Source organism: Bufo bufo, chromosome 2 (assembly GCF_905171765.1).
Source record: "Bufo bufo chromosome 2, aBufBuf1.1, whole genome shotgun sequence".
Classification (NCBI taxonomy): Eukaryota; Metazoa; Chordata; class Amphibia; order Anura; family Bufonidae; genus Bufo; species Bufo bufo.
The window spans coordinates 158,226,300-158,803,015 of NC_053390.1; the positions used below are offsets into that span (position 1 = coordinate 158,226,300).

Consider the following 576,716-nt stretch of genomic DNA (forward strand, 5'->3'; position numbering starts at 1 on the left):
AAGCAAAGTCTTTTCTTAACCCTAAAGTTTTTATCACCTGGTCCAGGTGTGACCTGACCCAATTGCATTGGCTCATCACCAGACACGAGCTCAAGTGTCTCTTTACCCAGAGTGTCAAAAGAGACCGCTTCCGTGTATAAAACGTCCCAAGCGAGAGGAACTTTAGATCTCTCCCTCAGGCATCTATCAATACGCACCGCCAGAGACATGGCCACCACCAATGACTTTGGATTTGCGTGAAATGCCAAGGCGTCCTTCAGGTTCTCAGACAGTCCTTGACATGACAAAAAGTGTAATAGCAAGCAATCAAAAAGTCATATGCACCCCAAAATAGTGCCAATCAAACCATCATTTCATCCAGCAAAAATGCTATCCTACCTAAGACAATTGCCCAAAAACTGAAAAAACTATGGCTCTCAAAATATGGAGACACTGAAACATGATTTTTTTTGTTTCAAAAATGAAATTATTGTGTAAAACTTAAATAAATAAAAAAGTAGACATATTAGGTATTGCCGCGTCTGTAACCACCTGCTCTATAAAAATACCACATGACCTAACCCCTCAGATGAACAACGTAAAAAATAAAAAAATAATTTTTTTTTTCACCTTTCATCACACAAAGTGTAATAGCAAGCAATCAAAAGGTCATACGCACCCCAAAATCATACCAATTAAACCGTCATCTCATCCTGCAAAAAATGAGACCCTGCCTAAGACAATCGCCCAAAAACTTAAAAAAAACAATGGCTCTCAGAATATGGAGACAATAAAACAGGATTTTCTTTGAATAGAAAAATGATGTTATTGTGTAAAACATACAGTTGCAAGAAAAAGTATGTGAACCCTTTGGAATGATATGGATTTCTGCACAAATTTGCAGTGAAATCTGCCTTCCAAAAACCATATGGCGTTCCTTTCCTTCTGCGCCGTGCCGTGTGCCCGTACAGCAGTTTATGACCACATAGGGTCACATTTTTGGGTGGTTTCTATTATGTAAGCCTCACAAAGTGACTTCAGACCTGAACTGTTCCTTAAAAAGTGGGTTTTGGAAATTTTCTGAAAAATTTCAAGATTTGCTTCTAAAATTCTAAAGTCCCCAAAAAATAAAATGGCATTCACAAAATTATCCAAACATGAAGTAGACATATTAGAAATGCAAAGTAATTAACATTTTTGGAGGTATTACTATCTATTATAAAAGTAGAGAAATTGAAATTTGCTTTTAAACTTCCTAGGGTACTTTCACACTTGCGGCAGGACGGATCTGACAGGCAGTTCACCCTGTCGGATCCGTCCTTCCGCTATTTCGCCGTGCCGTCGCTCCGTCCCCATTGAGTATAATGTGGACGGGGCGGAGCTCCGGCGCAGCACGGCAGTTCGCGGTGAGAGGCCGCCGAACTAAAAAGTCGGACATGCAGGACTTTTAGTTTGGCGGCCTTTCGCCATGCACTGCTGTGCTGCGCCGGAGCTCCGCCCCCGTCGCCATTATAGTCAATGGGGACGGAGCGGCGGTCTGGCGAAATAGCGGAAGGACGGATCCGACAGTGTGAACAGCCTGTCGGATCCGTCCTGCCGCAAGTGTGTAAAAAGCCTAAGCCTTCTAACGTCCCCAAAAAATAAAATGGCATTCACAAAATGATCCAAACTTAAAGTAGACATATGGGGAATGTAAAGTGATAACTATTTTTGGAGTTATTACTATCTATTATAAAAGTAGGGAAATTGAAATTTGCTAATTTTTTGTAAATGTGGTATTTTTTTTATAAATAAAAATGAAATATTTTGACTCAATTTTACCACTGTCATGAAGTACAATACGTGACGAGAAAACAGTCTTAGAATGGCCTGGATAAGTAAAAGCGTTTTAAAGTTATTACCACAGAAAGTGACACATGTCAGAATTGTTAAAAATGGCCTGGTCCTGAAAGGGTTAAACTTGAAACCGGACTTGGCTTCGGTTCCGACTAGTCCGTACAGTATTATACTGAAGTTTAGAACAAAGCGTTTCGGATGAAACATGTGAAGCTCGCTTCGCTCAACACTAGTGCTGAAGGTTGCTGATCCCTGTGACTGAACATAAAATTAAAATATATTTAAACAAAAGGTGATAATACTGTTTATGACACATTTGTCACATCACGTGAAAATAACGCAATAACGAAGAAAACTATTTGCTGTTTTCCAGTATTACATTTATCCGTATGTCATGTAGGTGCCTACAGGGGACACCCTCTCATACAACAGGATAAGTAGCCGGGCCTGACGGTACCGCATCATTGTTTACTGGCAACTTAGGGGAATTGCCTATGAACTCCCATAGCCACCCAAGTCACGATACACACATCCCAGACAAGCTATGTGAGCGCACACAGCAGCGGTACCGCAGCACAGCACGGAGCCCGCAGGAAGCAGGAAAATAACGCGCATCCCGCAGCAGCCGCCGTGGTCACATGACCCAGCCCATTCCATCCCTTCCTCGCTGGACTCTGAATGACTTCCTCCGCGCGTTCTGATTGGCTGTCGGGGCTCCGGTCTCCTCCTCTATCCCGTGTCTCCATTGGCTGGCGCCGTGACGCTGTGGTTCGGTGACGCGCTGCCTGTCGGGATCCCTGTTGTCGGTGTTGGCGGAGGTTCCAGGCGGTGTACTGGGCTGCAGGTACCGGAAGGCTCTGGGCGGTGGGCTAAGGAGGTGGGAAGTGCTCCTGCAGGATGCCGGTGGGGCGTGGAGGGAGGTGCCGGGAATACGGCGGTGTGTGTGGAGAAGCTGGAGTCAGCGGCCCGGCACAGGGATGCAGTGCAGGCTGTGATGTCCTGTAATGTATGCCCGGTGTGCCAGTCCTCTGCCACCCCCCCCGTACATTCTGGGTACAGAAGGAAAGGACGTTCTTCACTTTGTATCAGTCTGTAAAGCTGGCACCATAGTGGCAGGGGCACCCACACATCTGTCATTGGGGTGCGGTCAGTGACCCAGGGTAAACCATTGCAGGCACAAGACTCCATATACTTTGTGGGGGACGACTGATGTGAATGAGGCACCCCTGTAGGTGCTGTATGGGCGCGAGCTCCTGCCATGTACTTCAGTACCGGACTAGACCCAGGACGCTCACACCGCTTATGTTTCACATGGATTTTGGGTGTAAAAATCTGCGTCTCAATCCTTCCAATGGGATCAAAATCCGTAATTATAAGGGACATGTCCACGTGCACACGTGGCACGTGGATGAGCTTTATTGAATGGGGAAAATCCGTGGTTGGACAAACTACGACTTCCAGGGTCAGCCTAGGATCGCTGCTGTGGGTTCCATGGCAGATACTGGTTGGGTTTCTCAACCTGTGTGAACGCACCCTTACGTTATCTCGGGTGCTGATATTGGGAGTGTGTGTCCTGTATTTTACAACTATTTCTCCATCCACACACACTGGCGTCGTCATTTTCACAGGTCCACGGAGTGCTGTCCGCATCTTTTGCGGCCCCTTTTAAGTGAATGGGTCCGCATCCAAGCCGCAAAAACTTCTTCTCGGATGCGGACCAAAACAACGGTCGTGTGCATGAGGCCTAATTCTGCATGTCCGCTGACGAGTGGTGCAGCCAGCATAAAAGAGGCCATCTGGTATACGACATTGCTAATGCTGCACTTCATGACTTCAGTCATCTTATAAAACGTGATAGACATCGAGTGTTACCCCCTCTCAAGTGTGAACGATATCTCAAAATATTAGACTCCCTAGTAGTGGAAATTAAAGGGGCTGTCTCACTTCAGCAAGCGGCATTTATCATGTAGAAGAAGTTATACAAGGTACTTACTAATGTATTGTGATTGTCCATATTGCTTCCTTTGCTGGCTGGATTCATTTTTCCGTCACATTATACACTGCTCGTTTCCATGGTTACGACCACCCTGCTATCCAGCATCGGTGGCCGTGATAGCACACTATAGAAAAAAGCACTGGCCTCCCTGGTGGCTGGGACCATAGGAATGCACATAGGCTAAGCGCTTTTTCCTTTAGTGCGCAAGCACAACCACTGATGCTGGATTGAAAGGTGGTCGTAACCATGGAAACGAAAAGTGTGTAATGTGATGGAAAAAATGAGTCTAGGCAATATAGATAATAACCATTAATAAGTGCCTTGTATTAAAGGGGTTGTCCTGGTTTGGTGCTTCTTTTCACTAACAGCCTACATATATGTGGGTTCTACCTTTTTATTTCTTTATTCTGATGCCCCCATTCCTTGGACTGGATTTGCGGACCGGAAGTGTTATTTTTTGATCAGCTGGTGACGTACCGGGCTCCTTACTGGTGTGCTAAGCCTCGTCTTCTGCTTAGCAAAGAGCCCGGTGACGTCACCGGCACAGACTGGCGTTCTGGACCGCTCAAGGAGGCTGTTTTGTAGAAGGGAACTGGCATTGCTAGAGGACGCCCCTCTGTGCCGGTTACGTCACCGGGCACAGAGGGGTGTTATTCTGGGCTGAAGGAGGTTGATTGGAGGCAGGGAAGCATAGTGCACGCCTCGCATGTGCTGTGGTCGCGCCTCGCATGTGCTGTGGTCGCGCCTCGCATGTGCTGTGGTCGCGCCTCGCATGTGCTGTGGTCGCGCCTCGCATGTGCTGTGGTCGCGCCTCGCATGTGCTGTGGTCGCGCCTCGCATGGTTGGGATTGAGACGTCAATCAAGTCGCACGGCCTTGCGGGACCCATAAGGCGGTGCAGCAGGAAATGACATAGAAGGAGCGCTGCAATGTAAACAATACCTACAGAAGCTTCGGATGCCTGTAGGAGTGAAAAAAACCCTGTGAACATTCAGGGGGACCTTACAGATACATTTAACGGTGAATACTAATGTTAGTTAAAAAGACTTTGGTCCCAGACAACCCCTTTAACTTTCTCTACATGATAAATACCTTTTACTGAGGTGAGAACCGCGGTAGTGGAAAGGATAGATCCTGTTGTGGGAGGTTTCCTAGAAGAACAAGCACAACCTTCATTGAGGATCACCGTCTCATCCTGCATCAAGATTGTCAGATAGAAATTTGCTGAATTTCAGAATACCGCTGGCTGTACATCGCAACACTCTGCCGCCCGCAAACCGTGCTGCTGTATGAGAGAGCGCAGTGTACTGTGGAGGTGATCCCTGCATGTAAATGCAGCACTTCACCCCCACTGAACGAGCAGCCATTTGTCGGGAAGGAACTATTACTTTCCGAGAATTGCCCACCCCTCGCCCCATGTAAACCCACCATAAGTTGCTGCCTGCAGATTATACTGCATTTTTAAAGTGACATGTTCCTCTTATTATGGGGTCTCTTGGGTTTTCATCATTTCTGTATTGCTCCCATCAGATATGATGACATTTCCAACAGAGATATGACTAAGCCCATGTTCATAGTGTCAGATTTATGAAACGGAGCAATACATTTTTTCAGTTGGACGGTTGGACCCCCAATGGTGATACTTTCATCATCTATACTGTGGATAGGTGATTAATGTTTGTGGGCCAACCACTTTAAAGGGAGTCATTCACCAACTATGACCATTACAGACCACTCAGATCAGGTTCTCCATTGCTTTCCCCAGATTACTATGGTACCTTTCATATTGCAGTCCATCGCCAATTTGCTCCTAAAAACACTTTTATACCATATGGTATTTAGGTTCTGAAGATGCCCAGGGGCATCCAGCGCTACAGATTATAGACCGCTGAAGAAGGCCCTGACAGGCCTAAACGTCCGGTTGCCATATTGATTTGTACATGCCTGCCTTATACACCCTGTAATTGCACTGGATCATGATGATCATATGATGATATAAGATTAAAACATAACCTAACAGCGAAGAAAAATACTGTGTGCTGCAATTTTCTACTACTTGATTACGACTAGCAAGTCCTTGCTGGCACCAGAAATAACGGTAGTGCGGTACTCCAAATTTAACAGACAGCCAGGGAGAAAAAACCTCCCTGGCTGTGACGCTCTCCGATGCGGTTGGACAGCGCTACAGCTAGGGGAGAAGGAGACGCCCACAGAGAAAGACTGCGTCCCCTCCCCATTGCTCCGATGCTCAGTATGTACATACTGTGCTGGGAAAATACCGGGGGGCACAGCACGGTGTAGAAGCGCTATTTTAACAAAACAGGCAGGGTGGCATCATCAGCAAGTACCTCGCAAGTACAGGTACTTATCTCAATTAATAAAATCCAGTGAAAGGTCCTCTTTAAGTCTGGGTTCAGAGCAAAGGGACCTTAAGCCACATTCTTATCAGTAAGATAAGAATTGAGATATACCGTAATGAGTGTTTAGGAGGTCAGAGCCGTCAGCTGAACTGTCTGACAGAAAGAGTAAAAATACAGAGCCCGCTACTTGAGAATCTCAAGGCTGTACAGAAAAAAGGGATCAAAATTTTTTATAAAAGCCAATTGAAAAAATGATTTTAAGCTCAAAATGAGTCCAATGAAATAATAAAAAAAATCCCTCTCCCCAATGGTGTACATAGCCTTTAAATAAAGTGAAGCTACTGTGCAAATAGTATTGATAAAAATTCGAGTATGGAGCGCATCTCTGAGGTAAGTATATAAAATACAGCACCCCAGTATTAAAATCCTTAAGCTTTATTTGTGGTTCATGTTAAAAATCCATACAATTCAAGACTTTTTGCTTACACGTTTCAAGCCGTATCCGCTAAGCCGCGAGAGACGTGCTTGAAATGCGCACACAGAAAGCGTTGATCTGTATGGATTTTTAACATAAACCAAATAAAGCTTAACAATTTTAAAGGATTTGAAAAAACCCAGCTGCTTTCTTGGTAATTCTTAGTATAATTGCTCAGCTCCATCGACGTAAATGGGGCTCAGCCGCAGTACCACAAACTAACTGTGGAAGAAAGCAGCCATGTTTTTCTGATACTTATTGGAGTGCTGAATGTTAAATACTTACCATGGGGATTCTATATCAATCTTCAGGATCCAGAAGTGTCAGAGCCCCCTTCTTCTGGTCGCAGTATGCATGACTCCAGGTGAGCTGTATCTCCACACTGGTCTATGTGTGGGGCATGTGCCAATGAACTGACATCAGCTCTCACTTAGTTATCTCTATTTTATATTGACCATCTGTATATAGGCTGCATAATGCCTGTGATAGGAGTGGTGTGACTGGGGTTGTCTCCTCACAACAGGGCCTTCTTCTACTGAAGCCAGCCTGGTAAGTAAGGTGGTGGTCTCCGTACAATACCACAGCCTGAGGCTTTAATATTATTTACTTACAGTGACCTTCCCGGGGCCAGAGGTACTTAATATTCCTGCTTTACACAGTTTGTCTACTCTTTGATACTGGTGGCATATCGCTAGGGTATGGCAACAGTGTCAGATAAGTGTGAAGCCCACATCTGGGACCTGCACTTATGTCCAGAACGGGACCCCCAGAGTGAGGGAACATGAAAATAGCCGAGCCATTCCTTGGCCTTTGAACGTCTGGATGGATGACCAGCTGATTGGGGACTTGCCACTGCCGAGGCCAGTGAATGTCTGTAGTGGCGCATGTGACCCCATCCAGACGTTTACAGGCCTGGTACTAGAAGGAGCATTCAACGGCCCCTTTGTGTAGGGATGTAGGAATGGGGAGTGGATGACTGTAATTGTTTCTTTAGGTACCACACTGTCTTTTCCAGATTTAAAATGGGCCTTTAAAGGCTATTTACACCTTCGGAGGAGCAGTTTTTTAATGATTGCATTTTAATAATTTTGGGCTAAAAATAATTTTTTCAATTGGTCTCTATTAAAAAAATTATTGAGTCGTTCTTTCACAAGTGGTTAACTGTTTTTTTCTAACTGTGTGAATTGTACTTTTTACTTTCACTTTGTGCCGGTCATCTAATAACCCTGATGTCTAATTTACTAACGGGTCATAAACACGTATTTAAGCCACACTCTTAGGGCTCATTCAGATGACTGTGTGTAATTTGCAGTCCCGCAAAACATAGATAAAGGCTGTGTGCGTTTCGCATTTTATGAACAAGAATAGGACATGCTCTATCTTTTTTGCGGGGCCATAGAATCGAAGGGATGCAGACAGCACATAGTGTGCTGTCCATATCTTTTGCAGCCCCATTGAATTAATGGGTTGATATCCGAACTGCAAAAAATGCGGATTGGATGCGGACCCAATACGTGCTCGTGTGCATGAGCCTTAACAGATGGACACATAAATGCGGTTGTGAGAATAAGCCCTTAGGCCTCATTCACATTTCTGTTTTTCACTGATATGTGCTGTCCACTGAAAATTACCCAATGTACTCATTGATTTCATTGTGTCTGTTCACACATCAGTATTTTTTTTTTTACTGACCATTGAAGTCTAAGGGTCCATGCAAATCACAGACGCAACACGGATGACATACGTGGTGTGTCCTTTTTTCACTGAAGACTAAGGCCCCTTGCAGATGAGCGTGTCCGGATTAGGTCCGGTGCATTGCGGCAAACCCGCGCAAGTAGGTATGCAATTGCAGTCAGTTTTGACTGTGATTGTGTTCCGTTGTTCAGTTTTTATCGCGTGTGTGCAATGCGTTTTGCACGCGCGTGATAAAAAACTGACTGTGGTACCCAGACCCGAACTTCATAACAGAAGTTCAAGGTTGTGTAGATTGTATTATTTCCCCTTATAACATGGTTATAAGGGAAAATAATAGCATTCTGAATACAGAATGCATAGTAAAATAGGGCTGGAGGGGTTAAAAAAAAATTATAATAATTTAACTCACCTTAATCCACTTGTTCGCGCAGCCGCAATCTCTTCTGTCTTGTTCTGTGAGGAAAAGGACCTTTGATGACGTCACTACGCTCATCACATGGTCAGTCACATGATCCATCACCATGGTGATGGATCATGTGACAGACCATGTGATGAACGTAGTGACGTCATCAAAGGTCCTATTCCTCACAGAACAAGACAGAAGAGATTGCGGCTGCGCGAACAAGTGGATTAAGGTGAGTTCAATTATTATAATTTTTTTTTTTAACCCCTCCAGCCCTATTTTACTATGCATTCTGTATTCAGAATGCTATTATTTTCCCTTATAACCATGTTATAAGGGAAAATAATAATGATCGGGTCCCCATCCCGATCATCACCTAGCAACCGTGCGTGAAAATCGCACCGCATCCGCACTTGCTTGCGGATGCTTGCGATTTCCACGCAACCCTATTCATTTCTATGGGGCCTGCGTTACGTGAAAAACGCACAAAGAGGAGCATGCTGCGATTTTCACGCAACACACAAGTGATGCGTGAAAATCAGCGCTAGTGTGCACAGCCCTATAGAAATGAATGGGTCCGGATTCAGTGCGGGTGCAATGCGTTCACCTCACACATTGCACGCGCGCGGAAATCTCGCCCGTGTGAAAGGGGCCTAATAGGAGATGCTCTGGAAGTAAATTTTCGGCTGAGAAACGTCCTTGGATTACGGATGACACACGGTGGATAAAAACGTACATACGGTCCAAACACTGTTCCTTCACAGATATCTTCACGGATGAAACAAGGACACTTTTTTCATGGACTTGAAAATGACACGGAAATGTGGACGAGGCCTTATTAGTAAGATAAGAATTGAGCTATAATGAGTGTTTATAAGGTCAGAGATAAAGAGCCCATCAGCTGAGCTGCCTGATGTAACAAAGTGCAAATTCAGAGCCCTCTACAGGGCTGCACATAGAAAGGGACTCCAAATTATTAATAAAGACCAATTGAAAAAAAGATTTTTGGCTCAAAATGAGTACAATGCAATAATAAAAACAAAATTGCCCCGAAGGCTGTACATAGCCTTTAAAGCTGGAATGTCCTATTCTACAGATAATGTGATTGGCTGGATAATGCATTTCTCTGGTAAAACACCCGTCCATGAGCTGATCACACTGGGGATGAGTAGAGGCGATCAGCAGACCCTTGTATTGAGTGACCGTCTAGTCGCTCCTCTGCACTACAGTGTGGCGTGTACTGTACTACTGCCTGCCTGCGCCTTTGTACTGTACTGAGCACGTTCTGTATTTATATGAATTGTCTGATTATTTTTTTGTCCGGATTTTTGCTTCTTTTGGGTTCACATTTCAGTGACTACACAATTGCTTTTCTAGGGAGTTATGGCCTGAAGTAACATGGTTGATGCATACCAGAAACTTGGACAAAAGTCGCAGTTTGCACAAACATATGCAATTTTCTTTCCATTTTACACCTCTCTCGGCTCTTTTTTGCAAAGTGGGTAGTGCCTCTCTGGGAGGGCTGTGGCCTTTCACTGCCAGACAAATTTACTATAAAATATACCTGGGCCTCTTCATAATTTTGATGTATCTTACAAGGGGTGTATTTCTTAGGCCTCATGCACACGACAGTATTTTTTCACGGTCCGCAAAACAGGGTTTCGTTGTTCCGTGATCCGTTTCCGTTTTTTTTCCTTGTGTCTTCCTTGATTTTTGGAGGATCACCAGACATGAAAAGTGAAAAAAAAATGTGTCAAGTTTGCCTTGAAAATAATAGGAAAAAAACGGACACGGATCACTGACGCGGATGACAATCTTGTGTGCCTCCGTGTTTTTTCACGGACCCATTGACTTGAATGGGTCCGCGAACCGTTGTCCATGAAAAAAATAGGACAGGTCCTATTTTTTTGATGGACTGGAAACACGGATCACGGACGCGGATGACAAATGGTGCATTTTGCCGAGTTTTCAACGGACCCATTGAAAGTCAATGGGTCCGCAGAAAATGACGGAAAACGGCACAACGGACACGGAACCCAATAACGGTCGTGTGCATGAGGCCTTATTCAGAGGGGTGTTGATAGATTTCGCCCACAGTATTTTCAAGTTACAGTGGTCGTCCTGGAGAAATTTAGAGGGATTGTCCATCAGTTACATTTTAAATATTAATATTTAGAGCACGGTTTACAATTGTAATAATTTGTTAAAATTGCTCCTCTGTCTATGTATTGCTGCTGACTGTTTTATTGCGCCCCTGCTGTTCTTCTCTTTTTAGAACTTCCTCCTAATGTGTGCGTCGCTGGTGAGAAGACACTACTTCTCGTGCACTGATTCTTACAGAATCATTCTGTGGACAGTTTACACAGGGTCCAGGCTGTGAGACTGTGCTACAGAGCATGCGCGACCACTAGTAGCAGACACACTAGGTGGACGTTCTGAGAGGAAATCAAATGAACTTCAGGAGGTGCCGTAACATCATGTTTTGTGTGATCTAAAAGAGAAATGTCAGGTTTAGCCCTTTAATATTGAAATTTGAGGGAGGCTGCAATAAAATTAATAATAAAGTGTTGTGCTGTTCTAAGGGTACTTTCACACTTGCGGCAGAGGATTCGGACAGGCAGTTCCGTCGCCGGAAATGCCTGCCGGATCCGGCAATCTGGACGCAAGCTGATGGCATTTGTCAGACGGATCCGGATCCGTCTGACAAATGCATTGCAATACTGGATCCGTCTCTCCAGTGTCATCCGGAAAAACGGATCCGGTATAAATTTTTTCTTGCATTTTTAAAGGTCTGTGCATGCGCAGACCATAAAGCCGTATCCATTTTGCCGAAACACTTAATTCCAGATCCGGCACTAATACACTTCAATGTAAATTAATGCCGGATCCGGCATTCCGGCAAGTCATCAGTATTTTTGGCTGGAGAGAAAACTGCAGCATGCTGCGGTATTTTCTCCGTCCAAAAAACGTCAGAGGGACTGAACTGATGCATCCTGAACGGAATGCTCTCCATTCAGAATGCATTAGGATAAGGCCTCATGCACACGACCGTGGTGTGTTTTGCGGTCCGCAAAACACGGATGGCGTCCGTATGCGTTCCGCAATTTGCGGACTAGAATAGGACATGTTATATTTTTTTAGCGGGGCCATTGACTGGAGCAACGGATGCTTTTGCGGCCCCATTGAAGTGAATGGGTCCTCATCCGAGCCGCCAAAACAGCGGCTCGGATGCGGACCAAAACAACGGCTGTGTGCATGAGGCCTAAAACTGATCAGTTCTTTTCCGGCATTGAGCCCCTGTGACGGAACTCAATACCGGAAAACAAAAACGCTAGTGTGAAAGTACCCGAAGTGACTGAGATCATTGTAACTGAGGAGGGAGATGCTGTCGTTTCAAGGCATGTGCAGTATGTTGTCTTGCATTCCACACACATCTTGTAAGGTCCAGCAGGAATCGTCTGAGGTTGACACTGTGCATACTGCATGAACAGCAGGTAGCAGGCATTATGTTTGAGCCTGTCAGCAGATTCATGCTGTCCTGACTACAGGTAGCCTGAAATACTGACGGGCTCCTTCCCTCCAGCATTTCCCAGCAAAAACTAAGGGGAGATCAGTTTTTTGTGCCCCAAATCTGTGTGCTACTGGCACGAGATGATGGACACATCTTCACCATTTTTCTGGTGCAGATATTGTCCCACGTGTATCTCTCCGGCCCACTTTTTAATAAGCGGAGAGGATGTCAGGAAAAGGGATAAGTCATACATTTTGGTACAAATTGGGGCTTGCTCCAAAATTTGCAACATTTTACACCAGGATGTAGAACCTTAAAGGGTCACTGAACTTTCACAGAACTTCTGATATGTCAAGGCATCATATCGAAGGTTTTCATCTCTGTGGGGTCTGAGTGCTGGGACCCCCACCGATGGTAAGAACGAGGAGAGAGAAGCGCTTGCATAGCCGCTGTCTCTCCTTACTGGAGGAGACGAAGTGGCACGGACTCAATAGAAAGTCTGAGGGTCTATCTCGCTTCTGTTAGACCCCCACTGATTAAAACCTCTGCTATGTGGCTTTGCCATGTCAAAAGTTTTGTGAAAGCTCATTGACCCTTTAGAGAGGCTTATCCTCTGCCCACAGTATAGGGAATGAAGGTGTGAAGGAAAACTGGCTTACCTGCCTGTAGCAACCAATCAGATTCCACCTTTCATTTTCCAAAGGAGCTCTGAAAAATAAAAGGTGGAATCTGATTTGGGCTTTGGGCAACTAAAGCCAGTTGTCCTTTACTCCAGTTTTGATAAATCTCCCCCAAAGTGTCTGACCGGGGTCTGACCACTGGAGTCCCAGCAGATCACGAGAATGAGGGCCCTGTGTCATGCACGCCACCGCTCCATTCAAGTCTTTGGGACTGCTGGAGGCAGCCGAGCACTTGGCAGTCCCATAGAACTGAATTCTATGTCGCTTTACTGGCGTAAAAAAGTTACACATTTTAGTTCAAGGATGTTTTGCTCCAAAATTTGTGACGTTCCTCCAGATTGCTTGTACTTGCTGTCTCCAGTAGTCCCATAGAGTTGAATGGCGCGGCAGCACACGTTCCATTCAGCTTTGTAACGTAAAGGTTTGTCCGTACAAGCGGCCGCAGGGATCAGACAACTTCATACATGAAGCTAACATAGTTTATAAGGCTGAAAAAAGACATCTGTCCATCCAGTTCGGCCTGTCATCCTGCAAGTTGATCCAGAGGAAGGCAAAAAAAAAACTGTGAGGTAGAAGCCAATTTTCCTCACTTTAGGGGAAAAAAATTCCTTCCCGACTCCAATCAGGCAATCGGAAAAACTCCCTGGATCAACGACCCCTCTCTAGTAGCTATAGCCTGTAATATTATTACGCTCCAGAAATACATCCAGGCCCCTCTTGAATTCCTTTATTGTACTTAGTTCGCCGACGAACACATGCGATCTGCCATCTTTATTCCCAAGTCCGACATGCGGTCACTGGGAACAGGCAGTTCCGAGAACAGCCTGATGAAGGCTGTTCTCGGAACTGCCTGCTCCTGGTGACCGCATGTGTTTCGGAGCGGCTCGCGGCGCAGGCACAGTTAAGGACTTACCTCTGCATCGCCGGACTTGGGAAGAAAGATGGCAGATCGCATGTGTTCGTCGGCGAACACTGCGAACTGGCCATCACTGATTGTACTCACCATCACCACCTCCTCAGGCAGAGAGTTCCATAGTCTCACTGCTCTTACCGTAAAGAATCCTCTTCTATGTTTGTGTAAGCAGTAGAAAGAGTGAAGTGCTTATGCCGCTGTACAGAACACTGGTGAGACCTCACTTGCAGTATTGTGCTCAGTACTGGAGGCCATATCTCCAGAAGGATATTGATACTTTGGAGAGAGTTCAGAGAAGAGCTACTAAACTAGTACATGGATTGCAGGATAAAACTTACCAGGAAAGATTAAAGGACCTTAACATGTATAGCTTGGAAGAAAGACGAGACAGAGGGGATATGATAGAAACTTTTAAATACATAAAGGGAATCAACTCGGTAAAGGAAGAGAGCATATTTAAAAGAAGAAAAACTGCTACAAGAGGACACAGTTTTAAATTAGAGGGGCAAAGGTTTAAAAGTAATATAAGGAAGTATTACTTTACTGAAAGAGTAGTGGATGCATGGAATAGCCTTCCTGCAGAAGTGGTAGCTGCAAATGCAGTGAAGGAGTTTAAGCATGCATGGGATAGGCATAAGGCCATCCTTCATATAAGATAGGGCCAGGGGCTATCCATAGTATTTAGTATATTGGGCAGACTAGATGGGCCAAATGGTTCTTATCTGCCGACACATTCTATGTTTCTATGTGTACAAACCTTCTTTCCTCCAGACGCAGAGGATGTTCCCTCATCACAGTCAGTCCTGGGGATAAATAGATGATGGGAGAGATCTCTGTACTGACCCCTGATATATTTATACATAGTAATTAGATCTCCACTCAGTCGTCTTTTTTCTAAAGTGAATAACCCTAAGGCCTCATGCACACGACGGTTGTTGTGTTCCGTTCCACAAAATGGGGTTCCATGATCCGTTTCCGTTTTTGTTTCTGTGTGTCTTCCTTGATTTTTGGAGGACCACCAGACATAAAGGAAAGTAAAAAAATAAGTCTAAGACAGGTTTGCCATGCAAATGATAGGAAAAAAACGGACGCGGATGACAATCTTGTGTGCCTCCACGTTTTCTTTTAGCGGTCCCATTGACTTGAATGGGTCCGCGAACCGTTTTCCGTGAAAATAATAGGACAGGTTATATTTTTTTGACGGACTGGAACCACGGATCACGGACGCGGATGGCAAACGGTGCATTAGCCGAGTTTTTAACGGACCCATTGAAACTCAATGGGTCCGCAGAAAATCACGAAAAACGGCACAACGGACACGGAATAAAACAACGGTCGTGTGCATGAGACCTAATGTTGATAATCTTTCAGGGTACTGTAGTTGCCCCATTCCAGTTATTACTTTAGTTGCCCTCCTCTGAACCCTCTCCAGCTCTGCTATATCTGCCTTGTTCACAGGAGCCCAGAACTGTACACAGTACTCCATGTGTGGTCTGACTAGTGATTTGTAAAGTGGTAGGACTATGTTCTCATCACGGGCATCTATGCCCCTTTGATGCTCATAGCGATGTACATTCCGTACATTCAATACTTGTCCCGCTGCTTTAGCTTCATGCGCCAAGTCTGTCCTGGAGCCTACAGAAAGTGAAAGCCGGTGGGTTATTCACAGGACTTTATAGTAGTTTTCCCATTGTAATCTGCCGGCTGATGAAACAACCTCTTTACATTTCCATATGACTAAGGCTGCGTTCACACGGGCGAGATTTCCGCAAGCAAGTGCGGATGCGGTGCGATTTTCACGCACGGTTGCTAGGTGACTGTCTATACACTGTATTATTTTCCCTTATAACATGGTTATAAGGGAAAATAATAGCATTCTGAATACAGAATGCTTAGTAGGTGATCAATTGAGGGTTAAAAAATAAAAAAAATTAACTCACCTTGTCCTCTTGTTCGCGTAGTTCTCCCGGTCTTTAGTTCTTTAAAAAGATGAACTATGGGCTAAAGGACCTTTGGTGACGTCAGATCACATGCTCCAATCACAGGGTCCGTGCTGTGGATGCAGATGGCCGTGTGATGCAACTGGAGGCAGAACCGGCTCATCTAGCTTTTATGTGATTGTCATCAGTCATGTAACTCCAAAGCCTTGACATGGGTCCTGAGACTGTGTTTAGCACAGGGCACATATTTTAGGCCAGGGGTACATGGCGACGTGTTGCTGAAAAGTCGCACAATGCTATTTTATAGTGATACTCCATGGTGTTGCACTGTGACATACTGCGACAAGACAGTTGAAAAAAATCTATCCAAGTTAGATTTTTGTGCGTCTGTTGCCTCTCAGTCGCAGTTACAATGGTGTATGTTTTGTGTATGTTGAACGTATGACAAAAACCCACCCTCACGTGCCCGATTCAGCACTTCTGTTATTTTCGCACTACATGCGTGTGGCGCAGCGTGTGCGCGTGGCGCAGCGTGTGCGCGTGGCGCCGCGTGTGTGCGGGGTGCGCGTGGCGCCGCGTGTGTGCGGGGTGCGCGTGGCGCCGCGTGTGTGCGGGGTGCGCGTGGCGCCGCGTGTGTGATGATCACACTACATACATTAAATGCTGCTGTCGCCGTTTTCTGCTGTAGTCTTGAGCTCCACTGCTGCCATATTTGTCAGGGTCCTTGGGCAGCACGCCTGGCATTCCTTACTATAGCAATCCCAGAAGCTAGCCCCTCCTCCTTCCAGCTCCCGCCAGCTTATCCCGCTGCAGGGCATTGAATCGCTCTGGAAGCCCACCCAAACCAACCAGTACCAAAGCTATTTGCTGTACAGAGCTTTGCTATTGGTTATTTCCGGCACAGGCAGGGAAAAGTCCAAGGCATGTTGGTACATCTGAACAGGCGTCTGAGTACAGGCGTTATCGCAACCTCTGGGGTCAGAATTTAAATGTGTACTCCATGCCACAATGCTGACAGAATTCACTCCCGTTTTTCCAGAGACCCATGTGAATAGTGTATAATAGTATACAACCCAGAACATCTAGAATGGTGTTCTCAGTATTAGTAGGCAGCCAAGGACATATTTGGCACATTTATTAAGGCACTTGTGACTGTTAGGTGTAAAATAGTCGCCGGCCGTGCAACAATATTTACTTGGCCGGTTTTATGGTGTGTCTAGGGGCATGTTGGGATCGGGACTCCAGCCCTGGCAAATTTACTAACATTTACCCCAGGCGCAACGACTACCGCAGATGCGCCTAATTTATGAAGAGGAGAACACCTTGTGATAAATTAGACGAATCTAAAGGCAGCGCAAGGGGGAACTAAGACTGGCGTAAAATGCCAGTCTTAGTAAATGTGCCCCATTGGCATCAGTATACTCAGTATGTAGTATTCAGTTTACTACTTTTATAGACGGTGGCGGAGATAAATCAAAACTGGTGTGAAGGAAAATTGGCTTAGTTGCCCATAGCAACCAGTTAGATTCCACCTTCTATTTTTCAGAGCTCCTTTGGAAAATGAAAGGTGGAGTTTGATTGGTTTCTATGGACAACTAGGCCAGTTTTCCTTTACACCAGTTTTGATAAATCTCCCCCATTGGTTCTGTGTCTGTTTCGTCAGTGCTACAATAGTAATGGTATGATAGTATAGTAATAGTAGCCTTGAGCGCATGCTATGAGGAAATAGATCATGTGAAAGGTTAAATGTTAATGTTTCATGGCTTCACTTGGTTTCTGTCGGATGATGTGAGGAAGAACAAGCGCTTGTTTTGTGTCTACATACAGCTTGTGTTGTGGGAGAAATAGTGAGGCCTGACGCTGCAGCCTCCTTTTTCCTGCTTCAGGTCTAGTTGTGTGTGAATGGCTTCTGAATAGATTTCTGTTGACAAAGACTATGAGATCAGCTCGTTGGAATGGTAGTTACAGTAATTTACAGTAGATGTGCTCTGCGACATGAGCGTCCTTTAGAAAACTACGCAGTTGAGTCACATTATTATGACCACCAGCTAATATCCAGAGTGGCTCTTTCACACTTGCGTTGTCCGGATCCGTCGTGCACTCCATTTGCCGGAGGTGCCCGCCGGATCCGTAACACCGCAAGTGAACTGAAAGCATTTGAAGACGGATCCGTCTTCAAAATGCGTTCAGTGTTACTATGGCAGCCAGGACGCTATTAAAGTCCTGGTTGCCATAGTAGTAGTTGGGAGCGGGGGAGCAGTATACTTACCGTCCGTGCGGCTCCCGGGGCGCTCCAGAATGACGTCAGAGCGCCCCATGCGCATGGATGACGTGATCCATGCGATCATGTCATCCATGCACGTGGGCCGCCCTGACGTCACTCTGAAGCGCCCCGGGAGCCGCACGGACGGTAAGTATACTGCTCCCCCGCTCCCCACTACACTTTACCATGGCAAACAGGACTTTAGCGTCCTGGCAGCCATGGTAACCATTCAGAAAAAGCTAAACGTCGGATCCGGTAATGCGCCGAAACGACGTTTAGCTTAAGGCCGGATCTGGATTAATGCCTTTCAATGGGCATTAATTCCGGATCCGGCCTTGCGGCAAGTGTTCAGGATTTTTGGCCGGAGCAAAAAGCGCAGCATGCTGCGGTATTTTCTCCGGCCAAAAAACGTTCTGGTCCGGAACTGAAGACATCCTTATGCATCCTGAACGGATTTCTCTCCATTCAGAATGCATTAGGATAATCCTGATCAGGATTCTTCCGGCATAGAGCCCCGACGACGGAACTCTATGCCGGAACAGAACAACGCAAGTGTGAAAGAGCCCTTACCGCAATGTACAGCACTGACAGCAGCTGGATGGGCTAGGAGTGACTCGGTAAGGTCCTGGTAGGTTGTTCCAGGTATCTGGAGCTATGCTGACTGCAGTGCATCCCACAGCTGCCGGAGGGGTGCGTGGGGGAGGATCCATAGAGCAAACATGACTATCGAGGTGGTCCCAATTGGGTTCAAGTTATTTAGTGGGCCAGGGTAGTACTTGAAGTCTTGGTCATGCTCTTCTAAGGGTACTTTTGGCAGAGGATTCCGTCGCCGGAACTGCCTGCCAGATCTGGCAATCCGGACGAAAACTGATGGCATTTGTCAGACAGATCCGGATGCGGATCCGTCTGACAAATGCATTAAAATACCGGATCCGTCTCTCCGATGTCATCCGGAAAAATGGATTCGGTATTAATGTTTTTTTGCGTTTTTAAAGGTCTGTGCATGCGCAGACCGGAAAATAGGATCTGTTTTGCCGGAACACTTAATTCCGGATCCGGCACTAATACACTTCAATGTAAATTAATGCCGGATCCGGCATGCCAGCAAGTGTTCAGTATTTTCTCCGTCCAAAAAACGTAAGAGGGACTGAACTGATGCATCCTGAACGGATTGCTCTCCATTCAGAATGCATTAGGATAAAACTGATCAGTTCTTTTCCGGTATTGAGCTCCTGTGACAAAACTCAATACCGGAAAACAAAAACGCTAGTGTGAAAGTACCCTAACCCAGTGTTTCCCAACCAGTGTGCCTCCAGCTGTTGCAAAACTACAACTCCCAGCATGCCCACACAGCCAAAGGCTGTCCGGGCATGCTGGGAGTTGTAGTTTTGCAACAGCTGGAGGCACAGTGGTTGGGAAACACTGCCCTAACCAATGTTGAACATTTCTAGCCATGTGACATGTCTCATTGTCTTCCTGGAAGATCCCATCCACCCCAGAGAAGACAACCAGCATGTATGGGTGTACGTGATCTGTAAGGATGGATTCATACCCAAATCAGCTGAGAGTGCCCTCCACGTGGATGAGTGGGCCCAGAAAATGCCATGAAGACATTCCCTAGACCATAACGCTGCCACCACCAGCTTGTGTTCTTCCAGCAATGGGTGCAGGGTGTTTGTTTTCTGACTTTTCTCACCTGATACACCATTGTCTTTCCGTTCGATGAAGCAGAACACATGACTCATCTGAGAAGACAACCCTTTGCCAATCAGCAGAGGTCCAATTTAGGGCTGAAACGATTACTCGATTGAATCGAGTTATTCGACACAAAAAAATCCTCGATGCTAATTTTTTGCATCGAAGATTCGTTTGTGTCACGTGACCACGGAGCAGGAGTGGAGCGCTTGCTATTACTCCCACTCTGTGGTCTTCCGCTGGCCCGCAATACTCACCTTTCCAGCAGGGGGCCTCCGGACACTCCACAGCACATCCATGGTCCCGCGCTGCACTGACCTCCTGACGTACGCACGCCGTGACATGACGCGCTGTTTGACATCAGACGCAGCGCGGAACGATGGGAGTGTCGGCGGCGCCCCTGTTGGAAAGGTAAGTTGGTGCGATTAAGGCCAATGACGCTGTGCACTCCGGGTGTCAGGAGGAGCAGGGGGGGGGAGATGACTTCACAAGGGGGAGAGCTGCTGGCACAAGGGGGGGAGGGAGAGCTGCTGGCACAAGGGGGGGAGGGAGAGCTGCTGGCACAAGGGGGGGAGGAGAGCTGCTGGCACAAGGGGGGGAGGGAGAGCTGCTGGCACAAGGGGGGAGGGAGAGCTGCTGGCACAAGGGGGGAGGGAGAGCTGCTGGCACAAGGGGGGAGGGAGAGCTGCTGGCACAAGGGGGAAAGAGCTGATGGCTCTGGGGTGGGGGAGTGGAGCTGATGGCACTGGGGGAACGGAGCTGATGGCACTGGGGATAATGGCACTGGGGGGGAACTGAAGCACTTGGGCTGATTACACAGGGGGGGCGAAGGGTGTTGGGGGTCTGAGTTTTTATAAAGGAAAACAGTCTATTAATTTTTTTTTTTTTCTTATTAGAATACTCGACCATAACGGAATTCTATGACGGAATGCACCATGGAAGCCTATGAGAGGCATTACATATTGCATTCCGTCATAATAGAAGTCTGTGGCCAGCATAGACTTCTATTATGATGGAATGCCTCTTATAGGCTTCCGTAGTGCATGTCGCCATAGAATTCCGTTATGGTCCGTGGTAGCGCAATCAGTAACGGGATTCTTCGATAACCCGAACGCCAAGCTTGAAAACACAAGTTTGCTCATCACTAGTCATGACAGCAACGAGGGATATGTGATCAGACAGCCTATCACACGCCTTATATACCCACCAAGCCAGCTCACCACACGTGAGCTTCATGAGCTACACACTGCCGACGTCAAAAGTAGGAAGTGGTCATAATAATGTGACTCGACCATGACGATATATACCCTATAACATGGTATAAACCCCGCCAGTTATCACACTCAACACCTGACATTAAAGGGGTTTTGCTCACTTTGCAGGTGCAAGAAATGACAAGGCCGTCCATGTGTACCACTTACTCGTGGTCTTGTTTAAACCTTTTGTGCCTTAAAGAGGACCTTTCACTTGTAAAAACAATGTGAACTAAGTATGCTGACATATAGAGCGGCGCCTGGGGATCTCACTGCACTTACTATTATCCCCGGGCGCCGCTCCGTTCTCCCGTTATGCCCTCCGGTATCTTCGCTCAGTAAGTTATAGTAGGCGGTGTCTTCCCTTGTCCTGTGGGCGTCTCCTTCTCCTAGGCTGCAGCGCTGGCCAATCGCAGCGCACAGCTCACAGCCTGGGAGAAAAAAACCTCCCAGGCTGTGAGCTGTGCGCTGCGATTGGCCAGCGCTGCAGCCTAGGACAAGGAGACGCCCACAGGACAAGGGAAGACACCGCCTACTATAACTTAAAGAGCAAATGTACCAGAGGGCATAACGGGAGAACGGAGCGGCGCCCGGGGATAATAGTAAGTGCAGTGAGATCCCCGGGCGCCGCTCTATATATCAGCATACTTAGTTCACATTGTTTTTACAAGTGAAAGGTCCTCTTTAATAAAGTCTAAACAATATTAACATCTTTACCGTGCCTGCTTTTGTCACTATTTTTTTGGGAGGGACCAGACAAATGTCTGTAATAAAGTATGTGATGAGCATGTCATAATTTTTAGGCCTCTTGCCCATGACCGTAGTTTTTATTTCTACAGGTCCTCCAAAAAAAAATACAAAAAAAACGGGCGGCACACGGGTGTTATCTGTCTGCATCTGTGCGGCCGGCCGCAATTAAAGAACATGTCCTATTCTTGTCTGTTTTGCGGACAAAAATATGCTTCTTTATAGGGAGTCCTGTGAAAATTGCGGCATGCACGCATCTGTATTTTCTGGATCCGCACAAGTCCTAACTTGTGTTTTTTTTTTTCATGGAATTTATTACATTATCCATGTGAAATAGGGGTCATCCAGAGGTACAATGTGGACCTCTGAAATTTTCTGAACATTGTTTTATGGAGCCATGTAGCACACTGATTAGAGATGAGCGGATAACGGAAACGGGATGGAACTGTTATGCAGGCCATAGACTTCTATTATGACGGAATGAATAACTGAATGCCTCTAAAGGCATAGAATTGCCTTATGGTCTGCGGTAAAGGAATCCATAATGCAATTCTGCTTTTATCACCAAACGACGCGTGAACGAATTTCATAACATGAAATTTGCTCCTCTCTAACACTGATGATAGTCGGCCATGTACATAAGCCTTATACAATCGGTGCGCGCTGTGTATTTCTTCTGAGGACGCCAGTACGTTATCACTGCAGAAGACTGGTCTTCTTTGTAAATGTCAGCCTTGATCTGTTTTTTCCACACATGCATCTCTCATCAGTTCCTTGTGTTGTGTGTAGCCTGCAGCAAGGCTTAGTGAGCGGATGTTACTGACACTTGCATTCCTCTCTCTGCAGAAAGGACTACAATACAAACAGGATTTGTGTCCAGCAGTCTGAAGTTCCTCCTCGGCCCAGACATCAGCTTAAGCATGCAAGGCAATGAATGAACTCGGTACGTTATGTAGCTAATAGCATAACCTTCCAGGCCGTCTATGTTGCCTCTTCCATTGCTTTCAAAGTGTGTGTCCTAGAAATGCAGGAATAAATTGGCAGCTGGGTATTACTATTACCAAAGGGACGTGTCCCTCCGGAGTGTGCACCTGTCAGCGCCGATTGGACTGCGTCCCCAATTGGTAACACAAAGTTTGTCAATTTACTCTTACATTTCTAAGAGGAATAACGGGGGACGGAACAGTAGCTCTCAAATTGTTATTTGACTGAAAATACAGTTATTTACAGGAGAGCTGTGGACTCTTAAATGCACATGCAGTAATTTTGCAGAATGTTATGGGTGTTAAAGGGGTATTCCCATCTTGCTAAATCAGCCTGAGCTGCAGTAACAGCAGAATTCACTTCCTGGTTTGAGGCTTCTAAAGCTGGGCGGCCTTAGGCAGCTAGAGTGAAGGCTGGCCCCGCCTCCTTATGACATAACACTGAGATCTGAGTCCTGCGTGCTCGTTCATGTGGATAGTATGATAGTATTGTCCCCAGCGTCCCTGATGGCCATTGTCATTGGGGCCAATGTCATTTAGTGCAGGGACCCTGGGCACAATGTCATTTAGTGCAGGGACGCTGGGCACAATGTCATTTAGTGCAGGGACGCTGGGCACAATGTCATTTAGTGCAGGGACGCTGGGCACAATGTCATTTAGTGCAGGGACGCTGGGCACAATGTCATTTAGTGCAGGGACGCTGGGCACAATGTCATTTAGTGCAGGGACGCTGTCTGTGCACCTCCTCGGTACTGCCGCTCGCTCCTATGGGCACGTCCTCTCTCCGCCACTCGCCTGGAAGACCGGCGCCGCATACAGAGCATGCGCTGTTCTGTATCAGACGCGGCAGAGAAGAAATTAGATCAGCGCATGCACGGCTAGCGTGCACGTTCCTGTGAGAATGGCTGGCCGCCTGGGTGAACATTTAGTGCGGTCTGCGCAAGCGCGGCCCATAGATGCGGCCATGGAGCGGTGACTGTATCTATGGGTTTCCAAATATAAACAATGCTGTAAGAGGGAAGGAATTTTTCAGAAAGGCTGCATTATAAATAATAGAACCTAATTGCAAAAATAGTCTATGGCACTAGGGGAATTTTTTTTAGATATGATCTTAAAGATGGGAATACCCCTTTAATTTAATTTGGACAACTTAAGATGACATTACCCAGAAGGGAAGGATGCTATTGTCAACATACTGGAAAAGGAACGGAGGAAGCAGTCTGAAAAGAACTGTCACCACTCCTGACATGTATTTTGTAGTAACTACTTGCGTTCCCAATGAAATAACAACTCTGGGTCATCTTTTATGTTTCTGCTGTTCCTCTATTATTCCTACCATACATTTTTTTATAAATTGACACCTGGTTATTACCATTCCACTTGCCAAAGGGGTGTATTCCTACACAGTCTACCATTATCAGCATTAAATAAACTATGTCAGACTGTGTTGGGACCCCCCTCCCCCCTCCCCCAGGGTTGCCAACCAGAATTTTTCTTTTTTCTGGACGCTGGACAGCCAACATTTTTTATGGACAAATTAGAAAAACATAATTAATGAAAAAGATTATAAGTAATACATGTCTAAGAACTCATTACCAGCATTTACTGTGAGCTGTAAAGTGATGTTATTTACCACCAAAATAATCTAGTCAAGAACCATCAGCCTCAAAAAAATCACGGACACATATATTTTTTTCATGGACACAGGATAAAAGTAGCCTTTTTTTACGCACTGTCCTGAAATTTCTGGATAGTTGGCAACCCTGCTCCTCCCCATATTTGCTTATTTTTTGCAGGACAAGATGCACTTTCTAATGGCACTATTTACGGTTGCATACAGTGTCGTGGAAAGCGGGGAAAAAAATTACAAATGGAATGAAATTGGAAAAAAGAAACAAAAAATTGCAAATAGGCCATTCAGACTTTTTATATTTTAATAGTACGGGCGTTTTTTGCACCTGGCAATACCTATGATGTGTATTTTTTTATGTTATTTTTTTTTACTTTGGGGAAGGTGATTAGAATTTTTTTTTATTCATAAAAACATTTTTGTTACACTTATTTTTATAGTTCCCATAGGGAACTATAACAAGCAATCATTGAATAGCTTTCTCATAGACTCATTAGCATAGACTCATTAGCATTAAATGCCCGACCGCCAAGGTATTTTTTACGTGGGGCAGTCGGGAAGGGGTTAATCTGTATAATAATGTGCACGTCCACCTACTGAATCGCACATGCTCAATTAACTTCCACCTGCCAACTTTACTGTTAGAAGCTGTGACAGTTAGGCTAGGTCTACACGACAAATAGGGCGCAACATTTGTCGCGCGACATTTTGTTGCACCAATGTCGCGCGACAATTTTTATAATGGCAGTCTATGGTGTCGCACTGCAACATGCAACATGCTGCGACTGCGACGCAACAGTCGCAGAAAAATCCATCTCAATGGATTTTCTGCGACTGTTGTGTCGCAGTCGCAGCATGTTGCATGTTGCAGTGCGACACCATAGACTGCCATTATAAAAATTGTCGCGCGACATTGGTGCAACAAAATGTCGCGCGACAAATGTTGCGCCCTATTTGTCGTGTAGACCTAGCCTTATAGAGAAAGAGCTGAGCTGTGCGAGTTGTAGCAGAAAGGACACACCCTGAGCTAGCAGAGTAATGAATAGGCGGAACTCTGGATCCATGTGAGTTTCAAGGCTTGTTCTTGTACCTGACAATGTGTCCATTATTAAAGGGGTTATCCAATTTCAAGAACTTCCCCACATGTGCCGGGCCCCTCACCGGTAATATACTTACCCCGCTCCCGGCTTCGCTCCTGGTCCCAGCACCACCGCTGCTGCTTCTCCCTGCACACGGATGAAAATATCCGGTGTCGGGGAGGGAGCAGCCAATGGCAGGCGGGGACAGGGACGAGCCTCCCTAGCATCACGGGTGCGATTGGCTGCTTCCCCCAAACATCGGATGTTTTCATCCGTGTGCAGGGAGAAGCAGCAGCAGCTTCATAGCTTTTAACAGTAGAGTTGGCAGGTGGAAGTTGAAGAATGTAATTGAGCATGTGCGATCACCTCAGTAGGTGTAGTCGTCAGTCGGAGACTTCCCGTGGTCGTCAGTCGGAGACTTCCCGTGGTCGTCAGTCGGATTGCTTTTGTTATTTGCAAACCATAAGGCTAAAATACGGTTGGTTTCAGACCTGACTTGTTCTGATGTATCACGGCCTATGGGATGTCACACAAGTCAGGTGGGGCGTCTTAAGGGACCCATCCAGAATGACTTTTCCAGCACCACATCTGTGCCTCCTTACTGGTAGTTTCCATGTGGTGCTTGCTGTCTTCAAGCTTCTGTTTTAGGTAATTCAGCAATCAGTAAGACATATAGGGACATAATCATAAAACTAATTGTCTGAAAGGTTTTCTGGCCTCCGTTAGACTTCTCCTTTGCAGTTTAAGGCTAGGGCCGCACGTGACAGCTTTTACAGCTAGGATCGCTCAGTAGTGGTGTTCCCATAGAAATGACAGTCACAAGAAATCCAGCCGTGTCACAGTGTAGGCCTAGCGTAATAGTCCACAATATTTGCCTATTAGGTCCCCTTGAGGCTATATTAAAGGGAACCATTTTGTGTATAGAGCTGAGGACATGGGTTGCTAGATCGCCGCTAGCACATCTGCAATACCCAGTTCCCATAGCTCTGTGTGCTTTTATTGTGTAAAAAAACTGATTTGAAACATATGCAAATTAACCTGAGATGAGTCCTGTCCCTGAGATGAGTCCAGCGTGAAGGAGCCCAGCACCGCCCCGCATCCTCAGAATCTCCTCCTTGCTCCCCGACGTCAGAAAGCTAGAGCGCCGTAATCTCGCGATGCGCGAGCTAGCGCATGCGCAGTTCCTTGCCTGAGGCTGATGCCAGCACCGGGAAGGAACACTATGAGGACAGTGCGCATTTGCTAGCTCGCGCATCGCAAGATTACGGTGCTCTAGCTTTCTGATGTTGGGGAGCAAGGAGGAGATTCTGAGGATGCGGGGCGGTGCTGGGCATCTTCACACTGGACGAATCTCAGGGACAGGACTCATCTCAGGTTAATTTGCATATGTTTCAAATCAGTTTTTTTACACAATAAAAGCACACAGAGCTATGGGGACTGGGTATTGCGGATGTGCTAGCGGCGATCTAGCAACCCATGTCCTCAGCTCTATACACAAAATCCAGGTGACAGGTTCTCTTTAAACGATATTAAAAGGGTTTTCCGGTCTCCTGTTATTGATGACGTATTCTCAGGATTGGTCATCAGTATGCAACCGGTGGGGGTCCGACACCCCGCACCCCCATTGATCAGCTGTTCTCACTTTCGGTCCACAGGGGACCGAAGCTGCAGGGATGGGACCCTCAGCACTGGAAAGGAGCGCTAGTTAACAGGTCAGTACTCCTTTACTTTCTCTTTTAGGATAAGCCGTTAAGGGGCCATAACTGAAATTTCTGTGGTGGCCTGACAACCCCATTTAAGGGAAATAACTGTCGTGAACTAAAGTATTTTATGAAGTCATGATTTTTCTTTACTTTCAAACAGGCAAGTGGCATAAATCAAGAGAGAGTTTCTAGATAAGTGGATTTAGACGTGGACTCAAATCCAGCTGCTGTGAAGTAGTGAAATGTAAGTTGACTTTGGTTTCTCTTTCACTTACGTTGCATTTAGAGAAATATTGCGTTAATGCTTTCTTCATACACATTTGATTTGGCTTTCCTTCATTGTAAAAACCGCAAGAAGCGCATGATTTCTTTTAATGGTGTTTTTACTTCATTTTTATGGCATCTTGTTTTGTAAAAAAAAAAGTATTATTATATGCCTTTTTTACAGTTTTATTTGTTTATCTATGCATTATTAAAATGGGAAATATGTACCCCCTCTAATGTCACTTATTCTGTAGATGTCTATAAAAAATAGTCATTTGGAAAAAAAAAAAAAAGTGTAAAAGTCTCATAAAAAATATGCATCTAGGAGTGAAGCCTACACACCAATAATGGAAATATTTTCACCCGTGTTTTGTCTCGCAATCACTGACCAAACGCTGACACTGTGAGAGCGGCTTAAGGCCTCATGCACACGACCGTTGTGTGCATCCGCGGCCGTTGTTCCGTTTTCCGTTTTTTTTCGCGGACCCATTGACTATCAATGGGTCTGTGGAAAAATCGGAAAATGCACCGTTTGGCTTCCGCTTCCGTGATCCGTTTTTCCAGTCCGTGAAAAAAATATGACCTGTCCTATTTTTTTCACGGACCCATTCAAGTCAATGGGTCCGTGAAAAATCACGGATGCACACAAGATAGTCGTCCGTGATCCGTGTCCGTTTTTCCTATCATTTTCAATGCAAACTTGACTTATTTTTTTTTTTCACTTTTCATGTCCGTGGATCCTCCAAAAATCAAGGAAGACCCACGGAAGAAAAAACGGTCACGGAACAACGGAAATCCGTTTTGCGGACCGCAAAAAAAAAACGGTCGTGTGCATGAGGCCTAAGACCTAGTTCACACTTCATGATTTGGTCAGTGATTGTGAGCCCAAACCAGGAGAGCCGCCTACACAGACATAATGCGCAACTATTCTCTGTTCTTGCCTTGAAAAAACGGCAAAAGCCAGAGAAGTCAACAAAAACACCAGTCGAAAACTGTTTGAAACCAGATTTATTATATTTTCTTTTTGTTTAGTAATTTTTAGTATGTGTTAACATCTAAAATCTTCTTGTAGTATGTGTACCAAATACATACGTCCAGATTTGCTTTAGTTGATCATTATGAAACAGAAATCTTGCTTAAATATTGAACCACAAAAACCATGCTTAGCAGCTCAATTTCTCTTCCATGAAGCGAAACAAACGCAAAAGCTACAAAACCTTGAAGAACAGAATGTGCCTAAAACTCCTGTTTTATCTTAAATGGGTTTTCTGGGACTAACATATTGATGACCTATCCATTGATGAGATGTGCAACAAGTTCTCTAATAGAAGATATCCAGGCAGGCTGTTAGATAGGACGAGGGCCAGGATCTCCTCTGCTGACAGTGTCCCCACTTTTCAAGCTTCTCCTAGGAGAATGAATATGGGACGCATCCCGTTTGTATCCACCTATGGCAATCAAAGTGCTGATATAGCAAAGATTTTGAGAAGGGAATGGCACATTTTGCACAGGGGTCTCCCTACAATAAGTGAATTTGACAAACCGCCATTGATGGCATACAAACGGGGTACTAATCTGCACAAAAAACTGATTCAGACTGACACGTGTGATGTTAATAGAGGGGGCCAGACGTATTTGAAGCCCAGAAAGACTGGGAATTTCCCTTGTTTGGGTTGCTGTAATTGTGGGAACATGTTGAAGGGCAATACTTTTGTTCACCCATACAGTGGCAAGAGATTCAATATTGCAGAATATTACACGTGCCGGTCTAGGTTTGTCATCTACATGATCGTTTGCCCCTGTAGTCTGATCTACGTGGGAGAGAGGACCATGGAGATTAGGGAGCGTATCAACAAACACAAAAGCACTATAAGGAAAAAAATTATGGATAAGCCGGTGGCTAAACATTTTGTTGATTGTGGACACTCTGTCAGCCAACTGGGTTTCCGGGTCATCGATTCTGTCCAGGTCCCTAAGAGAGGAGGGGATAGGGAGCGCATGTTGAGGACAACCCCAGGGACTTAACATTGAACTCAATGTTAACAGTGTAGATAGGTAGAATATTTTCATTTATTATTGTTCGATTCGATATATAATGTTTTTATATGATACTCTAAGATATATGTTTCACTAGCTCCACAGTATATGCCGACACTCATTGCCTCATCCATTGCCCTCTTTTTTGTCCCTAAGCCAAGGTTCAGTGACAATTAGATTGTCGTTGATTTACCCATTTACTATTAGGTGGATCTAGGACCTTTTTGCCGGTCATGTAACGATCACATGGGCTGATGATGCGCTCTACATGTATGAGCGCTCATTGGTTGTGGGCGCTGTAGTCACAGAGTGAGGTGAGGCCGCATTGCGGATGTTTGTGACGGCGGCCCGTCCTTATTGAAACGTGATGATGTCACGGACACGCGCAGCAGGTCTGTTGAGATGCCGACTTTGGGAATCGACATGACTGAGGTATGTGGATGAGTCTCAATGATGTGCAGGTACACGGAACTTTTATTATTTATCATTAGTCTGATTGGAGCTCAGACCATTTTAATTATAACACATGTGCTGATGAGATTGACCTTTTAGCTTATTGGCTACACTATGCCACATGGGTGGCCACTCTGGTGTATATATGACTGTTCACTCTTTTGTATCTGTATACTTGATAAAGGCTATTGCATAGCCGAAACGTCATATCCTTTTGTGTGTGCACTCTTGGTTCCCAATAAATAGTCACACCGAACATGCTGCCGTGAACCTTTTTTACTTTTTACCATTGCCTATGGGACTGCTGTGGATCGGTGGTCCTATCACGGCTGGTGGATTCCGGATTGGTCGTGAGGTCCATTTGTGCTGCACTGCAACTTTCTTCTATCGCTATCCATAGGATAGATCATTGATATGAGATTGGTGGGGCTCCAACACTATGCACCACCACTGACCAGCTATTAGTGGCTGCTACAAGTTGCGGTAGTAACCGGTGTATGGAGACAGAACACCATAGCGCCATACACCATGCCGTTTTTGGGTCCTGAAGCTGATGTTCCTATTTAAGTAAATGGGAGCAAGAGATCGGCCAATACACAGGGTATGGAGCTGTGGTGTTTCATCTCCTAAAGCTGCCACTGACAGCTGATTAGGGAGAGTGCCAGGTATCAGACACCCACTGTATAGATAGGTCATTATTATGTTCGTCCAAGAAAACCCCCTTTAAAGAGTTTGTCCAGGATGAGAAAAAATAGGTTAGGGAATTGTTGACTCCGCTACTTATAACCCATTAACGTGTATGTACACCGGACATCTGGGGTTTAAACATGGCGCTTGCTCAGAAGCTGAGTGGCCGCCATAGCCACCAGGTTCCTGATGTTTTACACAGGTATTGTCTGTGATTGGCGTAACGGCCCTTAAGGATTTTTAACCCCTCAGGTGCTGTGGTCATTTGAGACCACAGCATCTGAGCGTTCTTTCTTCGTAGCACACTGGAATAGCTAAGATTGAGGGAGCCATTTGGTTGCAGGGCTCCATAGGAACAGAATGAATCTTCTATAGACTGCAGTGGTAATTAATTACAGTCTATGGGAGAAGTGTTAAAGTCCCCTGGGGGGGACTTGAAATAAGTGTAAAAAGGAAAAAAAACGTTTTTAAAAATATCTAGAGAAAATAAAATATAAAAATTTAAAATCCCCTATTTCCACATATTAACCCCATCAGGACCCTGCCATTTTTCACCTTAAAGGGGTTGTCCGGGATTGGGAACATTGCTCTAATAGTACAAGTGTGGCATACACATTACATACAAGCATGTAGTACCTTTGACACAGATTTCTGCAGCCCCGCTTTCATCTTTGAAATTCTTGGCCGGAAGTTAGGCTTTATGCACACGACCGTGCTGTGTTTTGCGGTCTGCAAACCACGGATCCGCAAAAAGCGGAAGCCGCCCGTGTGCCTTCCGCAAAACGGACAAGAATAGGACATGCTATATTTTTTGCAGCGGGGCCTCAGAACGGAGCAACGGATGGGGACAGCACATGGAGTGCTGTCCGCATCTTTTGCGGCCCCATTAAAGTGAATGGGTCCGCATCCTAGCCGCAGAAACTGCGGCTTGGATGCGGACCATAACTACTGTCGTGTGCATGAGGCCTTACTGGTTTCTTCTCCACATTGACGTACGGGGTCTCTTGCAGGCAAGCAAAGCTTCCTCTTCCGCTGCTCAGGGAGCCCGGTGACGTCACTGGCAGCATACGTAATTTATGCAGAGTGGACGGAGGGGCGGTAACTCAGCTGGCCGACATCCTGCCAAGCCCCGCCCCCTGGATATCCCGCTAAGCCCTACCCCTCCAGTCTGGTTTAGAATGCTTTAGAATGAATGGGGGTGAATATTGATGAGGGGGCGGAGTTACAGTGGTGCAGAGAGACAGCTGTAACCACCTGATGCTGCGCTGCCCCAGGACCCACAGGGCAGTGCAGCCGGAAGTTAGGGAAAGATAAACAGATATATAAACAATGAGTGGGGGACTGTTTGAGCCACATAGAAGTGGCGAAAATAGCTGAAAATATATATGGAGGCACCTTTATTTTTATGTACATTGTGAGTAAACGTGTTTTTTTTTTTTTTTTTGTTTTTTTTAAACATTTGGTCCCGGACAACCCCTTTAAGGACCAGGCAATTTTTTTCAAATTTGACAATGCTTTTACTTATCCAGGCCATTCTGAGATTGTTTTGTCGTCACATATTGTACTTCAAATTGAGTAAAAAAATATATATTTTAATTTATAAAAAGATGCCATATTGACCAAAAATTTGGAAAAATTAGCACATTTCCAAATTTCTATTTCTCTACTATTATAATAGATAGTAATACCTCCAAAAATAGTTACTACTTTACATTCCCAATATGTCTACTTCATGTTTGGATAGTTTTGTGAATGCCATTTTATTTTTTGGGGACGTTAGAAGGCTTATAAGTTTAGAAGCAAATCTTGAAATTTTTCTGAAAATTTCCAAAACCCACTTTTAAGGACCAGTTCAGGTCTGAAGTCACTTTGTGAGGCTTACATAATAGAAACCACCCAAAAATGAACCCATTTTAGAAACTACAACCCTCAAGGTATTTAGAACTGATTTAAAAAACTTTAACCCTTTAGGTGTTCCACAAGAATTGATGGAAAATAGAGATGACATTTCTGAATTTCACTTTTTTGCAGATTTTCTATTTGAATCCTTTTTTTTCCACTAACAAAGCAAGGATTTACAGCCAAACAAAACTCAATATTTATTGCCCTGAATCTGTAGTTTACAGAAACACCCCATATATGGTTGCTAACTGCTGTACAGGCACACGGTATTGCGCAGAAGGAAAGGAATGCCATATGGTTTTTGGAAGGCAGATTTCACTGGGATAATTTTAAGCTGCCATGTCACATTTGAAGACCCCCTGATGCACCCCTAGAGTGGAAACTCCAAAAAAGTGACCCCATTTTAGAAAGTACACCCCTCAAGGTATATAAAACTGATTTTACAAACTTTAACCCTTTAGGTGTTCCACAAGAATTATTGGAAAATGGAGATGAAATGTAAGAATTTCACTTTTTTGGCAGATTTTCTATTTTAATCAATTTTTTTCCAGTAACAAAGCAAGGGTTAACAGCCAAACAAAACTCAATATTTATTGCCCTGATTCTGTAGTTTACAGAAACACCCCCTATGTGGTCATAAACTGCTGTCCGGGCACACGGCATTGCGCAGAAAGGAATGCCATACGGTTTTTAGGAGGCAGATTTTGCTGGAATGGTTTTTTGACCCCATGTCCCATTTGAAGCCCACCTGATGCACCCCTAGAGTAGAAACTCCAAAAAAAAAAGTGACCCCATTTTGGAAACTACGGGTTAAGGTGGCATTTTTGTTGGTACTATTTTAGGGTACATATGATTTTTGGTTGTTCTATATTATACTTTTTGTGAGGTAAAGTAGCAAAAAATAGCTGTTTTGGCACTGTTTTTATTTTTTGTTATTTACAACGTTCATCTGACAGGTTAGATCATGTTGTATTTTTATAGAGCAGGTTGTTATGGACGCGACAATACCAAATATGACTTTTTTTGCTTGCTTGTTTGTTTCAGTTTTACATAATAAAGCATTTTTGAAAATCAATGACTTTTTAGTGTCTCAACGTTCTGAAAGTCTAGTTTATTTTGAATTTTTTTGGGCGACTGTCTTATGTATGGGCTAATTTTTTTTTCAGGATGAGATGACTGTTTGGTACTATTTTAGGGTGTATATGACTTTTTGATCGCTTGCTATTACACCTTTTGTGATGTGAGGTGACCAAAAATTGCTTTTTTGACACTTTTTTTTTTTTTTACGGTGTTCACCTGTGGGTCATGTGATATTTTTATAGATACCTAATATGTCTCCTTTTTTTTATTTATGTAGGTTTTACACAATGATATCATTTTTGAAACAGAAAAAAACTCATGTTTTAGCATCTCCATAGTTTGAGAGCCATATTTTTATTTTTTTTGTTTTTGGGCGATTGTCTTAGGGTGTCATTTTTTGCGGGATGAGGTGACGGTTAGATTGGTGGGCATTCGCCTTTTTGATTGCTTGGTGTTGCACTTTAAGTGATGTAAGGTGACCAAAAATTTTTTTTAGCACAATTTTTATTATTATTTTTTGGACTGTGTTCATTTGAGGGGTTAGGTAATGTTATATTTTTATAGAGCTGGTCGATATGGACACGGCGATACCTAATTTGTCTACTTTTCTTTTTTCCCCTATATTTTTTAAAAAAAAATTAAAACTTTATTTTAGGAAAATAATTTTTTTTTTTTTTTTTTTTTAAACTTTTTTTCACACTTTTTTTTCACACTTTTTTTTGTCCCACTCTGGGACTTCAACTTTTGGGGGTCTGATCCCGTTTACAATGCATCACAATACTTCTCTATTGTGATGCATTGGCTGTAAGTGTATTACAGACTATAATACACTTACAGCCTGTTTGCCTGTGAGATCCAGGGGGCTGAATCTCACAGGCTGTCACGGAATGCATCCACGATGCCTAAGGAAGGCATCAGGATGTCTTCCCTGCCATCGGGTCCCTGTCACTGCAGCACGGGGACCCGATGGAAGCTCCGATCCCCGCACAGACATCGCATGTGCCGCGGTCAGCGCTGACCGCAGCACATCAAGGGTTAATGCGCCGGCATCGGTGATTTCACCGATGCCGCCGCATGCAGCAGGGGTCCGGCTATCAGTGACTGCCGGACCCCTGCCGCGATTCGGGCGGGCGCATCTCCTGCACCCGCCCGATCACAGTGCCGTACATGTACGGCGCTGGTCCTCTACGGAGTAAAAATAAATAGAAAATAAAGTTTGCAGGTATTGCCACATCCCAAAATGCCTGTTCTGTTAAAATATAAAAATATTTATCGTAACGGGGGAAAAAACAAAACAAAAGGGCCAATTTGCCATTTTTCATCCCTTCACCTCCCCCAAAAAATTGAATAAAAACTCATCAAATTGGTATCAATAAAAACGAAAGATCGCCCTGCAAAAAATGACTGGTTCTCACCTCTCCATATGTGTAACTATAAAGTTATTCTGGTCAGAATATAGTGAAGAAAATAATATTTTTTTTTAGGTAATTGTACTGACCCTGAGAATAAAGGTTACAGGTCAGTTTTAGCGCATAGGGAACACCATAGAAAAAGAAACCTGTAAACCTGTGGCAGAATTGCATTTTTCTTTTGAATTCCACCCCATTTGGATTTTTCCCCCAGCTTTCCACTATATTTAATGCAATATTAAATGGTGCCTTGAGAAGGTATGAGTGTGCCACTTGACTATTCTCGGTGCTCTCATAGGAATGAAAGGAGGTCGACCGCACATGCGCAGTGCGCCCTCTAGGACTTTCCTGGCTCCGTTCTAAGTATAGGTGCTGGTCCCAGAGTTGGGACCCACAGCTATCAGACATTAGGGACATATCCTAGCGATATGCCCCAGTGTCTGAGATGGGAATAACCATTTAAGTCCTTTTAAGTTATATATACAAATCATGGCACCACTGCAAAGCATGTTATTGCCACTGTGCATGCATCCTGACTTCTTAAAGCTTATTACACTTCTCTTTGCCAAACACATTGATGTGCAGTCAAATGGGGAAGGCTGTGTGATCATTAGGCCTCATGCACATGGCAATACATGGCATAATATGCCCAACCTGCAAAACTATTACCATGCATACCATCAAATAACAAAAATACACTTGACTAGAGAGTGGAGGTAAATGGCCAAGGCCTGATTTATTAAACAAATACCAAATACAACTTAATTAAACTTTAAAGAGCCTAGTCATAAACTCAGACTCCAATACCATAAATAAATAAATATATATATATATATATATATATATATATATATATATATATATATAATCTGAGTCCATCCCATCACGGGACGACTATCATTACTTCACCCAACATCAGGCCATGGCCCCAACTATTTACCATATATAAGGGCGGGCGGGAGGGGCACGAAGAATCCGGCTCCACAGGCAGGTTCAGTTCAAAGACAAGCCCAGCCTGCGGAGCACGGATAATTATAGCCCTCCAAACATTCCAATAAGCCAATCAGATGTCATCTCCAGGGTTCCGCTAATCTTCCCCGAAACCCTGGGACAACATAGGCTAAAATCCCAGCCAATTGCAGGACACTCACTGGGCAGAAATATTCTTCTGCCCAGAGATCCCACAAGAGCGGGAAACCCTTTTCCCTCCAAAACTACCTCCCAGAATAACCATCTTGTCACCAGGCAGATAATCCCACAGGGCATACAGCCATCAGGCAAATGCCAGTATGGCCATGTGTCCCCCTCCATAATGTCCGAGGTCCCTTCATGACAGTGAAAAATGGCCGTATGACAGCCGTCACACGGCCATTTTTAGCACCAATGAAAGTCTATGGGGCTATTCACATGGCCGTTCTTTTAATGGCCAGTGAACAGCTTCTGTCCAAAAAGAGGACGTCCTATTTTTGGCCGTTTCCACGGCCAGATGGACCCCATTGAAATCAATAGGACCGCTTTTAACTGCCGCTTAGACAGGAGTGCACCTGTCTAACAGGCGTTAACAACGGGAACACTTTAACAATATGGCCATTTAGGGGTTAAAGAAAACCCAAAAACCTTATCTTATCAACTTGCTCGAGCTACAGCAGTCTCTTCTCTCTCCACTGAGCAGGACCTACTGAAGGCCCTGCAATATGCGTGATGACGTGGGAGCACGCGGTGACATCATCGTGCACATTGTAGGTCCTTTAGCAGGTCCTGTTTATTGAAGAGAAAAGAGACTACTGAAGCGCGAGCAAGTGGGTGAGGGAGGGTTTTTATTTTTTGGTCAAATTAACAAAAAAAAAAATATATATATATATATATATATATATATATATATATATATATATATATAAAAAATAATGGGGGCCACTATGGGGGCATTATTTACATTAGGGGCATTATTAAAGCTGGGGGCAGTAAAAAAAAATCCTATACTATGGGAGACAATATTTTACACGTGGGTCTACATGGGGCATTATTAAAGCTGGAGGCAGTAAAAAAATAAATAAAAAAATCCTACACTATGGGGACAATATTTTAGCTGGGAGCCTACCATTCTATGAAGAACGGACACACGGCCAGTAAATGGATGCACACAGTGATGCAGAATGACCATGAAAACCTGACAGTGTGTCTGGTTTTAACTGACATTTTTTTCTCTGTCGCGGGCATGTAGCCTTTAACTACTTACTTCATCTGACAAAAAGCTAATCCTCCGAGAATCTGAAACCTCACCCATCAACACTTCTGGCTTGTTATTATTACATGTCAAAAGTTTTATGCAAAAGCAATGATACTTTAAACAATATTTTAACTGTTCTGTTGCACTGGCTTATTTGCTTTGCATGTAAATAAGTTACCGTATATCATTCTCTGGTATATTTCTTCGCTTACACACTTGTCTGTACATATGTAGCTTTTGTGATGGTGCAGTAAACATACAATGCATTCAGAAAGTCTTTTAGACCTTTTCACATTTTGTTACGGTGTCTTGTGTTAAAAGAAAAAATAATAATAATTATCTATCTGCATTCAGTAGCCCAAAATGAAAAGTGAAAACTAAAATTTGCATGGACTTAAGTATTCAGACCCTTTGCTATGACATGTGACTTCTAGCTCTGGGGGCCTATTTCTCTTGATCATCTTGGAGACATTCTACACTTTGAACTCTACCTGTGGTAAATTCAGTTGGCTGGACATGATTTGGTAAGATACAGCCCTGTCGATATAAGGTCTCTCAGCTGACAAATTATATCAGAGAAAAAACCAACCCATGATGAGGAATTGGAACTGCCTGTAGAGCTTAGGCTACTTTCACACCTGCGTTTGGTGCGGATCCGTCTGGTATCTGCACAGACGGATCCGCACCTATAATGCAAACGCTTGGATCCGTTCAGAACGGATCCGTTTGCATTATCATGAACAAAAAAAAAAAAAAAAAAAAAAATTATTATTATTATTTTTTTTTTTTTTTGTTCATGATAATGCAAACGGATCCGTTCAGACTTTACATTGAAAGTCAATGGGAGACGGATCCGTTTGAAAATTGAGCCATACTGTGTCAACTTCAAACGGATCCGTCCCCATTGACTTACATTGTAAGTCTGGACGGATCCGTTCGCCTCCGCACGGCCAGGCGGACACCCGAACGCTGCAAGCAGCGTTCAGGTGTCCGTCTGCTGAGCGGAGCGGAGGACAAACGCTGCCAGACTGATGCATTCTGAGCGGATCCGCCTCCACTCAGAATGCATTAGGACTGGACGGATCCGTTCGGGGCCGCTTGTGAGACTCTTCAAACGGAACTCACAAGCGGAGCCCCGAACGCTAGTGTGAAAGTAGCCTTAGATGCAGCATTGTGTGGAGGCACAGATCAGGAGAAGGGTACAAAAACTTTCTGCTACACTGAAAGTTATCAAGAGCACAGTGGCCTCTATAATTCTTTTAATGGAATAAGTTTGGAACAACCTGGACTCTTCCTAGGACTGGCTGTCCCACCAAACTAAGTACTTGGGGGAGAAACTTCCAGAAGGTCAACCATCTCTGCAGCAATCTCCCAATCTGGACTTTATGGCATAGTGGTCAGAAAGGAGCCTCTCCTCAGTCAAGCCCTGGAGTTTGCAAAAAGCACCTAGAGGACCCTTAGATAATGAGAAATGATTCTGTGGTCTGAAATCAAGCTTGAACGTTATGGCCTCAATTCTATGTGTTATGTTTGGTGGAAACCAGGTACTGCTCAGTACTATCTCTACAGTGAAGCATGGTGGTGGCAGCATCATGCGGTGGGGAATTTTTTTAACGACTGGTTAAATTAAGAGAAGGCTGAATAGGGCAAAATACAGAGATATTCTTAAAGGGGTTCTTCACTTCGCTTTAACTAATCTATCCTCTGGATAGATCATCAGCTTCTGATCGGTGGGGGTCCGACACCAGGGACTCCCGCTGATCAGCTGTTTGAGAAGGCAGCGGCGCTCCAGGAGCGCCGCTGCCTTCTCACTGTTTACCGCTGGCCCAGTGACGTTGCGACTAGTATCAAGTAGCGTGGGCGGGGCTAAGCTCTGTTCACTTGAATGGAGCTTAGCCCCGCCCACACTAGTTGATACTAGTCATGACGTCAGTGGGCCGGCGGTAAACAGTGAGAAGGCCTCGGCGCTCCTGGAGCGCCGCTGCCTTCTCAAACAGCTGATCGGCGGGACCCCCGCCGATCAGAAGCTGATGATCTATCCAGAGAAACCCCTTTAATGAAAACCTAATCCAGAATGCCATGGACCTCAGACTGGACCAACCTCCGTGGAAGGGGTCAAATTCCTAAACCCTGAAACGCGTTTGGTACGAACCTCCATGATTGGATTACAGACACATACTTTCGATCAATTCAGGAGGAGCAGGATTTATTATTCGACAGATCTGATAACGTCAGCCGCATTAGATCTTTGCTGTACAAGGGAAACCTGCACTTCCAGCGAACCTACGCGGACTTCCGGTGTTGGCGTGGGATCTTCTGAAGATCAACAACCCTCGAGACCGGAGCACCGATACACACAGAAGGCGCATCGAGTCGAGGGTAGGCGTTTCCATTGAAGCCCTCTGGGTAAGATCGATGTGTCTGCAACAGTAAGCGATCGCTCTTCGAAATATACAGCGGGACGCCGCTCTGAATATAACCAACGCTGACTTGCACCTTAGATTGGAGCCCAGTTGATACAAGTAATAACAGGAAATTAACTGTGTATACCTAGAGCATTTTGTATTTTTGGTGCTAGACACCAGCCCAACTTTGATTCCATTGATGGACTAATACTGTGTATATTTTTTTATATATTTTTTATTTATTTAAATTTTTATTCCTATTTTTATCTGTATTGTTGTTCTAGTATGCCTTAATACCATCACTAATGCTGCTACTTAATCAGCTGGGAATAATTATATTTTTGTTATATTATCAATAAGTTTTATACTTACCATTATCCACTGTTCTCATTGCTATTGAGAGTGCCCCACTGTTATCCACTATTATTTTCTCTTCTTTCAGATTGGGTGATATGTTAGTGGGTGCACCTCACGTTGTTCCCTAGTCACTCTTGTGCGTCATATCCCTGTTATTCATCCATGAGCTGTTGAGTGCAGAATGATATGGAAAAACTAGATTTTTTACATTTTAGCATAATGCCTGTGAAACGTGTGAAAAAATGAAAGGGTCTGAAATGTTAGTTTGTCCATAATGTATTGGAGATACTCTAAGTACAGTACATAAGACCCATAGTCGGGCAGGAATTCGCAGCATTAGTCATTATAATGCTGTGAGTAGGGTCAGAGGAGCAGTGTTTGGCCCAGGAAATGCGGCTGTGACATGGAATGAGTTTCCCGGACTTAACACGCTTGTGAGATTCTGGCCTCACGTTCACTCCTCAGTTTGGCTTAGAAATCGACGTTAGATCCTCAAATTGCAGCCCCAGGAGTTGTCAATGTCTGGCAGCTGTTGAACTACACAGCACAGGCAGGGATGGGTCAAGGATACAGTTGAGCGATTTGGGGTTATCAGGGGTCAATTTCAGGATAGTGGTCTGAAAACTGCAGAAGCTTCAGGGACATTGAGGGGCTCATATCTGAGTCTAATGAGGGGTCAGGCACAAGTCTAGGTAATGGGGGGGGGGGGGGGGGGGGGGCGGCGGCGCACTGCACTGCACCACCAATGAATGTAATTAAAAAGAGGACCTTTCGTGGGTCCAAAGAATATGAACTTAGTAGCAGGCTGCATAGAGCGGCGCCCAGGGATCTAAGTGCACTTGCTGTGGCCCCCGGTATTTTCAATATTCAGAGCAAGGAGGAGGAGACGCCAGTGTCTCTCCTTCTCCCGGACAGCAGCGCTGTCCAATCACAGCGCAGAGCTCTGAGCCAGGGAGGTTTTTTTTTTCTCCCTGGGTCTGAGCGCTGTGCTCTGATTGGACAGCGCTGCTGTCCGGGAGAAGGAGAGACACTGGCGTCTCCTCCTTGCTCTGAATATTGAAAATACCGGGGGCCACAGCAAGTGCACTTAGATCCCTGGGCGCCGCTCTATGCAGCCTGCTACTAATTCTTTGGACCCACGAAAGGTCCTCTTTAACTCCTTTATACAATTGTCTGCAGCGATATCACAGACCCGGCACCCGGCCTCAATAACAGGGGATGCGATCTGTGGCACCTGAATGAGGGTTTAATTGCCGCGGATCGCATGCCCTGTTATTGAGGCTGGGTGCCGGGTCTGTGATACCGCTGCCTATACTTATGTTTTACATTCATCGGTTGCGCAGTGGCGAAGGCTACTCCCCTCCTCCTCCCCTACTATCTCCCCATTGGTGGTAGTGGCGGCCGCGTCACAGTGGAGAGGGAGGGACTCCTTCCTTCTCCACTCACTGTGCTGTGCTACTCAAGAGAACTTAGGCTGCACAGGATCGCGGCAGTACAGTCGCAAATGGCGACAAGACTAAAAAGTCTTGTCGCCATCTGCAAATTTTAAGGCGCATTGGCGACCGTTTTGGTCGCCATCTGGAGCCCAGCATACAGTAGATCACTATCAGTCAATGGGGGGGCGGGGAGGTTTTGCGTTCAGAAAAAGCAGAGCTTTAAATGCATAAATTACAACTTTTTCTAATCTTTCCTCACAAAACTACCGGTATATATCAATCTGCTCAGCTCGTCCTGCTCTATAACATGGTGTTTGCAGATTGCTCTCCATTTAGTGGTTACAAAAGATCTGTAGAGACTGTTATACTTCAAATAAAGCACAAGGGCCACCACAACCAGGGAGCAAAGGAGGCCATATAATAAGGCACCAATACTATGCAGCGGGGATGCCATGTACAGCTTCTTGCTTGAGGCCCTATGTACATGATCCTATCCATTAATCAGAAAATTATAATGAATAAATCACCTTCAGGTTTTACTATTAATTTTCTTGAAATTTCCCATTTCTGAATGCACTGTCTATCTAGAACATTTCTTCATTTCTTTTACAACACCGCTAATTCTTCCCTTGACATTGATGATCCTGTGGGGGCATAATGTTGACATGTACATGCTGGTGGAAAGTAGGACATATCTTTACATCTGACAGTCTCCACACTTCATCAGTTTAGTGTCCTAACAGTTTCTGGTGTCATTATGTGGCTTCCACACTAGACATGTCCTCTGGTATAAATTTCAGTGTTCGTGCAAACATTGATTGTATATTGATAGAGCCCGGTATGTCAGATGGGTTAGGGAACTCCCTACATGGCCACCACTTCTGTGCCTTAACACCACGGTGGAACCCTGGTTCCTGTGGAATTCTTACTTTATTATCTACCTCAAAGAAACCTGGTTGGTTTAGAAACTGATGCAGCGTATCTATATCTCATGTTGCTGGTCTACATGTTCTAGGGATGGGTGATGAGGTGGTGACTAACGCATGATTTGAATTGGAAATATGGATTACTATTTTTAGAAATGTGTTAGCCGTGTTCTGCTACCTGCTTTCTGTCTCTACATGTGGGTGAAATTCTACATGTCTTACTATTTTCAGATATAAGGGTCCATTCACACGTCCGTATGTGTGTTTTGCGGATCCGCAAAACATGGACACCGGCAATGTTCTTTCCGCATTTTGCGGACCGCACATCGCTGGCACTCTCATAGAAAATGCCTTTACGCACAAGAATAGGCAGGGTAGATTTGATTTAAATTACGATTTAAATCACGATGTAAATCACTAGACAGTAAGGCTTGATTTAAATCATAGTTTTCTACATAAAGACTAATTCTTGCTGGTATACCGTATTTTTCGCCCTATAAGACGCACCGGCCTATAAGACGCACCTAGGTTTTTGAGGAGGAAAATAAGAAAAAAATATTTTTTACCAAAAGGTGTGCTTTTGGTGGGTTTTGAATGAATGGTGGTCTGTGCATGACACTATTATGGGGGATCTGTGGATGACGCACTGTCATATGGGGGATCTGTGGATGACGCACTGTCATATGGGGGATCTGTGGATGACGCACTGTCATATGGGGGACCTGTGGATGGCGCTGTTATGGGGACCTGTGGATGGCGCTGTTATGGGGACCTGTGGATGGCGCTGTTATGGGGATCTGTGGATGGCGCTGTTATGGGGGATCTGTGGATGGCGCTGTTATGGGGGATCTGTGGATGGCGCTGTTATGGGGGATCTGTGGATGGCGCTGTTATGGGGGATCTGTGGATGGCGCTGTTATGGGGGATCTGTGGATGGCGCTGTTATGGGGGATCTGTGGATGGCACTGTTATGGGGGATCTGTGGATGGAAATGTTATGGGGGGGATCTGTGGATGACACTGCTATGTCATCCACAGATCCCCCTCATAACAGTGTACTCCAAAATACACCGGCCCTTTGCTTTCCGAATTATTTAGAAGCATGATTCCTTATCCTGTTATTAAGTTTAACTAACGCTGCGCTCTCCCATGTTCCCATGTCTTCCCTGTATCCCCACAGCACTTACGAACACTCTTCCATAGCAGGCAGAGCGGACTGCAGCAGTAACGTCACTCACTGACGTCGAGCGCCTGCTTTATTCATAAAGTGGCCAGAACAGGCGCTCGACGTCAGTGAGTGATGTTACTGGTGCCGTCCGCTCTGCCTGCTATGGAAGAGTGTTCGTAAGTGCTGTGGGAATACAGGGGGGACATGGGAACATGGGAGAGCGCAGCGTTAGTTAAACTTAATAACCGGATAAGGAATCATGTTTTTAAATACTGCGGTGAGCGGCGGGGCCCGGTGTAAGAGTACAGTGACTACACCGGGTCCCGCCCCTAGTTACGGACTCCAGCCCCTCCTCTCTCCCGGCTCATACATAGCAGTCTGCGATGCTGCAGCGTCGCAGACTGCGATGTAAAATGGAAGCATTCGCCCCATAAGACGCAGGGGCATTTCCCCCCCACTTTTGGGGGGGGAAAAAGTGCGTCTTATGGGGCGAAAAATACGGTAACTTATAATATGCAAGTAGATGAAGATTTTTAGATTAACAACTTTTCCTATTAGTTTGATTTACGTTGATTCTGCATTCATAGGTTTGTAGAAGTTGGGATTAAGGTATTTTTTTCTCAACTCTGTTCATGTTATAACATTTTTGCTGTGAAGAAGAGGCATGTGATCTCTGCTGAGTCAAATTCAGTTTTGAGAACTGCAAAAGTAAACCAAGCATCTGTGATAATATCTTGTAGGCAGAGAAACTGCCCAATAATCTTACAAAAACCTCTGGAAGAGCATGACATTGTGAATGGATTAATGGAATTTATTTACCAAAAAATTACACTTATAGAAACATAGAATGTGTCGGCAGATAAGAACCATTTGGCCCATCTAGTCTGCCCAATATACTGAATACTATGAATAGCCCCTGGCCCTATCTTATATGAAGGATGGCCTTATGCCTATCCCATGCATGCTTAAACTCCTCCACTGTATTTGCAGCTACCACTTCTGCAGGAAGGCTATTCCATGCATCCACTACTCTCTCAGTAAAGTAATACTTCCTGATATTACTTTTAAACCTTTGCCCCTCTAATTTAAAACTATGTCCTCTTGTAGCAGTTTTTCTTCTTTTAAATATTCTCTCCTCTTTTACCTTGTCGATTCCCTTTATGTATTTGAAAGTTTCTCTCATCTCCCCTCTGTCTTGTCTTTCTTCCAAGCTATACATGTTAAGGTCCTTAGATCTTTCCTGGTAAGTTTTATCCTGCAATCCATGGACCAGTTTAGTAGCTCTTCTCTGAACGCTCTCCAAAGTATCGATATCCTTCTGGAGATATGGTCTCCAGTACTGAGCACAATACTCCAAATGAGGTCTCACTAGTGCTCTGTAGAGCGGCATGAGCACCTCCCTCTGTCTACTGGTAATGCCTCTCCCTATACACCCAAGCATTCTGCTAGCATTTCCTGCTGCTCTATGACATTGTCTGCCTACCTTTAAGTCTTCTGAAATAATGACCCCCTAAATCCCTTTCCTCAGATACTGAGGTTAGGACTGTATCACTGATTTTATATTAATCTCTTGGGTTTTTACGCCCCAGGTGCATTATCTTGCATTTATCAACATTAAATTTTAGTTGCCAGATTTTTGACCATTCCTCTAGTTTTCCTAAATCCTTTTCCATTTGGTGTATCCCTCCAGGAACATTAACCCTGTTACAAATCTTTGTGTCATCAGCTAAAAGACACACCTTACCATCGAGGCCTTCTGCAATTTCGCTGATAAAGATATTAAACAATATGGGTCCCAGAACAGATCCCTGAGGTACCCCACTGGTAACAAGACCTTGGTCTGAATATACTCCATTGACTACAACCCTCTGTTGCCTGTCCCTCAGCCACTGCCTAATCCATTCAACAATATGGGAGTCCACGTACAGCCTTATTCTACATAATTAAAAAACTAATCTTTATTTCATGATGGAATAACCTTTGGATGGTAATATATTTTCCTCAAAAAGCATTTTATATAAAAAAATCTGATTTTAAATAAAAAAAATCTGATTTAAATTAAAAAAAATCTGATTTAAATAAAAAAAAAATCCGATTTAAATAAAAAAAATCCGATTGAAATAAAAAAAATTCAGATTTATTTAACCTCTTAAGGACACATGACGTACTGGTACGTCATGAGTTGTTCCGATCACTGCCGCCCGGCCGGCAGTGATTGGAACAAGGTGCCTGCTCAAATCATTGAGCAGGCACCTAGGCTAAATGCGTGACCCCCGTGACCCCCGTGACCCCCCCATGTTGGCGATCGCAACAAACCGCAGGTCAATTCAGACCTGCGGTTTGATGCGCTTTTTGCAGTTTCTGATCCCCGCGGTCCCTGACCGCGAAGATCAGAAACTTTATAATGTCCAAAATATATCTGTTTCCCCCCCCCTGCACCCCTGAGTAATTTTAGCCCCGTGGGAGGTGCAGGGGGAGGGTTGCGGGCGGTGCGGGAGGCGGGCCGTGCGGCAGGCGGGATCGCGATCCCCCGCCCGCCTCCCCTTGAATGATCGTTGGTGGTTAGTGGGTATACCAGGGTGCCAGCACTTTGCTGGCACCCTGGTATAAACGGCTGACATCTGCGATGCGATGTCAGCCGTTTGACCCTTTCCATACAGCGGTTCGTACGGACCGCTGTATGGAAAAAGTTAACAGTAAGAGGGAGAGAGCTCCCAGACAGCCCCCCGACAGATCCCCTCCTTACCCTTCCCCGTCTGCGAAGTTCTGAGCAGACGGGGAAGGTTCCCATGGCAACAGGACGCCGTCCTGCTGTCCATGGTGCTGAACAGATCTGTGCTAAAAGGCAGAGATCTGTTCAGACAAAGTGTAAGTAAAATACAGTACAGTACAATATATATTATACTGTACTGTATTATACAGACATCAGACCCACTGGATCTTCAAGAACAAAAAAAGTAAAAATCAACAAACACATTTATCACTGATTAAAAATGCAAAAAATAAAATTACCTACACATGTTTGGTATCGCCGCGTCCGTAACGACCTGATCTATAAAACGGTCATGTTACTTTACCCGAACGGTGAACGCCATAAAAATAAAAAATAAAAAACTATGATGAAATTGAAATTTTGCCCACCTTACTTCCCAAAAAAAGGTAATAAAAGTGATCAAAAAAGTCGCATGTACGCCAAAATTGTAACAATCAAACCGTCATCTCATCCCACAAAAATCATACCCTACCCAAGATAATCGCCCCAAAACTGAAAAAACTATGGCTCTTAGACTATGGAAACACTAAAACATGTTTTTTTTTGTTTCAAAAATGAAATCCTTGTGTAAAACTTACATAAATTAAAAAAAAGTATACATATTAGGTATTGCCGCGTCCGTATCGACGGCTCTATAAAAATATCACATGATCTAACCCCTCAGATGACCACCGTAAAAAATTGAAAAAAAAAACGGTGTAAAAAAAGCAATTTTTTGTCATCTTACGTCACAAAAAGTGTAATAGCAAGCGATCAAAAAGTCATATGCACCCCAAAATAGTGCTAATCAAGCAGTCATCTCATCCCGCAACAAATGAGACCCTACTTAAGATAATCGCCCAAAAACTGAAAAAACTATGGCTCTTAGGGCTCTTTCACACTTGCGTTCTTGTCTTCCGGCATAGAGTTCCGTCGTCGGGGCTCTATGCCGGAAGAATCCTGATCAGGATTATCCTAATGCATTCTGAATGGAGAGAAATCCGTTCAGGATGCATCAGGATGCATCAGGATGTCTTCAGTTCCGGAACGGAACGTTTTTTGGCCGGAGAAAATACCGCAGCATGCTGCGCTTTTTGCTTCGGCCAAAAATCCGGAACACTTGCCGCAAGGCCGGATCCGGAATTAATGCCCATTGAAAGGCATTGATCCGGATCCGGCCTTAAGCTAAACGTCGTTTCGGCGCATTGCCGGAGCCGACATTTAGCTTTTTCAGAGTGGTTACCATGGCTGCCAAGACGCTAAAGTCCTGGCAGCCATGGTAAAGTGTAGCGGGTAGCGGGGGAGCAGTGTACTTACCGTTCGTGCGGCTCCCCGGGCGCTCCAGAGTGACGTCAGGGCGCCCCAAGCGCATGGATCATGTGATCACATGGATCACGTCATCCATGCGCATGGGGCGCTCTGACGTCACTCTGGAGCGCCCCGGGAGCCGCACGGACTGTAAGTATACTGCTCCCCCGCTCCCCGCTCCTACTATGGCAACCAGGACTTTAATAGCGTCCTGGGTGCCATAGTAACACTGAACGCATTTGGAAGACGGTTCCGTCTTCAAATGCTTTCAGTACACTTGCGTTTTTCCGGATCCGGCGTGTAATTCCGGCAAGTGGAGTACACGCCGGATCCGGACAACGCAAGTGTGAAAGAGGCCTTAGACTATGGAGACACTAAAACATTTTCTTTGTTTTCAAAATGAAATCATTGTGTAAAACGTACATAAAAAAAAAAAGCATACATATTAGGTATCGCCGCGTCCGTGACAACCTGCTCTATAAAATTACCACATGATCTAACCTGTCAGATGAATGTTGTAAATAACAAAAAAAAATAAAAATGCCAAAAAAGCTATTTTTTGTTACCTTGCCTCACAAAAAGTGTAATATAGAGCAACCAAAAATCATATGTACCCTAAACTAGTACCAACAATATTGCCACCCTATCCCGTAGTTTCCACAATGGGGTCACTTTTTTGGAGTTTCTACTCTAGGGGTGCATCAGGGGGGCTTCAAATGGGACATGGTGTCAAAAAAACCAGTCCAGCAAAATCTGCCTTCTAAAAACCGTATGGCATTCCCTTCCTTCTGCGCCCTGCCGTGTGCCCGTACAGTAGTTTACGGCCACATATGGGGTGTTTCTGTAAACTACAGAATCAGGGCCATAAATATTGAGTTTGGTTTGGCTGTTAACCCTTGCTTTGTAACTGGAAAAAAAATATTAAAATGGAAAATCTGCCAAAAAAGTGAAATTTTGAAATTGTATCTCTATTTTCCATTAAATCTTGTGCAAACACCTAAAGGGTTAACAAAGTTTGTAAAATCAGTTTTGAATACCTTGAGGGGTGTAGTTTCTTAGATGGGGTCACTTTTATGGAGTTTCTACCAGGGCTGTGGAGTCGGTAGATAAATGTTCCGACTCCGACTCCTCAGTTTTATGTACTTCCGACTCCCCGACTCCGACTCCTCTGTATTAATATGCGAATGTATTTTATACATTCCTTGAGGGAAAGAAACGCAACCTACCACAGGACTACTGGCTGGGAAGTTGCTTTCTCCTTTGTGTGCTTATCTGCTGCTGAAGATAGGGCAGTGGGAGGATCCAGGAAGGGGCATTTATTCTAAAACATGATTTTCCTAGGAGAATCCCATAGTCATGTTTAAAGTTTAAGCTAACAATCGGAGTTTACAAGTTTTTATAGCCTTAGCTAAATGACAGCAGTTTTTCCAATGGTTTACAGCTTCAGTCTTGAACTATTGGCCCTCCATTCCCTTCACTTATACAAGTGTCTCACTCTCTAGTCCTGCAAAAAACATATTTATTTAATCCCTTATCAGTGAGAGGCTAGGTTACACATGGACGCTGCGTTCCCTGTAAAAGCAGAACACAACACTATGGAAAGTATAAGTATTGCAGCTCCTAATTGTGCGTTGCGTGCCATATAGTGAAGCACATGAAAAGCATGCTTCTTCACGGTCACTTAACGTGTTCGTTTTGCGGTTACGTGAGGCACTGCATGCATTGGTCTTTATTCTTACAGTAGAGAAGTCATTAATTATAACTTTTTGTGAATTGGGACATTTAAACTTGCTTTTTTTTTTTATTCCAATCTAAATTTAGTAGGAGTAGGAGTCGGAGTCGGTGCATTGTTTGCCGACTCTGACTCCAGGTACCCAAAATTTCCCTCGACTCCGACTCCTCGACTCCGACTCCGACTCCACAGCCCTGGTTTCTACTCCAGGGGTGCATCAGGGGGGCTTCTAATGGGACATGGTGTAAATAAACCAGTCCAGCAAAATCTGTCTTCCAAAAACCAAACGGCGCACCTTTCCCTCTACGCCTTACTGTGTGCCCGTACAGTAGTTTACAGCCACATATTGGGTGTTTATGTAAACGGCAGAGTCAGGGCAATAAAGATACAGTCTTGTTTGGCTGTTAACCCTTGCTTTGTTAGTGGAAAAAATGGGTTAAAATGGAAAATTAGGCAAAAAAATGAAATTCTCAAACTCTTGTGCAACACCTAAAGGGTTAACGAAGTTTGTAAAATCAGTTTTGAATACCTTGAGGGGTGTAGTTTCTTAGATGGGGTCATTTTTGGGTGGTTTCTATTATGTAAGCCTCGCAAAGTGACTACAGACCTGAACTGGTCCCTAAAAATTGAGTTTTTGTAAATTTCAGAATAATTTCAAGATTTGCTTCTAAACTTCTAAGCCTTATAACATCCCCAAAAAATTAAATATCATTCCCAAAACATTTCAAACATGAAATTTTTGGGGGTATTACTATGTATTACAGAAGTAGAGAAACTGAAACTTTGAAATTTGCAAATTTTTCCAATTTTTGGGTAAATTAGGTATTATTTTGTGCAAAAAAATTTATTTTTTTGACTTCATTTTACCAGTGTCATGAAGTACAATATGTGACGAAAAAACTATCTCAGAACGGCCTGGATAAGTCAAAGCGTTTTAAAGTTATCAGCACTTAAAGTGACACTGGTCAGATTTTCAAAAAATGGCCTGGTCCTTAAGGTGAAATAAGGCTGTGTCCCTATGGGGTTAAAAAAAATATTTTTTAAATCATAGATTTTTATCCACCCTGAGAATAGGAATTGTTCTATTTTTTTGCGGATCCGCAAATGCGGATGAGAACAGCACATTCCGGCCCCATTGAAAATGAATGGGTCCGCACCTGTTTCGCAAAATTGCGCAACGGATGCGGACCTATATTGTGGACGTGTGAATGGACCCTTAGTTAACATGTTCTTCGTAGTGAAGGAAATGTTCAGATGTATAGGTTTTTTCAAACTGCAGTGTCCTCCTTTAGTTGACCTCGGTAGTGCCATCAGTTCTGTATATGTATAAGAATGTGTAATGCCACAGCACAGGCGGCATTTGTCTCCGACTGTGTATTTGGTGGCTGGTTGAATTCTCACGTCTGTGTGCAGATTTAGAGCGCTGGGAAGTTACAGAACTGGACTTGTTTCAGCAATAAACAGTACAACCTAGGAGTCGCCCACACTTATATGGGAGGGAGTGAGGTTACTGTTCAGTGCAGTTTGGATTTGTGCAATTACCAGCGTTGGGCGTGCTTCTCTGGTGATATGTATTGTATAGAAGGATCAGTGCAAACCAAGTGGAGGAGGCAAGGCAAAGTATATTCAATGGTTACAGCACACTTGTGGCCAATGGTGGAAATCGGGCCATGAAAGTAGGCATTTTGGGGACGTTCCAGTTGGTCCAAGGGATGGGGTTTAAAGGGCATCTGTCAGCAGATTTGTCCCTATGACATTGGCTGACCTGTTACATGTGCACTTGGCAGCTGAAGGCATCTTTGTTGGTCCCATGTTCATATGTGTCCACATTGCTGAGCAAGATGAAGTTTTAATACATGCAAATGAGCCTTAGGAGCAATGGGGGCGTTGCCTTTACACCTAGAGGCTCTGTTCTAGGTGTAAAGCAGAGCCTCTAGGTGTAAAGGCAACTAGAGCAGAGCCTCTATTTATCTGAATGTTGAGTCTACCTCTCTCCTGTGTGGACTAAATATGAGTAAAACCCTTCTAGTTCTAGCACATTGTGACTCCGAGGTTTGGTTTTCTTTCAGACGCCCGAGCATGTGCTGACCAAAAGAAACTTCTCCGTCAAGACCAGACCCTCTAAGTGCCTTGGTGAAGATGGGGTTTGGCATGGATCTTAAATTTTCGCATGATGCTTTGCTAAAGCTTCAAGATTGGGAGCTGCGCCTCCTGGAAACTGTGAAAAAGTTTATGGCTTTGAGAATTAAAAGCGACAAGGATTATGCCTCTACTCTACAAAATCTTTGCAATCAAGTTGATAAGGAAAGTGCTCCTCAGCTTGACTACATCAGCAGTGTATCCAAGGTAAGACTGGGTTTTGATAGTGATCCAAATTCAGTTCATTGAAACCGCATGGGGGCCAGGTCTTGTGGCTTTGTCAGCAGATCTAAGTATATAAATACTTTCTGGAGTTTGACTTCTTGGATATTTAATGAGTAGGTAGCATATGACCTACCTTTTTCAGATCGAAGATGAGGCACGTTCGATGTTGGTGGGTATAAGGCAAGCTGTTTTAAGGATGGCCATACACATTTGACTAATTGTTTCAGCGTGATCATTTGACCATCTAGAGCAGGGTTTCTCAACTCCGGTCCTCGGGACCCACCTACCAGTCAGGATTTGAGAATATCCCACAGAATGAATACCTGTGTTAAGTCCTGATTCATGGACACTAATTATATCACCTGCTCAATACTAAGGAAATCCCTGAAAACATGACTGGTAGGTGGGTCCCGAGGACCGGAGTTGAGAAACCCTGATCTAGAGTGTATTAGATGTTCAGCCATTACACGTTGAGGCGGAAGAATCAGGTGTGTCGAGTTTCAGTATGTAAAATCCTTTGTTCTCATTGGAGGTAACTTGCCAACAGAGTTGTCTGGCAGCAACTTATTCACCCTCCCACTGAGAACACGTGCCCGCTTGTCCAAACTTATCATGTATGGAGAAAGCGGAAGGAGTAGCTGCCTGCTGAACAAGTGGTAAGACAGCTGCTGATGGTGTATTTCCACTTTAAAGGGTAACTTAAAGGGGTTGTCCAAGATCAAAAATTATTTTTTAAAAACAGTTTACTCACTATTACTAGCCGAGTCAAGGTTCCCCAGATGTATTTAGGTCGTTTTTACACTGCTGCATGGCTCCTACGGTCCCCAACAGATTGTTGACATAGTTGTTTATCTGTGCGATCACTTCCTGCCGCACTGCACTGTGGGTCCCAGCGCAGCACGGCATCTCCCACTTTCTACAGTCTAACATCTCGTCCCTGCACCCGCCCCCCTCATATCGTCCACTCCTCCATCTATCCGCCCCCTTATAGAAAGCTGCATGACCGGTGACGTCCCCGGACTGGAGGGGCGTGGCTTAGCGCTATGTCAGCCAGCCTTGTTACCGCCCCTTCTTCAACTCTGCATAATTACTTAGCGCTAAGCCACGCCCCTCCAGTCCGGTGACGTCAACGGCAGCCTAAGTAATTATGCAGAGTTGAAGAAGGGGCGGTAACAAGGCTGGCCGACATAGCGCTAAGCCACGCCCCTCCAGTCACCGGCAGCCTATGTCGGCCAGCCTTGTTACTGCCCCTTCTTCAACTCTGCATAATTACTTAGGCTGCCGGTGACGTCACCGGGCTCCCTGAGCAGCCGGAAGAAGAGGCTGCGATCGCCTGCAAGGGACCCGGTACGTCACCGGGTCTAAGAAAACAATGATTTCATATATGAAAACTGGGCTTCAAAAATTTTATTCAAGGGTAGGACATGCATGTATGTAATATGTATGTCACTATAGTACTATTGCAACCATGTCCCCAATCCCGGACAACCCCTTTAAGTTTTGTTGAAAAAATTAAGGTGCAGAAGATCTGCTCAGAGAGCTCTGCCCCTTTGTTTTTCACCGGCTCAGCTCAGGTTTTCGAGTGTGTGGTGTACAGTCCCCATATATTTTCTATGGATTTGTACTACACACTCTTGAAAAGCTGAGCAAAGTCAATGAAAGCTTAGGGGGCACAGTTCTCTGAGCAGCACTTCTGCACCTTCATTTTTTCCAAAAAACTACTGCGTAAGTGCAACCACCCAACATTCAGCTCCAACATGAATGGTAACCCATTTTAGGCCTCTTGCGCACAACTGTGGGTCCGCCATCCCCGTGTTGCGGACAGCAAACGGTACGGACCCATTGGCTTTAATGGGTCCGTGACCTGCAGGATGTGGAGAAACAGAGGACATGTACCGTCTTTTGCAGTGCAGAGGCGCAGACCTGGAAGCCCACTCAAGGACTTCTGTGTGTTTCTGCGGGCTTCCGGGTCCGTGCCTCCGTGCTGCAAAAGATAGTACTTGCCCTATCTTTCCCCGCATCTTGCAGATCGTGGACCCATTGAAGTCAGTGGGTCCACATCGAGATGCGGAGTGCACACGGCCAGTGCCTGTGTTTTGTAGACCTTGGATTAGGGCTCTTTCACACAAGCGGATGCCGTGCGTGGAATCCGCTGCGTGAAAGACAGCCAAGCCCCGCTCTGGACAGCAGAGACACGGAGCATTAACATGATTGATAATGCTCCTTGACTCTCTCTTTTTAATACAAAATCACAGTGACAACTTTATCTCACTGTGCTTTTGTAGTAAAAAGGTGACAGAGAGGCACGGAGCATTATCAGTCATGGTAATGCTCCGTGTCTTTGCTGTCCAGAGCGGGGCTTGGCTGTCTTTCACGCAGCAGATTCCATGCACAGCATCCGCTTGTGTGAAAGAGCCCTTACTCTGTGAACATACCCCATAAAAACCAGGGTTTAGCCAGCTTTAATTTCTGGTGCCATGTTCTTATATCTAATACCGCTTACTAACTAATGACTTTTCATGACTGGTGGTTTTAGGTTTTGTGCAGAAGTTTACATCTTATTATATTTCATGAATTAATTAATTTTTACATTATTGGTACTCCATACAGCAAAATGAATAAGATTTGTGTGCTCCTTACGTTTTGCTGTAGAAAGATCAGCCCATTGGGGCACTATGTACTGCAGCCCCCTCTAGCACTCCGTTCTGGCTCATAGATTGGCGGTCACCACCATTGGCGTTTGTTTTCTTCTTAACTTGTAGTCATGGCTGCACATGGTTCAGCAGACAGAGCAGTTGAGTAAGATCATGAAAAGTCATGCAGAAGAGCTCAACACAGGACCGCTTCACCGCCTCAATGTCATGATCAAAGACAAGCAGCAAGTGAAAAAGAGCTACAACAGCATCCACCAGCAGATCGAGGCCGAGTTGTACAAGGTATGCTCTTGGAATGAGGTCTTGCTCTCTTTTTTAATCTTCCTGAAGACTGGTCCGTTTTTTTTTAAATTAGGTGTTTGATAAAATGTGAGAAATGTGTAAAAAGGTGGGAAAACAAAAAGCCAAATAAAATTCATTAAGGTACAAATAGTACATGGACGGAGTATGAGGGTTGAGCTGCAGATTATATAAGCCATTGGCTATTTATAATGTCTCATTTAGTTCATGGAAATATGTCTGGCAGGGTAATGACCTTCCTGCAGGTCCTGTGCAGCTTATTAGTCACTTCTGCAAAATGTTTTGCTTCCCTAATTTATCAAGGCAATTAATAAAAATAATATATAAGCAAAAGTATTAGATATTTTTTTTATTTAATTTTTTAAGATTTCTTACGTTTTCTTTCAATAATTTTTTTGTTGATGATACCCTTGTGGGAAATGTATATTTTGTTTGTAATGTGCAGGCTGTTGCTGATGTCAGAAGTGGAATTTGCATGCTACTATGAAACAGTAAATGCATAGGGAAGCTGATTAACCCATAGCATACCAGGGCTGTTGATGTACGGTGCTGCAGACCGTGACCTAAGTCCCAGCGGCGTACATGTCCTGCGCTCTGATATCAGGCTGGCGAAGGAGCTTCGTCTACTCGATTGATGACAAGGACCCGACTGTTAGTGACAGCCGGACCCCTACTGTATGCGCCAGCATCGATGAAAACACAAATGCCGGCACATTAACTCTTTACATTCATCTGTCAAATCTGACAGGTTTTGCAGAGGGAGGGGACACCGTCCTTGACCCCATCGACCTCCCGTGCTGCGGTGACAGGGGGCCGATGACTGCTTTGGCCTTCCGGTATCTTACACAAGCATCGTAGCTGGCTAGCTACAGAAGCCTATGAGACCCAGCTCGCAGGCTGGGTCTCGTAGGCACACTGTCAGTGTGATGCTGACAGTTAATACAATACAATACACAAGGGTTCCCAGACTTATCAAACGTGGCTGAGCCACGTTTCTACCAATGCATTGATATTGTTTGTCCTGTACTGGTTTAGGCATCCTTTCCTTCTGTCCCTGTCGTGTCTGTGTATATGTTTCCTTGTGTTCTTGTCCTCTTTTGGGGTGGGGGTCTGATTGTATGCGAATTGTGATACCTTATTGACGGACTGCCTTATGTTTGGTATGTACGCAACGACTCTCTGTATTTTCATACTGCTATGTCATTGAACTGGTATGTTATCTTGGCTTGTGGTTGTATGCCTTTGCACTAACTTTTTGCCCTTAATAAAGAGATTGAACACAATGTATTGTAATGCATTGTAGAGGGGATCAGACCCCCCAAAATTTGAAGTCTCATAGTGGGACAAAAATAAAAAGTAAAAAGTAAAGTGTAATAAAAAAAAAATCTATTTCCCATAATCAAGTAATTAAGTCACTTAAAGTTGTAAAAAATTGAAAAAATAAAATAGACATATTAGGTCTGTAACAACTGGCTCTATAAAAATATCACATGATCTATCCCTTCAGGTGAACGCCATAAAAAAAAAACTGTGCCGACATTTTTTTGGGGTCATCTTGTCTCACAAAAAGCATAATATCAAGCAATCAAAAAATACTATGAACCTCAAAAGGGTACCAAGGAAAATGTCACCTCATCCTGCAAAAAATGAGCCCCCACACAAGACGGCAAACAATAATTTAAAAAAAAAATGGCGTTGCAAAAACATGATTTTGTTTTAAAAAATGCTTTATGTAAAGGTGGTGGAACATGAAGAAACTAAAATTGGTATCTCTGTAATCGTACTGACCAGCAGAATAAAAATAACATGTCCTTGCCGAACGGTGCATGCCGCAATAACAAAACCCTAAAAGCAGTTTAGCCTGCTTCCCAAAAAGTGAAAAAAAATTTGACCAGAAAGCTTTATGTACCCCAAAATAGAACCAGTGATGATGACAAGTCATCCCACAAAAAATAAGCTCTCACACAGCTCCGTCGAGAGAATCATAAACATATGGTTGTCAGAAAATGCCTTTACTGGTCCCTAGAGGCTGTTCAATAGCAACATGGCGCCCATTTAAAGGGGTTATCCGAGTTTTGGAAGAAAAAAAAAACCTTATAAAACTCATCAGGACATACATAAACATTAGGTAAGCTTGATTTCTTAAGAGAAAACCCATACTTACACCTTTGCATGGTGCTGTTATTATTGCTTTGTTTACATGCTGCAGCAAAGCTGTGGGGGCGTGTAACAATGGCTGAGCTCTGCCTCATGCAGATTTGTGGGCGTGAATAATCTGACCTTCCCCGCCCCCTGCTCTGCATTTTGCATAAAAAAACTGTCACCTGATCATCTCCTAGCTCACACAGGCAGAAGATCTTCCTGTCACATTGCGGATACACAGATATATATGTATCTAAGCTATATGACAGCCGTATGTATCTAAGCTATATGACAGCTGTATGTATCTAAGTTATATGACAGCTGTATGTATCTAAGCTATATGACAGCTATATGTATCTAAGCTATATGACAGCTATATGTATCTAAGCTATATGACAGCTATATGTATCTAAGCTATATGACAGCTATATGTATCTAAGCTATATGACAGCTATATGTATCTAAGCTGTACGACAGCTATATGTATCTAAGCTGTACGACAGCTATATGTATAAGCTGTACGACAGCTATATGTATCTAAGCTGTACGACAGCTATATGTATCTAAGCTGTACGACAGCTTTATGTATCTAAGCTGTACGACAGCTATATGTATCTAAGCTGTACGACAGCTATATGTATCTAAGCTGTACGACAGCTATATGTATCTAAGCTGTACGACAGCTATATGTATCTAAGCTGTACGACAGCTATATGTATCTAAGCTGTACGACAGCTATATGTATCTAAGCTGTACGACAGCTATATGTATCTAAGCTGTACGACAGCTATATGTATCTAAGCTGTACGACAGCTATATGTATCTAAGCTGTACGACAGCTATATGTATCTAAGCTGTACGACAGCTATATGTATCTAAGCTGTACGACAGCTATATGTATCTAAGCTGTACGACAGCTATATGTATCTAAGCTGTACGACAGCTATATGTATCTAAGCTGTACGACAGCTATATGTATCTAAGCTGTACGACAGCTATATGTATCTAAGCTGTACGACAGCTATATGTATCTAAGCTGTACGACAGCTATATGTATCTAAGGCTACTTTCACACTAGCGTTCTGCTGTCCGCTCGTGAGCTCCGTTTGAAGGGGCTCACGAGCGGAGCAGAACGCTTCCGTCCAGCCCTGATGCAATCTGAATGGATGCGGATCCGCTCAGACTGCATCAGTCTGGCGGCGTTCAGCCTCCGCTCCGCTCGCCTCCGCACGGCCAGGCGGACAGCTGAACGCTGCTTGCAGCGTTCGGGTGTCCGCCTGGCCGTGCGGAGGCGTGCGGATCCGTCCAGACTTACAATGTAAGTCAATGGGAACGGATCCGCTTGAAGATGACACCATATGGCTCAATCTTCAAGCGGATCCGTCCCCCTTTGACTTTACATTGAAAGTCTGAACGGATCCGCTCAGGCTACTTTCGCACTTAGAAATTTTTCTAAGTTATTAATGCAGACGGATCCGTACTGAACGGAGCCTCCGTCTGCATTATTATGATCGGATCCGTTCAGAACGGATCCGATCAAGCGCAAGTGTGAAAGTAGCCTTAGCTGTACGACAGCTATATGTATCTAAGCTGTACGACAGCTATATGTATCTAAGCTGTACAACACCTACTGTAGGTGTCATATAGCTTAGATACGATCACAGGAAGGGATCGGACACACCATTGAATCTTTCTGCGCGGCTGCCGTCACTGGTAAGGATCGCGCATGCACGATCCCTCACAGGAGTCGCAGCAGCCAGAGGAGAGAGAGGGGGGCGGGCACACAAAGCTTTGACATTTCGTGTACAGAGCCAGGGAGAAGCCTGTACACGAGACGCCACCAGCGGAGCCTGGTGGATGTCGTCAGGGCTCACGTGACCTGCATCGGCCGTGCAGAAACACGGCAGAATAAATAATATGAGTAAATTACAAATGTATTTTTAATAATGTTATAAGCCACCATAACATATATAGATATAACTCAGACAACCCCTTTAATGAATCCATTAAAATCTTTCCCTTCTGAATGTATGCAGCGTCCCCATACAGCAGTTTAAGCCCCCATTTATGTCATTTCAGCACCCAGTAGAACCCCTGTAACAATTTAAAGGGCATGGTGTGTCTCAGATTGCACAAGCTGGGCGCAACATATCGGGCACTAAAATGCCATATCTTTGCCTGTAAGACTTGCAATTTTAATTTTGCACGGTCCCCTGCGCATTAATGTCTACAAAACTCCTCTCCTCAATAAATACCTTGAGAGGTGTAGTTTCCGATAAAGGGTCACTTCTCAGGGGGTCCATTTATTATTTCACCCCAGAGTCTCTACAGTTGTCAGCACAATTCACCTCAATTGCACATCGGGCTCTTTTACTCCTGAACCCTATGGTATGTCTAGGCAAAAGATTAGGGCCACATGTAGGGTGTTTCTAAAATCGGGAAGCCTGGCATAATGATAAGAGGGTTCACTTTTCACACTGGCACCACAATGGGCACAACATATTGGGTAGTAAAATGGCTTTATCTGTGTAATAATTGCAGTTTTCACTTTGCACCATCTGCTGTGAATTGATTTTTGCAAAACACTTGTGCGGTCAAAATGCTCACGACATCCCTTGGTACCTGCACAGAGTCACTATCCAATCAGTGCTGCCATTTTCAGACTGTGTAGGTACCCACCCCCCCCTCCCCCAACTGGTTACCTCCCCTCTGTACCCTTACTGCAGACTGCTAGCAATTCATTCATAACTTCTAGTGGAAATAATAGAGGAATGGGACAACATGGAGCCATAAGAATAGATGCTCTAGAATTTTTATTACATGGGGAATGCATGAAGCTATTAAAACAGGCATGTCTGAAGAGATGAAAGGTCCTCTTTAAAGGGAGTCTGTCACCTCCATATGGCCATATACAGTGCTTATATATAGCACACCTATACATGAAAGTTATGGTACCTTGCTTCATTCTAAGGTCCGGCCGAGATCCCGCGACTGTGCACTTCCTCGCCGGGCTGGTCGCCGGAGCATGCGCAGTAGTTAAAGCGATGCAGTGCCAACAATGGGCATCGCAGTGCGCATGCTCCGGCCCGGCGAGGCAGTGCACAGTCGCGGGATCTCGGCCGGATCTTAGGATGACGCAAGGGAATAGGAGGGCGGGCATATGCAGAGGCTGGGGCGGGGGAACAATGAAAAAAGGCAGGGCAGCCTGGGCACCAACACAGTGAACGCCGCCCCTGGGCACTTGCGAGTGCTCATTTGCATATCAATCAAAGTTCGTTTTTCCAGCTTCTGCAAGTCTAAAGACAAAGGTACCATAACTTTCATGTAAAGGTGTGCTATAGGGCAATGTAAGCACTGTATATGGCCATATGGAGGTGACAGACTCTCTTTAAAGGGGTTATGCGACACTAACAAATGCTCCCCCATATGCTGGGTCCCTCACACGGATTCTACTTACCTGGCTCCCCGCTCCTGCGCCGCTTCTGGTCCCCGCTCCTGTGCCGCTTCTGGTCCCCGCACTACCGCAGCTGCTTACCGCTCCTGTGCCCCACACTACTGCAGCTGCTTCTTCCCATGCGCAGATGAAAACATCCGGTGGATGTGGAGCAGCCAATGGCAGGCGTGGATGGGGGCAAGCCTCCCTAGCGTCACCCGCGATACTAGGAAGGCTCCCCCCTGTCACCGCTTGCTATTGGCTGCTCTCCCCTGGGACCAGGAGTGACGCGGGGAGCCAGGTAATTAGAATTAGTGTGAGGTGCCCGGGCATATGGTGGAGCATTTGTTACTGTCGGATAACCCCTTTAAGGCTGTATTAGACAGCCCGATTCTGCCAGGAAGGAAGCGTTCCTTTTTGGCAATCGCCTGCTCGCAAGCGGTGGAGACAGCTGCTATTACATGCAGTGATCGCCTCCTCAGCATAGGGAGGAGTGATCGTTATACCATTGTTCGTCCCCATGCTGTCCAGTTGTTTGCCCGCAGCAGATTGTGATTAGACACCACTATCTGCCGCTGGCAAACAATTTTAAACCAGTCAAAAGATTTGGATTGAACGTGTGTTTGCTTGTTCATCGGGCAATCAGCGCCAGTATTACAGTGCAAGATCATCGCTAACGAGCCTTCATACAAACGCTTGTTAGCGATGATTGGCACTAGAATTGTCTAAAATCTTATAAAATGTCATTAATGTTCCTTTCCCCCCCTGTTTATTTTAGGTAACAAAAACCGAATTAGAAAAACTGAAGTTGAGTTACAGGCAGCTAACAAAAGAAGTGAATTCAGCAAAGGAAAAATTTAAAGAAGCAGTGACAAAAGGTAATTTTAATGATTTAGAACATTTTGCTAAACAGGAATAGAATATACACACACCTATACATATTCTTAAGTCCAACTGCCTTGTTTTTTTTCTCCCTATAAGACGCACCTAGGAGGAAACTAAGAGAAAGTCCCAATCAGTCTTCCAATGTTAATCAGACCTCAGAACAGACCTTTCATGTTAATAAGACCCCCAATGACACCTCAGATCGGACTCCAAATGTTAAGACCACCAATCAGACTTCAGATCAGACCCCATGTTAATAAGACCTCTGTTCAGTCCTCAGATCAGACCCCCAATGTTGAGACCCCCAGTCAGACCTCTGATGAGATCGGCAAGTTAAGAAGACCCCTTTTCAGACACTCAGATCAGACAAAAGCAATAAATCAAGTTACCTCTCCTGCTCCTCATGCCAACGCTCTGGGGATTCAGCTCCTGCTTTTTCAGCTGTGCGTGAGGTCACAGTGCGACGACATCCTTATGCTGTGCACAGTCACAGCGAGTGGCCGAGGATCAGGAAGCGGTGAGTACAGAGCCAGGGGAGTGCTGCATTCACTGCTTCCTGGTCCTCCTGTACTAATAAGTGCTTCCATAATGGAAGCGCTTATTAACATTCGTCACATGAGACGAAAAAAGTGTGTGTTATAGGACGAAAAATACGGTACTTTATTTAGTGAAGTTCTGACCCCTGATCAACTGTATGCCAGGTGCCAGCAACACTTATCAGTGTGAAAATAGCAGGGCTGTAAACACATATATTTAGGGTACACATAGTTATATACTGCACAGTATGTGAGGGACAAGTGAGGGCAGCAGCTAGAAGCCCTGAAAGAGCCTGCTGGATCTCTCTGCGTTCCGGCATTGCTGTCCAGCCCAATTATCTTTAATGGGGACCAGCGGAGATGGGGCTGCAACATGGCAAATATGCCACAGTTTAGTCTGGCCAATTCGCAGCATGTTTACCGGTTTCTGGCTGGAACTCTGCCGATCCCCAGTATATTTAACCCTTTCTACCCCGGGCCAGTTTTCGCCCTCCTGGTCAGGCCATTTTCCCATATCATCACCATGACGGCCACAAGGAGATTGACCCATGACCTCTGTGGGGGCAGGAAACAGAGAAGAGGTTAAATTGCCCCCTCCCACCACCACACCTCAGTGTTCCTGTCCCCACTGTGGCCAGGGTCAGAGAAGAGTCTCCCTGCGGACGGCAGGGAGATGAAGATAGGAAATAGTCTCCTTTTTTATTTTTCTTTGTCTCCAGGAGGGTCTGAGGACGGTCTCCTGGTTACCTGAAGCTCATCGGAGCTCCCCCAGTCCGCCGGCGGCCGCGTGCTTATGCTGGGCTGGGGGATATCGGGAGGTCTCGCTCCGGCTGGTCTGGAGCCTGCTCCCGGGCCACAATCTCCTCCTCCTCCTCCCCTGTGGGTCGGGCTGGTGCGGCCGGCGTGTGCGCACGCCGACGTCAGTGACGTCACTTCCGGGTTCGGTCATGTGACGCAACCCGGAAGTAAAGCGCAGGAGGCTGAGCAGTTTGAATAAAAGGCGGGACGGCCATGGGAACGCCGATCTGAGGTCTGTGAGTACTGCAATTGCTTTGCTTGGAATATGTCAGGTCCTGAGATACAAACTGTTATGGAGCTTGATGCCCCCTCTCTGCCTCCTGTAAGTATCCCTCTGGGGGTCCGCTTTTCTTATAGCACTGTATTTTTACTAGGCCTATTTCTGATGCCTCTATTCCATATCTATTTCAGGCTAAAGAGGCGCAAAAAAAGTTTAATAAACCTCCTCGCTGCATCTCTTGTGCTAAAAGACTGCCTGAGGGATATGGAAAGAAGCTGTGTAAAGCATGTATTTCTGATGTGGTCCAGCAGGAACAGTCGTCCCTTATGGAGAATATCAGATCTGCGGTTCAGGAAGAAATTAGGGCCGCTAGAGTTGCTCAGTCTGATCCCCAGGACGAGCCCTCTCGCAAGCGTCCGCGTTCTAGGATCATTACCTCTGGATCCGAGGATGCCGACGATAAAGCCTCCACTTCCATCCAGTGGGAGGATGATCTCTCTCTCTCTGAAGGAGAAATATACGAAAATAATAAGAAATTTTATTTTTCCTCTGAAGAGATGAGTGACTTATTAAAGGCAGTCAGAACAACAATGGGGATTGAGGAAACCCCTAGGTCCTTATCCATTCAGGACGAAATGTTCGGGGGACTCAAGGTGAAAAAATCCAGGGTCTTCCCCATAAACGAACACATTAGACAAATGATTCTGGAGGAATGGTCAGAACCAGAAAAACGTTTGGGGATTTCCAAAGAATTAAAAAATCGACTGTTGTTCGACCCCTCTCAGTCTAAGTTGTTCGACGAGACCCCTAAAATAGATGTGCAGGTGGCGAAGGTTAATAAAAAAACTGCCCTGCCGTTTGAGGATGCCGCCCAATTGAAAGACGCTATGGAGCGGAAGGCAGATGCCCTTTTAAGGAAAGCTTGGGAGGCCTCCATGTTTAACATCAAGACCAACATCGCAGCAACGTCTGTCGCCAGGTCTATGTACTTATGGTTAGGAGAGCTTGAGAACCACCTAAGCAGTAAGACCTCCAGGGAAGAAATCTTGCAGTCCATCCCGCTACTTAAATCAGCTACGGGGTTCCTGGCAGATGCATCGGCTGAGTCTATTAGATTCTGCGCTAAGGAGGCAGGGCTTTCCAATGCAGCTCGTCGGGCTTTGTGGATGAAGTCTTGGTCGGGCGATAGAGTTTCTAAACAGAAGTTAATATCTATCCCCTTTTCAGGAGAATATGTATTCGGGCCGGTCCTAGACGAAATTCTTGAGAAAGCGGCCGACAAAAAGAAGGGATTCCCTGAGGAAAGGTCCTTTTAGAAAGAACCAGTCCTTTCGGTCTTACGGTGGACAAAACAAGTCTGTTAGAGGGAAAGGCAAGTCAGGCCGCTGGTCTTATCCCAAAGGGGGTAGAGGGAGAGGCTTCCTTCTCAAGCCCCAATCCAAATTCGAGGACAAACAATGACGCCATTGTAGGGGGGAGACTGAAGGATTTCCTGGGTCCATGGTCTCTAACATCAAGAGATCCCTGGGCCTTGGATATCATTCGGCAAGGTTACAGGATCGAGTTCACCTCTCTCCCCCTCCAAGATTCGTCGTCACAAAGATGCCTACCAGATTCTCCAACCTAAATATTTTTCAAGGAGTCCAGGACTTGGTGAAGAAGGGTGCAGTAATCCCAGTTCCTGCGTCTCAAAGAGGTCAAGGGTACTATTCAACCCTATTCTTAGTAAGGAAAAAGGAAGGAGACTTCCGGACCATCATAAACTTGAAACAACTGAACAAGTTTATTCTTTACAGGAAGTTCAAGATGGAGTCTCTCAGATCCATAGTACCATTGATAAAGCTAGGGGCATTTATGTGCTCAGTCGACCTGAAGGACGCCTATCTGCACGTCCCCATTCACCCAGATCACCAGAGGTTTCTAAGATTTGCTATCCTAGATCCTTCCAATCGGATTCGTCATTTCCAATTTATAGCACTACCCTTCGGGATTTCAGCCGCTCCAAGGCTTTTCACCAAATTAGTGATAGAGATGATAGCCCCACTCAGACAGGAAGGGTTAAATATAGTGCCATATCTGGACGACTTTCTAATTATAGCAGACTCAGAAGAACTCCTGCTATCGGACTTGGAAATATTTCTGTCCCGCCTGTCTCAACTAGGATGGATAGTGAACGAATCCAAGTCAATGTTGGTTCCATCCGAGAAGGTGAGGTTCCTGGGAGTTACTCTGGACTCCGTAACTCAGTCAACCTTCCTTCCACAGAGCAAGGTCCAGTCCCTGATAAACAAGGTGAGGCACTTCCAACGCCGGAAAGGATGTTCAGTGAGGGAAGCAATGAGCCTACTCGGCCTCCTAACCTCCTGTATACCTTCTGTCGAGTGGGCACAAGCTCACTGCCGAGTGATACAGAACTGGCTACTGTCCCACTAGAACAAGAAGGGCTCTCTGGACTCCAAACTTCCAATTCCAGGATCAGTAAAGAGCTCTCTCTCATGGTGGATGAAGGAGAAGAATCTTTCCCAGGGAGTCCCATGGATCAAATCGCCCTCAATTACCATCTTCACGGATGCCAGCCAATCCGGTTGGGGAGCGAAAATCGACAAAGCCTATTTCCAGGGGACGTGGAAGCATCTGATATCTGCCCTATCCTCAAATTTCAGGGAGCTGTATGCGGTAAGAGAAGCTCTACTCTCCGCCAGACAGTTGATAGGAAATCAGCATGTGAAAGTCCTATCGGACAATGTGACCATGGTCTCCTACTTGAAACACCAGGGAGGTACTCGATCAAGGAAACTCCAGAGTATCTCAGAGGAAATTTTCTTCTTTGCAGAGAAAGAACTAAAATCCATCTCAGCAATGCACCTGAAGGGGTCCCAGAATCTAGAAGCGGACTTTTTGAGCAGACAAGTGGTAGATCATACAGAGTGGGCACTGAATCCAGAGGTCTTCAATATGCTAACCCAGAGATGGGGGCTTCCTACAATAGACCTGTTCGCATCAAGGAGAAATACGAAAGTTCAAACATTCTGCTCCCTAAATGCAGGAGATCATCCCTGGAGGATAGATGCTTTCTCCCTAAAATGGTGCTGGGATCTAGGGTACGCATTCCCTCCGTTGCCTCTCATCCCAAGGGTCATTCAGAAGATTCAGGAGGGGAGAACCACAGTAATATTGATCGCCCCGTTCTGGCCGAAGAGAAGTTGGTTCGCTCCTCTATTGAAACTAGCAATAGACGAACCAGTGAGACTCCCACTCAGAGGGGACATCCTATACCAGGGTCCTTTGCTGCATCCTCATCCGGAGTTCCTGAAGCTCACGGCTTGGATCCTGAGGTCTCCCTCTTAAGGTCTCAGGGCCTGTCAGACAAAGTTATAGCCACCCTGAGATGTTCCAGAAAAAAAGTAACTTCCGCAATATACTTGAAGATCTGGAAAAGGTTCTGTTCATGGTCGGGCGAAGAGAATCCAAATTTTGTAGGGCCTAATATCCAGAAAATTCTGGAATTTCTACAGAAAGGTCTGGACATGGGCCTCTCTCCATCCACCTTAAAAGTTCAGATTTCGGCATTAAGCGCTTTCTTTGACGCCGACCTGGCAGACCATAGATGGGTCAAACGATTCATACGAGCTGCCCGCAGACTTAGACCCACGCTAAGATCCCGCGGCCCAACCTGGGACTTAAATTTAGTTCTTAACAACCTTATGTGTTCCCCATTTGAGCCATTGGAGAGTTGTTCAATTAAATTGCTTTCCTTCAAAACTGCTTTCCTTATAGCAATTACCTCTGCCAAGAGACTGGGAGAAATTCAAGCTCTCTCCATTAGGGAACCATACCTTACCATCACTGAGGATAAGATTGTGCTTAAACTAGACCCAGGTTTCCTGCCAAAGGTAGCCTCAGACCGCAACAGAGGCCAAGAGATCTTCCTTCCATCCTTTTTCAACAATCCCAAGGATCAGGAGGAAGAGAAATTTCATTTCCTTGATGTTAGGCGTACAGTCCTTAGATACTTAGAAGCCACTAGGGACTTCAGGAAGTCTGACAGCCTGCTTGTCCAATTTGCTGGAAAGAATAAAGGATCCAAGGTCTCAAAATCCTCCATTGCAAGATGGATTAAAGACACTATTACCCTTTGCTATAAGAATCAGAATCTGGATCCTCCTTCCAATATTAGAGCTCACTCTACCAGAGCTGTCTCCACTACTTTTGCTGAAAGAGCAGGGACCTCCCTGGATGATATATGCAGGGTCGCCTCCTGGTCTAGTATTCACACATTTGTGAAACATTACCGTTTGGATTTATCTGGAACCTCTGGCCTCTCCTTTGGTCGGAAGGTTCTCCAAGCGGTTGCCCCCACCCTTAAAAAATAATTTTATAACTCTCCTTGTGGCCGTCATGGTGATGATATGGGAAAACCGGAATTAGACTTACCGGTAATTTAGTTTCCATGAAATCACCATGACGGCCCATATATTCCCTCCCTTTCTTTTAAGTTCTTTTCACCGGTATTTTCTGGTATGATGTAATACTGGGAAATACTAAGACACTTCTGGCACTTGATATCTTTGGAACACTGAGGTGTGGTGGTGGGAGGGGGCAATTTAACCTCTTCTCTGTTTCCTGCCCCCACAGAGGTCATGGGTCAATCTCCTTGTGGCCGTCATGGTGATTTCATGGAAACTGAATTACCGGTAAGTCTAATTCCGGTTTTTTTGCAAATCTGACATGCGACACTTTGTGGCAATAACTTTGGAACACTTTTACTTATCCAAGCCATTCTGAGATTTTCTCGTGACACATTGTACTTCATGACAGTCATAAATTTGAGTCTATATAATTCACCTTTATTTATAGAAAAATCCCAAATTTACCAAAAATGTTGAAAAACCTCAATTTTCTAAATTTCAAATTCTCTGCTTTAAAAACAGAAAGCTATACCTCATATTTATTACTTAATATTCCCCATATGTCTACATTATGATGGCATCATTTTGTAAATGTCATTTTATTTTTTTAGGATGTTACAGAACTAGAAATTTTGATGCAAGTTTTAGATTTTCCTGAAAGTTTAAAAAAAACATTTTTTGAAAGGACCAATTCAGTTAAGTCCCTTTTACAAATTTTTATCATAGAAATTGCCAATAAATGATCCCATTTCAGAAACTACACCACTCAAGTTATTCAAAACTGATTTTACAAACTTTGTTAACCTTTTGGGTGTTTCACAAGAATTAAATGAATATGGAGATGGAAAATCAAAAGTTACCGTATTTTTCGCCCTATTAGACGCACCTGCACATAAGACGCACCTAGGTTTTTTGAGGAGGAAAATAGGAAAAAAAATATTTTAAACCAAAAGGTGTGCTTTTGGTGGGTTTTGAACTAATGGTGGTCTGTGGATGACACTATTATGGGGATCTGTTGAGGACACTGTTATGGGGGATCTGTTGAGGACACTGTTATGGGGGATCTGTGGGTGACACTGTTATGGGGGATCTGTGGGTGACACTGTTATGGGGGATCTGTGGGTGACACTGTTATGGGGGATCTGTGGGTGACACTGTTATGGGGGATCTGTGGGTGACACTGTTATGGGGGATCTGTGGGTGACACTGTTAAGGGGGATCTGTGGGTGACACTGTTATGAGGGATCTGTGCGTGACACTGTTATGGGGGATCTGTGGGTGACACATACTGTATATAGCATCTTATGCTATGTGTCATGCACAGATCCCTTCCATAACAGTGTGCCTGTAGTGTGAATTACCCCCAATACAGGGGGTGGGGGTTGCATCTGGTTTTATAATGACAGCGGGACCCGTGCAGTGACTGTATTGTACTACACAGGGCCCGCTCACTGTATATAATCATATCTGTAATTGTAGGCATTGTTAATGTATAAAAATTCTGGGTAATCAGCGCTTGTATTACGGTACTTACAAGCGCTCGGTAGCAGAGAGGAGGGAGGATCATCACGCCATGTTAGCCACAATCCAGGCTGAAGCTTGATAAAGGGCACCATATCAGGGCCCGAAACGTTGCACTAGCCATAAATGCAATTGTATGTACTACTGTACGAATAAAGCCTAAATAGCAACTTCATCTGGTGTGCTGTCTCCGCCATTTTTTGTGGCAAATTATAGAGAGGAGGGAGGAGGCCGGGAGGACGGGCGCTGGCAGCGTGAGTCACTATGTCATGCGCCCACGCCGCCTGCTTCATTCATAAAGTGGGCGGTGCAGGCGCATGATGTAGTGACTCACGCTGCCAGCGCCCGTCCTCCCGGCCTGCCTCCTCCCTTCTCTCTGCTTGTAAGTACCGTAATACAGGCGCTGATTACCCAGAATTTTTATACATTAACAATGCCTACAATTACAGATACGATTATATACAGTGAGCGGGGCCCGTGTAGTAGAATATAGTCACTGCACGTGCCCCGCTGTCATTATAAAACCAGATGCCGGCCCCCAGCCCCTCCTACACCCACGTGGCGGATCATTGAAAATTCGGCAAGATGCAGCATTCGCCCCATAAGACGCACTGCTATTTCTCCACACTTTTGGGGGGGGGGGGGGGGGGGGGGCTGGGGGCTGAGTGCATCTTATAGGGCGAAAAATACGGTAGCTTTTTTGGCAGATTTTCAATTTTTATATTTATTTTCCTATAACACAGCAAGAGTTAACAGCTAAACAAAAGTCAATATTTATTACCCTGATTCTGCAGTTTATCAGCAACCACCTGATGCACCACTACAGTAAAAAATCCAAAAAGTTACCCCATTCTGGAAACTACACCCCTCAAGGAATCTATCAAGGAATGTAGTGAGCACTTTGGCCCCAAGGGTATTTCATAGAATTAGGAAACACTTGACTGTGAAAATGAAAAATGACAGTTTTTTCTAGAAAAAATGACTTTACGCCCAAACTTTTCACTTTCACAAGGGGTTAAAGGAAAAAATGCACGCCAGTATGTGTTCCTCATTTTCTCCCTTTTCAGTATCCACCCCATATGTGCTTGTAGCCTGCTGTATGGATGCACAGCAGGCAAATAGCTAAATGTGAATTTGGCTGGCCCAAATTGGCAGACATGGATTTTAGGCGTCATGTCGCATTTAAAAAATAAAAAAAATTCCTGAGGTCCCCAGAAATGAAAAACCTCAAGAAATGACCCCATTTTGGAAAGGGCACCCCCTACGAACATTTTAAGTGGTGGAAAGGTTACTTTTCAGCAAACAGGTTTCTCACAGAAGGCAGAAACACTTGTTAAAGGGCTTCTGTCACCCCCCCATTGTGCAATTTTCATTAGCCGACATTAGCTATTTGCTAATGTCAGCTGAGTGCAATCATACATGTCCTACCTTTGTCTGTGGCTTATTTCTTGTAAAAATCATACTTTTATCATATGCAAATTTCTTCACTACCAGCAAGTTGGGCGTGTACTTGCTGGTAGCCGACGCATCTGCCGCTTCTAGACACGCCCCATCTCCTCTTGATAGACAGGGCCAGCGAGCGCTCTCCTCCTCCCATTGGCCCTGTCTGCTGCTGAATTCTCGCGCCGTAACGTTCTTCGACCGGCGCAGGCGTACTGAGTGAAGGACGCGCGCTTGCCTGCTCCATCCTCAGTGCGGCTGCGCCGATTACGTCACACTACACCCGGAAGAGAAGACTGCCGATTATCGCTGATGCGGCAGTCTTCTCTTCCGGGTGTAGTGTGACGTAATCGGCGCAGGTGCACTGAGGAAGGAGCTGGCAAGCGCGCGTCCTTCACTTGGTACACCCAGGGCCGTCTTTAATATTGATTGGACCCTGGGCAAAAATTTACTTGGGCCCCCTGGATCCTGCTTTCCCACACCTTAGCAGGCAATCACGCAGTATGCAGTATAGCACCCCACACTATACAGTACCCCGCAGTATAGCAGCCCACAGTATACAACACCTCACAGTATACAGTAGAGCAGTATAGCACCTCACCATATACAGCACCCCAAACTATACACGATACAGCACCCCACACTATACAGCCCCCCACACTATACAGTACAGGAGTATAACACTCCACAATATACTATACCCACAGTATACAGTATACAGCCCCCCCACAGTATACAGTACAGCAGTATAGTACTCCACAGTATACAGCCCCCCACAGTATACAGTACAGCAGTATAGCACTCCACAATATACAGCACCCACAGTATACAGTATACAGCCCCCCACAGTATACAGTACAGCAGTATAGCACTCCACAATATACAGCACCCACAGTATACAACCCCCCACAGTATACAGCACCCACAGTATACAGCCCCCCACAGTATACAGTACAGCAGTATAGCACTCCACAATATACAGCACCCACAGTATACAGTCCCCCACAGTATACAGGCCCCCACACTATACAGCACCCCACTATACAGTAGTTTACAGTATATTAGCATAACAGCCCCTGTCACCTTTTTCTGATGTAATCTTCACAAAAAAAGCTCCACAGTTAAGGCAAACTTCTACAGCAAAACTCCTGGTAGAAAGGACCTTGATGACCTCATAGTCATGTGACCAGTAATATTGCTAGGTTACTGATCACGTGGTGATGATGTCATCTAAGGTCCTAGAGAACCACAGCTCTCACAGTAAGCTGACTGGAGTGCCGGCAGGCATGGCAGCACCCCCTGTGTAGCGGACAGCCTGACAACCGGGGCAGTGGCTAGCAGGGCTCAAGAGGCAGCTGCCTTGGGCCCCCCAGGAGCAACTGGGCCCGGGGCAGCTGCCCCTTTTGCCCCTTGTTAAAGACTGCCCTGGGTACACCTGCGCTGATCGAGGAACGTTATGGCGCAGGAACAGGAATTCAGCAGCAGACGGGGCCAGCGGGAGGAGGAGAGCGCTCGCTGGCCCTGTCTATCAAGAGGAGATGGGGTGTGTCTAGATGCGGCGGCTACCAGCAAGTACACGCCCAACTTGCTGGTAGTGAAGAAATTTGCATATGATAAAAGTATGATTTTTACAAGAAATAAGCCACAGACAAAGGTAGGACATGTATGATTGCACTCAGCTGACATTAGCAAATGGCTAATGTCGGCTAATGAAAATTGCACAATGGGGGGTGACAGAAGCCCTTTAAAGGATTTCAAAGCACACATTGGTGAAAATGAAAAATTACTAGCAGACCCCAATTCTTCACTTTCACAAGGGGTAAAGGAGAAAATGCACCCCAGTATGGGTTCCCCATTTTCTCCCCATTCAGGAAACACCCCATATGTGCTTGTAGCCTGCTGTATGGGCGCACAGCAGTCAAACCGCTAAATGTGAATTTGGCTGTCCTGAATTGGCAGACATGAATTTTAGGTGCCATGTCGCATTTAAAAAATAAAAATAAAATTCCTGAGGTCCCCAGAAATGAAAAACCTCATTAAGTGACCCCATTTTGGAAAGGGCACCCCCGTATGAACATTTTAAGTGGTGGAAAGGTTACTTTTCAGCAAACAGGTATTTCACAGAAATGAATATGTATTGGTTGGTGAAAAGTGGATATGCAAGCAGTGTGGACAAAATTAGAGATATTAGGTGGTAAAACTACAGGGAGCATCAAGGATGAGTGGTAGATTCTAAAACACTCCTTCATGCACAGGCTAGGTTTTTCAGGGCAGGTTTCGCAGTGGTAAATGGTGTCCTTCCTAACCCCCCTTTTTGTACACACTCTGCATCTTTTTTGGGTCCTTCCCTTTCTTGCTGTCTGGGGGACTTTACATTTCGTGGTTCTCGTACAAAACAGCCACTGTAACTTATAGAAATACTGGGGCCCTATTCTGCTTGGTTTGGAAGAATTAAGGCCTTGATAACTATTTTTTGAAAGTGAAGAAATGTTCCTTTGTATCCTCTAGACTTAAGTAGCACGTACGCATAGTAAGTCCCACACTAGTTTCCCACTAACTCCTAGGACGCGGGGGCATTCTGGGGGTTCAATTTGGGAGTCTTTCCCTCCCTCATACCTTGCTCGCTTACTGGGCAGGTACTGGTGGAATCTTACCTTCCCCTTGAAATGTACCAGGAACTCATCTATACAGATATTTTGTTCTGGGTTGTACACTTGAGCAAACTTGGTGCTGAAGTGGTCAAGAATGGGCCTAATTTAAAAAAAAAGATCAAATGTTTGGTCATTTTGGGGCGGACACTGCATTATCATTATAATGCAAACATTTCAGAATCTACTCGAATCTATTCCAGGCCATGGCATTACTGAATATTTGAGTGTGGTACAAGACATCCACACTCCAATACTGTCTAATTTCATTTTTTTTAATAAGCCCCATATGCAGCACAAGCCCCCAGAAAATTTTAATTTCAGCTGCTGTAACTGGGGTCCAACCAAGGGGTCTTGCGTATGGCGATGTTGGGTTTTGGGTAATAAACTGCTTGGCATATTCCTTATTTTCCGGCGTATAAGACAACTTTCTAACACTAGAAATTCTTTTCAAAAGTCAGGGGTCGTCTTAAATGCCGGGTATACTCAGATCCGATGGTATATTCTAACCCCCAGGCGTTCCCATGGTGACGGGGACGCTTGCCTGGGGGTTAGAATATACAGGGACCCGCCGCTCATAGGAGTATACATTTATTAACTGTAATCCGGAACTTTAACTTTAAATTAACGCTCATCTCTTTACTAGGGTATCTTACTCTCAGCTCCGGCAACAGGCAGTGCGGGTGGCGCTCACTCACTGACGTCACGTGACTGCGCCTAGTCCCACTAGGCGGCGCAGCCGCGTGACGTCAGTGAGTGAGCGCCGCCGCACTGCCTGTTGCCGAAGCTGAGAGTAAGATACCCTAGTAAAGAGATGAGAGTTAATTTAAAGTTAAAGTTACGGATTACAGTTAATAAATGTATACTCCTCTGAGCGTCGGGGAGGGGGATCTGTGGATGGCACTGTTATGGGGAGGGGGATCTGTGGATGGCACTGTTATGGGGAGGGGGATCTGTGGATGGCACTGTTATGGGGAGGGGGATCTGTGGATGGCACATATAGCATAAGATGCTATATAGTGTCATCCACTGATCCCCCTCCCCATAGCAGTGTCATCCACTGATCCCCCTCCCCTTAGCAGTGTCATCCACTGATCCCCCTCCCCTTAGCAGTGTCATCCACTGATCCCCCTCCCCATAGCAGTGTCATCCACTGATCCCCCTCCCCATAGCAGTGTCATCCACTGATCCCCCTCCCCATAGCAGTGTCATCCACTGATCCCCCTCCCCACCACAGTTCCATTCACAGATCCCCCCCTCCTCATAACAGTGCCATCCACAGATCCCAGTCAGTTCCCTGGCCTGGAGAAGATTGTCTTGAAGATAGGGAGGACTGTGCATTCAAGGATAGTCTTATACGGCAAGTATAGCCCAAACCTTATATTTTAAATGGAAAAGTTGGGGGTCGTCTTATGCGCCCAGTCGTCTTATACACCAGAAAATACGGTAAATTTGTTTGGGCCACGATAAAATTTACTAAATCTTTACTGAAAAAAATAAATTTCTGTGAAGCCTATGCAGTCAATTTGGATTCCAGAGTTTCCCACAAACTCTGGAATTTGGGCTGATAATCATCAGGGGGTGAGGTCCATATGGGATCACTCTGGGGGGCTGCCCCAGCTGTTGTTCTGGGGCATCTCCTAGAGGGTCCCTCATCAGCGGATGATGTTGATGAGGGGGTAGAGGAAAGTGCTGTCCTGTTCTCCCTCGCTGGCAGTCTCAGTATCAGAGGCAAGCATGGCGTATGCCTCTTCAGCCGAGTACATTCTCCAGGACATTTTTATTTTTGTGTGTGTAAAGTGTCAGGGAGGTGTATGTAATGATTTCACACGTGAGGGGTCTTGTAATAAATTTCCAATAAGATTTAGGGGAAGAAAAAAAAAAGAAAAAAAAAAAGAAGAAAAAGATAATAAAATGAATATGAAAATTTAGGGGAAAAAAGGAGTCTACTGGAAAAAAATAAAAATGAGCAGAGGTGTGATGAGTAAAGATTACATTACTGATTGGCACTTAGCAGGCGCAGTACAAGCACACACAGATGCACGCAAAAATCTACACTAACACTACCTAAAATTGAGATGGATATATATATATATATATATATATATATATAATATATATATAATCACTAAGTTCGTTTTTTCATAGAAAAAAAAGAACTAAGCTCAAAAGCGACCAGTAAAAAATAAGGTACTGGTTGGTGCTCAGGGCTGCAGAACGCATGCAAGCTGACGTTTGGTACGTCCATGCAGACACTGCAGTATAAAAATTTACTGCAGATACAAAAAAGAACACTGTCTAAAATTTTTTCTTTTTTTATATATATATATATATATATATAGCTCTTAACTATTACTTCTAAAAAAAAAGCAGAGATGGAAAAAATACTTGCACCAAAAAAATTAGCCCAGGTGCTGAACAGTGGATTATGGACTCATCAGCGCTTGGCGTTCACAGCTCGCTCACAAAAAAAGTGGTGCAGAGCAGGAAAAAAAACAAAACAGATAAGTGAAAAAAAAAGTCGCAATTTGTTCGCTTAGCAGACAGGGGGGATAAGGATTAGGTCTTGGGAGGCTTGCACACAGAAACATTTTTGACTTTACTTTTTTCACTTTTTTTTCCCCTGCTCTGCACCGAGTGAAAAAAGTAAAGTGACCAAAAAAAAGTCAAAAATTGTTCGCTGCCTGGGATTAGGGGGGTAGGGACAGGGATTAGGACTTGGGAAGGTGGGGGGTGGATTAGGGATCTGGAACTGCTGCAAAAAATATAAAAAAATCACTGTAGGAGATGTTCCAGATGTTTTTCTTCTTTTCACAGGTAGTAGAAAGCTGTGGTGGTGCACCACAAGTCCCAGCATGCAGATACAGCACAGAGGGGCACAGGTCCACTTTGCATGCATTCTCCAGCTAGAATGGCTGCATGCAAAGGGATTCTTCCGGTTCCCTCTGCTGCTGTAGCGCTGCCATTGGCTGAAGCGTTGTTCCAGACAATCGCAGCGCTGGCAGGGGACCCCAAACACTGGAGTCCCCTGCCTGACCTCGGCGGAGACAGGTGCTGACTAGTTCAGCACATGTCACCTCCACATGACCCCCCCTTCCCTCCCCGGCTTCCCCTGCAGCTCCGTATCGCAGTCGGAGCTGCGATGGGCCGAACTATGTAATCCGGCCAATAGCAGCGATCTGGGGCTGCAGGGTGCGGACATATCTCAACTATATCTCCTCTATTTGTCCCGCCGTAGTAGTACGGCGCTGTTTGGCAAGTCACCTCCCGCAGCGCCGTACTATTACGGTGCTGGTCGGGAAGGGGTTAATGGGGCTGGTGGTTTTCAGGTAATGCTAGATCCAGACATCTACAGCAGGCTGCTCCCTGCCTGAGCAGCCTGCTGGTGCTAAAAGCAGTAGTGTGAAACTAGCCTAAGGAACATTTCGGGACAGGTTTTCTCGTATAAATGTACAAGTTCTCTAAATAAAGTGTATTACAAAAATGTTCCCCATCACTATCCCTACACATTAGGGAAACAAACATGGCACTTTAATACATGTTGCTTACTTTGTCATTGGATTGGTTTTTCCCTTAGTTTTTTAATTCATTGAGTATAAAATTTTTATCTGTAAACTTTATTGTTCTTGTATAGGACAGCATCATTAGCTGGAGAAAGGTAGTCAGTAAATCATAAAAAAAATTGTCCGCTGTAGTGTGGCCACAAGGGACACTGAGTGATAAGGTCCTCCTTCTAAAGTGGCACCAGCATGTCCCTTATGGAAGGACTGTTGAGCTAGGATTCAGCACTCCCAATCTCCAGTTGAGGACTCCAACGGGAACGTGGTGTGCCTTCCATTTTAAACCTCCAAATGATATGCCCTTATTTACCACGGCTAAATGCAGTGTCATCACTTGTATTAGAGTCCTTAGGGTATGTCCACATGGGACTTGCACAATACGGATTCACGTAACCTACAACAAATGGCCAGCAGAATTTTTGCGGTGTTATCATGGCAAAATATTCAACCGAAATTCCACTTCAGAAAATGTGCCTGTGTGACAGTAAGGTTTATATTAAATGAGTAGATCATCCAGGCGATTTTCAGGGGGGAAGCGTTACTTCCTAGCAATCGCCTGCTCGTCAGCGGAGGAGACCACTGCTATTGCATGCAGAAATCTTCTCCACAGTATGGGGAACAGTGATCGCTAATGCCTTCGCTCTTCCCCATACTGAATCATTGTTTGCCTGCAACAGATCGTGGTTAGACGGCACAATCTGCCCCTTGGAAATGATTATTTTTAAACTTGCTGAAACATTCAGATTACCCGAGGAATGAGCAATTGCTCGTTCATTGGATAATCAGCGCCAGTATTACACTGCCAGGAATACAAACGCTTGTTAGCGATGATCTGCACAATTATCTGCCCATCTAATCCCATCTAATATAAGCCTAACCGAAAGGCTCATGCACTTGACTGTCGGATGTTTTGCTTTAGGCAAAACACGGATACCGGCAATGTGCATTCCGCACGAATACCGGCCCTCTTATAAAGCAGTCCTATCCTTGTCCGTAATGCGGACTGTAATAGGACATGATCTATTTTGCAGAACGGCCTTGCAGACATACGGACACAGAATGCACATGGAGTCTTTTACTTTTTTTTTTTTTTTTTTTAAACCCCATTGAAGTGAGTGGTTCCACATATGGGAAAAAAATATGTTTGTACTCACGCGCCCTAATACAGAATCATAGTGCCTCTGGCATTGTTTCCAGAATAATTGAACCTTGATTTCATTTGTACTGAATAGAGACTGATAATGAAAGATTAATTCAAATATATGCACAGTCGAGTCACATTATTATGACCACTTCCTACTTTTAATGTCAGCAGTGCATACAGTAGCTCATGAAGGAAGTCACGTGTGGTGAGCTGGCTTAGTGGGTATAAATAGGATGTTGTAGGCTGTCTGCTCACATATCCCTCCTTGTAGTCATGGGTAAAAGGGGTGATTTATCAGATTTGCAAAAAGGATGATTGACTTTTGGGCAGAGGGAGGCAGTATTTCTGGAACTGCGCGAACTGTGAACTGTGGAAACTGCAGAGCACCATGTGCGACTGATGTGAGAGGGGGACATTGGTTACAAAGGTGTGCGACAGTGGAGCAGCTCGCTGCCAGACGTGTGTCTAAAACAGTTTAGCGAATGCAGACCGATGGTCACTGGACTTCTGCTAATGAAGTTGCACCTGCAGAAAAGGCTTCAATTTTTTAATGGCAGTATCGGAATTGGACCTCCGCTGATTGGCAAAGGGATGCCTTCTCCAATGAGTCACGATCTCTGCTTCATGGAACAGATGGACGTTGGCGTATCAGATGAGAGACCTCAGAGAACAAACACCCTGCAAATGTCCCTGGAAGAACACAAGCTGGTGATGGCAGCATTATGGTCTGGGGAATGTTTTCATGACATTTTCTGGGCCCACTCATCCATTTCAAAGGCACTCTCAACCGACTTGGTTATGAACAGTGATGGTCAGTTCGCAGTGTTCGCCAACGAACACATGCGGGCTGCCATCTTGACTCGCCCATCCGGCGATGCACAGGTAAGCCCTTACCTGTGCCGGGAGCCGGTCGGAAATGAAATGCGGTCACCGGGAGCAGGCAGTTCCGAGAACAGCCGCCGGGGGCCTTCATCAGGCTGTTCTCGGAACTGCCTGCTCTTGGTGACTGCCTTTGATTTCAGACCGGCACAGGTAAGGGCTTACCTGTGCATTGCCGGACGGGTAAGTCAAGATGGCAGCTCGCATGTGTTCGTTGGCGAACACTGCAAACTGACCATCACTGGTTATGAATCCCTTCCTTGCAGATCACGTACACCCATACATGGTGCTTGTCTCCCCTGGGTCGGATGGGATCTTCCAGCAAGACAATGCGACATGTCACCTGGCTAGAAATGTCAGACATTGATTGGAAGAGCATGAACAAGGCTTCCAAGTACTACCCTCACCACCTAATACCCCAGAACCGAATTGACCATCTGTGAGACCACCTCAATTGTCGTGCTCACTCTAGGGATCCTACCACACGCACCCTCCAGCAGTTGTGGGATGCACTGCAGTCATCATGGCTCCAGATACCTGGGACAACCTACCAGGACCTTACTTAGTCACTCCTAGCCCGTCTAGCTGCTGTCAGTGCTGCACACAGTGTTTATTCTGTTATATTAGCTGGTGGTCAGAATAATGTGTAGTAGTTTGCTTACTTTTTTGTGTCTGATTTGTAGTAAATCTCTGATTTAGTAAATTTTTTCAAACTCTGAGCAGCACCAAAGGTATATAAGTACTATGCTGAGCTCTTATCTTCCGGAAATCCTTTTTTTTCCAAAATGGCAGACTTCACCAATGTGACCTTCTCACATGTATCTTTTCATACATCATTTTAAGTGGATTTCCCTTTCGTTATAATAATTACAGTAAAAGAACATTTCACCTGAGGTCGATTGTGCTTCCTGGCAGCTAAAGTTTTTTTCTTCAGTATTTTAGATACCCATAAAGATGTAACACGACAAAATTAATAGCACAGCGCCAGCTATGACAAGTCGAATGGCATGGCTCATATTCCATTTTATTAGGCCTTTAAATTTTAGAGGTGCTTTTTCGTGATTGTGACTATTTCCTTCACATAAAGTGTTTTCTGGCAACGGGATATGTGCAGTAGGGGCTGGCCACAATTTATCTGCTCTCTCCCACTTGAATCAATATTTTAAGACATAAGGGAGATGTTGGCATTGCACAATTTGTGAAAAATAGTTTGAAGCCAATTCTCACTGCAGGCAAAGCAGTTTGTGCTTCGTCAATAGAGAAGACATTTAATTGGGTAAACTGTGTCTGTCTATTTCATGAGAACCATCTGTGTATGACTCTTATACCAATCCTTTGGAATTAGGTGGAATATGGGGTCTGGCTTTTAAAGAATTACTTGCGGTTTTTAAGTGGGCTCTATTGCAACTTAGACCACATCCCTATATGTTGTGTAGACTTTGTCCTTCCCTTATTTCTTGTAGCAATGTAGGGGCACATTTATTGAGACCAGTGTTTTAGACTCCGGTCTTAATAAAGCCCCATAGCTGGCGGTGGATCCACCGAAGTTATGAAGAGGCGCCTGCGTCTCCATATTGTAGCAGCTTGTGCCTGTTGTCTTCATGTTACACTGTCTATTCTCCACCCCAGCAAATATGTATTAACCTCCTGAAAGGTCATTTGTTAACTCCACCAGGACGGGAATGGTTTGTACAGTGCCGCCATTGGTATAGGAGGTGGTCATCAGTTTAAATGCATCATGATATTATATTTTAACTGAACAAGGGCCAATAGACAATCCAAATGTATAGGCTAGATCCAGCGCCCAACTATGAAACATAACTTTTAATGTTACATAATAAAACTATGGTATCTTCAGTATGGAAAATTAAAAGTTCTGTTTTATCGTTGGGCTCTGGATCATATACATTTGGATTGTCTATTCCAATACATTTGATCTGAGGAATGATACATGCTTGCTCTGGCCTGTTGCTTAAATTGACTAAAGGTAACACCAGTAGGGCTTCCCAACATATACCTCTGGTATGTATATGCCACCGCTTAGCCATACATTGGCATACCTCGCCCATTACTTTCCATGAACAAAGGCTCCCAAAAATGTTTACCAGACTGTGCTATTTCATACAGCTGAAAAGAAGGTATACAGGTATGTATCTGTGTTGACAGAAGCCAAAAGGACACTTTTGACCTCCTTCCCCTGAATGGAGCCTATGTTTGACCTTCTGTGTGGACCAGGAGCTTTCTCACAGCATATGGGCGCTGAGTATGGACTAAGGATATAATGTTGTGCATATGGGTTGAAGTGCTGCTTCTTTTTGTGTGTGTATATGTTTACGGCTATACACATTTTTAACTGCAAGTACAATTCTATTACAAAAAGGGCATCTGTCAGCAGATTTCTATCTGTGTAACTGGCTGGCCTGCTATAGCTGAAGGTGTCTGTATACATCCATTCATATGTATGTATACAGCAGTTATTTCTGATGAAGCTTGTGCTGGCATGTTACCCATGAATAGTGTCTTCAATTTCACTATATGACTAAGGGCCCATTCAGACGGCCGTAGTGCTTTGCGGATCCGCAAAACACGGATACCGGGTGTGTGCGTTACACAATTTGCGGACCGCACATGGCCGCGACCATAATAGAAATTGCATATTCTTGTCCGCAAATAGGACATGTTCGATCTTTTCCGCGGAGCCGCGGTACGGAATAACTGATGCTGTCTGCATCTTTTGATGGCCTATAGAAAAGAATGGATACGCAGACCTTGCGCAAAATTTCGGAACGGGTGCGGATCCGTTCATACGGCCGTGTGAATGAGCCCTTTAGAGGAAGCTCTTACTTCCAGGTAAACGTTATTCGTGCCGTGCATTTGATTGTGGACTAAAAATATTATGAAATTGTGCATATGAAATATCGGGATCTGCTCTGTATTTCAGCTGCAGTTGCCATTTTAGTATTTCTGCTAATATTGCTCTGTTCACACTAGTGTCATTGTTTCCATTTATAGCAGATCTGTGAGACAGATTTCAACGAATCCTAAAATATCCCATTGACTTGATGTGGGGTTTGCCAGGTTTATGTTGAGTTTTCAGTATTTTTGTTGGCAAAATACTGGAAAACTTATAGGGGTAGTGCACGAATGGGGGGTTTGGCAACCCTTCCCACTTGGCTGGAAAAGGAAGCTTAGCCGGCTCCCAGCTTCTCCCGGCCTGCGTTGCTCCATTTGGCTTCCTCGGTGAAAACAGTGAATGGCTGCAGGCGATGTCAAACTGGATGTCTTCAGAGAAGGACCCTAGCGGAGCATTGCAGGCCAGGGGGAGAAGGAGTGAGGAGCCAGTGGCGGCAAGCAGGTAAGCTTCCCTTTACAGGTTGGTCCAAGTGGGGGGTTTGCCTCCTCACCCCCCTTCTCCTTTCTTGCACAAACCCTCTAAGAGATGCCCTATAGAAGTGATCAGAGCCTTAAACGGATCACCCTTTTTGGCCAGCCAGGCGAAGGGAAAACATAGTATTAAATGGCTGCTCTTCACATGAGTGAGTCTGCCAGAATGGTAGTTGCTTTAATACAGCGGCATTTCGCTTGGGATTTTCGTGGATGACATACAGAATCCTATAAACAAGGGTTATCTTCATAGGACAGCCCCTTTAAAGCAGTTTTCCGGTCTTTTACTATTGATGACCTATCCTCAGAGTAGGTCATCAGATCGGCGGGGGTCCGACACCCCCGCCGATCAGTTGTATGAGGAGACGGCGTGCGCACATGACGTCTCCCTTCTCTCTTCCTGTCTACTGCTGCTGTCTATAGCAAAGACCATAGATCGCAGCAGCGGACAGGAAGAGGCAAGGGAGATGGTATGCGTGCACTGCACATGCTGTCTCCTCATGCAGCTGATCAGCAGGGGTGTCGGACCCCTGCCGATCTGATATTGATAATCTATCCTGGGGACAACCCCTTTAATGGTAATATAAGACCACCTCTCATCAAATCCAAAGAAATATTTTAACCATAGTTAATATGGACGGCATATCTGCTTCAGATGAAGAATTTTATATTTCCTGACTATAAAACCAATGTTAAAGTTGAGGTTTTTAAATTGGCTTTGTCTCGTATTCAGTCTCGGCATCATTCCTTGTTATCTTTCTCTAAATTGAGCTATACTCAGATATAATATAGATGTGGGTGTTGTTTGGCAGCAGCTTCTCACCCCCTACACATTGTTAAAAAAAATATATCATGCACACTCAACCGATGTCTATATTTATGGTCCGCTTAAGCAGAGTGATCCAATTAAATACTTATGTTGTATTACCTGTTTTGGATCGTCATCAAGGTTTACTCCCATTCTAATACATTTTGTATACTTTTGTGTGACCATCCAAAAGTTCTGAATATTTAAAGGGATTCTGTCACCAGGATTAACGATATGTAGATATTTATATGTGCCCATTAGTCTTCATGCAGTGTTTACAATGATCCCTCTGTTTTTGCTCTGTGTGCCTTATATTCTTATAAAAAGCGATCCTATTCATATGTAAATCACCTCTGTCAGGAGCCCAAGGGGTTGTCCCACGATCTCCTGGATCCCAGCCGCGCCTATCGATCCGGAGCCCAGCACCGCCTACTACTTTATATTCACTGCACTATCCTGACGTCATGTTATCTCTGCGCCGTAGCCTCGCACAGGCGCAGTGGACACTGTAGTCTGCGCCCGTGCGGACTACTGGAACCGGCTTCAACTTGTCCACTGCGCATGCGCACCCCGATCGGACCGGAAAATACTTTCTCTCTCTGCGCAAGTCGGTCAAAATTGTCAAAGGAGCGATTGCTGCCAGAAGAGTCCTCCGCCTAGGAGCGACTTGCGCAGAGTGAGTCTTTTCCGGTCCGATCGGGGTGCGCAGGGAGCCGCCCCTATGCGCAGTGGACAAGATGAAGCCGGTGCCAGTAGTCCGCACGGGGACTACAGTGTCCACTGCGCCTGCGCGAGACTACGGAGCAGAGATTACATGACGTCAGGATAGTGCAGTGAATAAATTAAGTAGTAGGCGGTGCTGGGCTCCGGATCGATGGGCGCGGCTGGGCTCCAGGAGATCGTGGGACAACCCCTTGGGCTCCTGACAGAGGTGATTTACATATGAATAGGATCGCTTTTTATAAGAATATAAGGCACACAGAGCATAAACAGAGGGATCATTGTAAACACTGCATGAAGACTAATGGGCACATATAAATATCTACATATCGTTAATCCTGCTGACAGAATCCCTTTAATAATGCAGTAACCCATCAGGTTGCAATGATTCTGGTTTAGAAGTGTGATTTTAGGAGTAGGACCAGTGGTTGAATCTTGTTGGGTAACGACTTTGTGTCTCTTCTATACAACACAGGTAAAGAGTCAGAAAAAGCCAAGGACCGATATGACAAAGCCACTATGAAACTCCACATGCTCCATAACCAGTACGTGCTTGCCCTGAAAGGAGCCCAGCTTCACCAGGATCAGTATTATGATTCCACTCTCCCTCTTCTACTGGATTCTCTACAGACCATGCAAGAGGAGATGATCAGAGGCCTGTAAGACATCTTGTTATAATCATTTTGGTTTGTGCGAAGGTCTTATGTGGTAGATTTTTTTTATTCAGTTTTGTAAAAAAAGACGACCTGTCACCACAAAATGCAATGCAATCTGACAGCACCATGTTATAGAGCAGGAGGAGCTGAGCAGATGAATGTATAGTTTTGTGGGGAAAGATTCAGTAAAACCTGTAATTTATACATTTACGTGTATATCCTGTGAAAAGCTATCGGTACATGAGGGAGGTGTTATCAGTAGGGATGAGCGAACTTGTGTTTAAAGTTCAGCGGACAAGGCTCGGGTTAGCTAAGAATTCCGTTATGGATTCCGCTGTCACGGACCAAAAGTTATGGTCTGTGGTAGCGGAATCCAGATCAGAGAAAAATAGCTTGTTCTCGAGTTATCAGACTTTAAACTGAACTGACATTCTTTCTGAATTCTGTGATAAATTCATTTTGACATGGAGACGGGCTGTCTGCTCACTGAAGGATCAGAGTACCTTATCCGACATAAGTCTATGGAGAGGTGAGGGAGGAGAAGCAGCAATGAAGGCAGGGCCAGAATCTCCGGTCTCCTTGTAGTCTGTGGGCAGGTATCATTATAGCTAGTCTCCACTCCCCAGCTCAGAGAGGAAGCATGCAATACATGTCATATAATGGTCAGATATGGTGTTATCTCTCATTTATACACATATGGCAGCTTAAAGGGAACCTGTCACTTCAAAAACGCATATAAAACCGCCAGCATTACCTCATAGTAGCCCCCAGTTTGTTGTTAATCATGTGTTTGATCCGGTAATCTGATGCTTCATAGATTCAAAAAACTGTTTTAAGCGCCACCAGCACTTTCTTGCCCGTCAGCTTGAAGTCAAGGGGGCAGCGGCTTCTTTGCTTTAAGTCAAGGTAAGCACACCCCCTAATTGTTCCCTCTTTTGTTAAGAGGGGACGGTTAGGGGACGTGCTTACCTTGACTTGAAGCAAGGAAGCCGCTTAGTCCCTTTTAGATTACGTTCACGCTGCTTTCACAGGCTCCATTCAGTGCTGTTCTTCCCTCCGATGTGAGGAGGGAACCCGAGAGACCTCATTACAAGTCAGTGAGGTTATTTTGACATTTTTTTTAAATAAATGGAAGCCACAATGGTTGTGTGAACAGAGCCGAAGAGAGGTTTGGGGTTTTATGGTTGCCTATTTAACAAGTATCAGTTGACTTATTTTTAGGGTCCATTCACATGTCTGCAAAATGGGTCCGCATCTGTTCTGAAATTTTGCATTTATTTACTATGGGGCCGGAATGTGCTGTCCGCTTCCGCTTTTGTGGATGCCCACTTCCGGATCTGTACTTCCATTACGCAAAAAAATAGAACATGTCCTATTCTTGTCCACAATTGTGGACAAAAAAAAAGGCATTTTCTATGAGAGTGCCGGCGATGTGCGTTCTGCAAAATGCGGAACGCACATTGCCGGTGTCCTGTTTTGCGGATTCGCAAAACACATACGGACGTGTGAATGCACCCTTAGTGTCCTGTTATGGTTGGATATTTTATTTAGTCTTTATTATTGTACTTTCTAGAACATACCGTTTAAGTCGATAACAAACTCTTAACACTTCTTTTTAGTTTTCTACATAACCTTTGTATTTTTCATGGACCTGTTGAAATATGGAAAGGTACAGTGGCGATCAAAATTAGAGAACAGCACACAATTTCCGAAATGTCAAGGTCATGGTGTAGTCCTATGTGAATATATCCTAACATATATAGCAGTATTTTAAGATGATTTCATGAATTTTTATTCTAAAGCACAGAATAAAAATGTAAATGAGATAATTGAAAAAGAACACTGATCGAAATTAGAGAAGACTTTCCGATACCTGCAAGTTTTTGGTGTTAATCTGGCAACTGATGCTAATTAACTTAATGATCTGACAAACCCTATTTAACTGGCAGCCTAACTTTCCAGTTTTCACTGACTTGATGTGAAGTGGTCCAGAGTTTATTTTAGTGATGAAAGCGAGTTTAATTGATTTGGATCTGATGGGAACCATTATGTTCGACAAACTGGGGAAAGACTGAACCCAAAGTGTGTAAAGAAGTCAGTGAAAGGTGGAGGAGGAAGTGTCATGGTTTGGGCAATGTTTTCTGCAGCAGGAGTTGGACCTCTCCTACAGCTACATGGCGGAGTGAATGCAAGTGTGTATCAGAACCTTCTTCAACAACACGTGGTTCCTTCCTTGCGTTCATCACTCAATCAGCCAGCAATTTTCATGCAGGACAATGCCCCATGTCACATAGCAAAACGGGTAAAGCAGTTCCTTGAAACGGAAAACATTGAAACAATGCAATGGCCAGCCCAGAGTCCTGATCTAAACCCAATAGAAAACCTTCACAGAACTGTTGAAGAGACTGGAAGAAGAGTGGACGAAAATCACACCAGAGCAGTGTGAGAGACTAGTGATGTCCTGTGGCCGCAGATGTGCTGAAGTCATTAGAAGCAAGGGCCTGTACACTTCTACTGATTGCTGACTGGTGTAACCTTCAGAAAATTTAGTTAGAATCTTTCTCTGTGCTACAGTCATTGCTGTTCTCTAATTATAATCATCAGGTTTTTTGATAAATAAAGGTTTTATGTTGATATACTTTGGTTATTTTGGAAAACACTGTTCTAATGGCATGGTGCACCCCTTACAAAAGATCCTTCAAATGTTCATAAAGATTCATCAAGTGTTCATAAATTGTTCTCTAATTTTGATCGCCATTGTATATGTAACACTGAATATGTTCTCTGAACTGGACGTGTGGACTAAACTTTTCTTTGTTATTCCAGCAAAGGGATCTTTGATGAATATTGCCAGATTACCAGCCTTGTGTCTGATGAAATTGTGGCTGTGCATAAAGAAATAGAGATTTGCGTCCAAGAAATAAATCCGAGCACCGAGTATGAAAACTTCATTGAGAAACATAAGTAAGTTTCCTGTTTTAATGTCTACACTTTGGGAGGAATTTACCCCCCCCCCCCACTCACACTTGTTTTTTGGTGCCAAAAAGGTGCAAACCCTTTGTTTGCGACTTTTTAAACACCATTGCGACAAAATTTTGGCACAAGTGGTGTTTCTATGACTCCTTTGCCACTTTCTGAAAAGGGGGCATGGCGAGGGCTTGTGAGGGAGCAGGACCAGGACGGTGCTTTTTGTGTCCTGTAGGAAGCGGGTGAACTGTGCAGTAGTTGAGGACAGACAGCTGGTTCTCTGCTTTGATTGGATTTTCATTACTGCTGAGATGCATATCTGCAGAAACCTGCTAGGCCCTGATGCAGTAATTGGAGCAGGAGAAAAAAAGGTAAGTGCATTAAATTGAAAAGGTTCACTTGCTTTAAAGGGAACTTGTTGGGAGCTTGATTCTGCGCGAACAATTTCCGACACCCAGGACCCCTCCCTCCTGATCAGCTGTTCGAGAAGGCAGCGGTGCTCACAATAGCGCCACAACATTCTCGCATTTTTCCCCTAAGCTGAGTGGTGACATGTTCATTGGTCACATGGCCTAGGCGCAGCTCAGCCCCGTAGAACTGAATGGGGCTGAATGCCATACGAAGGACAACCGCTGTACAATGTCTGGCGCTGTGCTTGGTGAGCACGGAGAACACAGCGGTGCTCACAGGAGCACCGGTGCCTTCTCAAACAGCTGATCAGCAGGGGTCCCAGTTGTCAGACCCCCACTGATCAGATTCTGATGACCCCTCCAGAGGATAGGATTATCAGTATTTAAATCTCGTAAAACTCTTTAATACCGTATGATCTCCATATTCCTGCAGTGTCTGCTTGACGTTCCACTCACAACCATTCAGACTCCCACCTACACAGGGATCAGAAAAAGGAACCAGTCAATGAGCAGAGCCTGCTGAGTTTTACTCCATGATTATCCTCTCAGGATTAATACTTGCATATTATTAAGATAACATTACTACAGCAGGCATCCTGTGGTGTGCCTAACCAGTTTCACTGATTCACTGCAATGGGGAAGTTTGCCACATTGTTACTGCATGTAAAAACTGCAGCACTGGGCTTTTGCCTGTGGTATTGCGATGAGATTTTCCATAGAGGCCTTTAAAAAGCTGTGACCGCTATCTAGTAGTCATACACTTTTACACTGCAGTTTTCTTGTTGTGGAAATAGTTCGGTTTGAGAGGTTTTTTTTGGTCTTTTTTGGTCATCCCTTACTCGAAATGTACTTTTCCAATTGTTTGCATACAGTAAAATATAAGGGTAAACCATTTTTAACACAATATTCTACATGTTGCTATTCTCTTTGAACTGTAGTCTCAGTGCAGCAAACATTTGTTTCTGGATATCTGAATTTTAACATGTTCTGTGTTTAATTTCTTTTCATAATAGGTCACCAGAGACCAAGAAAGAGGACATTGAATTTGACTTGTCTTTACTTGAAGAAATTGAAAATCTGCAGGCTAATGAGATCATGTGGAACAGTCTCACGGCAGACAGCTTAAATTCAATGTAAGATATCTTGCTTGTAGAAATGTAAATTTTTTATTTATTTTTTCTATGCAGCTATTTTCCGATGAGCTGCAGTTTCTTTCTTGCATAAGCTCCAGGTAGTCACACCATGTAGTCTACATACCCGGTCAGATGATCACTGTCACGCTTGGAGGTGTTTGCCGTGACACTTTCGCCGCGAATGCTGGTTGCCAGTAGCAACGTCTTGTATTGCTTGCGTGTGTGCTTTCCCTTTTAGGCTGTTGCCCTTCCTTTCTGGTGTGCTCGGGGTTAAGGTGTGAGCAAGGTGGTGCTGGGTGTTGTCTAAGGTCTCTTCATATACTGTTGCTGTGAGATTGAGATCTTTATGTATGCTTTTGTATGAAGGAGCTTGCTCCTTTCTTGGATGTTATCTGAGGGCCCTCCTAGTTTGACATCAATGTCATCTGCGATGTCATCCCCTTGTCTTCTCTTTGTTTCTATACCTTTACTTATCCTCACTTGTTGTTTTGAGTATAGTGTGTGATGTACATGGTGTTTGTTGTTTGTCATTTGGTTTTCCATGTCTGGTCTTTTGGTGTTTGTAGTCCAGCATGGTTGTTTGACATTTCCCCTGTTTGTCTGTACCTCCGGAAGGGGGTCCCTGGGGTTCCCCAGAGGGGTAACTACAACTCTGTTAAGCAGCACTGTCTGGGTCCGCCATGCATCTTGCCGCATGGTGGTCCAGGCAGTTACTACTGCTCTTGTGTTTGGTGTTGGTACTGAGTCCAGATTTGTGTGTTTGGGCTGCAGTAATTTTCACAGGATCCAGTGGGTTGTGGTGCAGACAACTCGTTCCTTTTAGTTGTTGTGGGCAGGTATGTGACGTTGTGGTTCTGTGGTCTGTTGTCATTCTGCCACAAGACACTTACCTGTTGAGTTTGTCCTCTGCTTACTGTCTGCTCCTCTCCTTGCTGTTAGGCCTGCAGAGACTCCTGCTCTTCCGTGTCTTAAAAGAACAGGTTGTCTCTGCCCCTTACCTTACTACCAGGGATCATCAGGGTTAGTAGGGCTCTAGGTTTCCTGGGTAGGAGCCGTCCTACCATCCAGGTCCGCTCATACGGTGAGGAGTAAGGGGCGAGGATTAGGGACGCTATAGGGGGTTACCTTCTCCCTTATCCTTGGTTTCAGGCCTGGTGGTATTCCCTCCTTCCCCCACTCCCCACCGTGACAATCACTTGACACTGAAGAAACCTCATTTACATTGTTTTATCCATTTCTTCTGTTAAAATTATGCTTTTGCTTGGCCAAACAACCACTGCAGCTTTGTGACAATTTGATGTTGAACAGCTTGCACGGAGATAAACGGTGAAAACTTAAAGGGAATGTTTTATAAGAAAATGATCTATTGTTTAGTTCACGTTTTTATGTTAACCATATTTTTTTAAAGAATTTTTGGTGTTTATTTTTTATTTTCCATGTCACTATATTTAAACAAAAAACAAAATCCTGCAGTTTTTGCACTGACCACTAAGCCTAATAATAGGCGCCACTTTTTGGTCTGCGCAGAGCTCTGTACTACAGTTATCTGCTTATCATTACAGACACTATTAGAATGAAAGCTATCACCTGAATATACAGATAACACAGGATCCACTATTCACAATGGTTGGTTGTGAAAGCGTGTCTAATACTTCCTGAACTATGTACAGGTCACAGAGCATGCCTAGAAAACTCTTATATATAAGGGCTCATGCACACAAACGTATTTTCTTTCCGTGTCCGTTCCATTTTTTTTGCGCACCGTATGCAGAACCATTCATTTCAATGGGTCTGCAAAAAAAAAAAAAAGGAAGTTCCTTTGTGTGTATTCTGTTGCCGTGTGTCCATTCCGTAAAAATATAGAAGATGTCCTATTATTGTCTGCATAACAGACAAGCGTACGACTGTTCTGTTAGGGGCCAGCTGTTCCCTTCTGCAAAATACAGAATGCACACGGATGTCATCCGTATGTTTTGCAGAGTGCAAAATATGGTTGTGGTCAAGCACCCTAAGTCAATGAGGTCAGCTCCTGTCCATTGTGTCTGTGGCCCATGTGGCTGCCGTAGACAAATTTTCTTAATACTCAGGAAATTTTACAAATGTGTTAAAATATTAATAAATAAAAAAATCTGCAATCAGAAAATAAAAACTGAATAGAAAAAAAAAATGATGTGTGGTGCTATCTGGTTTTAACTGGCAGAATTTTTTTTTTAAACATTTCTTTTAAGCTGGCTATACAGCTGGCATGTTGTAATGCAACATCCATTTTTCTTGTGGAAATAAGCTGCCGTCTGAAGTGTTTGGCAGCGAGATCCTTGCTTCTCCCCGTTAAGAACATATCCACACTCAGCTGAGCCAAGCGCACATGCTTATGGGGGGTCTCGGAGAGAGGTCAGCCGGACATTTCTGTCCTAGTAAATAATTGTCTCCCCTATGAAATGAGAATGCCAGAGCATCTTTTCTTACAGCTGCGTTTTGCGGTGCTTCTGTTGTTCCTGCTAGAAATGTAAATTTGTATTTGACAACTAGGTGTTAACGTTTTACTTGCCGAAGAGTTGTAACCCTATACATTCTTACACAGTCAGTATCAGACTGTGTAGTGTCGGCCCTATTGACTTGGGCAAGGATTAGCAACCTCCGGCATTATAGCTGTGGTAAAACTACGACTCCCAGCATGCACAGTTTGTCAGATCTCCTGTAGAAGTGAATGGAGCATGCTGGGAGTCGTAGTTTCACAACAGCTGGAGTGCCAGAGGTTGCTGATCCCTGGACTAGGGCATAGTGATCCTCAGTACCCCGTGCCCTTTTATAATGATAGTGTCACGTTCCGGTGTGGGAGGGAAACGCCACACCGAACATAGAAGGGAAATACGGCCTGGGAACTAGGGAAAGGAGATGGACACTTCCTAGTAAAACCCAAATCTAAGTCCTGACTAACTACCAGTATGAACAGACCCCAGGGGTAGGTGAGTTCATACACCGGAATACCTAATGTCCTAACTCACCCTGTAGGACCCTGGTACTAATGTCAGGACTGAGACAACCTGTTCCTCCAAAAGGAAGGACGAACAGGAGTCTCCCGCAGACCTTAATACAAATGACAGGGAAATGCAACACACAAAATAACTCAAACAAAATACAAAAGGGAAAGTAAACGCTTAACTTAAAGTGGCTATGGCAGCACCAGGAACTCAGCCAAGATCCACGCGCCAACTTCAACAGAAGCTATAAACCGCATAGCATAGTGGGAGAAACAGCTCTAAATAGAGAAGGTTAAATGCCCCTAATAGCCACACCTGGGGAAAGAAGATGTGACTAGCACCAGAAACAACACAGACGTCATTTGATCCAAACAGAAAACATGTCCGATCACACCACGTGTTGCCAGTCTCACCGATCTCATGCCACCTGTCGCGGGAACGTCCGTGACAGTACATTTACTGTACCCACCACTGTACATTTTTACCTTTTTTAAGAAGTGATTGCAGTTTCTAACGTCTGGCTTTTACTTTGGATGATGTTATCTGACTGTAAGGCTGGGTTCACACTTGAGCGTATTTGATATGCGCGTTTAACGCGCGTTTTTGTCCATAGTTAACGCGCGTATTACGCGCGTTTGTGTGATTGACAGCAGTGTCCTATGGCCGCAAACGCGCGACAAAAAGCTCTAAAGAAGCTCAAGAACTTTTTTGAGCATAGGGCGTTTTTCAGCGCGTTCAAACGCGCTGTAAAACGCTCAAGTGAGAACCAGGGCCATAGGGAAGCATTGGTTTTCATGTGTTGAGCGTTTTACAGTGCGTTTGAACGCGCTGTAAAATGCTCAAGTGTGAACCCAGCCTAAGATTGAACAGCAGTCGCCTGTAACTCAATTCTCCATAGTGAGGTTTGCATTCAATCCAAATGATGCCACATACGAGATGAGCTTGAGAATTTCAGCCGCCAGGGTTGACCTAGCTAACAGGTGCTTGAAGCTTTTCTTACCTTCTAGAAGTTATTTAGGGACAGCGTCTTGGGACAGAATGAAAATGAAGGTTTATCTTTCTTCAAACGCTCTACTGAAGTGCGACAGGGATGTGACATTTTTGTTCATTTTTAGACACCTTTTACAACCGGAATTCACAAGACCAAATGAAATGTCAGTGTGATTTTTCATTTACATTTTGTATGAAATGTAGAATATAATACTTGTCTTCTTACCCATTTTTCATCTGTTTGATATGGCGTTTTTTCCACATGGATTTTGATGGCCCCCAATTATGAACAGAACCCTCCTCGCACAGTTTATATGCCACAAATTTTGCTACTTTCAATTTTGTAAAACTTTTTTGCAGAAAAACAGAGATGTCAATTCTTGCCGTAGATTTCTGCATGGAAACAGCAGTTGATGTTCGTAGGTGAATAAGCCCCCAATGAACAGAACTTATCTGCAGTGGGATCCATGACATAACAAATTACATCTCCGCAACAGAAATGCGAGGGTCAGCCTCAGACTTCTGCCATGGTTTCTGCTTCAAATTCACCTCTGGAACATCAGGAACTCTTAAGGGCGTGCTCACAAAGCCATGCCTCTACATGCAGATGTGCCCCATTCTGATGGGGATGATCTGTGTGCAGCTTGCTAGGCTTGGGATCACTTTGAAGAATTATCAAGTCAAGTCTTTTATTCCCTCAATGTATATTTCAAATCCTATCCTGATATGTGCCATTGAGAATACTGGGAGGTGGATTTTGGTGGAGAAGTTTCCTGTGCCATATCAGTAGACACATATTATAAATGGCACATGGTCATGGGGACACTGTTTAAGATTCCACTTTCAGGCCCAGAAGCTTTAGATTCTTTCTTTTTAGGTGTGGATTCTAGCAAATCCACTATGTCTGCTCATAGAAAGATTTTTCCTTTTTTACTGGCTTGATTTAAAATATTACATACATACTTCCAATTAAAGCATATCCATAAACCGGTGTACGGACACACTTTGATTTGGTCTAAGGCTACTTTCACACTAGCGTTTTTGCTGGATCCGGCACGGTTCAGCCAAAACGCTTCTGTTACTGATCATACAACCATCTGCATCTGTTATGAACTGATCCGGTTATATTATCTTTAACATTGCCAAGACGGATCCGTCATGAACTCCATTGAAGGTCAATGGGGGACGAATCCGTTTTCTATTGTGTCAGAGAAAATGGATCCGTCCCCATTGACTTGCATTGGGGGTCATGCCGGATCCGTCTTGCTCCGCATCCCAGGACGGAAAGCAAACCGCAGCATGCTGAGGTTTACTCTCCGTATCGGAATGGAATGCATTTTGGATCATTCCGTTCTGTTCAGTTCTGTTTAGTTCTGTTTTGTCCCCATTGACAATGAATGGGGACAAAACGGAAGACCCTATGACAGATCTCAACATCGGAAAATATTAACGTGTCACTGCCAGATCTCTGAGAAGTTCTGACAGACGTTCTTCAGTACCTCTTGCATGATGTTCTTTTGTTTTGGTTTTGTTTTGTCAACTCTCCTCCCTCTCCCAGCTGTCATCTATTAGCAGTCATCGCCTCCCTTTATATCCCCTCCCATACTGCTTCACTTTACGGTTTATACCACTTCCTGGATTGTTCTCACTGCCTGATGCTGCATCTGCTGGTTCCTCAGATAAGTCTATTCCTTTATTTGTGTTTTCCTGTTGGCTTGATTCTAGGTGACCCTGACTCCCTCCGCATTGAGTGCTGGGAGCCGGTGGTCGTGTCCCCTCACTATTATAGGGTTTTCAGGTGTTACTCAGTCTAGGTACGGGGGCATGCAACTTTCTATCAGTGAGATCTTTGCATGGGCTGAGCAGTCAGGGAGAGCTCTAGGGCTTTTGTAGGGCTCACCCATATGTTCCTTAGTTTGGGATCAAGTCAGTTGGATCGTTATTTGTGACTTCTAGTTTTCTGCAGAACCATCCGTGACATAACGCTAGTGTGAAAGTAGCTTAAATTAGCTTTGTGGGTTGTTTACAAGTGGTCTGAGATGGCCTAGAGACCAGACAAATATATAAAATGGCTCTCTGTAACTGGCCGTAGAAGCCCAAAAAAAAGCAACATTTCTAATGAAATTGTAATTAAATTACATAAAATAAATGAAATTCAATAATTAAAAAATAAATGATGCAAAGGTGTCCCTACAATTTATATTAGACGTGTACTTACATGTTTGCTAATTTGTAGGACCCATCGCTTGTTTGTGTTTTGTGAACATCGATATAATGGATTGTTTTATTAGGCAGCAGCACGTCCCGCTTGATCGTATCTTTTGCATCTTAGTGCAAGACCTTGTTAGAATGAAATGTGTTAGCGGCCGCTCTGCCTTACTTAAGACTAAGCAGGATTTATCGTTTTCTATTTAAATGCCACCTTTGTGGACAGAGATTTCATGTTGGGCTCAATTTACTTGTCTTGTGTTGCCCTCTATGTCATCTCAGGAATATATCACAATTTGTTTTCCAGGTTAAAAACCGCATCTGAGGAGCTTGCGCAGACACAGCAGTCACTTACCAGTAAAGAGGAGCTTCTGGCTGAAAAAGAGAGAGAGATGCAAGAATCTTCAGATGCATGTGAAAATAAATCTGAGTAAGTTTTCTGATTATTGTTCAGGGATTGGCGCTGGTTAAAATGAATCTTAAAGGGGGATTCTGCTGATTAACAAGCATTTCTTATTTGCTGTAATGTACTGTAATCTATCATACTTCATCTATGACTCCGTCTGTAGCATTCTCTGCTACCGCCAGTGACGTCATGTCAGTTGCCTTGCAGTGAACTCTTCTCTATGCATCCATGTCCTAGATTGGATGGGGACAAGTTGAGATCCCCAGATTTTCACTTTCCATGCCCTTCTGAGGTGAACATCTGACCATGTGTGTCTGCACAGGCGCAGCATGCTGGACAAAGCAGGGATGGGTGCAGTGACCGTGGATTGTCTATATCGGGCGGTACATGGAAATTAGATGAAACCTACTTTAAAGGGGTTGTGCACTTTATTTATATTGATGACCTATCCTCAGGTCATCAGTATCAGATCAGTGAGGGTCCAACATTTCTGAAACCATATCTGCAGTGTGTTAAGGCATCCTAAGGGTATGTCCACAAATGACTGAAATACTACAGGCTTTCTGAAAATCTGCAGCATTTCTGCTGGAAATCCACATCGGAAAAAAATGCACTTTAAAGTACTTTGGTACAGATTTTGTTGCAGAAATTTGATGCAATTTGATGCAAATTTCATTCCTTGCATTGCAAAGTGTGAAATCCGTGGTCTAAATTGATATGTTGCAGATTTAAAATCTACACCACAGGTCAATTTCCACTGCAGGTTTTTTCCGCAGCATGTGGATAAGGCTACATGCACACGACCGTATTTGTTTTGCGGTCCGCAAAAAAAAACGGATGACATCCCTATGCCATCCGTTTATTTTTTTGCGTATCCATTGTAACAATGCCTTAAATGGAAAAGAATAGGACATGTTTTTTTGAGGGGCTAAGGAACAGACATACTGATGCGGACAGCACACGGTGTGCTGTTCGTGTGCATGTAGCCTAAGAGTTGCTTAAAACTCATTTACTTTGCTGCCCCTGTACAATGCTGCGGACTTACTGCATGAAAATCTTTGATGGCAGATCTGCAGCGTTTCGTGTGTTGACCCACCCTAACCGTTCCTCCCCCTTAATAGAGAGGCTTTTGATGATCCTTTGTAGCATCTCCCCACTGTTGGTTGGGGGTGGGCGGTTGTGTTGACACCTTTTGGAACTACCAGTCATTAATTTGTGATATTATGTTTTTGCGTTGGCTGGTATGGCAGCGTGGGTGACTAAAGGGCCACTTACATTAGGTAATTATAACCCAATCGAACGTTCATTACAATGATCATTCCCAATAACTGTAACAGCGGGGAGGGAGGAGGGGCTGGAGTTCGGGGACTTGCGGCGGGGCCCGGTGCAATCACTGTACTCTTACACCGGGCCCCGCCGCTCACAGCAGTATTTCTAGTAATCTCTACTCTGGTAACAGTAATCCTTAACCTCTTAATAAATTTAACTAAAGTTTCACTTTCTCCTGTATCAGCACTTACTAACAAGTAAGGCAGAGCGGCTGGCAGCGTTAAGTCACTCACTGACGTCGCGCGCCTGCTCCTCCCACTTTATGAATGGAGCAGGTGCGCGACGTCAGTGAGTGACGTAACGCTGCCAGCCGCTCTGCCTGCTCCGGATGCTTGTTAGTAAGTAGCGATACAGGGGAGAGCGCAACTTAAGTTAAATTTATTAAGAGGTTAAGGATTACTGTTAGAGCGGTGTACAGAGAACCGAGTTTTAGGTAGCAAAAAGAGTAGTAAAAATAGAAAATTTAGAGGTATTTTATGTTATTAATTTCCATTATGTTATGCAAGCGGGTGTGGACCTACTACGCCACTGACTGGCTTTACTCTGGAGGGGCATAGCTAAGCAACTACCTGGTCTTCACTAGAGCCTCTGATGGTGAGGATAGGCTTGGGCTGTTAGGTTAGTTGCCAGGTGCTACTCCAGAGCAGTCCCCGAGTCAGTTGTTAATTGCTACATCTTTGGTGACAGCACGATTGTTTCGTACCAACAAAGATTGTTGTTGTTTTTTCTTGTTTGTTCTTCTTCAGACGTGTTCATGTATTATTTGTCTTGCAGACAAATCTGTCTGAAGTTTTGCTAGCCATCTCCTCCAGATTGTATTATATGCATGGTTTGTTGTACTACAAGACTTCTGGAAGTGCTCTTTACATAACTCTAATTTCAGGCTTTCTCTTTTCTTTAGTATTGTGCTGTTGTTAAGTCGAAAGCAGGCTCTGGAAGAGCTAAAGCAGACAGTTCAACACCTGAAATGTGCGGAAACCAAGCTGTCTGCTCAGAAGGATCTACTTGATCATAAAGTTCAAGAGAATGAAGGGAAGGAACCGCCTCCTGTAGTAAATTATGAAGAGGATGCAAGATCGGTAACTTCTATGGTAAGCGGCCTCATTCAATTCAGACTGCTTAACCACTGTAGAACAGTAGACGGGTCGCAGCAGGATGATTTGGGGCACCATACCCATGTGGTTTGTCTACCTAGGTATCAAACAGGTGAAAAGTCATGCAATATCTGAAATGTGTAATACCTAAATATGGAGGTGTTCTGCTACCCTACCAGTATACCATCCATCCCTAAGGAGTATTGGCTGCCTGTGAAGTACTGACTGTGGCCTCATCCTCCTCCTGCCTTGCTCTTTAATTCCTTCAGCACTACCACCGTACATGTATGGCAGAAATGCAGGGTTTAAAGGTGGCGCCCGCTGGAAAACGCAGCAGAATTCCCAGGCTAATAGCAGACACTTAACCCCTTTACTGTAGTCAGCAGGGTTGTGGAGTCGGGGCTATTTTTGGCTGGTTTCGGAAAAAAAGTACCAACTCTGACTCCAGCTTTAGAGAAGAAAAAAATCTCTTCATTTTGTATAATTTAACTTTCTTAGGAACTTTACAATTTTAACAAAATATCTTTATGTTCTATCAATCTAATGTTTTTATTTTATTGTAAGAGATTTTCTTGTGTGGTCACTGCTTTGCCACCAACAGAGAGGAGTAGAGCTGTTGTTCTCTGCTGTCGGGGCTTCCATGAAGGAGGATCTGAGCTTTCAGTGACAGAGATGCCGCTTGCTCTGGACTAGAGTTGTTGCGATATAAAATTTTTGATTCGATTTCGATACCATAAAAAAGTATTGCGATACTCCATACCATTCGATACCACGCGAAAAAATAAACCATAAAAGCCACGTGCACTTTTAAAAAATGCCAAATCGCGCAGTTTTTATTTATTTTTTCTGTTCCGGCGTTCACCGCATAGATTTTTTTTTAATATTTTAATAGTTTGGACTTTTCTGACATGGCTATATGTGATATAAAATATATAAACAATAAATAAATAAACATATGTGAAATTGGGAAAAGAGGTGATCTATACTTAATATTTTGGTGTTTTTTTATTTTTCTTTCTTTTTTTAATTTTTTTTTTACACTTTTTATTTAATAACTATTTCCCCCCTTAGGGGCTAGAACCTGGGATCTTTTAATCCCTTGTCCTATTCACCCTAATAGAGCTCTATCAGGATAAATAGGATCTTGCACACTCCCTGCTGCCCTGTGCTTTGTGCACACAGCAGAAGGGAGCTGACCATGGCAGGAGGCGGGTGCTGGCAGCAGATCATCGGCAGTTAACTGCCGCTGATCGCAGCTCCCTGTCAGAGGCAGGGTGCCGGCTATGCGATTCTGCTGGCGGCACCTGCCTCCTGTATTATATGTTAAAGACGACCTTGTATGTGTCCAGACTTTCAGTAGCAGTCTACACAGAGTGGCGCCTAGAGATGTCCCAGCACTTACTATTATTCCGTTCGCCCACTGTGCCCCATTACGGTCTCCTGCTCCATATGCTAATTACTATTGAAGCAATGGGGAGGAGAAATCAGCTTCTCAAGTGGGCGTTCCTTCTCCCTGGCTGTAGCGCTGTCCAATCGCAGCGCAGGGAAAAGGCACGCCCAGGAGAGAAGCTAATGTCTCCTCCCCATTGCTCCGATAGTAATTAGCATATGGAGCACAGCGGGCGATCGGAGCGGTGCCTAGGAATAATAGTAAGTGCTGGGACATCTATGGGCGCTGCTCTGTGTAGCCTGCTACTGAAAGTCTGGACCTAGGAAAAGTCCTATCATTGGTGGCGCAGTGCGCCCGCCCCTCCTCCGCCCCTCTCTCCTCATTGGCAGCGCGGCACAGGGAGGAGGGAGAGACTGCTTCCTTCTCCCCTGTGCTGCTGACAGTAGCGCGCTCATGTTCTGTGATGCTAGACTACGCAGCCCAGTATCGAAAAAATGGAAATCCCGGTATCGACAAAAGTATAGATTGGGTATCGAAATTTCGATACCCGCAACAACCCTACTCTGGACCTGCTCTTATTGCGCACCGTCACTGACAAGTAAGCTGTATCTCTCTGGCACTGATGGTGCACACACAGATTTTCAGGGTGAGGATGGTGTAGCAGAGCCAAGAGAGGCGTTGTGCCGGGGCACTTAAAGGTGTATTCCCATTTTGAAAAAGTCAGCTAGGCTCTCTCCGGCCTCTTTGTCCCGACCCATTGATGCCATGAGGCCATTGAGATTTATATAAACAGTTTGTAGCTTCTGGGGCTACGCCGTTTGTACAACTCCCATTCAAGTCACTGGGAGTTAACAAATTGCCTAACTCTGCCACTTTGGCTTTATCCAGCCTCCATGTGTCCTCGGGTTGGAACGAAGAGGCCAGAGAGAGCCCTGCGGCCATGTTTTGCAATATGGGAATACCGCTTTAAGTGCCTTATTCACACCTCTTTGACACATCACAGTGGCAATACAAAGCATTTTTTACATAATTCCGGCCATTGACAAGTACAGTAGAGGTCTATATAGTCTCGCTGCTTTCATCCCTATGCTGCCATGTCACCAGTTTGTGTTTTCTGGGTGACACTTTCACTTTGTTATTTGTTCATTTTGTTATTTGTTTAGAAATTGCATTCCATCAAATCTGCTTTGTTATATCTAAGCATCCTGATTATTAATCTAATGGTGAGAAAAAGCCTGATATTGCCATTCTACTACAGGAAATGTATTACTAATTATTGGCCATTTATGAAGGACTCATAAAATAGAGGCTTTGGAGTTGGACCTTTTGGTTTACTGACTCGACAGCCCTGGTTGTCTGTTGTGACTAGAAAGAAAAAAGGGGGTTAGTCAGCACATCCCAATGCGCATGTGCACGTCGCCACGGCTCAAAACATAAATAAAACACATAGTGCAACAGCGCTCCGCAAACCAAATAAAGTACAAAAATGTATTACTGTACATTGCGAATGCTATACTAATTAATTAGAGATGCTTGGCAAATACATTTTGTACAAAAACTGCTGCACGTCAAGGCAATCTCTATTTAGACGGGTACCTAACACTAAATTCACCTGTTGTATGCCATGACAGCGACCATGGAATTCAGAAGGTGTAGGTCCCACATGCATGCTGGGCCCCTTTCGGTTTATATCTCTGTAGTGCCAAAATGGTCTCTATTGAATCCAGGGACTACAAGTTCCAACATGCATGGACCTTTGGTATACTAGGGCATCTGAGGTGTTTTTTACCGGGAGATCTTTGCTCCCAGGCCCCAAACGGATTCTCTGCAATGAGATTGTGGAAGCCGTTCATTTGTGTTAATTGCCTGGGTCTCTGTGAAGAAACCCAGCCTATTACAGCTGTAGTTCTTGTGGAGGCCTGCAGGTGACAGGGCTCTATAAGAAAATAGTGAATCTGTCATACATTGCAGTGTGTGCAGTGTAAGGCAGAAACTATTGCATGTTCAGGTCCCTCAGTGGGGCCTAAAGGGGTTATCTGACCCCTGAAATACCACCCCATATGCCTGGGCCCCTCACACACAATGTGCTTACCTCTCTCCGGCACCCACATCGCTCCCGGTCTCCGCACAGCCTCCGCTGCTTCTCCCCGTGTGCAGATGTGCGTCACCCGCAATGCTAGGGAGGCTCGTCCCCATCACTGTCTGATTTACCGCATAGAGAACGCCATAAAATGAAACCCATAACACTATGTAGCATTTTTCCCCCTTCGCCTATGACAGCACCCATGGAGAGACCGCCTCCTCAGAACAGGAAACAGGAACCAGAAACCGCTTTAAAAGAGGGACCACCCTCTCTACCTCCAGTTCTGTTTCCTGTCCTAAGGGGACAGGAGGAAATTTGGAAACTGCCAAGGATTGCGTAGAGCTGCGGGTGCCCTGTCTGTGTTATAGAGTATTTACCTGTGAGGCGTATTTAGGAGCCGCTGCTGAGTCTGGGCCTCTTTCTCTCTCCTCCCCGCTCCTTCTCGGCCCAGTTTTTTTTTTTCCTTCCTGGATGTCTGTGGCCGTGTCGCATGTCCGGCTGTCGGACCCTCGCCGGTCCTCTCCTTGTCCTCATCAAGGACAAGGAGAGGACCTGCGACAGTGGAGGGAAGCAGCGCTGTAAGCCGGAAGTGGGGGGAGTCGGGTCTGCGCGCCCGTTAGAGAAAAGCCCAGCCAGCTCACTGCCTTGCTGGGTGAAGAAGCGGGCAGTTCCTCCATTGGAAAGATTCAGTGATTAAACATGGAGCAGTTTCAGCGCGCAGAAGCCACTGAAACCACCAATGATACGCGATACCACGGTGGGGTAAGAGCGGGGATCCCTTATGTGCATCCTTATGTGCATGTTGCTGTTTACTCATGGGGGTCATCTTCTATGTCTAGGTGTCTAAGGAGTCTAGAAAGGTCTCCAGATTTAAAGACAAGGGTTGTGCTGTATGTAAAAGAAGCTACCCTCTGCTTGGGCAAAGCCCCTTTGCCAAGCATGTGTGAGCAAGTTAATGGAGAGGTTAAGGAGTCGGTTAGCGCCCTAGTAGCTGCCCTAGCACCTCTGCAGCTGCGTCTAATCCCCCCCTCTAGCGACAGTGATGTGCTTTCTGGATTTGAGGAAGAGGGAGAATGGTTTTCATCAAATGACTCCTCTGATGACTAAGCCGCTGGGAAGTCACTTTTTCATGCAGAGAACATTAATTTCCTAGTAAAAGTAGTAAGAGCTACTATGGGTTTAGATGGCCAGAAGCTGCCACAGTCTGTTCAGGACTCTATGTTTGAAGGTCTGGGCCCTAAAAGATAAAAGGTCTTTGATGTGCATAAGAACATTCAGGCTGTTATTGCTAAATAATGGAAAAAGCCTGATAGGAAGTTTTTTTTATACATTCCTCTGTTAAGCGTAAGTACCCCTTGGGATAGAGCCCCAAAGCTAGATGCCCCGGTTGCTAAAATAGCTAAAAAAGCTGCTCTTCCCTTTGAGGATATGGATTCTCTAAAAGACCCAATGGATAGAAGGGCTGAGATTTATTTAAAGAGAAATTGGGAAGCCTTGGCGGGCGCCTTTTAAACCGGCTATTGCCGCTACTTCGGTAGCTAGATCCCTTAAGGCATGGATGAAGGAGTTGGAGGATCACATTAAACGGGGTACCCCTAGGAAGCAGTTGTTATCCTCATTTCCTACTTTTTATAATGCCCTAGATTTTATGGCCGCTGCTTCGGCTGACTCTCTAAGGTTATCGGCCAGAGCTTCTGTTTTATCTAATTTTGCCCGTAGAGCTATCTGGTTAAAAAGCTGGAACGGGGATGCCAAGTTCAAAGCAAAGCTTTTTGATTCTGTGTCAAGGGGAATTCTTATTTGGCCCAGTCCTCAAAGATCTACTTGAAAAGGTCTCTGATAAGAAAAATGGCTTTCCTTCTACCAGTCAGCAGCCCCCTAAAAAAATCCTTCCTCCCCAGTTTTAACAGAAAGGGTTTCTGGAGAAGAGAGAGGTCTAGGCAGTATGCGGGAGCAGCAAAGAAGTCAAAGGGGTTTCTTTTTTCCGGGGCAGAGGCCTCAAAGAAACAGCCTCAATGACGCCAGGCCTCCAGTTGGGCGGTCGTCATTCTCACTTTTCAAGTCAAGGCAAAAAATCCAACAGCCCATGGATAAATTCGGTTATAAGGGAGGGCTTAAAATTAAAGTTTCAGAAGCTGCCTGCAGAAAGATTTGTGATGACAGATTATCCCTGTTAGCAAAAAGAGTATTGGTGGAGGTTCCAAAGCAGGAAGAGACCAGATCGACTTTTTTTTTCTTGTAAAAAAAAAATAGCCAAATGGTTCTTTTCGTACAATAATAAACTTAGTGTTTGACTCGTTATCTGGTGTACGAAAAAGTTTGGATGGAATCCATCAGGTCAGCAGTGAACTATCTCTTCCCAGACGATTACATGGCCACAGTGAATCTCAGGGATGCATATTATCATGTTCTGATCCATCCCCACCACCAGAAGTTTTTGAGAGAAGCAGTTCACCTAGAGAACAGGATCCTGCATGCTCAATTTCAGGCCCTTCCCTTTGGACTGTCTCAGGCCCCAAGGGTTTTCACGAAGATCATTGCGGAGATGATGGCTCATGTGAGAGAAAAGGACTTGGTGTTCATTCTCTACCTAGACGATTTTCTTCTCCTTGCCCAGTCAGGTCACATCATGGAAGAACAGATTACCTGTTGAGGGAGGTTCTGGACAGGCTAGGCTGGGATATAAATATAGAAAAGTCCAGTTTGCGTCCGAATCAAAAGTGTAGTTTTTTGGGGATGATCCTAGATTCAATATCCCAGAGGTGTCTGTTGCCCTTACACAAAGCTCGGTTAATCACATCAAAAATTCTGAGCCTTCTTTCTCGGCAGGTAGTTTCCCTGAGGGAAGTTTTGTCTGTGCTGGGGCTTATGACTGCATCTATCCGGGGGGTAGAATGGGCCCAGTATTAAGTCCCCTATAGCTTCAGATTCTGGAGGTTTGGGACACGTGTACACTATCTCTGGATGTGAGGTTTCATCTGTCAACCCAGACTTTGATTTCTCTGGAGTGGTGGATGAATCTACAAAATTTACATAAGGGTGTTCCTTGACACAGGAGCCCATGTAGAGTCTCTTCTGCTGCAGGGGACCTGGGACTTCGGTTCTCGAACCCAGTCTCAAAATTTCAGAGAACTGAATGCTATCAGATTAACGTTGACTCAGAGTCTTCCGATCATCAGGGGCAAATATGTCAGAATCTATTCAGACAATATGACAGCAGTAGCCCGTATCAACAAACAGGGTGGTACCAGGTCTCTGAGTCTGATGGCCCCAAGCCACCAGATTTTCAATCTAGCGGAGGATTCTCTCTTATCTCTTTCTGCTGTACATCTAAAAGGGGTAGACAACGTGAAAGCAGATTTCTCAGCTGTCATCCTCTATGCCAAGGCGAATGGTCCCTAGATCATTTTTTTTTTTTTTAAACAAGATCTCTGCTATATGCAGTGTCCCCGAGATAGACCTCTTTGCCACCAGGTCAAACAGAAAGGTGTGTGTGTTTGGGGGTTCTCTTCTTTGTCTCCGAAGGAACAGCTGAGAGCTGTGGACAGTTAGCTCAGTCCTGGAGAAGGGGTCTTCTTTAGGCCTTCCCCCCTCAAAAACTGTTGCCAAGAGTCCTCAAGAAGATCAAGGAAGATTGTGCTACAGTCTGAGTGATAGCCCCCTTTTGGCCAAGGAGGGTTTCGTTTTCAGAGCTCCGATAAATGTCAATTGCCACCCCCTAGGTACTTCCAGTATTCCGGGGACTTCTAGCTCAGGGTCCAATCTTTCACCCACAAGTGGAGAGTCTTCACCTGGCTGTCTGGCTATAGAGAGGGAAATTTTAAAGAGAAGGGGTCTCTCTGATTCAGATTTGCCAATAGACCAGTGGATGTTCTAGAGGCTCCAGATATTCCACTTGTTAGAATTTTTACAGGAAGGTTGGAGGGAAAAACTTAGACCTAGCACTTTAAAGGTGCAGATTCTGGCCTTAAGTGCCTTATTTGAATCTAAATTGACAGTTCATCCCTGGGTTAAGAGGTTCATTACTGCAGTTTCTAAGTTATCCCCAGTTTGTAAGGTTAGTATCCCTCCCTGGGATTTAAATTTAGTTCTTCAGCATTGACTTCAGATCCGTTTGAGCCGATGGGTAGCTTGTCCCCTAAATGCTTTCCCTAAAACTGGCCTTTTTCCTAGCTATTACCTCTGCTAACCGGAGAGTTAGTAAGATTGCTGCTCTTTCCATTGACCAGCCTTACTTAAAAATCTTGGAGGATCGGGTGGTTATTACTCCTGATCCTTCTTTTTTTTACCAAGGTATCTCCCTCTTTTCACCATTCTCAGGAGATAGTTCTACCCTCTTTCTGTGCTTCTCCAAAAAATTTGAAAAAAAAATTAGAGTTCAATTGTTTAGACTTGAGGAGATGTTTAATTCAATATCACGCAGCCCTGGAGGTCCTCCTCCTGTCTGTTGCTTTCTTTTCAGGGTAGGAAGAAGGGCTCTTCTGCATCTTCCTAGACTATTGCTAGATGGATCAGACAAGCTATCTACTTAGCATACTCATCCAAGAAAGCTGTTCCGCCATCAGGGTTCGGGGCTCACGTTACTTGATCAGTCTCTACTTCTTGGGCAGAGAGGTCCTCCACTTCTATAGAGCAGATTTGTAGGGCTGCTACCTGGAGTTCCCCGCATACTTTTTTCAAGCTCTATAGGCTTCAGCTGCCTTCTAATGAAGGCCTGGGTTTAGGCCGTAAGGTACTCAAGGCTGTTGTCCCACCCTAGATTAATGTCGCTTAAATCTCCATGGGTGCTGTCATAGGCGAAGGGAAAAAATTATATTACACATATCGGTAATCTGTTTTCTTTGAGTCTATGACAGCACCCGACTAATTCCCTTCCCAAATAAAAAATAAAATAATACATTTATTATCATATTAGGATGTGTCTTAGTTCTTGGAAACGGACTGGAGGTAGAGGGGGTGGTCCCTCTTAAAGCGGTTTCTGTTTCCTGACCTGAGGAGGAGTCGGTCTCTCCATGGGTGCTGTCATAGGCTTAAAGAAAACCGATTTACCGGTAAATGTAATCTCATTTTTTCCAATTCCACCACATTTGAATTTTTTTTCCAGCTTCCCACTGCATTCTATGCAATATTTAATGGCGGCGTTAGAAAGTACGCCTTGTCCTGCAAAGAAACAAGCCCTCATATGGCTACGTGAATGGAAATATAATAGCTCCAAGAAGGCAGATGGAAGATCGCCCGGTCCTGAAAGGGTTAATGTTTGTGTGTAGCTACGTATAGTAATAATCTCATTTATGAGCAACCAGTAATGCAGCTTTTTAAGATCTACACTTAATAAGTTTTCACAACAAAGTATAATATGGTAATCCCGATAGATCAGTGGTTTTCAGGGAACTGCAGTGTAGGAGAGACCGGACTTGGATGGTTCCACCAGTATTAATAAATCTCACTCATTCTGTAGGAACAAGTCACAGGTTAATGACCCAGTTACATGTGGGTTTGACATGATTGTGATCAAATTGTTGATCATTTCTGAAAATCAGACATATTTGAATGGGCTGATTTCAATACCAGACGCAGCCAATATACAGTCAGGTCCATAAATATTGGGACATGGACACAATTCTAACATTTTTGGCTCTATACGCCACCACAATGGATTTGAAATGAAACTAACAAGATGTGCTTTAACTGCAGACTGTCAGCTTTAATTTGAGGGTATTTACATCCAAATCAGGTGAACAGTGTAGGAATTACAACAGTTTGCATATGTGCCTTCTACTTGTTAAGGGACCAAAAGTAATGGGACATAATAATAATCATAAATCAAATTTTCATTTTTTATTACTTGGTTGCAAATCCTTTGCAGTCAATTACAGCCTTAAGTCTGGACATCACCAGATGCTGGGTTTCATCCCTTGTGATGCTCTGCCAGGCCTCTACTGCAACTGTCTTCAGTTCCTGCTTGTTCTTTGGGCATTTTCCCTTCAGTTTTGTCTTCAGCAAGTGAAATACATGCTCAATCGGATTCAGGTCAGGTGATTGACTTGGTCATTGCATAACATTCCACTTTTTTCCCTTAAAGAACTCTTTGGTTGCTTTTGCAGTATGCTTTGGGTCATTGTCCATCTGCACTGTGAAGCGCCGTCCAATGAGTTCTGAAGCATTTGGCTGAATATGAGCCGATAATATTGCCCGAAACACTTCAGAATTCATCCTGCTGCTTTTGTCAGCAGTCACATCATCAATAAATACAAGAGAACCAGTTCCATTGGCAGCCATACATGCCCACGCCATGACACTACCACCACCATGCTTCACTGATGAGGTGGTATGCTTAGGATCATTAGCAGTTCCTTTCCTTCTCCATACTCTTCTCTTCCCATCACTCTGGTACACGTTGATCTTGGTCTCATCTGTCCATAGGATGTTGTTCCAGAACTGTGTAGGCTTTTTTAGATGTTGTTTGGCAAACTCTAATCTGGCCTTCCTGTTTTTGAGGCTCCCCAATCAATGGTTTGCATCTTGTGGTGAACCCTTTGTATTCACTCTGGTGAAGTCTTCTCTTGATTATTGACTTTGACACACATACACCTATCTCCTGGAGAGTGTTCTTGATCTGGTCAACTGTTGTGAAGGGTGTTTTCTTCACCAAAGAAAGAATTCTTCGGTCATCCACCACAGTTGTTTTCCGTGGTCTTCCGGGTCTTTTGGTGTTGCTGAGCTCACCGGTGCGTTCCTTCTTTTTAAGAATGTTCCAAACAGTTGTTTTGGCCATGCCTAATGTTTTTGCTATCTCTCTGATGGGTTTGTTTTGTTTTTTCAGCCTAATGATGGCTTGCTTCACTAATAGTAACAGCCCTTTGGATCTCAGCTTGATAGTTGACAGCAACAGATTCCAAATGAAAATAGCACACTTGAAATGAACTCTGGACCTTTTATCTGCTCATTGTAATTGGGATAATGAGGGAATAACACACACCTGGCCATGGAACAGCTGAGAAGCCAATTGTCCCATTACTTTTGGTTCCTTAACAAGTGGGAGGCACATATGCATACTGTTGTAATTCCTACACTGTTCACCTGATTTGGATGTAAATACCATCAAAGTAAAGCTGACAGTTTGCAGTTACAGCACATCTTGTTCGTTTCATTTCAAAAATATTGTGGCAGTTTATAGAGCCAAAAATGTTAGAATTGTGTTGATGTCCCAATATTTATGGACCTGACTGTAGTGGAGTTGTCCTTTACTGTAATGTTTCTTGAGATAGGTGGTTGGTGTGAAAAATAAATCAAATTTTTTTTCTACTTCCCAAAATCTATAGGCCCTCCCTATGTCCATGTATAATATATATCTTTTCTGGATGGCCAGTGTAGTTCTGAGGGAAGGTTGTCTCGTCTAGAAAATCTTTTTTTAGACAATTCTGAATTACCAGTTGGCTAATAACAGACCGTCCTCTATTATCCAGAGGAAAGGGATGGTTACATAAAGCATATTGGGGGAGATTTATCAAACTGGTGTAAAAGAAAACTTGCTTAGTTGTCCATAGCAGCAACCAATCAGATTCCACCTTTCATTTTGCAAAGGTGCTCTGAAAATGAAAGGTGGAATCTGATTGGTCGCTATGGACAGCTGAGCAAGTTTTCCTTTACACCAGTGTTGATAAATCTACCGTGTTGCGTCCTACAGCATAATTCTTTAGTCTCTGTTCATACAGATGTTGGTTTGAGCCTCCATTGGCAGACTCGGCAGGTTGGAGGGAAAGAATAGCACTGCATCCAAAAATCAAAATGATGAAAGCCATGACTGAACCTGGCCGACCCTATGATAATCCTTTTTCACATTAGCGAGTTTTCCGTCTGGAGGCGATGTGTATAGTGAACGCATAGCATCCGGACTGAATTCTGACCCGTTGATTTCAGTGTGTCTGTGCGCATGAGCATCCATTTCTCACTGATCATCTCTACGTTCAGGAAAAATTGCAGCATCTTCTATATTGTGCATTTTTCGCGCTGCCCTGACCCCGTAGATGTGAATGAGGCTTGCATGAAAAACAGAAGACAGCCGCATGCAATGAGTTTTTCACGGCTGATAGCTGGGAGATGCTGAATGTTCTTCACGCACATGAAAAACACATCAAAAAAGGATTGCCTTGTAAAAACTGAAACGCTGAACACAATCGCAGACTTAAAGATTTAAGATTAAACGTGTGCAAAACAGTCCGTTTTTCACTGATCAGATCCTGACACAATCAGTATCGCTAGTGTAAAACAAGCCTTAGTCAGTGGGGTCTGTCAGGTACACACAGAATCGATTTGTGTGATGGGTTCATCAGATGAAATGAGTGAAGCCGCAACAGTAGTGGAAACCCAAGCCTTAAAGGGGTTGTCACATGAAGACAAGCGCTGTCCATATAACTTATTACAGCATATGGACATCATAGAGGTGGACCCCCACTCCCGTCTGTTCACCTGAATGGCCAACGTATGATACTATATTTCAGGGACTGCTGCAAGCGAAGTGCTTAGCTGGCAGAGTCTCCCTTCCCCAGCAAAATGATCTGTTTTCTAGGGGTATCTAGAATGGGACAAATGCTGCATTCTGAAAGAGGTCGTCTTTGATGAAACATCCCCTATAAGGCTTAGTTCACACAAGCGTGACGGATTAGGTCCAGATGCGTTCAGGGTGCGTTCAGTGAAACTCACCATTTAGCAAGTTCAGTCAGTTTTGTCTGCGATTGCGTTCAGTTGTTCAGTTTTTTCTGCGAGAGTGCAATACGTTTTGATGCGTTTTTCATGCGCATATAAAAAAAACGGAAGGTTTACAAACGACATCTCTTAACAACCATCAGTGAAAAACGCATTGCATCTGCACTTATCTCCGGATGCAATGCGTTTTTCACTGAAGCCCCATTCACTTCTATGGGGCCAGGGCTGTGTGATAAACGCAGAATATAGAACATGCTGCGTTTTGCACGCAACGCAGAACTGATATGTGAAAAAAAGCTTATGTACACAGACCCATTGAAATGAATGGGTAAGGATTCAGTGCGGGTGCTGTGCGTTCACGTCACCTATCACACCCGTGCGGAAAACTCACTCGTGTGTAAGAGGCCTAATACTCAGCATTCAGCCTCTATGTAGTTGCACAGACTTAATTTACTATTATCTCTGCGCCAAAAATCTGTCAAAAAAAAGTGGTGCAAAGTGACACATCTAGGGTTTCCACAGTTTTTTCCGACGTGCTCAGCAGGAGGGTGGGGATTAGCAGAGAGGACGGGGCCTAAGATGCATCATTTTGCGCTACAATTCGGACATAAAAATCTGTCCATAATCCAAACAATAGTTGGTATAGAGTCAGAGAAAAGTGTCTCTCCCTGCACCACGTTCATCCTCCGCCCCTGTGATATATCTGGTGCAGGTCTACACAGCCTGTCTGAGCTTCCGCCATCTTTGGATTAGTAAATCTGGGCCACTGTGTTTTTATTCAGTTTGGCCCCTGCATTTTATGCCTACCATTTCTCATTAAATTCTTTCAATACTTCTAATGTTTTAGAGATTTAAATTTTAGCTTTTTGGTTTGTTTCAGTATTTGCAAATTGTATAAAAAAGAAATCTTATCTATAAACTCTTATCCTGCCCTTATGAATGATCAGGTCCATAATCTGTGTTGAATTTTTATTATATCATTTCCCATGGTTGTGGTTGAAGTACAGATTCGAGATATCTTAAAGTGCACCACTAGGTGGCGCTCTGTGTCAGGACATAGTTTAGGTTTGCTTTTTTTTGCTAGTATATTTTAGTGTAACATAAAACATTAGGGATGTGATTGTGCCTCGATATTTTAAATTATTTATTTTTCCTTTTGTTCTATATTCCGTACATGAAATAAGCCTTAAATAAAAATGACCGTCCTAAAGTTCTGTTCACATGTAAACTGCACAGCTATACTGCTTTCACTTCTCATTGTTGCTTTTTCAAGGGGGTCACATGAGGAAATGTTATTTTCTATGTATCCAAGTGTTTGTCTTATTACTTATTGCTACAACGGCAAAAAATGGTAACTTAGAATTGTACCTTGATGCCCATCTTACAGAATATGACATTATATTGCCCAATATTATTTGTGAAGTTATGGCTGCGCTCCTCTTGTTTCTGTCTTACCTGGCTAGCCTGGCAGGAATAATCTTTCCTTTTTACCTCTTCACTTGACTTCACTTCCATTTCACCAGGTTATACTGGTTGTAAAAAGAGGAGATTTAAGAAAGAATGGCTTTGAGTGCGGCTGTAGGAATGAAGAATAAAAAAAGCACCTGAAGGAAATAAAATTTACAGGTTTTAATCAACTTAAGATGTTCCCCATCTTATTTCTTCTTTAATGTTTGTCAAGATGGAAACGCTGCCCATAAAATAGTTTCTGTCCCCTTGAATACCATCTCGCTCTGTAGCTTCATGCAGGGGACAGATGCCTGTTTGTGGCTTTTATCTTCTGCACATTTACATGCAGTCACCTTTGCTCTCCTGTCAGCTCTGTGCCAGTAAAATAAAGCGAATCTGTCAAGTCATTGCTGTGGCATTTGTCATCAATTCCAGTCTGTGTTTTATAAGGTTCATTCTTCTATTACTTCTTCCTCTGGTGACATTGAAACTAAAATGTCTCCTCACTTCCAGAGGCCACATCTAGACCTGTAAGTGTTCTTAAACTCATCACAGTCCCGGCAGTTAAAGGTCTGATGGCTGAAGACAACTGATTGAGGCATCATATTTATCTGCAGATTCATGTTTTGAAGATTACTGGTCTTCATAAAGGAAAGTGCAGATATTCCCCATTTTGTTGAATGAAGAATTGGGCTTTGTTCACACTGGTGTCATGGCTTTCATTTGTGCAGGATGAATGGCAGATGAGATCTCTGATATTTATGGCATATGAACAGGATATGACATAAATGTCTGGTAGATGTAGATCCCACCTGTGAGACCTTCACTTGTCTCAAGAACGTTCCAGCTCCCCATACGGACTGGTTCTGCACATTTACTAATGTGTCTGTGCTTAGAATCTGTTTAAAAAGTGGCGCAGTTTGGGGCAGCTAAGGTCTTTTACACTTTTTTACCTTGACAAAAATTGGCGGTTCTTAGTGGTAAAGGGTGGAGCTTTGCATGCAAAAGGGGCAGGGCCTAAGATGCACTGTTTTGCATCAAAATTCTGCCCTAAAATTGTATCTCAAAGTAAGGCTACTTTCGCACCAGCATTTATGCTGGATCCGTCATGGATCAACAAAAACGCTTCCATTCTGATAATACAACCGTCTGCTATGAACTGATAGGGTTGTATTATCTTTAACATACCGAAGACGGATCCGTCATGAACTCCATTGAAAGTCAATAGGGGACGGATCCGTTTTCTGTTGTCAGAAAAAACTCATCTGTCCCCATTGACTTACATTGTGTGTCGGGACAGATCCATCTTGCTCCACACCACATCGTGGACATAAAAACGCTGCTTGCAACATTATTCTGTCCGCGATGGGGACGCAACCAAACGGAACTGAATGCATTCTGGTGCATTCCGTTTCGTTCAGTTTTGTCCCCATTGACAATGAATGGAGACAAAATGGAAGTGTCTATCCCTGCACCACATTTATCATCCAGCCTGAGTCCCTTGATAAATCTGGTGCAGGTCTAGACAGTCTACACCAGGTTTAATCCATTCTACAGGATTAGTAAATTTGGGCCAATGTTTATTTGCTCTACTTCCTGCGAAAGCAAATTCTAGAATTGCTGAAGGTACTCACCAATGCTTAAAGCTCTGAACCCGGACATATCCCCGTTTTCACCCAGGCAGCACATCTGACATTAGCATCAGAGCATTTAATGCTTCCATGCTCTCCTTTGCACTGTGCTAAATCTCTCAGGGCAAATGCTTTTTCTGGAGATCCGGTGACATACAGGTCTCTCCTTGAGTAAACCTAGGCGGAGGCTTCCGCCTAGCAGTGAGCTTGGTGATGTCACCGGCATTAATGGGCGGGCTTTAGTGCTGCCCTAGCCTGTAAAATGGCTAGGGCAGCGCTAAAGTCCGCACATCAGTGCTGGTGATGTCACTGGTAACATTGCTAGGCAGAAGCCTCCGGCCTAGCAGTGAAAAGAATATAAACAAACAGCCTTTGCCCAGCGCAATACAGCATGAAATGCTCCAATGCTCCTATCAGAAGGCCTGCCTGGGTGTAAATGGGGGTTTTGTCGGGGGGTAATAATTCAATTAAGAATTATTAATTATGGTCATAAAAATAATTAACCATAAAAAAATTAAATTTATAAAATTTGTCATAAATTCTTAAAATCATGACCTGGTGAATTGTAGACAACCTAATTGATACAATTCACATCTGAGTCCGACTATTTCCTCAGATAAATAAGTTCTTTTTGACGTGAGATGACGTTAATGATAAAGTGTAGTTTTGCATTATACAATAATACACAGGTATTATAAAAATATGCAGATTTATTGGTTACAAGATTATAAACATATATAAGTAAATAAACACAATGATACATGCAAATGAATATATATAGCGTTAATATGAAGCATTACAAGCTTAACAATACATGTGAGTGGAAATAACTTGGCACATTATAACCAAGCTATTATTAGGTTAGGACATCAAAATATGAACATAAGTTATATACATTACTTCTGTTCAGAGAAAACCTCATGATATCAGGATGGGCATGTCTAATCCTAGACATCAATATGGAATGCTAAATACATTCTGCCCCCCTCTAACTAACTACACATCACATAACTTCAAGATGGGCAAATCCATTCAAGGATATTATTTAGAAGAGACAACTGTATCCTTCCGCCCCATCCGGGACTATTTTAACACATATAACTTTGGTAAGACTATTAAGACAAATAACAGGGATCTAGGATCTTAAACGGAAAGCATTTGAAATAAATCTTTCCTGTGGGAATCCATCACCTAGCTTGGCGAAGAATGTTCTATCAAAAATATATATATATATATATATATATATATATATATATATATATATACAATTATTTAATGCTTTGCTAGATTATGAGTCTAGATTCTTCTGCAGGTAGAATGAAGCCTCACAATATCCTAAGACTACATCTCAATATGGAGATGATCAATTAATTTAATTATTTATTTATTCGCCAATTTAGATGGTATAATTTCACCCACACTATCAAATTAGTCTTAATAAAATGAAATATCATTTTCTGTGTCTCTTACCAAGTCCTAGTAGGAATCTCACTTCTGCTCCTAGGAAAGCTGGGTGGTCCATCATACTGCATCTCACCATGGCTTTCATCTTGATAGACCCCTCTAGAGACTCAACTTCTCTCTTTCCTCTCTTTCTCCTTCTCTCTCTTTCTTTCCAGCTCTCCTTCCTAGTTTGGAACTTTCCAATCATTGTCGGATGGGCGTGACCATTAATAAAAATTGTGACATCATAACCCTATCCAGAATACACTTTTGCTACTCTTGTAATGTCACCTACTGACACATAGGTGGCACTGCCGTATAAGCTATTTGCATCATAGTATAAAGGGTTAACTTATATAAGTCTGAATATACATTTTGACCTTAGAAGCTTTAATTCAAAGCCATAGGGATTAATTCGGACACTTGTAGCAATTAGAGACAGACTTCTAGGCATCTCTTTAAAGTTTCTCACACTTAATTTATGGATCGTAAATGCCCTTGAGATATCAGTACCTCCTCTGTCATACCAAAGATGTGATTAATTGTTACAAAACACACATCTTCACAGACACTCTTCTAATGAGAAATATATACAATATGCTGGATACATGTTGTCTTCGTAACATATAACAACATAATATAAACAAACCTATATATATACATGTCCTACTGATTGTCTTATGCTAAGGACTAACTAAGGCTACTTTCACACTTGCGCTTGATCGGATCCGTTCTGAACGGATCCGATCATATTAATGCAGACGGAGGCTCCGTTCAGTACGGATCCGTCTGCATTAATAACTTAGAAAAATTTCTAAGTGCGAAAGTAGCCTGAGCGGATCCGTTCAGACTTTCAATGTAAAGTCAATGGGGGACGGATCCGCTTGAAGATTGAGCCATATGGTGTCATCTTCAAGCGGATCCGTTCCCATTGACTTACATTGTAAGTCTGGACGGATCCGCACGCCTCCGCACGGCCAGGCGGACACCCGAACGCTGCAAGCAGCGTTCAGCTGTCCGCCTGGCCGTGCGGAGGCGAGCGGAGCGGAGGCTGAACGCCGCCAGACTGATGCAGTCTGAGCGGATCCGCATCCATTCAGACTGCATCAGGGCTGGACGGAAGCGTTCTGCTCCGCTCGTGAGCCCCTTCAAACGGAGCTCACGAGCGGACAGCAGAACGCTAGTGTGAAAGTAGCCTAAGGCTCAATAAATGAATACACACATATTATATATTTTGCTTCATTAATAAATGCCTAATTGTATAGGTAATGATCACCAGCTGCATAGAGCTTATCTTTATCTCCCGTCGTAAATTTAAAAGTAAACAAGGAGGCCTCTTCTCAGACTGGTACATTCATGAGAAATAACACTGAAGAGTATAAACCTTTGTGTGACCTTAATTTGGCCTACTCAAGACATACAAAATTGCAACATAGTCGAGCATGGCTCTTAAAGGCAATGAACATCCATCTTGACAATAATGAATTGGATATAAATGTATTTACCTATGAAAAGGCACAACAGTTTGTCCGGGTTCAGCCCTGAACCTGGACAACCCCTTTAACAGCAATACTTAATATTACTGCCATCCTGCATTCTTCAGATAGAAACACTGGCTCTCTTTAATACCTGTTGCTGCGCTGCAGCCCGCATGTATAAAGCACAGTGCTAGCAGTGTAAAGTACATAAAATGTGGGCCAGCCATTCCTAGCGTACCTTAAAATCAGATATGTTGCCAAAACAAGTATAATAATCACTTAGAGGTTTTCCAAGATTTACATATTGATGCCCTATCCTCAAGATATGACCTCAATATCAGATCGACATGGGTCCGACTCCCGATACCCTGATGATCAGCTGTGCAAAGGAGCTGCAGTGTTGAGTGAGTGCTTAGACCTCTTTCCAGGCCAGTGATGTCACGTTCATCGGTCACGTGGCCTAGGCACAGCTCAGTCCTATTCAAATGGATGGGGTTCAGCTTCAATACCCAGCACAGCCAGTATACAAGGTATGACGCCGTTCTTGGTAAACTGCAAGGAGGTCGCAATGCTCACCGGAGCTCCAGTCAGTGCAATAGCCTCCTAAACTGCTGATCGGTGGGGTGCTGGGATCTCTTATTGTTGACCTGCCAAGTGACTGTACAATTATAGAGGGATGACTGTCAGTCACTGAGCAGGACTGCCCACTGGACTCCTAAGCTCTGAATGAGGAGTTAAGGAGTGGAGTCATAAATCATGTTCTACATTTTTCAAACCAGCACCTGGATCTAAATATTTTTAATTGCATGTAATTAGAAACTTAGTATAGCCAGTGAGCTTTTCAATAAAATTTATCTGTATGGCGCCACCTGCTGTTTGTTCTTTATCTTATTGTTTTTGTCAGTTTCACTGAACTGGTCGAACGTGCTTAGTTTAACTCTTCAGCTGCCACCAGCCCTAGGTTCTGTTACACAGAGAGAGCTGCAGCTTTACTACTATCTGTTAAACATGAGTTCAGCCTTGACGAGTAGCAATGGGAACCACAAAGTCAGTTTTGACATGAAGTGCTGTATATGTTAATATATGGGAAATATCCTGCCCCCAGCATCATCTTCTTGATCAGTAGATTCTTAGTTTAAGTACTGGCATCATTCTGTTCATCTTCTGGTACTGCTGTGAAGGATGATTTCCCATGGCTCTCCTTGCTTTGTCCCTATGATTGTCAGCCTGGTGTCACATCCTTCTGAGGTGTACTCTAGACAGCATGCCCAGACTAGTACTCTGGGTTTTTTTTTTATTCTGGTTTCTCTGCCCAACTTTTCTAGAATATTCAGTTATGACCTGTTTTTCTTTATCTTTTCTTGTAATGTAGGTCTGCCTAAGGGAAATGATGAGCCATTGATCATGTACTCACAGGAATGTACATTCTTCTGTGATTGTTTTCCTTTTTAACGGCTTAATGATGCAGCCGTATTTTTAGTTTTCCATTTTTTTTCATCCCCTCCTTCCATGAGCCATGACTACTTTTATTTTTCCTTCAAATAGATAAGTTGTATTTTAAAACATCACCATTTACTGTAGTATTATAATACATTTTTGTGGGTTGGAGTGGAAAAGAAACAAAAACAGCATTTCCATTGATTGTTTTATGGTATTCGCTGTGTGGTTAAAATGTTAAAGGGGTTGTCCAATTTTCTCGTATTGATATCCTATAGGTCATCAGTATGAGATTGGTGGGGGGTTTGACTCTTGGGATTCCCACCGATGAGCTGTTTGAAGGGACTGCAACGCTCATGGGTGCGCTGCTTCCTCTTCACCTTTTTGATTTTGCAGTGGCAGTGCAGTGTAACTACAACTGCTCGGTCCTATTCAATTGAATGAATTTGTAGTTACACTGCACCACTGCTGCCATGACAATGGCATTGACTGAGTTGGACCCTCACGATCTGATATTGAGGACCCGAGGATAGGTCATCAATATGGAACACCTCAAATGCAGGTCAGTATGATTATGGCAATGTCAAATTTGTATAGTTTCTGTTATGTTTTACTACTACTACTACAATATTTTAATTTTCTTTGTTGCCATAATGAAAACTATAACTTAATATTTTTTTTTATATTGATTAACCCGTGAGTCTTTTGTGGGGATTAGTGTTTTCTGTTGGTAACATTTTGGGGGTAGATGACTTTTTGACCACTCTTTATTCGTTGTTTTTGGGGGTAGGCAAGGTGACTTAAAAACAGCAATTCTGACATGCTTCCCTCCGATTAACCTGTTAGATGTTGTGGGTGATATTGACCATGGCATCTAAGTTGTTAATTGTCTGGCACTGGAGCCGTCTTGAACGTAACACGTGTAGCCCCCAACGCATATAATGTGGGCTAGGGCTGAAACGATTACTCGATTAAATCGAGTAATTCGACACAAAAAAATCCTCGATGCCAATTTTTTGCATCGAAGATTCGTTTGTGTCATGTGACCACGGCGCGGGAGTGAATGGGGGCAGAGCTGATGGCACAATGGGGGCAGAGCTAATGGGGCAGAGCTGATGGCACAATGGGGGCAGAGCTGATGGCACAATGGGGGCAGAGCTGATGGCACAATGGGGGCAGAGCTAAGGGGGCAGAGCTAATGGGGCAGAGCTGATGGCACAATGGGGGCATAGCTAATGGGGCAGAGCTGATGGCACAATGGGGGCAGAGCTGATGGCACAATGGGGGCAGAGCTGATGGCACAATGGGGGCAGAGCTGATGGCACAATGGGGGCAGAGCTGATGGCACAATGGGGGCAGAGCTGATGGCACAATGGGGGCAGAGCTGATGGCACAATGGGGGCAGAGCTGATGGCACAATGGGGGCAGAGCTGATGGCACAATGGGGGCAGAGCTGATGGGACAATGGGGGCAGAGCTTGATGGCACAAGGGGGCTGAGCTGATGGCACTGGGGTGAGGGAGAGCTGATGGCACGGGTGAGGGAGCGCTGATGGCACTGGAGTGAGGGAGCGCTGATGGCACTGGGGTGAGGGAGCGCTGATGGCACTGGGGTGAGGGAGCGCTGATGGCACTGGGATGAGGGAGCGCTGATGGCACTGGGGTGAATGAGCGCTGATGGCACTGGGGTGAGGGAGAGCTGATGGCACTGGGTGGGGAGAGCTGATGGCACTGGGTGGGGAGAGCTGATGGCACTGGGTGGGGAGAGCTGATGGCACTGGGGGATAGTGGAGCTGATGCCACTGGGGCTGATCGCACAGGGGGGAATGAAGCGTGTTGGGGACTAATGGCAGGAGGTCTGAGTTTTTATAAAGGAAAACAGTCTATTATTTTTTTCTTATTAGATTACTCGATTAATCGTAAAAAATAATCGATAGAATACTCGATTACTAAAAATAATCGTTTACTGCAGCCCTAATGTGTGCTCAGATCCTGAGACCGCTCCATGCAGTCCCCTGCAATGTATGCAGTACATTCATGCATGGTGGGAGTCCGGGAGGAGGTTAAAGAGAATGCATCATAAGAAAATTATAGTAATTTAAACAGGTTTTATTGCAAACAGTATTACAAAAATGATGGTGTTTTTTATTTTTTTGTTTGACTTCATAAAGAAATTAAATTACACATCCATTAGAACCCACAGAGTAGACTGCCGTTTCCTGTTTTACATGGATAGGAGGAGTATTGTCCGTTTTATTTTACATGACCAGGGCAGATTTATTTACTTTATAAGCTGGTCAAGAGGTTGGATGTTAACTTTTAAAATTCTGAGGGAGTTCTTTATTGTTGCCCCAACTGGTCAATGTTAGAATGAGTCTTAAGGGATTTGTATTGAATGTCACAGACGTCATTACAGAACAATATGTGAATGGGTTTATTCCACCAGAACCATGGTGGCATCTGCGGCAGTGCCCTCTAATAAAGTGGGGGGTGGTAACACTGGAAACCCTTTTCATTCAGTAAAGCCTACAACTAATCCTCTAACTCTGTGCTGTATTTGGGAAAATGGATTGTATTAAGTATATTATAAAAGCTAAAATGAAGTTTAATCAACAAACTGCATAACTAATCATCTAAAGGGTTGTCCAATCTTGACATTTTATGGCCAAGGGACAAACCATAAATGTCTGATAGGTGCGGGTCCAGTTGGAGTTTTATGACTCCTTAAAAAAAAAAAGCTACAAGCACTATAAAGTAACAAAAAAATATATAATTGGATAACTCTTCTAGTAGGGCAGCTGTAGGTAAATTACTTTTCCTGTGGCTTCCCTACAGAGTAGTATCAGGCTATAGACTGCTGTGTGACAATCTGTACTTTCCAGTTGGAGCTATTTTGCTACCCAGAATTGCAGGTTCGTTCTTCCTGGTGAGTTTTTAGTACGTGCTGTTGATGAGTTTGCAGTTAGACTTATAATATTTTCAAAAGTTGACTGACAATAAGGCAACACTTAGGAAAAACAAGAATGAACTTTTTTCAGATAAGTTAATTATATTTTTCCCTGGTATGTCAAATCAATCAGATCCATGCAAGCATAATGTAATTTCTTCTACAAACCATTTATTATTTAATGCATTTTTCATTTTTAACTTTTTTTTTTATACTGGGCATCTGTCCCTTACATTTTCCTTGATGCCAGTGGCATGTTCTGGTAATATGCAAAAAAGAACAGTTAATGAAAACTGTAGTAAAATGACAGAAGTCAATTCCACACTCTGCAGACATCTGTACTTCAGTATAATAGCATTATAATGAAGTACATGCTGCAGATTTTTTGTAAGCGTAACTTAATACATTACATTTATTATACAGCGATGCCATATGTTTTTTTTGTATAGTATATTTAAGACTTGAGGGGAACATTATTGTCAGCACTGTGACAGAAATATTTTTAACCCTTAGGATACTAGAGGTTTTTGCATTTATAATTTTCTTCCCCATCTTCCTTGAGCCATAACTTTTTTATATTTCCATAGTTGTATGAGGGCTTATTTTTTGCGGGACATGTTATACTTTCTAATGCCACCATTAATTATGGCATACAATGTAGTGGTAAAAAAATTCCAAATAGTTTGGAATTGGAAAAAAACACAATTCCTCCACCGGTTTACGGGTTTTCTTCCCATGGCGTTCCGTTTGCAGCAAAACCGCGTCAGTACGATTACGGCGATACCTCATATGTATAGGTTTTTTATGTCTAAATAGTGTAAAAATAAATTTAAACTTTTATTTTTTTGTAATGATTTTGAAACTTGTATTTAAACCTACAAAGTCTCTTTTTTAATTTTGAACAATCAGGTATTTTTAAAATAACTTTATTACTGTCTATTGCTCATTTCTAATGTTGGCCTGCCACTTGGTGGCCCCAAAAAAAAATTGCAGTTTGAATGCTCTCAGCCTCTTCAGCGATGCTGAGCGCTTTCAAAACAATTAGCAGCATCCTCACTGACCACAGAGGATGCCGGTAACACCCCCGGAAGCACGAGCATCCGTGTTTTTGCGCATTTAGGCATCTAAAGGCTTTAATTACCGCAGTCGGCATTATTGCCAGTCGCGGTAATTAGCTGCAGGTCTCTGCTATTTGAAACAGCAGAGACCTGCCGGCCATGACATCTGCTGCACGAGAGCTAGGGGGCCCATGTTAGCCTATCGCTCCAGTGCTGTACATGTATGTCACTGGTAGCCAAAGGGTTAAACTTTCCTGTGATATACTTTCCTGTTCGGGCTACAATGGTGCGATCTTTGGCACAGCAACGTATGTACAGTACAGACCAAAGGTTTGGGCACACCTTCTCATTAAAAGAGTTTTCTTTATTTTCATGACTATGAAGGCATCAAAACTATGAATTAACACATGTGGAATTATATACATAACAAACAAGTGTGAAACAACTGAAAATATGTCATATTCTAGGTTCTTCAAAGTAGCCACCTTTTGCTTTGATTACTGCTTTGCACACTCTTGGCATTCTCTTGATGAGCTTCAAGAGGTAGTCCCCTGAAATGGTTTTCCAACAGTCTTGAAGGAGTTCCCAGAGATGCTTAGCACTTGTTGGCCCTTTTGCCTTCACTCTGCGGTCCAGCTGACCCCAAACCATCTCGATTGGGTTCAGGTCCGGTGACTGTGGAGGCCAGGTCATCTGGCGCAGCACCCCGTCACTCTCCTTCATGGTCAAATAGCCCTTACTTTCAAAGTTTTCCCAATTTTTCGGCTGACTGACTGACCTTCATTTCTTAAAGAAATGATGGCCACTCGTTTTTCTTTACTTAGCTGCTTTTTTCTTGCCATAATACAAATTCTAACAGTCTATTCAGTAGGATTATCAGCTGTGTATCCACCTGACTTCTCCTCAACGCAACTGATGGTCCCAACCCCATTTATAAGGCAAGAAATCCCACTTATTAAACCTGACAGGGCACACCTGTGAAGTGAAAACCATTTCAGGGGACTACCTCTTGAAGCTCATCAAGAGAATGCCAAGAGTGTGCAAAGCAGTAATCAAAGCAAAAGGTGGCTACTTTGAAGAACCTAGAATATGACATATTTTCAGTTGTTTCACACTTGTTTGTTATGTATATAATTCCACATGTGTTAATTCATAGTCTTGATGCCTTCAATGTGAATCTACAATTTTCATAGTCATGAACATAAAGAAAACTCTTTGAATGAGAAGGTGTATCCAAACTTTTGGTCTGTACTGTATATTAATCTTGTTTACATCCCACCCTGCTCATATTACTGCTTTGTGCTGCTAACACGATCTGACCCCTCGGTTTGGTTTGGCACTCTTCATGTGTTTGTTTGTCATTGCCAACCTATTTTTGTGTGTATTTAATTGCTTTTTATGAACTTTAATAAAGATACATTTTGATATACTTTTGTGTGTTTTGTTACATACAGAGTGCTTGGGGTTTTTCCCCATATAGGTTTTTTTAGGCTACTTTCAACACTGCCCTTTCTGGGTCCGCTTCAGGGCTTTTCTGGGTCCGCTTCTGGATCCGTTTCAGGGCTCTCACTAGTGGCCCAAAACGGATCAGTTCAGCCCCAATGCATTCTGAATGGATAAGGATCTGTTCAGAACGCATCAATTTGGCTGCGTTTGGTCTCCGTTGTGCTTTTGAGGCGGACACTAAAACGCAGCTTGCAGCGTTTTGCTGATCGTCTGACTATGCAGAGCCTAACGGATCCGTCTAGACTTTCAATGTAAGTCAATGGGGACGGATCCGTTTTCACTGACACAATATGGTGCAATTGAAAACGGATCCGTCCCCCATTTGATTTTCCATGTAAGTCAAGACGGATCCGTTTTGACTTAGAGTTTTTTTTGAATGAATAATGCAAACTGATCCAAGCATTTGCATTATCGGTGTGGATCCGTCTGTGCAGATACAAGACGTATCTGCACAGTGTGAAAGTAGCCTTATTTAGGACTCCTTTGTTTCACAATTTTGGACCCTTATTTGGGCCATTTTTCTCTTCATTGTTTCCCCCCCCCCCCCTCTGCCAAGCAGACCAGTTATTGGGAATGAGTAGTTTGTTCCCGATAATTGCCTCTTATCCAATAATTGCATTACCCCACAAAAGTGTATTTCTAATATTAAGCACCAGTAAATAAGCTCATTGGCTTGATAGTTTGTTGGATTCTAATCATGAATGTATGTTTAAGAGGTGACAAGTCTGTTCTGAGAAGTGTAGAATTTCCACGGGTCTGTGCCAGGTTAATCATTCTTGTTTTTGATCTCATCTTCTCCTTCTCCATGGCTTATACTTATTGACTTTCACAGCGTGTGCTTTCTGACTTTAATCTTTTGCTTTTCAATAATGTTGTGACTGTAAAAGAGAGAAAAAAAATTGTATGTACCGTATCAAAATGGTTGTTAAATTGCTCCTCGTACCCCAGAGAAGTATTTTCTTATACACTCATAATAGGAGCTCTTTAAGAACTTTAAATAAGACGCAACATAATTCGATGTCTTATTAGGATGCAATGTAAGTAAGCCAGTATTTCTCTACAAATTCAGAGCTACATAGGAGTTGTTGGCTTCAGTCATGTTTTACCTGCAGTGTAGCATTAGAACGTATGTACACTGAGAATAATTTCCACAAGTTGTGTGGTTTATTACAGTGATGTTCTGCCAAAGCTTTGCACTCCTCCACTAATAGACAGGTCAGGTAGTATGTGACTTGGAACGTTATGGCTTTGCTTCAATGTCCTGTGATATCTTGTGTGGGAATGAAAATTCTGGGCACCTCTACAAAATTATTTCTAAAGCCATAGGCGGGACAATAGCAAGCTCTTCAGTGTTCACCCTTTCTTACCTATAGACATTACAGACATTACACTAAGAAATAATGTATGTCTGGCGGTTCCCCTGTCATGGGCCACACACTAGATGAAAACCGGCATGTTTTTTATAATTTATATCATTTCTATGTGCTTTACATTTTGGAAGCAGAAATTTAGTTGCCCTCAATATGAACCTAGTAAAGCCAGTTCTTCAGATCTGTCTGCTTTCATGCTGTTCTTTGTGGAAAGGGAAGGAGCGCAAAATTTCAATATAGTTATCAGGGAGTTGGAAAATCTTGCAGTTGTGTGATCTTTACCCATTTTCATGTTGTTTATATTGTACAAAAAATTCCTCCTTGTACATGGATAACATGGATGACCTTGTTAACCCCTTCAAGACCAAACCATTTTTCAGCTTAAAGGGTTTCTGTCACCAGAATTAACCCTAATAAATTAGCTGACATTAGCAATGTGCTAATGTCAGTATTCGGCACAGTTAGGAAGCCGGCGAATGCCCTTCACTCACTGCCCCGAATACTGAACGGCACGGCGGAGGCGCGAGATTTACACGGCAGACAGGGCCGGCATTAGGAAACAAACGCTGCCTGGCCCGGTCAATCTAGTGTAGCAGAGCATGGCCAGAGGTGGGAGAACAGAGCCTCTAGGAGCAGGGGCAACGCCCCCCCTTGCACCTAGAGGCTTATTAGCATATTATAAAAGTTATATTTCTGCAGTAACGGGGGCATAGATAAAAGTAGGAATAGGCTAGTTAGGTTCAGCTGACATTAGCACTTCGCTAATGTCAGCTAGTTTAATAGGGTTAATTCTGGTGACAGAAACCCTTTAAGGATCAGGCCATTTTTGGAAATCTGATATTTGTCACTTTATATGGTAATAACTTTGGAACTTTTTACTTGTCGAAGCCATTCTGAGAATTTGAGTTGATATGTTTTATCTGTATTTTACGGACAATTTTTTAAAATTTACAGTTTTTAAAATTTGTATTTCTCTGCTTTTAGAACTGATAGTAATACCTCATAAAATAGTTATTACTTAACATTTCCCATATGTTTACTTTATGTTGGTATTATTTTGTAAATATTTTTTAAAAAAATCGGATATTAGATGGCTTAGAATTTTAGAAGCAATTTTTCAATTTTCAAGAACATTTCCAAAACCTCCCGTTTTAAAGGATCAATTCAGTTATGAAGTCACTTTGAGGGCCTTACATATTGGAAACCACCTATAAATGATCCTGACTTGGAAAATACACCCCTCAAATTCTTTTATTTTTTTTTTTTATTATTTTTTGCTGATTTTCACTTTTTAATCCTTCTTTCCTTTAACACTGCAAGGGCTAACAGCCAAACAGACCTCAATATTTATTACCCTTATTCTGTAATTTAAAGAAACATCCCATATGTGGTCATTAACTGTATGGACACGTCATTTTTTGAGTGTTGTTGTGAGTGCTTTGAAACACATGGCTGTGAAAATGAAAAAAAAAAATAAAAAAAATTTCCCAATATAATTTTGTTTTTGCTCCATATTTGTTATTTTCACAACAGGGAAAAAGCACTTTCTTCTGAGTACGGCAACTCCCCATATGTGGCCGTAAAGTGCCATGTCGCTTTTAAAGCCCCTTGAAGTACCCCAAAGTAGAAACCACCAAAAAGACCCAATTTTGTAAAGCCCCCCCCCCAATAATTTTAAATGAGGTGTAGTGTGCATTTTGGCACAACAAGCATTTAATAGAATTTAGAAAAACTTGGCTGTGAAAATGAAAAATTGCACATTTTACAATAATTTTTTTTTTCATTTTCACAAGAAGTAACAGGGAAAAAAAGCATGGCACAATTTGTTACCCTTTTTCTTCTGAATACGGAAACACCCTATATGTGGTCATAAACTGCTGTATGGGCACAGGCAGGGCTCAGAAGGGAAGGAGAACCATATGGCTTTTTGAGGGCAGATGTCACTGGAATAATTTTTAGGCACATGCCACATTTGTAGAGACTCTGAAGTACCTCTACAGTTGAAATTCCCAAAACATGGGTCTATTTTGGAGCGCCATGTGCATTTGAGGCTTATGTGGTGATTTTTACAGCATTGACCCACAACTGCTGGGCATCTGAAGTTAAATAAAAATAAAAAACAACTAAAAAGCAATTTAGAGTCCACACCCCTCACCGAAAAGATCAATGGGTGTAGTGTGCATTATGACCCAACAAGTGTTTTGCAAAATTAACTCGCAGCAGATGGTGCAAAGTGAAATGCAATTTTTGCCATTTCAGTGCCCATTGTGTTACAATGTGAAAAGCAAGCCCTCTTTATTTTTATGCCGTGCTTTATGGTTTTATAAACACCCTAAATTTACCCTAATCTTTTGCCTGAGCTGTGGAGTAAAAGAACACAATGCACATTTGAGGGCCGATATGGTGATTTATATGAACTAGGTTTACATCATCACCTGTCCAATCTTAGACACCCCCCCCCCCCCCAACCCAATTAAGCCCTCCTTGTTTCTCTGTGTCATCCTTCATGCATAGAATGCTACTGAAAATATTTTTGCCTACTCCCAACATGCCTCATTCACTTCTATGGGAATTCTAAGAACAGCCAAGCAAGTGTACATGCTGGGAGTTATAGTCTTACCACAGCTGTAGTGCCGAAGGTTGCTGATGCTTGGTCTATATGATCTGGGAATGCTATGTTCAGAATCTCCAGTAAATGCTATGAGATGCAGCTTCACACTTTTCTCCCCTTCCTCTTGCTTTTAAGAGGTGACAAGGAGAAACCCATCACAAGCAGTAGGCAGGGGAAACAGGCTGAAGCAGCATTACATAGGAATACAATTAATACATTTGAGACTGAGGTGAGATATAGGAGATAGACATCATATAGAGATAGATGGCCTTTTGGGCAGAAGGTTTGTCAAGTTGTCAATTTCTAACATGTACCTATCATCATTCAGCCCTCTTGCGTTTCAAGGCTTGTGGGGAGCTGTAAAAGTGTGTGTGTCCCCACTAACATGCTGCATTTTTTTTTTTTTTTTTTCATTTTCTTTTTTTTCTTTTCAACTTTTACAATAATGACTTCCAAGGGCACAAAAATATTTCTACGTTTGGTTGAAAGTCAGTTTGCTTTTCATATAGCACTTTAATGGTATCTATGTTTTGAGTTGTCACATCGGGCCAAATATCACTTGTTGAGCAGCATTCCAGGATTTCATCTTAATTATTTTTTAAATATCCCTAATGCCCTAATAATAATTTTTCTAATGTATTTTATTAATGAATTTAGTTTTTTACTAGAGATATTCCCCCCTAAAGGGCAGATTTCCTCCGTGCATTAAATTCTCTTTTCTCCACACCGCTGACTTAAGGACTCTACACTTTAAGAATGGTGCCACATAGAACGGGCAGGAGCACACATTGCTGCTCCTGCCAGTGCCCCCCGAGGTTTACTTAATGCTGGCATAGCACATGAGTAGCCTGTAACAATGTGCTATACCAGGATTAGCGGGCTCCTGCCTGTGCCTGCTTTGCTAGGCTAAAAGCTTACATGCAGAACTTTTAGCTTAGTGAAGCAGGCACAGGCAGGAGCCGTTCAGCTAATCCTGGCATTGCACTTGGTTACAGAGTACCCATGTGCTTTGCCAGCATTTAGTAAACCTTGAGGGCACAGGCAGGAGAAGCAGTGTGTGCTCCTGCCCATACTCCGTTCTCTGCGGCCCCATTGATAAACTAGACTCCGTACTCCTCCGTACACTGCTGAGAAGTCAGCGGTGTGGAGAATAGTAAATTTAATGTGCGCAGGAAATCTGCGCTTTAAGGGGGAATATCTCTAGTAAAAATAGAAAATCCATAAATGAAATACATTAGAAAAATTATTATTAGGGACATTTAAAAAAAATTGTTAAAAGTTTACTCTTTAAGAATCCTTTTCTTAATAGACTTGTAGGATAAACTGTAATTAAATATTTGCGTTCCCTCGTTGACAGTGAGGTGTCGGAGTTATTATTTTTTTTATACTTAAATAGCCATGTAATTGAGTAAAATGCACTTGACCTCCAAATTGATGTCAGCTGCTCTGTTATTGGGACATAGTCTATTAGAATTGACATGCCGAATTGTGTTGAAATAAGTCTGCAGACGAGACCTTTATAATCCTCTACACGAGTAAAGGTGTCCTAGAAGAATGTTTGCAGATCAGGATTTAACTGAAAATTAAACCGTCTATTTGTATGGGAATGGTTTCTTGGCGTATTAACCTCTCTAATATAGCAGGTGCACACCGTGCTCGTCTCTGCCTGCTCCCTGAAGCAGGAGATTACCATGAATTTATGAGACACATTCTGAGTGCGTTTTCAATGCTTCTTGAGACTCCGGCATTATAGGACTTGCGGTGTACTTACCCTGTATGAAGAATTACTGGACAGCGGTTATGAGAAGAATATGCTGAACTTTTTTGTACTTTCCAAGTAAAGCAATATATTTTCTGTTTGTGTGTTAGGAAAGTTCCTTTGCTTTTTCTACTTGGTGGCTTTATTTATTTTTGTATGATGATCATTCTTCATTTTAAGAAATGAGGAAAAGTAATTAGACAATGCATATCTTGATAAGCCATAGTAAATGTTTAGCGAGAATTATATGGAAATTGATTAAAGTACACATAGGTATTTTATTTATTTTTTATTTTTTAGATGGTTTGCAGTTTTTGGTGTTTTTTTTATGGCAATTTCTAAAAAAAAAAAAAAAAAAAAAAAAAAACAGCAACATATGTTACATTGGAGTCTATGGGAAATACTAAACACTGCACACACAAGCATTTTTGTTTTGTAATTTAAAAAGGGTGTGTGGGGGAGGGGGGGGTTATATAATTGCAGCATCCCCACTCAGCACTAATATCTAGTATTATAATGGTAGACAGTTTGTGAACTGTAGTATAGATTAGTAGAGTTCCCAATAAACTCATATATTGGTAATGGAGTTTGTAGCTCCGTCCTCAATTACTGCAAGCATAGACCATCAATACAACAGTATCTTGTTGCGCTCTATAGGTGCTGCTCACCCTCTCCTTAAGTAAAACAGCATACACAGTCTCTTGCCAGCTCTTGCCAGTCTCCACCTGGTAGTCGTGCGCTGATTCTACAGCACTTGTTGGAGGTGGACACTTGATATAAAAGAACACCAATACCACGTTGGGAAAGATCGTGATAAAGGATCACTGAAATACAGGTTACCAAGTGGTAAATAGTCAGGCCAGACACATTTTGGAGCTGACACGCTCCTGGCAAAAATGAATTTTCTGAGTTATAGATAGTGATGACTTATCCTTAGGATAGGTCATCAGTATCAGATTGGTGGATGTCTGACACCTGGTACCAGCATGGGTCAAATGTTTGTGGCAGCTGCTGGCACTAACACAGAGAACGCAGAGTTACGTTTTCTTTGCAGTGGACATGCCGGGGTACTGCAGGTCAGCTCCTATTCACTTGCTTTAATTCAGTGATCTCAAGGAGAGCGCTTGAAAATGTAACACCCATGTTTGTATCAAACATATAAACCTTATAGAAGTGCACAGTAAAACGAGTACAATCACAGCATAGCGAACACGTAATAAAACGTGCAGTACAGAGAAACATAGGAGTATACAGTAGCTATGGAGTTCAAGACAACAGTGACAGGTAGTATGATTAAACACAGAAAGGAATACAGCATTGCTGGTATGCATCAAAGAGACATAGTATTGTACAGGGAGCGTGAGAGAATGACATACAAGCATTCTAGATCTTGTTGAAATATTCTATAGTATCCAAGCGAATAATGGTGAGCTATTCTTAAAGCGTATTAATGTTAGTTCTAGTAAAAACCATGGAAAGGTGAAGGTCAGGATCCACCACTGTGAAGCAATATGGTTTCTTTCTGCTAATAAATTAAGAGTCCATTCACACGTCCGCATGAATGTATCCGCATCTGCGGAACCGGTGCAAACCCATTCATTTTCAATGGGGCCGGAAATGATGTGGACCGCACACAGTGTGCTGTCTGTATTCGCACTTCCGTTACGCGGCCCTGCAAAAAAAAATTGAACATGTCCTATTCTTTTCCGCAGTAGCGGACAGGAATAGGCATTTTCTATTATAGTGCCGACCATGTGCACATGGCCAGTGTCAGTATTTTGCGGACGTGTGCAGGGACCCTTAATCAGTTTAATGCTTTGATGGTTTATAAGCCAATAACCACGTAGCTGGACAGTTAGGGCATGGAAAGCCAGTTATTTCCTCAATTAACAAATCATTTGCGACCTGAAACTTGACGACCACCTAATTTGATACATATTTCCATGATCGCATCATCGACTAAAACGAAGAGGTGACACAGAACCGAAAATCAAAGTGTAGGCTGTCCATTAGGGATGTCTTTGTTAACACTTTATCCTGAACTAATGAGAAGATCACTGAAATGATGTTAGCAGGCCAGAGTCTGCAGGAAGAGTGGAGAGGCACACAATCCAAGTTTCATGTGGTCCAGTGTGAAGTTCCCACAATGTGGTGGTTTGGGTAGTCATGTCATCTGCTGGTGTTGGTCCACTGTGTTATATGAAGTCCAAAGTCAGTGCAGCTGTCTACCAAGAACATTCTAAGAGCTTCATGCTTACCTCTGCTATCAGGATTTGGCACCTGCCCATGCTGCCAAAAGTGCCAGTTCTTTATTTAATAACCATAATCCTAAACCCCATAAAGAATCTATAGAGTATTGTGAAGAGAAGGATGAGAGACACCAGACCCAACAATGCAGATGAGCTGAAGGCTGCTATCAAAGCAACCTGGGCTTCCATAACACCTCAGCAGTGCCGCAGGCTGATCGCCAACATGCCGCGTCGAACTGATGCAGTGATTCATGCAGAAGGAGCTCCAACCAAGTATTGAGTGCATATACTGTACATACTTTTCAGCAAAGATTTCTGTATAACATATTTTTTGAATTGGCTTTTTATAATATTTAAATTTTCTGAGATACTGACTTTTGGGTTTTCCTTAGCTGTAAGATCAATCTGTGTGTAATGAATCTATTAAATATGAGTTTCACATTTTAAATTGAATTACTGAAATAAAATCAACTTTTTGCTATTTTAATTTATTGAGATGCACTTGTAATTAAAGGGGTTGTATCATCTCAGACATTGGGGGCATATCGCTAGGATATACCCCCAATGTCTGATAGGTGTGGGCCCCTCCTCTGGACCCACAACTGTCTTTAGAACAGAGCCCACAAACTGAGGGCCGAAAATAGCTGCAAAGTGAAGGAGGGTGCACCGCACCTCCTTCTCTTTGCGGGGCCCAGTCCAAGGATAGGTGCAGGTCCCAGAGGAGGTCCTAGCGATATACCCCCAATTTCTGAGATGATACAACCCCTTTAACAACGCAAAGCTTATTCAGAATAATGGGCAAAGAAACTCCTAAATAGGACAAATGAGAACAAAAACTTTAAAGCCAAATCTACTTTTGGTAAGCTGTTGGTCATGAGAAAGTGGAAACATAAAAGTTTATAGGCAAGTTGCATTATTTTTCATTGCATAACTATCAAACAGGAGTCAGAAACAGCCAACCTGTCATAATAAATTGTGTAATTATAATTCAGTTTTGCTGCTGGTCTTGAGGTCACATGGAAACGGTACCTAAGCTGGACCTCAGTAATATCATGACCACTACTGCATCATCCATTTGCGAATGGACAACCTTTCAGTGTGGCCTGAATATATAAGCACAGAGCATCCATAAAGCCTAAATGCAGGCCCAATGGAGAGCTCAGCGGTGGGAATGCAGGAGAATTTTAATTGCAAGTACCGCATATTAGACTTTTTTAATGTTTCTGTTTGACCCTACTATGTGGATTATGACTCTTTTCAGAAGTCCCTAGAATTCAATGGGAAAAATACCCTTGCAGGTGTGGGAGACTAATAAGTAATAAATTGCGTAATAATAATTCAGTTTTGCTGGGTCTCACAGGCAGGCTGTCAGTGTATTGGCAAGTCCCACAGTGGACAGGAAAAACAATATTGACCCAAATTTACCTCTAACATGAAGGACAATGTGTCACCAGAAAACATAAAGTGACATGTAGGAATTGCAAAAATAAGCCTGGAAAGGAAGGTGAAAACTGGCCTGGGGTAGAAGGAGTTAATTGAACTCCAGAATTCAGTGGCACACCTCTGTCATATCCCTTATCCTAAGTCTTATTTACATAAACTGTAATTTAAAATTCATACAAATATTTAAAGCTATAATACGATCTCGTGGCATAATGTTAATTATGCCACCAATCAGCTCCTCCGGTGTTTGCTGTCCAAGGATTCAGCAGAACAGGGAAGAATGGTGACAGCTCTCTTCAGTTTAACACTTCATACAGCTAAAACACCGCCGTTATCAGCATTTATCGGTGAAGATGAGCAATACTTTCTCCTTTATGGCGGTACATTTTAATAGCATATGATTTGTCATAATGTATTTTTGCTGACAACCGCTGGCAAAGACACCTGTTAACAAACATTAGCAACAGTTAATGGGTTTTATAGTGTGCGGGGTGTCTTGGCATCCTCTCAATTTCATTAGAGTTATGCTAATATAGTTTAGTTATACATTTAGTAATTCTCTTATTGGTTTGTCTTCTGATTAGATAATTTTCTTCCTCTCTAAAAGAACAGTTCAGACAGCGCATTAAAGACACAAGCCACATTTATAAGATAACTAGCAGAAGGACCTGGCTTAGCACGGGTATATTTAATCTATTTCATTTAATGTTTGTGTGTGTCGTTAAAAGATATTGACAGTATCCACTATAACAGTGACATCTACAGCACCCCACCCCTTAACACCGACCCCTCCCACAGTGCCCCGTCCCTTAAAATAGGACCTCCACAGCAGCCCACCCCCTTAACTTTACAGCAGCCTGCCCCTTTAACAGTGAGTTCCACAGCACCCCACCCCCTTGACAGTGACCTCCACAGGGGCCTGCCCCCTTAAAAGTGACCTCTATGGCACCCGCCCCTTAACACACCATAGGTTACAGTCCCCTTAATTGACCTCCACCATTACCGGCCCACTTAACAGAGACCTCCACATCGACTGCCCCTTTAACAGTGACTGCCACTGTACCCAGCTCCCTTAACTGACTTCCACTGTACCCCGCTCCCTTAACAGTGACCTCCACAGTGCCCGCCCCTTTAACAGTGACCTCCACAACGGCCTGCCCCCTTAACAGTAACATCCACAGCACCTTCCCCTTAAACAGTGACCTCCACAGTGATTTCCACACCTCCCCGTCCGCTTAACAGTGGCCTTTACAGCATTCTGCCCCTTAACACTGACCTCCATAGCGGACCATCCCCTTAATTGTGACCTCTACAGAAGCCTGCCCCTAAGGTGGCCAGAGGTCTGGTTTTAGGCCGGACATTCCGACTTAAAGACTCCCTGTCCTCTGTTCGGCGCAGGGCCTGGACGGACACAGGGATGTCCTTTTGAACAGCTCACTCTCAGACAGCAGCACTGTGCTGTCTGAGCGTAAGCTGCAGGGAGAAAGTTACCCTCCCTTCCACCCCTGTAGCTGACAGAAGTTGATTTTTACCTTCATTTTTTCAATCCCTGTCAGCTGTGGAGTGGGAGGGGGCGTGGCCTAACCAGGTTGGGCGTGGCTTGGTGGGACCTGGGGGAGGGGTTGTTAAGTCCGTCTTTTAAGGCTGGCCTCAATGCCCATTAACTGTGACCTCCACAGCACTCCGCTCCCTTAAGTGTTTTCCACAGCGCCCTGCCCCTTTTAAAGCTGACCTACAGCAGTGAAGAAAAATGGCTCGGTTGTTATGGAAACCTGGAGTAAAACTGTGTGTATGTGGAGACTAAGGGCCTGCGAGCTTTAATTGGCTGATAAGGGACATGTAACCATGTGTATGGCAGTTGGGATATGAGGAGAAAGACCTGCAGGCTTCTATTATCTAATGTAGGTCATGTGATGGGCCATATTTTAATTTTGGGAATATCTCAGGAACGGTACGTGCTAGAGAGCTGATGTACCTGTGTGCCAAATTTCGTGATTGGAAAGGCAGATTCCTTTTAGTGGACATACATACATAGACACACATATACATACATGGAGTTTGTATGTTCTCCCCGTGTTTGCGTGGGTTTCCTCTGGGTACTCCAGTTTCCTCCCACACTCCAAAGACATACTGATAGGGACCTTAGATTGTGAGCCCCATTGAGGACAGTTGGATGCTAATGTCTGTAAAGCGCTGCAGAATATACAGTATTTTTCGCCCCATAAGACGCACTTTCCCCCCCCAGCGATGTATCAGCTGGACAGGGGAGAGAGGAGGGGCCAGTGTCATGCAAATGCGGCGGGGCGGTGCGGTCACTGTACTCCGGCCGCACCGCTCACTCACTTCCTTAATGCCTAAACATTTTATAATAATAGCTTTCATTGAAGTTCCGATCCGATCCCCAGCCCCATCTGTACCTTACTAAATGTCCTGTAGCAGGCAGAGCAGGGCGGCCGGCCGTAACTCACTGACGTCACGTGCCTGCACCGCCTACTTCATTCATAAAGTAGGCGGCGCCGGCACGTGACGTCAGTGAGTTCCGGCCGCCCGCCCTGCTCTGCCTGCTACAGGACATTTAGTAAGTAGTACAGATGGGGCTGGGGATCGGAACTTCAATGAAAGCTATCATTATAAAATGTTTAGGCAATAAAGCAGTGAGTGAGCGGTGGGGCCGGAGTACAGTGACCGCACCGACCCCTCCCACAGGTATATTAGGGCATATGTGGCTGGCACTATTATGGGGTGGGGGATATGTGGTTGGCACTGTTATGGGGGAGGGGGGAATCTGTGGATGCCACTGTTATGGGGGGGGAATCTGTGGATGCCACTGTTATGGGGGGGGAATCTGTGGATGGCACTGTTATGGGGGGGGGAAATCTGTGGATGGCACTGTTATGGGGGGGGGAAATCTGTAGATGGCACTGTTATGGGGGGGGGGGTGATCTGTGGATGGCACTGTTATGGGGTGGGGGATATGTGGATGGCACATATACAGCAGTGCTATCTACAGATCCACCCCCCATAACAGTGCCATCCACAGATCCCCCTCCATAACAGTGCCATCCACAGATCACCCCCCTATAACAGTGCCATCCACAGATCACCCCCCCATAACAGTGCCATCCACAGATCCCCCCCCATAACAGTGCCATCCACAGATCCCCCCCCCATAACAGTGCCATCCACAGATCTCCCCCCCATAACAGTGCCATCCACAGATCAACCCCCATAACAGATCCCCCCCCATAACAGTGCCCATCTCAGATCACCCCCATAACATTGCCATCCACAGATCCCCCCCATAACATTGCCATTCACAGATCCCCCCCCATAACAGTGCCATCCACAGATCCCCCATAGTAGTGTCATGCACAGACAGCCATTAGTTCAAAACCCACCAAAAGCACACCTTTTGGTTAAAAATATATTTTTTTTCTTATTTTCCTCCTCAAAAACCTAGGTGTGTCTTATGGGCCGGTGCGTCTTATAGGGTGAAAAATACAGTAGTAGCGCTATAGAAGTGCATAAAATAAATTAATACACTTAGCTATATATATCAGATCAATTGCTGTTGAGGGTCATGGTGGTGAAATCCTGAGCCAAGAAGCATTATTATCATCAGCACTGCATAGCTGCTCCACTTTGTATGGTGCCATCAGTTTTTTTACCAAACTTTTTTTCTTCATATAAGGGTACATTCACACGACCGTATGTGTTTTGCGGTCCGCAAATCACGGATACCGGCCGTGTGAATGTACCCGGCCCCATGATAGAAATGCCTATTCTTGTCCGTGATTGCGGACAAGAATAGGACATGCTCTATCTTTTTTGCGGGGCCGCGGAACGGATCTACGGATGCGGACAGCACATTGTGTACTGTCCGCATCTTTTGCAGCCCTATCGAAATGAATGGTTCCACACCCGTTCCGCAAAATTGCGGAACGGATGCGGAGCCAAAAATACGGTCGTGTGAATGTACCCTAATTTGATTCACTTTGCATAAAAAAAATGGCACACCTGAAATGGAAAGTGTAAAAAAAAAAACAAAACAAAAAAACTCTAAGAGACTTATTTTTTGGAACATTCTAAAGGGAAATGTGATTGCTTCATTGTGTGGTGCTCCAAGTAGTTCACGTGCCCATGGAAATTATTCTTTATATAATTAAATATGTATTTTTTTTTTCTTATTTTAGGACAAAAAAGAACGGGTGTCAAAGTTTGATACATTACGCCATTCAATAGCTGGGATTATACGATCTCCGAAATCAATGCTTGGATCTTCATCAGTAAGTTAAAAATTTTCACTTTTCTTTTGACAAACATGTAGGACACTTTGGTTATGTTTACTATAAATGTTTGTCAGTGAAAACCCATTTTAAGCTACCGTCCAGTCAGGAGCTCCTAAAAGGTATGTAAGTCAGTATTTGTCGGTATGATTATCTGCTGTTTATTTCTCACATATTGCTGTTCTTTTTTGTATCTTGTCTTCATTAGGGCAGATGTGTGATCTGTGACTAAAGCTTAGCTGCAGTGCCCACAGAGAGTCTGAGGTAGTCTGACACACACCTCTGTGTCATCATTGGTTCAGGCTACTGCTCTCTCCCTTCTCTGATTGGCGGAGTCTCTGATTGGCTCACAGGCTCGCCCCAAAAGTCATTTCATTAAGAGGTGGTTTCTATTACAGAAAGAGCAGAATAATTCTAAAATACAGATTACTAAATCCCCAGATCAGAAAAAGATTATCAGGTAATTGCTGCCCTTGTCCTGAGGTAAATGAGCCTTAGGCCAGCCATATTCATGCATGCCCAACTCTGCTGAACTTGCGTGTGTTCTTAGTAGAAAAAGGGAAGGAAGCTTGTCTCCTTGAGAACAAAAGGAGCTGGCAGTTGAAATCCTACGTTCCTGATCCTTAAAGGGGTTATCCAGCACCTTTTATGTCCCCCAAAATTCCCGGGCACCTCAAAGAGGTTATACCTAAAAGCTGAAAAAAGAACTAATAACCGCTTCTCAGCAAAATGAACATCGCTTCTTAGCGCCAATGTTATGTGTACTGCCCCTATAATGCATGCTATACATGAGGCATTAGTGTACATTTTGATCAAAAGGCATAAGCCCACTCACCATGACAAGGTTGCCTCTCTGAGTGGGTACCTACTCTAAATTTGGTGCGGCACTGTGCAGCGGCCACCGACGCCACGGGACCCAGCAACCATGGGGATGTGAGGACCAGTTCTTTTTTCTCCTTTTAAGTAGATATATGGCCTTCCTTCTTTTATTCCAGTATGAGCACTCCTCCCATTCGGTCCAGGTGATTTTAATTAACAGAAGCCTTCATAAGGGTTTAAATAAACCTACCAGCTCTCAGTTGGAGTTCCTGAGAGCATATGATAAGGTGAGCTTTGACAACCATTCGTTCACATGGTGCTGTACTGCGTGGTGGCCGTTGTCGCTTTAGTGCGGAGCTGGTGGGTGCAACGGTGCTGCTTGGAGGCTGGGTCCTGCTGCCTGCCAGGTCGGCGCCGTGGCGTCAGTGGTTGCCGCACCAAATTTAGAGTTGGTGCCCACTCATAGAGGCAACCTTGACGCGGTCAGTGGGCTTATGCCTTTTGAATAAAAATGTACACTAATGCCTCATGTATAGCATGCATTATAGGGGGCAGTACACTTAATATTGGCACTGAGAAGCAATGTTATTTTCTTGCCCATATTCATTGGGGGACACAGAGACCGTGGGTATAGCTATGTCCTCTAGGAGGCGTTGACACTAGTAAAAGCTGTTAGCTCCTCCCCTGGCAGCTATACTCCCTCCAGCCTGGAGAGAGAGCTCCAGTTTTTTCTAGTGTCAATAGGAGGCAAGACCTCCCTGCTCTGCAGGGATCTCCTGAATGTTTTTTTGTTTCTATTTTTTTCCTTCTTTTTCAGATGGGACAACAGTAGTCGCCTCGCCTCCTTGTTCTCCCAGGGTCGAGTTGCACCAGTGCCGGTCATCCGCACTGCTGCCTCCCCCACAGAAGACAAGGTGGACTAGGGCAGATTTGCTCCCCTGCATCCCGCCAGCCAAGGGGTCACCTAGGTCCGCCAAAGAGAAGACCCTCCCGCCATACCAGACTCCTGCCACTCCGGTGCCAGTTGCTGAGGAGGTGACCCTGCTGGAAAAAGGTACCTTATCAGCCCACTTAGGGAGGGTGAAGAGAAGAGGAGGAAAATAGGTGAGTACGGGACTAGGCGAGTATGTTAACCCCCTCCCTCCCCTTCCTATTAAAGGGTTCTACGGAAAGTCTCCCTCTTTGGCTAGACAAGGGCTTCATTTTTCATTGGCCCAGCTCCAACAGTCTTCCTTCCCTCCCCCTCTGTGATGTTTATATTCGGGCACATAAGGGGGTTAGTGGCCAGCTCCCCGCAGGCGCCATTAGATGATACAGCGGGCTACGTGCACACCGCTTTGGTCCGGTGTGGAGCACGGACGCAGAGTGCCTGCGTAACTAATACTGTCACAGGGGTTGTTTATAACTTCTGCTCCCCTGTGATATTTATCCCTGGAAGCAGGCGCCTAAGTGCGCAACGCTCCAGGAACCTAACGCTAGCTTGGCTCCGGACACCATTAATCTGGCTCTGCCTTCACTCCGACCTGCGCTCCCACATGCGGGCGCATTTATCTACAGTCTGGCGCCATTCAAAAGCGCAACCTGCGCTTACAGCGATCGCTGGTGTGTGGTACGCGCTGGACCTTTTCACCTGCGCATTCCGGTTCGGTCGGCCGCGGTCATACACCGTTGTCCCCACAGCCCTCGGTGCGCCGGTGGTATAGTTGGCCGGGTCCCATAACTTTAGACCCCAGCTTGCGGCCTACTAGCCCACAATTCTTCTCCGGGGAGGGGGGCGGTCTGGCGTGAATTCTTCCCGCCTTGCCTTCCCCTCCCCCTGTAGCTCGCAGAGCCCGCCCTCGGTCCTCAGGCAGTTAACCCTTCCTGGTCAGTTTTCTCCTGAAGCTGACACAGGGTTATATGGGGTTCTGGCTGAGGGGCTTTACTGTTGAGGGATTTATGTCCTCTGCCTCTTGCTCAATTGAGGTGACTGCCGCAATCCAACGGTGTACATACGGACCTTCCCACTCACCCTTCGGGGGTCGTTTGGTTGATAGGCACCACCTGCGCAATCCGACTGTGTACATCCGGACCTTCCCACTCACCCTCTGGGGTCGTTTGGTTGATAGACACCATAAGCGCAATCCGACTGTACAGTCGTGGCCAAAAGCTTTGAGAATTACATAAATATTGGAAAAGTTGCTGCTTAAGTTTTTATAATAGCAATTTGCATATACTCCAGAATGTTATGAAGAGTGATCAGATGAATTGCATAGTCCTTCTTTGCCATGAAAATTAACTTAATCCCAAAAAAACCTTTCCACTGCATTTCATTGCTGTCTTTAAAGGACCTGCTGAGATCATTTCAGTAATCGTCTTGTTAACTCAGGTGAGAATGTTGACGAGCACAAGGCTGGAGATCATTATGTCAGGCTGATTGGGTTAATATGGCAGACTTGACATGTTAAAAGGAGGGTGATGCTTGAAATCATTGTTCTTCCATTGTTAACCATGGTGACCTGCAAAGAAACGCGTGCAGCCATCATTGCGTTGCATAAAAATGGCTTCAAAGGCAAGGATCTTGTGGCTACTAAGATTGCACCTCAATCAACAATTTATAGGATCATCAAGAACTTCAAGGAAAGAGGTTCAATTCTTGTTAAGAAGGCTTCAGGGCGTCCAAGAAAGTCCAGCAAGTGCCAGGATCGTCTCCTAAAGAGGATTCAGCTGCGGGATCGGAGTGCCACCAGTGCAGAGCTTGCTCAGGAATGGCAGCAGGCAGGTGTGAGCGCATCTGCACGCACAGTGAGGCGAAGACTTTTGGAAGATGGCCTGGTGTCAAGAAAGCCAGCAAAGAAGCCACTTCTCTCCAAAAAAAAACATCAGGGACAGATTGATCTTCTGCAGAAAGTATGGTGAATGGACTGCTGAGGACTGGGGCAAAGTCATATTCTCTGATGAAGCCTCTTTCCGATTGTTTGGGGCATCTGGAAAAAGGCTTGTCCGGAAAAGAAAAGGTGAGCGCTACCATCAGTCCTGTGTCATACCAACAGTAAAGCATCCTGAGACCATTCATGTGTGGGGTTGCTTCTCATCCAAGGGAGTGGGCTCACTCACAATTTTGCCCAAAAACACAGCCATGAATAAAGAATGGTACCAAAACACCCTCCAACAGCAACTTCTTCCAACAATCTAACAACAGTTTGGTAAAGAACAATGCATTTTCCAGCACGATGGAGCATCGTGCCATAAGGCAAAAGTGATAACTAAGTGGCTTGACATTTTGGGTCCATGGCCTGAAATTACCCCAGATCTTAATCCCATTGAGAACTTGTGGTCAATCCTCAAGAGGCGAGTGGACAAACAAAAACCCACTAATTCTGACAAACTCCAAGAAGTGATTATGAAAGAATGGGTTGCTATCAGTCAGGAATTGGCCCAGAAGTTGATTGAGAGCATGCCCAGTCGAATTGCAGAGGTCCTGAAAAAGAAGGGCCAACACTGCAAATACTGACTCTTTGCATAAATGTCATGTAATTGTCGATAAAAGCCTTTGAAACGTATGAAGTGCGTGTAATTATATTTCACTACATCACAGAAACAACTAAAACAAAGATCTAAAAGCAGTTTAGCAGCAAACTTTGTGAAAACGAATATTTGTGTCATTCTCAAAACTTTTGGCCACGACTGTACACCCGGACCTTCCCAATCACCCTCAGGGGTTGTTTGGTTGATAGACACCACCTGCGCAATCCGACTGTGTACATCCGGACCTTCCCAATCACCCTCCGGGGTCGTTTGGTTGATAAAGCGCTGCCTGCGCAAATCCAATTGTGTACATCTGGACTTCCCAATCACCCTCAAGGGTCGTTTGGTTAATAAAGCGCTAATTGTGCAATCCAATTGTGTTCATCCGGACCTTCCCAATCACCCTCCGGGGTCGTTCGATTGATGAGCACCTCCTGTGCAATCCAATACTGGACATCTGGACCTTCCCAATCACCCTCCGGGGTCAGTTTGGTTGATAAAGCGCTGCCTGCTCAATCCAATGGTGGATCTCTGGATCTTTCCAATCTCTGGACTTTCCCAATCCACCCTCCGAGGTCGTTTGATTGAAGAACTGCCGGTGCAACCCAATGGAGGACCTCTGAAAATTCCCAATTCACCCTCTGGGGTCTTTTGGTTTATGTGCCTGCGGTGAGTGATCCTCTAGATGTTGCCATTCCACCCCAAGTAATTTGGTTGATGGATTCCACCTGCGCAGTCTTGGCTGCCATGGGCGTATTCTTGTGAGGCAGGATTGCACATAGTGGGCCAGAGCGGGATATATTCCCCCTCGGTCACCTCCACACCCCCACCCTTCCTCCCTAGGGTAACGCTAAGACGCACCCTCCCTCCCTGGAGAGGTTCGGTCTGAAGGGGGGATCAGTGGTTCGGTCTCTGCCGTGATTCCGGTGTCATCTTCCAAGATGGGGTCCGAGGTAGACAGCAGTACTTGTCGTATGCACTACCCCCTTCTTTAGGCGGAGTATTTTCACTACTACTGGATGCAGTACTCCCTTGGTTGTTACCTTCCTCTATTGGGGTCTAACCGCCCTAGCACGGTTTCAGTGCCGGCAGTAGGTGTTTCTCCTTTTATGAGGCGGGGGAACTGTTTTTCCCACTGGGGACAGTACTTATGGTAGACATTAGCCTCTTGCATAGGTGACGCTATGGCATTGTCCTTGGTTCAGGGTTTACTGTATGTATTACCCCTTTACGTAGATGGGGTATACTATGGATACGGGACTCTCCTTATGCCTTGCCCTTTCCCTAAGAGGCTTACTCTCTCTACTTGGATTCAGTTCCTGCTAGATGCATTACTGCATCACCACCTTCATGATGGAGTATTTGCACTACCACTAGTGCAGTGCTTGCCGTAAGCATTACCCCCTTTAAATGGTGGGATAATTGCAACATTGCCCTTTCTACGACTGATCCACTACCGTGGGTAATGAGTACACCTCTTGGATGTTGCACTTTAACTACGCCACGGTTATAGTTGTCTTGGCTTCTTTTACAAGTGGAGCGTAGCGAGTATCGATACACGCTGGTGCCCTGTACTCTTCTTCTCATGGTATTTTGGTGCCGCCAGGGATACTGTGGCAGTTTCCACGTTGTGTCTTGTGCTTGGTGCCGTTTTAGGGGATGAGTATGGCAACCTCTCTCCAATATGGGTCTTCAACAATATGTAGTGCGTACACCATGGCACGCAATGTTGTGATTACGTTTCAGCAAGTCGAGTGTTACACTGACTCTATATTCCCTATCCACCATTTTTGATATGGGAAGTAGTTGTGCTGGCACTCTGGTTTAGCATGGCAGCGTGTTCTCCTCCGCTGATGCAGATTTTTTTACGCTGATACTAGCATTTGCGGTCACTGCAGTGGGTCATTCCCTTAGGTAGGGGTTCTACCCTGACGCTGGCTTGGCGGTTGTTCCGGTCTAACGCCCTTCCCTGGTCAAGTATTTAAGGTTAGCTCTCCTTCCTGAGGCAGTAGGGTACCATAACCTCTACCGGATCACTCTAGTCTGCCCTTTAGCTTGTGCTGGCGGGCGCACTGTGGCTACTACAGTACGGGGGTCCTGGAGTAGCCTTTACATACTCTGGCTCCTCCTACACGGCTCCTCCGTCAGGTGACGAATTCTTCTATCGCTAGATTTGGTGGCGTACGCTGCATGGCCCCCTCCTTAGGCAGAGTGTGGCACCGCCACTATCGTCCGGTGGCTACTTCGGTGTAGTGATAGTCTCAGATGGGGAATGGACTTCGCATTGCCATTTTTTTATTCCAATTTTCTTTTCCTTTTCTGGCTCAGGGTTCACAGCCACTCCGCAAACCTTGGTAGCTCCTACGTTACTACTTCCCTCATCTATGTGGATGCAGGGTATTGGTTCTGTGTTTTTATTCTTCCAAGCCCTGTTCCGGAACGACTGTTGGGCTGTGACTTTTTTTTCCAACTCCTACCCGTTGGTCCTGTGTATACTACCCGTTTCTAAAAATACCTCTCAAGACTTGACTAGTGACTGCCATGTCAGTCCGATGTTGTCATGCCTTTTCACTACACGTTCCGTGACTAGACAACGAGACTCACCACGCCAGGCTGAGCAGGGGGGCTGTCACGACTGTTGATGGAGTTTTGTTTCTGGAACGGAACACCCCTTCTTTTCTTCCTCTTCAAGGCAGGAGTTTTTTTCTCTCGTCTTGGTCTGTTTGAAATTTCCGGTCAAGCAGTGTTGCTACTCTGTTAATACACTGTCGTTGACGGAACTCCACCGCTGGTGATTCTTATATCGTCTCTGCTTTTACCTAGCCAATGTGTTGTTTCCTGGGCACATGCGGTTCCTCCATACCGTCTTCCTTTACCGCCTTGGGATCTGACCTTAGTTCTTTCAGCGCTCTGGAATTCTTCCCTTGAACCCTTGCGGAAGAGGTCTCTCCGACTCCGGTTCTGGAAGGTGTTTTTTTCTTGTGGCTATCACATCCATCAGATGGGTGTCTGGGTTGGGGCGCTCTCTTGCAGAGAACCTCCTGGTTCTAACAGGGATAAGCGGTTCCCCGGCCCGTTCATTCCTTTCTCTGACGGTGGTCTCTGAGTTCCATTTCAATGAAGAATCTGTCCTTCCATCACTCTGTCCCTCCCCTTCACCCCCTAGGGAACGGGAGTTAGATCATTTGGAAGTTGTCAGGGCTCTGACAATTTATTGCTAGCCTCCAGTTCCTTCCGGGGTACGGACTCTCCTTTTTTGTCATCACGGAGGGTCCTCGCAAGGCATTGGCGGCCTCCAGGGGTAATTGCACATCTACATTTGCTTAAGCGTACTGCACCCGGGGCAGGGTCCCGCCCTTCGGTGTCATGGTTCACTCCACCAGAGCGGTGGCGCTCTTGGGCTCGGAGGATTCAAAGTTCGGCCGCGCAGTTGTGCAGGGCGGCTACTGTCCTCCTTGCGCATATTCACAAAGGTTTGCCAGATGCATGCTTATGCTTCGGCAGGCGCCGCCTTTGGACCACTTGGTCTTACAGGCAGCAGTTCTTAGTTATCTGCAGGGGCGCTTACTCCATGGGTCTGTGGTTTTCCCTAACTGTGGACTGCTCTAGGACGTCCCACGGTCTCTGTGTCCCCCAATGAATATGGGCGAGAAAACTAGATTTTTGTAAAACCTTACCTGTAAAATCTCTTTCTCGCTTTTTATTGGGGGACACAGCACCCACCCAATATTGTTGTTCGACCACAGTTGTGGCTGTTACTGGTTAGAACCTGGTTCGGTTCTTGGCATTGTTGCTGTTCCACGTTTTTTCGTTGGTTTAATTGCTTCTCCTACTGCATCTCACAAACTGAAGCGCTCTCTCCAGGCTGGAGGGGGTATAGCTGCCAGGGGAGAAGCAAACAGCTTTTACTAGTGTTAACACCTCCTAGCGGACATAGCTATACCCACGGTCTCTGTGTCCACCAATGAAGAGCGAGAAAGAGATTTTACAGGTAAGTTTTACAAAAATCTTGTTTTTACTGAGAAGCAGTTATTAGATCAAGGCATAGCATGGGGGTGTGCGATCCAGTTCTTTTCTCCTTTTAGATATCAAACAGGTTATACTTACCCTGCTCCCCGGCACCCACGTCGCTCCTGATGCCCGCATGGGCGCCGCTGCATCTCACTGTTGCAGGGATCAAAACATCCGGCAGGGGAGGGGGGTAGCGGGCAGCCAATAGCAGGCTGTGACGGGGACAAGTCTGATGCTAGGGAGGCTCGTTCCCTTCGTGGCCTGCAATTGGCTGCCCTCTTTCACCTGATGTTTTGATCTCCACAACGGGGAGATGCAGCGGCGGCCGTACAGGCATCAGGAGCGATGCGGGTGACGGGGAGAGGGGTAAGTATATAACCTGTTTGAATTGCCCGTCTATTTTGGGGGCCATTATAGGTGTTGGATAACCCCTTTAAATTCCCTGACATCTGCCTTTGGTGGATTCCCTCTGGCTAACAAACATTAGATGATTGGACAGTACTATAATAATAGCTCCACAGTATTAGATCTGGCCATACTGAATAATATGCTGTAATATGGAAACACGATGTTGGTGTTGGGCTTAATTTTGGATGATTTCTAGTAGGGGTGGGCGATATAGACGATATGCAATATAAACGATATAAATTTGGCTAACGATAGAGATTTCGTTTATATCGCCATATTGCAGTAGAACATAGCCTGCGCCGCTCTCAGTACGCACCAGGTTCTCCTGAGTCTGCACAGTGGAGAAGGAAGGAGTCCCTCCCTCCTCACTGTGTGCGGCTGCTGCTGACCACAAATGAGAACAGAATAGGAGGAGGAGGGGAGGGACTGTGGCCAGTGCGCCACCAATGAGAACAGAGAGGAGGAGGGGCAGGTCCTGAGGAGGAGGAGCAGGTCCTGAGGGGTTAATTGCGGTGGATCATGGCACGCAGTAATAGAGGCCAGGTGTGGGATATGGCCGGCACATACAGGCTATGTTTGTATTCAGGCATATTAACTATATTCATTGGTGGTGCAGTGGCCACAGCCCCTCCCTTCTACTCCCCGTCTTCTAAGTATTATATTAATTGCGGCCTCCCCTCCACACGATGAAATCATTGGTGGCAGTGGCCCCAGGGTGGCAGCTTCTGATCGGAGCCCCAGCAGTGTAATCGTGGGGCTCCGATCAGTTACCATGGCAGCCAGGATGCTACTGAAGCCCTGGCTGCCATGGTCAGCTCCCTGCTGCTGTGTGCACTATGCTCAGAGTGTGAAGACCTATTCACCATAATAGAGCTCTATTAGGGTGAATAGGACAAGGGTTCTAGCCCCTAAGGAGGCTAATAGTTATTAAATAAAAAGTAAAAAAAATAAAAAAGTTTAAAACCCCGAAATATAGAATATATTGCGATTATATATCGCATATGCTTAAAATTATATTGCAATATAGATTTTAGGCCATATCGCCCACCCCTAATTTCTAGTCACAGTCCTGACTCCACATGTCCATGGTACAATAGTAACTTATGTTTGCAATATTCCAGTATTCTATACAGCATTTTTTGGCTTCTATTTTTTTTTTTTTAGATCATTCACACAACCGTATCTGTGTTTTTGTGGGCCACAATTTGCTGATCCACAAAACTCGGGTACCGGCCATGTGCATTGCGCATTTTGTGGATTAGAATGTCCTTCTCCATGATAGAAATGCCTATTTTTGAAGAATAGGACGTCTTCTATCTTTTTTGCGGGGCAGTGGAACGGAAGCTCTTATGCGGACAACACATGGTGTGTTGCCTGCATCTTTCGTGGCCCCATTGAAATGAATGGGTCCGCATCCGGTTTGCAAAATTGCAGAATGGATGCGGACAGAAAGACACGATCGTGTGAATGGGCCCTTAACCAGAAATTGCCATTGCCAGATGCTGCATGTTGGCCTGTAGGAAATTATGAAACACCCTATAGACTTTGTAGTGTAGTCTTAAGATGTTTCCTAGCAGTTTTAGCTATTTTTTTTTTTCATTTCAGCATATTCTGGCTATGACTTCTCTGTAGGAAAAAAAAAAGAGTGAAAAAACGCAAGTAAAATGTGTGACTAAAAAATGCCGCTCCCCCCATGGTGTTTTTAACAAGCCAAAAAAAGTGTTGCAGCACCTTTGCACATGGTTGGATATATTAGCATTTGGCTCCTAGCTAATGACTATTTTATGTGCTCTCTGTGAGCGTTCAGCTGTACAGTATGCAAATAAACATAAAACTTTGGCTTTTAAAGATCTGCATGCCTGCATGTGATAGATCTGGATGAAATAGAAATGGCTCAGAGGATGGCATCTGCGCTGTTATTCTGTTTATTTACTCTCCCTCTACCTCTACACAGTATTTTTTATGTTCAAAAGGCAAAGAATCTCTTTTCTTGTAGTTGAAATGGAACCCGTGGGTTGTTTTCAGCCGAACTGAATGAGAGGTGCACAGTGTGAAGTCAGCAATTAGCAGGGAAGCGCTGAAACGAGAAGGGATAAGAAAAGTTATGACATAAAAAAACTATAAACTGTTACTATCTTACAAAGTATTATAGAGATGCTATCACCATACAGGCAGCCATAAAGATTGCTTGTATAATCCTGCATTTCTATAGCCTTAAAGGTATTTTGCCTTAAAGGGAACCTTTCACCGAGATTTTGGGTATAGAACTGGGGACATGGGTTGCTAAATGGCCACTAGCACATCCGCAATACCCAGTCCCCATAGCTCTGTGTGCTTTTTTTGTGTAAAAAAAACAACGATTTGATACATATACAAATTAACCTGAGGAGTCAGAGCTTGAAAATATGACTCTTCTCTGGTCACACAAGTAAGATATGACTCTTTTATGTTAATTTGCATATATATCAAGTTGTTTTTTTTTTACACAATAAAAGCACACAGAGCTATGGGGACTGGGTATTGCGGATGTGCTAGCGGCCATCTAGCAACCCATGTCCTCAGCTCTGTACACAAAATCCCGGTGACAGGTTCCCTTTAATAATGACTTTGGGCACAGCCTGCTCCCTGAAATAGAAGACTCATACTTACCTGGTCCACTCCGCCACTTTCTCTTCTGTCCTGAGAGAGCGGAGGCAGCGAGGACTGGAACAGTGTGGAGTAAATAAGTATGAATCTACTATTTCAGGGGTTAGTGGAAAGTTGTTTAAAAATCAGTATTACTGGAAAACCCCTTTAAATGAAAAATAATTACATGATTCTCACTTGTCATTATGGGGTAGAAATATATGAGCAATAAGGTTCAAAATGGTATTATTATTTGGTTTCTAATCTATCACTTGTTATTAAAGGGACTCTACCTTTAGGACCCTGACATTTTTTCACGTTAAGGACCAGGCCATATTTTGGAAATCTGACATGTCACTTGTGATAATACCTTTGGAATGATTTTACTTATCCAAGCTATTTTGAGATTGTTTTCTCATGACAAATTGTACTTCATGACAATAATAAATTCAAGTTGCTATATTTCACCTTTATTTTTTTTAAAAATCCCAAATTTACAGAAAATTTTGAAAAATTCGCTATGTTCAAAATTTCAATCTCTGCTTTTAAGACAGATAGTGGTACCTCATAAAATAGTCATTGCTTTACATTATCCATATGTTTGCATTATTTTGTAAATGTAATTTTATTTTTTATGGATGTTAGATGGATTGGAATTTTAAATGCAATTTTTAGAGGACCAATTCAGTTATGAAGTCACAATGTGGGGCTTACATAATAGAAATGATTTTCAAAACTTTGTTAACCCTTTAGGTGTTCCGCAAGAATTAAAGGGAAATACAGGAGAAATTTCTAAATTTCACCTCTTATTGCAGATTTTCCATTTTAATTCATTTTCTCTTGTAAGGCATCAATGGTTAACAGCAAAACAAAACTCTATATTATTTATCCTGATTCTGCAGTTTACATAAACACCTCATATGTGGTTGTAAACTGCTGTATCGGAACACAGCAGGGTGCAGGAGGGAAGGAGCAACATGAATTTTGGAGAGCAGATTTCACTGGGCTAATTTTAAGTTGACATGCCCCATGCACCCTTACAGTAGAAACTCCCAAAAAGTGACCCCATTTTGGAAACTACGGGATAAGGTGACTGTTGTTGTTACTATTTTGGGGTACAAATGATTTTTGATCGCTCAATATTACGCTTTTTGTGAGGCAAGGTAACCAAAAAATGGATGTTCCGGCACCATTTTTATTTGTTTGTTTATTTTTTGCAGAGTGTTATTTTTATAAAACAGGTTGTTACAGACGCAACAATACCAAATATGTCTCTTTATTTTTCTGTTAAAGTTTTACATAATAAAGCATTTAAAAAAAATATATATATGTTTTTGTGTCTCCATTTTCTGAAAACCAAACGTTTTTATTTTTGATAGTCTTTGTGTAGGGGCTAGTTTTTTGCAGGAAGAGTTGATGCTTTTATTGGTACCATTTTTCCCCCATTGTTTATAATATTGAATAACGGAACAAAATTATATAGGAGAGAATATTGCTGGTTTATATAAATTAATCCTTTGATTAAATACAATGCATGATTATACAGGATGGGCCATTTATATGGATACACCTTAATAAATGGGAATGGTTGGTGATATTAACTTCCACTTTGTGGCACATTAGTATATGTGAGGGGAGAAACTTTTCAAGATGGGTGGTGACCATAGCGGCCATTTTGAAGTCGGCCATTTTGAATCCAACTTTTGTTTTTTCAATAGGAAGAGGGTCATGTGACACATCAAACTTATTGGGAATTTCACACGAAAAACAATGGTGTGCTTGGTTTTAACGTAACTTTATTCTTTCATGAGTTATTTACAAGTTTCTCTTTGTTTACGGCCATTGACATGTCGCCGAGCATAACACGTGAGGAGCCGATAGAAATTGTGTTGATGTCTGGTGAACGCAGTAACCGGGTCATTGCAGCAGATTTTAATGCAAGACACCCTACGAGACCACCCATCTCCCATGCTACAGTTAGCAAACTGCTTGCTAAGTTTCGTGAAACTGGTTCAGTGTTGGATTTGCCATAATGTGGATGCATGAAATCTGTCTCTAGTGAAGAAACATCAGTGGCTGTCCTAGCTTCATTCAGCAAGAGCCCACAGCGTAGCACTCGCCGCATGTCACTGGAGAGTGGCATTAGTCGAACATCCCTTTGGCGGATATTAGCTACTCACAAATGGCACACTTACAAACTCCAGCTACTGCAGCATCTCAACGAGGATGACCCAGATTGGCGCACTGAATTTGCAGAATGGGCAAAACAAAAATTGCAACAGGACCCTCAGTTTACGCAGAAGATTTTGTTCAGTGATGAGGCAAACTTTTATGTGAATGGTGAAGTTAACAAACAAAACCACCGCTATTGGTCTGACACTAACCCACATTGGATAGATCCCTCCAAGACTGTTGGAACAAAAAAATTGATGGTATGGTGTGGTATATGGGGTACAAAGATAGTGGGGCCATTCTTCATCAATGGAAACCTCAAGGCCACTGGATATGCGAAATTGCTACATGATGATGTGTTTCCCTCTTTATGCACTGAAGCTGGCACGTTCCCTGAGTTTTTCCAGCAAGATGGTGCACCACCACATTATGGGTGTCAGGTCCGAGCATTCCTAGATGTACAGTTTCCTGGAAAGTGGATTGGTCGTCGTGGGCCAGTTGAATGGCCCCCAAGGTCTCCCGATCTGACCCCTTTAGACTTTTATCTTTGGGGTCATCTGAAGGCAATTGTCTATGCTGTGAAGATACGAGATGTGCAGCACCTGAAACTACAGATACTGGAAGCCTGTGCTAGCATTTCTCCTGCGGTGTTGCTATCAGTGTGTGAAGAGTGGGAGAAGAGGGTTGCATTGACAATCCAACACAATGGGCAGCACATTGAACACATTTTATAAGTGGTCAGAAACTTGTAAATAACTCATGAAAGAATAAAGTTACGTTAAAACCAAGCACACCATTGTTTTTCTTGTGAAATTCCCAATAAGTTTGATGTGTCACATGACCCTCTTCCTATTGAAAAAACTAAAGTTGGATTCAAAATGGCCGACTTCAAAATGGCCGCCATGGTCACCACCCATCTTGAGAAGTTTCCCCCCTCACATATACTAATGTGCCACAAACAGGAAGTAAATATCACCAACCATTCCCATTTTATTAAGGTGTATCCATATAAATGGCCCACCCCGTATATTAAATCAATTTAAAAAAAAAATCTCAAAAATATAATATAGAAAAAAAAGTTAAAATGGTTGAGTTGAATACATAGTAACATAGTTTATAAGGCTGAAAAAAGACATCTGTCCATCCAGTTCGGCCTGTTATCCTGCAAGTTGATCCAGAGGAAGGCAGAAAAAAACCTGAGAGGTAGAAGACAATTTTCCCCACTTTAGAGAAATAAAAAATTCCTTCCCGACTCCAATCAGGCAATCAGAATAACTCCCTGAATCAACGACCCCTCTCTAGTAGCTATAGCTTGTAATATTATTACACTCCAGAAATACATCCAGGCCCCTCTTGAATTCCTTTAATGTACTCACCATCACCACCTCCTCAGGCAGAGAGTTCCATAGTCTCACTGCTCTTACAGTAAAGAGTCCTCTTCTATCTTTGTGTGCAAACCTTCTTTCCTCCAGACGCAGAGGATGTCCCCTCGTCACAGTCACAGTCCTGGGGATAAATAGATGATAGGATAGATCTCTGTACTGACCCCTGATATATTTATACATAGTTATTACATCTCCCCTCAGTCGTCTTTTTTCGAACGTGAATAACCCTAATTTTGATAATCTTTTAGGGTACTGTAGTCCGCCCAGTTATTACTTTAGTTGCCCTCCTCTGAACCCTCTCCAGCTCTGCTATGATTGCCTTGTTCACAGGAGCTCAGAACTGTACACAGTACTCCATGTGTGGTCTGACTAGTGATTTGTAAAGTGACAGGACTATGTTCTCATCGTGGGCATCTATGCCCCTTTTGATGCAACCCATTATCTTATTGGCCTTGGCAGCAGCTGCCTGACACTGGTTTTTACAGCTTAGTTTGCGGTTCACTAAAATTCCTAAGTCCTTTTCCATGTCAGTGTTACCCAGTATTTTACCATTTACTATGTACGATTGACTTGCATTATTCCTTCCCATGTGCATAACCTTACATTTGTCAGTGTAAGGCCTCTTTCACACTTGCGTTGTCCGGATCCGGCGTGTACTCCACTTGCCGGAATTACACTCCGGATCCGGAAAAACGCAAGTGTACTGAAAGCATTTGAAGACGGAACCGTCTTCCAAATGCGTTCAGTGTTACTATGGCACCCAGGACGCTATTAAAGTCCTGGTTGCCATAGTAGTAGTGGGGAGCGGGGGAGCGGTATACTTACAGTCCGTGCGGCTCCCCGGGCTCTCCAGAATGACGTCAGAGCGCCCCATGCGCATGGATGACGTGATCCATGTGATCACATGATCCATGCGCTTGGGGCGCCCTGACGTCACTCTGGAGCGCCCGGGGAGCCGCACGGACGGTAAGTACACTGCTCCCCCGCTCCCCGCTACACTTACCATGGCTGTCAGGACTTTAGCGTCCCGGCAGCCATGGTAACTACTCTGAAAAAGCTAAATGTCGGATCCGGCAATGCGCCGAAACGACGTTTAGCTTAAGGCCGGATCCGGATCAATGCCTTTCAATGGGCATTAATTCCGGATCCGGCCTTGCGGCAAGTGTTCCGGATTTTTGGCCGGAGCAAAAAGCGCAGCATGCTGCGGTATTTTCTCCGGCCAAAAAACGTTCCGTTCCGGAACTGAAGACATCCTGATGCATCCTGAACGGATTTCTCTCCATTCAGAATGCATTAGGATAATCCTGATCAGGATTCTTCCGGCATAGAGCCCCGACGACGGAACTCTATGCCGGAACACAACAACGCAGGTGTGAAAGAGCCCTTAAACCTCATCTGCCACTTCTCTGCCCTGTGGTACCCCACTAGCGACAGTGACCTAATCTGAGTGTGTACCAATAACCACCCTCTGTTTTCTATCACTGAGCTAGTTACTTACCCACGTACAGACATTTTCCCCTAGTCCAAGCATTCTTATTTTATGTGCTAACCTTTTATGTGGTACAGTGTCAAATGCTTTGAAGAATCCATTGATTCGCCGCGGTCAAGTGCAGATCTTACCTCCTCATAGAAACTGATTAAAATTATTTTGACATGACCTATCCCTCATGAAGCTATGCTAATATGGCGTTATTTGCTTATTTTCATTGAGGTACTCCAACAGATGCTAAACTTACCGGCCTATAGTTTCCATACTTCCTGCCTCCGACCAGCTAGGGCAGGAAGTATAAATTTGACCCTTCCTCAGTGTCTTCCTCTCCCTCCAGGTGGGAGATGGATCATCCTCATGGCATTGCTATGAGCCTGTTTCTGTTCTAAGGCAGGCAGAGGCGGTAAGAATAAAATCTTTTTTTGATTTTCAATAAGATTTTATGCAAACAACCCAAAAAGCGGAAAACATAAACATTCCCTCCCTCCCCACACCCTGAGTCCCGGGTTCGCGGTTGTAAGAAAGTCCATAGGAGAGGCATCGATGGTGGCTTCATATTACTCCAAGAACCATAGTCCCAGAAGATCTTCAGGATAAGCCATTGCTCGATTTCCCATTGGTTCTTCATTTTCCACATGCAAATCCAGCATCCACGCCAACTATCACCCAGTCGTACCCACAGATCATCATGCGATACCTTCCCATCACCATTCAAAGCAACAAGTCTACTACATTAAACCACAACATTATAATATGATATCCAAAGTGACCATATTTTTTCGAATTTCTTATTACTTCCTTGTTTTTGGTATACGTAACTCTCTAGTCTTACTAGCATATGACTCTTATCCACTAAGTTCTGGATAGCCGGGGGGACAGAGGCAATCCAGTGAAACGCAATTAACTTCCTTGCCTGGTAAAGGATTCTTGTGATCGCTTTTCTAAGCTCAGGGGTAACGGGTATCTTTTTGGTATATCCCAGAATACAGATTGTAGGAGTTACAGTGGGGGAAATAATTATTTGACCCCTCACTGATTTTGTGAGTTTGTCCAATGACAAAGAAATGAAAAGTCTCAGAACAGTATCATTTCAATGGTAGGTTTATTGTAACAGTGGCAGATAGCACATCAAAAGGAAAATCGAAAAAATAACTTTAAATAAAAGATAGCAACTGATTTGCATTTCATTGAGTGAAATAAGTATTTGAACCCCTACCAACCATTAAGAGTTCTGGCTCCCACAGAGTGGTTAGACACTTCTACTCAATTAGTCACCCTCATTAAGGACACCTGTCTTAACTAGTCACCTGTATAAAAGACACCTGTCCACAGAATCAATCAATCAAGCAGACTCCAAACTCTCCAACATGGGAAAGACCAAAGAGCTGTCCAAGGATGTCAGAGACAAAATTGTAGACCTGCACAAGGCTGGAATGGGCTACAAAACCATTAGCAAGAAGCTGGGAGAGAAGGTGACAACTGTTGGTGCGATTGTTCGAAAATGGAAGGAGCACAAAATGACCATCAATCGACCTCGCTCTGGGGCTCCACGCAAGATCTCACCTCGTGGGGTGTCAATGGTTCTGAGAAAGGTGAAAAAGCATCCTAGAACTACACGGGAGGAGTTAGTTAATGACCTCAAATTAGCAGGGACCACAGTCACCAAGAAAACCATTGGAAACACATTACACCGCAATGGATTAAAATCCTGCAGGGCTCGCAAGGTCCCCCTGCTCAGGAAGGCACATGTGCAGGCCCGTCTGAAGTTTGCCAATGAACACCTGAATGATTCAGAGAGTGACTGGGAGAAGGTGCTGTGGTCTGATGAGACCAAAATAGAGCTCTTTGGCATTAACTCAACTCGCTGTGTTTGGAGGAAGAAAAATGCTGCCTATGACCCCCAAAACACCGTCCCCACCGTCAAGCATGGGGGTGGAAACATTTTGCTTTGGGGGTGTTTTTCTGCTAAGGGCACAGGACAACTTATTCGCATAAACGGGAAAATGGACGGAGCCATGTATCGTGAAATCCTGAGCGACAACCTCCTTCCCTCTGCCAGGAAACTGAAAATGGGTCGTGGATGGGTGTTCCAGCACGACAATGACCCAAAACATACAGCAAAGGCAACAAAGGAGTGGCTCAAGAAGAAGCACATTAAGGTCATGGAGTGGCCTAGTCAGTCTCCGGACCTTAATCCAATCGAAAACCTATGGAGGGAGCTCAAGCTCAGAGTTGCACAGAGACAGCCTCGAAACCTTAGGGATTTAGAGATGATCTGCAAAGAGGAGTGGACCAACATTCCTCCTAAAATGTGCGCAAACTTGGTCATCAATTACAAGAAACGTTTGACCTCTGTGCTTGCAAACAAGGGTTTTTCCACCAAGTATTAAGTCTTTTTTTGTTAGAGGGTTCAAATACTTATTTCACTCAATGAAATGCAAATCAGTTGCTATCTTTTATTTAAAGTTATTTTTTCGATTTTCCTTTTGATGTGCTATCTGCCACTGTTACAATAAACCTACCATTGAAATGATACTGTTCTGAGACTTTTCATTTCTTTGTCATTGGAGAAACTTACAAAATCAGTGAGGGGTCAAATAATTATTTCCCCCACTGTAGATCAATAGTTATATCAAACACATTACATATTAAAGAGGACCTTTCACTAGAATAAAACATCTAAACTAACTATACAGACATGTAGAGCGGCGCCCAGGGATCTCCCTGCACTTACTGTTATACCTGGGCACCGCTCCGTTCGTCCGGTATAGCCTCCGGTATCTTCTTAGTTAGGCTCCACCCAGGGGAACCTGCCGGCGTCTCATTCTCCCATGCTGTAGCGCTGGCCAATCGCAGCGCTCAGCTCATAGCCTGAGAGGCTTTTTTTTCTCTTTAAGCTCCCCACATCAGACCAATATCTTCGCAGCCTTGGGCAATTCCACATTAAGTGAATTAAATCTGCATTGTGCGCGCAACATCTAGGTCAAGTATCATCCGTCCTATACCCCATTTTGTGTAAGAGGACTGGAGTTCTGTACACTCTATGTAGTAATAGCAATTGTGAGACTCTGTGGGTCTCACTTACCGCTACCACTGGGAAATCTTCTAATACCTCCTACCACTGTTAAGTCAGTGACATCATGTTGCCATTTGGAATATAGCTGCAGCGGATGGGCCTTGTGTAACGCCTCCATTAAGCTCAGATAGAATGAGGAGTTCACCCCTCTTGTATCCCCCAGGGAGGTAATTGGAGTAATAATCGAATGTGAATCAGCAGGGACTATTTTCTCCTTACGGTCTTCTATTTGTACAGCATGCCGTACCTGAAGGTAGACATCAAATAACGTCTTAGGCAGACCAAACTCTTCCTGTAACATATTAAAGGATTTAAGACAGTTATTCTCATATAGCTGACACATTCGATTAAGACCATAGACGTCCCATAATTTCACATTAGTTACCGTGTTTAGCTCCTTGTACAGGTAGTTAGGCCAGATCGGGGTAAGTTGTGTATACCCTTGGATTCCTACAATCTCTTTAGCTTTCCACCATACTGTGTGTATGGTGCGTAGGATACCATATTGCCTACCCTTGTCATAAAAAACTTGCCCTCCAAAGCTGCCGTTACATTCTTAGTATGGATAAGCTGCTGCACAACTCGCCCAGCAGTGCTCAACTTAACTACCTCTCCCCATCCTCGAAGATGCTGTAATTGGGCCGCTATATAATACATCCGTGGGTCAGGGACACTCAACCCCCCCCTGGGTTTTTGATCTACACAGCACCGCAAGTTTAATTTGGGGTGTTTTTTTTCTTCCAGATGAGGTCTCGGAATTTTGCCTTAATAGAATGAAATATTCTTAAGGGGATCCAGGACGGGGAGTTATGTAAAATGTACAAGAGCTGTGGCATAAGGATCATTTTTAACAAGTTAGTGCGCCCAATAAGTGACAATGGGAGTCTAATCCATACTTGGATCTTCCGTCTGAATTTATCCAATAGCGGTAATAAATTCAAACTGATAAAATCCTGAGGATCTGCCGATACCTGTATACCCAGATACTTAAAGGAGGGTACAATCTGAAAACCCGCAGTAAAACTATGGTCTGTCTGTGTAGTATTTCCCAAAGGCATTAGCATTGACTTTGTCCAATTAATAGTCAAGCCAGATAGACGCCCAAAATCATTAATGATTTGCATAGCTGCTGGTAGAGAGGAGGTCCAGTCATCAAGAAATAACAAAAGGTCGTCCGCATAGAGAGCGACCTTTTCCGTTACTGACCCGCAAGTGATACTCTTCACCGTTTCTGCCTTACGGAGAGCCTCTAGAAAAAGGTTCCACCGCGATTGTGAACAATAGCGGTGAAAGAGGACACCCCTGTCTAGTCCCCATGTGCAGTTCAAAGGAGTCAGAAAGATTGCCATTCACCTGTAATCTAGCAGTAGGGCGTGCATATAGTAACTGGACCCAATTAATAATCCCTGACCCGAATCCCATGGCCTTCAGTACAGTAATGAGGTATCGCCACTCCACACTGTCGAATGCTTTGGCTGCGTCTAGAGACGCGACCGCCGCATCCGACGCATGGATTTGGCCCACCTGAATATTCAGGTACAGTCGTCTAATATTCACCTTCGTTGACATGTCGGGTATGAATCCGGCTTGATCAGAGTGGAAAACAGACTTAATCACAAGGTTCAAATGGTTAGCCAATACCTTCGCCAACAGTTTGATGTCCACCTGCAATAAGGAAATGGGTCGGTAAGATTCTGCCTCTAGGACGTCTTTCCCCGGTTTTGGAATAACCACAATAATGGCCTCATTCATAGAAGCTGGCAGGGCCTTACTGGTGTGAGCCTCCTTAAATACTCCTAACAACTGGGGCAGGAGTACTGAGAAATAGGTTTTATATACTTCAGCTGGCAGTCCATCCCCCCCAGGGGCTTTATTATTGGACATGTCTTGCAGTGCTATTTCCAATTCCATAAGGGAAATGGGGGTGTCCAATTGAGATTGTTGGTCTCGTGTAAGAGCAGGGAAGTCAAACGGGACCAGAAAGTCTTCCATCTGAGCCTCAGAGGCAGTAATTTTTGAGGAGTATAAATTGGAGTAAAAGGAATACATGACCTCTACCACCTGCTCTGGGGAGGTACATATCGACCCTTCTGAATTACGCAGAGCTGGTATAAAGCTGGACTAATGTTGGGCCTTAGTTAAGAGAGCCAACAATTTCCTTGTCTTTTCTCCCTCCTCATAGTACCGCTGTTTTTGAAAAAATCTCCTATTCTGCGCATTCACCAATAATCGATTATTCAGCGACTTTTGGGCCTCTTTCCACTTATTCTCAGAATCTACAGATGGATTTAATATAAACTCAGCTTCAGTTTCCGCTACTTCTTGGGTCAGCCTCCTCACCTTTTCTCTAGTCTCCTTTTTCCTCCCATTAACCCTCGCTATCAGAATACCTTGTAGAAAGGCTTTCAGCGCATCCCAAACAATCATCCCCGAGGCAGTAGGTAAATTAAAAGTGAAAAATTCTGCCAATTGTTGCTTAACATCCACTACATCCACTAGTATATGCAGCCAATTCGGGTTAAATTTCCAACACCTGTCTCCCTGCTGCAAGCGCGGCTGCAAGGTAATAATTGTCAGTAACCGAGAATGATCAGACAACCTCCTAGGGAGGTATAAAACGGCCCATAGTCTAATTTCCTAGCACCAAATCAATTCTAGATAATGAGCCATATGAACTAGAGTGACAAGAATATTGTCGCACATCCGGATTTCTCATTCTCCAGAAGTCAAAAAGCACCGCCTCCTGTATTAAGCGTGTAAAAGGAGTAATACCCTCACTAATCACACTAGAGGCCTGACTGAGCTTGTCTAATTTTTGACATCCCATGTAAACAATTGGAACCAAAGGACGAACACTGGCCGTACCAACAGGTCCCCGCAAAAACTCCCATGACAGGATCTCGGGATCAATAATCAAAACCCGTCAGCACCACCGGGCCCAGCCCCGTAGTTGGCTACCCCGTGAGGGGAGTGGTAGTAAAATACGAAAGTAAACTTTAAACCATGTAACACGGAACAATTCAAATATAATCTGCAATCATTGTGGCCTGTAGAGTCCTTGGACCCACCGCTATCACCCCCTTGGACTATGCAATTTCAATATAATCTCAAACCTAGTCATATTATATAACTTATATGGATCCCTAATATCTTTTGTTAGAAAGGGAGAACAGTGCAATCAAAATGGAAACTCTAGTACATAGCAGCATAAACATTCAGAAACACATTCTCATGCATGCATTCAGTGCAGTATACTCAAGTATTCAACGGCAATCAGAAGAGGATATAATTCAGTCCCCATCTGCCTGTGGTTCCGCCGCGCGTAGTTGTCGCTCATGACGATCCAGCCATCTCATCGCTTCTCTTGGGTCTTCAAAAAATGTGGTAGTCCCAAAGGCAACTACTCTCAATTTTGCCGGATAAAGCATAGAGTAGGACACGAGAACTCGCAGGCGACGTTTTATATCCAGGAATTTCGCCCCCCTTTTCTGGACATCTAGAGAATAGTCAGGAAAGAGTGACACCTTCTGGCCGTTGACAGACATTGCAGATATTTCACAAGCTTTTTTGAGAATAATGTCCCGGTCTTTATAATGGAGTATTTTCATGAGCACTGTTCTGGGTGGGGCACCCGGTGGTAAGGGCCGGGTCGGAACCCGATGCGCTCTTTCTACTGCGAAAAGCGGAGTGAGGGATTCTGTCTTAAATCCAATTTTCAAAGAAATCAGTAGGGTTCGGCCCTTCTACTTTTTCCGGTACTCCCACAATACGCACATTATTTCTGCGTAGACGATTTTCCAAGTCGTCCTGTTTGGCCGCAATAACATCTAGCTTACGGGCATGCTCACTCGTTTCCCATCTGAGAGGTGGTATGGAGTCCTCCAGATCCCGCATGCGGCCTTCTAAAGCAGTGCTACGTTCCACCAACCGTTTCAAATCATGGCGCACTATAGACACGTCCTCTTTAATAGTGCCCACTTGCATTGTAAGAGCGGTTAAGGACTTACTGCATTTAGTGATGGCTCGCAGGACGTCCTTAAGAGTGGGTTCTTCTGGCTCTGGGTCCATCTGAGCTCTGTCTATATAAATTAGCAGGGATTCACTTATGTCAGAGACATGCCTGGGCGCAGCGCCTACAGCAGTATCTTCTTCCTCCGAATCAGTGGGAGGATTGTGCCTGTTGCCACCGCTATTCTTTGCTGGGGTTGAGGCTGCATTACGGGCATACTTGCCCAGCTTAGCTGCTGCTTCCCTCTGAACCTCCCCAGTGCGCTCTCGGCGCCTCAGCGTGTCGGATCCGGCGCCATCTTGGATATCCCTATCTGCGCTTTTGGCTCCTCTCCGGCCGGTCATTTCGCCTCCTGCTGCTGTAACACAGGTACCGAAGCAACCCGGGCACCGTTAGGCAAACTTTGGGGATCCAAATATAATAACTGGGGCGGTTTGTCAGGATAAAATGCAGAGGGAGTGCAGGAGCTCACCGGACCTGCGGCCGCTCACATGCTCGGCTAGCCACGGCCCCCCCAGAGGCAGTAAGAAGAAAAAGTGTGTTATCTGTTTAGTTAGATTGCCGGATACATATAACAAAAAACTCTGCAAAAAGTGTACCACTAATATGGTAAAAGACCTCGTTCCGTCTATTAAGGAGGAACTAAGGGAAGTAATTAGGGAAGAAATTAGATCTGCCATAGCTGAAAATCCTGTAGAAGTCCCTGGGACATCTAGCTCAAAACATAGGGATACTAAAGTGAGTGTCTCCAGCTCGTCATTTGCAGATTCGGATCAGGAATCAGATTCAGAGAATCCGGACTCTTGGTATTCCTCTGGGTCTGATTCAGATTTCAAAAACTTCCTCTTCTCTTGTGAGGACACAAAAGAGTTAGTAAAAGCAGTCAGGGCAACTATGGATCTTTCGGACGAAAAAGTCCATAGGTCCGTCCAGGACCAAATGTTTAGTGGACTGGAACAGAAGAAAAAATGAGTTTTCCTAGTCCACAAAAACATGCAGGAATTAATAAAAAGAGAATGGAAAACTCTGGATAGAAAATGATTTATCCCAAAAACTACAGTATGAGATGTCGCCTTCCTTTTTGTGAAGAGGATGAGGCCCTGCTAACAACCTGCCCTAAAGTTGATGTGTCTCTATCTAAACTAGTTAAAAGGGCAAATGCGCTTCTATTTGAAGACATGGGGACCCTAAAAGACCCTGTGGACAAGAAAGCTGATCAGACCTTAAAAAAGACCTAGCGCTGCTCTATTCAAACCTAATCTTGCTGTCATGTCAGTTTCCAGATCCTTATAGAGGTTGTTATTACAGTTAGAAGATCTCATTAAGGAAGGAGCGTGTTATGACACACTAAAAGACTCCTTCCCTCTGTATTTGAAAGCAGTAGACTTCTTGTCAGACTCTACAGCAGGGTCAGTCAGGATAGCAGCAAAAGCCTCTGGATTAGCAGTAGTGGCAAGAAGAGCCCTTTGGTTGAAATCTTGGTCTGGTGATATCAGTTCCAAGATGTAGTTTACGGTTTTCATGGAAAATTTATGTTTGGCCAAGATTTAGAAACTATTTTATATAAGTCCTTCCCTAGGGATACGAATAAAAGAAAATTTTCCTTTCGAAGAATTAAAAAAGCGGGTTCCTTTCAGGCAAAAAGAGCCACTAGGGAAACACATTGGTCTAAAGGGAAAAATCTGAGAGTGGAAACAGAGGCTTCCTGTTTACCGCAAAAAATACTGAATCTTCCAAACAATGACGCCAGGGTTCAGGTGGGAGGAAGACTGAAGCTTTTCGTAAAAGAATGGGAAAAGATCATAGTAAATCCCTGGATATTAAATATTATTGCAAAAGGTTACGATATTACCTATTCGTCTTCCTCCTCCCTTAAAACGTCTTCAGAGTAACCCCAATTCAAAAATCATCCGTCTTACAAGAAAAATTGGAAGGGGGGATTCAGAATCTATTGGCTCAGAAAGCCATTATCCCGGTTCCTTTCTCACAACAAAGAAAGGGCTATTATTCAACAGTCTTCCTGGTAAAAAAAAAACGGATGGAAAATTCTGACTAATAATAAACCTAAAGAGCCTGAACAGGTTCATAAAATACGACAGATTCAAAATGGAGACAATAAGATCCACAATAAATCTGTTAAAAGAAGAAGATCTAAAAGATGCTTATTATCATGTTCCGGTATGCGAGAAATCTCAGAAATTTCTCTGCATAGCAGTTTTCGTGGGGAAAAAAAAACACATAATTTCCAGTTCCAAGTATTTCCATTTGGAATCACCTCTGCCCCAAGAGTGTTTACCAAAGTAATGCTAGAGGTAGCGGCTCATTTAAGGAGGTGAAACATCCTAATTATTCCCTACTTGGACGATCTGTTAATCGTAGGAAACTCAGAACAGGCACTGGAAAACAATCTGTTCATAACTTGTCAAACCCTTTACCAGGCAGGTTGGTTAATAAACTGGAAAAAATCGAATCCTTGCCCATCGCAGAATTTAACATTTTTAGGGGTCCTTATAGATTCTGCTTGTCAAGAGACCTACAACCCAGAAGGTGATGGGGATTGTTGTGGAAATTTTATTAGGATGTGTTTTTAATATATTATACATTGTCATCATATCTCTCAGTGTCAGGGTAAACCATTGGAGTGGATATCTTCCTGTGGATGTGGAGACGTATCCGCTGGGCGCAGAGGTCTCTGTTGGCTAACTGTCCATGTGCTATGCGCTGGGATGTGGGCCGGGGGAGACTGATGTGCGGCGGAGCAGTGTATTCTTGGCGAATGTATGGACGCCGGCTAGGGCCCCCGCTCAAGGCGCAGATTTTTTGGCTTGGCATGGATGCATTTGTTAAGAGAACAATATATGAAAGGAACGTATGTTTGTTGTCTCTAGTGCGCCTGATCAACCGCTGGAGATAATGACGTTGTCCCTAAAAATAAGCACGCATGAGAATCATAGTAACTTTATTGGGCATTGATCACTGAGCAAGGCTGGATAAAGTTCACTCCAGTGGTAATGGGAGATTATTGTATACATGTGTTTTGTTAGCTGGCTATGTTATTTTATTGTATTGAAGAAGTGATGGTGGTTTCTCATCTTTCTGTATAACATCACTTCTTGTATGTTTGTTACTGTACATGAAGGAAGTAGTCGGGTGACAGGCCTTCCCTTCCTATTGTTACCCCTTTTGTGGCTTATAAAATAAAGAAAAGAGACTGGGCAGGGGAAGTGCTCAACAGAATCTCTACAATGAAACACCTTGTCTGACTCTGGATGAGTGTTACCTTTCATTACGCAAAAAAGCTTGATACACGTGCTTTTAAGCACGGGAGAAATTCTTTGTGGTTGGCGTACTTTGGCGCACTTTTAGCACAGCTTAAATATGTGCGTCTGACACAAGCGAATTTCTACAACAGGATAAGCGGAAAAGTCACGAGATTCCAAAATCAATCTGTATGTACAATCAGGGAGGCAATGAAGCTACTGGGTTCTTTAACTTCGTGCATCCCGGCTGTAAGATGGGCATAGTTCCACACTCGGATTCTACAACAGTCGATATTAGTATGTTGGGACAAAAGTCAGGATTCACTAGAGGGGAAAGTTCAAATCCCCTTACTAGTAAATCAGTCGCTGCAGTGGTGGAAACATTCAGAACATCTGTTGAGAGGAGTTCCATGGAATCCCAAACATCTGATTATAATCACGACAGATGCAAGCCTTTAGGGATGGGGAGCGCACTGCTCTGATCTCTTTTTCCAAGGGAAATGGTCTGACATTCAGAGATCCCTCTCTTCAAATCAGAGGGAGTTGAAGGCGTTTTCTCATTACATAAAAGGAAAAGACGTTCAAGTAAGAACAGACAATACAACAGTAGTTGATTACTTAAATCATCAAGGTGGAACAAGGAGCCTAGCTCTGAGCCAGTTAACAGATTTTTTTTTTTCTTGGGCGGAAGTTCACTTAAGATCCCTGTCAGCTATACATCTAAAAGGGTCCCTAAACATAATGGCGGATTTGTTAAGTAGAACTTCTTTAAGATCAACAGAATGGAGCCTGGAGAAACAGGTTTTTCTCCAAATCACAGAATTATGGGGGCCTCCACAAGTGGATCTATTTGCCTCAGCAGCAAATGCAAAATTAAAAAAGTTATTTTCCCTGAACCCTTTCGACGGGAAAATAGGTGTGGACGCACTATCCCAAAATTGGGATTTTCAACTGGCGTATACCTTTCCCCCTCTTCAACTAATTCCCAGGGTTCTAAAAAAGATCTGACTAGACAGGGCCCATGTTATTCTGATAGCTCCTCTGTGGCTGAAAAAACCATGGTTCCACTTGCTGAAGACATTGTCAGTTCAGTGCCCATGGATCCTTCCTTAGAAACAAGATCTATTGTAACATAATCCTATCTGTCATCCCAAAGTAGAAAGGTTACATCTGGCAGCCTGGAACCTGAAAGGGTGATATTGAAGTCTAGGGGTCTATCAGATGCCATTATCGACACCATTACGGCCAGCAGAAAAGAAGTGACTTCTAAAATTTACGCTAAAGTTTGGAGAAGTTTCTGCAGTTGGTGTGTTCAAGCAAAAATTTATTCTCAGACGTTTTCGGTCAAAACAGTTTTAGGATTCCTGCAATCAGGGTTTGAGAAGGGATTACGTCCAAATACATATTGAGGGTACACATATCTGCGTTAAGTGCTGTATTTGAAGAAAAAATTGCGGATCACCCATGGGTTATCCGTGTCTTCAAAGGGGCAGACAGGTTAAGACCATTCCTAAAACCTACGGTTTCCCCTTGGGACCTCAATTTAGTGCTATCAGGTCTGACAAATGCTCCCTTCGAACCCGTCAGCAGCCTCTCTGAGGTGTTTGTCACTACAGACCTTATTCTTGGTGGCAATTACCTCAGCATGTAGAGTAAGTGAAATTCAAGCTCTAAAAATAGTGGAACCCTTCTGCATCCTGTTTTCAGACAGAATTGTTTTCAGATTGGATAATTCTTTTCTTCCCAAAGCTGTGTCAAATTTTCACAGACAAGAAGAAATTATTGTCCCATAATTTGTTCAAACCCAAAAACTGAAGGGGAATAGAAGTTCCATCTCAGAATCATACAAATCTTTAGAAAATTCTCCACCAAAATGCTATTTGGCACATTCCATAAGATCTGTTTCAGCATCCTAGGCTGAGAGGGCGAGCGCTTTATTAGAACAAATATGCAGGGCAGCAACGTGTTCAAGTCCTAATACATTTATTAAACATTATAGAGTGGATACTAGGGCTAGTCAGGAGCTCGCCTTTGGTAGAATTTATGAGTTATATCTCATGGTATGCCGTCATGGAGGATGAAAGGGAAAAACCAAATTACTTACCGGTAATTCCCTTTTCATGAATCCTCCCCCCTGACTGCATGGATTCCCCTCCTCCCCCGCCAAAAAAAATAAAAAATATATAGATATAGACATATAGGTCTGTAGATGGGTGGAGGGGTGTGTTAGTGTGAATGCAAAAAAATTATGATATATATATATATATATTAATATATGCGATGAAAAAGGGCAGCACTCCAATAGATAAAAATAACTTTATTTACCCATAAGGCTGTAGCGACGTTTCGGCTCTTACACAGGAGCCTTCCTGCTTGAGGAAGGCTCCTGTGTAAGAGCCGAAACGTCGCTACAGCCTTATGGGTAAATAAAGTTATTTTTATTTTTATCTATTGGAGTGCTGCCCTTTTTCATCGCTTATATTTTACTGGATTGGCTTATATCCATACTGGGCCTGCGCACCCCTCATCCATTTTTTCTACTGTGACGGTGCTGCCATCTCTTTTTTTTCATATATATATATATATATATATATATATATATATATATATATATATATAAAAAATCCTTTATATATGAGGAAAAGACTCTAGGGGCTGTCGGTGCAGAAAGACACTGAGGAAGAGCCGAAGGAGGGTCAAATTTATACTTTCTGTCCCTACCTGTTTGGAGGTGGGTCATCTCTCATGGTATGCCGTCATGGAGGATTCATGAAAAGGGAATTAGCTTTTTGAATATTGTCACCACATTTTCTATTCGCCAATCCTATGGCACACTCCCTGTCAGTATTTAGTCCTTAAATATCAGAAAAAAAGGTCTGGCTATGACATTACTTAATTTACAGGATATGGGGGTGTATGCCACCTGGGAATTTGTCTATTTTAATCTTTTTAAGACACCGCTGTATTTCTTCCTGGGTCAGACAGTGCACTTTTAACCTCTTCCCGCAACATCATGTACGTGGGGGAATGTGGTGCCTCACCACATCCCCATGTGCATGTACGTGATCGGGTTTTACTGTCAGCGCAGGGAGCGAAGCACTGAAGGTTCAGTGAAGCCGGCGTGCTGGGGTTGCTAGGAAACCAGTGGCGCCGGCGGAAACTGAATCTGAGCGCTGACCCGCCCGCGATCGCCATGATTGGTCCAATACTGCAGAGGGACCAATCGCAGTGCATTGGGGCAGGTTAGGGAGGGACTATGTTCTTCTCCTTTTCTGATCGTCCCAATTCCTGTCAGGGAAGCTATCAGAGAAGGAGAGAGTGTCGAACGCTGCGTACTTAGTATTACTTACCCAGCAAATTAAACCCTTGTGTGCCGAAAAGCTGCTTCTGTGCCCCAATCAGTGACGCAGACCAGTTATGTGCCTCATCAAGAGCCTGTCGTCTGTCTTCTGTAATCAGTTCTGTGCCTCATCCGCTGCCTCATACATAATTAACCCCTTCAGTACCGATTTGCCACTCTTCTGTGCCTGATTTGCCCCAGTCAGTAACAGATTAATCCTGTCCAGTCCTGTCATCATCACCTTATCCAGACACCTGTCACTACTGTCCGTCCGTTAAGACAACTGTCCGTCCGTCAAGACACCTGTCACTCCAGCCTGTCTGTCAATCACGACACCTTTGACTCCAGTATGTCCCTTCAATAAAGACACCTGTCAGTCCAGTCTGTCCGTCCATCAAGACACCTGTGACTCCAGTCTGTCCGTTCAATAAAGACACCTGTCACACTAGCCTGTCTGTCCGTCAAGTCACCTGTCACACACTCCCAAGTTACATAACATTTAAAAAAAAATAACCGTCAATAGGTGTGCCATCCTTCTGTGTGTATATACTCGTGTCCTGTGCTTGAGTGGCACCATTCTGTAAAATATAAGTCTCTTGTGCCCCATGTGGATTTGTGCCACCTATCACTGTAAAATGATACATTAATTAACCCCTTTTCTGCCCCAGTAAGGATATTGGCACTACTCTGTGCCCCATACTAGACCCCTTGCTCATCGCCTGCCATCTGTGCTACGTGTGGCACCTGTCAATAACTGCCAAGTGACTCGGGGAGTTTTTATCCTATCCTAAAGGATATACAGTATTTTACTCTGCTGTTTTATAAAAAAAAAAGACAAAAAAAATCTACGTTAGTTTACAGTTTAAAATTACTAAACGGCTTTTCACTGCTGAAGAGGCATATGCCGTGCTTTTTGAGGACACTGACTCCAACAGTGGAGATGAAGTGACATTTTTAGTTTCATCTTCCTCAGATGATTCATCTAATGATGAACCCCCTCGTAGGCGTCCTAGGGGTAGTGCGCAGTCGCAGCCCCGTACAAGTGACTCTTCATGGATCCCCGGAGATAACTATGTGTCCCAGGTGCCTGAATTTACAGCCACTCCAGGCATCAATGTAGATAAAACAGGTTTCAGTGAAATTAATTTTTTCCAATTATTCTTCACTGATGACCTAATTAACTTGATGGTGGAACAAACAAATATATATGCAGAGCAATTTATTGCCTCCCATCCAGACAGTTATATCTCAAGGCCCCACAAATGGACCCCTACTAACACGACTGAAATGCAAAGGTTTTGGGGACTTCTCCTAAGCATGGGCATTATAAAAAAAACAACAATACGTTCGTATTGGAACAAAGATATTCTATATCGCACCCCTCTTCACTGTCTTGCCATGCCCCGGGCCCGTTTTGAAGCTCTTCTAAGATTTCTACACTTCAGCAATAATAATGAATGACAAACTCTCTTTAAAATTAGGCCAGTGGTTGACCACTACAATTCCAAATTTGGCCAAGTATATACCCCCCAAAAATGCCTCAGTGGATGAATCATTGGTCCACTTCAAAGGCCGATTACATTTCCGCCAGTACCTGCCCAATTAAAGGGCTAGGTATGGCGTGAAGTTGTATAAGGCCTGTGAAAGTGTATCCGGGTATACATTGCGCTTTCGTATTTACGAGGGAAAAGATTCCAAAATTGAGCCACCCGATTGTCCCCCGGTTCTGGGTATAAGTGGGAAGATAGTATGGGATTTAGTCCACCCCCTGCTTGACCACGGATACCATCTGTATTTGGACAACTTTTACAATAGTGTCCCTCTCCTGAAGTGCCTTGCTGCCAGAGGCATAGGCACATGTGGCACAATTAGAAGGAATCAAAAAGGGCTCCCTAAATCCTTTATAGATCAGACAGTGCGTCGTGGGGAAAGCAGGGCTGTTTGCTCAGAAAATTTGATGCTGTTTAAAATACAAGGACAAACGGGATGTTCTTGTGTTAACTACCAGCCATGCAGATCAGTCCACCCCAACCCAGTCCGAGGATCCACAGAGCAGAACATCAAGCCTGTGTGTATCCAGGATTACAACAAGTTCATGGGTGGAGTGGATCTTTCAGACCAGGTACTACAGCCCTACAGTGCCTTAAGAAAATCTAAGGTGTGGTACAAAAAAATTTGCTGTGTACCTAACCCAAGTGTCACTATATAATGCATTTTGTAATCCACAGAACAGCTTGTTAAAAAAAAATAGATTTTCGGCGTTCAGGAAGGAGAGGGCAGTTTTTCAGCCAGCAGTGCTTCAAGAATAATACATGGACAGCATTTCCCTGGAGTACTCCCCCCCCAATCCCCCCCCCCCCCCCCAGAAAAAAAAAAAAAAGCAACCCCAAAAAAGGTGTCGAGTTTGCTCAGTTAAAGGATTTAGGAAAGACACCACTCACTACTGTCAGACCTGCCCCTCTAAACCGAGTCTCTGCATTGGAGAGTGCTTTCAAGTTTATCACACCTCCACTGATATCCATTAAGTCCATTTCATTAATTTCTTAATTAATCCATGGCAAGACATTTTCAGTTGAGCATTTTTCCATTTGGCAATCCAATAATGGCTCCCCCCAAAAATTTTATTTTTTTTATAAAAAATAAAAACCTTAAAAATTCCCATTATACCCCTAGATTAATACATTGAAAGGTGTCATTTTATTAAATGAGGCATTTCTTCTATTTCATTTTATGTTCTAGCACCCCTAGAGCCTTGTTTTTGCGGTTTTCACTGTTGGGGTGCCTCAGGGTGTCTTCAAATGCGACATGGTGCCTTAAAATTATTCCAGCGAAATCCGCCTTCCAAAAGCCACACAGTGTTCCTCCCATTCTGAGCCCCGCTGTGCCCCCATATAGCACTTTATGACCACATATGGGGTGTTTCTGTAAACTTATGAATCAGGGTAACAAATATTGAGGTTTATTTTGCTGTTAACCCATGCTGGGTTGCAGGAGAAATGGATCTAAATGGAAAAATCTGCAAAAAAAGTGACATTTTAAAAATTCCCCTCCATTTTCCATTAATTCTGGTGGAACACTTAAAGGGTTAACAACGTTTGTAAAATCAGTTTTGAATACCTTGAGGGTGTAGTTTCTAAAATGGGGTCATTTTTGGGTGGTTTCTATTATATATGCCCCACTAAGTGACTTCAGACCTGAACTGGTCCTTAAAAAGGGGGTTTTGGAAATGTTCTAAAAAAAATTAAAATTTGCTTCTAAACTTCTAAGCCTTCTAACGTCCCCAAAAAATAAAATAACATTTACAAAATGATGCAAACATGAAGTAGACATATGGTAAATGTAAAGTAATAACTATTTTGTGAGGTACCACTATCTGTGAGAGAACCAGAGAAATTCAAATTTAGAAAATTGCGAATTGGATTTTTTTTTTTATAAATAAAGGTAAAGCATATTGACTCGAATTTATCACTAACCTGAAGTACAATGTCACGAAAAAACAATCTCAGAATGGCTTGGATAAGTAAAAGTGCTCCAAAGTTATTACCACATAAAGTGAAACTTGTCAGATTTGCAAAATGTGGCTTGGTCATGAAGCTAAAAACTGGCTTGGTCTTGAAGGGGTTACTATAGTAATAGCGCTCAATGTTACAGTTGTGCTGACTTGTGGTGTTCTCTTGGCGTCCCATGTGTGTGGTACGTACAGCTTGGCGGAGATTCTCTATGCACAAACACACTTTGTCTTTGCATTCACCTCCTTATTCGCTCGGCGTCCCTCGTGGCCCCTGTGCTTCTCGGCCTAATGTGCTGTATGACCTGTGCTTGCCCTTCCAGTAGTGTCCTTCAGCCAGATGCGTCTGTCTGTATACTTTGAATGTCTTTTGATTATTATTATTTGCCAAACACGTTTCGGAGCTCACATCCTTGTGCTGTCTGCCTCAGTGCTGTTGAGCCGCAAATTATAGAACATGTGCTATTCTTGTACGTTTTGCCGACAAGAATAGTCATTTTTCCAGTGGGTCCCTCGGAAAGTGTGGGGTGCACATGGAATGCAAAACGAATACGGTTGTGTGAATGCCCCCTTATACAGAGAAGGCTGTCAATCACTGATAGGACCACCCACTTTGGATGCTGAGCTCAAAAAGAGCAGAAATTTAAAGGTATAAATAAAATGACAAGTTTTGCTGAATCTTTTCCCATGAAATGATACATCAAGCTGCTCAGCCCCTGCTATATAACATGCTGCCTGCAGATCGTACTGCATTTCATGGTGAGAGGTGACCCATTGAACGCCTTCACTAGATTTGACGATTCTGTAAGGACGTGCTTCATTTTCTTCTAATCTATTTTTGTATGTGTTTTCTTCCAGTTCTTTGATGTCATTTCCACTAGTGAGAAACCTTTGTCAGAACAAGATTGGTATCATGGTGCGATACCAAGAGTTGAAGCACAAGAGCTATTAAAGCAACAAGGAGACTTCTTGGTCCGAGAAAGTCATGGGAAACCTGGTGAATATGTCCTTTCTGTGTTTTCAGATACACAGCGGAGGCATTTTATCATTCAGTTTGCTGATGTACGTTTGTGAGAAGCTTTTTATTTATAAATCTTTCCCAAATAAGTTCCTCTACCTATGGCCTCGTTAACATTTCCGTGTCCCTTTGTGTAACATCCATCCATGTTGAATCAGTGTATGGTCCGTGTGCCCTTTTTTTGCCCTCTGTGTCAAATCCTTTTTCTGCTGACACTGCTCAGCTGAAAATGTATTTCCTGAGCATCTCCTACCAATAATCCAGAACACTGATGCCATCCAAGTACCATGTTGTGTCAGTGGTTTGGTTTTTGTCCAGATCTCATTGACTTCGGGTACTTTCACACTAGCGTTTTTTCTTTTCCGGTGTTGAGTTCCGTCACAGGGGCTCAATACCGGAAAGAAACTGATCAGTTTTATCCTAATGCATTCTGAATGGAGAGCATTCCGTTCAGTATGCATCGGGATGTCTTCAGTTCAGTCCCTCTTACGTTTTTTGGCTGGAGAAAATATCGCAGCATGCTGCATTTCTCTCTCCGGACAAAAAATCCTGAACACTTGCCGAAATGCCGAATCCAGCATTAATTTCTATTTAAATGTATTAATGCCAGATCCGGTACTAAGTGTTCCGGAAAACCAGATCTGGTTTCCCGATCTGCGCATGCGCAGACCTTTAAAAATGTGAAAAAAAAATAAAATACCGGATCTGTTTTTCCGGATGACAACCAGAAAGACTAATCAGGTATTGCAATGCATTTGTCAGACGGATTCGCATCCGGATTCGTCTCACAAATGCATCTGTTTGCAGCCGGATTACCGGCAGGCAGTTACGGCGATGGAACTGCCTGCTGGAATCCTCTGCCGCAAGTGTGAAAGTACTCTTCAATGGACATGTTTGGTCCACATCATTGACCAGAGTAGTACATGTAATCTTTTATTTTTTTCCCTTACCCACAGTCGGTGGAAAATCACTTAGGCTACTTTCACACTCGCGTTTGGTGCGGATCCGTCATGGATCTGCACAAACGCATCCGTTCAGATAATGCAATCGCATGCATCCGTTCAGAACGGATCCATTTGTATTATCTTTAACATAGGCAAAACTGATCCGTCTTGAACACCATTAAAAGTCAATGGGGGACGGATCCATTTTCTATTGTGTCAGTGAAAACAGATCCGTCCCCATTGACTTACATTGTGTGCCAGTACAGATCAGTTTGTCTCCGTTTCGTCAGACGGACACCAAAACGAGGTAAACTGATGCATTCTGAGCGGATCCTTTTCCATTCAGAATGCATTAAGGGCAAAACTGATCCGTTTTGGACCGCTTGTGAGATCCCTGAACGGATCTCACAAACGGAAACCAAAACGCCAGTGTGAAAGTTGCCTAATGTGTAAACCAACGAATTAAAATCAATAGGTACATGTGCTGTCCACATTCTCCACATCCAGGAAAAACAGAAATCTGAACGAGGCCTATATACTGTAAATGTGTGTGAATTTTGTTTTCTGCAGACATGCTGCCTCCTATTTCTTCATGAGGGTTACCATTTACTTCTAATTAAATATTTTTACCCCCTACCACCAAAAAAACAGCCTGCTTTATTCCTTAACTCATATGGTTGGTAGTAATTGGGTGATGTTCAGACATGTTTCCCTTACACTAAGGCCTCTTGCACATGGCTGTATCAGTTTTTGATGCCCACAAAATGTGGAGACTGCCCGTGTTGACTCCACATTTTGAGAATCTGTACGTCCTCAACATGGACAAGAATAGGACACGTTTAATTTTTTTGAGGGACCATGGAACGGAAATACAGATGTGGACAGCACGCGGTGTGGCGTCTCCATCTTTTGCAGCCCCTTTGAAATGAATAGGTCTGCATCCAATCCACAAAAAATGCCGATCAGATGCGTACCAAAACTACAGTAGTTCATGAGTCCTAAACCTGACAGCTATGGACACATTTTTTTTTCAAGTTTGGTGAGTCTACTGGCGGGAATACCTTTGGCGCAGGAACTACACCGCTTTGTCCATTATGTATTGAATGCAGCTAGTTACTGCAGTGCTGCTCCCACTTCGGAGGCTAACCCTTACAGTACGATGTAAGGTGTGTTGTTTGCCAGTTACAGTTAAGCATATGAAACACAGAGAGGAAATGCACCAACCAGAAATGCTACTGACTATACTGGGAAGTCATAAATGCAGGTATTAGAAGCTGAGACTTTCGCCAATATTTTCCAGTCAGGAAAATATCGGAGCCCAATCATGCACCACGTCACGGTCACTCAGCACGGCAGAGGGACCTAACCGCTGCTCTAACTATGGTGTGAACACGGTCTGGGGGTGATATAATTCAGCTCACAGCGAAGCTTCCACACAAAAGTCCAGCATGAATACTGTGGTAGTACAATGTGAATGAGGCCAGGCTGTGAGCCACACCTATGCCAGACCATGTGATGGAGGTTACCATGGTAACCTCCATCACATGGTCTGGCATAGATGTGGCTCACAGCCTGGCCTCATTCACATTGTACTACCACAGTATTCATGCTGGACTTTTGTGTGGAAGCTTCGCTGTGAGCTGAATTATATCACCCCCAGACCGTGTTCACACCATAGTTAGAGCAGCGGTTAGGACCCTCTGCCATGCTGAGTGACCGTGACGTGGTGCATGATTGGGCTCCGATATTTTCCTGACTGGAAAATATTGGCGAAAGTCTCAGCTTCTAATACCTGCATTTATGACTTCCCAGTATAGTCAGTAGCATTTCTGGTTGGTGCATTTCCTCTCTGTGTTTCATATGTTTATTTGCTACATTCTGTGTAGTTTGCTTCTTGTGGTGCATGTGGACCGCGTCGACATCCTCCATTGTATGCATATTTTGCTGGGGTTAGTCGATTACTGCGGTCCACATGCGGTCGGGCTGCTCCCCCTATAAAAGACACGCCACAGTGTCAGGGGCTGAGCAGCTCCTCCAGAATTGCCACTTCATTTCTGTGTTTCTGTCCAATTACAGTTAAGGACTAGAGTAATGGGAGCAGCGTTGATGTTCTGAGGAGTCTTGCTGTCTGGTCTTCAAGCCCTTAAAAGGGTTTTCCAAGATTTTACTACTGATGACCTTCTAGTTAAGTCATCAGTATCTGATTGGTGGGGGTCCGATCAGCTGTTTGAGAAGACAGCGGTGGTCCTGCTGCTTACCAAGGACAGCTCCATGCATTGTATTGCCGCTGTCCTTAGTATCTCGCTCAGCCCCATTCACTTGAATAGGGCTGAGCTGCGCCTAGGCCATATGACCGATTAACGTGTCCTCACTGGCCTAGGAAAAGTTGAGAGAAGGCTGTGGCGCTACTGTGAGCATTGCTGCCTTCTCAAACAGCTGATTGGCAAGGGTCCTTGTTGTCAGACGTCCACTGATCTGATACTAATGACCTATCCAGAGGATAGGTCATCAGTATTAAAATCTCAGAAAACCACTTTAATTCTAGCTTGATTGGCGTCCCCCCGGTGCCTCCAAGTCTCACAGTCTCCGTTTCCTTTGTCTCCCTGCTCATGCATTGTGCAGGTGTCCTGTGCCCAGCTTCATGACTGCACTGCGCATGCTCGGGGAGTACACCTTGCTGCTTTGCGCAGTAGGCAGTGTTACAGGCAGCGATGCATCTAATCAGTTGGAGTAGACATTTAGTTACCAATCGAGCTGAAAGACAGAGGGTTTGAAGTTTATCCTTTACATAATTCTGAAACTAACAGTTTATACAGAGGCATCTTTAGGAGTCTATTCCTTGTCTGTATAACACGATGCTGGTGGTTTAGGGGCAACTCACAGGCTTATAACCCTATTTTCTGTTAAAATTATAACTTTTATTAGAACTTTTTAAAGTGTAAACCTGCAGAATCCTCACTCCTAAACTATGAGGCCACCAAAAACTGGGAACCAACTATTGTGGCCCTGACATATCTCCCTGATTCTACACTATCCATGTAGAGTAACCACCAGTATGTATATAAGTGCATCTAAAATTTGCTTGTTGGACTTCTGTACTTAAATTGAAACAAGGGGTATACTGGTTCTCTCATAAACCAGTCCTGTTAATTTTATTTGGTGGTTTTTACAGGTTTCCTTTAGCCCTTAAAAGGGTTGTGTCACTTCAGAAAGTGGCATTTATCATGTAGAGAAAGATAATACAAGCCACTTACTAATGTATTGGGATTTGTCCATATTGCTTCTTTCGCTGGCTGGATTCATTTTTCCATTACATTGTACACTGTTCATTTCCATGGTTAAGACAACTCTGCGATCCATCAGTGGTGACAGGCAGTAAAGGTCAGTTCACAGTGTTCGCCAGTGAACACATGCGGGCTGCCATCTTTAGTAAGGGAAGACTCACCCGTCCGGCGATGCACAGGTAAGCCCTTACACGCCGGACGGGTGAGTCTTACCTTACTAAAGATGGCAGCCCGCATGTGTTCGCTGGCGAACACTGCAAACTGACCGTCACTGGGTGGCCGTGCTTGCACACTATAAGAAAAAATTCCGGCATCTTTGGTGGCCGAGACCGTGGGAGCTCACATAGGCTGGTGCTTTTTCCCATAGTGTGAAAGCACGACCACCACTGCTGGAGTGCAGGATGGTCGTAACCATTGAAACGAGCAGTGTATAATGTGATGGAAAAAAGAATGCAGCCAGTGAAGGAAGCAATATGGGCAATCACAATGCATTAGTAAGTGCCTAGTATTAACGTTCTCTAAATGATAAATGTGATTTGCTTAAGTGACACAACCTGTTTAAAAAAAGATTGTCCTGTGCCAGTGTGATGGCAGTCTGGTAGCCTGACATGTAGAAAAGAGGTATTAGTACTTATCTTTGGGGTGAGAAATATAAATGCATGAAAACAGTAACTGCCGTTTGGGTGATGTTTTTTTTTTTTTTTTACCTAAGTTATTGTTCTTTGAAGATCAGTCTTTCATCGATCTTAGGACCAAAGGCTTTGTTGCATTAGTGTCTGTAGAAAAAAAGCTGATGCCTTCAAAGTACTAATGAAAAAATTTATGCCACAAGTAATAAAAGTCACTTTAAAATAAAAGTCACTTTAAAGAAATCCTTGAGACATACCGTACCTAGTACTTTGTTTTCATCAGTGAGAACACTGCCTCTGAATGTTAATGGTGATGAGAACCATGGTGTGTGATATATATATATATATATATATATATATATATATATATAAAAACAAAAGGCTCCTGGGCAGCACCACCAACCAAAAGTGCAGGACTGAGTGCCAGCGGTTGAGGTGGTGGTCCTACCACCTATACATCCAATAAAAATACGATTACCACGGCACTTCCATAAAGTGACATGTGCTTTATTCACCTCACTTCACAGCACTGCTTGAAAAAGGTTCCATGGAGTGAACCGAAACGTTGCGCTTTATTGGTGAATAAAGCATTTATCACTTTATGGAAGTGCCACGGTATTCGTATTTTTATTTTATATATATATATACAGTCATGTGAAAAAATTAGGACACCCTTTGAAAGCATGTGGTTTTTTGTAACATTTTTAATAAATGGTTATTTCATCTCCGTTTCAACAATACAGAGAGATTAAAGTAATCCAACTAAACAAAGAAAACTGAAGAAAAGTCTTTTCAAGATCTTCTGTAAATGTCATTCTACAAAAATGCCTATTCTAACTGAGGAAAAAGATAGGACACCCTCACATGTATTCCCTCTTAAATTGGCTCAGATCTCACACAGGTATATCACACCAGGTGCACATAAATTAGTAGATCGTTACTCTGCATGTTGAATGAGGCTTGCCCTATTTAAACCTCAGACATTTAGTTTGGTGTGCTCCTGACTGTTGAAGTGAGAGTGAGCACCATGGTGAGAGCAAAAGAGCTGTCAGAGGACTTCAGAAAAAAGATTGTAGCAGCCTATGAGTCTGGGAAGGGATTTAAAAAGATCTCAAAAGATTTTGAAATCAGCCATTCCACTGTCCGGAAGATAGTCTACAAGTGGAGGGCTTTCAAAACAACTGCCAACATGCCCAGGACTGGTCGCCCCAGCAAGTTCACCCCAAGAGCAGACCGCAAGATGCTAAAAGAGGTCTCCAAAAACCCTAAAGTGTCATCTCGAGAACTACAGCAGGCTCTGGCTACTGTTGATGTAGAAGTACATGCCTCTACAATCAGAAAGAGACTGTACAAGTTTAACTTGCATGGGAGGTGTGCAAGGAGGAAACCTTTGCTTTCCAAGAAAAACATCGAGGCCAGACTGACATTTGCCAGAGATAAAGTTGACAAAGACCAGGACTTCTGGAATAATGTTCTTTGGACAGATGAGTCCAAAATTGAATTATTTGGACACAACAGCAGAGGACATGTTTGGCGTAAACCAAACACAGCATTCCAAGAAAAGAACCTCATACCAACTGTGAAGCATGGAGGTGGAAGTGTCATGGTTTGGGGCTGCTTTGCTGCAGCAGGACCTGGTCAGCTCACCATCATAGAATCCACGATGAATTCTACTGTGTATCAGAAGGTGCTTGAAGAACATGTGAGACCATCAGTTAGAAAATTAAAGCTGAAGCGGAACTGGACCATGCAACATGACAATGACCCAAAACATACTAGTAAATCAACCAAAGATTGGCTGAAAAAGAAGAAATGGAGAGTCCTGGAATGGCCAAGTCAAAGTCCAGATTTGAATCCCATTGAGATGCTGTGGGGTGACTTGAAAAGGGCTGTACGTGCAAGAAACCCCTCAAACATCTCACAGCTGAAAAAGTTCTGCATTGAGGAGTGGGGTAAAATTTCCTCAGACCGATGTCGAAGACTGGTAGATGGCTACAAGAACCGTCTCACTGCAGTTATTTCAGCCAAAGGAGGTAACACTCGCTATTAGGGGCAAGGGTGTCCTATCTTTTTCCTCAGTTAGAATAGGCATTTTTGTAGAATGACATTTACAGAAGATCTTGAAAAGACTTTTCTTCAGTTTTCTTTGTTTAGTCGGATTACTTTAATCTCTCTGTATTGTTGAAACGGAGATGAAATAACCATTTATTAAAAATGTTACAAAAAACCACATGCTTTCAAAGGGTGTCCTAATTTTTTCACATGACTGTATATGTATGTGTGTGTGTGTGGCAACATCTTCCTTACTACTATGCATGGAAAGATTTGCATTACATGAGCAGTCTAGAGCCCTGATCAGTGTAGATATGAACATATAACAAAATTATTGATTTGTACACTATTAATATTTACTTATGTAGTGCAGGAAAAAATGTCTTTCTGTGGTATACACTGTGAGCTAGAGATGTTACCTACCATAGAGAAGCCTGTCAGTCATACTGGAAGATAGGGAAATGTCTATATCTTATAGACATAATATGTCTTTTAATGCGTCTTTCTCCCTCTAGCAGCTCATTGCTCCTTCCCCTCCCCTCGACATAGAATTATGGGCTGCATATCATATGATCCTTAAGTAAGCTGACAGTGGGCCAGATGGCAGAAATATGCATTATTCTCTAATAAGATATGACACAATTTTTTTTTATTTTTATTAAATTTGCCTTTACTGTTGATTTATGCTGTTTGTTGAAATTACAGTGACCATTTAAAGGGGTTATGCCACGATTGATATAAAAAAAATGAGAATCGGATATCTTATAGTACATGACAATACCTTTCTGACAAAGCTAGAACCTGCCCTATACCTCACATGTGTCCAGAGATCTCCACATTCATTCCTCCACTTACTCTGCTAGATTATCTTCAGTCTGGCAGCTCAGAGGGTGTGTCCTTTATGCTGTATGACAGCTTCTAACAGAACATATGGCAGGTGGCAGTTGAAGATTTAAACTGACCACGTATGACCAGCTCAGTGAGACGGACAAAAAATATAAGGAAACGAGCAAACAGCAGGTGGCGCTACACAGATACATTTTATTGAATAACTTAGTGGCTATACAAAATTATTGATTGCATGCAATTACAAAAGTTTTTAGATTCAGGTGCTGGTTTAAAAAATGTAGACTATGTTTCCTGACACAACCCCTTTTTGTCTTCAGCCATATTGCTGGCAATATTATATAATTTTCATTCGCTTGTATGTATCTGAATATTGAAACATAATAAACACCAGTTTAAAGGGGTAGTCCGTGATTTTTCTGTTAATCGCCTATGGGCCAGGATAGGCTGCTGCTGCCTCTCGCACTGGAGGTCCTCTAACACAGAAGACCCTCTGCTCACTAGATATTGATGGGCTATCCTCGGAATAGGCCATCAGTAGTAAAAGCCTCTAACATGAAGATAAACCTATTTTCACTGCATTTTTTTGACCATAATCTATGATCTGATCTCCCGGTTTGCCTAGTAGACACAACAGGATATAATGCAATATTACAAATCTATTCATCACTAGAAAGAAAGCATATGTGAAAATAGGTGGTCTTTTTCTCTTATTGTCAAATTGTAACATGGATTTTTCTTCTTTCTAAAAGAATTTATATAGGTTTGAAGGGACTGGCTTTCCAACAATTCCACAGCTTATAGAAAATCACTATACTACAAAACAAGTGATAACTAAGAAATCTGGAGTGGTTCTGTTGAATCCCGTCGTTAAGGTATGTAGACGTTTTGCCATGCAATGTCATGTACATTGACTCCTCAAGTACATGTGCTTCGGTAAGGCCTCTTTCACACTTGCGTTGTCCGGATCCGTCATGTACTCCATTTGCCGGAAGTGCCCGCCGGATCCGTAACACCGCAAGTGAACTGAAAGCATTTGAAGACTGATCCGTCTTCAAAATGCGTTCAGTGTTACTATGGCACCCAGGACGCTATTAAGGTCCTGGCTGCCATAGTAGTAGTGGGGAGCGGGGGAGCAGTATACTTACCGTCCGTGCGGCTCCCGGGGCGCTCCAGAATGATGTCAGAGCACCCCATGCGCATGGATGACGTGATCCATGCGACACGTCATCCATGCACGTGGGGCGCCCTGACGTCACTCTGAAGCGCCCCAGGAGCCGCACGGATGGTAAGTATACTGCTCCCCCGCTCCCCACTACACTTTACCATGGCAAACAGGACTTTAGCGTCCCGGCAGCCATAGTAACCATTCAGAAAAAGCTAAACGTCAGATCCGGTAATGCGCCGAAACGACGTTTAGCTTAAGGCCGGATCCGGATTAATGCCTTTCAATGGGCATTAATTCCGGATCCGGCCTTGCGGCAAGTGTTCAGGATTTTTGACCGGAGCAAAAAGCGCAGCATGCTGCGGTATTTTCTCCGGCCAAAAAACGTTCCGGTCCAGAACTGAAGACATCCTGATGCATCCTGAACGGATTTCCCTCCATTCAGAATGCATTAGGATAATCCTGATCAGGATTCTTCCGGCATAGAGCCCCGACGACGGAACTCTATGCCGGAACAGAACAACGCAAGTGTGAAAGAGCCCTAAGGCTGTCAATAGGCAACGGTTTGTGGCCAAACATTTAAAGAATCTCACCAAACTTTAGCATTGCCCAAGCACCGTTTGGAGAGAGGAGAAGCTCTCATTTTAACAAGCTCTTTAGGTAATAAGAAGCAGATTAGTTACCTTTGGCAACTTCTTTGCTTTTCCTTTAAAAAACTTGTGGTAAATCCTGCTCTTTGGCATTGGGATGCATGAAATGTCAGTAAAGAGGCGTAATGGGCATTACAGAAATGTTAGCAGTGACATGCACCGTACTTAGGGTGGGTCTGTCACCTCAATATGCAACCCTATGTGAAGGCTTCATATTGCCGCCACAGGTCGGTACTACTAGGAGCTGAAATGGCAAAAAAGGCTTGTGCCATTTAGGTACTAGGAGTGGATAGGCCACCTTCACATAGGCGTTGTGAACTCCCGCAGTCTGTTGTGGCGGAGGAACCATGCACCACCAGATCCCCATTCACTGTATGCTTTCCAGCATGTATGCCGGCTTTTGGACGGACAGAAATGTCTGTGTGTAGTATTTTTTTGTCTGGCCGTAAGCCAGCATATATGGAACAGACTGCTGGAGTTCGCAGCTCATATGTGAACGTGGCCTTAAAAGCATGTATTCAGGCTGTATTCATGAGTCGAGATCTCCTCCAACCGTTCACACCATGCAGGGTGCTGAGTGACAGACGGCTGTCTACACAAGTACACAGAGGCTCTCTTCTCATAAAAACACTGGGCTCTGGTGGGTAGTTTCAGCGCAGTGTAGTAGCCAAATGCCACAACAATATTTTGTGCTGTTTTGGCTATTAGTGTTATAGATCTGTGGATTTTTAAAGGGTCACTGACTTTTCAAAAGACGTTTGGTATCGAGTTGTATCAAAAATTTTGATTGGTGGGGGTATAACTGCTCAGACCCCCATCAATCTCTAGCCTGCTCTCTCTCCTCGCTGCGTGAGACTGGTTCCACAGAAATCTATGGACCCATCTCAGATCCGTCTTCAGGAGAGAGAGCGCTATGTGCGTGCTTCTGTCCTCTAGGTCTGGGGATCGGTGGGAGTCTCAGCGCTCAGACCCCCACCGATCAAAACTTTTAATAGTGACCCTCTAGCTTCTAGTTTTTGCCAAGCCACACTTGTCTTTCATTTTAAGTCACTCATTTTTAGTGATCTTGATGCAGTGGATTTTTCTAAAACTAGATGCACCAATGTGCACCAGAAATGTGCCAGATTATGCCAATTTCCATTAAATGTTGGCAGATTTTACAAGGTGTAGGTACATTCAAGTTAGTAAATGTGTGTCAATAATATATATCAAACCAAAATTGATCATAACTGCGACTTAAACACTGGTTGGTATGGTGAAGAAAAACTCCCTACCCTGACATTTTCACTTGTGGTTTCCCATTTTTGAGCTTAAAAGGGTTTTTCAGGACTTTAATACTGATGACCTATTCTCTAGGTAGGGCATCAGTATCTGATCCGTGGGGGTCCTCCACCGAACAGCTGTTTGAGTAGACACAGACGCTCCTGTGACCGCTGTGGTCTTCTCGTTGCTCACCAAGCAAAGCGTCGTACATTGCATAGCGACTTTGCTTGGTATCTCGATCGGCACTATTCACTTCCATGCAGCTGTGGTGCTCCTAGGCTACGTGACTGATGAACCGGTCGTCACTGGCCCAGGAAAAGCTGATAGAAGGCTGCGGCACCCAGAGTGCCGGTGCCTTCTCGAACATCTGATCGGTGGGGGTCCCGGGTGTGGGACCCCCACGATCATATACTGATGACCTATTCTGAGGATAGGTCATCAATTATAAACTCCCAGAAAACCCCTTTAATCACTTCTTTTCATGCTGCTTTTTGGCTAAAAATGTATAGTGTATTACTTATTTGATTGACGCGTGTGCCATGCTTTGTTTTTCTTTTTTTCCATTATCTAGAAGTCGCGAGTTCTTTCTATTGTATTGCTTGGGAAGCGGGATAAGATTTGACGGTGCTTTTGTTTGTCTTGGCAATATGCACATTGTACCAATGTTGACTGCACCAGTATTTGCTGAGAGAAACTTTGTCACAAGATAATTTGTCATTTCCTTGATAGAACTGCTTCAGTAGTTATGTTCCTCTTGTTCTCCATCACTGCTATCAGTAGATCAGCATGTTATGACAAATGAGGCCTAAAAGTCTAGTTTTTATGACAGATGGTGTGCATTGATGATTTGATAACTATAAAGCAGTTAGATGCACTAGCAACTGGCTTGTTTTCGGGACATGAGGTTTCATTCCACGTATTTTTTCAAGCTTCTTAAAGAGAATACGTCACCAGTTTATTTTTCTGCAAATTAACCACTTCTTGATGCAATGATTTTTTGCTTTATCATTTTCTACTCCCTGCCTTTATTTATTTCATTCCTTATTACGTTTACATAGACATATGAGAGCTTTTTTCTTTTTGATGGAAATGTACTTTCTAATGGCACCATTTCATTAAAAAAAAAAGCTTTTTTTTTTTTTTACGGTGGTCCCTATGTGGTAAAATGGGCCTGTTCATTTTAATCTGCGGGTCAGTACTATGAGAGCAATACCACATTTGAATAACTTTGAAAAAGATGATTGTAACCGATCTCCTGGCACCCCGACCGGGTACCTCCGTAGATAAATGCTCCCAGTGCCTCCCGAGGACTCCAAGCACTCCGCTCGACACCGATACCACCACAGGAACCAGGAACAGGAACAGCTCTTACAAGAGCTAGGATTAATAGCCAGGGGAGTATACAAGTATAGCAATCCCCACACACATGAGACGAGGCTCTATGTTGAGTGTAAAACAGCAACTCTTTATTGGGGGCTACCCGCCTGTATTCATGCAGGTCCCCATCTGGTGGACACTCCCCTAGGGGACCAGATGGAAGACTGTGACACAGGACAGATATGCAGCAATTCAGGATACACAGACACAATACATCCCCACAATGCATCATGGTTTCCTCCTCTCTGCCCTGGAGACGTCCGAGGAGTAATTAAATTATCTCTCAGGACAAAGGGAAATCGCCAATACACATGTGGGGACAACAGGACAGAAATCACAATTTAAACAAACAATGTCACAACCCTTACAGTAAACACAGACATTTAACATATCCCCAGATAGCTCAAGTCTGAGTGCATATCATTAGGTGAATGGCACTCAGAATACACGAATACAATAAAATTAGCTATCTGGGTACCCTCACATAACATACAATACAATTCCAAAGACAGATGGTTCTGTCACACACCTCATAACCCCACATATCCCCATATGGCTTGGATCTGGGTGCTCAGATGCCACAAACACAGTCAAATCGCCATGGGGTTTAAGTTTTGCATGGGCTGATGAGAGGGACCATAATCCTGGGGCAAGAGGCTGGCAAACAGGCCCCTCCAAAACCCAGTGGCGAGGTTATTTTCGCCACAATGATTTATTTCTTCGCATCCGCCTATTCTGACCCCCATAGCTTTTTTATATATACACCTATGATGGTGTGCGGGCAGAGTGATCTGTAGTTTTATTGATAACGTTTTGGAGTTTGTGTGTGACTTTGATTACTTTTCATTGAATTTTTTATTTATTTTTTTGAAAGGTGAGTTTCTCAAAATATCAGGCAAATTGGCTGTTTAGATTTTTTTCAGTCAGGTCATAAATACTTTTATATTTTAATAGTTCAGGCATTTTGGGACACTGATACCAAAGATCTATATTTTAAGAATTAAATTTTTTTATGCTTTTAAAAACCTTATTTTACATTTTAGCATTTATTTTATAGTCCCTCTTGGCGGTTGTCCAATCACTTCTCCCATAGAGTGCAATAATTTACCATTGCAGCCAATGGAAGAGACTCCTCGTTATCTTATTATTATAGCCCTGCCACTGGCAGGGCTTGATAGGAACTTCGTTGTGGCAGGCCTCACAGAGCCTTCAGAAGAGCTTAGACTGCAATTGCGGCCTAACAGCTCCTGTAATCTCGTAAGTGTGCCATTCGGCCCCAGGAAAAGACTGCTCAGATATTGTGGTCAAAAATAACCACAGGATCTGAGAGGTTAAAAGTCTGTGATCGGAAGTAGCAGAGCAGCCAGAGAAAACCCATGCCAACACGCAGAGCTCCATGGATTTGTTGCCCTGGATCAGATTCAAACCCAAGAAAGGCAACAGAGTGACTGTTCTATAATCCTCAGCATCCTATAGGAAGCTTGGCCAGAGAATTACTAAGGAAATGTATCTTTGCAAATATATCAACCATGAATAATGCTGGATGTGTTGGAAGCTTGTAGCCACTTCAATTTATATATCTAATCATCTTTCCTAATGTAAAAGTTCACACGTAACCTATTTGGCCATTTCTTGGTCCCCCTAAACGGGAGACGGGCATAGATTCATACAGATGTCAGGTACAATGTGCCATTGTCTGATTTTTCCATTTTGCTTTTAATACAACTGAACTCTTCTTTTCTGTGGCAAAGTGTGACATTATTACTATGGAAATGAGAATCCCTTTAAAATATTATGTATACTTCCAAAACTTTTTAGATTGTATGACCTTCATTTGCATTTTTCCCTCAAACATGAGTTCAATTACGGAGAACTTGTGAAGCTGCTTCTAATAAGATGGACTCATTTGCATGCGCTTGTCAATAAGGCTTTAAGATTGAAAGCGCCTTGACAAAGTTGGTCACGTGGCGAGTAATCCCGCGCTCCCTCTAAATATGTGCAGAGCGAGTTGGGAAAATGTGTGCAATTAAGTAATCTCTCTGCAAACCTCTGCGCGATAGAAAATAACAGTTATCAGCAATAAAATTCTTGCACTGACTAACATCTACAGTAATTTGATTTTTGTTTAATTATATGAAGGGAAATTGCCAGGCTGTCTATTTTTGAAGGCTGCCAAAGTGCTAAATGCTTAATTAGGAAAAAAATGTTTACATGTGATTGATCTCTTATAATTTCCTCCCAAAATCAGAATCCTAAGTATCTCCATGGCAGACCGCTAAATAGCAAGGATGGTGAAAATGTATTATTAGTTTTTTATTATTAAAGGGACCTTATTGTAAAGTTCCTTACATGTTCTATCCTTGTCCTAATGTGGAATATAGCAATGTAGTATGGGAGGTAAAGTTTTTTTACAGCTAAATGAATGGTCCGTGTAAATATATATTTAATTCTATTAACTTTATTCCTGTAGGAGTAAATGTTTGGACAAAGTTTTCCTCCCTTCCCTGTCATTATCCGATCCACTACCTGACATACCGTAAGATTTCCCCCTGTGCCATATGGCTTAGTGGTAACTCATGGCTCACACACCTAAAGACTAAGGCTGTGTTCACACCTGCCTTATAGGCTCTATTAGGAGCCTCCGTCGCAGATTCCACACCAGACCAAAAAAGTACTGCATGTCATTATTTAGTCCACTAAAATGAACAGAAAATAGACAGACCCCATTATAGTTAGTGGGGTCTCTTTGGCACCATTGACAACAGTTATGGTCTGCATCCGGCACTGCGTTATTTTGATTATTCTGCTCCTGTAACAGCAACAGAAACCATTAGCGCCAATGTGAACAAGACCTAAGGTGACTAGAAAGAATAAGGCTACTTTCACACCTGCGTTAGGTGCGGATCCGTCTGGTATCTGCACAGACGGATCCGCACCTATAATGCAAACGCTTGTATCTGTTCAGAACGGATCGGTTTGCATTACCATGAAAGTCAATGGGAGGCGGATCCGTTTTCAATTGCACCATATTGTGTCAGTGAAAACGGATCCGTCCCCATTGACTTACATTGTAAGTCAGGACGGATCCGTTTGGCTCCGCATCGTCAGGCAGCGTTTTGGTGTCCATCTCCAGAGCGGAATGGAGGCTGAACTGATGCATTCTGAATGGATCCTTATCCATTCGGAATGCATTGGGGCTAAACTGATCCGTTTTGGGCCGCTTGTGAGCGCCCTGAAACGGATCTCACAAGCAGACCCAGAAACGTCGGTGTGAAAGTAGCCTTAGGCTCCATTCACACGTCCGCAAAATGGGTCTGCATCCGTTCCGCAATTTTGTGGAACGGGTGCGGACCCATTCATTCTCTATGGGGACGGAATGGATGCGGACAGCACACAGTGTGCTGTCTGCATTTGCGGAGCGCGGCCCCGATCCTCGGGTCCGCAGCTCTGCAAAAGATAGAACATGTCCTATTCTTGTCCGCAACTTGACAAGAATAGGCATTTCTATAGGGGTGCCGGGCGGGTGTGTGGCGGATTCGCAATTTGCGGGTCCGCAACACACCACGGACGTGTGAATGGAGCCTAAATTGAACCTATTTTTGGCTTTCCAGTTTAGCTGACTATATATATATATATATATATATATATATATATATATATATATATATATATATATATATATATGTGTGTGTGTGTATAGATATATATATATATATATATATATGTTTTTTATTATTATTATTATTATTATTATTTTTATATATTTTTTTTGTGGGAGGATTTCATATTTTTTTTGACCCATCTAGTTATTTTTTCCTGAGGGATAAATGGCACCAGGGTTGTATACCTATTGAAATAAACAGGCACCCTCAAAAGCTATGTGAGCAGCTAATGTACCTATCCGTTTTTCTTTGTGTGTTTTTATAGAGATCAGAGCTCTTTTACTCTGTTACAGAGCTCTAGATCCCCTGCTCGTCTCTACACAGCCACAAAGTTAGAAGCGGTTTTCTCAGTTCAGCAAATTGCATTCATTTATCATGTAGAGAAAGTTAATACAAGGCACTTACTAATGTATTGTGATTATCCATATTGCCTCCTTTGTCGACTTAATTTGTTTTACTATCACATTATACACTACTCGTTTCCATGGTTACGGCCACCCTGCAAATCCAGCAGCAGTGGTCATGCTTGCACACTATAGGAAAAGGCGCTGGCCTCTCTGGTGGCTGAGATCGTGGAAGCGTGCATAGACACAAATACGCAGTAGCCCCCCGTCCCAACCACCGCGTATCTTGTCCATATTGTCTCCTTTGCTGGCTTGATTTAGTCACATTATACAGTGTTTCCAGGGGATTACAGCCACCGCTGCAGCGCAGATACGAGGTAGTCAGGACGGGAGCTACTGTGTAAGCTTGTCTATATGCGTTCCCACAGTCACGGCCACCAGAGCAGCTGGCGCTTTTTCCTATAGTGTGCAAGCACGACCACCACTGATGGATTGCAGGGTAGTGGTAACCCCAGGACATGAGCAATGTATAATGTAATCTGAGTAATTATTGCCGCATCCGCAGCTCCTCCCCCATCCTCGGCTGTGGAGGTAACTTCCCATTCTATAGAGTAGACCAGAAACCTAGTAAAGTATGCAACGTCAGCAGATGCAGGATTTTCTGAAGAGGCATTTTCAAGTTCCTGATCCATGCAGCTCTAGGGCATGGTCTCCACGTGGTGACCCCAACCTCACCTTCCTGCAGTGTCTAATGGCAACACAAATTTGGTATTACTTTCAAATTTGTTGAGCCACTGGCCACTGCATTGAGGCTGCCCCATGGAGATCCAGCCTAAGGCAAACATCAAGTGTAACTAGAGAAACTCCTTAATAGTGTGCAGTAGTTGATAGTTACTGCTTTCTCTGTAGGCCTGCAAGGGTACCTTCACATGCGTCAAATTGTGTTACTCAAATTTTCTTGGAACTGGTTTGGTGGCGAGCCCCTTTATTTTGAATGGAACAAATTTTCAGTCGCAAAAAATTTCTTCAAAAATATATGCCATGGGCGAATGCACCCAGAGAAGCAAGTAGGCAGATGAGACGGAGTAGCACATGAATGCAGGCTTAGGCCTCATGCACACGACCGTTTTTTTTTTAACGTCCGCAAAAACGGGGTCCGTAGGTCCGTGATCCGTGTCCGTTTTTTCTTCCGTGGGTCTTCCTTGATTTTTGGAGGATCCACGGACATGAAGAAAAAGTCGTTTTGGTGTCCGCCTGGCCGTGCGGAGCCAAACGGATCCGTCCTGTCTTATAATGCAAGTCAATGGGGACGGATCCATTTGACGTTGACACAAAATGGTGCAAATGCAAACGGATCTGTCCCCCATTGACTTTCAATGTAAAGTCAGGAGTTAATATACCATAGGATCTGAGTTTTCTCCAATCCGATGGTATATTTTAACTTGAAGCGTCCCCATCACCATGAGAACGCCTCTATGTTAGAATATACCATCGGATTTGAGTTAGATCGTCAAAACTCAGATCCGACAGTATATTCTAACACAGAGGCGTTCCCATAGTGATGGGGACGCTTCAGGTTAGAATATACTAAGAACTTTGTACATGACTGCCCCCTACTGCCTGGCAGCACCCGATCTCTTACAGGGGGCTGTGATCTGCACAATTAACCCCTCAGGTGCCGCACCAGACCCCCCTCCCCTGTATTTAACTCATTGGTGGCCAGTGCGGCCCCACTCCCTCCCCTGTATTTAACTCATTGGTGGCCAGTGCGGCCCCTCTCGCTCCCCTGTATTTAACTCATTGGTGGCCAGTGCGGCCCCCCTCCCTCCCCAGTATTATATTCATTGGTGGCCAGTGCGGCCTCCCCTCTTCCCACCCCCCCCCCTAATTAAAATCACCCCCCCCATCATTGGTGGCCAGTGCGGCCTCCCCTTCCCCCCCCCCCCAATTAAAATCACCCCCCCATCATTGGTGGCCAGTGCGGCCTCCCCCCCCCCCCCCAAAATAAAATCACCTTCCCCCATCATTGGTGGCAGCGGAGAGTTCCGATCGGAGTCCCAGTTTAATCGCTGGGGCTCCGATCGGTTACCATGGCAGCCAAGACGCTACTGCAGTCCTGGCTGCCATGGTTACTTAGCAATAGAAGCATTATACTTACCTGCGATGTCTGTGACCGGCCGGGCGCTCCTCCTACTGGTAAGTGAAAGGTTTGTGCGGCGCATTGCTTATAGCACAGACCTGTCACTTACCAGTAGGAGGAGCGCCCGGCCGGTCACAGACATTGCAGGTAAGTATAATGCTTCAAAAAATTGCTAAGTAACCATGGCAACCAGGACTGCAGTAGTGTCCTGGTTGCCATGGTTACCGATCGGAGCCCCAGCGATTAAACTGGGACTCCGATCGGAACTCTCCGCTGCCACCAATGATGGGGGAAGGTGATGTTAATTAGGGGGGGGGAGAGGGGAGGCCGCACTGGCCACCAATGATGGGGGGGGGGGTGATTTTGATTGGGGGGGGGGAGAGGGGAGGCCGCACTGGCCACCAATGAGTTAAATACAGGGGAGGGGGGTCTGCCCCCTCCTGCCTGTCAGCACCTGATCTCTTACAGGGGGCTATGATACGCACAATTACTGAGGGGTTAATTGTGCGGATCACAGCCCCCTGTAAGAGATCGGGTGCTGCCAGGCAGCAGGGGGCAGTCATGTACACAGTTCTTAGTATATTCTAACTTGAAGCGTCCCCATCACTATGGGAACGCCTCTGTGTTAGAATATACTGTCGGATTTGAGTTTTCACTAAGTGAAAACTCAGCTCTGAAAAAGCTTTTATGCAGACGGATCTGCGATCCGTCTGTGTGAAAGTAGCCTTTGGCCACGGATCACTGACGCGGATGCCAATCTTGTGTGCATCCGTGTTTTTTCACGGACCCATTGACTTGAATGGGTCCGTGAACCGTTGTCCGTCAAAAAAATAGGACAGGTCTTATTGTTTGGACGGACAGGAAACACGGATCACGGCCGCGGATGAATAACGGTGCATTTTCCGAGTTTTCAACGGACCCATTGAAAGTCGATGGGTTCGCAGAAAATCACGGAAAATGGAACAACGGCCACGGATGCACACAACGGCCGTGTGCATGAGGCCTTAGACTACACCTTGGGTTTGTATATCATGGAGACATATACGTAGGTCTGCGTATGAGCTGTAGCTGTTACTACTCAAGACTATTTGCATGGTTGCTTCATTTTTATTACAGATGCATTAGAGCACAGATAAATATGTTGCACAAGTGCCTATGATTTTTTTTATTTTTTTTTTAAATGTTCTTTCCACAAAGTGTGATGTTGTGAAAGAAGTCTCGAAACATATATCCAATGAGTGATCTTAACTGGAGGATACACTTTCCATTTCCTCCTCACCGTTCTTCCAGTTTTAGAAATAACCTTTTTATGGCATTTTCTTGTCTTGTTTGCATTTTCCGTTTAGCCCCTTCTAACCCAACAGCTTAATGCTTCTTGGTTTCCTCCTTGAAGACATGTTCTTTGTTGTATGTCTCCAGAGTATTGTCTGGACCAAGGTATAAATAGTTTGTGCAGTGTTTAGCATTTCAGTATCACTTTCGTAGGAAAGCTCTTCATCTTTTATAGGTTTTCTCTTTTTATACTGTGCTTAAAACACATTTGTTTGGTTATAGGAAATGTGTTTTACACTTTATTTAGAGCAAATCTGAACAGATGTGATTTTTTTTTCTTCTTATTTAAAATCTGCACCACAGGTACATTTCATAGTAACATAGTACATAAGGCCGAAAAAAGACATTTGTCCATCCAGTTCGGCCTGTCATCCTGCAAGTTGATCCAGAGGAAGGCAAAAAAAAAAACTGTGAGGTAGTAGCCAATTTTCCCCACTTTAGGGGAATAAAAAATTCCTTCCCGACTCCAATCAGGCAATCAGAATAACTCCCTGGATCAACGACCCCTCTCTAGTAGCTATAGCCTGTAATATTATTACACTCCAGAAATACATCCAGGCCCCTCTTGAATTCCTTTATTGTACTCACCATCACCACCTCCTCAGGCAGAGAGTTCCATAGTCTCACTGCTCTTACCATAAAGAATCCTTTTCTATGTTTGTGTACAAACCTTCTTTCCTCCAGACGCAGAGGATGTCCCCTCGTCACAGTCACAGTCCTGGGGATAAATAGATGATGGGATAGATCTCTGTACTGACCCCTGATATATTTATACATATTAATTAGATCTCCCCTCAGTCATCTTTTTTCTAAAGTGAATAACCCTAATTTTGATCATCTTTCAGGGTACTGTAGTTGCCCCATTCCAGTTATTAATTTAGTTGCCCTCCTCTGGACCCTCTCCAGATCTGCTATGTCTGCCTTGTTCACAGGAGCCCAGAACTGTACACAGTACTCCATGTGTGGTCTGACTAGTGATTTGTAAAGTGGTAGAACTATGTTCTTCTCACGGGCATCTATGCCCCTTCTGATGCAACCCATTATCTTATTGGCCTTGGCAGCAGCTGCCTGACACTGGTTTTTGCAGCTTAGTTTGCTGTTTATTAAAATTCCTAGGTCCTTTTCCATGTCAGTGTTACCCAGTGTTTTACCATTTAGTATGTACTGGTGACTTGCATTATTCCTTCCCATGTGCATAACCTTAAATTTGTCCGTGTTAAACCTCATCTGCCACTTATCTGCCCAAGCCTCCAATCTATCCAGATCCCTCTGTAGTAGTATACTGTCCTCTTCAGTGTTAATTACTTTACACAGTTTAGTGTCATCTGCGAAAATTACTATGCAATCCTTCTACAAGATCATTAATAAATATATTGAAGAGAATAGGGCCCAATACTGACCCCTGAGGTACCCCACTAGTGACAGTGACCCAATCTGAGTGTGTACCGTTAATAACCACCCTCTGTTTTCTATCACTCAGCCAGTTACTTATCCACATACAGACATTTTCTCCCAGTCCGAGCATTTCCTCTGTAGAATTCTTTTCTGCAGCGTGTTGATGAAATTAAGTAAAATTTAATTCAATGTGCTGGTACTGTAAAATGCTGTAGGTTTTCCGCACACAGTTCCATCACACATGTATCTAGTACATGTAAACATATCATAAGGGCTCATGCATACGACCATTGTTTCGCAGTCTGCAAATTGTGGTTCTTCAGAACACAGATACTGGCCATGTGCATTCCGTATTTTGCATAACGGAACAGCTGGCACCTGATAGAACAGTACTATCCTTGTCCGTAATGCAGACAATAATAAGATATGTTCTATATTTTTGCGGAACGGGCATGTGGACATACGGACACGGAATGCCGACTGAGTCATTTCCGGTTTTTGTGTGGCCCCATTGAAGTGAATGGTTCCGCATACTCTTTAACCCCTTAATGACTGGGCTCATTTTCACCTTAAGGAACATGCAATTTTTTGCAAATATGACCAGTGTCACTTTATGTATGAATAACTTTAAAACGCTTTTACTTATCCAGGCTATTCTGGGATTGTTTTTTCGTCACATTTTGTACTTCATGACACTGGTAAAATGGAGTAAAACATTTTTTTTTTTTATATTTATAAAAAAAAAATACCAAATTGACCAATTTTTTTTTTTAAATTAGCAAATTTCCAAGTTTCAATTTCTCTACTTCTATAATACATAGTAATACCTCCAAAAATAGTTATTCATTTACATTCCCTATATGTCTTCTTCATGTTTGGATAATTTTGGGAATGCAATTTTATTTTTTGGGGACGTTACAAGGCTTAGAAGTTTAGAAGCAAATCTTGAAATTTTTCAGAAATTTTCCAAAACCCACTTTTTAAGGACCAGTTCAGGTCTGAAGTCACTTTGTGAGGGTCAAATAATAGAATCCACCCAAAAATGACCCCATTTTAGAAACTACACCCCTCAAGGTATTCAAAACTGATTTTACAAACTTTGTTAACCCTTCAGGTGTTCCACAAGAGTTATTGGCAAATGGAGATGAAATTTCAGAATTTAAATTTTTGGGCAAATTTTCCATTTTAATCAATTTTTTTCAGTAACAAAGCAAGGGTTAACAGCCAAAGAAAACTCAATATTTATTGCCCTGATTCATAAGTTTATAGAAACACCCCATATGTGGCCGTAAACTACTGTACGGGCACATGGCAGGGCGCAGAAGGAAAGGAACACTATATGGTTTCTGGAAGGCAGATTTTGCTGGACTGGTTTATTTACACCATGTCCCATTTGAAGCCACCCTGATGCACCCCTAGAGTATTAACTCTAAAAAGGTGACCCCATTTTGGAACTACGGGATAAGATGGCAGTTTTGTTGGGACTATTTTTAGGGTACATATGATTTTTGGTTGCTCTATATTACATTTTTGTGAGGCAAGGTTACAAAAAATAAAAATTCTGAAATTTCATCTCCATCTGCCAATAACTCTTCTGGAACACCTAAATTATTAACAAAGGTTGTAAAATCAGTTTTGAATACTTTGAGGGGTGTAGTTTCTTAGATGGGGTCCATTTTAATAAATGATTTTATGGAGTTTCTACTCTACAGGTGCATTATGGGGGCTTCAAATTGGACATGGTGTCAAAAAACCAGTCCAGCAAAATCTGCCTTCCAAAAACCACATGGCGCTCCTTTCCTTGTGTGCCCTGCCGTTTGGCCATACAGCATTTTACGACCACATACAGATGTACCATGGTTAGCACTCCCGCTGTTAACTCAAATTTCTTAACTCATTTCATTATCTTGAGACAAAAGCCATTGAAAAGCAATTTAAGGTGTTTGCTTAGATTAGATAACCAAACTCAGAAATCTCAGAAAAAAGGAGTGCTAACCATGTGACATCTGTATACCCCATACAGAATCAGGGCAATAAATAAAGAGTTTTGTTTGACTGTTAACCCTTGCTTTGTTACTGGAAAAAATGGATTAAAATAGAATATTTGGCAAAAAATAGCTTTTTGGCACAGTTTTTACTTATTTTATTTTTTTTACATTTTTGTATCTCCATAGTCTGAGAATCATTTTTTTTTTTTTTTTTTTAGCCGATTGTCTTAGGTAGGGGCTCATTTTTTGCGGGATGAGAGGACGGATTTATTGGCACTATTTTGGGGTGCATATGACTTTTTGATCGCTTGCTATTACACTCTTTGTGATGTAAGGTGACAAAAAAGGCTTTTTTTTTTTACAGAGTTTTTATTTTATTTGTTTGACTGTCTTCATCTGAGGGGTTAGGTCATGTGTTATTTTTATAGAGCAGATTCCTACGGACACGGCAATACCTAATATGTCTACTTTTTTTAAATTTATTTAGGTTTTACACTATAATATCCTTTTTTAAACCAAGAAAAAAAAATTTTTTGAGTCAGTTTTTTTTAAAGTTTTTAGCCAATTGTCTTAGGTAGGAGCTCATTTTTTGCGGGATGAGAGGACGGTTTTATTATCACTATTTTGGGGTGCATATGACTTTTTGTTCGCTTTCTATTAGGGGTGGGCGATATAAATTTGTGCCATGATATGGATTTTGTGCATATCGCCGGACCACGATATGACCACGGAGCGGTAGTAAATGATCGCGCTCTCGGCACACACCATGTTCTCCTGAGCCGGCACAGTGGAGAAGGAGGGAGTCCCTCCCTCCCCACTCTGCGTGGCTGCCGCTGGCCACCAATAAGAACAGAGTAGGAGGAGGAGGGGAGGGACTGTGGCCACTGCGCCACCAATGAATGCCTGAATAACAACGTAGCGTTCATGTGTGGGAATGTTCTTCAGTCTCTGCATTGGTGGCAGTGGGCAGTTCCGATCGGAGTCCCAGCAGTGTAATGCTGGGGCTCCGATCGGTTACCATGGCAGCCAGGACTCTACTGAAGTCCTGGCTGCCATGGTATGTTAGTGAGCAGCATTATACTCACGTGCGTCGGGGCCGCCGGGCGCTCCTTCTTCTGTCTGTGCGGCGCATTGCTAATGCTTATAGTATTAGCAATGCGCCGCACAGACCTATGAGAAGAAGGCGCGCCCGGCGGCCACGGCGCACGTGAGTATAATGCTGCTCACTAACATACCATGGCAGCCAGGACTTCAGTAGCGTCCTGGCTGCCATGGTAACCGATCGGAGCCCCAGCATTACACTGCTGGGACTCCGATCGGAACAGCCCACTGCCACCAATGATGGGGGGGGAGATGGACCCTGTGGCCACTGCCACCAATGATTAATACTGGGGAGGGAGGGGGGGTGGGTTTGAGTTACCAGAGGGGGCTGATAAGAGGGAGAGGCTGGGGGGCACATGAGAGGCTGGGGGGCGGATCAGAGGCTGGGGGGCACATGAGAGGCTGGCTGCCATCGTCAGCTCCCTGCTGTTGTGTGCACAAAGCACAGGACAGCAGGGAGAGTGTAAAGTCCTATTCACCCTAATAGAGCTCTATTAGGGTGAATATGACAAGGGTTCTAGCCCTTAAGGAGGCTAAAAGTTATTAAATAAAAAGTAAAAAAAAAAAGTTTAAACACCCCCCTCCAAATATAGAAAACAATATATCGCGATATATATCGCATATCGCACATGCTTAAAATTATATTGCAATATAGATTTTAGGCCATATCGCCCACCCCTACTTTCTATTGTGCTTTCTGTGATGTAAGGTGACAAAAAATGGCTTTTTTTATTTAATTTTTTTGACTGTGTTTTTCTGATCGGCTAGGTTGTGGTATTTTTATAGTTCAGGTTCTTACGGACGCGGCGTCCTTCCATATCCCCCTCCTGTGACACACTCTGCACTTATTTTGGGACCGTCCCTTCTTTCCAGTATGGGGGACCACACTGGGGGCGCCTCCAGTTCCTGAGGTACTCTTTCCCGGTCAGAAACGATCAGGGCCTTGAAGGACTGCCTCATAGAACTGCAGGAACTTCCCTGTGTTGCCAGCGCTCCGGGACAGCACAAAAGAGTTGTACAAGGCAACCTGTACTAAGTAGACCGCAACTTTTTTGTACCATGCCCCAAAATGGAGGGAGGATGTGGAAAAAGGAATAAGAAAGATAGGGATTTCCGCTTCATGTTCATGACACAATACAATGCCAATGCAGGGTTTTTGAAAAATGCGATCAAAAGAAATTGGGCAATACTGAAGAATGACCCAATCCTGGGGAAAGAGATACCTAGGAGGCCAGAGATCATATATAAGAAGGCTCCTAATCTAAACACACGTCTAGTGCACAGCGCAATTTCGACTGTCCCCAAAAAGAGTGACACGCATAAATTCACATGGTGCGGCTTTTGTATAGGCTGCAAAAATTGAATTTTGAAAAAGAGAACGCATCATGTGGGGGTAGTGAAATCCACAGTAAGTGGACAAGAGTTTAATGTGAAGGGGGGTCTGTCCTGTAAGAATGAGGGGGTGATATACGTACTGGAGTGCCCTTGTGGTCTCCAGTACGTGGGAAGAACCCTCAGGAAACTGGAAGTTAGAATGCAGGAGCATATCCGGAATATCAAAAAAGGTCTAACTACACATAGTGTCTCTATGCACTTTAAGGAGCACCATGAAAAGAATCCCAAGGGTCTAAAATTCATGGGAGTGGAATTAGTCAAGCCTCATTGGCGGGGTGGGGATCCAGTTATGCAAATTAATAGAAGAGAGATCGAATGGATATATAAACTAAGTACCCTTCAACCTAAAGGGATGAACATTGAATTCGATCTCAAGCCCTGTTTAGTTTGAATTTACTTTAAATATTGGCATTGTAGTGCGCCGGAGCAGTGAAAGTGTAGAGTAATTGACTGTCCAGTAGGGAAAGGGGGATCGACATGGATGTGTAACTTTATGAATGAAGTGCCTGGAAGTCGGTCATTGGTCGACCTAGCCGTGTTTGTAATACAAGTCCCAGTGGGGGAAGTCAGCATGAAAAAGCTTTATAATTGCGATATTTTGTATGTGGATTTTTGGAATAGGAATAGAATGTGCTTTTATTTGTGTTTTATTTGTAATATGAGCATCTTTGGAGAACTCCTTTTTTTAATTGGATGTGTAATGTAATCAGCAGCTGTGTAACATGGGGGGAAGGGGGTTAAATATCCGCCTACCCTAGGTGTGGTAGATTCTCGCTCCTGACGAAGCTATATGTGAAACCCGGGTCGGGCTGTACGAAAGACTATTGCTGTATTGAGATGCTGAAAAATCATTTTATTTCTGTGAGTATCATGCCCACGACCGTTGTGTGCATCCGTGGCCGTTGTGCCGTTTTCGTTTTTTTTTTTTTAAAGTCAATGGGTCCGTGGAAAAATCGGAAAATGCACAGTTTTGCAGCCGAGACCGTGATGCGTGTATCCTGTCCGTCAAAAAAATATGACCTGTCCTATTTTTTGGACGGACAACGGTTCACGGACCCATTCAAGTCAATGGGTCCATGAAAGAACACGGATGCACACAAGATTGGCATCCGTGATCCGTGGCCGTAGGTTACTTTAATACAGACGGATCCGAAGATCCGTCTGCATAAAAGCTTTTTCAGAGCTGAGTTTTCACTTCGTGAAAACTCAGATCCGACAGTATATTCTAACACAGAGGCGTTCCCATGGTGATGGGGACGCTTCAGGTTAGAATATACTAAAAGAACTGTGTACATGACTGCCCCCTGCTGCCTGGCAGGTGCTGCCAGGCAGCAGGGGTCAGCCCCCCCCTGTAGTTAACACATTGGTGGCCAGTGCGGCCGCCCCCCCTCCCTCTCCTGTAGTCAACTCATTGGTGGCCAGTGGGCCCCCCTCCCTCCCCTGTAGTTAACTCGTTGGTGGCCAGTGGGCCCCCCCTCCCTCCCCTGTAGTTAACTCGTTGGTGGCCAGTGGGCCCCCCCTCCCTCCCCTGTAGTTAACTCGTTGGTGGCCAGTGGGCCCCCCCTCCCTCCCCTGTAGTTAACTCGTTGGTGGCCAGTGGGCCCCCCCTCCCTCCCCTGTAGTTAACTCGTTGGTGGCCAGTGGGCCCCCCCCCTCCCTCCCCTGTAGTTAACTCGTTGGTGGCCAGTGGGCCCCCCCCTCCCTCCCCTGTAGTTAACTCGTTGGTGGCCAGTGGGGCCGGGAGCTCCTCCTACTGGTAAGTGACAGGTCATTAAGCAATGCGCTGCACAGACCTGTCACTTACCAGTAGGATGAGCTCCCGGCCGGACGCAGACATCGCAGCTTGCAGGTAAGTATAATGCTTCTACAAATTGCTAAGTAACCATGGCAACCGGGACTGCAGTAGCGTCCTGGTTGCCATGGTTACCGATTGGAGCCCCAGCGATTAAACTGGGACTTCGATCAGTACTCTCCGCTGCCACCAATGATAGGGGGGAGATTTTAATTAGGAGGGGGAGGGAGGGGAGAGGGCCAACTGGCCACCAACGAGTTAACTACAGGGGAGGGAGGGGGGCCGGCCGCACTGGACAACAAAGAGTTAACTACAGGGGAAGGGGGGGGGCCCACTGGCCACCAATGTGTTAACTACGGGGGGGGGGGGGGGGCTGCCCCATGCTGCCTGCCAGCAGGGGGCAGTCATGTACACAGTTCTTTTAGTATATTCTAACCTGAAGCGTCCCCATCACCATGGTAACGCCTCTGTGTTAGAATATACTGTCAGATTTGAGTTTCACGATCTAACTCATATCCGACAGTATATTCTAACATAGAGGCGTTCCCATGGTGATGGGGATGCTTCAAGTTAAAATATACCATCGGATTGGAGAAAACTCAGATCCTATGGTATATTAACTCCTGATTTTACATTGAAAGTCAATGGGGGACGGATCCGTTTGAAATTGCACCATATTGTGTCAACGTCAAACGGATCCGTCCCCATTGACTTGCATTGTAATTCAGGACGGATCCGTTTGGCTCCGCACGGCCAGGCGGACACCAAAACGACTTTTTTTCATGTCCGTGGATCCTCCAAAAATCAAGGAAGACCCACAGACGAAAAAACGGTCACGGAAAAACGAAACCCGTTTTTGCAGACCGCAAAAAAATACGGTCGTGTGCATGAGGCCTAAAGCAGAATATTTTAACTGTGCCGGAGGCACTATTGTGCGGTTTATGACATCTTGCAGAGGAGCCTACGAAGATCCAGCATAGATATGCTGAGTTTCAATCTGTGTAGAAGTACACTGCGATCCAACTGAAGGGTGTCTGTCTTGGGCCAGATAAAGTGAATACCTGCATTCGTGGAAAAACGCTCTGTGTGAATGAGGAGCAGCGCGGTCCCACTATATTAACATCCTCCCATATACCGATTGTAGTCCACGATACATTCGGACTTGAGGACCATTGCCGCGGTAGCTCGCACAGGGTCAGGGCTGATGCTGTTAGCGTGAATGTTGGACAGTACAAGGACATCCCTCTTGTCCTTATATCTGACCAGCAACAGGCTTCCACTGATAAGGGCACGGGTCTCACCCCTTGGGATAGGTACCTGTAGGGGGTGGGTGGGGAGGCCGCGTTGATTTTTCCGCACTGTCCCACAAGCGGACATGGCTCTGGCGGCGAGGGACTGGAACAAGGGGATACTAGTATAAGAGTTATCCACGTACAGGTGGTAACCTTTATCTAGCAGTGGGTGCATAAGGTCCCACACAAGTTTCCCAGTAACACCTAGAGTGGGGGGGACATTCTGGGGGTTCAATATGGGAATCTCTCCCCTCGTACACACAAAACTTGTAAGTGTACCCTGAGGTACTCTCACAAAGTTTGTACAGCTTCACGCCATACCTCGCCCGCTAAGAGGGAACATACTGGCGGAAAATGAGTGTCTGCTTGAAAGCAATGAAAGATTCATCAACAGCGACATCCCTTCCAGGTACATAGGCCTCCAAATATTTGGCCCTGAAGTGATCGATGACTGGCCTGAGTTTGTACAGGCGGTCATAAGCAGGATCACCTCGGGGGGAGAGAGACACATGCTGAATTACCTGCAGGCATTTCCGAATGGCCTCAAAACGGGAATGTGTGATGGCCATACAGTAGAGTGGGGTCTGGTAGAGGACGTCCCCTCCAGTACTGCCTGACACTGGGTTTTTTGACTAGGCCCATGTCAGCACGAGGCCCCAAAACGTCCTAATCTCGGCTGCACTGACCGGAGTCCAGCCACTGTACCTAGCCAAAAAGGAGCCGGAGTATTGAGCAATGAACTGTTCGTTTGCTCCACCATCAGATTTACAAAGTGGTCAGTGAAAATAAAAATAAAAAAGTCATATTCAGTGAAGCTCACTGTGGGAATCTGGATTCCTGGTTGGCCAACAAAGTCAGGAATCACGGGCTCAAAATCCTCTGGGGTACACCAGACAAGTTCACCGGTAGGGGGCTCAGGTGGACTTATCTGGTGGGCCGGAAAACTAGTACAAGCCCCAGGGCGGCTCATACTAGTGTGGGCCACAGGGTCCATGACATGGGGTCCCCCTGGCGGCATCTCCGCCGCCTTGGGGGATCATCATCATCACTAGATGATGAGGAGGACGCGGATGACAAAAGGAAAGTGGGGTCATCCTCTTCCTCACTGGGGCTCTCTGAGTCGGTGACCAGCAGGGCGTATGCCTCCTCGGCTGAGAATGTCTGGCGTGCCATAGGGGAGTGTGTGTGTGCGTGTGTGTAAAACTTTTAGTGTGCGTGTGTGTGGGGGGAGGGGGATGGGGGTTCACGTTCACTAACCTAAGCCACCCTAAACCTAACAGAAAAAATAAAACGAAATAAAAAATAATGAAACCCTCAAAATAAATAAATGAATAATTCAAACTTGCTGATCAGCGGTGGGGTGGGCGATGCGCTTACAGTGGCCGGACGCTAAGCGTTCCGGCCACAGTCAGCGCACACACTCAAAAAAAAATTTAAATTTGTGTGTGTGTGGGGGCAAGCTGCAGCACCCCTGGGGGGTTTAGGGTCGCACAGCTGAGTGTGCTGTGATCAGGGTAAAGCCCAAAAAAAAATTTTCATAAAACTATCCCTCAGTCTCCCTGCCTAATCTAACCTTTCCCTAAACCTGTCCCTGTGAACTTTTGAGTGCCAGATGGCACTATGGTGGCTCACGTGGGGGTGCTGGACTCCACGGAAGCAGTGTGGAGGAGGAGAGCAGAGCTGGGGGAATTTAACCCCCGCCCGTCCAACCAATATGATGCAATACTGAGAGGTGATGTCACTGCCACTTCTCAGGATCTAAGGATGGTGATTGGTGGTGTATTATCACACCACCGATCATCATCCTATTCCGGGTTATCGGGTCACCGGAGTCCCTAATGACCCGGAAACACAGCAAACAGCAGGTCTGAATTGACCTGCGGTTTGCTGTGATCGCCGATACGGGGATGGGGAGGTGGGGTCTCCGGACCCCCCTCGGCATTGTCACAGAGTTCCTGCTGAATGATTTCAGAAGGCACTCTGTTCCGACCACCGCCTGCCGTGCGGCGGTGATTGGAAATACACTGTGCATACCTGTACGCCCTGTGTCCTTAAGGACTCGGACATCAGGGCGTACCTGTACGCCCTGTGTCCTTAAGAGTTTACGGATATGTCTATACATAGAAATCGGAATGAATGGGGTCACAGTGCAACTCGCATATTTGCAGTGACCTTGACACGTAAATCACAAAAAATCTAGCACTGCCGGATTGTTTTTAAGTCATGTGTTGCAGTCTCGGCATTGAACTGAATGGGTCAGGATTTAGACCAGATGCTATCTGTTTCCAATATGCATCACATCCAGATGGTTAACTTGCCTGTTTGAAACGAGACATAAGTAGTAGGTTTTATTCTGCTGAAATAATAATTTCCTAGGAGATGTTTGCCGGTTGTGAGGCAAGAATAATCAGAAAAAAAACAGGTTGTAGCTTGGCCAGTGATCTTGTGTTCGTTCACTGTGAGCAGGGCAGGAAAATGAAGAAAGTCTAAGGGTACCTATACACAGTGCAGAATACGCACTGTTTTGTGGTAAAAATACAGCATAATACAGTACCAGCAAAGTGAATGAGATTGCACAAAGCTCACATACACTTAGCTTTTTTTCTTAGGTGCAGAAATTGACCTGCTTTGCGTATTTCTAAATCTTCAGCATATCAGATGCTGTTGCATTTTTTAGAGTTCAACATTTTTATTGAAAAATTTTTGTTTAAAGATCAGCAAGGCGTGACATTACATAAACAGATTGGGGTGGACGCAGCCACCAATAAGGTGAATAGTTCCAGTAATAATAATCTTACATTTACTATTGAAGACATGGTTTAACAGTGACATAGGTACATCGTGGATTAGGATCATAACTACTAAAATTAGCAACATATTACCCACACAGTAAGCCGTATTTGCGTCAGATTTATTATCTTCTTAATCTTTATAAGGCCTATTGCACACGACCGTATGGCTTTTTCAGTGTTTTGCGATCCGTTTTTCACGGATCCGTTGTTCCGTTTTTTGTTTCCGTTGTGTTTCCGTTTCTGTTCCGTTTTTCCGTTCTGTTTTTCCGTATGGCATATACAGTATACAGTAATTACATAGATAAAATTGGGCTGGGCATAACATTTTCAATAGATGGTTCAGCAAAAAAGGAACGGAAACGGAAGACATACGGATGCATTTCCGTATGTGTTCCGTTTTTTTGCGGACCCATTGACTTGAATGGAGCCACGGACTGTGATTTGCGGGCAATAATAGGACATGTTCTATGTTAAAACGGAACGGAAAAACGGAAACGGAATGCATACGGAGTACATTCCGTTTTTTTTGCGGAACCATTGAAATGAATGGTTCCGTATACGGACCGTATACGGAACGCAAAAAACGGCCAGTAAACGGGAAAACAAAAACGTCCGTGTGCAATAGGCCTAATGCCTAGAATATTCACAGCTTTACCAGTTATGATCAGGGTGAATTATTTTCTGCTTTATTAGGTACTAAGGATCTTCAATTAAACGTAAAACCATAAGTAACAAATTTTGAACACTGGTCTGTCTATTCAGGATGCTTAGCTATCAAGAGGGACCTATAGAATGGGGACTTAAAAAGGGTATATTTGACCACTAATTTTCATAGTTGGCCAGAGCTGTGAGGGCCATTTACTGGGAAAATTTCGGGTGAGCCATCCAGGGGTTCCATATACGTCTATATTTCACAGGGGAGAGGATAGAGGGCGGAATCATCCTTTCATAACGACATGTGTTATTCAGTTCAGCTACCACTTCTGAGAAATCCGGTGGAGTCACTTTTTTCCAGTGGCGGGTTATGACTAGTTTGGCGCTCAGTAAGACATGCCCCACCATGGGTCTATATAATGTATGTAAACGCTCTATGCCAAGAAATAAAAGAGCGAGTTCCGGAGAGGGATGGATGTCTTGACCAGACAATTCCCGCAACAAAGTGAACACTTGCCCCCAGAAGCTAGCGACAACTGGGCATGCCCACAAAACATGGAGCAAGGATCCCGTGTTCCCACATTCCCTCCAACATAAGGGAGAAGATGTGGGATAAATGATGTGTAGTCTTTTGGGCGTAAAGTACCAATTCAAAAGCGTCTTAACACCAGCCTCATAATGTGTGACACATTTAAAGAGGACCTTTCACCTGTATAAACTATGTGAACCGAGTATGCTGCCATATAGAGCGGCGCCCGGGGATCTCACTGCACTTACTATTATCCCCGGGCGCCGCTCCATTCTCCCGTTATAGGCTCCGGTTCCTTTGCTTTTTAAGTTATAGTAGGCGGGTCTTCCCTTGTCCTGTGGGCGTCTCCTTCTCCTAGGCTGCAGCGCTGGCCAATCGCAGCACACAGCTCATAGCCTGGGAGGTTTTTTTCTCCCAGGCTGTGAGCTGTGCGCTGCAATTGGCCAGCGCTGCAGCCTAGGAGAAGGAGACGCCCACAGGACAAGGGAAGACCCGCCTACTATAACTTAAAAAGCAAAGGTACCGGAGCCTATAACGGGAGAACGGAGCGGCGCCCGGGGATAATAGTAAGTGCAGTGAGATCCCCGGGCGCTTCTCTATATGGCAGCATACTCGGTTCACATAGTTTATACAGGTGAAAGGTCCTCTTTAAAGTTAGAGGCTAAAAAACCTATTGCGGATGTCCATTTATCCTCAGAAAATGTGTTGTTCAACTCCCTTTCCCATTTCTGGATTGTTTTGGATTTGATGAATTTAGATTTATCACCAATATACTCATATATGCGTCCTGTCGCTCCTTTTTTCAACAAGTTCCGGGAACAGTAAAGTTGAAGGATCTCTGTATGTGTATGAGGGGGCTTAGTAATAATAGATGTCAGTAAATGCTTAACCCTAAGGTAGTTGAATATTTCACTAGTTGGAAGTTGGAACATCTGTTGGGCAGTGGTGAACTGAAGGACTCCCTCTGAGCAAACAAGCTGAGAGACCTTCTCAATCCCCCGATCCCGCCAACACCGAAGACTAATATCTCTCAAGATCCATTCCAGGGAGCGAATATCTAAATGGGAGAACAAGGTGTCGGTAGAGTTTGCGTGTGTGTTGTGAAATTGCAACCAAAGCTTCCCTACATGCTTTACGGTCCGCAGGGAAATGTCAGGAACTTTCCCGCTCCATAATATGCCAATCAATAAGTCCCTTAAGGAATCCTCTTTAATTGAGTAGGATTCAATTTGGTGCCAGGCTTTATTACAATCTTTGTCCCACCATTCCCTAGCAAGTGACAGGCTAATGGCTCTATGATAGTCCCTGATGCAAGGTAATCCCAGCCCTCCTGCTTTTTTTCGTAAGAAAAGCTGTTTTTGGGTAATTCTAGGTTTAAGCGATTTCCAAACATATTTGGACAATATTTTCTGTGCCTTTCGAAAAAATATGTCAGGAATCGGAATAGGAAGAGCTCTAAATATGTATATTAATTTAGGTAGTGTCATCATCTGAAACGCTGCTACCCTGCCAACCCATGATATCTCCTTCATGGAGTACTGAGAGAGATCAGACGACATGGTCCTGAGGAGGGGTTCATAGTTCTGTTCATACAGGTGAGAACAAGGGTGCGTCAATTTAATTCCCAAGTATGGAAGTTTCAGTTCCTGCCAATCTAGGGGAAAACGAGACTTCAACGCTCCAACATCATCCTGAGGGATATTGAGCATTAGGGCTTGGGATTTGGAATTATTAATTTTGTAATAAGAAAGTGTGCCAAAGTGTGTTAATATGTCAAAGGCCGAACTAAGTGATTGAAGGGGGTTTGATAGGGTGAGGATAATATCGTCAGCATATAGTGATATTCTATGGTCTCTCCCACCAATGTCTACACCATGAATAAGAGGAGCCTTCCTGATGTGTTGGGCTAAAGGTTCCAAAGCTAAGATGAATAGGAGGGGTGACAGAGGACAACCTTGACGGGAACCATTGGTGATCTGGAAAGGAGCAGATAGCACTCCGTTAACCCATACCTTAGCAGTAGGAGAGGTATACAAGCTATAAAAGGCGTTCAATATGTTACCTTGAAAGCCCATTCTATCCAGAACTGAGAATGCGAATGACCAATGTAGGCGGTCAAACGCCTTCTCGGCGTCTGTCACTTCCAACATAGGGAGGTTATTTTGTTCAGCATATTCGAATAAGTTGATCAATCTTCTGGTATTGTCTGATGCTATACGGCCCTTAACAAACCCCGTTTGGTCATCATTGATCAGAGATGGGAGTATAGCTGACAATCTACTGGCTATTATTTTAGCGAAAATTTTGATGTCCGAATTTAGAAGCGAAATTGGCCTAAAATTTTGAGGAACATCAGGGGACTTCCCGGGTTTTGGTAAAGTAACTATAAGGGCTGTGAGCATTTCAGGTGGGAATGGGGTTCCTTCAAAGGCGCGGTTAAAAATATGGAGAATATAAGGGGACAGTATAGGAAGGAAAGTTTTGTAGTACTCATTAGACAAACCATCCGGGCCTGGAGATTTGCCCGCTGGGAGGGTTGTTATTATCTTTTGGAATTCTATGGGTGTGAGAGGGGCATTCAATGAGTGGAGTTGATCAGGAGAGCGAGCAGGTAGATCAGATTGAGCCAGAAAGTTTTCCACCAATTCGGGATAGCTATCTGGCAAGACAACCGTGTCTTTAAGATTATATAGATTATGGTAGTAGGAGCGGAATTGTTCCGCGATATCTCTAGGATCTAGTAATTTTTCTTTAGATGACGGGTGAATGAGGAATGGGATCTTTGATTTGGATTGCTGAGACTTAAGTTGGTTAGCTAGTAGTTTACCGGCCCTATTCCCTTGGGCAGAATACCTTGATTTTAATCTAAGTAGAGGTTTAGAGTAATTATGTGACAGTAGGCTACACAATTTGTCCCTCTCTATTTTTAGTAGGGAAGATGTTTGAGCTGTAGGGGACGTTTTATTCTGATTCTCAAGGTCTGCTATAGATTTAAGCAACTGAGAGATTTCCTTTTCTTTAATTTTTCTTAATTTGCATTTTAATCTGATCAGGGAGCCCCGAATGAACGCCTTATGGGTCTGCCATAGGACATATTTATCCGTGACAGATCCATCATTGAAGGCGAAAAACTCCTTCAATTCAGTTGATATCTCCCTAACAGTTTCTGGATTGGAAAATAAATATGGATCATTACGCCACATGGGAGCTCGTGGGAATTGATATAGATCTTCTAGGGTTAATGTTATCGGGGCATGGTCAGACCACTGAATAAGGCCAATGTCAGAAGATATTGTATGAAGCAAGGTAGCTTGATCTACAAGGAACATATCAATGCGTGAGTATGAGAGATGGGGGGTGGAAAAAAAGGTAAGTCTCTTTCCGTATTGTGTTGAGCTCTCCACACATCAAAGAGACCTTCTGCATGCAACAAAGAGGTCACATCACCTCCTGGATGCCGGGTTAGGCTAGTGGAGTCCAGCGATCGATCCACCACCAAGTTAAAATCCCCACACATAATCACCTTCCCTTGTTTCAGTAAATTTACTTGTTTCAGTAATTTCCGCAGGAAAGGGACTTGGTGGTCATTGGGTGCATAGACATTAACTATAGTGTAGGATTTCTTGCTAAAATGAGAGTGCAATATGTGAGGAAAAGAACGGTTATGGATACGTTTAGCATCCTCCTGTATCAAGTGGGTCTCTTGGCTGCAAATAAGGTCCGCTCCTGCTTTGGCTGCCTCCCGCCAAACATATGATCTTTTCTGTGGACAATTAAGCCCTTTAGCATTAGTGATAATATTTTAAGACCCATATGAGTGAGGGGAGGAACCAAGTCTCGAGTGAACAGACAGACAATCAAGGATTGTCAGATCAACTTCAGTAACAGTAAGCAACTGCCAAACAGTGAATAAAATGCACAAATATCTGTATACAGATAATCTAGATAACAGACTAATGAGGAGTCTAGATGAGTGAGGAAAAACAACAACAAAGAAAAGAAGTACAACTCCAGACGATCAAGTCCGTCTGGGCAATATAGGTGGCGTAAGTCCACTGGTGAGGCTGAGAGGAGTTTTAACTGTAATAAAAATATGGAAGCATAAAGACTGCACCTAAACATAAAAGGTTAGATAACAGACCCCATAAATGCAATACAAAAGTGTCACCACTCTTTTGAACTTCTGTTGATCTTAGGCAAGGCACACGTGGTAATTCCTTTATCTTCCACCTGTATCTACATTGGACCCATCAATTAGGTTAACCATCTCAGGTACCAGATGCAGGAAATTGATCATCTCGTCTGCGATTTTTCTCTTTTTTCCGGCTGGAGATGAATGTCCCATGCTAGTAGTATTTCTCGCCCTTCTGCAATTGATTTCACCACATGGGTTTTTCCATCTTTCCGAATTAGCAATTTTTGCGGGTAACCCCACTTATATTGAATATCATTTTCCCTGAGAGCAAGGGTGATCGGTTGTAAATCTCTTCTTTGCCTCAGAGTTGTCATGGAAAGATCAGTGAAAAGCCTGACTGTTTGAAAAGGAGCAGGGAGTTTGTCACAATTCCTAGCTGCCAGCATTAAAGCCTCTTTAGTGTAAAAAAAATGGATCCTGGCTAGTGTGTCCCTTGGGATATCCGCATTGAGGTGCGATGGCTTTGGAATCCTATGAGCCCTGTCGATTATCATATCAGCGACAGGAATGTTTGGTAGCAGTGCTTTAATGAGGCTCTTAAGATAAGACTGTAGATCTCGGGGTGCTATGTCTTCTGGGATGCCCCTAAATTTAACATTGTTCCTTCTGGAACGATCCTCCAGATCTGCTAGTTTGCTTTTAATGGTCTCCAATTCATCCGCCATTTCATTATGGGCATCTATGATGTTATTTTGTGAAGTGGCAAAATCTGCCATTTTGTTCTCCACATGTAGGATTTTATCCGTGTTTTCTTTAACTTTGGCTGCCAAAGGGTTAATTAACCCTGCCATATCCGAACGTAGGGATTGATGTAGAGCCAGGAGCATGTTTTTAATGGAGTCCTCACACAAGGGCTTATCAGAGGTCTGGTATGCAATGATAGGGATTACTGCGGGAGACTCCACCGCTTGTGCCCATGTCCCCTTACTGACCTCAGGAAAGCATGGCGAGTCCAGGCGCGGTTTCTGCTTCTGAGGGCTGTAGGAAGGTGAAAGTCCAGTAATTTTAGCAGCGGCGCCATTTTCTGTGCCTGAGCTCACCGGAGTCTCTAGGTCACTGGGAGTTGGTGGAAGCGAGGGGAATTCTGCTTCCGTCAAGGAAAAAGCTTCGGGCCCCAATGGGGGTGACGGGGATCTGGATGTGCTTTTCGGCGAATTCGCGCCTTCTTTAGTCGGACCCCGCTCAAAGAAGCTTTCCAGGTTGCCGCTTTGCAGCCTATGAAGCTGCCGTTTAGACTTCCCCATTGCGTTCTGAAGGGTGTCCAAGCTTGTTGCCGCTAAATGTGCAGAGGTGGTGATATCTGTAGCTTTGGGGAGCTTAACTGTAGTCGCTAAGGTGCAGGAGCAGTGAGATCAAGCGACCATTCCTCTCAGCGGCCAAGCCACGCCTCCTTCTTCAGACACTTTTAAGGGGTTAAGTGTCCTAATAAAATAAAATAAAATATTGCACTACTGTGCCTTTAATTTATTTCACTGCTAGCAGGCTTTATAATATTAATAATAACGCTTCACAGTAAGCTCATGTACTGACTGGGGAACCTCTGGATGACAGCATTTCTGGGTTCTTTTGAGCACTTTAATCCAATGAGCTTCAGATGGATCAGTGCTACCAGGATTATAAATATATGCTATTTCAAATTTCGCGCCTGTTTCAGGGCCGGCGGATGAATATCTTTGGTGAAGTGGCTGTCAGGTCCTGGCTGCACTTTACTGGTATCGCTTAATGGAGTGGGCAATAGTCCCACTAAAATCTTCTATTTAACTGCCAGATGCAGGGTAGTAGCTTGGGGCACTCACCACTCCTACGATAGCCTGTAGAGAGGTCCCAGATTTGAGATGTTGCTGGGCGATTTCTCTCAGGCCAGCCGCGATTCACGGCCGGATCTACTTTCGCCGGTCTTTTAGTATGGCTGCGTCTGGAGCTGGAGGCAGGTATAGATCGCAGGCTTATCCTACAATGTATACATATGGCGCAAAGCCAGGGCCGTCTTTCCGAATGGGCACGCTGGGCAGTTGCCCGGGGGCCCCACTTGCCTGGGGGCCCGCCTGCCCAGTGAACCCACCAGCCAACTTCCCAACCGTCATCCCCCAGTTGAATACTAGTGAGCGCTTCCATTATGGAAGCGCTCATTAGAACCGAGAGACCAGGAAGTGGTGAACGCTCTGTACTCACCACTTCCTGGTCCTCGGCTGTGCAGGGCTGCGCACAGCGTGAGGGCGCTCTGTGACCTCACGCTGTGCGCGCCAGTTCAGAGCACAGAGTCGACTGAGGAGAGGCAGGCGGCGTCCAGGAGCAGGAGAGGTAAGTGATTTTTTATTTTATAAGAAAATGTGGCTGCTGGGGGCATAAGGGGGCTAATGGAGAGGCATATGGGGGGCTAATGGAGAGAGGCATATGGGGGGCTAATGGAGAGAGGCATATGGGGGGCTAATGGAGAGAGGCATATGGGGGGCTAATGGAGAGAGGCATATGGGGGGCTAATGGAGAGAGGCATATGGGGGGCTAATGGAGAGAGGCATATGGGGGGCTAATGGAGAGGCATATGGGGGCTAATGGAGAGGCATATGGGGGCTAATGGAGAGGCATATGGGGGCTAATGGAGAGGCATATGGGGGCTAATGGAGAGGCATATGGGGGCTAATGGAGAGGCATATGGGGGCTAATGGAGAGGCATATGGGGGGCTAATGGAGAGGCATATGGGGGCTAATGGAGAGGCATATGGGGGCTAATGAGGCATATGGGGGCTAATGGAGAGGCATATGGGGGCTAATGGAGAGGCATATGGGGGCTAATGGAGAGGCATATGGGGGCTAATGAGGCATATGGGGGCTAATGAGGCATATGGGGGCTAATGGAGAGGCATATGGGGGCTAATGGAGAGGCATATGGGGGCTAATGAGGCATATGGGGGCTAATGAGGCATATGGGGGCTAATGGAGAGGCATATGGGGGCTAATGGAGAGGCATATGGGGGCTAATGAGGCATATGGGGGCTAATGAGGCATATGGGGGCTAATGGAGAGGCATATGGGGGCTAATGGAGAGGCATATGGGGGCTAATGAGGCATATGGGGGCTAATGAGGCATATGGGGGCTAATGGAGAGGCATATGGGGGCTAATGGAGAGGCATATGGGGGCTAATGAGGCATATGGGGGCTAATGAGGCATATGGGGGCTAATGGAGAGGCATATGGGGGCTAATGGAGAGGCATATGGGGGCTAATGAGGCATATGGGGGCTAATGGAGAGGCATATGGGGGCTAATGGAGAGGCATATGGGGGCTAATGAGGCATATGGGGGCTAATGAGGCATATGGGGGCTAATGGAGAGGCATATGGGGGCTAATGGAGAGGCATATGGGGGCTAATGAGGCATATGGGGGCTAATGAGGCATATGGGGGCTAATGGAGAGGCATATGGGGGCTAATGGAGAGGCATATGGGGGCTAATGAGGCATATGGGGGCTAATGAGGCATATGGGGGCTAATGGAGAGGCATATGGGGGCTAATGGAGAGGCATATGGGGGCTAATGAGGCATATGGGGGCTAATGAGGCATATGGGGGCTAATGGAGAGGCATATGGGGGCTAATGGAGAGGCATATGGGGGCTAATGAGGCATATGGGGGCTAATGAGGCATATGGGGGCTAATGGAGAGGCATATGGGGGCTAATGGAGAGGCATATGGGGGCTAATGAGGCATATGGGGGCTAATGAGGCATATGGGGGCTAATGGAGAGGCATATGGGGGCTAATGGAGAGGCATATGGGGGCTAATGAGGCATATCGGGGCTAATGAGGCATATGGGGGCTAATGGAGAGGCATATGGGGGCTAATGGAGAGGCATATGGGGGCTAATGGAGAGGCATATGGGGGCTAATGGAGAGGCATATGGGGGCTAATGGAGAGGCATATGGGGGCTAATGGAGAGGCATATGGGGGCTAATGGAGAGGCATATGGGGGCTAATGGAGAGGCATATGGGGGCTAATGGAGAGGCATATGGGGGCTAATGATGAGGCATATGGGGGCTAATGATGAGGCATATGGGGGCTAATGATGAGAGGCAGCATATGGGGGCTAATGATGAGAGGCAGCATATGGGGGCTAATGATGAGAGGCAGCATATGGGGGCTAATGAGAGGCATAATAACACTGTCATCCACAGATGCCCCCATAACAGTGTGTCTTCCACAGATCCACCATAACAGTGCGCCTGCGCACTGACGAGAGACAGAAAGAAGGGGAAAGAATCCGCGGAAGCAAGCAGAGGACGGCACAGCAGACGATTGAACAGCTTCTTTTGTAAGTAAATAGTTTTATTATAAATGTATCCCTGCATACCGCAATTCTCTCATATTTTGTAATCTTATTTATATATACTTATTTTGTTTTTGCCCCCCCATTTTTGACTGTGGTATCTTTGTGCCCCCCCTATATATTATTCCTATATTAAACACTGATTTTGTTGAAAGTACCAATAAATATCGCCTTATTGATAATTTGCATTTTTATTCTAGTGCGTGATTGTGTAGACAGGGCCCCAGTGCACTGTATTGCCCGGGGGCCTATAATGCTCTTAAGATGGCACTGCGCAAAGCCAAATATCAAATATATAAAACCTAGCCAAGGCTAACAGGCCTAGATCAGAATGAAATACAATACATGCCAAGATATAAAGTGCATAGTGCAGAAAATGACAAAGTGCATAAGTATATCACATGAAAAGAGCCATAGAAAAGCTATACAGTAAATACCTGAGTGGTGAACCAACAGAGCCCCAACGCACGTTTCGCGTAAGCTTCTTCAGGGGGGGAGAAGAAGCTGAAGAAGCTTACGCGAAACGTGCGTTGGGGCTCTGTTGGTTCACCACTCAGGTATTTACTGTATAGCTTTTCTATGGCTCTTTTCATGTGATATACTTATGCACTTTGTCATTTTCTGCACTATGCACTTTATATCTTGGCATGTATTGTATTTCATTCTGATCTAGGCCTGTTAGCCTTGGCTAGGTTTTATATATTTGATATTTGGCTTTGCGCCATATGTATACATTGTAGGATATTTGTATCATTCCTCCAGCCTTGATATGTTCTGTTATCCAGTGGTGCTCCATTATCTTGAGTGCTCCCCACTTACCATTGTATTGTCTTTTATGTGCATTTTAATACATTCTTGTCTCTTGTTGAGACTATAATAAAGTTTACATCCATTATTATTTGTGCTAGCCTTGTCTCTCTTTTTTGGTGTTACAATATTCTTGGGATGTCTGGTGTGAATCGCTTTCTTGAGGTCATGCCACAGCATCTCAATTAGGTTGAGGTCAGGACTCTGACTGGGCCACTCCAGAAGGCGTATTTTCTTCTGTTTAAGCCATTCTGTTGTTTATTTACTTCTATGCTTTGGGTCGTTGTCCTGTTGCAACACCCATCTTCTGTTGAGCTTCAGCTTGTGGACAGATGGCCTTAAGTTTTCCTGCAAAATGTCTTGATAAACTTGGGAATTCATTTTTCCTTCAATGATGGCAATCTGTCCAGGCCCTGACACAGCAAAGTAGCCCCAAACCATGATGCCCCCACCACCATACTTCACAGTTTGGATGAGGTTTTGATGTTGGTGTGCTGAGCCTCTTTTTCTCTACACATAGTGTTGTGTGTTTCTTCCAAACAACTCAACTTTGGTTTCATCTGTCCACAGAATAATTTTCCAGTACTGCTGTGGAACATCCAGGTGCTCTTGAGCAAACTGTAAACGTGCAGCAATTTCTTTTGGGACAGAATTGACTTCCTCTGTGGTATCCTCCCATGAAATCCATTCTTGTTTAGTGTTTTACTTATCGTAGATTCGCTAACAGGGATGTTAGCATATGCCAGAGACTTTTGTAAGTCTTTAGCTGACACTCTAGGATTCTTCTTCACCTCATTGAGCAGTCTGCGCTGTGCTCTTGCAGTAATCTTTACAGGACAAGAACTCCTAGGGAGAGTAGCAGCAGTGCTGAACTTTCTCCATTTATAGACAATTTGTCTTACCGTGGACTGATGAACAGCAAGGCTTTTGGAGATACTTTTATAACCGTTTCCAGCTTTATGCAAGTCAACAATTCTTAATCGTAGGTCTTCTGAGAGGCAATGCTTCTTGTGAAAAGCAAACCCAGAACTGGTGTGTGTGTTTTTTTTTATAGGGCAGGACAGTTGTAACCAACACCTCCAATCTCATCTCATTGATTGGACTCCAGTTGGCCGACACCTCACTCCAATTAGCTCTTGGAGATGTCATTAGTCTAATGGTTCACATACTTTTTCCACTTGCACTGTGAATGTTTACATGGTGTGTTCAATAAAAACATGGTAACTATCAATTCTTTGTGTGTTATTAGTTTAAGCAGACTGTGGTTGTCTATTGTTGTGACTTAGATGAAGATCAGATCACATTTTATGACCAATTTGTGCAGAAATCCAGATCATTCCAAAGGGTTCACATACCTTTTTCTTGCAACTGTAAGTGTGCATTTACATGGCATAAAAAAAAAGTCTGTCAAAAACTGTTTTTCATGGCTATTTTGCATTCTTGTGTGCATCCATTTCCTGGCTGTCGATGGATACAAACGTATGACAAATAGACGTTAAGTCTGTTTGTCATACGTTTTTATCCATTTTTAATCACCATTAAAAAGAGATGAACTTCGTTGCATTTTTTTGCCCCTGGGCAATATATTACATGCAGAAGAAAGTAGTATCACTTTTCAGGTATATTGCTACCATCCTGAAGTCATGTGGGCTTCAAGTGACTGCCATTAAAATCCCTCCAACGATAAAATTGATGGTAGGACATTTTTCACCTTTTGAGCATGGTACGTATCAAGTGATTCTCTCTCCCCCCCCCCCCCCCCCCCCCCCAACTCACGGTAGTACCCACAAATAAAGAAATCTCGCAGGAACATAATGCTCAGTGACATTATGACACTGGGAGTGTCAGGTCTTGCTGCCTCCAGTGGGGAGTTCCTTGAGGGGGTTGCCTGCAGTGAGGTGTGTTTTGTTTTATTGTTTTTTTTTCGTCTTGCCTTCTGTGTGGTTCATGTACCCATTTTAACAGCCGTTAGGTGCACTTTTGTCTAAATGGGTGTTAAAAATGGGCCTAATGATTTTAATGGGGCCCATCTAGATCATGTCCTATTTTTTGACGGCTGCTGTTCACTGTTATCTCTTTTTCAAGGGGAGTTGATAACCGAACATCAGCGAGATTGCTCTATACATGAGTATATGGATATAAACACTATTGGGGTTATTTATCAAACTGGAGTAAAGTAGTACTGGCTTAGTTGCTCATACCAACCAATCAGATTCCACCTTTCATTTTCCAAAGGAGCAGTGAAAAATTAAAGGTGGGATATGATTGGGCATATTAAGCCAGTTCTATGATCATATGATTTGGGAAACTAAGCCAGTTCTACTTTACACCAGTTTGATTAATGACCCCATATATGACTGTTGAACCCAGTAAGGTTCCAGAATTTGTAGCAACATTACGTTCCTGTGGTTATATTTTGGTATTTATATGCACCTACATACAAACAGATGTGTTCAATGCTCCGACAAAACGTCTCGCTTTGCTTTAATCTTCTTTGCGCTTCTTACACTATCTGCCTAATTTGATATGTTTCCCATGTATCTGGGAAAACATTTTATTTAGATCATGTGCTTTAAAAATGGCAGAAATGAATGTTTATCATATTTAAGGCCAACAATTGAGTCATTCCAAGCGTAAAATATTAGGATGATAAGGAATCACTAAGCATTATGAAAGCTGCATTCTTATCTGCTAACTTGTAAGTAATTTTTGCATTCAAAAGCAGACAGCACCGCATCCGGATCATTGTGAAATGGTACCTACTGTGCAGTGCTTATAAATACGCCATCATGCTGTAGGCTTTACTCTGTAAAATGAAATTACGGCAATGTAGCTTTTAATATCCTGTTGTGGCAGAGTATTTTACGAGCTTTTAAGACAGTTTCAGCAATGTGGTAGTAATTGTAATATTCCCAACAGTTTTTCCCATCTGCTTTGGAGATCTTTTATCAAGTGTAGAGTGATATGAATTTTTTTGTCTTTTGCAGGATAAAAAATGGATCCTCAATCATGAAGATGTGACTCTTGGAGAATTACTGGGCAAGGTAAGTAAATGGAAGTAAAAAACAGATACTGTAAATTTTTCCGCTCAGGAGGATATTTGATAATGCACATCAGTGATTTAAAAAGTTTAAGTTTCAAACTGTTTTCTTGAACACAGCTGGCCAAAGATGGCATTGTGAGTCATTGGGTAAAGGGACGAATTTAAAGGTTAGCAGGTTCTGCCTATGAATCTGCACACGTGGTACCTTGGAACCTAACCCGAGTTCGGGAAATGTTTTTTTTACAGTACAAATGAATTTATGAAAGTTATTGTGCGAAGTCTCGAGAGAGTTCCCGAAGCAATAACTTCGGCTCATCGGAGCCAATACATTCTAATACTGTACGGAGCTCCTGCTCCGTACAGTATTAGAAGAAAGTTGTATGCGAATTGACTTTGGATTTTTCATCCGAAGTCGATTCGCTCATCCTTAGTGATTACGTTTACACTGCCTGCCCTGTCAATCAAAGTATAGAGAGAGCTGCATTTGCAGAGAGAAGTGAACCTCATGGTGTAACGGTAACGCCTTTGTTGCTCCTAGAGGCTTATTTGCATATATTACTAGATTATTTCTCTCAGCAATGCGGGCAAATATGGACATGAGACCAACACATTGATGGAGTTTTATCAAAACTGGTGTAAAGTAGAACTGGCTTAGTTGTCCATAACAACCAATCAGATTCCACCTTTCATTTTTCAAAGACGCTCTGAAAAATTAGTGGCAGCCTTCTCCGGCAGGCTGTTTCGGCGAGTGAACAGCCTGCCGGATCCGTGCTGTCGCTAGTGCACTTGTGCCGCCGGAAGTCCGGCCACAGCTCGGCAAACATGCTGAGAGGCGGCCGTAATAAAACTACGACATGTCGCCGGAACAGCCTGCCGGAGGAGGCTGCCGCTAATGTAAAAGTAGCCTAAGACCGTTTTCCTTTGCACCAGTTTTGATAAATCTCCCCCATTGTTCTTCTTTTTTTTTTTTTTGTTTCCTGAACATTATTATGGGGCAACCATCTTCTCTGAGCTGTTTTTAACAGCATTGAGGCCAGGGCTTAACGATGACATGTGTCCCTCGACAATTAGTCAAGGGACACATAGGGTACAACTAAACTGCAACATGTGTCACGCAACATTGATGCCGCATTAGTGTGATTATGTTGTTGCGAACTTTATGTAGTATTTTTTACTTGCATAATAAAAACACTTGTTTTTAAATAATAATCTGGTCTTGTGTCACTGCATTCCAAGACTTAGAACATTTATATTTTTCTAAGGACATAACCATGTGAGGGATAATATATTAGATTCCTGTCTAGTGATAATTATTATTCTGTACTGTAGGTTGCAAGTTCCCCCACTGGCCGCCCTCTCCACCTCCTGCTTGGATGAAATCACTGCCTGCTGAATGGGGGAGGGCATCTCTAAGCCTTCATATATTATGCTCAGTAGAAGATAGTGATATGGAACTGGTCTTGGCAGTATATGCTTCCAAATAAGACAGCATTATCACAGCATTATCTCCTCTACATCAGGAAATATAGTCTTTAGGAATTGGGTCATGAGTGAAAGCAGCTGAAACTTGCCTTTCCCTTTCAGCTGCTGTCACTCCAAAGACCATATCTTTGTCTTCTGCAAAGCCTGAGATATGAAAGTTTAAAAGCGACCCCCCCACCCTACTTCCCAACCTCTGCTCGGGCTGAAAATCCTTTACCCAAAGCCTGAGATATGAAAGTTCAAAAGCGACCCCCCCACCCTACTTCCCAACCTCTGCTCGGGCTGAAAATCCTTTACCCAAAGCCTGAGCAGAGCTTGGGCAAAACTGTTAGGGGGTTAAAGGGCTTGTGCCACCATTAAATGTTATTTCAATAAAATTCTGTGTGAAAAACAAGTTACTTTTATAATATACTTTCTGTTTCAAAAATACTGCATTTGTGAGATAATATTTTTACTTTCATTATAATGCGCCCCCTGCTGTTTAATTGGTATAGTAATTTGCATGTTCACCTACTGAAGTGGCCGCACACGCTCAGTTCCATCTTTCAACTGCCACCAGCAATATTTACTGTTAGAAGCTGTGACAGTACGGGTACATTCACACGTCCGCAAAATTGGTCTGCAAAATCTGCAAAATCCATTAATTTTCAATGGCGCCGGAATGTGCTGTCCGCATCTGCGGATCCACCAAAAAATAGAATGTCTTATTCTTTTCCGCAATTGCGGACAAGAAAAGGAATTTTCTATGAGAATGCCGGCGATGTGCGGTCCGCAAAATGCTGAACGCACATTGCCGATGTCTGTGTTTTGCGGATCCGCAATTTGCGATTCCGCAAAACACATACGGACATGTGAATGGACCATTAGAGGTATAGAGCTGCAGAAGAAAGCACACGCTCCTTGAGCTGCCAGCAATAAATCTAACCGTTAAACAGCATGAGCTACTGCCTCTTCAAATAGCTCATCGGCAAGTGTCCTGGGAGTCGAACCCCCTCCAATCTGATATTGATTACTTATCCTAAGGATAGGTAATCAATATACTAGCACTACACCATCCATAAATAAGGCCTATAATGATTATTAGGGTTTTGGTACTTCTTTCATCTTCCTGTCTTCATGCATATTGGAGCTTTGTACAGAGAAACTCGTGCCCTTTATATCATGTATAGCTTACTTTATTTTCTTTTTTTCTTTTTTCTTTTTATTTCTTTGATATCTGCGGCTGTGGTTTGACACCTTTTTGCAAGGGAAAATTGTATGGGTCATTGGAGGATACCGAGCAGACTTTCTTTTATGTCTGAGAGAGTGAATTGCCTAAATCTCGTCATTCATTTTATAAATAGTTCTTAATGCCTGCTCAGAGATATATATATATATAATTTCTTCTCCTATTTTCTTGAATTTCTTTTAATACATTTTCTTCCTAGTTTGTAGCTGACTACCTAGCTTGACTTTGATATTATGTTTTTATTACAGGGCAATTTTGGTGAGGTTTACAAGGGAACATTAAAGGATAAAACACCGGTTGCTGTGAAAACATGCAAAGAAGATCTTCCTCAGGAATTAAAAATAAAATTTCTATCTGAAGCCAGGTGGGTAAAGATGTTTACTATAGTGGATTTTTATGTTGTTAAGGGTACATTATAATGATCACGAAGACTGAAGCTAAAAGATCTGTTTTATCATGTGCTCTTGTAATCTTCAAACCAAACTGAGCAGTTTCACTCCGAATTACTGGTTTAATGCTCGACCATCTATACCCAGAGCAAAAATTATGCAATATTACAGTACTCTCATTGCAGTGCTTTAATCTGGGGAGAGTTTAATATTGATGGCCTATCCTCAAGATAGGTCATGAATAGTGATCAGCGAAGCGAGCTTCAGATGCTACATCCGAAGTCGCTTCACTAAAAACTTTGTTTCAATGCTGTACGGAGATCCGTCTCTACAGCATTGAAATGTGCAGCCTCCCATGAGGCGAAGTTAGTTATTTGTGAAGTGGCGTGAGACTTTGTTGCATAACTTTGGCTTTAAGACTTGGAATCGAAGTGTTCATTAGCGTTCAGACTATAAGACGCACTGCCAGTTTTCCTTCACTTTTAGGAGAAAAAGTGCGTCTTAAAGGGGCTGTCTCAATTCAGCAAGTGGCATTTATCATGCAGAGAAAGTTAATACAAGGCACTTAGAAATGTATTGTGATTGTCCATATTGCTTCCTTTGCTGGCTGAATTCATTTTTCCATCACATTATACACTGCTTGTTTCCATGGCTACAGACAACCCTGTAATCCATCAGTGGTGGTCGTGCTTGCACACTACAGGTAAAAGTGTCAGCCTCTCTGGTGGCCAGGACCATGGGAGCGCACAGTGCTTTTTCCTATATTGTGCAAGCGTGACCACCACTGATGGATTGCAGGGTGGTCTGTTACCATGGAAACGAGCAGTGTATAATGTAATGGAAAAATCAATCCAGCCACCAAAGGAAGCAATATGGACAATAACAGTATATTAGTAAGTGGCTTGTATTAACTTTCTCTACATGATAAATGCCACTTACTGAAGTGAGACAACCCCTTTAATATATTGTATAATTAAGAACTTAAAGGGATCCTGTCACCTGGATTTAGTGCATAGAGCTGAGGACATGGGCTGCTAGATGGCCGCTAGCTCATCTGCAATACCCAGTCCCCACAGCTCTCTGCGCTTTTATTGTGTTAAAAAACAGTTTTGATCCATATGCAAATGACCTGATATGAGTCCTGTACCCGGAGATGAGTCAAGCGGAAAGGAGCCCAGCACCGCCCCGCGTCCTCCGAATCTCCTCCTTGCTGGCTGACGTCACAGAGCTGGAGCGCCGAAATCTCGCGATGCGCGAGCTAGCGCATGCGCAGTGTCGGCATAATGTTCATTCCCTGTACTGGCATCAGCACAGGGAACGAACTACGCATGCGCTAGCTCACGCATTGCGAGATTTCGGCGCTCCAGCTCTGTGACGTCAGCAAGCAAGGAGGAGATTCGGAGGACGCGGGGCGGTGCTGGGCTCCTTTCCACTTGACTCATCTCCGGATACAGGACTCATATCAGGTCATTTGCATATGGATCAAAACTGTTTTTAACACAATAAAAGCGCAGAGAGCTGTGGGGACTGGGTATTGCAGATGAGCTAGTGGCCATCTAGCAGCCCATGTCCCCAGCTCTATGCACTAAATCCAGGTGACAGGATCCCTTTAATGTTTTATTTTAAAAATGCACCCTTTTCCCTGAAAAAAAATAGTTTTAATGGAAAAAGTTGAAAAAGATAAGCCATTCCACATCATTGGTATTGTTGCTTTTAGCGTTACCTGATCATAAAATTGATGTTATTTATCTTGTATGAACACTGTAAAAACATAAAAAGTACGATACCAACAATTTCTCAGTAATCATGTAAACCCAGATAAATGATATACCAAAAACAACAAGAATATTATAATATGCTATATTTGTTTATTCTCTTCCCCTCAAACAGAAAACAATTTATAAATGAAAACTTTCCACAAACGTTGTCCCACAAAATTTAAAGGGGTAGTCTGGTTATGTAAAGTTATCCCATATCCACAACTTAGGGGACAACTATTAGCTCGAATTTAACAGTGCGAATAATGTAAAACATTGCAGGGTCACTAAGGCCCAAAACAGACTCACTTGTGATATGTGAAAACCTATTGTGCTCTTTTGGTTTAACCTGTTTGGGTAAAAGTGTTTTTGTTGGTCTCGTTTGGCTAGAATACTGAAACAGTATGACCATGTCAACATCGTGAAGCTTATTGGAGTCTGCACGCAGAGACAGCCGATATACATTGTCATGGAACTTGTACCAGGTGAGCTCATCTATCAGTAAGTATGTTCTGTGTCAGTGCTAACCGCTCATTGTTTGGCTTTATTGTATCCAGTTCCTCTTTTTTTCTTCCATGATGTATGGAGGGCAGACTTGATGGGACGCAGTTGCTGAGATGCAGGGATGGACGTGTTCTTGTAGCTAGGCATTAAGAACTTCCTTAGAAATAAATAAAAAGAAAGGCAAGAATTTGGGCTCCTTGGCTACGTGCCTCCTGGGATTTGTCCAGACCTGCTCGGTGTCAAACTAATATCTTATTATATTGTCTGCCCATTGTCCTCATTTCTGCCGGAGTGATGGTATTGATCATGCATTCATTTCTCTCACCAGCTGACCATGTTTTCTACAGTTGGCAGATATCTGCTGACAAAACATTATATATATTTTTTTTTTTTTTTACACTATTCTTAACTATTTCCTGGATGTTCTCTTGTGTCCTATCTGCACAGTGCATCGGAAATTGGGAAATACATGCAGTATATAATTGTTGTTTAAAAATAGATTAATGGAAGCCAATAATGCACTGCAAAAAGACCTTGAGCTCCTATATAGATAATGTTTCCAACATTCTACATTAGCCTTAATGAAAATCCACTTTGTCTTTTGCTATGAAGATGATCTTCTTTGATAATCTCCCACCAGCAGTATCCATACACCTTTACCTATGGTGTATATTATAAGAGCATGTCTAAAACTTAATTTTGACATTGACATTTGTATGCAAAAGCTGAAAATTAGAAATTCTGAATTTTCCATCTAATTTTTCAGTGTAAAGCTTTATTTTGTATTTTTTCCCCCAGCATTCTTGTATCTGCTATGTACACGTTATTAGAGGTTTTTGATGGTCATATTTTGCATCTTCCTTACTTAGCAGAGGACTTTCATCATGTAGAATCCATGAGCACATTTTCGAGCTGCAGTTATAATGCATCAGTCCAGTGTGGTTTGCTTCTAATGTTTCATTTCGTGCCTAATATCCCACAACAAATGAGGATGGAATACTATGAGCTGCCCACTTATCCAGACACCGAACACACATTAATCCTACAAAACTAGACTTATTTCCCTTAATTTGTCTCTTAGTGGGGTTTAGAACCTGCTGGCAGATTACACAGCTGTAATAATAGTGCACTGCACATTGCCGCTGAGACGATACGCTACATTTCAGTAATGTCATTATACCTCTTTAGAGTTTGGCCTCAGAATGTTATTTACGAAAGAGTTTTTGCAGAACTGTAAACTTAACTTTGTGAAAAATTGATGTGCCAGGTCTCTTACTTTTCATTGCTGGTTTTCTACGACAGACACAAGGGGAGCAAATCATACTGTGTGCGCGAAAATAGGTAATTGTCTAGTGGTATGTGGTCAGATTTTCAGCAATCACTTCAACCTTATATTGACACCAAATACTACATTTGTAATAAAGGGATAATAGACTCTAATTCTGTTTCTGATGGCATTTATATTTATATGTTAACCAAGCATTGCAAATAACTTGTCACATGCATAGAACATCATATATACATTCAGCAAATCAATCTGACCATCCACAGGCACCTACGTGCTTTTTACTATTCTGCCCCCGTCAGCCGCTAAGTCCCACTCCCAGCTTATCAGTATAGCCTCTGCTTATCTGCTACTGCTCTACAGCTAGGAAGATCTGCCCCCAAACCCTTGGGCATTATGCAGCTGAACTGCCTGCATAAGCATTATGTGTGCCCTGTCAGTCATTTCTGTCACCTAACTGCTTCTTGATCTCTGGGGCCCCATTCATTTGCTTGGTTTGTGTGGTGGTATAAAGTCCCCCCCACCCCCACCCCCTGTGTGCACCAGCTCTTGACTGCTATTGAAGGACCAATGTAGGCAGTCATTCTCTATCTATTAACATGAAATGATTTGTTTATATCCTGTAAACATGGAGATTCATAATTCGGCATAGATGATGTAAGAATCTGTGGCAACTCCATGGATAGGTGAAATATGCACTGAAACCAAAACATAACTAAATAGTTAAGGAGATCCTTTCCAAATGTATTTACAGATTTTATAGAGCAATGTTCCATTTTGTCCCGACCAATCCCAATTTTTTTTTTGTTTGTGTATATTTCATTATTAAAAAGTGTGTCATTAGAAAATAATCTGTTGTGTATCTCGTTTTTATGTTAAACATATAATTTCCATTTCATCCACTATGATGGCCACAAGGAAATTGTCCCTTGCCCTCTATAGGGACAGGAAAACAGAGAGAGAGTTTAAATTACCCCACCCACCCTCTCCCCTCAGTGTTTCCTGTCCCTACAGGGGTCAGGTCAAAGAGAGGCCTCTCTCATGTGGGAGGTGAAGAGTTTGTTATTTGTATTCCAGGATGAGTCTATTGGGGGCTGTGAACCCTCCTTAGATCTACCTGTGCAGCGTCCTGGATCCCTCTGTCCTCCTGCGGCCTGTGCTAACCCTGGGCAGAGGGAATATATGCGGTGCTCGCTACTCTGCCGCAGCCTCCACCTGCTACATCTAATCCCCTGAGCTCTCTTCCTCTCCGTGGGGAACAAGCCGGGCGGTTCTCCCCAGAAGTCTGGGAGAGGTACTAAGGGCCCGCGCGCACACTCTGGCGTGTGCTACGGCCGCCATTAAGGGAGTTACGTGACAGATGATATCGCGTCATGGAGGCGGTGGAGTTCGGTCCGTCACCCTCCGGAAGTGTGGGAGGGCCAGAAAAATGACGTTCAACACCAACACCATGCTCAAAAGTGCGGGCAGGCAGCAGGAGAACAGGATTGTCCATTCAGCAGGTCTGCAGCAGAAGCAGCATTGGGACGAATGGAGAACTTCCGTGAGTTCCCCAAAGAATGGGGAGAAGAGGTATTTATGTATACATATACTCTGCAGTGTAGTAATGTGTGGTTGTTCTATCGGACTCTCTTAAATAGGGTAAAGAGTCAAAGGCAAAACTCAGATCTTTAAAATGTGCTATTTACACAAAAAGACTGCCTGAAAATTACAAGAAAAAAATTGTGTAAAGAATGTATTCAGGATCTGTTGAAGGAAGAACAACCATCTATTCTATCAGAAGTAAAAAAAATATGTTACAGGAAGAAATTAAATCTTCTCTAGCTTCATTGTCGGTTCCTAGCTCATCCCCTGTACCTACTAAAAAACCCACAATTTCTGTGCCATCTTCTTCTGATGTAGAAGATGCCTCTTCATCCAAATATTTTGGAGAAGAAGACAGTCTATCTGAAAGAGAGTTAATTGAGTAAGAAAGGAATTATTATTTTCCGGTCAGATCGACAATGGATATAGAAGATTTAAAAAGCCTGGGAGTGTTCAAGATGAGATGTTTGAGGGCTTAAGAGTTTAAAAAGCCAAAGTTTTCCCCGTACACGAAAATGTTAGAGACAGGATATTGGATGAATGGTTGGATCCTGAGAAGAGGTTTGGAGTCTCAAGAGATTTCAGAAACTGTTTAGTGTTTGATGCCTCAGAGTCTAAAATATTCGATGAGTTACCAAAAATTTACATCCAGGTTGCTAATGTAGTCAAAAACACTTTTCTACCTTTTGAGGGCTCCTCACAGCTACGAGATCCTACGGACTGTAAAGCAGATAGTCCACTAAAAAGGCCTGGGAAACTACCATGTTTGGAGTTAAAACAAACATTACAGCTACTTCAGTCGCAAGATCGATGTATCTTTGGTTTAACAAGCTTGAGGAGCATTTAAATAATAAGACACCAAGGGAGGAATTAATAAATTCCATCCCTCTCTCTTAAAATCGACTACAGCATTTTTAGCGGATGCTTCTGCCGAATCGGTAAGATTTGCCGCAAGGGATAGGGCCCTTTCTAACTCCGCTAGATGCGCTTTATGGATGAGGTCCTGGTTGGGAGATAAAACGTTAACATCAAAATTATGTTTAATAGCCTTTTCTGGCGGGTATGTTTTCGGCCCTGTTCTCGATAAAATATTAGAGAAAGCGGCAGATAAAAAGAAGGGGTTCCCTGAGCATAAAGAGAAGAAACGCTCTTTCGTCAGTTTAACCCTCGGTATAGATCCTTCAGGGGTAAAGGAAAAATGGGGCGTTGGAGCTACCCGAAGGGGGTAGAGGTAGAGGGTTCCTCCTTAACCCTCAGAACCTTCCACAGGACAAACAATGACGCCAGAATGGGGGAGAGGCTGAATTGTTTTCTTCCCCAGTGGGAGAACTTAACCACAAATCCCTGGGCTTTGCAAATTATAAGAGAGGGTTACAAAATAGAGTTCTCATCAACTCCCCCTCACAGGAGTCAGATTACCTCTCATGTGGCACTTGTTTTAACAAAAATCTGGATAGGTATTCAAAACCTACTAGAAGCCAAAGTCATTATACCAGTTCCACAAAAAGAACAGTGGAAAGAGTTTTATTCAAGATTATTTCTCGTAAAAAAAACAGATGGGTCCCTCTGTGCAATTATAAATCTAAAAGATCTAAACAAGACAATCATATATAAAAAGTTCAAGATGGAGTCAATATCCTCCACAGTACCGTTGATTCAGGAAGGTTTATTCATGACATCTGTAGATCTGAAAAACGCATATTACCATCTTCCAATACACAAAAACTATCAAAAGTATCTAAGATTTGCTACAAAAAATGCAGCAGGTACAATTTGTCACTACCAGTTCACCGCACTGCCATTCCGCATTTCAACCGCACCAAGGATCTTCATAAAGTTGGTAGTAGAGATGATTGCATTCTTCAGAGAGGAATGTTTAACAATTATTCCTTATCTAGACAACTTCCTGGTAATAGGAAGGACGGAAGCAAAATCTCGCAGAGACACAGATTTTTTTTATAGAAAAGCCGGAAAATCTAGGTTGAATAGTCAACAGGAAGAAATCCTTTCTGAAACCAGCAAAAAGAAGAAAATTCCTCGGTATTCTTCTAGATTTGGTTGCCAGAAGAAAAGATATCAGACCTGAAGAAGAAAATAACAGAGTTCCAGTCTCATCAGTCCTGTTAAATAAGAGACGCAATGAGAGTTCTAGGTATCATGACTTCATATATAACTTCAGTGGCCTGGAGTCAGGCGCACACAAGAGTATACCAGTCTTGGATCCTAAAAAATTGGGACAGGAATCAATTGTCCCTAGACAAGAAAATACTCATTCCCATATCAGTAAAGTTAAACTTGAACTGGTGGAAAAAGAGAATGAACCTACAGCAGGAAATTCTTTGGCACAAATATCCAGAAGTTATAATCGGGACAGACGCCAGCAAGGCTGGTTGGGGTGCAATAGTAGGAAATAAAGCTTTTCATGGCCTTTGGCCGGAAGAGATGGCTTCAGTCTTCTCGAATTTCAGAGAATTAAAGGCAGTTTTGATAACTTAAAAAAAAGGCTCAACATCTAGTGAGAAGATGCCATGTAAAAATACTGTCAGATAACATTATGACAGTGGCCTATGTAAAGCACCAGGGCGTGACAAAGTCTCCAGCATTGGAACGACTCATTCCAAAAATATTCTTGTGTGCAGAAAGCAACATTTTATCGCTAACGGCTGTTCATCTCAAGGGAACGTTAAATCGGGAAGCAGATTTCTTAAGCAGGAAAACCCTAATGGTCCCTAAACCCACTGATATTTGAAAATATAACAACAAAGTGGGGAACTCCATAAATCGACCTTTTCACTTCAAAAGAGAACACAAAGTCTCAGAAATTCTGTTCCCTAAATCACAGAGACAATCAGTGGGTGGTAGATCCCTGATATGGAACTGGGAACTAGCTTATGTCTTTCCACCTTTTCCTCTAATAGCCAAGACAATTCAGAAGATACTTCAGGACCCGGTGACAGTAATTACCCCTTACTGGCCCAAGAGGTGTTAGTTCCCAGTTCTAAAACAGATTTCAGTCAAAGAACCCTGGATATTGCTTCACCAGGAGGACATTCTCAGACAGGGACAGGTTTATAATCCAAACCCAAAATTCTTCAGACTAGGAGCCTGGATCCTGAGGGCGACATCCTTAGACAACAGGGCCTCTATGACAGAGTATTTAGTACCCTCAAAACTAGCAGGAAGAAGGTTACAGTACTTCTGCTATTTACCTTAAGATCTGGAAAAAGTTCTGTAGCTGGTCAGGGGATCTAACTCATAATAGATCAAAACCAGTCATTCAGAGGTTCCTAGACTGGATCCTAGACTCTCTTTCAGGTGTAGGGCTGACGTCATCGGTGCAGGCGCACTGAGGAAGGAGCAGCCAAGCGAACGTCCTTCTCTGAGTGCCTGCGCCGAATGAGGACCGTTACGGCGTGGGATTTCAGCTGCAGACAGCGCCAGCGGAAGAAGGAGAGCGCTCGCTGGCCCTGTCAATCAGGTGGAGGAGGGGGCGTTTTTTTAGACCGAGGATGCGGCGTCTACCAGCAAGTCCGCCCAACTTGCTGGAAGTGAAGAAATTTGCATATCACAAAGTTATATTTTTAAAGAATTTAAAGCACAGCCAGAGGTAAGAGGGGTATATGTGGACTCTGCGTACATTAGCAATTATATTAAGTCCAATACTGAAAATTGCTGTTTGGGGGGGTGACAGAAGCCCTTTAAGTATCTTTTTTAATACCAAACTTGCGGACCATCATTGGATTAGGAGGTTTATGACAGCAGCATCTAGATTAAGACCTCGAGTTCCTCAGTGGGACCTTAATATTGTCCTAAGCAATCTTTCAAAACCTCCCTTTGAACCCATCTCAGAGATTTCTTTAAAACACCTTTCATTTAAAACTGCCTTCTTTATAGCCATCACCTCTGCAAGGCAGATAGGGGAGCTTCAGGCTCTAGCCTCCAGGGAGCCTTACTTGACTCTAACAGATGTCAGGGTCTCCCTCAGATTAGACCCGGGTTTTTTACCAAAGGTAGTTTCCACCATGACGGCCCATACTTATCCTTTCCCCCAAAAAATGGGTATGAAGGGAAATTCTCCAAAAATTAAAAATAAATCGGATGGAGAGGGTGGGTGGGGTCATTTAAACTCTCTCTCTGTGTTCCTGCCTCTACAGAGGTCAAGGGTCAATCTCCTTATGGTCGTCATGGTGGATTCAAGGAAACAGAACTACCGGTAAGTCTAATTCTGGTTCTTTTTCGAATTTGTGGTGTGTTTTTTTTTTTAAGAATTTATTTTTTATGAAAATCTTAAAATCGTGCAGTTTTCTTGCTGGACACTAGGCCTAATAATATGTCCAGACTTCCTTTTTAGAGATATGCTTTACAGCAGTTACATGGATCATAGACACAATAGAGAGGAGTATACTCACTGTGAACTATGCAGATGTCTGTGTACAGGAGGGGGAATAGTAGGTAACCTGTGATCATGTGTTATCTATATATGTTATCTGCCATTGTAAATCTTCTTGTGCTGGTGACTGTTGAAAAGTGATTACAGAGAACAGGAAGTCATGAAAAATGATTATGCCTAGTGGTCAGTGTGAGAACTGCAGGATTTTTTGTACAGTAAAATGGAATATTAAATGAAAAACCTAAAATTTCTTAATGTATGTTAACATAAACTTTGATTTAAACAGTAGGTTATTTTATGATGACTCATGGCCTTTAAAAATTGGCAAAATAGTCCTTCAAAATTTGTGTTGTTTTATTGTACTTCTTTTTTGTTCTTCATTACTTTTCTCCTTGTCCTACAAAACTCATAAATGAATCACATATAAACTGTGACTTCTTTTCTTATTATGCTTGTATGATCAGTATTTTTATGAAGACAAAATTGTGCTCTGTGCCATTTACTATTTTCAGCCATTCAGCCAACTATAAAGCTAAAAACCCAATAAATCAATACTAAAAAGATGAGAACATTCTGTTTTAAAAGTCATTTGTGGGAAATTGAGTCTGTAAGACATTTTCTTGCTTCTTATGACTTTCATCTAACAGTACATGAAAACATAGTAACTAAATACAATATAATTGGAAACCGTGGAACTGAGACAAGATTTTATAATGCAATGCAGTATGGATTTAATGACTAACTTTTGAGATCTTTTACTAAGTTTGTTTTTGGTGCAAAACAATATTTACCGGTAATACCCAAAATCTATGCAGATGCATATTTGGGTAGAATGAAAATGTAAATTGTGTTAATTTTTATGATGATAGATAAAATTTTACTAATTTTATGTGTCTATGGGATAATTTCACAACAGGTATGGCTTGTCATAAGATAAGCATCTTACATTAACATTTTTACTGTTAATGACCCTTTACACGGGCCAAGAATCTGCCAGATAATTGCTGATGAGCGTTCATAGGAACATTTCGTTATCGATTTACATGGCAGTGTAAAGGTGTTTCCGATTTCTGGGGAAGGGAACTAAGTCGTCGTTTGCTGGCACCAGATTGCGCTGTCTAAACACGCTCTGCTGCTGCAGGCAAACAACGAGTATACTGGGAGGAGTGATGGCATTTGCTATCATGGCCCCTCCCCCCAATACTGTGGAGGAGATCACTGCATGTAAATGCAGTGGTCTCCTTCACTGATGAGCAGGCTATTGCCAGGAAAGAATGCCTTTTGCTTTTTTTTTTTCATATTTTATGTTGTGGCCTTTATTGTGAGTAACATAAATAATAGAAATAAAAAAAAAAGTTTCCCCCCATCATTGTGCACTTAATACCCTATAATGACAAAATGAAAACCAATGTTTGTAATCTTTGCTAAATTATTGAAGTTATATCAATATTGCATTTGACATAATTAGTAAGACCCTTTAGCACCATTAGCAGGGATTACAGCCTCCAGTCTTCTTCAGTATGATACCACAAGGTTTGCACGTCTGGATTTGGGAATTTTCTGCCATTCTTCTCTGCAGATCCTATCAAGGTCTGTCAGGTTGGATGGAGACTGTTGGTGGACAGCCATTTTCTGGTCTCTCCAGAGATGGTCGATTGGGTTCAAAGTCAAGGCTCTGGCTGGGCCAGTCAAGGACTTTGACAGATATGTTCCTAAGCCATTCCTGTGTTCTTGGCGGTGTGCTTACGGTCATTGTCTTATTAGATGGGGAACATTCAGCCCAGTTTGTGGTCCAGAACACTCTGGATTAGTTTATAATAAGAATATTTCTTTACTTTGTTCCATTCAGCTTTCCCTCAACCCTTATTCTCCCTGTCCTAGCTACTGACCCCCAAAGCACGAGACTGCCACCACCATGCCTCACTGTAGGCATGATATCCGCCAAGTGATGAGCAGTGTCTGTTTTTATCCAGACAAGATGCTTAGAATTGAGGCAAAAAATGTCAATCTTGGTTTCATCAGACCAGAGAATTTTGTTTCTCACAGTGAGTCATTTAGTGAAGCAGCAAGCTCTAGGGACAGTCCTGGTTGTTCCAATTTTTTTTCATTTAAGAATTATAAAGACCACTGTGCTCTTGGGAACTTTCATTATCGTAGAACTTTTTTCGTATCCTTCTCCAGATCTGTGCCTCAACGCAATGCTGTCTCTGAGCTCTACAGGCAGTTCTTTTCTCCTCATGGCTTGGTTTTTGCTCTGATATACAGTCGTGGCCAAAAGTTTTGAGAATTACATAAATATTGGAAATTGGAAAAGTTGCTGCTTAAGTTTTTATAATAGCAATTTGCATATACTCCAGAATGTTATGAAGAGTGATCAGATGAATTGCATAGTCCTTCTTTGCCATGAAAATTAACGTAATCCCCAAAACAACATTCCACTGCATTTCATTGCTGTCATTAAAGGACCTGTTGAGATCATTTCAGTAATCGTCTTGTTAACTCAGGTGAGAATGTTGACGAGCACAAGGCTGGAGATCATTATGTCAGGCTGATTGGGTTAAAATGGCAGACTTGACATGTTAAAAGGAGGGTGATGCTTGAAATCATTGTTCTTCCATTGTTAACCATGGTGACCTGCAAAGAAACGTGTGCAGCCATCATTGCGTTGCATAAAAATTGCTTCACAGGCAAGGTTATTGTGGCTGCTAAGATTGCACCTCAATCAACAATTTATAGGATCATCAAGAACTTCAAGGAAAGAGGTTCAATTCTTGTTAGGAAGGCTTCAGGGCGTCCAAGAAAGTCCAGCAAGCGCCAGGATCGTCTCCTAAAGAGGATTCAGCTGCGGGATCAGAGTGCCACCAGTGCAGAGCTTGCTCAGGAATGGCAGCAGGCAGGTGTGAGCGCATCTGCACGCACAGTGAGGCGAAGACTTTTGGAAGATGGCCTGGTGTCAAGAAGGGCAGCAAAGAAGCCACTTCTCTCCAAAAAAACCATCAGGGACAGATTGATCTTCTGCAGAAAGTATGGTGAATGGACTGCTGAGGACTGGGGCAAAGTCATATTCTCCGATGAAGCCTCTTTCCGATTGTTTGGGGCATCTGGAAAAAGGCTTGTCCGGAGAAGAAAAGGTGAGCGCTACCATCAGTCCTGTGTCATGCCAACAGTAAAGCATCCTGAGACCATTCATGTGTGGGGTTGCTTCTCATCCAAGGGAGTGGGCTCACTCACAATTTTTCCCAAAAACACAGCCATGAATAAAGAATGGTACCAAAACACCCTCCAACAGCAACTTCTTCCAACAATCCAACAACAGTTTGGTGAAGAACAAGGCATTTTCCAGCACGATGGAGCACCGTGCCATAAGGCAAAGTGATAACTAAGTGGCTCGGGGACCAAAACGTTGACATTTTGGGTCCATGGCCTGGAAACTCCCCAGATCTTAATCCCACTGAGAACTTGTGGTCAATCCTCAAGAGGCGGGTGGACAAACAAAAACCTACTAATTCTGACAAACTCCAAGAAGTGATTATGAAAGAATGGGTTGCTATCAGTCAGGAATTGGCCCAGAAGTTGATTGAGAGCATGCCCAGTCGAATTGCAGAGGTCCTGAAAAAGAAGGGCCAACACTGCAAATACTGACTCTTTGCATAAATGTCATGTAATTGTCGATAAAAGCCTTTGAAACGTATGAAGTGCGTGTAATTATATTTCACTACATCACAGAAACAACTGAAACAAAGATCTAAAAGCAGTTTAGCAGCAAACTTTGTGAAAACTAATATTTGTGTCATTCTCAAAACTTTTGGCCACGACTGTACATTGTCAGCTGTAAGACCTTATATAGACAGGGCTGTGTCTTTTCACATCATGTCCAGTCAACTGATTTTACCACAGGTGGATTCCAATCGAGGTGTAGACACATCTCAAAGATGATCAAGAGAAATGTGAGGCCCACAGAGCTAAATTTTAAACGGGTCATAGAAAATGGTCTGAATACTTATGTCCATGCAAAATTTTTGTTTCACCTTTTTACAAAATTAGCAAACATTTCTAAATTTCTGTTTTCACCTTTTAATCATGAGATATTAATTGCAGATCGGTAGGGGAAAACATAATTTTTTTATTTTTATTTTCTTTAAGCACAAGATGACAAAAAAGGTGAAAGGGTCTGAAGACTTTCCAAATGCATTGTATGTAAAGCTACCGCTATATCTTTTTTTCTATCCTTATGGATTAATAATGCATATTGAAAGCTTAGTCGAGATGAGACAACCCCTTTAAGCCGGGTTTACATGCTGCAGTTACTGCATATGGGCAAAAATCTGCTCACCCAGGTAAATACTGGTAGTTCCCACAAAGCTCCTCTGCCATTGACTTCCACAACTGCATCACAAAACCTGAACATTTCTTTTCTAGCTATTAAAAGTACTATAGTTAGAAAACTCATTTTAACTTTTTCTCTCCTCCTTTATGAGAAACTTATTATAGCTAAACTCCTTTAAATCCACAAACGTAAACAGCTGAGCAGTAGCTTGAGGATAAGCAGGTGTAACATACCAGGAGCTGTCATTAAGGAAAAAAAAAAACCATTAAGGTCATCACCTGAGGAGTGCCTGTTTCTTAAGAAGCCAGAAATCTAGTGCTTGCACAATGGAAGAAATGGAAGGATGATGGCAATTAAAATGCAAATCCTTCACGCAAACACTTCAGTTTAATATGCCAGAGCCCCAGAGACTCAGTCAGTCTGCTCTTAAATCTGTTTAATAACCCTGCATTATCCTGTTTATTGTGAAGCATAAGTAGCTATACCTTGCTAGGAAAATTCTAATGTATATTTCTGTTATAGAAGCCTTCCAAGCCCTTGCTTAACACAGCGGGTTACTAAGTCTATCTAATCTCCTCTAAACATAATAGTGTGGGCTCCGTCACTGCCCAAGATATTGTCGGCTATAAATATGCTTTAACTTGTTGCCGAATTAACATTATATTGTCCTTCAGGAAAAATGTTTTGCTCACAAGCCGAGGAAGATCAACTACTAGATTTGCAATTCTAGTGGACAAGAAGCACATATAATACAAAAAAATGGGCAGATTTCAGTTGGTGTAAGGCAATTTCCCATCTATGGTGGATATGAGCTCTTTCAATCCACATGAATGGAGCTGCTCTACAGTACACGGCCACTACATTTTGGATGGAACCTTGTGCTTTTGTTTCTGTCCACTGTGTAGTTCCAGTGTCAGTGGCTGCCAGTAACAACTTGGATCCCACAGATTTGATATTGATGACTCATCCACGCCGTCAGTATCTACCGGAAAACCCATTTAATCCTCAAAATGTATACGTTAAACTGACCTGTAAATCAGTGCTGACATTTAGCCATGGCATTGCAGTGCTTGAAGTTTACAGTAAAAAAATCTGTATAATTTCTTCAACAGGCCAGGCTACAGATTTAAAAATTCATAGCTTGTCTTAAAGAGCCCCCTTGACCCAATTAAACCAGGAATACTGCCTGGTAGGGTTGATTATACCGATACTTTTCTTTAGTCTGTCTATTAAGCAACTGCAGAGATATTATTCATGTGATTTTATTCATTTGCAAATGAGCAAGTTGGAGCACCAGGGGGCTCGCCAGAGCCCTTGGAGCACTGCTTTTTTTTTTTTTTTTTTTAACACCCTTGTGTGCTGCACACACCCTGCTCCCATGGATTGACAGGGCTAGACATTAAGCATGGAGAGGTCAGAAGCAGCAGGCTTTTGTATTAGCTAAGTCAGAGACATATAGGAGTTGTTTTACTTAGGATGTGTTTGCCTTCCTTTGAGGTGAGGTGGCAGCTACTGTTCCATCAAGCATTCTGGTACTTTTGACAGTCTGACTCCCTTCACCTCCAACAGTTAGCTCTTTGAAGAAGTTGTACTTCAGTGAGGGCTGCAGCCTTTTCCTCGGTCAGTGATGTCTAGTTCAGTGATGCTCAACCTGTGGCCCTCGAATTGCTGCAAGACTACAACTCTCAAAATGCCCAAATAGCTGAAGTCTGGCATACTGGGAGTTGTAGTTTTGCAACAACAGGAGGGCCACCGGTTGGCCATCCCTGGTCTAGATCTGTCACATGGTCTGTGTGCAGTTCAGTCCCATTCAAGTGAATGGACCTAGGCTCCAAGTTGTGCAGAGGCCGTGGCCACTTCAAACAGCTCATCAGCAGGGGTGTTGGGAGTGGACTTCCGCCAGCTACTGTATTTATGGCCTATGCTGAGGATAGGTCATTAATATTCTACTCCTTGAAAACCGCTTTTCAGCACCTTCAACCTCAGATCTAATGTACATGCAAGTCCTCTGACAGTTGACAAAAGGAGAAAGGAGCATTAAAGAGGTTTTGCCACTTCAGCAAATAGCATTTATGCAGAGAAAGTTTCCATGGTTACGACCACCCTGCAGTCCAGCAGCATGGCTGTGCTTGTACACTATAGAAAAAAGTACCAGCTTACGTGAGCTCCCACGGTCTCGGCCACCGGAGAGGCTGGCAAGCAGGAGCACCACTGCTGGATTACAGGGTGGTTGTAACCATGGAAACGAGCAGTGTATAATGTGATAGAAAAATTAACCAAGCCAGCAAAGGTAACAATATGGATAATCACAATACATTAATAAGTGCCTTGTATTCGTTGATCCAGGGAGTTATTCTGATTGGAGTCGGGAGGAATTTTTTATTCCCCTAAAGTGGGGAAAATTGGCTTCTACCTCACAAGGTTTTTTTTGCCTTCCTCTGGATCAACTTGCAGGATAACAGGCCAAACTGGATGGACAAATGTCTTTTTTGGCCTTATGTACTATGTTACTATGTACATATACAGATGTAGCAGGGTTAGCACTCCAGCTCTTAACTCAAATTTCTTAACTCATCGCGTTATCTTGAGACAAAAGCCATTGAAAAGCAATTGAAGGTGCTTGTTTAGATTAGATAACACAACTCAGAAGTCTCAGAAAACAGGAGTGTTAACTCTACTCCATCCGTATATACACACTTAGGCCTCATTCATACAAACGTATATTCGGTTTGCATTTTTTTATGGATCGAATGTGGGTCCATTCATTTCTAAGGGACCGCAAAAAAATGTGGACAGCACACAAATGTAGAGAAAGGTAATACAAGGCACTTATTAATGCATTGTGATTGCCCATATTGCCTCCTTTTCTGGCTGGATTCATCTTTCTATAACATTATACACTGCTCGTTTCCATGCTTACAACGACCCTGTAATCCATCAGTGGTGCTGGTGCTTGCACACTATAAGAAAAAATGCCAGCCTCCCTGGTGGCCGTGACCATGGAAGTTCACGTAAGCTGGTACTTTTTTCTATAGTGTACAAGCATAGCCATGCTGCTGGACTGCAGGGAGGTCGTAACCATGGAAACTTTCTCTGCAGTAACAAAACCCCTTTAAGTTCAGTATGTTGAATTTCAATATGCTACATCCTTTGTTCCATCCTATTCTAATGCAAGTGCATACTTTTGTTGGATCGCTTTTTGGCTAAAAAGCGTTCTGCAAAAAGTCATGTATTTTTGTTACATTTCTTCTAGTAAGTTTATTCATTGCTAGTAACTAAGTTCTATTAAGTCTCACTGTCCTTTTTTTCTGTTTTTTTAGGTGGTGATTTTTTGACCTTTTTAAGAAAGAGGAAAGAAGAGATGAAAACTAAACAGCTTGTAAAGTTTTCTTTGGATGCTGCTTCTGGCATGGCCTATCTGGAGTCTAAAAACTGTATACACAGGTATTAACCTTATAGACTTTTATGACTGGAGCACTATTGTTCTTATTACCTTCTTCTTAGACTACATGCACACAACCGTGTGTGTTTTGCGGATCCATTGTAACAATGCCTAAAACGGACAAGAATAGGACATGTTCTATTTTTTTTGCGGGGCTACAGAACGGACATATTGATGTGGACAGCACACGGTGTGTTGTCTGCATTTTTTGCGGACCCATTGAAATGAATGGCTCCGCATCCTATCCGCAAAAAAATCCAAAAACGAATAGACACGGAAACAAACAACGTTCGTGTGCATGTAGCCTTAGTCTTTTTTTTTATTTATTTTTTTTCCTTTAACTAGTTCAAGACCAGGCTATTTATGTGCTTTCCTGACCAGATGTTATTTGTTTTGTTTTTTTTTGTATGTTTTTTTTTAAAGTCATAACTTTGTTCTGTTTTTTTTTCACTGATACATGGTCTTTATGGTCTAGTATTTTCTGTTTTTCATTTTTATACCTGGGAATTATTACTTCCCCCCCCCCCCCCCCATTTTTAATAGCACAAAATACTTTTTAATTATGTCACCTTTCCATAATGGTCATTTTGATTTAGGGAATGTATGGCTTATTTAAAGTCTATAGGCAGTCGGCAAGCTGTTAATGTTTTAAGTAATAGTCTTAAAGGGGTTATCCCATGTTTTCAAGTATGCTTAAATCAGTTGTTTATGCCACCACCAGCAACTTACCCAATACATGTTATTAGCGATTCCTCCTCCTTTCCTCTCTATGAATGACCTTCTTTTGCAGCCTTATTTACATCTGATAGTTATTAGTTACGGCCACCCCAGCGATACTGGAGTGGTGGCCGCGCTTGCACGCTATCCGCCTGTTTTTTGATTCTACGCAGCCCGACCTGACGCATTTTCACTCATGCGCGATCAATAACTTTCCTCCGTCCTGTTTATTTATTTTTAGAAATTTCTGCGCCTGCGCGCTGGTTATTTCTCCTGCGCTTGTCAGTCCACTTACCATAGGTATCTAGTTGCAGGAAGGGATAGTAGAGTAGGAGTGTAGAGGCGGCTGCTGGAATGAATTCCGGCTGACATGGGAGCGCACACGTAAAGAAAGGAGGCAGAGTCAGTAGATCAGCAGAGCGCTGATCCCGCTGTCAATCAATAGAAAGGACAACGCCACCTGACTGAGCAGTTTCTTGAAGAGGACAGAGCAGCAACGGCATGTAAAGCAGAAGGTGGGCTAACCCCCTTTTTTTTTATTTATATTTATTTTCTTTTTTTTAAAGTACACAGTGGAAAAACAACATATATTATAATAGAAAAAACAACTAACACAGGATAGCAATTATAGACCACAATCAACTACCCTATAAGGAAAAAACTGAATCCTGCCTAAATTGTAGATGTCACTATGAATTCAGAATAAATATACAAAAAATACAGCTATAACCTCCCCCCCCCCCCCAAATTGGCTGTCGTCACATCAGTTCTATCAAATATAACCATAATTACAATGATAATTATACCTAAACAGTCATACGTGCCGCTCTCCGTTTCTTTTCCATATCCTCATAAATTCTAATTTGTTGAAGGTACAGGATCCATTCATTTAACGAGGGTTGGGAGACAGACCCCCAGTATTTAATTAGAATAACTTTTGCTGCCATCAGACCCCTCATCCAGATCTGTCTGACCAGGATCGGGATTACCATATCTCGGGCAAAGTATCCCAATATCAATGTCAACATCCCAGGGTTATATGTCGAAGAGGACTCCTTTTGTAGAGCTACAAAGACCTGCTCCCAGTACTTTTTTAGTTTGCTGCTCACATATCCATATTTAGGACAGCAGCAATCTCGGCCTTTGTTTTGGGGAAATTTCGCTTGGGTTTTTGGCGTATAGTACAATCGGTGCAAGATCTTAAATTGAATTAATCTGTGAGCATTAGAGATTGTAGCCTTTCTTACATTTCTATAGATACTGGTCCATTGTAGTGGAAGGCAATGCAACTCTTTGCTCCCATTTACTTGGGCTTTTAAATAGAGTTACAGTTGCCAGTGCCATTCGAAGTTTGCAGTATAAACTAGCTATCTTAACCCTCTCGTCTATCTGGGCGTAACAATAATCAAAAAATAAATTCTCCTGTGGAAAAATGTAGCCTTTATTCCTAGAGGCCTCATATACGTGTTTTAAACATGAGTACATAAACAAGTCTAATGATGTACTATCAGTGAAATTAAATTCCAAAAACGATTTAAAGTGTCCCGAAGAAAAAAGATGACACATTGACAACCCCCTTACGTAACCAATAAACAAAATCTGTGATTTTGAAGAATTCCACCAGATTCCTGTTCTCCCACAGAGGGGTGAAAGCAAAAGAATAGGATACTTTTAGAATCTCCTTAAGCTTGTTCCAAACCCTCTGTAGGGTCCAAGGTATCAATAGGGACTTCCTCAATCCCATATAACCTGACTCCAAACATGTGAAAATATTCTCTATTGGTTTATCCATAACCTGAGTCAAATATTGTGAGTAATTAAAGTAAGCTCTCTTTAAAATTACAATATCGCTGAATCTGTGCACATAAATAATATCCTTGAAAAAAAGGAAGTGATAACCCGCCCTCTGATTCCGACAGCCATAGATATCTTTGTTTTATACGCACCTTCTTCCTTCCCCAAATTAGATCATTAATAAGAGTCTCCAATCTATGGAAAAGGATATCATCGATCCAAACAGGGGAAGCACACATCGGGTACATCACAATAGGCAGGATGATCATTTTAACCAATGCAATTCGATCAGTCTGTTCCAATATCAATTTCTGCCAAGCGCATATTTTAGACTTTATTCAAAACCGGGGCCAAATTAAGCTCATAGAACCTATTTATGAGAACCACGATCTTAACCCCCAAGTAGTCCAAAGTATCATTAGGAGCAAGAACCCGGACTCCACTCCCCTCATCTACGGCCTTGCGATTCAGCGGGAGGAGCGATGACTTGGTCCAATTAATCTGATAACCTGATAATTTACCAAAGTCCTCTATTGCTTCCATCACATAGGGAAGGATTTTCCATCCCTGATCCAGGAACAAAATCACATCATCGGCATAGAGGCTTATTTTATCGCTCACTCCCACCACCCCAAAGCCGTCTATACGGTTATCTGAACGGATCTTACAGGCCAACTGCTCAATAAATAGGGCAAAAAGAAGAGGAGAAAGAGGACATCCCTGTCTCATCCCTCGCCGCATCATAACAGGAGAAGAATAATACCATTAATATTAATACATTCTAACGGCTGTTCATATAGCATTTGAGTCATTTCTATGAATAAGTTCCCCAAACCAAATTGAGACATGGTGGCCCACAGAAAAGACCACTCCATCCTGTCAAACTCCTTTACGGCATCTAAAGACAGGACGGAGTGGTCTGTACTACCCCCAACAGAAATATTCAAATACACTCTATAAAGGCTCATCTGTATTTGCCGGCCCGGAATGAATCCCATCTGGTTAGGATGTACCAGAGAGGCTATGACCCTCTTCAAGCGATTAGCCAAAATTTTAGCTAAAATTTTGTAATCTGTATTTAAAAGCGATATGGGTCTACATGACCCCATATCGCATATGTCTTTATCCTTTTTCAACACCAAGGTGATCACTGCCTCTCTAAATGATGGAGGTAAAGAGCCAAATAAACAGGATTCATTCAAGACCTGCACAAAATGGGAAGGAGCGATTTAGCATGGTACCTATAAAGTTCAAACGGCAGGCCGTCAGGACCAGGGAATGAATTATACTTCAACAATGGAAGTATCGATCGCAACTCCTCCAAAAGAATAGGGCGATCCAGCATTTCCCTGTCCTGTGGATCTAAATGGGGAAGCCCCAATTGTTGTAAGTATTGATCCATATCATCCCTACCAGACGTAGAATACGACTGATAAAGAGTAGAATAGTATTTAACAAATTCCTCCCTAATCATCTCTGAGGACCTCACGCTATTACCTTTTGAGTTCCTAATCTCTCTTACACTAGTAGCCTCTCTCTGATTAGCAACTAACCGTGCCAAAAACTTACCCGTTTTACCCGATTCACAGAAACGATTTTGACCTTGAAAAGAAGCTTATGTTGGGCTTTACTATACAGTAGTGTCTTAAGCTGTAGGTTGGCCTCCTTTAACTGGGTTATATATTGCTCATTATAGTGAACAACTAATAAAGCCTGTAGGCTCCTAATTGTCTCTGTCAGCTGTTGTTCCCTTCGACGAAGTTCAGATCTATACCTATTGATTTTAGTAAAGTATAAGCCCCTTATATGGGCCTTCAATGCATCCCACACATAATGTATATGTGTAGAGCCTACATTAAAGCCCCAAAATTCCTGTATATCCAGATCAATTTGCCGTTGCTCCCCTGTCACATCAAACCAATGCGAATTAAGTTTAAAAATTCTACCTGGGGCTGGAGAGTCCACCTCTCTGAACAAAATAAGGACTGGAGAATGATCTGAAATTCCATGAGGTTCATACTTAATTTTCACAATTTGATGACTCAAATCACGACTTGCGAAAGCCAGATCAATACGGGACATTGACCCATAGGACTGACTGAAGCAAGAAAAGACTTTCTTATTGCTTTAGAGGTGGCGCCAGATATCAACCAGCGCCAGCTCCTGGCAGATAGTACTCAAAGGCGATCCAGTCCGACCTCGCCCAGAAAAGGTCGAGAAGCGATCCAACTCAGGATCAGGGACAGAGTTGAAATCTCCAGCAACTAATAATGCACCTTGATTTTTTGTGGCTATGTATTTAGATAATAAAGCAAAGACAGTTGATTTATATGGTGGAGGAATATAAATAAATGCAAATATAATCTCCTGCCCTTTCCAAAAGCCATGGAGGAAAACAAATCTCCCCTCTTTATCAATCATATTATCTACCAGTTGAAACTCCATCCCACGGTGAATATATACGCTGACCCCTCTTGCGTATGAGGAGAAGTAAGCGTGGTATTCAAAAGAAGCCCATTTTCTTTTCAATGTATAGAGCCTATCTACTGTTGCATGTGTTTCTAATAATACCACAATAGCCGGCAGATTGCCGGCCACAAGATCAAACACCACAGTCCGCTTAGTTCTGTCTCCCAGCCCTCTCACATTCCAGAATAGAATATTGCATGGCATAAACAATATATAAATGAGAATCCCAGTCCCCTATCTAGGAGAGAGACACGTAGACCTAAAAAGCCAGTGACGACAGCCAATCCCTCCCGTATACCCACCCCCAAAAACCCCCTACATGGTTGATGAGGTATATCACATTACCCATCAACCTCTTCCAATCCACCAAACCTCCCCCCCGCCCATTTCCCCCCTTAGCCTCCCTCCTCCCCACATTTATGTTCTCATTATTATAGCCCCATCGAGTCCAGCCATTGCACCGCATCCGCCTGTGTAGAAAAGAACCGGACAGAATCATTGTGTGCCACCCTTAATTTAGCTGGGAATGACATCGAGTATTTAATATTGGCTACAGCCAATCTTTTTTTAACGTCAAGGGAATATCTTCTTTTAATTTGGGTCTCTCGTGAAAAATCTGGGTATATAGATATCAGATTACCATCTTAATGTGTCTAATACTTCTCTTTTACGTCTAAGCACCCAATCCCGGTCCTTTGAACAAGCTAGTTTCGCCAAAATTGACCTGGGGGTGCCCCTGGCGGAGGTTTTTTAAAGGGGATTCTGTGGGCCCTTTCCACACAAAAGGTAGATGCATCATGATCTGGCCCTAAATTTTCGACCAGCCATTTTTGGATAAATTTCGCAGGATTATCCTGTTCTACCCCTTCTGGGAAACCCACCAGTCGTAAGTTGTAACTACGGGACCTATCCTCCAGATCTATCACTTTCCTTCTGAGCCAAAAGCGATCTTGATCTACCTCTTCTAATCTCTTTTTTAATAAACTGTTCTCTGAAGTGACAGAAATAACTGCTGTTTCCAATTCCTTCACCTTCAGTCTTAGTTTGGTCATTTCAGCTCTAATTATCGTAATATCTCCTTGTACTACTGAAAGGGAGACGGCCAACTCTACTACGGAGGTGCTGGTGGAATTTACTACTCCCAATATATCCAAAAGTTTTTTATTAATACTGTCCAAACCTTCACTCTGGGGCGTACTAGATTTTGCGGTACCCAATTCTGAGCGGTCCGTATTAACCTCTCCCAACTCAGCCTGTGGAACAGATCTTTGGACACCTCCCCTAGTTTTAGGTGGTGGGGACTTCAAAAATTTGTCTAGTCTAGCCTGGGGGCTCCCCCCCAAACCGCCTTTCGGCGAAGGCACCCCTCCTGATTTACGATACTTAGGGGGCATGTCTAAAAGATCTAATAGGTAATCACCAGACGCACAATTCACAGATAGAAAGGACTAATATAGGAACCAAACAATATGAAATGCAGAGGGGCTTCCAATACCAGATCCACTAATATACCGGATCGGCATGAGAAATACCCCGCATAGAGATATAGGTATCCCACACACAGATATAGCACATGTACATATAAAGACCGGTAAATAGAAAAGCTGGGTACATGTAAAAGGAGAAAATAAATACTGGATACATATACACTGCGTGCAGAATTATTAGGCAAATGAGTATTTTGACCACATCATCCTCTTTATGCATGTTGTCTTACTCCAAGCTGTATAGGCTCGAAAGCCTACTACCAATTAAGCATATTAGGTGATGTGCATCTCTGTAATGAGAAGGGGTGTGGTCTAATGACATCAACACCCTATATTAGGTGTGCATAATTATTAGGCAACTTCCTTTCCTTTGGCAAAATGGGTCAAAAGAAGGACTTGACAGGCTCAGAAAAGTCAAAAATAGTGAGATATCTTGCAGAGGGATGCAGCACTCTTAAAATTGCAAAGCTTCTGAAGCGTGATCATCGAACAATCAAGCGTTTCATTCAAAATAGTCAACAGGGTCGCAAGAAGCGTGTGGAAAAACCAAGGCGCAAAATAACTGCCCATGAACTGAGAAAAGTCAAGCGTGCAGCTGCCAAGATGCCACTTGCCACCAGTTTGGCCATATTTCAGAGCTGCAACATCACTGGAGTGCCCAAAAGCACAAGGTGTGCAATACTCAGAGACATGGCCAAGGTAAGAAAGGCTGAAAGACGACCACCACTGAACAAGACACACAAGCTGAAACGTCAAGACTGGGCCAAGAAATATCTCAAGACTGATTTTTCTAAGGTTTTATGGACTGATGAAATGAGAGTGAGTCTTGATGGGCCCGTGGTTGGATTGGTAAAGGGCAGAGAGCTCCAGTCCGACTCAGACGCCAGCAAGGTGGAGGTGGAGTACTGGTTTGGGCTGGTATCATCAAAGATGAGCTTGTGGGGCCTTTTCGGGTTGAGGATGGAGTCAAGCTCAACTCACAGTCCTACTGCCAGTTTCTGGAAGACACCTTCTTCAAGCAGTGGTACAGGAAGAAGTCTGCATCCTTCAAGAAAAACATGATTTTCATGCAGGACAATGCTCCATCACACGCGTCCAAGTACTCCACAGCGTGGCTGGCAAGTAAGGGTATAAAAGAAGAAAATCTAATGACATGGCCTCCTTGTTCACCTGATCTGAACCCCATTGAGAACCTGTGGTCCATCATCAAATGTGAGATTTACAAGGAGGGAAAACAGTACACCTCTCTGAACAGTGTCTGGGAGGCTGTGGTTGCTGCTGCACGCAATGTTGATGGGGAACAGATCAAAACACTGACAGAATCCATGGATGGCAGGCTTTTGAGTGTCCTTGCAAAGAAAGGTGGCTATATTGGTCACTGATTTGTTTTTGTTTTTGAATGTCAGAAATGTATATTTGTGAATGTTGAGATGTTATATTGGTTTCACTGGTAAAAATAAATAATTGAAATGGGTATATATTTGTTTTTTGTTAAGTTGCCTAATAATTATGCACAGTAATAGTCACCTGCACACACAGATATCCCCCTAAAATAGCTAAAACTAAAAACAAACTAAAAACTACTTCCAAAAATATTCAGCTTTGATATTAATGAGTTTTTTGGGTTCATTGAGAACATGGTTGTTGTTCAATAATAAAATTAATCCTCAAAAATACAACTTGCCTAATAATTCTGCACTCCCTGTAGGCTGAGAACATAGATCAAAACATGTTCAGCTGGATACATAAGCACTCCGACGGCAATACAAATTACGGTTACAGAACAGATTTTAAGTTGGTTATCTCCTCTCAAACATCCCTGGAGTAGAACTAACAGCAGGATCCCAGCTATTAAAAAGAAAGGAGACCTGATTTTATCAGGGGACAGAATCTAGGATAGGGCTTGCCCTTTATTCCCAAATGACAACGACAATCTGGTTCAGCTTGAAAAGAAAAGTCATACAATCAGGGGCCGCTATATATTGAGGTGACTTGCTGGGTAAGGCTGTATCATATAATTCGCGTGCAGTACATAGGGCGCAAGCCTCCCTCAGATCTCAGGGTCTTGCCCTCAGAAGGGAGATCCCACCTCAGAAGGGAGATCCCAAAAACGCCCTTTCCACCCAGATGTAAGAACAGACTTATCAGACCATCTGGATGCCCCCCAGCACAAGATATTTTCCTGGGCACAAATCCATCCAGACTCAAACCACAAACAGGTAGAGCAGGGCACCTGACAATCAGCGGGCGGCAATGGAGGCCTCAGCAGACGTTTATCTACAGTCTCAACCCCTCTCAGACATGAAACAGGAGTTGGCAGGACCAGGTTACCAGGTCACCAGGTTACCTCAGGCTCAGCCACATCCGGCATCCACACCAGGCACCACCAGGGTCCACAGCTATACACCGCAGTCCCAGTGAGAAAGGTACGGCGTCACCTGAGTCTCCTGCCACCAACCGGAGGTAAGTATCCGCAGCCAGCCCCGAACTCTGCAGCACACAGAAAGGGTCATATCGCGGTCCGGCCAAGCAGGATACAAGTCGTGCAGTGAGGGCTGCCTCTCAGGGCGTCAGAGCCACATCTACTCCGGCCATCGGCACTTCTGTGCTCCACGAGTCACGGCTGAACTCGGCGTTCCTCATCAAATCTGGAGGCAAGGAGAGAGGAGGGAAGGACGGCAGGAGGAGGAGCGCGGCACGCACACCTACGTCATGCCGCTACGTCCCTGGGATAACTCCCTTTAATGAAAGTTTTTTTTTTTTTTTTTATTCTCTCCCAAGAATGAAATATAAAAAATACTTTCTGAAAGGTTATTTTTAGAGTTGAGCGAACCTTTTGGCAGGTTCTAGTTTGGGTTTTAAGTGAATTACGTAATCTGTGAGAACGGAATCCATCACGTAATTCACTTAAAACCCGAACTGGAATCTTTCAAAGGAAGGGTCGGTTGCTCAACTCAGTTATTTTCTTTGACTTAAAAAAAAAATGGTAATACATATGTGATTTTATTTTATTTTTTTCATCCTTTAAATATGTTTATACTGTATTTTGCTTTGCTATATAGTATGTTAAGATATCAGTCACAATATATAAATTCAGTGTTCACTCAGGAAAAAGTATGTGTTTTAAAACCTTTTCCCCTGTAAAAGTTTTCCCAGCATGGTGGATGGAGACTCTTTCTTTTGATGGATGTTCTAATTTTCATTAGCTATCGTTTTTCTTTCAGTTTTTGCCCCTCTTTTTTGTTTTCGTTCATTATCACATCCATCTTCAGGAGTTATGATCTTTGTGCTGCAGTAATGCTTTGTTACAGCTAAACAGAGAGACGAGCCTGACACTTGATGAAGTAATTTTATAGAGAAATGCCTGCTGAAAATACACTGTGCCCAATCCATTTAACACTTGATCTCTTGAGTCCACTACTTAATTAGACCTCTTAACATTTATAGGACACCAGGGGACCTCTCAGTTTCTTGTCTGTAAAGAAAACTCTTTAACTTTTATTACAGCAGCCATAAAAAGCACAATACGGATTCTGTACATTTCTTTTTTTTTTTTTTTTAGGTTTCTTTTCCTAATCTCAACTCCTTTCAAGTCCTCTTTCTGCTGTCTTTTCAGAATTTGCTGTGCAACATTTTATAACAAATTCACCAAATCAGACAGATTAATAATAATTCTTGCCGGCAACGTGAGACTACGTTTTAGAGAGTTTAATCAGTTGAATGCCACTGGCGTTTCTACTGATGATGAACTATCATGTTCATGTATTCTAAAGACTCCTCTGGAGTATATCGCGGAGTTGAGTCTCTTCTACAAATACATCTGTAGAGTTAGCAGCTTGGCTATCAGGGAGCCCCTAGGTAATGTAACGCAGCAGTATGAATGATGATGTTGTAGCCATTGTAAATGTAGCTAAACATTGTAAAACTTGATTTGACTTCATATGTGTGTGCCAGGCGTTAATAAAGTATTGTTGATGCCAGAATTTACTTGCATCATACACACTGCATAAACGGACATTGGACCTGTCACCACTCCAGACATGTCTGTTTTAGTAAATGCTTGTATTTCCCATGAAATGTCAACTATGGAGCATCTTTTCTTAGAATTCTGACTTGTTTTGTGTCTCGGTTATTATTTCTAGAAATGTATAAATAAATTTACAACTGGGTGTTACCTTCGGAGAGTGTTTCCCTGCAGTCTGACACTATTAAATTAGTGCTGACAATGCCAGACTGTGTACAAGTTGTTGTACAATGTATTCATACATTTCTAGAAAGAGTAACAGAGGAATGACATAATGTAGAGTTGTTATTTCATGGGGAATGCAAGTAAAACAAACATGTCTGGAGTGGTGATAGGTCCAAAGTCAGTTGCACATTTTCCTTGTGTTTGCAGTGAAGCAGAGTGCGACTTACCTGTGATCTGTTTGATACAGGTAGATTCCAGCATTGACACTGCAGTGTTTCATTCCTCTGTTACGCCTCAGTCACACGTCAGTGATTTCCATCAGTGATTGCAGATCTTTTTCCTTATACTTTGTCTGTGTAGCCTACACGCCTTGTTTTGGCTCACAATCACTGGTGGAAATCAGTGGCCAACACACTGAAGTGTGAATGAGGCTTTATTTAAATTGGCAAGTGGGTGTGCCCCTATATAACCTGGCACTGTCAGCACTGATTGTACAGTATCAGACTGCAGAGAAAGAATCTCCAACAGCTTGTATTCATACACTTCTAGAAAGAATAACTGAGGAATGATACAAGGTATACAGTAGGTCTAAGGAAGGAAGCTTAAGAATTGCTATATCACGGGCAATAAAGTATATAGCTGAACTGGCATATCTGGAGAACTGACAAGTTGACTTTAAAAGCAACATAAAGCTGTCGTGCTTTAACCCCTTCCTGCCGCTCCAATGGAAAATTACATGCCCTGCGGGCGCCATAACCGGCGGGTGCCTGCTGTTTTATAAAGCAGGCACACAGGACTAAGGTATGCGGTCAACAATAACGTCCATCACATACATTTAACCCCTCAAATGCCTCCCACTGCATCTGGGAGGTCAAAAATCAGGAGCACCCAGCCGTTCACCAACTCCGCCTAGCGAGGATCAGGGAGCCAGTTGTAGTGTGCAGCAGCCTCTGTACTCCTGTGTGATACGAGGCTGCTTTACGTTAGTTTCTAAGAAGAGTCCTTATTATAAGGATATATTGGCTAATGTCTCATTGGCTAATGTCTCATTTTTAACATCAGTGTGAGGGTTAGTCAGATGTTACGATTTGCATCCACTACAGTAGTGCACCTAATCTTATAACTATTTATTCAATATATTATTCTACATCCACACATTTCACCATCTGGTGTAGGATGTCTCTGTGGCACTTGTGGTCTGCTGCGGGCATCCTCCATTGTATGTATTTTTTGCTGGGGATCGCCATTAGCAACAGACCACAATGCGCAATTGCATTTGGGGTTGAGCATTTCCTGCCTTTTGAGACCACGTATTTTTGTCATTTAAATGGAAGTAGGGCTGCTAGCATAAGATCCTTAACCCCTCAAGCTACAGTGCCATAATAATAATTCTTTGCTGCAAGTGGGTAGATAAGACTCAGCAGGTTCAGCTCGGTGCCTGCACCATCATGTGCTGGTGCCAGCTGTATCACACAGTTAGCACCCTGGTCTCAATGCCGGGATCAGAGATAACTCAGAGCCCAGCAGTTTAACCCCTCAGATGTAGCGACATCCCCCATCGCTGTATGTAGGATGCCTGTCATGGCAGTTGGGGGGTCATCTGCCATGTTATTGCCTCTATTATACCCTGCCTCTAGCAGAATATAATAGAATACAAGTAAAAGTCCATGTACGCAGTAATGCAGCAGTGGTACAGCGATTGCCGGTACAATTTCCCCAACTCTTCTAAAAAAATTAAAAAAAAGTAAAAACAGCTCAATAAAGTTTTAAAAAATTCAACAATCAGCTGACATGGTGTCAAAACTACAGCTCGCCCCGCTAAAAAGCTAGATTTCGCAGAGCTCCGTAAGCAGTGTCATAGGTATGTTTTAATTTGATATCTCCATATTCATACTGACCCAAAGAATAAATTTAACATGTTTTCACTGCACAGTAAATATCGTGACAATGAAACTCTAGAAACAGTGGCTGAATTGCTGTGCCTTTTCACACTGTCACCTCAAAAAAAACGTTTAAAATGTATACATTAAATGTACCCAAAAATGGTGGCATGAAAAATACAATTCGTCCTGCCAAAGAAACAAGCCCCCATACATCTATGTCAATGGTAAAATAAAAAAAGGAAGACAGAGGCCATCAATATCAGATCGGTAAGGCTTCGGCGACCCATGACCATGTTATCAGCTGTTATTGTGTAGTTCCAGTACCAGAATTACATAGCTCTGTCCACAGAAACTTTTAATAAAGACCAATAGAAAAAATGATTTTTAACCCAAAATTAGTAAAAGGCAATGATAAAAATAAATTGCTCCTGAAGGTGTTTATAGCATTTAAAGCCATTTTTTTTATGCATATACGGTTCAATAAGAAAAGGAAAAAAGATGCAAAGGTGCCCACAGCCATTACGACATTAAGGCTCCTTGCAGACGAGCGTGCCCGCGCGAGTAGGTACGCAATTGCAGTCAGTTTTGACTGCGATTGTGTTCCGTTGTTCAGTTTTTATCGCGCGGGTGCAATGCGTTTTGCACGTGCGTGTTAAAACACTGAATGTGGTACCCAGACCCGAACTTCTTCACTGAAGTTCAGGTTTGGGTTTGGTGGTGTGTAGATGTAATTATTTTCCCTTTATAACATTGTTATAAGGGAAAATAATAGCATTCTTTAATGCAGAATGCATAGTACAAGGTCAATTGAGGGTAAAAATACATATATCATTTACTCACCTCCTCCAATTCATCGCGTAGCTGCTGGTCTCCTGTTCTTTCTTCAGGACCTGTCAAAGGACCTGTGGTGATGTCACTGAGCTCATCAAATGGTCCAATCACATGGTCCATCACCACGGTGATGGACCATGTGATTGGACCATGTGATGTGACGTCACCACAGGTCCTTTAGCCGGCAGCTCATGATTAAAGAAGTAAGAAGAGACCGGCTGCTACGCGATCAAGAGGAGGAGGTGAGTTAATTTTTTTCATTTTTTAACCCTCAATTGACCTTCTACTAAGCATTCTGTATTAAAGAACATGGTTATAAGGGAAAATAATACAGTGAATAGATTTTCATCTTGGCAACCATGTGTGAAAATCGCACTGCATCCGCACTGTGAAAACGCACAATATAGAGCATGCTGCGATTTTCACGCAACGCACAAGTGATGCGTGAAAATCACCGCTCATGTGCACAGCCCCATAGAAATAAATGGGTCGGATTCAGTGCGGGTGCAATGAGTTCACCTCACGCATTGCACCCACGCGGAAAACTCGCCCCTGTGAAAGGGGCCTAAGTGTTCCACCAAAATGTATCAAGTGCCATTTTTAGGTCCAGTAAAAAATGCCTAGCTGTCGTTTAAAAAATCCAGTGTTTTGTGGCCATTTTTTTACTGTGCGGTTCCAGAACAGTTAAATGTTTCTATGAATCAGGTAGTTCATTTTTCTTGTCCACAGAGTACTTTCACATACAATCTCTTACAAGCTCTACACAGCCTACCGGAGGCACTTCTGCCTCCCAGCAGACTACGTTTTCATGAAGACAAAATATTGGTTTGTACAGCTAGAGAACCGAAGCTTCTTGAGCGATGAATCACTGTATTGGATTTGTTTTTAAGTTTAATTTTATCTTGTAATCCTGTTTTGAGAAATGCTACAGAATACCCATATTATAAATTATGAAAAACATGACTTGCTTTAAAATGTATGATTTTTAAAGCATTGCCTTATAATGCATTCAGTGTGCATTGTAATTGTAAAACGGCATGAAATTCATGCTTTTTTGCTCTGCCATATTTTTTAGTCACACTTTTTACTTGCTGCAATTTGAACAAACGCAGATGGGTCAGAAATAGCATTTGCAAAATAAGTAGTGTTTGTATGGCTTTTTATACCTTCCTGATGGCCAGAATATAACATCTGGCACTCCATGAAGAGCAACAGAAAAAAACACAGCATTTAAAAAAAAATATCCTATATCCTCAACCAACCCTTATAGATTTGTTGTAACGTAAGTCATGTAATTAAAAAATTTATATAAATTGTATTCACAGGGTACAACCAAATTAAAACGTAGCCTTTATTAAGACGCTAAAATTACCCAACATACAGTATGCAAAAACAAAAAAAGAATTATTGGATCACAAACCGTGTAAGTACAGCAATCCTTTATATTCCACAGTCTGGGATAGGGCAAAGTTGTAGGCAGGGTGATGATAGTCTAATGGGGGCCTTTCCCTAATTCTCGCCCTATACTATAGAGCCCTGCCTATAGAACGTAATAGCCACCCCGATAGGGACGATCCTGTATTCATGAACCTCCTATAAGCCCTTAGATGGCCCTGAAGACGGATATTAAAGACACCTAGATAAGGTGCCCTAAAGTGGGTCTATTAGATACCCTACTATAAATACAAAAAGTAATAAACGCTGAGTACATAAAAAAATAAAAATTCTGAGTACATCAAGAAAAATAGATGCTGGATACATGCTGATTAAATCAGGATAACAAGATGCTGAGTACATCAGAATGAATCATTGCTGAACACATGATGATAAACAGATGCTCAATACAATCTCTGCAGTATCAGAATGTATCTTAATTAAACAGAGAACACCTTCAGTTTCCAAAGGTCGTTAAAATTAGAGTGTGGATCCCTTTGTGCCAACGCGTTTCACCCAGTATATGAAGTGGGCTCATCAGGGGACACAAATGCAGTGTTTAGATAAGGATCAGAGGTACGGTATACTTTCAAACATGACCCAACCTGGTGTCCAACAATTTTTTGTAGCACCAGTTGATCATAGGTAAAGGATAAATATAGATACGACACAAATTCAGCAAAACACAAAAAAGCAATGAACAGGTAGGGCCTATGAGCCTGCAGACACCCTCAAATTAGGTACAGATCGGTAATATGCATTCTCGCAAGATATGAAAGGTAGATATTCCTTAATCTAAGATTGCAAGGTTATAAGGTACTTGCGTGCCCCATATATTAAATGAGGGTAGGATGCCAGTCAGTACGGTTGCTGTTCAGTGGGATAACCAGGCCGCTATGACATCCTGTCTGCGTCACATGATCTTGATAAAGAAAAGGAATCCTTTATGCATTTTGCAACCCGCGGTCTGTCTGTACCCTTCTGCTAAGCCACACACGCTTTTTTCCGCCACTTTAGAAATTAAAGTAAAGTTGCGATTTATGGCGGAAATACGGCTTTTGTGGCGTAAAGGACTTCATATACAGTCAGGTCCATAACTATTGGGACATCGACACAATTCTAAAATTTTTGCTCTATACACCACCACAATGGATTTGAAATGAAACGAACAAGATGTACTTTAACTGCAGACTGTCAGCTTTAATTTGAGGGTATTTGCATCCAAATCGGGTGAACGGTGTAGGAATTACAATAGTTTGCTTATGTGCCTCCCACTTGTTAAGGGACCAAAAGTAATGGAACAATTGGCTTCTCAGCTGTTCCATGGCCAGGTGTGTGTTATTCCCTCATTATCCCAATTACAATGAGCAGATAAAAGGTCCAGAGTTAATTTCAAGTGTGCTATTTGTATTTGGAATCTGTTGCTATTACTTTCAATGAAGCAAGCCATCATTAGGCTAAAAAAAAACACAACAAACCCATCAGAGAGATAGCAAAAACATTAGACGTGGCCAAAACAACTGTTTGGAACATTCTTAAAAAGAAGGAACGCATCGGTGAGCTCAGCAACACCGGAAGACCACGGAAAACAACTGTGGTGGATGACCGAAGAATTATTTCCCTGGTTAAGAAAACACCCTTCACAACAGTTGGCCAGATCAAGAACACTCTCCAGGAGGTAGGTGTATGTGTGTCAAAGTCAGCAATCAAGAGAAGACTTCACCAGAGTGAATACAGAGTGTTCACCACAAGATATAAACCATTGATGAGCCTCAAAAACAGGAAGGCCAGATTAGAGTTTACCAAACGACATCTAAAAAAACCTTCACAGTTCTGGAACAACATCCTATGGACAGATGAGACCAAGATCAACTTGTACCAGAGTGATGAGAAGAGTATGGAGAAGGAAAGGAACTGCTCATGATCCTAAGCATACCACCTCATCAGTGAAGCATGGTGGTGGTAGTGTCACGGCGTGGGCATGTATGGCTGCCAATGGAACTAGTTCTCTTGTATTTATTGATGATGTGACTGCTGACAAAAGCAGCAGGATGAATTCTGAAGTGTTTTTGGCCAATATTATCTGCTCATATTCAGCCAAATGCTTCGAGACTCATTGGACGGCGCTTCACAGTGCAGATGGACAATGACCCAAAGCATACTGCAAAAGCAACCAAAGAGTTTTTTAAGGGAAAGAAGTGGGTGTTATGCAATGGCCAAGTCAATCACCTGACCTGAATCCGATTGAGCATGCATTTCACTTGCTGAAGACAAAACTGAAGGGAAAATGCCCCAAGAACAAGCAGGAACTGAAGACAGTTGCAGTAGAGGCCTGGCAGAGCATCACCAGGGATGAAACCCAGCGTCTGGTGATGTCTATGCGTTCCAGACTTCAGGCTGTAATGGTTGCAAATCCTTTGCAGTCAAAGTATTAAAAAGTGAAAGTTTGATTTATGATTATTATTATTCTGTGCCATTACTTTTGGTCCCTTAACAAGTGGGAGGCACATATGCAAACTGTTGTAATTCCTACACCGTTCACCTGATTTGGATGTAAATACCCTCAAATTAAAGCTGACAGTCTGCAGTTAGTCATTTCATTTCAAATCCATTGTGGTGGTGTATAGAGCCAAAAATGTTAAAATTGTGTCGATGTCCCAATATTTATGGACCTGACTGTATCTTCCCAAAAGTGTCTAATGTAAAGATTAGTCTTACTAGAAATAATATATGCAAGTTTTGTACAGGCACTGCAAAAGCAGGGAACACTTGTAAATGTGATCTCAGCAGCCATACAATTTGTGAACATAGCTGTAAATGAGAATTGACTAGATAACTAATGGTGTCTTATAACTACAACATTATAATGCAATGTACTAGTGAAGTTACTCAACTTTTATGTAGTTTGACATGGTCAGTCACTATTGTATTTGGCTAGGAAATATTCTTTAGATTTTGTACAGGAAATATCTAGGTTGCGTCCCAGGAGCAGTCTCCAAAAGAAACTGGTGTTTCCCGAGAGACATATCCCAATCAATAAGCTAAAGCGTGGTCATGCAAAAGCATGGTGAGGGCTGGTAGAGTTCATTCAAAAAGATGAGCAGATACAGGGCAGGGTCGGCAGTAAAACCAAAGGTAGAGACCAGAAACAGGCTGGGTCAACTTCAGCAAACATCTTTACAAATGAACAGGAACCCAGCAACCTTGTTGCTCAGGCAAGAGGTGGCAGTTCTCAGCAGGTTTGCTTGATCTACAGTGATCAGCCATTGACCGATCACTAACCACCAGACATAAACCTATCCCATTATGTTGTTGCAGACCTTAGCCACTATGGAGAGTCTGGCAGAAGCATTAAGACAAGGAGAGGGATGTTGTCCTTCAGTGTTATCTTTCAGTTCACTGATCTTGCCCCTCTGTATATCACAGAAATGAGACTGAAAGTAATTGAGTCCACAATGGCCAGTTTAACATAAAAACACATTTTAGAAAAAAAAAAACTTACCTAAGTTCCACTTTATTCTGTGATAAATTAGATGGATATCACACTGAACAGCACTGAGTAGCCTGCAATACATGAAAAAACAGGCAGGCTACAGAAGACAAACAGGAACATTTTAATATAAAAACAACTCCAAATATGTTCTCATGCCATAATATAGCCAGTGCAATAAAATAAAATCACATATCAGCTAATTGGCAAAAATGTGTTAGGTTTATTGATATTTGTTGAGAAAATGTGTGAATGAATGTGCCCTATTTTCTAAATTTCTCACAACCTTCAGTTTATCACTGCCATTCACTTTCACACAAGCAGCTGTACAATATAGGTTAAGAGGCTGTGTTGGAATTTACCATGATCCACCACGGAAGACCTGGTCCCTGTAATCTGGGAAGAAAACCAAAAACTGCTAATAAAATCAGTGTCCCACAGCAGGGGCATAGCTAAAGGCTCATAGGCCCTGGTGAAAGACTTCAGCTCGGGCGCGCCTTCCTTGTGTGCTTTGTGGCCAGGGGCAGGGAAGCCCATAGCCTTTATGATGCATGAGGCAAAAATTGAAATGGCCTTCCCCTTCCCCATATGCCAAATTCTTGACCTAACTCCTTCCCTTCAGCCAGAGGTGTAACTTGACCAGCATGCATATTCTATAATACCTGTGTCGTCTTATGTGGCACAAGGGTCTTTGTGCCCCCTCAGGTTCCAGGGCCCAGTAGAAACTTCCACCTCTGCACCCCCTATAGTTACACACCTGTCCCAGAGCTCTGTGTATAACCAAGCACATTCTTGGGTCATTAGTTCTGCTTAAAGCTGTATTGGCAGATCAAGGGGAAATAAACCTTGTACAGCACCTTTGGATAAGATTCAAGAAATTTGAATGGTCCTAAGAAGCTAACAACATGTATTGGGCTCAACAAGCATGAAAATCAATAAAACGTTAAAATGGACCCTTCAGTTGCTTCCAAACGGTTATGATGTTCTGACTTCATCAAGGGACAGAATTTTTATTTTATTTATTTCTTGCGGTTACAAACTGGCCCGCATAGAGTACATTCCACTAAATCTTGATGCAAATGGTTAATAAATATGTCACACTGCAGATACAACATTAAAACTATGATACATGTTTACACCAATAAAATATACAGATGGTATATTAAGTACTATTCCTCCCACATAGTGTCACATACTCAGCTGTCGAATAAAATAACATGAACAGTCAAACAAAAAGGTTTAAGTGCGTTAGGAGAAATACAATAGCTAATAGCCTGCATGGAAAATTGTAATTCTTCACACTATACTGCATAATTAGAATGTGGGAGATGGTAGCGGTGCTCAGAGAAATAAGCCACTTCTTTTATGAATGCCGCTCGCCCAATCTGCACATAGATTCCATTGTTTTTACAATGATGAAATTTTTTTTTTTTTTTTAATTTTTTTTTTTTTTGTGTGGTTATCAATAGAGATGCTTACGCATTTTTTCAGTGATGTGCACCTATGGCTTTTGATTGCAGGTTGCTGCCATATGTCAAAATAATTTAACCAATCCACTGTGCTTGCTTTTCACACAGCCCAGGAATGAAGTTAGAATTGCCTTTGGGGATAAATTATGTGAATAATGATAGGCACGCTCTTTTGTTGAAGAGAAATAGCACATATAACCTAATGTTCTTTTCCCATTTCTTTCTCTAGCGTGAAATGTATCTATTAAAGTTAAAATAAATAATGAGATTCATGTCCATCAGCTAAATGAGAACTGGGGATGGGAACACGTTATAGCAGAAGATTGATACTGTGTGGTTTAGGCCGTCTGACTGTACACTAGACATAGAAGGCTGTGCCGTCCTGACCGATCAACAAGTGAAGCTATTATGACTTGTTGTGTCATGTTATTCAGTCATTGACGAGATTTTTCTGGACAGGATAGGTCATCAATGTAAGATCAGTGTGGGGAAGTAAACACCCAGTATCCACACCGATCAGCTGGAGCTGGAAACTACGCAGTGGAGAAAGCCAGAAGTGGTTCAGTGGCCGTGCTAAGGCACTTACTGCGGTACGCAGCTCATCTGCCGTAACCTGGGAGCTAAGGTGCAGTACACCACGGTGCCCAGGAACGCCCCTCTGAAGTGCCGTGCCCGGCTAAATTTGAAAACTAATAACGCCTCCAAGTTCATCTAAATCGCCTCCCAGGGACGCGGCTAAGTGCTCAACACCCCCCCTCCTCAGCGCCGCGCTCTGCGGCAAACACCCCGATCCTCCTCTCGCCGGCATCCCAATCCCCGCGCAGGCGCAGTGCCGGCGATTGCCTGCGCTATGATAAGATGACTGATGGCTCTGCGCCTGCGCGGGATTGGGCTGCCGGCGAGAGGAGGATCGGGGTGTTTGCCGCAGAGCGCGGCGCTGAGGAGGGGGGGTGTTGAGCACTTAGCCGCGCCTCTGGGAGGCGATTTAGATGAACTTGGAGGCGTTATTAGTTTTCAAATTTAGCCGGGCACGGCACTTCAGAGGGGCGTTCCTGGGCACCGTGGAGAAAGAAGAACGCCCCTCTGGGCTCCTTACAGCGTCATTTACATATCATAAGAATCGATTTTTTTGAAGAAATGACAAGACTGACAATCAAAAGAATAAGACAGATGGAAAAAAGGTACTCTGTTAAACATGGATTCATGAAAAAAAAATTGGGGTAAATTGCTAGTGACAGATTCCCTTTTAAGTTTTGACTCCACGTTTGTTATTTAGTAGAATAATTGAACCTATTATGCTGGACTGTTGATCCAGAAGAAGGCAGAAGTCAGTGACCCTCATCGAAAAATCTAGTAATTGTAAGGTGTAACTCAAGAAAGACATCCTGGCTCCTTTCGAAGTCTTTTTGGGACTTAAGCATGCCAATTTCCCCTGGCAGAGAGTTCCACAGAGTCAGTGGTTTTACAGTAAAGAACCTATCCTTCTATGTTGGTGTAGAAACCATATTTTATTAAGGGCTCATGTAAACGGCCGTTGCCATTTTGTGGTCCGCAAGCCACGGATCCGTAAAACACAGATACTGGCCGTGTGCATCCTTCACTTTCCAGAGGCCCTATTGTAGAAATGCCTATTTTCAAGGGATTTTATATCAATACAAGGCTGGCACCTAGTGGCCTGTATTGGTATATACATCTAATTGACTCTGAAGCCTGCTTGAGGCTTCGGGCAATTAGATCGAGGTAACAGGTCCCCCGATCTCACCCGGGGAACGCTGTTACCAGACCGCAAGCGCGCGACTTCGGGTTCCGGTCTGCGCAGATGCAGTGGTCACATTTGACCACTGCATCTGAAAGGTAAGATGTATGCCATCGGACCCATGACGTACAGCTACGTCATGGGTCTTTAACCCCTTAAGGACGCAGGGCGTATCGGTACGCCCTATTTCCCGAGTCCTTAAGGACTCAGGGCGTACCGGTACGTCCTAACTTGAAATCAGTATTCCGGCGCCCGAGGGATTAAACGGAACGGGATTTCGGCTGAAATCATTCAGCCGGCATCCTGTGACAACGCCAGGGGGGGTCATGTGACCCCCCCGTGTCGGCGATCGCAGCAAACCGCAGGTCAATTCAGACCTGCGGTTTGCTGCGCTTTTTGCAGTTTCTGATGCCCGCGGTCCCTGACCGCGGGGATCAGAAACTTTAGAGTGCCTAAAATCAATATTTTTCATGCACCCCTGCACGATTTTATGCCGGTGGGTGGTGCGGGGGGGGGGGTGTCGCATGCGGTGGGGGCGTTGCGGGAGGCGGGCGGTGCGGCAGGCGGGATCGCGATCCCCCGCCCGCCTCCCCATGAACGATCGTTGGCTTCTATTGGGTATACCAGGGTGCCAGCACATTGCTGGCACCCTGGTATAAACGGCTGACATCTGTGCAGATGTCAGCCGTTTAACCCTTTCTATACCGCGGTCCGTACGGACCGCTGTATGGAAAAAGTTAACTGTCGTCGGTCAGGGAGCTCCCTCCCTCTCCATCGGGGGGCTGCTGTGCCTTTGCAGCCCCCCGATGGAGAGGGAGAGAGCCCCCCGACAGCCCCCCTCAGCCCTGTGCTTACCCTTCCCCGTCTGCGAAGTTCTGAGCAGACGGGGAGGGTTCCCATGGCAACAGGACGCCTGCTCAGGTTTCCTGCTGTCCATGGTGCTGAACAGATCTGTGCTAAAAGCATAGATCTGTTCAGTGTAAGTAAAATACAGTACAGAACAATATATATTGTACTGTACTGTATTATACAGACATCAGACCCACTGGATCTTCCAGAACCAAGTGGGTCTGGGTCAAAAAAAAAGTTAAAAAAAGTGAAAAAAGTTAAGATAAAAAAAAAAAAACATTCATCACTGAATAAAAATTAAAAAATTAAAATACACTACACATATTAGGTATCGCCGCGTCCGTAATGACCTGATCTATAAAACGGTCATGTTACTTTCCCCGCACGGTGAACACCATAAAAATAAAAAAATAAAAACTATGAGAAAATTGAAATTTTGCCCACCTTACTTCCCAAAAAAGGTAATAAAAGTGATCAAAAAAGTCACATGTACGCCAAAATAGTACCAATAAAACCGTCATCTCATCCCGCAAAAATCATACCTTACCCAAGATAATCGCCCAAAAACTGAAAAAACTATGGCTCTCAGACTATGGAAACACTAAAACATGATTTTTTTTGTTTCAAAAATGAAATCATTGTGTAAAACTTACATAAATAAAAATAAAGTATACATATTAGGTATCGCCGCGTCCGTATCGACCGGCTCTATAAGAATATCACATGATCTAACCCCTCAGGTGACCACCGTAAAAAATAAAAAATAAAAACGGTGTAAAAAAAGCCATTTTTTGTCATCTTACGTCACAAAAAGTGTAATAACAAGCGATCAAAAAGTCATATGCACCCCAAAATAGTGCCAATTAAACCGTCATCTCAGCCCGCAAAAAATGAGACCCTACTCAAGATAATCGCCCAAAAACTGAAAAAACTATGGCTCTTAGACTATGGAGACACTAAAACTTTTTTTGGTTTTAAAAATGAAGTTATTGTATAAAACTTACATAAATAAAAAAAAGGTATACATATTAGGTATCGCCGCGTCCGTGACAACCTGCTCTATAAAATTACCACATGATCTAACCTGTCAGATGAATGTTGTAAATAACAAAAAAAAACAAAATGTGCCAAAAAAGCTATTTCTTGTTACCTTGCCGCACAAAAAGTGTAATATAGAGCAACCAAAAATCATATGTACCCTAAACTAGTACCAACAAAGCTGCCACCTTATTCCGTACTTTCTAAAATGGGGTCACTTTTTTGGAGTTTCTACTCTAGGGGTGCATCAGGGGGGCTTCAAATGGGACATGGTGTCAAAAAAACCAGTCCAGCAAAACCTGCCTTCCAAAAACCGTATGGCATTCCTTTCCTTCTGCGCCCTGCTGTGTGCCCGTACAGCGGTTTACGAACACATATTAGGTGTTTCTGTAAACTACAGAATCAGGGCCATAAATAATGAGTTTTGTTTGGCTGTTAACCCTTGCTTTGTTACTGGAAAAAAAATATTAAAATGGAAAATCTGCCAAAAAAGTGAAATTTTGAAATTGTATCTCTATTTTCCATTAAATCTAGGGGGGCATCAGGGGGGCTTCAAATGGGACATGGTGTCAAAAAAACAGTCCAGCAAAATCTGGCTTCCAAAAACCATACGGCGCACCTTTCACTCTACGCCCCGCTGTGTGGCCGTACAGTAGTTTACAGGCACATATGGGGTGTTTCTGTAAACGGCAGAGTCAGGGCAAAAAAGATACAGTCTTGTTTGGCTGTTAACCCTTGCTTTGTTAGTGGAAAAAATGGGTTAAAATGGAAAATTAGGCAAAAAAATGAAATTTTCAAATTTCATCCCCATTTGCCAATAACTCTTGTGCAACACCTAAAGGGTTAACAAAGTTTGTAAAATCAGTTTTGAATACCTTGAGGGGTGTAGTTTCTTAGATGGGGTCATTTTTATGGAGTTTCTACTCTAGGGGTGCATCAGGGGGCTTCAAATGGGACATGGTGTCAAAAAAACAGTCCAGCAAAATCAGCCTTCCAGAAACCAGACGGCACACCTTTCCCTCTACGCCCTACTGTGTGCCCGTACAGTAGTTTACGACCACATATTGGGTGTTTCTGTAAACGGCAGAGTCAGGGCAATAAAGATACAGTCTTGTTTAGCTGTTAACCCTTGCTTTGTTAGTGGAAAAAATGGGTTAAAATGGAAAATTAGGCAAAAAAATGAAATTCTCAAATTTCATCCCCATTTGCCAATAACTCTTGTGCAATACCTAAAGGTTTAACGAAGCTTGTAAAATCAGTTTTGAATACCTTGAGGAGTGTAGTTTATAGAATGGGGTCACTTTTGGGCGGTTTCTATTATGTAAGCCTCGCAAAGTGACTTCAGACCTGTAGTGGTCCCTAAAAATTTGGTTTTTGTAAATTTCTGAAAAATTTCAAGATTTGCTTCTAAACTTCTAAGCCTTATAACATCCCCAAAAAATTAAATATCAATCCCAAAATGCTACAAACATGAAGTAGACATATGGGGAATGTAAAGTCATCAAAATGTTTGGGGGTATTACTATGTATTACAGAAGTAGAGAAACTGAAACTTTGAAATTTGCAAATTTCAAATTTTTTGGTAAATATGGTATTTTTTTATGCAAAAAAATTAACTTTTTTGACCCAATTTTAGCAGTGTCATGAAGTACAATATGTGACGAAAAAACAATCTCAGAACGGCCTGGATAAGTCAAAGCGTTTTAAAGTTATCAGCACTTAAAGTGACACTGGTCAGATTTGCAAAAAATGGCCAAGTCCTTAAGGTGAAATAGGGCTGAGTCCTTAAGGGGTTAAAGGGTTAATACTGAGACCCAACAAATGAAAACATATTGTGAAACTACAACCCTTGTAGTTTTACATGAAGCATACTCGTGATTTTCATTTCCTAGTAAGGCTTTCACTGGATTTGAGGCTCGTAATCAATTGACAGCTTTCTTTATGAAAATCAGAGACATTTTGCATGCTTGTTTTTTACTTAAGCAATTTTGTAAGCTGTGCACGGAACAGGCTCCATAAAAAAATGTTACTCGTGTCGTAATTCTTTTCCAGATTTGCTCAAAGCTGTACACTGTGTAAAGAAAAGTCATCCCATTAGCTTCTCTTACTGTTCAGTCATGTTAACTGAGCGCTTACGAGCAAAGTGAGTTTTTAAGGATGAGATGAAATTATCCTCTTGTTAGCCAAAAATGTTTTTGTATGATTGCAGTTCTTTTACATTGGGTAGTCCAAATTCAAAGGTGCTTTCTGTTGTGAAGAGACGAGAAGTAGAAATGTTTTGTGATCCGGTAATAATCACCATATAGTGTATAAGAAAGTTTATTTCTATTTTTCATTTTTACATGGACAGATTTCTGCCAGGTAACGGACGCCGATCATCATCATGAGTATAAAGACAAACGATCGCTAAAGTGTAATTGTTGTTTCATTTTAATTTTAATGTAGTATAGGGACACGGGTGTTAAACATTTTTGTTATTTACTTTATTAGGGAAAGATGTTTCTTTGTACTAGAAAAGCAGGGTATCAGAATCGTCTTAATGAGGCTCTGAGAGCGTTTCTAAGGAGAATCTGTCTTCAGTCCGCAGAAGACTCCTGGGTGTAACATGCAGAAGCTTCCAGCTGCATTTTGACTTCCTCAGTCACTGACTATGGACATGTGGTCTATCACTGTCCATGACCCTGCCTATCTGACTTATTTAGGCCTCATGCACATGGCACTCCGTGTGCTGTCCGCATCCGTTGCTATGTTCCGTAAAAAAATATAACCTGTCCTATTCTTGTCCGCGCTCTGCGGACAGGAATAGGCAGTTATATTAAAGGCTGTCCGTGCCGTTCCGCAAATTGCGGAACGCACACGGACGCCATCCATGTTTTGCAGATCTGCCTAGTTACAGCTTTGTCAGAATACACTTTAAATCGAAATTACTATTACACTTTAATATGATACTTTATCCCCGGTTTCCATTTTTCGGCAGCAGAACCCCTCTAAACAGGGTGATGTGCTGCTGACCAATGATTTTGAGTGCTGCATAAAAGATGCAAACACCTGAAGTAACGTTGGTCATTCCCAATCATCAGCCAATGTACAAGGAACCTTAGAGACAATCATGGAGACCGATGCCTTTAGACAACAGTATCTTTTACCCTTATAAAGCTAAGCCAATGGTTTATAAGATGTGTTGAGCAAGTTGTGATCCTTGTCGGCGGCTTGGGCCTGTAACTGCTAATAAGAATGAAGTGCCAATTCATTCTTGTAGAGCAATTTGGAACAGTACAGTCAATTAGTGCGAAATTGCCCATGCAATTAATTATTGTACAGTGCTGCATCTTTGTTGAAAAAAGTGCCCTGTCTATGCCATCTGATTACCTAATATGAGGGTTTATGCACAAAAAAGTTTTTTTTTTTTCTGCATCCATTCCTCATTTTGTGCTGGTCGGTTCTGACCAATTCACTTCAATGGGGCCACAAAAGATGCGGATAACACACTGTGCTGTCCGCATCCGTATGTCAGTTCAGTTGCCCCGCAAAAAGATTAGCAAACAATAAAAGCAATAATGGAAGATTCTTTGTCCAGCATTGATAAAAACTGCCATAGGGTTAGGGCTCATGCACATGACCGTAGGCTGTTTTGCCTCTATGGCTGTTTTTATCACTGCTGGACACAGAATCTTCCACTATTGCTTTTATTGTTTGCTGCTCTCGTTCTCTACTATCAGTAAGAGGGTCTTTACTTTGAAAGTGAATTATAGTCATGTGCTAAGCCACAATATTGAATGGGCACTTGTGGAACTTCACCACTTGAAGCTCTAATAATTCAGCATTTTTTTTTTCTGTTCACATAGCCATATGAGGACTTGACTTTTGCGGGACAAGTTGTATTTTCTAATGGCACCATTTAATATTGCATAGGATGTAGCGGGAACCTGGAAAAAAATTCTAAATGTGGTGGAATTGGAAAAAAAAGCATGATTCCACCACAGTTTTATGGGTTTTGTTATTACAGCGTTCACTATGCAATAAAATTGACTTGTGCTCTTCTTTCTCAGTTAGTACGATTACGGCAATATGGCGTTTGTATAGTTTTTCTTACTTAAGCAATTTTGATACTGAAATCTTTCAGGCCTCATGTTTGACCACAAATTCTGAGTGGTTAAATCTCCTTGATCGGCATTACCACCAATTGCAGACATTAGCCCCAGGTATCTGCTGTGTGAAATAGCAGGCATCTTGTTGTTATTGCTCTCACTCCACACTGGCGCGGGGGAGCCATCTTAAAGGCCCGACAGCGGATGTCCGGGAGGGGTTAAAATGAAAATGTAAGTGCCGGTCTTAATAAATGACCCCTATAAAGTAGCAATCCGCGCTCAGTGTCAGCAGTACTGCTAATTTAGTGCTAAATCAAGGTAACAGATTCCCTTTAAACGGTATCTCTGGAGGACCACGATCATCTTTAGCTCATTGGTTGCAATAGTTAAGAAATCCTGAATCCTTCTGGGCATGCTCTCGATTCATGTCTCGACTGAAATCTGTTCCCAGGTCTCCTCTATGCTTTCCAAATGTTGGTGCCTTCTGGTCGACTCACTTGGGTATGAATACAGCTTTGCTAGCTTTGATGGTAGTTTCACGTTCGATGCTGTAGTGGATGGTGAGATATGGAGCCTGAAAGTCAAAAGTTCAAAACATTGTTACCCGTTTGCTCGTCAGTGTAAATCCATGACCCTCTGCCTATCTCCAATGTTCTGACAGGTCATTTAGTATTCATCTGAATGTCTTTTGTGTCTGCATTGGTCTCCGATTTGGATCCAATGCTTCTATTCTTTGGAGTAATATTAATAGTATTGGGCTAACTGGTTGAAAAGGTATTGTATGTTCTTAATAACGGCTGTAATGAACATCCATTTAATGACCGTGACACCAGGTAGAGTCGCTCAAACACCTTTATTCATTACAATATCTGAAATGTTCTCATTTCTACCAGGCGATGGACTGATGGCATTCTAACAGGCGATGAGCCTTTTATTTTGATAACTTGTTGGGCTTTCCTACCACTAATAGTTCATGAGCCTTATGTGTATTATAAATTTAATGAAGAAAGAACTTTTTATATCCATGGCAGTGTTCATTATTATTCTGCTCTGGTCTCTTTCGTCTCCTGGTGTTTCCTTATAGCACATTTTCTGAACACAATAATGGGAAAGTCATAAATGTGTAATATTCATCTCATATTATTTGTATTTGATGGCGACTGTCATTACACAATCTTCCATGTGTGCTGTCAGCGGTTATAAATTATTATTTAATGAGAATACTAAAGTAGCACTGAAAACCCCAGAACGAATAAACAAAACACTTATAAGCAGAGTCTGGCCAAGCCTTGCTAGTTAATTGCCGAGGTGAAGGAACCTGTACTGTCGTTATTGTATGTTTGATTTATATGATGACACAATAGATTAATTTTTATTACAACATTGTGATTGCATTTGGTTAAATAGTTCAGAGCATTAGGATGTTGGACTAAAATACCCTGGGATATAATTCTATATTTCTTTAGAGAACCTTTTTATTCCATATTTTTCCATAGAGATTGTTTTTCTTTCCAATTACAATGTGTGGATTATTCATTCTAATATACATATTTTTGGCCCTGGAGTCTTTCTCCTGTGATTGAGAGAGCCATGATTTTCATGTGAGGAAACTTGAAACAGGCCTTCGCTTTTTTGTAGAATTTCAGTTGAATAGATTTGTTGTTTATCTTTATTCCAGAAGAGATTGTCATTTATTTTGCACCAATGGTCAAACAGCATTATGGTTTACCTTTTTTGAACATTTTTCTATTTTACTCCTACTATAAAATAGTATTTTATTTTCAATTTTTATTGATGGTCACCTTTTTATCCTATCTCCTTGGTGATACCTGCCTTACCAGTATCAACTCATGAGCTGAGCTGGCGGTGACTGCTGTGTTACAAAACTGACAGCTGATCACAGGCACAAAGGCAGAAATTTATAATCTCCATGTGCCAGTTTTCACTGTGTAATGTTTTTTTTTTTTTTTTTTATAAACACCATTGCGACAAAATATTGTTGCAAGTGGCACTTATACGCCAACCAAAAAGGGACATGGCGGGTGCAGCAGGACCATCATATTTTTAATGCATTCGGAAAGTCTTCAGACCCTTACTTTTTTCACATTTTATGTAGTGGCCTTTATGGAGTACTTCCCCCCCCCCCCCCCCCCCCCCCTTCCAATTGTTCTGCACTCAATACACGATAATAAGAAAGTGAAAACTGAATTTTAGACAGAAGTTTATTAAAAAGAAAAAACTAAAATTTCGTATGGACATAAGTATTCTGAATCTTTGCTATAACACTTGAAATTTAGCTCTGGGGGGGTCTCCCATTTCTCTTGATCATCTTTGAGATGTTCTACACTTTGATTGAAGTCCACCAGTGGTAAATCCAATCAGACCTAAACTAAACGGGAGCCTCAAATAAGGGCCCAAGTATCAACCGAAATTTAAAATCTCAGGTGCCTACAACCAACAACTCCTATATGGGAACACCCAAGCACCCGCATACAAAAATGACCACCAAAATATATCAAACAATATCTTTATTCAAATATTAGGACCAAAATGTAAAATACATATATGAGCTGGCAAAGAAGGGGGTCAGAAGTAATTGTACATGATAAAGTGATAAAAAAATAACAGAAAGGTAAAATATATATATATATATATATATATATATATATATACAGGGAGTGCAGAATTATTAGGCAAGTTGTATTTTTGAGGATTAATTTTATTATTGAACAACATCCATGTTCTCAATGAACCCAAAAAACTCATTAATATCAAAGCTGAATATTTTTGGAAGTAGTTTTTAGTTTGTTTTTAGTTTTAGCTATTTTAGGGGGATATCTGTGTGTGCAGGTGACTATTACTGTGCATAATTATTAGGCAACTTAACAAAAAACAAATATATACCCATTTCAATTATTTATTTTTACCAGTGAAACCAATATAACATCTCAACATTCACAAATATACATTTCTGACATTCAAAAACAAAACAAAAACAAATCAGTGACCAATATAGCCACCTTTCTTTGCAAGGACACTCAAAAGCCTGCCATCCATGGATTCTGTCAGTGTTTTGATCTGTTCACCATCAACATTGCGTGCAGCAGCAACCACAGCCTCTCAGACACTGTTCAGAGAGGTGTACTGTTTTCCCTCCTTGTAAATCTCACATTTGATGATGGACCAGAGGTTCTCAATGGGGTTCAGATCAGGTGAACAAGGAGGCCATGTCATTAGATTTTCTTCTTTTATACCCTTTCTTGCCAGCCACGCTGTGGAGTACTTGGACGCGTGTGATGGAGCATTGTCCTGCATGAAAATCATGTTTTTCTTGAAGGATGCAGACTTCTTCCTGTACCACTGCTTGAAGAAGGTGTCTTCCAGAAACTGGCAGTAGGACTGGGAGTTGAGCTTGACTCCATCCTCAACCCGAAAAGGCCCCACAAGCTCATCTTTGATGATACCAGCCCAAACCAGTACTCCACCTCCACCTTGCTGGCGTCTGAGTCGGACTGGAGCTCTCTGCCCTTTACCAATCCAGCCACGGGCCCATCCATCTGGCCCATCAAGACTCACTCTCATTTCATCAGTCCATAAAACCTTAGAAAAATCAGTCTTGAGATATTTCTTGGCCCAGTCTTGACGTTTCAGCTTGTGTGTCTTGTTCAGTGGTGGTCGTCTTTCAGCCTTTCTTACCTTGGCCATGTCTCTGAGTATTGCACACCTTGTGCTTTTGGGCACTCCAGTGATGTTGCAGCTCTGAAATATGGCCAAACTGGTGACAAGTGGCATCTTGGCAGCTGCACGCTTGACTTTTCTCAGTTCATGGGCAGTTATTTTGCACCTTGGTTTTTCCACACGCTTCTTGCGACCCTGTTGACTATTTTGAATGAAACGCTTGATTGTTTGATGATCACGCTTCAGAAGCTTTGCAATTTTAAGAGTGCTGCATCCCTCTGCAAGATATCTCACTATTTTTGACTTTTCTGAGCCTGTCAAGTCCTTCTTTTGACCCATTTTGCCAAAGGAAAGGAAGTTGCCTAATAATTATGCACACCTAATATAGGGTGTTGATGTCATTAGACCACACCCCTTCTCATTACACAGATGCACATCACCTAATATGCTTAATTGGTAGTAGGCTTTCGAGCCTATACAGCTTGGAGTAAGACAACATGCATAAAGAGGATGATGTGGTCAAAATACTAATTTGCCTAATAATTCTGCACGCAGTGTATATATATATATAGGTCCATATATATATATATATATAGGTCCATATATATAAAAAAAATCAGTACAGACCCTATTGATGGCACCTCCAAAACCCCGACATGTGTTTCACGTCCGCTTCCTCAGGTTTTGGAGATGCCATCAATCGGGTCTGTACTTCATTTTTTTTTTATTCTGATAGCTTTCTTTTATAGGAGGGTTAACCACATGGTGATATATTGTTTACCTTTTTGTTTGTATTTATCACTTGATCATGTACAATTACTTCCGACCCCCTTCTTTGCTGACACACTCCTTGTCTTTGCCAACTCATATATGTATTTTACATTTTGGTCCTAATATTTGAATAAAGATATGTTTAGATATATTTTGGTGGTCATTTTTGTATGAGGGTGCTTGGTTGTTCCGAAATAGGAGTCAGTGGTAGGATCCAGTTGATTGGACATGATTTAGAAAGATACACTACTGTCTATATTTGGTCTCCCATCTGACAATGCATATCAGAGCAAAAGCCAAGCTATGAGAAGGAAAGAACTGCCTAAAGGCACAAATGTATGGGGACACCGGTCTACATAAGTGTACAAAAATATTTCTACTGCACTGAAAGGTCTCAGCACAGTGGCCTCCATAATTCTTAAATGAAAGAAGTTTAAAACAACTAGGGATTCCTAGAGTGTGCCGCCCCATCAAACTAAGGGGGGACGGGGGGGGGGGGGGGCGCGGCGACAGGGGGGGCGGCGGCGGCCCTTGGAAAACTAGGTGACCAAGAACCCAGTGGTTACTCTGGCTGAGCTCCAAAGATCCAGTGCTCAGATGGCAGAAACTTCCAAAAGGGCTACCAGATTTTCTGGTCTGAGGGAAACAAGATTGAACTTTTTGACCTCAATTCTAAGTGTCCTGTTTGGAGGAAACCAGGCACTGCCCAATACCATCACTACATTGAAGTATGGTGGTGGCAGCAGCATGCAGTGGTGGTGTTTTTCAGATGCTGGGACAGGGAGACTGGTCATGGTTTAGGGATAGCTAAATGGAACAAATTACAGCGATATTCTCAATGAAAACCTGATCCAGAGTTATCTGGATCTCAGACTGGGCCAAAAAAGACCATGACCCTAAGCACACAGCCAAGACAACAAAGGAGTGGCTTAGGGACAACTGTATGAATGTCTTTGAGTGGCCCAGCCAGAGTCCCAACTTGAACCCAATCAAACATCTCTGGAGAGAACTGATAATGACTGGCCATTGACGATCCACCCCTGTGTGCCTATCCATATGACAAATCACAAGGTGCTAATCAGTACTAACACAGTCTATGGTATAAGCAAAGTGTAACAAAATAAAAGTGAAAAATGTTTTTCAATGCACAAGCCTTCATTTATTAAGTGCTGAGGGATGCTGTGCAAGTCACAGATACTTTTAGCTTAGCTAGTTGGTCCTTTTGGTGGGTTAGACGGTTGAAGATTGTTATACAATTAGGGACATAGACTTATAGCAGTTTTGTTTTAATCTGTTTTCTTTCCCCTTCTGTCCATTCTTTCTTTCTTTCTTTCCTTTTCCTTCAACCTTGAATGAGAAATTGTGGGGGTTTTAGGGAGCTTTTGTTTGTCTCTATGGACACCCTGCAAACCTCGGATTACACTATTTTACCCCAAATACACTATAGGGAAATGACGTTGGTTGCGCCTGTTGACAAATACAAAGTGCCCTCTAGTTTATGCTGTGATTTTGACATGTGAATTGCTTATATACATAAAAATCTATTAATTTGTTGTTTTTCTCTCTCCCCTCATTCAGTCTTTCTATATTGTATTGTAGAGAGAACCGAATTGAAATGGCATAGTTTATCTGGGTGTGGTAAATTTCCCATTGTTAATTTGGCTTTTCTTTTAAATTCTTCCGGACACGTTCATGTTTTACCTTCCTCACAGAGCCAATTTTTTTCAAATCTGATGTGTCACTTTGGAATGATTTTACTTATCCAAGCAATTCTGAGATTTTCCCGTGACACAATGTACTTTATATTAGAGCTAAATTTGAGTCAGTATGTTTTACCTTTTATTATAGAAAAATTCACTTTATTCTAAATTTGAATTTCTCTGCTTTTGAGATTGATAATGATAACTCATAAAATAGGTATTAATTGACATTACCATATGTCTACTTTGTTTGCATCATTTTGAAAATGTTAGAAGGCTTAGAATTTTAGAGGCAATTTTCCTAATTTTTAAGAAAATGTCCAAACTCCACTTTGGAAATTCGGATTTGAATCTTTGTGGGGCTTACATAGTAGAAACCACACATAAATTACTACAATTTAGAAACTACACCCCTCAAATTATTAAAAACTGATTTTGCAAACTTTAATGGTTAACTGTCACATTTAGACCCTAATTTAAATTTTCATATATGTAGTTACTAATAACATGATATTCCAGAATCAGTTACTATTAGACTGACTGACCCCATATTTAATAAGATTCAGCCCTTAGTAACCAGTCTGCATAAAACTGCAATTTCACTATTCAGTTAAGATGGCCGCCACTGCCCTCACCCTGATGCTAATCCCACCTGCCCTCACTAGCCAGTAACAATAGCCCCCCAAAAGTGTCAGTAACCAGAGCCCTTCAACACATAGACGGACCATGCCTAGCAACCCTATATTAAGCACAGGTAAAAGTAGGCAGTACAGGGAACAAAAATGTGGAATTAAGGGGTAATTGAATACACAGTGAAAAGTTGAAATAGGGCCACCAAGGTGATATTAATCAACACAATCCAATACTCCAAAAAGAAATATATATATACGACAGTTATCCTTTAACTCTTTACATGTTTCACAAGAATTAAAGGAAAATGGAGGATAAACTTCAAAATTTATTTTTTTTCTTCAGATTTTACATTTTAATAAATCTTTCCTGTAATGCAGCAAGGGGTAACAGCAAAACACACCTCAATATTTATTACCCTGATTATGCATTTTACAAAAACGCCCCATGTCTGTTTTTAAACTGCTGTATGGGCACACAGCAGGGTTCAAAAGGAAAGGAACGCCATATGGTTTTTGGAAAGCAGATTTAGCTGGAATGGTTTTTGAGTGTCATGTTTGAAGGGACACTAAGGTACCCCTACAGTAGAAACCCCCAAAAAGTGACCGCATTTTCAAAACTATACTCATCAAGGAATTTATTTAGGGGTGTACTGACCTCTGACCCCACAGGCGTTTCATAGAATTTAGTTCAAGTTACAATATTAATTGGTTCCAGGATGACCATTGGACCATTGTATGTTAACCATTTTATGTTGAGTAATTTGTTCCAAAGCCCCAAAATGTCATCCAAGATAAGAAAAAATTAAGATTTAAGAAAAATAAGCAGCTAACTAAGATAAAACAAGTCCTTACATATAACAGTCAGGAATAGCTGCTAAATAGCAACTAATACAACTAGTGCCCTGGATCGGTTGGATTTTAGTCTGAGGCATTATACAGTTGCAAGAAAAAGTATATGAACCCTTTGGAATTATATTGATTTCTGAACAAATTGGTCATAAAATGTGATTTGATCTTCATCTAAGTCACAACAATAGACAATCACAGTCTGCTTAAACTAATAACACACACAGAATTAAATGTTACCATGTTTTTATTGAACACACCATGTAAACGTTCACAGTGCAGGTCGAAAAAGTATGTGAACCCTTGGATTTAATAACTGGTTGAACCTCCTTCGGCAGCAATAACTTCAACCAAACGTTTCCTGTAGTTGCAGATCAGACGTGCACAACGGTCAGGAGTAATTCTTGACCATTTCTCTTTACAGAACTGTTTCAGTTCAGCAATATTCTTGGGATGTCTGGTGTGAATCGCTTTCTTGAGGTCATGCCACAGCATCTCAATCCGGTTGAGGTCAGGACTCTGACTGGGCCACTCCAGAAGGCTTATTTTCTTCTGTTTAAGCCATTCTGTTGATTTACTTTTATGCTTTGGGTCATTGTCTTGTTGCAACTCCCATCTTCTGTTGAGCTTCAGCTGGTGGACAGATGGCCTTAACCACCTCCGGACCGCCTAACGCAGGATCGCGTTCCGGAGGTGGCAGCCCTGCGCAGAGTCACGCATATATGCGTCATCTCGCGATGGCCGAGATTTCCTGTGAACGCGCGCACACAGGCGCGCGCGCTCACAGGAACAGAAGGTAAGAGAGTTGATCTCCAGCCTGCCAGCGGCGATCGTTCGCTGGCAGGCTGGAGATGTGTTTTTTTTAACCCCTAACAGGTATATTAGACGCTGTTTTGATAACAGCGTCTAATATACCTGCTACCTGGTCCTCTGGTGGTCCCCTTTGTTTGGATCGACCACCAGAGGACACAGGTAGCTCAGTAAAGTAGCACCAAGCACCACTACACTACACTACACCCCCCCCCCGTCACTTATTAACCCCTTATTAGCCCCTGATCACCCCTGATCACCCCCCTGTCATTGATTACCCCCCTGTCATTGATCAACCCCCTGTAAAGCTCCATTCAGATGTCCGCATGATTTTTACGGATCCACTGATAGATGGATCGGATCCGCAAAACGCATCCGGACGTCTGAATGAAGCCTTACAGGGGCGTGATCAATGACTGTGGTGATCACCCCATATAGACTCCCTGATCACCCCCCTGTCATTGATTACCCCCCCTGTCAAGCTCCATTCAGATGTCCGCATGATTTTTACGGATGCACTGATAGATGGATCGGATCCGCAAAACGCATCCGGACGTCTGAATGAAGCCTTACAGGGGCATGATCAATGACTGTGGTGATCACCCCATATAGACTCCCTGATCACCCCCCTGTCATTGATTACCCCCCTGTAAAGCTCCATTCAGATGTCCGCATGATTTTTACGGATGCACTGATAGATGGATCGGATCCGCAAAACGCATCCGGACGTCTGAATGAAGCCTTTCAGGGGCATGATCAATGACTGTGGTGATCACCCCATATAGACTCCCTGATCACCCCCCTGTAAAGCTCCATTCAGATGTCCGCATGATTTTTACGGATGCACTGATAGATGGATCTGATCCGCAAAACGCATCCGGACGTCTGAATGAAGCCTTACAGGGGCATGATCAATGACTGTGGTGATCACTCCATATAGACTCCCTGATCACCCCCCTGTAAAGCTCCATTCAGATGTCCGCATGATTTTTACGGATGCACTGATAGATGGATCCGATCCGCAAAACGCATCCGGACGTCTGAATGAAGCCTTACAGGGGCATGATCAATGACTGTGGTGATCACCCCCCTGTCATTGATTACCCCCCTGTAAAACTCCATTCAGATGTCCGCATGATTTTTACGGATGCACTGATAGATGGATCGGATCCGCAAAACGCATCCGGACGTCTGAATGAAGCCTTACAGGGGCATGATCAATGACTGTGGTGATCACCCCATATAGACTCCCTGATCACCCCCCTGTAAAGCTCCATTCAGATGTCCGCATGATTTTTACGGATGCACTGATAGATGGATCCGATCCGCAAAACGCATCCGGACGTCTGAATGAAGCCTTACAGGGGCATGATCAATGACTGTGGTGATCACCCCATATAGACTCCCTGATCACCCCCCTGTCATTGATTACACCCCTGTCATTGATCAACCCCCTGTAAAGCTCCATTCAGATGTCCGCATGATTTTTACGGATGCACTGATAGATGGATCCGATCCGCAAAACGCATCCGGACGTCTGAATGAAGCCTTACAGGGGCATGATCAATGACTGTGGTGATCACCCCATATAGACTCCCTGATCACCACCCCTGTCATTGATCACCACCCCTGTCATTGATCACTCCCCCTGTCATTGATCACCCCCCTGTCATTGATCACCCTCTGTAAGGCTCCATTCAGACATTTTTTTGGCCCAAGTTAGCGGAATTTTTTTTTTTTTTTATTACAAAGTCTCATATTCCACTAACTTGTGTCAAAAAATAAAATCTCACATGAACTCACCATACCCCTCACGGAAACCAAATGCGTAAAATTTTTTAGACATTTATATTCCAGACTTCTTCTCACGCTTTAGGGCCCCTAGAATGCCAGGGCAGTATAAATACCCCACATGTGACCCCATTTCGGAAAGAAGACACCCCCAGGTATTCCGTGAGGGCCATATTGAGTCCATGAAAGATTGAAATTTTTGTCCCAAGTTAGCGGAACGGGAGACTTTGTGAGAAAAAAATTAAAAATATCAATTTCCGCTAACTTGTGCCAAAAAAAAAAAATTTCTATGAACTCGCCATGCCCCTCATTGAATACCTTGGGGTGTCTTCTTTCCAAAATGGGGTCACATGTGGGGTATTTATACTGCCCTGGCATTCTAGGGGCCCCAAAGCGTGAGAAGAAGTCTGGTATCCAAATGTCTAAAAATGCCCTCCTAAAAGGAATTTGGGCACCTTTGCGCATCTAGGCTGCAAAAAAGTGTCACACATCTGGTATCGCCGTACTCAGGAGAAGTTGGGGAATGTGTTTTGGGGTGTCATTTTACATATACCCATGCTGGGTGAGAGAAATATCTTGGTCAAATGCCAACTTTGTATAAAAAAATGGGAAAAGTTGTCTTTTGCCAAGATATTTCTCTCACCCAGCAAGGGTATATGTAAAATGACACCCCAAAACACATTCCCCAACTTCTCCTGAATACGGCGATACCACATGTGTGACACTTTTTTGCAGCCTAGGTGGGCAAAGGGGCCCATATTCCAAAGAGCACCTTTAGGATTTCACAGGTCATTTACCTACTTACCACACATTAGGGCCCCTGGAAAATGCCAGTGTAGTATAAATACCCCACAAGTGACCCCATTTTGGAAAGAAGACACCCCAAGGTATTCTGTGAGGGGCATGGCGAGTTCCTAGAATTTTTTATTTTTTGTCACAAGTTAGTGGAAAATTATGATTTTTTTTTTTTTTTTTTTTTTCATACAAAGTCTCATATTCCACTAACTTGTGACAAAAAATAAAAACTTCCATGAACTCACTATGCCCATCAGCGAATACCTTGGGGTCTCTTCTTTCCAAAATGGGGTCACTTGTGGGGTAGTTATACTGCCCTGGCATTCTAGGGGCCCAAATGTGTGGTAAGGAGTTTGAAATCAAATTCTGTAAAAAATGACCTGTGAAATCCGAAAGGTGCTCTTTGGAATATGGGCCCCTTTGCCCACCTAGGCTGCAAAAAAGTGTCACACATCTGGTATCTCCGTACTCAGGAGAAGGTGGGGAATGTGTTTTGGGGTGTCATTTTACATATACCCATGCTGGGTGAGAGAAATATCTTGGCAAAAGACAACTTTTCCCATTTTTTTATACAAAGTTGGCATTTGACCAAGATATTTATCTCACCCAGCATGGGTATATGTAAAATGACACCCCAAAACACATTCCCCACCTTCTCCTGAGTACGGCAATACCAGATGTGTGACACTTTTTTGCAGCCTAGGTGGGCAAAGGGGCCCATATTCCAAAGAGCACCTTTCGGATTTCACAGGTCATTTTTTACAGAATTTGATTTCAAACTCCTTACCACACATTTGGGCCCCTAGAATGCCAGGGCAGTATAACTACCCCACAAGTGACCCCATTTTGGAAAGAAGAGACCCCAAGGTATTCGCTGATGGGCATAGTGAGTTCATGGAAGTTTTTATTTTTTGTCACAAGTTAGTGGAATATGAGACTTTGTATGAAAAAAAAAAATAAAAAAAAAAATCATCATTTTCCACTAACTTGTGACAAAAAATAAAAAATTCTAGGAACTTGCCATGCCCCTCACGGAATACCTTGGGGTGTCTTCTTTCCAAAATGGGGTCACTTGTGGGGTAGTTATACTGCCCTGGCATTCTAGGGGCCCAAATGTGTGGTAGGGAGTTTGAAATCAAATTCTGTAAAAAATGACCTGTGAAATCCGAAAGGTGCTCTTTGGAATATGGGCCCCTTTGCCCACCTAGGCTGCAAAAAAGTGTCACACATCTGGTATTGCCGTACTCAGGAGAAGGTGGGGAATGTGTTTTGGGGTGTCATTTTACATATACCCATGCTGGGTGAGAGAAATATCTTGGCAAAAGACAACTTTTCCCATTTCTTTATACAAAGTTCGCATTTGACCAAGATATTTATCTCACCCAGCATGGGTATATGTAAAAAGACACCCCAAAACACATTCCCCACCTTCCCCTGAGTACGGAGCTACCAGATGTGTGACACTTTTTTGCAGCCTAGGTGGGCAAAGGGGCCCATATTCCAAAGAGCACCTTTCGGATTTCACAGGTCATTTTTTACAGAATTTGATTTCAAACTCCTTACCACACATTTGGGCCCCTAAAATGCCAGGGCAGTATAACTACCCCACAAGTGACCCCATTTTGGAAAGAAGAGACCCCAAGGTATTTCGTGATGGGCATAGTGAGTTCATAGAAGTTTTTATTTTTTGTCACAAGTTAGTGGAATATGAGACTTTGTAAGAAAAAAAAAAAAATCATCATTTTCCGCTAACTTGTGACAAAAAATAAAAAGTTCTATGAACTCACTATGCCCATCAGCGAATACCTTAGGGTGTGTACTTTCCGAAATGGGGTCATTTGTGGGGTGTTTGTACTGTCTGGCCATTGTAGAACCTCAGGAAACATGACAGGTGCTCAGAAAGTCAGAGCTGCTTCAGAAAGCGGAAATTCACATTTTTGTACCATAGTTTGTAAACGCTATAACTTTTACCCAAACCATTTTTTTTTTACCCAAACATTTTTTTTTTATCAAAGACATGTGGAACAATAAATTTAGAGCAAAATTTCTATATGGATCTCGTTTTTTTTTGCAAAATTTTACAACTGAAAGTGAAAAATGTCATTTTTTTGCAAAAAAATCGTTAAATTTCGATTAATAACAAAAAAAGTAAAAATGTCAGCAGCAATGAAATACCACCAAATGAAAGCTCTATTAGTGAGAAGAAAAGGAGGTAAAATTAATTTGGGTGGTAAGTTGCATGACCGAGCAATAAACGGTGAAAGTAGTGTAGGTCAGAAGTGTAAAAAGTGGCCTGGTCTTTCAGGGTGTTTAAGCACTGGGGGCTGAAGTGGTTAAAGGGAACCTGTCACCGGGATTTTGTGTATAGAGCTGAGGACACGGGTTGCTAGATGGCCACTAGCACATCCTCAATATCCAGACCCCATAGCTCTGTGTGCTTTTAAAGTGTAAAAAAACTGATTTGATACATATGCAAATTAACCTGAGATGAGTCCTGTTCCTGACTCATCTCACATACAGGACTCATCTCAGGTTAATTTGCATATGTATCAAATCGGTTTTTTTTACACAATAAAAGCACACAGAGCTATGGGGACTGGGTATTGCGGATGTGCTAGCGGCCATCTAGCAACCCATGTCCTCAGCTCTATACCCAAAATCCCGGTGACAGGTTCCCTTTAAGTTCTCCTGCAAAATGTCTTGATAAACTTGGGAATTCATTTTTCCTTCGATGATAGCAATCCGTCCAGGCCCGGACGCAGCAAAGCAGCCCCAAACTATGATGCCCCCACCACCATACTTCACAGTTGGGATGAGATTTTGATGTTGGTGTGCTGTGCCTCTTTTTCTCCACACATAGTGTTGTGTATTTATTCCAAACAACTCAACTTTGGGTTCATCTGTCCACAGAATATTTTGCCAGTACTGCTGTGGAACATCCAGGTGCTCTTGTGCAAACTGTAAACGTGCAGCAATGTTTTTTTTTGGACAGCAGTGGCTTCCTCTTAGGTATCTATCCTCCCATGAAATCCATTCTTGTTTAGTGTTTTTACGTATCGTAGATTCGCTAACAGGGATTTTAGCATATGCCAGAGACTTTTGTAAGTCTTTAGCTGACACTCTAGGATTCTTCTTCACCTCATTGAGCAGTCTGCGCTGTGCTCTTGCAGTCATCTTTACAGGACGGCCACTCCTAGGGAGAGTAGCAGCAGTGCTGAACTTTCTCCATTTATAGACAATTTGTCTTACCGTGGACTGATGAACAGCAAGGCTTTTGGAGATACTTTTATAACCCTTTCCAGCTTTATGCAAGTTAACAATTCTTAATCGTAGGTCTTCTGAGAGCTCTTTTGTGCAAGGCATCATTCACATCAGGCAATGTTTCTTGTGAAAAGCAAACCCAAAACTGGTGTGTTTTTTTTATAGGGCAGGGCAGCTGTAACCAACACCTACAATCTCATTGATTGGACTCCAGTTGGCTGACACCTCACTCCAATTAGCTCTTGGAGATGTCATTAGTCTAGGGGTTCACATACTTTTTCCACCTGCACTGTGAATATTTACATGGTGTGTTCAATAAAAACATTATTTGTATGTTATTAGTTTAAGCAGACTGTGATTGTCTATTGTTGTGACTTAGATGAAGATCAGATCACATTTTATGACCAGTTTGTGCAGAAATCCATATCATTCCAAAGGGTTCACATACTTTTTCTTGCAACTGTATGTTGAGTTTGGTTTCAACTTATGATGGCCCTTGAAAGACCATTGTATGTTGAAAATATTGTATCCTGAGGCCATTGTATCTTGAGGGATCACTGTACACAAGGCAAGGTGACAACAATAACTGTTTTGACAATTTTCGTTTTTATGGCGCTCATCTGAAGGGGTAGATCATGTGATATTTATATATAGCCGGTCGTGACAGACTTGGCAGTATTTTCTTTTTTGCAATGTTACACAATAAAAGCATTTAAAAAAAAATAATAATCCGGGGCACCAGTCCTCAGCACCCACGTCCCTCCTGATTTCTGCATGTCCGCCGTTGCATCTACCCGTTGCGCGGATCAAAACATCCGGCGACGGGGGGAGCAGCCAATAGCAGGGCAGAGCCTTACAAGTAGATGTGATGTCATCAGGACAAGGAACCAACATGTGTGTTAATGTTGCATAACCACGATGGTGTGCAGGAAAATGGGGCACTCAGGATAAACTGTCACTAGTAAGTGATGTGTGTTTTTTTTTCTGTTCATTGATGCTGAAAATTTCAAAACCAAAATACCACTTTAAAGGTGAGCCAGGCACCTCCACTGTGTGACTTCTTCCTGCCTTAAAGGGAATCTGTCACCTATTTTGAGCATATAAAACTGTTAACATAGCAATGTGCAATAAAGTACATTCATTCCAGCGTGTCTTCTTTCTTTTATTCAACTTTTCCTTTAGATGAAAAAGCAATTTTTCTGATATGCTAATTAAGCCTCAAGGTGCCCAGAGGGGCGTTATTACTCTCCTCTAGTGCCCAGTATCGCCCCCCTGCAGTGCCCAGCCCGCCTTTCTTCCAAGCCCAGCACGCCTCTTAAGAAATAAATTTACTCCCACATGCTTGCCGAACGGCGCCGCCCCCTCCGCTATGTCATGTAATTTATTCACCCCACCATCCTTGCGTCCTCCTTTCGTGGCCTCTGAAATCCTGCGCAGCTGCAGTATCGCTGACTGCCTACGCCTGTACGATACTCCGGCTCCTGAGGCAACAGCGCTCTGATTATGTCACTGGGCTCGGCGCATGCCCAATGACACTATTGAGGCTGTTGCCCTCAGGAGCAGGAGTATCGTACAGGTGCAGGCAGTCAGCGATACTGCAGCTGCGCGGGATTTCAGAGGCCACGAAAGGAGCGTGGTGGGGTGAATAAATTACATGGCGTAGTGGAGGGGGCGGCGCCATTTGGCAAGCATGTGGGAGTAAATTTATTTCTTAAGAGGCATCCTGGGCTTGGAAGAAAGGCGGGCTGGGCACTGCAGGGGGGCGATACTGGGCACTAGAGGAGAGTAATAACGCCCCTCTGGGCACCTTGAGGCTTAATTAGCATATCAGAAAAATCGCTTTTTCATCTAAATGAAAAGTTGAATAAAAGAAAGAGGACATGCTGGAATGAAGGTACTTTATTGCACATTGCTATGTTAACAGTTTTATATTCTCAAAATAGGTGACAGATTCCCTTTAATTGACTTGGCTCCCTATGTGCAAACAGGGAAAGACCTCTTAGTCAAGGAGAGCAGGCAAGAGAGAAGCCATACAGCAGACTTTTCTCCCCATTGCCCATATATCTCCGATCATGTGTATACTATAAATCTAGTCATTTCTATATAGCCCAGCAGCAAGAAATAACAAGTAGGACTGAGGCATGGGAGACCCTAAAAATACATTTTATTGGAGCCATAATGAGTGATTTATTGGTCAGAGTACGGTTTCTACCTTGAAGAATGCGCCGCGTTCCCTCTTTATTACACTTTCTTCTCAAGTGATGCAAATGTATGCACCCATCCTGCCGTGATATTTAAATGTATTGCCTCTTATATGTTTATATATAAACCTGGAATGTGCGGAGGCACTTCATAACACAAGCCTGGCATTCATAGGGGAATTTCAGCTAATGTTTTTATGCATCGTGTACTAGAAAGAAAAGTATATAATTGCATTTGGTTTTGTGGTTCTGCCTATTGTCAATTTAAAGAATTGTACCTCTGATCTTGATAACGATCTGTAGCATGGAAACATTTCTACATACAGGAGCATTATTTCAAAGTCACTGAGCCCCTACGCGATCATATTAAACGGTAGAGATTAAAGCCTTTCTCCCACCAAGAAGTGTTCGTAGACAAAGTGGATCTGCAGTGATAAATTGTGAGAGAGGAAAAGCATATCACCTTTATAATCTCCTAGATCATAAGCAGTGGCGTAACTACCAGGGAAGCAGGGGAAGCGGCTGCTTCGGGGCCCGGGCTGACAAGGGGCCCGGGAGCAGTGTCTCATACACACACACTTACTGTGTGTACATCATTTTACGTTTTCAGGCCGGCCCCACCCCCGAAAACAACACCTCCAAATCCCCTCCCCTTTACATTTGGTGCGGTCACATAGGGGCCCGCCCCCCTCCCATCCATCCTACTTCCCCATTCATTAACACAGGGCCTGCTTCGGCGGGCGACTCCGTCCATGATTATCTGCTGACTCGCTGCCTCTTCTGCCTGCATAGTGTGACACTTGCCAGAGAACAAGTCGGCAGCACACTATGCAAATGAATCTCTTCAGGCAGCACAGTGGCAGCCCGCCCCCAAATGAAGTCCTCCTCAAGGGGCGGGGAGGCTGGGAGAAGAAGCACAGCAGAGGGCGGAGGGAGGCACAGCAGGCATGCACAGCACTCGTTTTTTCAGGTATGTGCCTGGGCCCCCATGTTCCCCCCTCCCCCCCTTGCCTGCTGCAGCTGCAGCTGCACTAGTGCACAGTGGTTCTGGGGCCTCTCTGGGCATGAGGAAAGAGGAGGGCAGGGCAGAGTCAAAGTAGTTAACCCTTTCCTCCTCTCCCAGTCTGTCAAGTTCACAGACTGGGAGAGGAGGGGAGGTAAGACCAGGTACAGCAGCAGGCAAAGTTCTGAGTGTGCAGCCATGGCAGGCTGCAGCATGTAGCTGCCATCCCAGTCCCACCAGCCTCCTATATAATAAAATGCATTCATCTGCTTCTGTTATAGTACAGGAGGCTGGCAGATGCTGGGATCGCCCCCTGGCAGCTGCATGCTGAAGCCTTCAGCATGTAGCTGCCAGGTAGCCAGATCACAACCTCTGCCCACGTTTCCTCTGCCAGCCTCCTGTACTATAGCATGTGGGACATGGCAGCCTCCCCTCTCTGCCTCCACTGCTCTGCCATGTACTAGTGCTTATTATGGCACTCTCTTAAGTTACATATACACAAATGTGATGCCAGGATGGTTCTGGGCTGGCATCGGGTGCATGCATATGTGTGCCATAATAAGCACTAGTACATGGCAGAGCAGCGGAGGCAGAGAAGGGAGGCTGCCACGTACCGCATGCTATAGTACAGGAGGCTGGCAGAGGAAGGAGTGGGCAGAGGTTGGGATGAAAGTTCGAATCACCCCCTTTCACAGTGTTTTAAATATAGGTAAATAAACATAAAAAAAAAAGCATTGCCATGTCCAAAAATGCCTTCACTATTAAAAAATATAAATAATTTTAATTCAAAAAGGGTACCAATAAAAACTACAATTCATCCACCTGAAGAAAAGATTCAGCTCTTTAGGCAGAAATCTAAAAAAAAGTTTTAGCTGTCAAAAAAGTGATACAAAGAGAAAGAGAGGTTTTTTGAAAGGTTTTATTTTAAGTAAGGGTCCATTCACACGTCCGTTGTTCTGGGTCCGCATCCGTCCCACAATTTTGCGGAACAGGTGCAAACCCATTCATTTCAATAGGGCCGCAAAAGATGCGGACAGCACACCGCGGCCCCCGCAAAATAAGATGGAACATGGCCTATTCTTGTCTGCAATTGTGGACAAGAATAGGCATTTCTATCATAGGGAACTATCAAAATGCGAAACGCACGCAGCTGGTATCCATGTTTTGCGGACATTTTGTGGACCGCAAAACACTTGCGGACATCTGAATGGACCCTAAGGGAGGGGGGCCCTGTAAAAAATTTGCTGTGGGGCCCAGTCAGTTCTAGTTACGCCCCTGATCATAAGTATCACATGGAAACAAATGCGGCTCCGCTCTGCATATATACGGTACATGCAGACTCTCATTTCTCCTTATAGGGGAAGATGACAGTTTCTGGCGGGAAATGTCATAAAAATTGAGAAATTCAGCTAAATCTTTCACACTATTTATTACTGATGACTTTTTGTGTCATAGTTGCTATTACTTCAGTACCATACTTGAAGAAAATGTCATTAATGTGCATCAGTATGCATTCCTCTGCCCTCTCCCGGTTTATGCATACTTCAAAGTCTTCAGCTTCTGGAGTAATCATTAATATGTTGGGCATGTGTCAATGATCGCCGCAAGTTTTACTTCTCTTGATGACTCCTGCTTCTCAAAGGCTTTTTTTACAATATATTTCATTTTGCAAAGCTAGTGCTTGGCACAGACAGTATAATAACATCGAATACAAAAAGGTGCAACTACTGTCTTAATCCAGTACCTTCTTCAAGTGTTGCTTTCGAGGAGTCCTCTATACAAAACTTGGTATATTTTAAATATTTTTCCAGCTGACGTCGCTCACTGTTAGTATTGGATGCCCGCATAGCTGAGAAAGAGGAAGTTTTACTATATACCAATGAGGCTCTGCTTTTTCAGCATCCGCCGCGCCCTCTCCAATTTGATTGACAGGGTCTGGCGTGATGACGTTGACACTGCCAGGCCCTGTCAAAGTGCGGAGGCCGCTGCAGTTGCAGAGAGAGCTGAGCCTTTAGGAGTAACGGCAACGCCCCTGTTGCTCCTTGAGGCTCATTTACATATATTAAATTATCATTTTTCTCTGCAATGTGGACACACATGTACATGAGACCAACCCAGATGCCTAAAGCTGCTAAGTGCACATGCAACAGATCAGCCAGTTTCATAAGTACAAATCTGCTGATAGATGCCCTTTAAAGGTGTTTTCTGCTTTATGGCCATTTCCCATGTATTCAAGATTGGTGTAATAGACTATGTCACACTCTTGGAGCTAGAGCGGAGAACTGCTGCCAAGAGTGGTTTGAGGACATAGGTCTTCTATGCATTACATGAACTGCCTATTGAGTTCACTGGCTATTAGACAGCCACTTCCCCTCACTTGGGAGCCTTTTTCTTGGACAACGGTTTTTATTGCATTTGTATTTTACTTTGGTTTGAAATTTTCAAGCAATTCTGTTTTATACGAGCATGAATTGGATCCATTAGCACTTAGCAGTAGAGTATGAATCTTGCATAACTGGATTATTGAGTAGTAGAATTACAAATCATACAGTGTAAGTAGGAATTGCTGTACAGAAAAATAAACATTCATAGAATACAAAGACACGTTTTTACCTGATACTTTACATTTTTTTGGGCCATGTCAAATATTTCTCTACAGTAAAAAAAAATTAAAATCTGAAGGTAAATTCAATTCCTTTCCAACATATTTTTGTTTCCTAGGGACCTGGCAGCTCGAAACTGTCTTGTAGGTGAAAATAATGTTTTGAAAATCAGTGACTTTGGCATGTCTCGTCAAGAGGATGATGGAATATATTCATCTTCTGGTTTAAAACAGATTCCTATCAAATGGACAGCGCCAGAAGCCCTTAATTATGGTAAGACTCCTCTTCTTTGCTGTTGTAAGATGCAGTTGTTTCAGCGCTGATGAGTATAAATGTGTTTTATTTTTTATTTGATTGTACTATGAGTTATTCACTTATCATATTAGTATGATACAAAAAGGATCGTGGTACATTAATGTGTCCTTTCTATAACTGATCAAGAAATAGGTTGTCAAAGCTATCTTTGCTATTGCTAGCCTCTGGGTTCATGAAGTTGGGTTTGCCACTTTCTCGCCCTTTTTATATATGCACAGCCATGCCGTTTGCTATAGGTTTTTATTATTATTTATTGTTCAAGTGCCATTCATTCCATGGTGCTGTACATATCAAAAGGGGGTATATTCATAATACAAAACAAGTACAATAAGCATGAACAAGACAAGTTACAAACTGGTACAGAAGGAGAGAGGACCCTGCCTGCGAGGGCTTACAATCTACAGGGTATAGGAAAGGGACACAGTAGGTGAGGTTAAAGCTGGTCATATGGCAGTATAGTGGCAGCAGGGTTACTGTAGGTTGTAGGCTTGTCTGAAGAGGTGGATTTTCAGGTTTCCTTTTGAAAGTTTCCACTGTGAATGAGAGTCTTATATGTTGGGGTAGAAAGTTCCAGAACATAGGGGATGCACGGGAGAAATCTTGGAGGTGATTGTGGGAAGAGGTGATAAGAAGAGAGTAGAGAAGGGGGTGTTTTGATGATCAGAGATTACTTGTGGGGATGCAAACGAGAGTAGGATATGGCGGCACTGCATCTATCAGGTGAGTCAAACTGGCCCTGTGTACTGGCTCAAATAACGGCACTGCAGCAAACATGTACTTCGTGCGTGGTGCTCAGCATGAAAAGGAGGAGCTGGGTCAGATGCAACAATGTATTGCCTCAAATGAATTAAGATTGTAGTCACACATATATTAAAGGGAACTGGTCACCTCAAAAATGCATCTACACCCACCAGCAGTACCTCATAGTAGCCCGCAGCCTATTAATAATCATATGCTTTATCCTGTTGCCCGATGTTGCATAAGTTCAAAAAACACAGTTTTATTCTCCATCAGCGCTATAGTGCCAGCCAGCTTGAAATCAAGGGGGCAGCGGCCTTCTTGCTTCAAGTCAAGGTAACCACAACCCCTAACCGTCCTCTCTTGCCTGAAAGTGAGAGCCTACAGTGCGGCCGCGATTCCCCAAGTCTCGCGCATGCGCATTGCTCCGCTAGTACCCGGCTAACAACTGCAGCAGGAGATGGAATAGCTCATTATTACAGACGAGATTTGGGGAATCTATCCTCAACTCTCCCGTTACTCCTCTGCAAATTCCTTCACTGGCTCCCTATTGCCCAGCAAATTCACTTTATAATACTAAGAAATACATATAAGGGCTGTCTACAATCTGTCCCCTCCACACATCTCTGAGCTACTTTACCGAATTATCCCCACAAGTAAGATGCAACAATGTAGAAGAAATAACAGAAAAAGTATGCGGCACTCACCGAAGTATACAAAACGTTGCTCTTTATCAATCCTTCATTCAGGGCAAGTGAGTGGGGTGCTGGGGCGGATAGGCTCCTGCAGATGATTTAGCGGCTACGGCCGTTTCGCGCAGTATATCGCGCTTCTTCTGGCCGCTCTACTCGTCAAAGCGCAAAACTGCGTCATATATAGGCAACGCCCCACAGCCGGCATCATGTGTAGCAGCTGTGCGCTGCCAGTAAGTGACGTAAAAACATACATATGACGGGGGGAAGAGAAAAAGACATACAAAACACACAGATATATAAATAAGCAACAGAGGTTGGGTTAATCGCGCTGGCAATACAGCCATTCAACATGCAATATTCATATTTGTATGGTAACAATCTTAATCAATGCAGCGTCAAAAGGAGAAAGCAAGGCCCGAGGGAGTTAATCTCTTAAAGGGACCTAAGGCCTATTATCAAAAAAGCTGTCTCACACCTAAAACTGAATTTCTTGGCATCCCACTCTTAAAGGAACACGGACATGTTCCTATCGTTCAGTCCTGCCGCGCCAGTGGCTTTGGTAAGAAGAATCCACCTTGCTTCCCTCTGCAGGAGCAGCGGGTGGCGATCCCCTCCCCTAGGGATGGATCGAACCTGTTCCACTCCAGCAAAGGAAAGACAACGCGCACGGCCACCATGCGCGGCCCTGACATGTTCAATCAGACATCCTCTACCTGAACGAACGGAATTCACATGTTCTCGTATTCGCTCGAAGAGTGGGCGAATTGTTTTGCCGATATAAAATCTATTACATGGACAAAACACGGCGTACACGACATAGGGTGTCCGACACGTTATGAAGTCCCGTACCACATGTTGAACCCCTCCTATTTGCAGCCACTTACTGCACACATTCAATGCGCAAAAAGAGCAGTGCCCGCATTTATGATTACCTTCAGGTTTTTTGCTGGTGAGCCACGTCTCCACCTGAGACGTGCGGAATGCACTATTCACCCGTTTATCTTTGAGGATTGCGCATTTTCTGAATGTGACTAATGGTCGCTGACTAGAGAGGTTACTCAAAGCTGGATCTCCCTTTAGAAGGTCCCAATTCTCATAAATTACCCGCTTAATGATATCTGCAGCAGGACTGTACTTAAATGCAAAGGCAAAGCGGGGTCGCTCAATATTTCTGTTCTTTTCCACCAGCAATGTGCTACGGTCCAGTGCAGCCGCTTTCCGTAGGGCTGCTGAGACTAACCCCGAGCCACTCAAAATGTTGTCCCCTGTGTCCTTGAGATACGTCGGAGTCCCCACAAGGAGTGGCCTGAGGAGCCAGTCCACGTAGCCAGACAGTGGTTCAGTCACTGACCCAATCCCAGCTACTATAGGGCGGCCTGGGGGCTGGGTCAGCGACTTGTGAATTTTCGGTACAAAGTACCAGACAGGGATTTTAGGGTGGGCAGGAATAAGCCGATTGGCCATGCTTTTGGGTAGAAAACCGGACGATATGTATTTCTCGACAAATACATGAAATCTAGCAAGTATTCCCTGTACGTGGTCTTCCTTCAATTTGAAATACACTGCGCCGTCTCCCAGTTGCCTACCTGCCTCCTCCATATGGTACTCCCTGGTCATCAGGACCACGTTCCCTCCCTTGTCGGCCGGCTTAATAATGATATTATCCTGTTGTTTCAACCACAAAAGGGCCCGATACTCTTCCCCAGTGACATTCGGGGGTGCTGCTGGATAAATCAGCGCACGTATCTCTCTCAACACCCGTTTGTGGAACAGGTCTATCGCTGAGCCGGCCGGCATGGGAGGAAGGAAAGTGGACCCGATTCCACCGGTGTACTTATCTACCTTACTGCCACTACTGTCTAACGTGTCTGTCTCCATGTTAGGTAGGAACTGGATACACTGTATCTCCTCTTCATTGAAGAGACCCTTGAGATGGAAATCAGTCCCTGTAATTGTCGCCGGGGTTTCCCCTGGCAACGGTATTGCATTGCTAGAGGGGCATTCAGCGAACATTTTTTTCAAAAATAATTTGCGGATAGACAGGAACAAGTCAATCTCAAAGTCCACAGAACTGAACTGCTCAGCTAGGCTGAATCCCAACCCTCGATTGAGGACGGGGATGCAGCCCGGGGGCAGTTCTAAGCCCGTGAGGTTCACCACTATGTCGATGGCACTGGTATTCGTGGGTTCTCCTATTGTCGCCATGAGACCTGGTGTCTCCGCCTCGTCGATTTGCGAGTTTCTTTGGGTTTTTCTTGTACGTCTGCCACGCCCCCTTCTCGTTCTCTTTCTAAAGGGGTGGGATTGCTTGATAAATAGGTTCCATTTCCCTCTGACAGGCTTGAATCCGAATCGGTTGCCCAAAAGTTGTTACGTCCTCGCCGTGGGGTACGCTTGGGGCGTATTCTCTTTTTGCCCCAGTCAAACACTCGATCCAGTTCATAGTCATTTTTATCTCTAATAAATTTATCTCTTTTCTTCCATCAATCTCTTCTGTAATTCCTCTCTTGCCCTGCTTAATTCTTCCATTACTGCGGTATATTCCTTTTCATCTCGGGTCAATACAAGACTTACTGGCAGCGCACAGCTGCTGCACATGATGCCGGCTGTGGGGCGTTGCCTATATATGGCGCAGTTTTGCGGTTTGACGAGTAGAGCGGCCAGAAGAAGCGCGATATACTGCGCGAAACGGCCATAGCCGCTAAATCATCTGCAGGAGCCTATCCGCCCCAGCACCCCACTCACTTGCCCTGAATGAAGGATTAATAAAGAGCAACGTTTTGGATACTTCGGTGAGTGCCGCATACTTTTTCCGTTATTTCTTCTACATTGTTGCATCTTACTTGTGGGCATGTTTCGGTAAAGTAGCTCAGAGATGTGTGGAGGAGACAGATTGTAAACAGCCCTTATATGTATTTCTTAGTATTATAAAGTGAATTTGCTGGGCAATGGGGAGCCAGTGAAGGAATTTGCAGAGGAGTAATGGGAGAGTTGAGGATAGATTCCCCAAATCTCGCGCATGCGCGGTGTGCTCTGTAATAATGAGCTATTCCATCTCCTGCTGCAGTTGTTAGCCGGGTTTTAGCGGAGCAATGCGCATGCGCGAGACTTGGGGAATCGCGGCCGCACTGCAGGCTGTCACTCTCGGGCAAGAGGGGACGGTTAGGGGTTGTGGTTACCTTGACTTGAAGCAAGAAGGCCGCTGCCCCCTTGATTTCAAGCTGGCTGGCACTATAGCGCTGATGGAGAATAAAACTGTTTTTTGAACTTATGCAACATCGGGCAACAGGATAAAGCATATAATTATTAATAGGCTGCGGGCTACTATGAGGTACTGCTGGTGGGTGTAGATGCATTTTTGAGGTGACCAGTTCCCTTTAATATATGTGTGACTACAATCTTAATTCATTTGAGGCAGAATTTGTGGTCCACACTCGTTGAGCCAAATATGTTGATGGAGTGCCACAATTTGTGCTCGTTTATGATATGCTGGATACAACGGTCTGCAAGCCAACATTTCTGCCAACTTTTTTCTAGTTCTGCTTTGCACCTTCTTTTTCACACACTTAAGCCTCATGCACACGGCCGTTGTTTGGGTCTGCATCTGAGCCGCCGTTTCACTACTCCGTGTGCTGTCCGCATTCGTTGCTCCGTTCCGTGGCCCCGCAAAAAAAATATAGCATGTCCTATTCTTGTCCGTTTTGCGGACAAGAATAGGCATTTCTACAATGGGCCGCCCGTTCTGTTCCGCAAATTGCGGAAGGCACACGGGCGGCTTCTGTTTTTTGCGGATCCGCGGTTTGCGGACAGCAAAAAACTGAACGGTCGTGTGCATGAGGCCTTAGTGCATTGTGTGGAGGAAAAAGTATACCAGCTCAAGGTCGATTTAAAAAGTGATGGAAAGAACTGTGATGCATTATGTTGCAAATTGGCATCCTGTGGCGCATTGTGTTTTAATCGCTCCTTCCGACTGACTTACACAAAAAAAATTATGTTTCCAACAAAATCACAGTTTTATGCAGCTCTGTCACCAGGAACATCCATATTAAACCAGACATGCTAGCTGGTAGGCCTTATCATGCTGATTAAGGGTCCATTCACACATCCGCAAAATGGGTCCGCATCCGTTCCGCAATTTTGCGTAACGCATGCAGACCCATTCATTTTCAATGGGGCCGGAATGTGCGGTCCGCATTTGCGGATCCGCACTTTGGCATTCGTGCTTCCGTTTCCGGAAAAAAATAGAACATGTCCTATTCTTGTCCGCAATTGCATTTTCTATTATAGTGCCGGCGATGTGCGGTCCGCTGGTGTCCGTGTTTTGCGGGTCCGCAATTTGCGGATCCGCAAAACACTTAAGGACGTGTGAATGGACCCTTAAACAATACCTTTCTTTTGTCTGTAGGCTAAACAGCTGCAGAGAAATTTGTGGCTTTTATTCATATGCAACTTAGAAGTTCGATCACCAGGAGGCGGGGATGAATCATTTGAGCACTGCTTTGTAATGCCCCTGTGCTCTGCACACTCCCCCCTCCCCTTGATTCCTTGATTGTCAGAGCTAGACATACTGAGGCCAAAGCTGTGTCCTAGCGTGTATATATCATATACACTATGTACTATAGCTTCTCCACACGAAGATCTGCTCAGAAAGCTAATCTACATACTACTGCTTTATTTACAGGCACAATAAATAATTAGAAAGACACCAGTAATATGTGTTAGTTTATAGAAAAAATATACTTCTATGTGGTAATGCTAAAGCTTATTGATAAGTGATCTGTGATGCATGTACATCATCTTAAATTCAAGTCCCTAGAGAGACACATAAACTTTTTTTCTGTTTGTTTTTTTTTCTCTTTTATTTAACCCTTAATAAAAGGCTATACTATAATAAATAGTCATATGATAATAATTGAAAAAAAGGCATTAACATATTGAGAATAGTGTTTTTTTATCAATACCACGTAAAGATACATGTTTTTTTCTATGCTTATAAGATAACACATATTAGGTTACTTTCACACTTGCGTTTCGGAGCGGATCCGTCTGGTGTCTGCACAGACGGATCCGCTCCTGTAATGCAGACGTTGGGATCCGTTCAGAACGGATCCGTCTGCATTATAGTTCAGAAAAAATTCTAAGTGTGAAAGTTATTTTAATATGTTGCCTACGAAGCCTACGTGGCGAAACACGTGTTGAGGTCGAAGCAGTGGGGGAACTGTGTCACCATTTTTCAGCAGCAACATGGGTAGGTAACAAGGTATCTGTATTAGGGTGGGACTAGTGACTTACAGTTATTGTTATATGCCATCTTTATGAGTAGTATTGCACCGTCCAATTATACCCTACAGCATCCATTGCTTGGACGCTGTGAATAAGAGCTAGGTAGTTGTTCAACACTAGGGGACAGCAATTGCACCAGCAACTACTCCAATATTCACAGCTTCTGTTTATTGTCTGTTACCTGCTGTATATGGTCACATTATCCCCCATTGTGATTCTCCACATTGCAGAGCCCTTTGTGGCCCAGTCTCCATGTTCTGTCCCTTTTGAGTCTCGCCTGTAATGTTCATGTGATTTATAATAAATAAAATGAGATTTTTTTTTACCTTGTTAAATCCTTGCTCTTTTTTTGTACATGATCCTTTTATAGACCAGGTCCTTACGGACGTGGCGATACCAGACATGTTTAGTGTTTTTTATTTTTTACATTTTTAACCAGTTGTGTGGATATAGGAATTTTATTTTATTTTTTTACATTTTTTGGACCTAGACCCACTTGGTTCTTGAAGATCCAGTGGGTCTGATGGCTTACAATACACTGCAGTGTATTCAACTCACACTAAGCCTGATCAGGCTCCTGCCTTTAGCAGGAGCCTGATCAGGCTTAGGTATACCATGGCAAGCCGGATGCCATCGGTACGCTGCCACAGCGCAGAGGCCCGATGGTGGAGACAGGGAGCTCCCTCCCTCAGTTTACTCTTCAAGCATCGGCCGCTGCCACAGCAGAGAAGCGGCCCGATGGTTAGCCCCTCCATACAGCGGTCCCGAAGGGGTTAAACGTAGATTACAGCTAACACGCTGCCGCTCTGCCATCCTAAAAGGGAGGGGGGAGGTGCTGCGCAAACTATTAAACTAGCTGCTAGAACTCACCTGTTAAATCATACTCCAACGCCAATGCTCCGTTGGTCCCTGTTGATTTTGACAACTTGTTTAATTGTATATATTTTTATGGCGTTTGGTTTTTTACACACTCTTTCATGTGAAAGTCTAAAGACTTCAGACAGCTCTGTAACCTTGTAGAAAAACCTTCACAGTGCAAAATAATGAATTCAGTTCAGAGCAATTAGTGTTGAAATCAACTTAATTTTGTTTCATTCCTCTTTGATGAGTTCCCCTCTGTTTCTAATTTCTGCTTAATCCACCTACTTTCTATACAATCTGCATAATCAGGTGAAGTTGCTGAAAAAATGAATCGCACCCATACAAATCATGCCAGGTGCAATCATGGGCAGCACACTCAACAATCTCTCAGGAAAGATTATTCATTCTCTCCACTGCTTTATTTTTGCAAATAATAAAGATGGCGAGACCTAATGACGATCACTTGACAATGCTCTTCTGTTTAAACTGATCTGATGAGCTCCAGCTCTAGGCATTCCACTCCAGCTCATTAGTGTGAGCATTTTAAAAACCCATTCTGGCATTGAGGTTCAGAAACGTGACTTAGAGGGAACGTCTTACAGGGTAAGGAGTTAAATACTTGAGCTATTCGTTCATTCAAAGTGATGCAAACATCTGTATATGTTTTTTTCATAAGTTACAGCGATAAGGCTAGTTTCACACTAGCAGCAACCTTCTCCGACAGGCTGTTCCGGTGGGTGAACAGCCTGCCTGATCCGTGCTGCCGCTAGTGCATGCGTGCCGCCGGAGGTCCGCTTCGGCCCCATTGACTATAATGGGGGCTGGCCAGAGTTCCGGCGGCAGCATGGCAAACATGTCGAGAGGCGGCCGGAATAAAACTACGACATGTACTACGAAACTAGCCTATGGTATTTGCAATGCTCAGCAACTTTGTAGCGTATTTATATAGAAGGAAATATAGGAGGTCCTTTAATAAGACACCAGTCTTAATGACACCTATATCTGGCGGTGGATCCATCAAAGTTAGGAAGAGGCACAGGCCTTTCCATAACTTCAGCGCATCCAGCGCCAGTTTTAAATGTAAGACAGCTTCCTTGCTGGCTTGCATTTAGACTATTTTCTACGCCGAAGCCCTTATTCACACGTCAGTGATTGTGAGCCAAAACCAGGAGTGGAGCCTCCACAGAGATAAGGTATAATGGAAATCACTGACCGAACACTGATGTGTGAACGAGGCATAAAACAGGCGTAGAAAATGATAAATGAAACAGGCCTTCTGGCCCTTCCCCGCCCACTTTTTTTTTTTTTTTTTAAGATCTTGCGCGAGTGGGGAAAAGTAACATACTGCGGTGCAACTAATCATTGCACCACAATCTGCACCAGAAATACGGCTAATATACAGTGGATATAAAAAGTCTACACACCCCTGTTAAAATGTCAGGTTTCCGTGATGTAAAAAAATGAGACAAAGATAAATCATTTCAAAACTTTTTCCACCTTTTTAATGTGACCTATAAACTGTAACACTCAATTGAAAAACAAACTGAAATCTTTTAGGTGTAGGGAAGAAAAAAAAAACTAAAAAAAAATGTAGTTGCATAAGTGTGCACACCCTCTTATAACTGGGGATGTAGCTGTGTTCAGAATTAAGCAATCACATTCAAAATCATGTTAAATAGGAGTCATTATACACCTGCCATCATTTAAAGTGCCTCTGATTAACCCTGAATAAAGTTCAGCTGCTCTAGTTCGTCTTTCCCGAAATTTTCTTAGTCGCATCCCACAGCAAAAGCCATGGTCCAGAGAGAGCTTCCAAAGCATCAGAGGGATCTCATTGTTAACAGGTATCAGTCAGGAGAAGGGTACCATAGATTTTCCAAGGCATTAGATATACCATGGAACACAGTGAAGACAGTCATCATTAAGTGGAGAAAATATGGCACAACAGTGACATCACCAAGAACTGGACGTCCCTCCAAAATTGATGAAAAGACGAGAAGAAAACTGGTCTGGGAGGCTACCAAGAGGCCTACAGCAACATTAAAGGAGCTGCAGAAATATCTGGCAAGTACTGGCTGTGTGGTACATGTGACAACAATCTCCCGTATTCTGCATATTTCTGGGCTAGGCGACAGAATGGCAAGACGAAAGCCTTTTCTTACGAAGAAAAACATCCAAACCAGGCTACATTTTTAAAAAACACATCTGAAGTCTCCCAAAAGCATGTGGAAATAGGTGTTATGGTCTGATGAAACCAAGGTTGAACTTTTTGGCCATAATTCTAAAAGATATGTTTGGCGCAAGAACAACACTGCACATCAACAAAAGAACACCATCCCCCCAGTGAAGCATGGTGGTGGCAGCATCATGCTTTGGGGCTGTTTTTCTTCAGCTGGAACTGGGGCCTTAGTTAAGCTAGAGGGAATTATGAACAGTTCCAAATACCAATCAATATTGGCACAAAACCTTCAGGCTTCTGCTAGAAAGCTGAACATGAAGAGGAACTTCATCTTTCAGCATGACAACGACCCAAAGCATACATCCAAATCAACAAAGGAATGGCTTCACCAGAAGAAGATTAAAGTTTTGGAATGGCCCAGCCAGAGCCCAGACCTGAATCCGATTGAAAATCTGTGGGGTGATCTGAAGAGGGCTGTGCACAGGAGATTACCTCGCAATCTGACAGATTTGGAGTGTTTTTGCAAAGAAGAGTGGGCAAATCTTGCCAAGTCAAAATGTGCCATGCTGATAGACTCATACCCAAAAAGACTGAGTGCTGTAATGAAATCAAAAGGTGCTTCAACAAAGTATTAGTTTAAGGGTGTGCACACTTATGCAACCATATTATTTTATTTTTATATTTTTTTTCTTCCCTCTGTCGGTGGGTAATAATTCAACTAAGAATTATTAATTATGGTCATAAAAATAATTAACCATAAAAAAATTAAATTTATAAAATTTGTCATAAATTCTTAAAATCATGACCTGGTGAATTGTAGACAACCTAATTGATACAATTCACATCTGAGTCCGACTATTTCCTCAGATAAATAAGTTCTTTTTGACGTGAGATGACGTTAATGATAAAATGTAGTTCTGCATTATACAATAATACACAGGTATTATAAAAATATGCAGATTTATTGGTTACAAGATTATAAACATATATAAGTAAATAAACACAAAGATACATGCAAATGAATATATATAGCGTTAATATAAAGCATTACAAGCTTAACAATACATGTGAGTGGAAATAACTTGTCACATTCTAACCAAGCTATTATTAGGTTAGGATATCAAAATATGAACATAAGTTATATACATTACTTCTGTTCAGAGAAAACCTCATGATATCAAGATGGGCCTGTCTAATCCTAGACATCAATATAGAATGCTAAATACATTCTGCCCCCCCTAACCAACTACACATCACATGACTTCAAGATGGGCAAATCCATTCAAGGATATAACTTAGAAGAGATAACTTTATCCTTCCGCCCCATCCTGGACTATTTTCACATACATAACTTTGGTAAGACTATTAAGACAAATAACAGGGATCTAGGATTTTGCTAGACCATATCTTAAATAGGAAGGACTTGAAATAAGTTCTTCCTGTGGGAATCCATCACTTAGCTTGGCGAAGAATGTTCTATCAATAAATATATATATATATATATATATATATATATATATATGCAATTATTTAATGCTTTGCTAGATTATGAGTCTAGATTCTTCTGCAGGTAGAATGAAGCCTCACAATATCCTAAGACTACATCTCAATATGGAGATGATCAATTAATTAAATTATTTATTTATTCGCCAATCTAGATGGTATAATTTCACCCACACTATCAAATTAGTCTTAATAAAATGAAATATCATTTTCTGTGTCTCTTACCAAGTCCTAGTAGGAATCTCACTTCTGCTCCTAGGAAAGCTGGGTGGTCCATCATAGCGCATCTCATCATGGCTTTCATCTTGATAGACCCCTCTAGAGACTCAACTCCTCTCTCCTTTTCCTTCTCTTTCTCTCTCCCCTTACTGTGTATGGCTTATGATCACAAACTTATCAGTTAGACCCACCTTCCTAGTTTGGATCTTTCCAATCATTGTCGGATGGGCGTGACCATTGATAAAATGTGACATCATAACCTTACCCAGAATGCACTTTTGCTACTGTTGTAATGTCACCTACTGATACCTAGGTGGCACTGCTGTATAAGCTATTTGCATCATAGTATAAAGGGTTAACTTATGTAAGTCTGAATATACATTTTGACCTTAGAAGCTTTAATTCAAAGCCATAGGGATTAATTCTGACACTTGTAGCAATTAGAGACAGATCTCTAGGCGTCTCTTTTGAATGTTTCTCACACTTAATTTATGGATCGTAAATGGCTTGTTTTCTCACAGAGATATCAGTACCTCCTCTGTCATACAAAAGATGTGATTAATTGTTACAAAACACACATCTTCATAGACACTCTTCTTGAGACAGATATTCCCCTAATGAGAAATATATACAATATACTGGATACATGTTGTCTTCGTAACATATAACAATATAATATAAACAAATATATATATATATATATATATCCTACTGATTGTCTTATGCTAAGGACTAACTAAGGCTCATTAAATGAATACATGAATATTATATATTTTGCTTCATTAATAAATGCCTAATTGTATAGGTAATTATCACCAGCTGCACAGAGCTTATCTTTATTGCCCGTCATAAATTTTAAAGTAAACAAGGATGCCTCTTCTCAGACTGGTATATTCATGAGAAGAATAACATTAAGCTTTGTGTGACCTTAATTTGGCCTACTCAAGACATACAAAATTGCAACTATAGTCGAGCATGGCTCTTAAAGGCAATGAACATCCATTTTGACAATAATGAATTGGATATCAATGCATTTACCTATGAAAAAGCACAACACCTCTAACTAAAAGATTTCAGTTTGTTTTTCAATTGAGTGGTACAGTTTATAGGTCACTTTAAAGGTGGAAAAAGTTCTGAAATGATTTATCTTTGTCTCATTTTTTTACTGCACAGAAACCTGACATTTTAACAGGGGTGTGTAGACTTTTTATATCCACTGTAGGTGTTTTTCTGGATGATAAATGACCTCCATAGTGTTGGTTAGGGCTCATGCGCACGGCCGTTTTTTCGGCCGTGCCTGTATTGCGGCCCGTAATTGGGTCCACAATCCGTAAGGTTGTGGCGGCACTGAAGCAGTACGGAATACTTCCGTGGGGTTTCTGTTGTATTTTTTTTGTGTTGCCGGCGGATCACGGACCCATTCAAGTTGAATGGGGCTGGATCCGTTGCGGCAGCTGCACATACTGTGCCCGTGCATTGGGGACCACAAATTGTGGCCCCTAATGCATGGAATAGCTGAACAACGGCCGTGTGAATGAGCCCTTAGAAAGAAGCTCTTTGCTGTATGAAAACCCATTGTATGTTTTCAAAAAGTTCTGTAGTTTATCTGCCTATTACTGTATTTACCAGTGTTTTTTTTAGCTCAGCTTTCTCGTTTTGAGAACAGTTAACATATAATACCAAAGAAGTGACTTCAAGGAAAAGTGTTAAATTACAGCATGCCAAAGCTTGAAGTGAGTGGGGAAGCAGACAAGAAAACAAATGTTACCTCCAACTGCACATTGAATGGGCTTAATTATTGCCTATTAAACCTAAAAACAAATTTAGCGCAGCTAGAAAAGATAGTTAAAGTACACACTGGGCACACTGACGTCAAGGCAGTTAACACTTTGTTGCTGTACTGTAATATTCACAAAATAGCTTCAGAATGTAACATGGTTTAGAATACTCAATAAGCCTTGTCTTTCAATGGTCGTACCCCATTGTAATATACGGTAGCATGGCTTTGTCTAGACACAAAACTCTCTTTACTTAATGACTGTAATGCACTGTGGAGTTTAAATATACAGTAAGGGGGTCATGCACATTACCGTATGCCCTCCGAGACATATGGTCCGTGAGCGGCATACATTGTTTGCACGGGAGCCCACAGCATCATAGGTTACCATGATGCTGTGCGCATCGGGCCGCCCGCGGGGCTATTGTCCCGCACTCATAATATCATATGAGTGCGAGACAATAGTCCTGCGGGCGGCTTGATGCGCACAGCATCATAGTAACCTATGATGCTGTGCGCACGATGTATGCCGCTCCGGGACATATGGCCCGCTCACGGACCGTATGTCTTGGAGGGCATACGGTAGTGTGCATGAGCCCTAAGTATGACCTTGTGTATCCCATTGGCTGCTGAAGCAAGGTGTAGATTAGCAGCACTCTTAGGTTAGATTCACATCGGCGGTGCCGTACAGATGGTCTGTTCCAGTTCAGGAAGAGAAAAACTGGGGCATGAAATCCAGCATATGCCTGACACCAATGGCACTGGTCTGTAATAGGATTCATCCAGTTTCTGTTAAGGATTTCGGCATTCTGACAGACAAAATGCTAAGGCATGAAACTTTTTTTTTTTGTTGTTGTATTTTTGCCGGAATCTTCAAAGGAAGCTCCTACTAGAACCGCCGCTGTGAATGTTAAGCTAGATAATTTACCTGTTACAGTCCCTACATTATGGTATAATTAGCTATGAGATAGAGACCCTGGAAAAATAATAAGTTCACTCGATTATACTGAAATTGGAAACTTACTTTTGTGATTTTAGGTTATAGAGTCTAGATAAAAAAAATTCAATAGATGTGAAAGACCTTTTTTTTTTTACTGTTTTGTTCTTTCATATAATTTATTCTGTTTACACGCACTCTAGAAGCTGACAGCTGTTTAGCGGTACTCTGTTGTCAGACATGTAACAGCTTAGTTGTAGGAGGGGGAAACCTCATAAATCTGTAAATCACAACTCGATTAAATTAAAAAGTTTAGTGCTCCCAACATTTAATCTAAATATTAAGAGAGAAATATGGTAAAATATTAACTCCTTCACAACCACACACAGCTCAGGTCCACAGTCACTAGCTACACCTTTTAGCATCTCTGTAGTAGAAGCAGCAATGCTATTCATTGAGCGCTCCAGTTCTTAGAGCAGCCTTCTGTTCTACAGCCACGGCCCATGACTACAAAATGATAAAAAAGGGTCTCCCCCCTTCAATCAGGTCATGGAGTTTACTTTAAAGGGGTTATCCAGGAAAAGATATTTATGACATCCTCAGGATAGGTGTGACACCCAGGACCCCCACCGATCAGCTGTAATATATATATATATATATAATGCACTTGTACAGCGCTGACCTATTCCACAGTGCTTTACAGACATTAGCATCAAGCTGTCCCCAATGGAGCTCACAATCTAAGTTCCCCCTTATTAGGTCTTTGGAGTGTGGGAGGAAACCGGAGTACCTGGAGGAAACCCACACAAACACGGGGGGAACATGCAAACTCCATGCAGATGTTGTCCTTGGTTGATTTGAACCTAGGACCCCAGCGCTGCACTGCACCAGTGTTAACCATTGAGCCACTGTGCTGCCTTGTTAGAAGAGGCCTTGAGTGCCGCAGTCTCTTCTTAGGCCAGTGACATCACTGTACATTGCGTATATCCAAAAAAAGGTCGGCACTGCTCGAATAATTTGGCGGTGCACGTCTCTGCGGGCAGGAATCCCAGTAGATAATTTGTGAAGAACAAGACCGGCACTCGCACTGATGAATAATCTTGCAAATTTATTCAGTCACATTACATCATAGTGACGCGTTTCAGCAACTAAGTGCTTCCATCAGACTGTGTGTATACATCTTACCACTAGCTCTGATATATATACAAGTAAATACAAAGGAAATAACATCACATTATTTCATTAGACTCCTCCCACAGCTGAATTTCTACGGAGTATACGTAGATCAACACAATCCCACAGGTGAAATGTATTTTCCGAAACATCTAGTTTCACTATAGAAAAAAACAAAAGGGAAACATGGTTACAGATAATCGCATCATATGAAACCACTAACATTGTAATCTCGATTTAGGCCTTTCGGATCCATGGTTTGTAACCGATGGATCCAATATGCCTCTCTTTTTAAGAGCAATTTGTTTCGGTCACCACCGCGTCGAGGTAATGAAACACTTTCTATGACCTGATAGCGTAATTGTGATATAGTATGCCCCTTTTGGTGGTTTCATATGATGCGATTATCTCCCATGTTTCCCTTTTGTTTTTTTCTATAGCGAAACTAGATGTTTTGGAAAATACATTTCACCTGTGGGATTGTGTTGATCTACGTATACTCAGTAGAAATTCAGCTGTGGGAGGAGTCTAATGAAATAATGTGATGTCATTTCCTTTGTATTTACTTGTATATACAGTACAGACCAAAAGTTTGGACACACCTTCTCATTCAAAGAGTTTTCTTTATTTTCATGACTATGAAAATTGTAGATTCACACTGAAGGCATCAAAACTATGAATTAACACATGTGGAATTATATACATAACAAACAAGTGTGAAACAACTGAAAATATGTCATATTCTAGGTTCTTCAAAGTAGCCACCTTTTGCTTTGATTACTGCTTTGCACACTCTTGGCATTCTCTTGATGAGCTTCAAGAGGTAGTCCCCTGAAATGGTTTTCACTTCACAGGTGTGTCCTATCAGGTTTAATAAGTGGGATTTCTTGCCTTATAAATGGGGTTGGGACCATCAGTTGCATTGAGGAGAAGTCAGGTGGATACACAGCTGATAGTCCTACTTAATAGACTGTTAGAATTTGTATTATGGCAAGAAAAAAGCAGCTAAGTAAAGAAAAAGGAGTGGCCATCATTACTTTAAGAAATGAAGGTCAGTCAGTCAGCCGAAAAATTGGGAAAACTTTGAAAGTAAGGGTTATTTGACTATGAAGGAGAGTGATGGGGTGCTGCGCCAGATGACCTGGCCTCCACAGTCACCGGACCTGAACCCAATCGAGATGGTTTGGGGTGAGCTGGACCGCAGAGTGAAGGCAAAAGGGCCAACAAGTGCTTAGCATCTCTGGGAACTCCTTCAAGACTGTTGGAAGACCATTTCAGGGGACTACCTCTTGAAGCTCATCAAGAGAATGCCAAGAGTGTGCAAAGCAGTAATCAAAGCAAAAGGTGGCTACTTTGAAGAACCTAGAATATGACATATTTTCAGTTGTTTCACACTTGTTTGTTATGTATATAATTCCACATGTGTTAATTCATAGTTTTGATGCCTTCATAGTCATGAAAATAAAGAAAACTCTTTGAATGAGAAGGTGTCCAAACTTTTGGTCTGTACTGTATGTCAGAGCTAGTGGTAAGATGTATACACACAGTCTGATGAAAGCACTTAGTTGCTGAAACGCATCACTATGATGTAATTAATATGTGACTGAATAAATTTGCAAGATTATTTATCAGTGCGAGTGCCGGTCTTGTTATTCACGAATTATCACTGTACATTGGTCACATGGCCTAGTTGCAGCTCAGACCCATTCAAGTCAATGGGGCTGAGCTGCAATACCAAGCATTTGCACTATAAGAGATATGGTGCTGTCCTTGGAAATTTGCCAGGAGCCTGCATCACTCACTAGAGTGTCGGCAAGTGCAGTGGCTACCTGAAAGCTGATCTGCTGGGGTGCCGGGACTTGGACCCCCGCTGATGTGATAATTACCTATCCTGAGGATAAACCATCATTATCTTTTTCCAGGAGAACTCCTTTAAAAGGGTTGTCTGAGTGAAATAAAAACTGGGGCGGCAGCTGTAAATGTGATAAAATAACAAAAGAAGCAATGCTTACCACTTTTCTCCCCTTCTAGCATCATGCTCCGGTCCTCCCTACCGGTTGTTTGTTTTCCCGACTGCAGCTATAACATCCCATACACACCATATCCCTCTGAAGCCAATCATTGACCTCAGCAGTGACATCCTCTGTACTGCTGAGATTAGTGATTGGCTGCATGGTGACTTGTGTGCATGAAATGTCACTGCTGCAGCCATTAAAATTAACGGTGCAGGATCGGAGAACAGTGCTGGATGCAGCAGGGAAGAAAGTATGACTTCTTTTGTTATTTTAGGTCTTTTACAACTGCTACACAAGTTTTTATTTGTCGGATAACCTCTTTAAGGGTCATAACACAACTGTATGATATATATATATATATATCATATTCTGTTTCTAATAACATCTCTTCGCATGGCCATGTAAAAGGATGGTTATTTTGTAGTACAAAGTACAAGTTTTCCTGTGGATATCCCTTTTGGGTACGGTCACACGTAAATGCTGCAGATTAACTGCAGTGGAAAGGCCTGCAGAAAATCTACAGCATTTACAGTACAAGCAAAGTGGATGACATTTCAAAGATCTCATTCATTTGCTCCAGTTAAAGACATCAAGTAGTACAAACTGCCTTTCTCTGCTGGTTTTGCATCTGCAGAATGATGATTTATACATTGTAAAGGTTGAAAGCAGAGGAAGAACCTCCGCAATTGTGGCAGCAGTGCAACACCAAAAGCAGCCCGTTTAGGGTGGTTTTTGCATCTGTAGATTTCAGCCAGATATGTCTGTACCCTTAAACTACCCTAGGAGCAGCTTTTATTGGCCAGTCCTCGTATTAGGTCTTGTCACCATCCACATAAAATTTACTGGTGCCATGATATGCTGGTAATTTACCAAATTTCCCCCTTTGTTTTTGATATAGTATATTAGATTGTAAGCTCCACTGGGATTTATGGTAACTAATATAGTACTTTTAAAACATGCAAGACAAATTCAATGTAAATTGCAAAAAATAATCCAATCCAAACCCCTGTTATCTTTAGGAAGTGCCTGTGGTCTGGAAAGTGTTTATTTTTCTATATTTATGTGGTTTTCAGTTGTTTGGGATTTTTCTTTTCTTTCTATAGATACATTAGATGCAGTATAGTACTGTATCACCAAAAGAAATTAGCAGCACAGCTGGAGTCCGGGGATAATGTTCTGCGCTCACAATACTGGAAATCTGTATCAAGTTTAATGTGAAAAACCCTGCAGAAGTCCCAAAGGCTGAAAACTTTCTATTCAGTTAAAGCAGGATGTTCTAGCATGGTCATGTTTGCTGGTTTCACTTTATTTTTCCAAATGTAAGCAAATACACAGCCTAGTTACATTATTATGACCACCAGCTAATATCCAGAGTAGCCGCCATGTGCAGCTAGATGGGCTAGCAGTGATTCAATAAGGTCCTGGTAGGTTGTCACAGGTATCTGGAGCTATGATGACTGCAGTGCATCCCACAGCTGCCGGAGGGTGTGTGTGGGAGGATCCCTAGAGTGAGCACGACAATTGAGGTGGTCTCACAGATGGTCAATTAGGTTCTGGGGAATTAGGTGGTCAGGGTAGTACTTGGAAGTCTTGTTCATGCTCTTCCAACCAATGGACATTTCTAGCTATGTGACATGTCTCATTGTCTTGCTGGAAGATCCCATCCTCCCCAGGGAAGACAATCAGCATGTATGGGTGTACGTGATCTGCAAGGATGGGTTCATACCAATTAAGACATGCCTGTGCAGAGCAATTTGGTAGTGGTAGGGTCAATATAGAATATGGAGAGATTGAAACAATTGCTAGACACACAAATCTATCTAAACCAGTATCCTCCTTCTACTCAGTACTCATATCCCAACTGGCTTCTCCGCTGACCAAAGCTTTGGCAAAATGGCAAAAGGATATCCCTAGAATAGAAGACAGGCATGGAAGAGAGCTCAAGTATAACTGGAGGAGTACAGTCATAAGTGCTAGGGATCAGTTGATACAGGTGATGTTGGTTGCACAGTGTCTATTTGACTCTGGTCAGGCTGGAACGAATGTGTCAACTTAATAGTTCTGTATGTTCTAGATGTAATAGAGCGACTGGCACTCTAATGCACAGGATCTGGGAATGTCTGAAAATTACGGAATTCTGGTCAGCAATTCATGAGTTTTTAAACTTGAAACTGAGATTGCCGGTGGTATGCTCCCCTGAAAATAGCTTGTTAGGACTTGTGAATGATCTGTTGCAAACCAAATACTCTAAAAACTATATCGACTTCTAATGTTCTATGCTAGGAAGTCTGTCCTACTGAATTGGAAGCCCCTGAAAGCCCCCTCAATCCAACATTGGATGCAACTTAACGATGAAGCCTTACCAATGTATAAAATGACATATTTGGCCAGAAATAATCCTGATGCTAGAACATCAGTGGTCTAAAGGAATGCGAGAGCCCGGCGGCGCTGCGGGGGGTATATGAGAGAGTGAATAATATTAAAATGTATAAGATTATTATGAAGCAACAGCGAAAAGGCAGTCCTGAAGTAATCGCACTGCCAGACTTTTATGACATCTGTTTAATGTACCAAACCGTTTCCAGCATGTTTCACTGATTTGTGTGAATCTGGTTCTTTGAACTGTTCTAAATGTTTATTTCTTAAAATGACAAAAACTTAAAAATAAAAAAAAAGGGTGGATTCATACACAAATCGGGTGAGGGCCTCCGTTGACCTGAAAGCCAATAATCCTACCTTTTTACAACTCTGATAAATCGCCCCTTTTACCCGTGACAGCAATGAGGGATATGTGTGCAGACAGCCTATCACACACCTTATATACCCACCAAGCCAGCTCACCACACGTGACTTCCTTCATGAGCTGTGCACTACTGACATTGAAAATAGAAAGTGGTCATAATAATGTAGAATAAACAGTATGCGGTTTTATCATAGTCTCTTTCAAGGATTACTGGCTGCCGCCACTAGCCGGGAGATTTTATAGCAGAGCTTTAGACTTATTTAAGGTAGATTTAAAAAAATGCCAGCACTATATTGCGGCTGCTCATGAGTTACACGTTAGAAGAACCTTTCTTGATGGAACTACACTGCTAATAATTTTTGTGAGAAGAACTGCTGGTTATATTTCTGAGTGGCACTGTTAATGTAGGCATGTGGCTTGTTTAAAGGGAGTCTGTCACCAGGAAATTCACTGCTAAACTAGGCACATTGCCTTGTAGGACCCGCTCAGCTGAATGTAATGACACTTTTCACTTGGCGATCCGTTGCTTCATTTTGGCGAAAAAGCAGTTTTAATCTATATACAAATGAGCAGTTAAATGCACCAAGGGCCAGCCTAAGTTTCTGTGTGCACCCTTGCTCCTCCTGCTTCCTCTGCCATCCTTCTCTTTCATTCACAGGGCCAGGGGAGATGACTATGCAGGCCCTGTCAGTCAAGAGGGAGAAGGAGGAACTGGTAGGAAGCAGGAGGGGGCAATAGTGCACAGAGTGGCTTGAACCAACTCCCGGCGCACTTACTGTATTTTTTGCCCTATAAGACGCACCGGCCCATAAGATGCACCTAGGTTTTTGATAAGAAAAAAAATATTTTTAACCAAAAGGTGTGCTTTTGGTGGGTTTTGAACTAATGGTGGTCTGTGCATGACACTATTATGGGGGATCTGTGGATGACGCACTGTTATGGAGGGGATCTGTGGATGGCACACCAAAAGGTGTGCTTTTGGTGGGTTTTGAACTAATGGTGGTCTGTGCATGACACTATTATGGGGGATCTGTGGATGATGCACTGTTATGGAGGGGATCTATGGATGGCACTGTTATGGGGGATCTGTGGATGGCACTGTTATTGAGGGGGATCTGTGGATGGCACGGTTATTGAGGGGGATCTGTGGATGGCACGGTTATTGAGGGGGATCTGTGGATGGCACTGTTATGGGGGGTGGATCTGTGGATGGCACTGTTATGGGGGTTCTGTGGATGGCACTGTTATGGGGGGATCTGTGGATGGCACTGTTATGGAAGCGGGGGTGATCTGTGGATGGCACTGTTATGGGGGGTGGATCTGTGGATGGCACTGCTATATATGTGTCACCCACAGATCCCCCACCCCAAACCAAAGCCATCCACATATCCCCCACCCCATCATAATGGCATCCACAGATGCCCTAATATACCATAGCTAAACCTGTGGGAGGGAGGAGGGGCCGGTGTCATGCAAATGCGGCAGGGCCGGTGCGGTCACTGTACTCCCCGCCGCTCACTCACTTCCTTAATGCCTAAAATTTTATAATAATAGCTTTAATTGACGTTTCGATCCCCAGCCCTATCTGTACTACTGTACTTACTGGATGTCCTGTAGCAGGCAGAGCAGGGCGGGCGGCCAGCAGGAACTCACTGACGTCACGTGACGTGCCTGCGCCGCCTACTTTATGATTGAAGTAGGCGGCGCAGGCACGTGACGTCAGTGAGTTCCGGCCGCCCGCCCTGCTCTGCCTGCTACAGGACATTTAGTAAGTACAGTAGTACAGATGGGGCTGGGGATCGGATCGGAATGTCAATTAAAGCTATTATTATAAAATGTTTAAGCAATAAAGCAGTGAGTGAGCGGCGGGGCTGGAGTACAGTGACCGCCCCGCTGCATTTGCATGACCCCGGCCCCTCCCCCGTCCAGCTGATACATCGCAGTCTGCGATGTAAAATGTCAGCATTCGCCCAATAAGACGCAGGGGCATTTTTCCCCCACTTTTGAAGGGGGGGGGGAGTGCGTCTTATGGGGCGAAAAATACGGTAACTGGTTATTTGTATAGTTTAAAAGTACTTTTTCTTCAGAATGAAGTAACGGATTAAAAGTACTTTTTCTTCAGAATGAAGTAACGGATCGCTAAATGAAAAGTATCATTACATTCAGGTGAGCTAGCCTACAAGGCGTTGTGCCTGGTTTAACACTGAAATTCCTGGTGGCAGACTCCCATTACAGGAAGTCTGCCAGTTCCGAAACAACGCCCCCCAAATAGAGAGTGAGCGATGTGTATTGTAAATGATACTGAGCCCAATTGTGTTATTTGTATCTTCATAATCACCTGAATTCTTATGCTGTGTTCCTGCAAGCCAGCAGCACAGTGCATTGAGAGGACTCCTGAGCTCACACACATAATGGAGAGGACTTGTGGGAGCACAGTGTTGGAATGCAAGAGTATAAAGATGCCAATTACATGATGGGGCACAGTGTCATTTACTTACTGTGCTTTCAGGGTGTTCTTGAAAATGGTCCTGGCAAGTAGGAATTGACTATATAACAGGGAAAGTTATATAAATATTTACGTGGAGGAATCTTTTTGGGGGAGATATAGTTTTTCTTTTGTGCATTTTGTTAATGTATTTTTTATTTTCACTTTGATGTAAGCATATGGAGAGAAGGGCAGGGAACTAATTGTCTCACTGATAGTGTTACCTTTCAAAATCTGATCTACAATTTCTTACTACAGGACGATATAGTTCTGAAAGTGACGTGTGGAGCTTTGGCATTCTTTTATGGGAAACGTTCAGCTTGGGAGTGTGCCCTTATCCAGGAATGACCAATCAGCAAGCTCGGGAACAAGTAGAAAAAGGTAAAATACTGTACAGTCAGTTTCACCGTGGCCCACTGCTCGCTATTGTAGGTACTTCACACAGCGGATTTCTGAATGCGGATTTCACCACATACTGTATCTTGTGATGTAATTCACATGGACTTCCCTTCACATGGGATCTGCTTCCCCATGCTGTATGTTATAAATGGCAAACCAAGGCAGACGACCACACACAAAATAGCCCAGCTGAATCATGTTAAAGGGATTGAGGGACATTTAAGCCCCACTCCTCCTGCTAAGCACCATCCCTTTCTCAGCACTTTGGAAAAGTGCAGAGAAGCTTAAAAAGTCACAAATTATATGAGGCCATGATGTGGAAATTTTTACACGACAGTAGTGACATACAAATCTTTGGTAAATGTGTCATCAGAAAAAGAGGGGAGGAGGGGAGACCCTGATAATATCCAGTATCCAGATAGTGTTGCCAGTAAGAGACTGTAAAGTTGCACAGCCCCAAATGGAAACACCCATCTAGACCTCTGCACACTGCCAGCAATTGATTTGAAATGTTTACAAAGAATTGCACAGCACAGAGTCATAAGAATTGGTGCTCCAGAATTTGTTATTACATGGGGAATGCAAGTAGTTGCTACAACAGACATGGAGAGGTGACCGGTCCAGTTTAAAGTGATTTAACAGATTTGAAAAATAAAATTTGAATCAAAGGATAAATGGAAGACTGAAACAGTGCAGGAATTGGTCTAGCTTGAGAGAGTCTACCAGTGCTCCATAATTGACTGTTCCTTAGCTCATGTTAATATTCAGTAAAGATTATTTATGCATTGTATTTAAATTGTTATAAGGTTCCCGATTAAAGGCTTTGGACAACTTTGGACAATTATTTATTGCATTTTACTTATTTTGAGTTAATTGATTTTTATTACATACCGTATTTTTCCTGTGCAGCTTTCGGTTTCTGTGTATTTGCAGAATGGTTAGCTGTTCCTTCACATTGAATCCCATCAGAGAACTCTCCTGACATCTGGATGTTAACAGTCATTATGTAGCTCAGTTCTTATACGTTTGATGAAAATGGAGCTATAATGAGTGCTTTATAAGCTGTCAGGAGTTCAGAGATGAGGGCTGCAGATCGAGCCATCAGAGCAGTTCTCTGAGGTGCTTCAGTATAAACGGAGAGCCTGCTCTTCTGCAAATAAACGTAAAGGGGTTGGCCATTTTCCTATTTCGATATCCTATGCTCAGGATAAGTAATCAGTATCAGATCTGTGGGGGTTCGACTCTTTTAGCTATGGATATGTCATAAATATAGAAAACGGCAAATCCCTTTAAAGTAAAAGCAGTTTTTATATAAAATAAAATAAAAAACTATTGTAAAATGATTTTAGTCCAAAATGAGTAAAATGCAATGCTAAAACAATTGCCCCAGATGGTGTCCATACTTTTAAGACCAATGTAAACACTGCAGAATCTGCCTCCACCTAATACTAAGTCAATATGCTATTCAGGCTTTACTTTTGAAAACTGAGTTTTAGCAGGTTCCTTTTTTGCATTATTAGTTTGCTATTTTCTACATACAACAATTACATGTACCTTAATTTTCTTGTTATTTACGGTACTTTACTTGCAGGTTATCGAATGTCTGTTCCACAGAAGTGCCCAGAGGAAATTTTTAAAATCATGCAGCGGTGTTGGGAATATAAGCCAGAAAATCGCCCAAAGTTCATTGAGATGCAGAAAGAGCTTTCTTCAATCAAAAAGAAAATTACATAGTACCAAACCCACTGATGGACATTTACTTACCTTGTAGCATAGTAGTTCTGTTTGGCATATTTGTTAAACACACTGCATTTACCAAATACTGCCGTCATCTTGTCTAGTGAATCTGCATGTGCCTTTTTACTGAACAGCATCATGGTCACCACCTGAAATCTAACACTTGTGCTCTGTATGTGCCATTAATGTAACGGTGTGGTGCACAGACTCTATGCCTTCTCTTTGTATCTTGAGAGAGTTCAATCTTACGTCTCTTTATATCGTCCTATTGACACCACATAGAAGATAATGGAGTTTTCATTGTTGACAATGGCACACAATCGATTCTGAAACGTTTGAGATTTACACTTTGTACTTAAGTGCAGAAATGTCACTTTCCGTCCATAGATACAGTGTATTTAGTTATCGTGGACCAAATGTTACCTTGAAAATCTGACTTATGTTGTGAACTTTCTTTTCGTTTGTTAACTCAAGCTCTTGAAGACTTAAAAAATAAAATTTAGCAATATATAAAATAGCATCTTCACCTGGAATAAAAAAAAAAGCTACCTGTATATACATATAATATACAAGCCCTTAAAAGGGTTGTCCGGTTTCAGATGGAAACCAGATAAAACAGGAGATCCATCTACAATAATGAAGTGATCATTACTTCCCTGGCAGGTACCGCACCGCCACTCCTGTTCTCTGTTTACCCAACTGCAACAGTGATATCACTTTGATAACGCGATGGCTGCAGCCAGTTAATGGCCTCTTCGATGTACCACTGAGGCCAGCGGACACTTGTTGTCGTCATGAGGACACCAAGTAAGCAGATCCATTTTTAAGATTCTGTTTAGCAGTTATTAGTTCTAATTGCTTCTTCTATGTTTTCCAAAAGTGATGGTAGAAAGTACAGATATCAGTGATCCTATAGCATCGGATCCCATAGGGTTACCAATTGTCAGCTCTTGAATGGAAATTCTGCTTAGCCATGTAGCATTTAAAGGGCGTGCAAAGTTGAGGAAGAGGAAAACATTGATTATATTTTTCATTCTAGGTTGTAATCCACAGGATGTTTTCTTTTAATGGAGGAATGGCCTGTAGAGTAACTTTTCAGCCAAATAAATGTTGTATTGTTAGATGTAGAGTACTGCCAGGGGTCAACAAAAGCTCTTGGATGATTTTAAGACTTGGTTTGGGTTGGGGATCCGGGGGAAGGGGGGGGGGGGGGTTGTCTTCTACTGTTTTAATTTAACCATACATTAAATGGAATGTGTCATCAGAAAAATGACCTGTTCAAATAAGTTTTATGCTAAACACATTTTTTAGAATTGTTTTTGTTCATTTTAATGTTCCATGTCATTTATATTTAAAAAAAAAAAATCCAAAAATCCTGTTATTTTCACATTGGTTTCTAAGCCTAATAATAGACTGCCAATTCCTATTCTGATATAATGTAGGATCCATCATTCACAATAGTTTCTCCCCTGTACATTACCTCAGCATGTCTAGGGCCATGTGGCTGCTGTAAAGCATATCACTGAATGCTGTTAACAGCAGATTAGGCAAGATGGCTGCCAACAAATCTACAATAGGAAAACAATCAGATTAAATAAAAAGTGATGCTTTTCTGTCTGATTTTAATTACTAAAAGAATGTAGGTGATACATTCCCTTTGATGAATTGAGGGTTACATTAATAATTTATTTGAACACGTTGCTTAGATTTAGAAACATAGAATGTGTCGGCAGATAAGAACCATTTGGCCCATCTAGTCTGCCCAGATTTCTGTAATGTCATGGGTTTATAGGACATGTATAGCACAGCTGTCTAAAAGAACACTCCACTTTTACATTGATAACTGAACAAAAAAGTTGGGCAACTTTCTATGTAATGTCCTTTACTTATTTCAACTATAAGTTTATATATTTTTCCATTCACACCAAAAGTAAAAAGATAAAAAAGAATCATGCTGGGTTCTTTTTGTAATCTGAATGTGTTTTTTCGGCACTTTATAGATTCCTGTCATTTCCAGACTCAGTTTTCAGAATGTACTTTCTGCATTAACTAGGGCCCAGCAGAATTTTACAAGATGTATCAAGCAGATCGTTTGCAGAGATAATTAAATTTTATACATAAATTTAAAGGGGTTATCCCATCTGGACACCTATGAGACCTGTCCAGTCTCAGGTTGGGGGTCTCACTGTGAACGCAGAGCAGACTGGACATGTGACGGGTCCTTTACATTTACTGATATTGGACAAACAAAAATAGAAGAGCCAGCTTTTACAGTACAACTACAGTATTTGTACCCAACATATTAAAAATGTTCTTCTTTTCCTGCCATTTGTTATATAAGCTTTGACAGGTTATTCCAGTGGTGTATTCAGTCTGGCACAAACTATTTATTAATTGAGTATAGTTTCTGGTCTATAAAAAGAAAGTGGATAACGGCATCAACTAAAATATCTGGTAACAGCGACAGTATTCTGGACCTGTTTAATTACACATCAAAAGAATGAGAATAGAAGTGCTGGACAGAGGTTGACAACTTTTGGATTTAATTAAACTAATTACTGCAATAGTCGCAGACAAAAAACAGCTTTTTACACAGGTTGCATGAAGAATAACTTCCTCTGTAGGACAAACTGTATATGAAACACATCAAATTGTCATTGTCACCTGGCACGTCCATTGACGTTAATAATCATGCAGAAATAAGTATTTGAAGACCTAAATAACAGGTACAACATAACTTACTTTCATGAGTCTTTACTGTTAAAATCTTCTTTGGTTTATCTCCCTCTTTCCCTACTACAATGCAAGGGGGTCCCATGTTTTCTGTTGCTTGATCAGTTGGTAAAATTCTTTTACCCCATAACCTACGACTAGCTGTCGGAACAGGGTGTCTGTGCAACAAAGCCATAGGCACTTTGTGTGCTGTTATTTGGCCCTGTGTTATAGATATTTTTACATGCCTCAATTTCTTTCTTTATTTCTCCATATATAACCAGAGGCGTATTGAATTATAATAGGGGCCCATAGACTAATGCAGGTCCCATGCCACAAATCTTTAGGCAGATAGCTACTGTAAGTTCACACTAAAGGGTGCAACAGATGTGATGCTTGACTCTCTGAATCAAGTTGACTTGAGGACCTTTAGTAAATGTTCATGGTTTACTACAATTGTCACTTATTAGATGCATTTACGGTAGGTTGAAAATATAATATGAGCCAAGCAGTAAATGGAGCAATGCATGCTTCTACTCCTATGGAAGTGGAATGATGGAGGTAGCCAAGTTGAGCGCTTGGCTACCCACATCATTCCACAGTCTGAATGGAGAGGTAACGTGCATGCTCAGTCGCTGCTCCATCCAAACTCTTCCTCGTTGCAGACATGATCATGAGGGTTCCAGCCACTATAACTAAGCAGTAAATTGAGCAATACATGCTTTTACTCCATTCGAAGTGGACTTTTTGAGGTAGCCAAGTTAAAGGAAATCTGTCACCAGGATAATCACTATTGAAGTAAAATCTTAGCCTAATAGCACTTAGTACCTTATTTCCAGATGTGCCTTTGTTTCAGCAATAGATGTTTTCTATCTTCTGAAAATCCAGTTGATTTGGTATGCAAATGAGCCAGTAGGGTGCCCAGACGGACGTCATTCTTGCAGAAAGGAGCCCAGGCACGCCCTCATGCTGGGAGCAGGGAAAAGGGGGGCAAAGTTATGGCTTGAATGTGATTCGGGAGGGGTGGGTGGACACATTGTGGCAGGAGGCGGGCCTTGGCTCTTTCCTGCAAGAATAACGCCCCTCTGGGCACCTTATTGGCTCATTTGCATACCAAATAAACTGGATTTTCAGAAGATAGAAAACATCTATTGCTGAAACAAAGGCACATCTGGAAACGGGAAACTAAGTGCTATTAGGCTAAGACTTTACTTCAATAGCGATTTATCCTGGTGACAGATTTCCTTTAAGAGCTTGGCTACCTATGTCATTCCATAGTCCTTGGAGAGGTAACGTGCATGCTCAGTCGCTGCTCCATCCAAACTCTTCCTCGTTGCGATCTTGATTATATTCAACCTTTATTATATTCAATGTATACTGCAATTTGTCCCTTCACTGTGTAGTGAACTCTAGAATGTATTTAAAAGTTTTCCCACAACTGATATTTTTACACCCATCCACCGGAAAGATAATAAAGAAAGTCCATTCAGATTATATTAAGCTCTTACTTTTATTGACAGGAAAGATAGAACATAATACGTAATGGAAACCCATTAATAGAAAAAACAAAGTCTGCATTTAGTAGACTCGAGGTAGCGTTAGGTTTCTGATGGGGACTGAAGATGATAGGATTGTGAGGGAATGGATTATTTACATTGCATCTCAGCCAACATGATGCTTTTAGTGCCTTTTAAACCTGCTACCGTGTATTTCTGTAATATCACATATAATCATGAAAATAGAAAGAGATGGCTGTAATGGTAGGTGACTAAAGCAAAAACAGTGGTGGCAATAGTGTTTCCTGCCTGTTAAAAACATTTGAAGGACAGATTATGGAAAATTATGTATGTTCTTAATATGGTTCATTTGTAGCATATTTGTTAGTTTCCAAAATCCATCCCCAGGGCAGGCTTATTCTGAGCTGAGGCGGCATTATTATAACAGGAAGCTTGTGTTTTGCTTATTTTAGCAAATTATGTTAAGTACTGTAATTGGATTGCCCTTGGCAATAACGTGGGACCTTTATTAGCTGTGCTAATGACTGTAAATCGGGATATTCAGTTGTATGCTATCCACCAGCAAGCAAAAACAAGCATTTACTATAAGCCTATCATTACTGTGTGCTGTAGTGTCGCTGTGCCATGGAATAAGGGTCTTATCTATAGAACTTTATTTAGGACTGTTGTGTATGCTGTCGTCAGGTACTACAAGCAGAGCTGTGTGCCATTAGGTGCCCCTATCAAACAACTAGAGCCTTATGTACGAACCCAATAATTTCTCCTTTTCTTCCTTGTATGCATACTCAAAATCCTGTATATATGGTACATCTAGTTCATTGCTACTGAAACTTACATCTTTCATTCACAGAGATGCCCCAATCCAAAAATCGGTAATAGGACCCTCATTTGCATTGTGTGCTTTATAATACCTTGTCTTATTTGGCAGAGGACGTTTGGGTCCTTAGGCACTAGTGCCCCTTGTATGTCTGCTCTCTATGTAATCCCTATAGCTAAGTGCCTGTTAATGTCCTTTTCAAAAAGTCCATGGATTAGCATTTAGGGATGAGTGAATCAACTTCGAATGAAACATCCGAAGTAGATTCGCATAAAACTTTGTTTCAATACTGTACGGAGCGAGTGCTCCGTACAGTATTGGAATGTATTGGCTCTGATGAGCCGAAGTTATTACTTTGCAAAGTCTTGTGATACTTTGCATAATAACTTCAGAAATTGATTTCTACTGTAAAAAACAATTTCCCGAACTAAGAGCTGTTGGCTGAACGATCTGTTGACACTTATTGAATGTGTATGGGCAGCTTAAGGGCCAAAGCCTTAAAGTAGTCATTCACTTTAGACAGAATTTGGCTAGTGGTTGAACAGCAGGTGAACAATCATTTCTCAGACACCGCCATACACATTTTAGTCCATATTGGCCAGTACAGTTGTTTACTGGCCATACATGTTCAATGAAACAGGGCAATTGCCAAAAAATCTTTATGGGAACATTCTTGCAAATAATTTTTTTTATTTATTTTAAACAAAATATTTTAGTTCAAATATTGAATATTTTTTAGGCACTAATCGTTTGTCATTGGTCGGCTAAATCGTTCCTTTTTGATTGTTTAGGTAGAAATCCTTTGTTTTGATCAAGTTTAGACTAACTTGTGTATAGGTACCTTTAGACGAGCTCACACTTAAGGCAGCGATACACATCCAGTATCCCGCAACTTCCTCATATATGTTTGGCGTGGCAGAACATGTATGTGTATTTCATAGGGAGAGAGCCATTGCCAGAAACTTCAGGCAGCAGCTTATCTTGTGGTAGAACAAAAGGATCCAGGGAAAATAGTCATCTTGTTCACAGATGATGTCCGGGTATAGAAGGATCGGACAAAAATGGGGAGTCAGGAGCTCCCCACACATATTAAACGGTTGTCTGAACCCACTGTTCTTACCAGGTTAGGCCAACAAATACACTAATGGTATTGGGACCTTAGGCATGTTCTTATCTAAATGCTTTATGTTAGTCTTATCTATGAATTTCTGCCTGCCTTTCCTTTACTATCATTTTACCCTTTTTTTTCTTTCACAATTATCAATGGTGATTGTAAATGTCAGATTCTATGGCGCTCAGTGCTTGTGCACGTCTTGAAGTACTTCGTTTGTATATGAAGATGACATTTCTATGATCTCATAATAAAATATTTTAAAAACTAAAAAAAATCTACTCGGTTCTCCCGATGTAAAGCAGCAAGATTTGCCCTCCTTTAAACAGAGACTCTGTGGGGAAAAAAAAAACTTTTTAACGTTTCTTTTAGGTATTAGTCGACATAGTTCATCCCTCACTGCTCCACAAAGTGTAGTTACGCCCTCATCCACAGGAGGCAGTACGGCGGCATAGAAGGTCCCCTGTGACTTTGTGCTATGGAATGCTTCTAGGGTACAATGTCTCCATAATATGATGCCTGATTCAAAATCCAATAGAAAAACTGTTATATTAGTTGGCACGTCAACATAAATTTCAGAAAAGTTAAATTATTGATCTGAAGTTGTCTGGTTTAATTCCAGCTTGTTCAGCTTAATATATCGATATCTATCTGAAGGAATACAAATGTAGAGTATGTACAGGTCAGAGATGGCCTGGAGCATTTGACTTTTATAGATTAGGCTGTAGTTAATTATTATAGGCCATGCAATATATGAACAATATTTTGCAGAAATTACATAATTGAATACGTTTTTATACCCAACAATATCATCCATAAATGTGTCCCATAGTGACAAATAGGCCTTCAGTGATGTTTGCATTCCTATGGGACTGTGAATTCAAAAGGAGCAGCAATTTCTTTTTTATATTATCAGCTATTTACTGAAACTTGATTTTTTTGCTTATTTTCATTTTCGTGGTAAGAATGCTTTTATTTATAATTAGAGAATTTTGATTATAGTATGGGGTACATAACACATTTAGACAATAAACAAATTTTAAAAGGTATGTAACTTGTATCAATCATTATACCAGACCATCACTTTTAGCACTCATGCACACGACCGTATTCCCTCCGAGACATACGGTCCGTGAGCGGCATACATTGTGCACACGGGAGCGCACCGCATCATAGGTTACTATGATGCTGTGCGCATCGGGCCGCCCGTGGGGCTATTGTCCCTCACTCATAATATCATACGGAGGGCATACGGTCATGTGCATGAGCCCTTATTAGTAGGAACTTTTTCTATTTGACTTTGTTGTGTACCCTTGGTGTAACATAACACGTTTTTCCCCAGTGTGTGTGTGTGTGTATATATATATATATATATATATATATATTTAAAAAAAAAATGTTTTGTACAAGATTAAAAAAGTCAAGTTTTTGCAAATTTTGGTTGCTGAATTACCCTAGTTTTTTTTATGGTAATTGTGAATTCCTTTTCTTTTTATTCTCATTTATCTGTGCCTTTTTGTTTCTGCTCTGAAAAAAAGTATATGCTTTTAGTTTTTGAATAAAATCTTCTATTCTTACAAAATTAGTAGATGGAATAATCCCCTCTGCCTACAACATTATCAACTTGGCGTATTGGAAAATGTTTGTCATTTCTAAAGACTGAGACCGAGTGATTGATACTTTTCTGTATTTTCTTGCAGATGTTGTGACTTTAAAATTTTTGCTGGTTTACCACTTTCAATTGCTGTCTACATTTTCTTTTTATTTCCTTAAAGTGCATTAAGTGTAAAATGTTATATCATTCAAGTACTCCAAGGAAAAGGATATTTGAACTAAAATGTATTTTCATCCTACAGTACATTTAGAAATTTGCCTCCTGTATTTACAAGTTTTAATTAAATTTTGTGTTGGGTTATTTAGTAAGAATTCTGTGAAAAGTTTTTCTCTATTTGTCATGGTATTGCCATTTTTCACCATCTGGCATACACATCAGTATATTATCTGACAGTTTTGTTTTATTTATTTTTTCCTTTTTTAATTTTTTTTTTTTTTTTTTTTACAATGCTCTTTGTTCTGTTTTAATTCAATAATTACCATATACAGTAGTATTCTGCTTAGGTTTTTTTTTTATCAGATTAAAATCTGACACAAATGTTTACAGTATTATAGCAGTAAGAAATGTATTGGTAACAATATGAACATCTATAGCAGGTGTTGGACAACTTGAAAGTATTGGCACAGCTTTTTTGACCAGCATTACTGCTGTATAGGAAAATTTGGATTGTTAAATTGGCCATAACAAACCTATGTGGTTTGCTGTATACGTTAATTAACATGGATGTTTTAATAGGGACAATATCATGGCGTTAAGTGTTTGTATATTTCTTGAACCAAAATTGGTGCTTTTCTTACGTATTGGCTTGTAGTGAACAATAAACCTGCCAGTACTCAGGTGGTATGTTATAGTCTTTTTTTCTGTTCAAATTGCAGTTTCTCTTGTAAAACAACACAATACAGACTAGATAGGACAGCATCTTCACCAGCTTTTTGCATTTTTTTTAAATTAAGGTGGCACATAAAGTCAGTCCAATTTAAGTAAAGATGATTTCCGAAAAGTATACAGATCTTTCTTTTTTATATTGTGCCAAAATAACTATTGTCTTTTATGTATGTTTAAAGCACCTTTTATACCTTTTTTGTGAGGTCTTCTAGAATACTTTTTATCATTTTTTAAATGTAATATATTTTAAAGCCACATACAAGATACTACACTGGAAATGGGTGCTTTTGCGATATAACATGCAAAATAATGTCATTTTATATTACAAAAAATATGCTGCCAAGTAAACATTAAAAGTGAAAAAAGTACAGTTTTTATTTTCTGAACCTGTTTAACTCAGCAATGTTAACTTTTGATCTAATAACGCCACCTTATGTAATAGTGCTTAAACTAACAAGTTATATTGTGTGCATTTTCCTTCTGGTAAATGTATTTTTCATCTGCCCCAGTTCTGTTTAATGGACCACTATTGTGTCTGCAATATATTGTATTCAAATAAATGTTTCATATTTGTATCTTTTCAATGTTTTAGCTTATTTTGTTACTTTTGCTTTATTCAACAGTCGACATTCAGAAAGGCAAAACCCAACATAAAATCTTTGTCATACACAAATGATTATCATTGTCTGCTTACTCTTAGTTTTCATTTTGATATGCCAAAGAGATGTATTAGTACATGACACCATAGTGCCTGTAAGCTTGTATCTCTGCTGATTTTTCAAACTATAGAGCACCCAAACCCCTATGACATCACTGAGGTCTGACATACCATCATTCATTTAAATGACCCTTTGCTTTGAATGTGTAATTAATAATATTTATATAGTGCCAGCATATTCCACAGCGCTTTACAGTCAGAGGGTTCAAGAACAAACAGCCATAAATAACAACAACAAACAAGTCAACAATTAAAACGAGGAATGAGCTTACAATCTATGATGAGATGGGGATAACACAGAAGGTAGAAAGTTGTTTTGTACAATGGTATAGCCATCCTAACACATTAGGGGCTTAAATATAAGGCTGCATGAGCCAATCATCAGCCGATATTTGCAGTACTTCTAAGTTCATGGGTTGTGGATATCTGACAATGGATTTGTGGGTGAGAATAAGCAGTTCAAACTGAATTCTATACTGTATGGACAACCAGTGCAATGACTGGCAAGGGGTGGAAGCATCGGAGTATAGATGAGCCTGGCTCCTGCTCCGGCTCACATAGCTATATGAGGGCTTATTTTTTGCAGGACAAGATGCATTTTTAATGCCACCATTTTATTTACCATGTCTTGTATTAGAAAACGGGAAAAAAAATTCTTTGTCTGCCAAAATTGAAAGAAAAAATAATTCTGCCACAGCATTTACTATGCACTAAAAATTACCTGACATCCTTATTAAATATTTTAATAGTTCAGCCATTTTTGGATGTGGCGATACCCTATATGTTTATTTTTTATTGTTTATATATTTTTATATGTAAAATTGGGAAATGTGGGTGATTTAAACATTTAATATACTGGTGTTTTTGTTTTTTGTTTTTCAATAACTATAAGACCTCCTTAGGGGCCTAGAACATGGGATCTTTTGATCCCCTCTCCAATTCACCCTTAGAGATTTATTAGGTTGAATGGGATTTTTGCACTCTCTCCTTTCTGAGCTATGCCTTGTGCATAGCTCAGTATGGAGAAAGCCATGGCAGGCCTTGATGGCTTCAGCAGCATGCAGGCTGCCATGGCACCCAATCGGAGCCCCGCGATTTCACTGCTGGGCCTCCGATCGAAAAACAGAGGAAGCTGCATCCTTCTGTTATCACTCACAGGTGCCGCTATTAGCGTTGATCGCGCCATCTGTCGGTGCGGGCTGTATGATATAGCCGGCACCAGCCGTTTATGGAGCAGGCCTCTGCAGAAGCCTGCTCCATACACCCGCAGACGCATAACGATGTACAAGTACAGATTGGAGAGGGAAGAGTCTGTTGAGGGAGAGACCAATTAGTAATGAGTTTATAATAATTAAGATGGGAATGGATCAGGTCAACAAAGAAATTTCCACAAAATGATGATGAGGAGAGTTAGTTAAGTCAGAAATGGAGCAGAACTGGAAAAAGACTAGCTGAAGTGTGTTATTTTATTTATGCAAATGAGAGTTAGAAAGTTGTGAAAGGCCAAGAGAGGAGGTTAGAAATAGAAGCTGGGAGGCAGACTGGATGTCACGACGGGGAGTGGGGGAATCCCCCCCCCCCCCCCCATCGCGCAATGTCCTTTGCTACCGGGCTGCAATGCAGGGAAAAGGGAGCTGGTCACCTCCTAAAACTTCCCTCAACAGGCCCTAGTCTCCTAGATGTATGAGCCCCCTTCAAAGGTAAGGGGACTCATACCCACGTGCCTAGAAGTCTAAGTATCCCTGCATTGCCCTACAGCTGGTGACAGGGCAGAGAACACCTGTTCATCCAGGACACGGATGACAGGCGTCTCCAGCGGCCCAGTAGCTGGCAGGGTGCAAGACTATAAACAGTACGGCAGGTAAATAGCACAGCAACACCACAAATGCTATCAACTCTTACCTGCCACAGCCGAGATGGAAGGACGGCACCAACGACAACCCGGACCTCCCTGCGGCTACAAGAAGCATGGAGGTTCCAGGCTGGGAAGCACACAGTCTTGCATATTGCTTAAACCCCTCCAGTGCAACATACACACACCAAAAGTGACCCGTCAAGCAGCCATGCGGGTAACAACACCACAAATACCAGACATGGCACACCACACTAGACGTACAACAAAACCAGAGAGGAAGGGTACAGAAAACAGACACAAATAATAACAATGACAACTAAGGGTGGCTCACACAGCATGACACATTCAGTCAGGGAGCAGAGCTCCAACACAGACTGACAACAAGCAAACTCAAACTGACCTCCACCACACCAACATATAAGGAGGCCTGAGGTCACACCCACCACACACCAACAAGTTTCACCCCGTGCACACCAAAGCAGGGAAAACACCATTAAACGTTGCCACAGGCAACTAAATGAAGCCACGACCTTAACACAAGGTCGTGACACTGGGATATAGAATTGGTAATTCTGAGGACAGTAAGTGCGACAGCCAGGCAGCAAAGTGATCCAGAAACTGGGTTGCTGAGCCAGTGGGTCACTAAATTACCGCCACTGTGATAGAGAGGATGGAAGAGTCTGAGGGAGTGGACCTCAAAAGATGGGAATGAGAGTGATGGTACTGGGGGAATAGCCTGGAAAGTGCATAGTTGGGGAAGTAGTATGCAGATTCCACCACCATTTCTGTTGTCAGGTTTGTAGATATGAGAAAAATGTAAGCCACCATAAGGGCTGTTTCACACGAGCGATTCCATTACAGGAATCATGCTCGGTTCTGGACCTGCAGGAACGCACAGCATTATCATGATTTATAATGCTATGTGCCTCTGCTTGACCTTACAGTACTTCTACAGGATCATACTGATGGCTTTATGTCTCTATGATTCTGTAGAAGTACGGTCAAGCAGTTCGCTGAATTTCCCAAAAAGATTAGATCCAAATTTATTAGTGATGAATCGCATAAAAAAAAAACTGCTATTTCCCAGCTGCAGAAAGTCTGTATAGTGGTGTAGAACACTGTGCCTTGCAGTAACACGCATAGGGAGTCTGTGGTAGTGAAACAATACTGTGAGTCAGTATGACATGCAGGTGACAGGCGTCGCTCTTAGAATCACTGCACACTTCACTTATTTGGTCAGTTACGGGGCCAAAACTGACCAAATAACTCAAGTGTGAACTCAGCCTTACAGGTCAGTGTTAGCGCCATGTATAAAGAATCGTGTAGTGGCCCAAGATTGAACTGGACTATAGAGTGAAAGAGCGCACTCCTTTTACACCATCGTCAGCTGATTCCACATAGATTTCGACAGAACCTTTTTCTGTTACACGCTGATACAAGTAGTGCCCCCATGACAGAGCGGAAAGGGTGTCAGCAGTAAGTTTGTGTTGAAGTCACTGTTTACAGAGATAACAAAGTTTGCATGTCTTCTGTGTTTTGTACCCACTTCTGCTTTTGGCTTCCAATTCATGAGCGTATCCTGATGCAAAATAGGGACTGTGTGATACAGGCCTTATGACTGCTCCGAAGACAGGATTCGCTGTGTTTCTTATTTTTCCGTCCTTCTGACAGATCAGAAGAAGGGTAAAATAAATGGTGATGTCAACAAGGCCAAACAGGCACTGTCATAGAGTGGTGAGGTGGCAACAGGATGAGGTGGCAACTGCATGAGGAGTCAACACAGTGGTGAGGTGGCAACTGCATGAGGAGTCAACACAGTGGCCCAGTTACATTATGGGGTGGTGGCAACAGCATGAGGAGTCAACACAGTGGTCAGTCACAGAGGGGTGAGGGAAGGAATCACATGAGGATTACAAGCGCGGTGCACTCCCATTCACTTCTATTTTGATAACCATCAGCACACAATCCAAGGAGCGTAGCAGCAGCTGTCCAAACCTGCCCCTTTAAGTGATTGCTGTTCAGCTATTGGCTGTATCTGCAGATTACTGATGTAATCACTGCCGCCCTTTCTCCAGCTGCCAGAATTGTAAACTGTTGGATTGTTTTTACTTGCTGAAGGAATCAATTACTGTAAATCTCTCAAAAGAGAGAGGAGGGTAGGAATGATGTAATTGCTTGCAGCTCCTGCCATAAACTTCATGGTGCGGCCTAAGTGGTAAAGATGTTTTGGCAACCACTGCGGCTCTATTTCAATCATGTTCACTGGGGCTATAACACTCATAGAAAGCTTATCGGGGACAGTGACTAAAACAGACAACTTTGGCATGATTAGCAACCCATGTAGAGCGAATTTCATAAAAAGATATGTTCTTACGTGGCAAGTAGTGCATAAAATATCTGAGTAACAGTTTAGATCCTTTCTTCTGTATGTGTTTATAACATGAGAAGAAGCTGTTAATCGCTATTTACTGTACACTGTATATTAATAACCATTTCTAATGCTGCCAAACTGTGAAGAACTGACACAATTAATAGCCAGGTCATTACTCAAGTCCTCTGCTTTGAGATCTGCATTTCCATTGTAATAGGTCATGGCATTTGCTCTTGTGATTTACTGCCTGGAATTAGAAGCCATTGTCAAGATAAATAAGAAGCACAATCCATTTTGTGTGGGTTAGAGGACGTTAATGTCATTTTCCATCTACTGTTTATCAAATTCAAGCTACTGTTGTTTTCAGAAGTTAGGTATTAAATAAATCACTGTGTAGCACCAGCCAATCTTCTAGTAGACTTTAGACTAAGTGATGAGAATATTAAAGTTTTATGTTATTGGTTTAGATTGTTCCATGCTGCAAGTGTTCTGATTTGTCATTGAAAGCATTTGAAAATTGAATTTCTTCGTTTTAAATTGCTTACATAAACTATAATTTGACAGCTCAGGCAGTGCCCCAGCACTTACTGAATTACTTGAAAGAATATGTAATTAAAGCCGTCAATCAAAGAGATGTACTATACTTGCCCCATTATACCTTCACTCATGTGCATAAATTCATGTACAGGACAATCTTTACAATGACGCTTTGTTATTTAGTTATGTAGTAATCTCACAATAAATGTTCTCATAAACGCACTCCAGCAGTGTGGTCATATAAGAGAGCGATACACTGATAACCTGAGGCTGAGTCTAAGACAATGTTCATATCGGTGCTAGTTATTTCCATTGCTCTGTTCCGAAAATAACGTAAGTGTCAGATTCTGCACATAACTAAAAGCATCAGAACTGAAGAGACCCCATTGACTATAATGGGGTCCATTTGGTTTCTGTTCAGCACCTGCTTTTTTTAGTGGGGAAAAAAAAGTCCTGAATGCAGGAGTTTTTTGTTCGCTCTTTTTGGCAGAATCTGCAACGGAGGCCCTGAATGGAGCCTCCAACACAGAGATGCCCTTAGTCTTATGTTTTTAATACTTGTCTATACATATTATTATCTGTTAATCTACAATACAGTATATCATAATTCCTTGATATTTGGTGGCAGTGGACAAAATAATCCCAATGCTGGACTACCAGTATATTATCCTAGTGGAAGGGCATGGCTCAACATCATCCTCCATGTCCTAGTAGCCAGTATGGAATGATAGGTCAGATTTAAAGGAATGGTCTAGTTTAGAAAAGCAATTTTCAAATTCCCTGTTAAGGAATTCTTCAATAAGGTACAGCGAAACTGGTCATGGGCAGGATCGCAGGGTCATCGCAATGTAGCGGTGATCCCATAGAAATTAAAGGGGTTGTAGCGCAACTCGCAAGTGTGGAGCGACTGCAAACCCTGAAATCCTATGCTGGATTTTTTATGATTCAGGGGTCGCAGTCGCAGCACACTTGTGAGTTGTGCTGCGACCCCATCCATTTCCATTGGATAACTGCTACACTGCGATGTCCCTGCAATCCTGGCCTTGACAGCTGATGCGCAGCCAGCTTCGCCATGTAATGTACCCTTAATGAAAAGGAGTTTCCCATTCAGGTTCCACATCTAGAGACTACAAAGAGTGGATCTTTTTCTGGATGACCCTGACATGTCATGGTTTATTGATTTCAGTGGGAGTCAGGTAACGCTACATTTTGTCTTTGATGGTACTGCAAGGAAATGTATCACTTACTTCTAATTTCCCCTGGAGATTATAGTACATCACTGTGGAGACTGAGTGGGAAGTCATTCAATCTTCTTATCCTCAAGGTACCCTTCTTAGGCCTGTTTCACACTTTGGTTGTTGTTTTCCGGTATTGAGATCCGGCAGAGGATTTCAATACTGGATAGAAAAGTTTTCATTTAGTCCTCATTAGTGTTGAGTGAACTTCTGTTTTCAAGTTCGGCGCACAAGGTTCGGGTTCGGGATATCTAAGAATTCCGTTATGGATTCCGCTACCACGGACCATAACTTGAAAACAGAAGTTCGCTCATCCCTAGTCATGCTCATGCATACTGAATAGAAAGAGATCCATTCAGGGTGCATCAGGATGTCTTCCGTTCTGTCACCATTCTGTTTTGTGATGGGACACAAAACCGCTGCAAGCTGCAGTTTTGTGTCCGGTCATAAAAACGGTAAAAAATGGACCCGTCACTGAAACAAATATAAGTCGATGGTGACAAATCCGTTTTTTTAGGAGCATAAAAAAATGGATCTATAACCCTTTGACTTTCAATGTATTTAGTGACGGATCAGTTTTTTTTTTCCGTTTTAATTTACACAACTGCATCCTAACGGAAAGGATGCATCCTGATGTGCAAAATCAAAACTGATCCATTTAATTCTGGTATTGAGATCATCACATCAGCAGCAAAGGTTCTGTCAAAAATACTGGACAAAAAATGCTGCATGTAATCTGATCCAGCGGGCGCCTTTGGTGTCCGTCATATGCTGGATCTGGTTCTGCAATTTTTCTGTTTCAATAGTGCAGCAGAAAAACTGAACAACGTAGCAGATCTGAACCTAGCCTAACAAAGATAGTAGTAGCGTGCAACTCATATACAGAATTGAATATGCTGGTGAAACAAAGACCGAAAATACCGATGCACTCTGATGTACATTAGGATGTATTTTCTTATGAGGGTTTTACGTAAAACACTTGGCTGACTTTTATTTCATCAACTGAAGGGTTAAGCAAATCAAAATAGACTGCAAACACAACAGCTTGAGTATTTGGCGCACACAGACACTGTCTGTAAAAGTCAATAACAACTTTAATTTTAGCCTTCCTGCTATTATCGCCTGCACAAGAAAACAATTTCAGCCTTTCGTGATCTTGTCAGTCACAACAGTGGAAATTACCAGCACTGTTTACTGTTAGTTTTCCAGTCCCTTTATTGAAAAGTTGGACGGTGAATTAATTTGCAACTTGAAATGCACTTCAGTGGTGTTCCAGGCAGACACATGGGAACAGGCTTCAGAATGAAGACCTGCAGAGAACTTCATTTTGGTGGTATGTATGTTCTGTGTGTAGTCTGTTTTGTCGTATGGAAACTTATTACTGAAACAATGGTTTATTAATAAAAATGGAAATTAAATTTTTAGGGAATAGTTTCTATGATTCCTGGGTTTTCAACTGTAACATGCTATTAAGTTGTTACTGCCGCAAATGAAATATAAGGGCTACTGCATTTGCTGTATTTTTAAAAGCCAAGTTCTTAGCTTCTAAGTAGTGTTCAGTGAATCGAAGCCAAATAAATTGACTTTGTTCCGAATTTTAGGAAAAAGTTGTTTTGTTGTGAAGCCGAATTTCCTTGCGCTTCATGGTGACAAATCAATTTTTCCTGAAATGGCAATAATAATAATAAAATAAAAAATACATACCTCATCCATTTGCGCGTGAAGAGGCTGTCGTGGCCATCTTGATTGCAGAAACCACACAAAATCTCACACGGGGTGACGCATGACATCACCATGCTGGCGCGCTGACATCACCAGTGATGATGTCCTCACGTTAATGCACAAGATTTTGCGTGGTGTCTTCAATCAAGATGGCCACGACGGCCTCTATGCGAGCAAATGGATAAGGTGAGTATTTTTTATCCTGAGTAACCCCTAAAAAGCCTAAATTATAGCCTCAGATGCCACGATCAGTGATGAACGTGGCATCTGATGGGCTCAATGTCATGGGGGGGGCACGATCTGCGCTCCCCATCATTGCGCCCGCTACATACAAAGGAACTTAATTAATGACAAATCAAATTTCTTTGTGAAATTTCTTTCATAACTTCGCTCATCTCTACTTCTAAGTGATACTAAGATTGACGAGCAGGATACAAAACGTTATTTACTGGTACTGTGTCTGTAAAGGGGAGAGGTGGGGAGGTGGGGAGCTGAAAGTGAAAGCAGGAATACAGAACACAGCCTGTTACTGTCATTTCTCCCTCTGTTTTCCAGTGACCCAAAGGAAATTCTACAGGAGCTAAAGTTATCACCGTGCTTTCTTACCAGAGACTTTGTGCTCTGATATTTTCACATATGGGTCATTTTTAGCTCTTCTAAAGGAGTAAGAGCAAGTTTAAAGAGGACCTTTCACCACTCCTGACATGCCTATTTTAATAGCTTCATGCATTCCCCATGTAATAACAATTCTGGAGCATCTATTCTTATGGCTCTATGTTCCATTCCTTTATTATTTGCATTAGATGTTATGAATTAGCTTTAAGTAAGGGTACAGAGGGGTGATAACCAGTTGGGGGGGTGTCCTCTGAAAATGGCAGCACTGATTGGATAGAGTCAGTCTGTGCAGGTACACCCCTCCCCCCCCCAAGCTGGTTACCTCTCCTCTGTACCATTACTGAAGGCTAATAGCAATTCATTCATAACTTTTAGTGCAAATAATAAAGGAATGGAACAACATAGAGCCATAAGAATAGATGCTCCAGAATTGTTATTACACAGGGAATGCATGAAGCTATTAAAACAGACATGTCAGGAGTGGTGAAAGGTCCTCTTTAAGCAACTAATATGCTGTTGAATACAAAGAACTGAACATACACAATCCACAGTTTAATAAATATCCCTGGAGGCCTTATAATGTAAGTAATTGAAGAGGATAAAATAAATTCTAAATATACTGTACACATATCCATATGAAAACCTGATGCAGTCTGCAAGAAAACTTGTGAGGAAGATATTTTTCTAGCAAAAAACACAAAACAAGTGGTAATAAATAGTAATTATATCTCAAAGTAGATCTCTGTTTATAAAAGGCTAGTCACATAGCAAAATATACAGTACAGACCAAAAGTTTGGACACACCTTCTCATTCAAAGAGTTTTCTTTATTTTCATGACTATGAAAATTGTAGATTCACACTGAAGGCATCAAAACTATGAATTAACACATGTTGAATTATATACATAACAAACAAGTGTGAAACAACTGAATAAATGTCATATTCTAGGTTCTTCAAAGTAGCCACCTTTTGCTTTGATTAATGCTTTGCACACTCTTGGCATTCTCTTGATGAGCTTCAAGAGGGGTCTGAAATTCACATTGTAGGTGCATTCCCACAAAAAAAAATTCAGGAAATTACATTGTATGATTTTTAAAGAATTTATTTGTCTTGCACTGCTCAACATAAATATTTGAACACCTGAGAAAATCTGTGTTAATGTTTGGTACAGAAGCCTTTGTTTGCAATTACAGAGGTCAAACGTTTCCTGTAGTTCTTGATCAGGGTTGCACACACTGCAACAGGGATTTTGGCCCAGTCCTCCACACAGATCTCCTCTAGATCTGTCAGGTTTTGGGGCTGTCGCTGAGCAACATGGAGTTTCAGTTCCCTTCAAAGATGTTCTATTGGATTTAGGTCTGGAGACTGGCTAGGCCACTCCAGAACCTTTATATGCATTTTATGGAGCCACTTCTTGGTTATCCTGGCTGTGTGCTTCGGGTCGTTGTCATGTTGGAAGACCCAGCCACGACCCATCTTCAATGCTCTGACTGAGGGAAGGAAGTTGTTGCTCAAAATATCACAAATGGCCCCATTTATCCTCTCCTTAACACAGTGCAGTCCTCCTGTCCCGTTTGCAGAAAAGCACCCCCAAAGCATGATGTTAACACCCCCATGCTTCACAGTAGGGATGGTGTTCTTGGGATGCAACTCATCCTTCTTTTTCCTCCAAACATGACGAGTGAAGTTTAGACCAAAAAGTTCTACTTTGGTCTCATCTGACCATATAACTTTCTCCCATGCCTCCTCTGGATCATTCAGATGGTCATTGGCAAACTCCAGACGGGCCTGGACATGTGATGACTTGATCAGGGGAACCTTCCGTGCAATGCATGATTAGAAACCATGATGGCGTAGTGTTCTACCGACAGTGACCTTTGAAACTGTGGTCCCAGCTCACTTCATGTCATTGACCAGCTCCTCCCTTGTAGTTCTGGGCTGATTCCTCACCTTTCTTATCATCAGTGATACCCCACGTCTTTAGCCTCTTCCATTTTCTAACAATTGCTCCAACAGTTGATCTATTTTCACCAAGCTTCTTGGCAATTGCCCCGTATCCCTTTCCAACCTTGTGGAGGTCCACAATTATGTCTCTGGTGTCTTTTGACAGCTCTTTGGTCTTGCCCATGGTAGTAGTTGGCGTCTGACTGACTATGGGGTGGACAGGTGTCTTTAAAGAGCTCAGACAGGTGCTACTAAGTTAGATTAATAAGTGGAGAAGAGGTGGGCTTTTTAAAGGCACAGTAACAGGTCTTTGAGAGGCAGAATTCTTGCTGTTTCTCAGGTGTTCAACTACTTATGTTCAGCAGTGCAAGACAAATAAATTCTTTAAAAATCATACAATGTGATTTCCTGATTTATTTTTTATTTTTTCTGTCTCTCAGAGTGGGAATGCACCTACAGTCGTGGACAAAAGTTTTGAGAATTACATAAAATTGGAAATTGGAAAAGTTGCTGCTTAAGTTTTTATAATAGCAATTTGCATATACTCCAGAATGTTATGAAGAGTGATCAGATGAATTGCATAGTCTTTCTTTGCCATGAAAATTAACTTAATCCCCAAAAAACCTTTCCACTGCATTTCATTGCTGTCATTAAAGGACCTGCTGAGATCATTTCAGTAATCGTCTTGTTAACTCAGGTGAGAATGTTGACGAGCAAAAGGCTGGAGATCATTATGTCAGGCTGATTGGGTTAAAATGGCAGACTTGACATGTTAAAAGGAGGGTGATGCTTGAAATCATTGTTCTTCCATTGTTAACCATGGTGACCTGCAAAGAAACGCGTGCAGCCATCATTGCATTGCATAAAAATGGCTTCACAGGCAAGGATATTGTGGCTACTAAGATTGCACCTCAATCAACAATTTATAGGATCATCAAGAACCTCAAGGAAAGAGGTTCAATTCTTGTTAAGAAGGCTTCAGGGTGTCCAAGAAAGTCCAGCAACTGCCAGGATCGTCTCCTAAAGAGGATTCAGCTGTGGGATTGGAGTGCCACCAGTGCAGAGCTTGCTCAGGAATGGCAGCAGGCAGGTGTGACCGCATCTGCACGCACAGTGAGGCGAAGACTTTTGGAAGATGGCCTGGTGTCAAGAAGGGCAGCAAAGAAGCCACTTCTCTCCAAAAAAAAACATCAGGGACAGATTGATCTTCTGCATAAAGTTTGGTGAATGGACTGCTGAGGACTGGGGCAAAGTCATATTCTCCGATGAAGCCTCTTTCCGATTGTTTAGGGCACCTGGAAAAAGGCTTGTCCGGAGAAGAAAAGATGAGCGCTACCATCAGTCCTGTGTCATGCCAACAGTAAAGCATCCTGAGACCATTCATGTGTGGGGTTGCTTCTAATCCAAGGGAGTGGGCTCACTCACAATTTTGCCCAAAAACACAGCCATGAATAAAGAATGGTACCAAAACACCCTCCAACAGCAACTTCTTCCAACAATCCAACAACAGTTTGGTGAAGAACAATGCATTTTCCAGCACGATGGAGCACAGTGCCATAAGGCAAAAGTGATAACTAAGTGGCTCGGGGACGAAAACGTTGGCATGCCCAGTCGAATTGCAGAGGTCCTGAAAAAGTAGGGCCAACACTGCAAATACTGACTCTTTGCATAAATGTCATGTAATTGTCGATAAAAGCCTTTGAAACGTATGAAGGGCGTGTAATTATATTTCACTACATCACAGAAACAACTGAAACAAAGATCTAAAAGCAGTTTAGCAGCAAACTTTGTGAAAACTAATGATTGTGTCATTCTCAAAACTTTTGGCCACGACTGTACAATGTGAATTTCAGACCCCTCCATGATTTCTAAGTGGGAGAACTTGCAAAATCGCAGGGTGTTCAAATACTTCTGTTCCTCACTGTATATACCAATGTTGTGGGAAGGAGGCTGACTGACCCGTCTCATTTATCTATTTTAGAAGTAGAGAATGATCTAATTCTACGTCATAAGAAAAGGAAAAAGGTGTAGCAGCACAACGACAAACAGTATACCGATCCTTTATGTGGTGGTGCCAGCAGTGTGCCAGCATCTGTTTTTGGGCTCATGCACATGACCGTATGTATTTTGCGCTCCGCAATAATTATGGATGACATCCGTGTGCATTCCGTATTTTGCGGAACGGAACAGCTGGCCCTTCATAGAACTGTACTATCCTTGTCCGCAATGCGGACAATAATAGTATATGTTCTATTTTTTTACGGAACGGAAATGGAATGCACACGGAGTAACTTCAGTTTTTTTTGCGGACCCATTGAAGTGAATGGTTCCGCATACGGTCCACAAAAAATACAGAATGGACACGGAAATAAAATACGTTCGTGTGCATGAGCCCTTCTGCTGTTGAATCAGTGGCAGATTTTGCCCATGTGAACATAGTCTTCAGATATCTGGCTGTGGCTTGCTTCTCGCTTCCCATTGAAGAAATGCTCAACCAACAGCTTTCTTCCGTGTATAATCTGCTTAGTTATGTACCCTGGTATATGCAATGGCCATGTTTGGGGAGGCCCCAATGCTACGCTGGGTCCCTCGGACACCGTCAAGGTGTCACCACGTGTTGCTGCTCTCCGGAAGGGATGGTATGGCGTGGTGCATCCCAATGGGAAAAAAGTCCAGAGAGTCAGGGTCTTCAGTAAACCAGGGTGCTTCTTTATTGGAGGAATTCAGGTACAAAACAATACAGGCGAGGCATTGGGCTGGCTTCTTTGGTCTCCTCCCTGGAAGAAGAAGGGTTTGATGCTGAGGAAAGGCCTGAGCTAGCTGTCCCTCTTTCTCTTCAGAAGGCTGGTACCCTGGTCCAAGGCTGGTGATCCAGGGTCTGTGGCAGTGTATCCTCGTCTCAGCATCTTCTTCTGGTCACTCAGTAGTCTGGCAGAGTCTCCTCCCTGGCAGAAGAATGGTTTGATGTTGAGAAAAGGCCTGAGCTAGCTGTCCCTCTCTCTGTCTCAGAATGCTGGCACCCTGGTCAAGGGCCCATGGTCTGTAGCTCAGTAGTTCGGGTGGCTCCTTGGTCACAGGGATAGTGACCCCATGGTCTGTGGATCAGCGTCCCCATCTCAGCTTCTTCTTCTAGTCACTCATGCAGGCTGGCATGAGTCTCCCCTCCAAGCACTGTTCCATAACTACAGCACACTAGGGGCTCTGACTGCTCTCCTTATATACAGTTTTTGCTAGACTAGAACCTTCTAGTGGAAGGGTTGGAGGGGAGAAACTCAGCACAAACAGATGCACTGTTTCAGCTCCCGTCTGGTATAGACTTACATTAAAGCTTCAATGATACTCTGGCAATTACACAGGTTTTCCAGACAAAAACAAGTTTCCAGACATAACATAGCTAAAACCAGACATTTAAAAGTTCAAGCTGTCTGCTTTTGGTGGTAAACAAGTCTGGATTTTCCCCTCCAAAACAGGGTGGTAAACAAGTCTGGGTTTTAATCTCCAAAACATGGTGGCAAAGAAGTCTGTTTTTTTTTCCTCCAAAACATGGTGGTAAACAAGTCTGAGTTTTTTCCCTCCAAAACATGGTATTCTTTAAACTCTGTGGCAGCTGTGGAAAATTACCAGCTTCTCAATCAAAGCCCTAACAGGTATTCATAAACCCTTTCCACAGAGCAATGTAAATACAGTGATAATGAACAGGATATATATCACAACATAATGCAGTAGCACAGTAATAAACACTATCAGTTAACCCTTTCAAGAGAAATAAAGTAAGAAGTTTTAACTTTGCATAGGGGATATAGGCAAATGTCCACAAATGTCCAAATGTCAAAGTACTCCCTGCTCTAGGGCACTATATATAGTGCAAGAATCACTATCATGATTACTCAATATAGGGAATGTAATAAATTACTGTAATGTCTGGCTCAGATGTTCCAGCCTATGCACATAACACATTAAATTGTATGTTGGAAGTTATCACAGACACATCCTGTCTAGTATGTACCATAGCACTTATGTACATTCCGTTTTACTTTCTTATAAATAATCATTAGTCTCTTCAGATCTTTTTTATTTTCAGAAAGTGTATTCCTGATATTAGCTTAAAATGAGAGTGACGTGCATTTTATTGTATTTCTCCTGAGAAAAGCGATGTGGTTACAGAAGAGCAGAACATTAGTCTGTTTACCTGGTAATGGATATTTTGTGTTCAGCAGACAAAAAAATATCCTGCTCGGCCAGCCAATATCTATTTACATTTATTATGCTCAAAAATATGATTTTTTCATGACAGGAAAACAAAGCCTTCTGCAGGTAGTCACAACATTCAAATTATTATTTAAAAATAACTTGTCACATGGAAATGCAATGCAATCTGCAAGCAGCAAGGTATAAAGCAGGAGGAGCCAAGCATATTCATATATATATCTACGTCTACATATATATATATATATATATATATATGTATATTTTGTAAAGGATTCGTAATAACTTTAATTTATTTATTTATATATCTGCTCATTCTAGGCTTAGGAGTCCAATGGGCTGTTCTATTAGTGATTGACAGCTATTGCTGTATGCCTGTTTATAGGAATTAGTAGCACCATCCACTGGACTCCTAAGCATTGAAAGAAACAACAGCATAATATTAGCGAAATTATTCGGTAGTGGAATCGTTGAATACTATTGTAGTCTATGAGATTTTTACAGGCTGCCTGTCTGAGCATGCAATAGCCATGGCTTTGCAGGCAGTTTCCTATGACATACCAACCAATTGGAATCCTGTGACTTTGCTGTGGGGTTGGCAGAAGGAGCCAGCTCTTTTTATCTAACCACTCAGATACAACGGTCCTTATTGACCAAGGAGTTAAATGACCAGGACTGGCATTATCTCCAATCCTGGTCATTGCGGATTTCAAATCCGGACAGCACAATGCAGATGTGAAAGTATCCTTAGCTAGTGAGCCCTCAATACAAATGATCCATCAAACCAAAAAAGGTATTTCCACCTCAACATTTAGGGTATACACTTACCTAAAGAATTATTAGGAACACCTGTTCTATTTCTCATTAATGCAATTATCTAGTCAACCAATCAAATGGCAGTTGCTTCAATGCATTTAGGGGTGTGGTCCTGGTCAAGACAATCTCCTGAACTCCAAACTGAATGTCAGAATGGGAAAGAAAGGTGATTTAAGCAATTTTGAGCGTGGCATTGTTGTTTTGTTGCCAGATGGGCCGGTCTGAGTATTTCACAATCTGCTCAGTTACTGGTATTTTCACGCACAACCATTTCTAGGGTTTACAAAGAATGGTGTGAAAAGGGAAAAACATCCAGTATGCGGCAGTCGTATGGGCAAAAATGCCTTGTGGATGCTAGAGGTCAGAGGAGAATGGGCCGACTGATTCAAGCTGATAGAAGAGCAACGTTGACTGAAATAACCGTTACAACCGAGGTATGCAGCAAAGCATTTGTGAAGCCACAACACGCACAACCTTGAGGCGGATGGGCTACAACAGCAGAAGACCCCACCGGGTACCACTCATCTCCACTATAAATAGGAAAAAGAGGCTACAATTGGCACGAGCTCACCAAAATTGGACTGTTGAAGACTGGAAAAATGTTGCCTGGTCTGATGAGTCTCGATTTCTGTTGAGACATTCAAATGGTAGAGTCCGAATTTGGCGTAAACAGAATGAGAACATGTATCCATCCTCTGATGGCTACTTCTAGTAGGATAATGCACCATGTCACAAAGCTCGAATCATTTCAAATTGGTTTCTTGAACATGACAATGAGTTCACTGTACTAAAATGGCCCCCACAATCACCAGATCTCAACCCAATAGAGCATCTTTGGGATGTGGTGGAACGGGAGCTTCGTGCCCAGGATGTGCATCCCTCAAATCTCCATCAACTGCAAGATGCTATCCTATCAATATGGGCCAACATTTCTAAAGAATGCTATCAGCACCTTGTTGAATCAATGCCACATAGAATTAAGGCAGTTCTGAAGGCAAAAGGGGGTCCAACACCGTATTAGTATGGTCTTCCTAATAATAGGTGAGTGTATATTAGTGTTAGTCTCACCTCTGAGAGCCATAACTATCTGACCCCTGTAAGGCTACTTTTACACTTGCAGCAGTGTGATCCGGCGGGCAGTTCCATCATCGGAACTGGCCGCCGGATCCGCCGATCTGCCGCTGACTGAAAGCATTTGTGAGAAGGATCCGGATGCGGATCCGTCTCACAAATGCATCTCAAGGACGGATCCGTCTCTCCGCTTGTCATGCGGACAGACGGATCCGTCTTGTATTTTTTTTTACATTTTTACCAGTCTGCGCATGCGTAGGCCGGAAGGATGGATCCAAAATTCCGGTATTTTGAATGCCGGATCCGGCACTAATACATTCCTATGGGAAAAAATGCCGGATCTAGCATTCAGGCATGTCTTCAGTTTTTTTCGCCGGAGATAAAACCGTAGCATGCTACGGTTTTATCTTTTGCCTGATCAGTCAAAAGGACTGAACTGAAGACATCCTGATGCATCCGGAACAGATTACTCTCCATTCAGAATGCAAGGGGATATGCCTGATCAGTTCTTTTCCGGTATAGAGCCCCTGTGACGGAACTCTATGCCGGAAAAGAAAAACGCTACTGTGAAAGTACCCTAACTGTTATATTTCTTCCTAGAGAGCTGTGTGGGAGCTTGTTTTTGTGGGGCAAGTTGTGTTTTTTTGTATCAACTTAATTACACAAAACACACCTGTAGGAGAAAGTGTGTAATATACTTACTGTTCCAAAGTTGCGTGAATCAGCCTTGCGGGAAACCTGGTCACATGTTGCTTCTCTTCCAGAAAACCAACTTCTGCTGATGTCACATATAGAGATGAGTGAATCTAAGTTGATGAAGTGGAATTCGATCCGAATTTCAGAAAAAATTTGATTCGCACCGAATCCGAATTTTCTCACGTTTCGTGGTAACTAATTGCAGTTTTTCCTAAAATGGCTGCTGCACGTGTGAAGACATGGAGCAAGGAACTCTAGGAACGCAAGATCTCCTATAATGCCATGCATGCAGCCAATCAGCAGCAAGCCAGCCCTGTGATGTCACAGCCCTATAAATTGCCTCTTGGATTCAGTGCTAGGAAAGACTTCATTGTGCTAAAAAAAACATTTTACAAATTTAGGGAAAGATTATTCAAGGTGTAGGGAAAGGATAGGGAGGAATCATTCCACAGCATTTATGTAGAGAAGGGTTCAGTAGGGGAGTTTATAGCCTGGGTAATAGGAACAATCCTATTACACCTTGCTCCACTGACTGGGGATCCAAATTGCCATTATATAGCTCTGTAATTTAAGCAAACCGTTCTTGTTATTAAAGTGCTGTTTGATACAGCCATTAACAGGGTTTATTACAAGGAATATTTATATGTCTTATTTGCCGTTCAGCGGTGCAGTTATATGTTCAAAAGCATTTTTGGCTCCACTTAGTGGGAAAAAAAGGGCTGATTAGCCGTTGTGATGAAGTGCGAAATTACAGCCCTTTTTAGCTTGTATTAGTGGCACAATTTTTTTTTTTATTTGCCATTCAGCGTTGCAGTTATATGTTCTAAAGCCTTTTTGTCGTGTATTAGTGCAAAAGAAAATTTTCTGCCGTTCAGCAGTGCAGTTATATGTTCTAAAGCCCTTTTTGTCATGTATTGGTGGCAAAAGAAAAATATATTTGCCGTTCAGCAGTGCAGTTATATGTTCTAAAGCCTTTTGTGGAGTTTATAATTGGAAAAAAATAAGTGCCTATTTGTCGTTCAGTGGTGCAGTTATATGTTCTAAAGCCCCTTTTTGTCGTGTATTAGTGGCAAAAGAAAAAATATATTTGCCGTTCAGCGGTGCAGTTATATGTTCTAAAGCCCTTTTTGCCGTGTATTAGTGGCAAAAGAAAAACATATTTGCCATTCAGCGGTGCAGTTATATGTTCTACAGCCCTTTTTGCCGTGTATTAGTGGCAAAAGAATAATATATTTGCCGTTCAGCGGTGCAGTTAGATGTTCTAAAGCCTTTTGTGGCATGTATAAGTGGAAAAAATATATATATATTTGCCATTCAGAGGTGCAGTTATATGTTCTAAAGCCCTTTTTGTCATGTATTAGTGGCAAAAGAAAAATATATTTGCCGATCAGCGGTGCAGTTATATGTTCTAAAGCCCTTTTTGTTGTGTATTAGTGGCAAAATAAAAATATATTTGCCATTCAGTGTTGCAGTTATATGTTCTAAAGCCTTTTGTGGAGTGTATCAGTGGAAAAAAGAAATATATATTTGCCGTTCAGCGGTGTAGTTATATGTTCTAAAGCCCTTTTTCTCGTGTATTAGTGGCAAAAGAAAAATATATTTGCCGTTCATCGGTGCAGTTATATGTTCTAAAGCCTTTGTGGAGTGTATAAGTGGAAAAAAATAAGTGCCTATTTGCCATTCAGCGGTGCAGTTATATGTTCTAAAGCTTTTTGTGGCGTGTATAAGTGGAAAAAATATATACACTGCTCAAAAAAATAAAGGGAACACAAAAATAACACATCCTAGATCTGAATTAATTAAATATTCTTCTGAAATACTTTGTTCTTTACATAGTTGAATGTGCTGACAACAAAATCACACAAAAAATAAATATGGAAATCAAATTTTTTAACCCATGGAGGGTCTGGATTTGGAGTCACCCTCAAAATTAAAGTGGAAAAACACACTACAGGCTGATCCAACTTTGATGTAATGTCCTTAAAACAAGTCAAAATGAGGCTCAGTAGTGTGTGTGGCCTCCACGTGCCTGTATGACCTCCCTACAACGCCTGTGCATGCTCCTGATGAGGTGGCGGACGGTCTCCTGAGGGATCTCCTCCCAGACCTGGACTAAAGCATCTGCCAACTCCTGGACAGTCTGTGGTGCAACATGACGTTGGTGGATAGAGCGAGACGTGATGTCCCAGATGTGCTCAATTGGATTCAGGTCTGGGGAACGGGCGGGCCAGTCCATAGCATCAATGCCTTCGTCTTGCAGGAACTGCTGACACACTCAGCCACATGAGGTCTAGCATTGTCTTGCATTAGGAGGAACCCAGGGCCAACCGCACCAGCATATGGTCTCACAAGGGGTCTGAGGATCTCATCTCGGTACCTAATGGCAGTCAGGCTACCTCTGGCGAGCACATGGAGGGCTGTGCGGCCCTCCAAAGAAATGCCACCCCACACCATTACTGACCCAATGCCAAACCGGGTCATGCTGGAGGATGTTGCAGGCAGCAGAACATTCTCCACGGCGTCTCCAGACTCTGTCACGTCTGTCACATGTGCTCAGTTTGAACCTGCTTTCATCTGTGAAGAGCACAGGGCGCCAGTAGCGAATTTGCCAATCTTGGTGTTTTCTGGCAAATGCCAAACGTCCTGCACGGTGTTGGGCTGTAAGCACAACCCCCACCTGTGGACGTCGGGCCCTCATATCACCCTCATGGAGTCTGTTTCTGACCGTTTGAGCAGACACATGCACATTTGTGGCCTGCTGGAGGTCATTTTGCAGGGCTCTGGCAGTGCTCCTCCTGTTCCTCCTTGCACAAAGGCAGAGGTAGCGGTCCTGCTGCTGGGTTGTTGCCCTCCTACCGCCTCCTCCACGTCTCCTGATGTACTGGCCTGTCTCCTGGTAGCGCCTCCATGCTCTGGACACTACGCTGACAGACACAGCAAACCTTCTTGCCACAGCTCGCATTGATGTGCCATCCTTGATAAGCTACACTACCTGAGCCACTTGTGTGGGTTGTAGACTCCGTCTCATGCTACCACTAGAGTGAAAGCACCGGCAGCATTCAAAAGTGACCAAAACATCAGCCAGGAAGCATAGGAACTGAGAAGTGGTCAGGTCACCACCTGCAGAACCACTTCTTTATTGGGGGTGTCTTGCTAATTGCCTATAATTTCCACCTGTTGTCTATCCCATTTGCACAACAGCATGTGAAATTGATTGTCACTCAGTGTTGCTTCCTAAGTGGACAGTTTGATTTCACAGAAGTGTGATTGACTTGGAGTTACATTGTGTTGTTTAAGTGTTCCCTTTATTTTTTTGAGCAGTGTATATATATTTGCCGTTCAGCAGTGCAGTTATATGTTCTAAAGCCCTTTTTGTCATGTATTAGTGGCAAAAGAAAAATATATTTGCCATTCAGTGGTGCAGTTATATGTTCTAAAGCCCTTCTTGTCGTGTATTAGTGGCAAAAGAAAAATATATTTGCTGTTCAGTGGTGCAGTTATATGTTCTAAAGCCATTTTTCTCATGTATTAGTGGCAAAAGAAAAATATATTTGCTGTTCAGCGGTGCAGTTATATGTTCTAAAGCCCTTTTTGTCGTGCATTAGTGGCAAAAGAAAAGTATATTTGCTGTTCAGCGGTGCAGTTATATGTTCTAAAGTCTTTTGTGGAGTGTATAAGTGAAAAAAAGAAAAATATATTTGCCGTTCAGCGGTGCAGTTATATGTTCTAAAGCCCTTTTTGTCGTGTATTAGTGGCAAAAGAAAAATATATTTGCCATTCAGCATTGCAGTTATATATTCTAAAGCCTTTTGTGGAGTGTATAAGTGTAAAAAAGAAAAATATATTTGCCATTTAGCGGTGCAGTTATATGTTCTAAAGCATTTTGTGGAGTGTATAAGTGGAAAAAAGAGAAATATATTTTCCGTTCAGCGGTGCAGTTATATGTTCTAAAGCCTTTTGTGGCGTGTATAAGTGGAAAAAATATATATATATTTGCCGTTCAGCTGTGCAGTTATACAATCCTGATCAAAAGTTTAAGACCATTTGAAAAATGGCAAAAAATCATATTTTACATTGTTGGATCTTAACAAGGTTCCAAGTAGAGCTTCAAGATGCAACAAGAAGAAATGAGAGTGAGACAAAACATTTTTTGAGCATTCAATTAATTGAAAATAACGATCAAACTGAATCAGGCTGTTTTTCAGCTGATCCAAATTTTAGGACCACCTGCCTTTAAAAGGCCAAATCTGTGCAAAGATGTGCATTCATTGTCATTTTCTGTCAGGTAGTCACACGTTGTGATGGCAAATGCAAAAAAACTCTCCCTTTTTGAACGTGGTCGGGTTGTTGAACTGCATAAGCAGAGTCTCTCACAGCGCGCCATCACTGCTGAGGTGGGATGCAGTAAGACAGTCATTTGTACTATTTCTTAAATGATCCTGAGGGTATGGAACAAAAAAGGTCAAGTGGAAGACCCCAAAAAATTTCATCAGCACTGAGCCGGAGGATCTAATTGGCTGTCCGTCAAGACACTGGACGATCCTCGACCCAAATTAAGGCCCTTACTGGTGCGGACTGCAGCCCCATAACCATTAGATGGCATCTGAGACTGAAGGGCTTCAAAAACAAAAAACATCTTCAAAGACCTCGTCTCTTTGAACGCCACAGAACTGCTCGTTTGGACTTTGCAAGAGAGCACCAAACATGGGACATTCAAAGGTGGAAGAAAGTTTTATTCTCTGATGAGAATTTTTTTACCTTGATGGTCCTGATGGTTTCCAACGTTACTGGCATGACAAGCAGATCCCACCTGAGATGTTTTCTACGCGCCACAGTGGAGGGGGCGCCATAATGGTCTGTGGTGCTTTTTCCTTCAGTGGAACAATGGAGCTTCAGAAAGTGCAGGGGCATCAAACTGCCGCTGGCTATGTCCAGATGTTGCAGAGAGCATTCCTCATGACTGAGGGCCCTCGTCTGTTTGGTAACAACTGGGTTTTTCAACAGGACAACGCTACAGTACACAATGCCTGCAGGACAAGGGACTTCTTCCAGGAGAATAACATCACTCTTTTGGCCATCCTGCATGTTCCCTGATCTAAATACAATTGAGAACCTTTGGGGATGGATGGCAAGGGAAGTTTACAAAAATGGACAACAGTTCCCAGACAGAAGATGGCCTTTGTGTGGCCGTCTTCACCACTTGGAGAAATGTTCCCACTCACCTCATGGAAACACTTGCATCAAGCATGCCGAAACAAATTTTTGAAGTGATGAACAATAACGGTGGAGCTACTCATTACTGAGTTCATGTTTGGAAGTTGGATTTCTGTTTTGGGGGGATTTAGATTTTTTTGGAGTGTGGTCCTAAAACTTTGATCAGCTGAAAAATAGCCTGTTTTCAGTTTATTTCGTTGTTTTCAATAATTAAATGCTCAAAAAAATGTTTTGTCTCACTCCCATTTCTTCTTGTTGCATGTTGAAGCTCTACTTGGAACTTGTTAAGATCCAGCCATGCTAAATATGTTTTTTTTGCCATTTTTCAAGTGGTCTTAAACTTTTGATCAGGACTGTATGTTATAAAGCCCTTTTTGTCGTGTATTAGTGGCAAAAGAAAAATATATTTGCCGTTCAGCGGTGCAGTTATATGTTCTAAAGCCCTTTTTTTCGTGTATTAGTGGTAAAAGAAAAATATATTTGCCATTCAGCGTTGCAGTTATATGTTCTAAAGCCTTTTGTGGAGTGTATAAGTTGAAAAAAGAAAAATATATTTGCCGTTTAACGGTGTAGTTATATGTTCTAAAGCCCTTTTTTTCGTGTATTAGTGGCAAAGGAAAAATATATTTGCTGTTCAGCTGTGTGGTTTTATGTTTTAAAGCCCTTTTTGTCGTGTATTAGTGGCAAAAGAAAGTGTGAATTTTACTTACGTAATTATACTTTCTTCGAGTCCGAAGGCAGCACAAAAGGGATATCTCCCGTCCCAGTTACTCCATTCTAGGACCGCCCACCTAGAAATAAATCAAACAATCAAGCAATTAAATAAAATTGAATACACCTTAGGTAATCCTATAAGAGGAACCAGAGTACTGCACCAATTGTGTAATAACATAGACCAACTCATGCAAGTAAAATTTATTGGGGGGGTTAGTGTGCTGCCTTCGGACTCGAAGAAAGTATAATTACGTAAGTAAAATTCCCACTTTCTTCTTCGTCCTACAGCAGCACAGAAGGGATATAACATAGAAATCAAAGGGGGGAAAGCTTTATTTTACTGCTGACAATACTGCTGTGCTGAAGGCTGTTCTCAGTTCCACTGTCGAGCCTATAATGTCGAACAAACATAGAAGATGATGTCCAGGAGGCTGCATTGCAGATGTCCGAGAGGTCAACTTGTTGTCTTTCTGCCCAGGACATTGAAGTTGCTCTGGTGGAATGCGCTCTTAAAGGTTGAGGTGGTTCTTTACCTTCTAAAATATAGGCTTCCGAGATCATTGCTTTTATCCATCGACCTAAAATATCTTTAGAAGCCTTTATACCCTTCCTTGGGCCAGCAAACAGAATAAATAAATTGTCTTCCTTTCGGAAGTCTTCCTTTGGGAGGAAACAGGTAAACAAACTTTTGGCTCCAATTCTCCCGGACACACTTTTTCTCGACTGAGACGGTCTGCCGTAACATTTTCGGAACCTTTGATGTGAACTGCTACAAGACTGTGTAGGACTGGTTCTGTCCAAGTCATCATTCTGATGCAAACAGATAGTAAAGAGTGGCAATGCGTTCCCCCTTGCTTGTTCACATAATAAGCCGCTGTTGATTTGTCTGTCTGTGAGAGAACTGCTCTGTTGTAGAGATAAGGTTCGAAATGTTGCAGGGCTAGTTGGATCGCTTTCAGTTCCCTGAAGTTTGAGGATCTCCTCATTGTGGCTGACGACCACTCCCCTTGAATCCACTGCTCAGCTTTCCGATCCATTGGATCTTTTAATAGGGAAGAATCATCAGAGGGAAAGAAGGACAAGGACTTGAAGCGAGGACCTAAGTCCAGGCGTTTGTCGGCTCTCTTACATTCTCTTTCCATAATAGTTTTTAAAACTGGATGAGCGGGAAAAACTTTGGATTTCTTCTTCGGAAAGTAATACAGGTTTCCTTTATCCTGAACCGATTCCTCTTCATCATTAGTTTCAAGACGCTTTACTCGTCTTATGAGCTTCTCAGCAGAGTCCTTCTTCAATAGGAAAAAATCTTCACTGCCCGCGTCTGAATCAGATAATTCAGAGTGAGAATAAGTAGCTAAGGAATGTGACATACAGTCCTGATCAAAAGTTTAAGACCACTTGAAAAATGGCAAAAAATCATATTTAGCATGGCTGGATCTTAACCAAGGTTCCAAGTAGAGCTTCAAATGCCAACAAGAAGAAATGGGAGTGAGACAAAACATTTTTTGAGTATTCAATTTAATGAAAACAACGAATAAACTGAAACAGGCTGTTTTTCAGCTGATCAAAAGTTTAGGACCACACCTCTATAAAAAAACTAAACCCCCCCCCAAAATAGAAATCCAACTTCCAAACATGAACTCAGTAATGAGTAGCTCCGCCGTTATTGTTTATCACTTCCAAAATTCGTTTTGGCATGCTTGATGCAAGCGTTTCCATGAGGTGAGTGGGAACATTTCTCCAAGTGGTGAAGACGGCCGCACGAAGGCTATCTACTGTCTGGAACTGTTGTCCATTTTTGTAAACTTCCCTTGCCATCCATCCCAAAGGTTCACAATTGGATTTAGATCAGGGGAACATGCAGGATGGGCCAAAAGAGTGATGTTATTCTCCTGGAAGAAGTCCCTTGTCCTGCGGGCATTGTGTACTGTAGCGTTGTCCTGTTGAAAAACCCAGTCGTTACCACACAGACGAGGGCCCTCAGTCATGAGGAATGCTCTCTGCAACATCTGGACATAGCCAGCGGCCGTTTGACGCCCCTGCACTTCCTGAAGCTCCATTGTTCCACTGAAGGAAAAAGCACCCCAGACCATTATGGCGCCCCCTCCACTGTGGCGCGTAGAAAACATATCAGGTGGGATCTGCTTGTCATGCCAGTAACGTTGGAAACCATCAGGACCATCAATGTTAAATTTTTTCTCATCAGAGAATAAAACTTTCTTCCACCTTTGAATGTCCCATGTTTGGTGCTCTCTTGCAAAGTCTAAATGAGCAGTTCTGTGGCGTTCAAGGACACGAGGTCTTTGAAGACTTTTTTTGTTTTTGAAGCCCTTCAGTCTCAGATGCCGTCTGATGGTTATGGGGCTGCAGTCAGCACCAGTAAGGGGATTAATTTGGGTCGAGGATCTTCCAGTGTCTTGACGGACAGCCAATTGAATCCTCCGGCTAAGTGCTGATGAAATTTTTTTGAGTTTTCCACTTGACTTTTTTGTTCCATAACCATCAGGATCATTTAAGAAATTTCAAATGACTGTCTTACTGCGTCCCACCTCAGCAGCGATGGCGCGCTGTGAGAGACCCTGCTTATGCAGTTTAACAACCCGACCACGTTCAAAAAGGGAGAGTTTTTTTTGCCTTTGCCATCACAACGTGTGACTACCTGACAGGAAATGACAATGAATGCACATCTTTGCACAGATTTGGCCTTTTAAAGGCACGTGGTCCTAAAATTTTGATCAGCTGAAAAACAGCCTGTTTCAGTTTATTTGTTGTTTTCATTAAATTGAATGCTCAAATTTTTTTTGTCTCACTCCCATTTCTTCTTGTTGCATGTTGAAGCTCTACTTGGAACCTTGTTAAGATCCAGCCATGCTAAATATAATTTTTTGCCATTTTTCAAGTGGTCTTAAACTTTTGATCAGGACTGTATCATCTGTCTCTGGATGATGATAATGGCTCTTTTCTTTCTTGCTACCAGAAGTTGAGGCAACATTCTGCATATTCTCTTTAAACCAAGCAAAAAACGTTTTAGCTTCTTCTGCTAATGCATCTTGCGGGCTACAATCATTACAAATGTTAGATACTGCTTCCGGCGATAAGGGCTGCAAACAAGTGAAACATAAATTAGATCTCGCAGGCTGCGGAACAGGCGTGCGTAACTTCTCTGCACACATATCACAGATGTCCTCTTGTAAATCGTCTGGAATCGGCAATTTACAACCTGCACAAACACGGTGCTCAGACTTCAGTTTTTTCTTTTTGTGGCTAGACATCTGTAATAAGAAAAAAATATTTTATATATTTATTTTTTTTGAGCAGCATAACATGTGCAATAAAAGCCCATAGAAGCTCAAGTAGAGCAGGAAATACCTTAAAGAACTCAGAACTCTGCTGCCTGGCACTACAGCAGTGTGCACACAGCCACTGAGTCTTTATATAATAAATTTGAATTTCCTGCTCAAGCCACGCCCCCAACGTAGTGACCTCATGCGCATCCTCCAAGCGCTGCGATATGGAGAGGAAGGCGCATGCGCAAGAACCTCTTCAGACATGAAGGGAGTAAGAAGATTGTAAACGCGCGCACTCTATTAACATACCGACAGAAGCCAGCAGGCAACCGCAACTACTGGGGACACGTAAGTACACTTCTACTTACAATATGGTCCGGCAGAACACCTATGAGCCAGGCAAAGTACTGGCAGACAGCGCACTTAATACCTACCAACGCCGTTTTTGAGCAGCATAACATGTGCAATAAAAGCCCATGGAAGCTCAGGTAGAGCAGGAAATACCTTAAAGAACTCAGAACTCTGCTGCCTGGCACTACAGCAGTGTGCACACAGCCACTGAGTCTTTATATAATAAATTTGAATTTCCCGCTCAAGCCACGCCCCCAACGTAGTGACGTCATGCACATCCTCCAAGCGCTGAGATAGGGAGAGGAAGGCGCATGCGCAAGAACCTCTTCAGACACGAAGGGAGTAAGAAGATTGTGAGCGCGCGCGCTCTATTAACATACCGACGGAAGCCGGCATGTTGGGACACGTACGTACACTTCTACTTACAATATGGTCCGGCAGAACACCCATGAGCCAGGGAAAGTACTGGCAGACAGCGCACTTAATACTTACCAACGCCGTCAAATTAGTCTGCATATCGGGACCTAGGTCAGCCAGGCAAGAGCACTGGACACAGACCGGCGATCCGCTACAGGCATTACCAGGCCAACGCACTGGTAGGCAAAGAAACAATGCACTATAGCTTGTCTGGGCCAGAAACATACTAGCCAAAACTATGGAGCCTGAACAACGCAAGGCTCAAGTCCTTTTTCCAGGTGGCCAGTCAGGTGAGAAACACCTGCCAGAGTAAAGGATTGAAAAAAACACAATTGGTGCAGTACTCTGGTTCCTCTTATAGGATCACCTAAGATGTATTCAATTTTGTTAATTCTTAGATTTATTTCTAGGTGGGCGGTCCTAGAATGGAGTAGCTGGGACGGGAAATATCCCTTCTGTGCTGCTGTAGGACGAAGAAGAAAAATATATTTGCCGTTCAGCAGTGCAGTTATATGTTCTAAAGCCTTTTGTGGAGTGTATAAGTGGAAAAAAAGAAAAATATATTTGCCGTTCAGCGGTGCAGTTATATGTTCTAAAGCCTTTTGTGGCGTGTATAAGTGAAAAAAATATTTATATTTGCCGTTCAGCGGTGCAGTTATATATTATAAAGCCCTTTTTGTCGTGTATTAGTGGCAAAAGAAAAATATATTTGCCGTTCAGCGGTGTAGTTATATGTTCTAAAGCCCTTTTTGTCGTGTATTAGTGGCAAAGGAAAAATATATTTACTGTTCAGCAGTGCAGTTATATGTTATAAAGCCCTTTTTGTCGTGTATTAGTGGCAAAAGAAAAATATATTTGCTGTTCAGCGGTGTAGTTATATGTTCTAAAGCCCTTTTTGTCGTGTATTAGGGGCAAAAGAAAAATATATTTACTGTTCAGCGGTGTAGTTATATGTTCTAAAGCCCTTTTTGTCGTGTATTAGTGGCAAAAGAAAAATATATTTGCTTTTCAGCGGTGCAGCTATATGTTCTAAAGCCCTTTTTTGTGTGTATTAGTGGCACAAAAAAAAAATTTGCCGTTGTGTGGTGAACAGGGCTGTGGAGTCGGTAGATAAATGGTCCGACTCCAACTCCCCGACTCCGAATCCTCTTTATTTAATATACAAATGTATTTTATACATTCCTTGAAGGAAAGAAAGGCAACATACATGTCATTACCACAGAACTACTGGCTAGGAAGCTGCTGCCTTCTCCTTTGTGTGCTGATCTTCTGCTGAAGATAGAGCAGTGGGAGGATCCAGGAAGGGGCATTTATTTTAAAACATGATTTCCCTAGTAGAATCCCATAGTCATGTTTAAGGTTTAAGCTAACAATCTGAGTTTACAAGTTTTTATAGCCTTAGCTGAATGACAGCAGTTTTTCAAATGGTTTACAGCTTCTGTCTTGAATTATTGACTATCCATTCCCTTCAGTTATACAAGTGTCTCTAGTCCTGCAAAAAACATATTTACTTAATCAGTTATCAGTGAGAGGCTAGGTTAACCATGGGCGTTGCGTTCCCTGTATCAGCGGAACACAACACAATGGAAAGTATAAGTATTGCCGCTCCTTAACTGTGCGTTGCGTGACATATAGGGAAGCATATGAAAAGCATGCTTCTTCATGGTCACTTAACGTGTTCGTTTTGCGGTAACGTGACGCACTGCATGCATTGGCCTTTATTCTTACAGTAGAGAAGTACCGTATTTTTCGCAAAAGTGGGGGAAAAATAGCAGTGTGTCTTATGGGGGCGAATGCTGCGACCGTCCGGTGAATAGGCTGAGAGGGAGGCCGGCATCTGTTTCTGTAATGGCAGCGGGGCCTGGTGCAGTCACTGTATTCTACTACACCGGGCCCCGCCAGGGCCGGACTGGCCTACCGGGATACCGGGAAATTTCCCGGTGGGCCGCTGGCCCTGGGGCCGCTTTAAGATGTGCCTGCACTTTTTCTGCGGCCGGCGGGCTGAATCCGAAAGCTAGCCTCAGTCTGATGCATTGTAGTGGTGGCCGCACTGGCAGGTGGGTGGAGCTGAGCCGGCCAGCACAGCAGGCCGGCCTCCGTGGGAGCGGCACTGCTCCCTCCGACCACCTGGTGTCGCTGTGAGCGGCAGCCCGTGATCCTCCTGGCCCGGCCTGGCTGGCTGTCCTGACTGTGTGTGGCCGCCCCTCTCTTCCTAAGTGGCCTCAGGCTCCCGCCGCCTTACCAGATTCAAATATGCCGGGCCCAGGCCGCAGACCGGAAGCAGAGCCCGACCCCTGTGTATGCCGTCGCCGCCGATGTAAACAGCCCTGGGGGTAAGAAGGGGCCAGGCTGTGCCCACATGTGACTGTGCAGTCTGTCAGGGTTATGTAGTGTATATTATTTACATACAGTCTTATAATTTATAAGACTGTATGCCACACTATATACACTACTTAACCCTGACAGCCTGCACAGTCACATGTGGGCACAGCCCTGGCATCCAATACATGTCACAGAGAGCTATACTGTGCAGTATAGCTTATAATGCACAGTATAGCTCTCTGTGATATGTATTGGATGCCAGGGCTGTGCCCACATGTGACTGTGCAGGCTGTCAGGGGTTATGTAGTGTATATTAGTGTGCATACAGTCTCCAGTTTGCAGGAGACTGTATCAGCTGGGCAGATCCGCTTCTAAGATCTGGCTCCATGGGGCCCTCTGTGGCCCTCACATGCTTCTTTATGCATCACAGCAAGGAGAGATTGGGGCAGTTGACAGCAGGGCTCTGGCTGGGAGGTAGCACTTTGTGAAAGGTTGTCACACAGGTTGTTCAGGGGCTGGGAGTGGAGAACATCTTGGTGTGTAACCTGGTGTCACTGTGCTGTACAAAGGAGCTGCTGGGCATGGTGCCTCCACAGAGGCAAGGGAATCAGAGTTGACTGAGGAGGGCTTGTACTTTGGAGAAGAATATGTCGCTTTATGTGACAGAGCAGATGAATCGCACAGAAGAGTGTGTGGATGAGGATACGTCGTGTCTCCAGGACTCTGCCCCTGACATCTCCAAGTGACAGACACTGCTGGACCCCCCTGGCACCCTGCACACAATATAAATGCACAGTATAGCTTCCCCTGATATGTATGGATGCCAGGGCCATGCCCACATGTGGGCAAGTGGCGTGCATTATACACAGCAGCACGGTGTCCGGTACTCTACACAAAGACGTGGTAGACAAATGCCCAGCTCCCGGGGTCTCTCCCAGCACGTTGCACAGTAGGTTATGCAGCCTCCGGTACTTCACGTTCCCTCCGGCAGCTCTGGCTGCGGTTGTACGACAGCGGCTTCCCCCAATAACTCATGCAAGCTCCCTGCTTCCCCCGGCGGCTCTCCCTGCAAGCCCCTCCGGTCGCACACCCGCTGCCCCTGCCAGTGTCACTGGGTGCCCAGGAAAAGCAGCCCGTCCCCTCTACTGGAGTTAACAGGCACCCTTTGCCCCGACCCGTAGTAACGGTCCCTGCCCCTACCTTTACCTCCAGAGCTGCTTTTTATCCAGAGCCTCCCACATCACCTCCACTATGGTTGCGGGACATGGCATCACCGGCGTGGGCACAGAGGGCTCCGGGTGCATGCACAGAGCAGACCTGGGGACAGGGTGGCAGCGCTTCCTGGCTTCAGACTGTCAGATCTGATCACAAGTTGGCACCAGCCATACATACAGGAAGGCTCTGTGTGCAGGGTGCCAGGGGGGTCCAGCAGTGTCTGTCACTTGGAGATGTCAGGGGCAGAGCTCCTGGAGACACGACGTATCCTCATCCACACACTCTTCTGTGCGATTCCTCTGCTCTGTCACATGAAGCCACATATTTTTCTCCAAAGTACAAGCCCTCCTCAGTCCATCTGATTCCCTGCCCTCTGTGGAGGCACCATGCCCAGCAGATCCTTGGTACAGCACAGTGACACCAGGTTACACACCAAGATGTTCTCCCCTCCCAGCCCCTGACAACCTGTGTGACAACCTTTCACAAAGTGCTACCTCCAGCCAGAGCCCTGCTGTCAACTGCCCCAATCATCTCCTTGCTGTGATGCATAAAGAAGCATGTGAGGGCTACAGAGGGCCCATGGAGCCCATATCCTAGAAGCTGATCTGCCCAGCTGATGCCACTCCTGGAGAGTCCCTTGCTGCTCTCTGTACAGGAGGGGACAGTGATCACACAGCTCTCTGCATCCAGCAGGCTGCTCAGCCTCCACACAGGCAGCTCCCAGCAGTCTACTGTGCCTTCATACATAGAAAGCCTGGAGGTCACTTCCAGGCAGCTGAAACACCATGCATGATGGTCAAGTGGCTGTGAGAAGCTTGGAGCCCACAACCTCCAGGCAGCTGCACTTCAACAACTTTTCCAGGAGAATCCAGCAACTCTGTGACAGCAGGAAGGGGTTGCCAGTCACTCATTTGTCCCTGTGCAGCCTGCAACTCCAGTCCTTCTCCTGGTGCTCACTTGCTAGACATACATTCAAGGGTACAGAAGGGGGAAGGGGGGGGGGGGGGAAGGAAGAGGGGGAAGGCCAGGTACTTACAGGAGGACTATATCTGAGTATAAATTAAAGGGGTTGTCCGGGTTCAGCTCTGAACCCGGACGTCCCTCCATTTTCCCCCCGGCAGCCCCCCTGCAGTTCATGCTCCGATGCTCTCCTTTGCCCTGCCTAAATCGCGCAGGGCAAAGGCATTTTTTGAAGATCTGGTGACGTACCGGGGCTCTCCATGGGGCTGCCAGGAAGCCCAGTGACGTCACCGTCACTGATGGCCGGGATTTAGCGCTGCCCTAGCCAGTAAAACGGTAATATGAACAATGGGGTTCTACAAAAGAGCTATCGTGGGGCAAAGTTCATATTCGTGTTTACACACGTGTTTACAATAAATGCTTTCCCCTTTTATAAACAAGTAAATAATGACGTAACGCTTTGGGGCTGGTATGCAACTTTTTCCAGGGCTGGTTTTTATCCCCAGTCCGGCCCTGGGCCCCGCTCACTGTAGTATACCGTAATCATATTTAACTTGTGGGTATTGTTAAAGTATTCCAATCATCTTAAATCTAGCACTGTACTACTTACTACTAACTTATTGGCAGTCAGGAGGCCGGGTGGGCGCTCGTAGCGTAGCTCACTACGTCACGTGCCTGCTCCGCCCACTTTATGAATGAAGCAGGCACCGGGCCCCGCTGCCATTACAGAAACAGATGCTGGCCCCCATTCACTACACAGGGACACTGTTATGGGGAGGATCTGTGGATGACACATAAGATAAGATGCTATATATGTGTCATCCACAGATGCCCCCACAATGATCCCCCATAACAGTGCCATCCACATATGCCCCCATAACAGTGCCATCCACATATGCCCCCATAAACAGTGCCATCCACATATGCCCCATAACAGTGCCATCCACAGATGCCCCCATAACAGTGCCATCCACAGATGCCCCCATAACAGTGCCACCCACATATGCCCCCATAACAGTGCCACCCACATATGCCCCATAACAGTGCCACCCACATATGCCCCCATAACAGTGCCATCCACAGATGCCCCCATAACAGTGCCATCCACAGATGCCCCCATAACAGTGCCATCCACAGATGCCCCCATAACAGTGCCATCCACAGATGCCCCCATAACAGTGCCATCCACAGATTCCCCCATAACAGTGCCATCCACAGATCCCCCATAATAGTGTCATCCACAGACCACCATTTGTTCAAAACCCACCAAAAGCACACATTTTGGTTCAAAATATATTTTTTCTTATTTCCTCCTCAAAAACCTAGGTGCGTCTTATGGGCAGGTGTGTCTTATAGGGTGAAAAATACAGTAATTAATTATAACTTTTTGTGAATTTGGGACATTTAAACTTGCTTTTTTTTTTTATTCCAATTTAAATCTAGTAGGAGTCGGAGTCGGTTCATTTTTGCCGACTCCGACTCCAGATACCCAAAATTTGCCTCCGACTCCACAGCCCTGGTGGTGAAGCAAGAAAATTACAGCCTTTTTTGGTGGGTATTAGTGGGAAAAAAACGGGCTTATTAGCTGTTGTGTGGTGAAGTGAGAAAATTACTGACTTTTTGGGGAAGTTTTAATATCCTTTTTATTTATTTATCTGATCTAACAGTATGTCAGACAGAGAAGTAACAGGCCCTGCACATGGGAGTGACAGAGGCCTAAATGTTTCTGGCGCAGGCACAGGTCGCAGCAGAGTAAGGGGGCGTGGCATCAGGAGTGGCAGCGAGAGGCCTGAGCTCCAGGTGTCATCTAGCGATTGTGTCTTTACCAGCAACCCAGCAGTTCTTGAATGGTTGACTTAGTCATCCACTTCATGCCCAGTGACATCAGACACCCCCAGCCAAGAGTCGATGGGTTAATCAGACACAACCCTTAGTTGGCAAGGCCCGGAGCAGGCCCTGTGCCCTCACCTGTCCTCAAACACTGCCTCTGTCCTTTGCAGCATAACATGTGCAATAAAAGCCCATAGAAGCTCAAGTAGAGCAGGAAATACCTTAAAGAACTCAGAACTCTGCTGCCTGGCATTACAGCAGTGTGCACACAGCCACTGAGTCTTTATATAATAAATTTGAATTTCCCGCTCAAGCCACGCCCCCAACGTAGTGACGTCATGCGCATCCTCCAAGCGCTGCGATATGGAGAGGAAGGCGCATGCGCAAGAACCTCTTCAGACTTGAAGGGAAGTAAGAAGATTGTAAACGCGCGCACTCGATTAACATACCGACAGAAGCCACAGGCAACCGCAACTACTGGGGACACGTAAGTACACTTCTACTTACAATATGGTCCGGCAGAACACCTATGAGCCAGGCAAAGTACTGGCAGACAGCGCACTTAATACCTACCAACGCCGTCAAAATAGTCTGCATATCGGGACCTAGGTCAGCCAGGCAAAAGCACTGGACACAGACCGGCGATCCGCTACAGGCATTACCAGGCCAACGCACTGGTAGGCAAAGCCACAGTGCACTATAGCGGGTCTGGGCCAGAAACATACTAGCCAAAACGATGGAGCCTGAACAACGCAAGGCTCAAGTCCTTTTTCCAGGTGGGCAGTCAGGTGAGAAACACCTGCCAGAGTAAAGGATTGAAAAAAACACAATTTGTGCAGTACTCTGGTTCCTCTTATAGGATTACCTAAGGTGTATTCAATTTTGTTAATTGTTTGATTGTTTGATTTATTTCTAGGTGGGCGGTCCTAGAATGGAGTAACTGGGACGGGAAATATCCCTTCTGTGCTGCTGTAGGACGAAGAAGAAAAATATATTTGCCGTTCAGCAGTGCAGTTATATGTTCTAAAGCCTTTTGTGGAGTGTATAAGAGGAAAAAAGAAAAATATATTTGCCGTTCAGCGGTGCAGTTATATGTTCTAAAGCCTTTTGTGGCGTGTATAAGTGGAATTTTTTTTTTTAGATTTGCTGTTCAGCGGTGCAGTTATATATTATAAAGCCCTTTTTGTTGTGTATTAGTGGCAAAAGAAAAATATATTTGCCGTTCAGCGGTGTAGTTATATGTTCTAAATCCCTTTTTGTCGTGTATTAGTGGCAAAAGAAAAATATATTTGCTTTTCCGCGGTGCAGCTATATGTTCTACAGCCTTTTGTGGAGTGTATAAGTGGAAAAAAGAAAAATATATTTGCCATTCAGCGGTGCAGTTATATGTTCTAAAGCCCTTTTTTGTGTGTATTAGTGGCACACAAAAAATATTTGCCGTTGTGTGGTAAAGCAAGAAAATTACAGTCCTTTTTGGCAGGTATTAGTGGGGAAAAAAAGGGCTTATTAGCTGTTGTGTGGTGAAGTGAGAAAATTACAGACTTTTTTGGGAAGTTTTAATATCCTTTTTATTTATTTATCTGATCTAACAGTATGTCAGACAGAGAAGTAACAGGCCCTGCACATGGGAGTGACAGAGGCCTAAATGTTTCTGGCGCAGGCACAGGTCGCAGCAGAGTAAGGGGGCGTGGCATCAGGAGTCACAGCGAGAGGCCTGAGCTCCAGGTGTCATATAGCGATTGTGTCTTTACCAGCAACCCAGCAGTTCTTGAATGGTTGACTTAGTCATCCACTTCATCCCCAGTGACATCAGACACCCCCAGCCAAGAGTCGATGGGTTCGTCAGACACAAACAACCCTTAGTTGGCAAGGGTGCCGTCACCTGTCCTCAACCTGCCTCTGTCCTTTTCTGTTCCCTCAGCCACAGAAGTATTATATGCTGTGGGCTCAGCCCCACTATACAGCAAGGGCGAGCTACTATAGGACAGTCAGCAGCTACTGGCCAGCCAAGATGTGGAGGAGACATTCGCCGCTTCCTCATCTAGGCGGGCAAGTAGCGATGAGGAGAGTGGCGTGGGAGCTGGTGTTGCGAGTGGTGAGGCTTCTGACCCAGAGACAGTTGAGGAGGACATCAGTGTGATGAAGTAGCTGATCACACTTGGGAGCCGGGTGAATTAGGCGCTTTATCATCATCGGGAGAAGAGGGTGGCAGCTTGCCCGTGAGGCAGCGGTGGAGCCAGCAAGTGGCTAGCGTGGCCGGGAGTAAGCAGGGTGGCAGCAGTGGGAGGTAGGTAACTAAACGTGCCCAGGGTAGACCACCTGCTTTGCAGGAGCCTACCTGCCCGGAAAGTAGTGGTGCACGTGTTCAGGGAAGAGGGCGGTAGCAGTCAGTCAGTGCGTAGTGTTGGGGGTAAAATCACCTACTCAGTGGTGTGGCAGTTTTTTGTTAAGCCGCCGGAGGAGGTGAACATGGCCATATGTAGAATCTGTGGGCAGGTGAAGGTGAAGAGTGGCCATGTTGGCACCACGGCCCTGCATCAACATATGCAGTGTCACCATAAAGTGGCCTGGGAGAACCATGGCTCTGATGTGGTGGTCCAGCCTTCCGCAGCAACCGCTGCATCACCCAGTGGCACGCACCCGGTTTCATGCAGTCAAGGCTTCACCACCTCAGCCGAAGGGAGCTGTCTGTCCTTCCTATCATCTGCTGGTCCTGATGCTCCTGCTCCTCCTCCTCATCAGTCATTCCATCAGCAATCGATCACCGAAGCGATTGCCCAAAGACAAAAGTATGCGTGCACTCATCCAACGGCGCAGAAGCTGAATGTGCTCCTGTAAAAGTTGCTGGGGCTGCAGTCCCTCCCTTTCCAAGTGGTGGACTCTGCACATTTCAGAGAACTGATGGTTTGTGCCAAGCCAAGGTGGAGAGTCGCAAGCCGTAATTTTTTTTCCCAAAAAGGCAGTACCAGCCCTGCACACATGTAGAACAGACGGTGGGCCAGTCCTTAAGCCTGTCGGTGTCTGCCAAAGTGCACGGCATCGCCAACATGTGGAGCTCTAACTACGGTCAGGGACAATACATGTCCTTTACGGCCCACTGTGTGAATGTTGTTCCTGCACAGCCACACCAGCAACTTGGCCAGGTGATGCCACTTCCACCTCCATGTTGTCACACCATTGGTCTTGCGATAATGTCCGCCTCTGCCTCCTCATCCTCCCCCCAGTCCTCAGCCTCCACTGCAGGGACAATTCACAGTGCCCTTCCAGCATACCACATGTGCAGGGCACGGCAGTGTCACGCTGTTCTGCACCTTGTTTGCATGGGCGAACGGAGTCACAAAGGGGAGGAACTGCTCCGTGTCCTTCATCAAGAAATTGAATCCTGGCTTTCTCCAACAACTCAAAATCAAAACCATGCTGACCGACAACGGGAAGAACATGGTGTCGACGCTGAGTCACAGAGGGCTGAGCAATGCACTCTGCATGGCACACGTGTTCAATCTGGTTGTCAAGCGGTTCCTGAAGTCTTCCACCCATCTGCAAGACATCCTTAAAATGGCCAGGAAACTTTGCATGCACTTCAGCCACTCGCATACCACAAAGCACACCCTCCTTGAGCTGCAGTGGCAGAACGGCATTCCCCAACATAGGCTGATATGCGACGTTTCCACCCGTTGGAATTCCACCCTCCATATGTTGGACCGACTATACGAACAGGGAAAGGCCATCAATGATTTCTTAATGATCCAAGCGGACAGGAGTACTCCCCTGTGTAACTTCGATGTCAGCCAATGGCAGCTCATGCGTGACACCTGCCGTTTTCTCAGGCCCTTTGAAGAGGCCATGTTGTCAGTCGCCAGGACTACGGGATGAACAACGTCATTCCACTGCCTCATGCTCTGGAACAGATGCTGGTAAATCTGTCTGGTCAGGGGACTGGAGACGTGGCGCCTAGATATCATGGCCACATGAGCCCTGTGGGGGCTGAACTGGAGGAGGAGGACATTGGAGCACAATCAATATTTTGTGAAATGGGTGGTTTTTACACTGTCGGGGGTAATAATTCAATTAAGAATTATTAATTATGGTCATAAAAATAATTAACCATAATAAAATGAAATTTATAAAATTTGTCATAAATTCTTAAAATCATGACCTGGTGAATTGTAGACAACCTAATTGATACAATTCACATCTGAGTCCGACTATTTCCTCAGATAAATAAGTTCTTTTTGACGTGAGATGACGTTAATGATAAAATGTAGTTCTGCATTATACAATAATACACAGGTATTATAAAAATATGCAGATTTATTGGTTACAAGATTATAAACATATATAAGTAAATAAACACAATGATACATGCAAATGAATATATATAGCGTTAATATAAAGCATTACAAGCTTAACAATACATGTGAGTGGAAATAACTTGTCACATTATAACATAGAAACATAGAAACATAGAATGTGTCGGCAGATAAGAACCATTTGGCCCATCTAGTCTGCCCAATATATCTGAATCCTATTAATAGTCCCTGGCCCTATCTTATATGAAGAATAGCCTTATGCCTATCCCATGCATGCTTAAACTCCTTCACTGTATTTGCAGCTACCACTTCTGCAGGAAGGCTATTCCATGCATCCACTACTCTCTCAGTAAAGTAATACTTCCTTATAACCAAGCTATTATTAGGTTAGGATATCAAAATATGAACATAAGTTATATACATTACTTCTGTTCAGAGAAAACCTCATGATATCAGGATGGGCATGTCTAATCCTAGACATCAATATAGAATGCTAAATACATTCTGCCCCCCCCCTAACCAACTACACATCACATGACTTCAAGATGGGCAAATCCACTCAAGGATATAACTTAGAAGAGATAACTGTATCCTTCCTCCCCATCCTGGACTATTTTCACACATATAACTTTGGTAAGACTATTAAGACAAATAACAGGGATCTAGGATCTTGCTAGACCATATCTTAAATGGGAAGGACTTGAAATAAGTCTTTCCTGTGGGAATCCATCACTTAGCTTGGCGAAGAATGTTCTATTAATATATCTATATATCTATCTATCTATCTATCTATCTATCTATAAGCAATCATTTAATGCTTTGCTAGATTATGAGTCTTGATTCTTCTGCAGGTAGAATGAAGCCTCACAATATCCTAAGACTACATCTCAATATGGAGATGATCAATTAATTTAATCATTTATTTATTCGCCAATCTAGATGGTATAATTTCACCCACATTATCAAATTAGTCTTAATAAAATGAAATATCATTTTCTGTGTCTCTTACCAAGTCCTAGTAGGAATCTGACTTCTGCTCCTAGGAAAGCTGGGTGGTCCATCATAGCGCATCTCATTATGGCTTTCATCTCGATAGACCCCTCTAGAGAGCTCCACTTCTCTCTTTTCCTCTCTCCTCTTTCTCCTTTTTTTCTTTTTTTCTCTCTACCTCCTGGGTATGGCTTATGATCCCAAACTTATCAGTTAGACACACCTTCCTAGTTTGGAACTTTCCAATCATTGTCGGATGGGCGTGACCATTGATAAAAAATTTAACATCATAACCTTACCCAGAATGCACTTTTGCTACTGTTGTATTGTCACCTACTGATACATAGGTGGCACTGCTGTATAAGCTATCTGCATCATAGTATAAAGGGTTAACTTATGTAAGTCTGAATATACATTTTGACCTTAGAAGCTTTAATTCAAAGCTATAGGGATTAATTCTGACACTTGTAGCAATTAGAGACAGACCTCTAGGCGTCTCTTTAAATGTTTCTCACACTGTTGATTTATTGATATGAATAACTTGAATGGCCTTGTTTTCTCACAGAGATATCAGTACCTCCTGTCATACCAAAGTTGTGATTAATTGTTACAAAACACACATCTTCACAGACACTCTTTCAGAGACAGATACTCTTCTAATGAGAAATATATACAATATACTGGATACATGTTGTCTTCATAACATATAACAATATAATATAAAGTAATATATATATGTCCTACTGATTGTCTTATGCTAAGGACTAACTAAGGCTCATTAAATGAATACATACATATTATATATTTTGCTTCATTAATAAATATCTAATTGTATAGGTAATGATCACCAGCTGCATAGAGCTTATCTTTATCTCCCGTCATAAATTTAAAAGTAAACAAGGAGGCATCTTCTCAGACTGGTACATTCATGAGAAATAACACTGAAGAGTATAAACCTTTGTGTGACCTTAATTTGGCCTACTCAAGACATACAAAATTGTAAATATAGTCGAGCATGGCTCTTAAAGGCAATGAACATCCATCTTGACTAGAATAAATTGTATATCAATGCATTTACCTATAAAAAGGCACAAAAAATCCCCCCTTTTTAGCATATTTAATTTCGTTATTAGAAGGTTGAATAGGCTGAAATGCAATAAAGGGCTAAATGCTCCAAATCATTATGGATTGGGGAACGCAGGTTTTACCTTGGAATAAATTTATCACAATTTTGTGTGTACTTTTACGACACAAATCTAACGCACAAACTTTATGATTAGTTTAACTACAAGTATGTTACGTTCCTTGTATTAGTGATAAACGCGCCGGTTCATAAACCGCATATTATACAATTGTTTCGTTCTTTTCTTTTATGACCACTGTAGAGAGAAAGACGTTTCGGTCGTTTTCTGGTCTTTCTGGAAACGTGTCTCTAGTTAAGATCTTTCTTTGGTCCTCTAACTTAATAACGTTGCTGCTAAAATGAAAAACTGGAAGTAATAGCTTCCTGGCTTGTCAGCAACTTGGCAACTCGAATTAGCGAGCGGTGCTTGGCATCTTCATGTCTGCGATCTCGAATACTTTGTCATGTTGCACTGGTGTGATGTACTTTTGCAGCGGCTGTTGAATCTCCTGGGGCTCTGCCCACTTGTACCTCCTGGATACATCTTGGATACATCTGGGTTGGCTCCGACTGGACGTCTCTTGCGTCACGGATAGCCTTGACCTCAGGTTCTCTTGGTTCCGGATACAAAGACTTTTAGGATTCCGCCATCTGTCCTTCCATCTACACGTGATCCCATCTTGGGCCATCATCTGAGCTTAAGAAAACAACAGACACTATGAGCAACAACGCAGCAAAAACTTTATCAAACATATACCTGCCTATTTTAGGCCTTTGACTTATGCGATACTTTAGCCAGCAGCTAGTTGAGGACTTTTATATTTTTTTCCAAAGAAAAACAAACTACAGGGTACCATGAATAGATATAACTATTCTTCCTCTGCTAGGCTAATATAGCCTTAGGTATTATGCTTATTTAGGATAATAACCCAATCAATACTTTGAGACTACCTCGAAACAGAGTAATATATATGCGTCCATATATCTACATGGAATACAGTGACGACAAGTTAGTCACAATTGATAGACAAACAATATGGTTATTATAACTGTTCAGTCTCTTTTCAGTCATACGATACCACCACCAATCATATGAAATGTATGATGTGTCTCCATCTTCAAATTTTTGATTTTTCAATCTTAGTTCAGCTCTTGGCGTTTTTAGCACTGAAATAAAACTCTACACAAACATTATGTTAATGATCCTGTGGAAAAATTTGATTAGTAATCAATATCATTAATCATTTATTGACTTGTTATAATTATGAATTTAATGAAGCAGTTCGCTTCGTTTACTGGACATTCCTATGTCAGCGAAGTATTAAACAACTTTTCCTTTACTCTTTATTCACTTCATGAGATAAAGAATTTACATTTAATGGAGTTGGGAGAATCTTACTCTTCCTTTCCATTAGTCTGACTTTAAAAAAAATCAGCTCGAAGCGCAGCTCTGCGACCTCTGACCTCTTCACTGACATGTAAGGAATGTGCTCCTTCCCCCCCCTCCCATCTTTAAGATGGTGGGCAACATTTTGGGACATACAGCATCTGCAGTAAAACTGATTGCATACATGACACAGCTCTGTGACCCCTGGGAGTATACTGTGGTCTGCTGTTACCGCAAACTACTCCTCACCCCTCCCTTAGGAGACTTTTTAAGGCAATTAGGGTTAGTTAACAGAGCAATTTAAATACAGTTTTGTGCTTTGCACTATTAAAACAAATTAGCAGGTTTTAGGTACTCTGCTTAAAAAAAAAATTCACAAACAGATAAAAAAATAATCTGAAACGATTAATCAGAGTGAGATAAAAAACAATTCCCCCCTTAGGGAATTATCATATCTGCGGCAATTGCAAATTGTACATTAGGATCCTATAAGAAAGCATGGTTACATTAGCATACATAGCAATTAACCTGTTTAAAACTGTTCTCTTATTGTCACGGCTGAGATTGGGGAAAACCCTCAGCCGTGCGATGCCAGAAGATGGAAAGGTCGCTACTTGGCCAGAACCACAGAATTAAGGAGCAGGTCACCTCCTAGAGCTTCCCTAATCTGACCCTGACTCCTAGCTGCATGAGCCGCCCTTGAAGGTAGGAGGGCTCATGCTCAGGAACCTCGGATCTCTTCTGACCCTCCACCGATCCCTGAGCTAGGAGCTGGGTAGACAGCCCGTTCCTCCTGGACGCAGAGAAACAGGAGTCTAAAGTGGCCAAGCTACAAGGGGAACAGAAACAACTTATGGCAATGGCAGGTAAATGCAACAAACACCACACTCACCTGCCACAGACAACAAAGCCTGGAACCCATGTGCAAGTGCTGCTGTCCAGAACACAAACGAAGACAGCACACACCACACATCACACAGGAACCCAGGACCATAAGCTGCAATAACAATGAGACCACACACACACACACCTTCATAACACCATGTAATGTCATTTATGACCACAAGGGTGGCCCTCACTGACAGATGGTATAAGCCAGGAGGATGACTTCAGCTAACCATGGCTGAAGTACCCCTCAGAGTCTGGCATCCAGCAGGAGCTAAATAGCCCCAAGTGGCCACACCCCCACACACACACCCAGTGTTCACAAACTAAAAATGGAGTTAACCCTTCCTACACCAGGCAAGGGAAAAAGCCACTTAAAGAGGAAGTGTCCAAATAAACATCACACTGCAGCTGTTACCGCAGGCAATGACATGCGTGGCAACCATGTCCTGGGAGTCAGCCAGAAGGCCGAGACACTGCCACCACATGTACACAATACCAAACGTTGCCAGGGCAGCCACAGTGAAGGGAAGTGTCACAGTGCACACCAGACATACAAAGTGCATACATACACACACACACCCAACCAGGTGTAACCGCATGCACTTGACAGCAAGCTGCCCAGCAACAGCTCAGGCTGCTATTCTGCCAAGTACAAAATCATGTTGCCAGCGGCAACCACACGTGAGGCAACATACCAGCAGCCCTCACCATGTGGTTGACAATAAAACTAAACCGCAGGCAAATGCATGCGGATCCTGAGTCACGACCATGACCATGGTCGTGACACTTATAGATTATATTTTCAATAACATTGGGTCAGACTTTATGTATAAAGTTCCTCTATTATCCTGTAACGCCCTGAGCTACTAAACTCAACCTCCCTGTATATGGGGGTAAATCTCCAACTATGGGAGTTAACTGGCCAGGAATTAATAGGAAGGTTCCTGAGTCAAACAAAGGACTAGAACCGGACCCTGTACCGCCTAGGCTAATGAGACCTACATCTGTTCCCTATCTTGGGACAATTTACTATTAATTTCTGGTGATACAAAAACATCAATTGTGCTTAGCATAGACTAACAACTCCTGAGTTGATTTACATGTCATGCACTGGTTGCATTCGTGTAAAAACACTTTACTGCAACAACTCATCTGCAGTTCTGGTATGGGCTTAACCCCTTCAGTACCAGGACAGTAATTTTGACTATGTATAGACCACGCCCTTCTAAGGGTTGTAAACGTGATCTGGCTGTAGCATTCTAATGCCAGCAACAATATACATGACAATTTATCATTAATATGTCATCTCATCAATCAGATCTCAGCAGGGCCTCCATTTATGTCGGGGGGTAATAATTCAATTAGGAATTATTAATTATGGTCATAAAAATAATTAACCATAAAAAATGAAATTCTTAAAATCATGACCTGGTGAATTGTAGACAACCTAATTGATACAATTCACATCTGAGTCCGACTATTTCCTCAGATAAATAAGTTCTTTTTGACGTGAGATGACGTTAATGATAAAATGTAGTTCTGCATTATACAATAATACACAGGTATTATAAAAATATGCAGATTTATTGGTTACAAGATTATAAACATATATAAGTAAATAAACACAATGATACATGCAAATGAATATATATAGCGTTAATATAAAGCATTACAAGCTTAACAATACATGTGAGTGGAAATAACTTGTCACATTATAACCAAGCTATTATTAGGTTAGGATATCAAAATATGAACATAAGTTATATACATTACTTCTGTTCAGAGAAAACCTCATGATATCAGGATGGGCATGTCTAATCCTAGACATCAATATAGAATGCTAAATACATTCTGCCCCCCCTAACCAACTACACATCACATGACTTCAAGATGGGCAAATCCACTCAAGGATACAACTTAGAAGAGATAACTGTATCCTTCCTCCCCATCCGGGACTATTTTCACACATATAACTTTGGTAAGACTATTAAGACAAATAACAGGGATCTAGGATCTTGCTAGACCATATCTTATATATATCTATATATATATAAGCAATCATTTAATGCTTTGCTAGATTATGAGTCTTAATTCTTCTGCAGGTAGAATGAAGCCTCACAATATCCTAAGACTACATCTCAATATAGAGATGATCAATTAATTTAATCATTTATTTATTCGCCAATCTAGATGGTATCATTTCACCTACACTATCAAATTAGTCTTAATAAAATGAAATATCATTTTCTGTGTCTCTTACCAAGTCCTAGTAGGAATCTCACTTCTGCTCCTAGGAAAGCTATGTCTTTCATCTCGATAGACCCCTCTAGAGAGCTCCACTTCTCTCTTTTTCTCTCGCCTCTTTCTCCTTTTTTTCTTTTTTTCTCTCTACCTCCTGGGTATGGCTTATGATCCCAAACTTTTCAGTTAGACACACCTTCCTAGTTTTGAACTTTCCAATCATTGTCGGATGGGCGTGACCATTGATAAAAAATGTGACATCATAACCTTACCCAGAATGCACTTTTGCTACTGTTGTATTGTCACCTACTCATACATAGGTGGCACTGCTGTATAAGCTATCTGCATCATAGTATAAAGGGTTAACTTATGTAAGTCTGAATATACATTTTGACCTTAGAAGCTTTAATTCAAAGCTATAGGGATTAATTCTGACACTTGTAGCAATTAGAGACAGACCTCTAGGCGTCTCTTTAAATGTTTCTCACACTGTTGATTTATTGATATGAATAACTTGAATGGCCTTGTTTTCTCACAGAGATATCAGTACCTCCTGTCATACCAAAGATGTGATTAATTGTTACAAAACACACATCTTCACAGACACTCTTTCAGAGACAGATACACTTCTAATTAGAAATATATACAATATACTGGATACATGTTGTGTTCATAACATATAACAATATAATATAAAGTAATATATATATATGTCCTACTGATTGTCTTATGCTAAGGACTAACTAAGGCTCATTAAATGAATACATACATATTATATATTTTGCTTCATTAATAAATATCTAATTGTATAGGTAATGATCACCAGCTGCATAGAGCTTATCTTTATCTCCCGTCATAAATTTAAAAGTAAACAAGGAGGCATCTTCTCAGACTGGTACATTCATGAGAAATAACACTGAAGAGTATAAACCTTTGTGTGACCTTAATTTGGCCTACTCAAGACATACAAAATTGTAAAGATAGTCGAGCATGGCTCTTAAAGGCAATGAACATCCATCTTGACTAGAATAAATTGGATATCAATGCATTTACCTATGAAAAGGCACAACAACACATAGGTGACAGGAGAGGAGGAGCAGGAGCAGCCAGAGGAGCTACAGGGCGATGAGGAAGACGAGGCAGAGGACCCAGACAAACCATGGCAGTATGCAGTGGAGATGGAGACAGGGAGTCCCTCCGAGTCACTTGCACAAATGGCCCGATGCATGCTCACTTGCTTGCGTAATGACAGCCAAATTGTCACCTAACAGCAGAGGGATGACTTCTGGCTCTCCACCCTGTTGGACCCTCGCTAACCGTCCAAAATGGGGGCCTTTTTTACACCCACTGAGAGGGAGGACAAACTGAACTACTATAGAGACATCCTATGTAGTCAGTTGGCCGCTGCCTATCTGCGCCAGGTCTGACCGGGGGGCCCTCTGCGCTCACGTTCCTCTGCCATGGCTGCTGTGGCAGGGTGGGGGGGTAGGAGCAGTTCCAACTCCATCAGCAGCAACTTGAGTCTAGAGTTGTTGATGAGCAGCTTTCTTCACCCACCTAGTGACGAAACTACTCACCAGCAGCAGCAGCTAGACCTGTAGCAGGACGTGAACCAGCAGGTGGTGGCATACTTGGACAGCACCCTGCCAACCCACATTGAAGATCTTCTGGACTACTGGGCAGCCAAACTGGATTTGTGGCCGCATTTAGCAGAGTTTGCCCTGGAAAAGCTGTCCTGCCGGCCAGTAGTGTGGCATCAGAGGGTGTTTAGTGCGACGGGGCCATAGTTACTCCAAGAAGAACTCTCCTGTCCACCCAAAATGTGGAGAGACTGACCTTTGTCAAGATGAATCAGGTGTGGATCAGCCAGGATTTCCAACCACCAATGCCTGATGCATCAGACTAGATCATCCATGGTCAGTGCCGCCGTTAGGGGGGGCAAACTGGGCAATTGCCCAGGGCCCCCATTGACTAAAGGGCCCCCTGCTTCAGTGCTACTGTTCAGCTGAACGTCCGAGGAAGCAAACGGGCGGACTGTTGAACTGCTGCACTTTACAATGCAGTGTAAGGTCCCCTCCCTCACATATAAATTATTAGCCTAGTGCTGACAGGACCTGTGATAATGTCAGATGCAGCAGGCAGAACTCAGCAGAGAAGAGGGGATGAAGGACCTGCGATGACCTCACCATCATGTGACCAGAACAGGAGGCGGAGCTCAGCATTGCAGTAAAGTATTGAAGAAGAACAAGACCAGCCATGCATGTGAAGAAGTATGGATTCAATGTAAGTGCCATGGAATGCTGGGAGTTTTACAGTGGACCTCTCCTCTTATACCTACTGTTATGTAATATCAGAGTACATTCCAAGAGGAGGTATGAGGAGAGGACTACAACTCCAGCATGTCCAGCTTGTTATGTAATTATTAGAGTACATTACGATAGGAAGTATAAGAGGAGAGGACTACAACTCTCAGCGTGTCCAGGCCATTATTATATTATCATTATTATAATAGGGTACATTACAACACACTGTTTACTTCTTGTTTACTTTTAAATTTATGACGGGAGATAAAGATAAGCTCTATGCAGCTGGTGATCATTACCTCATTACCTATACAATTATCAGAGTACATTACGAGAGGAGGTATAAGAGGAGAGGACTACAACTCTCAGCGTGTCCAGGCCATTATTATATAATAGGGTACATTACAACACACTGTTTACTTCTTGTTTTACTTTTCAATTTATGACGGGAGATAAAGATAAGCTCTGTGCAGCTGGTGATCATTACCTGTACAATTAGATATTTATTAATGAAGCAAAATATAATGTACTCTGATATTACATAATAACTGCTTGTACATGCTATGAGTTGTAGTCTTCTCTTATACCTCCTCTTGTAATGTACTCTGATATTACATAATAACAGCTTAGACATGCTGGGAGTTGTAGTCCCATCCTCTTATACGTCTCCCTGTAATGTGCTCTGATATTAAAGGGGGGCACACTAATGGCGGTCCAACCTCACAAGCCTCAGGCCGCTAGGCCTCAAGCCTGTGAGGTGTTAGAACAGAGCAAGAAGCCGAAATGACATCACTGCAACCTCCTGTTCTGGGTCTCGCATGATGATGTCCTCACTGATCACGTGAGACCCGGAGCAGGAGTGGTGATGTCATTGGGACCGCATGCATCAGGATGCAGCAACACAAGCCACAGATAAAACTGGGGAACGGGAGGGAGGCATTTTATTTTTTTATACTAAATGTCCACACTGCTGCCAGGGATGGGGGGGAAGGAGATCATTATACAGGTTCTTCTCAAAAAAATAGCATATTGTGATAAAGTTCATTATTTTCTGTAATGTACTGATAAACATTAGACTTTCATATATTTTAGATTCATTACACACAACTGAAGTAGTTCAAGCCTTTTCTTGTTTTAATATTGATGATTTTGGCATACAGCTCATGAAAACCCAAATTCCTATCTCCAAAAATTAGCATATTTCATCCGACCAATAAAAGAAAAGTGTTTTTAATACAAAAAAAGTCAACCTTCAAATAATTAAGTTCAGTTATGCACTCAATACTTGGTCGGGATTCCTTTTGCAGAAATGACTGCTTCAATGCGGCGTGGCATGGAGGCAATCAGCCTGTGGCACTGCTGAGGTGTTATGGAGGCCCAGGATGCTTCGATAGCGGCCTTAAGCTCATCTAGAGTGTTGGGTCTTGCGTCTCTCAACTTTCTCTTCCCAATATCCCACAGATTCTCTATGGGGTTCAGGTCAGGAGAGTTGGCTGGCCAATTGAGCACAGTAATACCATGGTCAGTAAACCATTTACCGGTTTTGGCACTGTGAGCAGGTGCCAGGTCGTGCTGAAAAATGAAATCTTCATCTCCATAAAGCTTTTCAGCAGATGGAAGCATGAAGTGCTCCAAAATCTCCTGATAGCTAGCTGCATTGACCCTGCCCTTGATAAAACACAGTGGACCAACACCAGCAGCTGACATGACACCCCAGACCATCACTGACTGTGGGTACTTGACACTGGACTTCAGGTATTTTGGCATTTCCCTCTCCCCAGTCTTCCTCCAGACTCTGGCACCTTGATTTCCGAATGACATGCAAAATTTGCTTTCATCCGAAAAAAGTACTTTGGACCACTGAGCAACAGTCCAGTGCTGCTTCTCTGTAGCCCAGGTCAGGCGCTTCTGCCGCTGTTTCTGGTTCAAAAGTGGCTTGACCTGGGGAATGCGGCACCTGTAGCCCATTTCCTGCACACGCCTGTACAAGGTGGCTCTGGATGTTTCTACTCCAGACTCAGTCCACTGCTTCCGCAGGTCCCCCAAGGTCTGGAATCGGTCCTTCTCCACAATCTTCCTCAGGGTCCGGTCACCTCTTCTCGTTGTGCAGCGTTTTCTGCCACACTTTTTCCTTCCCACAGACTTCCCACTGAGGTGCCTTGATACAGCACTCTGGGAACAGCCTATTCGTTCAGAAATTTCTTTCTGTGTCTTACCCTCTTGCTTGAGGGTGTCAATGATGGCCTTCTGGACAGCAGTAAGGTCGGCAGTCTTACCCATGATAGCGGTTTTGAGTAATGAACCAGGCTGGGAGTTTTTAAAAGCCTCAGGAATCTTTTGCAGGTGTTTAGAGTTAATTAGTTGATTCAGATGATTAGGTTAGCTCGTTTAGAGAACCTTTTCATGATATGCTAATTTTTAGAGATAGGAATTTGGGGTTTTCATGAGCTGTATGCCAAAATCATCAATATTAAAACAAGAAAAGGCTTGAACTACTTCAGTTGTGTGTAATGAATCTAAAATATATGAAAGTCTAATGTTTATCAGTACATTACAGAAAATAATAACCTTTATCACAATATGCTAATTTTTTTTAGAAGAACCTGTATATACTTGGCACTACTTAGGAGAAATAGAGGAGCATTATATACTGTACATACTGGCACTAAGGTAAAACATTATATATATATGGGCACGAACTACATGGATGGATGAAAGGATGTGCATGAGAGTGTCGGATGTCTGACGCTAGGCTCCACCTCCCCCCTTGTTCGTTGAAGCTCAGCACCTCGTGAGTTATGCGAGGCATCCGGATGACATGCTGAGGACGCCGACAGACTGCCGGCAGTGAAGCCTTTCAGGGATGGGAGCCGCCTCTGCCCTGGAGAGCGCCTGCCGTATAGTTGTCTAAGCAAGTTGAAGAAGCAGAAGCTCGGGTGGAACAAACATCGTGCTGATCGGTGTCGGACTTGCAACCCCCACTGCACAGATGGCGGTGGTGAGATGAAAAGGAGCAGGGTGGGCTTTCTGTGTCTCAGTGAGTTCGACTGCCGTGCTGAGTTATGCCCTGTTGCGAGACATGAGGAAAAACATATGATGTCCTCAGAAGTTCCTACACTGAGAACAGATGCAGCGTGAAGGTAAATGGTTGGAGAACGGCTTATTTCCGGCAGAGCCGAGGAGTCAGACAGGGCTGCAGCCTCAGTCCAACCCTGTTTAACATCTACATCAATGAGCTGGCGGCGGCTCTGGAGTCCTCCACAGCACCTGGTCTCACCCTCCATGACACCGAGGTGAAATTTCTCCTTTATGCAGATGATCTTCTGCTACTATCGCCAACTGAGAAAGGTCTCCAAGATAACCTGAAAATCCTGGAGAAGTTCAGTAACACGTGGTCACTGCCCATCAATCCAAAGAAGACCAACATCATGGTGTTCCAGAAAAGAAACGGAAAAGCAGCCGGGCGTCCTCCCTTCCTGCTAAACAACTGCCCAATTTCAGAAATCGACAGCTACACCTACCTGGGCCTAGAAATTAGCCAATCAGGGAGTTTTAAGAAAGCCATGGAAACACTGAAAGACAAGGCGAGCAAAAACTTCTATGCCATCAGAAGGCGTCTGTATCACCTTAAAGCACCAGTGACCGTCTGGCTTAAAATCCTTGACACCATCATCGCCCCAATCCTCCTGTATGGCAGCGAAGTCTGGGGCCCAGACATATACCCAGACTGGGCAAAGTGGGACTCTGGGCCAACAGAACTAATCCACCTAAATCTCTGCAAACACTTTCTCCAGGTCCACAGGAGCACCTCAAACAGCGCCTGTAGAGCAGAACTGGTCAGATTCCCACTCTACTTTGCTGTACAGAAGAGGGCGCTATCATTCAGAGCCCATATTCATAGCAGCAGTCCCAGCTCCTACGATCACAAAGCCTTGCTACACCAAGAAGCCCCAGAAAAACAAAGCACCCTGCAACAAGTCACCCAAACCCAGCCTGACCAAGCCACCAACCAATATAGCCTGACAAAGGGCGAAATCCCAGTATATCAGAGCCTGCAGAGGGAGTACAAACTGGCCCCATATCTGGAGAAACTCCCCAATCCAAAGACTGACAGATCCCGAGCCGGTACAGACTAAGCGCCCACAGCCTGCCTCATTGAACCGGGCGTCACCGACAGAGGTACATGCCCAGGGAGAGCAGACTGTGCCAGCAGTGCGACCATGAGGCCGTGGAGGATGAGGCTCATTTCTGCTGCGGTGCCCCAAATACTCAGCAGTGAGGGAGACCCTGTATATGTCCCCATCCCCCAACCCTACCCAATTATTTCCAACTTGCTTTGGCAATGCTAAAATGTTTTTAGTCCTGCCAATAAAGCTTATTTGATTTGATTTGATATCTTAAAGCGAACCTTTCACCTGGATTTCACTTAATAAAACTATTACCGATTATCCTCATTCTGTTTCAATGCATTCTTGTGCCGCTTTCCTGGGATGTATATTCATGAAAAAAAAGACTTATAAGTCCTCTTCTCCAGCTCCTGAAGTCACGGTAGAAGTCAAGGGGGTAGCCCTTCCCTCACTCCAGGCTGTAACTCCCCTGCCCTAACCCCTCCTCTAAGCAGTGTAACTGACCATCCGGCTCAGTCGCCGGGACCGCGCTTGTACAGGTGGCGCATGCGCCGTCGGACTCAAGCGCGATCCTGTAACTGAATCGCTCGTGAGAAAGAGAAGATAGGCAGGCATCGGAGACGGCGCATGCGCGATTCAGTTACAGGATCGCGCTTGAGTCCGACGGCGCATGCGCCGCCTGTACAAGCGCGGTCCCGGCAACTGAGCCGGGTGTCAGTTACACTGCTTAGAGGAGGGGTTAGGGCAGGGGAGTTAAAGCCTGGAGTGAGGGAAGGGCTACCCCCTTGACTTCTACCGTGACTTCAGGAGCTGGAGACGAGGACTTTATAAGTAATTTTTTTCATGAATATACATCCCAGGAAAGCGGCACAAGAATGCATTGAAACAGAATGAGGATAATCTATAAGGTACTGGTGATAGTTTATTAAGTGAAATCCAGGTGAAAGGTTCACTTTAAAGGGGTTGTCTGAGTTTTTTTTTTTGTTCTTTCTATGTTCCTTACTGGGCAAATGTAACAGCTTTCCAATTAACTCACTTTATCTCCAGTGGCTGGTTTCTCAGATTTCACTGAGGGTCACATGACCTGTGATGTCAGCTTCTCTCCCTGCTCTGATAAACTTCGTTTACAAGCCTGTAAACGAGACGTCACTGTGCTGGCCACACCCCCTTCACTGCCGTCTGCTCTCTCTCTCCTAGGATTCTTAACCCCTTCAGCTGCACACACTAGGTATCTGCAGCAGTGACAATTCTGGGCACAGGATCTGACAGACTAGAGAGAGCATTGCACAAGAAGGTAGGGGGAAGATCCTGTGTGTATTAGCAGTGTCATTATACAGCTGGGACTTGTAGTCCTACACATACAACATGCTGCAGAGTTTCCCAGCAGGCAGACATGTCACTCAGGGCAGCTCTTGTATTCACTCCCTTAGCAGTGTCATTATACAGGTGGGACTTGTAGTCCTACACATACAACATACTGCAGAGTCTCCCAGCAGGCAGACGTCATTCAGGGCAGCTCTTGTATCCACTCCCTTAGCAGAGCAAGGGGAGGGGCAGAGATTGTTTTTATTGCATGTAAACAAAGGGCCAGAAAAGAACCAGGGAAATGAGGAAATATATATATTTTTTTTGCATAAAACTTGCTTAGCTTAGTTATATATTGCTGCCCATCAGATTTTCAGTGCTATATATATTTTTTTCATAACTCGGACAACCCCTTTAATGGTGGCTGGGCAATGGACCGTGGTCTCCTCTGCTTGTTCAAAGAGACAGGGGCACTGATGTGGGCTCTTATCTATTGCGAGTCTGTGAAATCAGAGCTGGCCATAAATGTGTCACCCTTGCTGCCTGCTGGATCTGAACTTTGTCTGTGATTTCTGGCTTTACCCTGCTGACTAACTTATCTGTTGCTGCCTCTGCTAAAAATTTGCTAAAATTTGGCATCTGATTAACAATTATTAACCCCTATCGCTCCATCTAGCAAGCTGATGTACAGACTGGACAATCAATATACTCCGGTTGCATGATATAGCAGTAATGAGTGGAGCTGAGACGTGCTTATGTCCAGGAATATGCAGGGGGTATTTGGAGGACTTCTGGCGACAGTAGAGCTGATCACAGATGTGTCCGGTAAAAAAAAAAAAAAAGAGATTGGCAACCCCTTCATTACCCTGCTTGTGAGAGTTAATTCTCTCTTTGTGAACTTTGGCTTCATTCTGCCGACTAAATTCTCTGCTTCTGCCTCTGTTAAATCCGTTAAAATCTGGCACTTGACTAACAACTATTAACCCGTATCGTTTTATCTAATAAGGGGATTCCTGGACTGGACAATCAACTCATTTCGGTTGCATGATATAGTAATAATGAGAGGAGCTGAGAGGCCCTTATGTCTAGAAATATGCAATAGTTATTCCTCTTTCAGACGGGCTTTGCGGGAAAAGGTGCGGGTACGTTGCGGGAACATGTGCGATTTTTCCGCGCGAGTTCAAAACATTGTAATGCGTTTTGCACGCGCGTGAGAAAAATCGTGCATGTTTGGTACCCAAACCCGAACTTTTTCACAGAAGTTCGGGCTCGGGCTTCAGAATGCTATTATTTTCCCTTATAACCATGTTATAAGGGAAAATAATAATGATCGGATCTCCATCCCGATCGTCTCCTAGCAACCGTGCGTGAAAATCACACCGCATCCGCACTTGCTTGCGGATGCTTGCGATTTTCACGCAACCCCATTCATTCCTATGGGGCCTGCGTTACGTGAAAAACGCACAAAATAGAGCATGCTGCGATTTTCACGCAACGCACAAGTGATGCGTGAAAATCACCGCTCATGTGAACAGCCCCATAGAAATGAATGGCTCGGGATTCAGTGCGGGTGCAATGCGTTCAACTCACGCATCGCATCCGCGCAGAATACTCGCCCGTGTGAAAGGGGCCTTAATCTTTTGCTGCCCAGGGGTGTCTGGAGGATCTACGGTGGAGGGGAACAGAGGTTTACTTACATCATATGTTGGTCTATGGATGAGTGGAATCATTAATCCACGTTATAACGGAGAACCGAATAACCTGTTAATTATGTATCCCTTAACAAACTAAGGCCTCTTTCACACGAGCGTGTCCGGATAAGGTCCGGATGCGTTGCGGCAAACCCGCGTGAGTAGGTACGCAATTGCAGTCAGTTTTGACTGCGATTACGTTCCGTTGTTCAGTTTTTATCGCGCGGGTGCAATGCGTTTTGCACGCGCGTAATAAAAAACTGAATGTGGTACCACATGTCTGGAAAGGCACCATCAATGCAGAAAAATATATTCAGGTTCTAGAACAACATATGCTCCCATCCAGACGTCATCTCTTTCAGGGAAGACCCTGCATTTTTCAACAAGATAATGCCAGACCACATTCTGCATCACAACATCATGGCTGCGTAGGAGAAGGATCCGGGTACTGAAATGGCCAGTCTGCAGTCCAGATCTTTCACCTATTTGGCGCATCATAAAGAGGAAGGTGAAACAAAGAAGGCCCAAGACGATTGAACAGTTAGAGGCCTGTATTAGACAAGAATGGGAGAGCATTCCTATTTCTAAACTTGAGAAACTGGTCTCCTCGGTCCCCAGATGTCTGGTTAGTGTTGTAAGAAGAAGGGGAGATGCCACACAGTGGTGAAAATGGCCCTGTCCCAACTTTTTGGGGATTTGTTGACACCATGAAATTCTGATTCAACATATATTTCCCTTAAAATGGTACATTTTCTCAGTTTAAACTTTTGTTCCGTGATTTATGTTCTATTCTGAATAAAATATTAGAAGTTGGCACCTTCACATCATTGCATTCAGTTTTTATTCACGATTTGTATAGTGTCCCAACTTTTTTGGAATCCGGTTTGTAAATTAAAAGAGGTGATATCTACGGTAATTCATGGTGATCAAACAGACTTTATGCCAGATAAATCTTTATCAGAGAATATCAGAAGATGCTACATAAATATGCAAATAAAAGGTGCCAATACCGGTCAACGACTGGTGGTCTCAATGGATGCGAGTAAGGCTTTTGACACAGTAGAGTGGCCCTTTATGGTAGCCACTCTAAGGAAAATGGGCTTTGGGAATAACTTTAGAGCTTGGGTTGAGCTTCTGTATACAGACATAACCGCAAGAATTTCAATTAATGGAGCGATATCGGACTCAACATCAAGAGGGGGGTACGACAGGGGTGTCCATTATCCCAGCTTCTTTTTGCTATTGTAGTGGAACCTCTCGACGCTCGGATAAGACAGGATAAGAACATAGTGGGTTTCAAATTTGGTCAGCACAAGGAAAAAATTTCTTTGTATGCGGACGATCTGATGCTGTTTGTAGGGTCCCATGACTCCCTGCTTCGATCAGTTGCGTCATTTGAGAGTTACGGGAAGGTGGCTGGTCTGTCCATAAATTGGAATAAATCAGACTGTATACCGTTAGATACAATCGGGAACTTTATTCCTGGTTGCCTGAAGATTATAAAAGAGGGAGAGAATTTGCAGTATTTGGGAATACAGATATCATCTAACCCTCAAGACTATATAAAATTAAATCTAGTTCCCACAATAGCGAAAATTAGAAATAAGATACGCATTTGGAAAAAACTACCCCTGTCTATGTCTGGTAGAATTTCGCTGATTCGGATGTGTCTACTCCCAATAATAAACCATATTTTATGGAACTCCCCAATCGAAATCCCTAAGAAATATTATAAGATAATACAGAGTCTCCTGAGTGATTTAATTTGGAGGGGTAGAAGGCCAAGAATGAGATTACAACTGTTACAATTGCAGACTAGAGAGGGTGGTCTGGCAATCCCTGACCTACAAGCATATGCTGTGGCAGGGCAGTTTAAAAACTGCTTGGACTGGAGTAAATCCCAACTTTATAATTCTGTTTTGAGCTGCATATATAAAAATGTTACTTCCACTGGAATATCACAGATATTAGAAGCTGGTATACACCTGCATCCCCTACTATGAAATTAATGTATAAAACATGGCATGGGAAAAGACAGACTATCACGACGATACGATGCTTTGGGGAAATTATCATTTAAAATAACTATTAGGTATTGATGAGAGGTTCTGGCAGACACATAGAATCAGTACTCTTGGCCAGATATGGGGAAATAGAGAAATGGTGGGTTTTGAAGATCTTAAACGTAAAATTGTCTCATAGATAAAGATTGGTTCCATTATTTTCAACTCAGAGCGGCTCTTAAACAAGCATTGCTGGGGAAAAGAATAGCTACCTCACGCCCTCCACCAGTCAAGGTAATTTCAAAAATGATTAATGGTAGGAGGAGAATATCAAATATGTATAATATTTTGTAAAAAAAAAAGAGGGAAAAACAAGGTGTGAAGATTAATATGGGAAAATGGAATGGGAGAGTGGAACAGATAAATTCTGAAGGGTGGAGTAAAATATTTAAAGTAATAAACAAGATCTCCCAGAACCCAGCACATAGGCTTATTCAATTCTTTGTTGTGCATCGTTTATATTACTCCCCTGCCAAAATTATGAAATATTATAAGAACAAGGTATTTAGATGTTTAAAATGTGGGGAGATTGGAGTTGAGGATGTGCATCTACTGTGGGAGTGCCATTCTCTCCAAAATTTTTGGAATGAAGTGCTTGCTTATATTAAGGTACTTCATAAGGTGGATATCCCCCTAACCTTTAGGGCATGTGTGCTGGGTTTGGTGGAGTACATAGGGGATTCTGGGAAATTCTTAATATAACTAAATTGTTATTTCAGGCTAGGAGATGTATTGTAAGAAAATGGATAGAGAAAACCGCACCAACAATAAGTATGTGGCTCAGTCTGGTCAAATGTTTGCTGGCTTGTGAGAGATTACATATACAGTTGCAAGAAAAAGTACATGAACCCTTTGGAATGATATTGATTTCTGCACAAATTGGTCATAAAATGTGATCTGATCTTTATCTAAGTCACAACAATAGACAATCACAGTCTGCTTAAACTAATAACACAGAAATAATTAAATGTTACCATGTTTTTATTGAACACACCATGTAAACATTCACAGTGCAAGTGGAAAAAGTATGTTAACCCTTGGATTTAATAACTGGTTGAACCTCCTTTGGCAGCAATAACTTCAACCAAATGTTTCCTGTAGTTGCAGATCAGACATGCACAACGGTCAGGAGTAATTCTTGACCATTCCTCTTTACAGAACTGTTTCAGTTCAGCAATATTCTTGGGATGTCTGGTGTGAATCGCTTTCTTGAGGTCATGCCACAGCATCTCAATCGGATTGAGGTCAGGACTCTGACTGGGCCACTCCAGAAGGCGTATTTTCTTCTGTTTAAGCCATTCTGTTGTTGATTTACTTCTATGCTTTGGGTCATTGTTCTGTTGCAACACCCATCTTCTGTTGAGCTTCAGCTGGTTGCCAGATGGCCTTAAGTTCTACTGCAAAATGTCTTGATAAACTTGGGAATTCATTTTTCCTTCGATGATAGCAATTCGTCCAGGCTCTGACGCAGCAAAGCAGCCCTAAACCATGATGCCCCCACCACCATACTTCACAGTTGGGATGAGGTTTTGATGTTGGTGTGCTGTGCCTCTTTTTCTCCACACATAGTGCAATGAGCAGGACACTGGGTCATTGGGGCTGCTATGCAGTGGGTCAGATTTAGGTGTAATTAAGTTCGTGACGCCATTTGCAGCTTGCGCAGGTACTGTAAAAGGGCCCTTTAAGATGGTATAGCTCATGTACTAGGTTAGGAATGCCAGAGGGGGATATTGTCTCTGTATTGTGTCAACGGTGTCTCCTACCTTGGTACGGCTGGACTCCTGTATCCTGGGTCACATGCAACAAAATGAGTGCTGTAAATAGGAGTAATAGAGGAATGATGGAATTCCACACAGAAAGGAGGGTCCAACTTGTTTTTACTTGATGTTATAAGAGGCAGCTTTAGATCCATACAATTTACAGCAATAGTCTAGGGTCCCAGCAGGTATTGGCAATATGTGGCAGGAATTATATCTATATTCTGCATCTGAACATACGCCTTTAAGAGTCTGGCAGGTATCTGTCTTCTGCTCTGTCTTGGGTTCTGCTTAGTATGGGTCTGACTAGCTCAGGAGGTACTTATCTTCTCCTTGTATTTGGAATCTGTTACTTACAGGACTGCTCGCAGGGAATGATGGTGGCGTCCTGGAGATCTAGAAGTTCTGCAGTTGCTGCTTTCTTTGTCATCCAGCTGAGGTAAGGCACTCAGGCTGGGAAGGTTGCTTTAGGCCTCAGGTTAGGCCTGAATCCTTAGTTGGGATCCCTGTTTCTGGGAGCTCCTATTCACACAGCCTACCCCAACAGGGGAGCTGGTGCACACCTCGCACACACACTGCTAGAACCTTCTGTCCTCCCTCTGAAGTAAGAGTGGGAACATTCCACTCCTCCTCAGATGGGGGAAGTTAGCCTGGAATGGTCGATTCCAGTCTAGCTATACAAATCTTCCTATAGACTATCTGCTACATACTGCTGCCACCTGCTGGTGTACATGGAAATTACAGCAAATATATAAAATACAGACATAAACATGGCAATGCACATTGAGATTACATCAGATATTAACACATTCACATCTTAACATAATGAAGCTGGGTGACAGAGTTTAGTGACATACTCTGGGATGTTACAATAGTGTTGTGTGTTCCTTCCAAACAACTCAACTTTGGTTTCATCTGTCCACAGAATATTTTGCCAGTACTGCTGTGGAACATCCAGGTGCTCTTGTGCAAACTGTAAACGTGCAGCAATGTTTTTTTTGGACAGCAGTGGCTTCCTCTGTGGTATCCTCCCATGAAATCCATTCTTGTTTAGTGTTTTATGTATCATAGATTCGCTAACAGGGATGTTAGCATATGCCAGAGACTTTTGTTAGTCTTTAACTGACACTCTAGGATTCTTCTTCACCTCATTGAGCAGTCTGCGCTGTGCTCTTGCAGTCATCTTTACAGAACGGCCACTCCTAGGGAGAGTAGCAGCAGTGCTGAACTTTCTCCATTTATAGACAATTTGTTTTACCGTGGACTGATGAACAGCAAGGCTTTTGGAGATACTTTTATAACCCTTTCCAGCTTTATGCAAGTCAACAATTCTTAATCGTAGGTCTTCTGAGAGCTCTTTTGTGCGAGGCATCATTCCTCAACCTAGGCCTAAAAGGTCTAAACAAATGGTGTACAGGGTGGGCCATTTATATGGATACACCTTAATAAAATGGGAATGGTTGGTGATATTAACTTCCTGTTTGTGGCACATTAGTATATGTGAGGGGGGAAACTTTTTAAGATGGATGGTGACCATGGCGGTGAAGTTGGCCATTTTGAATCCAACTTTTGTTTTTTCAATAGGAAGAGGGTCATGTGACACATCAAACTTATTGATGTGACCCGCAAATACCTGTAGATGAATCAAGGACAGGGAATTGATGCAATCACACAGATCGTATGACCTATGTGCAGGGGAAAAACACTCCATACATCCATATTGGGTCCCAGGCAACCCACCAGCGATAAATGTACCTACATACCCAAATAGGGAAGAAAATAAGAAATAAAAAAGAAATATAAATAAGAAATATCCATCCATGTGATAATATAAGGATATAAAATCACGTAGCCAGCCCACGTGATAGAACATCAGAACAGTGAAAAAATCTAAGAGAACCGTGGAAAATAGAACCGGAGCACCATATATAAGTAATAAAAAATATATAAATATGATAAAAGAGAAGTACTATGAAAAATACATATATAGTGAATATGTGATCAATACAATAATATAAGTATAATCAATACATGATCCATATAAGTCAAAAATAGATCATATATTCATGATTCAAAGTGAACATATCATGTAGCCATCAAAAGGTGTCAATAGAATAGGAATTGAATTAAATATTAAAAGTTACTCCTAACTAAATAGTGGGACAGGCTCGCTGGTGCTCATAAAAGCAATATGGCCAATGCGCCACAAAGTGGCTGTAAAAGTCAGAACGCCATAACTACATCAAAGATTACACAACCCATGAATATCTAGGGCCACAAGAGTATGGGGCGAGAGTGACAGGGGCGGCCCCACCGGCAGCACAGGTCGCCAATGGGGTCGACCGAGGCACTCCCAACCCGCCAGATATGAAGGAGTCATAACAGACCGGAATTCGTAAAAGAAGATCCATATATGTATCCTTCCCAACATGCGGGATATCAAGATATCAACACAAGGACTACCCCCGACCAAAGTAAGCCAGAGTAACCACAACAAAAAATGTGGGGGGATGTATACATTCAAGGCATATAATAACCATAAATATACATTCTCCCATATACATATATATGTGTTGCTTGATGTTCCTTTCAGATCCTGTCCTTCATCTCGGCCGTGTCCTCCCCTGATTGGTTGCTGAATCCATCACCACCATATCCCAAGAATGCTGGGTTGATTGATCTCAAGAAAAGTAGAAGACACAAAATATTATAGTACAGGAAAAATATATGTAAAAACAAAAGAACTATACCCTGCAATTAAAATTCGCGCAATACTTATAGAAAGGAGGAGAAGCTATTGGATTCATTTAGGCCGTACGGGGTAACAGTATCCAGGGTTACTATCCATCTAGTTTCTCTGCGGAGTAATGCTACTTTAATGTTCCCGCCTCTAGATCCTAAATGGATTCTATCAATACCTCTCACCGTCAATCCCCGTGGCTCAGACCCATGGAATCTGCGGAAATGTCGTGGGACGGCTTGTAGTGATTCCCAATCCCTCTCTGGTATCTCTGCTGCTGCTCGGATCTTGCCAATGTGTTCTAATACCCGTACCTTAAGGGCCCTCTTTGTCATGCCAATGTAAAACAAGTTACATGGGCATGTGATCAGATATACCACTGCCTCTGTGTTGCAATTGATGTTATGTACAATCTTAAAATTCCTTTTACCAGAAGAATCACAGAAGGCAGTGGAGCGGACCATGTATTGGCAAGCGGCACATGATCCACAAGAGAATGATCCCCATCTGGGGCCCTTACTCCCAAATATGCCTCCTGCTGGTTTAGGGACATAGTGGCTCTTGGTCAGGATGTCACGTAAATTGCGTGACCTCCTCCATGTGATCTGGGGGTGTGCCGAAAGACATACTGCCAGATCCCCATCCATTTTTAGGACCGACCAGTGCCTACGTAGAATATTTTGGATGAGCCACCACTTGTTGTTAAATGGGGTAATAAATCTCACCCCTGAGTCCCTATTTTCCTTGTTTTTAATTCTACTCACCAGCAAGGAATCTCTTGTTGTTTTTTTAGCTCTCTCATAGCCTTGCTGGATCGTGTTGGGTTGATATCCTCTTTCAAGGAATCGCCGCTTCAAGACAGATGCCTGCTGTTCAAACTGCTCGTCATTGGAGCAGATCCTACGGGTTCTTAAAAATTGCCCTGTGGGTATTGCCCGTATGGTTTTCGGATGATGTGCAGAGGAGGCGTGGAGAAGGGCATTGACAGCCGTGGATTTCCTAAAGAGATTAGTGGACAAATATCCATCAGGACCCTTTGTGATCATAATGTCCAAGAACTCAACATTCGTGAGACTATATTTCCAAGTAAGTTTGATGTTACGTGTATTGGTGTTCAGACAAGCCAAAAAGTCCTCCAAGACAGGAATAGTGTCCTGCCACAGGAAGAACACATCGTCTATATACCTCGACCATAGGAGTGCGGCATCGTATCCAGGAGTGTCATGAACAATCTCTCTTTCCCACAGCCCCAGAAACAAATTAGCATATGAGGGAACGCACGACGCCCCCATTGCTGTCCCCAGGAGCTGTAGGAAGAGGCGGTCTTTAAAAAGAAAATAACAATGCGTGAGCATAAATTCTATCTATTCTATAAACTCAATCATGTTGTTATCATAATCGGTCATGGATAAAAAGGATCTAGATGCCCGCGCTCCCTGGTCGTGGTATATAGACGTGTATAATGATTCTATATCACATGTAACAAGAACCACGTCCTGATCGACGTGGATCCCATTTAAACGTCTCAACATGTCAGTAGTGTCTTTCACGAAAGAGGGGAGAATTTCCACACTCTTCTGAATAAACCTCCCCACATTTGTCTGTCTAATTAAAGCACAGGATGGTATAGCAGGTAAAAGTGGGGAGGGGCTTTAGCTCCAGGACAACCAATGCTGCATAACACAAAAATAATCACCACAATGGGGCTATATGCTGTTAGTGCAGAAAATCATATCTGGGTGTCCATGAGCTATCCCACACATCCCAAAATACATGAGCAACAAGACAGACAAGTATAAACAAAAAATCTTGATGGATGCCTGTGATCAAGGTATCATCACCCCTAAAATGATGGACGGTTTGCGAGTTGACTTTCCTGTCAAACCTACCCTCTACCTTCTCCCCAAGGTGCACAAAAGCCACACCCACCCCCCCGGACGTCCGATTGTCTCGGGGATTGGGAGCTTGTGCACAAATGTGGGGAGGTTTATCGATTTCTTTCTTCAGAAGAGTGTGGAAATTCTCCCCTCTTTCGCAGATTCGACATGTCCGCAGATTCCATGGGTCTGACCCACGGGGATTGACGGTGAGAGGTATTGATAGAATCCATTTAGGATCTAGAGGCGGGAACATTAAAGTAGCATTACTCCGCAGAGAAACTAGATGGATAGTAACCCTGGATACTGTTACCCCGTACGGCCTAAATGAATCCAATAGCTTCTCCTCCTTTCTATAAGTACTGCACACATTTTAATTGCAGGGTATAGTTCTTTTGTTTTTACATATATTTTTCCTGTACTATAATATTTTGTGTCTTCTACTTTTCTTGAGATCAATTAACCCAGCATTCTTGGGATATGGTGGTGATGGATTCAGCAACCAATCAGGGGAGGACACGGCCGAGATGAAGGACAGGATCTGAAAGGAACATCAAGCAACACATATATATGTATATGGGAGAATGTATATTTATGGTTATTATATGCCTTGAATGTATACATCCCCCCACATTTTTGTTGTGGTTACTCTGGCTTACTTTGGTCGGGGGTAGTCCTTGTGTTGATATCTTGATATCCCGCATGTTGGGAAGGATACATATATGGATCTTCTTTTACGAATTCCGGTCTGTTATGACTCCTTCATGTCTGGCGGGTTGGGAGTGCCTCGGTCGACCCCATTGGCGACCTGTGCCGCCGGTGGGGCCGCCCCTGTCACTCTCGCCCCATACTCTTGTGGCCCTAGATATTCATGGGTTGTGTAATCTTTGATATAGTTATGGCGTTCTGACTTTTACAGCCACTTTGTGGCGCATTGGCCATGTTGCTTTTATGAGCACCAGCGAGCCTGTCCTACTATTTAGTTAGGAGTAACTTTTAATATTTAATTCAATTCCTATTCTATTGACACCTTTTGATAGCTACATGATATGTTCACTTTGAATCATGAATATATGATCTATTTTTGACTTATATGGATCATGTATTGATTATACTTATATTATTGTATTGATCACATATTCACTATATATGTATTTTTCATAGTACTTCTCTTTTATCATATTTATATATTTTTTATTACTTATATATGGTGCTCCGGTTCTATTTTCCACGGTTCTCTTAGATTTTTTCACTGTTCTGTTCTATCGCGTGGGCTGGCTACGTGATTTTATATCCTTATACACTGCGTGCAGAATTATTAGGCAAATGAGTATTTTGACCACATCATCCTCTCTATGCATGTTGTCTTACTCCAAGCTGTATAGGCTCGAAAGCCTACTACCAATTAAGCATATTAGGTGATGTGCATCTCTGTAATGAGAAGGGGTGTGGTCTAATGACATCAACACCCTATATTAGGTGTGCATAATTATTAGGAAACTTCTTTTCCTTTGGCAAAATGGGTCAAAAGAAGGACTTGACAGGCTCAGAAAAGTCAAAAATAGTGAGATATCTTGCAGAGGGATGCAGCACTCTTAAAATTGCAAAGCTTCTGAAGCGTGATCATCGAACAATCAAGCGTTTCATTCAAAATAGTCAACAGGGTCGCAAGAAGCGTGTGGAAAAACCAAGGCACAAAATAACTGCCCATGAACTGAGAAAAGTCAAGCGTGCAGCTGCCAAGATGCCACTTGCCACCAGTTTGGCCATATTTCAGAGCTGCAACATCACTGGAGTGCCCAAAAGCACAAGGTGTGCAATACTCAGAGACATGGCCAAGGTAAGAAAGGCTGAAAGACGACCACCACTGAACAAGACACACAAGCTGAAACGTCAAGACTGGACCAAGAAATATCTCAAGACTGATTTTTCTAAGGTTTTATGGACTGATGAAATGAGAGTGAGTCTTGATGGGCCAGATGGATGGGCCCGTGACTGGATTGGTAAAGGGCAGAGAGCTCCAGTCCGACTCAGACGCCAGCAAGGTGGAGGTGGAGTACTGGTTTGGGCTGGTATCATCAAAAATGAGCTTGTGGGGCCTTTTCGGGTTGAGGATGGAGTCAAGCTCAACTCCCAGTCCTACTGCCAGTTTCTGGAAGACACCTTCTTCAAGCAGTGGTACAGGAAGAAGTCTGCATCCTTCAAGAAAAACATGATTTTCATGCAGGACAATGCTCCATCACACGCGTCCAAGTACTCCACAGCGTGGCTGGCAAGAAAGGGTATAAAAGAAGAAAATCTAATGACATGGCCTCCTTGTTCACCTGATCTGAACCCCATTGAGAACCTGTGGTCCATCATCAAATGTGAGATTTACAAGGAGGGAAAACAGTACACCTCTCTGAACAGTGTCTGGGAGGCTGTGGTTGCTGCTGCACGCAATGTTGATGGTGAACAGATCAAAACACTGACAGAATCCATGGATGGCAGGCTTTTGAGTGTCCTTGCAAAGAAAGGTGGCTATATTGGTCACTGATTTGTTTTTGTTTTGTTTTAGAATGTCAGAAATGTATATTTGTGAATGTTGAGATGTTATATTGGTTTCACTGGTAAAAATAAATAATTGAAATGGGTATATATTTGTTTTTTGTAAGGTTGCCTAATATTTATGCACAGTAATAGTCACCTGCACACACAGATATCCCCCTAAAATAGCTAAAACTAAAAACAAACTAAAAACTACTTCCAAAAATATTCAGCTTTGATATTAATGAGTTTTTTGGGTTCATTGAGAACATGGTTGTTGTTCAATAATAAAATTAATCCTCAAAAATACAACTTGCCTAATAATTCTGCACTCCCTGTATTTTCACATGGATGGATATTTCTTATTTATATTTCTTTTTTATTTCTTATTTTCCTCCCTATTTGGGTATGTAGGTACATTTATCGCTGGTGGGTTGCCTGGGACCCAATATGGATGTATGGAGTGTTTTTCCCCTGCACATAGGTCATACGATCTGTGTGATTGCATCAATTCCCTGTCCTTGATTCATCTACCGGTATTTGCGGGTCACCTGCGTTCCACTGGACCGCGGATAAGGCATGCGCTGCACGGCGCCATCTCAACGTACTCTGTGACGTCTGCAAGCGCCGCGCATGCGCGGTGCGCAGACATAGACGCGCTGAGAGATGGCTCCGTGGATCATGGAGTTTTCCGCGCCCGCTGGAGTGGACCGCAGGTGGCTTGAATCCAGGCAACATCCCCCCACCCCCATTTAGACTATATATACCCTGCTTGCATACCACTTAGTACCTCCTGACGAAGCCGCTGAGGTGAAACGCGCGTCGAGGTCTCGCGCTTAGGGTCTGGCATCCATCACATTCACCATGTCTTCAGGTATGTCCTGTGTTTAGTATAGCATGGCATCCCTTATGGCACTTCTACATACATCCATAGTGGGTTCCTGATATTCCAGGTTTACCATTGCCACTTTCTGAGATCTAGACACTGACTTTACTTGAGGATTTTTTGTTTATACTTGTCTGTCTTGTTGCTCATGTATTTTGGGATGTGTGGGATAGCTCATGGACACCCAGATATGATTTTCTGTACTAACAGCATATAGCCCCATTGTGGTGATTATTTTTGTGTTATGCAGCATTGGTTGTCCTGGAGCTAAAGCCCCTCCCCCTTTTACCTGCTATACCATCCTGTGCTTTAATTATGCACAGGTAGACAGGTGCATGTTTTGGTGTCGCATGGCCCTTCGCTTCTCTGTATACTGTATACCATCCTGTCTTTTCCCCATACTTTATATTTTATAATAAATTGATATTTTGATACATTACTTCAACTTGCTTGTTTTAGTCTATTTTGGATACTGTACAAGTGGTAACTGTAGCTGTCTAGGTTGACAGAGAGGTTTTTTGTAGGTTAATTACCACCCTGTAGATACAACAGGCTTCAGTGAAATTAATTTTTTCCAATTATTCTTCAATGATGACCTAATTCAAAGGTTTTGGGGACTTCTCCTAAGCATGGGCATTATAAAAAAAACAACAATACGTTCGTATTGGAACAAAGATATTCTATATCACACCCCTCTTCACTGTCTTGCCATGCCCCCAAGGCGACCCTAAAAAAGGTGTCGAGTTTGCTCGGTTAAAGGGATTAGGAAAGACACCACTCACTACTGTCAGACCTGCCCCTCTAAACCGGGCCTTTTAATTGGAGAGTGCTTTCAAGTTTATCACACCTCCACTGATATCCATTAAGTCCATTTCACTAATTTCTTAATTAATCCATGGGAACACATTTTCAGTTGAGCATTTTTCCATTTGGCAATTCAATAATAGCTCCCCAAAAAATAAAAAATTAATAAAATAAAAACCTTAAAAATTCCCATTATACCCCTAGATGAATACATTGAAAGGTTTCATTTTATTAAATGAGGCAATTATTTAATTTCCTTTTATGTTCTGGCACCCCTAGAGCCTCGTTTTTGCGGTTTTCGCTGTTGGGGTGCCTCAGAGTGTCTTCAAATGCGACATGGTGCCTGAAAATTATTCCAGCAAAATCTGCCTTCCAAAAGCCACACGGTGTTCCTCCCATTCTGAGCCCTGCTGTGTGCTCATACAGCACTTTACAACTACATATGGGGTGTTGACGTACTCAGAAGAAAATGGGTAACATATTATGGGGTGCATTTTCTCCTGATACCCCTTGTTAAAATGAAAAATTTGGGCCTAAAGCGAGATATTCTTGTAAAATATGAAATTTTTCATTTTCACTGCCAAGTCTTTCTAAATTCTATGAAACTGCTATTGGGCCAAAGTGCTCAGTGCACCCCTTGAAAAATTCCTTGGGGGGTTTATTTTCCATAATGGGGTCACTTTTGTGGGTTTTTCACTGTTGGGGTGCCTCAGGGTGTCTTCAAATGCGACATGGTGCCTGAAAATGATTCCGGCGAAATCTGCCTTCCAAAAGCCACACAGTGTTCCTCCCATTCTGAGCCCCGCTGTGTGCTCATACAGCACTTTACAACCACATATGGGGTGTTGACATATTCAGGAGAAAATGGGTAACAGATTATGGGGTGCATTTTCTCCTGATACCCCTTGTTAAAATGAAAAATTTGGGCCTAAAGCGAGATATTCTTGTAAAATATGACATTTTTCATTTTCACTGCCAAGTCTTTCTAAATTCTATGAAACGGCTATTGGGCCAAAGTGCTCAGTGCACCCCTTGAAAAATTTCTTGGGGGGTGTTTTTTCCATAATGGGGTAACTTTTTGGGATTTTTCACTGTTGGGGTGCCTCAGGGTGTCTTCAAATCCGACATGGTGCTTGAAAATTATTCCAGCGAAATCTGCCTTCCAAAAGCCACACAGTGTTCCTCTCATTCTGAGCCCCGCTGTGCCCCCATATAGCACTTTATGACCACATATGGGGTGTTTCTGTAAACTTAAGAATCAGGGTAACAAGTATTAAGGTTTATTTTGCTGTTAACCCATGCTGGGTTGCAGGAGAAATGGATCTAAATGGAAAAATCTTCAAAAAAAGTGAAATTTTAAAAATTCACCTCCATTTTCCATTAATTCTGGTGGAACACTTAAAGGGTTTCTGTCACCCTGCAAAACTCATTTTTTTTTTTTGGATAGTTAGATTGCTCATAGTGCGATATAGCAGAATATAATGCTCTTACTTACATTCATGCGGCCGATTCTTTATAAAACGAACTTTTATAATATGTAAATTCGGGCTCTACCAGCAAGTAGGGCGTCTACTTGCTGGTAGCTGCTGCAGAAATCCGCCCCCTCGCCGTGTTGATTGACAGGGCCAGCCGTGATCTCCTCCTCCGGCCGGCCCTGTCAGTAATTCAAAAATCGCGCGCCTCGCGTCATTCGGCGCAGGCGCTCTGAGATGAGGAGGCTCGTATCCTCAGCACTCCCTCAGTGCGCCTGCGCCGATGACATCACCGAAAGAGAAGACGTCATCGGCGCAGGCGCACTGAGGGAGTGCTGAGGAGACGAGCCTCCTCATCTCAGAGCGCCTGCGCCGAATGACGCGAGGCGCGCGATTTTTGAATTACTGACAGGGCCGGCCGGAGGAGGAGATCACGGCTGGCCCTGTCAATCAACACGGCGAGGGGGCGGATTTCTGCAGCAGCTACCAGCAAGTCGACGCCCTACTTGCTGGTAGAGCCCGAATTTACATATTATAAAAGTTCGTTTTATAAAGAATCGGCCGCATGAATGTAAGTAAGAGCATTATATTCTGCTATATCGCACTATGAGCAATCTAACTATCCAAAAAAAAAAAAGAAGAGTTTTGCAGGGTGACAGAAACCCTTTAAGGGGTTAACAACGTTTGTAAAATTCGTTTTTAATACCTTGAGGGTGTAGTTTCTAAAATGGGGTCCTTTTTGGGTGGTTTCTATTATATAAGCCCCACTAAGTGACTTCAGACATGAACTGGTCCTTAAAAAGTGGGTTTTGGAAATGTTCTGAAAAATGTTAAAATTTTCTTCTAAACTTCTAAGCCTTCTAACATCCCCAAAAAATTAAATAACATTTACAAAATGATGCAAACATGAAGTAGACATATGGTAAATGTAAAGTAATAACTATTTTGTAAGTTACCCCTTTCTGTCAGAGAACCAGAGAAATTCAAATTTAGAAAATTGCGAATGTTTCCATATTCTCTGTAAATTTTGGAATTTTTTATAAATAAAGGTGAAACATATTGACTCAAATTTACCACTAACATGAAGTACAATATGTCACGAGAAAACAATCTCAGAATCGCTTATATAAGTAAAAGCGTTCCAGAGGTATAATAACCACATAAAGTGGAACATGTCAGATTTGCAAAATGTGGCTTGGTCCTTATGGTGAAAACTAGCTTGGTCTTGAAGGGGTTAAGAAAGGTCATCAATATTAGATCGGCAGGGGTCTGACACCCGGCACTCCCGACGATCAGCTGTTTGAGGAGACCGTGTGCTCCTGTGCGCACGTGCCGTCTCTCTTCTCTCTTCCTGCTCTGCTGCTGTAGGTCTATGGGACAGAAGCAGTGAACAGCACGGGCCGTCTCTTCAAACAGCTGATCGGTGGGGGTGTCGGATGTCGGACTGTGTTTTTAGCACATTATTACAAGATGTGGGCCCACTCTTTTGATTTTGCCCAGGGCCACATTTTGTCTAAAAACGGCCCTGTCCATGGTGCCACTCCAACACTAACAAAAGAGACCGGTTTCTTCTGGCTACCTGCTCCAGATACTGTTCTGATGCTGCCACCCACCTGATGCCACACATCTGATGCCAAGTGCTCCTTCTTTCACCCACCATCTTCAACTGGTATCCGTATTGCCACCCACCTCCCCACTCTGTCACCGGGTCACTCTGTGGTCTCCTAATGCTGCTGCCACCTCCACACTATGTCACCTTGCCACTCTGTGGTCTACTGATACTGCTGTCGCCTCTACACTATGTCACCTTACTATTCTGTGGTCTCCTGATGCTGCTACCATCTCCTCACTCTGTCACCAGGTCACTCTGTGGTCTCCTGATGCTGCTGCCACCTCCACACTAAGTCACCTTGCCACTCTGTGGTCTCCTGATGCTGATGCCTCCTCCCCTCTCTGTCACCGGGTCACTTTGTGGTCTCCTGATGCTGCTGCCACCTCCACACTAAGTCACCTTGCCACTCTGTGGTCTCCTGATGCTGCTGTCACCTCCACACTATGTCACCTTGCCACTCTGTGGTCTCCTGATGCTGCTGCCACCTCCCCACTCTGTCACCGGGTCACTATGTGGTCTCCTAATACTGCTATATCCTCCACACTATTTCACCTTGCCACTCTGGTCTCCTGATGCTGCTGTCACCTCCACACTGTCACCTTGTCACTCTGTGGTCTCCTGATGCTGCTGCTGACACCTCCACACTGTCATTGTGCCAACTTGTGGCCTTCTCCTGATGCTGCGGCTGCCTTCACCTCCACACTCTGTCATTGTGCCACTCTGTGGCTTCATGATGCTGCATCCACCTCCACACTCTGTCATTGCGACACTCTGTGGCCTTCTGATGCTGCCGCCACCTCCACACTCTGTCATTGTGCCGCTCTGTGGCCTCCTGATGCTGCCTTCACCTCCACACTGTCATTGAGCCACTCTGTGGTCTCCTCATGCTGCTTCCACCTCACCACTATGTCATAAGGCCACTCTGTGGACTTCTCATGCTGTTCCCACCCTCCCCACTTCATGACTGGGCCACTATTTTGCCTTCCGGCCTGGCTGACAAAATCATTTATATGACCCTTCTTCTGGTCTGTTAGAAGGAAGGAAAAATGAGACGCACAACGGAACCTGTCTGTGTAGCAGCTCTAAGGCCATTATCATCCCATCAAAATTTGGCTTATGATTTGGTAGCCAAAAGCAGGAGTGGGTACAAAACACAGAACACATGGAAATATTCCATTCACGTGTCATCTCTGTTTTGGATCCACTCCTGTTTTTTTGGGCATTAGCAATACTGAAGGATTACTGACCAAATGCTGACGAGTGAAGGCGGATGCTCAACAGACAGGATCCGTTTTTTGGGGGTTATTGTTCTGACGGATGAGAGGAAGGCCAAAATAATCAGTGACGTCAACACAAACTTACTGCTGATACCCTCTCCACTCTGTCGGTCAGTTTTGGCCCCGTGACTGCCCAAATAAGTGAAGTGTGCAGTGATTCTAAGAGTGACGCCTGTCATCTGCATGTCATACTGACTCACAGTATTATTTCACTACCACAGTAGACTCCCTATGCGTGTTACTACAAAGCACAGTGTTCTACACCACTATAAAGGCTCTCTGCAGCCAGAAAACAGCCGTTTTTAAACGCAATTCGCCGCAAATAAATTTGGATCAAACTGAATTTTTTTAAAAATTTTTGCAAACCGGCCGAATCAAATTTTACAAGGTTTCTGGAACATGCTGTGGATGGGATGTCACTTCCCCTGTGGATTGGGCCTGAACTATTTCTGTCACTTGTGCAGGTGTACATGGGGTGTACTCAGAAATGTGTGCATGCTGGTACTGTCCATAGCCCAGGCTGGAAATTTCATAAAGGATGTGATGTTGGCTAAAGCAGGATTTTCAGAAGAGGACCCTCCCATGATTGGGTTCTCTTACCCCTCCTCCTGCTCGCTCTTCTCAGGGCCGGCGTTGCTGTCTCCTGGCTGCCTGCAGCGTCAGGACATACAGAGCGCACTCTGACCTGATGCTGCAGGAGGTCAGGTGACTGAAGCACGGGCCCTGAGAAGAGAAGACAGCCAGAACAGGGAGAGTGGCGGCAGGAGAGGTAAGTGACTTTATTATTTTACAGTTTGATCTGAGGTCTGAGATGAAGGTTTAATGGAGGGTCTGCAGATGTCTATGGGGGGTCTGGAGGTCTGACTGGGGGGGTCAGGAGGTCTGACTGGGGGGGTCAGGAGTGGTCTAATGGGGGGTCTGGAGTGGTCTAATGGGGGTCTGGAGGTCGGATTGGGGGTCTGGAGGTCTGACTGGGGGGGTCTAGAGGTCTAATGGGGGTCTGATTTGGGGTCTGGAGGTCTGACTGGGGGGTCTGATTGGGAGTCTGGAGGTCTAATGGGAGTCTGATTGGGGTATGGAGGTCTAATGGGGGTGTGATTGGGGGTCTGGAGGTCTAATGGGGGTCTTATTAGGGGTCTGGAGGTCTGACTGGGGGGTCTGATTGGAGGTCTGGTCTGATGCCTCCTCCCCTCTCTGTCACCGGGTCACTTTGTGGTCTCCTGATGCTGCTGCCACCTCCACACTAAGTCACCTTGCCACTCTGTGGTCTCCTGATGCTGCTGTCACCTCCACACTATGTCACCTTGCCACTCTGTGGTCTCCTGATGCTGCTGCCACCTCCCCACTCTGTCACCGGGTCACTATGTGGTCTCCTAATACTGCTATATCCTCCACACTATTTCACCTTGCCACTCTGGTCTCCTGATGCTGCTGTCACCTCCACACTGTCACCTTGTCACTCTGTGGTCTCCTGATGCTGCTGCTGACACCTCCACACTGTCATTGTGCCAACTTGTGGCCTTCTCCTGATGCTGCGGCTGCCTTCACCTCCACACTCTGTCATTGTGCCACTCTGTGGCTTCATGATGCTGCATCCACCTCCACACTCTGTCATTGCGACACTCTGTGGCCTTCTGATGCTGCCGCCACCTCCACACTCTGTCATTGTGCCGCTCTGTGGCCTCCTGATGCTGCCTTCACCTCCACACTGTCATTGAGCCACTCTGTGGTCTCCTCATGCTGCTTCCACCTCACCACTATGTCATAAGGCCACTCTGTGGACTTCTCATGCTGTTCCCACCCTCCCCACTTCATGACTGGGCCACTATTTTGCCTTCCGGCCTGGCTGACAAAATCATTTATATGACCCTTCTTCTGGTCTGTTAGAAGGAAGGAAAAATGAGACGCACAACGGAACCTGTCTGTGTAGCAGCTCTAAGGCCATTATCATCCCATCAAAATTTGGCTTATGATTTGGTAGCCAAAAGCAGGAGTGGGTACAAAACACAGAACACATGGAAATATTCCATTCACGTGTCATCTCTGTTTTGGATCCACTCCTGTTTTTTTGGGCATTAGCAATACTGAAGGATTACTGACCAAATGCTGACGAGTGAAGGCGGATGCTCAACAGACAGGATCCGTTTTTTGGGGGTTATTGTTCTGACGGATGAGAGGAAGGCCAAAATAATCAGTGACGTCAACACAAACTTACTGCTGATACCCTCTCCACTCTGTCGGTCAGTTTTGGCCCCGTGACTGCCCAAATAAGTGAAGTGTGCAGTGATTCTAAGAGTGACGCCTGTCATCTGCATGTCATACTGACTCACAGTATTATTTCACTACCACAGTAGACTCCCTATGCGTGTTACTACAAAGCACAGTGTTCTACACCACTATAAAGGCTCTCTGCAGCCAGAAAACAGCCGTTTTTAAACGCAATTCGCCGCAAATAAATTTGGATCAAACTGAATTTTTTAAAAATTTTTGCAAACCGGCCGAATCAAATTTTACAAGGTTTCTGGAACATGCTGTGGATGGGATGTCACTTCCCCTGTGGATTGGGCCTGAACTATTTCTGTCACTTGTGCAGGTGTACATGGGGTGTACTCAGAAATGTGTGCATGCTGGTACTGTCCATAGCCCAGGCTGGAAATTTCATAAAGGATGTGATGTTGGCTAAAGCAGGATTTTCAGAAGAGGACCCTCCCATGATTGGGTTCTCTTACCCCTCCTCCTGCTCGCTCTTCTCAGGGCCGGCGTTGCTGTCTCCTGGCTGCCTGCAGCGTCAGGACATACAGAGCGCACTCTGACCTGATGCTGCAGGAGGTCAGGTGACTGAAGCACGGGCCCTGAGAAGAGAAGACAGCCAGAACAGGGAGAGTGGCGGCAGGAGAGGTAAGTGACTTTATTATTTTACAGTTTGATCTGAGGTCTGAGATGAAGGTTTAATGGAGGGTCTGCAGATGTCTATGGGGGGTCTGGAGGTCTGACTGGGGGGGTCAGGAGGTCTGACTGGGGGGGTCAGGAGTGGTCTAATGGGGGGTCTGGAGTGGTCTAATGGGGGTCTGGAGGTCGGATTGGGGGTCTGGAGGTCTGACTGGGGGGGTCTAGAGGTCTAATGGGGGTCTGATTTGGGGTCTGGAGGTCTGACTGGGGGGTCTGATTGGGAGTCTGGAGGTCTAATGGGAGTCTGATTGGGGTATGGAGGTCTAATGGGGGTGTGATTGGGGGTCTGGAGGTCTAATGGGGGTCTTATTAGGGGTCTGGAGGTCTGACTGGGGGGTCTGATTGGAGGTCTGGAGGTCTAATGGGAGTCTGATTAGGGTATGGAGGTCTAATGGGGTTGTGATTGGGGGTCTGGAGGTCTAATGGGGGTCTTATTGGGGGTCTTATCTTCCCTGTCACACAACCCTAAACAACTTTTTAGCACTTTTAACTCCCTTCTCCGTCCCCCAGCGCCCCCACCCTCTCCTCTCTTCTCAGCTGAGGACTTTGCCAAATACTTCAAACAAAAGATAGTCCACATCAGGGAAAGCTTCACTACACAGTCCTCACAGACCCTCTACACAACTGCTCGGTCCTCTTCTCCCAAAACCTGCTTCTCCACCATTACAGAAGAAAAACTCTCCACTCTACTCTCCAAATCTCATCTGACCACCTGTGCACTTGACCCAATCCCATCCCACCTCATCCCTAACCTCACCACAGTGTTTATCCCAACCCTAACTCATCTCTTCAACCTATCACTCAACTCTGGTGTCTTCCCCTCTGCTTTTAAACATGCTACCATTACACCCATCCTCAAAAAGCCTTCACTTGACCCATCTTCCTTGTCCAGTTATCGCCCCATATCACTTCTTCCGTATGCCTCAAAGCTACTTGAACAACATGTCAATTCAGAACTGTCCTCCCACCTCTCCTCCTGCTCCCTCTTTGACCGCCTACAATCTGGCTTCCGACCCCACCACTCGACCGAGACTGCCCTTACCAAAGTCACCAATGACCTGCTGACAGCCAAAACCAAGAAACAATACTCTGTCCTCCTTCTCCTTGACCTGTCCTCTGCCTTTGACACTGTTGACCACTCCATTCTGTTGCAAACTCTCTCATCTCTTGGCATCACCGACCTGGCCCTCTTCTGGATCACATCATACCTCACAGACCGGACGTTTAGCGTCTCCCACTCTCTCACCACCTCGTCGTCTCATTCCCTCTCTGTTGGTGTCCCGCAAGGCTCTGTCCTAGGACCCCTGCTCTTCTCTATCTACACTTTTGGCATGGGACAGCTCATAGAGTCCCATGGCTTTCAGTATCACTCCTACGCTGACGACACACAAATCTACCTCTCTGGTCCAGACATCACCACCTTACTATCACAAATCCCACAATGTCTATCTTCTATATCATCCTTCTTCGCCTCTCGCTTTCTAAAACTTAACATGGATAAGACAGAATTTACAATCTTTCCCCCATCTTGTTCAACCCCCTCAGCAGACCTATCTATCATGATCAATGGCTGCACACTCTCCCCGGTCAACAAAGTCCGCTGCCTTGGAGTGACCTTTGATTCTGCACTTTCCTTCCGACCGCAAATCCAAGCTCTTTCCACCACCTGCCGCCTCCAACTCAAAAACATCTCCCGCATCCGTGCTTTCCTTAACTTTGACTCTGCGAAAATTCTTGTACATGCCCTCATTATCTCCCGCCTAGACTACTGCAACATTCTCCTCTGTGGCCTTCCATCTAGCACTCTCGCACCCCTCCAATCTATCCTCAACTCTTCTGCCCGACTAATCCACCTCTCACCCTATTACTCCTCTGCCTCTCCCCTCTGCCAATCCCTTCACTGGCTCCCCATTGCCCAGCGAATTCACTTCAAAGTACTAACAAATACATACAAGGCCGTCCATAACCTGTCCCCTCCCTACATCTCGGAGCTACTTTCCCGATACATCCCCACACGCACTCTCCGATCCTCACAAGACCTCCTTCTCTCCTCTCCTCTTATCGCCTCTTCCCACAATCGACTCCAAGATTTCTCCCGTGCATCCCCCATACTCTGGAACTCGCTACCCCAACATATCAGACTCTCACCTACATTGGAATCCTTCAAAAGAAACCTGAAAACCCACCTCTTCAGACAAGCCTACAACCAGTGACCCTGCTGCCTCTATACCGCCATGACCAACTTCACCCGCACCTACTGTGTCCTTCTCCCATACCATGTAGATTGTAAGCCCTCACGGGCAGGGCCCTCTCTCCTTTTGTACCAGTTTGTAACTTGTCTTGTTTATGATTAGTGCGATTGTCTGTATTATATATGTGCACCGCTTATCACATGTACAGCGCTATGGAATGAATGGCGCTTTAATAATAAATAATAATAATAATAATAATAATAATGGGGGTCTGATTGGGGGTCAAGAGGTCTAATGGGGGTCTGATTAGGGGTCTGGAGGTCTGACTGGGGGATCTGATTGAGGGATCTGATTGGGGGTCTGATTGGAGGTCTGGAGGTCTAATGGAAGTCTGATTGGGGTCTGGAGGTCTAAGGGGGTGTGATTGGGGGTCTGGAGGTCTAATGGGGGTCTGATTGGGGGTCTGGGGGTCTGACTGTGGGGTCTAAAGGTCTATCGGGGGTCTGATTGGGGGTCTGGAGGTCTTACTGGGGGTATAGAGGTCTAATGGGGGTCTAATGGGGGTCTGGAGGTCTAATGGCAGTCAGATATGGGGGTCTGGAGGTCTAGTGGGAGTCTGGAGGTCTAATGGGGGTCTGATTGGGGGTCTGAAGGTCTGACTGGGGGTCTGGAGGTCTAATGGGGGGTCTGATTGGGAGTCTGGAGGTCTAATGGGGGGTCTGATTGGGAGTCTGGAGGTCTAATGGGGGTCAGATATGGGGTCTGGAGGTCTAATGGGGGTCTGGAGGTCTGATATGGGGGTCTGGTCTCAGGTCTGATATGTGGGTCTGGAGGTCTAATGGGGGTCTTATATTGGGGAATTATCTGAGGTCTGATATTGGGTCGGGGTCTTACATGGAGGTATAATAGGGGTCTGATCTGAAGTTTAAAACTGGGCTCTTATATGGGGTCTGACATAGAGGTCTAAAGGGGGATTGGTCTGAGATTGGGGGATCTCATTTAGGGTTTTATATGTGGGTCTGATCTGAAAGGAAGGTGTTTTTTTTTATTACTAGCGCACAATAAAAATCTTTGTGGTACCAGTATTTTCAGGGGACTGTTTCTGCAGAAAAGTATTGGGAAGCACAGTGGACACAGTATTGGGGATGGCAGGATGGGGTGTTGAGAAGGTGGGAGGATGATGGAAAAGTAGGAAAGTAAGATGTCTGTTTGTTAAACTCTGCAGAGACGAGGCACGGCTGAAAGAAGTCACCATGGTGGTCTGGTCTAACAGGAGAAAAAGAGGAAAGAGAATATCTATGTACATCAGAGAAGAGAAGTCAATTGATGTAAGAGGTATGTGGCGCTGTATGACCCTATATGTTCTGTAGTGCTGTATGTAATGCTTTCTAAGTAAGTCTTTAAAGGGGTTGTCTGCTTTTCTTTTTTTTGTATGAGCACTGCCTTCTCTTCTCTGTTTACCTGCTCATCACTGCAAATGCTATGGCGAGCAGGTCAACAGAACAGAGAAAGCAGCTGTCATATGAGCGCTGCCCTCTCTTCAAACAGCTGGGGAGAGGGCATTACTACTATGGAGGGGGCACAGAGGGCATTACTAATGTGAAGGTGGCACAATGGGCATTTCTACTATGGAGGGGGCACAGAGCCAAAGGGCATTATTACTGTGAAGGGGGCACAGTGGGCATTATTACTGTGAAGGGGGCACAATGGGGATTTCTACTATGGAGAGGGCACAGAGGGCATTATTACTGTGAAGGGGGCACAATGGGGATTTCTAATATGGAGGGGGCACAGAGGGCATTACTAGCACAGTGGGTATTATTACTGTGAAGGGGGCACAGTGGGAATTATTACTGTGAAGGGGGCACAATGGGGATTTCTACTATGGAGGGGGCACAGAGGGCATTACTAGCACAGTGGGCATTATTGCTGTGAAGTGGCACAATGGGCATTATTACTGTGAAGGGGGCACAATGGGGATTTCTACTATGGAGGGGGCACAGAGGGCATTACTAGCACAGTGGGCATTATTTCTGTGAAGGGGCACAATGGGCATTATTACTGTGAAGGGGGCACAATGGGGATTTCTACTATGGAGGGGGCACAAAGGGCATTACTAGCACAGTGGGCATTATTACTGTGAAGGGGCACAATGGGCATTATTACTGTGAAGGGGGCACAATGGGCATTATTACTGTGAAGGGGGCACAATGGGGATTTCTAATATGGAGGGGGCACAGAGGGAATTACTAGCACAGTGGGTATTATTACTGTGAAGGGGGCACAGTGGGCATTATTACTTTGAAGGGGGCACAATGGGGATTTCTACTATGGAGGGGGCACAGAGGGCATTACTAGAACAGTGGGCATTATTGCTGTGAAGTGGCACAATGGGCATTATTACTGTGAAGGGGGCACAATGGGGATTTCTACTATGGAGGGGGCACAGAGGGCATTACTAGCATAGTGGGCATTATTTCTGTGAAGGGGCACAATGGGCATTATTACTGTGAAGGGGGCACATTGGGGATTTCTACTATGGAGGGGGCACAAAGGGCATTACTAGCACAGTGGGCATTATTTCTGTGAAGGGGCACAATGGGCATTATTACTGTGAAGGGGGCACAATGGGGATTTCTAATATGGAGGGGGCACAGAGGGCATTACTAGCACAGTGGGTATTATTACTGTGAAGGGGGCACAGTGGGCATTATTACTGTGAAGGGGGCACAATGGGGATTTCTACTATGGAGGGGGCACAGAGGGCATTACTAGCACAGTGGGCATTATTTCTGTGAAGGGGCACAATGGGCATTATTACTGTGAAGGGGGCACAATGGGGATTTCTACTATGGAGGGGGCACAAAGGGCATTACTAGCACAGTGGGCATTATTACTGTGAAGGGGCACAATGGGCATTATTACTGTGAAGAGGGCACAATGGGCATTATTACTGTGAAGGGGGCACAATGGGGATTATTACTATAAAGGGGACACAATAGGGATTATTACTGTGAAGGGGGCACAAAGAGGGCATTACAACTGTAAAAGGTGCACAGAGAGGGCATAACTACTGTGAGAGGGCACAATGTGGGCATAACTCTCCACGGTCAACCAAGTCTGTCGCCTTGGAGTGACCTTGGATTCTGCCCTCTCCTTCTGACCGTACAACTAAGCCCTTTCCACCACCTGCCGCCTCCAACTCCTAAACATCTCCCGCATCCGAACTTTCCTTAACTTTGAATCTGCGAAAATGCTTGTACATGCCCTCATCATCTCCCGCCTAGACTACTGCAACATTCTCCTCTGTGGCCTTCCATCTAGCACTCTCGCACCCCTCCAATCTATCCTCAACTCTGCTGCCCGACTAATCCACCTCTCACCCTATTACTCCTTTGCCTCTCCCCTCTGCCAATCCCTTCACTGGCTCTCCATTGCCCAGCGAATTCAGTTCAAAATACTAACAAATACATACAAGGCGGTCCACAACCTGTCCCCTCCCAACATCTCTGAGCTACTTTCCTGATACATCCCCACACGCAATCTCCGATCCTCACAAGACCTCTTTCTCTCCTTTCCTCTTATCACCTCTTCCCACAATCGCCTCCAAGATTTCTCCCGTGCATCCCCCATACTCTGGAACTCGCTACCCCAACATATCAGACTCTCACCTACAGTGGAATCCTTCAAAAGAAACCTAAAAACCCACCTCTTCAGACAAGCCTACAACCAGTGACCCTGCTGCCTCTATACTGCCATGACCATCTTCACCCTCTCCTACTATGTCCTTCTCCCATACCATGTAGATTGTAAGCCCTCATGGGCAGGGCCCTCTCTCCTTTTGTACCAGTCTGTAACTCGTCTTGTTTATGCTTAGTGCAATTGTCTGTATTATGTATGTGCAGGGCCGGCCTTTGGGGTGTGCGCCATGGCAACAGGGGCACCCGACTGCCACAGACACCACACACTGTAACGACATGCAGGACGGCGGCAGCCTTCTCTCACCAGTGTACATCTATACACATGACAGCTGCCCCAACCAGGGCTGGCCTTAGGTGTTCAGGCTCCCTGTGCGAGCTAATCTCGTGGCGCCCCCCCCCCCAGTTCACCTAAACATACACAAGTGCAAGTGCAAACAAGTACAATCATACCCAGTGTCACCCTTACCCAGTCCCCTGCCCCCTCAATAAGACCCTGCCCCCCTTAAATTAAGGGTGACAGACACTGGGTATGATTAAGGGGGCAGGGGACTGCCTTTGGTTGACACTAGGTATGATTAAGGGGCGCAGGGGACTGGGTAAAGGTGACAGGGTATGATTAAAGGGGGCAGGGGACTGGCTATGGGTGAAACTGGGTATGATTAAGGGGGACAGGGTAAAATTGAGGGGGCAGGGGACTGGGTAAGGGTGACACTGGGTATAATTAAGAAGGGCAGGGGACTGGGTAAAGGTGACAGGGTATGATTAAGGGGGGCAGGGAACTGACTCTGGGTGACACTGGGTATGATTAAGGGGGGCAGGGGACTGGCAAAGGTGACAGGGTATGATTAGGGGGGGCAGGAGACTGGCTATGGGTGACACTGGGTATGATTAAGGGCCTTATAATGTGCCAGTAAAAAGGGACCCCCATAATGACCCCCAATAATGTGCCAGTAAGGGTCCCCATAGATCCCCACCCATCATGTGCAAGTATCAAGCGCCTCTCTCCTCCCCCCCCACATGTCCCAGTATCATAGTGCCATCTCTCCCCCCAATGTTCCAGTATCATAGTGCCATCTCCCCCCAATGTGCCAGTATCAAATGCCTCTCTCCTTCCCACCCCCCATGTGCCAGTATCATAGTGCCAACCCCCCAATGTGCCAGTATCAAGTGCCAAACCCCCCATGTGCCAGTATCAAGTGTCCCCCCCCATGTCCCAGTATCATAGTGCCATCTCAGGCCCCCCCAAAAGTGCCAGTATCAAGTGCCTCTCTCCTTCCGACCCCCATGTGCCAGTATCATGGTGCCAACACCCCCCCATGTGCCAGTATCAAGTGCCAAACCCCCATGTGCCAGTATCATAGTGCCATCTCCCCCCCAAAAGTGCCAGTTTCAAGTGCCTCTCTCTCCCCCCCTCATGTGCCAGTATCATAGTGCTATCCCCCCCCAATGTGCTAGTATCAAGTGCCTCTCTCCTTCCCACCCACCCCCACATGTGCCAGTATCATAGTGCCATCTCCCCCCCAATCTGCCAGTATTAAGTGCCTCTCTCCTTCCCCCCCATATGTGCCAGTATCATAGTGCCATCTCCCCCCTCCCAATGTGCCAGTATCAAGTGCCTCTCTCCTGCCCACCCACCCCCCCATGTACCAGTATCATAGTGCCATCTCCCCCCCTCCCAATGTGCCAGTATCAAGTTCCTCTCTCCTTCCCACCCCCCCCATGTGCCAGTATCGAGTGCCTCTCTCCGTCCCCCCATGTACCAGTATCATAGTGCCAAACCCCCCCCACATGTGCCAGTATCAGGTGCCAACCCCCCTCCCCCCATGTGCCAGTATCAAGTGCCTCCCACTCCCCCCATGTGGCAGTAACAGTCGGGTATTTAAAAAAAAACAAAAAAACGCTTATCCTCACCTTCATGTCAGCGATGCGATGCAGGCCTCTTCCGGCCTGTGTCCCGCGCTGTATGTCCATATATGGAGTCAGTGCTTGTGTATTTCAGAAAAGTTTCTGCTGGGACTTGAACCCATAACCTTCTGTATCAGAGGCAAGGCACTTAACCACACAGCTATAAGAGCTGCATTGCCACTCACTGAAAAAATATGAGACTTCTACTGTAGACTCGTTTATAGCTTTGATAGCTAGTGTACATCCATACACATTACAGCTGCCCCAGAGCACTCAGCTCTGCTATATCTCTATATATGATAGCTGCCCCAGCACACCCAATACAAATGACTATGCCTGGGATTTGTCGGATTCGAATCTCGTAAATGAGAAGCGTGCAAGTTGTGACACAGGCAGGGCGTAAAGTAGTAAGGGCGCTGCCGGGAGGTGAGAGAAGGCCGCCGCCATCCTGCATGTCGTTACAGTGTGTGGTGTTTGTGGCAGTCGGGCGCCCCTGTTGCCATGGCCCCCTGTGCTGCCCGCCCTGGCCCCAGCACTGCTATATCTCTATATGACAGCCGGCCCTGGCCCCAGCACACTCAGCTCTGCTATATCTCTATATATGACAGCTGCCCCAGCACACCCAACTCTGCTACATTTATACACATGACAGCTGCTCCTGCACACTCAGCTCTGTTATGTCTATATATCTCTAAGTATTACTATACAGTAGATAGATATATAGAGATATAGCAAAGCTGAGTGTGCTGGGGCAGCTGTCATGTGTATAGATGTAGCAGAGCTGGGTGTGCTAGGGCAGCTATCATATATAGAGATATAGCAGAGCTGAGTGCGCTGGGGCAGCTGTCATGTGTATAGATGTACACTAGCTATAAACGAGTCTACAGTAGAAGTCTGATATTTTTTCATTTAGTGGCCATGCAGCTCTTATAGCTGTGTGGTTAAGTGCCTTACCTCTGATACAGAACTTCATGGGTTCGAGTCCCAGCAGAAACTTTTCTGAAATACAGGCTAAATTAGAATACACAAGCACTGACTCCATATATGGACATACAGCGCGGGACACAGGCCAGAAGAGGCCTGCATCTCAAGTGTTTTTTTTTTTTTTTAAATACCCGACTGTTACTGCCACATGGGGGGAGTGGGAGGCACTTGATACTGGCACATGGAGGGAGGGGGGTTGGCACCTTATACTGGCACATGTGGGGGGGGGGGTTGGCACTATGATACTGGTACATGGGGGAAGGAGAGAGGCACTCAATACTGGCACATGGGGGGGTTGGCACTATGATACTGGCACATGGGGGGGTGGGTGGGAAGGAGAGAGGAACTTGATACTGGCACATTGGGAGGGGGGGAGATGGCACTATGATACTGGCACATGGGGGGGGGGTGGGCAGGAGAGAGGCACTTGATACTGGCACATGAGGGGGGGTTAGCACTATGATACTGGCACATGGGGGGGTGGGTGGGAAGGAGAGAGGCACTTGATACTGGCACATTGGGAGGGCGGGAGATGGCACTATGATACTGGCACATATGGGGGGGGAGAGAGGCACTTAATACTGGCACATTGGGGGGGAGATGGCACTATGATACTGGCACATATGGGGGTGGGTGGGAAGGAGAGAGGCACTTGATACTTGCACATTGGGGGGTGGGGGAGATGGCACTATGATACTGGCACATGAGGGGGGGAAAGGAGAGAGGCACTTGATACTGGCACTTTTGGGGGGGGGGAGATGGCACTATGGGGGGAGAGAGGCACTTGATACTGGCACATGGGGGGGGTTTGGCACTTGATACTGGCACATAGGGGGTTGGCACTATGATACTGGCACATGGGGTTGGGAAGGAGAGAGGCACTTGATACTGGCACTTTTGGGGGGGAAGCCGATATGGCACTATGATAATGGGACATGGGGGGGAGAGAGGCACTTGATACTGGCACATGGGGGGTTTGGCACTTAATACTGGCACATGGGGGGGTTGGCACTATGATACTGGCACATGGGGGTGGGAAGGAGAGAGTCACTTGATACTGGCACATTGGGGGGGAGATGGCACTATGATACTGGAACATTGGGGGGAGAGATGGCACTATGATACTGGTACTTTGGGGGGAGGAGAGAGGCACTTGATACTGGCACATGGTGGGTTTGGCACTTAATACTGGCACATGGGGGGGTTGGCACTATGATACTGGCACATGGGGGTGGAAAGGAGAGAGTCACTTGATACTGGCACATTGGGGGGGAGATGGCACTATGATACTGGAACATTGGGGGGAGAGATGGCACTATGATACTGGGACATGTGGGGGGAGGAGAGAGGCACTTGATACTGGCACATGATGGGGGGCATCTATGGGGACACTTACTGGCACATTATTGGGGGGCATTATGGGGGTCCCTTATTACCGGCACATTATAAGGCCCTTAATCATACCCAGTGTCACCCATAGCAAGTCTCCTGCCCCCCTTAATCATACCCTGTCACCTTTGCCCAGTCCCCTGCCCCCCTTAATCATACCCAGTGTCACCCAGAGCCAGTCCCCTGCCCCCCTTAATCATACCCTGTCACCTTTACCCAGTCCCCTGCCCTTCTTAATCATACCCAGTGTCACCCATAGCCAGTCCCCTGCCCCCCTAATCATACCCTGTCACCTTTACCCAGTCCCCTGCCCCCTTAATCATACCCAGTGTCTGTCACCCTTAATTTAAGGGGGGCAGGGTCTTATTGAGGGGGCAGGGGACTGGGTAAGGGTGACACTGGGTATGAATAAGAAGGGCAGGGGACTGGGTAAAGGTGACAGGGTGAGATTAAGGGGGGAAGGAGACTGGCTATGGGTGACACTGGGTATGATTGTACTTGTTTGCACTTGCACTTAAATTATCTGCAATAAAAAAAACTGTTTGTTACCAAGATTGTTTTCCTCTTTGTGTATGTTTAGGTGAACCGGGGGAGGGGGGGGGGGGGAGATGGCACTATGATACTGGCACATGGGGGGGTGGGAGATGGCACTATGATACTGGCACATGGGGGGGTGGGTGGACAGGAGAGAGGCACTTGATACTGGCACATGAGGGGGGGTTAGCACTATGATACTGGCACATTAAGGAGAGAGGCACTTGATACTGGCACATTGGGAGGGCGGGAGATGGCACTATGATACTGGCACATATGGGGGGGAGGAGAGAGGCACTTAATACTGGCACATTGGGGGGGGAGATGGCACTATGATACTGGCACATGTGGGGGTGGGTGGGAAGGAGAGAGGCACTTGATACTTGCACATTGAGGGTGGGGGAGATGGCACTCTGATACTGGCACATGAGGGGGGGAAAGGAGAGAGGCACTTGATACTGGCACATTTGGGGGGGGGAGATGGCACTATGATACTGGGACATCGGGGGGAGAGAGGCACTTGATACTGGCACATGGGGGGGATTTGGCACTTGATACTGGCACATGGGGGGGTTGGCACTATGATACTGGCACAGGGGGGGTGGGAAGGAGAGAGGCACTTGATACTGGCACTTTTGGGGGGGGGGGGGCCCGATAAGGCACTATGATACTGGGACATGGGGGGGGGAGAGAGGCACTTGATACTGGCACATGGGGGGTTTGGCACTTAATACTGGCACATGGGGGGGTTGGCACTATGATACTGGCACATGGGGGGTGGGAAGGAGAGAGGCACTTGATACTGGCACATTGGGGGGAGATGGCACTATGATACTGGAACATTGGGGGGAGAGATGGCACTATGATACTGGTACTTTGGGGGGGGGCGAGATGGCACTATGATACTGGGACATGTGGGGGGAGGAGAGAGGCACTTGATACTGGCACATGATGAGGGGCATCTATGGGGACACTTACTGGCACATTATTGGGGGCATTATGGGGTTCCCTTATTACCGGGAGATTATAAGGCCCTTAATCATACCCAGTGTCACCCAGAGCCAGTCCCCTGCCCCCCTTAATCATACCCTGTCACCTTTACCCAGTCCCCTGCCCTTCTTAATCACACCCAGTGTCACCCATAGCCGGTCCCCTGCCCCCCTAATCATACCCTGTCACCTTTACCCAGTCCCCTGCCCCCTTAATCATACCCAGTGTCTGTCACACTTAATTTAAGGGGGGCAGGGTCTTATTGAGGGGGCAGGGGACTGGGTAAGGGTGACACTGGGTATGATTAAGAAGGGCAGGGGACTGGGTAAAGGTGACAGGGTATGATTAAGGGGGGCAGGAGACTGGCTATGGGTGACACTGGGTATGATTGTACTTGTTTGCACTTGCACTTAAATTATCTGTAATAAAAAAAACAGTTTGTTACAAAGATTGTTTTCCTCTTTGTGTATGTTTAGGTGAACCGGGGGAGGGGGGAGATGGCACTATGATACTGGTACATGGGGGGGAAGGAGAGAGGCACTTGATACTGGCACATGGGGGTGGGTTTGGCACTATGATACTGGCACATGGGGGGTGGGTGGGAAGGAGAGATGCACTTGATACTGTCACGGGTGAAGTTTGCAGATAGCTGGAACTTATGAATAAACGAGCGACTGACTTGATCCCAGACTAAGAGCTTATAGGTGAGCCCTATAAAACCCTAAGAGCTCTCCCTGATGCTATGCACATGCAAGGGTCTTGATGGTAGACGATTGCATGCCTACGTACCTAAGTCTGTGTGACACCTGAAAACCCTATAATAGTGAGGGGACACGACCACCGTCTCCCTGCACTTAATACGGACGGAGTCAGGGTCACCTAGAATCAAGCCAGCAAGGAAACACAATAAAGTAAAGGACTTTATACTACTTCATCCAGGAAGTAGTATAAACCACAAAGTGAGGCAGTATGAGAGGGAATATAAAGGAAGACGATTAGTCTAAATAAGTGACACCTGGCAGAAGGAAAGGAGATGAGAAAGTGAAACCAAAACAAAGAACATCATACAAGAGGTAGAGAAGAACGTCTGCCAGACCTTCTTACAGAACTGGCGGTGACAGTACCCCTCCCTCTACGGGTGGACTCCAGACACTCAGAGCCCACCTTCTCAGGAGGAGACCTATGGAAAGCCCTGATGAGACGTGTGGCCTTAATGTCCGACACTGGGACCCACATCCTCTCCTCAGGACCATAACCCTCCCAATGAACGAGGTACTGGAGAGAACCGTGGATAATGCGAGAATCCACAATCCTAGAGACCTGAAATTCAAGATTACCATCAACAACAATCGAAGGAGGAGGCAAAGAGCAGAGTACAGTGGGTTGGACATAAGGTTTTAATAGGGACCTGTGAAAACCATTATGGATCTTCCAAGTCTGAGGAAGATCAAGACGGAAGGCAACGGGATTGATGACGGACAAGATCTTGTAAGGCCCAATAAACTTAGGACCCAACTTCCAGGAGGGAACCTTCAGTTTGATATTCTTTGTAGACAACCTCACCAGATCACCCACATTCAGGTCTGGACCAGGCACACATCTCTTATCCACCACACGCTTATATCTCTCACTCATCCTCTTCAGATTACCCTGAATCTTTTGCCAAATAAATGACAAAGACGAGGAAAATCTCTCCTCGTCAGGTAAACCAGAAGACCCCTCTCCAGAGAATGTCCCAAACTGCGGATGAAACCCATATACACCAAAAAAATTTGAATTATCAGAAGACTCCTGGCGACGGTTATTTAAAGCAAACTCAGCAAGGGACAAAAAAGAATACCAATCCTCCTGATTCTCCGCCACAAAACAGCGCAGATATGTCTCCAGATTCTGATTGACGCGTTCGGTCTGACTATTCGACTGCGGGTGAAAAGCAGAAGAGAACGACAACCGAACCCCCAAGCGAGAACAGAAGGCCTTCCAGAATCTGGAAACAAATTGCGTGCCCCTATCAGAAACGATGTCTGAAGGAATGCCATGCAATTTAACAATATGATCAACAAACGCTTGCGCCAGCGTCTTAGCATTGGGTAACCCAGGAAAGGGAATGAAATGTGCCATTTTGCAAAAACGGTCCACTACCACCAGAATCACAGTCTTCCCCGAGGAACGAGGCAGGTCCGTAATGAAGTCCATGGACAGATGCGTCCAAGGACGGGAAGGAATGGGTAATGGGAGGAGAGAACCCGATGGCTGTGAATGAGGGACCTTGGCACGCGCGCAGGTCTCGCAGGCTGCCACAAAACCCTCAACCGTCTTGAAAGGGATTTTTCATAATCTTACTATTGATACATCACAGATTAGACATAGATTATACAAGCCTCATCTCTTGTGGAATACAGTACCCCGAATTAGCACATCTCTCACCCTTTGCCAGTTGCTGGACTCAATAGCAGCCTCCCTTAACAAAAGGCTATTTAACATCTCACCTCACATACAAAGACAGCAAACTATGATAAGTCATTCAAATTATTAGCATGTAGAGTAAATCTGTTCAATATGTAAAATAACCCTTTTCATGTATTGTATATAGCAGATACCAGTATTGTTTAACCACCTCTCGACCGCCTAACGCAGGGATGCATCCTGCGGGCGTCCGGGTTATTCCTCCTGGACGCATCTACGCGTCATCTCATTCACAGCGACGCGCAGCTGAGAAGTTGATCTACAGCCTGCCAGCAGCGATCATTCGCTGGCACGCTGTAGATGCGATTTTTTTAACCCCAAAAAGGTATATTAGACGCTCTGTAAGTAGCACCAATCACCACACTACACTACACCCCCCCTGTCACTTATTAACCCCTTATTAACCCCTGATCACCCCATATAGACTCCCTGATCACCCCCCTGTCATTGATCACCCCCCTGTAAGGCTCCATTTAGACGTCCGTATGTGTTTTGCGCATCCGCGGATCCACGGATCCGCGGATCCGCAAAACACGGACACCGGTAATGTGCTTTCTGCATTTTGCGGATCCGCACATTGCCAGAACTATATAGAAAATGCCTTTCCTTGTCCGCAATTGCGGACAGGAATAGGACATGTTCTATAGGCTCTACAAAAAACGCAGTGTTCGCCCGATCAGGCCTGATCTTGTGTGCACACTTGCGTTCAGTCCGCCCCACCGCAGTGACAGAATTTTTTTTTTCTGATCACTGCAAAAACACCGTAAAATCGCTGCGGCGCTATGAGGATCACTTTTGAGTGGCATGGCGAGTTCATAGAAGATTTTATTTTTTTGGCACAAGTTAGCGGAAATTGTTTTCTTTTTTTGTTTTTTAGTTTTTTCTTACAAAGTCTCATATTCCACTAACTTGTGACAAAAAATAAAATCTTACATGAACTCTCCATACCCCTCATGGAATCCAAATGCGTAAAAATGCCCTGTGAAATCCTAAAGGTACTCATTGGAATTTGGGCCCCTTTGCGCATCTTGGCTGCAAAAAAGTGTCACACATGTGGTATCGCCGTACTCAGGAGAAGTAGGGCAATGTGTTTTGGGGTGTATTTTTACATATACCTATGCTGGGTGAGAGAAATATCTCTGTAAATTGACAACTTTGTATAAAAAAAATGTAAAAAGTTGTCATTTACAGAGATATTTCTCACACACAGTATGGGTATATGCAAAAATACACCCCAAAACACATTGCCCTACTTCTTCTGAGTACGGCGATACCACATGTGTGACACTTTTAGGCTTTACAGGGTTGCTCACAATTTAGCCCCGCCAAAAATGCCAGAACAGTAAACACACCCCACAAATCACCCTATTTCGGAAAGTAGACACCCCAAGGTATTCACTAAGGGGCATAGTAAGTCCGTGGGAGATTAAAAAATTTTTGCCAGAAGTTAGCAGAAATGGAAACTTTATTTATTTATTTTTTTCCTCAGAAAGTGTCATTTTTCGCTAACTTGTGAAAAAAAATATCATACATGAACTCACCATGCCTATACTTTGGGGTGTCTTCTTTCTAAAATCGGGTCATTTGGGGGGTATTTATACTATCCTGGCATTCTAGCACCTCAAGAAACATGACAGGTGCTCAGAAAGTCAGAGCTGATTCAAAATGCGGAAATTCACATTTTTGTACCATAGTTTGTAAACGCTATAACTTTTGCGCAAACCAATAAATATAACTTATTGGATTTTTTTTATCAAAGACATGTAGAACAATAAATTCTGACACAAACTTGTATAGAAATGTAATTATATTTGAACAATTTTACCAGAAAAAGTTAAAAATACACTTATTTTGATTAATATCAGAAAAACGAAAAATGTCAGCAGCAATCAAATACCACTAAATGAAAGCTCTATTAGTGAGAAGAAAAGGAGGTAAAATTCATTTGGGTGGTAAGTTGTATGACCGAGCAATAAACCGTGAAAATAGTGTAGTGCAGATGTCACTACCAGAGCTTTGGGACGTTCTCACAGCTCTGTTTCTCCACCCCTGTGATGATGTCACTACTAGAGTTGGGAGGAGTTTTCTGTTTCCTTCCTCCCAGCTGTTCCTCCTCCGTTTGATTTCCCTGCCTTTATATTCCCCCTCCTCCTATTGTAGGTGTGGATTATATTTCTCATTTGGGTTGTAGCTCTTGCTTGAGTATCTTCCCTTGTATGCTATCCTTTCACTGGACCTGTGTTCTGCTGCAGCAAGTACTCCGGATATTGCCAGCCTGTCTTTGGATCCATCTTCACTGCGGCTGCAGCCCTTCAGCTAAGTGTGCAGACATTGCTGTGTATCTGTGTGTTTTCTGACTGAATCCGAGGCGACCACGGTTCCCTCCATATACTGAGCAGAGCACCGGTGGCCGTGCCCCTTCCACTATTGTAGGGGTTACAGTGGTCATCAGTCTTAGGTACGCGGGCATGCCTCCTTCCACCATTTGGATCCGGGCATGGGCTTAGCAGCATAGGGAGAGCTTTTGAGGGTCTGACAGGGGTCACCCTTTATCCTCCCTAGTTTGGGTCCGGTCAGTAGCTCTATTTTCTGTGCATGCTCTTGTTGCTCACATACAGCCGTGACATTATAATCCACCAAAACCGTATTTTTTGACATGGATCCGCTTTCTGGCCTGGTTGACCGCATGCAGGGTCTTTCTTTGGAGGTAGCGGATCTCCGTCAATCTATGACTCAGCTTCAAGCATTGGGCTCTGCTCCGGCCCATGGAGTCTGTTGCGAGCCAAAGGTCTCACTTCCGGAAACGTTCTCCGGGGGCAGTGAGAGTTTTGTTCGCTTCAGAGAGGCATGCAAACTCCATTTTTGCTTGTGTCCACATTCCTCTGGTAATCAGGAGCAGAGGGTGAGGATTGTCATCTCCCTGCTCAGGGGTAATGCTCAGACTTGGGCTTTTTCGCTGCCATCAGGGGATCCCTCCCTTCGATCCGTGGAAGGATTTTTTGTGGCCCTGGGGCAGATATATGATGACCCGGATCGTGTTGCTCTGGCCGAATCTAACTTACGTTTTTTATGCCAGAGCAAACTGTCTGCGGAGCTTTATTGTTCTGAATTTCGGAGATGGGCAGCTGATTCAGGTTGGAATGATGCTGCACTCCGGAGTCAGTTCTGTCATGGTCTCTCAGAGAGATTGAAAGATGCGTTTGCTTTCCATGAGAGACCAACATCCTTAGAGTCTGCCATGTCATTGGCGGTACGCCTTGACAGGCGTCTAAGAGAAAGAAACGAGACCTCTCTGTCCAGCCATTGTCAGTCTAGGGGCAGTGGTGCGGACTCATTCAGTGTGCAGGGGCCTCATCCTGTCTCGCTCCCCTCTGAGGAGGAGCCCATGCAGCTAGGTCAACTTGCCCCTGATAAAAGAGGATTTAGTCCTCAGAGTATGGTGTGTTTTTGTTGTGGGGGCATAGGTCATTTGGCAAATGTTTGTCCGTCTAGGAGATTCTTGAACTGTACTAAGAGCGATCATAAGAGAAAAACCTCAAAAGGTAAATCATCAAACTCTGCTTCATCTGCTACTTTGGGCAAAGTTGATGTAGGAATTGATGCTTTTCCTCTGACCTGCAGTTCCCGTTTTCTCCTGTCTGCCAGGGTGGCGCTAGAGAGCAAAGTCATTTCTTGTGAGATTTTTGTTGATAGTGGAGCGGCCGTCAATCTTATTGACACTCAATTTGTAGCCATGCATGGTTTTCAGGTTTGCACATTAGAAAAGGATATACCTGTTTTTGCTATTGACTCTGCTCCACTCTCACAGAGATCTCTGAAGGGCATTGTTCACAATATCCGGTTAGCTGTAGGTGACACTCATGTGGAGGATATATCTTGTTTTGTCCTTAACGGATTGCCTTCTCCTCTAGTTTTGGGGTTACCCTGGCTCACTAGACATAACCCCACTATTGATTGGCAAGGAAGGCAAATAAATGAGTGGAGTGACTTTTGTAGAGAGAATTGTCTTACAGCGACTTTTGCAGAGGTGTCTACTAAAACTGTGCCATCATTTCTCTCTGATTTCTCGGACGTGTTTTCCGAGAGCGGTGTTCAGGAGCTACCTCCTCACCGGGAGTTTGACTGTCCCATTAACCTCATTCCCGGCGCCAAGCTGCCAAAAGCTCGCCTCTACAATCTCTCACAACCGGAAAGAATCGCAATGCAAACCTATATCTCCGAGAGTCTCGATAAGGGGCATATTCGTCCCTCAAAATCACCTGTTGCCGCTGTTTTTAAAAAAAAAAAAAAAAAGATGGCTCTCTGAGACCTTGCCTAGATTTTAGGGAGCTGAACCGTATCACGATTCGCGATCCCTATCCCCTTCCTCTGATCCCGGACCTCTTCAACCAAATTGTTGGGGCCAAGGTTTTTTCCAAATTGGATTTGAGAGGCGCGTACAACCTGGTCAGGGTCAGAGAGGGGGATGAATGGAAAACGGCCTTTAATACCCCTAACGGGCATTTCGAGAATCTCGTTATGCCTTTCGGCCTGATGAATGCTCCGGCCGTCTTTCAGCATTTTGTTAACAGTATTTTCTACCATTTAATGGGGAAATTTGTATTGGTGTATCTTGATGATATTTTGATTTTTTCCCCTGATGTTCAGACCCATCAGGATCATCTTTTTCAGGTTCTGCAGATTCTGCGGGAAAATAAATTGTACGCCAAGCTGGAGAAATGTCTTTTTATGGTATCGGAGATTCAATTTCTGGGTTTTCTCCTCTCTGCTTCTGGTTTTCGCATGGATCCGGAGAAGGTCCGTGCTGTACTTGAGTGGGAGCTTCCTGAGAATCAGAAGGCATTGATGCGCTTTTTGGGTTTTGCGAACTATTACAGAAAGTTCATTTTGAATTATTCCTCTGTGGTCAAACCCCTCACTGACATGACAAAAAAGGGGGCGGATTTTTCCTCTTGGTCGGAGGAGGCGCTTGCAGCTTTTTCTAAGATTAAAGAGAGTTTTGCATCTGCTCCCGTCTTGGTGCATCCCGATGTTTCCTTACCTTTTATTGTTGAGGTGGATGCTTCCGAGGTGGGTGTGGGTGTGGTTTTGTCCCAGGGCCCTTCTCCTGCCAAATGGCGACCCTGTGCCTTTTTCTCTAAAAAAACTCTCCCCGGCAGAGAAAAACTATGATGTGGGAGATAGGGAGTTGTTGGCCATCAAGTTGGCTTTCGAGGAATGGCACCATTGGTTGGAGGGGGCCAGGCACCCTATCACCGTTTTTACCGACCATAAGAATCTGGCATACTTGGAGTCGGCCAGGCGTATGAATCCGAGACAGGCCAGATGGTCTCTGTTCTTCTCCAGATTCAATTTTGTCGTCACATTCCGCCCTGGGATCAAAAATGTGAAGGCTGATGCTCTCTCTCGCTGTTTTCCGGGAGGAGGAAACTCCGAGGACCCGGGTCCCATTTTGGTGGAGGGGGTAGTTGTTTCTGCTCTATATTCGGATTTGGAGGCCGAGGTCCAGGCTGCCCAGACTGAAGCACCTGCCCGTTGTCCTTCTGGGAAGTTGTTTGTGCCTCCTGAGCTACGTCACAAACTCTTCAAGGAGCATCATGATACTGTTCTTGCTGGTCACCCCGGGAGTAGAGCCACGGTAGATCTCATTGCTCAGAGATTTTGGTGGCCGGCTCTTCGTAAGTCGGTGGAGGGTTTTGTGGCTGCTTGTGAGACGTGCGCTCGCGCTAAGGTCCCTCGTTCACGGCCTTCAGGTTCCCTTCTCCCGTTACCCATACCTTCCCGTCCTTGGACACACCTGTCCATGGACTTTATCACGGATCTTCCTCGTTCCTCAGGGAAGTCGGTGATCCTGGTGGTGGTTGACCGTTTTAGCAAGATGGCTCATTTCGTACCTTTCCCTGGTTTACCCAATGCTAAAACGTTGGCGCAAGCTTTTGTCGACCATATTGTAAAATTGCATGGCATTCCCTCTGATATTGTTTCCGATAGAGGCACGCAGTTTGTGTCCAGGCTTTCTGTTCTCGCCTGGGGGTTCGGCTGTCCTTCTCTTCTGCTTTTCACCCGCAGTCGAATGGTCAGACTGAGCGCCTCAATCAGAATCTGGAGACATATTTGCGCTGTTTCGTGGCAGAGAACCAGGAGGATTGGTGTTCATTTCTCCCTCTTGCTGAGTTTGCTCTGAACAACCGCCGTCAGGAATCTTCTGATAAGTCGCCATTCTTTGGTGCATATGGGTTCCATCCGCAGTTTGGGACATTCTCGGGAGGGGCTCTTTCTGGTTTGCCTGAGGAGGAGAGATTTTCCTCGTCTTTGTCTACCAATTGGCAAAAGATTCAGAGTAATCTTAGAAAGATGAGTGAGAAGTATAAGCGTGTGGCTGATAAGAGACGTGTGCCTGGTCCGGACCTGAGTGTGGGTGATCTGGTGTGGTTGTCTACAAGAAATATTAAACTGAAAGTTCCCTCCTGGAAATTGGGTCCCAAGTTTATTGGGCCTTATAAAATCTTGTCAGTCATCAATCCTGTTGCCTTCCGTCTTGATCTTCCACGGGTTTGGAAGATACATAATGTATTTCACAGATCTCTCTTAAAACCATATGTCCAGCCCACGGTACCCTCCTCTTTGCCTCCTCCTCCGATTTTGGTAGATGGCAATCTGGAGTTTGAGATTTCCAGAATTGTGGACTCTCGCATTGTCCGCAGTTCTCTCCAGTACCTCGTTCATTGGAAGGGTTATGGTCCTGAGGAGAGGATGTGGGTTCCGGTGTCGGACATTAAAGCCACTCGCCTCATCAGGGCATTTCATAGGGCTCATCCTGAGAAGGTGGGTCCTGGGTGTCCGGAGTCCACCCGTAGAGGGGGGGGTACTGTCACTACCAGAGCTTTGGGACGTTCTCACAGCTCTGTTTCTCCACCCCTGTGATGATGTCACTACTAGAGCTGGGAGGAGTTTTCTGTTTCCTTCCTCCCAGCTGTTCCTCCTCCGTTTGATTTCCCTGCCTTTATATTCCCCCTCCTCCTATGGTAGGTGTGGATTATATTTCTCATTTGGGTTGTAGCTCTTGCTTGAGTATCTTCCCTTGTATGCTATCCTTTCACTGGACCTGTGTTCTGCTGCAGCAAGTACTCTGGATATTGCCAGCCTGTCTTTGGATCCATCTTCACTGCGGCTGCAGCCCTTCAGCTAAGTGTGCAGACATTGCTGTGTATCTGTGTGTTTTCTGACTGGATCCGAGCCGACCACGGTTCCCTCCATATACTGAGCAGGGCACCGGTCGCCGTGCCCCTTCCACTATTGTAGGGGTTACAGTGGTCATCAGTCTTAGGTACGCGGGCATGCCTCCTTCCACCATTTGGATCCGGGCATGGGCTTAGCAGCATAGGGAGAGCTTTTGAGGGTCTGACAGGGGTCACCCTTTATCCTCCCTAGTTTGGGTCCGGTCAGTAGCTCTATTTTCTGTGCATGCTCTTGTTGCTCACATACAGCCGTGACAGCAGAATTGTAAAAAGTGGTCTGGTCATTAAGGGGGTTTAAGCTAGGGGGGCTGAGGTGGTTAACAAAGTTTCAGCTGTATCTTGACAAACATATTTCCCAAGGCACCCTAAAAATACCAGGATTGTTCCAATTGGATCTTGAGAGACAATATGCTGCTCCCACCCTCAAAAAGCCCTATAAGTATGTGCTGGGAAATTAAGATTTCAGATATTTAGCAACCCGAGTTAAGTCTGGGCTGAGGTTTATCTCCTGATCAGAGCAAATCGGATATTGCACAGGGAAATATTCACGGGTTGGAGGTCTGATGCCTCATCTTATAACCAGCATAAACCTGCCTGAAGAAAAACCGCTAACAGTTTACGAAGAGCCGGCCACCAGAATCTCCGAGCAATGAGATCCACTGTGGCTTTACTCCCCGGGTGCCCAGCAAGGACAGTATCGTGGTGCTCCATAATGGCACACGGTCGCCATTTGGCAAGAGAGGGACCCTGAGATTAGACCGCACCTACACCCACCTCAGAAGCATCCACCTCAACAATAAAAGGTAGAGAGACATCAGGTTGTACCAAAATGGGAGCGGAAGCAAAACTCTCTTTAATACTAGAAAAGGCTTTAAGCGCATCTACCGACCACGAGGAAAAATCCACCCCCTTTTTAGTCATATCAGTGAGTGGCTTAACAACAGAGGAATAATTCAAAATGAACTTTCTGTAATAATTGGCAAAACCCAAAAACCGCATCAGCGCCTTCTGATTCTCAGGAAGCTCCCAATCAAGCACAGCGCGGACCTTCTCAGTGTCCATCAGAAAACCAGAAGCGGAGAGAAGAAAACCAAGAAATTTAATCTCCGGAACCGCAAACACACATTTTTCCAGATTAGCGTACAATTTATTCTCCCGCAGAATCAGCAAGACCTGACATAGGTGGTCCCGATGAGTTTTGAAATCAGGAGAAAAAATCTAAATGTCATCTAGATACACCAGTACAAATTTCCCCATTAAATGATAAAAAATGCTGTTCACAAAATGTTGGAAGACGGCCGGAGCATTCATCAAACCAAAGGGCATAACCAAATTCTCGAAATGACCCTCAGGGTTATTGAAGGCCGTCTTCCATTCGTCCCCTTCCCTGACCCTGACTAGGTTGTATGCCCCTCTTAAATCCAACTTAGAAAAAACTTTAACCCCAACAATCTGGTTAATCAGGTCCGGGATCAGAGGAAGCGGATATGGGTCACGAATCGTGATACGGTTCAGCTCCCTGAAATCCAGACAAGGTCTTAAAGAAGCATCTTTTTTCTTAACAAAAAAAAAAACTGCGGCAACAGGTGACTTCGAGGGTCGGATGTGTCCCTTTCTCAGGCTCTCAGAGATATAAGTACACATAGCGACCCTTTTAGGTTTTGGAGAGATTGTATAGTCGTGATTTTGGCAGCTTGGCGCCTGGGATGAGATTAATAGGGCAGTCGTACTCCCGGTGAGGGGGCAACTCCTGGACACCACTCTTAGAAAACACATCCGAAAATTCAGAGAGAAAAGATGGCACAGTCTTGGTAGAAACCTCTGAAAGAGATGCCGTGAAGCAATTCTCTTTGCAAAACTCACTCCAACCATTTATTTGCCTTGCTTGCCATTCAATGGTGGGGTTATGTTTAGTGAGCCAGTGTAGCCCCAACACTAGAGGAGTAGGTAATCCGCTTAAGACGAAACATGACATATCCTCAACATGAGCGTCACCCACAGTCAAACGGATATTGTGAAGTATGCCATTTAACGATCTTTGAGAAAGTGGAGCGGAATCGATAGCAAAAACAGGTATATCCTTTTCCAAAGTGCATACCTGGAAACCATGCGTTGTTGCAAATTGATTATCAATGAGATTGACACTATCTACAAAAATCTCACAAACAATGTTCTTGCTGTCTAGCGCCACCCTGGCAGGTAGGAGAAAATGGGAACTACAAGCAAACGGCAAACCCTCAATTTCCGCATCAACCTTGCCAATAGTAGCAAATGGAAAAATGTTGAGTTTTTCTTTGTTTTGTTATGTTTTTATTACCCTCAGAAAACTTCATGAATCTCCTAGAGGGGCAAACATTAGCTAAATGATTTATACCCCCACAACAGAAACAAACCCTCCGCTGAGAGCTGAATCCTCTACTATCAGAGGCAAGCAAACCCAGCTGCATTGCCTCCTCCTCAGAGGGGATTGAGACAGATTGAGACCCCTGCGCACTGAATGAGACAGCCCCACTGTCCTTGGGCTGAATATGACAGGAAAGAGTAATGGGGAAGTAGGCGAAAATGGAGTTTGCAAGCCTCTCTAAAGCGAACAAAATTCTCACTACCCCCGGAGAACGTATCCGGAAGCGAGATCTTAGGCTCGGAACAAACTCCATGAACGCCAGCAGAACCGGTCATCTGAAACTGAGACACAGTTTTACGGAGATCTGTTACCTCCAGCGAAAGACCTTGCGTGCGGTCAATCAAGGCTGAGACCGGATCCATGCTTAAGACGGTTATGGCGGTTTATAATGTCACGGGTGAAGTTTGCAGATAGCTGGAACTTATGAATAAACGAGCGACTGGCTTGATCCCAAACTTAGGAGCTTATAGGTGAGCCCTATAAAAACCCTAAGAGCTCTCCCTGACTGCTATGCACATGCAAGGGTCTCGATGGTAGACGATTGCATGCCCATGTACCTAAGTCTGTGTGTAACACCTGAAAACCCTATAATAGTGAGGGGACACGACCACCGGCTCCCTGCACTTAATACGGACGGAGTCAGGGTCACCTAGAATCAAGCCAGAAAGGAAACACAATAAAGTAAAGGACTTATCTGAGCAAACAGCAGAAGCAGCCTCCAGCAGTGAACACTTCATCCAGGAAATAGTATAAATCGCAGTATATTCCCTGTATGGGAGGGAATATAAAGAAAAAACGATTAGTCTAAATAAGTGACACCTGGCAGAAGGAAAGGAGATGAGAAAGTGAAACCAAAACAAAGAACATCATACAAGAGGTAGAGAAGAACATCTGCCAGACCTTCTCACAGAACTGGCGGTGACAGATACTGGCATATTGGGAGGGGGGGGGGAGATGGCACTATGATACTGGCACATGGGGGGTGGATGGGAAGGAGAGAGGCACTTGATACTGGCATATTGGGAGGGGGGGGAGATGGCACTATGATACTGGCACATGTGGGGGTGGGTGGGAAGGAGAGAGGCACTTGATACTGGCACATTGGGGGGGAGATGGCACTATGATACTGGCACATGAGGGGGGGAAGGAGAGAGGCACTTGATACTGGCACTTTTGGGGGAGGGGAGATGGCACTATGCTACTGGGACATAGGGGGGAGAGGCACTTGATACTGGCACTTTTTTGGGGGGGAGATGGCACTATGATACTGGGACATGGGGGGGAGAGAGGCACTTGATACTGGCACATGGGGGTTTGGCACTTGATACTGGAACATGGGTGGGGGGTTGGCACTATGAGAGAGTCACTTGATACTGGCACATTGGGAGGGGGGAGATGGCACTATGATACTGGCACATATGGGGTGGGGGTGGGAAGGAGAGAGGCACTTAATACTGGCACATTGGGGGAGAAGTGGCACTATGATACTGGCACATTTGGGGGTGGGTGGGAAGGAGAGAGGCACTTGATACTGGCACATTGGGGGGGGAGGAGATGGCACTATGATACTGGCACATGAGGGGGGGAGAGGCACTTTATACTGGCACTTTTGGGGGGGAGATGGCACTATGATACTGGGACATGGGGGGGAGGCACTTGATACTGGCAAATGGGGGGTTTGGCACTTGATACTGGCATATGGGGGGTTGGCACTGATACTGGCCCATGGGGGGTGGGAAGGAGATAGGCACTTGATACTGGCACTTTGGAAGGGGGGGGGGAGATGGCACTATGATACTGGCACATATGGGGGGGGGGGGGGGAAGGAGAGAGGCACTTAATACTGGCACATTGGGGGAGAGGTGGCACTATGATACTGGCACATGTGGGGGTGGGAAGGAGAGAGGCACTTGATACTGGCACATTGGGGGGGGAGGAGATGGCACTATGATACTGGCACATGAGGGGGGAGGAAAGAGGCACTTTATACTGGCACTTTTGGGGGGGAGATGGCACTATGATACTGGGACATGGGGGGAGGCACTTGATTCTGGCACATGGGGGGGTTTGGCACTTGATACTGGCATATGGGGTGGTTGGCACTGATACTGGCCCATGGGGGGTGGGAAGGAGATAGGCACTTGATACTGGCACTTTTGGGGGGGGGGGGGGGGGCGAGATGGCACTATGATACTGGGACATGGGGGGGGTGAGGGGAGAGGCACTTGATACTGGCACATGGGGGGTTTGGCACTATGATACTGGCACATGGGGGGTGGGAAGGAGAGAGGCACTTGATACTGGCACATTGGGGGGGGGAGATTGCACTATGATACTGGAACATTGGGGGGAGAGATGGCACTATGATACTGGCACTTTGGGGGGTAGGCTCCTCCTGCTCTATAACATGGAATGAATAATAAATAATAATAATAACTACTTTGAGTGGGCACACACCTGTACAAAACTACTGTGAAGGTTGTACAATGAGGGCAATACTACTCTGAGGGGGTACAATTTTTTTAAAAGTATTTTGGGGGGGGGGGGGGGGGGAAGTGCCAGAGAAAGGACCCGCCCCGGTTGCTAACAAACAACCTAGGAACGCCACTGCTGGTAATTTCTAATTTTCTACTATAGATGTGTTCTGTGTAATTAAGATGGCTTCATAGGACCTGCTGGGACCAAGAAATCCCCTTTCATACTTAGTAAACTAGACTACACCTTTGGCCATGATGCTTACATCTGGCATGTGTTGAAAAAGGGCGGCTAACATTTCAGACATAATCTATATTAATATGTTGTATAATTATCTGTTAAATGACAAATCTTTCATTATATTCCCAGCTTTCCACACAGTGGAAAGAACCCGAAAGTAGGGGGATAAAAGTTCGATCTTTCTAATGAACATACTCTTGTATGAGAAATATATTATACTATTTTCATTTCTCCTTTTGTACGGAACAAGGTTAAAGACATATTGTCACATTCTTAAGAGCGAGCTCAGCATTGATGAATATTACATTTCATCTGAATGTTATGGAAAAGCTGCATATTCACAGATAATTAATGCTTAACAGCTACAAAAGGTGAGACTAAATAGCTAAACTGAAACAAACAACAATTGGATACAGATCAGTAATTCTAACTGCAGTTTTATCCTCAGTATTTTAATGTCAATGCAAAGTTCAGAACAATATCTGTGTCCTGAATTGTGCCTTCGATTCTTCTTCATGGCGCGCTGCACTGTTACAGTTCTATGTATTCTAAGGTAAAAATATCTGGAAATTTGCTACATGAAATAGTGCTGCATATGTGTATAAAACTGTGTACTGCATCTATTCTCCATGTCATTGTTTTCTGAATAGAATATGTGTAGCTGCAACTACTTAAAATGGTTTGATGTCATGAATAAGCACTGAGTACAGTCCAAAACTCATTGACTGCTGTGGGGCGATTTCATGCTGTGTGCCATTTTTGGACTTTTAAAAAAATATTTGAAATAAAAAATGTATGGTTTTATTCAAGACCCGAGTGCTGGACTCACTATTTGTTTCTACTTAAATAGGTTGTCCCATGAAAATATTCTACAGCTTACAAACCAGCACCTAGAGATGAATACTTTTGTAACTGCATGTAATTAGAAATTTAGCATAGCCACTGAGTTATTCAATAAAATGTATCTGCATAGCACCACCTGCTGCTTGTCTTTTTCTTATTTCTTTGTCCATCTGAGATGGTCGCACATGCTCAGCTCCATCCTTCAACTGCCTAGGGAGAGAGGTGCAGCAGAAGAGACACTCCCCTTGAGCTGTCAGCTTGATATAAATCTAGCAGATCAATGAATGGGGAGATCTCTGGATCCAAAGAGGTTGTCATGTACTATATGATATCTGATTTAAAATTTTTACATTAGTCATTGGATAACCCCGTTAAACCTCTGCCCATGCAAAAATGTATGCCCGGGATACTTCCACTGCTGTACACAGCCAGCGTAGTCTCTAGTGAAAAAATATGTGCACAGTTCAAGAAATACTGCAATACTGCCACTAAGTTTCATTTTTTGGCATAAATAACAAAATATCTTTATTCTATGGGTCAGTACATTTACAGCGATACCAAATACAAATAGTTTTTTTTTTACGTTTTACTACTTTTGTGCAATAAAACCCCTTTTTTTTTAAAAAGAAAATCTTTTGGCAGTGCTGCATCCTAAGACCCATAACTTTTTTATTTTTATTTCTATGGAGTTGTGTGAGGGCTTGATTTTTGTGGGATGACTTGTAGTTTTCATTGGTATCATTTTTGGGTAAATAACACTATTTGATTGCTTGTTATTAAGTTTTTCGGTGGCAACTAAGAATAATTTAGCAATCCTGTTTTTTTTTTGTTTTGTTTTTACAGCATTCACCATAGGGGATAATTTAAATGATATTTGTGAAGTGCAGATAATTATGGACATAGCAATACCAAATATATGGGGGAGTTTTTATTTTTGCAATTCTTTTAATTGAAAAGTGTATTTTCAATGGAAAAAAAGGATTTTTTATTGGAATTTTTATTTAATAAATGGGTTTTAAATAGTCCTGCAAGGGCACTAGAACAGGCAATCTTTTGATTGCTTTTAAAATACAATGTACTATTCCTATAGTGCATTGCATTTTAATGTCAGTGCTATACTGACATTGACCTTCAGAGAGGCGCTGCATGCTGTGGAACACTCAAGGCAGAATTGGGCCCTACACTAGTTCCCAGCCAGCCTATACACACATCGGTACCACGCAATCGCATTTGCTGGGTGCTGATGGGAGACAGAGGGAGTCCCCTCTGTTCCTCTGTCACCGTTTACATGCGGGGGTCGCCATTGTCTGTGGCATGTAAGGGGTTAAACAGCCTGTATCGGCACTCCTGGCAGTTCGGGCTATTAGAGCATGAGTGTGGCTCATGTCAGAAATGAGCCCCCACTCTCCACTGCACGGTGGACCCATTCAGCGTTTAGACCGGGCTGCCATGGAAAGGTGGTCACTAAGGGGTTAATAATAGTATCTTGACAGGCTTATATAGGATATCCCAGGTTATCTTTGTGGTTAATACACATTACATTTAATGCATTTTGTCTTGTGCGGTTTATATGGGGGAAGATGTTTAGGACAATAAACCAAATGTGGTAGTGAACAGGGTTATTTTCATCTTAGCCTTTCATAGCCAACGTAGGAATAATCTGAGTAAGTGCTGGCCGTGGGTAGGCAGAGATACCGAATTTCTGAATCTTACTGACTCTTGTTGCTGAATGCCTGACCTTGTTTCTGTTTCATCTGAACACATTTGCTGGCACAGTAGTGAGTTTTACATTTGTCATTGCGCTGGTAACTGGAGCTCCTATAACTGATCCTTGGTCTGATTCCTAGGTTATGATTTGAAAGGTGGCTCCACTATTCAGAAAAAATGGGGTGCAAAACTGGGGTGCAAAAAATGGTATAACTAGTACTAAGTGAAAGTATAGCAGGCACTCTCTATATGGAATATGGCTGAACACTGTAGTATACTAAATAGATGTATTATAAACAACAGTAATGTACATAATTGCATAAATCTTGTGATATATAATTGGGCGCCCAATATAAAATGGCATATAAAAACTGCAATAGTACGGTAATCAGTAATACAATGATAAAAAATAAAATAAAATAAAATGGTTCTCCCAAATCGGACTCGCTGGTGTTGCGCAGTATCTATGCCACTAGGGCAAATATTGTTAGTAGCGTGATGTCAGTATAGCAGCTGACAGGCTATAGGAGCGTCGTGCCAGTGCTATAACTGGACTTGTACCAGTGTTCTCAGTCCACTTAATATTGAAAGTCCAGATTAGGAATGCTGGTATGAGGAAACAATGTATCGTCTTAGTGACAATGTCTCCAAAGTTTCAATGTTGTAATAGTATTTTCCAAACATAGAGCGTAGATTTCAACTTTGTGTATTATAGGTAATAATTCATATCTTGTGAATACAAGTTGCTTGTGTAGGAAATGGAGCTCCGAGGCCTCGGTGTGGCGTCCCGCACTGTTAATAGCCTGGAGTACCGTTACCCTACCAGTGTAGGCTGAGGTATACGATCCATCTGTATGGCAGCTGTAGTCTCCAGCTCTTGGCGTCCCACGTGGATACCTGATGTCTCGCGTAGCTAGGTCGATATGACGAGGTTCGCGTCAGGGGTCACGTGATCGGACTCGAATTCGCCGGCTGCTAATTAAATCGCATTATCTGTAAAAGCGCTTGTATGAAGAAATCTGTAATGATTCGATCTAGTTCGATCTTTGTATATAGGTCTTGTAACTTTCCAGTATCCTCCACGTCCTCATATGCGTTTCGGGACAACGCACGGTCCCTTCATCAGTGAGTGGAGGATCTTCGTTCGCCATGATATATATATATATATATATAGTTGGCTATGAGGAGACTGGGTTCTATTGGTCCGATAATTAAATGGACATGGTTAATTCAATTGGCTATAATTAACCCATTCCGCAGTGATACTTTTTTGTTTCTGTCTGAACAATCTCATAGGGAGCTAAAATTTTATGAAAAAATTCTTGTGAAAAATATATATAAATAAATTAAGAAGTGTTTAGAAGTGGAAGACTCGATAATACCAATAATAATGACCAAAATAACAGCAATATTATAAAACAAATATTTAATTAAAATAAAAAAATAAAAATCTTTCAAAAGCATATGTACGATAATAGTGAACTGTGTTCATTTTCTTTCTGGAGATGTAGGGAGGATTATATTCTAAGCAGGTGTATAGGACAGTTGTAGTGTGTAGAGGCCGCTCACCAAGGGGTGATTCCTCATCTACTAAATGTTATCCAGGAAATTAACCACCAGACTAGAGGCCATGTAGGTACTTCAACCCTAACCAATGTCATGTAAAAATGATCATTACATATAGCATGTAAAGATAATGATAATTGGTTGCATTTCAGCTGCTGTATTCCTTATTTCCAGTTCTATACTAGACAAAAAACTGAAATGCTAGCAACAATATTTCTGTATAAGCAGTGCAATGTTCTATTGTGAGTAGAGGCTGTGATTGTTCTATATATATTATAGATTTACAGGTTCTCTTTATGAGAAGATAAGGGATGCAACAGTGACAACTACTGAAACAAGTGCCATTGCTCCCATGGCCCCTCAATGGTCTCTGGCTATATAGTGGCAGTCATGAAGCACAATAATTAAAGAAATTTGATTTGGCAGCTTCGCCAAAGTTCGACAAGAAATTTGATTAGCTCTGAATTAATTTGTCACGAATCACGATAAATCAGGTATACCTAGGCCAATCTGACTAATCATATACTTCTTAATTGGTGACCCAATGTCAGTGTGAAAGCTTGGAAGTTAAAATTCAGGGAGAGCATAGGAGACAGCTGAACTACAGACTCTGTACATAACTGTGCAGTGCACCAATCTTCAAGTAGTAGCCCCATGACAGAGTGGGGAAGGTGCCAGTACCAGTAACAGTGACAGTAGTGGCCCCATGACAGAGTGGGGAGGGTGGCAGAAGCAGTGGCAATAGTGGCCGGATGACAGAGTGGGGAGAGTGGTAGCAGCAGTGGCAATAGTGGCCCGATGACAGAGTAGGGAGAGTGGCAGCAGTGACAGTAACAGTAGAGGCCCCATGGCAGAGTGGGGAGGGTGGTAAAAGCACCTGACAATAAAGCAGGTTAGTCAATAGTGGCAGCACTACCACAGAACCAAGTGCATCGGCAGACCAGAGGCAAAACCCAGAGGGCGGAGAGCCAGTGAGCCACGTTCTTAACAGATCCCTTGGTGGTGGGGATGAACTGGGCCGGGGGCTCACTGATCGCACCTCCAGGAAGGTCCCGGTACACTTGGTCCCTACCTGCAAGGAACCACACAGTTGCAAGCACCAGTGGAACAGACAACAAAAGAACTGGAACCCACACAAACACAGGACATGGAACAGACAAAAAGACAAATGGGAACCAGCACAGATGCAGGTGCCTGGACCCTAAGCTGAATGGAAGCATGGCGGTCTCAGGCAGAGCTGCACATAGACTAGAGATCCTCCCTCCAGAGAACCCAGGGACCCTCTCACAAAGGCAGGACAAACACAGGAACAAAAGCAGTAAGACACTCCAGTACAGACAAGGAACAGACAAGGATCAGAAGCAGTAGGCATTACCTCCGAGGAACACACTAGCAGTGCTGGACATAGGACAGGATCAGAAGCAGGTTAGCACTGCCAGGCTATACAAGGAACAGAATCAAAAGCACTGGTTTAGCACTGCCAGGCTATCAGACGCAATTAGAGCACTGCTAGGCTAGACATGGAACAAAGTGGAACCAGACAGAGGACAGGTACAGAAGAACAAGCAAGACATGGACGAGGATAACAACATCCCCAAGGGTGAGGTACAGAACATCAGACAAGGCAACAACAACAACACATTACCAGGCGACACCACAAACAAGGGCGGGTGGCAGAACCCCCCTGGGTCAGCAGCAAGGGGCTTATACCCAGCAAGGCACAAGACATACTGACCTCAAGTACCACAGTTCACAGATAGATATAGCTGGATAAATGAGTGCACCTGATAAGCCACACCCAGGCCCAGACCAGGGAATGTTAACCCCATCAGAATCAGGATTAACAAGAAGCACAGAACATACAATCACAAGTGAATCCAAACTCAGTCCCTGTTCACACTCAAGGCCGCAGCCAGCACACATCGCAGAACCAACATGCATGGGAACACCCACAGCCAGTACACAAAGCACATGCAGCCAGCCTGCACTACACCAGAGACCGGAACCACAGATATGCAGACACGGAAGCCACAGCACACAGGCCACAGTTCACACACACACACCACCGCAGCCCGCACACAGCCCTAAAAACCCAGGATACACAGATGTCAGCCTGCAGCCAGTACGTGAGAGAGCCTGCAGCCAGCCTACACAGAAATAGTGACAAGAATTGCACAGAGAAGCAGACACGGGGAGTGCAAACATTCGCAGGCAGCAGTTCACACAAGACATCGCATCCAGCAAGCAGCCCCAAGCAACCAGCATACACAGGAGTCAGCCTGCAGCCAGAGGGCATGCAGCCAGCCTACACGGTCAAAACTGTGATAATGAACCGCACCGTGACACTCCTGGCCAAGTTGCTGGTGTGCCTGGGCCAGAAACATATTTATCTAGTCGGCTGTGAACGACATACATTGTCCTTGGTCATAGTTACAACTCACTGAGTTGGCCCACATTATGCTCAACGTACATGTGCAGGACTGGTACAGCTATTTTGGAAAAGTTACATTGGCGCACGTTCAGCTTCTGTGCCATTGGATGAATGCACACATACTATTGTCTTTTTTAAATCGTCTTGGTGATCGATTGCTGTAGAACCAAATTACTAGGAGTAGGAGGATCATTAGGAGCAGTAGATGACATTGAAGTCAATGGGAAGGAATGACAGCTTCGTTCTGCTGATGTTGATGAGCCCTTGCTGCTTGAGAAGGGCTGCAGTTCGGTGGGAGATGCAGCGGTTGCTTCATCAGGCTGTAACACTAAATGGGTGGCACACTTTTCCCACGTCACTTTATGGTGACGCTCTGATGTGTTGACGCAGGGCTGTCGTGCCAACATTAGAACCCTGGCCGTTTCTCATCTTCTGCCCATGCATCCTGCATACTGCTACACTAACGTCTGCCAGTGACTTGTTAAAAAATTCCCACACTGCTAAGTATGGCATTTTCTCTACACCACCTGGCTGCCCCTGCATTTATGAACCCCTGCACTGCTAGTGTGTTCCTCACAGGTAGTCTCCCCAGTAGCAGATGGTGCACCCAGTAGAAGTGACTCTAGGGGCCCACTCTATAGTTTCATGCAAATATTGATACTTAAAGGGTTTTTCTGATTTTTATCAACATCCTTTAAAATAATCCTTTATATACAGTAGGAAGCTGTGGTGTAATAGCGCACATGACTGCTGCAGCTAATCAGTGTCCTTGGTGCTGTACCCCACAGAGATCACTGATTAGTTACAGCAGTCAAGTACGGTACACAGGCATTTTACTGTGGCAGTCAAGCAAAAATATTACGTCCCAGCTGCAGCCTGGCGGAGAGAACAGAGTAGTGTTTTTTTTATTATTTTACAGCGTCCCTGTAGATTGGCCTCAAAAATTTTAACTTAGGCACCCCTTCAAGCTCAGTACTTAGATACCATAACAATACCAAGCTCTGTACTTAGATAAGGTAACAGAACCAAGCTCTGTGGATAGATACAGCAGCAGAACCACACTATATGCATAGATACTGTAACAGAACCACGCTAGGTGCATAGATATATTAATAGAACCAAGCTGCGTGTATAGATACAGTAACAGAACCAAGCTGTGTGCATAGATACAGTAATAGAAACAAGCTGCATGTATAGATACAGTAACAGAACCAAGCTGCGTGCATAGATACAGAAACAGAACCAAGCTGTGTGCATAGATACAGTAAAAGAACCAAGCTGCATGTATAGATTGTCGGGGGGTAATAATTCAATTAAGAATTATTAATTATGGTCATAAAAATAATTAACCATAAAAAATGAAATTTATAAAATTTGTCATAAATTCTTAAAATCATGACCTGGTGAATTGTAGACAACCTAATTGATACAATTCACATCTGAGTCCGACTATTTCCTCAGATAAATAAGTTCTTTTTGACGTCAGATGACGTAAATGATAAAATGTAGGTCTGCATTATACAATAATACACAGGTATTATAAAAATATGCAGATTTATTGGTTACAAGATTATAAACATATATAAGTAAATAAACACAATGATACATGCAAATGAATATATATAGCGTTAATATAAAGCATTACAAGCTTAACAATACATGTGAGTGGAAATAACTTGTCACATTATAACCAAGCTATTATTAGGTTAGGATATCAAAATATGAAAATAAGTTATATACATCACTTCTGTTCAGAGAAAACCTCATGATATCAGGATGGGCATGTCTAATCCTAGACATCAATATAGAATGCTAAATACATTCCACCCCCCTCTAACCAACTACACATCACATGACTTCAAGATGGGCAAATCCATTCAAGGATATAACTTAGAAGAGACAACTGTATCCTTCCGCCCCATCCTGAACTATTTTCACATATATAACTTTGGTAAGACTATTAAGACAAATAACAGGGATCTAGGATCTTGCTAGTCTTACAAGTCTTTCCTGTGGGAATCCATCACTTAGCTTGGCGAAGAATGTTCTATCAATATATATATATATATATATATATATATATATATATATATACAGGGAGTGCAGAATTATTAGGCAAGTTGTATTTTTGAGGATTAATTTTATTATTGAACAACAACCATGTTCTCAATGAACCCAAAAAACTCATTAATATCAAAGCTGAATATTTTTGGAAGTAGTTTTTAGTTTGTTTTTAGTTTTAGCTATTTTAGGGGGATATCTGTGTGTGCAGGTGACTATTACTGTGCATAATTATTAGGCAACTTAACAAAAAACAAATATATACCCATTTCAATTATTTATTTTTACCAGTGAAACCAATATAACATCTCAACATTCACAAATATACATTTCTGACATTCAAAAACAAAACAAAAACAAATCAGTGACCAATATAGCCACCTTTCTTTGCAAGGACACTCAAAAGCCTGCCATCCATGGATTCTGTCAGTGTTTTGATCTGTTCACTATCAACATTGCGTGCAGCAGCAACCACAGCCTCCCAGACACTGTTCAGAGAGGTGTACTGTTTTCCCTCCTTGTAAATCTCACATTTGATGATGGAGCACAGGTTCTCAATGGGGTTCAGATCAGGTGAACAAGGAGGCCATGTCATTAGATTTTCTTCTTTTATACCCTTTCTTGCCAGCCACGCTGTGGAGTACTTGGACGCGTGTGATGGAGCATTGTCCTGCATGAAAATCATGTTTTTCTTGAAGGATGCAGACTTCTTCCTGTACCACTGCTTGAAGAAGGTGTCTTCCAGAAACTGGCAGTAGGACTGGGAGTTGAGCTTGACTCCATCCTCAACCCGAAAAGGCCCTACAAGCTCATCTTTGATGATACCAGCCCAAACCAGTACTCCACCTCCACCTTGCTGGCGTCTGAGTCGGACTGGAGCTCTCTGCCCTTTACCAATCCAGCCACGGGCCCATCCATCTGGCCCATCAAGACTCACTCTCATTTCATCAGTCCATAAAACCTTAGAAAAATCAGTCTTGAGATATTTCTTGGCCCAGTCTTGACGTTTCAGCTTGTGTGTCTTGTTCAGTGGTGGTCGTCTTTCAGCCTTTCTTACCTTGACCATGTCTCTGAGTATTGCACACCTTGTGCTTTTGGGCACTCCAGTGATGTTGCAGCTCTGAAATATGGCCAAACTGGTGGCAAGTGGCATCTTGGCAGCTGCACGCTTGACTTTTCTCAGTTCATGGGCAGTTATTTTGCGCCTTGGTTTTTCCACACGCTTCTTGCGACCCTGTTGACTATTTTGAATGAAACGCTTGATTGTTCGATGATCACGCTTCAGAAGCTTTGCAATTTTAAGAGTGCTGCATCCCTCTGCAAGATATCTCACTATTTTTGACTTTTCTGAGCCTGTCAAGTCCTTCTTTTGACCCAATTATGCACACCTAATATAGGGTGTTGATGTCATTAGACCACACCCCTTCTCATTACAGAGATGCACATCACCTAATATGCTTAATTGGTAGTAGGCTTTCGAGCCTATACAGCTTGGAGTAAGACAACATGCATAAAGAGGATGATGTGGTCAAAATACTCATTTGCCTAATAATTCTGCACGCAGTGTATATATATATATATATATATATATATATGCAATTATTTAATGCTTTGCTAGATTATGAGTCTAGATTCTTCTGCAGGTAGAATGAAGCCTCACAATATCCTAAGACTACATCTTAATATGGAGATGATCAATTGATTTAATTATTTATTTATTCGCCAATCTAGATGGTATAATTTCACCCACACTATCAAATTAGTCTTAATAAAATGAAATATCATTTTCTGTGTCTCTTACCAAGTCCTAGTAGGAATCTCACTTCTGCTCCTAGGAAAGCTGGGTGGTCCATCATAGCGCATCTCACCATGGCTTTTATCTTGATAGACCCGTCTAGAGAGCTTTACTTGTCTCCTCTCTCCTTTTCTCTCTTTTTCTCCTTTTTTCTCCTTTTTTTCCTCTCTCTCTCTCTTTTTTTCCTCTCCCTGTGTATGGTTTATGATCACAAACTTATCAGTTAGACACACCTTCCTAGTTTGGAACTTTCCAATCATTGTCGGATGGGCGTGACCATTGATAAAAAATGTGACATCATAACCTTACCCAGAATGCACTTTTGCTACTGTTGTAATGTCACCTACTCATACCTAGGTGGCACTGCTGTGTAAGCTATTTGCATCATAGTATAAAGAGTTAACTTATGTAAGTCTGAATATACATTTGACCTTAAAAGCTTTAATTCAAAGCCATAGGGATTAATTCTGACACTTGTAGCAATTAGAGACAGACCTCTAGGCATCTCTCTGAATGTTTCTCACACTGTTGATTTATGTATCATAAATAACTTGAATGGCCTTGTTTTCTCCCAGAGATATCAGTACCTCCTGTCATACCAAAGATGTGAATAATTGTTACAAAACACACATCTTCACAGACACTCTTTTAGAGACAAAGATTCTCCTAATGAGAAATATACAGTACAGACCAAAAGTTTGGACACACCTTCTCATTCAAAGAGTTTTCTTTATTTTCATGACTATGAAGGCATCAAAACTATGAATTAACACATGTGGAATTATATACATAACAAACAAGTGTGAAACAACTGAAAATATGTCATATTCTAGGTTCTTCAAAGTAGCCACCTTTTGCTTTGATTACTGCTTTGCACACTCTTGGCATTCTCTTGATGAGATTCAAGAGGTAGTCCCCTGAAATGGTCTTCCAACAGTCTTGAAGGAGTTCCCAGAGATGCTTAGCACTTGTTGGCCCTTTTGCCTTCACTCTGCGGTCCAGCTCACCCCAAACCATCTCGGGTTCAGGTCCGGTGACTGTGGAGGCCAGGTCATCTGGCGCAGTACCCCATCACTCTCCTTCATGGTCAAATAGCCCTTACTTTCAAAGTTTTCCCAATTTTTCGGCTGACTGACTGACCTTAATTTCTTAAAGTAATGATGGCCACTAGTTTTTCTTTACTTAGCTGCTTTTTTCTTGCCATAATACAAATTCTAACAGTCTATTCAGTAGGACTATCAGCTGTGTATCTACCTGACTTCTCCTCAACGCAACTGATGGTCCCAACCCCATTTATAAGGCAAGAAATCCCACTTATTAAACCTGACAGGGCACACCTGTGAAGTGAAAACCATTTCAGAGAACTACCTCTTGAAGCTCATCAAGAGAATACCAAGAGTGTGCAAAGCAGTAATCAAAGCAAAAGGTGGCTACTTTGAAGAACCTAGAATATGACATATTTTCAGTTGTTTCACACTTGTTTGTTATGTATATAATTCCATATGTGTTAATTCATAGTTTTGATGCCTTCAGTGTGAATCTACAATTTTCATAGTCATGAAAATAAAGAAAACTCTTTGAATGAGAAGGTGTGTCTGTACTGTATATATACTGGATACATGTTGTTTTCATAACATATAACAATATAATATAAAATAATATATATATATATATATATATATATATATATATATATATATGTCCTGCTGATTGTCTTATGCTAAGGACTAACTAAGGCTCATTAAATGAATACATACATATTATATATTTTGCTTCATTAATAAATGCCTAATTGTATAGGTAATTATCACCAGCTGCATAGAGCTTATCTTTATCTCCCATCATAAATGTAAAAGTAGACAAGGTGGATTCTTCTCAGACTGGTACATTCATGAGAAGAATAACACTGAAGAGTATAAACCTTTGTGTGACCTTAATTTGGCCTACTCAAGACATACAAAATTGTAACTATAGTCGAGCATGGCTCTTAAAGGTAATGAACATCCATCTTGACAATAATGAATTGGATATGAATGTATTTACCTATGAAAAGGCACAACAAGATACAGTAACAGTACCTAAACTGCGTGCATAGATAGTGTGCGATCGGTTAAATCATCATTATACAAATGTTTAGTCGTCACTTGTGTCACCCGCACGTCCTTGAGCTCTCGCAACATGTGCTCCTACCCGACTGTCATCATCGGCAGTTGAGCGCCTAAAGGAGTCTGCAGCAGACCTCTTCTCCATGTCTGGGCTGGCCTGTACCAACTGACTCACAAAGCTCATCGTCGCTGAAAGGAGAGCAGAGCCGGTGGCTATCATTACTTGGTTGGCAGAAGGAGCAGCAAAAGAAAAAAGCAGGTTCAGAACATGTAAGGGCAAAGAGTCATTTCCAGAACAATGCCAACAAAGCATGATGTCAAAGGAACCCACTGATTCCTGGCTGTGTGTATCTTTTGTCACTTGAGATCATGTTAAAGAGCGAGTGAACCATTCCAGTACAGCTGGATTGTTGGTCAAAACATGACCGCTGGATGACAGTTGCAGCTCTGGCTTGATGCTGCAGGTGCTACCACCCACCTTCTTCTTCTGCTACTTGTGCCAGCTAAGGCAACATTTTTGCCACTGACTGTTCCTTTGGAGCGCCCAGGCAACTGTCTGTTGGCCGTAGTGAACGGTAACTGTATAACTAAAATAACGGATTAGCTCTCAATGTCGGTGCACTAGAATGTAATGCACACGGCGATATATTACACATGCCTTTAATACTGAGGCACTGTATCACTAAAATATCGGATTAACTATGAATATCAGTGCACTAGAACATGAAGCACTTTGCGATATATCACACCTGCTTTTAATACAGAGGCACACGAACTGTATCACTAAAATAACTAATTAACTCTGAATGTCGGTGCTCTAGAACATGGTGCACACGGCAGTGCACTCTCCCTGCACTCTTCCTCCCAAATATAAAACTTTGCAGCAACACTGTCCTTAGGGCTGTGACATCACAGGGATGGCTACCTGCAGATTGACTGGCTGCACAGCATTATGGGTGACCTTGTGTTCCCGGGCTTCTTGCTTTCACTTTGTAACAAGTGCAGCTGCCATTTAAGGAAAAACTGATTTGTTACCACAAAGCGCAAGAAAATTCAGATTTGTTGCAAACTGAAGTTTTCTTTAAGTTCGGACCAAATTCCACTTCAAATGCTACATTTCACTCAACACTAATCATAATGACTTGTGACTGCTATAATCAATCAGTGGTCATAGCTTTAATGTGCATTACTTACAGGCATCACCACAGCAGCCAGCAGTTGTCTGCATTGGTCACATTCTGACAAAGAGCCACAACAGGGGTGTTTAACAGGTGAGTATGGGCTTTTTTGTCATTACTTATTATTTTATTCATCATCCATGTTTTATGTATTGGAAACATTTATTACACATACTTTATTTTTCCTGCCTTGGATTATGCTGATAATACTGCCCAATAATGTGGTAAAGGTATAAAAATGTCAGAACGTAAACCTGTTAAAAAATAATCAGAGCCTGATACCTGTCTGAGAGTTTATGTGGAGTTAGAGTTCCCATATATAGCCATCAACAAGGCTTTGTCAAGGGTCTGTTTAATAGTGGTGACACTCTCTGGTAGTGACTGGGATCAGAGATAACTCCAATCCCAGTCATTTAAACCCTCAGTTGTAAAGGAAGAATTCCTGTGCTTACTCTCTGACTGCACCTTAGTACCAATGACTAGAAGCTGGGTTCTACCACATCTGCTTTACTCTGTTTGTACTCTGAATGTTTAAGCCCCCTAGGAAGACAAAAAATAAATAAATAAATTAATTAAAATCAGCCTTTTTCCCAGTTTTACATATTTTGGGGACTCGCTCTGGTAGTGTTACAGGTTAAGGGGAAGAGAAAACACCAAATACACACCACAACGAATAGACAACAATCTAGACCTCAAAAGCTAAGGAAGAGGGATGGTGACCTCCTTGTAATCCCTAGGCCTTTCCCTAACTCCTGCCAGTATGAGCAGATCCTGATGGTGGAAATACTCATACACCGGATACCTAAAGCCCTGCTAAAACTGACGAGCCCTAGGATAGGTAGCAGGGGATGAGACAGCTGGTTCCTTCCAGAATGAAGGAACCTGTGTCTCCCTGAGGCCTAGAAACAACGCTCACCAGATAATAAGAAACAGCGAAGGCAACAAGTACTTAGCTTAGAGATGAATGGAGAAGCAGGAGATCCAAGACAAACCAGCACTAGCAACTCCAAGCAGAAACTATCAATCGCATGGTCAGCAGTGTGAGGCGGATCTAAATAGAGCCTCATCACTGATAATGAGCGGCACCTGAGAAGAGGTGAGATCTTGCCAAACAACAACATACATAGAGGAAAACAGAGAGACCTGTCAGATAGCCTCACGTGCAGCAAGTCTATCCGATCTTCTCACCTCTCTCACAGGAGGGACCGTGACAGGTAGTCAGGTCAAGCGGAAACAGGCAAAGACTAGTTTATAACTCAAAAACATCAGTGTTTATTCACACTTGTTGCAAGTACACAGTACGACTGTTCATTTGCAGTATTTGTGTTAGTTCACACCCAGATAGCTCAAAAACAAAACAGTCACCTTTTATCCTGGGTGTTAATCCACACCGGACCGGCATAGCTCAGAACAGAGCAGTCCTCCCGGACTCAGGCCTCCAGCCTGGCACAAGGCTCACATCCCGGTACAGACATTGCCAGAGCTCCAATGTCAGAGATAGATAATTCCCCACACCTGACACTGCTGGCTGAAAACAAATGCCGTCACCGGGAGCAGGCAGTTTCCGAGAAGAGCCCGATGAAGGCTCCCGGTGGCTGTTCTCGGAACTGCCTGCTCTTGCTGACCGCACTTGTTTTCAGACCGGCTCGCGCACAGGCACAGATGAGGGCTTACCTGTACCTCACCGGACTTGCGAAAAAAGATGGCAGCCCGCATATGCGGGTGAACAATGCGAACTGGCCATCACTGGTAGTCACCTATTCAGCAATTTGACTATTCCCAGTAAGAGCCACCCCGGATCAGCTATTTTTGCAGAAATACTGAATAGCAAAGTGTCAAACAGCAACTGCTGCTGACACATGAGAACTGGCTCTTACTCCACTGAGGCCAGGAACCTTGGTGACACATACCTATAATCCACGATGTTTCCTTGTACCTTCTTACATACCTTCCCCCTTTGTACAACCCTGAGGGGGTGAACAAATGCCATACAGTATACCCGGGACAGGGCATCCGCGTTTACCTGTAACCAGCCTGCCCTGTGTTCTACGGAGTACTTAAAGTTCTGTAAGGATAGGAACCACCTGGTGACTCGGGCATTTCTCTCTTTGGCCTGGCTCATCCAATTGAGAGGGGAGTGGTCAGTCACCAGGCGGTACTTTCTCCCCAACAAATAGTAGCGGAGAGACTCTAAGGCCCACTTGATAGCCAGGCACTCTCTCTTCACTATATTGTACCTGGTTTCGGCTGGGGTAAGCTTGCAGCTTAGGAAGACAAGGGGATGCTCCTTCCCGTTGACTTCCTGAGACAGTACTGCACAGAGGCCTACTTCGGAGGCGTCCGTCTGTATTATGAATTCCCGTTTGAAATCGGGCATCACCAAAACCAGGGACCCACACAGGGCCGACTTCAAAGTGGAGAATGCCTCTTCCACCTGATCATCCCAGCGAACCATCACCGACCTGCGTCCCTTCAAGAGCCCTGTCAATGGCGTGGCCACTGTAGCAAAGTGGGGAACAAACCTCATATAATGGCCCACCATTCCTAGGAATGACTTTACTTTCCTAGTGGTGACAGGTCGGGGCCAATTCCGAATTGCCTCTATTTTGTTCACTTGAGGTCTGATAACTCCACGCCCAATGACATACCCCAGGTACTTAGCCTCCTCTAACCCTATCACGCATTTTTTTGGGTTAGCGGTTAGCACAGCATTCCTAAGGGAGTCCACTACATCCTGTTCTTTGGGTAAGTGACTTTCCCAGTCGGTACTGTGGATGACGATATCATACAGGTATGCCAAAGCGTACCGACAATGTGGACGAAGTAAAATGTCCATTAGCCTTTGAAAGGTGGCGGGGGCGCCATGCAGACCAAAGGTTAATACCTTGTATTGATATAGCCCCTCCGGTGTGTTGAAGGCAGTTTTCTCTTTAGCAGCCTCCATTAAGGGCACCTGCCAATACTGTTTCGTGAGGTCCAAAATTGAGAAATACCAAGCTTGTCCTAACCTTTCAATTAGCTCATTGACTCGGGGCGTGGGATATGCATAAATAAATGCGCACAGGGGGATCCTGCCTGGGAAGGATTTACAATATATTTAAACACAGAGCCTGGTTAGGCTTATAATCACTCTTGTCCCAGACACTAAAACTTAACTTTTAATCAATTAGGTTAAAATATTGAACCGTGAGCAACTGAAAAGGTTAAAACTATCTGATACCTCGATGATCGGGAGAGGTACCAAGGGACTACAGAAAAGGTGCTGAGGGTTAGTTGCCTGGCAGGTTGGGCAAGATTTACGGAATTCGTCCACCTCCCGAAACACACTGGGCCAGTAAAACCGTTGTAGAATCCGGTCCTGTGTTTTCTGCATTCCCAGATGCCCCCCGAGAACATGTTGGTGGGCTAACTCTAACACGAGTTTGCTATAAGCCTGGGGCACCACCAACTGTTCAATATGTTCACCCCGCAGTGGGTTTACCCTATACAACATATCCACATGTACCACAAAATGGGGAAACACCAACTCTACCCCTGGTTGTTGTGGTTCAACATCTACTATTAATACATTTACCCAAGCTCGGGATAGGGTTGGGTCTCGGTGCTGTGCAGTACCAAAATTATCCCTGGAGACATTGAGGTCTGCCAGCTCAGGCCCCGGTGGCAAGTCCTCTATATCCCTCACCATTACATTTAGTAAGTAACGGTCACCCTTACCGTTGGCCCTTTGGTCTCGAGTTCCCAGGGTTCTGGCCTCCCCCTGGAGCAAGGCCACTCTGCTGGGGTTACCCCTGTCTCATGGGTATCAGTCACTCTCATAGCAGGCCACAATGCCGGGAAGTCTCTCCCTATTATAAGTTTGTTCCACCTGATGTGGACAGTCATCTCTTACATGGCCAGGCTCCTGACACCGCCAGCAGACTATCAGAGCCAGGTTCGTAGGGGGTACATCCCGGGTTGGTTTGGTTGGTACAAGTCGCCGGGTCTGGGATGGAGATTTACAGGGTTTGACTGCCCCCCTCCCAAAAGAACCCCCTGCAGGGCCGATCCTACACGGGGTGCAGTGGGTGCCCCGCACCCCAGCGCTGTCACCCGAAAGGCGCCGAGCGCAGGGCCGGACTGGCCTGCCGGGATAGCGGGAAATTTCCCGGTGGGCCGGCAAGCCTGAGTGCCGCAAGGCCGCGGCCCTGGTGACAAGTGGGGGCGGCCGCGGCCGGCGGCAGGGCAGAGCAGGAGATGAGCGCCTCCATTGCGGAAGCGCTCATCTCCATAGTCATCTGTATTGCCGTCCTCAGGACGGCAATACAGATGCCTGTGCTGCGGCAGAGGAGGGAGAGGTGTGTCCCCTCCTGTTCCTCTGATAGGCTGCCGGCTTAGTGCTGGCAGCCTATCAGAGGCCGGTGCAGGCGGCGCGATGACGTCATCGCGTCGCCTGAGCCGTATAGCGAGGGACACAGACGGAAGAGGCGGCCTGCATCGCATCGCATTGCTGGAGGTAAGTATAAGTGTATTATTTTTTTTTATTTTTTTATATAGGTACAATACTGGGCTGGCACATGATAAGGGGGGCTACTGGGCTGGCACATAAGGGGGGCTACTGGGCTGGCACATAAGGGGGGACTACTGGGCTGGGCTGGCACATGATAAGGGGGGCTACTGGGCTGGCACATGATAAGGGGGGACTACTGGGCTGGCACATGATAAGGGGGGACTACTGGGCTGGCACATGATAAGGGGGGACTACTGGGCTGGCACATGATAAGGGGGGCTACTGGGCTGGCACATGATAAGGGGGGACTACTGGGCTGGCACATGATAAGGGGGGACTACTGGGCTGGCACATGATAAGGGGGGCTACTGGGCTGGCACATGATAAGGGGGGACTACTGGGCTGGCACATGATAAGGGGGGACTACTGGGCTGGCACATGATAAGGGGGGACTACTGGGCTGGCACATGATAAGGGGGGACTACTGGGCTGGCACATGATAAGGGGGGCTACTGGGCTGGCACATGATAAGGGGGGACTACTGGGCTGGCACATGATAAGGGGGGACTACTGGGCTGGCACATGATAAGGGGGGACTACTGGGCTGGCACATGATAAGGGGGGCTACTGGCACATGATATGGGGGGCTACTGGCACATGATATGGGGGCACTCTGGCTACTGGCACATGATATGGGGGCACTCTGGCTACTGGCACATGATAATGGGGGGGATCTGGCTACTGGCACATGATATGGGGGGCTACTGGCACATGATAAGGGGGGCTACTGGCACATGATAAGGGGTCTACTGGCACATGATAAGGGGGTCTACTGGCACATGATAAGGGGGGCTACTGGCACATAGGGGGGCTACTGGCACATAAGGGGGGCTACTGGCACATGATATGGGGGGCTCTGGCTACTGGCACATGATATGGGGGGGCTCTGGCTACTGGCACATGACATTTATTTTGACTTGTCAAAGCCGTTGACTAAGTTATTGTCAAAGCAAATTGGTGGGGCTGAAGTTGGGGGCTGAAGTTGTTGCCATAGAAACATTGTAAAGGGGAGGAGTTAGTAAGATAACCACGCCCATGTGGGGGCGCCAGAAATATTTCTGCACCCAGGCGCCTGTGACCCTAGGATCGGCCCTGACCCCCTGTAACATTCTTAGTAGCTTCATAGCGCTTCACCAGGTCCACCATTTCCAGTGCATTGCCAGGAGACACCTGGCCAATCCAGTGCTGGAGAGGGGGTGGCAGAGCCCTCCAGAACATATCAGCCAATAGTCTATCCAGCATAGCTGTGGGGCTCAGCAGATCAGGCTGTAGCCACTTTTTCAAGAGGTGGAGTAAGTCATAATACTGGGGTCTCGCAGGCTCAGCCGGCTAAAACCCCCACTGATGTACCCGCTGGGCCTGGACCAAAACATTCACCCCCAGTCTTGCCAAAATCTCACCCTTTACTTTTTTAGTCGGCCACTTGATTTTCCGGCAAGTCGAAATACACCCGCTGGGAATCGGATTCCAGGAATGGAGTGACGACCTCAGCCCACTGGTCTCGGGGTAGCTTCTTCCTGATGGCCACTTTCTCATACATCTCTAGGTAGGTTTCAATGTCGTCTGCAGGGGTCATCTTAGGAATCGTGGCACAGACTGCTTTCTGGGCATCGTGGACGCTCGGGGTTTCTCCTGCTGTCTGCAAAGACATCACGTGTTGTAGCAGCAACTGGTTGGTCTCCTGCTGCTGCTTATTAGCCTTGCTGTCACACACACAGGCAGTGTGGGAAGTGACCACTGAGCTCAACCCGCACCCCTGTCCCTGCCTACTTGCCTCGCAAGTCCTAGTGACAAGGGACAACTGGACGACAAACCCTCAGCTAGGATAAGTGCAGGGAAGACAGACAAAACACACAACAGAGCAGTCAAACGAGCCAAGTCAATAACCAAGAGAGCAGCAAAGTACCAGAGAAGCAAGCAGAGGATTGTCAGGAAGAAGCCAAAGTCAAAACCAGGAGGGAACGCCAAGACCAAGGGATGAGATGGATAAGAAGTACAACACGAGCAGGGGAACAACAAACCAGGTAAGTAATCGCAGGAAGGACCTCAATAACAGGCAATCTGTGGCCAGCAGATTGCCTTTTTAAATAGGGCGCTAGTGGAGTCATGTGACGTGGCCAGCATCACATGACTCCTGAGTTCCAATACAACCGAGCACCAAGTGAGCAGCTCGGCGCTCAGCCCCATTGTGATTACCATGGGAGCGGGCGACGCTTGGAGCGCTGATGACGCGAACGCTCCCTGGCCGTCCCCGCCTCCTGGAACTCTGCACCGTGACACTCGCATTGAGGCAGGTTTGTCTCTCGCTGCTGCAGATTAGCCTCCATGAGGGCCTTCACAACAGCCTCTATTTTGTTGTGGGGCACTGGTTGTAATACAGCTGGTTCAATGTACGACATACAACCGTTCTTGGAAAAATACAGAACCTAAAAATATCGGCATTCACCCCAACCTCACTGCTCTTGCCCGTATCCTCCACCAATTGTGGGGGCTCGCTCTGGTAGTCAGGACAAGCGGACGCAGTATAGAGGCAAAGACCAGTTTATAACTCAGTGTTTATTCACACTTGTTGCAAGTACACAGTACGACAGCTCAAAAACAAAACAGTCACCTTTTGTCCTGGGTGTTAATCCACACCCGACTGCCACAACTCAGAACAGAGGAGTCCTCCCGGATTCAGGCCTCCAGCCTGGCATAAGGCTCAGATCCCTGTACAGAGATTTCCAGAGCTCCAATGTCAGAGATAGATAATTCCCCACCCCAGACACTGCTGGCTGTTTTTCATAGGCCTGACAAAACCCGGCCTGGAACGTGGGGAGTAGTCACCCAGTAGCAAAGTAGCACTTTGACTACTCCCAGTAAGAGCCATCCCCGATCAGCTATTTGCAGCCATACTAAATAGCAAAGTGTCTAACAGCAACTGCTGCTGACACATGAAAACTGGCTCTTACTGCACCGAGGCCAAGAACCTCGGTGACACATACCTATCATCCACGATGATTTCTTGTACCTTCTTACAATATAAAAACAAATAAACAATAAAAAATATATATAATTTACATGGCTATATCTGCAAATATCCAAACTAGTAAAATGTAAAAGTATTTATCATGCACAGTGAACACTGTACTGGAAAAAAAGTTGAAATGCCCAAATTGTTGTTTTTTGGTCTCCTCGCCTCCTGACAAAAAATTTTTTATTAAAAAGTGATCAAAAAGTTGTAATGGTAAATGGTACCAATAAAAAAACTACAGCTTGCCCCACAAAATTAAACCCTCACACAGCCCTGTAGATGAAAATATATAAAAAGTTATCTGTGAACACAAAACATTTTTTTTTTCAAGTAGTAAAGCATAAGCAAAAGTATGTAAATTTGGTGTAGCTGTAATCATGCTGACCTGCAGAATAAAAGTAATATATCAGTTTTAGTGCACAGTGAACAGCGTAAAACAGTAACCTAATAAACAATGGGCCATCGTTCACTTATTTTTTTCATTTTCACCCCACAAACAATTTATATCCCATTCAATACATGATAGCGTAAGTTAAATGGTGACATTTAAAAATTCTAAATGCCTGGTAAACAATAAGTCCTGATACAACTATGAGAAGAGAAATGTAAAAGAAAGAAGAAAAAAAAAGACCCTTGAGGAATAAACAAAGCGAAAAAAATAAAAATCCTTTATGAAACCAAAGGGTTAAATGAATAAATAAACCATAACGAGTCTTTACCTTTAAACTATACATGAATCTGCTCAGCTCCTCCTCTCTATACCATACTATGGATTGCGCTGCATTTTCATGCTGCCAGATTCGTTTTTTGTTTTCTTTTTGTGGATTTTTCATTAGTGGATTCTTGGTAGCTGCATTGACCTTATCAAGTATTTTTACATAAAATATACCCTTGATGATACAATTTATACAGGTATTTCTAAATGCCATTTACATTACTTATTACTTTTTCCTTAAATCTTTTTTTATCCTAGTATTTGCATTACGTTTTACTGAATTCCATTAACAAATGATATGATAAAATAATTATGTTCATTAGGAAAATTAAAATGCGATTACATCTGGATCCTAATTCAAATTGCTCTGCCATTATCTACGGTTCATATCAAATGCATACAGCCTGATTGCACAAAATAAAAAAAGGAGACTATGGTACACAGATAACATTAGCGGAATAGTAAAAGTAGCATTTCATACTGATTTCTATTCAGCAAATAATAGATGCAACATTAAAGGCAAAGCCACAGGAGACTTCATTTAGTTTTTAATGTAATTCAGATATATTTTAGTAATTAAAAATAGGTCAGTTCTTTAAAAACGAACTTGTATGACACTTTTTGCTTTGTATTCTAAATCAAAGCAAGTCCCAAAATCCATTTTTAGAAAATGTAAAAAATAAACCTAAAATGATGGCACTCAACCTGTGTAGAGTAATGAAGACTTTGCTGCAATGGACCAGGTCCAAAGTCTCTGCTGAGTTTAGAAGAATCAGAAGATTAATTTTGGAAGAAAATGTAATCCATCTAAGGTGCTGCCTGTGTTATGAGAATTAGTTCCCAGAATTAGACCAATGCAGTCAGGATTAATATTATTTTTAACAGATATGCTCATGAAGTTGCATACCTCATGTACATCTTCCCCATGCTTTTTTTTTCTTTTAATTTGGGCTCTCCTGACCCATTTTCACCATGTAAATTAATTGTATTTACTGCTGTATAAAGGGTTTATTGCCTCCTGCACCCACCACACTTTAAGACAGACTGGTTGTTCGGATCTAGATCTGCATCCCTCAGCTCAGGAGTTGCTGAAAGAATTTACAAGAATCAAATAGCATGCATGTGGTAATTTGGAGAGACTGCAAAATGTCCTTAGAAGGAGAGTCAGCGAGCATTTCTATTACTACCATTGTTGCTACCCATACACAGCTATACTTTAAAACTGTGCTTTTTGCTACTATCTGTACTACTACTCCCATCATCGATTTTAGTAAAGAAAGACTTTATTGACTCCATCATCCACCTGTTAACCTTGCATCCATACTCCTACCATGCAGCCTGCCAACCACCTATCAAGGGCATCCCAACTACCATCAGGCAGGAGCCCCAGAAAGTCAGCAAGTGCCCAGAGGGAAGAAATGGTGCATCCTCATTTCACTTGCATGGCCCGGGGAAACCAAGGTGAAGACTGCCAGAATGAACTGCGAGTACTAATGCCACGATCATAGCCACTAGTGATGGACGAACATCTGCCGAGACGGTTCGCGAACGCGATCAAATGTTCACGAACCGCAAGTTCGCGGCGGGTCCCATTCATTTTAATGGCAGGCGAACTTGAAAAACCTTCAGCTCATATTTGCAGCCAAGAAATAATTACTAGAAGTGCACAAATAGTCCCACAACATGGACAGTGACATACCAGATGTATTATTCGAATTTGCGATCTCCATTCATTATTTTTTTCAATGCGAAATATCGACAATATAATTTTCGCCTATGCGCATGTGCAAATGCACTATACAGTACCCAAATGCACTATAAAGAAAGTATATTGATATATAACACCCTGCTTCAATCAGTTTTTTGGGGGACGACTGGAATATCACACCAGTAGAAATGATTTGTTCCAATAACGCTTGTCCCTCTATATACCTGCAGTATCGCAGCAGAACCGCACACAACTGCCGCACAATACAAATGCACTATCATATACTTTCTAACATAGAAAGTATATTATAACATTGTACAAGGAAGGCAATCCATTAGAATATACATAAAGATAAAACGTGACCTTTAATAATGTTACTATGAGGGTCCATTCGCATGTCCGTAAGTGTTTTGCAGATCCACAAAATACGGACACCGGCAATGTGCATTCCGCAATTTGCGGACCGCACATCGCCGGCACTATAATAGAAAATGCCTAATCTTGTCTGCAATTGCGGACAAGAATAGGACATGTTTTATTTTTTTGCTGAAACGAAAGCACGGATGCGGAACTGCGGATCCGCAAATGCGGATGCAGACAGCACATTCCGGCCCCATTGAAAATGAATGGGTCTGCACCCGTTCTGCAAAATTGCGGAACGGATGCGGACCCGTTTTGCGGACGTGTGAATGGAAAAGATATCTCTCAAAATGAAAATAAATTAAATTATTAAAGTTAAGCAAAAAGCACAGATGTGGTAGGCAATAACAAGTGCTCGGCGGCAATAAATCAGGTGCTCGGCGGCACCAAATCAGAAACCATATGTCCTACCACAATCCGGGGGGTTCCAGTGCACATCCATGAATCCCGGAGCAAAAAACATCTATCTCTGGGCTAGATGATGATGTGCTATTAAAGGACAGGGTGGGCAAAGAACTGTCCCTGATATTGCCCTACAGGGGGGTGTTATTCTGGCCCTGATAGCCTAACCACAGACCACCCGCCCTGATAAGAGCGACCCCGTCCGGAACCTTACCCTATATAAAAATGGCCCTAGTAAGCCCCTAGCCCCTAGACCCCTGACTTCCAGGTGATCACTATATAGATCTATGTGTTTTTGACTCATTATAAAAGTATATTATAAGTATATCGCACCCCTCTGTGTATCACACCTATCGATAGCACACCTATACCAGTCCTTAAAAAGACTTTTGTGGCCCAATTAGCTAGAGTTTGGTGTCCCTAACAGCCTGTCCCTGCTCCACACAGCAACCTCTCCCTACACTGGCAAAACACTGAATGTAAAATGGCAGCCGGATCAGGTTTATTTATAAGGTAGGGGGTATGTCCATGTGCTGAAACGTCTCAATTGGCTGTCCTGTACCACCTGATGGATGCGTCATGGGTCAAAGTTCTTCACAATGTAAAAGAATATGGCGGGCGCGAATATCTCCATATGTTCGCATGTTCGGTGAAACGTGAACACGCAAAGTTCGCTGAAAAACGACCGCCAGGCGAACCACAAGGCCATCTCTAATAGCCACCACTCCTCCCATCCTTGTCTTCCCTCAGGGTCACTGAAGAAAGTTTGGGTTATGGTTTTGGTGCTTATAAGAATTCATTAGAACTAGTGAAATTGCACTGAACTTCAACAATGTGGAGCTATACAGGAGAAAAGAGTAAGTCCCAGTGATTGACCGTGGTGAGTGTGGATTCTGGATGTTTGCCAGAGTGCAAGAGAGTATCTGGTGTCCTTCCTTTTTCCTGATATACTTTTAGTTAAAATATAGTGAGCAGTGCAGTGCTTCTCTAACGTGCTCTTTTAACCTGGGTGACCCTTCCCCTGTCTCAATAGATTTTTTATTCTCACATACAGGCACCTTATGGTTTTCCCTATATAAAATCTCCCACATGGGCAAAATATAACATAAACTACACTGCTCAAAAAAATAAAGGGAACACTTAAACAACACAATGTAACTCCAAGTCAATCACACTTTTGTGAAATCAAACTGTCCACTTAGGAAGCAACACTGAGTGACAATCAATTTCACATGCTGTTGTGCAAATGGGATAGACAACAGGTAGAAATTATAGGCAATTAGCAAGACACCCCCAATAAAGGAGTGGTTCTGCAGGTGGTGACCACAGAACACTTCTCAGTTCCTATGCTTCCTGGCTGATGTTTTGGTCACTTTTGAATGCTGGCGGTGCTTTTACTCTAGTGGTAGCATGAGACGGAGTCTACAACCCACACAAGTGGCTCAGGTAGTGCAGCTTATCCAGGATGGCACATCAATGCGAGCTGTGGCAAGAAGGTTTGCTGTGTCTGTCAGCGTAGTGTCCAGAGCATGGAGGCGCTACCAGGAGACAGGCCAGTACACCAGGAAACGTGGAGGAGGCCGTAGGAGGGCAACAACCCAGCAGCAGGACCGCTACCTCCGCCTTTGTGCAAGGAGGAACAGGAGGAGCACTGCCAGAGCCCTGCAAAATGACCTCCAGCAGGCCACAAATGAGCATGTGTCTGCTCAAACGGTCAGAAACAGACTCCATGAGGGTGATATGAGGGCCCGACGTCCACAGGTGGGGGTTGCGCTTACAGCCCAACACCGTACAGGACGTTTGGCATTTGCCAGAGAACACCAAGATTGGCAAATTCGCCACTAGCGCCCTGTGCTCTTCACAGATGAAAGCAGGTTCACACTGAGCACATGTGACAGACGTGACAGAGTCTGGAGACGCCGTGGAGAACGTTCTGTTGCCTGCAACATCCTCCAGCTTGACCGGTTTGGCATTTGGTCAGTAATGGTGTGGGGTGGCATTTCTTTGGAGGGCCGCACAGCCCTCCATGTGCTCGCCAGAGGTAGTCTGACTGCCATTAGGTACCGAGATGAGATCCTCAGACCCCTTGTGAGACCATATGCTGGTGCGGTTGGCCCTGGGTTCCTCCTAATGCAAGACAATGCTAGACCTCATGTGGCTGAAGTGTGTCAGCAGTTCCTGCAAGACGAAGGCATTGATGCTATGGACTGGCCCGCCCCTTCCCCAGAGCTGAATCCAATTGAGCACATCTGGGACATCATGTCTCGCTCTATCCACCAACAGACTGTCCAGGAGTTGGCAGACGCTTTAGTCCAGGTCTGGAAGGAGATCCCTCAGGAGACCGTCCGCCACCTCATCAGGAGCATGCACAGGCGTTGTAGGGAGGTCATACAGGCATGTGGAGGCTACACACACTACTGAGCCTCATTTTGACTTGTTTTAAGGACATAACATCAAAGTTGGATCAGCCTGTAGTGTGTTTTTCCACTTTAATTTTGAGTGTGACTCCAAATCCAGACCTCCATGGGTTGAAAAATTTGATTTCCATTTTTTTTTATTTTTGTGTGATTTTGTTGTCAGCACATTCAACTATGTAAAGAACAAAGTATTTCAGAAGAATATTTAATTAATTCAGATCTAGGATGTGTTATTTTTGTGTTCCCTTTATTTTTTTGAGCAGTGTACATACCTATATCATATCTATAATTCCCTTGTGGAATACCCTTTTCTAACCAATTATCTTTTTTATCCTCAAACTTACTCCTCACTATCTTGTCTTTAATGGTCTTACTTCTTCTAAAACTGATAATGGGGAGATTTTTAGTTTTTTCCTTTAGATCTTCATCATATGCCAATATATGGCAGTTATTAAGGATGGCTTTCTTTATGATTAAAAGAAAACACTGCTCTCTCCTTTTTTTCTCTTTTTCCTGTCTAATATCACTCCTGTTCCTACTTCCTTGTTCTTCTCTTTTCATTGCTCTCACAAACAAAGTATCTATCATTTTCTTGGGGTAACCCCTCTCCAATAGTCTTCTCTTTAATTCCTTAGATTGCTCAATGAAGTCTATGTCCTTACTTGCTATTCTTTTTAGTCTTGTAAATTGCCCGTATGATATAGCTTTTTTTTTATGTGGGGGGTGGGAGCTCCTAAAGTGCAAGAGGGAATTTGTAGCAGTAGATTTTCTGTATACCTAAGTGACTAATGTCCCTCCTTGTACACTAACCTTCACATCTAAAAATTCCAATTCCCTTGAATCTATTTTACTAGTGAACCTCATTTTCATATTATTCTGGGTGTTCAAGTACTCCACAAATTCCTCAAATTGCATTCCTCAAAAATTCTCTCCACGCTATAAAAACATCATCAATAAATCTTGATATTTTTCACAAACATATTCCTGGTGGTGAACACATACTCGTCCTCAAAGGTTGCCAAAAACCGATTTGTAAAGGTACAGGAGACTGGTGTCCCCATTGCTGTCCCTGATTTTTGGTAGTACCAACTACCATCGAACATGAAGGCATTGTGTGTCAACACAAATTCTAGAGCTTCTCTCACAAACTCAATATATTTTTCACTTTTATTCTGGCATTCCAATATCTTATTCACTGCCTGAACCCCCAATTCCTGTGGCATCCTTGTATATAAACTCTCCACATTTATTGACGCTAAAAGGTCACCTTCTTGCCACTGTATATCTCTAATGGGTATACCCCCACAAAAAATGTCAATGTCTCAATGACTTGTCATGTGGCCCTGAGCATCAATTACAGCTTAACAACAACGTTTCATGCTGTTCACAAGTCAACTTATTGTCTGTTGAGGCATGGCATCCCACTCTTTTTGAATGACGGCCCTCAGATCATTGAGGTTCTGGGGTACAGAGCTACTAGCCTCTACATGGCACCACAGCTGATCACATAGGATTTTAATGGGATTCAGGTATGGAGAAAGTGCAGGCCGCTCCATTTGAGGTACCCCAGTGTCTAGCAGCTGTTCTCTAATGATGTGACCTCGATGAGCTGGTGCATTGTCGTCCATGAAGATGAAACTAGGCTTGTGTTGTTCATGCAGGGGCACAATGGCTAGATTAATGATGTTATTGATGTAGTATGGTCTTGGCACTGTACCATTCCCAAAGTATAGGGCATTTCTGTATTGACTAGACACACCTGCCCACACTGTAACACTATCACCACCATCAAAGGCTTGTCTGGTGGCAACAGTGTTTGATGCATAGAGCTCTCCTTGACATCTCCAACATTGTTGGCAGCCATCATTTCTGCTCAGGACGAATCGCCCACTGGTCCCTCGTCCAGCATAGATACTCCCTGGCCCATGCAAGACGATGATGCCTGTGGTCAGGTACCCTTGCAGGTCATCTAGCATGCAGACAACGCTGATGTAAATGGTTTTGAATGGTCTGACGTGACACTTGGGTGCCTCTCACCTACGTTAAATGTCCCTGGAGTTATGTGGCATTCATCATTCGGTTCCGCAGGGCATTCTTCACAATGAAGTGGTCAACAGTGTGGGATGTGGCCAAAGGATATCCACTTCTATGCCTTTCTGTGACTCTTCCAGTCTCTTTGTATCTCTGTTGCAACCTGCTGATGACACTCTATGACATTCTAAAGCTCAGTGGCCACTTCTGTCTAAGAACATCCTGCTTTATGCCTCGCAATGGTGAGGAACTGTTGATCAATTGTTAGGTGTTGCCTTGGTCTCATGTTGTAAAAACATGAACAGCATAATGAGAAAGACTGTTTAAATGGCAATTGTAATTTAATCAGGAAAATTATTGGGCAATTCAGGGATTGTCTGACGTGATACTTGGGTGCCTCTCACTTACCTTAAATGTGCTTGGAGTTGTGTGGCATTCATTATCTGGTTCTGCAGGGCATTGTTCATAATGAAGTGGTCATCAGTGTGGGATATGGCCAAAGTATGTCCACTTGTATGCCTTTCTGTGACTCTTTCAGTCTCTTTGTATGAGCTCATTCGGACGACCGTATGTTGTCCGCAAAAATGCGGATCCGTTTTTTTTGCGGATTAGATGCTGTCCCATTCACTTCTATGGGGCCCTTTTCTTCCATTGCACGACTCTGCAAAAATTTTTAACATGTCCTATACTTGTCAGTGAAAATCAGGACATGGCCCTATTGAAGTCTATCAGCAAAAAAACGGAATGCATTCAGTTTTTTTGCGGACATACTGAACTGTCCGCAAAAAAACTGATCAGCATTTTTGCGGACAGCATACGACCGTCTGAATGAGCCCTATCTCTGTTGCAACCTGTTGATGACATTCCGTGACATTCTTAAGCTCAGTGGCCACTTCCGTCTAAGAGCATCCTGCTTTAAGCCTTGCAATGGCGAGGTACTGTTGATGAATTGTTAAGTGTTGCCTTGGTCTCATGATGTCAAAATGTGAACAGCATGATCAGAAGGACTGTTTAAATACAAATTCTAATTGAACCAGGAAAATTATTGGCCGATTCATGGATCAAATACCTGTTGTGAATTTTGCTGTTAAGTAAGTGGTGCAAAAAGTACTATAACATTGAACAGTTGGACATGTGCATTCAAAAGTTTAGAGAACGTCACATTAAGTTCACTTGTAAAGATTAGAGTGCATTTCAGGTTAACAATAACTTATACAAAGACAGGTGCACTCTGCGCCTGCGGTCTTACTAAACCTTCATACTGATGTAAAATTGAGAGATTATCCAACATATCCTACTGTGGAGGACATGTCTGAGCCCGAGCACCGCGCCAAGGTTCCTAGAGTAGCTCAGGACCTAACGCTAAACCTATTTGTGCCGTATGGGCAATACCAGGAGCCAGTGGGCAAATTAAGGAGCGCAAGGTCTGACTCACAGCACACTCCCAGTTACCTTCAGCATGCAGCCATGCTTACAATGAGAGGAGGGAGAGAGCTCTGAGCCCCACCCAAGACTGACTGATATAGCCCAGGCCTCAGATGTGCACCAGAATGTTGCATGTAGATGGAAATAAAGGCACATTCAGACTAGGAGTTTTTACACCTCCAAACAATTCTATATATAAACTATAAATTGGTGTGGTGATGAAAAGCGGAAAGTGCTCAACCCCATATGCAGTGGTGCATCTATACCCGGGAGGGGAGGGGGGGGGGGCAAATCATGCACTTGTGGTCTGCTGCTAATGGCAATCCCCAGAAAAAATGCATACAAGTACCACAACAGACACCCTACACATGATAGCAAATGTGTGGATGTGATAAACAATAGCACCGCGCCAAGGTTTCTCAAGTAGCTCGGGACCTAACGCTAAACCTTGGCACGGTGCTCGGGCTCAGACATGTCCTCCACAGTAGGCTATGTTGGCTAATCTCTCAATTTTACATCAGTATGAGGGTTTAAAGAAAAGGGTGGGTTATTGGTGGCTCACCTGATCACTGCAATGTGTAGGTGCTCTGGTTTTGGACTGATTCACCCAATCAGGAAAGTAGTTTATAACAATAAAGGTATATAATGGAAAACCGGCACTCTACATCTATCAATAATGCTAAAGAAGCAATATACACAGGTGATAGTGGAAAATATATATTTATTTTTAGGAGGATGGGTTGACGTTCTAAAAGTTCTAAAAAGTGGGGTACTCAAGGAAAAATGTTGATTTGCAATATGTGGCAATGGAGGTGCACAGAAAAAAAAAATAATAATAATAATAATTTTTTGTGCAAGGTGGGGGTATGACAATGTTGTGATTGTCTAGTGATGAGAGCCCCCTTTTCAGCAGGTACAATGAGTAGCTGTGTCCATTAATATACAGTCCATAGAAAATTGTCTTTATGTGTTACCGCATAGAAAAATATATATATATTTTTTATGGTGACTTCCCTCTAAAAAACCTGCTAAAGAACTCTATTTTGGAAGCGCTTCCACACCACCGACTCCATCCAAGTCCCCTGGATCGAAAAAAGACCACCAGCGAAGATCCCAATACCGAACCCGGCAAAGACACGCGAGACGCCAGAGAAGTGACGTCACACACACGCGGCACGCCGAGAAGACCGGGAAACAGACATCGCTGAGCGCTGTGAGGCCGCTCCAACAGCCAGGAGATCCATACCCCACAAAGAAGGTACACAGTCAGGGTGCAGTCTTTACTAAATGTGTGGGACGCCACACTAAAGTACAGCACCCGACTGACATACCACTTATCTTTATTTTTACCTTTTATTTTTTTATTGTTCTATCCATATTTTATATATATATTTTTTACTATATTTTTCTATGTGGTAATACATAAAGACAATTTTCTATGGACTGTATATTAATGGACACAGCTACTCATTGTACCTGCTGAAAAGGGGGCTCTCATCACTAGACAATCACAACATTGTCATACCCCCACCTTGCACAAATTATTTTTTTTTTCTTCTGTGCACCTCCATTGCCACATATTGCAAATCAACATTTTTCCTTGAGTACCCCACTTTTTAGAACTTTTAGAACGTCAACCCATCCTCCTAAAAATAAATATATATTTTCCACTATCACCTGTGTATATTGCTTCTTTAGCATTATTGATAGATGTAGAGTGCCGGTTTTCCATTATATACCTTTATTAGTATGAGGGTTTAGTAAGACCGCAGAGTGCACCTGTCTTTGTATAAGTTATTGTTATTTTGTTTTATTGTTTATCACATCCACACATTTGCTATCCTGTGTAGGATGTCTGTTGTGGTACTTGTGGTCCTCCATTGTATGCATTTTTTCTGGGGATTGCCATTAGCAGCGGGCTACTGTCACGAGGGTATCAAGAGCCACGTCTGACTCCGTTATACCCGGGGTCAGGAAGTCGCAGCGGGTGGCTGCGCGCTCTACAGGGAGTGCAGAATTATTAGGCAAGTTGTATTTTTGAGGATTAATTTTATTATTGAACAACAACCATGTTCTCAATGAACCCAAAAAACTCATTAATATCAAAGCTGAATATTTTTGGAAGTAGTTTTTAGTTTGTTTTTAGTTTTAGCTATTTTAGGGGGATATCTGTGTGTGCAGGTGACTATTGCTGTGCATAATTATTAGGCAACTTAACAAAAAACAAATATATACCCATTTCAATTATTTATTTTTACCAGTGAAACCAATATAACATCTCAACATTCACAAATATACATTTCTGACATTCAAAAACAAAACAAAAACAAATCAGTGACCAATATAGCCACCTTTCTTTGCAAGGACACTCAAAAGCCTGCCATCCATGGATTCTGTCAGTGTTTTGATCTGTTCACCATCAACATTGCGTGCAGCAGCAACCACAGCCTCCCAGACACTGTTCAGAGAGGTGTACTGTTTTCCCTCCTTGTAAATCTCACATTTGATGATGGACCACAGGTTCTCAATGGGGTTCAGATCAGGTGAACAAGGAGGCCATGTCATTAGATTTTCTTCTTTTATACCCTTTCTTGCCAGCCACGCTGTGGAGTACTTGGACACGTGTGATGGAGCATTGTCCTCCATGAAAATCATGTTTTTCTTGAAGGATGCAGACTTCTTCCTGTACCACTGCTTGAAGAAGGTGTCTTCCAGAAACTGGCAGTAGGACTGGGAGTTGAGCTTGACTCCATCCTCAACCCGAAAAGGCCCCACAAGCTCATCTTTGATGATACCAGCCCAAACCATTACTCCACCTCCACCTTGCTGGCATCTGAGTCGGACTGGAGCTCTCTGCCCTTTACCAATCCAGCCACGGGTCCATCCATCTGGCCCATCAAGACTCACTCTCATTTCATCAGTCCATAAAACCTTAGAAAAATCAGTCTTGAGATATTTCTTGGCCCAGTCTTGACGTTTCAGCTTGTGTGTTTTGTTCAGTGGTGGTCGTCTTTCAGCCTTTCTTACCTTGGCCATGTCTCTGAGTATTGCACACCTTGTGCTTTTGGGCACTCCAGTGATGTTGCAGCTCTGAAATATGGCCAAACTGGTGGCAAGTGGCATCTTGGCAGCTGCACGCTTGACTTTTCTCAGTTCATGGGCAGTTATTTTGCGCCTTGGTTTTTCCACACGCTTCTTGCGACCCTGTTGACTATTTTGAATGAAACGCTTGATTGTTCGATGATCACGCTTCAGAAGCTTTGCAATTTTAATAGTGCTGCATCCCTCTGCAAGATATCTCACTATTTTTGACTTTTCTGAGCCTGTCAAGTCCTTCTTTTGACCCATTTTGCCAAAGGAAAGGAAGTTGCCTAATAATTATGCACACCTAATATAGGGTGTTGATGTCATTAGACCACACCCCTTCTCATTACAGAGATGCACATCACCTAATATGCTTAATTGGTAGTAGGCTTTCGAGCCTATACAGCTTGGAGTAAGACAACATGCATAAAGAGGATGATGTGGTCAAAATACTCATTTGCCTAATAATTCTGCACGCAGTGTATATCTAAAGATCACGTTGTTTTTTAGTGATTGTTTTCTGTGTTTGCCTTGCTATCCTTTTTGTCTCTCTCATGGATCCGTAGCTTCTCCTCCTCAGCTGTTTCTTGTCTGCCACTCCCTACCTCCTTATATTCTCCCCTCACACTTCTCTAGTTGCCAGTTATAGAGCTTCCTGCCTGGACATCTATACTGACCCACTGGAGTGGTGAATCCTGCTTGTCGTTCCTGAGTGCTACCCTCCGGATCCCTGTTGGGCTTATTGTTGTCCCCTGTTGTCGCCCACCTGGGAATATTTGTTGAGTCTGTGTTGTCTGTCCTCCCCTTGGTGTTTTCCCTTAGAGTTAGTGGTGCGGACTAGTGTTCCCATCGCCCTGTTCACTACCTAGGGCTCAGCTCAGGGAAAGCCAGGGCTTTAGGCACGTGATCAGCGTACGGGTGAGGAACCCGTATAGGGACATCAGGGCAGCCAGGTGCCAGCCGCCAGGTGAGTCAGGGGTCACCATCTTCCCTCTCACTTGGGCAGGGCTTTCCTCGTTCCCTCCCTCTGTGTCACGTATGTGATAGCCACGCCGACCGTGATATTATAACTGGCCCTTACTTTTTGAGAAAAAATAAAAAAAATAAAAATTTTTATAATTTTTTATTTGTTGTTTTTTTTTCTCTCTCTACTTAGAATCCAATATGGATCCTATTGATGCCTTGGCAGAACAGCTTCAAAGCCTGTCTTTGGAGGTGGCAGGATTGAAGGCGTCTGTTCTCCAACAACAGCAGCAAATGCAGCAGACCGCACCCCCAGCGGTTGCTATGGGTAACCAGGTTGTCACTGAACCCAAGGTTGCTCTTCCCGACAGATTTTCTGGGGGAAGGGACAAATTTGCGACGTTCCGTGAGGCCTGCAAATTATATTTTAAGTTGCGCCCTTACTCCTCAGGTCATGAAGAACAGCGGGTAGGGATTGTCATTTCCCTGCTTCAGGGGGATCCGCAATCCTGGGCGTTCTCGTTACCCCCTGGTTCTCAGGCTCTTCGGTCAGTGGAGGGATTTTTTGGGGCTTTGGGTCTCATATATGATGACCCTGACCGAGTCGCCCTGGCTGAGTCGAAGTTACGGAGACTCCGACAGGGAGATCGGTCAGCAGAGGAATATTGCTCAGAGTTCCGTAGGTGGGCTACGGATACTCAGTGGAACGACCCGGCTCTCAGGAGTCAGTTCTGCTCTGGGTTATCTGAAAGGGTTAAGGATGCACTGGCGCTGTATGAGACCCCCCTTTCCCTTGATGCTGTTATGTCCCTCTCTATCAGAATAGATAGACGTCTTAGGGAGAGATCGAAAATTCCGGAGCAATTGGTTACCTCTCCCAAGCAACAGTCAGCCTGTACTGACTTAGATGAGCCTATGCAGCTAGGCGGAACTTCTCGTCAGGTCCGTCCTCCCGAGGGTTCGCCGTAGGGGGGGGGCTTGTTTTTTCTGTGGGGGGAGGGGTCATTTCATTAATGTCTGTCCCTCCTTTCTCAAAAACAAAAGACCGTCGGAAAACTACTAACCCCGGGCTGTGCGGAGGATGTCAGCCGGGGGGTATACGTTTCCTCCATACGAACATCTCAATTTGTGTTACCAGCGGTCATTGTTTTTGGTGTTAAGACGGAGTCTATTTCTGTTTTTCTAGACAGTGGAGCAGGGGTAAACTTGATTGATGCCCATTTTGCCCGCACTATGGGTTTGTCTCTCTGTACGCTGCAGAGACCTATTCCCGTATTCGCTATAGATTCTGCTCCTCTGTCTCAGAGAAACCTCACCCACATTGTTCGTAATTTACACCTTCGGGTAGGGGACCACCATAATGAGTGTCTTGCATGTTACGTTCTGGAGGGCCTTCCCTCTCCGGTGGTATTGGGTCTTCCCTGGTTGATAGCGCACAATCCAGTGGTGGATTGGCAGGCCAGGGAGATATTGGAGTGGAGTGAGCATTGCAGAGAGAATTGCTTAAATAACAATTGCTTAATCGCCTCCATAGCTTCCCTACCTACATTTATTTCGGACTTTGAGGACGTTTTTTCTGAAAAGGGTTGTCAGAAACTACCACCTCATCGTCCTTATGATTGCCCGGTTAACCTGATTCCCGGGGCAAAATTACCCAAGTCCAGGTTGTATAATCTTTCGGGTCCCGAGAGACAAGCCATGAAAGATTATATCTCCGAGAGTCTGGCTAAGGGACACATCAGACCCTCTTCTTCACCCGTGGCTGCAGGGTTTTTCTTTGTTAAAAAGAAAGATGGGGGCCTGCGTCCTTGCTTAGATTTCCGTGAGTTAAACCAGATAACCATCCGTGACCCATACCCTCTTCCTCTCATTCCTGACCTTTTTAATCAGATTGCGGGTGCTAAGTGGTTCTCCAAACTTGATCTTAGGGGGGCCTACAATCTGATTCGTATCAGGGAAGGGGATGAGTGGAAGACAGCTTTTAACACCCCTGAGGGGCATTATGAAAATCTAGTTATGCCTTTCGGTCTGACCAATGCCCCTGCTGTCTTCCAACATTTCGTTAATGATATTTTTAGTCATCTCATCGGCAGGTTTGTAGTCATATACCTAGATGATATCTTAATTTATTCGGCTGATCTGAAAACACATGAGGTGCATGTCAGGCAAGTACTGCAGGTCCTACGGACGAATAAATTATATGCGAAAATTGAAAAATGTGTCTTCGCTGTTCAGGAATTACAGTTCCTGGGATATCTATTATCTGCTTCAGGTTTCCGCATGGATCCTGGGAAGGTCCAGGCAATTTTAGATTGGGATCTTCCTGAGAACCTTAAAGCCCTACAACGGTTTTTGGGTTTCGCTAATTTCTATAGAAAGTTCATTAAAAATTATTCAGTGATCGTTAAACCCCTTACCGACATGACTAGGAAGGGGACGAATTTTTCCAAATGGTCTGTCGCCGCTAAAGATGCATTTTCCTCTCTAAAGGAGAGGTTTACCTCGGCACCTGTTCTAATTCAACCTGATGTCTCCCAGCCTTTTATTGTCGAGGTAGATGCGTCAGAGGTGGGAGCTGTATTGTCTCAGGGTCCGTCTCCTGGCAAATGGCGTCCTTGCGCTTTCTTTTCCAAAAAATTATCTTCTGCGGAGAAGAATTATGATATTGGAAATAGGGAACTGTTGGCGATTAAACTGGCGCTTGAAGAGTGGCGTCACTTCTTAGAGGGAGCAATCCACCCCGTCACGGTGATTACGGATCACAAGAACCTTCTGTACCTAGAATCGGCTAAGCATCTCACCCCTAGACAAGCTAGGTGGTCGCTATTCTTTACCAGATTTAACTTTGTAATCACCTATCGTCCTGGGGCAAAAAAATACCAAGGCAGACGCATTATCTCGTAGTTTCCCTGGAGGGGGGAATGTTTGTGATCCGGTACCTATTTTACAAAGAGGAGTGGTTGTCTCTGCTGTACACTCTGTTCTAGAGGGAAAGGTGTTAGAGGCTCAGGGGGACGCCCCGGCCTCTTGCCCCTCAGAGAAATTGTTTGTACCGTTAAACCTGCGTCTTGAATTATTAAAAGAACATTATAATTCGGCACTTGCTGGACACCCGGGTAGTAAAGCAACCTTGGAGCTTTTATCTCGTCGTTTTTGGTGGCCAAGGTTGCGTCAGGATGTAATGGATTTCGTGTCTACTTGTTCTACTTGTGCACGCGCGAAAGTCTCTCATACACGTCCAGCAGGGTCTTTATTGCCACTTTTCATCCCCAGTAGGCCATGGACACATCTGTCAATGGATTTCATCACTGACTTACCGTTGTCGGCGGGTAAAACAGTTATCTTGGTAGTAGTAGACAGGTTTAGCAAAATGGTACACTTTATTGCGCTACCCGCACTTCCTAATGCTAAAACTCTCGCTCAGGTGTTTATCAGTGAAATCGTGAAGCTTCACGGGGTCCCTTCCGATGTGGTTTCGGATCGGGGAACCCAGTTTATTTCTAAGTTTTGGAAAGCTTTTTGTTCCCGTTTGGGGGTTCACTTGTCCTTTTCCTCAGCTTTCCATCCTCAGTCGAATGGACAGACTGAGCGTACCAACCAAAACCTAGAAACATATTTAAGGTGTTTTGTGTCTGAAAACCAAGAGTTGTGGTCATCATATTTACCGTTAGCTGAGTTTGCCATAAATAATCATTATCAGGAGTCCACTGGCAAGTCACCATTCCTTGGTGCATACGGTTTTCATCCCCAATTTTGTACTTTCAAAGAGGGGGGGTCTTCTGGGGTTCCCGAAGAGGAAAGGTTTTCTTCATCTCTTTCATCGGTATGGCAGAAGGTGCAAGTTAACTTGAAAAAGATGAGTGGTAAATATAAATGCATGGCCGATAAGAAACGGTCGCCAGGTCCGGACCTAGGAGTGAATGACTATGTGTGGTTGTCTACTAGGAATATTAAGTTGAAGGTTCCTTCTTGGAAACTGGGTCCTAGGTTCATTGGTCCCTATAAAATAGTAGCCGTCATTAACCCTGTGGCTTTTCGCCTGGAGCTACCTCAGACTTTTAAGATCCATAACGTCTTCCATAAATCGTTACTCAAGAAGTATGTTCCACCTCTAGAACCATCGCCGCTGCCACCTCCTCCTGTCATTGTGGCTGGTAATCTGGAGTTTCAAATAGCCAGAATTGTTGATTCTCGTCCGCCGCTCTCTTCAGTATCTGGTGCATTGGAGGGGTTACGGTCCCGAGGAAAGAATGTGGGTTCCAGCGTCAGAGGTAAACGCCAACAGGTTAATTCAGACTTTCCATGCCTCTCATCCGGAGAGACCTGGTCCTGAGTGTCCGGAGGCCCCTCGTGAAAGGGGGGGTACTGTCACGAGGGTATCAATAGCCACGTCTGACTCCGTTATACCCGGGGTCAGGAAGTCGCAGCGGGTGGCTGCGCGCTCTATATCTAAAGATCACGTTGTTTTTTAGTGATTGTTTTCTGTGTTTGCCTTGCTATCCTTTTTGTCTCTCTCAGGGATCCGTAGCTTCTCCTCCTCAGCTGTTTCTTGTCTGCCACTCCCTACCTCCTTATATTCTCCCCTCACACTTCTCTAGTTGCCAGTTATAGAGCTTCCTGCCTGGACATCTATACTGACCCACTGGAGTGGTGAATCCTGCTTGTCGTTCCTGAGTGCTACCCTCCGGATCCCTGTTGGGCTTATTGTTGTCCCCTGTTGTCGCCCACCTGGGAATATTTGTTGAGTCTGTGTTGTCTGTCCTCCCCTTGGTGTTTTCCCTTAGAGTTAGTGGTGCGGACTAGTGTTCCCATCGCCCTGTTCACTACCTAGGGCTCAGCTCAGGGAAAGCCAGGGCTTTAGGCACGTGATCGGCGTACGGGTGAGGAACCCGTCTAGGGATGTCAGGGCAGCCAGGTGCCAGCCGCCAGGTGAGTCAGGGGTCACCATCTTCCCTCTCACTTGGGCAGGGCTTTCCTCGTTCCCTCCCTCTGTGTCACGTATGTGATAGCCACGCCGACCGCGATAGCTACAAGTGCAGGATCTGCCCCCCGGTATAGATGCACCACTGCACATGGGGTTGAGCACTTCCTGCTTTTCATCACCACGCCAATTTGAAGTTTATATATGCAATTCATGTTAATCCTGAAATTTCACCCACAAGCCAAATATCCCTAACTTTTTGTGAGTAGTGTATATTGTATATGATTTTTTGAATGTAAAATGATGAAAAGGATTGTATTTAAAAGGACTGATGTCATATACAACAATCATGCCCTTGTTGAAGCAGTGTGAAACCCGGGCAGGCAAGTCTGAAAGAAAGGCATAGATTTTAATGAAATGAGCTTTAATTTTATATGTTTGTGAGTATAATAAATCCTTATTGATCTTAATATACTTGACTATTGGGTTCCATCCTTTTATGTTTGCGGAGATGATCTAGGTGGTGATCCAGGTGTATGAGGCTGTTCCAGTAGAGTGAATCTCAGTGATTGACACAGGTGATTGCGGATTCTGGATGTATGATAGAAAATGTCATCTGGTATCCTTCCATTTTCCTGATATATTTCCATATAAAATACAGTGAGCAGTGCGGATCTGGTAAAAACTTTTTATGCATTTAAATAAAGCATGTTGCTGTAAATTGATAAATCCCTACAACCATATACACAAGGGTTTTGACCTACAAGCTTTATTTGTTTGTTGTAGTTTATTTGTTATAGTAAATTGGATCGATTGTAAGGAGAATCTGTCATGGAAATAAAACATGTAATCTAAGTACGGTACCTGTGCCGACATCAGCTTTCTCAAAAAGCAGCCATGCTTTTTTTCCTACTATCCCTGGATACTTTTGCCCTTAAAGTCCTATTACACAGGCTATAAATTAGGGCAATTATTGTGCAGCAACCAGGAGCATATGAGTGTAGTGGCCGATGTGTAGTGATGGGAAAGGCGCACCTGTTCTTCCCTTTAGGGCACACTCCAGTTCTATGGTCATCCTGTCTAGTGATGAACGGCAGGGGCTATATTCAAATCCGCAATATTTCACCAATGTTTTGTAGAATATTTGTCATATATTCGCGAATTCGTGAATTCGAGATTATTTTATTGAATGCAAAAAATCAGCAATGTAAAAATTGCGTAATGCGAATTCGTAACCCAAAATACAGGCGTGGGTCACTTTGGCTACAGTTTTCAAGCTGCTAGAAGTTTCATGAGTTTCTCCTGAGACTGGAGAAAATGGTTGGCATGGCAGAACATTACAATAGCTTGACATTGCTTCCTTCTCATTGGCCCACTAGCAAGAAGCAGAGAGGAATCATGTGTTCAGATGGAAAAAAATGCTGAATATTCGATATAACGAATATATATTTTTTTATTTTAATTTTATGCACTTATATAGCGCTACAATATTCCGCAGCGCTTTACAGACATTAGCATCCAACTGTCCCCAATGGGGCTCACAATCTAAGATCCCTATCAGTATGTGTTTGGAGTGTGGGAGGAAACCGGAGTACCCGGAGGAAACCCACGCAAACACGGGGAGAACATACAAACTCCATGCAGGTGTTGTCCTTGGTCGTATTTGAACCTAGGACCCCAGGGCTGCAGGGCACCAGTGCTAACCACTCAGCCACCGTGCTGCCCACTATATTCTGAATATATTTGCGAATTTGCGGTAAAAATTCGATATTCGAATATTCACGCTCAACACTAATCCTGTCTTGATGTTTGAGGTGCTCTCGATGGTGAAGGTTTTGAGGTGCCAGGCAGGGTTCCAGTTGTCGTGACGCCAACACCTTACAGTGTAAATGTAGTGTAGGAAATAATGAAGAGATTGTTGCGCAGCTTACTGAAGAATTCAAATGCAAACACGTCAGGACAGTTCTTACCTACAGTGGACTGGCAAGATGGTACTCACAGCTGCATAGGTAGGCAATAGGCCACAGGGTGTCTCTTTAAAGCAGCTAAAGCAATCTTCCTTATCCTGAACTTCATTAACTGAATTGGACTTAAGCATCCAGACATGAGATGTAATACTTTACTGTAGGCAACACAACCAACAAGGGTGGTTCTCCCTCATGACAGGCAAACACCTCTGCTTCATTATTTAGACAGGTGAGGTGGATCAGTGTGGCTCAATCTTTTCATGCCAAATGTTAATAAAATAAATCTATTCTCATGCCGCAGTCAGAGGCCATGTTCTAAGCCTCTGTTAGCAGTTCCTTCAGATTTGATGGAAAGAATAGCACATCATGCAGTGCCAATCTTCCTTTCAAAATGGCAGACACCAGATTTGTATGGATTGCAATTTACTTTTTTATAAAGTTATGTCCTGTAATAACAAACATACAGGAGAATGCAGCACTATATACCTATTGCATTCCGTGACATTTACTTTAATTCTATTTACTGTTCTCCAGTCAGCCAAGACTGCAATGATGACTTCCGCCACCATGTCTCCTCTTTGTAGTACCAATACCCCCTATAATGACCCCAGTAGCAATTAAGCCCACCATATGAACTGCATCCTGAGATGTCTCAGCTCAGGCAGTCACAATGCCTAGTGGCCTGTCACTTATGAGAGTGAAAGGTAAGGCTGGGAGACATCAGCTCCTGTGCCCTGCTGCAGTATACAGGGAGTGCAGAATTATTAGGCAAAGGAGTATTTTGACCACATCATCCTCTTTATGCATGTTGTCTTACTCCAAGCTGTATAGGCTCGAAAGCCTACTACCAATTAAGCATATTAGGTGATGTGCATCTCTGTAAAGAGAAGGGGTGTGGTCTAATGACATCAACACCCTATATTAGGTGTGCATAATTATTAGGCAACTTCCTTTCCTTTGGCAAAATGGGTCAAAAGAAGGACTTGACAGGCTCAGAAAAGTCAAAAATAGTGAGATATCTTGCAGAGGGATGCAGCACTCTTAAAATTGCAAAGCTTCTGAAGTGTGATCATCGAACAATCAAGCGTTTCATTCAAAATAGTCAACAGGGTCGCAAGAAGCGTGTGGAAAAACCAAGGTGCAAAATAACTGCCCATGAACTGAGAAAAGTCAAGCGTGCAGCTGCCAAGATGCCACTTGCCACCAGTTTGGCCATATTTCAGAGCTGCAACATCACTGGAGTGCCCAAAAGCACAAGGTGTGCAATACTCAGAGACATGGCCAAGGTAAGAAAGGCTGAAAGACGACCACCACTGAACAAGACACACAAGCTGAAACGTCAAGACTGGGCCAAAAAATATCTCAAGACTGATTTTTCTAAGGTTTTATGGACTGATGAAATGAGAGTGAGTCTTGATGGGCCAGATGGATGGGCCCGTGGCTGGATTGGTAAAGGGCAGAGAGCTCCAGTCCCACTCAGACGCCAGCAAGGTGGAGGTGGAGTACTGGTTTGGCCTGGTATCATCAAAGATGAGCTTGTGGGGCCTTTTCGGGTTGAGGATGGAGTCAAGCTCAACTCCCAGTCCTACTGCCAGTTTCTGGAAGACACCTTCTTCAAGCAGTGGTACAGGAAAAAGTCTGCATCCTTCAAGAAAAACATGATTTTCATGCAGGACAATGCTCCATCACACGCGTCCAAGTACTCCACAGCGTGGCTGGCAAGAAAGGGTATAAAAGAAGAAAATCTAATGACATGGTCTCCTTGTTCACCTGATCTGAACCCCATTGAGAACCTGTGGTCCATCATCAAATGTGAGATTTACAAGGAGGGAAAACAGTACACCTCTCTGAACAGTGTCTGGGAGGCTGTGGTTGCTGCTGCACGCAATGTTGATGGTGAACAGATCAAAACACTGACAGAATCCATGGATGGCAGGCTTTTGAGTGTCCTTGCAAAGAAAGGTGGCTATATTGGTCACTGATTTGTTTTTGTTTTGTTTTTGAATGTCAGAAATGTATATTTGTGAATTTTGAGATGTTATATTGGTTTCACTGGTAAAAATAAATAATTGAAATGGGTATATATTTGTTTTTTGTTAAGTTGCCTAATAATTATGCACAGTAATAGTCACCTGCACACACAGATATCCCCCTAAAATAGCTAAAACTAAAAACTACTTCCAAAAATATTCAGCTTTGATATTAATGAGTTTTTTGGGTTCATTGAGAACATGGTTGTTGTTCAAAAATAAAATTAATCCTCAAAAATACAACTTGCCTAATAATTCTGCACTCCCTGTACAACTGTATCGCCGTCTTGAGGTTGGCGATGCAGTTGAATGTGGAATAGCCCCAGCAACCAGATATAAAATGCTGTTGAATGATAGGGTGTTCTTGTGTATCCACTTACCCTGCGATGCGTACCACAAATTGAAAAAATGTGATGTAGATTATGCAGATTTAAAGCTTGTAATGTTATAAAAATGTTATTCAAAAGTGAGAAAAAATATTTAGAATTGTAAGCTATACATCGAACAAAGTTTGGATTTGCATTTCCAAAAATATATTTTTGTGTTTGTCTTTATTGAGAACATGAAATGACAATTTTTTTTTTTTTTTTTTTTTTACAAAGCAGTGAGGGCAAATTTCCCTTAAGAATAGCTAGGATAACTTTTCGATGGTACTTTGAATATTATAATCTTGGAAATTATAAATGACAATGCATTATGATTTTTTTAATTTTCTTGACAAGTCTGTGTCGTAAAATATATATGTAAGTTCTTTTTATGTGACTAGTAAGACTCTACCAATTTCTCCACTGTGATAACTCACAGCTTGACAGTGCAAGTTGACATAAATTCTTTTGTGAATAATTCTCTGGTGAATTTCTGTGTGATGTAATAAAATAAAAAGCAATCAGCATTAAATGTTACTTATCAGATAAAATGCTTTGTTCGCTGCTTCATTCCAGAGGTGACAATAATTAACTGTTTCCCTGTGTTTGTTTATTCTGGAATGGTTGGAATTTATGGCCTGGGCATCTTATAGCTTTTCTAATTACAGGGAAAAAAAAATGTTAATTTTTACCCCAAGGACAATCTAAGTGATTACAAGGAAGGAATGAGTACTGGGTCCCTGTTCTGTTCTAATTAAAAAGATTTCACTCTGTTCTCACACTGTAATTTATTAAATATAAATGAATGTGTGAGACCTCAGACTAATAATCTTTCATTTGTTTTTGTAGACAGTTCATAGCATCTGGAAGTAAATTGTTCAGTTTTTTTTTACAATTTTTAAAAAAATATTCTCTTTATATATTGCACATAAAAAAACATTGGCACATTGATACTATATTATGTCTGCAAGATCTCCAGTCGAAGATCCACTGTTATACAAAGTCACTCTACCACCATTACTGCCAGGATCAGAGTTTTTTTGTTCAGTTTACTTGTGCACTGCTGTAATCAAACCTGATAACTGCATTATACAAGGGGAACCTCCGTTAGTAGACAAGGGCTGGTATCACTATTGATGCATCCTAGGACCTCACAATGATCCCCAGAGTTGATTGCCTTCCATAAGTAAACCAGTATATGGGTAAGTAAAAATAATAGAACAAAAAAAAAAATGTTGAGCTACAAATAGGTTTTTGAAAAAATTATACTTTTTTTTTTTGCAAAATACTTTCATTTCATAGAACCTATATATAGTAATATAACCCCCACATATTTGCTATCCCCATAATTATTCTAAATATAGTATGCACAGATATATTAGATCAGCCGTGAAAAATGGGAAAAACATAGCAGATAATTTTGTTTCTACTTGCTCCCCATAAAAGTTAAATGCTGTCTTATACTTAATACTACTTGTCCTGCAAAATACTAGACCTTATATTTCTTTGTCAATATCAAAAATAAAATGTTATTACTGTTGAAATGGGAAGATGAAAAAAAATAATGTTTGGTGCTGAAGTCCAAAAATAGCTGGGTTTTAAATAATTTACGACCAGTATATTATAATAACTGGTCCACTGGGCTAAATGCCACAATATAATATGTACAGTTAATAGCTGCTAAGAGTACAAATGGACTATGAGTGAAACGTTTTGTTGGATCTATGAGAAATAGCCTATCAGGACCTACTTCTGGCATTGCACCAGGAGTATTTAATTACATTTAGAGTGGCTATCCCAAGATAATTACATATCTTGTACAATCCCTAAAATGCTTTAAAAAAATTAATTAAATAAAAAAATATTATACTGTTATGATCTTTTTCAAGAGCAATTGTCTATGGCACCTGTCCATCTCTCCTGCTGCTGTTTGCTTACAAACATCAGTGGTGATGTGCCTTGATAAGGATCATCACAAATGCAGCCAATTACTGTCAGTGTTAGACCACTGAAGGCAGTGATTGGTTGTAGTGGTCACACGCCTTATCCAGGCACATGACCACTGATGTTTGTAAACGAACAGCAGCAGGAGAACCGGACCAGTGCCACAGAGAATGGCGCTGGAGAAAGTTGAGTATCAAGATTTTTAATTTTTTTTAATTTAAAGCATTTTAGGGATATCATGTGATATTGTTTCATAAATGAAAAGACCAAAAATTAGGAATGAAAATTCAATTTTTTTCCTGATATCAGCATTCAACAGAATGTGGATTAAAAGTTTCCAGGAATAATGCATTGTAAACATAGTTAATACAGGGCTTCTTTTACATTTGCTTATTTTTACTCTTCAAGGCATATTGATTGGAGACTTTATGATGTGAATCACACATTTAATTGGTGATATATGTCATAAGCAAGTGAAGAATGTCGTCACTGACTTGGAAAATTAGATTCAGCATTGTGTCTCTGTTTTTGTATTAATATTTTTCAATTTTCAATTTGATGTTCCTGTATGTATTTGCACTTTAATTTAATGAAACAGCAATCTCTTCTGGTTATAATACTGTAGGACACTATCACTGATAGAGAGGAGTAAAAAAAGGGATTTCTGACTTCTTGCTTTGGGAGCAGTAATACAAAAATTACTGTATAGAAGAAACCTTAAAACATGTATTTCTTGCAGAAATAAAAATAAACAATGAAAGAGGCATCTAACATAACAAAACTATCAGACACTTCACCAGAAAAGGTTAGATGGTAGCACACTGGGTATAATTATTTTATTATTATTATTATTATTATTATTGTTAAAACCTTAAGCACCATTAACCTCTTAAGAATACAGACCATTTTGCACTCCAAGACATTTTTTTTGCTTTCTCTTTTCCCCATTTCAAAAGCCATAACATTTGTATTTTTCCGTCTATATCCATATGAGGGTTTGTATTTTGAAGGATGCGTTGTATCCTTAAATGGCACCATTTTGAGGTACATCTAATGTACCATCTAACAAGTATAACTCATTTTGTGAAGTGATGGTGTGAAAAAAACACAGCACTTCCTCCATAGTTTTTTGGGTTATGTTTTTATGGTGTCATTTATATGACATGGTGAACATGATAACTTCATTCATCAGTTCAGTATTATGGTGATAAAACAAAATGTACTTTTCTTTTTAATTTTTTTTTTACTTTTGCACAATAAAAACGATATATTTTTTTAAATAACTTGTTTCTTTTTCTCCATATTCATAGACCCATAAGAATTTCATGTTTCTGTAGAAAGCTGTGTGAAAGATTGCTTTGCTTTTTACAGGATGAGTTGTAGTTTTCATTGGAGCCATTTTGGGCTACATAGAGGGACATTTATTTAGACTAGCTGGATGAGACGCAGGCATCTACATAACTTTGGCTCTTGCTGCTGGCTGTGAGACATGCTTTAAACTACGCCAGCTCCTTTGCTGATGTAGTTTAAAGCCATTTTCCACGCCATAAACTGCCGTGGAAAATGATGAATGAGATGGGACGGCTGGCCTGCTTTCTTCACCACCCACGCCACACACCCTTTTCCCCCCACTTCGCAAAAGTGCAATGAGCGGGGAAATGTCACAGATTGTGTCGCAGAAAACACCTTTGCGACAAAATCTGCTACCTAAATAGGCCAAAAAGTATGCCAATAATAAATGACCGCCATAGTGTTTACCTCCAGAGGAAGCTGTGAGGCAAAATTAACATTGCAGTCTGAGGACTAGGTCAAGCCCTTATCTGCAATTATGTCTAACACTAGTTTGTAATTTATTGGTTGCACTGCTCACAATTAGATATTTTGCCTTTATTATATGATATTTGGGTGGTATAATATCCAGCCTTAGAGTGCTATGCAGCCTTTTGAAACAATAATGTCTCTATGGTAGTAGTTTTCTGTCAATAAAAGATTTACTGAGCAGTGACAAAATACATATACAGAAAAGACATAAACAGATCACATACAGCATAGAGTAACCTGAAATCAATACTTGGGAAAGCTCCCAACATGGTAGATACAAGAGATGCAGGGTAGTTTTGTCACACAGACATCTGGTTTAGAGCTTTACAAGTCAAGATCCTTTATACCCCCCCAGTGCCCCCTCCAGTGAAAAGTATTCATATTCAGTGACTTCAGCCCTTAGGAATGCAACCTTGTACTCATCCATACTAGACACTACAGAATAATAAAGTTTTGTATCTGTTTTATGGGCCAGTTTATACAAGCTTCCACTAGGGGCAATGCTCTGTTGGATCTGGTAATTTCTAATGATGCAGAGCTTGTTGGAAATGTTACTGTTCGAGAAACACTAGGTAATAGTGACCACAATATAATCATATTCCCCCTAAACTATAAGAAGCAAACTCTGTCAGGCAGAGCAAAAACACAGAATTTTAAAAAGGCTAATTTCCCTGGGTTGAGGGCAGCATTTCAGGGCATAGACTGGGAGCAGCTACTGTCACATAATAATACTGAATATAAATGGGCGAGCTTTAAATCCACATTGAGTAATTGCACTAAAAAATGTATTCCTTTAGGTATCAAGTATAAACAGCTAAAATTAAACCCCCATGGCTTAAAGCTACTGTAAGAAGGGCAATAAATGACAAAAAAGGGCATTTAAAAAATACAAATCTGAAGTCAGCTGTAGCCTTTGGAGCTTACAAAGGGCTTAATAAAATCTGTAAAAAGGAGAAACAATTTTCAAAAATACAAAATCAGGTGGCAAAAGAGAGCAAAATAAATCCCCAAAAATTATTAAAATATATAAATGCTAAAAAACCAAGGTCTGAGCAGGTAGGTCTCCTAAATAATGGTAAAGGGGGGTTAGTCACTGAAGATAAGGAAAAGGTAGAGTTACTAAGTGGTTTTTTGTAACTCTATATAAAAGAAGAGAAAGGAGCTGATATCTGTGGTGCTGGGGCTGTTAGTACATCCAGTAATATACTCAATTTGCTAACTGTAGATATGGTCCAAGCTAAGTTAAATAAGGTAAATGTGAACAAGGCTCCGGGTCCAGATGGATTACACCCAAGAGTTCATAAAGAACTCAGTTCAATCATTGCTCTGCCCTTGTTTATAATTTTTAAAGATTCTTTAGGTACTGGTACAGTGCCAAGTGATTGGCTCAAAGCAAATGTGGTGCCCATATTCAAAAAAGGATCTAGGTAATTACCGACCAGTTAGGTTTAACTTCTGTTGTGGGAAAAATGCTTGAATGTCTCTTAGGGACTATATACAGGAGTATGTGACTGTAAACAATATTATAAGTGATAACCAACATGGGTTTACCAAGGACAGAAGTTGTCAGGCTAACCTGATTTGTTTTTATGAGGAGGAGAGTAGTAGCCTGGACAGAGGGGCGGCGGTGGATGTAGTGTTTCTAGATTTTGCAAAGGCTTTTGATACTGTCCCTCATAGACGTTTAATAGGTAAAGTAAGGTCTATAGGCTTGGAATGTATAGTTTGTAATTGGATTGAAAACTGGCTGAAGGACCGTGTCAAGAGAGTTGTGGTCAATGATTCCTATTCAGAATGGTCCCAGGTTGAAAGTGCTGTATCCCAAGGTTCAGTGCTGGGCCCTTTATTATTTAATTTATTTGTTAACGATATTGAGGATGAGATTAATAGCACCATTTCTATTTGTTGCAGATGACACTAAGCTATGTAGAACTGTACAGTCTATGGAAGATGTCCATATTCTACAAGCTGACTTGAACACTCTGAGTGATTGGGCATCAACTTGGCAAATGAGGTTCAATGTGGACAAATGTAAAGTTATGCATCTTGGTAGTAATAATCTCTGTGCTTCATATGTCCTAGGTGATGTAACACTGGGAGAGTCACTTATAGAGAAAGATTTGGGTGCTCTTGTAGATGGTAGATTAAATTACAGCATACAATGTCAATCAGCTACTTCTAAGGCCACCAGGATACTGTCATGCATTAAACGAGGTATGGACTCGCGGGGCAGGGATGTAATACTACCATTTTACAAAGAGTTGGTGCGGCCTCATCTGGAATATGTAGTTCAGTTCTGGGCACCAGTCCATAGAAAGGATGCTCTGCAGCTGGAAAAAGTACAGAGGAGAGACACTAAACTGCTAAGGGGCATGAAGGGTCTTAGTTAAAGATTAAAAGAATTACATTTATTTAGTCTTGAGAAGAGACGTCTAAGGGAGACATGATTAATCTATTCAAATATATAAATGGACCATACAGAAAATATGGTGAAAAACTGTTCCATGTCAAATGCCTTCAAAAAACAAGGTGGCCCTCCCTCCGACTGCAGAAAAAAAAGTTTAGTCTCCAGAAGCATTAAAGCTTCTTTACTATAAGAACTGTGAATCTGTGGAATAGACATCCTGAGGACATGGTCACAGCAGGAATAGTGGACAGTTTTAAAAAGGGTTTAGATGAATTCTTAAAAGTAACAAACATTAATGCTTATGAAAACGTGTAGAAATCTGAGTCTCACTTCCTTCTGGGATTCGCATCCACACCTATCCCTTGGTTGAACTTGATGGACGTATGTCTTTTTTAAACTGTATTAACTATGTAACTATGTTTACTACATAAAAAAATAATAATTAAAGGAAAAGAACCACTAGAGTGAACATTACAACACATTCCCTAACTTGATAATTGGCTTGTGCTCTGTCCTCTATTATGTTTTTAATGGTTCTTAACTATGGATAGACATGTACATATCAAATTTGGAATTTTGTTTTCATATTATATAATTGCGATGGTGAGTTGGTTGTAGATGTTACAGGTCTCCTTATAAAGTTAGGTAAAAATCTTAAACTAAAACTCAACATAAAATTTCATGCCACAAGTTTTGCATATGGAATTAGGTAAGCTACACCTTACAGTCACACATATGAAAGTGTTTTGAGTGCTAATCACTACTGTGACAAAATGAAATTTTTATTCTACCTTATTTCTTTTGCTGCCTTGGCTCCTTGCCCAATGCACACCTCAGGAGACACTGTGCTTTCACTGAGAAACTGTTTCTTTTGTAATATGAATAGGAAATTTCTTTTACAACATAGTCATATAAATCTCTCATTACGGGAAGAAAAGTACTGGAAAAACATTTTGGCACATTATGTCCAAACCAGATAGGACATGTTCACATTGTATTAAATGGTCAGTGCATATTTTAAGCTATAACAAAATGTGCTTTATTTATAAATATTGTATTATTACTATTATTAGTTTTATAATTAGGTAAACAGTAAAAATCTTAATAAACAGACTTAAATCAATAAAGCAATTGCATGGTACAGTGTTCTATTCGAACTAAAAAACATGCAAATATTAAATCAATATATATAAAAAAAATCATTGTGGTATTGTAACAACCATAACAACTCATACTATGAAAATAATACAATATTTCTCACGTATGTTGAGCGCCATAAAAAGAATGTTGGAATAGCGTTTGCTGATCATTCCTCTCACTAAAAAAGGAACAAAATATAATCAATAAATCCTATGTAGCCCAAAATACAGCTTGTCCCTCAAAAAGGCTAGTCCTTATACTGCTTTGGTGATTGAAAAAAAAAAATGTCACGGTACTCGGTGAGATAACATAATCTGAAATAATTATATTTTAAACATTTTTGTTATTGTGCATGTAATAAAATGTAACTACAAATTTGGTATATACTACACGTTGAACACCATATAGGCAAAACCCAAGAAACAATTGCATGTTTACTATTTTTCCATTACCTTGCAGAATTTTTTTTTTATAAAAGTTTTGATAACTTATACCCCAAAATAGTGCCATTAAAATAAAACTTGTCCTGGAAAAAAAAATCCTCAAATGTTGATGTTGATGGAAAAATTAAAGTGTCCTTAAACTGTGTCCTTAACCCTTAGGATACCGGAGGTTTTTCTGTTTTCATTTTTCTTGCCTATCTTCCTTGAGCCATACATTTTTTATATTTCTGTTCACGTAGCTGTATGATGGCTTATTTTTTGCGGACCAAGTTGTACTTTCTAATACCACCATTAATTATGGCATAAAATGTAGTGGGTGTAAAAGGGACTGTTTTCCATTAATATTTTGCTTACTATTAATATTTAATACGCGAAGAGAGAGACGCGAAGAGAACTACGTCGTCGTCGCGGCTCTTGTTTTTATTGTGGGGATCCCGAACACTGGATCCGTCAGTGTCCTAAAGCTCCGCCTTCTGGAAAATCATCCAAGTCTGAGGGATTCAAGGACAAGGTACTCCCGGAGGTGGTAAGAAGTAAACTATTGCTGCCGGTTTCTATTGCCTTTGGGGTCTTAAAGGGGTCAGGAAATGCCTTCGTTGATCAGAATTCCTATACTAGAATTACCCACCCTGATCCAGGTTGTCGCCATCGATTCTACCCCCCTGCTAGGGGGCACAGTAAAACTCTGTACACCGGAGTTTACCCTATCTGTAGGGATCTGACACTCTGAGAAATGTTCCTTCTTTGTTTTAGAGAATCTTCCAGTTCAGGTAGTCCTTGGTATGCCCTGGCTTCAGCAACACAATCCGGTCATTAACTGGAGTTCGGGGGAGTTAGAGAGATGGGGGCCTAACTGTAATTCTTGCTTAACCGTAGTTCAAGCTGGGGTCTCATCAGATATTCGTCATTTTATTGCTGATTATTCAGATGTTTTTTCCATCACTGAGACAGATACTCTCCCTCCCCATAGGTCTTATCTCCTAAAGGACGGATTTATAATCTGTCCGGTCCTGAGCGCAAGTCCATGAAAGACTACATCCAGGAGAGTCTCAAGAAGGGACATATTTTACCTCCACCTCTCCCCTGGGAGCAGGATTCTTTTTCATTAAAAAGAAAGACGGTGGTCTCAGGCCCTGCATTGACTACAGAAATTTGAATAAAATTGCTATTAGAAATCAGTATTCTATCCTGTTGATTCCTGATTTGTTTAACCAGATTTTGGGTGCTTTTTGGTTTTCTAAATTTGATTTGAGAGGAGCTTATATCCTAGTTCATATTAAGGAGGGAGATGAGTGGAAAACTGATTTTAATACTCCAGAGGGACACTTTGAGTATCTGGTTATGCCATTCGGTCTTTGCAATGCCCCAACTGTGTTTCAGAATTTCATGAATGATACAGTCAGGTCCATAAATATTGGGATATCGACACAATTCAAATACTTTTGTCTCTATACACCACCACAACGGATTTGAAATGAAACGAACAAGATGTGCTTTAACTGCAGACTGTCAGCATTAATTTGAGGGTATTTACATCCAAATCAGGTGAACGGTGTATGAATTACAACAGTTTGCATATGTGCCTCCCACTTGTTAAGGGACCAAAAGTAATGGGACAGAATAATAATCATAAATCAAACTTTCACTTTTTAATACTTGGTTGCAAATCCTTTGCAGCCAATTGCAACCTGAAGTCTGGAATGCATAGACATCACCAGACGCTGTGTTTCATCCCTGGTGATGTTCTACCAGGCCTCTACTGCAACTGTCTTCGGTTCCTGCTTGTTCTTGGGGCATTTTCCCTTCAGTTTTGTCTTCAGCAATTGAAATGCATGCTCAATCGGATACAGGTCAGGTGATTGACTTGGCCATTGCATAACATTTCACTTCTTTGCCTTAAAAAACTCTTTGGTTGCTTTTGCAGTATGCTTTGGGTCATTGTCCATCTGTACTGTGAAGCGCCATCCAATGAGTTCTGAAGCATTTGGCTGAATATGAGCAGATAATATTGCCCAAAACACTTCAGAATTCATCCTGCTGCTTTTGTCAGCAGTCACATCATCAATAAACCATTTCCATTGGCAGCCATACATGCCCACGCCATGACACTACCACCACCATGCTTCACTGATGAGGTGGTAATCATAGGATCATAAGCAGTTCCTTTCCTTCTCCATACTCTTCTCTTCCCATCACTCTGGTACTAGTTGATCTTGGTCTCATCTGTCCATAGGATGTTGTTCCAGAACTGTGAAGGCTTTTTTAGATGTCGTTTGGCAAACTCTAATCTGGCCTTCCTGTTTTTGAGGCTCACCAATGGTTTACATCTTGTGGTGAACCCTCTGTATTCACGCTGGTGAAGTCTTCTCTTGATTGTTGACTTTGACGCACATACACCTACCTCCTGGAGAGTGTTATTGATCTGGCCAACTGTTGTGAAGGGTGTTTTCTTCACCAGGGAAAGAATTCTTTGGTCATCCACCACAGTTGTTTTCCGTGGTCTTCCGGGTCTTTTGGTGTTGTTGAGCTCACCGGTGCGTTCCTTCTTTTTAAGAATGTTCCAAACAGTTGTTTTGGCGATGCCTAATGTTTTTGCTATCTCTCTGATGGGTTTGTTTTGTTTTTTCAGCCTAATGATGGCTTGCTTCACTGATAATGACAGCTCTTTGGATCTCATCTTAAGAGTTGACAGCAACAGATTCCAAATGCAAATAGCAGACTTGAAATGAACTCTGGACCTTTTATCTGCTCATTGTAATTGGGATAATGAGGGAATAACACACACCTGGCCATGGAACAGCTGAGAAACCAATTGTCCCATTACTTTTGGTCCCTTAACAAGTGGGAGGCACATATGCAAACTGTTGTAATTCCTACACCGTTCACCTGATTTGGAAGTAAATACCCTCAAATTAAAGCTGACAGTCTGCAGTTAAAGCACATCTTGTTCTTATCATTTCAAATCCATTGTGGTGGTGTATAGAGCAAAAAATGTTAGAATTGTGTTGATGTCCCAATATTTATGTACCTGACTGCATTTTTAGAGAACTTATTGGCAAAGTTAGGATTGTTTATCTCGATGATATTCTTGTCTTTTCACCTGACTGGGATTCTCATGTGTCTCACATCAGACTGGTTCTTAAAATCCTCAGTGAGAACCATTTGTCTGTTAAATTAGAGAAATGTGTATTTGGCGTTCAAGAGATCCCCTATCTTGGCTATATTATTACGCCTCATTCATTTAAAATGGATCCCAGTAAGGTTCAGGCTATCCAAGACTGGGTAAGACCATCTTCCTTAAAGGCACTCCAACGTTTTTTAGGATTCGCCAATATTTACCGTAAATTCATAAAGAATTTTTCTGTTATTGCCAAACCCCTCACGGATCTAACTAAAAAAGGTTTGGATCTGGTTAACTGGTCATTGGAGGCCTGTCGAGCCTTTGATACCCTAAAAATTTGTTTCCAAATGGCTCCTGTCTTGGTTCAGCCCGATACCGAGGAACCTTTTGTGGTGGAGGTTGATGCCTCAGAGGAGGGTTTGGGGGCCGTCCTTTCACAGGGGTCCTCTAACCTCACTAATTTAAGGCCATGCACCTTCTTCTCTCGCAAGTTCTCTCCTTCGGAGAGAAATTACGATATTGGAAACCGCGAGTTACTGGCCATTAAATGGGCATTTGAGAAGTGGAGGCATTTTTTAGAAGGGGCTAGACACCGTATTACTGTTCTCACTGATCATAAGAACTTAGTGTTTCTTGAGGCGGCCAAACGCCTTAATCCTAGACAAGCCAGATGGGCCCTGTTTTTTTACTCGTTTTAACTTCTCTGTTACTTTAAGACCAGGAAGTAAAAATGTTAAGGCAGATGCTTTGTTCCGGAGTTTTAATGCCGTCCAACCTCCTGATACCCCCCCGGAACCCATCTTGCCAACAAACATCTTTGTGGCAGTAGTTTCTGCGGATATTTCTTCTGAGATTCAACAGGCTCAGCAACTTGCTCCTCCACAAACACCGGCAGATAAGTTTTTTGTTCCTGAATGCTTTCGTGTTCAATTATTGAGTTAATGTCATGACTCCATGCTCTGTGGTCATCCAGGTATTTAGACAAAAAAATCACAGAAAAAACTAAGATAAAAACATCCTCCACGATATGATATACAAATGTGCGGATGTCCCTGGCCATATTATTGAAGAAAATCACAGAAATAAGATAATAATGCACTTAGTAAAGTAGATGCAAGCATTATATATGGACAAAGTCCTCACTCTGATATGATAATATCTGAGACACTTAGCCAATATATTTTGATCAAAACACATCTGTGCCCGCCTACCAAGCGCCAAGGTGGTCTCAGGTCAGGCGGGTCCTACGCTAAACCTACCTAAGCCATTGGGCTTCTATGTTCAGGAGCGCAGACGCCGCACATATGGTGTGCTGCTCCTAGTCAGCTCCATGTGCATCAAGCAACCAATGGGAGGAGGAGCAAGCACACCCATAGGTACCACCTAATCAAGGCGCTCTATTGGATAGGAAGGGCAAAAGTGCAGAGGAATGCTACTCCCAAGATAAAATAGGTGCGCATTCACACTTGAAGGTGCCACTCCCTCAAGCAAATACTACATAAACAAAAAAATCACAGAAAAAACTAAGATAAAAACATCCTGCACGGTATGATATACAAATGTGCGGATGTCCCTGGCCATATTATTGAGGAAAATCACAGAAATAAGATAATAAAGCACTTAGTAAAGTAGATCAAGCAACCAATGGGAGGAGGAGCAAGCACACCCATATGTACCACCTAATCACTTTTGCCCTTCCTATCCAATAGAGCTCCTTGATTAGGTGGTACATATGGGTGTGCTTGCTCCTCCTCCCATTGGCTGCTTGATGCACATGGAGGTGACTAGAAGCAGCACACCATATGTGCGGCGTCTGCTCTCCTGAACATAGAAGCCCAATGGCTTAGGTAGGTTTAGCATAGGACCCGCCTGACCTGAGACCACCTTGGCGCTTGGTAGGCGGGCACAGATGTGTTTTGATCAAAATATATTGGCTAAGTGTCTCAGATATTATCATATCAGAGTGAGGACTTTGTCCATATATAATGCTTGCATCTACTTTACTAAGTGCATTATTATCTTATTTCTGTGATTGTCATCCAGGTATTGCTGCCACTAAATTTGTTTCTAGCTTTTGGAGGGCTTTTTGTAGAAGATGCGACATCTCTTTGTCCTTTTCGTCTGCTTTCCATCCACAGACTAATGGGCCGACGGAACGGTTAAACCAGGCAGTGGAGCTTTTTCTAAGGTGCTATGTATCGCATAATCAACTCCAATGGGTGAGATACCTCCCGTTGGCAGAATTTGCCATCAACAATCGGGTTAATTCTTCCACGGGGGTGTCTCCTTTTTTTTGTAGCAGTGGTTTACATCCTCGCTTTAGTTCTAATCCCTCTGTATCCTCACTCAACCCGCAGGCAGATTCTTTTACCTCTAGACTGTGCACAGTCTGGGCACAGGTTCAATCGAACCTGGAAAAGGCCCAGGAAATCCAGTGTAAACATGCCAATAAGAGACGTTCCAAGGGGGTAAATTTTTGACTCAGCGATAAGGTGTGGTTGTTGACTAAAAATCTTGCTTTGAAACAATGTTCTAAGAAATTCTCACTGCGTTTCATTGGACCATACAATATTATTGAGCTTATTAACCCAGTATCTTTTAGACTTAAGCTACCCTCCGTATACATGATGTGTTCCATAAGTTGTTACTTAAGAAATATGTGTCACCAGTGGTTCCGGTTAAAAAACCTCCTCCACCTGTGGAGGTTGAGGGTCAGGAGGAATTCATTATTTCTAAATTAATAGATGTCAGAAAGATTAGAAATTCCTTTCAATACCTGGTCCACTGGAAAGCTTTTGGACCTGAGGAGAGGTCCTGGATACCTATGTATAGGATGCATGCTTCCAGGTTAATTACTAAATTTCACCGGGAACACCCTGAGAAACCTCGTCCACAATGCTTGGGTCCGGTGGCTCCTCGTAAAAGGGGGGTACTGTAACGGGGCACCGAAGGCGCACTCGGTCACCCATCAGCCGCAGACCTGCTGCTTAGCTTCGGGAGCGAGGATCTGTGTTTGGCCTCGTTCCCAGGGTGCCTTTGCTAGCTGGGAGGCTCCCTGCTCGTAGGTCTGCCTTGAGCGCCGAGCTGATCACTCAGTGCTCAACTTGTCTGTCTGTCGGTCATGTGACGCTGGCCACGTCACATAACCCTCACTCCCCACTATAAATACAGGCGGCCTGCTGGCTACAGGTTGCCTGTGATTTTCATCCTATAGGCTGTGTACTTTATTGTTATTAAGCTACCTCTGGAATTGAACCTCGATCCGCCTCTTGACACCTCTTCTGCCTGCTCCCTGTACCTTGATGCTACCTCTTGGATTTTGACCTCGGCTTGTTTACGGATTTGTCTTTGCCTCTTCCCTTGTTCTGACGTGACCTCCTGGACTGACCTCGGCTAGTTGACCCGCCTCGCCTTCCGTTTTTTTTCTACCTCTTGTCTGCTTATTGTAACTTCTCAGTGGCTGTCCTCTTCCCTGCTGTCTCTTTCTTTCTGCTTGCACTTAGTAGGTTAGGGACTGTCGCCCAGTTGCGTTCCGTCACCTAGGGCAGGTGGTGCAAGTAGGCAGGGACAGGGGACCGGGTGGCAGCTCAGGGGGTGCACCTCCGCTCTATCTTTTTTTTTATTTTTTTCATTTTCAACATATAAAAATACAAAAGCACAAAAGGGATAGACAATAAAGGTGCAAAAATATGCACACGCATTTGATACATAATTATCGTTAATAACATCAAAATTCTATCCTTGTCTTGTTTCATTTCACATAAAAGAAAAAATATATGAAGAAGATATATAACCCCCCCCCCCCTTCCCCATGGTTGTCTTGGAAGTTACTCTAGAAAGATTGATTTCATGATCTCATATCAGGGATTTTAGTCATCCTTCCTTCCTTCGTTTATTTATTTATTTTTTATTCTGTATTTTGAACTCTTCCTTCCTATCTCCTTTCCCCCCCACTTCTTTCCTCCTATGCGTTTACATTCCCTATTTCATTTTCTTGCAGGCATATTCATATCTCTGCACCCTCTCACATAGGTTCTTCCACTCTTCAATATTTGGTGGTCTATCCGCCCCCCTCTCTCTAGCCACCACAACCCGTGCCAGCATTAAGCCTTTTTCCCATTTCATTTCCCTTTTTCTGTCCAATCCAATTTCACTAATATACCCGAGCACCACTATCGAGATCTCCAGTGGCACAGTACACCCAGTTGCTCTGGTAAGCTCCTGAAATACCTGGGTCTAATAAAACTGCATAGGAGGACAATACCAGATCATATGAATAAAATCTGCATTATCCATTCTACACTTCTAACATCTAGAGTACTTTGTTTTGTACATCCTACTCACCACCCAAGGAGTTATGTAGGTTCGGTGGAGAATAAAAAACTGTATCAACCGGAAATTACTCGATATAGTACTCCTCTTTATACTTTTATAGATACAACCCCAATCTAAAGTATTAGACTCTGCTTCTTGTGCCCATTTACTTTCACTTTTAAATTTAATCACACCCTCTAGCCCCCTCTTGATTTTTTTTATATATCTGTGAGATTGATATTTTAGTCCCATTACTGTGATAACAGAATTCTGCAAATTCTGAGTGTTTTGTGATTAAGTATTCTTTATTCTCAGTTGAGTCAAATGCGTGCTTTAATCGATAATATCTAAATCGTGTAAGGGTATCTAGCTCTATACTAAGCCCCATTTCCTCTAGTGTCTTAAGCTTTCCTTTCACCTCAATCTGTGAAATAAACTTTATACCATTTTTTCCCCAAAATACATAATCATCTAACTTCTGAAACTCACCTAAATTTATATTTCCCCAAATAGGGGTGATCCTTAGTGAGGAATTTATACCCAGTAATTTCTTAACTTTAACCCATATTAAGTGCATCATATTACTAATTGGGCACCTCCTGCCCTTTATTTTTATAATCCCAGTTTCTAGGACACTAACCATGTTATATTGGAAACTTTCGAACTCACCCACCAGAAAACGATGCAGTCTGTCGTCCTCCATCATTAGCCACTGAAGCTGGGATTTATAATAGTAGCCACGAAAGCAGGGATCGGACAAACCACCATCTTCTTCATCTAACCACAAATATTTTTGTTTCAACCTAACCCTTTTTCTCCCCCATATGAGATCATTTATCAATCCCTCCAATGCGTTAAAAAAAATGGTCCTCTATCCATACGGGGCAAGAGGAAATAACATATAGGATCTGCGGTAACAGGACCATCTTAACGGTGGCAATTCGATCAACCTGTCGAATCAATAATTTTTGCCAGGTGCTTATTTTATTTTTAACCTTTTTAAGCAGAGGGGAAATATTAAGTTCTATATATTCCTGAATCCTGGAGCTAATTTTTATTCCGAGATAATCAAATGATTCTGTTGGTTTCAGAATTTTGACATTTATATCCTTTCGCGTTATTTCATATCTAATTGGGAGCAACACCGATTTTGTCCAGTTAACCCTGAAGCCGGAAATTTGTCCAAACTGATTTACTATCCCCATCAGATATGGCACCATTGACACATCCCCTTTTAAAAAAAACTGTATGTCGTCCGCATATAGACATATTTTATCTGACACACCCCTTCCCCCGAACCCCCTGATTTTATCATCTGCTCGCACCTTGCACGCCAGCGGTTCGACAAATATGGCGAACAATAGTGGGGAAAGTGGGCACCCCTGACTGGTTCCCCTTTGCAGTATTACCGACTCTGATATCACACCGTTGATTTTTATCCTCACTTTCGAGTGATGGTAAAGCAGCTGTACCCATCTAATGAATTTTTCCCCCAAATTCAATTCATGCATTATTTTCCAGAGGTATGCCCACTCCACCCTGTCAAACTCTTTTTCCGCGTCCAAAGACAGGATGGAGTGGGCGCCCTCCCCGCTCATCTGGATGTTCAACAGGGTCTGTCGAATATTTGTTTGAACCTGACGTTTTGGCACAAACCCTGAATGGTCTGGGAGTATTATTTTTTCTATAACTCTTTTTAGGCGATTTGCCAATAGTTTAGCACATATTTTAAAATCGGTGTTGAGAAGAGAGATGGGGCGATACAAATCCACCTTACTCTCATCCTTCCCCTTCTTCCCTATCAGGGTTATTACAGCCTCCGACAAAGAGGCAGGGAGTTCACCCCTGTCCATTGATTCGTTGAGGACCTGCAAGAAAACTGGGAGAATAACCTCTCCGTATCTTCTATAAATCTCGAAGGGGAGACCATCCAACCCGGGACTAGAGTTACCCTGTATAGATTTCAAAGTATCCCATAATTCCTCCAGTTTAATAGGGCCATTCAGCAATTCACTATCCTCCTCGGCGAGTCTAGGGAGCGGTACACCCTCCAGAAAGAGTTTTATGTCTCCACACCCCCCCACTCCCTCCGAGGAGTAAAGATCCTTATAATATTTAATAAATTCCTGCTCCATTTCACCCTGGTTGGATGTCATCCCCCCATCTCTCCTCTCAACACTCTTGATTCTACAGCCGCCCTTCTGATTCTGTATAAGTGTGGACAGCAATCTCCCCGGTTTTCCAGACTCCCTGAAATATCGTGCCCACTCGAAAACACTTTTTGTTGTGCCTTATCCGTCAAGTAGTTTTTTAGTGAATTTTTAGCCTCTTCTAACTGACCCACCATTTCAGGGAGGTTATTTGCTAGGAGTATCTCCTCTATTTCCTTTATATTATCTCCCAACTCTCTCTCCTTTTTAGCAAATTCCCTTTTTAACCCCTTGATTCTGCCGACAAGAATACCCCATAGGTATGCTTTGAATGCATCCCATACATACCCTATTTGAGTAGATCCTAAATTAATTTGCCAATACTCATTGATGTCTGCAATAATGCTTTCATCCTTATTTAGCAGATTCAACCAGTGCGGATTTAACCGAAAATCTCGGCTTTTTAACCTGGCGTTAATTTTCAATGTCAGGCTAATAGGGGAGTGGTCTGAGATACTATTGGGCTCATACCTCATTCTTACTATCTGATCTATCAATTCCGGGCTAGCTAGTGCCATGTCTATTCTTGACATTATTTTGCTTCCGCAGCTGAAACATGAATACGCTCGCTTATCATCATAGAGATACCTCCACACATCTATTAATAGCAATTCCTGGGATATTCTTTTAAGAAGTGTTGGTTGACTTGCATCGCATTTATCATTTGAGAGCACTGAGTATCCGTCTAACTTACTGTTCATAACGTTGTTAAAATCTCCCATTATAAGTATGGGACATTTACCTCGAGAGTCTATAAACTCCACCAGACGGTGGATAACGCATAGGGAAAATGGCGGGGGTATATACACAAAAGCCAAAATACAGACTATCCCATTCCACTAGCAGTGCAGGAATACATATTTACCCCTATCATCTATCTTCTGGTCAAGTGGGAGGTAGTCTACTTTATGATGGATATATACGCTGACTCCACATGAGTAGGTTGAGAAACATGAATGATACTGGTACATAGCCCATTTCTTTATAAATAGGTTTGTCTTATCCTTTGTATTGTGTGTTTCCATTAATCCCACAATGGCCGGGAGATGTCTGGTGACCATATCAAAAACCATAACCCTCTCAACCTTATCTCCCAGTCCGCGTACATTCCATGTCATAATCCTACTCATGTGTGCCTCCCACCTGTAATTTCATTTTTTTTTTTCCCCTTTCTCCCCACTAGACCCACCAAGACAACCATCCCAACCGATGAGAAGTATATGGTGGGCTCAGCATGCATGTTGGTACTTGCATCCCTGGATCCGATGAAAGCTGTAATGGCACCGGACGGGGTTAAAAGCAGAGTGTGCTTGGCTTGCATGCTGACCTGCATTCCCTGGACTTTGTGTGGCTGTCATGGCCCATAAACAGGTAGGAACTAGTGTTAGGGACCACTCAAATGAGGTGACCTTGACGTGGTGAGTGGCTTATTACGCTTTGGCCAAAATGTACACCAATGTCTCATCCAGCATGGAGGCAGGGCAGAGTGCTGGATGTAGAGTGCGATCACATTTGCATTTTCCAAAGAGAGGAATGCTCGGGTCACCAGATGGTTCTTGTCATTAAAGAACTTCAAGTTCAAGTGGAACACAGGGCAGGCCGCTTACAGGAAAACGCAGATGCCCTGTCCCGGGTGCACTGTCTAGCAAGTGTTCACCTGCTCAGGGTTTAACAAAGGGGGGAGGTATGTAGGAAGGTGCAAGGGTCCGTCGTTGACGGAAGGTATGTGTCACCGAGGATCCTGGCCTCGATGAAGTAAGAGCCGGTATTTTCAAGTGTCAGCTGCATCTAGTGCTGGTTGACACGTTGCTATTTTAGTATGGCTGTAAGCTGATCCGGGCCAGCTCTTACTGGGAGTAGCCAAAGTGCTGGGTGGGTGACTTCTCCCCACGCTCCAGGCTGGGTCTTTACTGGCCTATATCAAACCCAGCCTGCAGTCTCAGCTAGGTGTGGATTATTCCTCTCTGACAGTGGAGCGCTGTTAGTCCCTGTGTGTTTTGGGATCTGAAAACTTGTGCCGTGCAAAAGGGCTGGGAGCTGCATGCTGAAAAACAGGCCCCTAAAGCCTGCTGTGGACCACAGGTGGAGAAACTTCAAACCAAGTGAAGGTTTTTGTTCTGTGGACTTTTCATGGTGTGAACAAACACCTAGACTGCAAAATGTCACTTTTAGTTTTTCCTTATGTGTGAAGAAAACACTGAACTGTTTAAGTTTAAGACTTTGTGGTTGCCTCTATACTGCGTCCGCTAGCCTGTCTACCAGAGCAAATCCCCACAATATATATATATAGATATATATAATACACCATATTTGGACTGGGCCCATGAACAGGGGACCCATATGTCCATTTACTAGGAAATATGTATATATAGGTGATATACCTACATAGATATATCCTCACTGGCCAATACAAGGTTCCAATATATATGTAAGGCTGATAAGTCAGCCTGCATTTCTGGGAGAGGCGAAGGCCTCATAAATACGGAGGCATGGCCTCACCTGTCACCTGTGCGCTCCAGGTGTCTAAGGGGGCGTGTTCGTCGCTGGTACAGGAGCTCCACATGGCTGGAGTTTTCGTTCTCCTTTTCACTCCAGAGGATCAAGCGGGTCATCATCCTCCACTTTGGCAGCAGCGAGACTGAGGCACGCGCCGGGTCCCGTAAGTACAAATGAGCCGCAGCTCGCTAAAGCCGGCTGGCGCTCTTCTTGTGCAAGACGGCACGGGCTCGCCTTCCGCTGTGGCATCCGTACAATTATGCCAGCCAGCGTGGTGGAGTATTTTCGTGCTGCACGGGCCAATACAGCCCCCACGAGATCGGAGGCGGAATCTGGCTCTCCTGCTTTGGCCTGTCTTGCTCCTTGCTGGCTCCGGCCACTTTCTGCGTCGCCCGCGGTGGCTGTTGCGTGGGGGCTCCCTCTGCAGGGTGTCTTGTGTCATGGTGCGACTGCACCGTGGGGACCGTCATCAATGGCGCGGGAGGACCGGCTCGCGTCGCGGTATTGTGCCCCGCAGGGCAGTGTGTGCCGAGGGCTGGAGATGGCTGTGTAGGGGGCCACCGCCTGCGCTTGTGCAGGGGTGTCATGGGCGGCATAACAGATGGTGTCCTCCTGGTGCACCGCGCATGTCACGTGGGGGGTTCAATCTGCTGCACATGGGGAGGTCCGGTCATTGCATGCATAGGAGCCGCGCTTCTCCGGCACATGTCCGTCCGCCGGTGTGGCGGTGCGTTTTTGAGCCATAAGATCCACTGCATCGGCTCAAATTCTTCAATCACCATGCCAGGGCAAGGGGGGAAACGCAAACGCACTCATATAAATCAGCACGACTGAGGTGCAAAAAGAAAACAAAAACACCACGTTCTTTTGCCCTGCTCAATCTCGGCCCGGGCTGCTTAACACCCAATTGTCTTTTTCAGGCTTCAGGTTCATCTCCCCCCCCTGGATTGGGGGTCCTGTTCTGTCCGATTATTTTCAATTGGGTAGACCAAGTCAGGTATCTAGGCAGGAGGCAGTCAAAAGCCTTATCAGGGGGACCGGCCACTAACTCCACTACCAGCGCCTACCACCAGGCTCAGTTTTTCGGCAGTTCCAGTCCAAAAAGAGTAAGTATGGTAAGTACATTTTTACTCAAATATCCATAAAGGGGAACACCTCAAGCAACTAGTCGTAAATCACCATGTCATTCATCTATCACTTTAAAAAAAAATAATAATCAGTTCCGAACCACTAGGGTCCATTGACTGTTACGATATCCAGGCTCACGTTTATCAATTGCTAATGTCTGTTGTCTGTTACGTCATTCAGGCTTACGTTTATTAATCACTAATGTCTGTTGCCTGTTACGTTATTCAGGCTCACGTTTACTAATTGCTAATGTCCGTTGCCTGTTACTTTATTCAGGCTTACGTGCGGCAGTTCCGAACCACTAGGGTCCATTGACTGTTACGATATCCAGGCTCACGTTTATCAATTGCTAATGTCTGTTACCTGTTACGTAATTCAGGCTTACGTTTATTAATCACTAATGTCTGTTGCCTGTTACGTTATTCAGGCTCACGTTTACTGATTACTAATGTCCGTTGCCTGTTACATTATTCAGGTTTACGTGCGTCAACTGTCATCCTTCCGTACAAATTTCAGTCGCATCATGTCGCACATATCAGACATCGAGGAGGCCCTGTCGGTCCTAGAAACTCCTGTATCTGAGCATGCCAGCATCCCGTCCCTAAGAAGTTGGACAATTCCTAAACTAATTGCAGAACTAAACAAGAAAGGGATTAATTACCCAGCTTCTGCCCGGAAGGCAGAAATATACAGGCTCTTGATGTCCGAGCCAGCAGCTCCAGCATTGGAGCTAGTTTCCATGTGCACCCTCCAACTTTCATTGACACAGCTACACTCCATGATAAATAACATTTCCACCTCAGTCTCGGATGTGCAAGCTAGGCTGCTGGCAGTAGAATCCAGGGGGCCAGCAACCAGCCAGTCCACATCGCCCATTCCAGTAGCCTTTACCACATGGACGATTTCCCCAGGTAGGATCCCGAATATGCCTGAGGTAGCTCCCTCACATTTCCTCCCTGCCAACATTGAAAGAGACATCCTGGAAGGAAAGGATGTTAACTTGGCCTCCATCCTTATAGCCACCCACGACATGGTAGAAAACAAAATGATCGCTTGCGGCGACATATCTATCATTCTTAAAACCAGGGATCCCCGCCTCAATAAAAAATTGTCCATCACAGAGTTTGTCCTAGCCTTCAGTTTATTCAGGGATATCATCTGTTCAGCCCACCCCGGGAGGCGGGAGGAGTTGGACACCTACCTGTACAGAATCACGGACCTGGGGTACAAGTACGGCGGGCATGCCTTTTATGACTACCACCGCTCGTTTTCCACTAAGGCTGCCGCCGCCCTTGCCCAAATCCAGCACGTCACCAACTGGGCTTCCATGGACATGGAGCTCTTTTGCCGGCATTTCGCGGGACTCAAGGCCCCAGCGTGTGCCTCTTGACAGTCCATCTCCCACTCCTCAGATTGGTGCCCCAATGTAGGTTCTTCCGTTACTCAGGGTAGATTTTTTTCCAGCAGCTCTTGGTTCCAGCAAAGGCCTGGTACAACCACAGACAAATTTGGTCGAGCCATTGTTTTCTTGGGCAACAACCAGGTGTGCAACAATTACAACTAGTCAGTCTGCAACTACAATAAATGTAGGGCCCTTCATGTGTGTTCAGTGTGTTTTAGGGCACACCCCCAAACGGCTTGTCCTCAAAGATCTTCCAGACCCACATGACTAGCTGGGGTCAATGTGGACCTATTAGCAGCCTTCCTCCAAGGTCACCACAAACCCCAGTTTATCCAATTCTTGGTTTCCGGGTTCACCGAAGGGTTCCATATGGGTCTAGTTTCTCTTCCCCAGTCCACTTAAGAAGGCCCCAATCTTCTGTCAGATACCAGGGATCCCGAGTCAGTAGGGGCACTAATTCAGTTAGAACTGGAAAAGGGGTTCCTCTTTGGGCCATTTTCCACTGTCCCCTTCGACTATTAGAGGGTCAATCCTATTGGCATTGTGACAAAGAAATTTTCCAATAAAAAACTATTGATTTATGACCTTTCCGCACCTCATGGTTCTAGCATCCCCAGTCTCAATTCCCTAGTTCCCCCCGAGGAATTTTCCATGCAGTACTCTTCAGTAGACGAGGCCATCCAACTCATTCTCCAGGTGGACAGAGAGGCATGGTTGGCCAAAGCGGACATCGCGGACGCTTTCAAACTGCTGCTCGTCAGGCCGCATCTTTGGAAGTTCTATGGGATAAAGTGGCAAGATCTCTACTACTTTGCAAATCGCCTGACTTTTGGGTCCAAGAGCAGCCCCTGGCTTTTTGATCAATTCGCGCAGGCTTTGCATTGGATCTTGGTCAACCGTTGCGACTGTCTGCTGGTCATCCATTATTTGGACGATTTCCTATTGATAGAGAAACCAGACTGCAAACCCTGTAACCTCGAGACCCTTCTCCAAGTCTTTTCAAAACTCAATGTCCCGGTGGCACCTTCAAAATAGAAGGCCCCACAACGGTAATTCTTGGGCATAGTTTTAGATACCATCAAAATGGAAACCAGGCTACCAGAGGAGAAGCTTTTAAAAACCAAGGAAGTCATCTCCAAATCAGTAGGTACTAGGATATTTACAAAAGTAGAATTACAATCTCTGCTAGGCATGTTAAATTTCGCTACCAGAGTCATGCCCCAGGTTATTACAGTTACTCCCCTCAGCCCCTGAGCAAGACAGACCCATATGTTTAGATGCCCAAGCAATAGCCGATTTGGCCATGTGGAAAACGTTCCTTGGCCATCTGCTGTGATTTTCTCGGACGCTGCCTCTTCCGGGGATTTCGCAGCAATTTGCGGGAATCAGAGGTTTGCAGGTTCTTGGCCCTTGGAAATCACTTCAGCCAGAGATTTTTTAAAGTCTTCACCTTTATTGGAGATCTACCCAATCGTAGCGGCTGCCCAAGTTTGGGGCAGGCAATGGGCCGATTCTTCGGTGGCATTCATTACCAATATTTAGGCCATGGTAGAGATAATTACCAAGGGCAGATCAACGGCACTCCGAATCATGTCTTTTGTCCGCAGGCTGGTCTGGCTCTCCTTGCAGAACAATTTTCATGTTGTAACGGGGTTCCGAAGGTGCACTCGGTCCCCCATTACCCGCAGACCTGTTGCTTAGCTTTGGGAATGAGGATCTGTGTTTGACCTCATTCCCAGGGCGGCGTTACTAGCTGGGTGGCTCCCTGCTCCTAAGTCTGCCTTGAGCGCCGAGCTGATCACTCGGTGCTTGACTGGTTGGTCTGTCGGTCATGTGACGCTGGCCACGTCACATGACCCTCACTCCCCACTATAAATACAGGCAGCCTGCTGGCCACAGGTTGCCTGTTAATTTAGGTTCCACCTGTGATTTGGTCTTTCCAGGCGTACTTACCTCCTGCTGAATTCCTGATGATCCTCTGCCTGCTCCTTGTGTACTTTGCTGCTCTCCTGGTATTTATGACCCTGGCTTCTCCTGACAATTCTCTGCTTGCTCCCTTTGTACTTTGTAGCTTTCCTGGTATTGACTCGGTCCGTTCACGTCCTGTTGTTTGACTGTCTGTCATCCCTGCACTTATTCCAAGTTAGGGATTGCCGTCCAGTTGTCCCCTGTCTTTAGGACTCGCGAGGCAAGTAGGCAGGGCCAGGGGTAAGGGTGGAGCACAGTGGTCACTTCCCTTCCCCCTGTGTGTGTGTGTACGCGACCGTTACAGATTAACAGGCCCAATAACCACTGTATTATGAATCCTCTGGTGACCCTGACTGACCATGTCTCTAATCGGACACAGAGGGTGCAGGAGTTAGGGGGAAAACTCAGTTCTTTTGAGTTAGGGCAAGGTTCTTCCACTCCTCAGGCCTCCAGTCCCAAATTAAGCTCCCAGAACCCTTTTCTGGAGACCGGAAGAAGTTTCTCTCTTTTAAGGAGAATGCTTTTACTGTGGAGATCCTGACCATTGGATCAACCAGTGTCCTAAGAAGGTCCTCTCTGTCAAGTCTCCTAAGGCAAGGCAACCTAAAGACCAGGTACACCCTGAATTTTCTAAATGTAAGCTTTCGGCACCCATTACGATTTCTCTGGGAGTAGATAAATGGCCGGGTAAGGCCTTTATTGATTCTGGCTCAGCGGCTAGCTTTATTGACTCTGAGTATGCTGTAAGATTGGGTATTCCTATGTTTGCCTTACCAACTCCTATCCATGTCATGGCTATTGATGCTACTCCTCTTATTGGTGGTACGGTGAGCTTACGTACCTCAGAGATTTCTCTAACCGTGGGTGTGTGCCACTCAGAGAGATGTTCGCTTTTAGTCCTGGAGAACCTACCGGCTGAGGTGGTACTAGGGTTGCCTTTGCTCCGACTACATAACCCCACTATAGATTGGTCCAATGGGGAGTTGGTGAGATGGGGGCCTAAGTGTGACTCGTGCTTGTCCGTGGTATAGGCTGGGGTCTAAATAAAGTTTGATACTTTCTTTACCCACTGTTGTTATGAAATATTCAGATGTATTCTCATCACCAACCCCGGAGGTTCTACCCCCCCCATAGACCTTATGATTGTACCATAGAGCTAGTAGATGGGGCCAAGTTTCCTAAAGGACGAATTTATAATCTTTCTATGCCCGAACGCAAGGCCATGGAAGATTATATTAAGGAGAGCCTTGGTAAAGGGCATATTAGACCTTCTGTCTCTCCTATGGGGGCGGGGTTTTTCTTCGTTAAGAAAAAAGATGGTGGTCTTAGGCCATGTATCGATTACCGGAGATTAAATAAAATCACTGTCCAGAATAGATACTCCCTCCCATTGATTCCGGATTTATTTAACCAGGTTCTGGGGGCAACCTGGTTTTCCAAAATTGACCTGAAAGGGGCATACAATCTAATCCGAATCAAGGAGGGAGACGAATGGAAGACGGCGTTCAATACTCCGGTAGGACACTTTGAATATCAGGTGATGCCTTTTGGACTCAGCAATGCCCCAGCTGTGTTCCAAAACTTCATGAATGACATTCTTAGGGAGTTCTTAGGTAAATTTGTTATTGTCTATCTTGACGAGATTTTGATATTCTCTCCTGACTTCGAATCCCATGTGTCTCATGTTAAACAAGTATTAGAGGTGTTGAGGGAGAATCAGCTATCCGCTAAACAAGAGAAATGTGTCTTTGGTGTACAGGAGATTCTGTTTCTAGGGCATGTTCTGACTCCTCATGCCTTCAAGATGGATCCTGGTAAGGTATTAGCAATTAAGGAATGGGTAAGACCTTCATCCTTAAAGGCCTTACAACGGTTCTTAGGTTTCGCCAATTACTATCGTAAATTTATTATGAATTTTTCCGTAATTGCTAAACCGTTGACCGACCTTACTAAGAAAGGGGCGGATTTGGAGAATTGGTCTACTGAGGCCATTTCTTCATTTGAAAAATTAAAAAAGGCATTCAGTAGCGCTCCCATTCTGATCCAGCCTGATCAGGAGAAACCTTTTATTGTGGAGGTGGATGCCTCCGAGGACGGTGCAGGAGCAGTCCTTTCACAAGGTCCTGCTAGCCTCACTAATCTGAGACCATGTGCCTTCTTCTCCAGGAAATTCTCTCCCACGGAGAGAAACTACGACATAGGGAATAGGGAGCTGCTGGCCATTAAATGGGCATTTGAGGAGTGGAGGCATTTTCTGGAGGGGGCAAGGCATTGTGTAACTGTTGTCACTGACCATAAAAACCTTATGTTTCTCGAGTCTGCTAAGAGGTTGAATCCCCGTCAAGCCAGATGGTCTCTGTTTTTTACTTGTTTTGATTTTTCCATTACGTTCAGGCCGGGAAGTAAAAATGTGAAGGCGGACGCATTATCTCGGAGCTTCCAGGCTTTTCAACCTACTGAGGTACCACCTGAATCCATCCTGCCAGCAAAAATCTTCTTAGCAGCTCTTACCCAGGATATCTCGGCTCGCATTAGGTCTGAACAACATCTGGCACCGGTATCCACCCCAACAGATAAGTTGTTTGTTCCCGTACAATTTCGTCTCCAGCTGTTGGGTGAGTGTCACGATTCTGCCTTTTGTGGACATCCGGGTGTTGAGGGCACTAAGGATCTGGTTTCTAGATCTTATTGGTGGCCCACTCTAACTAGGGATGTCAAGTCCTACGTGTCAGCCTGTGAGATTTGTGCCAGGTCCAAGACACCTAGGACTAGCCCTGCTGGTAACCTACGACCCCTACTCATTCCCAGTAGACCCTGGTCCCATATCTCGATGGACTTTATAACTGACCTACCGCCAGCAGAGGGTAAGACTGTAGTTTGGGTAGTGGTCGATAGGTTTAGCAAGATGGTCCATTTCATTCCCCTGTCTAAACTCCCGAATGCCAAAACCTTGGCGTCTATTTATGTGAAAGAAATTGTTTGATTGCATGGTATCCCGGAAAATATTGTTTCTGACAGGGGTGTGCAGTTTGTGTCCAAATTCTGGAGGGCCTTCTGTCAAAAATGTAAAATTTCATTGTCTTTTTCCTCTGCCTACCACCCTGAGAGTAATGGGCAGACTGAACGCCTTAATCAGTCTGTCGAACAATTCTTGAGGTCGTATGTTGCTGAGGACCAGCAATTATGGGTGAAATTTCTTCCATTGGCTGAATTTGCTTTGAATAACCGTGTCAATTCTTCTGCTGGGGTTTCACCTTTCTTTTGTAACCATGGTTTCCATCCCCGTTTTCATTCTGGGTCATCCGTCTCCTCCTCTAACCCTGAGGCGGATAGGCTCTCCTCTGAACTGTGCACAGTTTGGGCCCGGGTTCAATCGAACTTAGAAAAGGCTCAAAGTTCTCAGAAACTCAAGGCCGATAGGAGACGTTCAAGGGGGGTGAATTTTCAGGTTGGGGATAAGGTATGGTTGTCCTCCAAGAATCTCTCTCTTAAGGTAGATTCTAAAAAGTTTGCTCCTCATTTTATTGGACCATATAAGATCACGGAAGTGATTAACCCGGTATCTTTTAGGTTGGAGCTGCCCGAGTCATTCCACATTCATAATGTGTTCCATAAGTCTCTACTTAAAAAATATTTTGAACCGGTAGTACCATCGAAAGCCTCGCCTCCGCTGGTTCTTGTTAATGATGCGGTCGAGTATGTGGTGTCTAAAATAGTGGATGTCAGGAAGGTGCGTAATTCCTTGCAGTACCTGATTCACTGGAAGGGGTATGGACCTGAAGAGAGATCTTGGGTACCTGCCAGGGAGGTTCATGCTCCTAGACTTGTTCGAAAATTTCATTTAGAACACCCTGAAAAGCCATCGCCTGAAGTGTTGGGTCCGGTGGCCCCTCGTAAAAGGGGGGGTACTGTAACGGGGTTCCGAAGGTGCACTCAGTCTCCCATTACCCGCAGACCTGTTGCTTAGCTTTGGGAATGAGGATCTGTGTTTGACCTCATTCCCAGGGCGGCGTTACTAGCTGGGTGGCTCCCTGCTCCTAAGTCTGCCTTGAGCGCCGAGCTGATCACTCGGTGCTCGACTGGTTGGTCTGTCGGTCATGTGACGCTGGCCACGTCACATGACCCTCACTCCCCACTATAAATACAGGCAGCATGCTGGCCACAGGTTGCCTGTTAATTTAGGTTCCACCTGTGATTTGGTCTTTCCTGGCGTACTTACCTCCTGCTGAATTCCTGACGATCCTCTGCCTGCTCCTTGTGTACCTTGCTGCTCTCCTGGTATTTATGACCCCGGCTCCTCCTGACAATTCTCTGCTTGCTCCCTTTGTACTTTGTAGCTTTCCTGGTATTGACTCGGTCCGTTCACGTCCCGTTGTTTGTCTGTCTGTCATCCCTGCACTTATTCCAAGTTAGGGATTGCCGTCCAGTTGTCCCCTGTCATTAGGACTCGCGAGGCAAGTAGGCAGGGCCAGGGGTAAGGGTGGAGCGCAGTGGTCACTTCCCTTCCCCCTGTGTGTGTGTGTGTACGCGACCGTTACACATGTGTCATGTAGGTACATTCAGGGTATACGAAATGTTGCTGCAGATGCATTGTCGCATTTTAATTTTCATGCCTTTTTCAGGTTATGCCGGAGGCGGAACAAGTGGGACTATCCCCTCCAGCTTTCCAAACTCTAATCATGGATCAAAACTAGAGTTGAGCGAACACCTGGATGTTCGGGTTCGAGAAGTTCGGCCGAACTTCCCGGAAATGTTCGGGTTCGGGATCCGAACCCGACCCGAACTTCGTCCCGAACCCGAACCCCATTGAAGTCAATGGGGACCCGAACTTTTCGGCACTAAAAAGGCTGTAAAACAGCCCAGGAAAGAGCTAGAGGGCTGCAAAAGGAAGCAACATGTAGGTAAATCCCCTGCAAACAAATGTGGATAGGGAAATGAATTAAAATAAAAATTAAAAAATTAAAAATTAACCAATATAAATTGGAGAGAGGTCCCATAGCAGAGAATTTGGCTTCACGTCAGCAGAGAATCCGTCTCTTCATGCCATAGCAGAGAATCTGGCTTCACGTCACCCACCACTGTAACAGTCCATTGTCATATATTTAGGCCCCGGCACCCAGGAAGAGGAGAGAGGTCCCGTAACAGAGAATCTGGCTTCATGTCAGCAGAGAATCAGTCTGCATGTCCTAGCAGAGAATCATGCTTTACGTCACCCAACACTGGAACAGTCCATTGTCAGATATTTAGGCCCAGGCACCCAGGCAGAGGAGAGAGGTCCCGTAACAGAGAATCTGGCTTCATGTCAGCAGAGAATCAGTCTGCATGTCCTAGCAGAGAATCATGCTTTACGTCACCCACCACTGGAACAGTCCATTGTCAGATATTTAGGTCCAGGCACCCAGGCAGAGGAGAGAGGTCCCGTAACAGAGAATCTGGCTTCATGTCAGCAGAGAATCAGTCTTCATGTCATAGCAGAGAATCAGGCTTTACGTCACCCAACACTGGAACAGTCCATTGTCAGATATTTAGGCCCAGGCACCCAGGCAGAGGAGAGAGGTCCCGTAACAGAGAATCTGGCTTCATGTCAGCAGAGAATCAATCTTCATGTCATAGCAGAGAATCAGGCTTCACGTCACCCACCACTGGAACAGGCCACTGTCAGATATTTTTAGGCCCCGACACCCAGACAGAGGAGAGAGGTCCCATAACAGAGATCCAGGCTTCATGTCAGCAGAGAATCAGTCTTCATGTCATAGCAGAGAATCAGGCTTCATGTCACCCACCACTGGAACAGGCCACTGTCACATATTTAGGCCCAGGCACCCAGGCAGAGGAGAGAGGTCCCATAACAGAGATTCAGGCTTCATGTCAGCAGAGAATCAGTCTTCATGTTATAGCAGAGAATCAGGCTTCATGTCACCCACCACTGGAACATGCCTGGTTCATTTTTATGAACGTCAGCTTGTCCACATTGGCTGTAGACAGGCGGCTGCGTTTGTCTGTAATGACGCCCCCTGCCGTGCTGAATACACGTTCAGACAAAACCTCCAAGGCATAAAAGGCTAGCTCTGGCCACGTGGACAATTTGGAGACCCAGAAGTTGAATGGGGCCGAACCATCAGTCAGTACGTGGAGAGGTGTGCACAGGTACTGTTCCACCATGTTATTGAAATGTTGCCTCCTGCTAGCACGTTCCGTATCAGGTGGTGGTGCAGTTAGCTGTGGCGTGGTGACAAAACTTTTCCACATCTCTGCCATGCTAACCCTGCCCTCAGAGGAGCTGGCCGTGACACAGCTGCGTTGGCGACCTCTTGCTCCTCCTCTGCCTTCGCCTTGGGCTTCCACTTGTTCCCCTGTGACATTTGGGAATGCTCTCAGTAGCGCGTCTACCAACGTGCGCTTGTACTCGCGCATCTTACTATCACGCTCCAGTGCATGAAGTAAGGTGGGCACATTGTCTTTGTACCGTGGATCCAGCAGGGTGGCAACCCAGTAGTCTGCACACGTTAAAATGTGGGCAACTCTGCTGTCGTTGCGCAGGCACTGCAGCATGTAGTCGCTCATGTGTGCCAGGCTGCCCAGAGGTAAGGACAAGCTGTCCTCTGTGGGAGGCGTATCGTCATCGTCCTGCGTTTCCCCCCAGCCACGTACCAGTGATGGGCCCGAGCTGCGTTGGGTGCCAGCCCGCTGTGAACCTGCTTCATCCTCATCCTCCTCCACCTCCTCCTCATCCTCGTCCTCCTCGTCCTCCAGTAGTGGGCCCTGTCTGGCCACATTTGTACCTGGCCTCTGCTGTTGCAAAAAACCTCCCTCTGAGTCACTTCGAAGAGACTGGCCTGAAAGTGCTAAAAATGACCCCTCTTCCTCCTCCTCCTCCTGGGCCACCTCCTCTTCCATCATCGCCCTAAGTGTTTTCTCAAGGAGACATAGAAGTGGTATTGTAACGCTGATAACGGCGTCATCGCGACTGGCCATGTTGGTGGAGTACTCGAAACAGCGCAACAGGGCACACAGGTCTCGCATGGAGGCCCAGTCATTGGTGGTGAAGTGGTGCTGTTCCGCAGTGCTACTGACCCGTGCGTGCTGCAGCTGAAACTCCACTATGGCCTGCTGCTGCTCGCACAGTCTGTCCAGCATGTGCAAGGTGGAGTTCCACCTGGTGGGCACGTCGCATATGAGGCGGTGAGCGGGAAGGCCGAAGTTACGCTGTAGCGCAGACAGGCGAGCAGCGGCAGGATGTCAACGCCGGAAGCGCGAACAGACGGCCCGCACTTTATGCAGCAGCTCTGACATGTCGGGGTAGTTGTGAATGAACTTCTGCACCACCAAATTCAGCACATGCGCCAGGCAAGGGATGTGCGTCAAACCGGCTAGTCCCAGAGCTGCAACGAGATTTCGCCCATTATCGCACACCACCAGGCCAGGCTTGAGGCTCACCGGCAGCAACCACTCGTCGGTCTGTTGTTCTATACCCCCCCACAACTCCTGTGCGGTGTGGGGCCTGTCCCCCAAACATATGAGTTTCAGAACGGCCTGCTGACTTTTACCCCGGGCTGTGCTGAAGTTGGTGGTGAAGGTGTGTGGCTGACTGGATGAGCAGGTGGAAGAAGAAGAGGAGGAGGAAGCTGAGTAGGAGGAGGAGGAGACAGGAGGCAAAGAATGTTGCCCTGCGATCCTTGGCGGCGGAAGGACGTGCGCCAAACAGCTCTCCGCCTGGGGCCCAGCCGCCACTACATTTACCCAGTGTGCAGTTAGGGAGATATAGCGTCCCTGGCTGTGCTTACTGGTCCACGTATCTGTGGTTAGGTGGACCTTGCCACAGATGGCGTTGCGCAGTGCACACTTGATTTTATCGGATACTTGGTTGTGCAGGGAAGGCACGGCTCTCTTGGAGAAGTAGTGCCGGCTGGGAACAACATACTGTGGGACAGCAAGCGACATGAGCTGTTTGAAGCTGTCTGTGTCCACCAGCCTAAATGACAGCATTTCATAGGCCAGTAGTTTAGAAATGCTGGCATTCAGGGCCAGGGATCGAGGGTGGCTAGGTGGGAATTTACGCTTTCTCTCAAATGTTTGTGAGATGGAGAGCTGAACGCTGCCGTGTGACATGGTTGAGATGCTTGGTGACGCAGGTGGTGGTGTTGGTGGTACATCCCATGTTTGCTGGGCGGCAGGTGCCAACGTTCCTCCAGAGGCGGAGGAAGAGGCCGAGGCGGCGGCAGCAGCAGAAGAGGCCGAGGCGGCAGCAGCAGAAGAGGTAGCAGGGGGAGCCTGAGTGACTTCCTTGTTTTTAAGGTGTTTACTTCACTGCAGTTCATGCTTTGCATGCAGGTGCCTGGTCATGCAGGTTGTGCTAAGGTTCAGAACGTTAATGCCTCGCTTCAGGCTCTGATGGCACAGCGTGCAAACCACTCGGGTCTTGTCGTCAGCACATTGTTTGAAGAAGTGCCATGCCAGGGAACTCCTTGAAGCTGCCTTTGGGGTGCTCGGTCCCAGATGGCGGCGGTCAGTAGCAGGCGGAGTCTCTTGGTGGTGGGTGTTCTGCTTTTGCCCACTGCTCCCTCTTTGTCTTTTGCTACGGTGTTGGCTCGGTCTCACCACTGCCTCTTCCTCGGAACTGTGAAAGTCAGTGGCACGACCTTCATTCCATGTGGGGTCTAGGACCTCATCGTCCCCTGAATCGTCTTCCACCCAGTCTTGATCCCTGACCTCCTGTTCAGTCTGCACACTGCAGAAAGACGCAGCAGTTGGCACCTGTGTTTCGTCATCATCAGAGACGTGCTGAGGTGGTATTCCCATGTCCTCATCATCAGGAAACATAAGTGGTTGTGCGTTAGTGCATTCTATCTCTTCCACCCCTGGGGAAGGGCTAGGTGGATGCCCTTGGGAAACCCTGCCAGCAGAGTCTTCAAACAGCATAAGAGACTGCTGCATAACTTGAGGCTCAGACAGTTTCCCTGATATGCATGGGGGTGATGTGACAGACTGATGGGCTTGGTTTTCATGCGCCATCTGTGCACTTTCTGCAGAAGACTGGGTGGGAGATAATGTGAACGAGCTGGATGCACTGTCGGCCACCCAATTGACTAATGCCTGTACCCAGGGGCGTAACTAAAGGCTCATGGGCCCCCGGTGCAAGAGTTCAGCTTGGGCCCCCCTTCCCTCAGTGCTTTGTGTGTCTTCTTATGCGGCACAAGTGTCTTTGGGCCCTTTCAGGCTCCTGGGCCCGGTAGCGACTGCTACCTCTGCACCCCCTATAGCTACACCCCTGCCTGTACCTGCTCAGGCCTTACCATCCTTAGAACGGCATTGGGCCCCACCAAATATCCCTGTAAATTCTGGCGGCTACTGGGACCTGAGGTAGTTGGTACACTAGGACGTGTGGCTGTGGCAGAACGGCCACTTCCTCTCCCAGCACCAGAGGGTCCACTAACACCACCAAGACCATGTCCGCGTCCCTTACTAGATGTTTTCCTCATTGTTACCGTTCACCACAATAAGAAAAATATTATTCGGGCCAATGTATTGAATTCAAAATCAGGCCTTTTTTTTTTACAGACACCTAACACTATCTGGCTATCTATTTAGGTACCGTATTACACTAATACAGGCACACCAGTAATGACAGATTTAGCTGAATACAAATTTGAGGCCTATTATTTAGGCGCTGGGTGACAGGTATACGTTTACGGACAGAATTAGACTTGGATCTGCACTGTAGCGTGTGTGTGAAGTTCTTGAGAATGACCCTATCAGCACCTTGAATCTAATCTACCCTTTTAGGGATAGATTTAAAGTAGGCCTGATACAGCAGAAACCACTAATTTTGAGAATTGCAAAATTGGGAATTGTTTTTCAACCCAGAACAAAAACTGTGCTTTGACGGACACTAAATAACTTGACCAGCTAAAACAGTAATGACAGATTTGGATGAATATAAATGTGAGGCCTATTTTTTAGGCGCTGGGTGACAGGTATACGTTTAATCACAGAATTAGACTTGGATCTGCACTGTAGCGTGTGTGTGAAGTTCTTGAGAATGACCCTATCAGCACCTTGAATCTAATCTACCCTTTTAGGGATAGATTTAAAGTAGGCCTGATACAGCAGAAACCACTAATTTTGAGAATTGCAAAATTGGGAATTGTTTTTCAACCCAGAACAAAAACTGTGCTTTGACGGACACTAAAAATAACTTGACCAGCTAAAACAGTAATGACAGATTTGGATGAATATAAATGTGAGGCCTATTTTTTAGGCGCTGGGTGACAGGCTCACCTTGCCCCTGATGTAGTATATGGCCAAAAAATAACCACACTATTGATGGTTAAATGCACTTGTGACAGGCTCAACTTGCCCCTGATGTATTATATGGCCAAAAAATAACCACACTATTGATGGTTAAATGCACTTGATGAAAGCTTGACCCTGATGTAGGACATAGCAAAAAATAACCACACTATTGATGGTTAAATGCACTTGGGGGACAGGCTCAGCTTGCCCCTGATGTAGTATATGGCCAAAAAATAACCACACTATTGATGGTTAAATATACTTGATGAAAGCTTGACCCTGATGTAGGATATAGCAAAAAATAACCACACTATTGATGGTTAAATGCACTTGGGGGACAGGCTCAGCTTGCCCCTGATGTAGTATATGGCCAAAAAATAACCACACTATTGATGGTTAAATGCACTTGATGACAGCTAACACTATCTGGCTAAATATTTAGGTACCGTATTACACTAATACAGGCACACCAGTAATGACAGATTTGGATGAATATAAATTTGAGGCCTATTATTTAGGTGCTGGGTGACAGGTATACGTTTAATCACAGAATTAGACTTGGATCTGCACTGTAGCGTGTGTGTGAAGTTCTTGAGAATGACCCTATCAGCACCTTGAATCTAATCTACCCTTTTAGGGATAGATTTAAAGTAGGCCTGATACAGCAGAAACCACTAATTTTGAGAATTGCAAAATTGGGAATTGTTTTTCAACCCAGAACAAAAACTGTGCTTTGATGGACACTAAAAATAACTTGACCAGCTAAAACAGTAATGACAGATTTGGATGAATATAAATGTGAGGCCTATTTTTTAGGAGCTGGGTGACAGGTATACGTTTAATCACAGAATTAGACTTGGATCTGCACTGTAGCGTGTGTGTGAAGTTCTTGAGAATGACCCTATCAGCACCTTGAATCTAATCTACCCTTTTAGGGATAGATTTAAAGTAGGCCTAATACAGCAGAAACCACTAATTTTGAGAATTGCAAAATTGGGAATTGTTTTTCAACCCAGAACAAAAACTGTGCTTTGACGGACACTAAAAATAACTTGACCAGCTAAAACAGTAATGACAGATTTGGATGAATATAAATGTGAGGCCTATTTTTTAGGCGCTGGGTGACAGGCTCAACTTGCCCCTGATGTAGTATATGGCCAAAAAATAACCACACTATTGATGGTTAAATGCACTTGGGGGACAGGCTCAGCTTGCCCCTGATGTAGTATATGGCCAAAAAATAACCACACTATTGATGGTTAAATACACTTGATGAAAGCTTGACCCTGATGTAGGATATAGCAAAAAATAACCACACTATTGATGGTTAAATGCACTTGGGGGACAGGCTCAGCTTGCCCCTGATGTAGTATATGGCCAAAAAATAACCACACTATTGATGGTTAAATGCACTTGATGACAGCTTGACCCTGATGTAGGATATAGCAAAAAATAACCACACTATTGATGGTTAAATGTACTTGGTGGCAGCTAACACTATCTGGCTATCTATTTAGGTACCGTATTACACTAATACAGGCACACCAGTAATGACAGATTTGGATGAATATAAATTTGAGGCCTATTATTTAGGTGCTGGGTGACAGGTATACGTTTAATCACAGAATTAGACTTGGATCTGCACTGTAGCGTGTGTGTGAAGTTCTTGAGAATGACCCTATCAGCACCTTGAATCTAATCTACCCTTTTAGGGATAGATTTAAAGTAGGCCTGATACAGCAGAAACCACTAATTTTGAGAATTGCAAAATTGGGAATTGTTTTTCAACCCAGAACAAAAACTGTGCTTTGACGGACACTAAAAATAACTTGACCAGCTAAAACAGTAATGACAGATTTGGATGAATATAAATGTGAGGCCTATTTTTTAGGCGCTGGGTGACAGGCTCAACTTGCCCCTGATGTAGTATATGGCCAAAAAATAACCACACTATTGATGGTTAAATGCACTTGTGACAGGCTCAACTTGCCCCTGATGTATTATATGGCCAAAAAATAACCACACTATTGATTGTTAAATGCACTTGATGAAAGCTTGACCCTGATGTAGGACATAGCAAAAAATAACCACACTATTGATGGTTAAATGCACTTGGGGGACAGGCTCAGCTTGCCCCTGATGTAGTATATGGCCAAAAAATAACCACACTATTGATGGTTAAATACACTTGATGAAAGCTTGACCCTGATGTAGGATATAGCAAAAAATAACCACACTATTGATGGTTAAATGCACTTGGGGGACAGGCTCAGCTTGCCCCTGATGTAGTATATGGCCAAAAAATAACCACACTATTGATGGTTAAATGCACTTGATGACAGCTTGACCCTGATGTAGGATATAGCAAAAAATAACCACACTATTGATGGTTAAATGTACTTGGTGGCAGCTTGTGCTGGCGCACCACAAGCCACAAAATGGCCGCCGATCACCCCAGAAAAAAGTGACTGAAAAACGCTCTGGGCAGCCTAAAAACACTGAGCAATTGAATAGCAGCAGTTCAATGATCCACAGCTGTAGATCGATCACTGAATGAAGTCTTTTGGAGGAGTTAATCACTGCCTAATCTCGCCCTAACGTCGCAGCTGCAACCTCTCCCTACATTTGTATCAGCAGAGTGACGTGCAGCGCTACGTGACCCAAGCTTATATAGAGGCTGGGTCACATGCTGCACTGGCCAATCACAGCCATGCCAATAGTAGGCAAGGCTGTGATGGCCTCTTGGGGCAAGTAGTATGATGCTTGTTGATTGGCTGCTTTGCAGCCTTTCAAAAAGCGCCAAGAAAGCGCCGAACACCGAACTCGAACCCAGACTTTTATGAAAATGTTCGGGTTCGGGTCCGTGTCACGGACACCCCAAAATTCGGTACGAACCCAAACTATACAGTTCGGGTTCGCTCATCCCTAATCAAAACCATACATCTCTTCAGCCAGGTCTCTTGTGCAAAAGTCTCTGTCTGTTAACATGGCCAGGAATTACAAAACCGCCTGGAATGTTTTTAACATATTCGCACTCCGTCACCCAAGGGAGAACACTGAAAAGACTATGTATTTCATGGCTTTCATAGCATACTTCCACACTGGCCTTAAACTTTCCTACAACCCAATTAAATTGCATTTGGCCGGGGTTCAGCATTTTTTCATGTTAGAAGACCCGGATAGTAGGTCGGTTTTTACGTCCCAGGCAATCAAAGCCACTCTTAGAGGCATACAGAGGAGTAGCGGGGGGACGGTCCCAAGCAGACAGCTGGTATCAGGGGAACTATTCAGAAAACTTTCCACCTCCCTAGATGGTAATCCTTTCGGGCTTCATTCTAGTATAGTCATCAAAGCGGCCATGTACCTTAGTTTTTACGGGTTCTTGAGGCCAGGGGAATTAACCAGAATTTCTGCCAAAGCCAAAAGCCTGTCTTTTAGTATGGTGCAACGACCATTTCTCATTATATCTCATGTTTTCCAAAACGTCTCAAGTTGGACCACCGGTGGAGGTCAAGTACTTCCAGACATTTAATGAATGGTGCCCAGTTCAGGTTTTTAAGAAATTATTGTTGGTTTTAGGTGACTCCGCCCCGGACAGCCCATTGCTTCCATTCAGGGTCAGGGCCATCACTTCATCTCAGTTCATCTCCCAAATCCGTACCCTAGTGACTGGCTTGGGTTTTGATCCCAAAGCCATTTCGGGCACTCGTTCCGCATTGGGGCCGCATCGGCGGCTTCAAGGTATAATGTCCCAGTCCATATCATTTGCAAGATGGGTGGTTGGCACTCTATGGGTTTTGCTCGATATATCCCGAATCCTCACGCTGAAATATCCGAGGCTTTTCGCAGCTTGGCTTTATGATTCGGTTGTATATACTCAATAAAGTTATTCTCTATACTACATGGCGTGGTTTTTGCCCCCTTATAGGCCTACCCACGACATGGCTAAGGGCACCCCACCAGCCTTCCAGTCAGGTCAGCAAGCCGTTGGGGCTAGGATAGGTCAGTTAGGTCGTTATTTATTAGGGATCCAGGTTCTCTTGTCCGTAGCCATGACCACAAATAGGTAAGGCTGATAAGTAAGCCTGCATTTGTGGGAGGGGCGAAGGCCTCATAAATACGGAGGCACGGCCTCACCTGTCACCTGTGCACTCCAGGTGTCCCCACCCACCCTCCCTTCTTTTTATATTTCCCAAGGGAATGCCCCCTTATAGGCCTACCCATGACATGGCTAAGGGCACCCCACCAGCCTTCCTGTCAAGTCAGCAAGCCGTTAGGTAGGATAGGTCAGTTAGGTTGTTATTTATTAGGGATCCAGGTTCTCTTTTCCATAGCCATGACCACAAATATATATATATATATATATACACTGCGTGCAGAATTATTAGGCAAATGAGTATTTTGACCACATCATCCTCTTTATGCATGTTGTCTTACTCCAAGCTGTATAGGCTCGAAAGTCTACTACCAATTAAGCATATTAGGTGATGTGCATCTCTGTAATGAGAAGGGGTGTGGTCTAATGACATCAACACCCTATATTAGGTGTGCATAATTATTAGGCAACTTCCTTTCCTTTGGCAAAATGGGTCAAAAGAAGGACTTGACAGGCTCAGAAAAGTCAAAAATAGTGAGCTATCTTGCAGAGGGATGCAGCACTCTTAAAATTGCAAAGCTTCTGAAGCGTGATCATCGAACAATCAAGCGTTTCATTCAAAATAGTCAACAGGGTCGCAAGAAGCGTGTGGAAAAACCAAGGCGCAAAATAACTGCCCATGAACTGAGAAAAGTCAAGCGTGCAGCTGCCAAGATGCCACTTGCCACCAGTTTGGCCATATTTCAGAGCTGCAACATCACTGGAGTGCCCAAAAGCACAAGGTGTGCAATACTCAGAGACATGGCCAAGGTAAAAAAGGCTGAAAGATGACCACCACTGAACAAGACACACAAGCTGAAACGTCAAGACTGGGCCAAGAAATATCTCAAGACTGATTTTTCTAAGGTTTTATGGACTGATGAAATGAGAGTGAGTTTTGATGGGCCAGATGAATGGGCCCGTGGCTGGATTGGTAAAGGGCAGAGAGCTCCAGTCCGACTCAGACGCCAGCAAGGTGGAGGTGGAGTACTGGTTTGGGCTGGTATCATCAAAGATGAGCTTGTGGGGCCTTTTCGGGTTGAGGATGGAGTCAAGCTCAACTCCCAGTCCTACTGCCAGTTTCTGGAAGACACCTTCTTCAAGCAGTGGTACAGGAAGAAGTCTGCATCCTTCAAGAAAAACATGATTTTCATGCAGGACAATGCTCCATCACACGCGTCCAAGTACTCCACAGCGTGGCTGGCAAGAAAGGGTATAAAAGAAGAAAATCTAATGACATGGCCTCCTTGTTCACCTGATCTGAACCCCATTGAGAACCTGTGGTCCATTATCAAATGTGAGATTTACAAGGAGGGAAAACAGTACACCTCTCTGAACAGTGTCTGGGAGGCTGTGGTTGCTGCTGCACGCAATGTTGATGGTGAACAGATCAAAACACTGACAGAATCCATGGATGGCAGGCTTTTGAGTGTCCTTGCAAAGAAAGGTGGCTATATTGGTCACTGATTTGTTTTTGTTTTGTTTTTGAATGTCAGAAATGTATATTTGTGAATGTTGAGATGTTATATTGGTTTCACTGGTAAAAATAAATAATTGAAATGGGTATATATTTGTTTTTTGTTAAGTTGCCTGATAATTATGCACAGTAATAGTCACCTGCACACACAGATATCCCCCTAAAATAGCTAAAACTAAAAACAAACTAAAAACTACTTCCAAAAATATTCAGCTTTGATATTAATGAGTTTTTTGGGTTCATTGAGAACATGGTTGTTGTTCAATAATAAAATTAATCCTCAAAAATACAACTTGCCTAATAATTCTGCACTCCCTGTATATATGGATGGAGTACAGTTAACATTGAGATTTCTGAGTTGTGTTATCTAATCTAAGCAAACACCTTTAATTGCTTTTCAATGGCTTTTGTCGCAAGATAACGCGATGAGTTAAGAAATTTGAGTTAAGAGCTGGAGTGCTAACCCTGCTCCATCTGTATATTAGTTATACACTATATTATATCATGTAATGCTCCGATGCAGTCTATCCGTGATTCCCCCCGCTTAGTGAGGGAATCGGGATTACATCACTGTGATACCCTTAAGCCCATCCTTAGTGCGGTGGGATTTTGACATGGAGCGGACATGCTGACAGGTCTGGACAGTGAGGTGTATACGGTCTGACACTCCGTGATGCCCCCCTGACACAGACATTCTGGTACGGAGACTGGTGGTTACCCACCGATCTTCCGTTTGTGGATCAGCTTTTGTCTGCTGAAAACTGAGGAGCTTTGGACACTTTGAGTGTGTCTTTGCAATTCTGTATAGGGAACTTGCCAGCCTGTATGGGCATGAGCATGCGCCCTGCTAGAAAGTTAGATAGCGGCCATCTTTATTGTGGTTCCCATATTCTCCTATATTACTACGTGTCTCGCGAGAGCACATGGAGTGGAGCATGCGCAGATCGCCCTTCAGGACGCCAGCAGACTCCACTATGTCTCCATGACTCAACGTGACCCATCCAAAGTTTTTTAAGGTTTTAATCAACTTGTGATTGTTATGCACTGTGTACACTTTATACGTTGATTGGCAATCATGTATATTTATTGATTTTTCCACTGTACGGATCACGTTATGCACTTTATATGACGATGTTCACAATCAATTTAGATATAATCATGATGATAGATGAATTGTACTTTTGATATTGCTATATTCTTGATGCACTTGCACTTTATTGTTTAATCATTGATCTGTGATTATGAAATTGTTTGCACTATTTATGTATGCCACTATGCACATGTTATTCAGCTAGACAAAGGCTCCAATGAGAGAGCTGAAACGTTGCTGCTAGATGGGTGAATAAACATCCACTTTTTTCACTAATCTGGAGTGCTGCCTTTTTTCTTCTATACCTACTTGGGACCTTGGTCACAGGCCCCTATAAGGACTTGCACCCGCGTTTAATGTGTGCTGCTTTTTTTCTTTTCTTCTATATATATATATATATATATATATATATATATATATATATATATAAAATAAAAGAATGACACTGCGGCACATCCGTTGGTGAAGAAAAAGTGGAATCCTTTATTCACCTATGCGACGTTTCGGTCCGCTTACTGGGACCATTCTCAAGCAATACAGCATTGTGAAGACTGTGAGTATTTATGAAGTCATAACCAATTAACATACATAAGTGACAATTGACAAAACATACAAAAAAAGGTGTCTAAATACATCTCATATAAATATAAAAGTGACAAGCCCGGAAGATAACTAAAGTCAAAGCCATAATTTGGTATATTCAAAGCTTCCAGATATATACATTGAGTAATATTACAATAAGTTACAAAAGTGACAATCAACAGTGAATCATCATCACCTGCAAATGTGTAGACGTAACAGGACCGAACGTGGAGTCAGGCATGCTCAATGGTGGGAGGATACAATGTAGCGAGTTGCACCGCATGGATACGGCGTCCCGGAACTGCAGCTGCGCATGTCCGTGATGTCACTCTAAACAACTCACGTGATCTCTCAGTGAGGCATCACCTGACACGCAGCAAAATTGTGTAGATACATGCGTCCTAACAGAAAATTCTGAAAATCACAAAGTAGTTCAAGGATAAAACACCCAGGGTATAACGTCGGACGACGTGCTATCTAACGATGCACTGTCGTCCGGCGTCTGCGGGCAAGAGGGGGGAGGGGACAGCGGCAGCCATCACCCTCCCACTACGCTCGTCACAAATTAACCCTTGTCGGGTGAAAATCCTCCATAGTACCTATGCAGATACGCATGTAACAGTAATTAATATATGTAAATGAATACGCAGTAGTCAAGGGATAAGCCGCACATGTCCAAAAAAGCATCCCGCCTCCCGTTGAGCAAAACCCTTCCAACTCAAGGTCCTGTAAGTGAAATAATAAAAGAAATATATTATCCAAATATATTCATTAATTTTAAAAACAATGGAACAAATTTTTCAACACATTCACCGGCAGGAACAGAACTGAGGGAAATCATATGAAAAGCCATGGCCTATATTCTACATTCAAGCCCATCGGTCTAATAGTTTGTAGCTTGAAAATCCTTTCGGACTCGCGTTTTTTGAGCATTTTTATGCGATCACCACCAGTCCGCGGTAACGGAACATGATCAAGGATCATAAACTTAAGATCTCCTTCGATATGGTCCATATTCGCGAAGTGGTGTGAGACAGGCAGGTCCTTGCGTTTTTTCCATATGGAAAAACGATGTTGGTTAAAACGGGACTTAAAGTCGCATGTGGTTTCGCCCACGTATAATAATTTGCAGGGGCACCATAAAACGTAAATCACAAAACACGAATCACAGATCCCTGTTTTTGGGTGGATAAATTCACGTCCCTTCACCATGTATTTGCAATTTACACAGTGAAGGCACGGATAACTGCCACTATTTTTCGGGGCCAAAAATGATTGGCGTATGCTTTTTTGTGAGCCTATATCATTTTTGACTAATTTGTCTTTTAAGTTACGGGCTCTCTTATAAGAGATGAGCGGTCTACTGCAGAATTCGGGGATGTTTTTGTGTTCAGTTTTGAGAATTGACCAGTGTTTATTAAGAATTTTACTGACATGTGGACTTGTTTCACAAAAAGTAGAAACAAAGGGTATTCTCTGAAATTGGTCTCGTTTAGTGCCTTGAAATAATTCGCTTCTTTCTTTTTCATTAATGCGTTTTAGTTGTTTCTGCAATATAGAAGCGGGGTATTGTCTTTGTCTAAAACTTTGTGTCATGGTTTCCAAAGTTGTATTTAATACAGAAGTATCACTGACTATTCGTTTAGCTCTGATAAACTGGCTATAAGGTAATGACCGCACCATCGTCCGAGGATGAGCACTGTCAAACCTCAGGACGGTGTTGCGGTCAGTGGGTATAGTATAGACCCCAGTGCTCAGTGCACCACCAGTGCATCGAACATTTACGTCTAGAAAGTGTAAAGTATTGGTGGAAAATTCCAAAGTAAATTGTATGTCAGGAATCAGGCTGTTTAAATAATTATGGAACAAGTGTAGCTCAGAGGCAGTACCCGTCCAAATAACAAAAATATCGTCTATGTATCTCCACCACCTCAGCACATGGCTGAAGTGGTGGGACACATAGACGTGCTGTTCCTCCAAATGGGAGACGACTATGTTGGCGTAAGTAGGGGCCACATTCGTCCCCATGGCCGTCCCTCTGATTTGCATATAATAATCATCTCCGAAGAGGAAATAATTATTATATAAAATCATATGTAATAAAGCCAAAAAGAAAGTTTGCGCCTCAGTAGTATAGTCAGAGTTAACTAGGGCGGATTCCACAACTGCCATCCCTATGTCATGCTGTATGGAAGTATACAGACTGACGATGTCGAAGGAGGCCAAAATGGCATCGTCACGTCTGCTAACTTAGACAAAAAATCGGTGGTGTCCCTCAAATAAGATCTAGAGGTGACCACATACGTCTGCAAGATCTTGGGATCCCAGATTTGACATACAACGTGAATTTAAGTCACTGGTTAATACCTATACCATACGGAAAAAACGCAAGGACCTGCCTGTCTCACACCACTTCGAGAATATGGACCATGTCGAAGGAGATCTTAAGTTTATGATCCTTGATCATGTTCCGTTACCGCGGACTGGTGGTGATCGCATAAAAATGCTCAAAAAACGCGAGTCCGAATGGATTTTCAAGCTACAAACCATTAGACCGATGGGCTTGAATGTAGAATATAGGCCATGGCTTTTCATATGATTTCCCTCAGTTCTGTTCCTGCCGGTGTATGTGTTGAAAAATTTGTTCCATTGTTTTTAATGAATATATTTGGATAATATATTTCTTTTATTATTTCACTTACAGGACCTTGAGTTGGAAGGGTTTTCCTCAACGGGAGGCGGGATGCTTTTTTGGACATGTGCGGCTTATCCCTTGACTACTGCGTATTCATTTACATATATTAATTACTGTTACATGCGTATCTGCATAGTTACTATGGAGGATTTTCACCCGACAAGGGTTAATTTGTGACGAGCGTAGTGGGAGGGTGATGGCTGCCGCTGTCCCCTCCCCCCTCTTGCCCGCAGACGCTGGACGACAGTGCATCGTTAGATAGCACGTCGTCCGACGTTATACCCTGGGTGTTTTATCCCTGAACTACTTTGTGATTTTCAGAATTTTCTGTTAGGACGCATGTATCTACACAATTTTGCTGCTTGTCAGGTGATGCCTCACTGAGAGATCACGTGAGTTGTTTAGAGTGACATCACGGACATGCGCAGCTGCAGTTCCGGGACGCCGTATCCATGCGGTGCAACTCGCTACATTGTATCCTCCCACCATTGAGCATGCCTGACTCCACGTTCGTCTACACATGATGATTCACTGTTGATTGTCACTTTTGTAACTTATTGTAATATTACTCAATGTATATACCTGGAAGCTTTGAATATACCAAATTATGGCTTTGACTTTAGTTATCTTCCGGGCTTGTCACTTTTATATTTATATGAGATGTATTTAGACACCTTTTTTTGTATGTTTTGTCAATTGTCACTTATGTATGTTAATTGGTTATGACTTCATAAATACTCACAGTCTTCACAATGCTGTATTGCTTGAGAATGGTCCCAGTAAGCGGACCGAAACGTCGCATAGGTGAATAAAGGATTCCACTTTTTCATCACCAACGGATGTGCCGCAGTGTCATTCTTTTATTTTATTTTACATCATACACCTTGGTAAGGTGTTTCCACCGCTGGCACCCAAACATTCACCACCAGGAGTGCTGCCCTGAACTTTCATCTATATACAGTACAGACCAAAAGTTTGGACACACCTTCTCCTTCAAAGAGTTTTCTTTATTTTCATGACTATGAAAATTGTAGATTCACACTGAAGGCATCAAAACTATGAATTAACACATGTGGAATTATATACATAACAAACAAGTGTGAAACAACTGAAAATATGTCATATTCTAGATTCTTCAAAGTAGCCACCTTTTGCTTTGATTACTGCTTTGCATTCTCTTGATGAGCTTCAAGAGGTAGTCCCCTGAAATGGTTTTCACTTCATAGGTGTGCCCTGTATAAGTGGGATTTCTTGCCTTATAAATAGGGTTGGGACCATCAATTGCGTTTAGGAGAAGTCAGGTGGATGCACAGCTGATAGTCCTACGGAATAGACTGTTAGAATTTGTATTATGGCAAGAAAAAAGCAGCTAAGTAAAGAAAAACGAGTGGCCATCATTACTTTAAGAAATTAAGGTCAGTTAGTCAGCTGAAAAATTGGGAAAACTTTGAAAATAAGGGCTATTTGACCATGAAGGAGAGTGATGGGGTGCTGCGCCAGATGACCTGGCCTCCACAGTCACCGGACCTGAACCCAATCGAGATGGTTTGGGGTCAGCTGGACCGCAGAGTGAAGGCAAAAGGGCCAACAAGTGCTAAGCATCTCTGGGAACTCCTTCAAGACTGTTGGAAAACCATTTCAGGGGACTACCTCTTGAAGCTCATCAAGAGAATGCCAAGAGTGTGCAAAGCAGTAATCAAAGCAAAAGGTGGCTACTTTGAAGAACCTAGAATATGACATATTTTCAGTTGTTTCACACTTGTTTGTTATGTATATAATTCCACATGTGTTAATTCATAGTTTTGATGCCTTCATAGTCATGAAATTAAAGAAAACTCTTTGAATTAGAAGGTGTGTCCAAACTTTTGGTCTGTACTGTATATATATATATATATATATATATATAAAAATATATATACATATATTAGACATATATACACAATTATACCACTTCCCTCTACAATCCCCCTGTTGTTGAGAACATAACAATAAAGTTAGAGGGAATGGTTGGTATATATTTGCCTCCTCAACCCCACTCACTGTTGGCAACAGTTCAGGAAGGACTGAAGTATAAATCTGGCTCTTAGGTACTTAGACATTGCTCATCACGACCGACACCTATGACCTGCCCTTCAACGTAACCAAACGTCTCCATCCACAGAATACAGATCTTGGTCTGGAACTTTCTTGGTATGCGGTCTGTCAGTGTCGATCTTCAGGTATCAGCCACTCCCAGCATAGTCTTTTCCTGACTCTGGAATGGCTTCACTCTCACAGTCTCTAGGTCGATCCACCTAGCAACCGTGGACTGGCCTCCTTTCATTTCTGCTGTCAATGTCGATCTTCAGGTATCAGCCGCTCCCACTGTTGTCTTTTCTGACTCTGCAATGGCTTCACCCTCCTAATCTCTGGCAACCGTGGACTGGCCTTCTTTCAACAAAGGCACGACTTTCTTCTGACACTTCTTCTTCCATCTTGGTTGAAGTGTTGAGGTTCTCCCATGGACAGATACGTAGGTCTTTACAAGGCAGGTCAGAATTTCTTGAGTAAGAGGTGAAAGTCATAGTACCTAAATTCTAACTGCAGGAAAGAACACAGCACTTACTAACATTCAGCCCCTTCCTTACGATCTTCACCATTCTTGGGGTTAAAGTGGCAAATATCGCAGTAAAGGAGGGTGCCTGTCCCTATAGTGCCCTATTCTCGTCCCCATTCAAACAAATCCTATGTTTTCACCCCCCACCCAACACTCCTAATTCATAGAAAAACCTACAACTGATATATACACAATACTATGGGGTTTCAGGATTGCATTGGATTTACATCCTGAACCCTCATAGGAAACAATGCATGTCCATGAGATCCCTGGCTTCAGGACTTTGTTGGAGTTATGTCCTGAGCCTCCTCCGATTAACTTTGAGAAGTTCTGTCGGGTTCTGGTTTAGTTGGTCTGCAAGTCCCTTGACCCTTTGGTAAATTAGGCACAGTCCCATGTACATGATGATAACCAGAACCAGAAGAACTATCACCGGGTGTATCAAATAAACTCTCCCACCATGAAACGTTTGAGTCCTTTATCTTGGTCTTGTCATTCCCTGTTGTTCTGCGACGTCTAAACCTAGGACGGGACTAAGGGTGCAATACGCTCCTGGGAGGAGTTTTCCTCTCTCGGTGCAGTTAGTTCCAAAGATGGTATATGACATATTTTGCCCTTGGTACCAACACCAATACCCCTGCCCCAAGTATTTTAGATGGGAGGAGGGTATTGGGCTGGCCATCATCTCACAGGACCCCTCGGTGTTCCAACACTGGTGTCTAAGCACCCGATCCTAACTACCTTGACATGGGATAGCATCCTCTTTATTCCAACATCCCTCTGTGTCAAACAGATAAGGATGGCCTCCCTCATAGGTTAGAACGTTCGAGGGGAGCTGTGGATGAAGTACCGTCCGGTTATTCACAACAATTCCCAAGTTAATGGCCAGATACAGGTGCCAACGACGATGCAGTACAGGTGAGATTCCGACATCCGTGCCACTGGACCACCCACCAGTTGGTGTGATTGGCTGCAAATGGAGAGTTCAGGGGACTTACCTGTTGACGGAGGTTGAATGGGTAGTGGGCGCTGTACAAGGATGATACAATATGTTTAAGGTTTTCCGGGAGTTCACTTTGGACTTGCGTACACACCAGGGCAAGATGAGCTCTGTCCTGCTCCTCCAAGAGACCCACAACTAACCTTCTAAACTTCTCTCGTAGAGCAGAAGATAGAGAGTTAGTGGCATCATTTTGCAAATGCCAAAAACCCTCAAGGACGTGGTTTACATCAAGCTGAGTCTTGAATCCTTCCTCGGTGTGTCGTGCAAAATCCCCACGTTTACTTCTCAGGACTTCCATATCCATAGTGTTCAGGGCGCCCACTCCCAATGCACCTCCGCCTAGTCCCATGGCTACCAGGTCTCTTCTACCCCTGTATTTCCTGTGTCGGGGGTCATATTTTCTTACCTCTTGCCCTGCCTCTACCCAACCTCTTATCATATCAAATTGGTTCCTCACAAACTCCTCACATCTGTGATCCCAATGGTCAACTCTGAAGTAATTAATGGAAACTCTCCAGGTGTATAGGACGAATTTTGTTCCCATGATGACTTTTCATGGGGATGACATTTGAGGAATTATAGGATCGGCCAATTTATGGATAGGGGTGTTGCAAGAGTCCAGGTGTGGTTTCACAGGTTGGAGACCTTCCGTTTCATAGGGGATCCTCACCACCATTACACACACTTGCCCTCTACCTCTGGTACCACTGATCACTCTCTCCAGCCTGTAACACTAGTTTTCCTACAGGTTTGGATTTGGACAGATAGACCCACTGTGTAAATGTCCAGCACCCTTCGTCTACTGCCTCGCAAAAAGGCCACTTAAACGACCCATCTATATTGATGTCAAAGTTAATATATCTGCCGCTGGTGTCTTTCCAATCAGAAGACACATACCTATCCCGGTATTTCTCTGTCACAGGGGTACCGTCCATCCATACATCCACTGTAGGGGTATCCACCCCATTGCACACTAAATCTTATCTCCAGGGATTAATGTCCAACATCACCATCTGGGTATCCTGCTCCCAGTGGGCATAGGTAACGAAAAAGTACCCCGTCACCTCATGGTACACAGTTGTCTCTCATGATAGTGATCATGAAAAACCATATGGATGGAGATCCCTCTAACTGAGTACAGCCAAGATCTTTGGCACAAGTCCGTACCTTTTGTCAGGTATTTATTTCATATAAGATATGAAATCATAAAAATTATGATTTCATATTTTTATGAAATATGAAAAATTAAAAATTAAAATTTTTATTGGCGGACATATAAACGCCAGTTCTTTTATTGATGAGATCTAAAGTTAATTTGTGCAGATAATGAAACAGGGTGCAATTAATTATATAAAATATAATTTATTACAAATAAATACATGCAGTAAAAATGGCATACAAATGAATACAAGGATAATATCAAAATTGACCACAAAATGATGCTGCGCCGTTTACGCCGGGCTTACTTAATTTAGTACACCAAGTACAATACAATGTTATTCAAATTATTATCAAATTATTATCGATTATTAAAATATTATAATGTAACAATAACAACAAAACAATAGAAATGAATCTGTGGAAAATCCCTTATGCTCAATCAAAGAATATGGCAGTAAGAGACATCTTATAAATACGCCCGTTGGCCTAACTACGGATAATAAAATCCGATCAGAGATTCCACTCTGATAGCAATATTACAAGAATTCTAATGATGTGCACGTTCATTAAAATTTCCCATAAAATTATTGTTTTAACACTACTGACCCACTAATAATGGGGTCTCAACTATGTGCCAATTGGAGCGATTTATAATTACTGCAAATGAAATAGATTATACATTACCCCTGGCTTTGGGATAAAGAACTTTTAGAATGGACCCAGCTTTCCAAGGTTCAGATATGTCCCGTCCTATGGTATGTTCCTGACGTGTGAAGTGATGCTGATGAATGAATCTTTGTAAAGAGTTCCGTTGTGAAGAAGTCCTTGTGAAGTTTTTCCTTTTGTGAAGTTTGTGAAGTGTTTGAAGAAGTCCTTTTGCTCTCCCAAAAACTGGATCAGATATCCCCATCCTTATCTATGCCCATCCCCTCTTGGAATAGGGATTACCAATTAGATAAGGTGGGTGTGACGTATGTTAAACATGGGGATGATGTCACTTAACTGACATTCCTCAGAAACTTCTGCCCATCTACCACTTGATGGCACTGTTGTATCATATAACAATTTTGAATATTTTAAGAATTAACATATATACAGATTGTTTTATTACTACTTAAACTTTGCCCTTTCACACCTTAAATCAATTAGGAGGGGCTCTTTCTGACACTTTGCTCAGACTGACTGGCGGTATCAGAAGTTTCCCTAATCCCTGAATTTATGGGGCAGATAGGAGTAATGATGGTTTTTCTGGTTTGTGTACCTTAACTGTCTTCAGCTATTGAGTAATGATGTTTGAAATAACATCAGCTCCTCTAAAATAAACCCTATTTAAGAAATTTTCACTTAAACGCGTTTTATATCCCCTAGAATATACCCTCTCAGTGAGATATAGACATATAAAGATACATTAATAATATTTGGTTATAATACATCAATATCACATAGTATATATGAATCATTAATAAGTTCAAACGCTAAATAAATGCACACAGGAATATATCTATATGCAAATATATGAATAGATATCTGTTCCACACCAGATGTGTTTTATGGACGTCTCTTATCAGATCATGGTTTAGCCATGAAACACCCATTGTTCCTCAGACAGACAAGTTTAGAGAAACCTGTGTAGATAAATCCATGTCTCTAAACAATAATAAAAGTATAGTCTTCTCTATATATTCACTTTTAACACATTGAACTTGCTATGAACCCATCTTGGTTTTTTTCAGGTTCATGCTGATCACATGTTGTTAAAGGCAATGATCATCCATATTGAATATGGTATCATCAGATACATTGTACACTTATGAAAATGCACAACAAATCCCCCTTCATTCCAAAATATTCCATAAAATGTGAATGTATTTGGAATGCTTAAAAGGGCTTTTCACATATCTTCTTCGATGCGTAGACTTGGCTTATAATGTTCTAACCAGAGTTTGACTAAAGTTCTTCTGGAGAACCTTATCTAATGCATGACTTGGATGGTCAACAAACTCAACCATCCCATAGATCCTGCAAAACAGGATATAAGTTCGATAAAGGTTTGTTTTGATTCTCCATCTCCACGTGAATGTTTAATAGGTTCCTTTTCAATGAACCAATTTCAAGTTCCAATATCTTGATGGAGATGGAATCGGCAACTGTCATACCGGTAGTAATAACAGTGCCCACTACGCCAAAGATTATGGCGGCTACGACTGCAAAAACATGAATCACTTTGGTTTGTAGAAAACTGTTCTCTGGTCAAAGTCTTCCTTGCTTGCTCCAGGATTTGCGTAATCCGTTCTTGGGAATATCCGATGTGCATCTGGTACCAGGCTTGGATTTCCGGGGACTGGATTTCGGACACGTTGAATTGCCTTTCGACGAAAACGCGTGGATCCAGGCTGATGTAGACCTTCTGGGATAATATCCTCTTGTTCGTCAAGATGAACCCCGCTGTATCTTGTAGCATGATCCCCGATGAAGGACCTGGCACAGCAATCGGCTCAGCATGGAACTCCTTCCCCAAGATCAGGACGACGTAGATAATGGCAATCATCTTTGATGACATCTTACGCCTATAAAATATTATATGACACATATGAGTATATACATTTTTTTTTACTTTATCCTGCAAGAAAAGAGTTACTAATACCATATACCTCTGATTGGCATAAGTTCTTTTCTTGAACAGAGTAAGTTCTGGTTTCAGAGGTGAGTTAGGAGACATTTTGTTACAGAGGAAACATACATCAGGATGGGTTAGTATGCGTTAAAGATGTAGTATAACAGATAACGTTTTTCCGTTCATACGATACCAATCCTTATTTCCGTCTTTAGCTGGAACCATAAAGTCTTTTCACCTCTTTTCATCCAACTCCTTCAATCTCTCGAAGTCGTGCACTGGGATGACAAACACGTAGCTGATTAATGTGCACCCATTTTTCAATAAATTCATCCCCCTTAGGGATTTTGATCTTGTAGACCACTGGAGATAATTTGTCAGTGATGACATAGGGACCTTTCCAGGAAGGTAGGAATTTTCTCTCCTTCACTTGATCCCGAGCGAAGTTATAGAGATATACCCGATCGGAAATTTGATACTCCTTCTGTGTAGTCTTCAGATCATAGTATGTCTTAGCACTCACTGCGGCTTTCTCTATATTTTTCTGGGCGAACGCAAAAGCATGTTGAAGGTGCTTGCGTAAATTTTCCACATACTGATGCGACGTTGTAGCATTGATCAAGTTATGGTCTGTTGTCCTGTAAAGTAAATGCTGGGGTAACACCATCTTCCTTCCCGTGATCATCTCGAAGGGAGAAAGTTTAGTTGCTGCGCTTGGGGTGGCTCTGATGGCCATAAGCACCAAAGGCAACTTGACATCCCAGTCCTTACCAGATTCAATGACAAACTTTTTCAGGATGTTCACAATGGACTGGTTGTAACGTTCTACTCCACCACTAGAGGCTGGTCGATAAGCTATATGTAGCTTCCTCTTTACCCCCAGGATTTCCCACATCTTTGTCATCACCTCACTGGTGAAGTGACTTCCACGATCGGATTCGATGCGCTGGGGAAGACCAAATCTAGAAAATACATGGTTAATGAGTAGAGATGCACATGCGCTTGAACTGCATGTTTTGCACGGCAAACATTCCACCCATTTGGTGAACAAACAAGTTACGGTTAACATATACTTGTTGCCTCTTGATGAGGTTGTTACTGGTCCAATGAAGTCAATTTGGATGTCTGACCATGGCATGGACATCCCCCTTTTCATCAATGGTGCCCGATGAGTGGGTCCTTGTGGCTGGAATTGAGGGCAGATTAGACATCCCTGACAATATGTTCGCACATCTTGCAGCATATGTGGCCAGTAAGCGTAGTCCCGTAGTAACTCGTACGTTATTTTCTCACCTCGATGACCAGCTGTTGGGGCATCATGTGCATGTTGTAACATCAGACCTCGGTATGCTGCAGGTACTATCCATTGCGTGATACCATTCTTAGAGGTTCTTATCAGCAGTTCATCCTGTAATGAGAATTGGGACTTACCTTTCATCAAAATTCGTAACTCCTCCTTACCCACACAGTCTTCCGTGGTTATGGGATAGTTATGTGGATCCTCAATGTGCTTATAAAAGAGACCAATAATTGGATCCCCCTTTTGGCTTGCAATGAGATCCTCACTAGGGGAATTTTGGCTCCACTGCGCCACATTGGCTTCAGCTCCCTTTTGGGCCTGACTCCTTGTCATAGCATCCACTTGGATAGTTCCCATGAGGTCATCAACGTCAAAGACTTCTCCATCAATGGTTGCTTGCTTGGCAAGGGAATCCGCTAGGTCATTCCCCTCTTTATCCATGCCTGGATATTTTGAATGACCTCTTACCTTCTTCCAATAAACAGTAAGACTGTGGGCGGTAACCATCTCATCAATTTTACAAAACATCTTACCATGCTTTACTGGCTTGTTATTACTTCTCATCCAGTCTGACCTTTTCCATCCGGGAAAGTACTCCACAAAGCTGTTACGAATATAGTCAGAATCTGTGATGATTACAAATTCCTTAACATCATATTCGATAGCCATTTGTACGGCTTTGTACACAGCAGTAAGTTCTGCAACTTGGCTGCTTTTGGAACCAATCTTGTATCCAACGGATACATCCAGGAATGTATTATTCCATACGACTCCAATACCTGCAACCAATGTACGTTCGGATCCTTCATCGACATGGAAGGAGCAGCCGTCTACGTACACACATGGTAACAATTTGCAATACTCCTCTTCATAAGATTTATATGGTGATGATGATTGTTCATCCAGGAAATCATTTATCGTTGACTCACTTTTATGTTCCCTATGGGTACAGTCATGGAGTTCTGCTAATCCTTGAGCAACTGGGTTTTTATTATTTTGTTTGTACCTGATTTCCAATGGCCATCCCATTAAGGACATTGTCCAGGCGGTTATCCTGCTGTTTGACAAGTTTCCATCTCTTATACGATCACTCTGCAAGTATTGCAGTGGCTGATGTGCGGTCTCCACAATGATCCTTTCGCCTTGGATGAAACTCCTAAAATATTGCAAAGCCCACACAGTTGACAACAATGCTTTCTCACAATCATTGAATTTTACCTCAACCGGTGACAAGGACTTGCTGGCATAGGCGATGATCTTGTTTCGGTTTTCCTGTTTTTGGAAAAGAACTGCACTTATGCTTTTATTAGTGAAACCTGTTTCCACGAAGAAAGGTTTTCCCCCTTCTGGATAAGCAAGGCATGGAGCCTGGATAAGTTTGGCCTTGAGCTCGGTTACAGCTTGCTCATGACGCTCACTCCATTCCCATTTTACTCCCTTCTTTAGCAACTGTAAAAGAGGTTTTGTAATTTCGGCATAATTATCTATGAACTTACGTGAGTAGTTCATCATGCCCAGGAATGATCTCAACTCCTTGAGATTTGTAGGAGATTTTGTCTTGGTCACTGCTTCCACCTTCTTTTTCTGTGGGTTAATTCCATCCGCAGTGACTTCATGACCTAGGAAATTAACCTTGTTCCGGCACCATTGAGCCTTTTGCAAAGAAAGTTTTACACCTGCTTTCCTCAGCTGGGTTAGTACATGCCTCAACTCCTGAATATGTTCCTCAAAAGTTGTACTTTTTATCAAGATGTCATCCACATAAGACAAGGTACCTCGTTCAGTGGCATCAGGCATTGCCTTATGCATGAACACTGCAAACTCATGGCCTGCATTTATGTACCCGAAGGGCAGTCGGGTCCATGCATACTGTCGTTTGCCAAATGTAAAGGCCAGTTTGTACTGATCCCTTTCATCTACCTTAATCGTCCAATATCCTTGTGCACAGTCAAGGGCAGTGAAGATTTTGGATCCTTGTATTTGTGCCAAACACTGGTCAATGTATGGCACGGGCCATCCGGACATGTAAACACGTTTGTTTAACTGTCTTAGGTCCGAGCAGAGACGAAATTGACCGTTAGGTTTGAGGACTCCAAGTATCGGATGATTGAATGAACTGTGTACTGGACGGATGATACCCCTCTCCTCCAAGTTTTTGACGATTTCCGATAGTGACTCGTAAGCTGCCAGCGGAAGTCGGTATTGTTTGACAAAAACAGGGGGTGCATCGGGATCTGTCTGGATTCTTGTAACGTGTAGGTCTGTTTCCCCACAGTCATAAGAATCCTTTGCGAACATCTCCTGGAACTCTGCGAAGAGCTCCTTTAGCCGTTGACGCTTTGACTCATCGGAGCATGCGTCAGCCATGGAGATTTGTTCTTCCACCCGCTCCTGAAATTCTGGGAAAATCTCAGGTTGACTTAACTCGTAAGCTTCTTCCAGCTTACTAGTTAAATCGTTCTGGGTGTAGCATACCTTATCCTTTCCTGGCTGGTACGATTCATACTCTTTTTCATCGACCTCATGGTTGAAAACCAATGATGATTCTTCGATGTGGCATGTACCTTCTTCAGAGCTGAAAGGATAAACAGAGTGGATGTTAAATAACCCCTCAGGGGTTGAGGAAAAATGTTGTTCCACTGTTTGTTCCTCTGTCAGGTATTCATCAGGAATTATTCCAATAACATCATTTTGGAATCCAAATGTGTAGTATTCCGAATCCATAGCCAAACCAATTACGGTGTCCTTTTGTAGGGATATGCTATGGGAAACCATGTTATGAATTACCATATGTAACGGATCCTGATGGATATTGATCAGGGGAGTAGGCTTTACCTTTAGGCCGAGTTGCTGTATTCTGTTGGATAAACAGATCAACGCGTCTGTGTTCTTCAGATTCTGTCCCTTCTTTATTTTAATGGGTAGAAGAAATGGTTTGCATCCTTCAGGAATTTCAACTTTCTCAGCAACCGGCATAGGGCATCTGTTGTCCCCATCGTAAGGCTTGTTCTACATCCTGGAATCCCTCTGGGTTTCCCGGCAATCTGGACCATAAGGTGTTATTCACCAGGTCAATCTGTACGGCAAATCGGTGCAGAAGGTCATTACCTATATACATTTGATACCGTGGTTCATTTATCACGATGAAAACGTGCTCCGTAGTTTTGTTTCCTATGGAGATAGACAAAACGCATCTTGCAACCACATTATGACTTTGGGAATCTCCATCCAGATCATGAACCCATTGGTCCTGTGGAGAGAAACTTTTAATCATTTTAGGATTGGTGATCTGTTTCAAGAGTCCTAGGCTTATGTAACTTGCTTCGGATTTCAAATCCAACTTGGCAAATTTCACCCGGGCTATATTGTTTACCTGTACGGGAATTAATAAATTGTCATTGACCTTTTTAATCCGTACCATCGATTGAATGTGCCTTGTCAGGTCCGCGACTTCGTGATTACCCCTTTCAAGAGAAATGGTTAATATATCAACATCCAGAGTTACCTTTTTGATTTTGTCCCTCTGGATGGTAATGATGTGAGCGGCACCATTGACATCTTCCTCGGGCTTACCATTCTTCAGGATTGTGACCTCCGGTGTTTGATTGTTCCTGAAATGCACTTCAATAGAGCTAGGTTTCTCTTCAATCACATGACAACTGCGTTGTGCTTGTGTGTTGCAAGAGTATTCATAGAAAATGGGTGCCTTCACCTGAGTCCATACTGCTTCATTAATGAAATCAATTATGGGACTCAATCTTTTTAATAAATCGATTCCTATGATCATCCGATCATATGGAAGATCCACAATCAATGTGGGATGTCTAATTGTTTTCTTGCCAATCTTAAATGTCAACCAGGATGTTCCTTTTACCTGTAAGGCATCTCCACCTACACTTATCAAAGAGCCATCAAATGACCTTAATCGTGGCTTCTTTGATGTTAAATTCAAAATCCTTTCGAAATAACTGATAGATAAAAGGGTGGCTTGTGATCCAGTGTCTATTAATCCTTTGATTGGTCCGATAAGTTCATTTTGGAGATATATCTCCACAAAGTATCGGCCATCCACCTGCAACAAATCACAGAGAAAGTTAGGATGTTTACCCATCTGTTGTCTGAGAGGTTGACCTCTTTGCAGCTCCGTGACCTCTGCATTCCTGAGTCTCTCAGGACAAGCGGGAGGAGCAGCATCAGCCCCCCCCCTTTGGGACAAGCTGTGTGACACCACAAGTCACAGCTGGCTCACGGCTAGATGCTGGAACGATAGGATTACACACTGGAACAGACATCTGGTCATATGAATTGACATCATTAGACTGCAAGACAAATGACATATTAGACATTTCCCCCCTGGCCCTAATTTCAGGGTCAGAGGTACTGCAAGGAAATTTAGAATTAGGAATCACATCAGATTCTACCACAATCAACTTAATATCCTTACAGTGGCCTGGGTTCTGACCCGGCCCAATTTGCTTTATGATGTTGAGCTGGGACCTGGAGTTGCCCCTAAAAAAGGCTCAGGCTGTTTTCCTGGAGATACCAACTTTCTCACAATGTCACTCAACTGGGCCACTTGTTCTGCCAGCTGATCAAACCTGTTTGGTCTGGGCACATTTTGGCTTTGCTGGGCACCCTGGTTATCGGTAGGTGACCTACTCCTGGGTGAATTTGAGGATTCCTGCTTATCTTCCCTCTGTTGTCTGGGTCTATTATCCCAGCGCCTGTAACCCTGGTAATTCCTATAGTTATAGGGCCCGTACCCCTGGGGGCCTCTATTGTAATAGGGACGGTAGTTAGACCTCCCATTACCTGAATTATTCCCCTCTTATCCATTAGTATTTTGGGGTTTGGTCTGTTTGGGCGGTCCTACCTGTTGTTGCTGGGCTTGTTGAGCAGGTCCTGTAGACTGAGGGAACCTTCGTGGCTGGCTTTCAAATCCCAAGCTAGGGTTTACCTTAGCTTCAGCTACCTTTTGCTCTGGGGATTTTTTAAACCTTCTCTCCTCTATTGCATGGCACTCACTGATATTATACAGCGTGGTGGCAGCAGTCACCAACCAATCCAAGGGGGCATCAATATCCAGATCTCTGGCTAAGTTAAATTTGATCTGGGTTGGCATAGCATCATAGAATAACTGTTTGAATTCTTCAGATTCCCATTTTGGGGATCTATATGCTAACCCATAGGCATTTTTGAGGACAGAGAGGAATTCACGGGGACTCTGATTGGGTCTACATGTAAGGCTATATATGTCCCGTTTTGCAGCAGTGGTGGTTCGGTACGGTCCGAATTCCAATTTAACCTCATGCAAAACACTTGGCCAATCTTGAATGCCTCTCTCCCCAAATGAGGTAAAGTAATGACGATACTTATCATCAAATGCCCATGGAAGGAATCTGATCCTGTCAGCATCAGAGTATAATTTTAAAGAATCCATAGTGGATTCATACAGTTCCAAGTGATTGGCTATCTGAGAAGAACCTTTCTTGGCAAATTTGGATACTGTAGTATTCAAAAACGTATTATGCTGGAGGAGCTCTGATCCTTATCTGAATATTGGGAATTTTTATTCCTAGAAACCACCTCAGCATATGTTGGTCGCCTGTGATCCTGTGGCAAGGAATAAGTCACATGCTTACCTACACCACTGTCAAACTCACATGCACTTTCACAACTTTCATGAGACTTATACGGCACAGGTGATTTAACCCTAACATCTCTTCTCAGGGGAACATGTGGAGAGGAACTTCTAGGGGCTTCCATGTTATTGGCATCTAGTAAGGCGGTTGCAGTTTGGAATGCCCGACTCAATTGGGTGAATGCCTCCCGTGTAACCATGCCAACACTTTCAGGTTGCTGAGTATCTTGGATTGGGTCTGCTTTAAGAGCATGTGATGGCATGTCTGGATAGTGGGGAGTAAGACATGGAGGGTCAGGATATCCCACAGCGTTAGATGGATCCCTTTCATCATTGACTATATTATGGGCTGATCCATCTGTCTGTTTAATTTTGGAATACTGGAGATATAAATCCTCTAAATCACTTTTTGCCTTTTGGTATGCATCATGGCTGTGACTAAGGTTGTACTCTAAGTCTTTGATCTTCGCTTCTGCGGATTGTAGTTCTGATTCTATCTTGGATACATATATTTTTGTACCCATTATAGACTCATACCTAACTTTTGAAAGAGTACTGACTGCCAACAATGCATACAAAACAGGTGGCAATGCACATAAGAGGTGTTGGTCCCTTTTGGTATTATCAGTTGCCAAATGCATATATGTCAGGTATCTATCAACCATGCCACCTAACTTCCATATATCTCCACGTTCTTCATAGGCTCTTGCCTGCAGCTCATTAGTCCATTCATCTATATTTTTATCTAACTTCAAACGGGAATAAACATATTTGATAACCTTAGAGATTATTTTATCTGGGTCAGATGGACTATCTGCTAAAACCTGGCCATTACCTGGGTCGCTGCCTGTTACACTCATGATTTTGATCAATAATCAATAACAACAACAATTTGACTTGCCAATAAGGATTAAGGAATATTTTCACTAATTGCACAAATTGGTTATAGAAATATCTCAATCAATCTCGCTGGGGCCTCCAAAATATGTCAGGTATTTATTTCATATAAGATATGAAATATGAAAAATTATGATTTCATATTTTTATGAAATATGAAAAATTAAAAATTAAAATTTTTATTGGCGGACATATAAACGCCAGTTCTTTTATTGATGAGATCTAAAGTTAATTTGTGCAGATAATGAAACAGGGTGCAATTAATTATATAAAATATAATTTATTACAAATAAATACATGCAGTAAAAATGGCATACAAATGAATACAAGGATAATATCAAAATTGACCACAAAATGATGCTCCGCCGTTTACGCCGGGCTTACTTAATTTAGTACACCAAGTACAATACAATGTTATTCAAATTATTATCAAATTATTATCGATTATTAAAATATTATAATGTAACAATAACAACAAAACAATAGAAATGAATCTGTGGAAAATCCCTTATGCTCAATCAAAGAATATGGCAGTAAGAGACATCTTATAAATACGCCCGTTGGCCTAACTACGGATAATAAAATCCGATCAGAGATTCCACTCTGATAGCAATATTACAAGAATTCTAATGATGTGCACGTTCATTAAAATTTCCCATAAAATTATTGTTTTAACACTACTGACCCACTAATAATGGGGTCTCAACTATGTGCCAATTGGAGCGATTTATAATTACTGCAAATGAAATAGATTATACATTACCCCTGGCTTTGGGATAAAGAACTTTTAGAATGGACCCAGCTTTCCAAGGTTCAGATATGTCCCGTCCTATGGTATGTTCCTGACGTGTGAAGTGATGCTGATGAATGAATCTTTGTAAAGAGTTCCGTTGTGAAGAAGTCCTTGTGAAGTTTTTCCTTTTGTGAAGTTTGTGAAGTGTTTGAAGAAGTCCTTTTGCTCTCCCAAAAACTGGATCAGATATCCCCATCCTTATCTATGCCCATCCCCTCTTGGAATAGGGATTACCAATTAGATAAGGTGGGTGTGACGTATGTTAAAAATGGGGATGATGTCACTTAACTGACATTCCTCAGAAACTTCTGCCCATCTACCACTTGATGGCACTGTTGTATCATATAACAATTTTGAATATTTTAAGAATTAACATATATACAGATTGTTTTATTACTACTTAAACTTTGCCCTTTCACACCTTAAATCAATTAGGAGGGGCTCTTTCTGACACTTTGCTCAGACTGACTGGCGGTATCAGAAGTTTCCCTAATCCCTGAATTTATGGGGCAGATAGGAGTAATGATGGTTTTTCTGGTTTGTGTACCTTAACTGTCTTCAGCTATTGAGTAATGATGTTTGAAATAACATCAGCTCCTCTAAAATAAACCCTATTTAAGAAATTTTCACTTAAACGCGTTTTATATCCCCTAGAATATACCCTCTCAGTGAGATATAGACATATAAAGATACATTAATAATATTTGGTTATAATACATCAATATCACATAGTATATATGAATCATTAATAAGTTCAAACGCTAAATAAATGCACACAGGAATATATCTATATGCGAATATATGAATAGATATCTGTTCCACACCAGATGTGTTTTATGGACGTCTCTTATCAGATCATGGTTTAGCCATGAAACACCCATTGTTCCTCAGACAGACAAGTTTAGAGAAACCTGTGTAGATAAATCCATGTCTCTAAACAATAATAAAAGTATAGTCTTCTCTATATATTCACTTTTAACACATTGAACTTGCTATGAACCCATCTTGGTTTTTTTCAGGTTCATGCTGATCACATGTTGTTAAAGGCAATGATCATCCATATTGAATATGGTATCATCAGATACATTGTACACTTATGAAAATGCACAACACTTTAAAACTGTTGCTCGAAACAAGCCTTCCAGTTTTACCGGACCACTCTGGTCATTCCATAGGGCCTGACCAGAGTTAGTGCAGTTTAACTTTAACATCATTACACTGGTTCGTAAGTAATCTGTGGACACATGTCCCTGAACATAACTAGATTCCCTAGTGATAATCATATGGGAATCCCTCAACATGCATTAAGCTTTTATGGTGCCCTTTACCAGAATGGGTCTATCAAAATATGACCTTACTCTCAAACCATCATGGCTATCCTTCCTTGTGAAGGTAGCTTTGAGGATATACCAGCCACTATACTCTGCCCCAGTGACATATTCAGGACTCAGAACCCATTCCTTCATACACAACACCGTGGTAGTGTTGACTTCCACTTGCTTGTAAGGGTCCCTAGACCCTAGTGAGGGTCCCTAGACACCCATCTTAAAGATTTGATAGATGTAGGGCCTGAGTCTTGAAAAATGTCTAAATTCCGTAAGTTATGTTGTATGGCAGACACATTCTCCACTGGGGTATAATGTTGAATTACACCTTTGGCAAAACCCTCTCTCTGGAAACCATACAGATCCTGGTGTAAATGTGAAGTTCTCGTATGGTTCCAGGATTTTGCCACCCAAACATTCCACCATTAAAAGACCAGATTTTTTCTTGGTTGTCATAGGCCTTTGTACCTTCAGCATAGTGTCACCCATCACTTCGAGGATCTGATAGGGTCCTTCCCAGTTTGCGTCCCAAGGACCGCCCCCGACGGAAGATTTTGACCATTACCAGTTCTCCTACAGAGGGCATCGGTGTCTCCCCCTGTAGGTACGGTTTGTGCAGCCGTATCACATTATGAGGCAGTAACTCTTTCAGGTTCTGCTGAACCTGTTGGAGAAAGATGTCTCTAGCAATAGCGTTCTTTATGGGCTCCGACGCTAGAGATTTATTGGGCAGGCATAGGGGCATTTTGCATCCGGTCATGAGTTCGAATGGCGTGATACTGGTACTAGTTGCCTTGGTAGCTCGGATACCCATTAGCACGGCTGGAAGAGAGGTTACCCACGAGGAAACTTTCTCCAGTAGTGCTTTGGAAAGCCGCGTTTTAATGGTCTAGTTCATCCGCTCAACAATGCCCGCAGACCGAGGATGGTAAGGCACATGAAACCTTTTCTTTATGTCTAAAAGACCACAAAGCACTTTCATTAAAGAAAGAAAGAAGGACAAATTTCTGAGGGACAAGAGTGACTACGGTAATGGCAAAGTGTTCGAATGGAATAAACGTAAACAACGAAAAAGACGCCCAATGCGCAAAATTAAGAACGATTTCTGGACCACAGATTCAAACTCGAGTGTTTCAGAAGGGGGCCAAGGAAATAACATTGGTGGAAAAGACCCTTTAGAAGGAAGATCCGAAGAGGGGGGAAAAGGAGGAATAAGAGCGCAAAGGAAATCGACCTGGAAAAGGAGACAAGTTTCGCGGAAGCAGTAACCTCGGTGCCATGTGATGACTACCTACCAACCAACCCGAACACAGTCCTTAACCTCACGGACTACGAATTGTCCTCGGACTGTATCTCAGCCCTCAATCTAGGACTGGGATACAGTCTGGTAGAACAATTTAACCCTGTTGATTTTGAGATTGACCTATATAAATCTGTCCGTAAACTACATCTGAAAAAAATGTTTAAAGATTCACCACCCAAACAAACACCCATTAAACAGGGAGAGATACCTGCCTATACGGATTATTTAGGGTTTAACATTACTGACCCTTTCAATAAAGAGGAGATAAGCTGGTAAAGGTTTGATATAATTAATTTGGATTGCGGACCACTGACCATCTGCAGGAGGAACCCGCTGCAACACCGGCTTCAGGGCAGACGCCCAACCCTTCAGCGCTCACTCCCGAGCAGCCTGTGCTGCACTTGTGCGCGCACGCCTGCAGGCAAGTCCACGCGGGCTGGCACGGTGATATGACATCACTGCAGCAGCATGCACGTCCTGGCTCGCGTTTCCAGGCAGGGGGATGATTTGATCCTCCCGCCTGTGAAGAGATCGCATACCTCTGGCGCTGTAATTACACCGCCGGAGGTACTCGGCATACAGGGGCAGGGGAGCTCTTTGTTCTCCTGTCCCTGTTATGCAAAACATTTCCGGCCCTGCTGGACATGTTATCAAAAGGCATAGGAACTCTAATGATCCTCTGTCTTTTGAAGTGACCGCAACTGGACATAATTGTCCAGTCATCTAGGCCGCATCAGCTGGGGGGGGGACCCATGCTTGGCGGGGTGGTATTATTGGCCATATTACATGATATAAGTATATATATATATATATATACAGTTGCAAGAAAAAGTATGTGAACCCTTTGGAATGATATGGATTTCTGCACAAATTGGTCATAAAATGTGATCTGATCTTTATCTAAGTCACAATAATAGACAATCACAGTCTGCTTAAACTAATAACACACAAATAATTAAATGTCACCATGTTTTTATTGAACACACCATGTGTACATTCACAGTGCAATTAGAAAAAGTATGTAAACCCCTAGACTAATGACATCTCCAAGAGCTAATTGGAGTGAGGTGTCAGCCAACTGGAGTCCAATCAATGAGATGAGATTGGAGGTGTTGGTTACAGCTGCCCTGCCCTATAAAAAAACACACCAGTTTTGGGTTTGCTTTTTACAAGAAACATTGCCTGATGTGAATGATGCCTCACACAAAAGAGCTCTCAGAAGACCTACGATTAAGAATTGTTGACTTGCATAAAGCTGGAAAGGGTTATAAAAGTATCTCTAAAAGCCTTGCTGTTCATCAGTCCACGATAAGACAAATTGTCTATAAATGGAGAAAGTTCAGCACTGCTGCTACTCTCCCTAGGAGTGGCCGTCCTGTAAAGATGATTGCAAGAGCACAGCGCAGACTGCTCAATGATGTGAAGAAGAATCCTAGAGTGTCAGTTGAAGACTTACAAAAGTCTCTGGCATATGCTAACATCCCTGTTAGCGAATCTATGATATGTAAAACACTAAACAAGAATTGATTTCTTGGGAGGATACCACAGAGGAAGCCACTGCTGTCCAAAAAAAACCATTGCTGCACGTTCACAGTTTGCACAAGAGCACCTGGATGTTCAACAGCAGCACTGGCAAAATATTCTGTGGACAGATGAAACCAAAGTTGAGTTGTTTGGAAGAAACACACAACACTATGTGTGGAGAAAAAGAGGCACAGAACACCAAACCTCATCCCAACTGTCAAGTATGGTGGTGGGAGCATCATGGTTTGGGGCTGCTTTGCTGCGTCAGGGCCTGGACGGATTGCAATCATAGAAGGAAAAAATAATTCCCAAGTTTATCAAGACATTTTGCAGGAGAACTTAAGGCCATCTGTTCAGCTGAAGCTCAACAGAAGATGGGTGTTGCAACAGGACAACGACCCAAAGCATAGAAGTAAATCAACAACAAAATGGCTTAAACAGAAGAAAATACGCCTTTTGGAGTGGCCCAGTCAGAGTCCTGACCTCAACCCGATTGAGATGCTGTGGCATGACCTCAAGAAAGCGATTCACACCAGACATCCCAAGAATATTGCTGAACTGAAACAGTTCTGACCGTTGTGCACGTCTGATCTGCAACTACAGGAAACATTTGGTTGAAGTTATTGCTGCCAAAGGAGGTTCAACCAGTTATTAAATCCAAGGGTAAACATACTTTTTCCACCTGCACTGTGAATGTTTACATGGTGCAGTTGATGGAGATTTGAAGGATGCACATCCAGGGCACGAAGCTCGCGTTCCACCACATCCCAAAGATGCTCTATTGGGTTGAGATCTGGTGACTGTGGGGGCCATTTTAGTACAGTGAACTCATTGTCATGTTCAAGAAACCAATTTGAAATGATTTGAGCTTTGTGACATGGTGCATTATCCTGCTGGAAGTAGCCATCAGAGGATGGGTACATGGTGGTCATGAAGGGATGGACATGGTCAGAAACAATGCTCAGGTAGCCCGTGGCATTTAAACGATGCCCAATTGGCACTAAGGGGCCTAAAGTGTGCCCAGAAAACATCCCCCACACCATTACACCACCACCACCAGCCTGCACAGTGGTAACAAGGCATGATGGATACATGTTCTCATTCTGTTTACGCCAAATTCGGACTCTACCATTTGAATGTCTCAACAGAAATCGAGACTCATCAGACCAGGCAACATTTTTCCAGTCTTCAACAGTCCAATTTTGGTGAGCTTGTGCAAATTGTAGCCTCTTTTTCCTATTTGTAGTGGAGATGATTGGTACCCGGTGGGGTCTTCTGCTGTTGTAGCCAATCCGCCTCAAGGTTGTGCGTGTTGTGGCTTCGCAAATGCTTTGCTGCCTACCTCGGTTGTAATGAGTGGTTATTTTAGTCAACGTTGCTCTTCTATCAGCTTGAATCAGTCGGCCCATTCTCCTCTGTCCTCTAGCATCCACAAGGCATTTTTGCCCACAGGACTGCTGCATACTGGATGTTTTTCCCTTTTCACACCATTCTTTGTAAACCCTAGAAATGGTTGTGCGTGAAAATCCCAGTAACTGAGCAGATTAGGAAATACTCAGACCGGACCATCTGGCACCAACAACCATGCCACGCTCAAAATTGCTTTAATCACCTTTCTTTCCCATTCTGACATTCAGTTTGGAGTTCAGGAGATTGTCTTGACCAGGACCACGCCCCTAAATGCATTGAAGCAACTGCCATGTGATTGGTTGACTAGATAATTGCATTAATGAGAAATAGAACAGGTGTTCCTAATAATTCTTTAGGTGAGTGTATATATATATATATATACTGTATATATATATATATATTACACAATATTAGGACTGGGCCCATGTACAGGGAACCCATACGTCCATTTACTAGGAAATATGTATATATAGGGGATATACCTACATACATATATCCTCACTGGCCAATACAAGGGGCAAATATATATATATATATATATATATATATATATATATATATATATACGCAAAGAAAGCAGGACTGCACTCCAAATAGTGATGAAAGCAAAAAAGTTTTATTCACCCATAATGTGGCAAATCTTGCGACGTTTCAGCTCACACGAGCCTTCCTCAAGCATAGAGATAGTGAAAGTGAAGACATATAAAGCATTACAAAAAGTGTCCCACCCATAAAGGTGTGGTTACAACCAACTTGAATTGCATACATCTGATACAAATAAATAAAGTGCATGTGTATAAAGTGATCAGTGTCATACGATCTACAATTTCAGGATATAGTCCCTATTATGCAGAACAAAACATGTCCAAACTTTGTTCCAATTTGAATCATAAGATAGTGACAATAAAGTGAATAGGGATCATAGAAGTTAGACCTTAGGAAGCCATGGGGCCCACATATACCGTCACGTTCCTTGAGCGTCTCCATCTCCTTAGTGCGCATAACCAGGGTGGCGTCATCGTGTGGATCACAGTATGAAGGTCGTGCGCATGCGTTCTGTAAGGCCAATCTGAAATCGCCATTTTACTTATGGGAAACATGCCCTATACGTCCGTTCACATTCATCACATAGATGTTAACTATACAAAATGTTTGCTCAACAAGATATAGAACGGAATATATAGAGGACCGCAGTAGGGATCTCCTACATAAACCAGTATCAGGACCGGGGTCCCATCCTGTCAGGAGGGATACCAGACCATGGGGCCGTGCATGTCGGAGGGGGACATCTCCATGAACCCCGCCGACAGCCATAACCCACTTACTAGCAATGACGCGGTCATAGAGGGGTTATCCCTCACCATTACAGAAACAGCATCACACTAAGGACTTATTACATATCTGGAATAGCGCATAAAAGAGAGGACACTGAGGTCAGTACTGGGCTGCATCGCTTCCAACAGGTCAAAGTTCAAGGATCCACATCCAATGTTGCGAAGATTAAAAATTCTAAAAAGGCAAAAAGAATTACATACTTTAGTTTCCAAATTGATATTATGTTACAGTTATAATTACACATTATTCTTTCACAATACTCCTGCACTATTACATGTATGAGGAAGGTACATCACACACTCGCAGAGAAAACCAGAGTGAGCGACAGATCTAGATGCTCCTACCTAAACTCTACATTCAGACCTCTAGGGTGCAAGCTATCCAAATCATATATCCAACGTAATTCTCTTTTCTTCAAAATTGTTAGGCGATCACCGCCTCTTCTGGGAAGTGCAACCTGATCTATAATCCAGCATCTTAGATCCCGCTCAGAGTGTCCAAGGGATCCAAAATGTCTGGAGACTGGTAAATCGATGCGTTTTTTCCTTATTGAATTCCTATGGTTATTCAGTCTCACTTTCAATTCTGTGGACGTTTCACCAATGTATATCAAGTTACAGGGGCAGGCCAACACATAAATTACATATGATGATGAGCAATTCAGATGAAATTTAATAGGATATTCCTTATGTGTAGATGGATGTATGAAAGACCTGGATTTACATATATAGCGGCAATTGACGCAATTGAGACATGGATAGCAACCAAGTCCCGAGTGCGTCAATGTTCGCTGCACACTGATTTTCTTAGGGCCGACATCCGCTCTAACTAGATGGTCTTTAATGTTTTTATTTTTCCGATATGATAGAATGGGAGGAAATTTAAGTTCTGGCACATCTTTTATGGACCTACCTAGAATGCTCCAATTATCCTTAAGGATACGTCCTATCTCCATACTACATTCAGAGTATGTGGACATGAACGGTATCCTCTGGATCTTTTGAGAGGTAGTTGATGTCTTTTCTGTGTTACTATGTAAGATTTTATTCTTTTGTTCATCTAACAATCTACGGGGATAACCCCGTTCCCCAAATTTGCCTTCCATCGTTTCTAATGTGGTCACTAGCTCGGTCTGGTCCGATACTGGTCTGATACAGGCGGCTGAAACTGTAAGGGATATGCCCATACATATATGCATAAAATGAAATCAATGAAATACAGAAAATTAAAACCAAACAAGCGAAATGAATCCATGAGAGTAAAACGGATCACGCTATGCGCTTCCTGTTCCCGGCCCATGTGACCGCCGTGACCGGAGAGTGCAGGCGCTGTGTGAGGTCTTTCACAGACCTCGATCAGCCATGCTCTGAGGCTGTACAGCGCAGAATTACGCTGTACAGCCTCTCTGGGGGGTATATTTCTTCTGTAACTGGGGCTACTATGTCAGCCCCAGTTACAGGAGAAATCAACAGTGGAAAAAAAAAAGAAAAAGTGAAGTAAATGTCCCCCAGAGGTCTTGTATGACCTTATGGGGGACAAAAAGTGTAAAATAAAAAATAAATAAAGGGTTGAAAAAAATAAATAAAAAAAAGTTTCACATGTAAAAAAAAAAAAGTCCCCAAGGAAGGGGATAAAAAAAATAGGAATAAAAAAAAATAGAAAATATAGAAAAAATAAAATAAAATAGACATATTTGGTATTGCCGCGTCTGTAAAAACCAGCTCTATAAAAATATCACATGACCTAACCCCTCGGGTGAACATCGTAAAAAAAAAAAACCTGTGTCAAAACAAGCAATTTTTGTCACCTTACATCACAAAAGGTGTAACACCAAGTGATCAAAAACGCGTATGTCCCACAAAATGGTACCAATAAAACCGTCACCTCATCCCGCAAAAAATGAGCCCCTACATAAGAAAATCTCTCAAAAAATAAAAAAACTATAGCTCTTAGAACATGGAGACACTAAAACATCATTTTTTTTGTTTCAAAAATGCTATTATTGTGTTAAAGTGAAACAAATAAAAAAAAGTATACATATTAGGTATTGCCGCGTCCGTAAAAACCAGCTCTATAAAAATATCACATGAGCTAACCCCACAGGTGAACCCAGTAAAAATAAATACAAAAAAACTGTGTCAAAACAAGCAATTTTTGTCACCTTGCATCACAAAAGGTGCAACACCAAGTGATCAAAAACGCGTATGTCCCACAAAATAGTACCAATAAAACCGTCACCTCATCCTGCAAAAAATGAGCCCCTACATAAGAAAATCTCTCAAAAAATAAAAAAAACTATAGCTCTCAGAACATGGACACATTAAAACATAATTTGTTTCAAAAATGCTATTATTGTGTAAAACTTTAATAAATGGGAAAAAGTATACATATTAGGTATCGCCACGTCCGTAACAATCTGCTCTATAAAAATGTCACTTGACTGAACCCCTCAGGTGAACGCTGTAAAAATAAATAAATAGAAACTGTGCTAAAACAACCAATTTTTGGGTCACCTTGCCCCATAAAGTGTTATAATGAATGATCAAAAAATCATATGTACCCAAAAATAGTACTAATAAAACTGGCACCTTATCCCCTAGTTTCCAAAATGGGGTCACTTCTTGGGAGTTTCTACTGTAAGGGTGCATCAGGGGGCTTCAAATGGGACATGGCATCTAAAAACCATGTGGAGTTCCTTTTCTTTTGCGCCCTGCCGTGTGCCCATACAGCAGTTTATGACCACATGTGGGGTGTTTCTGTAAATCGCAGAATCTGGGTAATAAATATTGAGTTTTGTTTGGCTGTTAACCATCGATGTGTTAAAGAAAAAATTGGATTAAAATGGAAAATCTGCCAAAAAAGTGAAATTTAAATATTTGATCTCCATTTTCCTTTAATTCTTGTGGGACGCCTAAAGGGTTAACAAAGTTTGTAAAATCGGTTTTGAATACCTTGAGGGGTGTAGTTTCTACAATGGGGTCATTTATGGGGGTATCCACTATGTAGGCCCCACAAAGTGACTTCAGACCTGAACTGGTCCTTAAAAAGTGGGTTTTGGCAATTTTCTTAAAAATTTGAAGAATTGCTTCTAAACTTCTAAGCCTTCTAACGTCCTAAAAAAATAAAATGACATTTCCAAAATGATGCCAACATAAAGTAGACATATGGGGAATGTTAAGTAATAAATATTGTATGAGGTATCACTTTCTGTTTTAAAAGCAGAGAAATTGAAATTTAGAAAATTGCAAATTTTTCAATTTTTTGGGTAAATTTGGGATTTTTTCATAAATAAAGGTGAAATATATTGACTCAAATTTATGACTATCATGAAGTACAATGTGTCACGAGAAAACAATCTCTGAATAACTTGGATAAATAAAGGCGTTCCAAAGTTATTATCACATAAAGTGAGATATGTCAGTTTTGCAAAATTAGGCCTGGTCAGGAAGGGGGCAAATGGCCCAGATGGCAGGTGGTTAAATAACATAAAATACGTAAAAAAAAAAAAAAGATCTTGATCTAGGAGGACGAGGTCCATATGGAGTAGGAGGTTGATGAGGCGGTGTATAGGTGGAAGCGGCGGTGGAGGAGGAGGTAGCCAACACTGTTTTTTAATTTTAATTAATTAATTTATTTATTTATTTTTGCTTAAATTAGGGTACACCCAAAAACATTGGGAAATATAAACTGTGATAACCCCCTCCAGTCGTGCTAAACACACATTCAGACAATACACTGGCTGCAGGGCAGGCCAGCACCTCCAAGGCGTAAAGGGCAAGCTCAGGACATGTGCCCAATTTGGAGACCCAGAAGTTGCAGGGGGCAGACCCATCAGTGAGTACGTGTAGGCGTGTGCAAACATACTGCCCCACCATGTCGCACGTCCCCGTGATGTTCACGATCCAATTGGATATCTGCTCTATCAACTTTCAATGTTTTTTTCTGCGCCTACCATGTTGATCACGGTTAGCGGCGAATCAGGGTTCCACGCCAGAGAGGGAACGTGAGAGAGAGACCACATCCAAGGGAGATCAATGGATGAAATTTTATTGTGATCAAGCGGAAATGTGGGAGAAGCTATTAAAACTGAAGAATTGAAGGAAAGGAGGGGGCGAGCGGCAATTACCCACTCCTGACTCGGGGAGGTAGTGACGATAAATAACAATACAGGACTCTTAAGGTGCCCTGTTATTGGAATCATTAATAAAAAAATTATAGGGAATGTCACTGGGGTATTTATGATTTGGAAACGTTAGCCAGGATAGGCCCTGCTGCCGCTTTGTTGACTCTAGATAACTTCTGCCTGATCGCTCGTCCCTGTGACGTCCACGATCTATTTGGATATCTTCTCTATCAACTTTCAATGTTCTTTTCTGAGCCTACCATGTTGATCATGGTTATCAGCTAATCAGGGTTCCACGCCGGGGAGGGAGCCTGAGAAAGGGAGACCTCATCCAAGGAAGGTTAATGGCTGCAATGGAATGGAGCGGAAATGTGAGACAAGTTATTAAAGCAGAAGGATCGAATGAAAGAGCCAATTAAAGATGAATTTTAGAACTCCCCCCCCCTTTCTTACCCTTTTATTCATGTTTAAAACACAACCTCTTACGAGTTTATATAATAAAAAAAATTGTAAAATGTGATTATTGTATCTATTTTTGTATCAATCTTAAGCACATGTGGAGTGCTGTAACTCCACTGTCTGTTTATATATATATATAATTTCCCTTAAATAAACAAAAATTACAAGAAATTTAAGTCTCTGTCACCTATGCAGAGCAGACGTTTTTCATCGCCAGAAATGGGTTAATGTCACCCACCAATGAAACAGATTATTTTTCAAAATTTCAGTCCCTGTCACCTATGCAGAGCAGGGGTTTATTCACGGCAAAAATTTGTGAAATTTATTAACCTGTCTACTAGGTAGAGCAGGGGTCTATCACAGCCAAAAATTGTTGAATGTCACCCGAAAATGTAACAGACAAATTAGTGAATTTTTTTTACCTGTCTACTAGGTATAGCAGTGGTATATCACACCCAAAAATTGCTGAATTTCATCCAAAAATGTAACAGACAAATTAGTGAATTTTTTTTACCTGTCTACTAGGTATAGCAGTGGTATATCACACCCAAAAATTGGTGAATTTAACCAGAAAATGTAACAGATAAATTAGTGAATTATTTTTACCTGTCTACTAGGTATAGCAGTGGTATATCACACCCAAAAATTGGTGAATTTAACCAGAAAATGTAACAGACAAATTAGTGAATTCTTTTTACCTGTCTACTAGGTATAGCAGTGGTATATCACACACAAAATTTGGCGAATTTCAACCGAAAATGTAACAGACAAATTAGTGAAATTGTTTTACCTGTCTATTAGGTATAGCATGGGTATATCACACCCAAAAATTGGTAAATTTCACCAGAAAATGTAACAGACAAATTAGTGAAATGACATAAAATAAAATAAAATACGTACAAATAAAAAAAAAACTTGATTTATGAGTTGGAGGTCCATATGGAGTAGGAGTTTGAGGAGGCAATGGACGTAGCGGTGTAGGTGGAAGCGGTGGTGGAGGAGGACGAGGTAGCCAACACTGGTTTTTGGTTTTAATTATTATTTTTTTATTAGGGTACACTCCAAAAGAGTGTGAAATATCCAAAATACAAGAATGAGCAATTGTGCTGTAGTATAACAATGGCTGGTTAAGGCCGGTATACATGTCTATTCTGCACAAAGTACGAACAAGTCCTGTGGGATCCATGCCTGGTTCATTTTAATGAACGTGAGCTTGTCCACATTGGCTGTGAACAGGCGGCTGCGCTTAGAAACATAGAATGTGTCGGCAGATAAGAACCATTTGGCCCATCTAGTCTGCCCAATATACTGAGTACTATGGATTGCCCCTGGCCCTATCTTATATGAAGGATGGCCTTATGCCTATCTCATGCATGCTTAAACTCCTTCACTGTATTTGCAGCTACCACTTCTGCAGGAAGGCTATTCCATGCATCCACTACTCTCTCAGTAAAGTAATACTTCCTGATATTACTTTTAAACATTTGCCCCTAATTTAAAACTATGTCCTCTTGTAGCAGTTTTTCTTCTTTTAAATATTCTCTCCTCTTTTACCTTGTTGATTCCCTTTATGTATTTAAAAGTTTCTATCATATCCCCTCTGTCCCGTCTTTCTTCCAAGCTATACATGTTAAGGTCCTTTAATCTTTCCTGGTAAGTTTTATCCTGCAATCCATGTACCAGTTTAGTAGCTCTTCTCTAAACTCTCTCCAAAGTATCAATATCCTTCTGGAGATATGGTCTCCAGTACTGAGCACAATACTCCAAATGAGGTCTCACTAGTGCTCTGTAGAGCGGCATGAGCACCTCCCTCTTTCTACTGGTAATTCCTCTCCCTATACACCCAAGCATTCTGCTAGCATTTCCTGCTGCTCTATGACATTGTCTGCCTACCTTTAAGTCTTCTGAAATAATGACCCCTAAATCCCTTTCCTCAGATACTGAGGTTAGGACTGTATCACTGATTTTATATTCTGCTCTTGGGTTTTTACGCCCCAGGTGCATTATCATGCACTTATCAACATAAAATTTTAGTTGCCAGATTTTTGACCATTCCTCTAGTTTTCCTAAATCCTTTTCCATTTGGTGTATCCCTCCAGGAACATCAACCCTGTTACAAATCTTTGTGTCATCAGCAAAAAGACACACCTTACCATCGAGGCCTTCTGCAATTTTGCTGATAAAGATATTAAACAATATGGGTCCCAGAACAGATCCCTGAGGTACCCCACTGGTAACAAGACCTTGGTCTGAATATACTCCATTGACTACAACCCTCTGTTGCCTGTCCCTCAGGCACTGCCTAATCCATTCAACAATATGCCATGCTAAACACACATTCTGACAATATACTGGCTGCAGGGCAGGCCAGCACCTTGAAGGCATAAAGGGCAAACTCAGGCCATGTGCTTAATTTGGAGACCCAGAAGTTGAAGTGGGCAGGCCCATCATGCAGTACGTGTAGGCGTGTGCACACATACTGCTACACCATGTTGCTGAAATGGTGCCTCCTGCTAAGACGTTCCATATCAGCTGGTGGTGCTAGTTGTTGTGGTATGCTGACAAAGCTTTTCCACATTTCGGCCATGCTAACCCTGCCTTCTGAGGTGCTGGCGGTGCCCCAGCTGCGTTGGCGACCTCTTCCTCCTCCTCTGCCTTCGCCTTGTGCTTCCACTGTGCCCCCGCTGTCAGGTGGGAATTCCACCAGCAGCTCGTCTACCAGCGTGCGCTTGTACTCGCACATCTTACGATCACGCTCCAGTGACGGAATTAAGGACGGTACATTGTCCTTGTAACGGGGATCCAGCAGCGTGGCCACCCAGTAATCAGCACAAGTCAGAATGTGGCCAACTCGGCGGTCATTACGGAGACACTGCAGCATGTAATCGCTCATGCGTGCCAGGCTGCCCAGAAGCAACGACAAGCTGTCCTCTGTGGGAGGTGTATTGTCTGTGTCCTCTGTATCCCCCCAGCCACGCACCAGTGATTGCCATGAGCTGGTTTGGGTGCCACCCTGCTGTGAACATGATTCCTCCATCTCCTCCTCCTCATCCTCCACCTCGTCATCCTCCAGAACTGTGCCCTTGCAAGACAATTGTGTACCTGGCGTTTGTGGGTGCAGGAACCCACCCTCGGAGCCTCTTGTGAATGACTAGCCGGAAACCCTTGGAAATGATCCCTCTTCCTCCTCCTCCTGTGCCACATTCCCTTCCATCATCGCCCGAAGCGTTTTTTCAAGGAGGCATAGAAGTGGAATAGTAACGCTGAGAACGGCGTCATCGGCACTGGCCATGTTGGTGGAGTACTTGAAACAGCGCAACAAGGCACACAGGTCTCGCATGGAGGCCCAGTTATTGGTGGTGAAGTGGTGCTGTTCGGCAGAGCGACTCACCCGTGCGTGCTGCAGCTGAAACTCCACTATCGCCTGCTGCTGCTCGCACAGTCTGGCCAGCATGTGCAAGGTGGAGTTCCACCTTGTGGGCACGTCGCATATGAGGCGGTGAGGGGGAAGGCCGAAGATACGCTGCAGCGCTGACAGGCAAGCAGCAGCAGGGTGAGAACGCCAAAAGCGCGCACAAACAGCCTGCACTTTCTGCAGCAGAAATAACATATCGGGGTACTTTTTAAGGAATCTCTGCACCACCAAATTCAGCACATGCATTATGCAAGGGATGTGCATCAAACCGGCTAGTCCCAGAGCTGCTACGAGATTTCGCCCATTATCGCACACCACCAGGCCAGGCTTGAGGCTCACTGGCACCAACCACTCATCGGTCTGTTGTTCCATGCAGCTCCTGCAGTCCACAGCTCCTGCGTGGTGTGGGGTTTTAAAACTGCCTGCTGTCGTTTATCCCTGGCTGTGCTGAAGTTGGCGGTTGGGAAGGTTTTACGCTGACTGGATGAGTAGGCGGTAGAGGATGAGGAAGCGGAGTAGGAGGAGGAGGCAACAGGAGGCAAAGAGAAGCGCCCTGCAATCCTCGGTGGTGGAAGGACATGCGCCGAACTGCTATCCGCCCAGACCCAGCCGCCACTGCATTTACCCAGTATGCCGTTAGGGAGATATAACGTCCCTGACCGTGCTTACTGGTCCACGTATCCGTAGTTAGGTGGACCTTGCCACAGATGATGTTGCGCAGTTCACACCTGATTGTGTCCCCCACTTGGTTGTGCAGGGAAGGGATGGCTCGCCTGGAAAAGTTGTGGTGGCTGGACATGACGCACTGTGGGACAGCCATCGCAATAAGGCTTTTAAAACTCTCCGTCTCGAGACAGAATGACAGCATTTCAAAGGCCAGTCATTTTGAAATGCTGGCATTCAGGGCCAGGGATCGTGGGTGGGTAGGAGAGTACTTCCTCTTTCGCTCCAGTGTTTGGTTGATAGACAGCTGAACGCTTCCATGGGACATTGTGGAGATGCTTGGTGACCCAGGTGGTAGCATTGCTGGCAGATCCTCTGTTTGCGGGGTGGCAGGTGGCACTGTCACTCCAGAGGTGGATGAAGAGACCGAGACTGCAGCAGAAGAGGAAGCAGGAGGACCCAGAGACCTTTATTAGTTTTTGAGGTGTCTACTCCACTGCAGCTCTTGATTTGCATGGTCATGCAGGTTGTGCTCAGGTTGAGAACGTTTATGCCTCGCTTAAACATGCAAACCACTCTTGTCTTGTCGTCAGCACATTGTCTGAAGAACTGCTACACCAGGGAACTCCTTGGAGCTGGCTTTGGTGTGCTCGGTCCCTTGGTGCGGTGGGCAGTAGCAGGCGTACTATCTAGGGGACGCTTTTGCACCCTGCTCCCTCTTCTGCTGTGCTGGTGGCTCTGTGCGACCACCGCCTCTTCCTCCGAACTACACAGGTCAATTGCATGACCTTGATTCCTTGTTGGGTCGAGGACCTCATCGTCCTCCAGATCATCTTCCACCAAGTCTTCACCCCTGCCCGTCTTGTCGGTCTGCACACTGCAGAAAGCCACAGCAGTTGGCACCTGTGTTTCGTCATCATCCGGGACGTGCTGCGGTGGTCCTCCCATGTACTCATCCTAAAACATAAGTGGTTGGGCACCGGTGCACTCAATCTCTTCCACTTCTGGGGCAGGGCTATGTGGATGGGCCTGGGAAACCATGCTAGCAGAGTCATCAAAAAGCAGAAGAGACTGCTCCATGACTTGGGGTTCAGTCTGCTTGGCTGATTTGCAAGGGGGTGAGTTGAAAGACTGATGGCCATGGGCTGCAGGTGCCAACTCTGATCTTTCAGCAGGAGACTGGGTGGGAGACAATGTGAAGGAACTGGAGGCACTGTCAGCCACCCAATCTTCTATCGCCTGTACTTGTTCTGGCCTCACCATTCATAGAGCCGCATTCGGCCCTACCAAATAACGCTGAATGTTTTGTCGCCTACTCGCACCTGAGGAAGGTATTTCACTTGTGCGTGTAGCTGGCACAGATCGACCACATCCTCTTCCTGCAACAGAAGCTCCACCAGCAGCACCAAGACCAGGGCCACATCCCTTATTTGACATTCTCCTCATTCTTTGCGTTCACCCACCAAACTAACAGATGGCTTATGTCAGGCGACAATGTAACCGCCAATAGTCAACAATTAAGTTCACTGAGAGTAAGGCAGTGCCGGAGTCATAAAGAGGAAACATTTCTAGAGGTCACACAACAATTTTATACTATTACTTCAGTGTTAATTTGTCAACCAACAATGTAACTGCAGTATTGACTGGTTGTTTTTGACTGTGACAAATGCAGCAAATGCCCCAAATGTAGTGTCTTGCACAAAATTGGTGTTTTTTTTATAACCAGTATATAACAGCGGTATCTAACGCTTGTATTTGACTGTGAAAAATGCAGCAAAGGCCCCAGATGTAGGGTCTTGCACAAAATGGGTGTTTTTTTTTAAACCCAGAAAATAACAGCAGTATTTAACGCTTGTATTTGACTGTGACAAATGCAGCAAAGGCCCCAGATGTAGGGTCTTGCACAAAATGGGTGTTTTTTTTAAACCAGAATATAACAGCAGTATCTAACGCTTGTATTTGACTGTGACAATTGCAGCAAAGGCCACAGTTGTAGGGTCTTGCACAAAATGTTTTTTTTTAAACCCAGAATATACCGGTAACTGCAGTATTTAAAGTTTGTATTTGACTGTCACAAATGCAACAAGTGCCGCAAATGTATTACCTTGCCCAAAATGGGTGTTTTTTTAATACCAGAATATAACAGCAGTATCTAATGCTTGTATTGAACTGTCAGAAATGCAGCAAAGGCCGCAAATTTATTATCTTGCCCATAATGGGTGCTTTTTTAATACCAGAAAATAATAGCAGTATCTAACGCTTGTATTTGACTGTGACAAATGCAGCAAAGGCCCCAGATGTAGGGTCTTGCACAAAATGGGTGTTTTTTTTTTAACTCAGAATATAACAGCAGTATCTAATGCTTGTATTGGACTGTCAGAAATGCAGCAAAGGCCGCAAATTTATTATCTTGCCCATAATTGGTGTTTTTTTAATACCAGAAAATAATAGCAGTATCTAACGCTTGTATTTGACTGTGACAATTGCAACAAAGGCCGCAAATGTATTATCTTGCCCAAAATGGGTGTTTTTTTAAACCCAGAATATAACTGCAGTATTTAAAGTTTGTATTTGACTGTCACATATTGCTACAAATGCCGCAAATGTATTATCTTGCCAAAAATGGGTGTTTTTTTAATACCATAATATAACAGGAGTATCTAATGCTTGTATTGGACTGTCAGAAATGCAGCAAAAGACCCAAAATGTATTATCTTGCAAATAATGGGTGTTTTTTTAAACCCAGAATATAACTGCAGTATTTAAAGTTTGTATTTGACTGTCACAAATTCAGCAAAGGACTCAAAATGTATTATCTTGCAAAAAATGGGTGTTTTTTTAAACCCAGAATATAATTGCAGTATTTAAAGCCTGTATTTCACTGTGACAAATGCAGCAAAACCCCTAGCTGTAGGGTCTTGCAAAAAATGGGTGTTTTTTTAAACCCAGAATATAACTGCAGTATTTAAAGTTTGTATTTGACTGTCACAAATTCAGCAAAGGACCCAAAATGTATTATCTTGCAAAAAATTTGTGTTTTTTTTTAAACCCAGTATATAATTGCATTATTTAAAGCTTGTATTTCACTGTGAAAAATGCAGCAAAGGACCCAAAATGTATTTTCTTGCAAAAAATGGGTGTTTTTTTTATACCCTGAATATAACTGCAGTATTTAAACCTTGTATTTGACTGTCACAAATGCACATATGCTGTGCTGGTGCACTGAACTTGCACAAAATGGCTGCCGACGCCCACCTAACTAACAGACAGATAAAAGTTTTTTTTCTGTGTGACTGGGCTTAGGGTAGGGTAAAAAAATGGTGCACTGCACCCACAAATAAAAATCGCTGTAGATCACAGAGTTAACAAGCACTTCTGATAACAGATTCTTTCCTACTCCCTCACAGCAGCAGCATCCTATCCCTACACTAGTAAGAGCAGAGTGACGTGCAGTGCTACGTGACTCCAGCTTATATATAGGCTGGGTCACATACTGCACTGGCTAATCACAGCCATGCCATTAGTAGGAATGGCTTAGTTGGCTTCTAAGGGCACACGAGTTAAACGCTTGTTGATTGGCTACTCTGCAGCCTTTCAAAAACATAGAAACATAGGGTTGTATTACATAGGGTACAAGGGTTGTATTATCAGCAGTGTCCTTACGAAAGGTGATAGTGGATACTTTGCATTTAATTGGATCACCTGTAAGGGTCAAATCCAGGAAGGGAATTGTGGAGATATCATGTGAAACTACAAATTTAAGGTGGCATTTATTGTTATTGAGGAAGCTTTCAAAACGCGGCACGGCCTCCCTATCGCCCGACCACACAAGAAGCAGGTCGTCGCAATGTTCCACTTCAAGGAGCTCCCCCATGGATTAACCTCAGAAAATATGATATTCCAACCATGCCATGTAAATATTAGCCATGGAGGGTGAGAATTTTGCCCCCATGGACATACCTGTTAACTGCAGAAAAAAACCGCTGGTCAAACATAAAGCAATTATGTTTTAACAAAAACCAAACAATTTGACGAATGAAATCCTGAAAAGCAAGAGAAAAATCTGTGTCAATAGCCAGAAACCATTTTAAAGAAGTTATAGCCTTGCGGAATGACATTATATAACGAAGTGACATCCACTGTGACCCAGAAATACTCCGGTTGCCATGAGAAATCAAAGAATGCCTGAAGCACAGCTCGGGTGTCTTGCAAAAATCCCGGAATGGATTGAACTAGGGGCTGTAATAGACTGCCCAGCCATGCAGAAAGCCTTTCCGTAAAAGAGCTGATACCTGCTACTATTGGTCTCATGGCGGGGTGAAAACCCCCTTTATGGATTTTTGGTAATGCATAAAAAATTGGAATAACAGGAAGTAAAAATATAGTCAACCTGTTTTTGCCTAAAAAAATCCATTTTGTAAACCATGGGACAAAAGGAGCAGTAATTCTTGCTGATAAAGAGGGGTAGGATTGTGATCTAATTCATGATAGGTAGTTTTATCTTTTAACAAGGAAACGGTTTTTATTAGGGTTGAGTGAACCCGAACTGTAAAGTTCGGGTTCGTACCGAACTTTAGGATTTTTGGACCCCGGACCCGAACCCGAACATTTCCTTAAAAGTTCGGGTTCGGTGTTCGGCGCTTTCTTGGCGCTTTTTGAAAGGCTGCAGAGCAGCCAATCAACAAGCGGTTAACTGTCTGACCTTAGAAGCCATCACAGCCATGCCTTCTAATGGCATGGCTGTGATTGGCGACAGCAGCATGTGACTCATGCTCTATATAAGCTTGAGTCACGTAGCTCTGCACGTCACTCTGCTGTTACAAGTGTAGGGAGAGGATGCTGCTGGACTTGTGATTTCAGGGAGAGAATAGGAGAGAATCTAACTCAGTGATCTACAGAGAAATAGTTGTGTGGGTGCAGGGCACAATTGTTTTACCCTGCCCTGAGCCCATTGACCAAAAAAAAAACTTTTATAATTCTGTTAGTTAGGTGGGCGGCGACAGACATTTTATGCAAGCTCAGTGCACCAGCACTGCATCTGAGCTTTTGGGACATTGCAAATCACAATTTTTTTGGGCAAACTACAACATCTTGGATAGTCAGTGTGCAATTTAAGCTAGAAATACACCCATCATTTTCTGGGGTTTTAAAAACACACTTTTTTTGTAAAAAAAAATGTATTTTCCTGATCTGCAAGTGTTAAATTCAAGTTTAATATATACAGCTTTCATATTCTGTTACCAAAAAAAACACTTTTTTGGCAATCTACAACATCTGGATTAGTCAGTGTGAAATTTCAGCTAGAAATACACCCATCATTTTCTGGGGTTTGAAAAACACACTTTTTTTCCCCAAAAACTGTATATTTTCCTGATCTGCAAGTGTTAAATTCAAGTTTAATATATACAGCTTTCATATTCTGTTACCAAAAAAACACTTTTTTGGCAATCTACAAATCTTGATTAGTCAGTGTGCAATTTCAGCTAGAAATACACCCATCATTTTCTGGGGTTTGAAAAAAACATTTTTTTTTCTTCAAAAAACAATATTTTCCTGATCTGCAAGTGTTAAATTCAAGTTTAATATATACAGCTTTACTATTCTGTTACCAAAAAAACACTTGTTTGGCAATCTACAACATCTTGATTAGGCAGTGTGCAATTTAAGCTAGAAATATACCCATCATTTTCTGGGGTTTTAAAAACACACTTTTTTGACAAAAAACACTATTTTCAGGCCTTGCAGCATCAGCACGGGTGAAATTACAGGCTTATATACTGCCGTCAAATTCAGTTGTTAAACAAACACTTGTTTGGGCACAAAAAATTTAGTTGGCAGCCTTTGATGCAGATGTCATTGTGAGATACACCCTTAAAACATTTGGGTTACATTCAGAGATTTTAAATACCGCCATTTGGTGCACCAATATTGAATTCAGGCCTACACTTGTTCAGGCCGTGTGAGATACACCCTCTACATACAGGGGTTTGATTCAGGCATTTGAAATACAGCCATTTGAAATACAGCCATTTTGTGCAAAGATATATTTACTTCAGGCCTACACTGGTTCAGGCCCTGTGAGATACACCCTCTACATAGAGGGGTTTGATTCAGGCATTTGAAATACAGCCATTTGAAATAAATATTTAATTTAGGCCTACACTGGTTCAGGCCCTGTGAGATACACCCTCTACATACAGGGATTTGATTCAGGCATTTGAAATACAGCCATTTTGTGCAAATAAATATTTAATTTAGGCCTACACTGGTTCAGGCCCTGTGAGATACACCCTCTACAAGAAGAGACAGAGGGGATATGATAGAAACTTTTAAATACATAAAGGGAATCAACTCGGTAAAGGAGGAGAGCATATTTAAAAGAAGAAAAACTACCACAAGAGGACACAGTTTTAAATTAGAGGGGCAAAGGTTTAAAAGTAATATAAGGAAGTATTACTTTACTGAGAGAGTAGTGGATGCATGGAATAGCCTTCCTGCAGAAGTGATAGGGCCAGGGACTATTCATAGGATTCAGATATATTGGGAAGACTAGATGGGCCAAATGGTTCTTATCTGCCGACACATTCTATGTTTCTATGTTTCTATGTTTCTACATACAGGGGTTTGATTCAGGCATTTGAAATACAGCCATTTTGTGCAAAAGAAATATTTAATTTAGGCCTACACTGGTTCAGGCCCTGTGAGATACACCCTCTACATACCATACAGGGGTTTGATTCAGACATTTGAAATACAGCCATTTGAAACACAGCCATTTTGCTCAAAGAAATATTTAATTTAGGCTACTTTCACACTAGCGTTCGGAGCGGATCCGTCTGATGTTTCATCAGACGGATCCGCTCCGATAATGCAGACGTTCGCATCCGTTCAGAACGGATCCGTCTGCATTATAACTTAGAAAAATTTCTAAGTCTGAAAGTAGCCTGAGCGGATCCATTCAGACTTTACATTGAAAGTCAATGGGGGACGGATCCGCTTGAAGATTGAGCCATATGGTGTCATCTTCAAGCGGATCCGTCCCCATTGACTTCCATTGTAAGTCTGGACGGATCCGCTTGCCTCCGCACGGCCAGGCGGACACCCGAACGCTGCAAGCAGCGTTCAGGTGTCCGCTCACTGAGCGGAGCGGAGGCTGAACGCTGGCAGGCGGATGCATTCCCAGTGGATCCGCCTCCACTGAGAATGCATTAGGGCCAGACGGATGCGTTCGGGGCCGCTCGTGAGCCCCTTCAAACGGAGCTCACGAGCGGACACCCGAACGCTAGTGTGAAAGTAGCCTTAGGCCTACACTGGTTTAGGCCCTGTGAGATACACCCTCTACATACAGGGGTTGGATTCAGGTATTTGAAATACAGCCATTTGATATAAAGCCATTTTGTGCAAAGAAATATTTAATTCAGGCCTACACTGGTTCAGGCCCTGTGAGATACACCCTTTACATACAGGGGTTTGATTCAGGCATTTGAAATACAGCGATTTTGGACAAAAAAATCTTTAATTCAGGCCTAGTCTAATTCAGGCCGTGTGAGAAACACCCTTTACATACTGTCGTTCTATTCTACTATTAATTAAACACCCATTTAGGGCAAGATCATAAATTCAAAAACTATGAGGAGAGCGTCAAATAAGGGACGTGGCCCAGGCCGTGGTGCTGCTGGTGGAGCTCCTGTTGCAGGGAGAGGACGTGGTCGATCTGTGCCAGCTACACATGTGAAACCCCTTTTCTCAGGTGCGAGTAGGCGACAAAACCTGCAATGGTATTTGGTCGGGCCTAATGTTGCTCTACGAATGGTGAGGCCTGAACAAGTACAGGCGATAGTAGATTGGGTTGCTGACAGTCTGAGCCCCAAGTCATGCAGCAGTCTCTTCTGCTTTTGATGACTCTGTTAGCAGGGTTTCCCAGGGCCATCCACCTAGCCCTGCCTCAGAAGTGGAAGAGATTGAGTGCACCGATGCCCAACCACTTATCTTTCAAGATGAGTACATGGGAGGACCATCGCATCGGATGATGACAAAACACAGGTGCCAACTGCTGGGGCTTTCAAAAGTGTGCAGACCGACAAGGAAGGCAGGGGTGAAGACTGGGTGGAAGATGATGTGGAGGACGATGAGGTCCTCGACCCCACATAAAATCAAGGTCATGCGAGTGACCTATGTAGTTCGGAGGAAGAGGCGGAGGTCGCACAGAGCCACCAGCACAGCAGAAGAGGGAGCAGGGTGCAAAAGTGGAGCGGCCGTCCTCTAGACAGTATGCCTCCTACTGCCCACCGCAGCAAGGGACCAAGCACACCAAAGCCAGCTCCAAGGAGTTCCATGGCGTGGCAGTTCTTGAGACAATGTGCTGACGACAAGACACGAGTGGTTTGCACGCTGTGCAATCAGAGCCTGAAGCGAGGCATAAACATTCTCAACCTGAGCACAACCTGCCTGACCAGGCATTTAAGTGCAAAGCACGAGCTGCAGTGGAGTAGACACCTCAAAAACCAACAAAGGTCTCTGGCTACTCCTGCTTTCTCTTCTGCTGCAGTCTTGGCCTCTTCATCCACCTCTGCAGTGACAGTAGCACCTGCCACCCCGCAAACAGAGGATCTGGCAGCAACACCAACACCTGGGTCACCAAGCATCTCCACAATGTCCCACGGAAGTGTTCAGCTCTCCATCTCCCAAACGCTGGAGAGGAAGAGGAAGTACCCCCCTACCCACCCGCGATCCCTAGCCCTGAATGCCAGCATTTCAAAATTACTGGCCTTTGAAATGCTGTCATTCCGCCTGGTGGAGACGGATTGTTTTAAAGGCCTTATGGTGGTGGCTGTCCCACAGTACGTCGTGGCCAGTCGCCACTACTTTTCAAGGTGAGCCATCCCTTCCCTGCACAACCAAGTAGGGGACAAAATCAGGTGTGCACTGTGCAACGTCATCTGTGGCAAGGTGCACCTGACTATGGATATGTGGACCAGTAAGCACGGTCAGGACCGTTATATCTCCATAACAGCACACTGGGTAAATGCAGGCCTGAGGCGGATAGCAGTTTGGCGCATGTCCTTCCACCACCGAGGATTGCAGGGTGCTTCAGTTTGCCTCCTGTTGCTTCCTCCTCCTACTCTGCTTCCTCATCCTCTACCAGCTCCTCATCCGGTCAGCGTAACACCTTCACCACCAACTTCAGCACAGCCAGGGGTAAACGACAGCAGGCAGATTTAAAACTTGGGGGACAAACCCCACATCGCGCAGGAGCTGTGGACGGACTTGAACAACAGACCGATGAGTGGTTTGTGCCAGTCAGCCTCAAGCCCGGCCTGGTGGTGTGTGATAATGGACGAAATCTCGTAGCAGCTCTGGGACTAGCCGGTTTGACGCACATCGCTTGCCTGGCGCATGTGCTGAATTTGGTTGTGTTGAGATTCCTTAAAGATTACCCCGATATGTCAGAGCTGCTGCATAAAGTGCGGGCCATCTGTGCGCGCTTTCGGCGTTCTCACCCTGCTGCTGCTCGCCTGTCAGCGCTGCAGCGTAACTTCGGCCTTCCCGCTCACCGCCTCATATGCGACGTGCCCACAAGGTGGAACTCCATCTTGCAAATGCTGGCCAGACTGTGCGAGCAGCAGCAGGCGATAGTGGAGTTTCAGCTGCAGCACGCACGGGTGAGTCGCTCGGCGGAACAGCACCACTTCACCACCAATGACTGGGCCTCCATGCGAGACCTGTTTGCCTTGTTCCTCTGTTTCGAGTACTCCAGCAACATGGCCAGTGCCGATAACGCCGTTCTCAGAGTTACTATGCCACTTTTATGCCTCCTTGAAAAAACGCTTCGGGCGATGATGGAAGAGGATGTGGCACAGGAGGAGGAGGAGGAAGAGGGATCATTTCGTAGGGTTTCCGGCCAGTCATTCATAAGTGGCTCCGAGGGTGGGTTCCTGCACCCACAAACCCAAGGTACACAATTGTCCAGTCAGGGCACAGTTCTGGAGGATGACGAGGTGGAGGATGAGGAGGAGGAGATGGAGGAGGAGGAACCATGTTCACAGCAGGGTGGCACCCAGACCAGCTCATGGCCATCACTGGTGCGTGGATGGGGGGATACAGAGGACACAGACAATACACCTCCTACAGAGGACAGCTTTTCATTGCCTCTGGGCAGCCTGGCACACATGAACGATTACATGCTGCAGTGTCTCCGCAATGACTGCCGAGTTGCCCACATTCTAACTTGTGCTGATTACTTGGTGGCCACGCTGCTGGATCCCCGTAACAAGGACAACGTACCGTCCTTAATTCCGTCACTGGAGCGTGATCGTAAGATGCGCGAGTACAAGTGCACGCTGGTAGACGCGCTGCTGGTGGCATTCCCACCTGACAGCGGGGGCACAGTGGAAGCACAAGGCGAAGGCAGAGGACGAGGAAGAGGTCGCCAACGCAGCTGGGGCACCGCCAGCACCTCAGAAGGCAGGGTTAGCATGGCCGAAATGTGGAAAAGCTTTGTCAGCACGCCACAACAACCAGCACCACCAGCTGATATGGAACGTCTTAGCAGGAGGCAGCATTTCACCAACATGGTGGAGCAGTATATGTGCACACGCCTACACATACTGAATGACGGATCTGCCCCCTTCAACTTCTGGGTCATGAACCAGGCATGGATCCCTCAGGACTTGTCCGTACCTTGTCCAGAATAGACATGTATACTAGCACTAACCAGCCATTGTTATACTGTAGCGCAATTGCTCATGTTTGTATTGGCTATCTCGTCCTTCTCCACCGCTGCTTCCACCTACACCGCTACATCCACCGGCTCCTCACACTCCTTCTCCATATGGAACTCCACCTCATAATTCAAAATTATTATTTTTTTTGTACGTGTTTTATTTTATATCATTTCACTACTTTGTCATTTACATTTTCGGGTGAAATTCACCAATTTTTGGGTGTATAGTATCACTGCTATACCTAGTAGGCCAGTTAACAAAAAAAATAAAAATTTGTCAGTTAAATTTTCCGGTGAAATTCAGCAATTTTTTGGTGTGAAGTACCACTGCTATACCTAGTAGACCGGTAAAAAAAAAAAAACATTCACCAATTTCTGGGTATAATATACCACTCCTCTACCTAGTTGACAGCTTAATAAATTTCAATAATTTTTATTTTACATTTTCGGATGACAATAAACAATTGTTTTCTGTCATAGACCCCTGCTCTACCAAGTAGACAGGTTAATTAATTTCTGTAATTTTTCTGTTATATTCTTGGGTTGACATTATACAATTTTAGACGTGAACAAACCCCTGCTCTGCATAGGTGACAGGGAATAAAATTTCTGAAATGCTTCTTTAATTGATGCGCGCCACCTCCTTTGATTTAATGCTTAAACTTAAACAAGTTGTACCACATTTAAGCTTCAATACTTTGTCCCACATTTCCGCTATACTCTTTTGGCCAACATTTGCGCCTTAATAGCTTTTCCCACAATTCCGCTTGACTCTTTTGGCCCACATTTGGGCTTCTGTAATTTGTCCCACATTTGTGCCTCAATAGCTTTTCCCACATTTCTGCTCGATCCCAATTTTTTAAAATTAATTTATCTCCCTTAAATTTGGTGTCTTTTTCTCACGCTCCCTCTCCGGCCTGGAACCCTGATTCCCCACCACCCGTGATCACCATGGTAGGCGCATAAAAGAACATCGAAAGTTGATAGAGCAGATATCAAATTGGATTGTGAACATCACGGGGACATGCGACATGGTGGGGCAGTAAGTATGCACATGCCTACACTACCTAACTGACAGGGGTCAGCCCCTGCAACTTCTGGGTCTCCAAATTGGGCACATGGTCTGAGCTTGCCCTTTACGCCTTGGAAGTGCTGACCTGCCCTGCAGCCGATGTATTGTCTGAACGTGTGTTTAGCACTACTGGAGGGTTATAATTCCCAATGTTTTGGGGTGTACCCTAATAAAAAAAAATACTAATACATTTAAAACCAAAAAGAAGTGTAGGCTACCTCCTCCTCCTCCACCGCCACTTCCACCTACACCGCCACATCCACCGCCTCCTCAACCTCCTACTCCATATTGACCTGGTCCTCCTAGAGCAAGATTATTATTTTTTATTTTTACGTATTTTATGTTATTTTAAGTCATTTCCCTATCCAAATTTGTTTGCAGAGCACTTGCCATGCTCTTAACCACATTTTGACGACATTTGCAGCCCTCTAGCCCTTTCCATGAAATTTTTACAGCCATTTTAGTGCTCAAAAGTTCGGGTCCTCATTGACTTCAATGGGGTTCGGGGTCAAGTTCAGGTCAAGTTCGGGTCCCGAACCCGAACTTTTTTCCGAAGTTCGGCCGAACTCGTCGAACCCGAACATCCAGGTGTCCGCTCAACTCTAGTTTTGATGTTTATAAATATACCGATCCATGACAACTACCGACCCCCTTATCAGCTTGCTTTATTATGATATCATTCATATTTTCAAGCTCCTTTAGTGCACTGCGTTCCCGCATCGTTTGAAGCAAATAAATGTTTCTCTATTAACTCTTGGAAGCGATCCAAAGCAGTTGATCGCGACTGGATGGGATAAAAGTTGCGGTTATTTGTGGTAAACCTGTAAGAAAAATCATTAGCAGGGCCCTTATCTTCAATAGGGCAAGATTGTTGCATATGTGAAAGGTTTGCTAACTCTTCAAAAGAGAAGGAAACAGTACTTTCTTGAGATGAAGAGGCATCAGTAAGAGTAGAAAAAACGCCATCAGTGGTATTCAAATCCGCAAAGTGCTTCTTTAAATTAAGGTTCCGGGCTATTGACGTCAATGATGGTTTCAATAAATATCGAAATGACACATTGGAGAGAAGGAGAGTCCCTTTGCCAAATCGTCTATTTGTGATTGAGATTTAAAAGAGATGTTGACAACCTGTGTATTACTCACGATTTCTTGCTTCCTGGCGTGCTTGAGCTCAGCAGGGCCGGGCTCCAGGTTTATGTGGATAAAGTCTCAGCCTTTTGTGGCATTTTTCACGGTGCTTACAGCAATGAAACTGCATGTATTATAAATTAAATACCTTACACAGAGCATGCTACAGAGCGGATATATGTGAATCAGTCCTTATGTGCCTACTTTTATTTTCTACCCAGTGTTTCAGTCCCTCAGGTCTTCTCACAGATATGTGCCCCCTTCACAGTAGATATCCCAAGATATGTGCCCCCTCACAGTAGATATGCCAAGATATGTGCCTCCTCACAGTAGATATGCCAAGATATGTGCCCCCTCACAGTACATATGCCAATATATATGCCCCCTCACAGTACATATGCCAAGATATGTGCCCCTTCACAGTAGATATCCCAAAATATGTGCCCCCTCACAGTTGATATGCCAAGATGTGTGCCCCTTCACAGTAGATATGCCAAGATATGTGCCCAGTGCCTCCTTCACAGTGATCATGCCCAGATGTGCCCCCTTCACAGGAAGTGAAAAAAAGAAACAATAAATACTCCTCGCCTTAGTCACCTGACTCCTTCCATGATCTGCGCTCCCATCAGCAGCAGCAGGATACTGTAACACATCGCGCTGCTGTGTAGGAGGAGCAGAAGCTGATTCCCAGCCTTCCCCGCTCCTCCTCCTACACAGATCAGCAGGACGATGTGTGAGGACATCGTGCTGCTGCTGTAAAGCGCTGGCGGCTCAATGGTGAAGCAAGGAGCAAATAGTTCCCTTCTTCAGTGGCGTGCCTACAGTGTTTGGCACCCATGGGGGTCCTTTCTCTGGCACCAACCCCAATACTTTTAAAAAAATTGTACCCCCTCACAGTAGTATTGCCCTCATTGTACAACCTTCACAGTAGTTTTGTACAGAAGTGTGCCCCCTCACAGTAGTTATGCCCAAATTGTGCCCTCTCTCAGTAGTTATGCCCTCTCTGTGCCCCTTTCACAGTTTTAATGCCCTATCTGTGCCCCCTTCACAGTAATAATCCCCATTGTGCCCCCTTCACAGTAATAATCCCCATTGTGCCCCCTTCATAGTAATAATCCCCATTGTGCCCCCTTCATAGTAGAAATCCACATTGTGCCCCCTTCACAGTAATAATGCCCACTGTGCCCCCTTCATTGTAGTAATGCCCTCTGGCTCTGTGCCCCCTCCATAGTAGAAATGCCCATTGTGCCCCCTCCATAGTAACAAAGACCTCTGTTCTCCCCCCATAGTAATAAAGTCCTCTGTGCCCCCTCCATAGTAATAAAGACCTCTGTGCCCCCTCCATAGTAACAAAGACATCTGGTCTCCCTCCATAGTAATAAAGTCCTCTGTGCCCCCTCCATAGTAATAAAGTCCTCTGTGACCCCTGTGTATTAAAAACAAAAAAACACAGTAACTACTCACAGTCCTCTCTTCCCTGCAGGCACAGATGGCTCTGTAGCACTGTGTGGGCAGAGCCGATGCAGATTACCGGGCTGCAGGCTCCGCCCACACAGGCTGGCAGCGCGATCCGTGCCTGCAGGCTGAATAGTCGAGCATGGAGAGGTCTTCCTGCTTCACCATTCAGAGCGCGGCTGGCCTGAAGAAGGGGAGGAGCGCGCGGAGATGAGCGGTGAGTGACAGGACTGCAGCTCCCTGTGCTTCAGCAATTTGCACTTCCATCTGTATTGATGGAAGCGCTCATTGCTTCTGGCAGCTGTGCTGTGGGCCCCCGCAGGAGCTGTTGGCCGCGGCACTTGCCCGGGTATTCCAGGAGCTGATCTCTCTGTTGAACCTGATAATAGAGTCTCAGATGCAGAGGAGGAAACGTTGTCCATTCTAAGAGAGGAGATTAAAATCATTCAGGATTCTATTACTCCCTTTGTAGATTTTACCCCCAACTAAAATGCCCCCACCCCCCTAAGTGAAGTGAGCCGCCAGCGTCTTCACACAGCGTCCGGCTGCAGAGCAGAGTAAGGGGAGAGGGGGCGGGGCATGCACGGCAGTTCCCGATAGGCTCCGCCCACCTTCCAGGCACGAAAGGCAGTGAGTGCAGAGCCAGTAGCCGGAGCAAGAATGAAGATGAAGAACTGAAGTCCAGACTCCAGGCAGAGAGTGATTCAAGCGACCCAGAGTGAGTGACAGTCTGAGTCAGTGACTGTCCCTGAGTCCCACCCTGTGTAATTAGGTGAGAGGAGGGGAGAGGCGGCCATTATATTAATAACAAAGAGGGGGACATTATATTAATAATAAATAGGGGGCCAATACATTAGTATTAATGTAATGTCCCCCTCTTTATTATTAATGTAATGGCCCCCTCTTTATTATTAATGTAATGGCCCCCTCTTTATTATTAATGTAATGGCCCCCTCTTTATTATTAATGTAATGGCCCCCTCTTTATTATTAGTGTAATGGCCCCCTCTTTATTATTAATATAATGTCCCCCTCTTTATTATTAATGTAATGGCCCCATCTTTATTATTAATGTAATGGCCCCCTCTTTAATAACAAAGAGGGGGCCATTATATTAATAACAAAGAGGGGGCCATTATATTAATAATAAAGAGGGGGACATTATATTAATAACAAAGAGGGGGACATTATATTAATAACAAAGAGGGGACATTATATTAATAATAAAGCGGGGACATTATATTAATAACAAAAAGGGGGCTATTGTATTATTAACAAAGAGGGGGACATTATAATATACAGGGGAAATAATATTATGAGGAATGGGGGACTATCTGTCTGGCTCTAGCCCAGTATTGGGGGGCAACAGGATGAGTTGTTGAGACACCAGGAAGGAGAGGATGAGAGTAAAGTGAGGAACCTAAAAAAAAATTCTGTGAAACTCTGCAGAGGCGAGAAGCGGCTGAAAGAAGGTATCATGGCGGTCTTATCTCTGAATGAAGACGTCGAGGAGAGTCTACATCACAGGAGACGTCACTGGATGTAACAGGTATGGGGCGGTATTATACTGTAATAATAATGTCCATGCACATATCTGTTTCACAGTAGGGTTGGGGGAGGAGATTGAGAATATGGCCCACCCCGCCGCATTCGGCCCCAGACTTCAGGTCACACTGTGTGTGTTCTGAATTCTGGGGGCTTACACCCATCTACTACATTATCTGTACTCTGAGTTATCACTGTGTTATCTGTGGTGTTACATAGGACTGCAGGTGATCTACTACAGTATCTGTTAAAAGGGGCGTGCCTGGGGAAGGGGGGGGGGCGCAATTTTTGGCTTGCCCCGGGTGCTGGCAACCCACGCTACGCCACTGGGGGAGGGAGAGGCGTGTCCCTTCCCCTTCCTCTGATAGGCTGCAGGCACTAGGCCGGCAGCCTATCAGAGGCCGGCAAACGCCTGAGCCTTACAGCGCGGGACACAGAAAGAGTCTGCATCGCATCGCTGACACTGATGTAAGTATAAGTGTTTTTTTTTTGTTTGTTTTTTTACAATAGTGTTACTGGCACATTATGGGGGCTTATTACAATGGGGGGGGACTTAATACTGGCACCTGATGGGGGGGACTTAAAACTGCCACATGATGATGGGGGGGACTTAATACTGGCACATGATGATGGGGGGGGACTTAATACTGGCACATGATGATGGGGGGGGACTTAATACTGGCACATGATGATGGGGGGGACTTAATACTGGCACATGATGATGGGGGGGACTTAATACTGGCACATGATGATGGGGGGGACTTAATACTGGCACATGATGATGGGGGGGACTTAATACTGGCACATGATGGGGGGGACTTAATACTGGCACATGATGGGGGGGACTTAATACTGGCACATGATGGGGGGGCTTAATACTGGCAGGATGGGGGGCTTAATACTGGCACATGATGGGGGGGCTTAATACTGGCACATGATGGGGGGGCTTAATACTGGCACATGATGGGGGGCTTAATACTGGCACGTAATGGGGGGGCTTATTACTGGCACGTAATGGGGGGGCTTATTACTAGCACGTAATGGGGGGGCTTATTACTGGCACATTGGGGGGCTTATTACTGGCACGTAATGGGGGGCTTATTACTGGCACGTGATGGGGGGCTTATTACTGGCACGTGATGGGGGCTTATTACTGGCACGTGATGGGGGCTCTTGTAACTGGCACGTGATGGGGGCTTATTACTGGCACATTGGGGGGCTCTTGTTACTGGCAGTGGCACATTATTGAGGGCACTTATTACTGGCACATTATTGGTGGGACTATAGCGGCATCTACTGAGGCCACAAAGAAGGGGTGTTTTATATGGGGGGCTCTGTACAGTAGCATTTTATACTGGGACACATTATGGTGGGTACTATGGAGAAGGGGAGACAGGAGTACTATGGAGTCATCTACGGGGGGCACTAAGAAGGGGTATTTTATACTTGCAAATTATGGGGGACACTGAGGGCATCTACTGGGGCACGATATATGGGGCATTTTATACTGGTACATTATGGGGGGCACTAGCAGGAAGGGGGGAGAGGAGCACTATGGAGGCATTTACTGGGGCACTATATAGTTTTTTTTTATACTGGCACATTATGGGGGACATTAGCTCAACTGGGGGCATAAGGGGGTATGTTTTGCACATTATAAGGAGAATTATTTCTACTAAGGGGCATTATGGTGGGTTTTATTACTCCCCCATGGTATGACCCCCTAGTAGCAGCACCAGCCTCTCTCTGCTCTGCTATCCCTCTGCCCCTTCTCTAAATCCTTATTATGAAATCTTTCTCATTAGGATAAAACACAACATCAGCTCCGCCGAGCCCCCGGCCAAGTGTTGAAGTGACGTCCGAGATCCCCAAGGGCCAAGCCAAGTAACTGTAAGTGTTCATGTGAAATATGTTTATTTTATATATGTACACTCCTGTGAGAGGCGGGGAGGGAGATCTGTGGATGACACTGTTATAGGGAGGGAGATCTGTGGATGACACTGTTATAGGGAGGGAGATCTGTGGATGACACTGTTATGGAGGGGGAAATGGGGATGACACTGTCATGGGGTGGATCTGTGGATGACACATATAGCATAAGATGCTATATACGGTATGTGGCATCCACAGATCCCCCCCCCATAGCAGTGTCATCCACAGATCCCCCTCTCTATAAAAGTGTCATCCACAGACAGCTGGACTTTTCTTCCCTGTTGCGGTTTTAGGTATTGGGTAAAGTATTACAGCATTTCTAAGCATACTTGTGTAAATGTATCGTTGTTATAGCTGCCCCCCCTACTTTTGTCCTGGCCCCCAGTGTGCCCCCCCAAAATTTGAAAGCTAGAGACGCCACTGGATCAGGGCCAAGCATTCACTGCCAGATTAACCGAAGAAGTCTGGGAAATGGTAGGGTCGCACCTGGCGTATCACACCCCCTACAGGCCCCAAAGCAGCGACAAATTTGAAAGATTGAACGGGGTGTTGAAGTAAAAAATATTGAAGATGACCAGGGAGACAGGGCTCAATTGGGTTCAGTGCTTGCCTATAGCACTCTTTTCAGTTAGGCACACACCAAGGCCTCCACACAAACTGACACCATATGAGATCCTGTTTGGAATAGGGTCAAGAATGGAACAGTATTTTCTGCAACAGTTGCAAATGCATTATGAATCTGTTGCCAAATATGTGATAGCTCTGAGTAAACAATTGTCTAACATACATGCACAAGTTTTCTCTTCCTTTCCAGATCCTAAGTCCCTAGAAGGAAGCCACACTCTGCACCTGGAGAGTGGGTGGTGGTCAAAAAGCATATCAGAAGCACCCTCGAACCACCATACGAGGGACCTTACCAGGTGCTGCTGACCACCCCAGCTTCTGTAAAACTCGAGGATTTTCTGACACCAACCTGTGGTTAGAAAGGATGTGCCCTTGCATCTGCCTCCTGAGACTGAAAGCTGCTTCCTCAGCCTATACACCAACACTAGCATGAATGACTCTGCTTGTGAAAAGTGGAAGAGAAAATACCCCCTGGTAGTAAAAAAACCCAAACCAGGTGAAGGCATAACCATATACCCCGGTAACTACACCTGTTACTTCAGCCCTGGCAGTCAGAGATTCTTGGGCAACTTTACAGAGGGTACTGCTCATCCTATAGCAACCTGTCCACCGAAACACAGAATCAGAGGGTATCTTTAGGGGACATCTATTGGATCTGTGGAGACGGAAAAATAAGAACTAGGTTAGAAGGCAATTGGTCCGGTGAATGCGCCTTAGCGAGAGCCATAATGCCCCTTCACATACTAGAAGATGACCCCACAGTTAGAGGGTATACTCTGTTGACCTCTATTAAGGGAGGTCAAAAAGGGAGGCCTCCCCACAGGGAAGCTTTGACCCACATGTGTATATAGACACAATAGGAGTCCCAAGGCGGGTCCACAACGAGTTTAAGGCCAGAGATCAGGTGGCAGCTGGATTTGAATCCCTACTCCCAATGGTGACTGTGACGAGACCAATCTCTTTTATTACATTTGACCCACTATCGCGTGTTGAGACATAACAAACTGATTGTCACATAAACTCGGTCCCACCCCCTTCACAGCTCACTGCCTAAGCCCCTGAAGACGGCAAGTGTTTGGCGAAACATGTCGAGAGGCAGAGTGTGATTTAACATTTTAGACAGCCAGTACTGCAAAAGCTAATAGGTCTCAACGTTTATGAGCGTATAGTGAGTGCAAGGAAGGCATCCACCATCCGTGGCAGCGCACTGTGACGCAAACAGTGTGCACTAAACATAGCACGGCAGACCAAAATTGGGAAAAGTGAGCCATGGAGTTGCAGTGAACATATTGCCCTCTAGTCAGTCCCTCAGCTCAGTTCAGATAATTAAATAGCGGTAGTGCCGATATGGCTGATAGTTTTAAGATAGTTATAGTTAAGGGTATTTTAATGACAAGGAATAAATGTTAATTTTTAGTTAAATAATAACTAGAGTTGAGCGAACACCTGGATGTTCGGGTTCGAGAAGTTCGGCCGAACTTCACGGAAATGTTCGGGTTCGGGATCCGAACCCGAACCGAACTTCGTCCCGAACCCGAACCCCATTGAAGTCAATGGGGACCCGAACTTTTGGGCACTAAAAAGGCTGTAAAACAGCCCAGGAAAGAGCTAGAGGGCTGCAAAAGGCAGCAACATGTAGGTAAATCCCCTGCAAACAAATGTGGATAGGGAAATGAATTAAAATAAAAATAAAAAAAATAAAAATGACCCAATATCAATTGGACAGAGGTCCCATAGCAGAGAATCTGGCTTCACGTCAGCAGAGAATCAGTCTCTTCATGCCATAGCAAAGAATCTGGCTTCATGTCAGCACAGAATCAGTCTCTTCATGCCATAGCAGAGAATCTGGCTTCATGTCAGCACAGAATCAGTCTTCATGTCATAGCAGAGAATCAGGCTTCACGTCACCCACCACTGGAACAGGCCACTGTCACACATTTAGGCCCCGGCACCCAGACAGAGGAGAGCGGTCCCGTAACAGAGAATCTGGCCTTATGTCAGCGCAGAATCTGTCTTCATGTCATAGCAGAGAATCAGGCTTCACGTCACCCACCACTGGAACAGGCCACTGTCACACATTTAGGCCCCCGGCACCCAGACAGAGGAGAGAGGTCCTGTAACAGAGAATCTGGCCTTATGTCAGCGCAGAATCTGTCTTCATGTCATATCAGAGAATCAGGCATCACGTCACCCACCACTGGAACAGGCCACTGTCACACATTTAGGCCCAGGCACCCAGGCAGAGGAGAGAGGTCCCGTAACAGAGAATCTGGCCTTATGTCAGCGCAGAATCAGTCTTCATGTCATAGCAGAGAATCAGGCTTCACGTCACCCACCACTGGAACAGGCCACTGTCACATATTTAGGCCCAGGCACCCAGGCAGAGGAGAGAGGTCGCGTAACAGAGAATCTGGCTTCATGTCAGCACAGAATAAGTCTTCATGTCATAGCAGAGAATCAGGCTTCACGTCACCCACCACTGGAACAGGCCACTGTCACATATTTAGGCCCAGGCACCCAGGCAGAGGAGAGAGGTCCCGTAACAGAGAATCTGGCCTTATGTCAGCGCAGAATCAGTCTTCATTTCATAGCAGAGAATCAGGCTTCACGTCACCCACCACTGGAACAGGCCACTGTCACACATTTAGGCCCAGGCACCCAGGCAGAGGAGGGAGGTCCCGTAACAGAGAATCTGGCCTTATGTCAGCACAGAATCTGTCTTCATGTCATAGCAGAGAATCAGGCATCACGTCACCCACCACTGGAACAGGCCACTGTCACACATTTAGGCCCAGGCACCCGGGCAGAGGAGAGAGGTCCCGTAACAGAGAATCTGGCCTTATGTCAGCGCAGAATCAGTCTTCATGTCATAGCAGAGAATCAGGCTTCACGTCACCCACCACTGGAACAGGCCACTGTCACACATTTAGGCCCCGGCACTCAGACAGAGGAGAGAGGTCCTGTAACAGAGAATCTGGCCTTATGTCAGCGCAGAATCAGTCTTCATGTCATAGCAAAGAATCAGGCTTCACGTCACCCACCACTGGAACAGGCCACTGTCACATATTTAGGCCCAGGCACCCAGGCAGAGGAGAGAGGTCGCGTAACAGAGAATCTGGCTTCATGTCAGCACAGAATAAGTCTTCATGTCATAGCAGAGAATCAGGCTTCACGTCACCCACCACTGGAACAGGCCACTGTCACATATTTAGGCCCAGGCACCCAGGCAGAGGAGAGAGGTCGCGTAACAGAGAATCTGGCTTCATGTCAGCACAGAATAAGTCTTCATGTCATAGCAGAGAATCAGGCTTCACGTCACCCATCACTGGAACAGGTCACTGTCACACATTTAGGCCCCGGCACCCATACAGAGGAGAGGTTCATTCAACTTTGGGTTGCCCCGCAATATAATGGTAAAATGAAATTAAAAATAGTATTGAATGAGGAAGTGCCCTGGAGTAGAATAATATATTGTTAAGGGGAGGTAGTTAATATCTAATCTGCACAAGGGATGGACAGGTCGTGTGGGATCCATGCCTGGTTCATTTTTATGAACGTCAGCTTGTCCACATTGGCTGTAGACAGGCGGCTGCGTTTGTCTGTAATGACGCCCCCTGCCGTGCTGAATACACGTTCAGACAAAACGCTGGCCGCAGGGCAGGCCAGCACCTCCAAGGCATAAAAGGCTAGCTCTGGCCACGTGGACAATTTGGAGACCCAGAAGTTGAATGGGGCCGAACCATCAGTCAGTACGTGGAGGGGTGTGCACAGGTACTGTTCCACCATGTTAGTGAAATGTTGCCTCCTGCTAACACGTTCCGTATCAGGTGGTGGTGCACTTAGCTGTGGCGTGTTGACAAAACTTGTCCACATCTCTGCCATGCTAACCCTGCCCTCAGAGGAGCTGGGCGTGACACAGCTGCGTTGGCGACCTCTTGCTCCTCCTCTGCCTTCGCCTTGGGCTTCCACTGGTTCCCCTGTGACATTTGGGAATGCTCTCAGTAGCGCGTCTACCAACGTGCGCTTGTACTCGCGCATCTTCCTATCACGCTCCAGTGTAGGAAGTAAGGTGGGCACATTGTCTTTGTACCGGGGATCCAGCAGGGTGGCAACCCAGTAGTCCGCACACGTTAAAATGTGGGCAACTCTGCTGTCGTTGCGCAGGCACTGCAGCATGTAGTCGCTCATGTGTGCCAGGCTGCCCAGAGGTAAGGACAAGCTGTCCTCTGTGGGAGGCGTATCGTCATCGTCCTGTGTTTCCCCCCAGCCACGCACCAGTGATGGGCCCGAGCTGCTTTGGGTGCCACCCCGCTGTGAACATGCTTCATCCTCATCCTCCTCCACCTCCTCCTCATCCTCGTCCTCCTCGTCCTCCAGTAGTGGGCCCTGTCTGGCCACATTTGTACCTGGCCTCTGGTGTTGCAAAAAACCTCCCTCTGAGTCACTTCGAAGAGACTGGCCTGAAAGTGCTAAAAATTACCCCTCTTCCTCCTCTTCCTCCTGGGCCACCTCCTCTTCCATCATCGCCCTAAGTGTTTTCTCAAGGAGACATAGAAGTGGTATTGTAACGCTGATAACGGCGTCATCGCCACTGGCCATGTTGGTGGAGTACTCGAAACAGCGCAACAGGGCAAACAGGTCTCGCATGAAGGCCCAGTCATTGGTGGTGAAGTGTGTCTGATCCACAGTGCGACTGACCCGTGCGTGCTGCAGCTGAAACTCCACTATGGCCTGCTGCTGCTCGCACAGTCTGTCCAGCATATGCAAGGTGGAGTTCCACCTGGTGGGTACGTCGCATATGAGGCGGTGAGCGGGAAGGCCGAAGTTACGCTGTAGCGCAGACAGGCGAGCAGCGGCAGGGTGTGAACGCCAGAAGCGCGAACAGACGGCCCGCACTTTATGCAGCAGCTCTGACATGTCGGGGTAGTTGCGAATGAACTTCTGCACCACCAAATTCAGCACATGCGCCAGGCAAGGGATGTGCGTCAAACCGGCTAGTCCCAGAGCTGCAACGAGATTTCGCCCATTATCGCAAACCACCAGGCCGGGCTTGAGGCTCACCGGCAGCAACCACTCGTCGGTCTGTTGTTCTATACCCCGCCACAACTCCTGTGCGATGTGGGGCCTGTCCCCCAAACATATGAGTTTCAGAATGGCCTGCTGACGTTTACCCCGTGCTGTGCTGAAGTTGGTGGTGAAGGTGTGTGGCTGACTGGATGAGCAGGTGGAAGAAGAGGAGGAGGAAGCTGAGTAGGAGGAGGAGGAGACAGGAGGCAAAGAATGTTGCCCTGCGATCCTTGGCGGCGGAAGGACGTGCGCCAAACAGCCCAGCTGCCACTACATTTACCCAGTGTGCAGTTAGGGAGATATAGCGTCCCTGGCCGTGCTTACTGGTCCACGTATCTGTGGTTAGGTGGACCTTGCCACAGATGGCGTTGCGCAGTGCACACTTGATTTTATCGGACACTTGTTTGTGCAGGGAGGGCACGGCTCTCTTGGAGAAGTAGTGGCGGCTGGGAACAACATACTGTGGGACAGCAAGTGACATGAGCTGTTTGAAGCTGTGTGTGTCCACCAGCCTAAATGACAGCATTTCATAGGCCAGTAGTTTAGAAATGCTGGCATTCAGGGCCAGGGATCGAGGGTGGCTAAGTCGGAATTTACGCTTTCTCTCAAATGTTTGTGAGATGGAGAGCTGAACGCTGCCGTGTGACATGGTTGAGATGCTTGGTGACGCAGGTGGTGGTGTTGGTGGTACATCCCATGTTTGCTGGGCGGCAGGTGCCAACGTTCCTCCAGAGGCAGAGGAAGAGGCCGAGGTGGCGGCAGCAGCAGCAGAAGAGGCCGAGGCGGCGGCAGCAGCAGAAGAGGCCGAGGCGGCAGCAGCAGAAGAGGCAGCAGGGGGAGCCTGAGTGACTTCCTTGTTTTTAAGGTGTTTACTCCACTGCAGTTCATGCTTTGCATGCAGGTGCCTGGTCATGCAGGTTGTGCTTAGGTTCAGAACGTTAATGCCTCGCTTCAGGCTCTGATGGCCCAGCGTGCAAACCACTCGGGTCTTGTCGTCAGCACATTGTTTGAAGAAGTGCCATGCCAGGGAACTCCTTGAAGCTGCCTTTGGGGTGCTCGGTCCCAGATGGCGGCGGTCAGTAGCAGGCGGAGTCTCTTGGCGGCGGGTGTTCTGATTTTGCCCACTGCTCCCTCTTTTGCTACGCTGTTGGCTCGGTCTCACCACTGCCTCTTCCTCCGAACTCTGAAAGTCAGTGGCACGACCTTCATTCCATGTGGGGTCTAGGACCTCATCGTCCCCTGCATCGTCTTCCACCCAGTCTTGACCCCTGACCTCCTGTTCAGTCTGCACACTGCAGAAAGACGCAGCAGTTGGCACCTGTGTTTCGTCATCATCAGAGACGTGCTGAGGTGGTATTCCCATGTCCTCATCATCAGGAAACATAAGTGGTTGTGCGTTAGTGCATTCTATCTCTTCCACCCCTGGTGAAGGGCTAGGTGGATGCCCTTGGGAAACCCTGGCAGCAGAGTCTTCAAACAGCATAAGAGACTGCTGCATAACTTGAGTCTCAGACAGTTTCCCTGATATGCATGGGGGTGATGTGACAGACTGATGGGCTTGGTTTTCATGCGCCATCTGTGCGCTTTCTGCAGAAGACTGGGTGGGAGATAATGTGAACGTGCTGGATGCACTGTCGGCCACCCAATTGACTAATGCCTGTACCTGTTCAGGCCTTACCATCCTTAGAATGGCATTGGGCCCCACCAAAAATGGCTGTAAATTCTGGCGGCTACTGGGACCTGAGGTAGTTGGTTCACTAGGACGTGTGGCTGTGGCAGAACGGCCACGTCCTCTCCCAGCACCAGAGGGTCCACTAACACCACCACGACCATGTCCGCGTCCGCGTCCCTTATTAGATGTTTTCCTCATTGTTCCCGTTCACCACAATTTTGAGAATGGCAAATTTGGGAATAGTTTTTCAACCCAGAACAAAAAGTGTGCTTTTACGGTCACTACAAATAACTTGACCAGCTAAAACAGTACAGATTTGGTTGAATAGAAATGTGAGGCCTGGTTTTTTTTGCGCTGTGTGACAGGTATAGGTTTAATCACAGAATCAGACTTCTATCTGCACGCTAGCGTGTGTCTTAGGTTTTTCTGAATGACACTATCAGTACCTTCAATGTAAGATATCCTTTTTGGGATAGATTTCAAGTAGGCCTCAAATACCAGAAACTAGTTATTTTGAGAATGGCAAATTTGGGAATAGTTTTTCAATCCAGAAAATAAAAAGTGCTTTTACGGTCACTACAAATAACTTGACCAGCTAAAACAGTACAGATTTGGTTGAATAGAGATGTGAGGCCTGTTTTTTTTTGCGCTGTGTGACAGGTATAGGTTTAATCACAGAATCAGACTTCTATCTGCACGCTAGCGTGTGTCTTAGGTTTTTCCTGAATGACACTATTAGTACCTTCAATGTAAGATACCCTTTTTGGGATAGATTTCAAGTAGGCCTCAAATACCAGAATCTAGTTATTTTGAGAATGGCAAATTTGGGAATAGTTTTTCAACCCAGATAAAAAAGTGTGCTTTAACGGTCACTACAAATAACTTGACCAGCTAAAACAGTACAGATTTGGTTGAATAGAAATGTGAGGCCTGTTTTTTTTTGCGCTGTGTGACAGGTATAGGTTTAATCACAGAATCAGACTTCTATCTGCACGCTAGCGTGTGTCTTAGGTTTTTCTGAATGACACTATCAGTACCTTCAATGTAAGATATCCTTTTTGGGATAGATTTCAAGTAGGCCTCAAATACCAGAAACTAGTTATTTTGAGAATGGAAAATTTGGGAATAGTTTTTCAATCCAGAAAATAAAAAGTGCTTTTACGGTCACTACAAATAACTTGACCAGCTAAAACAGTACAGATTCGGTTGAATAGAGATGTCAGGCCTGTTTTTTTTTGCGCTGTGTGACAGGCTCAACTTGCCCCTGATGTAGTATATGGCCAAAAAATAACCACACTGTTGATGGTTAAATGCACTTGGGTGACACAGGCTCAGCCTGCACCAGATGTAGTATATGGCCAAAAAATAACCAGACTGTTGATGGTTAAATGCACTTCGGTGACACAGGCTCAGCCTGCAGCTGATGTAGGATATAGCACAAAATAACCACACTATTGATGGTTAAATACACTTGGTGATAGCTTGTGCTGGCGCACCACAAGTCACAAAATGGCCGCCGATCACCCCAGAAAAAAGTGATCTAAAAACGCTCTGGGCAGCCTCAAAAAAGTGAGCAAGTCAATATTAGCACTTCAATGATCCACAGCTGCAGATCGATCACAGAATGAAGTCTTTTGGAGGAGTTAATCTGCCTAATCTTGCCCTAACGTCGCAGCTACAACCTCTCCCTATGCTTGAATCAGCAGAGTGACGTGCAGCGCTACGTGACCCAAGCTTATATAGAGGCTGGGTCACATGCTGCACTGGCCAATCACAGCCATGCCAATAGTAGGCAAGGCTGTGATGGCCTCTTGGGGCAAGTAGTATGACACTTGTTGATTGCCTGCTTTGCAGCCTTTCAAAAAGCACCAAGAAAGCGGTGAACACCGAACCCGAACACAGACTTTTACGAAAATGTTCGGTTTCGGGTCCGTGTCACGGACACCCCAAAATTCGGTACGAACCCGAACTATACAGTTCGGGTACGCTCATCCCTAATAATAACGCGTGTCAACCAAGAGACCAATCTCGCCACATTGCATTGGAGAAGCCTGGTTGCCCGCCTGCTTCCTTTAGACTATGGCCCCATGTTGAAACGCTTGATTTTCCCCTGCAAAGACTATGTGAAAGAATTTGGCTCCATGGCAATTGAACTGTATTCGTGTAGTCTGAGTGCCATTTACCTAATAATTGAATGCACTCAGACCTGAGCTATCGGGGGATACAGTCAGGTCCATAAATATTGGGACATCGACACAATTCTAACATTTTTGGCTCTATACACCACCACAATGGATTTGAAATGAAACGAACAAGATGTGCTTTAACTGCAGACTGACAGCTTTAATTTGAGGGTATGTACATGCAAATCAGGTGAACGGTGTAGGAATTACAACAGTTTGCATATGTGCCTCCCACTTGTAAAGGAACCAAAAGTAATGGGACAGAAAAATAATTATAAATCAAACTTTCACTTTTTAATACTTGGTTGCAAATCCTTTGCAGTCAATTACAGCCTGAAGTCTGGAATGCATAGACATCACCAGATGCTGGGTTTCATCCCTGGTGATGCTCTGCCAGGCCTCTACTGCAACTGTCTTCAGTTCCTGCTTGTTCTTGGGCATTTTCCCCTCAGTTTTGTCTTTAGCAAGTGAAATGCATGCTCAATCGGATTCAGGTCAGGTGATTGACTTGGCCATTGCATAACATTCCACTTCTTTCCCTTAACCTCTTTGGTTGCTTTTGCAGTATGCTTTGGGTCATTGTCCATCTGCACTGTGAAGCGCCGTCCAATGAGTTCTGAAGCATTTGGCTAATTATGAGCAGATAATATTGCCCGAAACACTTCAGAATTCATCCTGCTGCTTTTGCCAGCAGTCATATCATCAATAAATACAAGAGAACCAGTTCCATTGGCAGCCATACATGCCCACGCCATGACACTACCACCACCATGCTTCACTGATGTGGTGGTATGCTTAGGATCATGAGCAGTTCCTTTCCTTCTCCATACTCGTCTCTTCGCATCACTCTGGTACAAGTTGATCTTGGTATCATCTGACTATAGGATGTTGTTCCAGAACTGTGAAGGCTTTTTTAGATGTCGTTTGGCAAATTCTAATCTGGCCTTCCTGTTTGTGAGGCTCACCAATGGTTTACATCTTGAGGTGAACCCTCTGTATTTACTCTGGTGAAGTCTTCTCTTGATTGTTGACTTTGACACACATACACCTACCTCCTGGAGAGTGTTCTTGATCTGGCCAACTGTTGTGAAGGGTGTTTTCTTCACCAGGGAAAGAATTCTTTGGTCATCCACCACAGTTGTTTTCCGTGGTTTTTCGGGTCTTTTGGTGTTGCTGAGCTCATCGGTGCGTTCCTTCTTTTCAAGAATGTTCCAAACAGTTGTTTTGGCCACGCCTAATGTTTTTGCTATCTCTTTGATGGGTTTGTTTTGTTTTTTCAGCCTAATGATGGCTTGCTTCACTGATAGTGACAGCTCTTTGGATCTCATCTTGAGAGTTGACAGCAACAGATTCCAAATGCAAATAGCACACTTGAAATGAACTCTGGACTCATTATCTGCTCATTAGAATAGGGATGATGAGGGAATAACACACACCTGGCCATGGAACAGCTAAGAACCATATTGTCCCATTACTTTTGGTCCCTTAACAAGTGGGAGGCACATATGCAAACTGTTTAAATTCCTACACCGTTCACCTGATTTGGATCTAAATACCCTCAAATTAAAGCTGACAGTCTGCAGTTAAAGCACATCTTGTTTGTTTCATTTCAAATCCATTGTGGTGGTGTATAGAGCCAAAAATGTTAGAATTGTGTCGATGTCCCAATAATTATGGACCTGACTGTATGTTAAATGTCTGTGTTTACATTGTATATTTGAATAGTGATTTCTGTCCTGTTGTCCCCACGTGTACAATGGCGATGTCCCTTTGTCCTGAGAGATAATTGAATTACTCCTCGGTTGTCTCCAGGGCAGAGAGGAGGAAACCAGGATGCATTGTGGGGATGTATTGTGTCTGTGTATCCTGAATTGCTGCCTCTGTCCTTGGAGATAAATTGGATTACTTCCCAATTATCTCCAGGACAGAAGACTCTGTAAAACTGTGTATTTTCCTGCCTGTGATGATTACATTAACCCATTGTGTAAGGTAATTGTATCACAGGCAGAGGGGAGGATTTTGTGTGGGAGTGTTTTACTGTATTGTACGTGTTTATTGGGTGTTTTTACAAAACCCTGTGGGTGGTACTAATGTGTATATAAGAACAATAAACCCACAGTTCTGTCTGTCCACTGCTTGACACTCAACACAGAGCTTGGTGTCTTTCTTGGGGGTATTCACTGCATGCTGTTAGAGACTGATTGCTAAGAGTGTAAGCCGCTTGGGTGCGTTTCCTATTCGTCTGCTAGCAGCTATTCGTGAGGTTCCGTTCGGGAGTTTGGAGTGCTATGCTGTATTCCGTTCTGGAGTTTGGAGCATTCCCTTGTATGCCGTTCGGGAAGTTGGTGTTCTGTAAGTAGCTGTGCCTGTAGCTCTGGAAGGGGAAGATCGCCTAAACGGTTTTAACCCCTTTTATGCCCTGGGTGCCGTTACAGTGACAATCAACAAGAAATGCGACTGGAAAAACGACATATATTATAATCAGCAAAGTTTTGTAAACTACACCCGTGATGCCCTAAAAGGAATTGCAGAACAGTTAGAGTCTACTTCTGCTGTGGCCTTTCAGAACAGGATGGCCCTAGATATGATCCTAGCTGAGACTGGGAGAGTTTGTAAAATGATTGGGGAAACTTGCTGCACCTACATCCCAGATAACACTGGCCACAAAGGGAAGGTAACTGAAGCAATAAACAAGCTTACTAACCTCTCAGAGGAATTAAAATGCAACTCAGGGATAACAGACCCATGGGATGAGTTCTTTGGATGGTTCAAAAATTGGAAATCCTTCCTCACCCAGATAGGTATGGTGATAGTCTTGATGCTAGTATTAATGTCAGTAGTGTTATGTTGCATTGTACCCTGTGTCAGAAAAATATCGGAACATTTTTTGATTTCAACTACTGAACAGTCCATCATGCTGCTATATGGTGAAGAAGAAATGGAAACCAAAGAATTCAAAACAAGTTCCCCCACCAATTACGATGTTGTACCGAGATAGGGAAAGATGAATCCCAGGGTACTATCATAAGTCCGATTAACCGGGAGTCTACCCAAAAGGGGTAGGTTGTCGCCACTGTGGGTTAGGAGGATTGCGAATGGTATTCCCAGGGATTCACTAGGCAGGGAAAGTTCTACAATCAAGAATCCAAGGGGGGACTGTTATGGAATATAATCGACACTTGCTTGTCACTTACAAAATGGTGTCTGTCCGAGAGACAACCCCCAGTATGCATTCTATGATTGAAACTATTTGCAGCAAAAACTTGAAACTGTCAGGAATTCCTCCGAGTCTATCATACACATGCCTTAAACTTATTCCCTGTTTACATTCCTTCTTGCTAAAAGACCAATCATGTGAGCCCACTCCTCCCACTAATATGGAGGGTATATAATGTGAAGGCTCCACCTGATAAATTAGAGTTATGCTTTGACCTTATCTAGTGTCAGTTTTATTTCTCCCGCCGTGCATGCACGTATCTATCTATCTATCTATCTATCTATCTATCTAATTTGGAGCAGTGTATCAACCTACCTGACCATTGATCATAACCAGAACAGAAGTAAGGGCCAATATCCCGCAATCTATTATGAGACAAATGTTTTTAGGTAAAAAAAACACGGGGCCCTAGAGTTAACTTCAGCTCAACGGAGCCAGATTCCTCAGACTCTGCATCTGAGACTCTACTACCAGGTTAATCAGAGAGCCGTTCAATCACACCAAGCGGTTTCTCGGATGTTAATACAATGGCTAATAAAAGGCCTTCAAAAAACACTGCACTGGGCGCAAGCATGCCAGGAAACAGCCGGTATCCATCATGCAACAAGAAACAGTGAGTAATACACAGGTTGTCAAGATCTCTTCTAAATTACTATCTCAATCACAAATAGACGATTTGGCAAAGGGACTCTCCTTCTCTCCAATGTGTCATTTTGATATTTATCTAACCATCATTGACGTCAATAGACTAGCCCGGAACCTTACTTTAAGGAAGCACTTTGCGGATTTGAATACCACTGATGGCGTTTTTTCTACTCTTACTGATGCCTCTTCATCTCAAGAAAGTACTGTTTCCTTCTCTTTTGAAGAGTTAGCAAACCTTTCACATATGCAACAATCTTGCCCTATTGAAGATAAGGGCCCTGCTAATGATTTTTCTTACAGGTTTACCACAAATAACCACGACTTTTATCCCATCCAGTCGCGATCAACTGCTTTGGATTGCTTCCAAGAGTTAATAGAGAAAGATTTATTTGCTTCAAATGATGCGGTTTGTTCAACTAATATGAGCAGCACCTATGATAATCTCACTCTTAGGGAACGCAGTGCACTAAAGGAGCTTGAAAATATTAATTTAATCATAATAAAGCAAGCTGATAAGGGGGTCAGTAGTTGTCATGGATCGTTATATTTTTAAACATCAAAACCTTTCCTTGTTAGAAGATAAAACTACCTATCTTGAATTAGATCACAATCCTACCCCTCTTTATCAGCAAGAATTACTGCTCCTTTTGTCCCATGGTTTACAAAATTGATTTTTTAGCCAGAAAAAGGTTGACTATATTTTTACTTCCTGTTATTCCAATTTTTCATGCATTACCAAAAATCCATAAAGGGGGTTTCACCCCACCATGAGACCAATAGTAGCAGGTATCGGCTCTTTTACAGAAAGGCTTTCTGCATGGGTGGACAGTCTATTACAGCCCCTAGTTCAATCCATTCCCGGATTTTTGCAAGACACCCGAGCTGTGCTTCAGGAATTCTTTGATTTCTCATGGCAACCGGAGTACTCCTGGGTCACAGTGGATGTCACTTTACACTGATTTTCCTCTTGCTTTTCAGGATTTCATTTGCAAAATTGTTTGGTTTTTGTTAAAACATAATTGCTTTATGTTTGACCGGCGTTTTTTTCTGCAGTTAACAGGTGTGTCCATGGGGGCGAAATTCTCACCCTCCATGGCTAATATTTATAGGGCATGGTGGGAATATCATTATTTATTTTCTGAGGTTAATCCATGGGGGAGCTCCTTGAAGTGGAACGGTTGCTACATTGATGACCTGCTTCTTGTGTGGTCGTGGGGCGATAGGGCAGCCGTGCCGCGTTTTTAAAGCTTTCTCAATAACAATAAATGCCACCTTAAATTTGTAGTTTCACATGATATCTCCACCATTCCCTTCCTGAATTTGACCTTTACAGGTGATCAAAAAGCATTTGCCCTATCAAAACCTAGGTTTGATTTAATTTTTCCAAGTACTATTCAATATAAAAAAACACAAAACACTGGAAATATAATTGCATCTACTCCAGTGTTTGTTATCAACTATAGTGTTAAATATCCGCAGATATGTAAAATTATAAAAAAACATCTAACAGTTTTAAACTATGATGAACAGTGGTCTGATATTGCCGATGCAGGAATCATATGCATTGCTCGTCGTGCACCTACTTTGGCACAAAAAAATCAGTCCTGGCATGTTCTCTGATAATAACTGCAGAGAATTTACCTGGCTACGACATAAGGGCAATTACAAATGTGGACATCGTATTTGCACCTGTGGCAATTATATACACTGCGTGCAGAATTATTAGGCAAATGAGTATTTTGACCACATCATCCTCTTTATGCATGTTGTCTTACTCCAAGCTGTATAGGCTCGAAAGCCTACTACCAATTAAGCATATTAGGTGATGTGCATCTCTGTAATGAGAAGGGGTGTGGTCTAATGACATCAACACCCTATATTAGGTGTGCATAATTATTAGGCAACTTCCTTTCCTTTGGCAAAATGGGTCAAAAGAAGGACTTGACAGGCTCAGAAAAGTCAAAATTAGTGAGATATCTTGCAGAGGGATGCAGCACTCTTAAAATTGCAAAGCTTCTGAAGCGTGATCATCGAACAATCAAGCGTTTCATTCAAAATAGTCAACAGGGTCGCAAAAAGCGTGTGGAAAAACCAAGGCGCAAAATAACTGCCCATGAACTGAGAAAAGTCAAGCGTGCAGCTGCCAAGATGCCACTTGCCACCAGTTTGGCCATATTTCAGAGCTGCAACATCACTGGAGTGCCCAAAAGCACAAGGTGTGCAATACTCAGAGACATGGCCAAGGTAAGAAAGGCTGAAAGACGACCACCACTGAACAAGACACACAAGCTGAAACGTCAAGACTGGGCCAAGAAATATCTCAAGACTGATTTTTCTAAGGTTTTATGGACTGATGAAATGAGAGTGAGTCTTGATGGGCCAGATGGATGGGCCCGTGGCTGGATTGGTAAAGGGCAGAGAGCTCCAGTCCGACTCAGACGCCAGCAAGGTGGAGGTGGAGTACTAGTTTGGGCTGGTATCATCAAAGATGAGCTTGTGGGGCCTTTTCGGGTTGAGGATGGAGTCAAGCTCAACTCCCAGTCCTACTGCCAGTTTCTGGAAGACACCTTCTTCAAGCAGTGGTACAGGAAGAAGTCTGCATCCTTCAAGAAAAACATGATTTTCATGCAGGACAATGCTCCATCACACGCGTCCAAGTACTCCACAGCGTGGCTGGCAAGAAAGGGTATAAAAGAAGAAAATCTAATGACATGGCCTCCTTGTTCACCTGATCTGAACCCCATTGAGAACCTGTGGTCCATCATCAAATGTGAGATTTACAAGGAGGGAAAACAGTACACCTCTCTGAACAGTGTCTGGGAGGCTGTGGTTGCTGCTGCACGCAATGTTGATGGTGAACAGATCAAAACACTGACAGAATCCATGGATGGCAGGCTTTTGAGTGTCCTTGCAAAGAAAGGTGGCTATATTGGTCACTGATTTGTTTTTGTTTTGTTTTTGAATGTCAGAAATGTATATTTGTGAATGTTGAGATGTTATATTGGTTTCACTGGTAAAAATAAATAATTGAAATGGGTATATATTTGTTTTTTGTTAAGTTGCCTAATAATTATGCACAGTATTAGTCACCTGCACACACAGATATCCCCCTAAAATAGCTAAAACTAAAAACAAACTAAAAACTACTTCCAAAAATATTCAGCTTTGATATTAATGAGTTTTTTGGGTTCATTGAGAACATGGTTGTTGTTCAATAATAAAATTAATCCTCAAAAATACAACTTGCCTAATAATTCTGCACTCCCTGTACAGACTGGTTCTTCTGTTTTCTCCATAGCTACTCAACGTTCATATGAATTGAACCAATATATTAATTGCAACACCAGCTTTGTTGTTTATTGTATCACTTGTTCCATTGGTCATTTACAATATGTTGGTTGCACTACAAATAACCTGAAAGTAAGAATTCGCAAACATTTGTCAGACATACCGCATACAAAAAATATAAATGTCTCAGCAGTTAGTCTTCATTATGTGGTTGTGCACCAGGGAGATACCACAGGTTTCCAGGTTCCAGGTTTAGGGTTTGGAAAGAGTTAATCTCCCCAGCAGGGATGGAGATCATAAACGCAAACTCCTGAACAGGGAATCCTTTTGGATCTTCCGGATTGCCTCTTGTGGCCCTTCAGGTTTAAATCGCAAACATGATTTAATTTTACTTTTTTACTCTCATGGATTCATTTCACTAGTTTGGTTTACATTTTCTGTATGTCATTGATTTCTTTTTATGCATATATGTATGGGCTTATCCCTTCCGGTTTTAGCCGCTTGTAATTAGTGGTTCTCGTTATATAAGCCCAAGTTTGTATGTCCATTTTGTCATGAGTAAGGACCAGCATCACATGATCCAAAACGCATAGACATGGATTTTGTATCGGATTTTACTGTGCACATGAAATAAAGGCTGTCACCTATTTGGAAGGTGGACATCGTCCTCAGTTTTTTGTATATTGTGTTGCGTTAGTTCCCAGCGTGGTCCGTGCCTCCACATTACATTTGTTACAGGTGAGCACAGCCTCTTTGCCTTTTTTCACATATTGGAGTGTGTGTGACTTTTTGATCACATTATATAAAAAAAAATTTGGGTAAGAGAAGCAATGAAAAAAATGGCAAAATGGCCATTTTGACCCTTTTTTTCCGTTACGCCGTTCGCTGCATTGGATTTTTTATTTTTTATTTTAATAGTACGGATGTTTTCGGTCGCGGTGATACCCATGATGTTTATATTTTTTTGTTATTTAGGTATTTATTTTTTATTATACAGAAAGGTCGGGGGGTGATTTAAACGATATTTTTCAATTTTTTGTTTTTTAACATTTTTTTTTATTTATTTGTAATGATTTTGAAGCTCATATATGATCCTATAAAATCTGTTTTTAAATTTTTAATTTTGAACAACCAGGGATTTTAAAAATAAGTTTATTACTGTACATTGCTCATTTCTTATGTTGGCCTGCCACCTGTTGACAAAATAAGAATTGCAACATGAATGCTGTTAGCCTTGTCAGCGAGGCTCAGTGCATTCAAAGCAACTACCAACACCCCCATTGGCCGCAGGGGGTGTCAGGTGTCGGTAAGAAGCCTGGGTTTTTATACTTTAGATGCCGTGATCTCACTTGATCAGGGCATCTAAAGCCTTTAATTACCACGATCGGCATTATTGCTGGTCACGTTAATTAACCGCAGGTCTCTGCTGTTGAAACATCATTGAGCTCCTGAAAAACTCCTTTAAAGATCAAAATAGCTGTATCATTAAGTGGTTAATTCTGTAGAGTAAAAGGCTATAAAATTTCAAGTCCTATAATATTTTCAAATTGACAATTTCAGACAATAGTCTTATCTATGCCATCGTAAATTACAACAAAACCACAGGTGTTTTTTTTTTTTTATACAGATAACTTGTTTGTTTACCAAGGCCAATAAGATAATGGGTTGAATCAAAAGGGGCATAGATGCCCATGATGAGAACATAGTTCTGCCACTTTACAAATCACTAGTCAGACCACACATGGAGTACTGTGTAGAGTTCTGGTCTCCTGTGAACAAGGCAGACATAGCAGAGCTGGGGAGGGCAACTAAAGTAATAACTGGAATGGGTGGACTACAGTACCCTGAAAGATTATCAAAATTGGGGTTATTCATGACTAAAGACGACTAAGGGGAGATTTAATAACTATGTATAAATATATGAGGGGTCAGTACAGAGATCTCTCCCATCATCTATTTATTCCCAGGACTGTGACTGTGATGAGGGGACATCCTCTGCAAAGAAGGTTTGTAAACAAACATAGAAGAGGATTCTTTACGGTAAGAGCAGTGAGACTATGGAACTTTCTGCCTGATGAGGTGGTGATGGTGAATTCACTAAAAGAGCTCAAGAGGGGCCTGGATGTTATTCTGGAGTGCAATAATATTAAAGGCTATAGCTACTAGAGATGGCTCGTTGATCCAGGGAGTTATTCTGATTACCTGAATGTACCCGAATTCATGATATTTCATGAATATTTCATTGAATATTCATCGAATATTTGCGAATTCGAATATTCATTAGGAGTAGTGTTGATTGCGAATTTTCGTAATGAGAATTTTCGTAATGAGAATTTTTGTGATGCGAATTTTCGTAATGAGAATCAATGAGATTGTGAAAACTCAGATCCGATGGTATATTCTATCCCCCAGGCATTCCCATGGTGACGGGGACGCTTGTCGGGGAGGAGTATGCCAAAGTGGAACAACTGTACAGATTTTTTTTTTAAAGACGAATATTCTAGAAAATGAATATATTTGTTTTTTAGAATATTCGTAATATTCAAAAACAAAAATATATAGCAATATAGCGAATATTTGAATATTTTTTTAAAATAGAGCAATTTAGCTTTTCCCTCATAGTCACCATATCAAACCATGCTGTGATGGTGAACCCCGGAAGCTTGAATCCCCCTCACTATCTACATCTTATTCCCGCCTGTCCATGTCACTAAGTAAGAACAATAATCCAAACACATGTGATAATACTCAATGGTAATTATTGTACACACAGGATGTAGAGTTACCAATTGTGAATCTGTTTTAACAAGCCGAATTTTGTGATTAGTTGATGCTTAATTGAACAGAACCAAGCTGCCACTAGTTATCGATTGTAGAATAGAGATGGTACTGCTTGATTAATAAGAAATTTCAACATCAATAAACCTATTTCTGCTCTTAAATTGTAATTCAATCCAGCAAGCTGCGGAACGCTCTTAAATTAAAAATGTGTTACATATTTATAGACAAAGATAGGCAATCAATTACACTGACAATAAAAATATATAACTTAATTCAACATGTCTATAAGAATTATTCATTGACTCTGGTATCATAAATATTTATTATTGAAGGCTATTTATTTGTCATTACTAGAGTTGAGCAGACACCTGGATGTTCGTGTTCGACGGCATCGGCCGAACTTCACAAAAAGTTCGAGTTTGGGACCCGAACTTGACCCGAACCCCATTGAAGTCAATAGGGACCCGAACTTTTGAGCACTAAAATGGCTGCAAAAATGTCATTGAAAGGGCTAGAGGGCTGCAAATGGCATCAAAATGTGGTTAAGAGCATGGCAAGTGCTCTTCAAACAAATGTGGATAGGGAAATGACTTTAAATAACATAAAATACGTAATAATAAAAAATAATCTTTCTATGAGGACGAGGTCCATATGGAGTAGGAGGTTGAGGAGGCAGAGGATGTGGCGGTGTAGGTGGAAGCAGCGGTGGAGGAGGAGGAGGTAGCCTACACTTCTTTTTGGTTTTAGATTTATTTTTATTTTTTTAAATTAGGGTACACCCCAAAACATTGAGAAATATAACCTGTGATAACCCCCTCCAGTTGTGCTAAACACACGTTCAGACAATACACTGGCTGCAGGGCAGGCCAGCACCTCCAAGGCTTAAAGGGCAAGCTCAGCCCATGTGCCCAATTTGGAGAACCAGAAGTTGAAGGGGGCAGACCCGTCATTCAGTACGTGTAGGCGTGTGCACACATAATGCTCCACCATGTTGCTGAAATGCTGCCTCCTGCTAAGACGTTCCATATCAGCTGGTGGTGCTGGTTGTTGTGGCGTGCTAGAA

The 576,716-nt window shown here is 43.6% G+C and overlaps 1 protein-coding gene and 1 long non-coding RNA gene across 3 annotated transcripts; both read left to right on the forward strand.

The window, feature by feature from the left end:
- Positions 1 to 2,301: 2,301 nt before the first annotated feature.
- Positions 2,302 to 309,987, forward strand: FER (FER tyrosine kinase). Of its 2 annotated transcripts, XM_040421607.1 has the most exons (21): positions 2,303 to 2,659; positions 22,592 to 22,688; positions 27,301 to 27,384; positions 51,352 to 51,628; positions 54,409 to 54,582; positions 60,954 to 61,053; positions 83,603 to 83,786; positions 86,610 to 86,747; positions 88,174 to 88,293; positions 94,780 to 94,902; positions 97,109 to 97,298; positions 136,053 to 136,145; positions 170,613 to 170,816; positions 179,280 to 179,402; positions 215,711 to 215,767; positions 218,725 to 218,840; positions 221,013 to 221,107; positions 236,033 to 236,156; positions 283,858 to 284,012; positions 306,921 to 307,043; positions 308,653 to 309,987. In XM_040421607.1, the coding sequence occupies exons 4-21, from the start codon at positions 51,422 to 51,424 to the stop codon at positions 308,793 to 308,795; spliced, it is 2,469 nt and encodes an 822-aa protein (XP_040277541.1). In that variant the 5' UTR covers positions 2,303 to 2,659; positions 22,592 to 22,688; positions 27,301 to 27,384; positions 51,352 to 51,421; the 3' UTR covers positions 308,796 to 309,987. The 2 variants fall into 2 exon arrangements, with proteins under 2 accessions (XP_040277542.1, XP_040277541.1); XM_040421608.1 differs by lacking the exons at positions 170,613 to 170,816; positions 179,280 to 179,402; positions 215,711 to 215,767; ... (4 more) ...; positions 306,921 to 307,043; positions 308,653 to 309,987 and adding an exon at positions 146,496 to 146,593 and having other exon boundaries at positions 2,302 to 2,659.
- On the forward strand, positions 262,290 to 282,324 carry LOC120992559. The gene is made up of 3 exons (XR_005777000.1): positions 262,290 to 262,300; positions 276,315 to 276,321; positions 282,174 to 282,324. It is a non-coding gene; the product is annotated as an uncharacterized LOC120992559 (long non-coding RNA).
- Positions 309,988 to 576,716: the final 266,729 nt, after the last annotated feature.

Bases quoted from the DNA above. Each gene is read 5' to 3' on its own strand.
- FER (XM_040421607.1), top strand. From the start codon at position 51,422: ATGGGGTTTGGCATGGATCTTAAATTTTCGCATGATGCTTTGCTAAAG. The intron at 61,054-83,602 runs GTAATTTTAATG...TATACAACACAG, and splicing joins TAAAGAAGCAGTGACAAAAG to GTAAAGAGTCAGAAAAAGCC. The intron at 284,013-306,920 runs GTAAGACTCCTC...TTCTTACTACAG, and splicing joins GCCAGAAGCCCTTAATTATG to GACGATATAGTTCTGAAAGT.